General features: G+C 42.8%; 2 protein-coding genes and 1 long non-coding RNA gene across 8 annotated transcripts; 2 read left to right on the top strand and 1 right to left on the bottom strand.

Annotated features, from left to right (window-relative positions):
* The first annotated feature begins 63,022 nt into the window (after nucleotides 1–63,022).
* On the top strand, nucleotides 63,023–143,020 carry CEP20 (centrosomal protein 20). 3 transcript variants are annotated; one of them, XM_069210200.1, is made up of 5 exons: nucleotides 63,023–63,159; nucleotides 74,389–74,586; nucleotides 87,152–87,236; nucleotides 103,928–104,064; nucleotides 142,827–143,020. In XM_069210200.1, the coding sequence occupies exons 1-5, from the start codon at nucleotides 63,132–63,134 to the stop codon at nucleotides 142,895–142,897; spliced, it is 519 nt and encodes a 172-aa protein (XP_069066301.1). In that variant the 5' UTR covers nucleotides 63,023–63,131; the 3' UTR covers nucleotides 142,898–143,020. The 3 variants fall into 3 exon arrangements, with proteins under 3 accessions (XP_069066301.1, XP_069066300.1, XP_069066302.1); XM_069210199.1 differs by lacking the exon at nucleotides 142,827–143,020 and adding an exon at nucleotides 119,338–119,452; XM_069210201.1 differs by lacking the exons at nucleotides 103,928–104,064; nucleotides 142,827–143,020 and having other exon boundaries at nucleotides 87,152–87,240.
* Nucleotides 132,883–250,473, bottom strand: LOC138261348 (uncharacterized). Of its 2 annotated transcripts, XR_011199085.1 has the most exons (4): nucleotides 249,879–250,473; nucleotides 164,878–164,922; nucleotides 163,941–164,079; nucleotides 132,883–133,890 (listed from the first exon to the last, which is right to left on the bottom strand). It is a non-coding gene; the product is annotated as an uncharacterized lncRNA (long non-coding RNA). The 2 variants fall into 2 exon arrangements; XR_011199084.1 differs by lacking the exon at nucleotides 249,879–250,473 and having other exon boundaries at nucleotides 164,878–165,864.
* Nucleotides 218,256–393,333, top strand: LOC138261346 (myosin-11). 3 transcript variants are annotated; one of them, XM_069210198.1, is made up of 43 exons: nucleotides 218,256–218,399; nucleotides 222,013–222,371; nucleotides 240,110–240,266; nucleotides 273,210–273,237; nucleotides 303,807–303,909; nucleotides 310,230–310,250; nucleotides 312,662–312,754; nucleotides 313,947–314,010; nucleotides 318,136–318,234; nucleotides 320,632–320,775; nucleotides 321,698–321,793; nucleotides 322,502–322,620; nucleotides 324,009–324,161; nucleotides 329,495–329,668; nucleotides 330,570–330,743; nucleotides 333,074–333,188; nucleotides 337,599–337,792; nucleotides 338,002–338,123; nucleotides 341,706–341,775; nucleotides 344,352–344,512; nucleotides 345,372–345,480; nucleotides 348,513–348,644; nucleotides 354,556–354,762; nucleotides 357,508–357,645; nucleotides 361,494–361,617; nucleotides 362,786–362,957; nucleotides 364,922–365,134; nucleotides 366,844–366,988; nucleotides 368,197–368,403; nucleotides 369,392–369,496; nucleotides 369,594–369,746; nucleotides 371,088–371,336; nucleotides 373,573–373,785; nucleotides 374,961–375,173; nucleotides 376,004–376,165; nucleotides 378,155–378,283; nucleotides 378,533–378,621; nucleotides 380,534–380,657; nucleotides 380,783–380,991; nucleotides 383,195–383,303; nucleotides 385,277–385,449; nucleotides 390,001–390,035; nucleotides 392,587–392,721. In XM_069210198.1, the coding sequence occupies exons 2-42, from the start codon at nucleotides 222,030–222,032 to the stop codon at nucleotides 390,029–390,031; spliced, it is 5,835 nt and encodes a 1,944-aa protein (XP_069066299.1). In that variant the 5' UTR covers nucleotides 218,256–218,399; nucleotides 222,013–222,029; the 3' UTR covers nucleotides 390,032–390,035; nucleotides 392,587–392,721. The 3 variants fall into 3 exon arrangements, with proteins under 3 accessions (XP_069066299.1, XP_069066297.1, XP_069066298.1); XM_069210196.1 differs by lacking the exon at nucleotides 390,001–390,035 and having other exon boundaries at nucleotides 392,587–393,333; XM_069210197.1 differs by lacking the exons at nucleotides 310,230–310,250; nucleotides 390,001–390,035 and having other exon boundaries at nucleotides 392,587–393,333.
* Nucleotides 393,334–479,232: the final 85,899 nt, after the last annotated feature.

Consider the following 479,232-nt stretch of genomic DNA (forward strand, 5'->3'; position numbering starts at 1 on the left):
GCATAATACACTTATTTGAAGGGGCTTTTAACCACCTCTCTCTATTCATTGGTCTGTTGTTCTGTCATTCACATGTTGCATATGCCAACTACAGCATACAGCATGGAGCAATGGGTCAGCCTACTGCAGCAACTGGTTAACTTCACTTTGAGTGACCAGATTTTGCTCTTTCACAAGGAACACACCCACACACAAGTAGTTCCCTTCAGTGCTAGTGGTTTTGTTTTTACTTTGTTATTTTTTTGTGCTGCCTGATGAGACAGGCCACACAGACCACACCACAGCTTATCACTTCTTTTCTCCTGCCAATGCTGTTGTAAATTTATTTTGGAATGCCATTTGTTTATCTTACTAATGCACTTTCACAGCATGCTATATTATATTTCTAAATTCCATATTACCAATGTTTTTTTCACTAAACTGTACCCAAGAAGAAAACAAATCTTTACTGTGTTTAATTTGAGGCACACTTGTAACACTTTACTGAGAACCTTCATTCTGTCCATCCGTGGTCTTACTTGTCTTCTTTCTTTCATTGTTCTTTTTATTTGTCCTTCTTTCTTTTATTTTTCTTTCTCTTTTTGCCTTTTTTCTTCCCTTGCCTTTTTCTGTTTTGCATTCTTTCTTTTTGCCTTCTTTCCTTCTTTCTTTTGTCCCTTCCTTCCTTCCTTTTTTTGCCTTTCTTTTTTTCCTTGGTTCTTTATTTTTGCATTATTTTCCTTTTTTCTCTTTTTGCCATCTTTCTTTTTTCCTTTCCTTGTTTCCATGTTTCCTTTTTCTTCTTCTTTTTGCCTTCTTTCCTTTGTTCTTCTTTCTTCCATTCTTGCCATTCATTTTTTTCTTATTTCCTTTAATCTTTCTTTCTTTTTGCCTTCTTTCCCTTTCCTCTTTGTAGCCTTCTTTCCTTTTTTTGTTTCCTTTTTCTTTACTGTTTTCATTCCCTTTCTGTTTGGCCCTTTTTTAATGTTGCCTTTCTTGATTTTTTTCTTTTTCTTCCCTTTTTGTCCTTCTTTTGTTCTTTCTTTTTTGTCTTCTTTCATTTTTTTCCTTTGTTCCCTTTTCCTTTCCTTCTTTTCCTTTCCTTCTTTATTTTGTTCTTTCTTTCTGGCTTCTTTCCTTCTTTTGTCTTCGTTCCTTGTTCTTCCCCTCTTTCTTTTTTTGCCTTTCCTTTTTTCTGTCCCTCTTTTTTGCCTTCTTTCTTCCACACCTTCCTATTTTGCTTTTTTCCTCCCCTTTTTCCCTTTCTTCCTTTTTTGTTTGTCTTCCATCCATTCCTCTCTTTTTGCCTGCCTTCTTTCCTTTTTTGCCTACCTTCCTTTTATGCCTTATTTCCTTTCTTTCCCCCCACCTTTCTTGCATTTTTCTTTCTTACTTTCTTTCTCAAAAGCAAGAGGCTACCAGACCTTTTGGCTTTTTTTAGGTCTGTTTATCCATGCCCCTATTGATTTCACTAAACGTATGTATAACATAGTTACTTACAGGTGTTTTCAGCCATACTTTTTCCACTAGTCTGTTAATGTGTCATTCACATTATTCTTCCACCCACTCCATCATGCATCATGGGGCAATGTGTCAGACCAGTTCAGCCACTGACTTCACAATGAGTTACGGCATGCTGCCTTTTTTACAAGGAGCACATTCACACACAAAGTAGTTTCCTTCACCGTCAGAGAATACTATGTTTATGTGTACTTTTTGAGCCAGAAATTTTTTTTTTGTCTTCAGCCAATGTCTTTTTTTTTAAAGATTTGATGATGGTCTGCCAGCTTCCTGCACAATAATGTTTTATATAAACGTAAAAACCATTGCAAAACAACTCACAAGAATTGACAAAAACGCTGGCGGCCAACGCCAGACCTATTGGCTTTGCCAAATACTCGTTAATTTATGGCGCATGATGGTAGAGCATGCGTGGCAGGCAGAAGCAACATCAAAACTCAACTTGAGGTGAGCCAGAGCCAGGCATTTGGCTCGAGCCTTAATGTGGTTCATTTACCTTTAATTTCAGTGTGATCTCCTTTCAGAACTCCTTAATCTCACCTTCCTTGGAGACTTAAAATGTTCAGAGGTATTAGTGCCTTTTTAGAGTTCATTAGTGCCTATACCTTGCAGAACCCCTTGATCTCACCCTTCTGACAGACTTAAAAGGTTCAGAGGTGTTTAGTCCTTTTTCGAGTTCATTAGTGCTTAGTAAGGAAAGACAGGCACCCTCTGTCTGGAGTTGATTTGCTTGATGTCTGTGGATTTTCAGCCCTGCCAAATACCACGCATCAGGGGTTAGAATAACACATCTGTGTGGTGGTCCGCATCACTGCACTGAAATGCTGAGTCAGGCACTCATAGTGCCTCCTGACACCGGTGGGGCTGAGGCAGACTAGCAAGAAGGGAGGCCCTGTCCAAAGCACTCAAGCAAGCTGAAGCAGTGTGGACTGCGTGCTTGAGTGTGCACTGTACTGACTGCACACTGATTGCGCAGTGCTCCCAGGTCCAGTCTTTAAAAGCTTTACTCGAATAAGATCAATGGCTCACACTAGCCTTCGTTCAGCTGCAGTGCGCTGACTTGTGCCAGCGCGCCCGGTCCTTAGTAAGTAAACTTACAAGGGGACACGTATACGCCACTGAACCTTTTGAATGGCATGAAGTATCCTAGACAGGCAGTGACCACTGAATCAGTAATCAACATCAATAAACAAGATAAACACTTTATGAAACCACAATAGAAACCATATTAATCAAAAATAACCACTACTCATTAAAAGGGTTAACAAGTTTTATTCCCTATTGCTTACAATTCTAATTATCTGTTAATTCAATCTTTATTCAAATCAAATCTTTATTATTTAATCAGTTATAAGACATTATTTCTTAAAGAATGCATATGCAACAAAGCATCACCATAAGCTATGCATATCAGCATTAATTATGTAATTCAGCAATTAGATTCGTCAGTCATTTGTCACCGTCAACGTCACCCTTAACAGCCTACCTAACCAAGATTAGCATTAGCATGTGGGTTGTCATGCAAAAACAATTTAGAGAAAACATGAATTTGGAAAAAATATACCTAAGTGTGAATCTCTACAAAACAGCGCAGTTGGTACCTAGAAGAAAAGGCACAAAATCGTCAGTCACATTTTCATAGCTACCTATCCAGGATGGATCAGCAACAGGTCAGTCTTCGTCTTCAGGTCATCAATAGTCAGCTACAGACCAAGCTCACAGAGTATGAGCGCAATATCAGCACCTCGAACAGCGTCTCCTGACGTCATCAACTTTCTCCTCACAGTTCTGATTCCTCACCCCTTGTCATGACTTTTGATTAGGGTCTCCTAGTCCATCCCCCTAGTTGCTAATTGGTTAATCGGTCGAAAGATATGACTCTAACCTGTAGTTTTTATTTACCAAATCATGGGCCAGATGTAGCAACCAGTTTGCAACTCGCAAACGGCAAAAATCGCCGTTTGCGAGTCGCATGACGGAGTTTGCTATGCAGAAATGCATTTTGCGAGTCGGGACCGACTCGCAAAATGCATTTCAGAGTCGCAAATAGGAAGGGGTGTTCCCTTCCTATTTGCGAGTCGCAGTTGTATGCAACTCCATTTGCAACCGCGTCCGCGGTCGCAAATGGAGTCGCAGTTACCATCCACTTGAAGTGGATCATAACCCACTCGCAAATTGGAAGGGGTCCCCATGGGACCTCTTCCCCTTTGTGACTGGACCCCCTATTATTTTTTCAGGGCAGGTAGTGGTCCAAAGGACCACTACCTGCCCTGAAAAGATTCCGAAACAAAAGGTTTCGGATTTTTTTTTAAGTGCAGCTCGTTTTCCTTTAAGGAAAACGGGCTACACTTGAAAAAAAAAAAAACTGCTTTATTTACAAGCAGTCACGGACATGGAGGTCTGCTGACTACAGCAGGCCTCCATGTCAGTGAGTGCCCATAGTCGCTATGGGGCCGCAATTTGCGACCCCCCTCATTAATATTAATGAGGTGGGTCTTTGCGACCCCATAGTGACTCGCAGACGGTGTCTGAGACACCATTCTGCATTGCAAATTGCGAGTTGCAATTTGCGAGTCGCTCGGACTCGCAAATTGCAAGTCGCAATTTGCAAAGTACCTACATCTGGCCCCATATTCTTATATTTCACAAAACGCTGATTGGTTCTTCTTGCGATGAGTACATCATCCGGGTCTTTAGGTATCAAAATTGTTGCATATGGTTCTCTAGTCAGTGCTTCCATTGTTCAAGTCCTGGGAAAGTACATTTAGCCTACACTAAACATAATTTTTTCAAATTGTCTTCACCATTTCCTGTCTGTCGGTACATTGCAGAATGTTCTAGCTAAGCGACTTGAACTCTGAGCGGTTCAAGGTCTCTGTTTCCAGTTACCAGTTCTTTGCAAGGCGTTCGAATTCTCCATGTTCAGAGCAAACAAGGCCCAGTGAAACTAGGCCTCTGGTACGGCTAACTTAAAACTATTGAATTAATACAAAACATAGGTTATACATCTCATTATGACATATTAGTACATTCTTCTCATATGTTTTGCATTATTTCGCACATTTAGTCACTTTAGTACATATGGTAACCACTCCCTGAGGGCACATTTCTAAACATGCACATTATTTTCTACTATTAATTTCTATATGCATTTTTCTCATCAGTATACACACATATAAGTCATTAATACATTTCTTAATTAACATATCTGCTCCATCAGTCCCTCCTCTGATGACTAAATATGTCATCACACCTTTCATGTCAACACTTTATAATTCTGACTCAGATGTGTTTTGCCTTTTCCTTGAATTTTCCCATAAATTTGTTTCCTAGGTGGTTCCTCCCTCCTCTGATCATTCTTAGATTTCATTAATTTTGTTTTTTGCCATAATTTGCATGTACCCCATAATCCTAATATAGAAACAATCACAATTAATATTCCCTGGACAATTTACCATAATACCCCATTCCAAATTTGACTAAACCAATTTCCCACAGAGGCAAATCCATTTCAAACTTTTTCCCAAACCCTGGTTCCTTCAAATCCTTCAAATCCTTGCTTGAATTAGTTGAGTTAGTAAGTAAGGGCCAGATGTATCAAACGATTTTGCATTCGCAAGTGGTGCGGTTCACAAAATTTGGCCGTTTGCAAATGCAAAAACGTGGTCTGCGATGCATGAAAGGCATTCGCAGGCCAAAAATAAGAAATCGCAAAAATAGCGTTTTTTTGCGTTGCAACATGGTTTAGCGTGTCGCATTTTGCGTCTCGCAATTTCCGACATGAAATACCGAATCGCAATTAGCAATTCGGTATTCCAAGTTGGAAATTGCAAGACGGAAAATGCGACACGCAAAATCATGTCGCAATTCGATGCATCAAAAATTCACAAATTGCTAATTTTCACAGAATGGCCTTTTGCACATGCAAATTACCACCAAGTGAAACCAGGTGGTAACAAGGTGCAACCTATATAAAGAGGCCCAGAATGCCTCAGACTCTTTTCCACAATGGCTGCACTCTACGTCGTGGTGAGGAGAATGAGGATCTTGGCAGGTTTGAGGAGAGGGAGGAGGAGACAGGAGCGCATTTTCAGAGTGCGCATTACCCTTTTTGACCAGACAGAGGAGGACATTTTTGATAAGTACAGGTTGAACTCAGCCATGATACTTGACCTGATAGCTGAGCTACAACCCATACTGCAGCGCACAACACATAGGACTCATAGCATACTCACCCATGTGCAGGTATTACGCTCCCTCCACCTACTTGCCTCTGGGAGCTATCAAGGGGTCATAGCAGCAGCTAGAGGAGTATCACAGAGTGCCCTCTCTAGATTTTTCAATGCATTCATCAACGCCATGCGGAGTAGGATGCACCAGTACACCAAATTCCCCCACACCCCACAGGAAATACAGTACACAAAAATAGATTATTACCAGATAGCACAGTTCCCCCACGTCCTAGGTGCCATAGATGGGACACATGTTGCAATCTGTCCACCATCGGCCACAGAATATGTTTACTGCAACCGTAAATACCAACATTCAATGAATATACAGGTGATATGAAATGCCTCCTATATCATAACTGATCTCGTGGCCAGGTACCCAGGGAGCACCCATGATTCATACATCTTTCGTCACAGGGGCATTCACACAAGACTGCTAACTGGGGAGTTTGGTGACATAAGTTTCACTAGCAAAAAAAATAAATGTTATCTGTCAAAACATAAGCAGATAACAGTGTCTCACTATTTATTCATAGTTTACTATATCACAAAAGAAGCAGACAGTCCCCTGTTGCCATTACAGTCACTTTCTACGGCCACGCAAGCCACTCGTGTGCGCAGGGGCCTTACTGGCACCTCTGGTATCGGCCTCAGTGGCAGTGCTGTGCCTGGCACTGCGACTCCTAGGATCAGTGGTGGGCACTGCTACGCTGCTGAGGCTAGATGAGTCCTCAGTCTCCCCTAGTCCAAGTTCACTGGTTGTAGCAGAGCGGTTACCCAGCATATTATCCAGCACATTAGTTATCTGGACCAGTCCCTGTGCCACATCCCTACTGCTGTGCGCTGCCTCCACCTGTGCGGCCACAGCACGCCACGATATGAGGGCCGTTGATGTTGCAAGGCGATTGACCGATCGACAGAATCCACCAAACATGCTTATAAAACGCCTCTCCTGCCTGCGGTGGCTGACTCTGTCGTGCCTTAGCTCTGTGCAGAGTTCCCTCGCTGCAACTGTCAGCTCACTGGTGTTCTCGGAAGCTGTGATCTGTCCCTCATGCAGCTTATGTTACAATTAAGGCACTCCAACTGCCGATGCAGCCCCACCATGTTGGCATTGTGTGCCTGAATCTGCCTATGCATTGCTGTTATCTTCCTGTTTTGTAGCGATGCAATTTCAGCATAGCGGATTCCAGGCCACTGAAGACTGATGGGCCCTCTCCTGCTTCCATGTGCTGTGCACCTGCATACTGAGGCCTCCTGCAGGGTGTTGAGTTACGCTGGGCCTGGGACTCCTGCATAACAGTGGATCTGCTGTCTGGGGAAGGAGTGTGCTCGTCATCCCGCATGTCATCTGAGTCCTGGCTCAATTCGGGGAGTGGTACAGCCCTTGCCCTGCGTCTGATAGGCGCAATATTCAGTGACTCACTGGTGTTGGAGTCTGATGGAGGGTGGGTTTCAGCATCCCCCACAACGGCACATGCTGATGCTGCTGGGCCGTGGCCATCTGCAACGACAATGTGCAGCATGTCATTTATGTATGTCTCACCAAAGGTTACACAATGGTAATAAATGTACAGTTACATCATATCACTATGTAGTGGGTGTTGTGTTCTTCTGGATGTCGCTCTGCCTAATTACATTCTATGTGCTACTTTCAGCTCTGGGTTGTGGACTACCATTCCCATAAGGGCATTGTTGTGCCGCTTCTAAAATGTGGAATGGATTACTTCTCTCATTGCTTTGCACTACTTGCTAATTCCTAAGGGGCATTTGTACATACACATATGGGGTTACATTTCAATATTGCACTTACCTTTACTGGTGCTTGGTGTGCCGGATGTGTCTATGTCAGTGACCCCACTGACAGCTTCTGGGAGGAGTGTCGACTCAACGAGGTCTTCCATCGGGGTGGAGGGTGTCTCGGTGGATGGTCTGCCTCCTGTGCTCCTTGCCTCCTGTATTCTTCTTGCCACCCTCTCCTTGGCACAGGAACGCAGGTTGTACCACCTCTTTTTGATCTCCTTCCACTGAGCGCTGAGCAACACCCACAGCGCAGATTTTTGCTTGAATGTCCGAGTTTGCGCTTCTCACTCTCAGGGACCTGGAGTGAGCTCTTCCCGAACAGCCGGTCATGGCTCCTCACCACCTCCTCAGTGAGCACCTCCAGTTCCTGCTCACTGAACTTGAGTTTTCTTTTCCTCTCTCCCTTCTCCTTTCCATGTGCAGAGTTGCCCATGGTGATGTGCAGTCCTGTCTTGTTCACTGACTTGCTCCCTGTGGCTGGGCTGTGTCTCTCTCACTGCTCCTTTGGGTGTGGCACCGGCAACCTGCCTGGGATGACTCACTTCCTGCTTGTGATGTCATCAGGCTCTGCCAGGTGTGCTTTCTCGCAATTTTCAATTTTCAATTTTCAATTACCAAATCGAAAATTCTTTGCGATTTGGTATTTGGACTTTGCAAACTGCAAATAGCGAGTTTTAAGAAATCACTAATTCTGATTCGCAAATATGTTACATAGCATATTGCTACTCAGAAATAGCGATTTCTTAAAAATCGCTATTTGTGATTCGCAGAGGGCTTTCTTCATACATGTGGCCCTAAGTCTCTTATCTCCTTATTTTGAGCCTATTTTGATGCGTCATAGGTCTATCCTCAGCCAATTCAGTATTTAATAGGAGTATTGCCCCTATAAAGTTTGTCAGCATGTTATCCACAATAGTAGACAACTTTCGTATCTTAATTGCATTCAGAATAACTCCTACAGAAGGAATTACTGCCCCAAAAATATCTCCCAAAATTGCAGAAGAGGTTTCCCTCCTCTGTCGCTCATGATGTAACTCAGTCACTTTCTGAATTTTTTTAAAATCATCTATCTGACAGATTTCAGGGAAAATACTATCCCCAAATACATGTTCCATACTATCCTTTAGGAAGACGGTAATAAGCATTAAGTCCACAAATATAGTAGATTCCAGGAATTGCAGGGTCCTGACCATTCAGCATAAAAGTCCATTTACTCTGGAACAAGAACACATGCCTACATTTACTCGTTCCCAAAAATAAGGTGTCAGTGTGTGATTTCGGCCTATATATACAAAGCTTCCCTACATGTAATGCATCTAAAGCTACTTTCCCTTGCATTTTAATTGCAGTGTAAGCATAATCGTTCTTATAAGTCCTTTTCTCCAACCCCTTCTCTAGCCTCTCCTTCAGTGCCTTCCTTCTGTCATCAGTATTCCCTATAAAGCTCTCTTCTAATGGGGTTAATAAGCAGGTTAAATTGTTTTGATGCGCATAAGCAGCTCCAAATGTTAGTGTTGGCTCAAAGAATCCCCTAACTAATACTATATCATGTTCTCTAGCTACTTTACTCAAACATCTAATAATAGGAACAAAAGAAAACACTACATCGTGATTGGAATAAACATATTGAATATACTCTTGGTTATAGAATCTGGTTAGTAGCAGACTACAAGTTATGCCATATGTTAAAGGCAAGCTATGGTACGTAAACTCTTCTTCCACAGAGGAAGTACTTTGCGTACACACAAGACAATTCCTTGCATCCATCGTCTCCACATACTCACTCAACAACCGATAGAACACATTAAAAGAAAGCTCTCCTTGTGCATTAGTATAATCATGCAAATATTTTTCATCTAACTTAAACCTCTCTAAAGCTGTTCATGTAGTAGTTTCAGGAACAGAAGCAAGAGCAGCCTCCTTCATTTCATGAACAGACATACCCACAATCATTATTATGAACATTATTCCACACATAATTGCCACTCCCACACTCAAATACCTACAATATCTAATATTTCTAACACGATTATTTAATTCAGCCATGATCTGTAAAGAATCAGAAAGTAAATTAAATTCTTAGATAAAGTGCAACAGAAAAAATAAAAAAAATGAAGAAAATACAAATATTTCTTTCTCACAGTTCAGTTTCTCACATAGGAACCCTTTTCTCCTTTGTCAAAGATCAGTTAGCAGCTGGTCACATCCAGGTTTTCAAGTGTCATATCAGGTTATCAATATCTTTTCTGGTTTTATTTTTAACAGTCTCTCTTTAGAATTTTCTTCAGATTAGCACAACAACTCAGTCTATTGATTACCTTGAGGTTGCATCAAAGTACTGATTCGGAACTTCTCTGTCAAAGCAAAGTACATGAACTCGTTTTGCCATTCACTTGTTGCTGCATATGCCCACTCAGGACCTGCATATCTTTGACTTGCTACTCTCTTTCTTTTCAACCTTCGTTCTCCTCCTAATTCTCCTCACTTAATTTGTCTTTTTCTAGTAGCATCCCCTTATGCCTCTAATTGGTTCATTTATTTTCTTTCTTCTTTCCAAATTGCGATTCAGGCCAATTGTATCCTTTTTTAGTTCCTTCTGTCAGTATTCTCTTCAGAATTGGACTCTTCTCTTTTCCTCTTTCTATGGTGTTTTCTCTTGATGGACTTGCAACGGGTTCAGGAGGAGTCAGACCACTTTGACCCATCTCGACTCTTTCACCCTCTTGATCTGGCACTTACTCTGCTTGTTTTTCAGCACCATTTGCTTCTGGGAGAACCCCTACTGGGCTCGGTTCTCATGCTGTATTTGTTGAATTGTTAAATTCTTGCTCACCCTCTTGTAATTCTTCACCTTCGTCTCTTACGTGGGTAATTGACCCATCTTCCACCAGTTCAGGATCAATCTCAGGTTCAATCTGCTCTTGTTCCGGTTCAGGTACAGCCACCTGCTTTGCTGCTGTTGGTGCTCTCAACAACACTTCTTCATGCTCTTGCAGACTCACCACTCTTTTTGTGTGGCTTGCGTGCATCCAATTTGGCAGTCCTGCACACTTCACAGCTGTCGTAGTTGTCAGCACCACCTGGTATGGACCCTTCCAAAGTGGCTCTAAACAAGTTTTTCAAACATGCTTTTTGATGACGACCCAATCTCCGGCTCTCAGATTGTGACCTGGGTCATGGATGGGTGGCAGGGTAACAGCCTGCACCTGCTGGGAGAAAGATCAAACCACATCAGCCAGACCCTTGCAGTAGTCCAACACCATATCATCTGTGATATTGACAAGAGCATTAGCTGGAATTGCTGGCAACCTCATTGCTCTGCCTATGAGAATCTCATGGGGTGACAGTCCTGTCTTCCTGTCAGGAATATTTCGAATTGACATCAATACCAAAGGTAACGCGTCTGGCAATTTCAGATTTGTCGCTGCACACATTTTGGCAATTCTTGATTTCAGTGTACCATTAATTTGCTCTACAAGTCCTGATGCTTCTGGGCGGTAACTGCAATGCAACTTCTGCTCAATGTTTAATGCTGCACATAAGAGTTTAATCACTTCGTTATTGAAGTGTGTTCCTGTAGGAGGCTGGCCTGGCTTGTAGTGGGTACCAAGGGGTACTTACACTCTGTACCAGGTCCAGTTATCCCTTATTAGTGTAGAAGAGGTGTTTCTAGCAGCTTAGGCTGTTAGAAGGTAGCTATAGCAGAGCAGCTTAGGGTGAACTAGGAGACATGCAAAGCTCCTACTATACCACTGGTGTCATATGCACAATATCATAAGAAAACACAATACACAGATATACTAAAAATAAAGGTACTTTATTTTTATGACAATATGCCAAATGTATCTCAGTGAGTACCCTCAGTATGAGGATGCCAAATATACACAAGATATATGTACACAATACCAAAAATATGCAGTAATAGCAAAAGGAAGTAATGCAAGCAATGTAGAATTACAGTAGATTGCAATAGGAGCACATAGGTATAGGGGCAACACAAACCATATACTCTAGAAGTGGAATGCGAACCACGAATGGACCCCAAACCTATGTGAGCTTGTAGAGGGTCGCTGGGACTGTAAGTAAACAGTGAGGGTTAGAAAAATAGCCTACCCCAAGACCCTGAAAAGTAGGTGTAAAGTGCACCTATATTCCCCAGAGAGCACAGAAGTCGTGATAGGGGAGTTCTGCAAGGAAGACCAACACCAGCAATGCAACAAAGGTGGATTTCTGGACGAGAGTACCTGTGGAACAAGGGGACCAAGTCCAAGAGTCACGACAAAGTCGAGATTGGGCAGATGCCCAGGAAATGCCAGCTGAGGGTGCAAAGAAGCTGCCACCGGATGGTAGAAGCTGTGGATTCTGCAAGAACGAAGAGGACTAGGAACTTCCCCTTTGGAGGATGGATGTCCCACGTCGTGAAAAAGCATGAAGAGGTGTTCCCACGCAGAAAGACCGCAAACAAGCCTTGCTAGCTGAAAGGGTCGTGGTTAGGGTTTTTGGATGCTGCTGTGGCCCAGGAGGGACCAGGATGTCACCACTTGCGTGAGGAGACAGAGGGGGCACCCAGCAAGACAGGGAGCCCTCACAGAAGCAGGCAGCACCCGCAGAAGTGCCGGAACAGGCACTACGAAGAAGAGTGAACCGGAGCTCACCCGAAGTCACAAAAGGAGATCCCACGACGCTGGAGGACAACTCAGGATGTTGTGCACTGCAGGTTAGAGTGTCGGGGACCCAGGCTTGGCTGTGCACAAAGGAAATCCTGGAAGAGTGCACAGGAGCCGGAGCAGCTGCAAATCACGCGGTACCCAGCAATGCAGTCTAGCGTGGTGAGGCAAGGACTTACCTCCACCAGACTTGGACTGAAGAGTCACTGGACTGTGGGAGTCACTTGGACAGAGTTGCTGAGTTCCAGGGACCACGCTCGTCGTGCTGAGAGGGGACCCAGAGGACCGGTGATGCAGTTCTTTTGGTGCCTGCGGTTGCAGGGGGAAGATTCCGTCGACCCACAGGAAATTTCTTCGGAGCTTCTAGTGCAGAGAGGAGGCAGACTACCCCCACAGCATGCACCACCAGGAAAACAGTTGAGAAGGCGGCAGGATCAGCGATACAAGGTTGCAGTAGTCGTCTTTGCTACTTTGTTGCGGTTTTGCAGGCATCCTGAGCAGTCAGCGGTCGATTCCTTGGCAGAAGGTGAAGAGAGAGATGCAGAGGAACTCTGATGAAATCTTGCATTCGTTATCTAAAGAATTCCCCAAAGCAGAGACCCTAAATAGCCAGAAAAGGAGGTTTGGCTACCTAGGAAGGAGGATAGGCTAGCAACACAGGTAGGAGCCTATCAGGAGGAGTCTCTGATGTCACCTGCTGGCACTGTCCAGTGTGCCAGCAGCACCTCTGTTTCCAAGATGGCAGAGGTCTGGAGCACACTGGAGGAGCTCTGGGCACCTCCCCTGGGAGGTCCAGGTCAGGGGAGTGGTCACTCCCCTTTCCTTTGTCCAGTTTCGCACCAGAGCAGGGCTGGGGAATCCCTGAACCGGTGTAGACTGGCTTATGCAGAGATGGGCACCGTCTGTGCCCATCAAAGCATTTCCAGAGGCTGCAGGAGGCTACTCCTCCCCAGCCCTGATACCTTTTTCCAAAGGGAGAGGGTGTAACACCCTCTCTCTGAGGAAGTCCTTTGTTCTGCCTTCCTGGGCCAAGCCTGGCTGGACCCCAGGAGGGTAGAAACCTGTCTGAGGGGTTGGCAGCAGCAGCAGCTGCAGTGAAACCCCGGGAAAGGTAGTTTGTCAGTACCCGGCTCTGTGCTAGAGACTCAGGGGATCATGGAATTGTCTCCCCAATGCCAGAATGGCATTGGGGTGACAATTCCATGATCTTAGACATGTTACATGGCCATGTTCGGAGTTACCATTGTGACGCTGTACATAGGTAGTGACCTATGTACAGTGCACGCGTGTAATGGTGTCCCCGCACTCACAAAGTCTGGGGAATTTGCCCTGAACAATGTGGGGACACCTTGGCTAGTGCCAGGGTGCCCACACTCTAAGTAACTTAGCACCCAACCTTTACCAGGTAAAGGTTAGACATATAGGTGACTTATAAGTTACTTAAGTGCAGTGGTAAATGGCTGTGAAATAACGTGGACGTTATTTCACTCAGGCTGCAGTGGCAGGCCTGTGTAAGAATTGTCAGAGCTCCCTATGGGTGGCAAAAGAAATGCTGCAGCCCATAGGGATCTCCTGGAACCCCAATACCCTGGGTACCTCAGTACCATATACTAGGGAATTATAAGGCTGTTCCAGTATGCCAATGTGAATTGGTGAAATTGGTCACTAGCCTGTTTGTGACAAATTAGAAAGTAATGAGAGAGCATAACCACTGAGGTTCTGGTTAGCAGAGCCTCAGTGAGACAGTTAGGCATCACACAGGGAACACATACATATAGGCCACAAACTTATGAGCACTGGGGTCCTGGCTAGCAGGGTCCCAGTGACACATAACAAACATACTGAAAACATAGGGTTTTCACTATGAGCACTGGGCCCTGGCTAGCAGGATCCCAGTGAGACAGTGAAAACACCCTGACATATACTCACAAACAGGCCAAAAGTGGAGGTAACAAGGCTAGAAAGAGGCTACTTTCTCACAGTTCCCCTATCTGATTCTAAAGAGATCAGAAATCCGAACCGTGGTATTAACTCTCTAAGCAACAACTTTGCTACTGTGAGACTATCATTCCTTTGGGTGGGAAATGCTTCAATCCAATGACTAAAGACACACACAATCACCAACACATACTTCAATCCACCACATTCAGGCATCTCAATGAAATCCAACTGCATTCTGCTGAATGGTCCTCCTGCTCTTCCAATGTGGCTCAAATTCACCAGTGTCCCTTTCCCCACATTTAGTTGCTGACAGATTACACATTGATGACATACTGCCTCTGCTGCTTGCCTGAATTTGGATTGAACCAATCAACCTTCAACAGCCTAACCATAGCATCTCTTCCAATATGTGCTTGGCCATGGTAATACCTGGCCATCTGAGTCAATAAACTGTTCAGCAGCACCATCTGACCCTCCTCAGAAACCCAAACCTCATCATGTCTTTGAACACACTTGAGCTTCACCCAAAGCTTTTTCTCTTCCTTGTCTGCATTTTCCTGCAATGTTTTCAATTCTTCTAGTGTATCAATTATTTTCAATGCAAAACTTGCACAGTTATTTTCTTCTTCAGGCATTAGTTTCCACTTGTCTTTAAACGATATACAGTTCAATGCGCAAAATATTGCGACTTGATCCGCATATCCATTTCCCAATGAAATGTAATCCTGTGTCTTTTGATGTGCACTGCATTTTACCACAGCAATTTCTTCAGGTAACTGGATTGCGTACAACAACTCTTTTATTCGGTCGCCATTTCTCACTGGGGTTCCAGTAGAGGTCATAAAACCTCGCTGCGACCACAACTGACCAAAATCATGAACAATTCCAAATCCATATTGACTATCAGTATAAATTGTAACTCTTAGTTTTGCAGAGACATACCAGGCTCTAGTAAGAGCTACTAATTCTGCTACTTGTGCAGAGTATACACCTAGAAGCCATGAAGCTTCTAATGTGCCTGTAATTGTGCACCCAGCATATCCTGTTCTCAGTGTGCCTGTTCCATCTCTGAGACACAAACCATCAACAAAGACAATTTGGTCATTTTCTTCTAAACGCGTGTCTCTAATATCAGGCCTCGGTTTTGTACATGGCTCAGTTACCTCAAGAAAATCATGCTCAATAACTTCCTCTTTTTCAATTTCAGCTGTGTCACTTGGAAGCAAAGTTGCTGAATTCAACACTGTACATCTTTTCAATGTTACATTTAGAGCACCCAATATGCTCGTCTCATACCTTGTCAGTCTTGTAGCCGTCAAATATTGGGTTTTCGTCCTTGTCTGTAAAATCTCAACAGATTGTGGTACCATTCCAGTCAAAGGGTATCCCATGACTACCCCCTCACATTGGGAAAGACTTTGACCAACTGCGGCTACTGTGCGCAGACAACCTGGTAAAGCTGCTGCGACCGGGTCCAAGGTAGCTGAAAAATGGGCTACTGGGTGATAAGCACCTCCATGGACCTGTGTCAAAACAGGCAAAGAACAAGCATCACGTTCATGACAAAATAATGTGAAAGACTTTGTGTAATTAGGCATTCCCAACGCTGGAGCTCTGCACAAACTCTCCCTCAATTCAGTGAATGCTTTCATCTGATCTTCATCTAAGGTAATAGGATCTGTAACTTCCTTATGTGTCAACTGCTGCAAACGTTTAGCAATCCCAGCAAAATTTGAATCCACTGCCTACAGTACCCCTCCATTCCCAGAAACATTTTGACATCTCTCTGTGAAGTCGGAGGACTTCTCTGCAGAATAATAGTAATCCTCTCCCTGGAGATTCTCCTCAATCCTTTCTCAATCTGGTGTCCCAAGTATTTCACTGACTTTTGGCAACACTGCAATTTCACAGATGAGACCTTATGTCTAAATTCTCCAGATGATTAAACAGGGTGTAACAGGTTCTTTATCTCCGAGTAGGATAGATATTGGAATAATTCGATAGGTGCAGTTTGAGGGGGTTGAAATGATTTATTTATTCGTTATCAAGGTTGGGTTTTCTTTTGTCTCTGTTTGTTCGACAGGTTTAACTTCCTGTTTTGTTCACCCAGTATCCCTTTCTCCTTCTCAGGCTCCGTTCGGGTTCCCACTGTGGTACGGTCCTGATTTGAAGGGATTCCTGTCTGGGCTTGCGTGGAAGTAGCCGGGTGTCTCCCAAAATAAAGACAGAACGAAAAATAGGTAAGTGTAGAGGTAAGTAAAGTTATAGCTGGTTAATAGGGGTGAGGGTAAGTGCAGGTGGTTGGGGTGAGGTAACTGTCATTCACTCGGTGTGCATCACCTTCCCCTGTGGTGCCTAGGTTTCTCTCTTCTCCAGAGAGGGTGGTTCCTTTCTTTTCTCTCTCTTTCCACTCTTTGGGCTTTTTGTGAGGTTAAGGGGGGGGGGAGCGGTTCCTGCGGATATTCCCCGACTTAAAGGGTTTCCCCCTCCCGACAGGACCTTCCTTTTTCCCTCCCGGTAGTCCCCCTTTTTGCCCCTACTTCCCGTAACCACTGAGGCAGGAAGCCCCAGTTCTGGTACGAACGTACCTGTAGGGGCCACGCCCCTCCGGGGACGCGGCCGGCTGTCTCGTGGTCTCCTGACTTTGCTTCGGCAGGGCCGGGAGGCGCCCTGGGGTTTTCCTTCGTTCCCCGTGATTCTTCTCCTGTGTTGGGCTTCGTTTCCTTCGTCGTCGGCTCTCGGCTCTCTCGCTCTCTCGATCCGGTTTGTTCGAGGTCCTCCGTTTCCTGGTTGCCTTCTTCCGCTAGTCCGTCGTCTTTTTCTATTCTCTCGACGCAGCTTCTTCCGGCTGCTGCCACGCCCCCGAGGCTTTTGCTCGTGCCCCGGGGGTATGGCCACTCGACCCCGGTAGCCGTATGGGGAGCTGCTTCTGGAGACGCCCAGCTACACAGGGCAATCGAGTTATGTTTACACTCGTCCCTTGTTCTGGATGCGATCAACAAATCATCAATGTATTGCATTAGGGTCGATTGATATGGTAATTCTAATGACTCCAGGTTCTTTTTCAAAATCTGAATAAACAGTGATGGTGACTCCTTATACCCTTGTGGAAGCCTGCACCAACTGTACACTCTGTCTAGGAATTTGAAACTAAAAAGAAACTGACTATCCTCATGAAGAGGGACAGAAAAGAAAGCTTGTGACAGATCTACCACTGTGAACCACTCTGCATCGCAAGGAATCTGAAACAGTTTCACTGCTGAATTGGGCACTACCGGACAACATTTAACCACCATGTCATTCACTTTTCTGAAGTCCTGCAGAACACGCACTTTCCCACATGGCTTTTTCAAACCCATTATCGGTGAATTACATGGGCTGCTCTGCACTTCTTTCAAAACTCCTTGTTTTAAAAAGTCTCCAATTATTTGTGCCACCTTCATTAAAACATCTTGTGGCATGTTATACTGTGGTAGCTGCGGGTATACTACATTGGGCTTCAGAGTGATTTTAATCGTCTCCACTCCCTTAATCAGACCTACTTCCTTCCCTGTCAAATCCCAGACCTCTTCCTTCACTGTTCCCTGCAAGTCTGCATGCCATTCTTTTACAGTAAACAGTGAGAAAAATTCAATGCCATGGGCATTGATAACTATCATTTCATTCGCCTGTTCTTCTTCATCATCACTATTTGTTTGGCCCTCTATCCCAGTGTCTGAGCAATTAATGGAACATTTTGTCTTACACAGTAAGTCTCTTCACAATAGGGATATGGGACTTGAATCGCACACCAAAAATCTATGCAATCCTTGATAATTTCCAATTTCAACCTGCACTGGTTCTGTGATTGAATTTGTCAACTGTCTGTTCTAGTTTGAAATGTACTGACGTCACCTTGCAGAACAACACCATCCTGCGCCATCAACGGACACTCCCGCTTCCAGTGTCCCAAGTTTCCGCACAAATGACACAGCAACATCTTTTTCATTCCCTACATGTCATTCTGAACACCCACAGTCCCTAAGTCCGGACCATGCACCATGTCAACTCCACGCCCTCTACCTCTCACTTGAGGCTGAAGCATAACAGCTCTCTGCTGCGGCGGCATAGGCGGTACTATAGCCCCTGCACTCCTGTTTGGGTTGCTTTTGTTTGCATCACCATTGCTTTTTCTTTCAACCTTTTCTGCTTCAATTTAATTTGCATACTGCAACACCTCATCAATTGGTTTTACCTGCCAGCAAATCAAATGATTCTTAATCATCTGCCCTATTTCTGGTCTCAAACCTTCGACAAATCTGAACACAAAATGCAACATGTCCTTCGTCTCAATTGCTTCCTTACCACTCCACTCCTTAAATGCTTTCAACAATCTTTCATAGTAGGTATATATTGACTCTTTAGACTCTTGGACTGTACTATCAATCTGCTGCCAATCAATGTTTTAGGAGAAATCCTTGTCTTCAGGAATTCAATCACCTTATGATAATTTTTTATTACCCCAGATGAAGGTGCACCTGTTACTTTATCCCTTTCCGGTTCACTTGTCGGCCAGTCTACTGCTCTCTTACACTCAACCCACAAGTCTGCTGGTACCACTATCTCCAATAGCGTGTTCAAGTCTTCCCACAAACATTTGGAAAGCTTCACAAATCTCTCTGTCTGTTGATACCACTCAACTGGCTTCTCTCTCAATTTTGGATAATCATTTGTAAATGACAATATATCACTCCTGTGCCACAAAACATGAACAAACTGCACTCCTGGAATTTCTCTCATTGGAAGCATCTTAACTGATTCTCCCTTGTCTACACCTTCAGACCCTTCTTGTGAATCTTGTTTTCGTTTATCTTTTTTGTTCATCCATCCACCTTCCCACTTCTCTAATGCTCCCCAAATCTGTGCACTCTGCAGCAATTCTCTCAAATGTTCCTTCATTCCTGCTGATCTCATACGTTCAAAATCCTTTGCCTCAAAATCAAGGGCCAGATGTATGAAGAAAGCCCTCTGTGAATCGCAAATAGCGATTTTTAAGAAATCGCTATTTCTGAGTCGCAATCTGCTATGTAACATATTTGCAAATCGGAATTAGCGATTTCTTAAAAATCGCTAATTGTGGTTTGCGAGGCCCAAAGACTGAATCGCAAAACATTCGCCATTCGGTAACTGAAAATCGCAAATTGCGAGAAAGCACACCTGGCAGAGCCTGATGACATCACAAGCAGGAAGTGAGTCATCCCAGGTAGTTTTAGGTGCCACACCCAAAGGAGCACTGAGAGAGAAACAGCCCAGCCACAGGGAGCAAGTCTGTGAACAAGGCAGGACAGCACATCGCCATGGACAACTCTGCACATGGAAAGGAGAAGGGAGAGAGGAAAAGAAAACTCAAATTCAGTGAGCAGGAACTGGAGGTGCTCACTGAGGAGGTGGTGAGGAGCCATGACCGGCTGTTCGGGAAGAGCTCACTCCAGGTCCCTGAGAGTGAGAAGCGCAAACTCTGGGCGGACATTCAAACAACAATCTGCGCTGTGGGTGTTGCGCAGGGCTCAGTGGCGGAGATTAAAAAGAGGTGGTACAACCTTTGTTCCCGTGCCAAGGAGAGGGTAGCAAGAAGACTACAGGAGGCAAGGAGCACAGGAGGCGGACCATCCACTGAGACACCCTCCACCCCGATGGAAGACCTGGTTGAGTTGACACTCCTCCCAGAAGCTGTCAGTCGGGTCACTGACATAGACACATCTGGCACACCAAGCACCAGTAAAGTTAAGTGCAATATTGAAATGTGAACCCATATGTGTATGTACAAATGCCCCTTAGGAATTAGCAAGTAGTGCAAAGCATTGTAAGAAGTTGTCCATTCCACATTTTAGAAGCGGCACAACAATGCCTTATGGGAGTGGTAGTCCACAACTCAGACCTCAAAGTAGCACATATAATGTAATTAGGCAGAGCGACACCCAGAAGAACACAACACCCACTACATAGTGATATGATGTAACTGTACATTTATTGCCATTTTGTAAACTTTGGTGATACATACGTAAATGACATGCTGCACATTGTCGTTGCAGATGGCCAAGGCCCAGCAGCATCAGCATGTGCCGTTGTGGGGGATGTTGAAACCCACCCTCCATCGGACTCCAACACCAGTGAGTCACTGAATATTGCGCCATCAAACACAGGGCAAGGGCTGTACCACTCCCCGAATTGAGCCAGGACTCAGACGACATGCAGGATGACGGGCACATTCCTTCCCCAGACGGCAGATCCACTGTTTTGCAGGAGTCCCAGCCCCAGCGTAACTCAACACTCCGCAGGAGGCCTCAGTATGCAGGCGCACAGCACATGGAAGCAGGAGAGGGCCCATCAGTCTTTGGTGGCCTGGAATTCGCTATGCTGAAACTGCAGCGCCTGCAAAATAGGCAGATAACAGCAATGCATAAGCAGATGCAGGCACACAATGCCAACATGGGGGGGCTGCATCGGCAGTTGGAGTGCCTTAATTCTAACATTTCAAAGCTGCATGAGGGACAGATCACAGCTTCGGAGAACACTAGGGAGATGACAATTGCAGTGAGGGAACTCTGCAAAGAGCTAAGGCACGACAGAGTCAGCCACCGCAGGCAGGAGAGGCGTTTTATGGGCATGTTTGGTGGATTCTGTTGATCGGTCAATCACCTTACAACATCAACGGCCCTCATATCGCAGCATGCTGTGGCCGCAGAGGTGGAGGCAGCGCACAGCAGTAGGGATGTGGCACAGGGACTGGTCCAAATAACTAATGTGCTGGATAATATGCTGGGTAACCGCTCTGCTACACTCAGTGAACTTGGACTAGGGGAGACTGAGGTCTCATCTGGCCTCAGCAGCGTAGCAGTGCCCACCACTGATCCTAGGGGTCGCAGTGCCAGGCACAGCACTGCCACTGAGGCCGATACCAGAATTGCCAGTGAGGCCACCCCGTACTCGAGTGGCTTGCGTGGCCGTAGAAAGTGACTGTAATGGCCACAGGGGACTGTCTGCTTCTTTTGTGATACAGTAAACTATGAATAAATAGTGAGACTCTGTTATCTGCTTATGTTATGACACATATTATTTATTTATTTTTGCTAGTGAAACTTATGTTACCTGACTTTAAGTTAATAAAGGTTCTAACTACCAGTACACATGTCAGTGAAGTTGTGTTGTTATTACTTACATCTGAAATGGTTGTGCATGATGTCTGCACGCCTTTGCCTGCCCTCTGCTGCACTGGTCCTGTCTGCTGGCTGTAGGGGGGCGTATGGGATCATCATCCTCATCTGAGTCTGAATCAGATATTTCCACAGGTATGCCCCTGGTGGTAGCTATATTGTGCAGGATTGCACATGTGGCCACTATTCTACAGATTGTGTCTGGGATGTACTGTAGTGCCCCTCCACTTTTGTGGATGCACCGGAAGCGACTCTTCAGCAGCCCAAAGGTGCGCTCCACCACATTTCGGGTTGCCCTGTGTGCTGAATTGTATCTCCGTTCTGCTGGTGTTGTAGAATTGAGGTAGGGTGTCATCATGTAGGTGCGCCCTGCATAGGCACTGTCTCCTGGAAGGAACAGAGGGTATAATGAGTAAGTGAGCCATCTGATGTCACAACGCCATCAATGCACCAGTGTACAGAGGGACAATACCTAGTAGATATCCTTCACCAAACTCCCCAGCTAGCAGTCTTGTGTGAATGCCGCTGTGACGAAAGATATATGAATCATGGGTGCTCCCTGGGTACCTGGCCACGAGATCAGTTATGATGTAGGAGGCATTGCATATCACCTGTATATTCATTGAATGTTGGTATTTACAGTTGCAGTACACATACTCTGTGGCCGATGGTGGATAGATTGCAACATGTGTCCCATCTGTGGCACCTAGGATGTGGGGGAACTGTGCTATCTGGTAGAAATCTATTTTTGTCTGCTGTATTTCCTGTGGGGTGTGGGGGAATCTGATGTACTGGTGTATCCTACTCAGCATGGCGTTGATAAATGCATTGAAAAATCTAGAGAGGGCACTCTGTGATACTCCTCCAGCTGCTGCTATGACCCCTTGATAGCTCTCTGAGGCAAGTAGGTGGAGGGAGCATAATACCTGCACATGGGTGGGTATGCTATGAGACCTATGTGTTGTGCGCTGCAGTATGGGTTGTAGCTCAGCTATCAGGTCAAGTATCATGGCTGAGTTCAACCTGTACTTATCAAAAATGTCCTCCTCTGTCTGGTCAAAAAGGGTAATGCGCACTCTGAAAATGTGCTCCTGTCTCCTCCTCCCTCTCATCAATTCTGGGCCTCTTTATATAGGTTGCACCTGGTTACCACCTGGTTTCACCTAGTGGTAATTTGCATGTGCAAAAGGCCATTCTGCGAAAATTCGTAATTTGCAAAGTTTTGATGCATCGAATTGCGACATGGTTTTGCGTGTTGCATTTTGAATCTCGCAATTTCCGACTTGAAATACTGAATCGCTAATGGCGAGTATTTCATGTCACAAATTGCGAGACTCAAAATGCGACACTCAAAACCAGGTCGCAACGCAAAAAAACGCTATTTTTGAGATTCCTTATTTTTAGTCTACGACTGCCTTTCATGCATTGCAGACCATGTTTTTGCATTTGCAAACGGCCAAATTTTGCGATTTGCACCGTTTGCAAATGCAAAATCGTTTGATACATCTGGCCCCTAGTCTGTAACTGCGTTTTAAATGCTTTGTTTTCTCAATCTCAATGCCATGCTTCTCTGCTAATTCTGCCAATTTCTGATGTATTTTACTCACTTCTTTTGTAATCTTTGGACACAAATAGCTCAGCTCTTCTTCTGTCTAAGATTCTAATCTGTTCACGCCCATTGTCCCCTCAACTAACTCCATTGCTTCTATATTCAGCCTTACACGATTTATCTGATCTTCACCCTTGGATGCATTTTGAGGAGTGTTTAGACTATCTAACCACTCACTCAACTGCTGAGCTGACAATCCCTGTAATGAAATATTACTCGCATTTGGCACTGGTAGCTGTTGCACCACTGCACCTAAAGTTTGCGGGGTCAAAGGTTTCAAACTCTGACTTGCATTCAGGCCATTCATTGTGTCTGGAAGCGCTACAAGTGGACTAAGATCCATTAAAGGTCTAGATCCATTGAAAGTCTGTCCTGCAGACGACATCATCTGCACAGGATCACTCACTCCCCTCCTCACGAGACTCTGTGACATTTCATTCTGTTCCCGTGTCTGATTTATTCTGTGCAAATAAGGGTACCACTGGACCAACAGTAATTGGTAGCGATATTGCATCTGGAGCTGCCCTAGCACTTGAACCTTGCGGGAATGTTACGTGTCAGTGGTGTAAACTTCGGCAAACCCTGCGCCTGTGCTGAAGGCAATAGCATTGGTGTCGGATCTGTCTGAACCAGCATTGGCTTCGGAATCACTTGCTCCCTTGGTACCATTATGCTCGAGACTGTCTCAAGAACTGGCACATCTGGATAAATTCTCTGCACGAAGGTGGATGTATCTGTGCTTGAACTACAGTAGTAGTTCCTGTATTAGGTGTACTCTGTACTACCCCCGGTATTTGCCCACCTTCTGCCTGTACAGCTCCCTCGGCTCCCTGAGCTTGTCCTGGAGCAGCTGTAGTGGCAGTGGCACTAGTGCCTGGGCCCCCCGAATAGGTTTTTAAAGGTGGAGGTCGATCTCTTAACAGCTGCGTGATGAGATCCTCAACATCAGAATCGTCATCGTCCACATAAGACTTTCTCTTTTTCTTTCTTCCTCCGTTCTCATCCTCTTTAGCACAATCTTCCTTCTCTGCCTCACCTCCCTCTGTAATTGCAGGAAACAATTTGACATCCTGTAATGTCACTGCTCTCCATTTCTTTTGTTCGGAATCCCATCTAGCTTCAGCTAAAGGTTTCTCTACTTGCTTCATCCTCCTTTTGAACCTCATCTCCTGTTGCTGTCTGGCCACTAGCTCCCAAACTGCTAAAGCCTCGAACTGTGCTGGTCTTGGTAATGGCTTCATATCATATAACAACACCCGCAGTTGATCCAAAATTCTCAAATTAAATGTTCCATCCTCCAAAAACGCCAAAGACCCTTGGTTTTTAGTTAACTTACACCATTGCTTCAACCACAAACACAGTGCTACACCTTGCTCCTCCATCACGAGGTAAGCCAGAGAATTTTCCGGTGGGGTCAGCTCCCCTACTGACACTTTAATGTAAGCATCACCCTTGATCGCACTCTTAAATGCCTTGAAAAACGTCATTTTGCCTGCTTTGTTTACCTTTGATTCAATAATGAAATTACTTTTACTTCCAACATTCCCTCCACCCGCTTACTCAACCAATTGCCTCTTACGGACGGCTGCCAATCCGCTCGCGGCTCTTCTCACTAACCGACCTATCCCAGCGCTGCACACTTTGACGTCACACTCACACACAGCGGCTGACAAAGTCTTGTGGCTCGTCCTCCTCAACTCAGTTCACACAACTAATGCAAATTATTGTGAGCACTTACCAAAAACCAATAACTAAAACAAACCTGCTGGTTTACTAATGGGAAGGGACACAATCGCTTCAGAGACCCTTTCGCTCATATAGTTATTCCTCTTTCTAAGTCTCCAACATGCGCAAGCAAAATTCTACCTACAACATTTTACTCTCAACTGATCAATGAGTCTGTGCTGGTGCACATAGAACTCGCCAAATCTCAGTCGAATTTTCTTTTACTCAATTCTCACACACCGATTTGTTGATCACGCCCGATCAACCTACTAAACCAGACAGATTCCAACATATAACCAAGTGTCTCCTACACTTGTCAATATACTCTGGAGTTTTAGACCATGCAGGGTCCGTACATCACCAACAACCACGTGGATACTTTTTTAGCACAAAGCGCCACACACATATGAAGTCTGACGACTTCAATACTCTCATACCACAGAGTACACACACTCTTACTAACCTCAACTGGAGTACACAGACTCCCTACTTATCTCACATACATTACAATTCACCTGCAATCTGCTTAAGCCTGTGCCAGCGCAACCTACCACTTTCATACTATCTCAAAACGCTGAGAACATACCCAACTTTACTAGCAGGATCCAGGATCTGGGAAAGTCATTTCTGGGCTTAAGGGGACATCAACTTTGCTACAATTGCCATTTCAGAAAATCAAAATTCAAATCTCATAATATACGAACAACTAACCCTAACTTAGACTAGTACCATAACCAGTAATCACCACATAACTAGTTCTCCAAGGAAACTAACCACCAAGCTTCTACCAAAAACTGCTAGCGCGCCCGGTCCTTAGTAAGTAAACTGGCAAGGGGACGCATATTGGTCGATGAACCTTTTGAATCCCATGGAGTATCCTAGTCAGGCAGTGACCACTGAATCAGTAATCAACATCAATAAACAAGATAAACACTTTATGAAACCACAATAGAAACCAGGTTAATAAAAAATAACCAGTACTCATTAAAAGGGTTAACAAGTTTTATTCCCTATTGCTTACAACTCTAATTATCTGTTAATTCAATCTTTATTCAAATCAAATCTTTATTATTTCATCAGTTATAAGACATTATTTCTTAAAGAATGCATATGCGACAAAGCATCAACATAAGCTATGCATATCAGCATTAATAATGTAATTCGTCAGTCATTTGTCACCGTCAACGTCACCCTTAACAGCCTACCTAACCAAGATTAGCATTAGCATGTGGGTCTTCATGCAAAAACAATTTAAAGAAAACATTAATTTGGAAAAAATCTACCTAAGTGTGAATCTCTACAAAACAGCGCAGTTGGTACCTAGAAGAAAAGGGACAAAATCGTCAGTCACATTTTCATAGCTATCTATCCAGGATGGATCAGCAGCAAGTCAGTCTTCATCCTCACGTCATCAATAGTCAACTACAGATCAAGCTCACAGAGTATGAGCCCAATATCAGCACCTCGGACAGCGTCTCCTGACATCATCAACTTTCTCCTCGCAGTTCTGATTCCTCACCCCTTGTCATGACTTTTTATTAGGGTCTCCCAGTCCATCCCCCTAATTGCTAATTGGTCAATCGGTCAGAAGATATGACACTAACCTATAGTTTTTATTTACCAAATCATATTCTTATATTTCACAAAACGCTAATTGGTTCTTCTTGCGATGAGGACATCATCCGGCTCTCCAGGTATCAAAATTGTTGCATATGGTTCACTAGTCAGTGCTTCCATTGTTTAAGTCCTGGGAAAGTACATTTAGCCTACACTACACATAATTGTTTCAAATTGTCTTCACCATCTCCTGTCTGTTAGTACATTGCAGAATATTCTAGCTAAGCGACTTGAACTCTGAGCGGTTCAAGGTCTCTGTTTCCAGTTACCAGTCCTTTGCAAGTTGTTCGAATTCTCCATGTTCAGAGCGAGCAAGGCCCAGTGAAACTAGGCCTCTGGTACGGCTAACTTAAAACTATTGAATTAATACAAAATATAGGTTATACATCTCATTATGACATATTAGTACATTTTTCTCATATGTTTTTCATTATTTCGCACATTTAGTCACTTTAGTACATATGGTAATCACTCCCCAAGGGCACATTTCCAAACATGCACATTATTTTCTACTATTAATTTCTCTATGCATTTTTCTCATCAGTATACACGCATATAAGTCATTAATAATTTTCTTAATTAACATATCTGCTCCATCACTTGCATACTGATCACAGCTACTGCCGACTGCATCACTTGGCATAGGTGTCACATGACTGCAACAATAATCACTAGTAGGTGGGGAGGCGCAACGAGAGGTAGTTATGTTTCTTTGCCGCACCCTTGCCTATATGCTGCCAGTTTGCTGCCTGTTATCATGCGTGACCACAGGGAGAGCAGACGAGGTCACACAGTCATCGCTGCAGAGGCTCTCAAAAGATCTGACAGCCTCCAGTGCCATGCTCCAAGAAGAGACCACTCGTCGGCCACTCAGGTCTGCTAATTTATGACTATGGACATGATGCTGATTTCTAATAGAACATCAACAACATTAATAATATAATTTAATTTAAGCAGCCTGCCTGAGCCTGTAAGTTATGTAGAACTGTGGTTCGTGCCGCGTCCGGCTGGACTCAGATAATCTGACTGTGTTGATTAATAACAGCTCAGACCCTAAAGCGCCACGGCTGCAGACTGTCACATGGGCTCAGTAATTTGGACCTGTTGCATCAGTAAACTAAGTGAATTAATCTGGAATAAATAGCACCATCCCTGTGGCCCGTGGCTGTGTGTTTTTCCACCAACTGGCTCCACCTTCAGCCAAGTGTCACTGACAACGGCCCTAGGAATATTTTTGCTACTCAGCATTGAAATCAAGGTCAACCGTTTAAAACAACATGTCTGTGTCCCGGGCAAAAGAGGGCCGAGACCAACCTGTGATTTACTAGGGTTTCTGCTTGGTGAACGGCGTAAGCAGTTGAGTGGGTCTAGGAAAGGCTAAAATCTCTCATAATAGTTGCAGGGGAAATAAAAGCAAGCTTTAGCAACGAAAGTATTTTTGAATTTCTAACTCCAGCTCTTACAATACTCAAAGAAAACATGCCTGCAGCACTGCAATTAAAATAAATTGCTTTGCCTGCATGAAGCATTGATGAAATGCCAAATTAAATGTGTAATGACAGCAAACCTTTCCTTTGTTTTAAAATAATCCCTCACAAATTCCAAAGGAAGGAGGATACAATCAATAGAAAAAATGAGTTTGAAATTGGCTTTGCACTTGGCTGTTTCTTACTGACAGGATCAATGTCCCAGCAGTACAAAAATTTAGAACTATCACTTAAAACCGGTATTTTATCCTTGATCACTATATAAACAGTGAATATAAGAAGAAAGCACTTTGAAAATGTGCTCAGAGCTCCCTTAATGAACCCTGATTGATAATGTAGATTTTCCTAGTAAAATATGAAGGAAAGTCATAATTTAATAAAAGCAGAGAGGCGAGTATTATGCTTTCTTTTCCTGTCAGATTTTTAATAGCAGCAGTCAAGATAACGTAAAAGAATACAAGTCCCATGAGGCGAAGGTTACATAGCCAATGGGAAGAAAACGTAGTACATAGTAACCCACTGATCACAAAACATATAAACCCTATAACACTTGACTGCAAACAGCCCTCTTTTCTTGTGTGCAAAGTTAATAAGTATTGAACACTGGTAAAATAGAAAACGTAAAGCATAATCCAGATGATCATTCATTAATGAGTCACACACTCAAGGATCACTCGACATTGAATATGCATTTTGACATACTTATTGTAAAATTCCTGAATCTAGGGTACGCAATATTGCATGATAACATCACAAAAGAGAAACACTAGAAACAGCTAAACCTTTCAGGAACAGGAAAAACCAACAGGGAAAATTGTGACATCATGATGACAATTTATAGCTCTAACACCCTCACTGTGCTATCTCTAGTCGCTGTGTAAGTTCTAGCAGAATCAATAAATAATATGGATATTTCTCAAGTTTCAGAGTTGGAGCAAATAACTGGGACAACATGATTTGTTGTTTGTCTGGAATACCTTGCCAGGTAATTTGATGGCAAAGACATCAAGTTTGTTCAAAGACAAACTTCGCCCTGGAACCATTCAGTGCAGCTTGAGCCTTGGTGGAGTCTCGCTGTAACCTTCTTTGGTTAGGGTTGAACCTGGTGCCATGCCATCTAGATCTGCGCCCTGGGTGAAGATTCTCTATACTGGTTTCTTATCTAAGGTTTTCAAGTCATATGGGAATTTTAAGACACTAGAGCTAATTGGAATAAACTAGTGAGATGCAGAATATGTAATCGGTGTAACAAGCCCCTAACAATTTTCATCATCTTTATCTGATGTTTACTTTAAGTGTCTAAACCTTGAGGTGTAGAGATCCTGAAGATACACTAAACTTGTGGCGTCTGATGGTGTTACAATTCAGGCTTTTGCAAGTGTTGTGAAAGATGACAGAAACGCTCACTGTGAGGTTAAGTGTAGACAGGCTAACTAAAATGGAAACTGTAGATAAAATGGAACCTGTTCTGCATGTGTTTAAGAACCTCAAATTGTCTATTGAAATGAAAATAAAGAAGACTAAAACTAATTGATTAAAATAAATAAAATAGTAGAATTATGAAGGAGAAAGGACATGATGGGCCACATGTACTAACATTTGTGCTTGTGATTACCAAATAGCTAATTTTTGCAAATCACTATTTGGTAATCACAACCAATGTACAAATGTGTGTTTTACACATTTTGAGTTCCCAGTCAGTCGTAAATAGACCTACCTCATGAATATTAATGAGGTACGTCTTGGTTTGAAACCCATCAGGAATCGCAAAAATCACAGGGATGGTGGCCAGCTGGGGTCAGCAGACCATGTCTATGATTACTTTTCAATAAGGCAAGCTTTTTTTCAAAAGCCACCTGTTTTCCTTAAAGGAAAATCAGATGTATTTCAGAAAGAAAATTGAAAAATGTTCTTACAAACATTTTACAAACATTCGCAAAGGGGAAGGAGTCTGTAGTGTATTCAATACATACGTTTTGTAAATAATATTTGTAGCTTGTATATTTATGTTAGTTATCTTTTTGTAGGTTTATTTTAATCCTTGTTGTATATTTTATGTTAAATGGTGGGGTCTGTTTCCCCCTCCTGCTGTGGCTCTCTTTGGTCCTTCTGGAATGCTATTGGAATTCCAGACGAGCCAGTTGGAGCAGGGAGTGCTGCAGGCTGGTGTGGATGGAGTTTCTTCTGCCTACAACTTATTTAATAAAGGCAGCCTGATACAACACAAACTCCTCTGTGGATGTTATATTTGGATTGCCAACATACTACATTTTTGGCGACGACTGGACCTCGAACCTGCCTTCATTACTTTGGAAACTTCAACACACGATCTATTGAAACATATTTAAGGTACTGTTTGGGTTTCCCTGTGACTGTTTTTCTTCATTCATTGTTCCTTTTTGGTATTTTCATATTTTTTTTTCGTATACTCAGTTTTTTTGTTTGTGGGGAGCGGCTTGCATATAGTCTGTTTTTGTGCAACTTGCGCCCGCACTGTGACATTTCTTGTTCCTTTTGTTCCGTTGCCTTAACTGCAGCGTTTCTAGCACGGTTTGCCTCGCGGCTGTTGTTTACAGCTCATGGCTGTGCCCTAGTTACGCATCTTGACAATGCCACGTTCATTGCTGTGACAAGACGGAATATCACGGTTTGTCTCGGGCTGATATAATCAGCTTGCGGGCGTGCCTTAGATACGTGTCATGATGACGATGCTGAGTCAAACGCTGCTTACATTACACACGGCTTGTTGTTAATCACAGCTCCCAGCCGCGGATCTTTTCTTGGACTCAGCATTTAGGTGGGCGCGTGGCTTCCTCTGCATGCGTCTCGTCTTGCGGCTGTAACCCATTACAGCTCGCGGGTGCTGCTCCTTTCTCATAGTCAATATTAAAGCCTGCATCCACATCTAAGCATGTGTTTTTTGTGAATTATTGTAAGGTCTACAGGCTCTTTTCTTTTCCTTCCTTCTTTTGATTTATTGCGCTATTCTAATGCTTTAGATCTATGTAACCTGGCACATATAAGATACCTATGAAACATTTGTGTGTTGCAGATTTGTGTTCTTTGTGGACGCTTTTTGAACTTTTTTCTTCTTTTTTTTTTGTCAAATTGTTACTTTTCCATTTTCTTCTGTGCACGTGACTTGTTCTTTACATGTGTTGATTCTGAGTATATGTTTTCTTTTGTTATTTGCCGCCATCCTTGCATGAACTTATTTAGTTTGAAGGTCTTCATTTTTGGGGGGGATTCTATTTCAACAAAACATTCCCCAGACGTCTACTGCTTTTTACTAGAACTATGCAGAATATTACGCCACCTCCATTTTTTCTATCTTTACCGGGTGATCCTCCTATTCCATGGAACAAGTAGAAGAAAGTCTTTATTACATATACTCGAGTCTGTGGAAGTAATTTGTCAGCTGAGAGGAAAGCATCAGTTCTTCAACATTGTCTGGAAGCTGAAGGACAGGAAATTTTTGAGACGTTACCCTCTATTGATTCTCCGGATGGCGCAGAAGGAGATACTTCTCTCAATGAGTTTAAAATAATTTTGTTAAAGCTAGATAGACATTATTTTCCTAAAGTTTCCATCATACTTCAAAGATATTATTTTGGTAAATGTAAACAAAATGATACAGAGACAATTGAAGATTTCGTGACAAATTTACTTAAATTAGCAGCACAATGTAGGTTTGGTGACAATTTGGATGAGGGCACCCGTGATCAATTTATGCTGGAATGCAGAAGTGACAAAATTAGAGAAGCTCTTTGGTCAAAAGGTGACCCTACATTGGATGAGCTTCTGGTTCTTGCAAAACAGATTGAACATTCAGAGTCGTGCAACAAAGATTTACGAAAGTCTAAAATTGTTACTAACTCAATTCAGACTTTAAGTGCCAAAGCTAAACTTAAAACTAGTTGCAATGTGAAATCAAAATTGTTATGTTTCAGCAAGGTTAACTTTGGTATCAGAGACTGATTACACTAAAAATTTTGAGTGAAGAGTAACACTTCTAGATCCTGATGTTACACTGTATAGTTATGGTGGAAAACCTATTGAACTAAAATGATTTTTTGATGCGACTATTGTTTTCAAAGGGAACAAAATTAATGGTAAGGTGTATGTTACTGAGGTGGGCTACCATATTAAGCTGGCCACATCAAAAATTGTTGGGAATTATTTAAAATCCCAATTCTGTACTACAGGTTCAAGTACAGAAGGTTTATAATTTGGGTGAAGAGTTAATGGATGAATTTCCAGATGTCTTCAACAGCAATGTGGGCTGCGTCAAGGGTTATAAACCTCGCATTGTACTGAAGGAGAATGCGTCACCTATAGCTGGTAAGGTTAGAAATATTCCTTTAAGTTTACAGGATAAAGTGAAAGCAGAGCTTCAGAGGTTGCTGTTGCAAGGTATTATTGAAAAGGTGGAAGCTTCTCAATGGATTGCCCCCATCGTAGTAGCTGTGAAAAGTTCAGGAGACATCAGGTGTGTGTTGACCTACGAAATCTGAATAAGGAAGTGGTAGAGGATAGGTTTCCCTTACCAAATATTACAAAGATGGTTAGTTCTTTGGGCAATGCTAAGTACTTTACTACTTTGGATCTCAGCTCTGCATACCATCAGGTGCCGTTGTGTGAAGAATCTAAACTGCTGACTTCTTTTATTACATCGTTTGGTGTCTACAAATTCAACAGAATGCCTTTTGGTCTTTGCTCGGCTGCATCTGTCTTTCAAAGACTTATGAATGATATTTGGGGTGACATTGAAGGTGTCAGATTTTTTCAGGATGATGTCCTCATTTTCACTGACACTCTTGAACAGCATAAACAACGTATCAGAGAGGTTTTACAGATTTTTCAGTTGAGGGGCATCACTTTGAAGGGAGTTAAGTGTAAGTTTTTTAGGTCGGAAATTTCATATTTGGGTCACATCATATCAGGAGACGGTTTCAAACCCAACAAGGATTTAGTGAAATCTATTGTGAATTTATCTGCCCCTGTGAAGAAAGATGAAGTTCAGGTGTTCTTGGGCATGGCTGAGTTTTATTCTAGGTTTATACCTAATTTTGCGAAAAGGTCTTCTTCTATTAGGAATTTGCTTAAGAAAGGAACAGAGTTAGTTTGGTCTCCTGGGTGTCAAACGGAATTTGATGATTTGATGCAAACTAGGAGAGACACAATTCTCAACACTGAAGTAAATGACTGGGTTTATATCAAAGACTTCAATTCAGAATTAAAATTCAAAATGTCTCTCAGGCCAGACCTCATCATGTGAAGAGCATCCTCATGGCCACCTAGCTGGAGACTATAACGACAAGTGAAACATCTCTTTGGTGTCATCCATTTAATAGAGCCTTCTGCTGCATTTCATTATAGCTATGTGGGTGGTTAAAGTGCCCCAGAATCATCAATTGTTTATGTGAAGAGTTCTGTTATATTTTGAAGATGTTTGGCAGTTGGAGGCTGTAGTTGAGGTAGCTACAAGAATAAACTGAATCTTCTTCCTTGGATAGACTGTATTTTATACCTATTTCCACAGTCTCAATGCTCTATAGACATGAGGAACCTCAATCATAACTCGCAGGGTTCACAGTACAGTGTAACTACCTGATACTGCCAACACACAAAGGAAATGATTACTCTGGTGGACCATCAACAATTTGAGACCAAGGGCCACCTCTACCTTTTTGACAACTTATACTCACCAATGGGGTAAATCTATTCTCTTCTGCATGTCATTCAACCCTGCACCGTCTGTCTCCAAAAATGTGCTCCTTATCTTGGTTTTATACCTCATTAATGAATAGAAGGGCATTGTTGGCTTGGTTAGTTGTGAGGAAGGAAAATGTTGTGGAGCAGACAGAATATAGCATCACTCTGGAGCTTCACATCTTCAGCTTACATGTATGCACACACTGAAAGTGTCAGATATAGCCAAGGAAAAAAAAGGCATTCTGCTTTGTACATGTGGGGATCACTATGACAAAATACACAGTGGCCCCTGCAGCTCTATTATATTGTGCTGCTTTGTGTCCGGGCATAAGTTAGGGGTGGACACAGTGGGGGTGGAGGAGGTTGAAAGGTTTCTTTCACTTTATGTCCCTATGCTGACGCTGTGTTGGCACTTTGCACCAATAAATTTAAAGGGCCAATATGCAGGATCAAGGTTGTGTGAGTCTTAAAGAATGGTGCCTTAGTGGAAATAAAGAAACATTTTGCAGTACAATATTAAATTAAAACCCATAAATGTTCATTCAAAAATAATAATCATTACATATAGCAAAAAGGTAGTTAGATTCAAATCAGCATAAATAAAGCATAAAATAAAACCAATTGTGAGAGTTCAAGACAAGGAATTAGCATAGTACAAATATAGTTCAGTGATACAGTAGCATCAATCTACTCAATTTATAAGCAAAGAGACGTCTAATAATAAAGTCAGATAACAGTCCGACATGAGGACTGCTTGGTATGGAAGCAAGTGTTGGACCTGGCCCTCCCTGCTGGGTCATCACCTAACCTTTTGCTTTTTTCCCTCCACTTTTTTGCTGAATTTGTATTCGTTGGCCTTAGGGCTTTGTGCACTTTACCACTGCTAACCAGTGCTAAAGTGCTTGTGCTCACTCCCCTAGACATAGTTTGACTGTCTTACATCTGTTTGGCATATTTAATTTACTTGTAAATCCCTTGTAGAGTGATATATACCATATACCCAGGGCCTGTGAATTAAACGCTACCAGTGGACCTGCAGCAGTTACTGTGCCACACACTTAGGTAGCACCTTAAAACATGTCCCAGGTTTGCCATTGCTGCCTGAATGCAGTTTTAAACTGCCATGCCAATTTGGCAATTAAACCCTCTTGCCAAGCATTACGCTCCACTTTTATTAAATATAAGCCACACCTATGGTAACCCCTAGGTAGCCTCTAGGGCAGGGTGCTGAATAATTAAAGGTTGGAGATGTACTTTTAAGTTTTACATGCCCTGGTAGTGAAAAACCCCTGATTTCTTTTTTTCACTACTGAGAGGCCTACACCTCCCATAGGATAAAATTGGGGATTCCTTATTACATTTAATAAGCTGTAATTCCCAATTAAATTGTAATGATAAACCCTCTTCAATGGTAAAGTTGGATTTTTCATTACAATTTTGAAAAGCTACTTTTAGAAAGTTGCCATTTTCCTGCCCATAGCCCTTTGTGCCTGCAAATATAGGGATCAGTAGTGCCTCAATAGGACAGCTACTGGCAGGATGGGGGGCAGGGCTAAACACAGCCCCACTTACACCTCAATAGCCCATGCCATGCCCTTCACACTGAAGACCTTGATACTGTGGCCTGCTTGGAGCCAGAGCAGGGGAGTTTAGAAATGCCATTCACCTCAAAGAACCTTTCTAGAAGCTCCTCCTACCTTCCAGAAGGGCACAAGGGTCTAAAAATAGGACCTTCAAACTCACTCTTCAGTTAACTATTGGGCCTGTGGAAGGACTTTCAGAGGACTGCCTAAAGCTGTGGCCTGCTGTGCACTCTGCCAGACTGTTGTTGTATCTTGGAAGGATTGCTTTGCTTTCTGGAGCCTACCTTGATCTCTCAGAGGCTGCTCGGAGGTTAGCCCTTCTGTTGAGCCCTGCATCTTCATCTATACCCAGGACTACCAGAATTGACTCCAAGGGCTAATTCGCTGGTCTCCTGTTCAGTCGCAGGGCTTCAAAGGCGCCCATCATCTTAAACCCGCTCGTAGGCCCAGCCTGAGCGAGTCCTGAACCCCTTACAGTTGTCCCAATATTTCTGGACCCTTGGTTGTCGTGCTAAACCTGCCTATATGGCCAATTTCTAAAACTGAGGATTTCAACAAAATTTGGCCAAAAACTCTTCTGAGAAGCAGGAAGAGACCAGGGCCATCCTGCTTGCCTATCCGCCTGAGATGCATTGCCTGTTGGATTGACTTTGAGGCTTCTCCTGCTATGTTCTTCTCCGCAGCAGCAAATACTTTTCGGAGGTCCTTTCAAAAGGGACTATCTGATCTTGTGGAACTGTCTTCAGCTACAGCACTCTGCTTTGTCCCTCTGAAGTTATCTGACTTCCATAGTATCATCTAGAAAGCCTAACAGCAAGTACATGATGAAAGCAATTGCCAAACAAGTAATCCTTTTCAGGATGAATGTACAATATATAATAAGTGAAATCCTGTGCTTCACAAAGCATGTTCCCTGATCAGTCTTTGAGTGCCTTGCTGCAGGATTTCTATTACTTCATCCCAACATATCACACAACAACATATGCCTAAAACAAGCCTGACCTATTGGCTTCACCAATGCTTGTTAGCAGTATCAGATGAACGACTAACAACAATAATTTTGATATAAAGAATTAAAACTGAAAAGTTTTTGATTCTGAAAATATGAGATTGTGAATTAGTCATTAGTAAGGTCTGGAAGGAATAGTGATCTTTGGAATATGTCAATTCACCCCTTCACACCACTGTACAGTTAGACACACACTATTTTCCTCCTTTCTGATATCCTCCATCTCCTACATCATCTCCATCTTCATGACTATCGTTTCACTCTGTTCTTCTACATTCTTGCTTCATCCCTCCTTCATTGTGCCATCTCACACCCACAAACTTGTACAAATTCACTCTCTCCTCACCAGCATTTTCTTTTCGCATTGTTGGTATTTCATCAGCAGCAAACCTGCTTCACACATTACCTACAGGATCATAATTAAAACTGGCACATGTAGAACCATCACTTTGTGCACTTTAATGAAAGGCCAAGGATTTGATGTGCATGTTGTCTGAACAACTTTGTGACCCACTGGTAAGCACAATGTGAGCCTCACACTGCCTTCATCCTCAAGTCCAAAGCTCCTAATCTCACTATACAGGGAGGGGAGGAGCCATGCTCTCATCTCACTACACTGTCTAACATCTTCTGGCCTCTCTATACATCTTTTTTCCTTTTCCTATGTCCCTCATTTTTCCTCATTATCCCCCACTCCTCACCTACATGTGGGGCCCTTCTATTGATTGGCAGCCTCCTCCAGGGGACAAGGATATAGGGTCTTCTATTGGAACAATTCCAACCCCTCTCAAAGCCCTGACCTAACGTGATCTGGAAGAATCCTTGTGTGTGTTGGAAGGTTCAGAGCAGCATAAATTAGGGTTGTCGTCTATCCATGTTTTTATTAGCGTGACCCATCCTCTCAGCTACTACAAAAATTAGGAAAATAAGTTAAAGCCAGTATTTTTCGTTCTCACCATTACATACTAAAAACCGCAAATATAAGAAAGCACTTTAAAATGTGCTGTTCTTGAGCTGTATTAACTATTCCTTACAGAAATGCCATGTAATACAGATATTTATATAGAGTCTAATTTAAGCATTGTGCCCGGGCTTCTGCAGAATATTAAAATATAAAAAAAATTCGAGTATTTTTCTATGGGAAAAGTTGCAACCAAGTTTTACACTGCAGAAGGAATCCAGGCCTAGGTCACTGGGTCCGATCTGGCGCTCGATGGAAAGAGGGTCCTGCTGCTAATTTGGTTCTAGCTGCCTTGTGATGGCCTTCCAAGCAGGGTCCTCGATCTCGCTGCTATGGAACTGCACAGAACAAAGACACCCCTCTTTTATACTCCCTGCCGGGCCAGGCTGGAAATATACTGTCCTCTTTGTTTGCTGGGGCACGTGGGCTTATAGCTGTAGTGGCAAACAAAGAAGGAAAGCCATTGCAAATGCCTCCCTGTGAAGGGATTCCCTTACTTCCTGCCACACTGCTACCTTGCGGGTGACTTCAAGCGTTATGTTTAATGAAATGGCTCCTCACTGGACTATTGTCATGAAAACATGCAAAATAGGACACAGAGACCACGTATGCGCACATTACCATTTGACCCAAAACCTGACATGCCTAATGAGTACCTGTACTCTCCCCTGTACTGAAGTATCGCTACTCACAAGGAAAAAAATCTGAAGCGATGGTACTCAGTGCGCGTGTGTAGTGGCCCATTTAAAGCACTGGTGATGACAAAGAAGGATAAGGCTCTATAAAGTAAAATATTTGCCTAGGATCACACATGTTGGTCAAGTGAGGAAACTAGGATTGATTAAGGATATTCTGATTTCACATTATGCATTTCATTCGCTGGGTGCCTAACTCTTTTTGTTTCCATTTTACCACCAATTAATATGCATACTGTGTTAAATTTCTAAATTCCATATTACCAATGTTTTTTTAATACATTTTGCCCAAGAAGAAAACAAAACTTTACTGTGTTTAATTTGAGGCACGCTTTTAACACTTTACTGCGAACCCTCATTCTGTCCATCCGTGGTCTTACTTTTCTTCTTTCTTTCATTCTTCTTTTTATTTGTCCTGCTTTCTTTTATTTTTCTTTCTCTTTTTGCCTTTTGTCTTCCCTTGCCTTTTTCTGTTTTGCATTCTTTCTTTTTCCCTTCTTTCTTTTGTATCTTCTTTACTTCCTTCCTTCTTTTTGCCTTTCTTTTTTTTATTGGTTCTTTCTTTCTTGCCTTCTTTTCCTTTTTTCCTTCTCTTTTCTCGTTTGTCATCTTTCTTTTGTCCTTTCCTTCTTTCCATATTTCCTTTTTCTTCTTCTTTTTGCTTTCTTTCCTTTATTCTTTTTCCATTCTTGCCTTTCATTTTTTCTTTTTTCCTTTGATCTTTCTTTTTTGCCTTCTTTCCTTGTTGCGTTTCCTTTTTCTTTATTGCTTTCATTCCCTTTCTGTTTGGCTCTTTTTTTATTGTTGGCTTTCTTATTTTTCTTTTCTTTTTCTTCCCTTTTTTCCTTCTTCTGTTCTTTCTTTTTTGTCTTCTTTCATTTTTTTCCTTTGTTCCCTTTTCCTTTTTTTCTTTCCTTTTTTATTTTGTTCTTTCTTTCTGGCTTCTTTCCTTCTTTCGTCTTCTTTCCTTTTTCTTCCCCTCTTTCTTTTTTTGCCTTTCCTTTTTTCTGTCCTTTTTTTCCTTCTTTCTTTCACACCTTCCTATTTTGCTATTTTCCTTCTCCTTTTGCCTTTCCTCCTTTTTTGCTTGTCTTCCATCCGTTCCTCTCTTTTTTGCCTGCCTTCTTTCCTTTTTTGTCTACCTTTGTTTTATGCCTTGTTCCCTTGCTTTCCCCCCATGTTTCTTGCATTTTTCTTTCTTACTTTCTTCCTCGAAAGCAGGAGGCTACCAGACCTTTTGGCTTTTTTTTAGGTCTGTTTATCCATGCCCCTTTTGATTTCACTAAACGTATGTATAACATAGTTACTTACAGGGGTCTTCAGCCAGACTTTTTCCATTAGTCTGTTATTGTGTCATTCACATTATTCGTCCACCCACTCCAGCATGCATCATGGGGCAATGTGTCAGACCAGTTCAGCCACTGACTTCACAATGAGTTACAGCATGCTGCCCTTTTTACAAGGAGCACATTCACACACAAAGTAGTTCCCTTCACTGTCAGAGAATACTATGTTTATGTGTAGTTTTTGAGCCAGAAAAAAAAATGTTGTCCTTAGCCAATGTCTGTTTTTTTAAAAAGATTTGATGATGGTCTGCCAGCTTCCTGAACAGTAATGTTTTATAAAAATCTAAAAACCATTACAAAAGAAAACAAGAATTGCCAAAAAGGCTGGCAGCCAACACCAGACCTATTGGCTTTGCCAAATACTCGTTAATTTTTGGAGCATGATGGTAGAGCATGCATGGCAGGCAGAAGCAACATCAAAATTCAACTTGAGCTGAGCCAGAGCCAGGCATTTGGCTCGAGCCTTAATGTGGTTCATTTACCTTTAATTTCAGTGTGATCTCCTTTCAGAACTCCTCTGTTTCACCTTTCCTGGAGCCACAAAATGTTCAGTGGTATTAGAGCCTTTTTAGAGTTCATTAGTGCCTATACCTTCCAGTACCCCTTGATCTCACTCTTCTGACAGACTTAAAAGGTTCAGAGGTGTTAAGGCCATTTTCGAGTTCATTAGTGCTTTTTAAGGAAAGACAGCCACCCTCTGTCTGGAGTTGATTTGCTTGATGTCTGTGGATTTTCAGCCCTGCCAAATACCACGCATCAGGGGTTAGACTAACGTATTTGTGTGGTGGTCCGCATCACCGCACTAAAATGCTAAGTCATGCACTTATAGTGCCTCCTGACACCAGGGGAGGGAGGCGCTGTCCAAAGCACTCAAGCAAGCTGAAGCAGTGTGGACCGCGTGCTGTGAGTGTGCACTGTACTGACTGCACACTGATTGCGCCATGCTCCCTGGTACAGTCTTGAAAAGCTTTACTCGAATCAGATCAATGGCTCACGCTAGCCTTGGGGTTCAGCCACAGTGAACTGACTTGCAAACTGATCACAGCTACTGTCGACTGAATCACCTGGCATAGGTGTCACATGACTGCAACAATAATCACTAGTAGGTGGGGAGACACACGAGCAGTAGTTATGTTTCTTTGCCACACCCTTGCCTGTATGCTGCCAGTTTGCTGCCTGTTACCATGTGTGACCACTGGGAGAGCAGACAAGGTCACACAGTCATAGCTGCAGAGGCTCTCAAAAGATCTGACTGCCTTCATTGCCGTGCTTCAAGAAGAGACCACTCGGCAGCCACTCAGGTCTGCTAATTTAGGACTATGGACATTATGTTGATTTATAATAGAACATCAACAACATTAATAATATAATTTAAGTTAACGCGCCTGCTTGAGCCTGGAAGTTATGTAGAACTGTGGTTTGTGGTTCGTGCCGCGTCCAGCTGGGGTCAGATGAGCTGACTATGTTGATTAATAACAGCTCGGACCCTGAATCGCCACGCTGCCGACTGTCAAGTGGCCTCAGTAATTTGGACCCCTTGCATCAGTGAACTAAGTGAATTAATCTGGAATAAATAGCACCATCCCTGTTGCCCGTGGCTGAGTGATTTTCTGGCAACTGGCGCCACCCTCAGCCAAGTGTCAATGACAGTGGACCTGGGGAATATTTCAGCTACTCAGCATTGAAATCAAGGTCAACTGTTTAAAACCACATCGTCAGAGTCCCGGGCTAAAGAGGGACGAGGCCACTTTTGATTTACTAGGGCTTCTGCTTGGTGAACGGTGTAAGCAGCTGAATGGGTCTAGGAAAGGAAAAAATCTCTCATAACAGTTGCAGGGGAAATAAATGCAAGCTTTAGCAATGAAAGTATTTTTAAATTTCTAACTCCAGCTCTTACAATATTCAAAGAAAACATGCCTGCAGCACTGCAATTAAAATAAACTGCTTTGCCTACATGAAGCGTTGATGAAATGCCAAATTAAATGTGTAATCACAGCAACCTTTTCAATGTTTTAAAACAGTCCCTCAGAAATTCCAAAGGAGGTAGGATACAGCCAATAGAAAACATGAGTTTGATATTGGCTTTGCACCATGATCAATTTCCCAGCAGTTCAAAAATTGTAAATATCGATTAAAACCAGTATTTTATCCCTGATCACTATATAAACAGTAAATATAAGAAGTAAGCACTTTGAAATGTGCTCAGAGCTCCCTTAATGAGCCTTGACTGATAATGTAGATTGTCCTAGTAAAATATGAAGGAAAGTCTTAATTTAATAAAAGCACGGAGGCGAGTATTATGCTTTCTTTTCCTGACGGATTTTTAATAGCAGCAGTCAAGATAACTTAAAAGAATACAAGTCCCATGAGGCGAAGGTTACATAACCAATGGGAAGAAAACGTAGTACATAGTAACCCACTGATCACGAACACATAAACCCTATAGCTGTTGACTCCAAACAGCCCTCTTTTCTCGTGTGCGAAGTTAATAAGTATCAAATACTGGTAAAATAGAAAATATAAAGCATAATGCCATAATAAGAGAAAAAAAGTTCTTGACAAAAGTTCACAAATCCAGGGAACATAGTACTGTAGGCAGAAACAGCAGCAACAGGCGTCTTGTGTAGATTTGAACAAGGTGAAGAAACCAGTCCATATCCCGGTGATAGTGAAGAATAATTACCAAGAAGTTTGTGTATTAGTTGGAGTCACTGTCAGGGAGGGATAGAAACATAAAGGTATAATAATAATGTTGCAGTGGGATAATACTCGCCTCCATGTCCTTAATAAAATTATGACTTTCCTTCATAATTTACTAGGAAAATCTACATTTTTAGGTCAAGCCCGGAGGCTCCTATTATGCTTGTTTAAAGAAAATTAATAACAGTTGAATAAGCATGATTTACAGGTGTACAATAAAACACTTTAAACAGATTGTTGTTGGACCAATCAGCTGATCTGAGAATGTCCTAGAGGCGGGATCCTGCCTAAAATGCTTTTGAATTCATAGCTCCCCTTGAAGAATGGGTGCCAAAAATGGAGGTATCAATGTCCACTAAAGACAAAATCCATTTGACCCAACGGGTGAAAGTATTAGAAGAAAATGGTTTACAGGTTTTTCTGAAATAAATCGGGAGTTGTGCTGCTGAGGACATTCTTAGATTAGCCGTTTTTTGTTCATAAACCTTCAGACACTGACCAACACAAAGTTTGGATTGGTCAGGAAAATAAGGGTAAAACACCGTAGTTAAGTTAGCTTTTGTACGTCTATGTGCTGTCAATAAAACACCTGTTGGAATTATTGACAAGATGAATAATCTAAAGCTCTAACATCTGAAAGTCTTTTAATAGAGATTAGTCATAGCAACATAGTGAGTTGAGAAGATACAATTTTTAGAGAAAAAAGGGCATTGTCAGGCCAAAATAAAAATAAATGTACACAACATTTACATCCCATAAAGAACTGTATTTAGGAAGAGGAGGAGTGCAAACTTTTACTCCCTTTAACAGTCGGAAAATAAGCAGATGTTCCCCCACGGGTTTTCCACTTATGTTCGGATGGTTAATGGATATAGCTGACCTATATAAATTGACTGTGCAATGTCTTACCTTTGCTAACCTCTGCAGCTAGGCAATTTATGATAAAAATCACATCCACTGAAAAGAGATCAATGTCTTTTCCCACACAGCAGCCAACCCATAAAGACCAAGCTGATTTGTAAGCTTTTGTAGTTCCTGGTGCCCAGGACTGTTTCATATAGTTTGAAGCTTCTGACGAAATGAGTGAGACTGGTTGGGAATTCCCAACAGTTTCCAAGCTGGAAGACTAAGTAGATTGTCTATGATTAAGTTGTGCGGGAGACCTAGATGGCCCGATAGAAGGTTTGGGAATGAAGGAAGAAGAATGGGAAAGTCTATGGTCAACTCCAGTAGTGGTGAGAACCACACTTGTGATTACCAGAATGGAGCTGTGAGTACTAGGAATGCTTGTTGTTGTCTTAACTGTGCTAACAATCTGTTAATCATTATAAACGGAGGAAAGGCGTGATTCATTGAAGTTGACCAATCGTGTAAAAAGGCAAATGAGGCTAACACCAATGGATCTGGGCGCCAGACGTGAAATTGAGGGAGTTGGAAATTGAGGCAAGAAGCATAGAGATCTATTTGGAATGGACCCCATTTGTGTTGGAGGGACTCGAATACAAAGTGATAAAGTTTCCAGTTGCTGGAATCTTGAAGATGGCGAGAATGTCAGTCTGCTACAGAGTTTAGATTGCCTGGTAAACATTTTGCATGTAAGAAATTCTATGTTGGCGACAAAAGTCTCAAAACTCTTTTGCTAGTTCTGCTAGCGGTTGAATTGTGTCCCTCCTAGATTGTTGATATAGCATACTACTGAGATATTGTCCATTCTGAGCAGAATAGAGCAATTAACTCTTTTTTTGCAAGGCTTCTGATCACTAAAGAGCCTGTAAGCTTCTCTAAACAGAGCCTGCAAGCTTGGGCAATGTGGACTCCTCTAGAGACCATGTACTTTCAGTCAAGATTGGTCCACCATGGGTGACCCAACCCGAGCGGCTTACATCTGATTCTAACACAAGATCTAGGGCTGATGCAAAGATGGTCTTGCCATTACAAGTGTCTAAATGGTCTATTCACCAATACAGCTCTATGCAATATTCTTGATCCAAAGAGATGTTGTCTAAGTAAGCGATGCCTTTATTTGTCGGATTTTTAATCTTTGAAGGGCTAAATATGTAAGGGACCTGGAAATATGGCTTGGATAGAAGAGAGAAGACCTACTATCCTTGCTAGGGATCTGAGAGAAATCAGAGAACTGCATAGTGTTTGAAGAATGTTGGATTTTATGGACTTCACTTTTGCTAAAGGAAGATTCAAAGTGGCTGAGACCGAGTTTACAAGGAAATCTAGGAACTTTATCTGTTGAGAAGGAATCAGAAAGGATTTTTCACAACTGATTAGAAAACCGTGATCTGACAATGGAGAATAAGTCAGTTGAACCTGATTCTGGAAGATTCTGTCTCATGAGAAGGGTGTTGTCTAGATAGATAACCAGTCTGACTCCTTGTGCTTTGAGGAAGGCTACTATTGGTTCCATGAGTTTGGTAAAGCACCATGGAGTTGAGGAAAGACTGAAAAGGAGAGAGGAAAAATGGAAGGTTTGATTTAGCCACTGAAAATGTAAGTATTTCCTGAAGTCCGGATGTATATGGTCAGTTAGATATGCATGTTGCAGATCCAAACACATTATCCAGCTGTTTTGGAGTAAAGAATCTCTGAGATGGATAATGGTCGCCATCTTGAAACGTTGATGAATTATGAAATGATTGAAGTGTTTGAGGTTGATGACTGGTTGCATCTTTTTGTTTTTCTTTTGAACAAGAAAGACGGAGCTCAAGAAACCTGAATGATCTAGATGACAAGGGATGATTGCTTGTTTTTGAAGAAGAGCCTAAATTTCTATTGAAATGAGATTGGACATTTCTGTGGAAAACTGAGGAGGATGAGGGAAGACCTCATGGTATATATGGAACTCTTATTTCATCTGTTACGGAAACCTCTCCTTCTTTGGTGGGAAAATTGCAGTCTGTATTCCTGGTACGAGGAAGTGAAGGAACCTTGATTGTTGTAGCTTCTGCCAGCAAAGTGGTTCCTGCCTCTGTTGGCCCTGGTGAAATCCCAATTGGAAACCATCTTTTTTAAGGAATATTGAGCCTTATCATGAAAAGCAAATGTGGCTACGTATTTGCTGATCTCTTTAAAGAAGGTGTCGCCAAACAGAAGGCCTTCAGCCTTGGTTACTCGATCAGCCACTGCTAAATGTAACAGTTTTAGGTCCAATTTTAGTAGGAACCTTTCCTGTGATCGTGAGTAAGAGCCAATTAGCATTTCCAAGTAACCAGAAGGCACGATAAACCCATAAAGATAGATCATCTGGATTAATTGGAGTATCTTCAAGTGTGGCTGCTTCGGCAAGATCAAAGATGCGGGTTAATGGCCCAACTATGTCCAATTATTTATCTTGATATGTGGACCATGCCTAGTCAACACCTTTACGGGGATCCTTTCCAAATTTAGAAAAGGTTAGGAGGGATGGATCTATGATTGCAGTAGTAGTGATTTTTGAAGGAGGAGAGGGTTGTGTGCACTCAGACTTAAGCTTGGCTCCAGTCTGTTTATCTAGTGGAATTAGATTGATGTATATCATTAGGGTTAAACATTGGAACATCCTCTGAATCTGTGACCAAAGCAGGTTTTGAGACCTCTTGATGAGTAGATTTGGGTTTTTTGTGGGGGGATAAAGAGGTCTCCGTTATCAGGTTTATCGCTGCCTGAATCAATATCAATATCACCCATGTTGATGTCAGTGTCTGGTATGTTAGATATTATTATGGGTGAGGAAATATGTTTGTTTTTTGCATTACATTTGAGAGATTATTTTTTGGGATATTCCCCTTATTGAAAGGAGGCTTATGAAGAGCCATGTCTTCCGTCTTTTGTGAGGAAGCCTCACCAATCAGTAGCACCACTTTATGAGATTGTTTAGGTTGAGGCATAGGGTTTCTGCTATTCCCCGCAGAATGTGCCAAAGTCGTCTTAGACATATTACTAACAGAATTTTCCAAATTCTTAGTTTATTTCTCCATGGAGGCAGAGGCTGCCTGTTCAACACAGACTTGAATAAAGTCATTTAAATTTTCTTTCACAGACTCCTCATCTTCATTAACATTCTGCATGAGAGGAAAACTATCGAACTGCATGATCTGCAATATACAGCAGGAGGCAAACACAGTAATAAATTAAATTTGGCAAAAAAGGGGTTAATTTTGTAAAAAAAAGGACCAGGGGGAGGGTAAACTCCGCCTATGGGCGTAAAAGTGGAAGTATTAGCGTGAGAAGGTGGAGACTAACAGGGGTGGGGAAAGGCACTCCGTTGAGCACAAGGCAGAACTGGGACGCTGCAGAGTGAGACAGAAGGCACCAGTGCTTGAATAACTGCTAAAACGGTGAAGCAAGGTGAGAAAAAATCTGTTATCCAAAGCTGAAAATGAAATGGTGACAGGGTTGAAGTTTGTCACAATGTTCCTCTAGGCCGGTATAAAATGGTTACCATGGTCTGAGGAAAACGTCGGTGTTAGAGTGCAATGAATGCGGCGCTTGCGGACAATGGAGCAACGTGCCAACTGGGAGAAAGAGCAGATGAGAACCAGTAAATCGCATCATATAAACAATAGATTTATCTAGAAAAACAAACATTAAAACACTGCCATACAATATTATTATGAATATAAATGAGATACTTATTTTGACCTCAAGCAGCAAGAAAAGAGGGCTGTTCGTAGTAAAGTTAAGTGTTATAGGGTTTATATGTTGGTGATTGGCGGGTTACTATGGACCAGGTTTTTCTTCCCATTGGCTATGTAACCTTCGCCTCATGGGACTTGTTGTCTTTTACTTTATCTTGACTGCTGCTATTAAAAATCCGGCAGGAAAAGAAAGCATAATAGGAGCCTCCGGTTATGAAATAAAATTATAGTAATCAAAGACAGTTAAAAATGAATGCAGATGATTTTATAAAAAGTTCTATTTAAGTATCTTGTTCTGGCCCTTGCAGACTCGTAAAACGGGAACACGGATGGATTTGCTCAGGGGTCGAATTTTTCACCCTACTTGTAGTAAGGGATCATTTGTTTGCATGATTGAACAAATGCTATTATTTTTCAACTCAAGACATGAATGGTGCAAGCGGGCTACATGACAGACCTGAAAAACTGTTTTTTTTCCTTTTAGAACTTTTGTATGCATTTATACTCCTTCGCCTACTACTTTTCCTAATCATACTTTTTACATTACATTCTTTCCACTGCCCAGAATGCACATACCAAAGGGTACCCTGCTCGACAATGCACCTACCAAAGAGTACCCCGCTCTTTCAGGTTCACCACTTACCCCGTCTATCAGAGAGTGCCCTGTAGTCCCATACTGTGTCTTGTTACCGAGCACCAGAACCAGTTTTGAAACTTAAACCCATCAGTAGCAAGATACCATGCATGGTATTACTGGGCTCTCACTACCCCTCACTCACCAATTACTAGATCTGGGGAAAACAATGCCACCTACCCTTGAGCTCTTTAGGCCTTTATTTGCATGCTGCCGCCTCGCACTCATGCATATCTGCCAAGTTTACAGATTGCTTATGTGTGACGTTTCCATGGTTTCAGTGTGTCCATGTGTGATACTCCAAAGATAAACGTGCAATACCTCGGGTGACACATTATTGCTTCTAAAAATTAAGCAAGGGCATCCATTTTAGGCTAAATATAGCAAATTACCCACTTTTGAGTGATGAGAAACTAAACAAAAAGCCTAAAAACTGCTGTACAACCCCTGAAATAGAAGGCACAAAAACCATAGCAAGTGAACAGAACTGGCGGTACTCTCTCAAAATGAAGATTTATTTAGGTAACTGAGTTTCTTCTTAACATGGCCAAACGATGTTCAGTGTTCCTAGAAACTCAATTTTGCCACCTGCTGCCCTCCATTGGGTGGTAGGTGCATTGCGCTAAAAAAACACTTACATGAAGGCAAGTGTTGTTCTCATGGTGCAACCACGCCGGCTCTACTGGTGAGAGAGAGGCCATGTATGTGGCTATCTGTTAGCCATCTGTCAGGGTGTACTGGTTCTGCCTTAGGTTGACCTGTCTCTGTCCACTGAGGGTTCAGATATCATGAGGGCATGTGAGCCAATGATGAAAACAAGCGAGACCTAGGCTGATGACTGGGTATCAATAGCAACCACAGTCCCCACTCCTTGACCACAGGCCCAGCTCTTACAATCAATAAATCAATCAATCAGTGCTTGTAAAGCACAGCTACTCACCCGTTAGGATCTCAAAGTGCTGGGGGGGAGAGGTCGTATACCGCGAGGAGGTTATTGAAAATGCCATGTCTTCAGTTCCTTCATGAAGCTGAGGATGGAGGTGGTTTGTCTGATGTGGAGAGGAAGGGTGTTCCAGGCGGTGGCTGCGAGGTAGGAAACTGAGGGTCCTCCTGTTCTGGTTTTCCTGATGCAGGGTACTTCTGCAAGAGAGAGCTGAGCTGAGCATGGGGCCCTGTGGGGTACGTGTAGGTTGAGTCGCTGGTTCAGGCAGGCTGGTCCGGTGTTGTGGAGGGCCCTGTGTGCATGGGTAAGGATCTTGAAGGTGATTCTTTTTTCTATGGGAAGTCAGTGCAGTGTATGCAGACTGCTTGGAGCACCAGGAAACTGCTGCAGACATTGCCCTGCTTACACACACACACCTCCTGAGAGACCACAGCACAAAGCCCCTCAAACAATGCACAGATGAGGTATTGTAATGCATCTTAGTTCAATGCTGGGATGCGGGGACATGCACTAAAATTAGTTCCTCTAATCCCCAATGCAGAGCTGCTCATGAAACCCACCCAGATGCAGTCAGCCAGACACCCCATGTCGAAGTACAGTTCTTGGGAGGAGCCACTCATGCCTCTAGAGTATCGGTTGCTGTGCCCTCTCAGTTCTAGTACCACCCTGCTGGGTGCCACATGCCTGCAGGTGTAGTGTCCCCTGCGGTCTCCCGCCTCAGCACTGCTGTGACTTTCAGAGCAAGTACTAGTCCAGGACACTTCAGGGTACACCCCGCAGACTGCACACTGGGTTATACAGTACACAGTACTAGGCGACATGCTGTACCAGACAGCACACTTTATTATATGACACTTTGTAATAGGTGGTATGCTGCTGTTAACGCGCCCCTTTATGACTAATTTATTCACTTTGGAACTCGTTTTAGACCAATGAACCTTTTGACCCTGATTGAAGACACCTTAGGACGAGATAGCTAATCAACATGTCAATCAATATGTCAATAATGTCATCAATATTTATTACAACAATACAATTAACCTTAGTCAATGACATTTAATAAGACTCAGAAACCACCATGACCTTTCAGTCATGAATAACCACACTAATTTAGTATGAATCTTGTGATATTTATTCCCTATTGATTACAATTCTACTAGTAAGTTTATTAGTCTCAAAAACAAGAAACACATTAACATTGTCACAATATGGCAATTCTGATAAGATTTCATCAAAGCAAGAATCACGAATATTAGAATATAACAAGGCGTGAACATAGGTTATCCTTAGCAGAGTATCATTGGTGCATTATTCAACAAAGCATAGATTCAGCCAATTGTCTATTTGCGTCAGTTTAGTGAACCCCTATCCTAACCTTGAATTAGCATTGGCATGTTGGGCTTCATGCAAAACAATTTAGTAACACCAATTTGGAAAACATCTAGCTATGGTCTCTGTCAAAAGAAGCAGTTGGTACCTAGAAAGGAAAAGCAAACAGACAATTACAATTTCAATGTCATATAGTTACCCTCCGTTTGGGTCAGCACTCAGGTTCGGTCTTCGTCCTCAGGACATCAGTTGGTTTGCCATCAGTCAGGAACTCAGTTCAGGTAACAAGGGGCACTTCCCTCATAAGGAGGTAAAGTGTAAATGGGTAGTCTAAGGACAAGGATGGTTCTAAGTAAAATTTAGCAAGTCACTAAGCAAAGTGACAAAGTGTCTGGATCATAGCAAATCACATCAGCATCTCCCCTCGCTCTATCTCCTATTCTCTCCCGTTCTCCAGTCTAATTTACTTCCTGGTGTCAAGGGTTTTTATCCCATTTTCGTTGTACATTCCCCTAAAATTTGGTTGGACAAGGGGTTGCACCCCACTATCTCCCTCCAATTGTCTTCACATTAGCTCATCAAATTTGTCACCCCATAACAGTTCTCATGTATTTTATTGGTCCTTATGATTGACGTCTTTAGCGGGTAGAATGTCCGGTATGATTTCATCCTCTTGTGGTCTTTTGCGCATCTTTGGTCAGTGGCTCCATTGTATGTACCGGTTCAGGCGACCTCGTACCTGCTACTGGTCTACAGTGTTGCATTCAGCTAAAATGTTTCTACAAGCAAGTCGAATTCCATGAGAACAGATCTACTACAGTTACATTCAGCTTCTAGTTTGGAGAAAAACAAGAGTTCATGCCCTCCAGCAAGTCAGCACACTGCACGTTAGAAAAACACATTTAATATGAGAGTCAGGCAGATAGGCCTCAACTCATGCTAATTAAGGCCTAATGATTTATTAGCAAAACTTTAGCAACGTAACCTTTAGTAATTAGTGTAAAACCATCTTTAATATAATAATTCATCAACATTAGTAATTTTCATTAGTCCCCGTATACATTGGCGGCAAGTCCCCGTGGGCACATTTCAAGCGCACGTTTTAGCAAAACATATTAATACATTTTCTATGCGGCATTATTATACATTAGTTCATAAACATTTCATGCTAATATTGATTATATAAGCTACGCTCTCTCAGTCCCTCCTCTGATGACCTTTGTCATCACACAAACCTTTCCCTTTTAAATTCTTCACTTTCCGCATTATGCGCATTTCGACATCTTGCCCCTTGTGTGAGCTTTCCCAAATTTCATTAAACATTTTCTCTCTTTCATTTTCTTCATTTCTTTTGTTTCTTTTTGTCAGATTTCTTTTTATTCTTTCATTAACTTTGCATGATAACCATAAACCCAATAAACAAATCAGGACAATCAATAAACCCCTAATATTTTTGCAAGAACCCCATTCCAAATATTACTAAACCAATTCCCTACTCTGGTAATTCCTCTTCCAACTTTCTCCCAAACTCCAGGTTCCTTCAGATCCTTCAAATCTGCACTATCTCTTGTTAGGTTAGTAAGCATACTTCTAATCTTTTTGTTGTTATCTGGTATGAACGCACAACAATGGCGCTCGTTAAGCATCTTACAGACTCCGCCACTCTTCGCTAAAAGAATGTCTAAAGCAAGCCGGTTTTGAAGAGTCATAGCTCTTTCCGCAGCAAGTTCAGTATCCATCAGGAGTATAGCCCCTGTGAAGTTTGTTAGCATGTTATCCACAATAGTAGACAACTTTCGAATCTTTATGGAGTTTAAGATAACCCCAACTGAAGGAATTACGGCTCCAAATATGTCACCAACGACAGCAGCCGCTGTCTCTCTCTTTTGTCTAGTATGTTGTAATTCAGACATTTTAGGAATTTGCTTTAAGTCATCAATCTGGCAGATCTTTGGGAAAACTATTCCCAAATAACATGTCCCATACCATCCTTTAGGAAGACGGTAATAAGCATTAAGCCCACATATATAATAGATCCCAGGGATCGCTGGATCCTGTCCATTTAACATGAATGTCCATTCACTCTGAAACAAAAACACATGCCTGCACTCACTCGTTCCCACAAATAAAGTGTCATGCTCAGATTTCGGCCTATATATACAAAGCCTACCTACATGTAATGTATCTATAGCTAATTTGCCCTGTGTCTTTATTGCAGTATAAGCATAATCATTTGCAAGCGTGCGTTTTTCTCATCCCTTTTCTAGCCTTTCCTTTAGTGCTTTTCGTCTATCATCAGTGTGATCTAAAAAGCTTTTCTCTACAGGCGTTAGTAAGCAGGTTAGATTATTGCGGTGCGCATTAGCTGTTCCAAATGTCAGTGTCGGCTCAAAGAAACCCCTAACTAATTCTATGCTATGTTCTTTAGTTAATTTGTTTAGAAACTCAATCATGGGCACAAAAGAAAACACTACATCTAAGTTAGAGTAGAAGTATTGCACACGTTGTTGATCATAGAATCTTGTTAGTAACAGACTACAGCTTATCCCATAAGTAAGTGGCAGACTATGGTAAGTAACCCCTTCTTGTACTGACGTAGGAATCTTTGTGCATACATAACAATTCTTTGCATCCATTGTATCAACATACTCATTCAGCAAGCGATAGAAGACATTAGTAGACAGTTCCCCCTTTGGATTAGTTCCTCCATGTAAGTATTTTGAATCCTGCTCAAATTTCTCCCATAGTGTTAATTGAGCAGTCTCAGGATGTGAAGCATTGTTAGTCACTTTCTTATCCATCAATGGCATTCCCACAATCACACCTATAATTATTATTGCACACACAATACCTAGAATGGCACTCAACCAACCACACATCCTGCCCTTTTTACTATTACCTTTTGTGTAACTCATGATCTGTAAAGAATCAGATAGCAGAATAATACAAAGCAAACAATCAACTTGAGGACGATATAAAAGCCCCCTTTTTTTTTTCTTTTTTATTTCTCTGTGCAAAAGTCTCTCTCTCTCTCTGCAAATATTTACAGCATTTCACTCACTCCAGGACCCCTTTTGTCAAATCAGGTTATTCAGTTTGTCATAATCGTTTTTTTAAAGTCAATTCAGGTTAACAGTGTCACATCCGATAATTTTTTCTCTTTTCTCAGCTTTCCAGCTTTCAATTTTGATTTCAATTCAACACAGTCTCTTTCTAAAGTCGATTTCAGGTGCCGTAGTATTGACCTGGTACCTCCCGATCAAAACAGAACGCTAAGAATTCTGGTTGCCATTCAGCTGATGTTGCGTACGCCCATTCAGGACCTGCGTACATTCTGTTTGCAACTCTTTTTCTTTTCAGACTGCATTCACTCTGCAACTCTCCTTCACTAAGATCCTCTTTTCTGGTTGTATCAACGTCTTCCTCTATTGTTTCTCCAGGGACCACTTTCTCTATTGCCGTTTGTGGCTCCAGACAGTTATCTCCTTTATGTGTTTTCTTCCTGCTTGGCCTTTTAGAACGTTGAACAGCGCCCTCCTCTTGTGCTATGGTGTTTTCTCTTGATGGACCTGCAAGCGGCTCAGGAGGAGTCAGTGCACTTTGACCTCCCTCTGCTTCTTCCCCCTTGCCTCCAGGGTCTGTTACGAGCTCAACTTCAAACCTGTATCCGTCTGCTTCTGGGAGAACCTCTCCTTGTCTTGGTTCCCCTGCTGCCTCCACTGAGATACGCTCACTGTCACCTCTCTCGAACTCGTTTACTGTTTGAGGGACTAAGCCGTCCTCAGTGGGCTCTCCTTCAGTCTCAGTTCCCCTTTGAATACTCTCCGGCCCTGAGATTTCCTTCTCTGCAGTTGTTGTTTTGGACACTTCAAGTTCCTCATCAGTTGGACACGTCACCTTCTTTGAGTGACTGGCATGTATCCAGTTTGGAACACCTGCACATTTCACAGAAGGAAGTGGCTGTTGTCAGTATTACTTGATATGGCCCCTTCCGATGCGGCTCCAAACACGACTTCCTCACGTGCTTCTTGACAACTACCCAATCACTGGATTTCAGGGTGTGACCTGGATCACTTATCGGTGGCAATGTGGTAGCCTCCACCTGGTGAGAGAGAAAGAGTGGTCCACATCAGCCAGACCCTTGCAGTAGTCCAACACCATATCATCCGTGATATTCACAAGAGCATTTGCAGGCACTGCGGGCAATCGCATAGCTCAACCCATTAGAATCTGATGGGGAGACAGTCCTGCTTTCTTGTCAGGTGTGTTTCTCATTGACATTAGCATTAAGGGAAATGCATCTGGCCACTTCAAATTGGTAGCACACATTTTTGCCATTCTCGACTTCAAGGTACCATTCATCTGTTCCACTAGTCCTGATACTTCAGGGCGATAGCTACAATGCAGCTTCTGCTCAATGTTCAATGCAACACACAAGAGCTTAATCACCTCATTGTCAAAGTGTCTGCCCCATCTGATTCTAAAGAGATCGGGAATCCAAAACGTGGTATTAACTCCCTCAGCAACAGCTTTGCTACTGTGAGGCTGTCATTTCTACGTGTAGGGTACGCTTCAATCCAGTGACTGAAAACACACACAATCACCAACACATACCTCAAGCCTCCACACACAGTCATCTCAATAAAATCCATTTGCATCTTGCTAAACGGACCTCCAGCTCTCCCTATGTGGCTCAAAGTCACCACGGTCCCTTTCCCCGCATTCATCTGTTGACAGATGATGCACCTCTGACAGATAACCTCTGCAGCCTGTCTGAATTTCGGATTGAACCAATCGATTTTGAACAACCTGATCATTGCGTCTCTCCCAAGATGTGCTTCAACATGGTAAAACCTTGCAAACTGTGACAAAATACTGTTTGGCAAAACCATTTTCCCCTCCTCTGAGACCCACAAGTCATATGACCCTTCTATACATTGCATTCTTTGCCAGGAGCGTCTTTCCTCTCTGCTAGCACAACCCTGCAGTGATCTTAACTCATCTAATGTATCAACCACTCTTAATGCAAATTTTAAGCATGTTTCATTTTCAGTTTCAGGTAACAATTCCCATTGATCTCGGAACGATATACAGTTCAGTGCGCAAAACCTTGCGACTTGATCTGCATAGCCGTTTCCCCTTGACACAAAGTCTTGTGACTTAACATGAGCATTGCATTTCACCATGGCAATTTCAAGAGTTAACTAAATCGCATGCAACAAATCCTTAATCTTTTCGCCATTTTTCACTGGTGAACCAGAAGAGGTCATGAAACCCCTCTGTGACCACAATTGGCCAAAATCATGCACAATTCCGAATCCGTATCTGCTGTCAGTATAGATAGTGACTTTCAGGTTCTCAGCTGCGTGGCATGCCTTAGTAAGGGCAGATAATTCAGCCACTTGTGCAGAGTACACTCTTTCGAGCCAGGAGGCTTCTAGAATACCGGTGATTGTACACACGGTATATCCAGCTCTCAGTACTCCTAATGAGTCTCTCAAGCATGAACCATCAACAAACATAATGTAGTCATTGTCTTTTAATTGGGTATCTTTATGTCAGGTCTTGGTTAGGTGCATAATTCTGTTACCTCAAGACAATCATGTTCTACTTCCTCAGCATTATTAATTTCTGCATTTTCAATAGGAAGTAAAGTTGCCGGGTTCAATACAGTACATGTCTTGAGGGACACATTTGGCGACCCCAGTATGATTGTTTCATATTTAGTCAACCTAGCATTTGTCATGTGCTGCGTCTTGGTTCGGGTTAACAGAATTTCAACTGAATATGGAACCATTACTGTTAAGGGATGTCCCATCACTATGCCTTCACACTGTGTGAGGCTTTGACCAACTGCTGCAACTGCACGCAAACAACCCGGTAAGGCTGCTGCGACTGGGTCCAAAGTAGCTGAAAAATATGCTACTGGGCGGTTTGCACCTCCATGGACCTGTGTTAAGACAGACAAAGAACAAGCATCATGTTCAGGGCAAAACAGTAGAAAAGGCTTTGTGTAGTCAGGCATACCTAAAGCTAGTGCCCTGCACATACTTTCTCTCAATTCCATGAATGCCTCCATCTCTTTCTCTGACATGATTATGGTACCCGGGTCATCCTGGACCTCTTTAGCTGTCAATTTCACTAAAGGTTTAGAGATAATCGAGAAGTTGGGAATCTACTGACGACAGTAGCCCACCATTCCCAGAAACATTCTGACATCTCTCTTGGTTGTCGGGGGATTCATCTGCAGTATGGCTGTCACCCTTTCTTTGGATATTCTCCTGGAGCCCTTTTCAATCAAGTGACCTAAGTACTTCACCTCTTTCTGACAGTATTGCAGCTTCTTCGGGGACACTTTATGTCCGTTCTTTCCCAAATGATTCAGTAAGGCAATTGTGTCATACCTGCAGTCGTCTTTTGTTCTGGATGCAATCAACAAATCATCAATATACTGCACTAGAGTCGAACAGAAAGGCAGTTCTAATTACTCCAAATCCTTCTTCAATATCTGATTGAAGATGGAAGGTGACTCAGAAAACCCTTGAGGAATTCTGCACCAACTGTACACCTTATCCAGGAATTTGAAACTTAAGAGAAATTGGCTGTCCTCATGAAGAGGCACCGAAAAGAATGCTTGAGGCAGGTCCACAACTGTGAACCCTGCATCACACGGAACCTGAAACATAATCACTGCTGGATTTGGAACTATGGGGCAGCATTTTACAATCTTGTTTACTTTTCTCAAATCTTACACAATTTGAACCTTCCCACAAGGTTTTTTCAGACCCATTATTGGTGATTTACACGGGCTACTCAATACCTCTTTCAGGACCCCTTGCTTTACAAAGTCCGCAATTATCTGCGATACCTGAATGAGGACGTCTTGTGCCATGTGGTACTGCGGTACCTGGGGAAACACTGCATTCGGCTTTACCTGTACTTTAACCGGTTCTACTCCTTTTATTAGTCCCACTTCTTTTCCTGTCAGGTCCCACACTTTCTCTCTCACTGTTCCCTGCAACTCAGCTGGCAAGTCGTTCACTGTTAGCATTGGGAATAAGGTTATCAAAGGGTATTCCTCATTTGCAGTCTCAGTCTCTAACTCTAGAAACTGGCCATCGTCCCCTTCATCATCACTGTTTGTCTGTACTTCAATTCCCTCATTGGAACAGGTAATCGAACATCTTGTTTTGCACAATAAGTCTCTTCCCAGTAGGGATACGGGACTCGAATCACAGACTACAAATTTATGTAATCCTTGAAAGTTGCCAATCTCAACGTGACCGGGTCTGTAATCGGAATTGTCAGGAACTGATTTGCTACTCCTACCACCCTTATGGTACGTCCTGAAAATGGCAGCTTCTGAACTTCTGCACTTCTGACTATAGAGCGGGTAGCTCCTGTATCAACCAGGAACAAAACCTTATGACCCATCACCTTTCCATCAACATAGGGTCCCCTCTGGTCTACTTCTAAGGACGCTGCAAGCCTGCACTCCTCACTGTCTGAACAATCATCCGACCATTCATCGTTTATTCCATCCTCACGACGCAATGGGAACTTTTGTACTGTGTTATTTTGATTCATCATTTGGCCTGTGACCTATTGAGGAAGCATCACCTGTTGCTGTCCCATTGCAGCCAATGGCATTTGCATTTGCTGTCTAGGTATCATGGGAACCTGCTGTTGTACTTGCTGCATTTGTGCTGGTTGAACACGCAGCATTTGCATTTGCTGCATGGGCTGTAACCCCTGCATCTGAACCATGTTATTCTGGAAGTTTTGATTTTTGCCCCTCATCTTTGGACCCCTCACATTTTGAAAAGTACCGACATCAGTGCTTTGTTGAACAACACCATCCTGCACCACCATTGGGCATTCCCACTTCCAATGCCCCCCCCCCCCCCACCCGTGACATGGTGACACCTTTTTCATCCTCTGCACTTCATTTTGAACCACAACAGTATTCAGGTCTGGACCACGGTTCACAAAACCTCAACCTCGGCCTCTCGGTTGTGCCTGAAACATGCCATTCCCTTGCGGTTGCTGCTGTACCATCTGCTGGATTCCATTTCCCTGCATCCCTGCCTGTGCTCCCTTAATCTGCATCACCATCACTTTCTCCTTCAACTTTCTCTGCTTCAACTCAATCTTGTCACTGCAGTATTTTGCATACTGCAACACCTCATCAATCGGCTTCGCTTGCCAACAGATCAAATGATTCTTAATCATCTGGCTAATCTCTGGTCTCAGCCCTTCAACAAATCTGAACACAATATGATTAATGTCTTTCGGTTCTATGGTCTCAGTGCCACTGTAGTGCTTGAACGCTTTCAACAATCTCTCATAGTAAGCATGAATCGACTCTTTAGCCTCCTGTGAGTTTCGATCGATTTTCTGCCAATCAGTCACTTTCAGCAACACTTTCTGCTTCAAAAACTCAATCACTTTATGATAATACTTCATCACCTCCTCAGATGGTGCTCCAGTCACCCTATCCTTTGCCGGTTCCTGTGTCGGCCAATCCACACCTCTTGCACTCAAGCCATAAGTCAGGTGGAACGATAATCTCAAACAGGGTATTCAAGTCCACCCAGAGACATTTTGCAAGCTTCACAAACCTATCTGTCTGCTGATACCACTCTATCGGTTTCTCCCTCAACCTGGGATAATCATTTGTAAAGGACAAAATGTCACCCCTAGAGCAAGGTACATGGACTAGCACCCCTCCGGCTGTTTCTCTCATTGGTAACATTTTAATTGTCTCCGTGTCCGGTGCGGCTTTAGCCTGCTTTGGTTCCGGACTATCTCCCTTTTCTTTATCTCTTGTCTTTGCACATCTGCTTTCCCATTTCTCTAAGGCTCCCCAAATTAGCGCACTTTGCAGTATTTCTTAAAGATGCGCTTTCATTCCGTTACACCTCATGTGATCAAAATCTTTAGAATCAAAGTCTAATCTGTAGCTTCTTTTCAAATGTTTAGTATTCTCAATGTCTATGTCGTATTTGTCTGCCAGGTTTGCCAACCTCTGATGCACCTTTCCCACTTCTTTAGTGATTTTGGGGCACAGATACCTCAATTCTGCTGCTGTGTATGACTCTAATCTGTTCACTCTCATTGTTCCTTCCACTAGTTCTGCAGCTTCCACACCCAGTCTTACAAAATTTAAATATTCATCCCTCTCTGACCTTTCTGCGGTTGCCGCAGTAGTTTGTGAAGAGTTGATCTTTTCTAACCACTCATTCAACTGTTGCGCTGAAAAACCTTGCAACAAAATGTTTTCTGACTGCATCAATGGTGTCTGTGATGTATTTGTACTTATTGTCTGTCGGGCTAGCACACTTAACCCTGCTTGCCTCATTGTCTCCAAAGGAGCCCCAATCGGACTGAGGTCTAACAAAGACCTGAGTCCTTCTGCTGCTTGTTCTCTTGGTGTCATTACTTGGGGAGTTCCTTTGAACCCTCCCCTTATTGCCTCTTGAGTCATTATTCCCTGATCACACACGCCAGGCTTACTTTGCGCATACAGCGGTACTGGTGGACCAACAGTAATTGGCATTGATATAGCAGCTGGGGATTGACCAACCCCCAAACCCTGTGGAGCATTAACTCTCATAGCTTGATTCATCATTGGTGATGTAGCCACTGACTGCGGTCCTGCAACTGCATTGTAACTTGGAACCAGCTGTTGCTGCGGCTGGGGCAGCAATTGTGGAGTTGGCTCAATCTGCACAAGCTTTGATCTGGTGTATATCGGATCAGGCGGCACCATCAGACTCGTAATTGTCTCTAGTACTGGGCCGTCTGGATAGAGCCTCTGTATCAGCTGAGGTTGCAACTGTATCTGCGTGTCTGGTGCAGTGGGTACACTGGCACCATTTTGTATCAAAACTGTATCACTTGTCTGCACTGTATTTGCAATTCCCTTACTCTGTGCCGGATCCTCAGGACCCACACTAGTGCTCGGAACAGTGTAATTTCTAGCATATGGTGGCGGGTGATCATGTAACAACTGATTAAGAAACTCTTCATCGTCTGAATCATCTTCATCTACCCAAGATCTCTGAGTCTCTTTCGTCTTACTAGAGCCCTTGTCTGTCTTACAGGTGGCTTTCTTTCCCTGCGTCTCATCTTCCTGGGTTATTGCTGGAAACAATTTAAGTCGGTCAACTATTCCCCTTCTCCACATTCTGCTCTCATTGTCCCATCTAGCCTCTGCTAGAGTCTTTTCTGCCCTTTTCATTCTCCTTTCCAATTTTTGCTGTCTTTGTCGTATGGCCATTAAATCCCAGACTGCTAATGCCTCATACTGAGCTGGTCTTGGAGGCGGCTTTTGTACACTTAACATCCAGCTTAGATTCTCTAAAATTCTGGTATTGAACGTTCCATGCTCTGTTAATTTGTGCCACTGCTTCATCCAAAGACATGGTGCGACTCCCTTTTCCTCCATTACAATATAAGCTGGAGTACCCTCAGGCGGTGTAGGTTCCCCTTCACTCGCCATAATATATGTATCTCCCTTCAAAACACTCTTTAGCGCCTTGAAAAACTTCATTTTCGCGTATTTTGTTTTGTTTAAAACTAATCAGAAAGTGACTTTAATTCCCACAACACTCTTCACCTACCTTTCTCAACCAATTGCCTCTCACGGACGGCTGCCAATCCGTGCGCGACCCTTTTCAGCAACTGACCTATCCCAGCGCGGTACCACTGACGTCACACTCACAAACTCTGCAGCTGACAAAGTCTTCCGGCTTGTCCTCCTCACACTGGATTCACACCAAACTAATGCAAAATTATTGTGAGCATCTTTAACAACAAAACCCAAATTTGCTGGTTTACTACAGGAAGGGTAACACAATCGCTTCAGAACTTTACAGAGATTTCACTTGAAGCCTCGGCCGCTACTCTCTCCTACTCAGCTCCAGCACTCGCAAGCAGAACTCGACCCGCAAATTCTACTCTCGACTTGTCAATAGTTTGTCCTAGTGCACTTTAGAACTTGCCAAATCTCCATCGAAGGTTTCACTCACACACTTTGACTCAAACTTGACTTGTCAACCACGCCCGACTGACCTATTAAACCACACAAATTACAACATATACCCAAGTGTCTCCTACACTTGTCAATATACTCCGGAGTCTTAGACCACGACGGGTCCGTACATCACAAACACCAACCATGTGGATAATTTTTTAGCACAAAGTGCCCCACACATATGAAGTTCGCCGACTTCCCTACTCTCATACTGCGGAGTATGCCCACTCCTACTAAAACAACATCACCTGGCCTAAACGCACAGACTTCACAAAACACCTGCAATATTCATAAGCTGAGCAAGCGCAAATTCTACACCACACATGCTAAAACGCTGAGAACATTCCCAACTCACTTAGGCAGGCTCCGAGATTCCGGGAAAGTCATGGGGAATTTAGAAACACATCATACCTCCAATTTGAATTATCTCGAAAAAAACAAGTCTAAACAATGGTTCTCAGTCCTAGGGCCCCAAAGGGCCTAAACCGCTGCTCTGCTACCAGAACTGTTAACGCGTCCCTTTTTGACTAATTTATTCACTTTGGGACTCGTTTTAGGCCAATGAATCTTTTGACCCTGATTGAAGACACCTTAGGATGAGATAGCTAATCAACATGTCAATCAATATGTCAATAATGTCATCAATATTTATTACAACAACACAATTAACCTTAGTCAATGACATTTAATAAGACTCAGAAACCACCATGACCTTTCAGTCATGAATACCCACACCAATTTAGTATGAATCTTGTGATATGTATTCCCTATTGATTACAATTCTATTAGTAAGTTTATTAGTCTCAAAACCAAGAAACACATTAACATAGTCACAATATGGCAATTCTGATAAGATACTTCAAAGCAAGAATCACGAATATTAGAATATAGCAAGGCGTGAACATAGGTTATCCTTAGCAGAGTATCACTGGCGCATTATTCAACAAAGCATAGATTCAGTCAATTGTCTATTTGCGTCAGTTTAGTGAACCCCTATCCTAACCTTGAATTAGCATTGGCATGTTGGGCTTCATGCAAAACAATTTAGTAACACCAATTTGGAAAACATCTAGCTATGGTCTCTGTCAAAAGAAGCAGTTGGTACCTAGAAAGGAAAAGCAAACAGACAATTACAATTTCAATGTCATATAGTTACACTCCGTTTGGGTCAGCACTCAGGTTCGGTCTTCGTCCTCAGGACATCAGTTGGTTTGCCATCAGTCAGGAACTCAGTTCAGGTAACAAGGGGCACTTCCCTCATAAGGAGGTAAAGTGTAAATGGGTAGTCTAAGGACAAGGATGGTTCTAAGTAAAATTTAGCAAGTCACTAAGCAAAGTGACAAAGTGTCTGGATCATAGCAAATCACATCAACATCTCCCCTCGCTCTATCTCCTATTCTCTCCCGTTCTCCAGTCTAATTTACTTCCTGGTGTCAAGGGTTTTTATCCCATTTTCGTTGTACATTCCCCTAAAATTTGGTTGGACAAGGGGTTGCACCCCACTATCTCCCTCCAATTGTCTTCACATTAGCTCATCAAATTTGTCACCCCATAACAGTTCTCATGTATTTTATTGGTCCTTATGATTGACGTCTTTAGCGGGTAGAATGTCTGGTATGATTTCATCCTCTTGTGGTCTTTTGCGCATCTTTGGTCAGTGGCTCCATTGTATGTACCGGTTCAGGCGACCTCGTACCTGCTACTGGTCTACAGTGTTGCATTCAGCTAAAATGTTTCTACAAGCAAGTCGAATTTCATGAGAACAGATCTACTACAGTTACATTCAGCTTCTAGTTTGGAGAAAAACAAGAGTTCATGCCCTCCAGCAAGTCAGCACACTGCACGTTAGAAAAACACATTTAATATGAGAGTCAGGCAGATAGGCCTCAACTCATGCTAATTAAGGCCTAATGATTTATTAGCAAAACTTTAACAACGTAACCTTTAGTAATTAGTGTAAAACCATCTTTAATATAATAATTCATCAACATTAGTAATTTTCATTAGTCCCCGTATACATTGGCGGCAAGTCCCCGTGGGCACATTTCAAGCGCACGTTTTAGAAAAACATATTAATACATTTTCTAAGCGGCATTATTATACATTAGTTCATAAACATTTCATGCTAATATTGATTATATAAGCTACGCTCTCACATAGATGGCGCACTCAACCTTGGGACAGTGTGCACTGTTTTACAAGAACGATGGTGGGTGGTCCCTGTTGTCTGCATAGGCAAGTAACCTTTAATTCAGTGTCATTATGCCAGCAGTGAAAACCACTAAGTGCAATGCAATTTGAACAAAGAGTAGTAGCACTAAGGTTTCAGATAGCACCGAGCGGGCTAATCTCTGAAATTTATTTTCCGAGGATTTTTTTCCATGGTTTTAATCGCAATTAAGTTTCACATAATAATATCACACATACGCAATCTGAAACTTGGCAGCTACTGTCATTTTTGTGGCGTGCGCAGATACGTACAGCTGCGTGGGAAGGAGTTGAGGACGCTAAAGAGGTCAAGGGAGCAGCATCGGGCATCATACCTGCCTCTTTGGCAGAACCTGTCGGCACAGTAATTCGTCCTGACCGACAACTGGTTGTAATAAGTATAAGGGGGCAGACGTAAGGACGCTGAGCACGCATGCGCCAGCGCATGCTGCTTTAACCTACCCATCAGGCATGGTTTTCTTTTCTGTACGCGCCCCGCCCACAGTAGCGTCACACCCTTAGATGTTTGTGACGACGAGTCACGTGATGTTCTACCTGTGACTGTGCTGCTATGGCGACCGTAAGCGAGCTGAAGGCTGGTAAGAGAGACAGCGCGAGGGGCGCGCAGTGATGGCGGTAATGCACGGATTGGTAGCGCAGCTCCAGTTAGAAGTGCAGGGGGGCACACACCACCATTGAGGGGCGAAAGCAGGGTAAACAGAACTCTACGGAACGCACTAATTACTATTGGGTGCCGGAATAGCGTGTTACTCGCCGAAAAGCGCTTCCACGACTCGTCAGGGACAGTAAGCGCTATTTAAATGCAATTGCAATGGTAACCAGGAGTCGTTTCTATCGTAGTTATTCCACCTGTCTTGCTACAGTCGTGCTTTGCATGGTGGTACTTGTTACAGTGCAGGTATGAGCTACTCTGGAATAACACAAGAAAACTGAGTCTCAAGAGTAACATTATTTGATTGACACGTCAGGGATCGGATTCAGCTAATCTTTTGGTCAAACTAGGCTCAGGCTATTATACACTTTTGAGGAGGACTGGAACTGAAAGCGTATTTCCACGGGTATTGGCTGTGCTCCATAGGTAATGGTGCTGGTTCAAAGGGGATGCTGTTGAAAAGGTGAGCCAGTTGTAGTCCTTAATTGTGGCGTGTGGGAGTGATGTGGTCATTCCTTTTGAAAGACTGGAGGAACTGCTCTCTCTGGAGCACTTCATGGTAGTCAGGCAAACCAGATTCTATGGCAGGACTGGAGGCTCAGATTATGCTGCTCTTTCTTTACTACTCACATTTCAGCAAACAATCAAAATACAGAAAAAGTAATTGCTTATACAACATGTCCACCAACCACAAGCCTCCCAGCCCTATTAGAGTCCATAACACTAAGAAGGACTCCTCTTTCTTTGCTGCTCATCGGCGAGATAAGTATTCACTTTTTCGTTTGCCTTTATTTCTGGGTCCGGATTACTGGTTCGCAATTGGTCTATGGGGATTCCTGTGCTGGGATCTTAGATTTGACTGCGCGGGCGGTTTTATTGCTGCGGTGCCGGGGGTGTTTTATATCTTGCCTATTTGACAGTTTCTCTCGCAGTTTTCTTTAGCGGGCAGGGTCCTGCTTGACGCGCTCGCTTCCGCAGGCCTTACAGGTGAGTTTTATTTGTTATTGGGGGTTTGCCCGGTCCTCTGGGGCTTCTGCCCTGGTTAGTTGGCACTTCAGCGCGTGCCCGGCGCCTTCTTTAATGCAGCCTGGCTTGTAGAGTGGCAATGAGCGTAGCCCAATTCCTACCAAAACTACCGATTGGGCTATGCACATTCCGTTGTCAGTTTCTCCTCCTCCCGGCTGTTGACAGCACGTCGGAATCTCACGTTTTTCGCATTCCTGACGTGCCTGTCTTTGATGTAGATGCCGGGCTCTGGCTGAAAGAACGGAGCAAGTCCTGCATTCTTAGCGGTGTGCACGCTTACTGGAAAGTTCATTTTGATGCTAATAAAGGCTCTCCTTGACGCCCTCAGGATTTATTAGGGGGCTGCAATAACTTTGAACAGCTGTGGCTGAGGAGCCTTGTTAAGATTTTTCCTCCTGGACCTGGGGTGGCTCCCCCCCCTTGTTTAGTCCAGTGTCCGACTGGGTTAATATCTAGCTGTTTATGCACTTGTTGGACTTTTTTGCTTATGCAGGGTCATCCCCAATCTTTTTGCCTCCTGCCTCCTATTTTTCTGACCTGTTGCTGTTGGCTTTTGAACTCTGAGCACCTTACCACTGCTAACCAGTGCTAAAGTGCGTATGCTCTCTGTGGAAATTGTATGGTTGATTGGTTTATCCGTGATTGGCATATTTGATTTACTAGTAAGTCCCTAGTAAGGTGCATTAGAGGTGCCAGGGCCTGTAAATCAAATGCTACTAGTGTGCCTGTAGCAGTAGTTGTGCCACCCACATAAGTAGCTCTGTAATCATGTCTCAGACCTGCCATTGTAATGTCTGTATGTGCACTTTTAACTGTAAATTCGACTTGGCAAGTGTGCCCACTTGCCGGGCCTAAACCGTCCCTTTTCTTACATGTAAGGCACCCCCTACGGTAGGCCCTAGGTAGCCCCAGGGGCAGGGCACAGTGAATGGTTAAGGTGAGACATATAGTAATGCATTTTATATGTCCTGACAGTGCAGTATTGCCAAATTTGTTTTTCACTGTTGCAAACTTTGTCCCTCTCATAGGTTAACATGAGGGGGGTACCTTTAAATCTGATTAAAGTGTAGATTCCCTTTGGGAGCGGATGGAAATGTGGAGTTTGGGGTCTCTGAGCTCACAATTTAAAAATACATCTATTAGTAAAGTTGATTTTAAGATTGTGTGTTTGAAAATGCCACTTTTAGAAAGTGAGCATTTTCTTGCTTATACCATTTCTGTCACTCTGCCTGTTTGTGTATTCCCTGTCTGGGTCAGTTTGACAGTTGGGCTGGTTGCACCTCACACTAGACAGTGACACAAATGGAGCTGGTGTGTAGTCTGCATTTCCTGATGAGCCATCTGTGCTAGGAGGGAGGGGAGGAGTGGTCACTTAGACCTGAAAGGGCTGTGCCTGTCGTCACATAATGCCGTCTCTGACCCCCTGGTGAGTGTCTGGGGCGTGGCCTGGGCAAGGTAGGATTTCACATTCAAAAGATACTTTACTTTGAAGTTGGCCTACTTCAAAGGAGAAATTGGGTATAAGAAGGGCACCCAAAACCACAGACTTTAGAACACTTCTGGAAACAAGAGGAACCTCTGCCTGCTGAAGAGCTGAGGAGAAGTGCTGCCCTGCCTGTGCTTTGTGGAGCTATCCTGCAGTTGCTGCTTCTACCAGAGTAAGAGGGCAAAGGCTGGACTTTGTGTGCCTGCCATCTTGTGAAGAAATCTCCAAGGGCTTGATTTAGAGCTTGCCTCTTGTTGTTTGAAGTCTCAGGGACAGCAAAGACTTCTCTCTGCCAGAACCTGGAGTCTCTGGAGAGACTCCTGCTCTAACAAGTGGTGCCCTATCCAGTCCCTGCGCCCTTGAAAGGAAAGCTGGTAGAAATCCCAGGAAATCGACTTTGGACGACTTTGGACCGCCGCCGCTGCTGAATCCAGTGACACCGCCAACAACTGACTCCGTGATCTTCGCTGGAACGCAACGACCTTCGCAAGCCCGACGCTGCTGCAGCCCGCTAAAGTCCGCGACTCCGTGGAAGTCACCGCACAACGTTGTGACCGTCGCTCGAAGTGCGCAAATTCAATGTTTCGCACAGACGCCGCGATCCCCGACTTCGCGCATCGGCTTGTTTTCACTCTTCACCAAAGGTACTGTATTTGGGGGTCTACGCGACTCCGTGTCCGGCGCCGCTCGTGTCGGCTTGTTGGGAACGACTCCGTCACAACGCCGTTTTAACACCTCATCGAAGCATTTTGTGTTTCTAAGCACTATTTTTGAGTTTAATCTTTAAAAATTCATAACTTGACTTGTGTATGTCGGATTTTTGTCGTTTTGGTCTTCTTTTGTTTAGATAAATACTTCCTATGTTTCTAAACTGGTGTTGTCATTTTGTAGTTTTTTTCATTAGGCTACTGTGTGTATTGGTACAAATACTTTACACCTAGCACTCTGAAGTTAAGCCTACTGCTCTGCCAAGCTACCAAGGGGGTAAGCAGGGGTTAGCTGAGGGTGATTCTCTTTTACCCTGACTAAAGTGAGCATCCTTGCTTGAACAAGGGGTAAGCTGACTGTCAACCAAAGACCCCATTTCTAACAGCAGTACATTGTGTTGCAATGACCGAGTTGTTGCCCTTTGAGGAGGAGGAGTTTGGGCAAGGTTATGAGGAGGCCCCCGGTCCTCAGTTAGGAGAAAGTCTGTCTGAGGTTATTAATTCCTCAGTGGAGCGGTCTCTTAGCAGCCTTGGCGGTTTCTGTACCGCAAAAAAACAACCAAGCTGTTTTGGCAGCTTTGAAGCCCCTCACGCAGCAATTCGAATGCTTTGTCAAGAAGCAGGGGTTGGTTCCCTTAGCAGATGACAAGTTGATGGAAGAAGGCCCTTCAGGTGCAGCTAAACCAAAACCTCAAACCTAATCGTGGTCTCATGATGGAGCCATTTCGGCCTTGACCCAGTCATCTGCTTCAGATCATATGTATTGCTCCCTCTGTCTCCTTCTAAAGGATCACCTCTGGAGGTTGAAATTTCGTCTGTCTCGGGCTCCGCCACTTCCGACTCCTCTCATTCCAGCGGTTCCTTGCGCAAGAGGGCTTGGAAGTGAGATTCTTCCCACACGAAGGAGAGGTTTAAGTCTCCTCCCAATCCGTTTCAGTTTAACCTGGAGGATATCATTCATCCTCACTCTGTGGATTGGGCCCCGGCGCAAGCCGTGGCGGATTATCTACATGATCAGCGAAGGAAGGGCTTCGACAAGGAGATGCGTAATAGGTTGCGGGCTGAGTGCCCTAGGCCAGAAATTCCTTATAAAGTGGCAGAGATGCTGGACACTGATCCTAGTGTGCTCACCTTCCTCAAGAAGTTTGCCAAGGATCCCAGAAAAGGTATTGACAGGGCCTGGCGCTTGTGTCAAGACAAACCTTTGGACTTTTCAGACCCTTTGGCCAAGATTTTGGAAATGACCTTAAGAGCTAAGGAAACTGGCGCTCCGATTGACCCTCATACTCTGGCTGAGTGGACGGAGAAGGTGATTTGTTTGTTAGGTAATGCTAACTGCGCCATATCTACGGAAAGACAGAAGTCTCTCCTTTATGAGAATTGACACCAACTTGTCTGAGTTAGCGGCTGCGGACGCAGGTCCCCTGGCGGAAGGTTGTCTTTTTGGCAACAAGTTTGTCAAGGATATCGCCAAATATGTGACCACTTTTACTACTCTAGATAAGGCGCAGGCAAACTTAAAAAGGTGTCCCATTCGGGCCTTTTTGGACGTGCCAGGTGAGGCAGGGGCCGCTCGTCAGGACTGTAGAATTTCCAAGGCTTCCAGAGGGGCTCCAGTCGAGGCCAGGATTATGCCAGAGGAGGCGCTTTCTCTCCACGTCGACAAAGGAAACAGGAGCAGGAGGGGAAGAGAGGTGGTTCAAGAGCCAACATCCAGTCAAGTTTGTCTGCAGGTGAGAATTACAGATTGTTCTCTCATTCAGTTGGGGAGGTTGTGTGCAGTATTTCCTCCACAAATGGTGTAGTTTGACTCAGGATGCATGGGTGTTGCAGACTGTTCAGGGTTTCCGTTCAGAGTTCTATCAGACTCCGCAGCAGGAGAGTATTCTTCTTCCTCTCAGTTGTTCCCCATAAGACGCCAGCGTGATCGATTCTGAGATTCAGGCTTTGTTCCTGAAAAGAGCGATTGCTTTCTGTGAACCCCTTCCTTCCGGGTTCTGCAGCAACATCTTTCTCGTACAAAAAAGGGGAGGAGGGCATCGGTTGGTTTTAAACCTCCAAGAGTTCAACTCATTCATCGTCACTTCAAAATGGAGGGTCTTCATCTGTTACCAGATCTTCTTCAGACAGGAAACTGGTTGCAATTGGATCTCAAGGATGCATATCTGACCGTTCCCATTTGGCATCCTCGCAGGTGTTTCCTCCAGTTCAGGTTGAGGGGTAGTTAGATGGATTATTCGGTCCTGCTTTTCGGGCTTTCCTCAGCGCCTGGGTGTTTCACCAAAGCTGCTCAAGCCGGTGGTGGCGCACCTGAGAAAGAAAGAGATCCGCCTGATCATATATTTGGACAATAGATTGATCATGGCGCAATCCCAGGAGTTGCTCAGGCAACACAGACTCACGACAATCTCCCTTCTTAAGGACCTAGGTTTTGTCATAACCGAGAAGAAATCAATGCTTATTCCCTCCAGGACTGTAGAATTCTTAGGTTTTGTGATCGATTCAGAGAGGTTCCTATTGGTCCTCCCCAAGTCCCAAGCTTCGGGACATCAAGAAGGAGCTTCAGGTAGCATTAGCCAAAACCTTGTTGTCCCTGAGAAAAATTGCTTGGATTGTGGGCCTTCTGGCCTCTTCAATTCAGGTGATTTTTCCAGGGCCGCTTCACTACAGGGCGTTACAGAGGCTCAAAATCCACCATCTCCAGAGAGGCCTGACCTATTCAGATTTGGTTCCTCTGACAGACGAAGTTCAGTCGCAGCTCAATTGGTGGTTGACGCAGGTCGATGCATGGAATGGCAGGGCTATATTCAGCTCCTAGCAGGAGACGGTGATAGAACCGGATGCCAGCCTTTGGGGCTGGGGAGCGAGATGCGGGGACATCTCAACAGGGGGGAGATGGTCACAGCAGGAGCTTCAGTTGCATATCAGTTGCCTGGAGCTCTTAGCGGGGTCTTTTGCGATCACGACTCTATCTCCCAAGAAGGTTTCGTGTTCCATTCTTCTGTGGATGGACAATATCTCAGCAGTCAGGTACATCAACAAGTTGGGGGGCACCAGGTCGCCAGCCCTGTCCGAGATAGCCAAAGATTTTTGGCATTACCGTTTGAAACACAGACTTCTGGTGACAGCAGAATATCTGCCGGGTCAGGTCAATGTGGTAGCATATTGGAATTCCAGGTACCTCAGGGATTACAGAGACTGGAAGCTCCTGCCTCAATTATTTCTTTTGACTCCACGATTGTGGGGCCAGTGCAAGACAGATCTTTTTGCCTCGCGTCTGAACAAGCAGATAGAGGAGTTTTTCAGTTGGAGGCCGGATCCGTTGGCGATGTCCACAGGTGCTTTCCTTCAGGATTGGGCAGGGTCCCTCAATTATGCTTTTCCCCCATTCGCCATGATTCCCAGGGTGTCGACTCAGATCAAGCAGCAGAGAGCACAGGTAATCCTGATTGCTCAGATTTGGAGAGCTCAGCTTTGGTTCCTGTTACTTCTGGAACTGGCGTGCGGCTCTCCTCTATATCTTCCTTGGTCTCCAGACATGCTTCTGGGTCCGCAGGGCGAGAGGCATCCTCTAGTACTGGAGAGGCAGTTGCAGCTGATGGCTTGGATGCTTTCAGGCAACAGTGGCATTTGCCAGGCATTTTGCAATCAGCTGCAGAATTTATCAATAGAGCACCGTCCACTAGGAAGAGCTATTCCTCCACTTGGAGAGTTTGGAGGGTTGGTGCCTGGAACGGCATTTGAATCCCGTGGCAGCCGGGATTATCCAAATTGTGATTTTTTTTTGTCTCAGAAAGCTAAGGAAGGATTGTTGTATAGGTCAGTAAATAATGTTTGGTCAGCCATTTCAGCTGGCCATGTCAATGTCGATAGCATTCCGGCAGGCATGCACCCCGTGGTGACTAAGCTTCTTAAGGGCGTGAGAGTTTCCAATCCTCCTTCTCCCAACTATACTTTCTTTTGGGATGTGAACTTAGTTCTAAGCTTGTTTTGAGAGCTGACCAGACAATTCAGCTTTGTCACGGAAGCAATTGTCAGCCAAGTTAGCAATGCTTTTGTGCTTGGCAGCCTGTCGAAGATCTTCGGACATGAAGGCTCTGGATCTTGCAGGTAGAGTTTTTACACCGGAAAGTGTTTCTTTTTTCCGATTTTTAGGAGGACTAAGACAGTGTCTACAAGTATAGAATATTTTGCATTCCCATTTTCTAAAAAGTTGTCGGTTTTCGATTGCTTAAAAGAATATGAACAGTGTACTAGATTGCTCAGGCCGAATCTGACGGGTCAATTGCTGGTTTCACTTTGTAAGCCTTTTAAGCCTGTCTCAGCAGCTACTATTGCTAGATGGTTGCGCCTTGTAATGGTCAAAGCTGGTATTGATACACATTTATTTGGAGTGCACTCGGTTTGGGGTGTGATGGCATCAAAATCTGTACATTTGGGAGTGTCTGTGCACCATATTATGAAATCAGCTGATTGGTCCTCGGACTCTTCTTTTAAACCGTTTTATTACAAGCCAGTAGGTGATTTTGCATCTACAATGTTTCGTGCAGCTTGGAAGTAGCATAATCTGAGCCTCCGGTCCTGCCATAGAATGTAAACTTTGCTAGCAGTCGCACCAAGAATCTTCAATTCTAATAGGACACGGAGGCGAGGATTATACCTCCCAAGGATTTATTTGCTGTTTCATGTGGCAATATGTTCATTGCAGACCATGTTTGGATATGTTTTAATGTGCCCTCCCGAGTTATGAAGTTGGTGTATGGGATGACCATGCTATTAATATTATTTCTCCATTTGTTTCTAGGATTTGAGCAGAAGTTGAAGTAGCAGGAAAATCCTTTCCAGCGGAACATGGTGGGACATGCTATCTGTAGTGAAATATCGCCTTCAAGCAGTTGATTTGCCTTTGTGGATGTTTTCAAAGTTCTTGGCTTATGGTTTATCGTGATGCAGTTTCGTGAAGCAAAGAAAGAGGAGTTCTTCTTATTGTTATGGACTCTAATGGGGTCAGGAGGCTTGTGATTGGTGGACATGTTGTATAAGGCATGATGGGAAATGTGGTTAACTTTTTCTGTATTTTGATAGGCTGCTGAAATTTGAGTAGTAAAAAAAGAGAAGCATAATCCTCGCCTCCGTGTCCTTAATAGAATTGAAAATGTTTGGCGCAACTTCTAGCAGATTTTACATTTTCAGAAAAAAAGGGGACAGCTATTTACATAGAAACAGGACTAAATGTTATATATTTGTGACCCGTTAGTAGTTCTAGTTAGGGCCTAGTTTCCATAGGAAAATCATTTTTTGTTTTGGGAGTAGCTTTGTAGCCATATGATGAATCTTTGCAAAAATGTCAAAACTAGTGTGTCACTCATTTCAGCTGTTGTATTGAAATCTTCAAGGTGGTTCTTCAAGCGGGGCCTGAGAAAAAAGGGGGGGGGGGGAGGTTGTCCCAAAACGCATTTTACCCATGCAATTTCGCATAGGGACTTTAGACATGACTACAACTCGAACTGCTAGACGTAATTACACCAGATTTGGCAGAAAGCTAGCTCTTGGCCCAGAAAGAGCCCTTTTTGTAACTTTGTATACATCTGTTCAGTAGTTTTGGCGTTCTTAAAGGAAAAATACATTTGTATATCTAAGAACGTAGATCCTCTGCAGATGTAACAGATCTCATGCTGAGATCTGATTGGCTGCCAGCATTTCAAACAGGATGTGCTGGCAGCTATCTTAGGACTCCGACTCAGCTGAGTCCCAAAAAAAAAGTTTAAAAAAAAATTAAAATAAAATAAAGAGTGCAGGGCAGGAATACCCTGGTGGTGGGGTCCTACAGGGAAACCGCCAGGGGCTAAAAACGTTTATTTTAAAAAACATTTTTGCTGCTAAATTGCAGTGGATCCACAGCAAAAGATTAAAAAAAGGCCCAGCTCTCCCCATGCTGCTGTATTGCTCTTGCTGCTGTCTTCTCCTTGCTTTCCCCTTGTTTTTTGAGTGCCTTCCCCTTGCTTTTCCCTCATTCCCACTGCTTTCACCTTGCTTTTAAACCCATTTTTTGTGTGCACTCTTCTTGCTTTTCCCTAGTTTTCAATCCTTTTTCTCTTTGCTTTTTTCCCACGTTTTTTGTGTTCCCGCACCTTGCTTTTCCATCGGTTTCACTACCTTCCCCTTGATTTTTTTTTTTTTTTTTCCTATTTTTTTTATGCCCAAGCCCTGCTTTCTCCACGAATTATTCCCTGTATTTTGTGTCTTCTCCTTGCATTTTCCTTGCTTTAACTGCTTTCTCTTTGCTTTTTTTTTTTTTGTGCCTTCTTGCTTTTCTCTAGTTTTTACTGCCTTCTTCTTGCCTTTTCCCACTTTTTTGAGTGCCTTCTCCTTGCTTTTTCTTTGTGGCATGGGGCCAATCCCCCTTCTACATTAAAAAAACAACATAAAAATTCAACAAAGGTTACATGGACGTTGTTGTTAGGAATTTGCGTTTAAAAACCTTAGAAATTCACAAAAAAAAACAAAGGTTACAGAGACGTTACAGTTAGGATCAGAATTACACGCATAAAACCATGGAAATTCAGCTGTTAGAGTTAGTTATGTCAAGTAACTATAACTCGCAGCCTCGCTGTGTGCTTCTAATTACTCGTTATATTACATCACTAATTGATGTCTTCTATGACATCATTGATAATGTCTTTGCAACATTTGCAGTGAAATTATTGATCTGAAAAGTGTGCAATGGCGGGGGCTATGCACAGTACCTGACAAGTAAAGGTGTTGTTTTTCTGTTTTGAAAATCATAACCATGTCATTTTTATGAAAATATACATTATCATTTTCTTGAATCAATACTATATAATCTTTTTCTCATTAATTACCAGCGGTATCCTATTTCATATGAAAATCAAATAAATCATGTAACTGTGTTCTTGCTATACGTCTGTTTTAATTTTAAGTTGCTGTAATAGTGCTTGTTACCTACTGACACGCATTAAAGTATCATATAGGCATATTAGTGTCTTTTTAAGGCCTCATTTCTTGGATCTTCAGTGTCCTCAAGCAAAACACTTAGATTGTACATACATAATATAAAATACTATTCTGCAAGGCTGTCTCCTTTTAAGTGAATGTGGTTCTAGAAGGACGTACAATGGACACGTATAATAAAGTCAGAACTGAAAGTCAGTTCCAAAACAACTGAATATAGGTACACATTATTTTACATGAAGCCTGCAGTCATAGGCTTTTTGGTAGGAGGGACAGCGCTTATAAAATAGTGCAGGGTTCATGCACTGCAATCACAATAAAACCATTATTTGGTTGTGCATAACATTTTCAATAAAATGTGGTGAAAGTGTGTGTTTTTTTTTTCCTTTTTATAAAACCTTTCCAGTTAACGCAACATTAGGATCCACTAAGTATCCATTTTAGTTACAATAATACCATCCAAAATGTGACGCATAGTGTGGCACAATATACCTTTTTTTGCATCCAAATTTAGTCAACCCTGCTGTATAAAATTGCCCTTCACTACCTCAGATCTCTAGTGGCCCTACTTACAGCTAAGCTAAGGGATTTCCAAACAGGTCAGTTCCTCTGAACTAGCAGTAGGTTTGGGCACGAGTGAGTCACACGGGGCATAAGGGATTCCATGTTTGGATAATGCCAAGGTTCCTGGGATAAAAGCACTGTGGTCTTGAAATCCTCTAGAGCACATATCTTGATGTGACCTGTCAAGGAATTGGACAAACATATATATTTTTTAAGTATTTACGTAACTTTTCAAATGGTGTCTGGCCTGACGAGGCTGACTGTAGGAATCTTGGACTAAAGAATGGGCAGAGAAAGAAACATAATGACAACCTTGAAGGGAAATTCAGTCAGAAAGTAAAAGGAATGTAACAGATGGTAAAATGTGAATTTTAAAATGGTTTTACTGTTTTCTTGCTAGTTGTAAAAGACACCTTGGAGAAAAGAGGCGTACTTGGGCAAATAAAAGCAAGAGTCCGGGCGGAAGTTTTTAATGCACTAGATGATCAAAGTGAACCACGTCCGCAACTGTCGCATGAAAACCTTCTCATCAATGAACTTATCCGAGAATACCTGGAATTCAATAAATACCGTTACACAGCTTCTGTTTTAAGCACAGGTAAAGTGACTGTTCTTTAAACTTGTTACAGGCACATGCTTGATAAGTGTCTGTATGAAGTCTTTAAGGCTGTAGTGGAACGCTGTGACTGTTCAGCTGATCTAACAGGAATAGATGCTTACTTATCTGTAAAGATAAAATTACAGTGCTGCAGGATGCCTTGAGTAGTTTAGGTTTCTCACAAACATTTAGGCTGCTTATCCTTAAACAGTGCAGCAGCAGTTGAAGTTGTCTTTAAAAACGTTGTGTAACAAAGAAAATGTTTTAGAGTTATGTAAGAAACAGAATTAATATTTGGGATGGATTGTAGTTCTCTACAAATAAATTCATCCAAAAAATGTCCAGGGCACTCGTATATAGAATAAAGTCCAAATATCGGTATGGCTCGCGGACACGCTTTTTAATATAGGAGAGATGGCAATACTCATGCCGTTACTTTGATCAACTGAATAAGAGCCATACCGATATTTGGATTTAGGATATCATTCAAGGTTTTGGAAGAGACTTGTAAATAACGAACATTCAGAATTCTTATTCTGTGGATACTTTTGATTAATTTTCATATAGAGGAGCCCTGATGAAGTCAAAGCGAGGATTGATCGCATGAAGAAACACAAGTTGGCTGGGCTGATTTGGATGACATTGAAGAAGAATTACACAACAAATACAATCAAATTTGTAATTTAAGAAACTTGTATTTGGACTTTATTCTATATACGAGTGCCCTGGACATTTTTTGCATAAGTTTTTTAGGAATTTTGGGGAAGTGGGGTGGTTTTCTTCCCTTCCAGGAGCACCGTTGTAAATCTTGCTGTTATGAGACACTTAAGTGTGATATTAGTGGGCGCCATTCCTTATCTCAAAACACCCATTTCAAATTCTCTTTACAAATAAAGTCAATAACTTTTTAAGTCAAGTCACAGGTTCAGAAATATAATCCCGAGCTCAACTGCTGCTAGCTGCGGCTCAGAGCACACAGGTGTTAGTTAACAAAAAAATCGAAAGCGTTTAGAAGTACCAGATTAGTTAAAAAGCCGAAAACGCAGCAAAATGAAAATCCCTTTCCAATTTAAAGAACTAGAGTAAACTTTAATGAACAAAATGACTCAAAAAATATTTAAATGAAAATAGAAGCAAAAAGCACAAATCACCAATGGTAGTCAATGGCTGAAGACCTAGACGGGATGTCTTGGACCCTGGAAGTAGAAAAATATTATTATTTTTTATACCAAACCACAAAGAGACCTTTTTTTTTTTTTTTTTTTTGCTTTTTCTGAACAAAAATTACTTTAGTGTCCAATCAAACTCAGGAATACACATCTAAGCCTCCCAGACCACTCTCAGGGTGCTAGGCAGAGACCACCAGTCACGTTCCTTCCAAGTTCCAGTTGCCACTGGTCAGCTGGGAATTTCCAGGAAAAACTCCACTTGCTGCTTGTGTCACTGTAGCCACACAGGAGGTCAGACAACTGAGCCTTACAGTCCACTTCTTTGTCCTGGTCTCCAATTCCATTCCTCCAGGGCTTCTGCCAGGCGACAGACTACAAGGCCAGTCCTCTTCGTGCCACACTTATTCCATGCACCACCCAGTGAGTGAAATTGGCTCTTGGGCACTCCCTAACCAATGGTATAGTACTTCAGAGGGCCGGCTCTACCCACATCTACAGTAGTTACTGCTTTCCTTACTGCAAACATTTCCAAGCCATGTGCCAAGGCAGTGCCAAGATGGCAAAATTCTTTAGCCACATTAAACTTGGGCTTTAAATCTAGGGGTCTGTAGAAGAGTGGGCTATAGAAAATAATTAACAGTGTCCACCCACAACTAACAGTACAATCCCTGTGCCCACAACAAGCAAAGATACAGAATTCTGTTAGGACAAAAGCAGGGTCCTTCAGCAACCAGACAGGAGATAAACAATAATTATAGTGGCATCCTGTTTGCTCCTTTTCAAGTCTGTCAAATTGTTAGATATGGCTCAAACAAACTAACACGCAGGATTTGACATTGTGGTTCCCTCTAGATTGCAGACTTCCATACTTTGCTAGCTCAAATGATTCTTAAATGCCCATTCAGGTCAACCTGTCAATCGCACTGCCCTCTTGTTTAGCTCCTAGGAGAAATTTGCATTTTATTCATACCTTTTTTTAGGCCATGTAATGTGTGGGAGATTCTTGAGAGTTAATGCAGATTAGCCTCATGCAGGAAATAAGTAACTTTTCAAAAGTTACTATTCCATATTATTTATTAAAAACCAAACTTCACCATTTTAATTGGATTGTTAATAACTATTAAAAATAGTTGTTTAATAATTTATGCAGCTGGTCCCATTCCTGATATACAGAATTAGTATTTTTGTCTGTATTCTGATTTCCTACGTAGGGCATCTAGGCCTGCCACAGTGAAAATAGCTTTGAATGCCTTGTTATCGTAGAGAAATGGTAACATTAATCTTCTACATGCCCCCCCCCCCTTTTAAATATCAAATACCCTACAATGTGTGCTACAAGGCCTACATAGGGGTAACTTACTAATATTTAAAAGGGAGATTTTTACCAGTAAAAAACTTTATTTTAACAGGTTGAACTACAGGTTTAAACTGCAACAATCAGGCTACAGTAGTTGGCCTGAAGTCATGATTTCCTTGTTCCTGGTGGATAACACAATAACTGATGCAGTCCACAGGTGAAATTTAACTTTCCGTGTCACGGGTGCTGTTTGTACCTCACATAGGATATCCTCATAGGAGGGATACATATACAACTCTGGGATTAGCCTTTCATCTGTGTGTTTTAGTGGCTACAGCACAGGCACTGGGCATTGGACCGCAGTACCTCTGTGCACAGAGTCTAAAACACAGCAACAAAATTAAGTAGAAAAACTGGGGTGATGTCGCAAAAAGGGTATTTGCTATAGGTTAACTATTAACAGAAGGCATTTTTTTCCATAATGTGGAAATGAACAGTTGTTGCTGGTCGTCTTCTGACTCTTTGCAGCATTCAGTTTTGCAGGTTTTCATTTGCTCAGCAGTTGGGTACATCAATGTCAGATTAAGGATGGGAAAATGGCACCATGTCAATTGGAATACATTTAAAGTGCAGTGCTTACAACCTTTCTCCAGTTTGTCCTTTTGTCCTTCTCAAGTCGCACACAGCCAATCTCACCCTTCCAACCCACACACTTTCTGGCCTAAGTGCTATTATGGGCATGGGATTTTGTATTCCCTTTGGTTAGCCACCCGTAATGCTGCATGCAAACCCTACCCAGCAACAAAGGTTTGCGGAACAAAAGGGGACTCCCAGGCCCTATTCCTTCGACGCACCAGTCATCACTCCCACTATCAGATGTGACTTACAAATCCTGCTGTTCCCCACACAACAACAGCGCTGAAGGTCGGAAATAGAATGTTTAGTAGGTGCTGGTTTCGATGGTCAGGCTATCAAGATCTTTAGGAACTGTTAAGGGGATTTTATTTGAATCCCTTCAGGAAGGCCTCCGTGTCACTCATAACATTTCTGTAAATGTGACTTGCATTGCAAATCACAGACTCAAAATCAACCACTCCTCATAATTAAAAAATGATTGGGGAACGTTGAGAGATATTTATAGTTAGTATTCACATTAAGAGCATACGTTCACAAACGCTTATAACAAAAGTGCATAGTTGGAAATAGGTATGGTAAAAGAGTCAAAAGAAAAGGGCCAAGGGGTAGGGAAGATTAAGGGGGGGGGGATAAACTTACATTCACTCAAAATAGTAGGTTCTGAGTTCCTCTGTATTTAATAAAATGGAGCTAAACTTAATCAAACATTCTGATGTTAATTTTTTGTTTTGTAAGACATCTCAGAGCAGCTAATGAAACCAGACCCATAAACTGTGCTTCCATGAATACTTTAGTATTTGAACTCCAGTGTTGTAAATGTTCCCTCTTTGCACTTTCAGATTTCACAATACTGTATTTTCTCTGAGTCTGGTAAGAATGGGAGCTCTGTTCATAGTATGATCTCTCTCCATAGAGAAGTGGCTTTTGAACTGTGTCTGTAAATTTGAGTTAGGTAACCTGCCACTACTTTTCCTAAACCCTGAATAGATTCAGTTAACCCAAGTTTATATATTTTTTCCCGATTTCCAAATATCTAAAGTGTTATCTATCCTGCGTCTACTTAATATTTAAAACACGTTTTATCATTCTTACTAATGCTAGTCCTCATTTCATCTGAGATATCGTGACCCAAGTCTGCTTCCTGTTTCGCTTCCAGTGCAAATAAAACCTGTATTGTACGTTAGATTTATTTTAAGCTTACTTCCCCAACAAGGCATTGAAGCTCTTTGCGGACAGTTAGGATGGTACTCTGGGGAGCTCAGAGTGGTCTGTAATTCTAGTTGTATATGTTAAAGTCAGTCAGATATCATGTACCATTATTAGAGTTTGTATACCAAAGTCTCATGCTGTTTCTTGCCTTGAGGCAAGTTCATTTTTAATGATGTAGATGCTTCAATTGTGTGATGATCTGTATTCCAATCTGTGTCTCTGTGGCTGAGGGGAATGTAGGGCATACACTATAGAATGTGTATTGTTCTGTTTTTTGGTTGTCTTTGTATATTGTGTTATTGGATGGCAGTAAGGTTGTTGATGAACAGTTTTGGGTCAGTGGGTCTGGTGGGAAGAGCTCAGTAGAATTTACTTGGAAGATAAATGTTACTGGGCAGAAGAACACAGGCTGATATGGATTCAGTTAGCAGGGGCATGAAATTAGCCTATTATGCTAGTCAAATGCAGTTTGTTGATGGTCAGATACATTGTCAGGCCATGGAGTGTAAGTACAAAAACAGAATTATTTTATTATTTGTAACCACAACGTTTTATCCTTCAGATTATTTGAGTACTGAAAGTAGTTGGAATTTCAGTGATGTTGTTCGGGTCTATGAAAATGTATGTGGTAAAAGAAAGACTTTAAGTTCCAAGAAGAAGGATCGCAGGTCTTCACATGGGTTGTATTAAACGTCTTTGTTAAGTGACAAGTCAATAAGACCTCAGCCACAGCCAACAGCCCCCTCCTTCAGAATGCCCAGTCATGTCATTACATCTGAGCAACCATCTAAACATTCCAGATCATGACTACTTTATGCAAGTACAGAACACCACAGATTTCATCCTTATTTCCACGTATATACTGGTATTGCATCTCTGTTGCTGAAGTGTTAGGCATGTTATGGAGCGCCATCGTTTTTATGTCATGATCAGGAGTATGCAATCCTTCCATTCTCTCAGTGTTGCTCTAATTCCCCACTTCATGTTGATATTGAGAGCCTTGCTCTGTTTTATACATCGTTGTGCAAGTGGGAAATAGCCATGTGTTAAGCATCCTTTTAAAATGCATTTAATTTATGGTAGCCTCTGTCTTTGCTAGGAGTGAATCCCATAGTGTGGCAGTTTGGACAGAGAATGATGCAATTTTCTTCTTGCATGGTGGAACAATTACTTGTGGCTAATCTGGAGTTTAGCATCACTTTCTGGGATCAGTTGTATAGGCCGTAACATGCTTTGTTGATAACTGGGGGAATAATTTAACGTTTATTCCGGACCAATTTTGTTAACTGTCTATTTTATGCAAACTAAGAGTACAGATTAACAACCATTCCTTTCACTGAAAAGGGCTCCCTCCACAATAAATACAATGCAGCTTAAGTTGTTAATCCCCATATAAAGATGAACCAAAATATTACGGCTATTAACTGATTAACGTCTTAAACATAAAATAGTTATCAAATATTACAGGCTCAAGATGAATTTGTTCTCCAGATGTCACCCCTGCGACTTTCCATTTTCTGACCACCCAACTAAGTACAATTTCTGTATTTTCTAGCATGAGTTATAGTGTTGACAACTTTGATGTCCAAATCTCAGACTTGCCTGACTGACCAAACATTATAATGTCCTGTGTAACAAATTCATCCCTAATTACAAATCTGGGTTGAATCCATTGTTTTTCTGCTCACCATGAAACCTCAGTTTTGACCTAGCCATATGAAGATCAGCCTTGACCCTGCTCCCCTTGGGAACAGTCCAGCCCGAATTGCCAGGACCGGTCCTCCCTCAACCGGAAACAAGCATCATCGGACCAGTTTTGGGGTATTACCCCTCATCAGCCATGCTAACTTGAATCCAGTGGCACAGTGAGTACATGACCCACATCTGGGCATACCCTTCCCACTTAAAGAAATTATAACAACACAAAAAGAGGATGAATTGAATTCTGAACATTGCCAAACATTCACCCCCAGTCACTGATCTGGGTTTAATTCATATTTTGTTTTGCTCACAGAGCCACCCCAGTTTGGACCCAGCCATATACAAATCATTCTTGACCCTGCTCCCCATGGGAACAGTCCAGCCCGAACTGCCGTGCAAGTGCCTCCTTTGACCGGAAACTAGCATTCTGGGACCGGTTTCAGGATATCGCCTCATATCAGCTAGGCTAGATTGAATCCAGTGGCACACTGAGCACCAGACCCATGTCTGGGCAAGATCTCAAGAGACAGGATATCTGTCACGTTTGTTACGGAGCAGTCTCATAATGTTTCCACCATGCTAAATAAGAGATTGTGAAGACTGAGTTCACTTAATCCTCTGTGTCACACTCCATCAACATTTTGAAAGGAACTAATACGCAATGGTGATAAGAAGATCAGAAAATTATATTTGCTTTGTTGGTATTGAGTCATACACTATTCCAATTTGAATTTGTTCAAGTGGTCTTACTATACCACTAGATACTTCTAAAATGATTCTGGGAATTACTGAGAACTGCAGTAGATATGGCAGTCTGGAGGTCATTTTCAGTGAGTTACAAGACTTCTGTTACATACAAGACAATTTAATCTAAGCGACACTGAGAACCTTAAAATTACTGGAATTTAAGTACCACAGTCCATAGGGCCAGTGGGTTATTATAACTGGCACTGTTTCAGCTCTGGCTGTAGTAGGACCGCAGCTGCAGGGAAGGAAAAAAGCCTACTTCTGTGCAGTAATTGGGACTGTATAAGGAAGCAAAGTCATGACAAAACCTAAAGCTAAAAATCATACAACAATTGTGCCGTTAGCTACATTTTTGTGGGCTTTTATACTTATCTCATAGTTTGCAAAACTGGAATAAGTTAGGAAAATGTTCCACATTCCTTCCTTCTGGAAGCTGCAAAGCAGTATATGTTCTTGTTATCTGAAGGGAAGGAAGCACCTTTACAGCAAACACCAATAAAATATAATTGTTGACACCACACCAGGAGTTTTTTACTGAGTCTATATGTGAAGCTATTCTTGAGTATGCACCTTAACTTTACGTTGTAATATGCTGGATAAGGTTATTGATCTGCCTCCCCGTGGCAAATATCTATGTGCCAACTGCGCAAATAGTCCGATGATTTTAAAGCTAGAAAACAAGCAAGGATAAACTGCAAGATTCTATCAAGGTGTCTAACTATCCTCCAGAATCAAATCCTTCCATTGTCAGCTGCACAGCTACAACATATGTCTCCAAGATGTCAGGCTATCTTATTCTCAAGAGGTTATTAGGTACCTATAGAAATCTTGGAAAATTAATTCGCATTAGGTGGAAGATTGTCATATTTTTCAACCAATCTATGAATGTTACGTGCATTTGTAAAGTGCACTATCATCTGCAAGGTTATCCTGATGCTGAGTAGGTGTGTGTGTGTGTGTGTGTGTGTGTCTAGCCCCACCTATGGTAGGCTAGTTAATTGGAAAGCCAGATCGTGGGCTTCTTGTGGAAGTCAAGAAGAGAGTCTGTGGTGAGGGAGGTCATTCCACACTTCAGGAGCAATGTAAGCGAGCGCTAGTCCTCTTGATCTGGTTCTGTGCATGCATGGATGTTGGAGAGTAGGAGTTTTGCAAAGGTAAAGGTGCCAGGATGTTTGGTGGAAGGAGATGCAACTGTTCAAAGGTCTCAGGGGCCTTAGTTGGGGAGAGCCTTGAATGTGTGTGTGAGAAGTTTAAATTGAGCTTGTTTGTGAAGCCATTGTGGTTCCCTAAGGTGGAGTTCTGTGTTCGATGTTGAGGGTGAGTCTGGTTGGCAAGTTCTGGATGGTTTGTCGTCTTCTAGAGAGATGCTTTGGGATCCTGGCATAGAGGGTGTTCCCATAGTCCAATTTGCTGGTAACTAGGAAGTGAGTGACAGTTTTTCTTGTTGTCCTTGAGAGCCATTTGAAGAGCTTCCTCAGCATCTTCAGAGTTTGAAAGCAGGAAACAGTGACTGCATTGACTCACGCAGTCATGTCCAGTTTGCGGTCATTGATTATTCCGATGTTCCTGGCATTGGTTCTGGGCATAGGTCTCAGTTTGACCAGCTGCCAGTTGGAGTCTCGGGGTGAGGTGTTCTTGACGAATATCTCTACTTTTGTCTTGTCCTTGATGGGCTTGGATAAATCCATCTTTATGATATCCAAGATTGCAGGAATCATTTACCTTGCCTCTACAAGAAATTTTGAAATTTCTTTGTTGTAGGAGCAAATCAAGTTGGTTCTGGAGAATGAAAAAGGGCCTATAGTTTGACTTCAAGCAATATATTGCCCCCAAGACATCCACAAGGAAGCAGGATGATTGTGGATCTTTTATACCTGAATCGCTTTCTCCTAGGGGATACTCTTCACATGATGATTCTAGTTCACATATTGAAGGTCAAGCAGTTTGGAGACAGGATGATGTCTGTGGATTTCCAAGATTCATATTTTCATAAACCAGTGAAGGAAGAGCACTGTTTCCACCTGAGGCATATTGATGGAAGATCAACATGTTTTTTTTCTGATGGCTAGCATTTTGTCTCAATTCTGTTCTTGTGGAGTTCATGAAAGTTCTCAATGCTGGGGGCCCATATTCATCCTCACAAGAAATAGCTTTATACATGTTTGGATGACAGGCTGGTCAAAACTCAATCTTCTATTACTCATCAAATGCACAACTGTCTTTGGTATAGGTTTTCTGTTAAGCAAAAGACGTCTCATCTGATCCCATCTTCGAGTCACTAGTCCATAGAAGTTTGGTAGACCCCTTAGTACGTTACATTATTCTCTTTGTCTTATGAATTTTGTTTAGTAGTTACAGAATCCTAATCCCGATCAGACTTCTCTAGATATGGCTATGAATCCCATGTCAAGGACCTTTAGATATATAGGGGGTCATTCTGACCCTGGCGGCCGGTGGCCGCCAGGGCCACCGACCACGGGAGCACCGCCAACAGGCTGGCGGTGCTCCCACGAGCATTCTGACCGCGGCGGTTCAGCCGCGGTCAGAAGCGGCAAGTCGGCGCTTACCGCTGCTCGGGGGAATCCTTCATGGCGGCGGAGCGCGCTCCGCCGCCATGAGGATTCTGACCCCCCCTACCGCCATCCTGTTCATGGCGGGAAAGCCGCCATGAACAGGATGGCGGTAGGGGGGGTCGCGGGGCCCCTGGGGGCCCCTGCCGTGCCCATGCCGATGGCATGGGCACGGCAGGGGCCCCCGTAAGAGGGCCCCGCAAAGTATTTCAGTGTCTGCCTTGCAGACACTGAAATACGCGACAGGTGCCACTGCACCCGTCGCACCTTCCCACTCCGCCGGCTCGATTACGAGCCGGCATCCTCGTGGGAAGGGAGTTTTTCCCTGGGCTGGCGGGTGGTCTTTTGGAGACCGCCCGCCAGCCCAGGGAAAAACTCATAATACCCTCCGCGGTCTTCTGACCGCGGAGCGGTATAATGGGGGCGGAATACTGGCGGGCGGCCTCCGCCGCCCGCCAGAATCAGAATCACCCCCATAGAGTCTTGACTACTGCAAAGATCTGCACATCAAAAACCTGGAGTTCAAGTCTGTCTCTACACTCCTAAATTCTTTCTGTGGTTTCCCTTGTGGGGGAACAAGACAGGAGGTCACATTGTGACTGTTTTTTTTCTCTCTATATACGTGTATTATAGACATATTTAAATGTACCTAATGGTTCATGTTAGACTGGTCTCTGGAAAAAAGAATATATACCCCGGTAGTACTTAATAATATTGGTCCTTGCTCTACCTGCACAACACAACACAACACTTACCCTATTTTTCTCCTTTGTCAGTGCTTGCCTCATCCTTTATATTTCAAAAAGCAAGAAAGACCTTGGATTGGCAGTTGTGCGTGCACACACATATAGGAGAAGGGAAAGTATTTTTAGAACTGGCAATTCCCACTCCATTGGGAAGGAGGGATAGAACAGGAATCTCCTTTGTTACACATGCATTACCTCTAACTCGTATGCCACTTCTAATAAATATGGGTGTCTTGCAGTTGTAAATTAATTTACTACTCTAAATTTACAAATATTGAATTGTTGTATGACACATTCTGTTTCAATATTTTTCCAGTGGTCCTTATACAGTTTTCTACATTACTTAAAAGTAGGGCATTGGAAAGCATTTCAAATGATGGAGATTGCAATACTTCACATTATTAAATTTACCACCTAGCTGGAAAGAAACAGTTTTGTTGTTGCCTTCCCTCTTTGAAAATTCTACTCATTCATCCACTTAGAGTATTTGGATTACTACAAACATAAACTGTGTTAGTGAGAAGCTTGTTGATGGGGGGGCCTGTGCAAAGTGACACTAAAGTCTCGTATACCTGCCTCTTTCTATTAGAGATACTCTTTCAAGCCATTCCTTTGGCTGTTGCAAACAAGTTGAGAAGGAGATAGAAAACAGTGCCCAAAATAGTGCAAAGGTTACTTGTTCCTGATAATTTGTTCTGGTTTGTTTGATATACGCGTGCTTGTAATTAAAAATCTATTTAGCTGCATGTTGGATTTCTTAAAGGACGGCTTCCAACTCTACTTTAGAGGATGCCCATTCTCCACTTCATCAAAATCATAACCGCACTCCAAATTTCCCTAATTGTTTTTCTGAGGCCATTGTGAATTATCTTGAAACGCTTCAAGTAATGAATTAAAATAGTTTTTAGTTTGGAGCATTACCTCCTGTCAAGGTTCACTTTTTTTTTTTTTTAAGAACACCGATATCAAGTTGAGTGGTTGTGGAAAAACGTTTCAAAAGCCTTGCCGGTTTAATTTAAATGGTAGTAAAGGTACTCTAGAAATGTATCTGAGGAAGTTATATCTACTGGATAATTCATAATAGCTTCTACCTGCTTCTCCGTTTTAAGTCTGAATCAAAGACTGGTTCAGCTGTGTCAGACTTTTAAAATCAGCACAAATTACTAAAAAAAAAAAGTATTCACTCTTAGTAGGTCTTTCGATCTGTACCCTATAGCCGTTGCTCAGTTGCAAGTGTCATTCACATTTTGGTTTAGCCTGTGGGACAACCATTTAGTGTTTGGGGTACCAATAACTTTGATGACATCATTTCACCCCTTTACATCCGTAAGTAGCACGTACCATAGGAAAGGAGTCGGTCTTTAGAATGTACCACAGCACACACCACACCAACCATTTCTGGGAGATAGTTCTATTGTGTATGGCTCAAGTGGAGTCATTGGCCACAGCAGCGTGGACCCTACACATGGAGGGTGAGGGCAGATGCAATTATGGTGCTGACACCTGATTTACATCTGAGGCACTATTTAGTGGCGATAGTCTCCCCTCTGTATTTACATCTCTGCCTGAAGATGGCAGCCCCAGAATTTAGCGTTCCAAGGATTTGTGAGTGTTGTGATTACAAATAGGAGTACCAATTTGTGCTACTGACTTTGCAGTTCATATGTTTCTTTCTGTTTCTGGTAATGATAACTTTGTCAGTGTTCCTGCAGTTATATATGGGATAATACCCAAAAAAGGAATTGTGAATGCCTTCTCCAGGCTTTAGAAATGATCGAGTGTTTTGATTTTAACACAGGTTAGTGTCAGGGTGAGTGTTCTTTAGGAGTAGTTGAGCAACTGGCTGTGCTGTGGGTGCTTTGCTGCCTTGTGAACAGACCTGGGTGGTCTAGCGCTTGTGTGTATGCTGCTGGGATTGTCAGGAGCCATGCTGGTAGAGAAAGCTGTTGGTGGGGACCAGCGTGACAGCATTGTAATTTTTGTATTTTTCCTTCGTTAGATTTCCCTGGTGCTGTTGTACTTCGCAGCTGATATCTGCTAAAGACCATCTCCTGCAACAGCAGTAGCGGCTGCTGAAAAGATCCTTGACAGGACATAGACTTGACTTGACCAAGCTGCACCAACCTCTTGTGTGTGCTCTACAACTATAAGTTACAGAGATCTATGGAAGGAAACTTGAGGATTAATTGTTTAATTTGCATGTCAACTCTGACTATTAGTCACTTACTAGTCTTTAAATTTGACTCATCATTATAAGCTTAGTAGTAGAAAACTTAGTGATAGCATGTTCTGGAGGCACCTGTTACTTTATTGTGTGCACATACACACTAAAATGTCAGTTTCAATATTGAATTCAAACAGTACCCAAAGGTGTCTCACCTTCTTCAACAAATTGCAGTTTTACAAAGAACTTATACTACATCTAAGTAACTTCTCACAGTCCACTGTGGATTTAATTTATTTGTTCATTGGTCTATTTTGTTGTTTCAGAATCTGGTCAGCCAGATATTCCATTAGACCGACAGTTTCTTGTCAGTGAGCTAAATGTAGTTGAAGACACAAATGGAAGCTCCATGTAAGTAATTGAGTACCATGTTGCATTTTCATGTTTAGATAAATAATGTAACTGATTTTATACTTGCTTCCTGCCATTTCTGCTACAATGCTTATTGTCACTGTCAGTGTGTCGTTGTCGAAAGGTAAATTATTTGCCCCAAAGTGTGTCGTCATCGAATACACCTTTCACTATTTTTTCTGCTGGAAACATAGGCTTAAGTGGGCAGTTTTATTAGTGGATATGTGGTCCGTGCTTATGCTGTTAACAAAGTATTATCAAAATGTATGGGGTAGCTAAAGTGATATGGCACGTCTCTACCCAACAGTGACATCATACGATGAGCCATTGTTTCAGTCCTAGTCCCTCAAAGGCTCCTATATGTTGCTTTGGGGCTAGGGGAAGTATAATGTGACAAAACTACAGAAAGTAACCAGGCTGTTTGAGCTTTGTTCATATATTTTTGTCACTCAGTTCATGACCACTGAAACCATGAGCATCAAAGGCAATATTGACAGGGTTACCAAACTTGATTTCCAGTTCGCTCTTCTCATTTGGGGTTAAATCATTTTTATTGAGCAAAAACTTGGTATACACAAACATAGCGCTTCAGGACCACGGAGAGACAAACATACTCCACAGCAAAACAATATGTGCCTCCTTCAAGTCGTCCTTCTGTGTAGTTGCTCCGACCTACCCCTATCTCAAAATGAGATGGGCGAGTGAGGGAATAATGGGTCGGAGGTCGGATCAGATAGTTATCCATGTCACAGCTGTAGATTACACCCAGTTTCATGAACTGTATGAGTCTCAGAGCCCACCCTTCAGCCCCAATATCTAGAGCTACACCATCTTGCCAGTCCCAAGAGTGACCTCCACTGCAGTCCAGTGAGACATCACCCAGTTTGTATCTGGTTACAATTTGCACTCCCTTTTCTTTGCTCATCGAAAATTCTAAGCTAGGTAAAAACGTGAGTTATAATCTAGTAAGACACTTTCAGCTCAGCAGGGTGCCACTGGGATGCCTCCAAACCCAGTTTGAGATGATGAACTGCACTCTTTGCCTCCTATTACGGGTAGATCATCTATAATCAGGAAAAATAAAAAATGTGTGCATCACAATTCAGCCAAAATAGTTTTCTGAATTACTTTTTGCTGCTCTCTTCTCTCCTGGGGAGTCGGTACGTATTCTATATCACAACATTTTGCCAATCATCTGAAGGAAGAAAGTCTGAATTTTAAAGGTTTTGGTTTCCTTACCCACCAAATGCCTCAGAACCCCTAGAAGTTGTATATTGGCTTCAAATATCTGGTCTTCCAGAGATTAGATTTGTGGCTCCTCCAAACAAAAGCTGGGACAGCATACTGTTTAAAACTCGTCTGGTGCTTGTTATCTTCTGGTAGCACAATCATAAAAGACTCACAAAAGAATCATAAAAGAAATAAAACAACCCTAATGTTATTTCCATTATTGCATCTATTCTCTTGTGTACCTGATGATCAATGAAGGCCATTGTAATTGGAGATTACCATCTGCTAAATTTTCATTTTTTCTCTGGGATCTCATAAGCACTGAATAGTCCCGCCCATGTGTGGGGATCTTGGAGCACTTCTTAAGTATTCTTAAGTGTAAATGTTCGCTTTTCTACAGGAAGGCCTGGAGACACAGTGTAAGACATTTTTCTTTTTTTTGTAAATCTAGTTTATTGGTTTTAATGCATCAATATAAAGACATGCCAAGACATAGGCATTGACAAGGAAAAACATACATCTGTCACTACAGTTGAGCAGTGCTGCCAAGGTTAGATTGCTGTGGAGAGAGAGCATAGTATCGTCATTGAATTATCACATAAGTACAGGAGTATGTCACGGGGAGAAGTGAGTGTGTGAATCAGGAGCTTATTAAAAGCTGTGTGACCTCGTAATCATTGGGAGGCACCATCCTGAGGGGCGCCCTGTGTTACATACTATTTTTGGGGAGAGTGTGCAAAAGTGTCTAGAGGATCTAAATCTCGCACATTGGGCAACTAGCTAGCAGCGGGGGTACTTGAGATAGGAGGGCAAGGCCTCATGTGCGCCTGACCAGCCGACTCACTATAATATATAGCGGATATATAGTAATTGTGCAAATGTGCTCAGGGGGAGCGCATGTCATTTTTGGCTTCCAATTTTATAACAAATATTTCCCACGTTTCACAGCTCCCTCCGGCCAAGCTTTTAGGTTGCAATTGGTGCAGCGTCTGCGCCTCCACTTGAGACCACTGCAACAAGTCTTGAAGCCATTTAGTATGGGCTGAGGCGTGTGGCGCTTTTCAATGTGTGGCTATCAGGCGCTTAAATGTGACAAAGGCAAAGTCAATAAATTTGTGTGTTTGCTTGTTGCCCTTAGTACGTTGGCGCAATCCTAATAGACAGGACCCTGGGCCGAGCGTTAGGGCGTGATTAGTTATATCGGAAGTACATTCAATTATTTGTTGCCAAGCTGCGCGCAGTGGGGGGCAGTCCCATACCATGTGATACAAATTTACTACTGGAGCTGTACATCGGGGGTACGTAGGATCTGTCATGAGGAATATTCGCTTAATTCTCAGTGGGGAGAGATGGGATTGATGTATATAATTGAATTGGGTGTAAGACATGAATAGTTTGCAGCCTACAAGAAAAGGCTACAATGGTCAATTTCCTTTATATATATATGTATATTATCTAGTGGTGGTCACCACTAGGTAGTTATAGTTGGTACCTAGATTGTATATAAAAATCGTTTTTTTACCTGCCTAAATCTTTGGCGTCACTTGACAAATCTTCATGAAACTTTCCAAAACAATTTGCCAGTCCTATCAGCTGTTACCTAGAAAGTTATGGTGTGATTCGTCTTTTTGGGGGGTGGGTGTCCCAAATCACATTTTCCCCATTAATTTGTCCATAGGGGATTTGAACAGCGATAGTGCAAAAACTACTTGACAGAATTACACCAAATTTGGCAGAGAATTAGGTCCTGGTCCAGAAAGCGACTTTTTCTTGTTTTGGTGTAATTCCGTTCTGTAGTTGGGGTCCCAAAAGGTCCACCCTGAGGGCTAAAAAGCATTTTTTTAAATTTTACAAACGGAGTTGCGGTGCATCCGCAGATCTGCCGTAAAATCAGAAAAAAACTGAAGTGTGGTCACCAGCGCTTGGTACTATAAAGGCCCCTGGGTGGGCAAAGTCCCAGGGGCAGTTGTTTACAAATGCAGGGGGGGGCTCCTGGCCCCTTCCCACTCCCCCGGAGACTGTCACGTTGCCGGGACTTTGCTCCGCGTCCCCTGTTCCCAGGGCATTACAGTGATAATGTGCTGGGGCCCACGTGCACCTCTGCTGACTTGGGGACCTCAACCTACCCAGGGCAAATATTTAAGAAAAGAAAAAGGATCTGTAGGAAGCTGGCTCTGTATATACTATATCAACATGCGATATAGTGTGAACCAGGCATTCCCCAGAGGCCAAACAGAGGCTAAAGTAGATGATACCAATGCTCTCTTCTTTGGTAGTGTGGTCGAGCAGTTAGGCTTATCAGAGGCTAGTGAAAGGCATTTGTTGTACACACACAGGCATCAATGACTAACTCCAGGACAATGTTTTTTATATAGCAAAAATATACTTTGTTACTTTATTTCTAGAACATCAAGATTCATGTTGCAGGTAAGCACATTTCCAAGTAAGTAGCCCACATATGTATCAATACCACTTTGTTTCAATTTGACAAGTTATATGGTTTTCGAGAAAATAGCATTAAGCTGTTTCAAAAGTTGACACTGCAATTTTCATTACAGTTCTAGGGGGGAAGAAAAGGTACCACATTTTCAAGGTAAGTACAAGACTTACAGTTCCAGTCTCCGGGGCTAGGATGTCCACAGGTTGGGGTTGAAGTTAACCCCAAACACCCACAACCAGCACCACAGGGCCGGCCGGGTACAAAGGTCAAAGTGTAGGCAAAATTAACATGAGCTCCTTTGGAGACTGGGGGCACTTGTAATCAAGCATGCTTGCAGGTAAGTACTCGCATCTTTGGAGGGCAGACATGAGGGGGTGTTCAGAGGAGCACCTGGGGGGCCACAGGTTAGCACCAAACGCACACCCTCAGCGGCGCATGGGAGTGGCCAACCGCAGAGTGCTAACAAAGCAGCAGGCTCTTAGTGCTTTCCTATAGGGGGCCCCGGGGTAACAAAGATGCTGCAGGTGAAGCCCAGGGGGTCGGTTCCGGGAAACCGCACCTGGATGTTGCTGCACCAAAGATTGGATTCCCCAAGGCCAGAGGGCAGTGGGTGCAAGGGTACCTTTTGGCATCGGGAATCTTCGTCCGGTTCTGTTGTGGTCATGAGTCGCTAGACCTTCACACGGAGCAGTCAGGGTTCGAGTAGAACTGGGTTCACTTCCTTTCTTCTTTTTTTTTTTTTTTTTTTTTTTTTTTCCAAATTATTTTAGTTTGTAAAAATGACAGATACAGGTTTTATTTTACATTGTACAGAAATATCTCATTCTAAGTAGATCATCAAAACCTAAAGAAAACCTCTATCTCCCTCTTTTTCTCTTTTTCTCTTTCAATCTTTGTCTCCCACTCACACACGCACTCAGACCCTTATGCACCCACTCACAGATTCGCTCACGCACCCACTCAAAAACCCACTCAGTCCCTCATGCATACACACAGCCCCAGTCAGACCCTCACACACCTACTCACAGACCCACTGTCAGCCTCATGCACCCACTCACAGACCTGCACACATATTTCCATACCCACTAAAACACTGATGTATGCACTCTCACACCAAGACAGACACTCTCACTTCCAGTCTCACCCGCAGATACCCCCCTCACATGTATTCTGACACACAGACTGCCGCGGCCAACTTCTGTTGCACACAGCCAAAGGGCTGTGCACAGCATGAGGTTGGGTGCTTAGCAGGGATTGGCTGCAGGCCCGGTCTTGCAGGCAACCTTTGCTGAGCACAGGCGAAGGCCATGCATGGTGCAAGGTTGGGTGCTTATAAGGGGTTTGCCTCAGCCAGGCCCTGTGGCCAACCACTGCCGAATGTCTGTGTTTGGATTAACGTGTAGAAATGAAAATTACTATACGTTAGAAAAACCATAGAAATTCACAGAAAAAGGCAAAGGTTACAAGGACATTATAGTTAGGAAATTGAATTTTTTTAAAACATAGGAATTCACTTAAAAAAACAAAGTTTACAGGGATGCGATAGGCTCATATTTTCAATGTACAAAACCCAAACCCAATAACAAACACTTGATAATAGGAATTTTGAGAAAAGAGGTTCTTTAAGGACAATTTCTGTGGGCAGTACTTGCCGCCAAACAAACTTTTATAGAAGAGAATTGTAATCCTGATTTAGCCAGGTAAAGCAAGTATGGAAGAATCGCTTCTTCTTGGCACTTTGTTGGATCAAAGTTCCTGTCAGAACACTAGATACAGAATCTCTTCCATTTCAGTGAATAAGCAGAATGTGTTGATGGACGTTTTGCCTCCTTGATAATGTTAATACAGTCAGTCTTGTGGCAGCTTCAAATGCCCATATAGTACAGGAGCCCTGATGCCAAACTCAAAGACGAGAGACTGGGGTGAACCAGTTGTCCTCCAAACTTCTTAAAAAGGTTAGGCCTACATGGCAGCCTGATGTGTGGACGCTCTAACATGTGCAGAAGGTCTGTGAGCCGCCATTGTCACTCCTGAGTTATCAAGATCATTCTGGCCCTCGAGTAAGACAGTTTGATAAGAACTGATGGAATCAGGGGGATCGTAGGTAAAGTGTAGAGAAATTTCACTTATGTCCCTGGATGGATGTATCTGGGGGCGAAGACTGGGCATTTTTGTTTTCTGCAGTAGAGAATAAATCTATATGGGGAGTGCCCCACATGCTGAAAATGCTTCCCATGACATCTTTGTGAAGGACCCACTAGTGGTTTTCTTGTAGAACCCTGCTTAGGGAGTCTGCCTGAACATTTTGAGCACCTGGAAGATTAGTTGCACTGATTCACAGGTCTATGGCTATCAGCCAATTGCTAATAGTCTGGGCTTCCTGAGACAATGGTCTGGACCTCGATCCCCCTTGTGTGTTCAAATAGTACATGGTAGTCGTGTTGTCTGTCAGAACAAGCAGGGATTTTGTTTTGAAGGACGGGCAAAATGCCTTCAACAGTAGGTGGACCGCTCTTAGCTCGCTGAGATTGATGCAATGAGTTATTTCCCTCTGAGACCTGGTTCCATGGATTTGAAGATGATCCATATGTGCTCCATAACCTAAGAGAGTGCCATCTGTGACGACTGTCTGAGAGGGACATCGTGATGAAATGACATCCTTTGAAGTAGGTTTGCTTTGTGAGATAGTGTGATCTTGTCCTCCCAATTGCCTGAAAATGTATTCCAGTGACCATCCAGACACTCTAGAAGTGGTCTGAAGTGGAGGTGGGCTTTTGGAGTTAGAACAATGTACAAAGCCGCTGAGGAGAGATGACACTACTTCCACCGTGGGATGAGAGACTTTCATGATAGAGTGACACTTTAGATAGATTTATAAAAGTCTCTCCTCCGAAGGATACAATGTTACTTGTACGGTGTTGATGGTGGCACCTAGGTAATGTAGTGGCTAGACTGGAGTAGAGGTCTATTTGTTGTGATTGACATGCAGTCTTAATCAGTGGAGGAGATTGATTATCAACTGACCATGAAATTGGGCTTCTTGTGGTGTTGACGCTTTGTTCCTCCAGTCCTCTATATAGATAGACGAATATTCAGTGTTTTCTGAGATGTACAGCAACCACTGGCATGCACTTTGGAAAGGGTCTGGGGGCTAATTTGAGGCTCAGTGGAAGCACTTTTTACTGGCAGTAATCGTGACCTACAAGAAACTTCAAGAATTTATGGTGTTTTCTGGCTATGGGAACATGAAAGTACATGTTCACGTATATTGTAGGTCTGTTGAACAGAGATAGTCCCCTTGGTGTATTTGGGGATATGTCTGATGCAGTGCAAGCATTCAGAACTTTTCTCTCCAAACCCATTTGTTGGCGAGTTTCAGATCTAGAATGGGTCTGAATTTGTTTTTGTTTTTGTAAATCCCCATACCTCGCTTTTTAGTAGGAACGATCTCCACCGCTTAGTTTTGTAGAAGGGTGTTCACTTCTGATCTCAGCATCTGCTTATGTTGATTGGATGGTTTTGCTGGTGGGCTGGTACTTTCCCCTACTGAAGTGGGTAACGGAAGGGAGAAGTAGAGATTCATTGTTTGGAGCTTGCTAGAGGCATTCCTGCTTGAGCAGGCTGCTGGCTAGCTAATCCTTTTGGCTGACAATGTTGATGTAGCTGAAAAGGTCTTTGTTGCTGCTCTTGTTGGTGACCTTGATATCACTGAGTGGTTTGAACCCTGTTCAGATGGAAACGTTTTTGATAAGTCTTGTAGGTGTGTTTGTATGGTTTCCTTTGCTTCTTGAGACCTACCGCATTCAAAGTCTCCATCTTGGACTTCATCCTAACAATCTCTTCATTTGGATGACTGCGGAATAAGGTGGACCCCGAGAAGGGAGGACTAAGAATACACTGTTGTGATTCATGTTTCGGGACGTAAGACGAAGCCAAGAGTCCCTTCTTATTGCCAAACCATGACAGTACCCATGAGCTTCAAGGAATAATCAGCTGGCGGCAGCACTAATAACTTGGTTTGAGTTCATTATGCCTACATTTACCACCTCAAGGAAGTCACATCACCTATCTCTCAGGAGGTCTTCTACAGACTTCTGTAAGGAGTCCCACAAGACTCTGTTGTATCTGCCCAGCAGGGTCAACGCACTTGCTGCTTTCATGGTGGTAGCAGCTGTACCACAAACCTTGCACCCCGCTGAGTCTAACTTTTACTCTCCTTGTCTGGTGGAACTGCAAACAAAGGAGTAGTGGAATGCAGTTTTTCGCTGCAAGGATGACACAGAATCAGACTGCCAACTCCCTGGGGCTGTATAAGTTAAAGGAGGGCCACATGGCACCCCTTGAGGAGCCACTAATGGCCCATGGGACTGACACTCCCCAGGGCTGGCTCTTGCTATGTCCTAGGGTGCCCATCCCAGGACATAGGTGTTTGCTTCTTGCTCTAACTTGGCAGGAGCTATGACAGCTCCCACCATGTCAGAGCAAACACTCCAGTTCCAGCAAGTGAGAGCTGGCAAACAGCTCTCACTTGCTATAAGCACAGGTTTCCTTTGTTTCCACGCCTGCAGAAATACAGGCAGGGAAATGGGGTAAACAATTGCTCTCATAGACAGGAGGCTGCATGTTTAGCAGCTTCCTGTCTGTGACAGCAATGTTGGCTCCCACAGGGCCCTTTAACAGTGGTGATTGGGTGCTCTGGGGGAACCCAGGTGACATGGCCAGGCCCCGGGGGATGAGGTACCCGGGGCCAAAATCGGCCCAGGGATAGGGCTACAAAGCCTTCCTCAACCCCCCCACCCCAAAAAACAAAAATTAGAAGGATGGGGCTCCCAGAACCAAGATTGGCCCATGGATGGGGGCCATGCAGACCCCTACCCAGAAATAAAACACCAGGCCCCGGGGGATGGGGTCCCCGGGGCTGAAATAAGCCAGTCAAGAGGGTCTGAGGGTCTGCGCCCCCCCCCCTCCCAACCAAAAAAATAATAATTAAAAATTAGAAGTCCTGGCGCTGGGGGATTGGGACCCTAGGGCCAAGATAAGCCCAGGGAAGGGGGGCCATGTTTAATTAATGCTGGGCCCTGAGGGACGAGGTCCCTGGGGCGGTAATCAGCTGGGAGCTCCCTTCCCCTCTAAAAAGAAATTAAGAAGGCTGCGCCCTGGGGATAGAGTCCCCGTAGCCATAATCATCCAGGGAAGGGGCGGGGTCACACGGAATTGCAGCCAACTCCTGCTGCGCATGGCCAAAGGCCGTCCACAGTGCAAGGTTGGGTGGCTATAGGGAGTTGGCGTAGGCCAGGCCCTGAGGCCAACGGATGCTGGCCGTGTGCGGCAGTGGTTGGATTAATGTATAGTAATGAAAATTATTTTACGTAAAAAAAAAAAATTTTTACTGAAAAAACAGAGGTTACAGGGACGTTATAGTTAGGCTCACATTTTAAGCAGACAAAACCATAGAAATTCACCTGTTATAGTTATCTCAAGTAACTTTAACTTGTGCCCTAAGGTAACTTTAATTTGCACCCTTGCCATGCAATACTAATTAACCCACAAATTACGGCACTCATGCCAACTTTGATAATGTCATTAATATAAATGTAAAATTTGCAGTACAGTTTTTCACAAAAAAAAATGTACATTGCGGGGAGGCAAGAACAGGATAATTGTATGTAGGCAGCCAGACCTCAAGACAGCCCATGTAATCCAATCCTTTCAGACTGATAACTGCAACTAGCAGCTGGGAATTGCAGAAGAAGACAGACTCTGCAAAGGTCGCAGAGTTTAGGAACAGGATCCATTCCTGAACCATTTACAAACATCATTTTTCATCCTTATTTTACAGCTTCAGTTTACTTGCAACTTTACACCATAGTGGCCACGTTTACATTCTTCATCTAATTTGTTCATTGTCCCAAGACTTCTTTAGTTGCAATTTTGCACATCTGGGGTACAATACCCTTAACATTGTACTGATTGATTTTGTTAGGATGTAAACTTGTTACTGCAAGTCCATCCAAACAATCACAATTTACAACTGCTTTTTGAATCATGACAACCATCTACCTGTCACTTTACCTTACCAGAGGTGCACAGTGTTTTGTAGTGGAGCAATACTTGGATACTTAATTTACAATTCTTAATTTGTTGCACATCCCACTAATATTTAAATTACTCAACCCTTGAAACTCGCAAGTTAACTATAACCACTGCTCTAGATAAGCTACGCCTACATACATAAGGCAGTGGAATTACTTTGTTTCTTCCATTTCTCTCATCAGACACTGGGTGAGGTTGATAAGAATGTTGTCTGCACACTATTTTGCTCACTCAGTGTGACTACTGTCTTGCACTATCAGTTGGATACTGCACAATAGGTTACCTTTGCTATGGTTTGAATTTGGTTGTACTGCATACTGTCACAAATTAATCTCCGACCAATTTTGAGGACTGTTTTTTTTTGTCCCCCTTTCTTTCTAATAAAACTCCATTGCCCATCAAGTCTTTCTTATTTTTCGTTACACCGATCTTGCATGTAACACCTGCCTCCCACTTTACCAGGCTCTGGCAGATGCAACTGTGTCCATTATACTAATTGCATATATGTTACAGCTTTGAAAAAGTCTATAAGATGAAACGTGTTAGCTGTATTGTCTGTAAAGAAGACTTCTACTGTGTCTACATCTGCGTGCAGAATTATATTGCTTACTCTAGCTACACTGAACGTTTACTATATATGCCTCTGCAGCAGGTATGGGCATTTGTGCAATTTGAAACAAGATGTCTTGAAGAACAGAATAAAAATACATTTGACTCAATTTTATATTTGTGGACTGTTGGTCACCTACTTATACCACTTTTTTAGATTCTTTGCTTTTTCAGTGTGCTCCAGGCAACCTTCTAGTTTAATTGAGTGTGGTACTGCACAGCAGTCTGGTTTCACTCTCTAGGTCGCATAGGGAGGTCTGATGTAACACCCTCCCACATACTTTTCATTTTTTTTTTTTTACTGTACTTAACATTCTATTTATTCCATTTATATTACCTTAACATTTGAGAAGATGTGCAGGTAACTATATCCATTGCTTCCAATTGTTAAGTTATAGTGCCAAGAGGCAGTGACTGAGCAGAGCAAAAAAACTGCCTTATCTGCAACCTATTGTGGCAGAGCAGTAGGTTCCTTATCTTAACACTAAAAAGCTAGACACTGCCTTAACCCAAAAGCACACAATTTGAGTGGGACCGACCCGAGCTGCGAGGAGCAAAAATAAGAGTGGCCTGATGTGGTTGGTCTGTTATAAGGGGCAAAACACAGGAGAGCACTAAGGCCACGAAAAACTAAACAAAAGAAAACCAAAATGCCCCAGAGAAATATCTGACTAAACAAGACTGCTTGCAAAAAAACTTTTACACAGCTTCCTGCTCTCTGAAACACATCACCCATCACCATCACTTTTGTGCCAACAATGGTACTTTCCAGTAGAGACCTAGAGTAAAACACAAAACAGCCTATGGAAAACCTTCTGTTATGAATAACAATGATGCTCCCATGATCAGATTGCTCCTTGCTGATGGTTTTTCCTTTTTTAGGGTCGAGCGCAAAGTGCTCTGTCCCTGGGTAATCTCTCTGTGGGCTTGTAACCATGCCCATGTCACTCCCATCCGTTTGGGTGGTTTGTGGGCTTGCCTTTTAAAATTTGCTTGATTTCATTAGTGAAAGGCATGCATAAGTCATGCCTTTTCTGGTGTTTAGCCGTCCTCGAGCACACCGACCAACTACTGAAAACATATGAGGCTCGATGTTTTCTGTATGGTTTCTGGACTACTTTTTCTCTTTATTTCGCAGCGTGATCACGCTGGGCAGTAGTCAAGCACTTTACATGACATTGACCCTGTTACATTGATATTTGCACTTTTGCTGGTTACATGGATGATTGCACTTTTGCCGATAAGTTTCACTGCGAGTGAACTTCTGTTTCCTTTTGTGTGTCTGCTTTACGCTGATGGTGACCATGGGCTCGCATTTGTGAAAGTTACTTCTCAGTTTATGTGGCAAGAAAAGTCCGGTTAGTTATGGGAAACTGTTTTACTTTTCATTTTAAATTTATGTGGCAAGAAAAGTCCGGTTAGGAGTTAACAATGCTAATAGCTCTAACTCAAGCAAACAAGAGGCCCATTGCATTGCAAATGCTTGGCTTATTTCCTTTTTCCTCTGTTTTCTGCTCCTCTTTCACAATGCACAAGCTTTTGGTGTCCCTCTCCTCAAAGACTCCACTTCAAGGCCTTCTTTACTGCTTCGTGAGTGAGGAGAGAGCTATGTGATGGCTCTCCCTGTGGCGTTGCAAAAACATCCTGCACTGAGAGCCTGCTCAACCACCTCCATAAGGTACACTATGAAGGTTTGCATCATCTTGTCTCAGCAAGCACATGAGGAGCAACGGAACAAACAATCTGAGTTACTGCCTGGGCCAATCAACTGTGGTGTGTGCCCTTACAAACAGAAGGCACCTGACCAAGCATGATAGCAGTTGTTTATCAGTGAAATTGTCCCCCGATCCACATTGGCTGGAGAGGCCTGACCACCGCTCACAATTCGCAAAAAAAAAAGTTTAAAGGTACTTTAGCCATGCTGCATCTGAGGGGAAACTAAATAAATAAATAATTTGAGTATCACTTTTAAACTTGACTTAAGTGACGGACAGCATAAGAATGAGACCAGGCCCAGCCACTACGTTACATTGTCAGTAACAGGCAGCAACATTGCAAGCTGAGAAGAGGGGCTAGCATTTGTTTATAATTGCAGTCCCTCATTGCATAAAGTCAGAGGAGGAGTTCTGTATGATTAATGCGTTTTAGTGCGATGATGTAGACCTTAGCATGAAAATGTGTTATTCTAATCCCTGATGTGTTGTACTTGTAGTGCTGGTGTTTCAAGGTATGCCACATCTCTTCCAGACCTACACTAATTCTTTGTTACTGGAAATCATGGCTGTCTAATCTGCCATCACAGTTTATGCTCCTCATAATTTGAATCACTGAGAAGGCAAACAGATAGTCTCCCTCAGGGTCTCACCTCCCGCAACCACTCTGTGTAGTCTTGGCACTACAAGTCCAACAAGTGCTATATACCTTTCTTCGGCCCTTGATACTAATTGATTAGGAGGCCAAGGCTCTGCCTGCACCTTGGATACCTTTTTCTAATGAAACACAAAAGTCAGCAGTGACTTTCGGTAGACACTGTTATTATAGCTGATCTAAGGACTATGATGAGGATGTTTATGAGGAAGTTCTCCAGGTTCATAATCTTAAAAACGCTTTTCGTCACCAGTCTGGACCTACATAATTTCTCTGCATCATTTGACTAACAAACACCATCATTAACTTCCACTATTTCCTCAGATTTCTATCATGTGTGAAACAACAGAAAAATTCATCAGAATGTTGGCATTGAATGACCAGGGCTGCTTCTTTGTACAGTGTAGGGCTGACTTTCAGAGTGACCAACCTCAGGGAAGATGTTTTGCTATAGTTATATTTTCTAACCCTCCAAAGCAGGACCTAGAAACCTCTTTCTTGTTGCACACATTTTTGCCATCCAAAAACATTCCTTTTCAGCTGCAATCGATTTTTTTCAATCTTTGTTCTTGGTTTCCTTTTTTGTTCTTTATGGAAGGTGTATCATTTTGCCCTGTGCCATCAGGGAACAACAGTTGAAGCTGTTTTCAGATCAACATTCTGAGTTCTCTAACTGTTCCAAACCTTCAACCCATACTGGGCGTTTAAGTGTCAACATAAGGCTTATACAGGATTTTTTCCCCCATGAAAGTGGCTAGTAAAGACCCTGCTCCTTTCGTTGCAACTATGGGTGGTTCTGGTGCAACTCATCCACCATGCCTTATGCGCCTTCAACCTCTTTCCCCCCCCCCATTCTCCCACTAAACAGGGTACTTGAGAGCTGAGTGAATTGTCAGTGCACAGAGAAGGTTGAGAAAGTTATTGGGAAGTGGGTGGCTTGCAGAAGTTCACCTGAGTCTTTCAGTATCCTTTCTTCCCTATAAGACCCTCTGCCAGATTCTTCCTTGGCTTTCTCAAACCTCATAAATATGGCTGTGAGGGAGATCAAAATCTCGGCTGAGAATTCCAAATCCCAGATATGTTTGTTATTTGAGACCCTGATAACTCAGCTGATATATCGGCAGCCTCAGAGAGATGTATTCCTTCGGGTTAAGGAAAATACAATTGGCAATGTCTCCTAAGCAGGCTAGATAGGAGCAGCTGGGAGAATATGACATTTTTCTTTGTTTGCCATCCGATGGCTAAGAGGGTGGAGACTAAAGTTTTAATCTTTGAAGGCAGTCTATCTGCAAGTAGCCCATTCTCTCTGTCAGATATTGCAGACGTCCTGCGTGGCCCAGATTGAAGGGCTTATGTCTTTTTCTTAGCAGAACCCTTTCTGTTCTCCCAAGGATGTAGAGCTACAGATAAAGATTGAGAGTGTGACTTTGGAGTGTGTAGGGTTAGAACAGAGGAAAATGGTGACTTCCTGCAGAAATGCTTGTGGATCTCCCTTTAGGCACCCATTTCAGCCATTCAAGTGACTGATAGGCAACAGTTCTATAAGGCTACTGTGGTTAAGGAAAATTACTATTCCATTAAGGAGGCAGAGCGTTACTCTCTTTTTTTCTTTATCGAAACACTTCAGCTCTGTACAACACAGTCACAATCCCAAAATTACGTTTTGCTATATGATTGGACACAGGAACTAGCAAAGTAGCAACCAATACAACCAATATTAATACTGAGTCCGAAAAGTCTTCAATATATTGCCCCCTTTCTTGCAAACAAGTCAAAGTCATAGCTTCCAACACACCGTATAGACATCTAGCTCCACTTCTGTGTCTGCTTCTGTAAGGCACCTATGAAAAAGACATAAATCTGTGACTACACCTATAATACTCTAAACCATTAGAGCAAAACACAGCAGCACCTTGAAGCAAATGGATGAGGCAAGAAACAAAATTACATTATCCCACATTGCATGTATTTTCTGGGTACCCTCAATCCCATGCAAGTACTTTTAGGCCAAACCATCCCCTCCTATCCAAAGGCATGAACTCATAGAATTATTGCTAGCTCACATGCCCGTGTATGATTGACAACACAACTTAAGTTGATCCAGGAAGCTGGTATGAGTGTTGTTCTTCTTGAAACTGTAAGATTGCCACCACTAAAGTTAATGTATTTTCAAAAACAGCCTTTTCTCTTACAACACACTCCTTTTCAGGGCAGGAATAACAGACATATAGTTTTTTTTCCCTGAAAAGGCTTTTGTTATGAAGCAAGGTTTTAAACAGTTGGGAACCTTTTTTAAAACTTGAATATTTAGAGTACCGGGCTGTTGGGGCTTTGCCAGTCCAACACCATTCTAGTGTTTACGGACCAGTGAGTGTTCAGTCTTTGTCACACTTCCAAGCGAGTTAATTGCTCTGAAGGAACTCACCTTTCTGTCACCTCCTCAATTGAAGCTAGACAAAACATTAAAAATATGTAACTCCTAAATCCTTATAGGATTGTTATCCCTTTTCTTACACCAACCACGAAGTTTTTTCATAGTCAGAATATTTTATTGGCTCTTGCTGCCCAGACCTGTTGAATGAAGTGAGAACTCGTTTCATTAGGCTTGAGACTTCACAACATCCCAGAATTCTGCTATGCCATTGAGCACAGCAGCTCTTTCCAGAAAATCTGGAAGAGAAATGGACAGTGCACGTAAAGTTACAAATAAACTGGAAATCATGCCTGTGAGCTCACTCTCTGCATCTCTGGTACCACACCTCTCGTCGACTAGCATGGGAAGCCAATTTTGGGAGTCCTAACAAATAGTGGGAAAACATAGCTGGTTCCTTTGTTCCAGTCCTGTGAGAATGCATCTATCACTGCTGGCTATCCGTCTATTTAACAGTTATGAAGAATGGTAGTTGATAACTCAGCCTCAGAGGAAAAAGTTCTCTAAACCCTGGCCATCTGCCCTTAATTGCTCTAAAACCTTTGATCAATTCTACAATCTGTGGAGTCTTTTTGGAAACATGAATGCCAATCTGTGATCAAATAATCTTTCTTCCATAAGATACTTCATTCTGACCAAGTGGCAGAAATGTATTTTTTCACCCAACTTGATACCCTAAATTGAAATGAATGTAACAGTTACTGATGCCTCTGGGATACCCAGCTAGCAGAGTTTCATGAAGTAAAACGGTTAGTATTCGCTCTAAAATTTGGCCATTACACCTTCTTTCTCTCAGATGGCTCATTCAAGTATTGAACATTAGCAGTGGTCACCATAACCATGGTCCTGCAAGACCGCATAATTGTATTTTTGTCTTACGTTGTCATCTTTGCCTTCATACAGCCCACACAAATGTGTCTTTATGAGTACAGCCCTACATAAATGATTATACGTCATTCACACCTTTTTTTACTAACAGTTTAAGGACAGGAGATGTCTTTAAATAGGGAGTTTAGAATTGGCCATTGATTCAGAAAGTGTTTTATCTAGTAAATGTTTATTCAATTTTGTGTGTGAGTGGTGCTGTTTAATACATGTTACTGTAATTTACATACTCCTGTTGGCGAACTAGGATTTGAGGTGTACAACGAGATATCCTTAACACATTGAGCTCGATAAACTACAGTATGTAACAGGACTATTCACTATAAATTATTTAACTGATCTATGTGGCGGTTTTAGGATTAACATTAGTTTCACCATGTCCCTTTCATGAAACTATTTGCTGAAATGCTTAGGAAAGTAGGGAAACTGAGGTTCCATTATAGGAAAATGAATGACTTGAACAATTTGTATTCATTATTCGATAATGTTTTATATCCTTTAGCTCCTGGTAGTTTTCCTAGCATTCTGTTATCAGGGCAAACGTTTTACTTAATAGACAATTTTTCGTTGATACATCAATTACTGAAGCTCATAATTCTTATAGTAGCTGTCTGTGCTTTTTATTTTATTTTACAGACCTCTTCTATATGGGATTGTGTCTACCTTTTTACAAGCAAAAAAGGAAGAAAATGTATATCCTACTTTTTCGAAAATATCTGCACAGCAACTTCCAAGAAGAAATCTAAGAGATCACAATGAAAGAAAGGCCACAGGTATGATCGCTTTTCTAGGGTTTGAATTTACTGTATTCTTCATCCATGTTACATAATTGAAATAGTTTATAATACAGAGAATGCTTGAAAATGTCCAGAAATGTCCTTGCTTCGTATACCAGGGTAGGCCTTTGTTCAGTGGCCAGTGTTCCATCAGTTGAGATTAATCACAGAATTAAAGTAAAGCATTACATTTACAAAGGATCCATGGTGCTCCTAATCAGCTCACCTTCATTTGGATTTAATGGTTCTCTGGGTTAAGCTATCAAACAGAAAGATAAGAAAATAAGTGGTGGTCTAGCTATGAAGCATAAAAATAACATCAGTTGTGTAAAATTAAAACCTGTTTGTTTAAATGTCTTCAAGTAAACATTGCTTTCTTCAACATTTCGTCACTCAACAGTAGCCTAATATATCACTCTCCTAGTAACAGCACGATCTTCTTAGAAGATTTGATTGCCTTTGAGACCAGCATAGTACTCTTAGTAAAATTACACTTCCTACCTGGTCACTTAAACATATACCAAAAAGATATTAATAATAGTTCTGAGGTACCATATTCTCCGTCTGTCTTCAATGCAACCCAGTGCAACGCCCAAACAATTCTACATTAGCTAAGGATGCCACTGAGCCTCATTACAGTAGCACCTAACCAGAGCCAAATGTAAAACTAATATACTATACTCCTAAAAGAATGTAGGAAAAGGTTCAAACCAAATTAATATATAGTGAATCCAGCGGACTGAAATACTAAGTTAAAGCAACAAACAAGTCAATCTATGTAACTTATTTACAGCCTGAATGCTCAGACTTCTCCTCTGCTTCTTATTATGTACAGCTCTGTGATGCATAAAACACCGAACTTGCTGACTTTTTTGCAGGAAAAACTAGAGATGAGATTGTGGCTAACACAAACACTCCCAGCTCAAATTATATCAACCCCAACCATAAAACGTCTATGGATAGCTGTTTTCATTCTTTCATATTTTAACAATCCCAAAAGTAATGTGCCTCCTCAAAGCCACTGACCTACCTACTTTATTCTATCCTATCTAATCTGGCCAAATTGACATATTCCTTTGTAGAAGAAAATCACCAATCAGTGGCAGAAGGTGTTATCCTTTTAAAAAGGCATTATGGGCCCTATTTTTGAAGATCTTGAAGCTGATTCTGACATGAATGCATTCTATTGCCCTAGCACAGGTCTGTCATTCACAGTAGAGATCATGGAGAAATATTAAGCACACCATCTAAACCAATGCATTTACATCAGTGTCTTACATAACCGTTGGTAATCAGGTTTCCAGATCCACAATAGCACAGTGATTGCCATGCTTAACATAACAGATGATTCATACCACTTACCCCACAAAGGCAAAGCATGCTTATTCATATCACTGAATGTATTGGCAGCTTTTGATACAGTAGACCATCACATCTTCCTTGACGTTCTGTCAACAAGAGTTGGAGCTGGTGATAGGGCATGACAATGTTCTAATTTTTAACCTGTGTGAACGATTGTCAGATTGTTGAAATCAAGAACACCTTACATTGGTAGGGGCTAATCCCAAGTGTTGTGAAAAGCTATTTGGTATCCGCAGTGCTTGGTCTGAGCCACTGTCCTTTTCCTCTTAACCCTGAACCTTGGGGTGAACATGTTGAGGGCTTCCACTAGCTTCTGGGTAATACTTTGATTTATGTTCAGATTAACCAAGGCACCACTTTAAATCACATAAAATATTTCCTCACCCAAGTACAGGCCTATAGGACTGAAAGATAACTGAAATTCTTTAGTAGCACAAATCCTAAAATGAGCGCAGCAGTGCATCTGTATCCATCATGCAGACATATGTTTGGGTATCAATAGGCTTATGAAAGCCCGGGGGACCGCCACCTCCATGGGGCACACTGCTTTTAATGTATGCCAGGGGTGTTTACATGGCACCCCCACTCCCTGGAGACCGCCACCTCCCCAGGGCAGTTCATTCAATTCAAGGGAGAGCTACACAGCCCCCTGCTGCCCCAGGGAGTACCACCCCCCGGGGGATTAAATAAATGAATGTAGGGGATCTGTTGCAGACCCCCAACCCTCAGAACCACCACCTCTCCGGGGCTAAGTACTATGATGGAGCCATTTATGGCCCTGGGGACCGCCACCCTCCAGTACAGGCTCTTGCTATCTCCCCAGGTGCCTACCCTCAGGAGGTAGCGGTTTGGTTTTGCTTGGTGGGAGCTGACCGCTGCCCCACCATGCAAAAGCAGAGTTTTCATCTGTTTCCTTGCACACAAGTATACATGCAGGGAAACAGATGAAAACATTGCTCCTGCAAGCAGGGAACTGCTATTTAAAGCAGTTTCCTGCTTGTGTGAGCAGTTCCGGTTCCTGCATGATGTGGGAAGCTGACTAGACCCTCAGGGGACTTAAGGCTTTCCCTGTGGTCCTGTCACTTTCTATCACTCTATTCCATTCCATAATGAGATGGAAGAGAGAGAGAGAGAGAGATTGTTTTTGCTATGGTCTCTCCAAACAATAACTTCAAAATATCACACTAGCAAGATGTTTGGTTCAAACGTTATAGTTGCGTTTCAAAACAAAAAAGAATATCAGAGTCACTTCTCGCCTACTGGTAAAGGTATTGGACTGTCACTCAGTAGGCTCAAGGTTCAAATCCTGGTATCTCATGGAGTGTGTCTGTTTATTTGCTAGTGCTTTGACTGCTAAACATTCATAGAGATGAAACATTTATGTTTTTGTGCCATCAAAATCTTTGGGTTAAATGTCATATGTATGTCTGGAAACCTCATAGCAAAGAGTCACCTGTGGCCTAGAGGTTAAGGTCTCAGGCCCCCCCCTGAAGGTTGAGAGTTTCAGTCTAGGTGTGTCAGTAGTCACATTCCTGCTTTAATTACTTTTCCAAATCAAATATTTAAGATATATACTGAAATGGAATCACACACTTTTGTTGTTTTTTTTTTTACTTGAAAATTTATTTTTCTTTCCATTTGTCCTATAATATCTAGTATATCATTCTTCAAAGTCTAGAAAAACTTTCTGGATGGCTATAGGGGGCTGGTTGCAAGGCCACCTCCCCCTGTGCATGGCCGAAGACCTGTGTGGTGTGGGATTGGGCGGTTATATAGGTTTAGCCCCAAGGCCTGGTCGCAAATCAGGCCTGTGGCCAATCCCCGTCGCGCACGGCTGAAGGCCATGCGTGGCACTGGGCTGAGTGGTTATAGGTGTTTAGCCCAAGGCCTGCAACCCCAGATGCGCACGACCAAAGAAGTGTGTGGCGCGGGATTAGATTGTTATAGGGGTTTGCAACTTCCGCTGTGCAAGGCTGAAGGCCATACGTGGCACAGGGTTGGGTGGCTGCAGGGGCTTAGCTGCAGGGCCTGGCTCATGCACCAGTGGTTAGATTAATGTAAAGTCATTAAAATTACTTTACGTTAAAACAAACCATAGAAATGCACTGAAAGAACAGTGGTTACAGGGACATTTTTATTAGGAAATAAACTTTAAAAAAACTAGACATTCACTTAAAAACCAAAGGTTGTAGGGACGTTATAGTTAGGTTCTGAATTTACTTGTACAAAACCATTGAAATTCAGCAATGATAACTAGAGTTATTTCAAGTAAATATACCTTGTGCCCTAAGGTAACTATAACATGCACTGCTTATTACCACAGATATTACAGCACTCATGGCAACTTCTATAACGTTATTATTAAAAATATAAATGACACATATTCAATTAAATTATTGAAGAAAAAACTGCATGGCGAATGCGTGAGTTATATTTACCTTAGGGCACAAGCTATAGTTACTTGAAATAACTCTAACTGTAACTGCTGAATTTCTCGGGTTTTGTGTGAGTAAATTCATAACCTAACTATACAGTCCCTGTAGTGTGTGTGTGTGTGTCTCTGTGTGTGTATGGGTATATATATATATATATATGTCACAGGGATGTTATAGTTAGGAAATAGAATTAAAAAGCCATAGGAATTAACTTAAAAAACATTTTGGGTCTGCAGAGGATCCGCCCTAGATCTCTATATTTTTAAAACTCTAGGATCTCCAAAACTACGGAAGGGATGTACACCAAATCACAAAAAGCACACTTTCTGGACAGAGAGATAGCTTATGGTGTAATTCCATTCAATGGTTCGGGCTGTAGTCGTGGTCAAGAATTTGAACAATCCCATTGACTCAGAATGGGGAAAATGTCTTCTAGGACCCCCCCTTTTCTTGGCCCCTGCTTGATGGCTCACCCCACAACTTTCAAGACAGCAGCTAGCTAAACTTGCCAAAGTACAAGTTTTGAATTTTTTGCGAAGATTTAGCGACCAGCGCCAAATTTATTGGCAAAACATAAAACGCACCATCTATAAAAAAAAAAAAAAAAATGGTGCTGACTATATCTACCTAATTGCGACCTTAACTAGGTAATGTGTGTGTGAAAAAAAACAACAAATATATATATATATATATATATATATATATCTACACACATACATATATATCGCAAGTAGGTAGTTCTAGTTCGGAAGAGTGTGTTTTTTTGTTTTGCAAATAACTTTGGTGCTGTTTGCCACATCTTCATGAAATTTTCAAAACTAGTTAGTCACCCATTTTCAGCTGCTGTCTGGAAAGTTTTTTGGAGTGATGTGTCAAGTGGGGGCTGAGAAAAATCAGAGCTCCCAAAACGCAGTTTCCCCGTGCCATTTCCCGTTGGGATTTTAGACACAACTTCAGTCCCAACCGCTAAAATAAATTACACCAAATTTGTCCGAAAGCTAGATCTTGGTCTCGAAAGAGGGCTTTTGTAATTTGGTGCAAATTTGTTTAGTAGTTTAGGCGTTAATAAAGTAAAACTATTTATGTATATTTACAGAAGCAGATCTACCACTGCGGATCCATGCACCAACAGCAATCCTGCGATTGGCTGGCTGCAACCTGAGAGGAAAGTTGCAGTCCCCATTTTGTGTATCATGACATGTTTCGCAGGGGTAATATCAAAATTAAAAGTGAAAGAAAGGGCCAGGGTAGAGTTACCCTGACCCCATTACACTAATAGAGAGGTCTATGAGGGAGCCCTCATCGGCAAGAAATTGCCCAAAAATGTTTGTTCGTTTTTTTTTTTTTTTGGGGGGGGGGGCGCATGAGGATTCTGCTGATACACCGTGGCTCTCAGTGCGGTCCCTTGTGTGATCTGTGGCAGATCCAGACCCCAATTAAAAAAACACATAAAGCACTCGGAGACCTACTCACACACCCAGACAACCACTCACAGACCCTCAAAACCCCCTCACACACAGACCCACACACCCATTTACATACCTACAAAACAGCTCACACACCCAAAAATCAAAGACTTTGGTGCATTGCATTTATAGAAGCGGTAAGTTTGTTACCTTTTATTTATTTAATTTTTAAGTTTTAAAATATATAATAAGAATGCAAATATGCAAAAATTTATTTATAAACTTGTGAAAAATGTATATTAGTAAATTGAACGTTTTTCAAATTGTAATACAATTTATATAAAAAGAAATGGTGAAATTCACTAAAAATCAAAGGTTACAGGGATCTTATTTTTAGGAAATATAATAAAAAAATATAGAAATTCACTGAAACCAAAAAAAGTTACAGGGATGGTATAATTAGGGAATAGAATAAAAAAAAAAAAAACTTAGAAACTTGCTGATAAGACAGGTCACAGGGACTTTATAGCTGGGTTCAGATTTAACACACACAAAACCATAGAACTTCAGCCGTTATAGTTACCTGAGCTAACTATAACTTATGCCCCCTGAAATGCATTGCTTATGACCTCACATATTACATCACTTATGACATGGTCAGTGATATCACTTATGACATCACTCACAACATCATCCAGCAAAGTAAACTTCAACATACTTTATAAAATAATATTTAATTAGAAAAAGGAGACAGGTGAGAGATGTACAGCAGAGAGCTCACTGTCACCTTATCAACTGCTACACTAATTTATCACCCAGGAGAGAGCGCTCAGTGGATTGTTTTGTCTCTTCTCAACCTCTACTCTAAACACTAATTACCACTGTAAGACTTCTAACCATACAGGCTAGTCTATTGCAAACCACATCACCATTGTCAACCTGGAAAGGGGTTTTAGTGCAGATGTCAGTTTTGAACAAACCACCACAACAAGCACCCACTGGAGAGATCTTAGTAGACAGGCCACTGTGTCACAAATCCACTAGTAAAATGATTCATCATCCTGGAGAAAGGTGCCAGCAGAGAGGTCAGTCTTTTGCAAACCTCTACTACAATGAGCTATCACCCTCGAGGAAGGTCTTAGTGAACAGTTTAATTTATTGCAAACTACTACTACACTCATTCATCACAAAGGAGAAAGGTCTAAGCAAAGTGGTCAGTATGTCATAAAACACACATAAACCCAACTATACTCAGCCATCACTGTGGTGTGAAGTCTCAATGAACAGCTCAAACTGTTGCAAAGCACTACTAAACACATACATCAGCAGGGGACATGTGTCAGCGTAGAGGCTAGTTCACTCATAGATAGTACACCCACTTTAAAAACAGGATTATAGTTCAGATGATTTATGTTAGAAATACTAATAACACTTGGTAGTATAGAAAGAAAAGTAATTTAACTTATGAAGTAGCTCAGTATATATTTTTCAGTGCCAGAAATTTTTATGAAACGCTCACACTCACTAGATGATGTCATGAGTGATGTCCCTGACCATGTCATCAGTTATATAATATGTGAGGTCATAAGCACACTGTATTGGGAGGGGCGCAAGTTATAGTAAGCCCAGGTAACTATAACTGCTGAATTTCTGTGGTTTGGTGTGTAAAAAAAACACGACCCTAACTATAAAGTCCCCATAACCTTTGTTCTTTTCCAGAGGATCCTATCCAATATTCGTAAGCATTGAATAGTCCCACCCTCATGTGTGGACCCCTGAGCACATTTTAAATATAATATATATGTAACTTTTATTTATATATATATATATATATATATATATATATATATATATATATGTATATCTATCTGTATATATATATATATATATCTATCTGTATATAACATCATTGATAAACTTACTACTTTTAATCATATATATATATGTATGTATATATATATATATATGTACATTAACATATGCAGCCTGTAATGGGGGCTGAAATGCCCAAATGACATTGAGTTTTCATTTAAAAACATCTAACAATTATGAAAAATGCCTGTATAGCAGAAAAAAAGAGACTATGAAGTGTCAGCACAGCTTTTATTTGAAAGGAAAACTGCAAGGGAATGAGAGGCATTGTTAGCCAATAGACTGCTGTTAAAGCATAACAGAGAAAACTGGCACCATGCCTTGAAGACCTCACAGGACCCCCTGTATCCCATCATGCCCCACCAGTGACAGGACATTTAATGTTTCCTACAGTTATGATCCTGGAGCACTGAGCTCTGCAGTTTTTTTGCAGTTCTCTTAAAAAACGCTGGTTTTGGCTATCATTCGATAGTTTTAAGTATCTAGAGTAAATAAGACTGTTTTTCAGTCTGAAAAATATTTTTTTTCTATCAAATCATTCCTTTACTATTCGAGGAGGTGCAGACTGATCCACATTCAGTCTGTATTATTTGTCTCCCGGACTCTCACTTTCCAGAGACTTGTCATCATTGTCAGAAGCTGTCCAGAAGAACTCTGAAGGACAGACAGAAGATCAGGCCGCAAAGCTCACAAGAGAGAGGAAAGACAGGATCTTCAAGAGGCCTTGGGGAGCCTCAATCCTCCTCCAAAGAGCCCTCCTCTCACAAAAAGTCAGCACACACAGGAAGATCTCAGGAAGCACATGAGAAACGGCATCCACCATCAACGTCAAAGGTAGGGGGTTGAAATTGGGGTAAATTCCCGTGTGTTTGCATTCAACGTTGAAGATGACGCCGAGTGGCCTCAGACACTCATCAGCACTCAATGTCGAAGACTCCATTGTCATCGAAGTGGCTGTTGCCAACAAGGTCACTGTTGAGGCATTCACCGGCAACCCCATTGATGTCGAAGCACCCGGTAACATCATCAAGGTCACGTCAAGGCATTTGCCTGCAGCTCTATTGATGGCAAAGTGTCACCAGTCGACGTTGAAGCACCCAGCAAACATTAGAAACTACGCTGTCAAAACATCATTCGAAGGTGAATGCTAACCCTACGGTTATATGGAATTTGTTGATGTTGAGGTCACACTGGTTGACGTCGAAGCAGCCAGATATCTCAGGATTGACGTTGAAGTTCCCATCTAAAAGACCATCAACGTCCAGAAGCCTTTCCCAGTCATCAGAAGTGCAGATTTTGCCATTGGAGTCAGTAGAGCCAGGGTCCAACACCCTTTAGACCTCCTTCTGACCCACCTGTGAATCTCTCCCCACGTTAACTGGAACGTGTGCGCAAGTGGCGTGATCCTTCTTAAAGTCCCGGATCAGACCTGTCTCAGACCTACTCTCCATCCAGGGTCATTCTGAGTACGCCATCACCAAAATGCTCCGCCAGTTTCTCTGGATTCACCATCCACACTTTCAAAGAGACATAAGGGCCAGGGACCCCATAGAGGTGTAAATGAAGGTCTAGAACTCTACACGGGCGTAGATCAAGGTTGAAGTCGCCAGCAACCAGGTCTGCGTCCATATCTTGATTATCTCAGCGGTTCAGGTCGTGCCATAGCAGGTGTGGAGCACCCTCCCGTTCTGCCACTTACCGTTCCTCTGTGAGGTATTATTCAGCAACCCTATCGCCTGCAAGGGTTTCTCCTGTGGATGACTTGATCACATTCAATGATGTGTTCATTAGAGGGGCATCACAATTTTACATTGACATTCCAGCGACTACAGCATCATCCTCCGTCATCTTGGAGACTCTGCATCACAGAGGAGTATCAAGACCACTCCTATCTGGTTTACTTGAACTGGCGATGCAACTCTTCCTGACTCTGGCTTCTCTGCGAGCTGCTCCTTAACTTTAACTGATCTATAAAAAGTATAGGGCTCCGTACCAGGACCCGTTATTCTTAAAGACTGATTTACCACCAGATATCATGAAACACCTGGACAAGGAGTGCTCCATCACAAGTGGCAGGTGGGTCTTGAATATTGTGCAAAATGGTTACTTACTTATATTCAGGTCTCCTCCTCCCGCTGCCTCACCTACAAAAACATCTTGTCATCACCGAGCCCTCCTACAAAGCAAAGTTGTCATTCTGGTCTGAAAGGAGGCCAAAGAGAAGGTCCCACACTCCCAAAGGGAATGGTGAGTTTACTCTCGCTATTTCAATGTGAGGAAAAAAGGTCCAAGCCGAGAATTCAGACCCATTCTGGACTTGAGGCTACTTAACAAGCTCATATGCAAAGAAAAATTCAGGATGCTTACTCTTCACTGGATCTACCCCCAACTCCGTCAGGGAGGACTGGATTTGTTCCATTGACCTCCAGCATGCCTACTTCCGCATTCCAATCAACACAACATATCGGAAGTTTCTACGCTTCAAAGTGGCATCCAAACACAAACACCAACCCAAAGGCTACACTACCTGGGTGCAACTCTAGACACAAGTGCCGCAAGAGTGTATCCTTCAGAGGAGAGACTATCCTCAGTCTGTCTGAAGTATTACAATCTCCTGCACACTCAACATCCATCTATCAGACAGGTGGCATCTCTTCTAGGATCTATGGCCTCTTTCATTTTCATTGTTCCACATGCCAGGTTACACATGAGACCTCTACAACAAACTATAGAAGTCCAATGGACTCAGTTCTCAGATTGCTGGGACAACAAGCTGACTCTCCCACAAGATGCGATGCAGTCGCTACTTTGGTGGTCTCACCATCACAACCTACTGGTAGCACAGGTCTGGAACTTAATAAAGTATCTATTGGCTATGGGACAGGTTACTTCATAAATCTACTTGTCCTGTAAACAAAAAAATCAGCTTTTCTCTGTGGTGCCATGTAGTTCAGTGACAAATTATGACAGCAATCTCATTATGTAAGAGCTCTGATTGTAGCCTCTCTGATTATGCCAGGGCTAATACTATAGCCGACCTTGAATAATTGCAATTTCAATCTATACTCTAGCAGTTTCCTTATTTTTCCAGCTATCTGCAGATCTACATACTGGGGCTGGAGGAAGCAGTAGGCAATAATTCCAGGGCTGGAATGCATTTGAGTCTGTGAAAATCCACTAAAATACATGATTTAGGGATTTTAGCCAGCTCTTTTCTAATCTTTTCCCATACTGAAAAAGGTTGGAAATGTATTCCTGATAAGGGCAGACATAGAAGTTCTTCCAGAGTTGGAAAAAAGTGGTTGGAGGGAAAGTCAACAAGTGAACTTGTAAACAATCAATATGTTTTTGCATGAGCAAGACATTTTATTAAATTTCACTTTCTCTCTCTATCCATCTATCGGCTGGCTTTACTGTGAGTAATAGCATTTTGCTCTACCACAAAGAGCATATTGCCACACAAAGTAGTTTTATTCAGTGCAAGCAACTACTGTGGCAGTGTGTGCTTTTTGAGACCAAAAATTTTTTGTTTTGTTTTTGTTTCTTTTGTTTTTTCTTTTTGCCTTTTGCCAATTTATTTCCACAATGGTGAAGGACTGTCACCTCCCACAACAATAGTGTCACAAAAGCCATATCAAGGCAAGACACAAATTAACAAAACCAAAGACTGACCAAGAAGGTCAGATTAATTGGCTTTGCCAGTTCTTGTTTATTTTCAAGCTTCCCATAATCTTGTTTTAAATGGTTACACTGATTTTCCATTATGATTATGTTTTGGAAATACTAGGATGAATCACCACATTACTAAATGATGCCTAAAAGAAATAGTACCTAACATTTCACAGTAATTTAGCAAAACAGATTTTTTTCCTGCTTGCATTCTTTTCAGAACATTCTTGTTTTGAAAGCAAAGAATCATCAGTCTTGCTTACAAGCGTCTGCAAACATTTGCATCTAATCAGAGAGCATTCTAGGAGCATTATACATTGCCTCATATTGTTAAACGTTTCAAAAGTGTGTACACACATTTCTTTTTTTACTGGAACCACTGTCAGTAGTGCAGTGTGACCAACGTTTATTTAGATTACTTACCCTAGTAATAAATTAATGAACTATAAATACAAGTTTGATCAGCATTAACATATGGACACAAATATTACCTCAAATGCAGACCGTTCCCTTCCCTGTAAACTGGTAGCCAAAGGGGTTGTGCTGCAGGGGGTTGGGCTTTCTTGTCCCAAGGACAAAGAATAACCATGAAAACATGTTTTCCTTGACCCTAAACAATATGTCCATGGGGTCGGGCTATAGGATTTCCGCACCCCTTTGGTAGGAGTCCTCTTCCTCCAGGACCCTCCCACACAAACTCTCATCACTAATGCCTCCCTCCAGGGTTGGGGTGCTCACATGGGTCTCCTGCAAACGCAAGGACTTTGGATAGACAAGGAACAATACTATCACATCAACATGCTGGAGCTGAGGGTGTTCTGTCTAGCCCTCAAGTCTTTTTATCAAGCCATAATGACAAGCTCTCTCCTGGTCCAAAGAGACAACACAACCACAATGCATTACTTAAACAAAGGGACACTCGTTGTTGTCCCTTATCTCTAGAATGAAGGCTGTTTGGAAATAGCTAGTAGCCAGGAACTTAACCTCAGCCGTTCATGTCCCAGGAGTCCAGAACACTCAAGCAGACTCTTTCTGTCGCAGCATCATCGAAAATCACGACAACGTCATCCAAGACATCTTTCAAGAACGGGGGCATCTACAAATCAACTTGTTTGCAGACGAAAAAAAAAAAAAATGCCTAGACCATTCGTCCAGGTTTTCCCGATCAAGGTCGAATGCGAATGCCCTTTTGAGAGACAGGCCAGGGAAGTTTCTTTATGCGTTTCCCCCAGCGCTGCTAATTGCTACAATAGTCAGCAGACTATACAGGTCCAGGACCAGAATGATTCTGATAGCTCTAGAATGGCCTTGCCAGTGGTGGTTCCCGGATCTGCTACACCTTTCAGAAAGACCGTTCAAGAGGTTGCCATGTAGACTGGACTCCTGTACAAGAGCAGATGGCAGATTTTCCATCCCAACCTGCCCTCGCTAAACTTGACAGCATGGCTCCTGAATTCCTCCGCTATGAGCATTTAGGCTTCTTGCAGAATTATATGGACATTCTCAAAGGGTCCAAAAGACCTCCTACCAGAAAATCCTGTGCCTTCAAATGGAAATGGTTTTACTTGTGTGTGCCCAAAATGATAATTATCCAGTGAGTTTACCTTATCTCTTCCATTTAGTGAAGTCTGGCCTGCAGTTTTCCTCCATAAAGGTACATCTCGCAGCCATTACCGCTTATTTAAAGTCTCCCATACAAACATATTTCTTTCAAATGCCTGTGGTCAAAGATTTGTTTAGAGGGACATCACACTCCATTTCATGTTTACTTTGTCACTCACACATGCTTACACATAAATATATATTGACTCATACACACACTCTTTTACATAAGCATACTCTCACCCACAAGCATGCACACAGCATACATTTAAATGTGTTTTTTACTTATCTTCGCAGCCAAGGAGGGTCATTTTCCTGCCAGCTGTACTCCATTTTTTAATTAAACTAATAGTGTATAATATATTATTATTCACTATAAATGTAATAAAAAAATGATTGAAAACAAGGAAGTGGTGCCCCAAACAACATCTGTAAGGACAAGATGCTCCTGTGTTTCTGCCACTGATTTTGCCACCTCTGAAGCCAGGAGTTTCAAAGGCAGTGCCAATGGTCTCAAGGTTGCAAGCTGGGGGTTGCATCTGTGACTCTTGCTGACCCCTAAATGACGTCCATGCGGCCAAGCCTAAGACCCGTTCTACTAGGGGCAAAGCAGCAACAGCTGCCCTACTGACAAATAAACCTATTTTCGAGATATGTAAGGATGCAACATTGAAATCGGTACACACTTTTACCAGGCATTACTGTCAAGACTTTGACACTTAGACAGCTACTCAAGTAGGGCAGGCATCTTTTAAGGAATCGTTTTCGATAATTGTAACAGCTGGTTTTAAGTGTTCCGGATTCGTCTGCAGGTGTATGGGATGGGATTGCTGTTCTAGGCAGTGCTTATGATTATTGATGAGTATTCTCTGGAAGAGTAGGATAAATTGCTTACCTGTAATTCTAGTTCTCTTCCAGGGGAATCCTCATCAAAGTCTTAAGCAATCCTCCTGCATCCCGGATGAACCTTTCATACAGAAGCTGACACATCCTTTGCTCTGTTTTTCATGTCACCCTAAAAAGTACCTGACCTAACTATCACCTGTGGAGCGTGATGGGATAAAGTGGGTCCTGTGAGGTATTAAAGGCACATTGCCAGTTTTCTCTGTTGTGCTTTGAATGCAGCCTGTTGACGAACAATGCCTCTCATTTCCTTGCAGGTTTCCTTTAAAAACAAAGGCTGTCATTATACTTTATAGTCCCTTTTTTCTGCTTTACAGAAATATTTTATAATTGTGAGATGTTTTTAAATAAAAACTCAATGTCATTTGGGCATTTTAGCCCCTATTATAGGCTGCATATGTATATGTAAATAAATTACCTATTGTGGGTTACCACTAAGTAGTTATAGTTAGGACCATGTTTCCATAGAAAAAGTGTTTTTTGACTTGCCTATGTCTTTGGCCCTGTTTGATGCATCTTCATGAAGTTTTTCATAAAAAGTGTGCCGGTGATTTTTGTTGCGCACAAAACGTTTTGGGGTGCTCCGTCAAGCGGGGGCCGAGAAAAGGGGGGGGGGGGGGGCAAACAAGTTGCGTTTCCCAGGTTAATTCCCATATGACCTTTATGCATAACTACAGCCCGAACCAATGGACGGAATCACACCAAACTTGGCAGAAAGCTAGCTTTTTGGTCGCAGATTGTGCTTTTGCTTGTTTGGTATGAATCTGTCTGGTAGTTGTGGAGATATTAAAGGGAAAATAAATTTGTATATCTCTAGCCATAACAACTTTGCGAATAATTACGAGCTTGTGCAGGGAAATGCACACCTCTGATTGGCTGCCTACACTTAAAACCAGTAAGTGTTGGCAGCTATCTTGGGACTCTGCTTCAGCCGAGTCCTTAAAAACAACGAAAAACAAAACAAAATGGTCCAGGGTAGGGGCAGCCTGACTCCTTAGCCCCCAGAGCTAAAAAGCATTTTTTGTTTTTAAAAAACAAACACTTGCTGCGATTTGCGGTGGGTCCGGCGAAATATATATTTTTAAAAAAAGCGAAGTGCAGGCTCCCATGCTTCTTTATTCTGGAGCTCCTGGGTGGGCCAAGTCTGGGTGCATTGATAATTTAATGCAGGCGGTGGCCCCCCGCAACCCTGGGACCACCACCTCACCGGGGCTTTACAGAAATATTATGCAGGGGCTGCTCGACTCCCCAGCAGCCCTGGGGGACCACCACCTCTCCAGGGCTATAATAAAAAGAATGGACGGAGTCTGTTTTGGACCCCCAAACCCTGGGGACCACCACCTCTCTGGGGTTGTGTAACATTGGAGGTGGGCTGCGTGGTCCCCCTCGAGGAACAAATGATGGCCCGAGGGTCCGCCACCCCCCAGGGCCCGCTCCTGATATGTCCCAATGTGCCCAGACATATCTGTTTGCTTTTGCTTGGTAGAAGCTGACAGCTCCCACCAAGTAAAAGCAAACAAAGTCTGGTTTCTGACAGCAAGAGCTACCAAAACAGCTTTTACTGTCAGAAAGCATAGCTTTCATCTGTCTTCCCTGCACGCACATTTGCGTGCTGGGAAGACAGATGAAAGCATTGCTCAAGCAAGCAGGGAGCTGCTATTTTAAGAAGCTCCCTGCTTCTGGGAGCAATGCCAGCTCCTGCAGGACACTGGGAGCCGGCTAGGACTGTGGCGGCCCTCAGGCTACCCCGCGGCCCTGTCTGTGTCTCTCTCTCTCTCTCTCTCTGTCTCTCTCTCTCTGTCTCTCTCTCTGTCTCTCTCTGTCTCTCTCTCTCTCTCTCTCTCTTCCCCCCCCTCCCCCCCCCCCCCCCCCCCAGCCCAATGGCAAATTTCTTGTAATGCCACTCAGTAGGCTGAAGGTTCAGATTCTAGTATTGGTTGCCAGTGTGTTTGTTTATTTACTAGTATTTTGAGTGGTAAGCCTTTCTAGTAACGGAACGTACATGTTTCTTTCCTCTCAAGTGTGTGTTGCGCGTCATAGGTATGTTTTGGAAACAGTCCAATACGGAGTTACCTGTGGCCTAATGGTTAAGGTGACAGAGCCTCACACTGACAGTTGAGGGTTCTACTCCAGGTGTGTATGTGATCATTTCCCTCCTTTAATTTCTTTTAAACTTCAAAAGTGTAATGTCCATTATGAAAGGTGATCTCACTTTTTTAATTGACAAATATATTTTTCTTTTCAATTTTTCCAGAAATATCTCATTCTAAGTATATCATCCATCAACGCCTAAAAAACTCTCTCCCTCTTTCTCTCTTTCAGTCTTTCTCTTGCTTACGTACCCACTCACAGACCCACTCAGACCCTTGTGCACTCACTCACGCACCTACTCACAGACCCACTCAGACTCTCATGCACCCACTCACAGTCCCACAGAGAAAAACTCTCACAGCCACTCTCACCACCAGATACACCTTCTCACACCTATTCTCACACCCAGAGAGACCGACTTCAGCCAACTCCCGCTGCACACGGCCAAAGGGCTGCACGCAGCTTAGGTTTAGGTAGTATGGGGTGGTTGGCTGCAGGGTCTGGCTGCAGGCCAGGCCTTGGGGGCAACGCCTGCTGTGCACGGTTAAAGGCTGTGCAGTGTGCAAGATTTGGCCTATAGGGGTTGCCAAATGCTGTGTGTGGTGGTGGTTGGATTAACGTATAGTAATGAAAATTACTATACATTAAAAAAAAAAAAGAAATTTACTGAAAAACAAGTTACAGGGACGTTTTAGTTAGGAAATAGAATTAGTTATCTCAAGTAACTATAACTCGTGCCCTTTGGTAACTATAACCCGCACCCTCACCAGTACTGCTAATTACCCCACAAATTACAGCACTCATTACATTTTTGATAACATCACTGATAATATCAATGTAATATTTGCAGTAAAAAAAATTATGAAAAAACTCAGTTGCATGGTGCATGTGGGTGGGACTATTCAATGCTTAAGACTTTGATGATGATTCCCCTAAAGAGAACTATGATTACAGGTAAGCAATGTATCCTTTTTTCTATGAATATACGATATATAAATGATCATTTGTCTGGTATTCAACAATGTTCACTTTGTGTAAGACTGATCTTTACTATATCGTTCCACTGTGTCTGGTTAACACCCATTATTGTTTTATTACATCTATCTGCTACATCCAATGAATGTGCTATCACCCAATGTCTATATAATATATTGTCTATAAAATGCTCTCTGATATCCTTTCTTGATTATGGCCATACTGTACAAAAAAGAAACAATACGTAAATGAATGTCACAATTGGTTGCCAGAATGTAAGATTGCTGTAGCCATACTAGACAAGCAGATTGTTTAGGTTATTGCCAACAAATGCACACAACATCCAGTACAGATTGAAAACGCTCTACTTACTAAAGTGAATAGGGAAGTGATACTAATCTGGGTCCATAACCTGTTTCAACTGTATGTAAAGGATGCTGGTGAAAGTGACTGCTGGTCATTTGTAAAGTCTCTTTAGTGAGTGATGAGATATGTAAATGTAACACTACTTCACAAGTTTCAACATAATACTCACATTTGCCAATAGATTCAGGAACACTTTTTAATGTGTTATTGTAACGTTTAACTTTTAAAATACCGGTTTAGGTTATAAATTTATGAAAACATGACTGTGGCTTTAAAATTTTAACTTCTGTCAGAGCAGTCTTACAGTGCAATTAAAGCTTCCAATATTGTTTTAACAACAGAGTGGAACTACAAATCATGAAAACGCTGGCAATGCGCTTTTATAAATATGAGAAACATATTCATTCTAGGGAATAAAATCAATATCTGAATATCCAAACATTAATCAGTCTGTTGCCTGATAGTAAGTTGTTGATGCCAGTCATTAACCACTGCTTCATAGAACTATGCTTGGTGACCACTTGACTTGCATCCCATACTGTCACTCAGAAACCGTTAACCTGAGTATAATGCATCCGATTACATCTGATCTTGGGACCAGCTCTGGACAGCCTTGATATAAAAATATACAGCCATAATAGAGGAATCATGTGAACAAAAGACCAGAGTCTAGTGAATGATGAAATTTGTAAAATCCGAAAATTCAAATGGTTGCCCACTCCAGCATATTTCTTACATGAACTGTTCCTAAAGAGACACACTTGATCCAGACATTTTAAACGGCAATAATGATCACTGGAGCCAGGAGTCACTGTTTAGCTCAACTGGTTTCTCTGGTGTCTGGATTAATTTCAAGACACATTAATATGTCTGATATGCTTAGGTGCTTTGAAACGTCATTGAAGAGAGGGAGCTGAAACATCTCACAGCCTCTTTTAAGGAGACATCTAGGTTCCAACTTATGCACTTCCTCTCGTTCTCAGAGCCAGTTTTCTGAGAGACATCACATAAACCATAACAAAGTGCGTACACGTTTGTCTTCTTCAAGAAGTGGAGTTGTCTCTCATCTTCTCTAACCCTTCCAGCCTGTCAGCTGATGCCTAAAGTCAAATTTGTCCCCTGATACGGTTAAAGCTATCCGAAATTCACTGTTAGTTACCCATCAGTAGTTAATATCATATAAAATTCCATCCCCAGTTACAGGACACCTGCAAAGGAAAGGGATGAGGGTTTACGAATAACTTCCCATGACCTGCAGAAGAGGTTGCTCCAGTTCTATTACTAGAATAGAGACATTTAGGGGGTGATTCCAACTTTGGCGGGCGGCGGAGGCCGCCCGCCAAAGTTCCACCAACAGAATACCGCTACGCGGTCAGAAGACCGCCGCGGTTATTCTGTGTTTCCCGCTGGGCTGGCGGGCGACCGCCAGAAGGCCGCCCGCCAGCCCAGCGGGAAACCCCTTCCCACGAGGATGCCGGCTCCGAATGGAGCCGGCGGAGTGGGAAGGGTGCGACGGGTGCAGTAGCACCCGTCGCGATTTTCAGAGTCTGCATGGCAGACACTGAAAATCTTTTAGGGGCCCTCTTACGGGGGCCCCTGCAGTGCCCATGCCATTGGCATGGGCACTGCAGGGGCTCCCAGGGGCCCCACGACACCCCTCACCGCCATCCTGTTCCTGGCGGTCAAAACCGCCAGGAACAGGATGGCGGTGAGGGGGTCGGAATCCCCATGGCGGCGCAGCAAGCTGCGCCGCCATGGAGGATTCCTCAGGGCAGCGGAAAACCAGCGGGAGACCGCCGGTTCTCCGTTTCTGACCGCGGCGGTACCGCCGCGGTCAGAATGCCCTTGGGAGCACCGCCAGCCTGTTGGCGGTGCTCCCGCGGTCGTTGACCCTGGCGGTCAATGACCGCCAGGGTCAGAATGACCCCCTTAGTCATTTTCACAACTTGTTTGCTTCTTGTTTGGTATGGCCCATCCCACCCCTTTAGACGCAATTATTCAAAATAGTCTCTTTTGTCAATCTACTTAAATCAATCAACAGATGGAAATATTTTGCATTTTTTCGACCTTGAGGACACTTAATTTCATATTCTGATTCGTACCAAGCCCTGAAAGTTCTCAAGATTCATAGTCAATGGACAGTACTTTTAGTGCCCTATTTTTGCCGAATGACTCAGCCCAGTCTAATGTCTGGGCCCAATATGCGACGAAAGTAAGAAGTCTCATCAAGAGACCTTCAAGCAAAGGCATGCCACAAGCAGCGAATGCCATCATCCATTGATACTCAAAGTACGGTTCAAGGGCCGAATGCGGCCCTCCTGACCTTTACATGTGGCCCCCTGATCAACAGGAGCACTGGACTCGACTCAGCACTAACAATAAAAAGATATTAAGTAGACAAGCAATCGTTTTTTTTCAAGATTAATTGGTGTTACTGAAAGGAAGTAACTAGGGAGTCCTGTGCTTAACGTTAGAAACATTTTATTTAAACGTCTTCATTTTAAAGAAATCTTGCAGCAAAAGAGTAAAAATATGAAGGCTCTTCGAAATTCAAAAAGTGTACTTACTTAACATGCAGAACCTGTTCACATTAGTACAAATGATTATATTAATGCATTGAGAAGTATTAATGTAAAAGTGATATTTTTCAAACATGAATTTAGAAACATTCATTCTTCTCCCTACCCTGACAACAACACCAATAGTGAACTAAAGAAGCAAGGCAGTTATGTGCACCCTTTGGGTGGCCTGGATTCCTATTATACATGAACAACATTATAGTTTATTAAAGCAAACACAGGGGTAGGTTTTATACAGCGCATACACTGAAATCATATATTTCGAGGACCTCTTCTATGTCACAATGAAGCTTATGGAGGGAAAGTGAAATTAAACAATTTGCCTCCGATCCCAAAATTTGGTAAAGTGGGGAAGCTGGGATTAATCATAGATTTTCTGATTTTACCTTGCTCAGTTCAGCTGCTAGATGTATATCCTTTGCTTTACCTACTCACACCTTACAGCCAATCTTCCCACCCCCTCGCCTGAACGCCGCCCTGCTGGCATCCGTGTGGCCCTCCTGCACATCACAAACCAAACTTTTTGGCCCCTGTGAAAATGTTTACGAGTACCCATGCCATCATCAACTGCTAAACAAGCTGGGTCTGACCTTAAGCAGAAAACAGTGAATGTAACCAGGTTATTCAATCATATTATTAGTATCCCTCATGTGTACACACAACCCAAAAGCCTACACATCTCACTAAAGAGGTTTGGGGGCAGGCCTTTAGAAAGGTACAATCTGTGAAGGAAGGTCAAGGGTAGAATGTTAGGTCAGTAGTACCGCTTCTTAAAGAAGCGTCTTCATTTTTTTTTCTGAATTGTAGGAGATTTAGTGGTGATCTGATGTTGATAGGAAAACAGTTCCAGATAAAGGAAGCATGAGTGGAGGAGACATGCCTTCTGTTTTTTTTTTTCTTTCTTGTAATGCTCTTTCTCCAGTCTGGTGATATATAGGCTCCTGATCTGGTATTGTCCCATAGGTATGGCTAGTTTGTGTATGAGGTAAGCTTAGGTATTTTTGTTGTGGGCTTTATAAGTAATGCAACTGGTCCTTAAGACGACCGTGGCTGGAAAAGGATAATGTAGATGAATTCCTTTAAGCCCTGGATGAGCCATGCAGGGCACTGCCTCTGTCTAGATTGGAGAGGACTAAGGCTTCTACAGTTGTTCTAAAATTGGCCTTTTTGGAGAAACAGCTTCACTTTCTTCAAATGGAAGGATTTGAACCAAGCTGTCTTCACCTTCCTGGTGATGTGTTGCTTGAATGATAGGGCTGTGTTGAGGGTGAATCCCAGAGATTGTCCTTGGATGTGGAGCCTGGTAGGTTAAAGTTGTACAGCCAGGCATACATTTGGGGTTGTTTGGTGCTATTGGCAAACAGGAATAATTCAGACTTTGTTGGGTTTAGCTTTAGGAAGTTAGTTGATATCCAGATGAACCTTGACTCCTTCAGCCAGGGCATTGCACCCCTCGTCACTACTGCCTTCTGCTTGTAAATGCCAGGTCAGTGGTGCATAGGACACCGTTCTAGTACTGCCCACAGTGTCATTCCAATTTCCTCCACACTGACCACCACCAGGTCTGTAATCTGTCTCTCCCACGACCACAGTTTGACCAAGTGCCAGGCCTGCCTTACCTTCAGGTCAGAAAAAACGTTTGACACCAATGTGGGCGGAGGTGGGCCCAGCAGAGGATGCAGAGAGACAACAACGCTGCGGTCCGTAACATCTTCAGGGAGCACAACGTTGAGGAACAGAAGGCAGCTAGCCCCTCCGGGACACAACTACTTCAGTCCAGGTCTGACGCCAATTCACTGGCAGATTCAATGAGGAGAATCCAGATCTGAAGGCTCAGACCATGATTATGGCTGCTCAGTAGCAAACCGCGGCCTTACAAACACTTTGGGCTCTGGGAGAGCACTGGGCATTTCAGGGCCGGGCGTCGAGCCCAGAGACTGAACAGCATCCTCCTAGTCCAGCTTTGGACACTGATTGCCATCAACACAAGCCCTTGAAGCTGAAGCTCTTGGAGCCAACAGCGCTCCCTTATCAAGCCAGAAAGGCCTTGCATAAAACAAGCTCTTCCTTGGATTTCACAGGCCCTTCCACCCCAGTGCCAAAAGGCCCACCGGCACCAAAGCCACCATCAGTACCAAAGCAGATAACCAGACTGAAACCACTGATGTTGAAAAGGCCTTCGAAGTCAAAACCACACTCTGCGATTAAAATCTTCTTGACATGGAAGGTGCCTTCGACTGAAAGCTCAGAGGATTCAGAGCAACTTATCCTTCAGCATCTACAGGAGGAGCTTGACATTGCCAAGAGGCTTTTCATACATATTTAGTCTGAAAAAATTACTATCCAGAAGCCGCCGAAGCCACAGAGCAGAACACTTTGCCTAAGAAGCAGATGCTGTCCTTCGAGGACCAGACTGCTTTGGAAACAATTCCTCCAAGACACAAGGACAAGATCATTAGCCCCATCCATGCTCACTCTCCTCTTATCACACCACAATCTCCTCTTCCTTCTCTACCCTCTATTCCACCACAAAATGTGCCATCTCCTCTAGCTTCACCACAGAGATCACAGCACTGTTCAGTTGAGGAAGGAGAACAGAGCCCATTGTACCAAGGTGAGGCTTAAGAGGCTCCCTATGTCCCGAACCAAAGGAAGACCTGTGGGACGACTACAGTGTTGATGCAATGGCATCTATCTGGCAAAACCTTCTCAACCAGATAATGCGATGTCCTTTCACGTCCCATCCATCTTGTTTAGGAAGATGATGACTTCCTGGCGATACTCTCCAAAATTCAGCATACCCTCCAGTTCTCCCTCATGCTCAACAGAATGCTGAAGAGAGAGCCTGAGGCATTCCAAGAGCCGGTCAAAACTTGGGTTGTCATGCCCTGGGTAGGCACAAATATAAATCCTCGCCCAATGACCCGCCTTAAACCCGTGGGCATATTCCACCTAACTCCTTTATGTTTCACATGGTGCACAAGCACCCAGGGTGCAGGGGAGTCTCCACTTCCAGACAAGGAGAGCAATAAAATCGATGCAGCAAGCAAAAGAGTGGCAGTGCTATCAGCCACCCCCTTTCACTCCTGCTATCCCCCTTAGCCCCCAGATCACCCTACACCTGACACGAGAAGACAACAAGGGTTTCTTCCACATTGGAAAGAGATCGCCTTTGACCAGCGAGTACTTGCGTTCATACAACACAGTTACTGCTGGAATTCAGTGCAATGGCACCAAACATCCCACCCGTGCACACACCTTCCCTGCAGAAAGTAAACATCTTCTTCAAGAAGAGGTCCATGCGCTTATCCTCAAGGGTGCAGTAAAACCAGTGCCATTGTAACTTTATTTTCTCGTCCCCAAGAAGCCAAGATGGATGGATCTCTAAGGTTAATTCTCAGTCTCAGGCCCCTCAACAAATACATCCTTTCAGAAGACTTTCATATGGTCACTCTTCAGGATGTTATCTCTCTTCTACAGCAAGGTAATTTTCTGACAGCTCTCAATCTAAGGATGCCTATTTTCATATAACCATCTACCCCGCTCATCACTGCTACCTACAATTTGAAAAGTACGTGATCAGCATTATCAATCCAAAATGTTGCAGTTCGGGGCACCACTGCTTTAAAGTGTTCACAAAATGCCTTACTGTTGTGGAATCGCATCTTGCACGTGGCAGCATCCATGTTGTGGAATCGGATCTCACACAGGCGGTATTAATGTATTCCCATACCTAGACAGTTGGTTGATGAAGAGCATAAGCAGTACAATACAAAGTCATTTGTAAAGAGCGAAAGCTGCCTCAGAAGAGGCATCCCCGGGCACTAGTGATACAGGTCTGAAAACTATGCAACATATCACAGCTGATATAAATGCCCTCCATACAGAAGTCAAAGAGCAGGGTTTTGAGATTCTTTCTAAAATCAGATTTAAAGGGACTATGACACAAGCTGAGCGGAAGATCATTCTACAACTTAGAAGCCAGAAAGATGAAAGATCTTCCATCTCTCTTGGACTTATGAATCTGGGGAGTTTGGAGAAGTTTGAGGTTGTTTGATCTCAGAGATCTGACTTGAAGATAAGGCTTAAATCTCCTCCTTAAAAAGAGGGGACCTTGTTGTTCGAACGCCCTAAAGTCAAAAGTTAGTGCCTTAAATTGGATTCACTTGGTAACCGGAAACCAATGAAGTTGGTGTAGGTTATAAGGACATAAGGACCTCTACCGGAATCTTCAAAATTAGGTGAGTGGCGGAATTCATTATTGTTTGCAACTGCTGAATTCGGTGTGCTGGCAGACCCAAATACAAGCTATTGGCATAGCCCAATTTGGACGTAACCAATGCATGAACAATCAATTTGTGAGAATCTTCCGGTATTAGATGGAGCATCCTTTTATTGAGAACTAAGTGTGGCAAAACAGTAGGCAGAAATAGCCTTAATTTTGGGCTAGATTGAAAGATGGGAGTCAAATTTGACACACAGGTTTCTCACTATAGGTGCCAGAAGAGGGGAAACCTCCAAATCTGTCCGCCACTAGTTGCTAGGATAAGGAGCAATCTTGGTGCCAAATAACAAAATGTCTGTTTTTCCAAAGTTAAGTTTTAGACAACTTACATTCATCCATTCAACCACTGTCTTGAGGCAAAGCTTAAAAGAACCCAGTGCCGCAGGCATTTGTTCTTGGAAAGCCGGGAGGAGCTGGGTGTCGTTCGCATAAGAGACCACCCGCACACCCCTTGTCTCCACCAGCTTCGCTAGTGGTTCTAATTAGACATTGAAAATGGTGGGACTCGGTGCCGAACCCTGCTTCATACTCAAGTGCTTTAGAAGAGGAGGTGTATGGAGGAAGAAAAACTGCGCATGGTCTACAGTAAGGGATTTCAGCCATAGGAGAGCTTTATCTCTAATTCAGTCTGTCAAGCAAAATAGAATGGAAAACAGTATTGAACGCCAAAGACAAGTCCAGTAACACTACCATAGTAGTGGAGTTTTGGTCCAGATTTTCCTTGGTAAACTCTGTTACTTCAAGCAAGGAAGACTCTGTGCTGTCACCCGCACGAAAACCCAATTGGGAGTCATGCAGTAAGTGGTTGGACTCCAGAAAGTGAGACAGCTGTCTATTGACAATCTTTTCCAACAGTTTAGCTGTTGTCGGCAAGAGTGCAATTGGTCTAAAACTGCTTAGTGCCTTAGTCGAGCAAGCAGTAGTGTCTCGCCACTGAAACAACTGTTACTTTCATTCAAAAGCTGGGCTTCATAATAAACACTGTCAAGTCCCACATGCAGCCTCTGCAGCTTCGGCTCTTTCTAGGAGCCATACTAAACACAGTCAGACAAGACTGGAGGCCTTCCAGCAGATACTGTCTCTTTATCAGCAAAATGGTCAGTTGATGGTCAGAAGGTTAATACGCCTTCTAAGTGTGATGGCCTCATGCATAGCCACTTTTCCCACATCTGCCTACTCATGCTTCAGCATTGCATCTCAACACAGTGGTCACTAGAGGAGGGTTACTGGTGCTGATACGGCCAGGATCTGTTGTTCTGCAGTGGTGGAATGGCAACAATCTGTACCAGGTCCAGCCCTCATGGACCCTATTCCACAGGTGACCATCACCATGGATGCATTGCTCTCATGGTAGTGAGTGCATTTGGCATCCAGAGCATCTGGTCCCTCCCCATCTACCCCCAGTAGCAGGTCCTCCATATCAGTTACTTCGAGCTGCTGCAATCCAGCTAGCGCTTAAGGCGTTTCTCCAGCAGATTCAGCGTAAAGTAGTCTTCAATAAACGTATAACATGACTGCCATGTATTACCTTTAAAAAAGGCGGTTCTCACTAATCACAACTAATTGCAGTAGCGCAGAGCATTCAGCTTTAGGTCATCCACCATCAGATACACCTCCTGGGCGGAGTACCTTCTGTGAGTGAGCAACAGTTTTGCAGACCTGCTCACCAGGTTGCAGCAGCAAGTCCACAAGTGGGAGCTTCACCTGCAAGTCTTTCTTCCACTGATGGGGAGGTAACAAGAGGTCGATCTGTTTGCTACAGCCCAAAACACAAAATGCCAAAGCCTTGCCTCCTGGTTCCCACAGTGCATGGGCAATGCATTATGGATGAACTAGTTGGGGATATTTGCCTAAGCGTTTGTGCCTCTCCCAATCCTTCTGTGTGTGGTCCGGAATGTTCTGCAGACCTCTCTTGCTCTTATCCCGATGACTCCCACTTGGGCCAGGCAACTATTGTTCTCCTTCTACTACAAATTTTGATGGTTCCCCAAGATAAACTTCCAATCAGGCCAGACCTTTTCATGCAGAACCACTGCAAAATCAGGCACCCTGATCCCCATCAGCTCAATCTCGTGATCTGGCTCCTTAGGGCCTAGCATTTGGCTTCCTAATCTCCTTCAAAAGTGTTGTTAACTTATGGGGCTTGGAGCTGACGCATTGCTTAACATTGGTTGGCTTCATTGTCTCTTACATTTGCTTGCTTCCTCTGTGTTAGCTTGTATGGACTTTCCTTCTTCCTCTTGTTTGTCCCTTCCCTGGAACATGGACACATTGTGTCTTTCCACTGCTTACTTTTCAGGCGCAACATTTTTCTTTTTATTTAAGCACAGCACAAGGATGCAGGTGTTTTCCAGCTCTTTCCTTTTATACTTCTCTGCCAATTCCCCGTACGCAGTGCTCTGGTGTTTCTCTCAAACCCATGTGTGTATCCACCATTTCCCATTGCTTTTCCACCCTAGTTCTCTTCCCGGCCAGCTCCTCTTGGCTCGTTTTCGCCTATTTGTTTACACTCCCTAGTGCTCCACTTTGATCTCAACCAGTATCCTTTTTACCCACCTCTGTAGCTGCTGCGAGACTCGCCCCCCTCCGTTGCTTTTGCCTCCCATTCACCCCATTTCACTTCTGTCATCCCCCTAGTCCACTAAGTTGTTTCGGCCCCTACATGTACTGTTCTTCCTGTCCCCTCTCCCGTGTGTTGTTCCCCACCCCATCGGCTTTAAAACAAAAAAAACTATTTTTAGTTAGTGAACCTACTTGGATTGCTAACTAAAAAGAAAAGAAAGATGCTGCAACATTTTGTAGGTGCATGCACCTTTAAAATAGCGCTTCCAAGAAGTCTTAAAGGCAAGACCTATTGTCTTTGCTAGTGCTTGTTGTAAATACTTTCTGCTTGTGACAGTCCCAGTAAGAATTGATATCTGGACCCTCTCTATACGTAGGAATCTGCTTCTGCTTTCGTCCTTATTAGGAAACAAGGCAATGTAGCTGTGCATCTTTGGAACAAGTCTCTCCCCTGAGGATATTAACTGACACGGTTAAACTATTTTGTAGGTCGTTAAATTATGTCATTTTGTCCTGACTGACAATAGACAAATACATTTGGAATGCGAAATTTACTGACTGCTTGGGAAAAGATGTTGCACCCCGGCATTTCTCAAACTATGCAGCAGCACGCATTGAAATGTAGAAACATGTATGTCAGAATGCACACAGAACGTCATCTGCCCATGTTCCACCTATGCGGGCGCTTTCTCCAGTGCAACTACAATGGTTTCCCCTAAATTGGAAGTTTGACTTTTCATTGTGAATATTTACATTTTCGAACCTTCCACGTGGAAATTTCTCCATAACTTCTCCGGATTTTGCTCCCCAGTCTCTGGTTCCACAGCAGATACTCTCAGCCGATCCTGTCTCATTAGCATCGTGTCATTTTTAGTTTTCTCATATTGTCTTTGTTCCCCCTTCCCGACCCGCTGCCCTCTTTAGTGCTGGGTGTGTTTTGGCCTAATTGGGAGTTACGAGTACCATGCAGTTTGAGTTCTTTCGACATAGCTCACAACCTAAAGTTTAAGCATACTCACGCCATCCAGGACAAGTTACTTGGTGCACACCTAATTACCGGTGGTAATCTAGTCCATCTTTTGGTTCCTCTTTGTAGTTATCGTTTTTGTTTTTACTTTATTTCCATCTGCATAGTTTCAATTCATTGCTCTTTCTTGGGTCCTGTACGGTCAACTTTCACAAACACACAATTTTCTCATGAGACCAGTTATTTATTATTAACACTGGCATAAGTGAGAGGACAGAAGAAAAATGTGCATATATCTTGCCTAGCAAGGTTTGTGAATAGAGGCTGTCTGTTTACAAAACCGGATGATTTTTTAAAAGATTTTTGATCTGGGTGTTTTTTTAGGGGGGAGTTATTTTTCCGCTTCCCCATGAAATGTCAGGGACCCACCTGGCGTATGGGTGTACTCAAGGCTCCAGCAACTTATTTTTTAGTAGAATTAAGTTTGTGGGACTAGCGAGTCAGTTTCTGAAGCTTGCAATTGCCAATAGAAGCAAAATGTCAGGCCTCCTCAGCCAGTCGGATTAATTTTCCTGTGCAGAGCAGGTTCACAAAGCGCACGATGACTGACTGGGAAAAACATCTCAACCTATCCAATTCGATTTTTATTATTGTTAAGTGTCTGTCCATGAACCAGTTCATGCACTTAAAAAGACAGATATACACACATTTTGTCACTTACTGTTTCTATTTTCTTTAAAACTAAGAACCACGTTTACAACTAAATGGATGTTGCTGTATCTACATGTCTAGTTTGATGTAATTTAGTACTGCAGTTTTCACTGTGTACAAAGGCCAACAATTCCTGTGGTAGGTGAATAGAAAATGTAATTTAAGGGAAAAGCTCTGGAACCTTTATACCCTAGACACATCAGTACGAAATTTAAATACAGGAAAGTGAGATGCATGTATGCATACTTTTTTTCTGAAGTTTTAAATCTACTGATCAAAATGGGTAAAATTATTAGCCATCGGAAAAATCGAAAAGCACATTTTCTTTTGACTAACAAGCTTAGACCTTGCCGTAGCAGCTACAGGTCTGCCAGGGTGATGGAGTCCCAGGCTTATGCCACCCTGGTGGTGAACTGTGTGCACTATTACAGACAGAGATTTCTGTGCATGTGGGCCACCTATATTTTTCCTTTCCAGGTCTTTATCTCTGGCATAGTGGATGGGAGCAGGCAAGTGTAGTGAAACCAGCACTGTGACCGGGCAAAACTTTGGCGGATGGCCCACCAGGTCAGAAGTTTACACTGGTAGATCTAGTGGAGGTTATGCTTGTGCAAATATGACACTACCCACAACTCTAAATGGGGCGGGGAAGATGTTTGGTGGAGCTGGAGCATCACCCCTCCAAACTGTAAATCGTGGTTACTTTGCACTTCACCCAGGAGAAGCATTCTAGTTTTCATCATAATTTTGACAAATCTGCACGAAACGTAATTCACTCTAGTGCAGCGGTTCTTAACCCTTTGACTTCTGTGGACCCCCACTTAATATTGGAACCTGGGGACCCCCAGTGAATCATTACTAATATCTGAAGTCCCCAGCCTGAGCATTTTCGATGATTTGAACCACAAAACAATACCCAAATCATACAGAAACAACCATTAGTTACCCAAATACACACATGATAAAATATTTTATTTAATTCATAAACAAATAATAAAAAAATCTAATTTTTCATTTTTATGGCTAAAGCCACCCCCAGGCCAAGTGCCTGCTGAACAGAGCCTCTGGACTTGCCCAGTGGTCACAGAAGATGGAACTGATACCTCCCAGGGCACTTAAGTAGATCATAGAAAATACTTTCACAAAGAAAGTGGCAAATTAGCTTCTTTCTAAGGCCTGTAAATACCAAATATTTAAGAAAACAGTACATTACAGTTACTATTCCAAAACCTGAAAAAAAGATTGAAATTCTAATTTTATTGTGACCTATGTAACTACCTCCCCCAGTGCATTGCTCCACTTGTGACTTAATGCGAAATGTCTTAGATGCCATGATCAATTGTATTAATATACCAAATCAAATGACCGAAGATATCACTCAGCCCACAAACAATTGATGTTTCCATGTTTATTTAAGGACAGTGGAAATACATATTTGTGTTTATACCCTCTTCACCCTTCAAGTGCACTCCTAGGAGCAGATTCACAGAAAAACACATCAAAGAAGAAGTGCTGCTCCTGTTCGCCATCAAGATTTATAATGTTGAAGACAGGTACAGTGTCTGTCTCCATGCCGCCGAGCGGTACGCCCCTGAGAGTCCGTCAAAGCACCATGCAACTTCAAGAGAAACCAGACTGTTGCCTTCAAGTCCTGTATTGACGTCTGTACTAAGTTTGACACTCACACACACAGTGGCTTCACTTCATGGACATCACCTTCGCCCTCGAGATCCACATCATTGTCAACGATGAGATATACATTGATTCTATTTCGGAAAAACATTGTACTCCTAAAACACATTTGCCACTATCTTCAGACTGGTTTTGCCAATTGCAGTGCCTCGCACTTGGGAAATAAAATACTCCAGAACTCGTTGTCTATCAAGCGGAATAACTCCGGAAGTAACTTTGTCTGGGAGTCCTCGTCCAAAAAGATCATCCTCTCCAGGCTTATCTCCATCTACTGTGGCTTCTCCAGTACCTGTGCCATCACCACACCAGCCACCAGTAATTCCCAAAGCATTGCCTCCTTTTGCTCCTGATAGATATCAAAAAAGAAATAAAATGCACAGGAGGTCATGAGCATATTATAGACCGTGTTTTAAAACCGATATATATCAGACTATGGAGGAAGTTGTGCAACAGCTCAGCAACAACCATGAAAACTGTATTATTATTAACTGACAAGTCAGACGATCATGCATGGAACTCCCAGAGACTTGATGAAAAGGAGCATGTGGTTGTGGGAAGAAGTCACAGTAAAGATCTAATTGCGAGTGTAATAACTCCAAGAGCAAGTTTAAATAGCACATTTAATATTTGTCATAAATGTTAGTTAAATATGACATTAAAACAAAATAGACAGCTGTGTTTAGTCTGAGTACATGTGGCTGAGCACTACCTTTTGGTTATGTGTCAGACCAATGCTGCGCAGGCAGTAAATTGTTGGTGCTTCATTAGACCCAACCAATATATTATTAATTTGCAGCATCGTAAGAAGGTGAAATCCTCTCATTGAAAAGCCATAAATGATAGTCTAAAAAGCACATGAACTGTTGTCAATGCTTCTGGTGGTTCATTAATCATTGTTCAGTGGTCACTGCTGCCTGTGGAAGGATTGCTGTCGTGTATTTGCTGTACACAGCAGCATTTGGTGTTGAGGGCTGTATTTATTTGTCTTTAGTAGTACTGTTGGCCCGCGGACAAAAAAACAGATATTAGTAAAAGCATCTTCTAAGTTTGTTTATATCTTTGTTTCTTTTAAGGCCTACATGTGGTTGAAGACAAAAACAAGGTGATGGCTGAAATGCTTGAATTAATCTCAGCCCCTGGCAATCGCTAGGGCTACATCCCAATCCATCATGTTTTTATCCACCATGCCACCTCAGATTGGACCCAGCCATATGCAAATCAGTCTTGACCTTACTCCTCGTGTGAACAGTCCAGCCCGAACTGCCAGGCCACGTCCTCTCTGAACCAGAACACAACCAACCTAGGACCGGTTTTGCCCTAGTTAGAGTTCTTCAGCCAGTTATAGCTTGGTTCCAAAGGCACACGTCTGGGCATACCCAGTGCACTTAGGGTGGCAAAAACAACAAGAAGTTGGATGGAATTCTTGAATTAATTTCGGCCACTGGCAGCCGCTTGGGCCTCATTCCACCACATTGTTTTTTGACCACCATTCCACCACAGTTGGGACCTGGACATATGCAAATTAGTCTTGACCCTGCTCCTTATGGAATCACTCCAGCTGGAACTGCAAGGCCAAGTCCTCCCTGAACTGGAATACAAGCACATGCAAAAACAAGAAGGTGATGGGTGGAATGCTTGAATTAGTTATAGCCACTGGCAATTGCTTGGGCCTCATTCCAGTCCATCATTTTTTTTGCCCACCATTGGACCCAGCCTTATGCAAATCAATTCTTGGCCCTGCTTTTCTTGGGAGCAGTCCAGCCTAAACTGCCATGCTAGGTCCTCCCTGAACTAGAAGACTGACCTCTATACCTCAGTGTCCCAGTTATTATTTGGGCTATGAATACAAACCACTAATTTCAAGTTGGTAAGATAATGTTGCTGTATTAATTTTACTAGCAGTTCCTTCCGACAGGATCTCCAGCAATCTTAAATAAATGGCCTACAAATATGTTCAAACCACTTATGTCTTGGTAGATAAACTGAGATCTGCGATGTCTCCAGCTGCAGTGGCAACAAGTTTCTGTTACAGAGCTCCAATCTGAGAGAGGAGGCTTGTTCATGGGTGTAGGGGTTATGCAAAATATTTTATAAAAGGTTGCAGAGTTTATACAAACACTATATTGGTCGTCTTCATGCTTCATTGGATTACAGTGCAACGGTCGAAAAATCCAAATGGCCATAACTAAAAGACATTTTACAGCAGAAGCACGGGCTGCTCAGTCTCCAGCCACAGACGTTATCTGATGGATATCAAGCACCTTTATCTCAAATTGCTATATTATTAAATATGTATTATTTATTAACTAGTTATCCTCTCCTCGCATAAAGTTCATTCTGGTGGGGTGCCTAAACCAAAAAAATAAAAAGGCTGGTTTACACGTTTCCTGAGGTCCTTAAAGAACGATTTGCATATGCTTATAAAAACTATGGTTGAGAGCTCAATTCACAAAGCTTCTGAGATCTTGTAATTGAAGGGAAAGAAATAGAACCAACAGCTATGCAGCTAAGGAATTTACTTCACAGCCAAATAATTTGGAACAAAAATGCACTAAAAATCTCTATACACTACTGAAAATAATACACCCCTACCATACAGTTTTCCAAAGAGTGCAACACTCTTCACACCTTCTCTGTAACTAATACCCACATCAGACTTACTAGTGTTTTGGCAGTTCTCTATTCAGGCACTACTAACTACCCTCAGTTAAATGTCAATTAGGAGATTTATAAGCACCAAACTATCGTTGCTTCTCCAAATAAACCATGCCTTTTAGAAGGTATAATTACATTTCCATTCATGAACCCCAGCCACTACACAGGAGGATCATAATAAAGCATCGTACGAAAAGGTCTGTGTTGAGACACTTGAACCTCTAATTTCAAACTGTGCAATGCTGTACTCCAAAGGGTTGGATAACTGAAGAGCTCAAACAATACTGAATTGCTCCTTTTGTATTCCTCACAATGAGCCGATATTCACATAATGTCCATTGTTCATTTTTTCTTTAAAAGTCTCAGCGATATGGTTTGTTCACTGTTTATCCCTAGGCACACCAACATCAGATTATACACAAGTGGTAATGAAACATTGGACTTGGCCAAAGCATAGAAATAAACTTTCAGAACGTACAAAGCAATTTAACAGACATTTATAAATAAGGGTAATCGACCCTCTTGGTACTCTGCAACGTATGTATTTCCTCTGGAATACAACACCACTATTTCCTCTTCCTCAGGGCCCAAAAGGTGGTATAGACGCCAGGGTAACTTGGATTTGATCTTTTCTTAGCCACTAAATATGGTTTCAAATTAGATCAGTGATTACTCACATGTCAGCTAGCCCAGGAATCCTACTTTCCGCTGCCAATTCTCATGGATGTTCTAAATAATTATTATTTTCAGCAGTGGTAAAGTGTTAATTTGTAGACTTTCGCTGAAGCCGATAGAGACAATTCTCTTCGTAAAGCACCCTTTTGATGTTTCTATCCAGCCATAACTTATGTTTGCAATCACTGTTTTCTTCTAGAAGATGAAGTACAAAACAAATTCACTAGTGACCATGGTTAGGAAGAGCTGAGGCTCAAGTACATGAGTCTAAATAACTAAACTATAGTGTACACTGGAAGAATTATCTAGCAAACTGAAGAGATTAATGGATATGTATGGCTTCATTCCCATTTGTATCCTACATAGCTCCACTATAGCCACGGCCATTTTTTGGGTATTGTCTTAGACATTACTCTTTCTTTGGATTCTAAGGTAGTTAAGTAAGCCTCACATTTAGGCTTTAGGGATTCATGTTTCTCTTGCAGCGAGTGACTTAGCTAAAATCACAGGCCATCATTGGTTCAAATGTTGATTACTGATACTTCCTATATGTGGGCCTCAGTCGTAAAGTGGCCCACCACTCGCAGATCACAGAGCACCCCAGGGCCATCGCCAAAATTGTATGAAGAACTCAAAAACAAAAAAAAACAAAAAAAAGATAATCAGTATTAAACCAACTTTCTGTAGATGCTGGTTGCTATGGGTTAAATGAAGCAACTATGGCTATACTCCTTAATGGGGTATAGCCGTAGCCCCCTAATGGCAGAGTGTACCAAAGAACGTTTGAGGATGAGACTGATCCCGGTAGATGAAATGTTTACCTGTTCAACCTGACTGAAGTTGCGCAAGGCATGGCTGGGCCATATGAGTTACACAAGTGCAAGAGGGTGGGAAACTGTAGAGCACTTTTTGAGCAGAGGAAGCAGCACAGGTTGGACCTGCTCTGTTCCCAGCAGGGACCTGGCGGGTAGGCCCTGGTTTAAACACCCTGACCGTTAAGCACAAAATCCTGCCTCTGTCTAGCTCAAGTACTAAAATTTAATGTACATTGGGCAGTACATATTGGTAGAAAACACTATGAACCCCAGTGTAGGAAATGAAAAAGTATGTGCTAGTAGGCCAGAGGACGTGAGCAGCTATATTCCTGTAGGATTGATGGTCTTGGAGAAAAAATGCTCTGCCACTGTTTTTGAGCCACCGTTTCTTCTCCAGCACCAACAGTAACTTCACTGATCCTCCCCCTCAGGTGTACGTTACAGTCAATGTACCTGTACCCAGTAACCTGAGATGTGCACCCTTTGCCCTGCTTTTTACACCCCGGTACACTTTCAGCCAGCCTCGGCACACCCTCAGCCGTGTACTTCATATGCTGGTGCCATCTGCAAATATGAGCACCCTCAGCTAACACTCTACAAATAGCTGTTTGGCGATGGAGAGGTGGTTATCGACAACGTTGAATTTGTCATCCTCCTACTCGTCGACTGAGCAAGCTTTATTGATTTTATTTGTTGACGTGATAGTTTATTGCCAACGTAGTCAACTTCTTCGTCATTGAAGCTGTCCTTTTTGACCGGTTCGTAGATGATAAACCTTTCAATGTACACATTTTTTATTTCTTCTTTGGTAACTCTGGGTCTGGAGACAGTGGCCTTTTTTCTTGTGGCTGTAGGTCCTAGGAGCCTTGTTGTCTTTCTATTTCTCCTTTGGCGAAAACCTGACCAGAAGTCTCACTTCTCTAAGATGGGTTTCAATCCCCGTTTCTGTGAACATGATCGATGATTCTGACTTTTTTTTGCAGGTTTGCCATGGACAGCCTTCCCTCACTGTCCTTTAATAATTGTGGAAAAAGTTCTGGATATGTCAAACACGTTAGGGTCATACCTATATCTATGTATGCTTAAAGACATTTAGTTTGAAGTTATTATTCTAAACCATTCCCTTTCCACGGGCCTTAAACAGAGATTTGTTTTTTACGTGAAGCCTCTGCCATCTCATAAGTTTTGATCCGGGTCTGCAATTGTTCAGTGCGCGCCTTCCATTATGTGCCATTGATAATTTGCGAAGCTCTCTCCCTCTCTCACCCTCTCATTTCCATGGATTATATTGACTGCTGCCCCACCGTCATCCATTGTGTTAATGCACTCTGCAAAAGGGGTGCCACACTCTTCAATGCCATTGTTACAGTGGGTCCAGCTAGTATGAGAGCAAAATTAACCAGCTGAGGTTGCGTCCTATCTGTTTTAGGTTGCTTGAGTAAGCCTAGTGAATAGGTCTCAGGAGTGCATAAGTAAGTTTTTCCAATGGTGACAACTAATGTGTCCGTCATCCCATGCCAGTAGTGGGCAAGGTGAGTGCATGACCACAGCATATGAAAGAAATCAGCTTCTAGGAACTTACATCAAAGGCAGTGAGTAGGAGCCCTAAGAGAGATTTTCCCCATGCCTGCCAGGGTGAAGTATGTCCAGTGTTGAACATAAAACAGTATCAGCTGGAATTTAGAATTATGTGATACTTTGTGGGGATATTGCACTGCTTGTAGCCGTTCCTTATCGTTTAATACCCTTCTGATGTCAGCTTTCTGTCTGATACGGAGCATGAACAGCACCGTAGCGACAGGTTGTAGCTGAGCGCGATAGTGCCACCAGACCAGTTAATGACCCAATGTGAATGTGTGCAAGGTCTCTAAGAGCTCATTGGTGGTTGGTTGGCGGAACTGCCTGCGGTTTGGCGCGGAGCGCTGCCTTTATGCGTTCATATGCTAAGAATTGTCCTTCATGAAGACCATACTGTTCTTGGAAGCTCATCAATGTGCCATCATTATATATTTCCCTGACTTGACCTGTAGAGCGGGCATACCATTGAGTTATGGCTTATATGGTCAATTGCTCTGTAGGTAGGGAGAGACCTATGAGTGGGAGTGCAGATGCATATGGGGGGTGAGGCAGGTGAACAGTAAGGCCCTCATTAGAGCATTAGGGGCTACCACCTTGGAACCCATAGTGGTATGGCCGGCAGTAGGGAAAAATGTTGTATGTAGCGCACCAGCGCCAAATTCCAGTTGGCCCAGCATTGTTTCATCCAAAGAGTGGTCAGCTAGCTATCTAGTAGGCCATTGCAGCTTAGCTGCTACATAATATTTCTCAAATTTAGGAACGCCTAGCTGCCCCCTTTCTGTGGGTAATTAAAGCATCAATAACACAACTCGTCTCTGCCTGGGTCCCCATAGCAGTTCACTGAGTCCAGCTCTTGGAAATAAGATCTAGGCAATAGCACAGGGATGTTGAACAATGTAATACAGCAGACGAGGCAGCATCACCACTTCTGCAGTTGCCACCCTGCCCGTCATAGATAGGGTCAGTATGGTCCAGAATTTAGCTTGCAATTTCAGGGCGCGTACCAATGCTCCCACATTAACATCAGTGTTATCCACCTCGGAGTGGTGTACCATGATTTTGAAACAGTCTGGCGCCCAGCACAATGCACCCAACCCATCAGGCAGCGCCCTTGTAATAGCCCTCATACACAGAGGAAAGACACATGATTTATTCCAGTTCATTTTGAGCCCTGAAACCGATTGAAACTGATGCAGAGTCTCCTCTATTCTGGTCAGATCAGCCGCGGAGAGCAAAACCACATTTGTGGTCTCGGTGACTAGAATGGCTAGGTTCGCCCCCACTCAGAAAAGGGACTTCACAAGCAGTTTGACTGCTAGCGCAAACAGTAAAGGTAAGAGAGGACACCCCTTCCCTGTGTCCTTATGTATTGTGAAAGAGTAAGCGGTACAGGGGCCTGTCTTCACTCTCGCAGAAGATGTGGGGTAAACTATCTTTATCGAAGTAGCTGTGCAGCAGCTAAACCTTACACTTTTTCAGCACCAAATGCTTGCAAGTCTAGTCAAGAGAGTCAAATGCCTTTTCCAGATCAAAAGTGAGACATGCGGAAAAGGGGTATTGGGCAGGTGCGGATTCTAGGACCGAGTAAAGCCTCCTGATATTCACGAAAGTGCTGGGCCTGGGACAAATCATGTATGAACTAAGGGGGGCTCCAGCAACATACTGGTTGCCAGCAACTTGCTAAGAACTTTATTGTCAGAGTTAAGTATAGAGAGAGGCCAATAAGCAGCTATGTCTATAGCATTTTGGCTGGGCTTCAAAACTGAGGTGATCAGAGCCTCGTTAGTAGACAGCTGTGAGCTGTCCATAGTTAACATGCTGTCATAGAGCTTTGCTAGAATAGATGACAGCTGGGGCGAGAATATAGTATTGAACTCGGAGGGGATCACCTCTGTGCAAGGAACTTTCCCAGATGCCAAATCGCAAAGTGCGCCCTTAATTTGATTTTTGGTGATAGAGCCATCTATCTGCCAGTGCGGCGTCAAATGTGGGAGTCCAACCCACTAGCAAGAAATCAATAACATTTTGAGGGAGTGAAGCCACGCACTGATACAGGCTTTGGTTAAATTACCAAAATGCAGTGTTAATATATTTTTGCTGGTACTGCAGGTTCCCCAAGTGGTCCCTGATGGATTTTGCCGTAGTGTGTATCTGGGGACCTAAGGGGCCAGGTGGGAGGGAGTGTTTGAGCACTTGTGCTAATAATCTGTCCGTCTTGTCTTCTCATGTGTTTTGGCAAGGTATGTTGCATAGTCTAGGCATCGTAGCTTTTCCATGCATTCAGGATGCGGCTTCAGGAGATCTGATAGTTGCTTTGGGAAGGAGGGAGGGATGTGTGTGAAGCAGTGGCTGAGTTTGTCTCTGTAACATACACTTCATGTTCAAATCTGTGTATGGTATCCAGTAGGAAACGTAGGACCCCAGTCTTGATGCAAAGCCCTGGTCTTGATTTCCACTCAATTAATGGCTAAGCCATACCTTCACTCTCTTGGAAGAACTGTTAAAAATGTGTTTCCATGTCATCTTGGAAGAGACAGTTAGCGAGCATCGCACTCTGCATGCGCCAAATTGGGATAAGGGAGAGAAGTCTATCCAACTTAAGGTTGTCACAAGACAGTTTTCAGTTTATTCGCAATAGTCTGGAACTGGACTACTATCCCTGTGGTGTAGATAATCGATCTAGCCAAGCGAAAAATGTTATGTGCTGGAGAGTAAAGAGTATTCACTCCTACTTGGGTGACATACATTCTAAACATCCACCCCTGCAAAGCTTTCCAGCCACCTACTTAACTCTTTGGCATGTTGCGCTGGCGCAGCTTCTAGAAGCAGAGATATAGATCTATCTAGCTTGATGCTGAGGCCACTATTAAAGTCTTCCCCCCCCCCTAGATCCGTGGGACACCGGGCCATTTAGCTGGTTTTCTAGTGAGGGAGATCCAGAATTTACTCTGATCAGTGTTAGAGGCATAGATGCTTTCCAATACCAGTTGTGTCCCATCTAGTTTACCATAAGTTAAGACATATCTACTGTTCTGATCCAACTGGGTGCGCACAACAACCATGGGACCCCCCCTATACCACCCAAATCAGGGCCCCTTTTGCATAAACGGAATATCTAGTGGCATACACTTGGACTCTTCAGCGGCGCTGAAGTTTTTCTTTCTCTGTATCCATAAGGTGGGTCTCGTCCAGAAACACCCTGTGTGCGCCCCATCACAGCAGTGAGTAGTGGACTTTGTAGCATTTAATGGGGGCCTTGAGACCTCTTATATTGCAGGTGATTAACTCGTATGTTCATGTAACGGTGGTCTCATCTCCAGATTGACAACCCGGCTACCTGAAATCTACAGTTTATTCAGAATTTGCTCTAAAAGACGCCAACCTTGTGGAATAGAAATTGTTAATTTCTAAATGCTGAATCCCTCAAATGATAGTCTTAATGTACATTAAGAATAAAAAGCAACAGCACTTGGAAAAATATGCTCTTTCAAAGTGATTTTTAGAGCACTTTGTTACCAGTTACTTTAGTAACTTTTGTCCACATATTTTTCTTTTGCAGATGACCTACCAGAGCATTTGCCAAGTACAAGCATTGGAAGGCCATTTACTTTAAAGGGCACACAAAGATGATACCGATATTGATTTTGTAAAGTAATACATACAATTGAAATTCAACATAAGTTTTTGTCTTTTGAAGTACAGTTATACTTTTATATTCAAATGTTTTTCATGGAAATAAATGAATAAGTTGGATTGAAGCCTCTTTTTGTGTGTTTTTCAGGTAGCTTTATTCAACTGTTCAGTTATCAATATTGTTTTCTTTATGTTATAATTTTACTGCTTCTGTCACTCCAGTTTGAAAAAACTGATTTTATGAACTTTGTAGCAGATACATATGGCATATGCAGTCAGGCAAAATCCTCACATTTTGACTACCTGGGAGGGTGCCAGGCAGTATACATGTCAGTTCACCCCACAAAAAGTGGTCCTGCATTACAATTATTTTTCTTGATGAATTTTATCTTCAGATGCCTTTTTATCGAAGGGTACTTGTATATTCCAGTAAGTATGCAGAAAGATCAGTTATTCTACTGTGAAAACTGCCAACCAAGCCCTTCTCCCTAAATCCCGGTATAATTCCAGTTCATGTAATATACATTTGAAGGGATCCCAAAAGTTTGCTTATTCAGTTAGAAGCCTGGTTATGCCTCGTGTCTTGAGCAGGTTGGTGAGGATAGCACTGTAATTAACTGTAATAATTGTTCCTGTTAGGATTGCTTTTATATTTCAGACATCAGCAGATACATATTTTGTGTCCTTAATATTCTCAGTTTTTGCAAAATAAAAACTACCTCTTGCAGTAAAACAGTTTCTGCAACGTTGCATTGAAACTTGTGCTAAAGTCTTATTGGTGTGCATTCCACCACATAACATATCACATTACGAGTTTAAAATTTACCAAACATTTTAGTGGATGATGGATTAAGGGATAGATTATACTATCCAATTTGAATAGCCTCTTAGACTTTTTTTTTAGCAGATTCTTTACCTTGCTCAGGATACGCTGATTGTCTTTCTCATTAAGATGTTTCTCCAGCACTGGATTATTCATACATTTGCATGTAGATTGTCACCCTCCTTTCATTTCACCTCTCACTGTGAATAGGCTTGAAACTCTGTCCCACTAGCCCATTTCAGAATCTTTCTACCAGATTGTCATTCTTTGATGAGAGACAGAGACAGAAAATGGCTGGGAAACATGTTTCTATGAAGATAGCCTTTTAGAATGTGTGACCTTAAACCAAATGTTAAAGTTAACTCTCAGCTTTAAAGGAGCCATCTAGTATAGAGGAAAGAACAATTCTCTTTATCCAGTTCTGCATCTCTAACAATCCTCAACGGTTTATTTGATGATATTAACTTGGGTCTCAAACCCTTTTGTTATATCACTCACCAGATGGCCCTTCAAGACATGTTTATAATAGATTTTATCAGATAAGTATGGTGCAATCAGTCTTAAAAGGTGAACACACTTAGAAATTTCGTAAAGGACCTCCAGTAGCCTCTTTAAGAATCAACAGAACAGATATCTGAAGGAGGTATTTAAGAAACTTTTGATACTCCCACAAATGGGATGATAGAAAAATACCTAAAGCAGCCTAAAGTAAAAGTATTGATCAGCTGGCTTTTGCTTGCACTTGAGTTTTTAAGAACGCAGAATTCATATGATGACCCTTCAAAACATGATACACTTCTTTCATAATGGCATTAAATAAGGGAACATAGACTTGGAGGGTGCATGATTGCACTTTTCTATCTAAACGACCACATCAAGTTATTCCAATGTATTGGTATACAGGATTTTAAACTCATTCAGCTTCAAATCTATTTCAAGAATGTTCACCTAATGGCTACTGCCACACTCAACATACTAGCAAAAGATAGGTTACACTGTCTGTCAGTACCTAAACAATTGGTTGTAAGAGCACCATCAGAACATCACGCAATTACAACTATGGAAAGTATGATAGACCACTTAACATAAATAGTCATTTTGGTGAACACCCCTAAGCCCTAGCTTTAACCATCACAAAGTATAAATTCTCCATTGGGGGTTCTTCTTCATTCTTCTTAGCCATCAGATATGTCAGCAGGTCTAGCAACATCCCAAATCACTTTGGGTAATTATATTTTGAAACATAAAATATTTGTTCATTATTTTAAATAAAAATGGTTAACAACTGTCTTTTGAGGGTATTATCTGTTTGGCACTAGCTATTTGGAACCTTCAGTGCTGTTCAGTTCTCAATCCACAATTAATATTTTCTTTTTCACCTTTGATTTTGTCAACCTATTTAAAGTGTCTCTTGTTTATAAATGTTTTATTTTATGCTATTGCTTCCCTCCAGATTTCCAGCCATGAAGTTTTTTAGGATTACAAGCTGGAATGGATAGTGTATTGCTTTTCCTCTGTTTGGACAGGAGCAAAAACACAGACTTCTGCTGGTCATGAATTACATCATCCTGAAAATGTGGTTGATAAAGAATTTGCTCACAAAGTTCTCTGTTATTGGACCTTTCATGTATTCACATGCTTTAGTCACCCACGTTGTCGAGCTGGGACTCCTACAGTAGCATTAGAATTGTTGTTGGTGTTAACCATAACCCTCAGGTAGTAACAATGGCTCTTTAGTGGCCCAGGTACATCATTTAAAAAGAGTCAAACTTCAACCAATGAGTCTGAATACCACACCCTTACAGAGGCCACCATCCTTCAGATTTCTTCTGCATGTCATATTTGGAGGGAGTGCCCTTAGGCTCTGCTCAGATCTTTCCAGATAAGTCTTTTCTTCTCTTTTGTCCATATTGGTTATATGTCTTATATAATTATTGAAGAAGCTTTTCAACCTTTTAAATGCTTTAAGTTATAAGATACCACCAAAAAGAGCCTTTTTAGACCCTGTGGCTTTTGTTTCAAAACAATACCATATGGTTGTATTTGTTGCCTTCATCCACCTCATAAACAGTAAGATTGCAACATATTTTCCCCAGAAACCTTAAAGGATAAGGAGGAAAGGCTTTTATTGTGCTTATTAAAAAACTACCCATAAAAGATTTCACTCTCAAGGGAAAAAAAAATGTATCTGAAACAGGTTTTAGTGTTCATTAACATAATAAGCTGAAAAGAGACCCAAGAGGCACATCAAACTCCCCCGAGATGCATCAGACTATAAAAACACCAACATTTCAACAAGAGCCGTCTTCCCCCCAAAGAAGCCACATACTGAGTTGAATGCTCATCTTCAGAACCGCAGAGCATACTATTTTTTGCCATCTTCTTTCCCTTCCCATACATTCGCCCACAGTAAGTGTGTGGATGAAACTTGTAAAGGAGGAACACCAAAGAGCCACTAATTCAATTAATTTATTTTCTGTTTAACCAGTCTTACGCAGTCCCAATAATTTGTATTTCAGAGTCGGGAGTAACATCAGAAGCCATGCCATCTCATACATCCTCAATAAAAATATTGGAGCATCAGTCTTCCAGACTGCTGGAAACTGATGCTTCATAAGATGAAGGGTTATTTGGCTATGCATTTAGCTCTGGTCAATTGAGAGTCAAAAGTTTAGAATATGATGATGATCCAAAGTATCCTACTATCCTATCAGACAGCCTCATGATGGGACATGTGATTATCACCCAAGGTCTTCAGAAACCTTTTGTTGAAGAATCACAGTCTTTTCATTGACTGTTGCACCAGGGGTATGAAGCATACTATGGAGACTGTCAGTACCCTAAGACTAGCGATGATGAACTACTGCTATGCTTCCCAGCCAAATAGCAACCGCACCATTCACCAATTCAGACTCCATAGAGGATGCCTGCTGGTCCTCAACTTAATGAATCAGTTGCTCAGGTCGGGTCTTCAGCTAAAAAGCCACATTCATTTGGTTTGACTCTTAAACCCATGCAGATTTTCCATCTGATAATGACCAGGATGAAACAAGACACCTTTTGCCAAGAACCCATCAATGGAATGATTATGTGGCTCTGTCATCGGATTCTCCAGTGCCCACAGACTCCCCACTGGATGATATAGCAGGATTTCATGCTGGTACTGAAAAGGCTTCTAAATAGTTTGAGTTATCGCTACCAATTTAAGGTAGACTGTTTTCTGTACAGCTTCAAAGAGACACCAAAGAAGTCAATTAGATCCTATTATCAATCACATATGAGTTAAGGCCTTAAGATTATGCAGAATGCAGCTACAATATCAACAATTGTACCTAGACAGGACAACAAAATACAAGGCACCAGACACTACATCAGCATGTTTAACGGATCCACCTAAAGTGGCCCATAGTAGTAGTACAAGCAGCGCAAAGGAGGTACAGCACCCCCGAAAAAGAATGCAGACTCCTAGACAATATTGGAAAGAGGATTTCCTCTATGGCTGTGACAACCGCCAGCATTGCAAATACTTCAGTAATTCTAGGTCATTTGGACAGACGGATGTGGTCTAACCTGGCTCCATTTTTGGAATACTTATCAGAGATAAAAAGAATGAGGCTTTTTAAAATACTTAAAAAAGGAGATCAAACATCGGCTGCAATCACAGATGCATTTATGGGCGTTGCAAACACAGTATTGAGGCAGCTGGCTCGAGCAACTCTATGAACAAGGCACAAATTGCTTCACTGCACTTCATTTAGTCCAGAAGTGCAGAGTAGGATTTTATATGTGCCATTTAATGGAAAGTCCATGGGTAGGAATTATGTAGCCGAGACACTCCAATGAATACAGATGGACATGAAAACAGCCAGATTGCTGGAAGTCCTCCAACAATACAGACAGCAGCCATTTTGACCTTATAAATGGAGAAGGCAATCAGCCTATAGAGGTAGATACCAACAGCACAGGTATTAATCATTCCATGTACAGCACCAACCATACATCTGCGATTTCATCCTCAGTTCAGACCATCAGTATTGTCATATTCCTGGACTATGCCAAGATGAAGAAGCAGTTCTCAGTAAATATCGCAGCACACTGGAAAAAGATGCTGACGAAACGCAGGTACCGTTCACCAAGAACTACCATTGAGTAGATGGGAAATTTTTCTTTTGCTTGGCAGTTTGGAAGATGATCAATGTAGTCAGATGAGTCCTTGAACTGGTGGGAAAGGTTCATTCTTTGGAATTTAAGAACCCTTACCAAAACAGCCCAAAATAGAATGCAACGAACGTACATATAAATTAGTTGCAAGAGGAAATTCTCTTTAAAAAAAAAAAAAAAAGGCAGCAATAGAAAGGATCTCCAAATCCTAATACAATTTAGGACTCTATTCTTGATTTTTTTTTTATCCGGAGAAAGACAGGAGAATGAAGACCAGTTATGAACCTACGGCAGTTCACTGCTTTCCTCAAAAAACAAATGTTTCTGATGGTATCCTTGTGGAATATTATTCAACTGACAAGTTTGAACCTGCAGAATGCCTTTAGGAAGAAAGATGGGTTCGGATAGAGGATTGACATGGTGGGCAAAAAGGTCCATTATATCAAAAGGTCTTGGTTCCCTGATAAAACCTCCAACCTATATTGAAGGATGTGGAGCTCATCTCCAATACCTGGCTACCATTGGCAAGCGGACTTGGAAAGAAAGTCACCTTCATATAAACCTACAGGGGCTTCGTTACAATTAAGTATTCAGTTCTTCCTTCTGACAATGATAGGGTCCTCAGTTTTGTTACGCACTGACAATACACAACAATATGTTAAACAATGAAGCAAAGAGGAACAAGATCAAATAACTTCTCAGGGAAGCACAGACCCTCTGGAACAGGGGAATACAGCACAAACTGTCTTTAACGCTTGGACAACAATTGGGCAGATGCCATGAGTAGTTGTGTATACTGTTGTCACAAATGGGAACTAATCCAAGCCCAGAAAGGTCCCAAGGTGTTTGAAATGTGGGGGAACTTGACGATCGATCTCTTTGCAGCAGACGTAAATGGCAAATGTTAATTAGATGCAAGGAGGCAGATGAAACAATTATGGCCTAATGCCATAGATCGCATGGTCATACTTTAGCATTCTCATTTCGGCCTCTAGCCTAATTCCTGAATAATTATATTTATTAATGGTTCAGCAACGATGAGGCAGTTTTGGTTTACGGACCTTCATCTGCTAACAAAGACACCACAAATTCCGTTAATGCTAAAACGATATCTCATGACCAGAGCCAATGTTCAGTTACATGATCTCAGCACTGCTGAGGCAGCAAGCTTGGCTTCTGAACACATTCCACAAAGCTGCAGAACACTTCTGGTGCTGGCAAGATCTGTGTCAACAAATAAAACGTACAGTGCTAAATGGATAAGGTTTTGTTCATGATGCAAACAAAAACTTTGTTTTATTGTCACACGTCTGCAATACTTCATCAGATGCTTCACTACTTGCTATGTCTCACTCAATTAGGGTTAGCCCATGCCTCGATTAAAGTTCATGTAGCAGCAATCTGCTGTTTAGACGAGAACTCTCAAACGTTGTTTTATGCTAACAAGCTAAAATAAGAATTCATAGAAAGGCCTGTTCAGGTCTTTTCCCTGATGAGAAAGCCTCCTGTAGTTTGGCAATCCAATATAGACCTGTCACAGCTTACTCGGGCATCATTTTAGTTGGTTCAAAGGGCAGGAATAAAGTTCAATCTCTGTAGCAAGGTAGCCCTTCATCTGACATTGGCATCAGCTTGGTGAGACAGTGAAATACAATCCTTCACAATCAATGAGCATTTTCTCTATTTTTAAAGTTGCAAAATAATGTTGAGAAGTAACCCGAAATGTATACTTGAAAGTACCTTCAAACTTCCATGTGAATTAACTAATTATACTAAAGTCATTCTTTCCAAATCCAGCAACGCTTCCACAGTGATCTCTGCATTCTCTTGCTACAAAAAGATGTCCAAAGTTCTATGTGGATAGAGCGAAGGGATTTAGAAAGTCAGATCAGCTTTTAATTGCCTTTGGCATCCCACGTACAAGAGGCCATTTCTAATCAGGGATTGCCTGATGGTTTGCAGCTACATTTTCATTTTTCCACACAAAGTTAGGCCAACTACTGCACAGCAAAGTGACAGCTCATTGTACCAGAGGTGTTTCAACATCAAGGCGGTGATTCTAACCGCCATGCGGTTACCGCCAAATGACCGCACCGCGGTCACAAGACCGCAGCGGCCATTCTGGCTTTCCCGCTGTGCTGGCGGGCGACCGCCAAAAGGCCGCCCGCCAGCACAGCAGGAAAGACCCAGCAACGATGAAGCCTGCTCCGAATGGAGCCGGCGGTGTTGCTGGAGTGCGACGGGTGCAGTAGCACCCGTCGCAAATTTCAGTGTCTGCTAGGCAGACACTGAAATTCTTTTTAGGGCCCTCTTACGGGGGCCCCTGCAGTGCCCATGCCATTGGCATGGGCACTGCAGGGGCCCCCAGGGGACCCGTGGCATCCCCTACCGCCATCCTGTTCCTGGCGGGAGACCCGCCAGGAACAGGATGGCGGTAGGGGGTGTCAGAATCCCCATGGCGGCGGAGCGCGCTCCGCCGCCATGGAGGATTCTGTAGGGCAGCGGAAAACCGGCGGAAGACCGCCGGTTTTCCTAGTCTGACCGCGGCCGAACCGCCGCGGTCAGAATGCCCTGCGGGGCACCGCCAGTCTGTCGGCGGTGCTCCCGCCGACCCTGGCCCCGGCGGTCTGAGACCGCCGGGGTCAGAATGACCCCCCAAGTGTCTTAAACAGACATAGACAGAGCGGCAACATGGAAGGATATATCCAACTTCACAAGACTTGAATGTCTGAACGAGACAGTTCAGAAGGATGCGGCAGTGGTTATGCAGTGTTAGGTTATCTTTTTCATTAAGGTGACCCAGTCTTGATATGTCCTTCCATCCACTATCTTCTTTTAATATTGTTTGTTGTGTACTTCTTTTTATTCTAATTCAAATGTGAACATATGAAAGATCCAATACTGGTGAAGAAAATATTTGCTTGTGTATAATGGTGGTTCTTTAGTATTGGCATTTCCATAGCTTCACATGCAACCCACTCTCCTCCCCACTATCTGCCACCGTCATCACAGAAGATCTCGTCTGCCAATATCTAAATCAGGCCCTATCTGTTGCTTTCTGCAGTGAACCTCGATAGTATCCATTGGGGGGGGGGGGGGGGGAGAGAAGCTGTCTGGCCATGTGGCAAGAAATTTTACAAATCCAGTGATTCCTTAAAAAAATACACTCTGATGTGTCAAACACTTGAGAGAACATAGACTTTTATCTCCATTTAAATAAGGGATAGATGGTCTGCTCTGCCATGCCCTGTGAAGCATTTAAACCTGCAATCAGAGATTGGGTGAAAGGATGTATAGCTAAACTGAGATTGGAGAAGAGAAGAAAACTTGTGGAAACAGGCCCCACATTTAGAATTGGAGAATAAATTTACATTAGAGAAGACTGAGAGTCTTTGCTCTTAACTATATACGATCAGATAACAGCACTCATGGCTACAGATAGTGGAATCTCCCAAACCCTTCCAGCTATCCAACAGGAGACTGTAACACCAGGGATATATAGCAGATACGCTCATTTACTGGTTAAGCATGAAACACAAACAGTAGGTTGTCACTGCCATTACTACAGAGGATGAATGGACACTAGCAACCACACAGAGATAGCGAACACATTTTTGTTCAAATGGAAACAATGTTAAAATCAAAAACCTGCTGCACAGCCAGCAGTTACCCTTGAGTTCACAGCTTCTCTTCCAAACTGAGCCATTTCAGGTTCAGAAATAGACCTACTGAAGTACGAGATTATCTGTAAGGAAATAGCGATTTCAATAACCCAGCTACAATATAGAAAGTCACCTGGCCGTATTGGCTACAGGGAGAAATGTATAAAGCAAAAAATCCCTCCTAACCCAACATGCCCTGGAGTTGTATAAATCAGCAAAGAAGGATTGGATTCTACCTGTAGATACTAGAGAGGCCGCGATAGTGGTGATACCAAAGCCAGGGTGGTCATGGAATGGAGACAGCTTGTATTCCTACTCAATACTGAAATCAAAATTCTAGTCAAAATCCTGCCTTGCGGCTCTGATTGACACCCTGGTACACAAAGATCAGAGTGGCTTTATGCCTCACAGTGCAACAAGGTTTAATATTCAAATGCCACACAATGCATTGGCTGTCATGGGGAAAATCAAAATACCTGCAGCTATTTTAGAAATTGCTTGTGAAAAGGCCTTTGATAAGCTTGACTGACCAGACCTGTTTGCCCAAATGGATAAACTAAAGCCTGATCATACATTCTTAGCATACACTGAATTGCTCTACACTCTAACCACGACCCGGAAACAGTTACGAGTACTAGATATGGACAAAGCGGAACGCACCTTTTATGAATGAAACAAAAATACTACATGGAGGGAATAAGGCTGATTGCTTGCTAGCACACCGCCTTCGATCTCAGGCAGTGAAGAGGAGGGTGGCGGAGCTGACTCGATGACAGCTTGATGCGCAAGCAAGACCAGATACTCAAACAATTCAAAGTGTTCTATGTATCCCTCTATGCCGCTGAAGATCTTGGTGCCGACGGTATGGGGACCTATCTGGACTCAGCCCCTCTGCCCCGGACCCCACAGGTGGCTAGAGATGCACTAGATAGGGACATTACCCCGTTGAGGTGCTCTTGCCCATCCAGTGCCTCGAGGCAGGGAAGGATGATGGGTTTGGGGTGGAATTTTATAAGGCCCTTGGTGCCATACTGGCAAGGGTGTACAATGTCTAGGGCGCTGCTGGCTCACTCCCCCTTCAATGCAACTGGGCACGATAACGGTCATCCCCAAGGTGGGGAAAGACCCACAACTGTGTTTCTCCTATTACCATCACGCTGCTGAATGTGGACGCTAAGATCGCCATGGGCATTCTAGCCCACTGGTTGGGTCCATACACATGCAGCATTTAGTAGACCCGGGTCAGACTGTGTTTATTCCTGAGAGATCGTGTGCTGATAACACTAAGCATCTGTCATTTATTGGACAAAATTCAACGTTCACAAATGGCAACCATAGTCTCTGTAGATGCAGAGAAAGCCTTGGACAGGGTACACTGGCCATATTTACATGCAGTTCTGGAGCGCTGTGGCCTTGGCCCCAGGTTCTGTAACTGGATATGCTGTAACTACAATATGGCCAGAGCAGCTGTAAGTGTCAATGGAACCCTTTCTCAGAGTTCCCTGTCTCCAGGGGCATGCGGTAGGGTTGCATCCTGTCACCCTTATTGTTTGCCTTATACATGAAACCTTTTGCTGAACGCATAACAGCACATCCCCACATCACAGGCATACCCATGGGTGGTAGAACACACGCGTTGGGTCTCTATGCGGACAATGTGCTTCTTCACCTGGCCCAGCCGCAGACTACCCTCCTGGCAGTTATGGAGGAGTTGGCAGACTTCAGTGAAGTCTCTGGCTTGAAAACTAATTTACCCAAGTCATCCATTCTGAATCTTACGCTACTAGAGGTGGACGGGGCCACCTTAGAGGCATCTCTGCCTTTCTCCTGGGCCACGAGCGGGATTAAATACTTTGGTTTGCAGATCCTTCCTACCTTAGAAGCTTTTGTAGAATGCAAGTATAGGGCGCTCCTGCAGTCCGCCCGGCCAGAGTTGGCAGGGTGGAAGACGTATGGCCTCTCTTGGCTGGGACGCCTAGCCGCGGTCAAGATGACTCTCTTGCCAAAGGTGCTTTATGTCATGCAGACTTTATTCTTGCTGCCGCCCCCTTTGTACTGGACAAAATTCAAACACACAACTAGGACTATATATGAGCTGGCAAGAAATCTAGAATGGGGAAGACTCAAGCAAATTTAGCTGAATTGGGACTGGAAATCCCACACACGCGGAGTTCTTACAATGCAGCCTAATTGTGTTTCATGGTAGAATGGTCACCGCCATACACCCAGAAGTACTGGTGCTTTATTGACCAAGCCGTAGCCAATGGTACATATTTGGAAGATCCCATGGCTGCTAGAGAAGCACCATCCACCGGGTGTCTATATTTCCCCTATCCTGCGAGCCACAGTAGAGTCATGGGACAGGGTTCAAGAGAGGAAGAGTGTCTCCATCCCGGTCTCACCGCAGACCCCCTTTGTCGGGAATCCGGATTTCCCACCTGCACAGAGCTAAACCTTTATCGCATCTTGGCGAGGATCCAACTGCAAAAGAATTGGTGACCTCTTCGATGCAGAGGGGATTATGGACTGTGCCCTAATACAGGAGGGCTATGACCTTCCGGACACAACGTACTGGCAATACTTAGCAGTCCGTCATTGGTTGACATCTCTATTGATATGAACTCATGTGAGCAGACCCCTTACTCCATTTGAAAGATGTTTGCTCACGTGCACATCGGACAAACAACTCTTGTTAGACTTATACACTTTCCTGATTACCCCGCTCCCATGATACCCCACATGCCAGCCAGGTGAAGATTGGAGTTAGAATGCGGTCGCTCATTTATGGACAGGGAATGGATGGATATTCTACATCGAGCATGAGTCACCGCACACAATATGACTATTAAAGAGATGTTTCTAAAGATAGCCATTATCGGTATTATATGCCTGTGAGGGTTGCCCGATGGAGGCCACACAGCGACAGTAGGTGTTGGCGTGGCTAGGAGGAGGGTACACTTGACCATTCGCTGTGGCAATGCCCCAAAATTGTCTTATTTTGGGTAGCTGCCTAAAGGCGGTAGACAAAATCTACGACACCACTATACCAAGATTCCCTAGCTATGTACTATTGGGACTCCCTAATCCACAGACATATCCTCTCCGCTCACTTAGAGGACGCGCCATTACACCAGCCGTAGGGGCAGATAAGCAACTGCTACTTTCACACTAGGGCTCAGAGGTCATACCCACACACACTGACTGGTTACATAAATAATGGAACATACTGGGTATGGCAAAGTTGACAGCGGCTATGACGGCTGCTGCCCCTCTTTGATAAAATGTAGAGCTCATGTATCCGATACTTATCGGAGTTTAGGGAATTGATGTGCCCCCAAAGTATTCTCCGACTGACCACATCTGATACAGATAGAAGGTAGGGTAGTTAGATGATGGAGACAATGGAGAAGTGGCACCCGCACTACAGGCCTAATTCACTAATTACCCACCGGTCTTCATATAGGAATGGTCACCATTATAAATGTTCTAATCACCCTCTCCCCCCCTTTTTTTCCCCGGTTGCTATGATCAAGTCCCCAACAGCCACTGGATGTAGGTGGGAATTGTTGTATTCTTCCTTGGTTACTACATATTACAAAATAAAAGAGATCTTAAAAATAAATTGCTCTACACCTCTCTCCTGGCTCGTGTACAGGTCAATGTTATCTCAAACCATTTCTCAATCTCATGCTGACACCAGACATGGCTGTCCTTGTTCACTCTTACTTCTACTATTGCCATTGAGCCAAAAGCTACATATCTCAGGCTGGACATAGGGGATGAAGGTTTTGAGATGGGCCTCGGAGTGGATGATAAAGTATAGCTTTATGAGGATGATGTCCTTATCTACTTCTGTCATCCTGACATCTCTGGCCCTTGAGCTATGGAAATACTTGATGAATTCAGAGTGTGCTAATTTATTAATTTACTGGGACACGACAAGTTCTGCGTGTATCTAATCGCCTGAACCGTATGCAAGGGGGATTGGGCTTCACAGGTCTCTATAACCGTAGTGGCAGTTGGTATCTGTGTGTCAACATGAGAGGGCAACATGGATCGATTGGTTGTAAACAAGAGCAAACAACTCATTGGACAACAGTCACAATATCACTTACGGCAAGAGTTGCCTTTTTAAAATGGTAGCCCTCCCACAAAGGGTGTACATACTCCAGAACATCCCATACAAAGTTTCAATGAAATGTTTGAAAACAATGTAAAAAATAAAATCCTGCCTTTGGAACCAAAAGGCTGTAAGAGTTAGCATGGCTAAACGCTATAACATACACCAACCTTTTTGGGGGCCCCCAATCAACTCAAGGCCCATGAATATCTGTGAAATATTGGAGACTGAGGGGCCCCTCTACATTCTGGATGGGGCCCCAGCATTTTGTGTTATACCACTGAATCATCGCCCACACGTTCAATATGTTAGGGAGAAACACATGATGTTTGGTACAGAGCTGCTGAGTACTTCAGAGGTAATTGGCAGAAATTGCACAATGTTTGTCTGTAACAACATGATATTACCCTTACACTGAACATTCCTCTATTAAATATTAAGGGAGAGGCCAGACTTAACAATTATATGAAAAGGTTGGTGGGGTTGGAGCTGGTAAATGGGAAAAGGGATATTGCACAGACATGGTTAGCAACAGGGTCTCTGGGTCTGGATAAATAGAAAGCTAGGATGGACCGGTGCATGGTCCATGAAATAGAGATTTACGAGTTTGGGGTCTGCCTAAAAAAGTAAGAGAGAATCTGGGGTCTGTGTATGGAGCAAAACTATGTTTTAGATGGCGATTCTAGCAAAGGACCATGAGTTTCTATTTTGCAAGTGGGAACTCTGTTTTCATACTATTCATGTATTTCCGCATGATCCACAAATTGTGCTGTCTCAGTTTTAGAGTTACTACAATGGAAATGCTAAATAAAATTGTTGGAGGCTGGTTATTAGTAGGGGTAAGTACTCACCTACCACTAGCAGTAAGACCAATGTTAGCTCCAGTCAAGGTCTCAAAGCATCAGCCCCTGGCTCAATCCTTGGTAGCTTGACAACAAGCAGGCAGGCTTAACTTAGGATACAGATATATAAAGCATTTAAATACACCAATACAGTAAATAAGTAAGAAACAACACACAATACAAATCCCACACCAATACATAAAAATAGTAAATACTTTTTTCGTTAAAATGACACAAAACCAACAACAATCCAATATAGGGAACCGGAGATATGATTTTATTTAAAGATTTAATCGAATAATGTATTTTCTAGTGTTTAGAAAGGGGACATCTGGTCGTGCTAGACGGTGACCAAGTCACAAATTGAGGTTGACTACGATGAAGCCCTGGTCGAATACACTGAGCGGGAGGCCTTGGTCAAAATTTTACCTTTACACTTAGAAACTTTTCTAGAACCTGTCTCTCTCGACATCGTGCGGTCTTTTCTTGCAAGCTGATTTTGACGCAACGTCGCCGGATTGCTTTTCCGTGAGGGCCCCATCAAACCCTGGAAGTCTGGCACTCTAGAACTTTCAGTGGGACGAACCTGAAATTCCTGCCGGGTTGAGATTGAACGTAGTCGTCTTGACTCACGTCATTGGGTTGGTCCACTTATGAAGCTTTTTCACAAAAGTTCTCCAATCTTCTCCAAACTTTTGGAACATCTTCCAGAAGTTTTCCTTTGGGTCTTAAAGAGTCCAAAACAAATATTCAAGGATCTAGGAGCCCAGAGACGTCCTTGGAAGTTTGAGACTTCAGTTCCAACAAAGCATGTGGTCAGTTCCTTAAAAGTCCACTGGACGAGATGGTAGGCCTGGCTAGCATTCCTTTCTGTCCTTCCTCCTTTGAAGCCCAGTTTGATTTACCCAGCCCGGTTCCTGGCCTGGCTTCTGCAGCTGCAGGACTCCTCCCATCAGATAACCTCTGATCAGTGCAGGCCACGTATCACCTCATCAAAGCAGCCTGGCTAATCCTGTTAAGGCTGACCAATCAGGAGAGGTCAGTAGCAGGTTGGATTTTGGCTTACAGAAAATATAATCTTACAATTTAATTTCTGTATTAGTTATGATCAATCAATTCATTAGTGGCAAGCTGTTGGATTTATCATTACCAATCTTTTGAGTCCTTTCATGACACATTTAGCTCCTCCCTAGCTATATTTGTACTTATATCAAATATTCCTATGTTGACCTATGGACCTAAGTACTGTATATAGAATGGGGAAAATGAAATGGGCAGTTTTTCCCTCCCCAGGGCGTTTCAAACATCTTTTGTAATGTCCCTGCTTATAGTTATATGGCGCCGCACCCCTGGGTTAAGTAGGGGAGGCCTTAGAGGTGACGTACATTTAGAAATAAGGTAGATTACCACTTTGTATGTTTCTTTAATTCCAAATTGGAATTTGCATACATTTTAAAGACTGTGCAAAGCGGGGCTGCCTTTAAAAATTACAGAAGGCAACACAGGAGTGCACATTCCAGTGCAGGAAATCTACTAAACCTCTAAACCTCCCTGCCCTATTATATACAAGTGACTTATATGTAGTTTGAATCCCCCTTTCCCTGTTACATACTAGGAACTTACAGGGGTCTGTCATGGGCCATTGTAATTATACATATTACCATATATGTTTTTTTTTATCAGAGCACTGGCCCTGGGCCTGGTTAGCAAAGTTCAGGCACAGTCAGGGTCATTTACCACCAGCACCAGTCAGAAACATGGGGGTGAACATTGTGAAAGGGTGACTTTCTCAGAAGAATGTTTTAGAAAAAATAGAGATGATTATCAAGTCTGGAACATGTGATCAATAGCAAATATCCTGCCATCTGACACAAAATGTACCCTGCATGCGTAGGTGGGTCTATCACAAGGGATAAAGCCTTGATCAGGTGAAATCAATGTCAACGTCCAAGGATCACAGTTATTTCCCTTTTCACACTACAAAAAGGTATTTTCCCCATTAATAGGTGGGGTGCGGCCTAATGACAGGAAATGTCCGCCCCCACTCCATCAATCTTTTTTTGGCTAGGTTCCATCAATCTTTTTTGTATACCCCTCTTGACTAGTGGCATGTCTGTCCCCACCGGAAGGCAGATCAGGAGCTGAATCCCTAATTCCAACCCTGACTGCTGAACAAAAGTAATTTACCCAACAGAATTGAGCCCTTATGCCAGACAGGGCCTGTCTTTCACCCCATCTTTTTTAACCTCTGCTGGCTAGTGAGCCTTTCAGCTGCTGCTGCAGAAAGGTATTTTTAAAGCTAATGTGGTTGATGTTTTGCTATGCACAGAGGGGCAGGTTTCAAACTTCATTGTTTTCCAGGTGTCCAGTAGTGCTACCGGGTCACTGGCAGATGTGCTAAAAGGCTGTTGGGTGCCTGGGGGAAAAAAAGTGAGCCATGTCCACCCCAGGAAAGGAGGGGAATGCTACATCTGACCAAAAAACCCTTGTGGTCAAGTGGATGGATTCCTGCTCAGGAATTACCCACCTGAAGCAATTGACAAGCAGAAATCAACTCTCAAGACGTGTCACTAGTAAAGGCAGTCTACACTTTCCAGTCACAGCTCACTTGTCTAAATTGGTGCTCAGGGGCTAAACTATATAGCCTGAGCACCAATTTGTCCCCCTGCTGCTGAAGCTGAGTGGCTCCTTCAGCTTATGAGATTGTGTTGAATTACATCAGCAAACTTTGTCAAATCAAGAAAAAATATCAATATCTAGGCAAACAGAATGGAAGGCTTTTTACTCCCTGCCTGGTTGAGTGAATACCACAGGATATCCTGAGGTGTTCACGCTGAGGGATGTCCCACCTCTATGTTTATGGACGTGACCTACACGTCCTTAGCACCCAACAAATAGTGCAGAGGACAAGAAGGTCCTGTCTATTGACCTTCTGGTACAATTTGTGAGGTTACACATTTTTATTGATAGCTTATTGGCAAAATAGTCTAGTTAATGGTTAATTGGCGATGAACCGTTGTGTGTTTATTTATCACCTTGGCTATTATGCATCGGATAAAAAAATGTGATAAAGTAGATTCTTTGCGGTCCAAGAGAAAAGACTATTCCACTTATCCCTGATGAACCTAAAAAAGTATGGGCCAGTGATCCTGTTTCTAAGAGGTGAATGATTCAGGTTTAAAGGAATTGTGTAACTCAAGTTGTTTCTTCAAGGGATAAAGAGAGCCAAGATCCTTTCCAAGGATGTGAATTTATGGTCCTTGAGGTTTCTATAAAAACTTGTACAATGTTTTACAGGTATTGTGGGTGTACTTTATCACAATTCAAGGGTTTCTGTATTGCTTAGGCTCCATTTATCTACAATTCAGCGCTCTGGCTGTCATAGGAGACATTTCAAAGCAAATGTTTGGATAATGTATTGCAGGCCTCCCAGATGCTCTTAAGCCAGTTCAGGCATTTCTGTTCTTATGCCACATTTCTCTACAGTATTCCTCTTTGAAAGTCACACAAGACATTTCAGAACTACCACAGCAGAGATTAAATGTGTTTAATCCACGCAAGGCCTTACACACTTAAAAACGTACACCTTGGTTGCATTTCTTACCCAATTTATGACTTTCCATTATGTCATTTCAAACCACTATATGATTTATATCACCCCTAAACATAAATCAAGCTCTTTCTCCTGCTAGTACCCCACTTCTGAAAAACATTCTACCATGGGTTTTCTATATCCCAAGTAAAACCTCTGCTCCTTCCATTGCAAGCTGCCCTACGTCAACTAATTTTATTCTATGACTTTATTTTCGGGGGCCTTCAACCTATATTGTGAGACTATACAATATATAATGAAAGAACTTGCTCCAAGCACAAGTCTAGATGTCAGTTTTTCTCTGCACTTTGGCTCACCTTTGCACTAGGAGATGAAACACACTAATTAAAGAGTGGAATATAAATGACTGCAACAGAAATTCTCGCAAGATATGCTAACATATCAACACTAAAGCTAAAGAAATATATTTTATTTGAAGTTCTGCCTCCTTTTGATATCTCTATTTCCTTTGTGGAAAATTGTAAGGAAACATGTCTTTTTGCATTCTCACCAATTTCCAGACTGATGCTGCTGGTTTTTCCACTCTGATAGTCCACTAAGGCCTGCTAACCCGACCTCAGGGCCAGTGCTCTGACCCTTAAAAGTATATATTTGATTGGCTTATATCCAATTGGCATGTTAATTTACTTATAAGTCCCTAGTATATAGTACTAGGGGTACACAGGGCCTGTCATTAAAAGTGTTCTTCATGTACTGCAGCACTTGTGCCACCCTGAGTGTGACAAAGTAAAACATGTCTCCTAGCCTCCCCGCCTACCACTGCAGACCGATAGAGCAGTTTTAAACTGCTAACTCAACTTTGCCATTTAAACTAAAGACAAAGTCCAGCCCTCCCTTTTTAATGTATATGTCACCCCTAAGAAAGGCCTATTGAACGCTAAGGCAGGATGGTCTATTTTAAAAGGTAGGGCATGTACTTTTATATGTCCTAACAGTAAAAACCCCAAATTGTCATTTTTACTGTGGAAGGAATAGTAACCCCATTGGCAAGGACAGAGCTACATTCTGACAACTCAGCTGTACTAACTATTGAACTGGACTACCAAAGTTGGTACTTCAAGGTAACAAACAGTTACATTAAACATGATGTGATGCCCAAGTCGAATTAAGTGTATCTTTTGAGCAAAAGGCAACTTTAAAGTTGCCACTCTGCTGCCCAAGATTTCCAGTGGGCAGTTGCCCTCCTGGGGGGAGCTGTGAATGACTCCCAGTAAAGGACACAATAGAAGCTTGTGGTTAGAAGAGGGGTTCCCTCGCCCTAGGAGAAAGCCAAATAAGATGTAAGCCCAAAAGGGAAGCCACTTTGAAGGGCAAATGGTAGACAGGAGAGGGGCTGCTCTTTTCTTCCGGTAGATGGTTGGCGTCAGTGACAGAGTGGAGGGCAGTAGCCGAACCAGGTTTCTCATGGGCGTGTAACCACCCCATATGCTGAGAGATAAGGTTTTGCCACCTTGGGAGTGTTCAGAATATTGCAAACTGCAATAGCTAGATGCCACACATTGCAGGAAGTCGTTGTGTGGAGGGAGGGGACCTGGTAACCTACTGGCTAATAGTCACCAGATAACCAAGGGGCAAACTGTGGGCATAAAAGATGCACCCCTGGCATCCAGACGTCAGATCTCGTATGCACTGAAGAGAGGACAGAAGAAGGACTGTTATGCTGTCCCCTGGACTTGTCAAAGAGAAGCTGACCAAAGACTAGACTGCACCTTCTGATCCTTGGACTAAGCCTGTGGTGCCCTGCTTAAAGACAATCATCCCCAAGCCCCAGTCAGAAGAGGTGACCTCCAAGAGTCAGTTGGCTGACTTCCTGTTACAGCTCCAGAGCCACAAAAGCTGAAGAAGCTGCTTTGGCCAAGTTGGTAACCACACGTGTTTGTTCGCTGCTGACAGATGAAGAGCAGCCCAAGAGACCAAACCCTGACACTCAAAAGTATGAACTCAAGTCTGCTGGACCTGGGAGAGTCATCAAAATGCAGTTTGGTCACCCAAGATGAACACTAGCCACAGTTTAAAAAAACCTGCGGTTTTGCTGTGATCACAGACCAGAAGCATCTGGTTTTTGGCTGGACTTTACTAGTACTTCGAGGGACATCAACCTCTGTGGCTAAAGTCAGCCAGCCAAGATTGTGGACTGAGAGGTAGTCCCAAGAATATCCCCACTGACCAGACCAGCATCCTCAGCATCCTATATCCCTTGCATCAGGAGCACTGCATTGATATCTGTGGGAGCTTGCTGACAGAGCCTGGTACTGAACCAGAGACTGTCTTGCCTGAAAGATAACTGTGTTGCTAAGCCTTCCTGGCCCCTGTGGCTTGCTCCACACCAGAGCTGGTCATCCAAAGTGGGCTGGAGTATCCAAATACAACTTTATGAAACGTTTTCCAAAGATTTCAAATTAACCGACAACCACCGTAGTTGACAATATTTGTTTGGATTTTTAGTGAAATACAGTGATTTACGATCTGTTTGGAAATCTATATCTCTGGAACCCTCCAGTGGATATTGTTCCTTTTTTGTATCTTAAAAATTCAAAAAAATATGTTTTTAAATTGTTATTGGATTTCCTTTGTGCCCCGTTTCTTCCTTGTTCAATTATTGTGTTACTTCTAAATGCTTTGCAATTGTTCCTTTGTTAAAGCCTGACTGCTCAAGGCCACAGCTACTCATGGTGGAGCTAAGGTTTTACAAACGAGCCTGACTGGACCCAGGGTGGGTTTGTGATAATTGTGACTTATAGGTGCAGATCTTACTTGAACGTTTCTTTCAAACCTCATGCAATTGCTTAAGCTTGGTCCTAAGACTATTTTGCTCCACATTTGGATGATCCTCTCAGTATAGTGGATAAGAATGTTTGTGTTCTCATTGTCATGTTCAACCCTTCTATCATTGTATATTCTGTGACTCACCATGTGCTGTAGGATAGGATGTTCACAGATGCATGTGTCTCCGTTACAGGACATCCCATGGTTTCAGTTTTCTTAGCTCATCAGATTCAAGCTGGCCATTTTGCTTGATATTTCATGATCATGCAGAATTTCACAATGTCCATCCCTTCCAATTAATAGTGCTTATCTGGCACTTCTCTTCTATGTTTTCAAGGACCTCTCAGTAGTCATTCATCCTTCTTCTGATAACACCGAGGTGATCATCTTTGCTACTAATAGTCAAATGGTCTTTCATCCTTTGACCCCCGCATCCTTTTTTGTTCATTCTCTTCCTCTTTTTACACGGCTGAGAAAGTAGAGGCTTATTTTATTTTGAACATTACTTTAGCTGTTCAGGTGAGCAGCGTGGTCAGAAGCTGTTTTCACAAAATTATTAAGCTAAACACCATTATGCCACTATTCTTCCATCTGGGTAGTCTCATGTTAAAGGCTTAATATTAGCTCTTAAATGAATATTCTGATCCATTATAGGTGAATGTGCCTGCATAACAGATCATAAATTGTAGTAAACGGGTCCAGACCTTTGCAACCATTTTTTCTGCAATCTTAAAAACACATATTATTATTACCAAAGTCAAAGGATCTCTCTATTGAATTTCTGTGGCAGAAAGAAAACAGGTTTAAACTGGCTTTTTTAATCTTTAGTTGTTCACTTCCTGTGTAATTGGGTAACTGACAATACTGTAAATGATCTGCTAGAATGCAGTAAGTATAAACACTTTACTGATAGTTACTGACTGTAAACTATCACCCAAAGGCTGTAGGGATCTTCACGTTAAGACCAATGTCACATGGAGCGCCAGACCACCTAATTTCTGGGAGTGATCATATGTGCCTCTATTTGAAATGTCTTTAAAGTTTTGAGCTTACCTCACAGAGTTGATAAGCTGTTTGTGCCGCTATCAATGAGCACAGTATTTCAAATAGTGGGTGCCAAGCCATGATGACCAAGGCATTCAATCATAAGGGACGGCCACTGCAAGGTCTCTCATCACTTGTCTCTTTACCACTGTAATGAAATAGGAGCAATGTAATTAATAGGATAACTTTTCAGTAACAAGAGAACCAGGTAAGTACTGTTTTCTGTGTATGTTTTCAAGGCTGGAGAGCCTCTATGTAACTGACAACAATGCAGGTTTCTTGGTATCCTTCCAAATATGCTCTACACATGAAAATATTGATCCATTGTCCTCTAAAATGAGGTAAAGAACCCCATTTTTCACGAGATTCGGGGTTGCTCAGGAGCCTCGATGGCTAATACTCCAGATCTCAGGGGAAGAAACCTGGTTGAAACATCAAAAGACTAGGTTGACACTCGCAGCGGGGGTGGCCAAATGGAAAGTTGCCGGTCCTGAGGGGCGTCAGAGCCACTGACCGTCCAAAGCTGGGAGAGAAACATGGACTGGTGTCCTCATGCCGAGCGGGTAGTCTACCGTGGTAGGGGCTGCCCCAAGAAATTTGACAAAATATGGGTGCAATGGGGACGATACAGAGGACTGTAGAGGGAGGGGTCTAGGCACCTAGGGGGAGTTATTGAAGGGCTAGAATGTGGTATTGGGATACTAGCTACCTAGTGGGCTACAGGGTAGGGTACAAATAGCAGGTTTGATGATTTTCATTACATCTTCTGTAGACATGCTTGTTTGAATGAAGGCTAATACCCTTGACCAAGATATCAGAATTGATTATATTCTTTACTACTGTACTGTACTGAGCTTTGATTTAATAAAAAGATGTTTTAAAAAAAAAAAGAAACCCATTTTTATGCAGACAATACAATGACCATGTATTTGTAACAAAGACTTACCTGATTTTTTGTGTGAAGTCCCATGACACTGCCCTGCCGGTCCACCTCGATCACCACATGTAAGGGAAAATGCAAAAAAAACATTTGAAAAGGAAACAAAATACTCTGAGAATGCAATATGGTAGAAGGACTACAAGGTGAACAAAATCAGTAAAAAGGTTGCAAGAATCTGTTTGCGTGTACAGGAAGAGAGAAAAAAGGAAGCAGAGGAGATCACTGCTGGAGACCCCGAAATCTTCGCCCAGGAACAAACCTGCATAAGACACTGACCAACCGCAGAGGCTGATGTGCTTGAGTGAAGAACATGATCATTCCAACATGCATAGCTGAGGTAAAATGGAGGAAGGAGCTGTAGGCCACCTCTTGAAGTTTCGGTCCGCCACGACTATTAAAGGGGCTTATCTACCCATGTGCATGAAAGGGTGGCCTTGTAGGCATAAAGTGAAAGCGGAAGCTGTGCTGCTAGAACACAGAGGACATAACTGAACCTAAAAAAGGGGGGGTGAAAAAAAGAGGAACAAAATCCACCATTGTGAAGTTAAATAAAAAACAGGTGTAAAATCTAGTTAAGAGTGTAAGGGGTGGTACTTCTGAGTGAAAGGAAATACTAGGCAAAACAAAGTGGGAGAGAAGGGTGGGCAAGAAGGAAGAAGAGTCAAAGACAACAAAACCTAGAGAAGCAACTTTACAAGATAAAATGAATGATCAATGAGACAGGAATGAATAGTTGTAAAACATGGCAAACATCTCCAACCCATAAAAGAGCATGGCAAGAAACAGAATACATCCCACATCACAGTCTAGTACAACTGTGGATAATTGTTTATTTTTTTTTATTATTTTTACTTACTTCATTCTAAACTTCTTCAAGGGCTGTTGAATCGTCTTCCTCAGCCTGGTCCCAGCAGGATGACTAGCCCACACAAGGAGCTGTTGCCATGGGTCCATTTTAGTTCTCTGCCTTGGCACAGTATTTGGCTTAGCTTAGGCTTGCGGCCTCTGCCCTTTTTTCCAGATAATATGCTCTGTTTTTCATTTATCAAATTTTATTAATTTTAGCACAGCTTGTTTTAGCAGAGATGTTTTATTTTCATAATCAGTCGCTATTATATCAGAGTGGCATTATCAGTGTCATAGATGACATGTTTTTCATCATGTACTTTTACCCCGGGTTATCAGAAATAGAATGCAAGGCACACAGAATAATATTTCGTATTGCCGCCATAAGACTATGTAAACAGTCCAGGGCTTAGGTACATATCTGAGTCAGGCTTCTGTACAAGAACAAAACATGTCCCTTATATACACATCTTGTGGGACAAAGGGCATTAGAGATGGTTCCAGCCATGATTTTCTATCCACACGCATGCCAGTTTGCAGACGACCTCAGCCTTTGTGTCTCTGCGAAGCTTGATCTGGAGACTGGATGCCTGACCTTGTACCAAGGTAACGGGGTGGGGTGTGCTTCTCATGGACACTGCAAGGACAGATTATGGCTTACACTGCCATGCTCTTCCTAGGGGCTAGAGATTAGTTGCTAAGTAGGAATTGTATATTCATGTCAGTACAATATTTTGGGGTCGTTCATATTGGTGCTTCTGATTTTCACAATCCTGATTTTATTATTCTGCATTATCCTAATCATTGCAGCTCATGCATTTTATAGTAGGTTGCTTTCTTTTCAATAAATGTTTTGAAAACTATCCTGTATCTTTTTTCTTGCCTATGTGTGTGTGTGTAAGAGACTTGTATGTGGAGAGAAAAGAGTAAGGCTTGTTCACCACAATTTTCCTGAAGGGTCTTGAGAGTTCCATGCGCTACGCTGCCACAAATCACCTTTACCGTTTGGGTTTGGGTGAGGTGCTGCTAGAGAGCCGGGAATGTTGGGCCGACAGTTGCCAACTGGTGTAGGAGTGACTCAGTCACCTACAAGCAGAGGTGCTGCCACCCCAAAGCCCATGGCTTAACAGAAGAGGGCAGTATTACATTCACTGTGAATGCCCAAAATGAAATGAAACCTTTCCTGAAACAGATGCATATACACTTACATTTCATGCATACAGAATTTCAAACTTACCACAGCAGTACCGATCTTAGCAATACTTAGAGATAACTCTCTCTCAAGATCATCAAAACATGTTCAATGGCGCCCTTCCACGTGTAATACAACCCGTGAGATTAGGTCCTTAAAGTAATAATTACTGACATGGCCAACACTTGGCACGTATACACCACATCCCAATGTGCAGGCTATGCCAGTAGCTGAGCACGCACACTTAACAATGAGCTAGTAGCAATATATAGACATGTAATACTTCATGATGCAGACTTTGAACAACCCCCAAGCAAGGGCTGCTCCAGCTGTTCATCAATTGTCCGTTCTGGGAATTAATCCACAAAAAGACCAGTCAATATTGGGAAAAGCACCCATGAAGTAGGAGATTATATTCTGGATTGCACAAAAAACAAACCAGCTGGAAGCAGTGTTTCCCCATAATGGACCCCTAGACAAATACAGAATTATCACAATGCCCTTGCCATTTGCCATGGTTACCTCAATAGAAGACTGTAATACTTGCGGTTGAGTCTTAGCCGCAATTTACACAACCACACACAGTACCCTGACACTTGCCAATTTACTGGAAGTGTTAAGACAAATTCAAAATGAACACTGGGCAGCTCGGCCCTGGTCTTGGGGATGAAGCTGATGTGCAATTTTGATACAGTGTCCTCAGTTATTTTAAGCAATATTAAAGAAGAAGTAAACGAGAGGTGACTACACGAAGCCGAACAAGAACTTACACCGTTCCTCAGAAGCTTATGTCAAAAAGGAGGACAAAACTCCTCAACAAAAGCCCCAATTTAAAAAGAAAAAGGTGGCTGTGATTTCAATTAAAAATGACAGCTTGCTGAAAACATTATTGAAGACAGGATATGGGCAGTGACTTTGCTAGACAGCTCAGCATAGGTCACAATATGTTGTCAGAATCTTATGACTCATCTGGATGTGACAGCAACTGACAACTATCTTGTCATCGAGACAGCGGACAGGCACGTCTCTTCACCCAACAGATTTTACAAATTAAATATCTAAATTGAGGGGTACCCAGAGTGCACCAATGAAGTAATATTCTGGGAATCAATGAACTGTGATATACTATTGGCAGAAAAAGATTGGCCACCTGAATTTGTCCGCAAGCTCCCACATGGGAAAAATGTAATTTTGTCTTCTTTCTCAGTCCTGCTTCCAGACGTGTAAAGGAAGCCTTCATTTTGCATTCTTTCTCAGTCTTGGTTCCAGACATGGTAAAGGAAGCCTATGCCACTGATTGGGCTCTGCGCAGACTCCTGCGCTGTACCGCAACCTTGCAGGGTGGGGTAAAGATTCCCCTTAACATGTAATACCCATTAGGTCCTCACCACAGCATCAAAACCAATATCCTATTAAACATGAGGCCAAAGCTCCAGTGAGAGAAGTTCCCACACAACTTGAGTACCTGAGAGTAATTGAGCCCTGTTCTCTGCAATGAATAACTCATTATTCCCTTATGCAAAACCAAACCATTCATATAGAACAGTCTTTGACTACAGACACTTGAACAGTCACATACGCACCTATGAATACAAAATGTACACAGCACAGCACTAGTTAACAACATAGTGCGTAAAAAAATACAAAACAACCTTGGATATTACCAATGGCTTTTCCTGCCAAAACATAGCACATGAAAGTCAGGATCTTGGCACCTTTAGCTTATTAGGCTTGCAGCAGCACTTTTGTCATTTGCCACAAGGGTATAAGAACAGCCAAGGGTTGCTTCAGCCCGAATAACATCAGTGCTATATGAGATTGATCCTGAGGCATTGTCCTATGTGGATGATATTTATCTCACAGATGACAACCTCAATATACAGCTGGGCAAAGTGGATCACATTATTTTAAGATTCTGCGCCCAGGGCTACAAATTAAATTTCAAGAACATGAAAATTGCCTTCTTCAGTGTCCTATTTCTGGAATACGAGCTATCAGATGAAGGCAGGAGCCTGGCCTCGCAATTCATAGAAATATGTGCTCAACTTCAACCTCCGAATACCATTAAGAAACTGCAGTCATTGCTTTTCTTTTTTCAACTTTGGCAGAACATACATACCTGATTATGCACAACGCATAAAACCACTTTATGATTTAAATTGTCCTGATTTTTAAAGCAAATACTGGACAGCAGAACACACATGCATTCTTAGAGAATTGCAGAAGGACATGCTAAAAGCAAAACACTTACACACACACGTGTCAACAAAACAAAACCTGGTCATCAGAATAATTGCTGGTGCCATCGGCTTTACAATCAAGGTAACACTGTACGATAGCATACAAATCACATTTGTACTCCAATGCAGAACAATGTTTTGCACCAACAGAAAAAATACTGACTGCTGTTCAGATGGCTGTAATCAAGGAGAGGCCATTTGCCCAAGGGAAACGCATTATTGTCATTACCCCGGTGTCAGCCCTTGAGGAGGTCACCAAAGCCAGAGTTCCAAACAACAAGGCATTACATCCACATTGGATTTAGTGGACAACCTCCTTGACTGCCACAGATGTTGATTACATCTTTGACCCAAAACCTCAGACACAAGAATTCCTCCAATGCGAACAGGAGTACCACACACCTATTAATATAACACCACTTGAACAATACCAAACTGTCATTAACACTGATGGTTCAGCACAACCAGCTGTAGGTACTAAACTTCAATACTTAGCCGCTTGCACAGTCTTAAGCAGAAAATGAGGGAAGGTTCCCTCCACTCTAAAAACACCTACATGCAGACCCTGGGGGACTGCACTGCACGATTGGCTCTTGTCTTGGCATTGGAACGTACAGATCCACCCAACCAACACATATTGTAATAATTATACTATTGTGTCCAGTACTATAAAGATTACCTGAATCACTGGTGCCTAAATGGCTTCAGAGATTCTAAAGTTATCACCACCAAACACAGAAATTTGTGGAGGATGGTAGCTGACCTTCGGGAGAGACTACCAAAGGCGTAAGTAGTATATACATTGTGCCATCAACATGTAGGAATACACACTGTAGGAAAAACTTTGGCTGATAAAGCTGCCAAATCTGCTGTAGCTACAGCTTCTCTTGCTGCAATAACTTGTTCTCATAGGAGGTTGGATGATGAGGTGCTGGTTGCTCTGAAAGCTTCTGCTGACTGCAAGCCTTTACAAAAAGCGTATCCTACAAAACATTTCTACCATCTCAGTGCCCAAAACATTGCATTTCCAACCATGCCAGAAGTGGTAGATTGTGTGATCCCGAACCAAGACCAGAGATTAAATCTTATCAAAGCAGGGCATGAGGGTGATGTATATGCTCATGCAGGGGTGGCGCTACAATATCTGTATTACAAAAACTCTTTTGGTGACCAGGTCTTCACACAGAGACTAAGCAATATGTCCTTTGTTGTGGCATCTGTCAACAAATTAAAGGGTCCACCATCACACACACACAACGCAGACATCCCTCCTAGTTTGCAACAAATCACTACAATGTTTGTACCTGGACCATTGTGGTTCCTTACAACCTGATGGTGCATACAAATATATCTCAGTCACTGCTGATTCCTGTTCTCATTTCTGTGGGTATGACTACAATGGTCTGCTGACGCTCGAAATGTTATTAAAGCATTGCAAGTCTTCATTGGTACATATGCAGGTGCAGCACTGCAAGCAGACCAGGGCCCTGCTTTCACCTATAGGGCATTCAGGGGCACCATGGGAATGATGGGTGTTCAACTCCATTATTCCTCACCCTATCATGCCAAGGGAAATAGCATTGTGGAGAGGAAGAACTGAGACTTAAAGCAGTCCTCAACAGCGAGAGGTTTAAGTTCAGGCTGTAGTTGGCTTCATCACCTATATGGGGTCCAAGAGCACTAAACAATCTGCCCAGAAGGTCCTTGGGAGGTCGCACCCCCTATGAGGTCCTCTTCGGGATATCTATGTATGTTCCTGATCTTGATAGTCCTGGCACGGTGGAGTCAGGCACACGGTTTGACATACGGTTTGGGATTATTTCCCTAGTCTGCAAGCAGCTACCATGTGTCCTTTGGTAAACTCTTCTTAAAAAGGTTCAACGTCGTACGGAGCATCAGATTTTCTTTTGCATGTTTGACCATCACACAGTGATACGGAGTCCTTTGGGAGCCATAAAGGTTCCATTCAAATCATGCAAGACACTACATTGAACAAAGAACTAGTGACATTAAAAGACAAAAGAGAAAACTCTTTGAACATTTGATTTGCTATCATTTGGTGTTAAATAATTAGGAACTCAAAATACAAAGATTTTTTTCCTCTACAACCTTGGCGTTGGGGGATTCAATTTTGCGGAACAGATCTCCACAACTTAAAATATTATTTCAGGAAATATGTGTCTTTAGTCATAGAGAGTGAGGAAATCAGATCTAATTAATTGAAGAGTATGGGAATCATCTCGTATTTTGAACAGGGTTTGCTCAGTCTGGGCCAATTGTAACATGGTAGCAATCTGGGATTCCTTTCTCAAATATGAAGATTTAGAAGTAGATTTCAAGTTATTTAATGTTACTTTTTTACCACCATTAGACTCCTGCCTGCCACATGTAGACCATAGTGAGACATTAATAAAGAAAATAGTTGACTTTTATAAATGAATGTCAAGAGAAGTTGTTAAATGAATTATTTTAGCTATCTCTATCCACTAGCATGTAATTTTTGTGAAGTCCACAAATGTGTGCACAAGACTGGCACATGGCTAGTTGCATCTCCAGCCGTTATCTTTTTTATAAGACCTAGTTTGAAGAGTTGGCTTGGTCTCTTAATTAAATTCCATTGCCGGGTACTAAATGTAGTATTTTGTGACCAGAAATTGTATATCTAAAATATTCTTCTCTGACAAAATAAGTACATTTATACAAATCTTAAATAGATCTTTGTATAAATATGTGGCATGTACCTTAGAACTCCTTTGTTCCTAGAATAGACTTAACAACACTGATGGAAGAACTCGGAGAACCTAATCATTTATTCTTAAAACTGTGTACTCTAAATGGACAGACCTGCTTGTTTTATACTGCAATACATATGTTGCCTTTCAATAAACTCCTTAAATTGATCATGCCAAGAAATTAGAAAAGTGGCATAAATGAGATCAAAAAATCCTTTCCATAAATGCCAGAAATCTGTAGCACTGGACATCAAAGTATTCTCATATTGTGACTCATCCACCATGAGCACACCATAGCAATCAAGCAGAGTGCTATGGGAAGAATGTCGCCAGGTTAGCATTTCCCTTTCTCTTGTGGTCATCAAAAGCCAAGTTACTGTGAGAGGAGGCGTGCCCATGGCAAATCACTTAGTAAGTTTGACTATCAACAGTCATAGCACTAATATGGCAAGAAATACTAGTAAGCACTTCAAATACACTGTTAAGAAACTATTCCCAGAGACCGGCATCACAGATGAATATACAAGTGCTAAAATGTATCACACTGTAAGAGACCGCATACTTTACCTCCATTTCTAAAGGAGGTTTGAGACATTTATTGTCATGGCTTGTCAGTGGTGCTCCTCTCCTCTTCCATCACAAGTGTCCTGAGCATTATTATACACTCCTTCAATCTGTTTGCACAGGTCTCTGCCCATCATGATGTTGTCCGCCCTGGTGTGACAGGAGTCATGCTATCACATCTGTGCTGTCCTTCTGTGATCCCTCTCCCCAACAACCAACAGTCAATTCAGTCCCACTACTGCAACCCAAAAGCTGTGACAGAATGCTTGACAGGCTGCAGAGAGATTTTAGGATCTGCTGCAGGATTTGTGGGTCCAGATGCCTATAAAAGTCACACCCAGCCCGTGCCACATGTTTGACTTTCCTCCCTGTTGATGACAGGAAGCATCTGCCTAGGCTCTGCTTTTCACTTCTGTACTCTTCTTGGAAGCACATTCAATTGAGATTGTGTTCAAGCCACACAAAACATGTTCAATAAATCTTCTATTTGCAGCTCTTACTGAAATTCCTTCTGCAGCATAACCTCAAAGACTCCTTACAGCCATGTTATGATTCATCCTCTCCAGTCACTGTCTTCAGCTGCCTTAGGTTATTCATAGCAAAGGATTGTTAGATATATTTATTGTTTGGACTGTGTGTCTCCTGTTGCGCCCCTGTACTGTCACCTGCACCTATGTATTGCAATGTTTTTCACACCCTCAAAGTTTTGTAGTAACAACTGTCTCTTTTGACTTCACAGTGTTAAGTGCAAATCCTACCTAAACCTTTGTTTCTGCTCACTGCCTAAAGGTGTGTAGCATTACCAACTGCTGCAGGACAACAGAATATGACCAGCCTCATGACGATTCTTCAGGCCCTAGAAACATAGACCCTGGGTCACTGATATGTGGAATGTTTGCCACAGTGCATCAATCACTATAGTACATTGATAAATGTCTCATTTCCTGTAGAATTTTATCATTCTAGCAAAGTCCATGTAAATGAAAAAACTGTATGTATTTTAAGTTGATATAAGAGCAGAGTAGAAGTAGTAATGTTCTGTTTAGTATTTTAGTATTTTTTATAAATCAGAAAAACTGAGAGATCATGCATGTGACAAGACAAGCTGTGTGACTGATAAATTGAGAGGAATGCTAGCAATAAGTCTATCCACTGGAAATTGCTTATGGGAGCATTCTAAATCATCGCTCTTTTGCCCATCATGCCATCTCAGTTCGAACACAGGCATATGCTAATCAGTCCTGACCCTACTCCAATAGGAAAAATTCAGCCCAATCTGCCAAGCAAGGTGTAATGTAGCATGAAGTCCACGAAAGGAAGTAGTTTATTTCAAGTTTAATGGCGGAAACAGAAGATACAATCAAGACATATAAACATCCCAACCTCCAGTCCTCAACATCTCTCTCCCTCTGAAGCTCCTTGCCTCCCGCTCCTAGCAACCCCAAGATTCCAAACTCTAAAACCATGGCTACAGATGAAAGTTCTGAGCCATGAGAAACATGAAAACAACCAATACAACACATCCCACTCCCATTTAAATTAACAAAGGAAAAAACAGAAAAACAAACATTTATAAAGAGTAAAGTACATTCTATAACTTGATATACAAATATTTACATTTAGACCTTTCAGTTCAAAATATAGGTGGTCATTCCGACCCTGGCGGTTTCAAACCGCCAGGGCCGAGGACCACGGAAGCACCGCCAACAGGCTGGCGGTGCTTCCAGGGCCATTCTGACCGCAGCGGTAAAGCCGCAGGTCAGAAAAGGGGAACGGGCGGTTTCCCGCCGGTTTTCCCCTGGCCCAGGGAATCCTCCATGGCAGCGCTGCTTGCAGCGCCGCCATGGGGATTCCGACCCCCTTCCCACCATCCTGTTCCTGGCGGTAAAACCTGCCAGGAACAGGATGGCAGGAACGGGTGTCGTGGGGCCCCTGGGGGCCCCACCATGATTTTCACTGTCTGCTATGCAGACAGTGAAAATCGCGACGGGTGCTACTGCACCAGTCGCACCCCTGCAACTCCGCCGGCTCCATTCGGAGCCGGCTGCCTCGTTGCAGGGGCTTTCCCGCTGGGCCGGCGGGCGATCTTCTGGAGATCGCCCGCCGGCCCAGCGGGAAAGTCAAATTGACCCACGCGGTCATTTGACCGCGGTGCGGTCTTTGGGCGGTTCCCGCCCGGGGTCGGCGCCCGCCTCCCGCCGGGCTCGGAATGAGCCCCATAGTCTTTAAGATGAGAAGGCACCTTAACAATCCTTTTAGATTGTGTTGAAACTTCATCCTCCGGAGACTGCAAGCTTCTACTTTGTCGTGTTGTGAAATTTTCAAAGTCCACGGTGTTGCCACAAAATCTGACGACTCTATTTAAATTCTAAATTCGACCATCTTCAGTCTTCAGCGCATTGGTGAAGAATTTCAGGACTTTCTTAGGAGATGATAACTTCTTCCCATAACCTTTAAGAAGAGGTCTATTGATCATGACTCAATCACCTATTTTGACAACAGTTTTTTCACAGAGTTCTTTCTGTCAAACTTTTGTTTGCTTATTAAGGATTTCTCTTGTCCCTTACCTCTCCAATTAACATCCGTAACATTCTCCCTTTTTCCACTCAAAAATTCATTGACCCAATTCGGCTCAAGAACCGTATTGCCTCTTCTTCCACGAAATAGAACAAAAGGCGTTTGACCCGTGGTGGAATGAGGAGTGTGTCTATACACAGCTATTTTTTTCATCACTTCTTGTTTCCAATTCAGCTGACTGTCTTTAGCCATGGTGATTGTTTCTTTAATGACACAGTTAAACCTTTCGACTAAACCATTACATTCAGGGTGATATAAAGCACACAACTTGTGTTTGATACCACACCCCCTAACAAAACTCTCCATTTCTTTTGAAACCAATTGAACACCATTATCGGTAAGAAGTGTGCTAGGAATGTTCTCCTTAGTTATCAAGTCTTTGAGAAAAACAATTACTTTCTCTGTTTCAATGCCTTTGGTGAAGCAGATTTCAGGCCATCTCGAATACATGACGACCACCACAATGATATAATCAGATGAACCTCCACTATGTATAGGACCCACAATGTCCAAAGTTATATCCTCCCATGGTCCTTTAGGCTTACTTCTTATCAACATAGGCTGTACCCTGGGTTTCATGGCTTTTTCGCTTATTGCACAGTGCACACAATCCCGAACCACCCTCTCAACTTGAATATCCATGTCGGGCCACCAATAAGATGACCGCAGCCTTTCCTTGGTTTTGGACATGCCCAAATGACTAATGTGCATGATCAATTAACTGATTCCTCACACTGGACGGAGGTATCAACCTCGTACCTCTAAGAAGTAAATCATGATCTACTGCCAATTGATCCCTCACACACCAGAATGCTCCACATCTTTCACTACCTTGGGTTTTACTTCTCCAACCTGTCTGTATTAACTGCATCACCTCCTGTAAAACCATGTCTGATTTGGTCTCATCACGCCACCTTTCTTCAGAAAAAGTTTTGTAATCTACTTCACACACTCTTTCAAACTCTTCCAACTCCCCATCCAAACTAGGCTCATCAGGATTAGATGAAGCAGGTGGCACTAATCTGGATAACACATCAGCAGAATAGTTGTCTGAACCTGGAACATACTTCACCATGAAGTCATACTCCTGAAAAACTATTATCCACCTAGTGATCCTGCTTGACACTGCTTCCATACCTTTGGAATTAGTTTAATGGCGGAATCAGAAGATACAATCGAGGCATATAAACATCCCAACCTCCAGTCCTCAACATCTCTCTCCCTCTGAAGCTCCTTGCCTCCCGCTCATAGCAACCCCAAGATTCCAAGCTCTAAAACCATGGCTACAGATGAAACTTCTGAGCCATGAGAAACATGAATACAACCAATACAACACAAGGTTATCCCCGAACCAAAACACAAGCAACCCGAGAGTAGTTCAGACCTGATTAGGGATCGTAGGTAAGGTGTACCTTGGTTCCAGTGGCACGGTGAGCAAAAGACTAATGTCTGGGCATACCCTTGCCACTTAGGGAATCACATCAAACACATAAAGATTGGTGGAGGGAACGTTGGCAGTAAGTCTAACCACTGGCAATCACTTGGGATAGCATTCTAACCGATGGTTATTTTTCCTACCATTCCACCTCAGTTTGTGCCCAGCCATATGGAAATCAATCTTGACACTGCTGAAATAAGAACAGTCCAGCCCGCACTGCCAGGCCAGGTATATGTGGGTGTGAGTGTCACATTCTGACATTAGGCCATACCACCTTCCCATAAAGGTCTAACCGGTATTTGTGCATCCCCGGAAGGCAGAGAGGGAGTTTGCCCCCAATTTGCTCCGATGGGTGGAAAACCCACTGGATGGCAGGCTCTTTTTTAATAATAAAATAATGAAGTGGGTCAGACCTATCCTGACATTAGGCGTCACCCTCACCCCTAAAGCCTCAACAGTCTTTCCACTCCCCTCTGGACTAAAACATCCCATTCCAATGGTAAGCGAGAGAACATTTGATTCTTGTGGGTGTTTTTTTTATTTATTTTTTACATATGGCCCAAGAGAGTGAGGCTAAATCCCAATATAATTCAACTTGCCATGGTGAAGGGCTGCACTTTTTAGGCTTGGGTAGGCCGTCACCTGAAGAAAATGACCAGACCCAGACATTTTAGAACATTAGACATCAAAAGGAGTCCAGGGTGGTGTGCCTTGAGTGGATCCCATGATATTTTCTTACCCACAATGCTCTTCCTACCTGAAACTCTGCCTAAAATCACACATTTTCTTTGCATTTTCTGTGATGTAAAGGATCTTAAATATTCCTACTGCCCAGCATTTCCCCACTTGTTCTAATAAAAACACTACCCTTCTTGTATGGGTGGGCCTAGCGTCCACAACAGGAAAAAAAACCAACAATTAATGTGGAGACATCAACATTTCCTGTCAAATAACTAACCACCCTAGGGAAGCCTATTAAGCCCACACATTATTGAAAACTAGACACCAAGGGAGTCCAGGGGTGTACTTACCGTGGATCCCATGACATCGTCATACCCACAATGCCCTGCAAACCTCAAAAATTGCCTAAAACCACACATTTTCCTTGCATTTCTCTGATGTAATCTCCCAGAATCAGGAGAAAGCCACAACATTCTTACAACGCAGTGTTCCCCCACTTGCTCCCTTAAAAAAGCTTGTGCCCGCAATAGGAACAGTTCAAAGCAACTGTAATGGGAGTTCCACTGTAGGAAGCCAAGGGTTCTGCCTTAGCGACAAAATGTTACCAATGAAAATGATGTCACAAAGAGCAGTTTTTGGCTACTCATTTTCAATATTTATTTAAAATGTTAGCTTCTCTGGGAAAACCTTGATGGATCTACACACATATGACCCCTTGCTGAAGTCAGAATCTTGTCTAGTAGGTTGAAAGGACAAAAAATAGAAAGAACTGGCCATCTCTTTGAAAAATACCAAAACTATGGTAAAAAAGGTTTTGGGGAATTAACTCTGCAGGTTCCAGAAAGTTGGAAAATTTGTGAAAATAGCACAGAAAACCTCAAGTTGATGCAATTTTAATGAGCAAAACAGACACTTTTTGGCGGGGCACTTTTTTCCTATAAATTCAAAATTTAGCTATATTTTGCCTATTTTCTCAGTTCCCCTTCAGGGGAATCCACAAACCCTGGTGCATTTATAGTCCTCAGGATGCTGGAAAACAATTACACAACTTTCGCATTGGTAGGAAAAATGTTATGGAGGACTAAGCACAAACTTCTCCAAATAGACAAAAATGGTTCAGCACTGGAGGAGGAAGACTCGGCAATCAATGGGTTAAAGAAATGTATTGTTTTAAAGCGTTCTTTAGTGCCATATTTATTTTATTGAAAGAAAATATTTTAGTGGTTCTCACAAGGTAGTTATATTTCATTCTTTGAGAAAACTGTTTTATTTTGAAAGCTGGGTGTTTACCTCCTTTGTATTTCTGATCTGCTTAAAAGCTTTTTTCTCCTTTCGTTCATATGACTACCAAGAACAAGTCTGAATTTTAGGATTAATGGTGAAAGTTTTATGGGAAAATTTATCAGCGAGGGCACATTTATTGAGGACATTACTTTTTGCTGAATGACCGTCTTTTTGCTTGGCGGCTCATACATCAATCCTTTTTCCTCTGAATAGCACCTAACAGATTGGGACTGATCACCTGCCACTCATAAAAAATGTTGTTTGTTAGCAAGTTTTGATTTCCCTAAAGATGAGAGTGAGATTCCAAATCTTATTAAAAGATTAATCTGTAAAGTATGTCCCAGAATGACATACTTCTTTGCTGGATTTAATTGGCATGTCTTTGGACTAGATGGTGACATGGTTATACAAACATTGGCAGAGCCCATAGGTCTCGCCCATGCAAGAGCTCTTAGCCTTGCCAATGTGTGTTAGCCATGTTGTACACCAGTGTCGCTGCTGTTCAGCATGGCTAAGTTATTGGGATGGAGGATAGTGATGTGGAGTGTCGTAGAGTGGAATGGTGAAGGGTGGTGTAGAGAGTTGTATAGTGCAGTGGAATAAATTGTGTATTGGAGTGGCATAGAGTGCGGTCACATATAGTGGCGTAAGGGTGGAGTGGCTTAGAGTAGAGTGGACTGGAGTAGAGTGCATTGACATAGAGCACTGCAAAGCATAGTTGTATAGAGTGCAGTGGCGAAAAATCCAGAGGCATAGAATTCAGTGGTGTACAATGCAGCAATATAGAATGAAGAGGCATAGATCAGAGAGTTGCATAGTAGAGTGCAGTGGCATGGAGTGCAGTGGTGCAGAGTAGAGTAGAGCAGAATAGAGTGGTGTAGAGTACAGTGGTGTAGAGTGCAGCAGTGCAGAGTACAGTGGCTTAGAATGAAGTGGCATTCCGTGGTGCAGAGAGAGTGTCATAGAGTGGTGCAGAGGAGAGTGATGTAGAACGGTGCAGAGAAAAGTAGCGCAGAGTGATGCAGAGCAGAGTACAGTGGCATAGAGTGCAGTGGTGTACAGAAGAGTGGCGTAGAGTTCAGTGGCATAGAGTGCAATGTTGCAGAACAGATTGTCACAAAGTGCAGTGATGTAGTGTGGCATAGAGTGCACTGGTGTAGAGTGCTTTGCGCAGAGTGGCATAGAGTGCTGTGGAGCTGAGTACAGTGGAGCAGAATTGGGTGTAGAGGTGTAGAGTGGTGTGGCACAGAGTGCAGTGACATGAATTCAGCAGTGTACAATGCAGCATTTAGAATGCAGTGGCATGGATTAGAGTGGTACATAGTAGAGAGCAGTGACATATAATGCAGTGGTGCAGAGTGGAGTGGTGCAGAGTAGAGTGGCATAGAACACAGTGGCGAAGAATACAGTGGCATAGTGCAGTGGTGCAGAGTGGCATAAAGTGCAGTGGCCTAGAGTGGTGCAAAGTACGGTAGCGCTGAGTGCAGTGGCATAGAGTGGTGCACGGCAGCGTATAGTGGGGTAGAGTGGAGAGCTGCAGAGTGCATTGGCATAGAGTGCAGTAGTGCAGAGTAGAGTGGCATAGAGTTTAATGGCATAGAGTGCAGTGTTGCAGAAAGGGGTGCCGTAGAGTGCAGTGGTGTAGAGTGCCTTGACACAGAATGCAGTAGTGCAGAGAGCAGTGGTGTAGACTGCAGTGGTGTAGACTAGATTTCAGTTGCTCAGATTGCAGGGATGTAGAGTGCAATGGCATAGAGGGCACTGGCGCAGAGTGCAGTGGAAGAGAGTAGAGTGGAATAGAGCAGAGTGGCATAGACTAGATTTTTTCAGAGTACTATGAAGTGGGGTGGAATGGAGTGGTGAAAGGTAGAATACTGTGGTGTAAAGCAGAGTGGCGTAGAGAAATGGCATAAAGTGGTGTAGAGTACAATGGTATAGAGTGCAGTGGCGCACAGAAGATTAGAGGTGCATACAGTGGACTGGCATAGAGTGCAGGGTGTAGAATGGAGTGGTACAGGGTAGAGTGCTTTGGCGTAGAGTGTATTGGCATAGAGTACAGTGGTGTAGAGTGCAAAGTGGCATAAAATGGAGCTGTGTAGAGAGGAGTGGTCTAGACTGGAGTGGTGTAAAGTGCGGTAGCGAAGAGTGCAGTAATCTGCTTCAAACTGAGAGGAAACAGTGCCAAGGAATGCAGCACTCTTAGTTTGGTTAATTAATTTATTAAGGTACTTCCCAGATATCAAATAAAACCACACGAAAATATGAACATGAGCATGTAATTGGAATGCAGTTAAACCCATGTAAATGCCAAAATACTCACAGCAGTTAAACAATAACAGACGGAAAAAGCACAGTACATCAGCAATGAATATATGCAGTGAACATATATAAATATATGCACAATCAAGCTAGATAGTTAAGAATAAAAATGCATCAGCATGGGGGTTGAATTGAATCCATCACTATCCTTGCCAATATCAAGCCGGAGAACCCTGAACGGCTGAGACAGGAAAAATGGGATCTGATTGGGCAGTGCTTCCACTCCCAAAAATGAGCTCCTCTGTGTCAGTGTTAAGTATTCCCGCTATATATACACCTTAAAGTAACTCAAGAGGAAGATTGTTGCAATCAACCTCTCCCTTCAATAATTGACTTTAAATGCTGGCTGTACGTCTTCTGTATCGAAAACACACAAAAGAACTGGCCAGGTCCCAATGTGCATTCCCGAGACAGAGCTGTACCATTCTCTGCTGAAAAAATTCTCATCCTAGTACACTCTTATCGCCTCCATGTCCCCCACAATATATTTCCTGCTCTGGTGAGAAGAGTGAAAACACATTCTGTGTAAAAAAAACAAGCTCGGTGGGGAAAAAACCCTGCACCACCACTGTGACGGCACATGAAGCTAAGCACAAAATGGAGTCAAGGGTCAAGATGGAGTCGTGGTCATATACAGATAGCATTACACATGTTTAATCCACCATTCAGAAAAACATGAACCTGTGATTAGAGTCTGAGAGCTAATCATGAAGGTGTTGTTCAGAAGCAGGGATGTGAGGATGCCAGGCCACTATTTATTATGAGATGCAGAACTCCCTACTGATGCAGATATTTTCTTTGCAGTCTTTACTCCGAGCTTCGTCAGTACTTTTTTCTTCTCTCAGCCTCTTTCTGTCACATTGCTTGCTCCTTTACTTGCCTGTCATCTGAACATCATATCTACTCTAGCCAGGGTTTCACCCTTGGATTCAGGTTGTGGCAAGTGGAGTTCACAAATGGGAAGCAGGAAACCTAACAGCAGGAAATGTACACAAAGAATCAATCTCTGATGGACCTACTCGCACAAGTCTCAGAAGAAACCTAATAGTAGGTCTTTGACATCTTAGTAGCTCTCCCTTATCTGATCCTGTATACCGAACAAGTCTAACTATATGTGCTACTCTCAAATCCTTTCTGGACATAACTTTCAAACAAGCTTCCTAAAGGTGCTGGTTCTGCCATAATTTGCTAAACACTTAACAGTACATATCTCCAACTAACATGGTGTGGATCACAGTGCTGCCCAGAGCTATGGTTTTGATCTCTCAATGCTTGTGACCATCATCAGGCTGGGTGTCTTAGAATCTGTGAATCTCAGGGGCAGTCGGCAATCCTTGTGACAGGTATTGCTGTTGTCTGTGGAACCTCAAGAGCCAGGTACTACTAGGCTCTCAACAGTAGCAGTCATCTGAGCTTGATTTGGGGACCAATTTCAATAAATCTGAGTTGCTGGCATGTGGTCCATGCAGTTCCTCCTTGCAAACCTATTCTATAGATGGTAAGAAATTGCTGAAGGTATCTAAATTCCCTTATTTGGGGATTATTTTTAATCCTCTAACACATGGAGTTTTTACCTGTATGTCAGGAGCCAGAAACTCAGGAAGTCTGTAGGTGCGTTATTTAATCTATCCTCAGCAACTGGAAGCAAGCCACTGGCACCACTTTTAGAAATATATAAAAGACAATATGTGCTGGTAGCACTGTATTGTGCCATATCTTTGGGGCTACTCCTATATGCACCTCGTGGAGTTGGAAGAGAATTGCTGCCTTCACCGACTATAGTGTCTACCCCCATTTAGACCCAGTTTAATTTGTCATGAGGAGCTTGATCTCCCGTTCATAGATGATCTCATCAAACTTGTTCCCTTTTTACTTTGCATTCAGTCTGGTTAAATCCCATGTGAGTTATAATAAATTTAGGCGACTCCCTAAATTGGGATTAGGGTATTATTATACCTTGGCTCTCATATGTTGGCTGCTATGGTGACTTTGGGGAGGCTCAACCTCGTTGTTGAGCCTTACAACATTTGTAAATCTGATAGAGTGTATGTGAAGCTGGTAAAATAAACACATGGATAAGGAAGGAGAAGAATTGCTAAAAAAAAAAAACACCATCAGGAAATACATTGTGTTACAATCCCGGGATGAACCTTACTTACTGAAAGTGACTGGTCCCAGGGAAAGGGTCCTTTCCATTCGTTTTTGGACAGGGGTTATACGCTCCCAGATATGCTAACCCTGGGCCAATGTGACTGTTCCAATATCTGTGCATTGACAGGAGCCACTTAAATGAGGCAGGGCTTAGTAGCTTATTTTTGAGGGTTGCCTTGATGAGAAGCTATAACAGTGATGCTCGGGTTATTAGCCCATTGAATCTTTAGATTCTATATTTGTTCTTCTAAATCTGCCAGCTCCTGTCACCTTTCCTTCTAACTCTACAGTACAACAAAGCCCCTCTCTCTGCTCCAGTTTTGAAGGCCTCCCACAAGACTGGCTGTGAGGATCCTGATCCCGTTTCTTTCACAATATTGGTCTATATTGATTGGCCAGGTGGGCACCAGGTGCTGTGTTTCCACAAACTATGGTATCCCCCAGTATGTTTCTGGAAATATATCTCTACTGGGGAATGGTCGGTTAGTCCCCTGGGGAGGATTTGTACGTGCTGGATACTGCAGCTCTCGCCTGCTGGTATAAATATGTACTCTATTCCGAATAAAGAATAATGAGCCCCTGAATAGCAAGTGTATTTTGGGGTAATTCCCTGACACTTGCACCAAGCATCAATCAGATTTAGGAGGTAGCCCAAAAAGCTGGCTGGGTCCTTCTAACTAAGGATGTACCACAGTGAGTATCTATGTCCAGGTTTGTAATCGAGTTAAGTCATTGCAGACAATTGTTCTGCCCATTGGCGCAACCAGTTGCGTACCAGAGAATATCTTCAAGATACTCTCCTGCAACCCAGGGGGTGCATAGTGACTGGTCTGTGTCCTGTTGTCCCCCTCAAGCAAGCCCCTGAACCATATAAATCTGCAGAATGGATCTGTCTGTATATGGAAGTTAGAGAGATTTTCTTTTAGCAGTATGCCCACCCCGCAAAACCCCTAAAGAATCCAACATGATGTACTCTTCTGTAGCCACAGCATCCCGGGAAATAATTACATTGTGTACTGTTCCCAAGAGATGAGTCTCCTGTAACATCAGAATGTCAGGCATTGTTTTTGGCGTATAATAGAACTATTCCCCACTTAATCTTATCATTCATGCTGTTCAGGTTCCAGGAGATGATGATGTATTAATCAATGGTCATGGTGTATATACTTGCAACTGTGTTATACATACCAGACATGGGAATCACTTCATGTTTGAGTGAACTATCTCTGTTACATTGCCTGTCATCTGTGATTGGGAAAGTGTGATATCTGCAGAGTTATTATCTGAGGCTTCTGGGTCCTATCTTGTAAAGAATAATCTGGCCTTCTAAGAGCCCAGTGCCTGTAGAAAAGGAAAACAGAACTGAAAACAAACACCCAATTGGTACTGATAACGTTCAACAGTCTACTGTTAACACATTACGTCCAACTCCGCCCTCTCCATACTTCTGCCACTGAACCATATAAGTTCAACAGCAGCAACCAAATCAGTAAGAAAGAAAAAGAAAAGAAAAAGAGGTGACAGGTGGCCCAATCCATCATGTTCCCCACTCACCCACCATCCATTAGAGGTCCAGGCACCCCAAGTTATATTTGGGCACCTGATCTGCACTGCAGCCTTGTAACATACAAGTAGTTAAAGAGTGCGTTGATGCTGCAGAGAAAATCAGGAGGGCTTTATTTTTTATAATGAGTAGTAGCCATTGTCTCAGGGAGCCAAGGAAGCTGCTCCGGCCTTACTTCTAGGAGTTATGTGTTGAGGGTTGGCTTTATCCATCAGGTTGGGGACCACAGTATTGCTTGTGTCATCGTCATGTGTGTTGTCCTGTGGCAGGTTGAGCCACCTGCTATGCTGCATGGACCAACTTAGGGAAGCACTCCCCTGGGGCCTGAAAAAAACACCCATATTCTGCTGCCTGCATGCCCCAATGGCCATTTGGGGTGCCGGCCTCCCAGCTGTGTGCAACATCCAGACCAGGCACTAATGAGACCAACAGCAGAGGCTCAGAGTTTTCCAGCGATGGCAGGCTAAGATGCCATCTGTTGGCTAACGCTCTCAGCCAATGGAGTGAATTCTACAGGAGGTCTTGCTGTTAGGGAGTGCCCAGCTGCGCTCCCATCTAGGCTGGAAACACCATTAAGACCGAGCACTGCCGGGACGGCTGAAGGAGGCCCAGAGTACCCCAGAGCTGGCGGGCCAATATGCCAGCTGTCCGATAATGCGCTTGGTCAGAAAGGATACCACAGAGGGCCTGGGTCATTTGTGGCCGGTTGTACCCTGCTGCTCCCAGGGCCAGTGACTGTGGGGCAAGAGGGCCCAGGTTGTTTGCTGGACCGACATGCTGGGTGCATGACCGATTAATTTCTTCCTTCTATTAACTCCAGGAGAGTGCCCGTGCAGTGAGAGGACATCTTTTGCTGAGGACTACCCCTGCCTCCCTTTGTCAACTACCTTCATCCACTAGAGCTGTCCTCTATAAGGTGGTCACAAAGTGGCAGGGCACACTTTGTAGCTACTGGACCCTCCAAAAGGGGTGCTCTTGGTAGGACTGCATCTAGGAATCAGACCGCAGGAGACAATCCGGTCGCTATACTTGTTTCTTTAGGCTTCAACAGGATGCACTGGACTGAAAAATTGTCAGATTAGGCACTCAACTGAAATCCAAGCTATCCCAACTGGGCTATGCTATTTCCTCCATGTGACCGGGTCGCGCGGAGGGATTACTCAAGACTCGCTTGTCCTATGTACAAGAGTTTTATTGGTTCAAGTTTGGTAATTGGTGAGTTCAAGTACAGGTATGTTTTAGATATTTGGTTTTGGGACACTAAGTGAGTTAACTGGCTTAGATGTGACCCGGTAAGAGCGGGGTTGATCCACGGGTTTCCCGGGTTGGATAACTCTTGGTTAGGGAGGAAAGGATAAGGGATGTCTTCGGTAACATCAGAGTTAATGTACTGGATGGTTTGCCCGCCAGTGGGATCTAACCATTTTTCAGAAGGTTAATATGGTATATCTGTTCCCTTCCGCCGCCTTGGGGTATGGCCAATCTATAAGTGGTAGGGTTAATTTGGGCAATCACTTCAAATGGACCCTGCCATCGAGCCAATAATTTGTTCTCAGTGCTAGGGAGTAAGACCAGCGCTTTATACCCTACGGCTAACGACCGAACCGCGCTTCTGGTGTCATATATTTGCTTTTGCTTGTTCTGAGCTTCACGTAATGCAGTGTAGGCTTCTTCCCATACCGTATGAAGAGACTCTCTCAAATCTCGGGTATAGGTTAACAAGTCTTTTATCTCCTCTTCAGTGTCCTCCCACTGTTCTGCTAACATATCCAGCAATGTACGAGGTTGTCGGCCAAACATCTCAAAGGGGCTATGACCTAAAGAGGCCTGTACGTGAGTACGGATAGTGTATAGAACCAAAGGGAGTTTCTTTTCCAAATCCTTACCCGCCTCAGATATGCTTTTTCTTAGGAGAGATTTAATGGTCTTGTTGTATCTTTCCACTAGCCCATCTGTTTGGGGGTGATATACTGAGGTACGGATCTGTTTCACACCTAGCAATCGACAAACTTCAGTCATCAGTCTGGACATGAAAGGAGTCCCTTGATCAGTCAATATTTCTTTCGGGAAGCCCACCCTCGAAAAAAACTCTATCATCGCCTGTGAAATAGCTTTGGTATGCATACTAGGGAGGGCAATGGCTTCCAGATACCGTGTGGCATAATCCACCAATACTAAGACATATTGTCTACCCCGAGTAGAAGGGGTAAGAGGACCAATTATATCCATTCCAACTCTGGTACAGGGAATATCGATAACTGAAAGAGGTTGTAGGGGAACGGGTCTTGGTGTGGAGGGGTTATATAGTTGGCATTTGGGACACTCAAAACAATGTTTGCGGATCTCTACATAAACCCCAGGCGAATAGAACCATCTAAGCACGGCTTCCTCGGTTTTCTCCCTCCCCAAGTGTCCTTCCCCGTTATCCCCATGTGCTAACTGTAACACCTATTGGCGGTGACTTCTAGGCACAACTATTTTGTAGTTCATTTCCCCTTGTGGTGGTGAGTTTCCGGTATAATAGATTATTACGTATCAGGAATCTGGGACCTACCCCTTGTGCTGCCCCGGACACTGCCTGTTGCCATGCGTGTTTCAGTGAGGGGTCCTCATTCTGACTTCGTCGGAAATCACCTGTGACCGTGCAAACTTTTCTGGTGACTATAAGTTCATCTTGGGGGGTTTATTCTGGGCATAAGAACGCCGTTGCTTCCTTTTTTGTCTCCTACTGAGGGTATTCCGTACTGGTCTGGGCTCCTCCATAACCACCCCACTGGGTGCTTCCTTCCACCAGTCCCTCAAAAGGTGCTCTTGTTCGGCTTTCTCTAATAAAGAGGGAAAACCCTCATAATCTGTCCCTCATCTAATTTGGAGAGTACCCCGACCTGTAGGCTCTCGGTTCGGTCTCTCCACTTCAACCTTAGGGGGTAGTATTGCTGATCGCCATGTACACAGGCAATGAGGACTTGGGTTTCCGTATCTTTCTGGCCTGGCAGTACTAGATCCCCCCTGATCATGCTCTGGCAACAACCTGAATCAATTAGAGCTATTCTTTCTTCGTCATTGATGATGATGGGGAGGGTATATTTTGGTTTTTCTCCTCCGGTCCAGAACACTCTCCCCTTGTCAGACCGATCTCCATGGGTTCTTCTGCGTCTTTTCTTTGAGGGCAATACCTGGCGATATGTCCCCACTCTGAGCAATTATAGCACTGTGGTCCAGTGCCTGGGTGCCCGGAAGCCACCGGGCCTGTGGGTTGGGCACGGTCAGGGCCATGTATCACCACTGGCCGATGGGTAACATTTCTAGTTATGACCGGTCGGACAGGAGGTGGAGGGGCTCGCCTCACGGTAGCACTGAAGTCCGGACCCCTATGATAAGCACAGGCTAGATCCACAGCCATTTCATTAGTGAGACCGGGATGTTGTCGTACCCAGTTGCGAGTGGTAGATGGTAAGGCATCTAGGTATTGCTCTAAGACTATGACGTCAAACATTTCTTCCCTGGACTTTTCTGAGGGATGTAACCATCGTCCAGCTGCGTGTTGGACTCTGTAGTATAAGGTGCGGGGGTTCTCCTGGTGCTGCCATTTCATTTGTCGGAATCTGGAGCGGTAGCTTTCGCTATCTAAACCCACTCTTTCTAAAATGTTTTTCTTGATTTCTCTGTAAGGAAGGGTCCCACTTGGACTGATGGCTTGGTAAGTAGACTGCAAGTGAACAGTGAGAAGGGGGGTAATATACTGGCCCCATTTGACCTCAGGGAAATTAGCTGTACTTGCTACCCTCTCAAAGTTTGTGAAGAAAGAGTCGGGATCTTCCTGCTCCTGATACCGTTGCAACACACTACTCGGTACATTGGGGTGTACTTTGGTATGGGCGATTGTGTCGGTAGGTTTTCCCAATGCTGTTTCATGCACCAACTGGTTATTGGCCATAATTGTTGCTTGGCTCTTAAGAGCAGTTTGTAACGCCTCACGTTCCTCTTTAGCTTCTTTCATTTGTTGCTCCCATATCAACTGGAGATGCTGTTCTCCTTCAGCTAATTGAGCTATTACGTCAGCCCTGGTTGCCTTCTCTTCCATGGCGGCGGGTCTCCTCAGGATCCCACTTCTGACACCACTTGTGACCGGGTCGCGCGGAGGGATTACTCAAGACTAGCTTGTCCTACGTACAAGAGTTTTATTGGTTCAAGTTTGGCAATTGGTGAGTTCAAGTACAGGTATGTTTTATGGTTTTCTTCGTGGGCGGTGTGCAGGATGGCTGTTTCTGTCGTGGTTTGTTCTTCACTCTTCTCTCTCTTTGTCTCCTTGTCTTACAGGTTTCCCCGGGAAGCACACGTGGATAGAACAGAGGAAATACGGTAAGTGGTCAGAGTCGCTTTTGTTTTAGTCTTTTTATGTCTTTCTTCCTGTCTTTCTCCTTTCTCTCTCAGAGCTTTGTTATCTGTCCCTTTTCTGTTTTCCTTTCTCTCTAAGCGCTGTCCTCTTATATTTTGTTTTGCCTTATTCTATACCTTCGTGCCTCTATTCTTTCTTTGGTGCCTGTACCGTTTGATGTGAAATACGCTAAACACGGTGCTTTATTGTGCTTGATGGTGTTTTTCACCCCTTCCTCCCTCTCAGTGTCCGTGCCGTTACTTTTCAACCCACTTCCCCCTTCTCTCATTCAGTTCCCTCTCATTTTCTCACTCGTTTCTCACAGGGACATTGTCCCACGCACCTGGAGTTGCCACGCTTCTCCAGAAGCGTGGTGGGCTGTAACGTTCTGTCCTCCCGGTTGCCTGTCTCCGCTGATCTCGTCAGGCACCACCGGCTGTCTTCTCGAGTGGAAGACGGGATTCGCTGTCTCCCTTGTTCCGGGCTGCCACCACTCTCCTTCTCCTTTGTCCGCCTGATGGTCGCTGTCTCCCTCCTCTGGTGGTCGTTCGTCTTCCTCCTCCTGCGGTAATTCGTCTTCCTCCTCCTGTGGTCGTTCGTCTGTCTCCTCCGAACCTCCGACACTGTTTTAGTGGCAGTTTTGACCTCCCGTCGGCCCGCCATCCTCAACCATCCCACCAATCACGGGGCAGGAGGCGGGCCAGGCCGAGAGCACCAGAGGCAGAGTCAGCACAAGACGGGGCCATGTGCGGGCGATCAGGATCCAGCCCGTCACACTCCACTTCTCCCAAACAATCTCAGCTACTGCAATTGTTCTCAAAGCAAAGGGGGATTGGGATGAGAAAAAGAGAGACACCAGCAGCAATCCACTGGGTTTTGCCTTCACATCTGGGATTCGTAGGGAGGCTGCTGATATCACAGTTACTCTCTTAGTGTCCTGACTAGGACTTCTGGAGCACACTATGCAAGGATAATGACAATAGACTGTTAGTGCTGGTTCAAGAGCTAGGCGTAATGTCAAAAGCACAGTTACATACAATGTACATCAATAACTGGGTTAAACATGCTAAGGTTCTTATCCCCAAAACACATAAAAGAAATGAGTTGCTTGATTGCTCTGCTCAAGATTGCCTCTAACTGGTGGGGTTGGTTGCGCTTTAGATTAAGAAGCGTACCTCGATAAACGTTCACCTCTATCAATAATGTCCCAACAAACAAATATTAAGTTCCATCGTTGACTTGTAGGAAATCCAACATACTACTTGGTTACCAAAGTCTCTAACTGTGCAATTCTCTTTACAGGTAGTCTTGAAAATGAAAGCCTTTTAACTGTGACATGAACGAGCGATGCCCATACCTTAGGTTTGAAGCTTGTATTCATTGTTGTAATACTTGTTCCACCTGTTCCTTTTGTTTTTTTCAGGATTCTGAAACTATCTGGGAGTCCTGAGAAGGGGAGATGTTGCAGCTCAAGGCAAATGCAGAGATAAGTCTTTTCTTGTGGAAATCAAGGTTTTCCAGGGGGCGGCTCAGGGTGTTGCTGGTTCATGAGAAGTAGAAGCTACAACCCATCTCGTGGTTGGGACTTGGTTTTTTATAATGGCAACCCAAAGATGGCAACCAAGACAAATGGTTTAGTTGAAATTTTGCGAGACTGCGAACATAAGAGAGTTATACAATACAATAGGGAAAAAAGGAATAACGAGGAAGGATCCTTAGGAGCAATGTTGGGGAATTGCTCCAGGTGAGGAACGTTTAATCAGAAAGGAAACTATGCCGGCAGGAAACCATTAGGGACCACAAAAGCTGTAAATGTAATACTACAAGTGGGAGGCTGCTGGGAAATCAAATACTAAAGTATTCCAAGACATGAAACACATGAGGAATTACAGTACGCCGTGGAAAGAAGCCCTAGTGCATGATGAACTCCCCGGGTGAGCTCGTGCAGTGGCAACAGTCATCACAGTGTCCCCACCCAAAGGTCGCCTAATGGATCGAGGTGTGTGAGTGTATACGGCATGAAACCTCCGTACTAAGGTTGGAGCATGGATAAAGGAAGGTAGTTCCCAGGAGCATTCTTTTGGGCCATATCCTTTTCAGAAATCAAATAGTGTAAAAGCCCCTGATTACATTAGGAGTCTAAAATCCCCTTGACCTTGTAATCCAGGTGATCAGTGATAAGGACAGGAGGAGGGGAGGTGTCAGGGTGGGTGTTTGGATAATAGGACTTAAGTAAGTATACACTAAATACTGGGTGAATGGTGTAATCTGATGGAAGTTGTAACCTGGCGGTCACAGAATTAAGCATGTTCTGAATGGGTAAGGGGCCAATATATTGTGGCTGGAATTAATGTGGATCTTCTATTTTCAAATGACAGGTGGAAAGACAAACCAAGTCACCCTGTTTGAACTGTGGTTCTGGGGAACAATGTTTATCTGCCTGAGCCTTCATTTGTACTTTGTTTTTACAAGATTTTCCATTGCTTGTTCTTGGATGGCTTGTAACTCATTCAGATGCTCAGTTACTAATGGCACAAACTATGAAACAATTGAGTCAGCCAACAGAATAAACCTGGGATGCCAACAGCTCATAAAAAAAGAAAGGTGAATAACCAGTTGCTGAGACCATGCGGTTGTTATAAACACACTTGGCCAACGGCAGAGCTCAATCTCATTGACTGGTTACAGTGGACAGTAAACAGTGAACAATTTGCTCCATGGATTGTTTGAATCATTCTGTCTGCCCATCAGTTTGAGGATGATAGGCAGATGACAAAGCAACCTCAATGCCCAGTGATGTACAAAGACTTTCAGAACTTAGATGTGGACTGGATCCTCTGTCTGAAATTATTTCGGAGGGGAGTCCATAGAGATGCACTATATGTTGTACAAAAGTAGTGCAAAAGTCTGCGGCAGAGAGGATTTTGGGTGAAGGAATAAAATGGTCCATTTTGGACAACATGTTGACCACTGCTAGGACATTGGTGTGTTTATTTGATGCAGGTAAATCTATGACAAAATCTAAACTGATTGTGTGCCAAGTGGTGGGGAGTATGGCCAGAGGTTGTAACAACCATGAAGGGGCAATGTGCCTGGGTTTAATTCTGACGCATAAAGGACATGTTTGCACAAAGTTCTTGATATCACTGGACATTGTTCTCCAGCAGAATTTTTGTTTACAATTGTGTTAGGTTTTTTGCATACCCCGGTATCCTGCCAAACAGTACTGTGATTCCAATGAATGACTCTGTTTACCAGTTCCTTAGTTGGGTACAACATATAATCACCATAAAAAACATGTTATTTTTTATGGTTTTTTTCTAAACTCAATCTTTGAAATTTAGTTTGGCTGTCTCTTTTCTCAGATCAGTTATCAATCTTTCTACAACAATTTTAGTATGAGGGATTATACTGTACTGGGAGGAACAGGCTGTGGGTGTGGTGGGCAAGAATATCCAAATCTAGATAAAACATCAGCCTTAATTTGTTTAGAACCAGGTCTGTAAGTGATAAGGAAATCACATTTTCTGAAAAAAAAGTGTCAACACCTTATCTGCCATAGACTCATGGTCTTAACAGACCCAAAGAACTGCAGGTTCTTATAGTCCGAATTAATTGACTTAATATGCTTGGCACCTAGCAAATAATTCCTCCAGTCTGTGAATACCAGTTTGATCGCCACTAACCCACTTTATGCAACTGTGTATTTATGTTCGTCAGGTAAGAGTTTTTTGGAGTAGACTGTAAATGGGTGTAAATCCCCTGAATTTGAGTCTTTCTGTGACAGAACTCCCTCAGCAGATAATAGCAAAGCATCTGCTTCTAAAAAGGAATGATGATCAATATCTGAGTGCCGTAATACTGGTCCACTTGTAAAGCTATGTTTTAATGTCTTAAATGGTTGGTTGGCAGAGTCTGTCTGATGGAAAGTCTTGTCTTTAAGTAACAGTTGTGTAATGAGTGCCACTATGTCAGAAAAGTGAGCAATTAATTTTCTGTAGGTTTTGGCAAAGGTTAACATGCTGTGCACTTTTTATGCTGTGGTTAAGGCTGGCCATTTCAGGACTGCTTCGACCTGTTTTCGATCCATAGTTATGCCCTATGGTGACAACAAGTATCCTGGGAATTAAACTGACTTCACTTGAAAAGTGCACTTCTCGAGTTTTGCGAAGAGATTATGGTTTTGCAGATGCTGGAGAATGGCTCTGACGTGTTGAACATTCTTATTTTTTTAATGTGAGTAAATAAGTGTATTGTCTATGTAGACAATAGCACAAACGTCAAGAAAATCATGCAAGACCTTACTGATAAAATATTGAAACACTCCATGGGCGCTGCAGAGACCAAACAGCATCACAGTGTATTCGTACAAGCCAAACTTTGGCCTGAACACCATTTTCCACTCATCACCTTCTTTAACATGAATGAGGTAGTACTCCCCTTGGAGGTCAGGTTTAGTGTGAATACTAGATTTTCTGATTTGATCCAGTAAAACTGGAATCAAGGGAAGTGGATACTGATTCTTTATTGTGGATTTATATACTGCCCTATAGTCAATACATGCCCCTGTTCTTCTCGGTAACAAAAAATAGAGGGGGAAATACGAGTGACATTGAATGGCGAATCACTCCCAAGTCAAGAAGTTTGTCTAAGTATTTTTGTAGGTATTGGGTTTCAGGCTTGGTAGGAGCATATATTCTACTGCATCGGAGAGTGGCATCAATAATTAATTCTATCCTGCACTCCAATGTTCTGGGAGGGGATAGCTGAGTTGCCTTCTGGGCATCAAAGACATCCTGGTAATCATGGTAGCCATCCGCCAGAGTCTCAGCAGGTGTCCCTTGTGTGATAGCACAACTTAACGGAATGACTAAATCAGTGAGTTCACGATAATAAGAAATTACACAAGAGTGAGAATCCAACAAAACCTTCCGAAGGACCGAGCCTATTTCGTGGTTTTGCTATTCCAGCCAGGGAACCTCAAGGATCGCCTCAAACATGGGAGTATCAATTAAATCAAATGCTATCTGCTCTGTGTGTCTATTTTCGCATACTTAAATCAGGGGTTCAGTACACAAACTTAATTAATCCTGATGAAAGCTGAGAGCCACCTATTACCCATACCAGTTCTGGCTCTTCTATCAGAATTCAAGAAATCCCTAAACTGGCAGCAAGGGAAAGATGCAGAAAGTTCCCTGTAGTTCCTGGGTGAGGGAGCATTGGAAGGATCATTCTTTTTAAAGGGGCAGTATAAGTGTCACGGAGATGGTAAGATGCATGGTATTCTGCAACAGGTTTTTGTTCTGAGAGATCTTAGACTTGCTTTCTCTCAATGATTTGATCTAATTTCTAACTGAGAGGTCTAGTTTCCCTGATTTTCCTTCTTCTATCATAAATCTAGCCATGCTTTTCTTGGCTTTGGGCTTAACAAGACATGCTCTGGCAAAATGTCTTGATTTCCCGCAGTACAAACATAAGTTTAATTTTTCTCTTCATTCTTTTTTCTTCAGGGGTTAGTGGACTTCGCAAAACAGCAATCTGCATGGGTTCAATCTCTAACCTGTGTGGTTCTATATCTTTCTTTTTATGTTTTAAGACTACCACTCGAGTTTCACCATGGGTACATTCTCCTATTCTCTTGCCGAGGTTATCATTCAACCTCACAACTAAGTCGATGAACTCTGCACAGTCATCAGGTACGCCCACAATGTGAAACAGAGAGTCATTAAGTTCATCCCTCTGTCCACGGTAAAATAGGGAAGGTCTTTCATCACCAGGCCAAGGAGTTTCGGCAACCAGTCTGTTAAAGGCTGTTATGCAGGTAAGGCGGTCTTTAGTCTCTATGCTTTAGATTTAGTAATTCGTTATCACTAAATTGCTAGATAGTAGAAACACATTTGACAAACAGTTTCTTCATGGCATTTTTTAAACTGTCAAGATAACATAATATGGTGTTATAATCTGAAAATTGTATAGACCAATTGACAGCTGTCCTTCCTAGGTAGGAAATTATTAATTCCACCTTGGCAGCTTCGTTCAAAAATGCAGTAGGTTTACCTAAGAACTGCAGCTGGCATAGACTTGGAAAAATGTCAAATTTGGAGCATTCTCCATAAAATTGTTCAGGATCTGCTAAGGGAACATGTGTTGGGTTTGTTACAGTTAGACTGAGAGCCTGTGCCTTAGCGGTTTCAGTATGAGGTTTTGCTTTAATAAAAGCCTGCCCAAATTTGGATGGTTGCGGAAGAGGACGAGGTTCTGACTAGCAGTGGCATCACCCCCAAGGGGTTTATCTCAGCTTAAAGTTTTGGAGTCCCCATAAAAATCGGCATTCTCTCATCTTAACTTAATAACTTCCTCTTGGAGACTGTGTAATGCTCTAGTCAGGTCTAAAACCCCACGAGTTTCTTCCTCTAAGGCCTGGGTTAAGTCATGTGCATCAATGTTCAATAAGTAGGTATAGTGTCAAAAGCACAATTGTAAACAATGTGCATCAATACCTGGGTTAAAAATGCTAAGGTTCCTGTCCTCAAAACATGTAAAAGAATAAAAGAGATCCGAGTCTTGAATGCTCTGCTCAAGATAGTCTTTCATTGGTTGGGTTAGTTGTGCTTTAGAATAAAAAGTGTAACTCGCTAAAATGTTAGCCCCCATCAATAATGTCCCAACAAACAAATACTATGGCCCTCATTACGACCCTGGCGGGCGGCGGAGGCCGCCCGCCAGGATGCCGCCCTCCATAATACCGCTCCGCGGTCAGAAGACCGCGGAGGGTATTATGAGTTTTTCCCTGGGCTGGCGGGCGGTCTCCAAAAGACCGCCCGCCAGCCCAGGGAAAAACTCCCTTCCCACGAGGACGCCGGCTCGTAATCGAGCCGGCGGAGTGGGAAGGTGCGACGGGTGCTACTGCACCCGTCGCGTATTTCACTGTCTGCAAGGCAGACAGTGAAATACATTTTGGGGCCCTCTTACGGGGGCCCCGCGACTCCCCCTCCCGCCATCCGGTTCCCGGCGGGAGAACCGCCAGGAACTGGATGGCGGGAGGGGGAGTCGGAATCCCCAAGCCGGCGCAGCAAGCTGCGCCGGCTTGGAGGATTCCTTGGGGGCATCGGGAAACCGGCGGGAGACCGCCGGTTTCCCTTCTCTGACCGCGGCTAAGCCGCCGCGGTCAGAATGCCCCGCGGGGCACCGCCGGCCTGTCGGCGGTGCTCCCGCGTGCCGCGGCCCTGCCGGTTACAAACCGCCAGGGTCGTAATGAGGGCCTAAGTTCGATTGTTGCCTTGTAGGCAGTCTGGTATACTACTTGGTTACCAAAGTCTCTAACTGTGCATTTCTCTTTACAGGCAGTCTTGAAAATTATAGCCTTTTAACTGTGGCATGTTTGCGTGATGCCCATATATAGGATTTGAAGTTTGTATTTGTTGTTGTAATACTTGTTCTTCCTGTTCCCTTTGATTTTCAGGAGTCTGCTGCTGTCTAGGAGTTCGGAGACAGGCAAGAGTTGCAGCTCAAGGAGGAACAAAGGTAAGTTCTTTATTGTGAGGGTTGAGGTTTTCCAGGGGAGTGGGTCAGGGTGTTGCCGGTTCAAGAGAAGATGAAGCTAAACGCTGTCTTACGTACGGGATGTGGTTTTTATAATAGCGCCTTAAAGATGGCCCTCTAGACACATGGTTTAGTGAAATCTTGTGAGATTTGGAATGGAACAGAGTTATGCAATACAAAGGGGGTAGGAGGAATACCAATGAAAGATCTTTGAGAGCAATGTTGGGGAATTGCTGTAGGTGAAGAAGAGTGGAAGGGTAATCAGGAAGGAAACCACGCTGACAGCTTACCATAGGAACCAGGAAGGTTGTGAATGTAACACTACGAGTGGGGGGCCGCTGGGAAATCCCATACTGAAATAACCATGGACAGGATATACATGAGGAATTATGGGAAAGGCAACAAGTGAAGCCCTAGTGCATGAGGAGCATCCAAGGTGAGCTCAGGCAGTGGCGACAGTTATGACAATAATAGACTTCTTGGCGGTGGATACAGAGCTGCTACGAGATGACCATAGGCTGATCGAACCTGCTAAGTGGTGTCTAAACCATTAGTGCTGGTCGCCTCCACTAAATCTCATGCAGCAGAGCTGAGTACCCTGACAGGCAGGTTCAGAACACTGGAAGCATGAATTGAAGATCCAGAGGTTAGAAGCAGATGAAACAGCATCATGATGGTAGGTCTGAAAGTGCAGACAGAAGGAGCATCTATGCTTACCTTTCTAGAAGATTGGTTGCAGGAGGTAGTTGCCCTTCAGAACACGTCTAAACATAATGCCCTTGAGCAAGCACATAGGGTATCAGCACCCTCAATGACCCAGGGGGCGCCAGCTCAAACAGTGATGACACAACTGCTACACTACAGTGACCATGACTTTATCCTGCAGCAAAATGTATACAAAAAATAGAAGAATCCTCACTCGCTAATTTCAGAAAATATTCCTTAGGTACAGGCTGGAATATTCAGTCTGACCCTACAAATCAATTGCACAGCAATGTTAAAACTCAACAGCTATCATATCTCTTTGTATTCTGCATTGAGTAACCGTAGAACAGAGCACAGAAATACAACATCATTACATTAACTGGAGAACAGCACAAAATAACCACATTAGTTAAGAAAATGCTGAAAATGATGTGCCCTGCATAAATGAAAAAGATTATGTGCTAGTATCAGAGTGAATGATAACTATGCACTCCCCACTCAATACCAGTGGTGATAGTATAAAACAAGTGTGCTAAAAAAAACAGGAATTGCAAACAATACACTTGAATAATTGCAACAGCCTAACACAATACCAGTCTGGATTATTTAATTCATACCTGTGGTGACAAGTTTTTTCGCTTGGAATTCCACTTTTAATGTATAATGAGGTGAGGTATGAAGAGAGATATGTGCTAATGCTCAATTAATCAGTCCTTTTGCCCATCTATGACATTTTTAGGGAAATTAATAGTTCAACTTCCTTGGCCCCTATATAATCAACATGTTTTATCCTCCAATGTTTTGAAGTTCTCCTCAGGACTTGGGCTGGTGTAACTTTTCCACAGAATAATATGAAATGTCTTTCACATTTATAGGAGAACGGGTGCACTATTTTTAAGTGATAAAAACAGCATGCTACATTATTTAAACACTTGTCTTGCACAGGACCATAGAGCTGGTTATAACAGAAAGGTGGGAAGGTTTCACAATTAAATATATGAAAAGGTTTTTACTATGTCAGTGGAAACCTGTTTTGATAAGACATACCTTTTTCATTATTAATTTGTTTATGGCAATGTAGATGAAAAACTGAAACAGAGAAACAAAACTTAGTGTTGTGTGGGGAGCCCAAAGGTGCTGACATGTACCTGTGCAACCCCAATGATTGTTCATCTTAAAAGCAACAACAGAGCAGTATTGCTTTTGTTAAGGCTATTTTTTGTGATTCCTTCTAAACCCTTTGATGGGGATTGTTTTGGAGTCAACCAGTGCACTACATGCATGCCAATTTGTATATGTATGTTGTATTTCAGATTTCAAACTGTTTATTATAATGATTTTTCTATGTTGTTATGTTTTGACTTGTATAGAATGTGGATCGTGTTGAGCTCTGATCTGGATCTGGAATGTATGGGCAAGCTTCAGTTGCCTGGACACTTCAGAGTCGGGCTGGTGATAGGTGTGGTCGTGGGTTCATTCATTAAGGAAGATTTCTAGTTCATTCAGTATGATTTTGCTTAATTTCTTCTGATGTCCTGGAGCATTCTTATTGCGACATCATGCTACATAACTTTGGTACTAGCACTGGGACACTAGCCGTTTACTTGTTATGGGTGTCTGACTAAGGACCCACCTTCAATTGTTTCAGCACTCTCAAATCTACACCGGCTTGTGGAGGAACTTCTACTTTTCTAATTTCAATGTACGGAGTAACTTTGTATTGTGATTGACGTGCAGATGTGTAATGGAGGTAAGGAGGCGTAGGGCCCACATTGGCAAGCGTGGAGAAGCATTGATGCACATACTGGCATGTGTAGTGGAGCAAAAAAGTAGCACGCACATCAGCGTGCATGGAGCAGTGTTTCGTCAACTTTGATGCGACGTGCTCCTTTCAGTGTCTTGGAAACTCACGCTTGCTTTCCAGGAAGTTTTTCATGCTCAGAGTGGAGCGTTGAACGTGTTGAGCTGTCAGAAAATTCCACATACTCTAACATCCAATCATGTGGTACGCAACTACATGGAAAACGCTGGTGGATATTTTTTATTTGGTGTAAAGAAATGCCTCCTTGGCATGGTTACCCCCTGACTTTTTGCCTTTGCTGATGCTAAGTTATGATATAAAAGTGTGCTGGGACCCTGCTAACCAGGCCCCAGCACCAGTGTTCTTTCCCTAAACTGTACCTTTGTCTCAACAATTATCACAACCCTGGCACTCAGGTAAGTCCCTTGTAACTGGTACCCCTGGTACCAACGGCCCTGATGCCAGGGAAGGTTTCTAAGGGCTGCAGCATGTCTTATGCCACCTGAGGGACCCCTCACTCAGCACATGCACACTGCTTCACAGCTTGTGTGTTCTGGTGGGGAGAAAATGACTAAGTCAACATGGCACTCCCCTCAGAGTGTCATGCCAACCTCACACTGCCTGTGGCATAGGTAAGTCACCCTCTAGCAGGCCTTACAGCCCTAGGGCAGGGTGCACTATACCACAGATGAGGGCATAGGTGCATGAGCACTATGCCCCCACAGAGTCTAAGCAAAACCTTAGACATTGTAAGTGCAGGGTAGCCATAAGAGTATATGGTCTGGGAGTCTGTCAAACATGAACTGTACAGCACCGTAATGGCTACACTGAAAACTGGGAAGTTTGGTATCAAACTTCTCAGCACAATACATGCACACTGATGCCAGTGTGCAATTTATTGTAACATACACCCAGAGGGCATCTTAGAGATGCCCCCTGAAAACATACCCGACTTCTAGTGTAGGCTGACTAGTTTCTGCCAGCCTGCCACACACCAGACATGTTGCTGGCCACATGGGGAGAGTGCCTTTGTCACTCTGTGGCCAGGAACAAAGCCTGTACTGGGTGGAGGTGCTTTTCACCTCCCCCTGCAGGAACTGTAACACCTGGCGGTGAGCCTCAAAGGCTCACCCCCTTTGTTACAGCACCACAGGGCATCCCAGCTAGTGGAGATGCCCGCCCCTCCGGTCACTGCCCCCACTTTTGGCGGCAAGGCTGGAGGAGATAATTAGGAAAACAGGAGGAGTTACCCACCAGTCAGGACAGCCCCTAAGGTGTCCTGAGCTGAGGTGACTTACTTTTAGAAATCTTGTGGATGGAGGATTCCCCCAATAGGATTAGGGATGTGCCCCTCCCCACAGGGAGGAGGCACAAAGAGGGTGTAGCCACCCTCAAGGACAGTAGCCATTGGCTATTGCCCTCCAAGACCTAAACACCCCCCTAAATTCAGTATTTAGGGGCTCCCAAGGAACCTAGGAAACCGGGTTCCTGCAACCTTAACAAGAAGAAGGACTGCTGACCTGAAGCCCTGCAGTGAAGACGGAGATGACAACTGCTTTGGCCCCAGCCCTACCGGCCTGTCTCCCAACTTCGAAGAAAACTGCAACAGCGACGCATCCAACAGCGACCAGTGACCTCTGAAGCCTCAGAGGACTGCCCTGCAACCAAGGACCAAGAAACTCCTGTGAACAGCGGCCCTGTTCAACAATCTGCAACTTTCTTGCAACAAAGAAACAACTTTAAAGACTCCACTTTTCCCGCCGGAAGCGTGAGACTTTCCACTCTGCACCCGACGCCCCCGGCTCAACCTGCGGAAAACCAACACTACAGGGAGGACTCCCCAGCACCTGTGAGCCCGTGAGTAGCCAGAGACACCCCCCCTGAGCCCCCACAGCGACACCTGCAGAGGAAATCCAGAGGCTCCCCCTGACCGCAACTGCCTGTAACAAGGGACCCGACGCCTGGAACCAACACTGCACCCGCGGCCCCCAGGACCTGAAGGAAACGAACTCCAGCGCAGGTGCGACCCCCAGGCGACCCTCTACCTAGCCCAGGTGGTGGCTACCCCGAGGAGCCCCTCCTGTGCCTGCCTGCATCGTTGAAGAGACCCCCGGGTCTCCCGATCGCTTTCTATACAAAACCTGACACCTGTTTGCACTCTGCACCCGGCCGCCCCTGTGCCACTGAGGGTGTACTTTCTGTGGCTGCTTATGTCCCCCCCGGTGCCCTACAAAACCCCTCTGGTCTGCCCCCCGAGGACGCGGGTACTTACCTGCTGGCAGACTGGAACCGGGGCACCCCTGTTTTCCATTGAAGCCTATGTGTTTTGGGCAGCTCTTTGACCTCTGCACCTGACCGACCCTGAGCTGCTGGTGTGGTAACTTTGGGGTTGCCTTGAACCCCCAACGGTGGGCTACCTTGGACCCAACTTTGAATCAAGTAAGTGTTTTACTTACCTGTGAACTTAAGCTCTACTTACCTCCCCCAGGAACTGTTGATTTTTGCAATGTCCACTTTTAAAATAGCTTATTGCCATTTTTGCCAAAACTGTACATGCTATTGTGATTATTCAAAGTTCCTAGAGTTCCTAAGTGAAATAACTTTCATTTGAAGTATTACTTGTAAATCTTGAACCTGTGGTTCTTAAAATAAACTAAGAAAATATATTTTTCTATATAAAAACCTATTGGCCCGGAGTAAGTCTTTGAGTGTGTGTTCCTCATTTATTGCCTGTGTCTGTACAACAAATGCTTAACACTACCCTCTGATAAGCCTACTGCTCGACCACACTACCACAAAATAGAGCATTAGAATTATCTCTTTTTGCCACTATCTTACCTCTAAGGGGAACCCTTGGACTCTGTACATACTATTTCTTACTTTGAAATAGTATATACAGAGCCAACTTCCTACATTTGGGATATTGGATTATTTTTGCAGACACTGACTAAAATAAAATACATCTATTTTTTGCTCTAAAGCAATTCACATCTGCATGTGTTTTGTATACTTGGTAATTTATTCTTACATACATTTAGCTGCTTTAGAGTAAGATTTCTAATTTGAAAGGAGATTATATTCCTACTCTTTTTTCTGTCCATAACAATTTTTGCACTTTGAATTAAACAAAGTAATTCTGGTATAATATAGCGGCCAGTCAGGGTGTTATCCATCCAACCACCCTTTTTACAGAAGACAGGTAAACCAGAGATAAAGTGGAGTGAATGGTTATGTATTTTTGAAAATAACTTGACTGGAAATGATGCCAATACATTTGAGCTTGACAAAAAACGGGCTCTTTTATTTAATCATTTAGGTGTGGCTGGCTAGCGAGTTTTTGATAACTTATCTCCTGCTTCTATGCCATCAGATGCAGATACTCCATGTAATGTGTATTTAGAAGGAAAGGAGTGGATAAGAAGTCAGTACACTGAAAAGTCAAGTGTGTCATTGGAAAGGTTCAATTTGTTTGAATGCAAACAGTCTAGTGGTGAAACCGAGGAAGGGTATATTGCTACATTAAGAGTGCTTGCATCCAAGTGTGAATTAGGAAATAATGTAGACATATATATATTTACACGTAACCAATTTGAATTTAATTGCTTTAAAAAAAATACAACAGCATCTGTTAACATGTAGGAATCCTACACTATTAGAAACAGTTGATGTTGGCAAGAGTATACAGCATTTTATAATTACTACCCAAGTCACGTCAAACCATGGGGGTCAAATTCCAATTAATTGCATTGCAGAGGAAGAGGCAGTATGTACTGTACACACTAACAATTGTAAAGGGTAAAGGGGGCAGCAGGTTTGTTTCCACTGTGGTACAAAGAACCCCTTAGTAAATTATCCATGTGTCCTTCTGTGGACAAAAAAGTGCAATAGAAGTCACAAATTGGGCATTTCCAAGTAGCGTGTAAGAATGCATCCAAACAATGTAGGTGGTTCCAACAAAGTTAAAATTAACAATATTGATGTTTGTGAATTGTACAATGATGAAACAATGGAATGCAGTATTAGGGGATATCCAATGCGCTATTGACAGTGGATATACCTGGGAACACTCCTGCTAGAAAGTCTATTAAGGGACCATTGTGTAAAGCAAATATTGATGGTAACGTGTTAACTGTCATGGCTGATTTTGGGGTACCAGTCACTATTTTGGAAGATCGTAAGTTTTACAAATTAAGACCAAAATCTTTCAATGTAACACATCCTGACATCAAGGCCTTTGCTGAAAAGAATATTGACCTTTTAGGGTTCATCTCGTCATCATTGGAATGTTTAGGTAGGCAAACTGTAACCAGCATGTATGTGGTGGTTGATGGCAGGGACATTATTGGAAGGAGAGATTTGGCCAAGTTGGGTATTATATTATGCCCGGGACATGCCATTGCTTTAGGAGATATGCCCGTGCTTTCTGTAAGTACTGATGATGAAGTTATGAGCAACATGATTACTAAGTTTCCAGAGGTATTATATGAGGTATTATAGGATGCTGTTGGTACAGTTTGGGAATTGGAGCATTGTATTAAATTAAAGAAAGATGCTGTGTCTGTAGTGCATAAGGTTAGGCCAGTGCCTATAAGTGTTAGGCTGGATTTTTTTTAAACTGTTGGATAAATTATGTAGTGAAGGGATAATAACTCCTATTGATTCCTCGGAATGGGTTTCTCCTATAGTCCTCACTAAGAAGAGGTCTTTGATTTGAGGTCTATTAATCAAAACATTGTGGTGGGCTGTTACCCGCTTCCTCATACAAAGGAGATGATTGCAAATGTAGGTGGATCAAAATACCTCTCCAAGATTGATCTACATTTGGCGTACCATCAAACTCCGTTGAATGATGACTCTCAATTGCTCATAACGTTTGTAACACCATTTGGTGCCTTCAAATTTTTATGCTTACCATGCGGTCTTGCATCCGCTGCAAGCATTTTTCAAAAGATGGTGGACACCTTATTTGGAAATATCCCACATATACAGGCCTTTCAGGACAACATATTAATCTTCTCTGATACCAAAGAAGAGCTTCTTCTGGTTCTAGAGGAACTGCTTAAGGTGATACAATCCAGAGGCATGACGGTTATTCTCTGTAAATGCACGTTGTTGGTCTAAGAAGTAGAATACTTGAGTCATACCATTTGGAACAAGGCATAAAACCAAAGATGTATAATGGTGAGCTTAATAAGAGTGCACTGGTACCTTTAAGCAAGGATTCTTTAAGTTTATTTCTTGGGTTATGTGAGTATTATGCCTGATTTGTGCCTAGTTATACCTTAAAAGTGCAACCTTTATGATCTCTTCTCTAAAAAGGGAATACGTTTGACTGGAATGAACAGGCACACTAGGCATCCTAAGGATGTCTAAAAATTGATTTGTTACTTCATGTAAATCGTTTATCAGTGTTGATGCCAGTCTCCAAGGACTGGGATCAGTGTTTGGGCAATGGCTCAAAGGACAGAATACAGTTGCTTTTGCATCTAAGAAAGTCACCAATGCTGAGAGTAATAACAGCGCTATAGAGCGCGAGGCGTTACTGTATGTTTGTGTGGTGCAAAAATTTAAGATATTTGTTTGGGGTACCAATTTCAATATACACACAGATAATAAACTTCTGGTGTAATAGTCTGGGTAAGGCATCTAACTGTTTAGTTAGATTGTTATCAAAGTTACAAGAATATGATGTCACTGTTAAATACAACCAAGGAGGTAAAAATGTTTGTGCAGATTGTTTATCTCCCATGCCTTTTTCTATTGTGGATTGTTTCTATACTGATCAGGACACTGAATGTGTGGTGGCTGTGATAGATGCTATACAGCTTGAGGGGAGTATAACAGAAGAGAGGATGTTGGTGACATCTAATGACGAAACACAACAAAAAGTGTTACATTACTTCCAGACGGGATGGCCTTCACATAAAGGTATAAACGAAAATCTCAGAAGTTTTTGTCACAGCATTAATAATATTAGTAGCTCAGGATAATTTTCATTAACAACAAATAGCTCTCATAATAGAAATGGTTGGAGACCCCTGCTTTATATGTTTCCTCCTGGAGAGTTCTTTTGAACAAAGGACCATTTGAGTTCCTGTTCGCTGTCATGGTGTTCCGTGTAGCGCTTCACCAGAGGTGCAGTTGTTACCTTGCAACAGATCTAGTCCATGAATTGTCCATTCTGCTTACACATTCTCCAGCTGCAGACAACACTGGCCCCTTTACTGTGGACAACACACAAGTCTTTATATTTCCAGATTTAATGCGGTTACAGTTACACAAGGCAGTCAAGAAGAGACTTCAGGATTAACAGTACCCTTTGCACTGTTGTTCCCTGCCAAACTGTGAATTCAGCTGGATTGGAAATCCACCTTCTTCACTAATCTGGAACATGTCTGTCAGTGGATTGACACCTATGACTTTGGCGGTCGTTTCCACCGTGACCCAGTGTCCTCTGTACACCTCAGGAGAAAGAGGTCCTGACAGGGTCAACAACGCAGGGTGCGCCCCCCTCAGCAACAGGTCCCAGCTAGAAGAGATGAAGTGGTGGGTGCAGCTGTGACAATCGCACACTCTGTGGGAGCCCATGAGTGGCCACAAGTGCAAAGGAAGACACTGACTCACTACTCTGGCCTCCAGATCCAATGGCAGTGCACTGCTACTCAAGGTCACCCCTGGCACAGCCAACAAAATCATCTAACCACCACCATGTTCTTCGTCATGGTTTCTTTAGTAGGCTACACTCCTTTACTCTCTCATCCAGGCACTTGACTATCCACTGGTCCAGATTCATTCCTTCCTGGAGGTTTCACTTGGGAACTTTGCATCTCTCGCACCCCCTCTCGCTCCGCCAGTACCATTGTGGTGTGATTGAGCATCAACCCCTCCATTGGTGCCTGAATGGAATTGTATTTGAATAGTTTGGACAACATGCGTCGGCATGAGAGTCATGGGTTGAGTCAGTTGGGGCTTGTATTTGAAGTTCTTAGTTTATCCCTTCTAGAGTCAAACTTGGTGGAGGGAGTCCCACTACTGATTGGATGGGTTCGGAGGTGAAGCCCAGGACCTACTGCTGTCACTGTTGATCATGAATACTTCCCCTTCCACTGTTAAATTACTCACATGGAATGTGAGAGGTCTTAACTCCCCAGGCTACAAATACAGAGTTTAGGCCTTCATCAAGCAGCAGAGAGTGCAGGCCGCCTTCTTGCAACAGGCTTACCTCAACAAGGCGGAAGGGCTTGCACAACAGGAGAGATGGTGGGATTGGATATACTTCCTGACCTACTTCGCCTTCTCTTGAGGGGTGCTTGCCTGGATATTGCCAGGCATACCCTTCCTACCACAGGCTGAGGTTGTGGACGCTGAGGGAAGACTTATTGTACTAGGGGGCAAACTGGAAGGAAAACACAATGCACTGCTAATTTTGTATACCCCAAATCCTTACTGACATCACTACCCCTGCAACTCTCTACATTATTACACTTCCCACTGGTTGCAAGGTGGGATTTTAATTGCATAGTGGATACGACCCTAGATGGATCGTACCTGGTGTTGCCCAGTTCCCTGTTACATGCAATGGCAAAGTGTTTACGAAGTTGGATGTGTGAATGGCAGTTGAAATGCCTGGAGAGAATGCAACCCGACTCTCAAAATATTCTTATTACTCTGGAATGCATGATCTCTATGTGTGTTTGGATAAATGGTTTTCTAATGGACAGACATGCAGGGGGACCCTTCAACCGGAATACTTGGTCATGACTCAATCAAATCATGACCCATTCCTGCTGTTACTAGGCTCAGACTTCCCTAGATTACCAATCCCATCCTGGAAACTGAACTCTGACGTCTTGGAAGACCCAGTCTTCTGGGACTCTCAAACAACCACCATCCACAGCTACATTACTGAGAATGAGGGCATGGTGTCCTCCACGTTGACTGAATGGTAGGTCAGGGACACTGAATAGCCACTTTGAAAGTTATCTGTGAACAGCTTCATCATGAAAGCCTGCAACAAGAACAACAAATTGATACACTAGATAGAGCTGGGCCCCACATTCTTCTGTGCGCCAACAAGTGGTGACTGGAAGAGAGAAATTACTGGAGTTATTGAGAGAGACTGAAGGGATATGACTACCATCAGTAGCTTATCAAGGCTTGTAGCGAACAAGACAGGGTCGGGCAATTACTCGCAGGAGATGGGAGAGGCTATCAAGTTCCTGTCCAAGGGAAAAGTGCTGAGATCTTATGTCTTAACCATAGAATTCTAATTGCCATATGTAGACGTCCTGGCTCCTATGCTGTTCAAACAGTATAACAGAGCAAAACCCTGGGCATCCTCCTTCCCACCATACGTGAGGCCTTGATCAGCCCACTTCTAAAGGAAGGTAAGGTAGAGGAACTTGTCTCCTCATACAGACCGATACAGATTTTAAATGTGGACTATAAAATACTCAGTAAAATATTGGTCAACCAGTTGCTGCCTCAGCTCCAGGCACCAGATACACCCAGTTCAATCTGGATTTTATGTGGTTTAGTGTAGTCTCCCACAAGTCAACTAATGATAAACAACTGAGTACACTGTTCCGTAATGACAACTCCTCAAGACCAATTGGGAGAGGAGAAAAGGTCACCTAAAGCATTTGCTTGCTAGGAGCAAGGGCCTCACCCACCTCTAATTGGCATGCTTCATCATCAGGCTTGGTCCTCATCGGGCCGGCGCTGTAATGCTCCACAGGCCCTGCTAGAGGGCTCTATGCAGGCCATAGATCTTTTTGATAGGTGCTAGAAAAGTACCAGGAGTGCCGAGTGTATCCCGGTATGTGTTTGGTGAAAGACTTAATGAGTGTGAGTGGCCAAACAAACATTGCTTGCATGTGGAGATCCGAATTGAGCCCAAATTTGGGGGACTGGTACAGAGACATGGACTGGTGCATGCTGGCTGAAAGGAAGGTATATGCTGGTAAGCGTTGTCCAAATAAACAGGTCAGGATATGAGGAAAGTGGAATGCATGTAGGGGGACATCTGTGAACCCCTGGATGGTACTGATGATAATGGGTCATACGTACGAACACATTTTCCCATAAACACAGAATGGGTAAAACCCTTTGCTACATCTGGCCCAATGTCTTGTAATAATGATGAAGTGGGGTTTACCGCTACCCATTGTAATGATCCAATGTCGATCCATGGTTATCCCTAGGGGTTTTTGATCAATCATTGCTGCTGGCTTTCTTCCTCATCTGCATTGTATATTGTCACTGCAATTTTTGTTTAATTGTTTGATAAAAATATTTTTTTTAAAATGACTATAGGTACTGGTGCTGTGATATTACTATGAATGATAGGACCTAGTTCAAGGTTAAAAATTAAAGGCAGAAATTGCCAGAGATGGTCTGGTATTCCCTGAACATGAATATGTGTGTGGAGTGGCCTACACTGCAGAATTTTGGTCATATGAATTTGTGTTGAATTTCCTACACTACATAGTTATGGTCAACATGTTTCACGCCCTGATTAGTCCGAGAGGATCTAGTGGCGTTTCATCAGGACCAAAACAAAGAAAACCTAGTCCTCACTGAAAGAGAGCAAGAATGTTCTAATGATTATGTGTACCTACAACCTAATGCAACTTACATAGGCATATGTATCCCCTAACTCAGTGACCTGTAAAGATAAGACACAAAATAACATCACATTAAGGAAATGGAGCGTCCCATGTACAATCACAGGAGTTGTCCACATGCACACACTATTGGATCAAGTAGTTTGTAAACGATACATGCCAAACTCATGCCTTCACATCTAAGAAATGAGGTGAAGCACATAACATCATGTAGTAAACAGTGTTAAACACACTGAGCAGACTTCCGAGTCTCCTAGAGTCAGAATTGGGCCCCTTGGGATATCGTGGATGACACAGCTCTGCAAATCTGGAGTTAGTGTAGCGTTATGTAAATATAGATATACTGATGAGGAGAATACAAACTTTATGGTTATGAGGAGTTGTCATTACAGAACAGAGTACTTGGATGTTTATCAAGTCTTTCCACTGCCTGAACTTTAGGACACCCGACTGTGCCTTGCTGTGTGCGTTATGTGCGGCTCTTGCTCACTTCGGTGCAGTATCAGGCCTCCAAGTGAACTAGGGTAAATCTAATGCCTACTTCTTGTGAGCTTCGTGCATGAATGACAAGCCTTACAAGTAGGGGGTTGAGATTCTCTGGTAGCCACATACTTTCTGGTATTTAGGAGTACAAATGAACCATTCTGAAGCTCAGTTAACAGAAGGCACTATACAGGCGACCCTTGTATCCTTGCAACAGTCTGTCTCCTTCTGGCGTACATTGCCCTTGTACATCATGGGCTGCGCAACCTTTGCAAAAATGGTGGTCCTGCTATGGTTACTGTACTTCTTTGCCACTCTACCCGTTTGATTACACCCTGACCATCTTTAGATTGACTGCTTCTGAGTTTACTTTGAGGCACAAGGTCAGCTTTCTACTGCCAAGGGCGGATTGGCAGTTCCAGACTACAAGTTAAACTATTTGCCCGCGCAACTAGTAGGGCCTGCATGGTGAAGTGAGATGTGATAGGGAACGCTGGGATGGATGCTATGGAGGTTCCTTTGCGTGCTGAATGACTACAGCTGATGCTACACCCCTGGTGGAAACTACAAGACTCAACAGGCAGTATATTAGTCACCGCACTAAAGTATATGTGGACCAGTGCACTTCAGCAGAGCCACACCACCATTCCACACACTTGCGAGCTCCCGCTCAAGGCCTTTCCCCCCTTACTCTCTTGTAGAGACTGGACTGGCCTGCGGGAGTGGGACCGGGCTGGCCTATGCTGCCTAAATGGGCTTTTTGAAAATGATACACTCGGACTTTCAGGGGCCTATAGACGAGTTTGGGCTCCCCCATCACCACTTCCCACTTAATGCAGTCATTAAGACCATGATACACCACACCAGGAAGGCCGTCACTGTGGAGCATCGTCACATGAGGGCCTCCGGACTATCTAGTTGAAAGACAGAAAGACCCGCGAGATCACAGTGCTATATACCACATTGCTACAACAGACTAAAGTTGATCTACAGGGACTACATGTCAGCTGAACAGGGCACACTGGCACCCTGATCACTAATGAAGACTGGGAGTCCATTCTGGATTCCACCCCTCTGACGTCGTAGAATGCCAAGTTTAAGCTCATACAATATTATTTTCTATATAGATATACATTACCCGCAAGTGGATTAATGCTGTTTCCTATGGAACATGCAGCATGTTGGTGCTGGGATGCAGAGGGACCAGATTTCTACCATATGGTGTGGAGCTCTCCTGTACTCCTCCTTTTCTGAGACTCTATTACACGATAAATAGCAGTGGCCGCTGGGCGACACAACCTGAAAACTAGGGTTTATTATCTGTTGGGACTCTTTCCAAGACCCTGGGCAAGAGCTGTCCCGTCCAGATTCATAGACCTAGCACTGTCCTAGAGCGCCACCAGTTGCCGATCTCTTGCAAAAGCCCACTGGGATCCATCCTCATACAGTGGCGGGTGGAATTGATCAAGTGGGCAGAATGCAAGTAAGCTGCTCTGCGGGATGAAGTGAGGTGGGGTGTCCAGATCCCAGAGTACATGCAAGCATGGGCAACCAACTTGCAGGACTCCTCCCAGGTGAACAGCCCTGGAAGACTCGGACGCCCCTGTGTGTGACTGAAAGCGTACCCCTTGCCGCAGAAAAAGGCATGCCTGTCCTACCTTACACACTATTCATAATGCCCTAAAACTAGACTGCATGACACAGGTACAGTGGAGGATTTGTCACTGCCTTTATAACCCCAACATCACTTCCTCTACGTATTACACTCACTGCAGCAGCAGCAGGTTGAATAGTTTCCGGTTTATGTTTTACTTTTGTGTTTTCAATTTTTTCCCTTATGTCCCCGCCAATGTCCCCTTCACAATGTGACTGATCCGAAATTCCCATCACTTCACCATATATTCCTCCTATTGGTGGCACCCCAGCCTTTTCCCCTTGTCACAAGAACGCTCAAATTGCACACTGTACTGATGTACACAGATGTAGGACAGACTGCGGGGCTACGTATACTGTTTGTTAATGTCTTTATAACTATGGAAATCAATACAATTGTTTGTAAAAAATATATGTTGCCTGTATTCCACCCCGGAAAGGTCCTAAGGGTGTTTCTCAGACAGTTATCACAGCGCCTGTGGCAGTCTCACTTACTAATGGGTGGAAGGTGATAAGGATGGTCGCTCCCCATTCTTGCGGAGGATCTTTCTTTCTCTCCTCCACCAAACCCCAGCCTCCTCTTGGAAGGCAAACAATAAAGATTTCCCATTGAAGGTGAGTCTAGCCTGGCTGTGAACATCAGAGCATAGGTCAGATTCATGGGCTAGAGCTTTTGCTTCACCTCCATAAAAGAGCAACACTGCTGCTGCACAGTGTAGAACAGAAACATCACTTTCTTTCTGTTTAAATAAAAAATAGTACCGGCCTCATGGGCAGCCCTGAGAATGGCATCCATGGCATATTAAGTGAGATTAGCCATCCTGGGTCGAGGTGGGAGTGGTGAGATTCACTTTTTGCAATTCAGTCATTGTCCTGCTCCAACAGGAACAGTCCAGCCAGAACGGGCACTCTACATCCCCTCCAGATAGGAACACAAACCTACTTGAGTCTATTAAGTGAGGTATAGCTTGAGTCCTATGGTACAGTAAGCACTGGACCCACATCTGGGCATACCAGCTGCACTTAAAAAGTCTACTCTAAGAACTCCAAAGTAATGGAAGGAATGCTTGAATTAGTCTCAGCCACTGGTAAGCTCAAGCCATCGATTTTCACCCATAGTTCCATTCTAAATAAAGAACCATCTTCTGCAAACCAGTCTTAATCCTGTTCAATAGGGTACCTCCAAATTTGAGTAATACTCAGGAAGGCCTTGAGTGTGTGGCACATGAGCCTCTCACTATCAGGGTAGGATAGGTTCCTCTTCACACTACACTTACTAGGGATCTCAGGCTCTGAAGGATGCCCCAGACCAGTTATGGCTTAGTATGTGGGCAGAAACATGTTGGCTGTTAGGATTATAGCAACGGAATGAGTCATTACACTCAAAAAATGTCCTTTTCTTGTTTTTATTTTACCTCAGACACCACTATTAGTGTGATTTACACTGGTGATCTGTTGGGTAATTTTTTTAAACTACTGGATCCCTGTATTAACCTGAAAAATTATTTCTAAGAACTCGCTCTGGGTTCATTTAACCACAACGTTGAGTCCGCCAAGGTGGCACTGTCCTACCTGGGTGGGGGTAGGTGGCCAAGTGATGAAGCATGACACTATTGTGTGTTTGAAACCACCTATTCCGTAAGGAGAAACCCCTAGGATAGGTCCCAAATTAACGGTTTTCACAAGCATTCCTGATTACACTGGATCACAGCAATAGTGGTACAACCACAAGGCGGTCTTGTCTCTTATCCACCCCCATACTTTTTACTTGTCTCTTATCCACCCCCATACTTTTTACTTTTTTTTGTGATCAGGGTTGATTTTGGGAGGAAGTGTGGGGGTTAAAACCTGCCTCATCTCTCGTTGTGTGTAAACCTGTTTCCATAGAAACAGGCCAGCCGGAACCACCAAGCTAAGTCTCATCCAGACGAAAACACAAGCAGACCCAGACTGGTTTCAATTTACTAATGTATCATCAGTGAGGTACACATTGAGTTCTATGGTACAGTAAGCAAAAAAACACATCTGGGCATAGCTGTTGCACTTAGGGTGTCTGTTGCGAAAACAAGGCAATAGAAGGAATTTTTGAATTGATGTGTAGTAATTGCCGATCGTTTTTGTTTTTTGCCCACTGTGCCATTTTAGACTCAGACCCGCCTTATGCAAATCATTCTTGGTCCTGCTCCAGTCGGTACAGTCTAGCCAAACTGTCATCCCAGATCTTCTCCCGACGGGAACACAGGCAACCACAGACCACTTTTGACCTACGTATGTCTCATGAGAGAGGTATAACTTTGAGTCCTATGGCACAATGAGCATAGGGCACACACATTGGCATACCAGTTGCACTAAGGGTGTTGTGAATTTGGGTAATGTGATAAATAGAGTCATGTAAGGAAGTGTAAACAATAATTGTGTTTAGTGTCCTTAATACCCAAGCGGAACTTTATTTATTGTCATATCAGCTTCCTAATGTCTGCACAAGCAATTTGTTGACTATAGGATTCCTTCTAATGCAGATGCACCACATTCAGCTTTCCATGGGCTGGTAATTCTCCATGGGTGGATAAGAAACATAAAAGAGAATTATGCCAGTCAAGTGGATGACCAAACCGAGAAACAAAACCTTGCTATGTGATAAGATTCTTCCCTTTCGTGTATAGCTAGAGAGGTTTCCTTTTCCTTCTTTTCCTATTTGGGTTAGAACTCACCTCAGGAAAATATATTAAAATTAATAATAACAATCTTGGTGAGAACAGCCAAGGACTTTTACTGCCTCTTCTCCTTTCCTTGTCGTTTTCTTCTAGGGCCACTCACATAAGTGAGTGCAACATTAGAGTCACATATTGGCTATAACCTCTGCCCATACTTTAACCTCAATTCTCAAACAAATAATATTGTGTGTCTCAATTTCTGTGGTCCTATGGAGCTAGACCAAAAACTGTTCTTTAAACTGCTTCGACATTTGTTTATTTTTGCTTTTGGTTCTTTTCTGAAGGGTTTGGTATGGCTTATCTTTCTTATTTAAAAAATAAAATGTGCACTGTTTAAAGGCTACCAGCCAATCCCAACAACCACCTGCCAGAGCCACAGCTCTCATGGACTCTAGTAGGTTGATAGTTCTCACTGGCTCCCAGAGTCGACGGCCATCATTTCTCGGTCCAGTCTTTTGCTTCCTCAGGATCTTGTTGTAAACGCCATCTCTTCCCTTTTGTGTTGCTTGGAAAACTGGCTTGGATTTCTCTACTCCTGTGGACCATGAGAATTCTGTCTCTCTCTTTTTTCCTGGTCATTCTCTCTCTCTAGTCTTATTCCCCCCCCCACCCTCCAACTCACATCCTTTCTCTGAAGAGTCTGGACGGTAAGTCCTTCCTATCTGTCCTCTCTCCTATTGCTCTCCTCTAGCCTTTCCTCTATCTTTTCCTTCCTATGTCCATTTTCTATTTGGAAGATTCCTAGTATATCTCTGATCCAGTTGTTGTGTTACTGGATTCTTTCCTGAGGTCAGTGTCCCCTTCTACTGGGGTATACTGCGAAAATAACCAAGTGATGAAAGGACTGTGTGAATTAATCTGAGCCACTGACGTTTACTCGGGCCACATTGCAGACCATTGTTTTTCCCCCTTTGCACCATTCTAAACAAAATCCTGCCTTATGTAAATCAGTCTATGTACTGCTCCAATAGGAACAGCCCAGACCGAACTGCCAAGCTTGGGTTGCTTGTGTTCGATTTCCTAAAAAACGGCTTGGCAGCAATGGAGGAGACTGCGTTTACTGGAGCAAGGCCAAAGATGATTTGCTTATGGTTGGGTCTAATCTGAGGTACCTTATTCGGAACAAAATGGACTATGATGCAGCCCAAAGTACTTACCACTGGCTGAGATTAATTCAAGCATTCATTCCGGCCATAACTTTTTTGTCTTCCTCAATGTTATACCCTGAGTGCGATGAGTAGGCCATCATGTGGTTCCTGTGCTCATTGTGCCACTGGAAAGAAGATACACCTGCCTGAAGAGGCCCATTTAGGTTGAAACAAGTCTTAAAATACCTGTGTTCCGGTTGAGACAGGACCTGCCTTGGTAGCTCAGGCTGGACTGTTTTATTGGAGCAGGCCCAAGCCTAATTTGCTTATGGCTGGCAAATTGACATAGTGGGCAAAATAACTATGGACTGGGACGAAGCTCAAGTAATTACTACTTGCTGAGATTAATTCAAGCAATCCAGTCATCACTTTTTTCATTTTTCCCTGGGAAAATTGCATCAGGGGCAGTATTCCACTACCTGTCAATAAGTGTTTATTGACACTTGACATTTGGTGTACCCCTCGAAGTTCACAGGACAGATCCAGAACCTTACTCGTGTCACGAGGCAGGCCTGCGCCTCCGTGCACAGGAGCATGACACCAGGGCCAAAACTAAAACAAAAAAACAACAAAAAAACCAAGACACCATATATGCACATTTTGGCACTGAATGAAGGGGAACATGACTGTCCATTGTGAAAGGGACATTCCCGTCCAAACAACAGGCTATACCAAACATCAGTTGTGAATCAGGAAGGCGAAGTGAATGAGGATTTCCCGTGGAAAAAGCATCAGACGGGAAGAAATATACAATGATCCGATGTTAGGCATTTCACGAACAGGTAGGGGAAAATGTACAGGGATAGACTGGGAGATCGATGAATTGCGTTTGCAGGGTCCAAGCCATAAGAGGAATGGAAAAGAAGTGTTTTGAAGCCTCGTCTGAATTTTAGGAAGTCTTTTTCCTTTCTCGGTGGCGGAGGCAAATTGTTCCTCAGGGAGGAGGGGTCTGTATACGAGGAAATCCACCTCCAAATCTTAGGAGCTTGGGTGCCCAAGTGGGTAGTAGGTTTGGGAAGGATGATCTCGCGCATTTCGATTGATGGTAGGGTGCAAAACTGACTAGTCAGGTAACCAGGTGCATTGACATGAACAGACCTGTTTATAATGCAGTGTTCTGAAGCAGGCTCTTTGATAGGTAGCCAACGCATAGATCTGAGGGTAGGGTGATGTGAATTTTGGTTGGGAAAGCTGTGGGTTTGTAGTATGGCAAAGTGGGCAGTGTCTGGTTGTCCATTCAGCGCGATGGCCAGCCGTCTTCTTAGTGTGTTTATTGCATTATCAGACAACACAGGCATGCGCACGTGGCCAACTGAGCATGAAAGCGGCGAATTAACTCTGCAGTTACCTTGCAAAGGAATAAAGCCTTCTTCCGAGCTACACTGTTAATGGAAAGTTCTCACTTCGTTACTGCCTATACTTTATTCTACGCGGCCTATTTTAGTCACGCAGGTTGTGCCCACGTAAAAGAAGGATCCCGCTTTGGCTTTCTGGGCTGCACTTGACACCATATTTAGTCAGTTACTATGCGGCTGGCCTCAATATTTCATATCCGGTATGCTCCGTGGCGGATTCCTGGAGCACCCTCGCTCTCCTTTTTGGGATGTTTACTGGTCCCGGGAGACCGTCAGAGTTTGTTTTAGTGAAGGGCCGCGGGGGGAGCCGTGCGCTCTCTCGGAATCCTCCGGCCTTTGACGAGGACCAGAGATCCCGGGACTCTGCGCCGAGCTCCCGCCTCCTGCGGCGGGCCTCCCGGGTCTCGAGTGACCAACCCCGCCCAGGCCTGGGGCCCAGCCGCCTGGCCCCGCTCTCACGCAACTCTGGCTGTGTACTGGAGGCCGAGTGCAGGCCCCTCCGTGCCCTTCTGACTCCCCCGCCGCCCTTTCCGCTGCGCTCGAGACTTCTATGCACTCTACCACACGTGGGGCCCTGCTCGCCGCCCTCTTCGTGGCCCTTCCCACGACCGGGCCCCCTCCACGCCTTCGTGGCCCGGCAGCCCCTCGGCTCCTCCTCCTCCACCTCGGTGGGCAGACCTCGAGCTCGCAGTCCCACCTCACTGCTCTGCTGAGCCCTCGCAGCGCCTGCCCCAGACCTGCCCATGTCTCACTGGGCCGGCCTCCGCGACCCAGCCCCCGAGGATGCTGCGTAGGGCCCCGCTTCTGATGAGCACGGGCCCTGTACTCGTTTCGTTGGGCTGGGTCTTTCTTCGCTGCGGGCCTGCCCTCTTTTAGGCCAGGCCCTCTCCTGCTCCTTCTCTGGCACCCTCCCCGACCCCCCCCCCCCCCCAATCCTCCTTTTAGTGCACGGCCTGACCATGCTACTCGGGGGCCCTCCCAGCCCCTTCCCCTGTCTCCTTTGCAGCCCCCGTCGGCCCCACCCCGCCTGTGCCAAGACGCAGCGCCCTCTCTCTTCCTCTGTATGGCACTGTCACCTTCGCTCGCCTCGTCCTCACAGGATTTAATCGGCAGGAAAAGTCCCCTCTTCCTTTTATGGCCAGAGGGAGTTATGTGTTTGTACAAGAGTTTTCTCATGAAGGCAAGGGTAGATGTGGGAGAAGGAGGGGGTGCACCATCGTGCGCCTCTGGAAACTTTTACCAGTCTATTAATACCGGCCACAGATGCTAAGCGCACACCCTATGCAACCCATATTGAAATCTTTCAATTGATAGTAAAAAAGCGCCATGGGCAAGATCGACACAGATCTGTAGTTTACTTCCTGTGTTTCACGGGAACTCCTTCGGCGCAGCAGGGGCGCCTTTAGTTTCCTAGTAAATGAATTCTCACAGAAACAATCTATTTCATGTCAAGATGTATAGCTGGTTACATGTATAATAGTGAATGCTGCATCCCTGCAAAATGCACTGTAAAGAGAAACCTACAGGACAAGAGGAAGAGTGGCTACAACGAGGCTTGTAATATAACATACAGCGCTATGCAAATTGATTTAAAATGCTCACATTTGATATTGTGACAGAGCTGTGAATACAGAAATGCATAAATGAAATGCATTGCAAGGTGAAGATATTCATGCTGCTGAAAAAATAACGGCATAATTGAAATATGTGACACATGCAGGCGACTTTGAACTTCAAGATTTGCTGCCCTGAAACGTTAATATGACATGCACGTGCCTCGTTAATGACATGAACTAAACATGTGGTTATCATGCAGTAGAGCCTCAGTGACCTGGAATGCCACACGTAGACGCCATGCATTGAGCCCAGGATGGCGTGCACCTAAACCTTTGAATGGCATGTACTGAAACGCGAGTGCCACATATATTGAAACGTGTGAATACCATGCATTAACACTTCCGAATGGTATGAAATGAAGCTTGGGCGGCACAGCACACGGATTCAAACATGCGAATAACATGTACCGAAAAATATGGCTGGCAAATGCACGAAAACATGCAAGAGACCTATATACTGAGACGTGAACAGCATGATGTAAAACATGTGAGTGCAGCGCAGACAAACACGTAAATATTAGCGAGAGGGGCAGCACACGACTTTGGTCATATCTGTGTCCCAGCAGGTATAGGTTCGCTTACTGCGCCACTGGTCTTGTGTGAAGACAGTGTAGTGTGTAGGGACTGCTGTGCATCTGTGTGTTTCCTCAGGGCAGTGGTGGGTGTGAATGTGCAGTGGTCCCTCGGCCCCTGGCTGGTCCATGCTGCCGGCTCCGGGTGCTGGGGATGCAAGGCCAGGTAGCAGGAGGGCGGTTTCCACAGCTCCTCCCCTCTCCGCTCTCCATCCCTCCCAAGAGCAGCCCTCCTCACTCTATATAGAGGGGCTGCGACCACGGCGTGGCTTTGGACTGTCCTAGCTGCCAGCTGCACAGGTTCCGGGGCTCTCCGATTCACCCTCTGCTGCTCCCATCGGATTTCTGTGAGTATGAGTGCTAAGGGCCGGGCTGCTGCAGAGGGTCCAGCACTTCTCTTATCTTAGTAGCAAGAGCATGCCTGTCCTGTAAAGAGTTGTTCTTTTACTTCTACGGGGGGAATAGCATGAAAGGATGTCACTAACCATTAAATAGTTAAACCGCACACATACAAACGCATGGATGCAAACTTCCAGTGCTAATCTAAACTGAACTACTTTTGCGTTGGGCGCAATCATGCGACATGTTTCCTCGTTCAGTCTACCTTGGGACAGTCCTTCTGCTGCTGAACAGAACCCATAAATGTGAGTTTTTCTCGTGTAGAACGCCTGCTAATAGCATCACAGCGCTCTACGTTCTGTTGAATACGAGGCGTGGCTTATTGCACGTTAGATGTGCCCAGATGCACCACACATGCTATCAGGTATATGCACGGACGTCGGAGAAGGTTAGAACTGCCTAAAGCGTTGCAGCTTCAAACGTGACACACTTGCTGCCAAGGTCACGAGCCTGCCAGTGTATGTGCATGTATGTGAGTTATACATCTCCGTATATTGCATTTGACATATAAGTTATGGCTCTTTCGAAGCGCTCGTATTCGTGGTGTACAAGGGAACCGAGGCAGAAGGCTATACGCCCAGGATCACACAGTCCACTCACGCGTGGAAATCCGCATTAATAGAGGGTCTCTTTGTTGGGTCGAATACTTACGCACTGGATCACAATTAAGTGACAATGGTTGATGTGGAAACAGGTCTTAATGTGACGGGCTGACAACGCGATTGACACGGGTTATTTTTATCCACTGGAAAAGCTGAGGGTTGGAAGGAAAGCTGACTTTGCGGCCACATGCCATGTGTGTTTTGTAGATTATCAGTGGGACTTGAACTTTTCTACTGCTCCTTCCTTGAATACTGCCAGTAAACCACAACATGTAAAGCAGGCTACTGGAGAGCAATCATTTTTTAGCATTTTACTGAAATTGCAGTTTCTAAGCAATACAATGTGTATATCTGAATTTGAGTTTCTGTATTAGCCATTGTCAAACAATATTACAATGTATTTAGTGGAATTTTCCCATTAGCGTGAAGTTAAACAAATCTGTGACATATGTTTTCCTTGAAAAAAAAAAAACACGTTTTGAAAGTATTATGTTATCGATTACGTCAGGTCGAGGATTACAAGGTGCCTGTACAGTGGTTTTTACATATAGGGCCCCTTAGTTTATGAACTAGTTGCTGTCTTATTTCGAGCACCTGCAGTGTTAGCAGGAGCGCCATACCGGTTCTGTTGCAGACCGGCGCAGTCACATCTGATGTAAACAGCCCATTTTTATTACGAGCTTCAAAGGACATATCATTCCCTACATGGGATGTGTTTTGCATTTGTTATCATTAGAGTTTTTTTGCACCAGCTAGTATTGAGAACATGGCCATATATGGTAGCACTCCAAGATGTCAGCAGAGGGGCCATGGCAAATTACTGGCAACCTGCAGCAGGTCCTTCTCCACATCTCAAGTGCAGCCTTGCAGTTCAAGAACTCCGAAGCCTGCCTGCAGCTCAGTGGGTTTACAGGGTTTCTGTTTATATCTGTGGAGAGAGACATTGTATTTTACCTTGGCAGAGAATAATACTTGCATCCTCACATGCTGTGCACAGGAAGCATATGTAGTTTACGGACAGCATGCATTATGTATACCACCTGAAAGGTGGTCTCGTTTTTAGGCTGTCTGTGGTGGAAACAAGATAGGAGGCTAACCACTTGACCAAAATGAGTGATCTTGGGCATATAACTATGTTTCTCTGGCACCATTCTCTTGCATGCCACACTTGTGCGCACCGAGAGGTGCATCAAGTCCGAACATTAAGCATAAAAAGTTAATAAATTGAATGCTTTGATCTTCTAGAATTTATGACTCTCTTAACGCCATCTACAAAGCAGCTCTGTGCTGAATCCAATACTTCCTTTTTACATCAAAAGTAGTAAACCATTGTGCCATGAGATGTTTTCTTTCAGCTAGTGGAGTCGCAACCGTATACATCAGAATATGTGGTCCAGCCACCCACCCAGGTCTTTAGACGGAGCCAAATCCTCGGCTGTTGAATTAGTTAGATTCAATGCCGAGCTTCCATCTTCCACTGTCAGAGCTTAGTGACTGAATTTTTGTTGGCAGTCCCTCCCCAGTCCTTGTCCGCATGGGCTTGTAATCTTAGCTCCTGCTCTGGGACTCGCGTTCCCCATTTTCTTTTTCAGTGATAGGTATCTTAGCACACATCTCTTTCTGCAAAGTTGTACATTTAAATTACAATGTCATTTGTTACGCTTTCCTTTGTAAGCGGTCAAGTAAGATGGTGCCTTATACCTCAATATTCAATGGAAGAAACCTCTGACTTCAGATACACACTGAGGGCCTGGCAGGCCATAGGCACGGTGATTACTTCAGACTAAGGCCCAGATTTAAAGCCCAGTGGTAACTGAAAATCACCTGGTTTCTGAAGGATACACTACGCACAGGGTAGAATCTAGCATCTAATTTTTATTTTTTTCTCAGTGCTAACCTTTTGATGGAGACTGTACTCTTTGGGGTGGCTCTGTTTGGTTTCCTTCAGAGAGGTTTCTTCGCAGACTCTTCTAATGCTCTGTACAAGAAAACCTTTGTATCACACTCTGGGTAATAATGAAGACAAAGGCTTAAAACGGCCTCGTTGCAGAATCTCACCCGTTCTTCTCTTCCCACTGCACGTGATGTCTTATCTCGTTTCTTCCTGGCTGTTTGCTCTCTTTTTATGCTTTTCCTGAACGGTGGATTTTTGTCAGGCTTCATCAGGAGCACTGGCTGAATTCAGTGCTTGAAATGGAAATATAAACTTGCAGGTGGGTACTTACTGTCCCAAAGTACCTCTTTGCTCCTCAGACATGCCAGTACTCTCCCATTAAAAGCATTTCAACCCTACTGAGAAGTGCTGGGACTGACCACAACAAATGAAAGAAGTACAGGTACTCAGTAACTGATATGACTTGTCAGTTTGAAGCACTGGACTTTCCCCAATAATAACCTCCTAACCTGTGCCAGTTGGAGCTGAAGCCTGGCACACTTCTGTAGTAGGTCACACTTTTTGGTTTCATAGTGTCATGCAGGGGTGGTCAGCTTAGGTCCAGGACTAGTAGATCCATGCCTGCTGCGTAGGACATCCATTTAGGATTAATTTCTTCAATAAAATTAAGTGGAACTTCTTTGTGTGGCCGGTAGTACACTATAAAACGTGCACAGAGCTGGTCTAGACTTATTTTGGACCCCATTCTCTAGCCCAAGTGTAAAGTTGGTGACTACAAACTGAATTAAGGAAGAGCACGCCTGGCCTATACTAGAATCCATGGGACCTTACACAGTCCTGCAACTCAGAAATGTGGATAGGGCTTGGACAGTGTAGCTGCACAGGAGGTACACATTCAACTGATGCTCTGATCCTGTCCAACCCTAACTGCCTTTCAGTAGGCCAAAAATCTGTTAAATTAACTTGTCTCTGTGTGGCCACACATCTTAGACCCAATGTGTAATTTTTTTGTTGATGATCAACCGTGTATGTCCAGAAATAACTCTTTCTCCCTTTCCTCAACAGGCAACTACTGAACCAAAATGTCACAAAAACCGCTAAGCGATGATGAAAAGTTCCTCTTTGTGGACAAAAACTTTGTCAACAGTCCACTTGCCCAGGCAGACTGGTCAGCTAAAAAACTGGTCTGGGTCCCATCCGAGAAAATGGGATTCGAAGCTGCAAGCATCAAGGAAGAGAAAGGGGACGAGGTGCTGGTCGAACTGGTGGACAATGGGAAGAAAATCACTGTGGGAAAGGATGACATTCAGAAGATGAACCCACCCAAGTTCTCCAAGGTGGAAGACATGGCTGAGCTGACATGCCTCAACGAAGCTTCTGTGCTTCACAATCTGCGGGAAAGATACTTCTCAGGGCTCATCTACGTAAGTATACAGAGAACTTCCAAAATGTCACTTGTGCGTCACAACATAGTCGCAAATAAATCTTACGTGACCATCACACATTGCAAAAATATGTAAGTATTATACGAACTAGTGCCTTTCATTTCTCTGATCATATAACAAGACATGGACTTCCGTTAGGTTGTAATTTTATATTCTAACATTTGAACATATCTCTTTAGCCTTCCACCCACTGCGTCAATGTCCAGCTCAGCAGACTACATTCATGGTTTTGCTGTGTGAGAATTAAGGTTTCTGGAAAATCCCATAAGTGGCATCAGTGAATAAGCTAACAACCAACATATGAGGAAGAAGTTCATCTAGGAAAGCCTGCTGAGTTGTACCAAAGTAGGTGGGATGACTGCCACGGTCCAGAGCTGGCTTGTATAGTGGCATGACCAGTTTCCATCTGATGTCAGTACCTTGATATAACTAGCAATGACCATTGTCAGGGGAGTAGGAAATAAGTACAGGCTGATTAGATAGTTGACACACAGCACAGTCAGGCAGTTTGAAGCAGGCCAATACTTTCTAAATTTTCAAACTTTTAAATTTTGAGACTTCCACTGAACACAATTTAGTGACTCAGGGCCAATAATTGCTCGTATAGACCTACCCAGCACTCCAATGTGTGTCTTTTTTGTGTGACTTTTTGTTTCTCCCATTTTTTATTTTAGATCGTACCTTCAGTAGGTAAAATATTCTAATTGCATTATAGCACATGGAACCATGCAATCCCTGTATAAAAGCCAACCTCTGATTTTATTATTACATTTGAGCAGTTGTGGCTTTAGTCACCTGTAATAACAAAATTCTGTAGTTGGCTTTTCTTTCCTATCCATAGTTCTAAAAGGAACAGTGATCAGTAGAAAGGAGATATTTATGCAACATGTTTATTTTAACGCTATAATTCATTAAAGAAAAGAAAGACTGTGTCTGCCTGTTACTACTCATTCTGAGCTACACTTACAGCTTTTTAAAAATCTGAATTACGTGAAATTGATTCTAATATGTTGCTTTTATAAAATTGCTAACTGTTTTTGGAGTGGTTAATTTTGCACAACATAATCTACGTTTATCATTTATGTCTTCAGCCATGCTATCCCTTTCACGAGAAAGAGCAACAGCATAGGATTTAAGTTTTTGTGAGGGGATGGTGTAACCTTAAGTTAAAAGGAATAAAATGCCCTCTGGAATATGTTAAAAGGATATTGCAAGTCACCCCAGAGTTGCATGACCTTATAAAGGAAATTGGCCTTCAGCCTCATTCCTCGGTCACCAACCTCCTCGGTGACTTACATTATCCTTATAGCGTACTACACAAGGTACTTTATTCCAGGTGAGAAAGGTGGACAGGGTATAATACTTAATTATTAAATTGGAACCCGAATGTCAGTGAAGATAAAGAAGAATGGCTACAAATGCGAAATGGCACTGTCGTTGTACAACAAATAACAGGTCCAGGTACATTTTAAGCTTCTGGACATACATTTTTCAATGTCCCATTAACGTGCTCCAAACAATAAAGGACGTCTGTATGCATTCTCTGCATCTGTGTTGCATCTAAGACTGATTGCAAAAGTGCCAAATAGTGGAATGGAGATATCCTGGTCTGATTGTTGAACAAGTGCCAACCTTGTGGGAGCTGGGTGGAGGTGGCCAATTCTTTTATGAAAGGCCTAATCATGCAGCATCAGTCGGATACTAAAACATGTGATATTTACCAACACTCCTCACGTGTGGAACATTGAAGGAGCCACAAAATTCTCTTCTCCTTTGTCCCTCAGTGAGACAGTTATGTCAATATAAAATCTAGATCTAGTGGTCAAGGTCAATAGTTGGCTTAGAATTACATAACCATGTATTAGCCACTTTGTGACAACTCCACTCCATGCTGAACAGTGGATTAAATCTGGCACGCTGTGCTATAAAGTTAACATTCCCAGACTACCCGTTTCTGGGGACTTGATTTAAATGGCCTCTTAATACACTCTAAGAAACATGCTCAGATTGCTCTCCTTACTGGAAGCTAACTCATACCAAATATAGACTTGTCAAGTTTGATCGAAGTGTTTGAGAGTAAGAGGGATGTGTTTTTGCAAGATTTTGGCCTAATTAAGAAAAGAGACCACAGTTCTTGGTATTTGGCTCCACTCTCTAAAGTGATTGATTCTAAAGCGATCAATCAGTGTCATGCAGAGCCGAGCAAATTAGTGAGAAAAGAAATACATAAATAACATTATTTTATTAAAGCATCCCATATTTGTGTGTTTGTTTAATCTTGAAGTTTAAGATAAAACATATAGTTGGAATGAGTAACCACTTCATTAAGGCCCTCCCCCCAGTCTCCTCTTTTATTTTTTTAATCTCACATTTCAGCAATATTGAAAGATACCTATGCCAAGCAAGAAAAGATGGGAGCTATGCGGTCACATCAAAAATAAGAAAAACATAAATTCATTAGAAGCCAGGATTTAATATTCATATGGATATCTGGGGTGCGGGTGCACTCTTCTAACCCTTCTGTTGGATAACTGATCCATTCCTCAAAAACACAGCCAGTAATTACCTCTGACCATCACCCATGGCACATAAGAAGAGGTTCATGTTTTTGTCGCTGCACAAGGACTGGTCCACAGCCACCACTAAGAACTAAATGCCAGTCTCCTGTACTCTAACTTCTAGCGCCTACAATGATGAACTGACCTCCTGGTTGTACTACTTGCCCATGAGCATGACTAACCTACTAGATATGTATTCCTAAAGTTTTACCAGCCTGACAAGTCAAACATGTGTCTTATGTTCTAGAGGCTCTTCTTCCACTCATAATTCTTACCCTTTCCACACCCTCTGGTCTGTGCATCATTCATCTTCTTCTACTAATGATCAAAGCTGAAGAAGTGAAAATGTAATACCTATCAGGACTCCTAGCCCTGTTTCCAATTAACACATATTCTTGACACTCACTGGTCCGATGTCTCTGTGCAAGTAGGACGAGGACATCAAAGAAGGAGTGTGGGGTTCTTTCCTTTTTACATGAGGTCTAGTCATACCTCGAATGCCCACATTATGCATATATATGCTATAGAACAGGTTGCACAGTACACCCTTATGATGTATAGCTATGCTAGGGGTGCGAGGCACACATCCCAAGAGAAGTGCCCTTCCAGAGCTTGCACAAGGTCAGGTGAAGTGTTGGAGTAAGTGCCCAGAAACTCTGTCAGTCTAAAGTTTAAAGTCACCTCTGAAGTACCCGAGAGGCTTCTAGTTGCGGGCAATGGCTGTGGATTGTGGCTGAAGAAAGAATTACTAATTAGTAATCGGTGTCATAGGCTCTGGCCCCTTGTTCGATCCGAGTGCAAAAGAGGCTCTTAGTTGTTATGAATTTGAGTCCCTAGGAATGGTAACTAGGGTACCAGCTCGTTCTGCATAACCTTTGCTTGATAGAACAAATTGCTTCTTCTAAAAAAGCCCCCCTTGAACTTCCCGTGATTGAACAACGTTTCGTATTTGCTGTTTTTTGGAATTAATGCAGTACACACAAGCTTCAAGATTAATACTGGCCTACCAGTTAATAATTGTATGTACATTAACAGAGCGTACCTGTGATGTGATTGTCTTCACATGTACAAATACGACACTTTTAGAATGATGCTGAGCATTACGCCATGGTGTAACTGTGAGCAAGTGGAGTCTTGCTTGAGATTTGTATTCGAGACATACCCTCATGCCTACATTTCTACACACAGACGACCCCACAATGATAAACAGTAAAATATGTACTTTTGAGCAAATTGCTTGTGTGACACTAGGGACATCACATTTGAAGTATGTTGTTTTGAATCTTCAGGACTATGGTTCCGATTATGAGTCTGGTGATTGGACCGCCAGACCTCCGTGGGGACGGTCGAGAGGACGCACCAAGCCAGCAAGTCGCGCACACTGTCTGTCATGCGCCATGTCGTGCATGGCAGACAGTGCACTAACAATGGTGGCAGGGGGGCCAGGACAAAGCCCAAGATATGGGCATTTTCGTCCTGGGGCCACTCCTTTGACTCTTTCCCTCCCTTTCCGCCGACCTTTTCATTGCGGTGTCCCTGCATGTTTGCTGGTACTAAATTTTAGCCCACCTGGATAACTTGTGTGGTTGCTATATACCATCATGTTGTGATGTTATATTGTTTTACCAACTGTTTAGTTGCCTATTGTGCCAGATGAACAGTACACAATCCTACAAATATAGATAGAAATTAGATATATGGTCGTGTTATATTTTTTGAGATGAAGATCAAATGTGCTTATACACTACTTTAGGCCTTGTAAACCCCACTGTGGTAATATTGCAACCAGTATTCCTGAAACTGCAGGGCGTATTAATCCTGGGCGGGGTATTACCGCACTGGTTAAGGTTTTAGGGTCTAAAACAGGGAATAATGAGATAATCCAGGTTAGTGCACAGAATGCTTCCCAAAGTAATGTTTTGATGATGAAATTGGACCGCAAAAAGAATGTGGCACCCGGTGATCCCTCACAGCTTATTATCCTTATTCGTTTGGTAAGTCCTGCTTCCAGATGAATCAGGAGTATCTCCCCACTTAATGAGGCCTATAATCTTTAATAGTAAATGCTAAGAACTCTTTCCCACTCATGGATTAACAGGTGTGCTCAAAGTCACCATTTTGCAGGATCTGTCGCATAGTTCATGGCGTTGAAAGCCGCAATTTAGTTCAAGTTTCTTTCCATTGTCAGAATCTGCAGCTCTAGGTAGATAAAAGGAATACAGCCTCAAATTTACCTTAGAAATAACTCGGGCCTTTTTTTAATTTTTTTTATAAAAGATGTAATACGGGATGCAGGCGGATTTAAACACATTTCTCCTATGAATCAAAAGCCACTGTAGTTGCCAGAGGAAGTTGGATACATGTTCAGACTTCTTAAGATTGAAAAGAACTTTCAATGCCGATGCAAATTTATTTTGGAAGACACAGGCACACAGAATTTTGAAATTCCTGGTAGGATTATAGGAAAGCTTTTCAGTCATGTTACTGTCAGAGAAGGACAAGAATGGAACATTTTTACATAGAATACGCAAGAGATGGGAATACATCCCCCTGCACTTCCAAAAACAGTCACCAATCAAGCAGAGTTCCCAGGTTCCTCTTTACCATGCGGGCCCGCGAGCATTGCTGGAAGAGAACCATCCCAACTGAGATCTGATTATAACTGGGGATGAGCTCTGGTTTGCAGGGTTTCAGTTTCAAGAAGTGTTCCCTTCCCAAACTCGAGTGGCTCCAGCGCTACGGAAGGTGTAAAAGAGAGCAGAATAATCCATCAGGTTCAAAATCATTTGTGTATTGTACCCACGCAGCAAATCTTCCAATGGCCATAGATATACATTACAAAAATAAGGAGCATTTTGTAGACCCTTGCAGGAGCACTCAGTGCAGGGGTTGGGTACTGGAGAAATCTCTTTACACACATATCCCACAATGCCTTTTGTTGAAGGTAGGAGAATAAATTAGTGTCAGGCGCAATTATTCTACAGATTCCGAGTCACGAGTAGACCAACTCTCATCCAGAAGTAAAAGTGCATGGAATTGTTTGTGATATTCCACGGTCTACCACTGGGGGGACTGACATCATAGCCCCCAGACACAGTGTTGTGGGAGAAGTGGGCACATATCAAGTACTGTGTCATGGTCCTTTTTATCTTCCAGACCTAACCTGCATTTTTAACTGGTACATGGTTACACTCCTCTCCCCCTACCACACACCCCTTCTATGCCTCGCCCCCACCGAGGGTGATCACACAGTCCCTTCCTGAGGAATACAATGTTCCAATGAGCACTTAAACCCTCACAGCTCTTTTTATGACACTGCGAGTTAGTCAAGTATTTTGCCCCTCTGCAGGCCTTTCCACCCTCACTTAAGGCTGACAATTCCTTCCTAACGTTTCCCCCGACATCATAAAACATTACAATTCATTTTAAAGGTACAGAATTTAACACATCTTCTCGGCGCTCCAAAATACTAGTATCAGATGAATATAAATCTGTTGAAACAAAACCCACTGGACCTTATCTTGACTGATCATTTCTGAGGCACTGAATATCGTTTTCTTAAAAAGTTACTGCGATGCTCCTTTTTCTTGTTGCTTCAGGAAGGACATCAACTTATTTTCTCCCCTTGACCCCCTCAGAGGGAGGACACAGCCCAGACAGATTTGGCATCCACGGTTGTTTCCTAACCTGATCACGGTGAACAATAACCACGTGAACTATTCCACGCCTTCCACTTGAAGGTTTGTTCTCGTAATTTATTTAATTGACAACCACTCTTCCAACCAACATGGTAAGCTGCTGGAGCCACAAGATTCACGTATGTCCGAAAAGTGACGTCACTGTATAACTGCAGCATTCAAATGATTTCCTCCCTGGATTCCGACACGGATATTCAGGCTGTTTCTTTAAGCTGCCAGCACCTGATAGCAGGACAGTGTGGTATCATTCCAATACCCTAGTAGAGGCTTTCACTGCAAGCCCCCCTTTGCGCCTGACACCTTTGCAAGCCTAGGGGGCGCAGTTCTTCTTTCACAAAAGTTACCAATGGCGCTTCCAACAATGCCTGTGAATTAATAGCCAACCTCGTGCATTCATCCATAGCACCCTGATATATCTTTCTGACCGGCTACTTGTGGTATCAACATGCCTCAATGAATACCAATGTGAGGGTTGTCACGGGCACACACAACCGCAGCCACACACATCTGTCCCCACACGCAAACACATCACTGCCCCTCTTCCCCCTTCCTTTGGGCTACCATCGTGTGTAAGTAGAGCACTTGTGACGAAAAGGCCAGACCAAGTCTACTAACAACACAGCAAAAAGAACAGTGAATATGATGTGGTCTGAGAAAAAGCTTCTGCAGTCCGTCTGTAATCAGAAGACGAGTGTCCCAATGGAAAGCTGTTCTGTTAGGCAAGGCTTCTGCTGAATTTACTTTCCCATTCATGAAATGAATATTGAGGAAGTTAGGTTTTAATTTGCCGCTGTAGTACCGTAGTGAGCATCACCTGAAATGGAGAAGTGCTTTGAGGGTACCCGCCTAGAAGGAACCCACGCACAAGAGAGGCCAGACCCATCTAGTTTGCTTGTCCCCTGAGTGTCACTTTAATGATCTCCGAGGAAGTCTGTGATTACAACCAAGCTTTAAAACCAATATTTGGCAAGCTTAGTACATTGTTATCATCTAACATCTGGAATCATGGCCCCTTTATTGTAATAAAACTCCTGCATGTGATGCAGATTTCCCATCCTATTAGCTGAGGCTAGGTCAGGAGGCCTACAAGTGCAAGTGCCAGTAGCCTAAGAAGGGAAGGGTGCCCTTTGTGGAAACCCATGTTAAATGTGAATATGTGCAACTATACCATTTTCCAGAAGTATTTGACATTTAGAACCACATTTTCTTCTACGGTAGCTTGCCTTGTTTGTTTTGCAGTTTCACTTCACCCTCTTGTTGTCTTTCCTGTAGCTTGGGGGTTTAGTTTTCCAACTAGTCAACTAATCAAAGCAAAGATGACACCTACTTCTGGGCCACAACCCACTGACCAAGAACCTGCGGGACTGAGATACTACTGTATCTTTGTGCTAAAGACACAATATAAGGCGTATACACAATATGGAGACATTAAAACTCTTATCCAGTGCTACTCGGTTAAATTAATTGTGGGATGTCAAAGCCCTCTTTGAGTTCTACGGTATTTTGTGCTCACATGTTTCAGTGTGATCTAAAGTGAAGACAGAAAATTTGATCACAGTGAATCCCAGTTCTTCTTGACCTTGGGAATATTCTTGAAATACCTCATGTGTCACGTAACCACCTCAAAGCACCAGAAGTTTCTTGCTTAAAAGACCACTGTCATTTTGAAATTAAACTTTTGTATGTATTTGTAAAATCAGACCATCACTTGTCAACTAGAATAGAAAAGTAGAGGATTCCAAATCCCCAATTAGCTCCCACAATGCAAGAAGCTTTGATGACCGTTTGTGGTCATTTTGAAAGCAATGATGTTCAACAAGAGCTGTTTCTCGGGTATTATTGCTGACTCAAAAAGCTCCTGTTTCCCTAAATTGACTCATGACCTTGATATGAAGATTTTTTTTGGTACGAACAGAAAACAGTGAAGTTGCGTGAGCACAAGAGAGATGCTGTATTACGTAGCGAGTCGAAGGTGTGAGCTGTGTTTCAAGATCGGTAGTCAAGAAAAAGGGGCAAACCCGTAGTGTTTTCAGACAGAGATGACACATGGGCAGACATATTTTGGCTTTTACCCTACAGCACACTGACTGTGGGCTCATGGGGATCAGACCACCTTTGTAACTGTTGGAGTCTACAGTTTCCACTCAGTGGTGTATTATCACAGCCAGGGCATTCCCATGCATGGCAGCTGACACCGGACTTCCGATCCCCGCGCTCTCCCTCAGCAAGGATCAGGAGTCTGTGGGCTGCTCAGCTAAGCATACCCACCGGCTGCCGCTCTGCTCTACTGCTGGCAAGATGTGAATACTTACAATAAAGATTTGGTTATACTCCAAGCTATGTGTCAGTGTTACCAGATGGTAGCCTCATTTGTAGTGCTCTATTAAGGAGTCTTATTTTCTGAATATATGGTGACAGTCCACAGGCTATGAGGCACTATAACACACGACATGTTTGAACAACGATGAGGGACTTCTGACCAATCTCACCCAGTGGGGTCAGAAAGAAAAAAACAGTCTTCTGCACTTTGGTCTTTGCGTATTGATGGGAAGGATAGAAAACACAGCAATATGACAGCAGAGTGACACTTTTGTGGGAATGAGAGATTATGAGAGAAACATCTGCAGACGAAAATGAAAGATGAGTGAAAATTGGCAGTCCAGTGGATCTCGCCTGTCAGGAACCTCTGGGGAACAAACAGCTGGCCCGTCGTACAGTGTCCATGCTGACAGCTGTTTTGCTAGGGCTGTGTGCTGCACTTCAGTGGGCCAACGGGGTCCCATAAATATTCCATTGAGCGAATGACGCAAGGACGCGGTGCGGGGGAGGTCAGGCTACACTAGCCTTTCACAAGATTTTCCCCATCTCACCATGGAGGAGATCTAAGAAGTGGACGTAGATTCATAGTAAAGTTTTCCTAGAAAGTGTTGAGGCCAAGACGTTGTTAACAGCAGTCATTTTCCGCTTTCATCTATAGCTACAAGGCGGGCTATTTATTGGGAAATGTTCAAATACTGAAACAGGCATGACTCCAAGAGTTGAATACGATCACCATTTAGTCCTAGCAGGCTGCATCATATTAACATCCCTAAAAATGTGTACTGCACCCATGAAAGCCAAACGCGCGTACAATCCAGGATTTCCAGTCAAAGCCTTTTGAAGTATTATCCATTGGATGGAATTAGTGGCATTCTGCTTCTCTCTCCTAGGGTTACCCCTTTACCTATGACATCAGGACACCAAGGTGCCTATCTTTAGCTTTTATGTGACAACTCCTTGTTCTCAGGTGCCCCTGTCCAAATCGCTTGGTACAAGCCAATCAAAATGAGAAATCTCAGAATGCGCTAGGTGGTTCAATGAAAGACCAGAACCGGAAATATGGTGACCTGCCGACATGGACGAGATGGCAAATACTACTCTTCTCTTCTATTTAATGTCAGTATACATAGCGACTCTTGCTGAGACACGCTACACTCAAGCCACGTCTTAGGATGTGCTTAAATGTGATTGGTGGGGTAATGGCGAGATTTCCAACGTCCTCCTTTGAAAGGAAACATATTATTTTATCTTTAAAACTACAGTTTTTAAGGAAAGTTTCCTTTCGCCACTAAAGTCAATGTACACATCTGAGAAATACTGAAGCACTTCAATAAACCAGCTTCAGTATTTCTCAGATGTGTACATTGACTTTAGTGGCCGGTCTTCTGGTCCCCCGTTGCACGTCGGTTTACCTCGTTTCTCACAACAACAAATTCCCGGCCATTTCTTCAGGTCTTGAGGATGACCCCTGAGTTGTTAGCTCAATAGGTGTTTGTGTAACATCCTAGGTATTATTTTTTAACATTGCAATTGTGCCCTGTTTCCTTTAATAATTATTTATAAGTGGTCAACAGAACTGTTTCTGAATAATATTGTGCCCTTTTTTGAAGGGAGAGCGGCAGTAAGGCTTCCAAACTATTGAAGCTTCCTGCAGACCAGCAGACCCCTCCTTCTCACTGAAATAGGCCTTTTACAATTCTATGGTTTCTATTGAATTAATGATGGACATTCCTTTCAATGGCCATTGCTACACCTCATGCGGAAATGTAAAGGGAGGAACTGCAATGTAGGAACTTTTAGGAACTTAAAGTTGCCTGGAAAGCATTCTTTGATTAGCATGGACACTTTATGCATCCATCTTCTGTCATGTAACATCATTAAGTTATTCATGTCCGGCAGGTCCACTGTAAATGATAGAAGCCACACTGGTGTGATCCAGATTTTGGAAACCACACTATTGATGAGATACAATATCGAGGACTGAATATGATAAAAAAAGAACTAAGTCTAACTTTTCTGCGCCTAACTCCACATATTTGTACCTACAGTGCAGTACATATATCTTCTATGTATATAGATGTGAAGTTAGCAACAGTAAGTCAATACTTACCTATATGCATTACATTTTGATATTTGGTCCCTCGATATTCTGCCCTAGATATCAGTGTAGCACAATGTTGTTGGTATCGATATTCAGTAGTACAATCAGCCATAACGAATCTGACTCTTCCTGTGATGGCTAAAGGAAGAAGCGTCCACGTGTATCTCCATTTGAACATATTCTCCAAGTTTTCTCAATTACTTTCCTCTATCTGATTCACTTGTTGAAGTGGGAGGTATTTTTCCAACAAGCAATACAGGTACAACACCATCCATGGGCACCATCGCACAGGTGCAAATATTAATGGTCCTTGCCTCTTGCTTTGATCTTCTCTGCATTCAGCCTCTAGATAGACTTTGGTGGAATCTCTCTCTCTGTAGATCTGCAGTAAAAACACCAGGCGATGTCTTCAATGTGTTTCATACAGGATCAGACTCCTGAAAATCTAAATCTTTTTTTAGTTTCAATACATTTTATTGGCTTTTCATTAAGTAACATCATAAGACAGGCATACACACCTAACGTGTCCGTTCCTGTGGAGAACCTGCTCTGCCATAAACCCCTCATGAAACATGCCCCATAAGTGGGCCCCCTCAACTACCCCTTTCACATCCAAGAAAGGACACCTCTCTTTTGAAGGGCCTTATTATTGCCCTATCTCAATTCCCAGTGCCCACAGCAATCAGAATTGTTCCACCCCCCCCTTTGAAGACATCACCATCATAGATTTTGTATATGGATTGTTGACATCTTTAACTGGTCTTTAGTCTGCCAGGCTTATGAGACTCATTTTCAACTTCTCAGTTTTGTTAGTACTAGTCCAGTTTTTCTCAATAGTGATGCTCAGAGCTCGCAGGGTCTGGAACGACAGCGTGAGACAGGTGTTGCGTTTATGTCCATTTATTTCTAATGACACCGTACAGCACTGGTTCCTCTCTGCATGAGAGCATTTGCCTGCACCAGTGCAATCTCTTCACTAGTCTGGTCTCAAGTGTGCCTGTTTCTGCCAGCCAGCCTCTTTCTTCGGGCCGGAATTGGTCATTGTCCTTGAAGGGGCAGTGTCCAACCTCGAATTCTTCTGCAGGTTCCAACTCCCAACACTAAAGTATGGCAGCTTAAAAATACTTCTTAAAAAATGATATGCAGCATGTATTACATCTCAAGACATTAATATTGCATGCTCTATATCGACCTACCCACTACATCACATGGTAAGGACAGATCAAGGTAAGAATAGTCATTAGAATGAAGTACTTACCTTGCGATGCAGTGGTAGATGGTATGGATGCAATATTATTATTATAAGTCAATATTATCAACCTCGATATAGTGTCCCATATTCCTCTTTAATGCTTCTTCGGATGTGCAGATGTAAACAGCTGAACTTGTAAACGGCTCTCCGTGAGGCACTTTAGGTGGCTGCCCTCCTTCAAACATTCAAACGATGAGTAATAGACAAATTCACGGACCTTGAAATGATGAAGGCACTATCTTGGCCATATCGCTCAACAACTGCCCAAGGTCAATCATTTCCACATGGTAAAATCTCAAGGAGTAACAATAACAGGACCCTGAAATTCAGCCGCTTACCAATTGCAAAACCCTAATATACACACAGGGAAACCAACCAATCTAAAGAAACACATCCCAAACATCTGTCACACGGAAGAGTGGTGATACAGGAAAAATACTATGTCGCTGACCTTTTTAAAAGTGACTTTAGATGTCTAAAGATGTATAAAGGAGGGATGGGGCTTATTTAAATAGATTCAATGGCATAAAATCACTTGCCCACAATAACACATTCAGCATTTGTCACAAGTCTGACTGTTGTCATATTCTAATCTCATGCCTGGTACAGAAACAGGTTACTGGCCCTAATACAGCACGAATTAGCGCTTGTCATCACTCAAACTAGAAATAACAACCCTACACTCGAGCTGATGAAACATTGCCATACACTAAACAGTGCCCCAACATGTAGCCTTTGTTATAGAAGACAATGACGCATCAATCACGAAATATACCTTTATCTTGTACCATTAATTGTGCAGCAACCAAAGTACCCAAATGTTCTCACTTTCATGAAAGCACTGTAGAAACCCAGCTCCTTCCACTATATCTCCGTAACTGTGTCACTATTCTCCATCACTAATGTCAAACCAACTTAAAAGCCCCAAAAATCACGCAAGACATATTTGAATTCAATATCTCCTCCCTAGCTGCTAGTTTCTAGACCCCACCTTTAAGTATTTGGTTGCATCAGAAATGAAACACAAAACATAGCATAACATAGAACAGCATTGCATAAATAACATGCTGATAATACTCCATTAAGATGATTTATGTCACATCCTTGACTTGTGGCCCTAGGGCTAGGTTTGGAAAAAATATTCACCTCCAGTTTCCAAACATCTGTTAAAATAGCAAGAGAATCCTATCCCTAGTTCGAGCCTGTTACTTTTGAAAGCATTGAAAAGACTGGCCGGGCCCGGTTCTCTTAGCGGTGTCATCATAGAAGCGGTGGGCCATTCCTGTGATCATGAAGCTGACTCCCAGCTGTGATTTTTTTTTTTTCAGTGTGAAAAAACTGCCTAGATAAGGTAGTCAAATCACTAATATTAAAAAGCCCAGTTTGATGCCCAGAACCTCCTGGCATCGCTTCCCTTTGCTAAAAGAGTCATATAGATTGGAAGATGCTCTTTAAGTGCTAATGAGACGATGCCGTACATGTGATAGAGCCTCGGGTATGTGCTCAATTAACTGGTAAACACTCAGAAAGTGGTCGACTTCAAGAGCCAAACGCGAGGATGAACAATGTACTTATGGGCATTAATCCTAGAAGAGACCATAACAAGAGCGGTCCATCAATGCTAACGCTTTCTGTCTAAATAAGGTATGGAATTTCCTAATCTGGAGTCTGGAGTCCACTTGGCAGGCTCAGATGGAAGTACTTTCCACTGCTGCCATAATGTTCAGAACTCCTTGCTTTCCTCTGCTGGCACCCATTACCAGTTTGGGCAATGGATGCGCTTTCTGACAAGAGAAAGGTCTGAGTAGCCGTTTTGGCATTTATAGCTACCTATATGGTGGGCGGTACCTTACACTGCTCAGTTGCTTTGCCCATATTGGAATCTGAGGTTTCCGCCCCGGTTGCAAGCTAGAGCCCTTGGAGACCACGATTCCTCCAGCGGGACGGTCGGTGATCCTCTCGTCTTATACTTATTACAGTTTTGTGTGGTCGCGGCCACAGCAAAATTTGAAGCTGAGGCTGCAGCTTTTTACAGTTTAACTATGGATATGCGCACTCGCCTTGTAACCCATGACCTGCTACATCATTTGCAGATTTAGATACAAATATATATATTTTTTTTTAACTGAAATGGTTTAAAAGTTATCCAAATAACTGCTCAAGGGATGCAGTGCTGCATCCTACACTTTGACAAAGGTAATAGGACCCAACTCGCTTTTGATTCCTATATTCAGGCATTTAAACAGCTGATAACTTTCCTCAGTGTGTAAACTTCAATAGTTGGTGTGCTGGGGAAGTACTTTTAGTTTCAGCAGAACAGAACATGAAGTAGTTAATGTAATTCTTACTAGGTGGAAAGATTGACTCCTTTTTCATGAAAATATTCTCTTTCTCTAGTCGCACAAATTCATGTTTACTTCACAGACACTGTTCTCAAAGCAGCTTTTAATTCAAGAAGGGTGTTTCTACTTTAAAAGAATCCTTAGTATTGTGCATAATTTTTTAAGCTTTGATGTCTTGCATCCTTGTGAGTAAGCCAAAGTATATGTTTTACACAAACACGAACACTGTGAAATAGATTTTTTCTGGGGAGTGTAACATTGTACTCAGAGTCGGACTGGCCGATAGGCAATCAGGGAGTGCCTTTGGGCTGGTTTAATAGGTCAGTGTGTGGACCTTATGTGAATGTTTGTGGGCCTGTTTTATGGTCTGCTGGGTCAGATTTTAATGTTGATTTCTATGATATTAAAACAAGAATTGCCTGCAGCAAGATCAGATCCATCTAGTTTTCCATACCTTGCAAAAACAATTATACAGCGTGTCTTTACAAATTCGAACCAGTCCTGATTTGAAAACTTGGGCCACTTTTTAGCTATCTAATTCACTAATGGGCCACTTTTATTTTGGTGCCCAGCCTATTTTCTATCCAAGTCTGACCATGATTGTACATCTTGTACACAAACTATTACATTGTGTGAGGTAGAAAGGACAGTGCCCTCACTATGCACCCAGTAGATGGCGAATACCATTTTCAAAAGCATCTACTGAATATGTCGTTTTTTTTCTTCTGAAACCTATGTATTTGTACCATTGAGATATCTTTTATATTAACGTATGTTAACGTGTCAAAATAGTGTGGCAATGCATCAGAATGTACCACTAAAATGTCCCCTCACTAATGTAACTTACTGCATAATTTGCCTCATTTTGCCACATAAGTTGATCCTCCCTTGCCGCTCAATTAATTTAGCCTTGGCAGCAGTGCACCAACTTTGTTTAGAAGTTAAATGTTTGCCATCAGGTGATTGTAATTGCATATCCTTTTTTTGGACACATTTTTTGCACTGGGTTCTTGAGGTCTGAAAAATGCCATTGAGCGAGCCCGAACAAGAATAGCACCATAATGCGTGAACATAACAATACAAGCTTTCATGGAGCGGGAAGTGAATTCCCAGGTCCCTCATCTCAGATGGCACAAACCCAGCAAATAAAACATGCTGGCTCAAGTGGCATTGCAATAAATGTGTCTGAAGGAAGGGATACTCATGGACAACTTCCTCCTTTTCTTCATGTATTCCTACATAGAAGACAAAGATATTCCTTTAGATGAGGTCACAGGAAGTAAGGTCCTATTGTTATGCCTGCCCTTTAGTGGGTTTGGCTTTCAATGTCAAAACACTACCGTTCTGGGCTTGTTTGCTGTCATGATATCTGTATTTTTTGGTGCTTTGTTATGCATTATCGCCGATTCACACATATGCACTCTCCTGCTAGTTGTACATGAGGAGGCAACACTTGATATGTGAGAAAAAAGTACAGGCCCCCAAAGCTTTTCTAAGGATCCCCCCACCAACACTGCTGAATACTGAGGTTGTTGAATACAACACTGTTCCTATACTTGAATCCACCCCATACCTCTGTCTTCAACCACCCTCAACTCACTGATTCATTACCTCTCTATCGCAGGTTCTTTTAAATCTCTGTTTTTTGTTAATGGCCAAGAATTGGCGAAGCCAGTAGCTCTGGGTTTTGGGTGGCAACATGTAAACACAGGCATTCAGAAATGCTGTTTACATGTAATACATGCAGACAAGTTGTTCATCAGATTAAAACATGCCCAGATGGCTTTGCTGGTGCTGGTGAAAAGTACAAAAAAGGATTTCCTTTTGTACAGAATGGGTATAGGGGATAGAGAATCGAATATAACAAGCAGTGTGATCACTGTTTACATTTTTCACATGCAAAATAGTCCCTTATGTCTTCCAATGGAAGCACTTCATTGAAAGTGGAATAGTACACCACATACCTAATGGCGAGGTGACCGAGTGACACCCCCTGCCTAAAGCCAACTTCTACTTTATGTCTACTTTAAAGAATTGGTAACAATAGGTCTTGCAAGAAGATGTGCTGTCAAACCAGCCTAAAAATCCCCCAAAGACTGCTCTACATACGCTGCTTGGGCAGTAACCGCGCCCGGCTGTCTCTGAGCTGTACTTGTTTATGGTGTAAAAGATGCTGTGGGGCCTGGATGGTCACTGACGCTTGGATCACATCCAACACAGCCTAAATTACCCATATGGCATTTCAAAAGGCTCCCTGGGCTCTCTCTCCAGAATGTCCTGGACCACATAACTTGAGAAGCAAGATAGTGAGATAACCTCCTGCTCGAGATCCCAGCTATGAAAAAAAAATCCAAAACACTGAAGCAGTCTTGCCCCCAACGTGCCCAGACTATGCAATTCAACCCCTCGGACCTAAGGGCAACGAAGTCATACAAATTATCCAAAAAGGAACTGAAAACGTTGTTATTCAGACAACACTAGCAACTACGATAATAAGAGACCCGTGTAACCCCTCCCCTTTGGGGCATCTCATGAACAGTATCACTAACAAAGGTGGATTCCAAACTGACACATTGCTTAAATTCTATCGTAACCCGGATCATCTCCATGCGAGCCGTGATCACCACCGAACTAACGCGGCCTTTCATCTACGTCCATTGCCTATACTGAAATGTTTACATTGACCCGATTGTATATTCTCCTTTAATGCATGCTCATTGCCAGTTGTTTGTTTGATACAACAGCTCTGTTAGTCCTGTACAGATGCTTTTATCATTATTTCCCTCAGCATCCTCTAGAATTCAAGCAGTCCTTTGATGTAAGGTGCTCTTGTGCCTCTGTGCCTTGTCTGTGTTATATGAAAGAAAGCGGAACAGTAATAAATATAGGCAAAAATAAATAAAAGTATGCTCTGTGATATCCTTGTTTGGTGCCTGGGTGCAACCGGAGTCCCAAGGCAACTTTCCCCTTTGCCCCACCAGCCCTTCTTTCCTAAATACAAACCGTAGCCGCTCGTGTCGGATGCGGTTGTAACAGTCTTACCCCGTGGCTTCTACTTACAACAAACTCATTTCCACTCTTACTATTTGCATTGTGGGACTGAATTTCAAGGCTAAGAATACCTAGATAAAAGAATATCATGGACAAAATATTGAAGGGTAAGAGTGCATCTAGGTGATGTATAAATTTACCATTCCTAAATCCACATCTACATACCTTGAAGATATATACATATATATCATCAAGATATATATCTTGAGTTAGGCATAAAAAACTATGGTCACCTTTCAGTATTTTGGATTTAATCATTTGTCCTCGATATTTGTATCCCTTGATATTCTAGCTTTGGTATTCAGGGGCATACCAAGTAGGAAGGCTTCTTACTATGAACTGATTTCTGCTCTTCCCATTGGAAGATTGACCTAATCATATTTCCTTTCTCCACAGACTTATTCCGGCCTTTTCTGCGTTGTGGTAAATCCGTATAAAATGTTGCCCATCTATTCTGAGAAGATCATTGAAATGTACAAGGGAAAGAAAAGGCACGAAATGCCACCACATATCTATGCGATTGCTGATACGGCTTACAGGAGCATGCTGCAAGGTAAGACATAAAAATCAAAGCTTTGTAAGACAACACATTAAAAAAGCTGCGGGTGTAAGTAGTGGCTAGCACAGATGAAGGGCTGGTTATACTTAAACCTGTCATAAAGAATCTGTTTTTTCTTAAACTTAGTTTTTACAGATAAAAAGTTACTAAAGAGGTGGCAATGTGTCTTCCGCACAGCGTAAGGCCCTTCACAAAGGTTGGGAGGTCATCTTCCAGTTTCTTATTGCTATATTTGGTTGTTAAACTGTACTAATAAGTGAAATTGTTACCCAGACTGTGTTACCTTGGGTAAAGGTGGCAAAATAATAAAATATTACTATCACTAAATGAGCTGCATTTTGCACATGTTTTGCTTTTTCTTTCTGGTCCTCCACGCCACATAATTTGGCCCTCTGTTGCCACATAATTCTGGCTGCCTGAGCTGAACTTAGCTGGCCTGAGGAGGTCACAGCTCCTATAGGCGTGAGTTCCTTGGCTCAGCAAAGGTGCCTCGAGGCCCTCCCCTGGGTGACGAGAAAAGCGTCACCCATTGACTTCGACCTGGGCGTTTCAGGTTTAAGCCCTGAAGCGCCCAGGGCGAGTGTCAATCAGTGACACCTCGTCACAGAGTTGGGAGGGGTCAGAAGTCTCACTGACCCCATCCCACTCTGTGACAAGGCTGGGACTGCTGCCTAAGGTCAGCCAATGAGGGAAGGCAGCAGTCCCAACCCTCCTGGGACCTCTGAGGCTGAAGGTAAGTGTGTGTGTGATCTTTTAAAATTAATGTTTGGTGCATGCGTGTATGTTTGAATGTTATGAGTGTTGTTAATGGATGTGTGTGCGTGTGTGAAAGAATGAGTGTGTGTGTGTGATCTTTTAAAATTAATGTTTGGTGCGTGCATGTATGAATGTTATGAGTGTTGTTAATGGATGTGTGTGCGTGCGTGTAAGAAGGAGTGTGTGTGTGCTTCCCGCCCGCCCCCCTCCCTCCTAAAGCTGCCGGCCGCCATTAAACTGGGAAACCCTTCAGAAAACACTAACCCTATGGTTGGGTTGTCCTTACACTATCAGTGAATCTTTACACAAGGGCCACTGATGGAATAAAACAAACCTTGAAGGCTTGCCAGCCTGCTTCATAAGCTTTCTGAGGTATTTCCAGGAAGTCCTGCTTTGCTCTTGCCAACAGTAAATCTCTTTCTAAGAGTGAATGGGATAATGTTGTTTTTTTAGTTTAGCAATGCAATTACCATTTATGAATAAAGTACACAGGAAATGTGTCTCCAGTATGTGTTATAATATGTTTGTGTCTCCTTATAGCTCGCATTCTACCATTATTATGGCTTCAATGGGCTACCAAAGGTTTGAGTCCCTTCTAAGCTAGTTCATGAGAGTTTCATCGCAGGCTGGAGTCTGTTTTAAATAGCAAGGATGGGGTAATGATTGTGTATATGTCCGTTCCTCAATAAGGTGCCTATGACATGTTCCTCGACTTACTGGAGCATGATCACGATGGAATGGAATGTGAGTGCTTTACAAAAGTGCTTACTCATCTTCCACGTCAGTAGACCAGCTCATTCCCAAACAAGTGGTTAAAGCTGAACAGCATTTGTTGCTGGTTCTTGCCATTATATACTCAGATAGCCAGCGGCTAGGTTTTCTGGGCGCTTTTAGTTTTTTTGAGTCAATCTAATGTTTTCTGGTGCAACTTAGTGTGTAGTATGGTAAGGTGGGAGACAGTGATCTATTCTGAGCACATTGATCCCGATTGTATGGCATATATGTGCTGTGGCGGATATGTGTGAAGTGCTTTGTATAACACATTGTGCTGAAGGTCCAGAATTATTTTGTGGCTTCACGTGAGCAGGGTGATATCCAACTATGGGCCTTATTACTCATGCAGGGTAATATAGCATGATATATCTAAACAGCTAGTCGTAAAATCCAGACACATGCTTGGAATCATATAGATGTATGTTGTGTTTGCACCAGGTTGCTTTTTTCGTGTGTCACGAGTACCAAGAACTGCATACATTCCGCACGCAGTCCTACATTTTACACGTATGAAAGATCATCCTTCACAGGTTCTATCAACATTTCAATTATGTCCTCTTTTTGCGCAGTGCGAAACCTTGTAATTTTAGCATTAGTTGTTCAATGCATTCCCTGTTCATGTTGCTCCAATCAGTTAGTTAAGAAAGCATTGGTAAAACCTTGTCTTTTTGTGAATGCCCGAGTTTTTTTTTGTCATGGATCTTACAAAACTATACTGTTGTGCAAGCTGCCAGGCTTTTGTCAGTCTCAAAAAATATCTGGCTAAAAGAAAAATATTTTTTTAGTTCCATACAGCCCACATTGGCAGAATAGTCCCTGGCAAAGAAGGAAACTGTGTTGTGTGAGGATATGCTCCTTGTGAAAGAGCAGAATCCCCGCACTCGCAATGAAGTTAGCCAAAGGCTGAAATAGGCTGACCCACTGCCCTAAGCTTTATGCTATACTGGGATGAAGAAAAATACGAATGACCCATTAACAGTCCTATGTACCTAGAGGGCTCACTGAAAGCCCCTTTAAGTAAGTATAGCATTCATACATGATTTTTGTAAACCTAAATGGTGAATGCTAGACCAAGAAAGTGACTTATGAACACTGTTGAGGTTTTAGCATCAAACAGCCATTAGGAAGTATTGTGAAATATGAACCATTATCATTGACTAGCCATTCTCAAGAAGGGAGGGGCCAGTGATCGAGGCAGTATGAATATCAAGGGTTTTTTACAAGATGGCAGACGTATGAATTTAGTAGTCCTTTGCACTGAAAGGAACCTCTTTGTGTGTGGCTGTGCTCCTTGTGAAAGGACAGAATGCAGTCACTCTCTGAACGCAGCCAGTGGCTGAAATGGGCTTATCCATTGCTCTATACTGTATGCTGTAGTGAGCGCAATAGGCTGTAGTAAAAGTCCTATGGATCAAGAGGGCTGGCTGAAAGACCCTACAAGTAAGTATATTATCCATACATGGTTTTTATAAAATCTAAAGTTCATGGCTATCGCAGTGTAGTGAACACTATCACATGGTCTGAGGTTTTATCATCAAGTAGCCACTAAGAATGATTGTGAAATATGAATAATTGATACTGACTAGCCATGCTCAAGAAGGGCTGGGCGAGTAAATCGATGCAGTTCGAATACCAAGAGAGGGGGCTTCAGGATGACAAACATATAAGCAAATACTAGCTAATGGAGATCTATTGTATGTAAATTCACCTCATACATATTCATTGTGAATATCCTAAAACCTGGTGGTATTTTACTTTTCTTTGCGCGACTCGGTCAGTTAAGAGGAAATACTGGGAAGGAAACAGAGGACATGTTGATAGATTCATTTGCTGGTGAGGTTCTACGTTTTTCCTTTCCTTTATGATTGAATAGTTCGGTAACGTAAGGACAAAAGCTGAAATTAGACAATACAAATTGGCCCCGGTTACTAGCCGGGTGCTAGTAACATTTCCAGTGCAAGCTCCCTGGTCTGGTGCTGTTTGCCCAGGTGCTTATTACACATGTGCTTATTACACATGTGCAAATTGCTTACCCCGCACTATGTGGCCAAAGGGGTAAGCCACGAAAACCCCAGTGAAAAAGTGTGCTGGCAAATAATGCGTAAATAAGATTGCCACACCGTGGACACACTCAGATGTTCTGATTAGCATTCCTTGGAATGACCATGAAATTCCAGAGTGCTGAAATAGGAATTTCTACAATATTTGCCAACAAAATTCTCATCAAACTTTACCTGGTGGCAATCTGTAGACCGATAGCGCGAGGTAAGCATGTTTGGAAGATGCGCAAATAGCGCGTATGCAAGTAACACGTGGACAGATACTTGCCCCTGCCTCGGAGTTAGCAGCTATGGCTGAACCAGAGCCTTCGTGCTTGCAGTAGTTGTTTGGGATGAAGATCACTCAGGCAGGGACGAGCCGCCATTAATCGCTTTTCGTTCTTGAAGTCTCGAGAGACTTGATCCAGGCACTCGGGGAGGCCTGCGGATTAGGAGCTGGTGAAAGCACAGTTAGCCCCTTCGAGTGAAAGCAGCACTCATGCCCTGCTCGCAGACTGCGGACAGGAGATAAGATTACCTTCTGACTTGTGGAGTGGAGGATGCGGCCGGGCTCTTGTGTTCGGCCAAGATAGGACTCCTTTCCCCTGCTGGGCCTAATCATAGGACGGCTGTCACTGTATACAGTGTTCACTCTGGATTCACTGACTGGTGATTGGGGTCGAACTAAACCTTCTGCGGCAGACACATTGTAATACCTTACAACCAGTGCTTAAATTGTAAATAAAAACGTACCGGTGCTCAAAGCCCTCCTCTTAAACACTCGGCTGCTGCAATTAAATGTGCGAGCCCAGAATACTAAGGCAGCGTAATCCTGAAGCCATCTCGGGCCTCTTCAATCTATTTACATTCACTCCCTGCCCCTTCAGCTCACTATTGCAGCTTTCTGCTTTCTCCCTTTGTGACGCTTTTTTTGTTTTTCTCTTCCTCCGTCTTTCCCATATGTGTCTTTTGCTCGCAGTAAATGCTTGAGGCAGAAAACTAAGTGTGGCACCTGAAAAATAAGTGCCGGTGCTCAGCACCGGAAATAACAAGCACAAATTAAGCACTGCTTAAAACACTGCTGTGGTCAAATGAAATAAATGCAAGTTCACAGTGCGTTGTAAACGTATCAAGCTGTTGTGCAAAGTGTTTAATTAAAATTCGAAACACCTGCATGGCTGCTTAAGGTTTAGAATTATTATTTATCCTTATGAATCTGAATATAATATATATTTATTGAAAATTCACCTAAAATCGGTATGGGTGTAGGGGAAAGAGCTTCTTAATATGGAAAAAAAATCCCTGTGGAAAAAAAATATTTTTTCTCAAGCGAAAATATATGCATGTTTAATTTTACTTGGTAAAATGCATATCACAGAATTACTTAATATTTTACTTTACCTATATAATAATGCCCAGTGGAGTCTGGTCACAATGTACATTTTCTCAAGTGCCCAAAGGTGATTTCATTCACAGTTTGCGCTATGGAGGAACATTCCATTACTCAACTAAATCTGTTTATTAAAAGTGAGTTTAGCAGGGGTCTTTCCCGGAGTAAATGTAAATGAATGAATGAATAAAAAGTAATTACCCATCATCCTTCATCCTCGACCCAGTCCACCTAAGCATGTACGGACTGGGAGGAGGAGGGCTCTGATTCAGGGTAATGAAAATTACCGGTAAGTAGTGTACTGATTCCTTTCTCGTCCTGGAAAGGGATTTTTTACTCCTTCTGTTGACAGTGCCGGAAGAGCTGGGCGAATAGTGTGGGAATCCTCACACATCACCAACTTCACCATCTGCATGGCCCCATCGTACCTACAATTAGTGGTGTAAGAGAAATTGAGGGGGCCTCCCTCCTGCAAAGTACTTCGAGGGGCCCCACTCCAGAGTCAGTTACGAGCTCTCGGGCCATGGTATTGTGCTGAGGGGGCCCCTGGAGCTCGGTGGTCCCCTGCACCTCAGTGGCTGCGGGGGCCTATGTTACGCCACTGGCTAGAAGGTAAATTCCACCTGCACCTATTCTCTTTTTACAGGGCTTATGCTAGGAATGTCAAATACAGTCACTGAATTGGCTTGATCCGTGGCGCTGGTAAGACTAAATTGAAGACAAAACCCAGTTTAATGGTTCCATCAGAATCTAGTTTCAGTGAAGACTGAAACTTTATTGTTCCTATCAAGAGATGGATAGAGAACAGCGCTTAATACCCATAGTGCAGATAGTTTCCGAAAAGCAGAAAACAAACCCTCTCTTTGATCTCATACAAGAGTTGGTGCGATGCTCTGCAACTATCACTGACAGATCAATCTCAAGAGCATTATGATCACTTTGAATACGGTGATCAAAAGGCCATCCTTGCTTACTTCTGGAGCACATGACATGAGCCATGCTCTTGTCTTTGTTGGTTTCAGCTTGTCCCTTAATGATAACTGTTATCTATTTTGACCCAGACCAAATCTGGTCTTCTTACGACTTTCATCCTCTATAATCCTTATCTATTGACCTGGTTCCAAATCTGCCTTTGGTCCTTTGGCTCTATCCTCTCAGATACCTAAACAGCCGCCGTTCTGGCCTGGTTTCAATGATCATCTCTTCATGCTTTTGAGCCTGACAGCTTTCATCACCCTTTCTTTCATCTGGCTGCAGCTATGTAATTTGAACATTCAGTGACAGCAAAGTTTCATGAGTATCTGAAACTCTTAAAGTCAACATTGGATTATAGGTGGGTTTGTAACCCACATTGAGTACTCAGACTTTGCCTGGTGCTGGTATTGAACGATCTCTGAATGGTGGGATCACTGCTTTGAATTTGCCTGAGGTATCAACATTTTGCTATATCGACACAATGTTTTAATTGGCTGTATCTAGGAGATATGGGTTTTAGGAATCAATTGTACGAGGGATTGGTCCTTTTTCTTCAGAGCAGAGTGCTAACACCAAGTCAATGTACCCACACTTTAGCTCGCCTCACTGACTTCTGTGGTATCCATTTCTCTGTCAATGATGACTTCACCAAGCCGCTCTTCAAACTTCAGGGGGTTATGGCTGATATTTCAAAGTGGTTGCTGCAATGTATGCTGTATTGTAGCGCGAATTTCTATAGTGCTTTCTTACCTCTTGTTGAGACCGCAAAGCATTTTCAAAACTTTGAGATGATTAATAAAAAATGCTGTAGTAAATTGATGCTTTACTGATGTGACATCTACTAGTGTTAGGTTCGGGTGTCTGGCGTGAGACCCTGGGATTGTGCTCCAAATGTATGTATATGATATTAGGCAAGTAATAAGAGAATTCGGTAACATGTAGCATATACAGAGCAGTCCCGTTGTGGCCTGGTAGACATTTGGGTTCTATAACTGGAAAAAAAACAGCCTGTATGTCTCTTTTCAATTCTCAGTGGTTATTGGTGATTCTTTTCCTCTGCAGATGTATATTGCAAAGCAAACATGTCTGTACTGAGATGGAACTTCCAATAAAGTCAATTTTTTGATAAAAGGAAGGGTTATCAGGTGTGGGGCAGGACTAGAGCTGGGGTGTTTTCTTTACTTGTGTTATCTGAAGTTGGATTGTATTAAGGTTGGTTTCATCCTGTGGATCATCCAGAGTACAAGTCATAGGACTTGATTATCCTTCTTGCCATCAGTAGCCAGTGAAAAGTTTTGGGAGCGAGTATATTTTGTGGTGTTACCTGTTTAGGCTATAAGGACTACTTGTGCTGCAGTGTTCTGGATTGTTTGTAATTTGTTGATTCATTTTCTAGAAAGTCCAGTGTGGAGCCCAATTGCACAGTTCCGACAGGATATTACTAGGGCCAAATAAACCTGCATCCTTCCTGAAAGGCATAGGAAGATGCGTTCAAGAACGCTCATCATATATAAAGAGTCTCCTTTTACTTAGGAAACCGAGCATGGGTGTGCTGCTAATTACTACAGTCTTATATGGACAAGAATGAGATCCTCATGTTTGGCATGAGCGCGGACATGTGGAACCCCACTTTCTGACCTTCAGAAATTATTGTTTGCGTAACGAATTAATTAAGAGACTTGAGGTTTCACATTGGAGTGGTCCTGTCCCATGCTTCCCAGGTTAGCGCTGTGTCATCTGCAAGTCTTTCTCATCTAAATGCAATTTGGAAAATCTTTTTGTATAAATAGAGCAGCTGTCATCAATCAGTGGTTACAGTAATTGTTGGCAATCGCTTGAACTGTGGCAATGCCCTTCATTTAGGGTGGCCACTGTTCCTGTATTGTAGCCTACAGCTGATTCAGAGCCTGGTTACCCGTTGGCAACCTGATGCTTGTGAATTTCATCACATCTCTTTCCTGTGGGAGTTACTGAATTGGCATCCCATAACCTAGAGAATGCAATTTAGGGTGCCTTTTATCGCACAATCTATGGGATGTCTTGCCCATTTCTGAAGCATAACATATTCATAACCAGCCTAATCAAACCTAATCTATTTTAACCTAACTAAACCAAACCTAACCTGGCCTAATTTAGTCCAGCCTCGATTAACCTGTGACCTCACCTCACCTAGTTTAACCTTATCTACCTTGCCTAATCTAACCTCACCTCACTTTAAACCTAACATAATCAAACCTAACTTTATTTTATACAATCTTTAACATAATCTAATGTATCCTTACCCAACCTATAACCTAACCTGAACTAGTTTCACCTAACATCACCTCCCCTCACCTAACCCTAAACTAGCCTAGCCCCACTTAACCTAACCTCACTTTACCTAATCTAACCTAATTTATCCCTCCGCACCTAATCTTGCCTAACCTTCCCCAGACACACCTGACCTTTAACCTAATCTAGAACAGCCTCACCTAACCTCTAACCTAACCTGATTTAACAGCCTACTCTCACCTATTCACTAACCTAAAATAATTTCTACCTTGGTCCAAGTTGGCATTTGACATCTCTGGACCGTTTGGAGTAATTGGTGGTGCACCAAAGTATGCTTTGGTACTGGTGGACTACATGACTAAATGGCCTGAAGTAAAGTTTGTGGATCATGTAAACACCGACATCATCAAAATAAATTTCAAACAAGTATTCTTGAGGGAAGGCTTTCCGGAAGAGATAGTCACTGATAATGGGACACAACTAGTCTCCAAGGAAATGGCAAGTTTTTTATCTGGTTTGGGAATAAAGCACACTTTAACATCACTGTATCACCCTTGTAGCGACGGTTTGGTGGAGAGATTTAACCGGTTTATAAAGGAAAAATTGCAGTTGGCATTGGTTAATGGACTGCCATGGAAGGAAACTGTCGAAGATTTACTATGGGGGTTCAGGACAACACCCCATATCAGTACAGGAATATCCCCATTCACATTGTTAAGAGGTAGAATAGCTGGTTCAAAGTTGAATAAGGAGTGGATGGTGAGGAAAAATGTTGATGTGGACAAGTTGGGTAAAGTGGTGGATGTGAGACCTGCTGTACAGGAAAAAAATAGAACGAGGAGCCAACAAAGTAAATGTCTTGTTGTACAAGAAGGAGATTAGGTGAGAATTAGGAAACCTGGATTTGTGCGGAAGGGCTTATCTAGATTTTCTGCTCCTGCCAGGGTGAGGAAAGTCCTGGATCATGTGGTTGTATTAGAGAATGGAAGAGATGGAATAAATCTTTCATTTCTGTTGTGCCAGAATCTAAGAGGAATCATGACAACGGGAGATTGGGCATGGAAGTAACTGAGAATTGCATGGAGGAGAGTATGGATAAAGGAGTGTCAGGGAGAATGAGGTCATGTCCCATGAAATTCAAAGATTACATTGTACATTAGGTCATTTAGTCAACCACATGCATAGTTATAAGTATATAAGTTTTAGTCAATTTGTTGTATTATTTTTGAGTTATTGTGAAGGAAGGGGGGTATGTTGGCTCCTAGCATGCTGTATGGAAGGCGTTCCACATTCCCGCTAGAATGTGGAACGCGGGGGAAAGAAGGGAAGGCTGGGGTCGGTTGGAGGGGCAGTTATGTTGTAGACTGGGATGAGGGAGGTAATAAATTATAGCCCTCTTACCTGGTGTTGTCTTCCTTTCAGTATTGTTTAAAATGAAGAACCAGTCTCTGTGCTTTTGGAGACGCAACACAAACAACAAAACGCATGTACTGCGTTGGTGACAAATATAAATGTGACAAGCACGATGCTTTGCAGGTCAGAGTGGTGTGTGTACGTGGGAAGTACGCACTGGAATGTCTTGAGAGAAAGGTAACTGTTCCTGAACCTCTTCGCCGTGTTCCCGCCCAGGCACTAAAGAACAGCTTGGACGACACAGGGACATGTTGTTGCATTTATTCTGAATAAGAAAGAGGTGTTTGTGGCTCTCCCGCCAGCTGCGCTTCCTTTCGGAGTGCCTGCCTCCTCTCCCGTGCCCTGTCCCTCGCTGGGCCTCGCCGGCGCTGCGTGCCTCGGGGCAGCGCCGGTAATGATGGATGTCAAGGCGCTGCACGCCAGCGTCTGATCACAGGCCGTTTGCTCCTTTTATGGTAAAGCTGCCACGCGCCATGCTTCCTTGGGATAAACCCTGAGATCCTGTTTGCGATCGGGCAAACTAGCAGGCCTGATGGGAACTGCGCCGCGCGGCAGTCACAGGCAGATGGAAGGGCCTCGGTGGCCTCTCTAAACATTTACAGAAGAACTTCCTAATTGATGACGGCTGCGGTGACGAGGATGGGGGAGCCGCTAATAGACCTTCACTCAGACATGACCATAGAAGAGCATAGGACTGTGGAAGAGTACTGTATTAATTAGGGTAAATAGCTTTCATACAGTGCCTAATGCTACAGTTTTTTTAGGTCTCTCGGTGCTGTTACTATCTTTGCGGCCTCGATCCGATGTGACCGTTTCATTTCCTTCCCGTTGTGTTCTGGGAGATGTAGTCCTGCTTTGCCTCCAATAACCCGGAGAAGACTGACATGGCTCAGTATACTTGTTTGAAACAGGAAAGCCGAGTATTGAAAAGAGAGGGTCCTGGCGACAGCGAGCTGGGTGTCAAACCTACACCAATTGTTACCGTTACCCAGTTTAATTCAATTCACTGTATTGACCTCGGAAGGATGAAAGGCTGAGTTGGTCTGCATTCCGTTTCTTTCTTTATTTTTATATATTTCTTTACTCACGATTTTAACATAAAGTAACAGTAGTACAGCAGCAGTCAAACCATCAGTACTAGAACATCAACAACCAGGAGCAGTTACAGCAGTGAGCAGTTCAGCGATTTCCACAATAGGGGCGGTATCTGCCTAATCTGACCAATCTGGCAGCGTATGTAGTAAACTCCAATTTTGCGACTTGCAAATTGCGAGTCTGACCGACTTGCAATTTGAAACTTGCAAAATTGGATGCAGAAAGGTGTCTCAGACACCTTCTGCGACTCGCTATGGGGTCGCAAAGACCCACCTCATCAGTATTCATGAGGTGGGTCGCAGTTTGCGACCCCATAGCGAGTCCCTGCACTCACAGGGATGGTGGCCTGCTGAAGACTGCAGACCTCCATGTCTGTGACTGCCTTGTAAACAAACCAGTTTTTTTTTTTCATTTTGCAGCCGTTTTCCTTAAAGGAAAACGAGCTGCAAAATGAAAACTAAACCGAAACCATTTGGTTTCGTTTTTTTCATAGTAGGCAGTGGTCCATAGGACCACTGCCTGCTCTGAAAAAATATTTTTTTCGGCATTGCACAAGGGCGAAGGGGTCCCATGGGGAACCCTTCCCTTTTGCGAATGAGTTACCACCAGTGTGACACTGGTGGTAACTGCGAGTTGGTTTGCGACCGCATTCGGGGTCACAAAGCAACTCTGAATGGCGATGCGGTCGCAAATACGAAGGGAACACCCCTTCCTATTTGCGAGTCGCATCCCCAAATTGCAAGTCGGTACCGACTCGCAATTTGGGGATGAGCATCGCGTTCGGCCTTTTGCATGCCGCAAACTGCGTTTTTCGCAGTTTGCAACATGCAAAAGGCTTCGTACATCTGGCCCTTAGACCTTCAGTGTCTGTCTTCCAGAATGAGGTCTGTACTGCGGGGAGTGATCAGAAACAAAATGCTCAACCAAAGCCATAAAAAACGCAACTTTCTGTGAAACAGAGACCTCGGGGCGACCAATGAGATCCTCTATCATAGTCAATGCTAGTAGGGAAGTGATATTGTAGAGCGCGGGGAAAAGTGGAGAGGAATGATCAGAGACGTAGGGAGTCCCGTTAGCATAACCCTCGGGGGGAGGGTGGGGGAATACCCTCTAACCGATGATATATGAGGGAGCCTTCTCTGGCGTGTTGGCCCCTAGGCCATAGAGTATGGAACAAGAATGGAAACATGCCAGAGGCCTGTATTGAAGCTGAGCTACAGCTCTAGAAAGAGAGACATTTGAAGGGATAAGCAAACTTTGAGGAAATTTAATTCATGGGAAGGTTGCAAAGATGCCCTGTAATTCAAGAGTGCTCTGGGGTGAGCAACACACATTGACAAAGTCAATAGCTCTGGGTTTAATGTGCTAAGGTAGGCAGCAGCATAAACACATTAAAGAAAGATTCAAGAGAGGGAGCCACGATGAGTGGACAGAGAGGACCTTATCTGTAAATTAGTCCCTCATGCAGTTCAATACAAGCACTCAAATGAAGGTGGGAGGATACATTCAGACACCCAATAGCTTTAGGTGAGTATTGGTTATTCCACTGGTTTGAACGAAGAAGTTTGAGCCAGTGGCTGAAAAAGGCTGATCAAAGAAAGGCGTGGTTGAAAGGAGTGTGAACCTGACACGCACTCTATCATGACAATAGGCGAAAATTAAAATACCCCCTTAATGACCCAAAGCTCTGATGGCACCAAGCAATCTAAGCAAGTGAGTCTGACCCTTCCTAGAAAAGCTCCCTTGTCTGTTCCATCCAAGCATCAATCCATTCATCCTTTCAGTCCACACACTGATATCCACCTTTTCACCTTTACATTTAATCATCTATTTATTCTTTCATCCATCATTCAGTTTTACATCATTCCACCCATCCATTGCCTTTCCATCTGTCCAGTTAATTCATCCATGACTGCATTTACCAATACATCCATCCACCCATACATCCATGTTTTGACTTACCCATCCATCAATAAAGCTTTTCATTCATCAGTTGATGTTTTTGTCCATCCACCAATCCATCCTCTTTGATTCCTATTTACTCTTTCATCCTTTCACCCGTCCGTCGATGTATCCATTCACCCATCCTTTCACCAGTCCATCCACTCATCCATCCACCCTGCCTACCTTTCCTTTGCTCTTCCTTATTTTCAACTTTCCTTCTTTTTAACCTTTAATTGGTATTCCCTTTTCTATGAGCCCATCTTAGTTTTCTTCTTATAGCGTTCATTATGAGCTTTTGTCTGCAGAGCTCCAGACATACCAGGCCTATATAGAATTCGAACTCCGCTGCAGTTGATAAAGCAGGGTTCGAGACACCTCGGCACTGCATGTACATTGTTTGCAGTATGCGTATTGGTTAGATGTACTTTCATATCCTTGACCTAAAAATTGGAGCCACTACGAACCAAAGCTCCACCTCATCTAAGCTCTGTCCTTCCAAGCCCCCTTCCCTTTTATTTAGCAAGTAACACTTTGTGCCATGCAGTGGCTGCTGAAGATTGAGCGTATGGACGTAAGCTGTATAGGCAAGTCGGAAACTATTGCGGGCTTGAAACAACATACTGAAACTGAGCTTCAAAGTTAAAAGCAAAATGTTCTGCAAGAGGATAAAACATGGCAGATTCAGTATTTGGTATTATCTAGTGGTATTAGACAAATTAGTTGCCTCGTCGTTAAGAAATAAGGTAGATTGCTATGAAATATATGTAAAAGCACAAGAGTGGGGGCCTTCAAAAAGCAAGGGCCTGGGAAATAATGACAAATATGTCTCCTTATAATTGACTTTTTTGCTGCACAGCTCACCTACAATGTAGCTCTGATCATCTTGCTTTATTCAGCGGTATGTGTGTGTGTTTATTACCTACCGGCGGTCACCAGTAGGTAGTTATAGTTAGGACCATGTTTCCACAGAAAAAACGTGTTTTGACTTGCCCTTATCTTTAGCACTGTTTGACGACTCTTCACAAAATTTCCCCCCAAAAGTGCTCGGGTGATTCTTGCTGCACGTGGAAAGTTTGGGGGTGATCCATCAAGCAGAGGCTAAAGAAAAGGGGGGGGGGGGGGTCAAAAAAGTTGTGTTTCACATCTTAATTCCCATAGGACCTTTGAACACGAATGCAGCCTGAACCACTGGACAGAATTACACCAAATTTGGCAGAAAGCTATCCTTCAGTATGCAGATTGTGCTTTTGGGTGTTTGGTGTAAATCTATTCAGTAGTTTTTGAGGTATTAAAGGGAAAATACATTTGTATGTCTGAAGTTGTGAATAATTTGCGAATAATCACACATTTTCGCGAATGCATGCGCGAACAGACGCGTTGTAATTGGCTGGCCACAACCTGAACAGAAAGTTGCGGCTGCCATTTTAAGGTCCCAGGAGGCGGTCCCTGGGCCTGAAAAACAAAATGAAAAGTAGCATAAGGGATCAGGATGGAGGGACCCTAAACCCAGGGGTGTCATATAGGGGTGTTGAAGGGTGAAAGTTTGGGTTTAAAACAATATTTCTTCACCATTCGTAATTTTTGTGATTAATCAAGATTAATTGCGAATAAGCAAAAAAGAAATTTAAAAAACATTCACAGACTCATTCATACACTAATTCATTCACTCATACATGCAGTCAGAGACTCATGTGCCCACTCACACACCCACTCAGACACTCATGCGCCAACTCAGACCCACTCATAGACTCACACACCCACTTTCAGACCCACTCATAGACTCACACACCCACTTTCAGACCCACTTAGACACTCACGCACCCACTCACAGCGACAGGCCCTGTGGTCAACCCCCGCAGCGCATGGCCAAAGGCAAGCGCGGCACAGGGTTGGGTGGTTATAAGGGCCTGGCTGTAGAACGTGTGGACAACACCTGCAGTGCACAGCCAAGTCTGTGAGCTGCGTTGGTTGGATTAACGTATAGTAATTAAAATTACTTTACATGAAAAAAAACACAGAAATTCACTGAAAAAAAACAAAGGTTACAGGGACTTTATAGTGAGGTTCTGAATTTACTCGTACAAAATCATAGAAATTCAGCAGTTAGAGTTATTTCAATTAACTATCGCCTTCGTCATGCACAGCTAGTTACTCCACATATTGTATCTTTGATGACACCTTCTAAGTCATCTTTGATATTATCACTGCAACATTTGCAATCAAATTATTATTGAAAAAACTGTGCATGGCGAAGGAGTGAGTTATAGTTACATAAGGGCACAAGTTATAGTTAGTTGAAATAACTCAAACTATAATTGCTGAATTTCTATGGTTTTGTATGAGTAAATTCAGAACCTAACTATAACGTCCCCATAACCTTTCTTTTTTTAGTATATATATATATATATATTTGTCACTGACTGCATTGGAACAAATATATACCCATAGTAATGGGTATTGGGTGTCCAAGACAATCCCTTGACAAGTCTTAGTGTCCCTTTCAGTGGATAGTAATAAAGATGTGTTATTTGATATATGGTTGTTTATCTGAAGAGGGAATTTTCTGTTGTTACTCTCAGCAGCATAGGCAGGGTATAGAATAAAATGGGGCTGACCTCCATTGAACCCTGTTGAACAGGTACAGTGCACGCGGATAGGAAGTGCAGGAAGCAGCCTCCTCCAGACAGGCCTTTTAGCAGGACAGCACATACTCAGCAAGGCTGCCATACTTTGAATGGGACAGAGCATTGACTTCCCTTCATTGCCTCAACTCCTTACACTGTACAGAGGCAACACCGTGTTGCAGGACTGGTCTTCTAGAAATGAAACAGCAAGGGCACCTCGCAGCAGGGCTTCCACACTTTGAATCAGACAGAACAAGCACTTCCCAGCAGAGCTGGTAGAGGTTTAATGGGGGCAGTAGCTGCTCTTCTTTCCTTAAAAAATACTTTTGTAATAGTTGTAATGAAATCCATGTAATGTCATCATGTTTCACAGTTATATGAAATCTCTACAGGAGAGATCAGCCACACCACCAGTTATATGTCTTCGTAACTTGCTGACGGTACTTTAGCGTGTACAGAGAATGGCCTGACCCATCAAACAACCACATGCAAAAAAAATTTAACTGCAAATACCAGTTTAAGAGAGATACAGCGTATCCTTACAATATGGCGTTTATAGTAGTTTAATATAGCCCATTAAGCTCTTTCAATGGTGCCCATATTTTTTCACATTTTGTAGGGCATCCCTATCCGCAAGCTATTCTGCCATCACAGATCAATCCTTAGTCCTGCACCAGTTATCAGAAGTCTTTGGAGTTCGATTTTCACATTTGGCAACCACCAAGTCTATGTTGCAAAAAATCTTATTGTATTTGGGAACAGTTGCTTCACCCCAAAATACTTAACTAGACTAATGCTTAACATTGCACACTAGTATGCCAGATGTACAATTTTTGACCCGTCCCTTTCCCATTATAGCTGGATCTCAGGGCAGTCTCACATTGTATGGATAAGCCATCTACAGGGTATGTCACCGGTGACATTACCAGATGTCATCCCAAATTTAACCAGCTTCTCTCCGGTATTTTCAATTCTATCAGCCTGAAACCCAATCGAATGACCGCTTCCCTCTGGTACATACACGCTTCATCTGAATCACCTTCGATTAGTAGTCCATTATTTATGAGAGTTGTTCATCAGAGTCCCATGTATCATGGATATGCACTTCTAGTTAGTGGGACAGACAATGCCCTATATTCTGCGATGATTCATAACTGACTTCCTAAAAGCTCTGAATACTTAAGTAGGCATGTTTGACCTGTGAGATCTTCAAAATTTGAAATTCTTAGAGGAAAAATTCCTCATACGTGGTCGCCTATGTTTTAATGCCTGAACCACTATTTGCGATATTCCAATTGCATCCTACTTGCAAAATTCCATCCGAGTAACCAATAGGTACACTTCTTGACAGGACAAAATCATATTTTAATTGGGACAGTGGGAGACCTGTTAGCAGGAGTTTTGTGTTTTAATCAGGCCCTTACGAGCACTTGTCAGCATGGCTGCTACGTATTTTCTAAACTTTGATGCAACGCAGGGCAGCAAGTAAAGTTGCAGTGCTGCGTTGCGTGAAGTGGAGAAAGCAGAAATGCTCCACGTTCACAAAGATATAGAGCATTTCCACTCTTCCCTTGTGTTGGCGCACTTTGTGCTGCCTAGCGCCAATGCAGGCACCATTGCATCCTGGTGCTAAGGTGCTTGTGTTACAGGCATGATTGTTTTTGCCCAGGAAGGGGCACCGTCCTGCACAAAAACAATCATTAGCTGCATTTTTCTCTTTCTATGTGTGCTGCACAACGCAGCACACATGGAAAGAGGACATAATGAAGAGAAGTAAAGATAGTTCACTTTGATACCCTCACTGGGGAAGGTGTAGCATTTTAAAGCATACCCAGGGTTACAAGTCTTTGTAAACCTGGGAATATCTCAAGCACCATGGGTGGATGCATGGGAATGCACATGCTCCACCCATGGGACGTCTCTCGAGTTGAAATGTCATGTAATCCAGTGCAAGCAACAGCCTTGCATCACTTTACAAACCATGCAAGGCCATGAAAATCAGGCCACGCGTTGCTTTGTAAATATAACTGAAGCTTTTGCGTTGCCCTTGCATCGTCTTGCGTAATGCTAGAACAGTACAAAGACTCCATAAATATGGGCCTTACAGTGGAGAACCTGCACTTCTAAGCGCAATTACTATAACTTCAGTGGGGTAGTTTCTGCTCTTCCCAGCCGGAATCTCAAATATAAAAGGTACAGTTTTGCGGTTCCGAAGCACAGCTACTAGTCTTTTTTTCTTTTAATGGGGCATCACCAACATTCCTCAGCCGAGCTGCTATAATGGGAATGGGGCAGTAGTGGCACCTTTCAAAATGAATCCTATACAAGGAACAAGGCATCATTAGAACCTAGCATGGCTGCAGTGCATACATTGAGAGTCAGAATGTCTCAGCAAAGACAATATATTCTTCATAAAACAGTGCCAGAAACTCAGCAGTACTGTTAGTCTTTTAATTCAGCAGCAATAGAACATCTAAGCAGATTGCTGCACTTTTAATAGTGCAATACTGATGGCTGGTTGCAGCCTCAGCAAAAATACCTGCATATTACTTTGTACATACTGTGGCTTCCTTTTGTACACTTTGGACCTGGCAATTTTTGCTGGTATGATAGAAAATGGTATAAACTGCACAAGGCTCCATCAGTGAAAGTTTCTCTAGTGCATATGGCTCAACAATGCATGCTTCATTCAGAAACAAAGCAAGTACAACACTGGCAGCAGCACTGCAAGCTTCTCTATGATACATAGAACAGATACAGCAGAGACATCAGCTGTGCAAACGTCTGTCTCATACTTAGAACAGACACAACAGCGATAATAGCAGCGAGAGCTTCTGTCTCATACTTAGAACATATACAGCAGCGATAGCAGCGAGAGCTTCTGTCTCATACATAGAACAGATACAGCAGAGACATCAGCTGTGCAAACATCTGTCTCATACTTGAACAGATACAGCAGCAATATCAGCAGCGCAAGGCATCTGTCTCATACTTGGAACAGATACAGCAGAGACATCAGCAGTGCAAGCTTCTCTGATACTAATTAACACACATTATTTCCATGTATTAAAAAGGCAAAAACAGTATAATATGGTGGTTTCTGTTTTTGTCTCTGTGTGGGATGGCACTGAGGGGTGTGGAGCTTTTAGCTTTGCTCTGTTGATGGTTCACATCTTATTGTTAATGACACCCACATTAACTTAAGTAATTGTCAACTGCTGCTGCCCAGCACTCCATTATGGAACTCTGTTCACACTTGCACTAAAAACAAAGGGATACAATAAAGAATAGAATTGTCAGAAGAACCAAGCCAAGTTGTGATTGGCAATGAGGATCATGAAAATGCTATAGGGAAGTTAAAGGGACACAAACACAAAGGTGGTTCACCGAGAAAGGCATCTGTGTCTGTAGCTCCTTGAAGTACAGCTGCTCTGCGTGGTACTTGAGCTCACAGATGCTTAGGGGCGGAATTAAAGGATATATTTGTGATGGGAAGCACTGGCTTCACTTTTAGATTGTAAATCCATTGCTGTCCACGGCTGTCTCAGGCCTCCTCTGTGGATCTCAACTTCCATACCAGCTACTGCTCTGAGTATTTCCTTGCTAAGCCTCGGCTAAATTTGCATAATCTCCTTTGTGGAAATTAAGCAAAATGCCCCACAAACATATGCAAAAGAAAGGTTTATTACGTGAAATACCAATCACGCATTTTGCCCAATTTTGTAGGGAGAAAGCGCACATTGCGAGGACGCATTTTGCACTTAAAAATGGCATAAAATCATACAAGACGTAAAAGACAGTCTATCACAGTTAGTTTTTTGTGCACTTCCAGTGCTTCTGTGATACAATTTTTACCCAGATTATATAGATGTGGCTTAATGGTGTAATCTCAAGCACCATCGTAAGGCAACATAACAGACAGTACACAAATGACACTATTGTAAACAGAATATTGCCCGGTCCTATTCCTTACAGTGCAGTGAGGAACTGGAATCAGAGACATAAATGGTCCATTGCCATAGGCTTCATGGACGCCAGGATAGAGGTGAGGTTACATTTGTGTTTCAGTGAGCTTATTGAGGATTCATTGCGATCTCAGGAGCACTTACCGGGTGAATGCAGTGGAGATGTGTCCACCCATCGTATCTACAACAAATGTAATTTGCTCCAGAGCTTCTCAGGCAAATAATCTGCGATGGATCTAAATCTTGATGGTCCACACAGGCCAACTTCATGATCAGCTCCACACCTTGATTCTTTGTTGAGTGGATTGTTAAGAAAACAAAGACCTTGTTTATCCTTTATTCTGTCAATTTCTTTGCTCCTTGGTGAACCACATGGTTTACTTAGCCACCAGCTTGTTGAGAACTTGTCCAGTTGCACTCTTTTGGAACAAGCTGTGACATGAAACTTTACAGGCGAGGGGCAGGGAGAGCTGGGAGGTTCTGCTTAGTCTCATATAGTACATGTTCCTAAAACACTTGACAGTGTTGTCTTCAAGGCTTACTAAAACTAAGATTAGAAAAGCTTGTGGTAGAGACACAAGATGTCCCAGACTTTTAGAGGGGTAGTGCTTTTCTGATGACAGTCTGAGTGAAACTGCAGTCCATCCATAAGGAAATGGAACTTACCTCACTGCCAGGAATTATCCGACCATTTAACATACAGCCAAGACCAGTGTTTAATTTATGCAGGAGGTGCATGCCGGTACGGATTTTTGGGAATCAGGGTTTCTCTTTCATTATCAGATTTAGACCCAGAGCAAGAGAGAGAAAGGCAGGGAAGGAAGAAATATGGAGGAAGAGAAGGAATGCAAAACAGAGAGAAAGGAGGGAATGAAAACATACCTGCCAAAGGGAGCTAAAGAGACAGCTATGTAGAATGGTACAAGAAAGAGCCATGAGGTGGAATGGTGGAACGACAGGCCCTGTCGTGGTGAGGTTCCTGTCAGTAACTATGTGCAGCACAGATAAGATAACCACAGCTGATCTGGGATGGTCCTTTCCACCAGCTGGCTACCTTTGCAGGAGTTAACATCCTTCGCTTCCTTACTCTATCCCTCCCTTCATCTTTTCCTATTCTCCTCTGTCACTTTCTTCCCTCCATCCTCCCATCCTTTCGTCCTTCTTCCCTCACTTTCTTCACCCTCCCATGTTACCTTTGATACTCCTTTCTGTCCCTCGTTCCTTCTGTCTTCCCTTCCGGCATTTAGGGGGTCATTCCGACCCTGGCGGTCCATGACCACCAGGGCCGGGGACCGCGGAAGCACCGCCAACAGGCTGGCGGTGCTTCCTGGGCCATTCTGACCGCGCGGTAAAGCCGCGGTCAGAAAAGGGGAACTGGCGGTTTCCCGCCGGTTTTCCCCTGGCCCAGGGAATCCTCCACGGCCATGGGGATTCCGACCCCCTTCCCGCCATCCCGTTCCTGGCGGTAAGGATGGCGGGAACGGGTGTCATGGGCAGTGCAGGGGCCCCCTAACAGGGCCCCATAATGATTTTCAGTGTCTGCTTTGCAGACACTGAAAATCGCGACAGGTGCCACTGCACCCGTCCCACCCCAGCAACTCCGCCGGCTCCATTCGGAGCCGGCTTCATCGTTGCTGGGTCTTTCCCGCTGGGCCGGCGGGCGGCCTTTTGGCGGTCGCCCGCCGGCCCAGCGGGAAAGCCAGAATGACCGCCGCGGTCTTTTGACCGCAGTGCGGTCATTCGGCGGTTCCCGCCAGGCGGGCGGCTACCGCCGCCCGCTGCGGTTTGAATGACCACCTTAGTTCCTTCTATCCTTTTTTCCTCGCTTCCTTCCTCTCTTCCTCCATTTTCATGCCTTCTTCCTTTACTTACTTCTTCCTTTCATTTCACCCTTCCTTCCTCCCCTTCTTCCTCCACCTTTGTCGTTACCTCCTTTCATCACTCGCCTTCCCTTCCACCCTTCAGTTAGTACTCCTATCAGAAACTGTAATAGTATTGTACATCATGGCATTCTGGAAATACATATCCAAATACCCAATGAGTAAAAACACAAGTTCTCATTGGGGGTGTGGGGAACAGAGTTGTTGTCGAAGAGCGATGCAGACCAATTTGGCGTTTAAGCCAGTAGTGTAATGTGTAAGCATTTATGTGTAGAGATTTGAGGCTTTCGAAAAAGCATGTACAACAACTCACATTTTCTTTTCTTTACTAATCAATTTCAATTAATCTACACCTATTGAAAACACTGGAGTAAATGCATGAGATCTCAAGAGCACAAACGTAACACAACTGATCCTACAAGGAAAGGAAGCACATATTACTAATTTACTACATCAAAGCCCCGACAATGAAACTAGCACTCAAACAGGAATAGTGCGTGGGAAGTGAAGTGTAACAAGATCAATGAATGAATGCTTTAATTATGAATCACTCTTCTGGCCAATGGCCTCAAGGAGCACAAACACCTCAAATTAAAGATCTGATGCAAAGGTGAAAACGGGTACGTTGAGGGCCAGGAGCATATCAGTAAAACTGCAAAGCAAGCAACAGGTCGGTTAATTAAAATCTTCTAAGAAAGCGAATGACAACCGAACATGGAGCTAAATAAATACAAATCAGGAGGCTCAGAAAAGAGCAAACCTAGCAAAATACTGTTTCCAGAGCAAATCAAAACAACATCAAAGGATCTTTTTATCTGCAACTGGTACCTTGGATTAGTCCCATGGTTCTAAACCCTTTTACATCTGTGGGCCCCCACTAATCATTACTGGAATCTGGGGACCCCAAATCAATCATTATTGAAATCTGTGGGCCTGCTATTGAGGAATAATGGGAAGCTGGGATCCATGCCTAAGCAATTTCGATGACTTGAACTACAAAACGATAAACAAAAATGCAGAAATAAGCCTTAATCAAAGAAAGATGTAAATGAAAAAATATTTAATTTATTTCACAAACAAACAAAAACAAAAAAAAACGCTAATTTTAATGGGAAGGGCGAAGCTTTTCTAAATTCAGTTGATGATACCCATCATCTATACAATATTCTGTTTGATGTTCTTGCACTGCTCCCACGATTCAGTCTGAGGATACCAACTTCATTTTTAGTCTATGATTTAAAATTCCTTCTAATTTACAGAATGTTTAGATTTTTTACTTTTGGCTTTTTAATATATACTTCATTAAACTGTTTATATTATTTAATTTTTGAAGCAGTCACAGACCCCCTGATTAGACCTTGTGGACCCCCAAGAATCCTCGGATCACAGGTTAGGAACCCCTGGACTAGTCCTTCCCGACGGTGGAGGTCACAGAACCAAACAAGCCGCAGTGCTCACTAGGGGGTGCACTTGGAGCTTTACAAAACTCCTAAATACATAAATAAATGGAAGTATACAGAAAAGTAGCCTTAAAAATCCATTATGCTGAGAAGGACGTAAAATGAATAGCAGCGAAAAGTATACATCATAGTTAAAAAAAAAATCCAGACATGTTAAAACAAGGAAGTAAAAGAAGAAACCAAAGACGAAGCTGGGCCACAAAGAGGCGGAGTGGTAGAACTGATAATGCCAGCCTTTCGAATATCCGGGTTCTCTATGACGTAACAAAAACATGGCAAGCGAAGACAGAAGTCCAGCTTTGAACAGTTAATCAGATGTCCTCCACCCACTTCGGTAGCTCCCTCTTCAACAGAGTCAAACAGCGGGAAAAAGAAAAGGAATACGTTTCTAAAATGTTATTCTGACGATTAATGGTCTGCGAGCATCTAAGAAGTTTTTGGAGGGCTTAGGTCAAAACTTTAATGCGGTGCCTCCGTAGCAAGAGGACCTGCTTTTAGGTTGAAAAAAAACATATCCTCCAAAAAAAGAGCAAACATGGCAGCTATAGCATCTGGCGCCATCTAGTGCCTTGCTTCGTTAGCCTCCTCATAATTAATAAACAGGGCCGGATTACTTCAAAATCTATAAATACTTTTGCAGCACTTGTACAGGACACAGAAAAAGGACGATGCCTGGGGAGCAATGCGCGGCACTTTCTGACGTCTCTGATGGAGTGCGCCTATCAGAGAAAATAACCCATAACGAGCTGCTCCTAAATCACCATCCTTTCCTGACACTTGCTGGGTGAGTGATAGGAGGTGTAACCCAAAGGAAAAGGTTCAGTGCGTCGATAAAGGTTCACTTACTCACAAGACTACACAGAGATGAAGTAAAGTATTTCTCTGAATATCTGACTAATTGAATGACTTGTTGTATGTGTTGCTTTAGTCATGTAACACCCTTAACACCACTGATCTAGAATAAGAACAAGCTAGTATTTTAAACTGGGGTGTTAACACAGGTCTAGATTCATCCACTTTTCTGTAAAGGAGTTCCAGTTAGAATTGCAGTATTCAAATGTATCCCATGCAGATATTCTGAACCTTGACAAATCTGTGCCTCTCCTGGGCTGTCTTTGCAGACCACTGTCCTAGGTTATATGATGATAAATTCCCTGTCCTTACAACCACAAACGATATGAGCATTTGTGAGGCATAAGCCTTGGTGTAGACCGACAGAGTGGCAAATAAGAGAACTGGAGAGAATACATCTGTGTGGGGTGTAGGTAAAACCTGCTTCGCAGTAACTATGGGTCCCTCTTCAGTTAGAGGAAGATGCAATAGATCAGTGCCTAAGGTAGGCTTAGGGAGGCCAGGTGCATGCTAGATTTTGGGAATAACCATACTAAGTGAGCCCCCTTTAGGGCATTTTAATGTAAGTTCATCTCATAGGATATCCCGTAAAACAGGGTAAATTCTGGTCGTCGTAGCTATAGGTTGGACAACCCTGCAGCAGATGTGGATACTCATGGCCATGAGCGCTTCAATGCCTAATCGTAGGTAGTAAGTGCTATATAAATGGTGTTACAATACAATTTAATGTTAGGAGACAGAAGAAAGGAAGTTTTTTGGGGAATATTGACATAAGAAAAACGTAAGGAAAGGAACTGTCCCATCGCCAGCACCTCTCCTCATTGCATAGCTGTAGGCATGGAAGCATAGCATGGATATTGTTTCAGCATACCCGGCCAAGAAAGAACCAAGCCAAAAAAGAATGCCTTCGACACCCACACTTGTTGCTCTTATATGGTATCTTGGCCCGGGACTCGTCTAGGAGGATGGCATGGCGCCTGCACACACATTGGTTGGAGGGCATAAATAGTGACGAGAGGCTGAATGACAGGTATCTCTTGGATCTGACTCAAAGCTAAGGTGTTCTTGTATTGGTCTATGTTAGCAAGTCTGTGAGATGTGTCTTAGAGAGAAGCAATTGACATAACATAGCATAACAGAACATAACATAATGTAACAGATGTTTTCAGTTACTCAACTCAGTTGTATTAATTTGACCAATCTCCGAAGGATGAAAGGCTTAGTGGACCCACTAGAAGCCAACCCATTTACGATGTGGTTAAACACACATCCTTGGAGTGGGTGGGTTAGTTTAATACATCCACTCCTGAAAAGTGGGTCTAACCACATGGTTAGTTAACTTAACCACCGTACCCGGTCTAATATTTCTGATATCTTTTCAAACAGTATAACTTAGTTTAGTTGATAACAATCAATCAGTAGATTTGTAGAGTGCTTCTTGTTACCCGTGAGGGTATCAGATGCTAGCAGAGTCCAGTTGATTAGCTGAATAGCAAGGACTTCATTGACTTTTGAAGCTACAGAGAAGATGGAGAGGTCTGGAAATGAAAAGTTAGCTTGTTCCATGTCTTCGCTGCTGGGTAGAAGAAGGAGCGACCTCTGCATCTGCTACATCGGTTGAGGGGGGGTGAGGGTTGGAGAAAGGGACGATGAGTGGAGGTGTTTAGAGGGCTGATGGAAGTTCAGAAGATAGTTCAAGTAGGTGGGTTTGCAGTTTCGTATGGCCTTATATGCAGGGGTCAGGAGCTTGAACTGTCACCTTTTCTGTACAGGGAGCCAGTGGAGTTCCCTGAGGTAGGTGGTGATGTGGGTTTGTCTAGGAAGATATAGGATGAGTCAGGCTGTGCTGATCTGTATGGTCTGTAGTCGTCAGAGGAGGTGAGATGAAATCCCTGTGTAGAGAGTGTTGCTGCAGTCCAGTCAGCTGGAGATGAGGGCCTGGGTGATGGTGCGTCTTGAACTTTGGGGAAGACATTTGAATATCTTACGAAGCATGTGGAGGATGAAGAAGCAGGAGGAGCAGACAGAGTTGACCTGAATCGTCATGGTTAGCTTGTTGTTCAGAATGATGCCTAGGTTCCTCGCATGGTCAGTGTGGGTAGGAGTAGGCCTGAGTTCTGCAGGCCACCAGGATGCTTCCCATGGGGAGCTTTTGTTTCCAAAGATCAGTACCTCTGTCTTGTCCGTGTTGAGCCTCAGGCAGTTGTCCTGTATCTGGTTGGTGATGTTTGTCATGCACTTGTGGAAGATGGTCTTGGTGTTGGTGGTGTCTTCGGAGAGGGAGAGAAAGAGTTGTGTGTTGTCAGCGTAGGAAGTGATGTTGAGTCCACAGGTTTAGACTATGCTGGCCAGAGGTGTTGTATAAGTGTTGAAGAGGGTGGGGCTGAGTGAGGATCCTTGGGGTATTCCACAGATGATTTCCTTGAGTTCGAAGGTGAAGGGAGAAAAGCAGACTTTGCATTCTTCTGGTGTGGAAAAAGGCTATCCATCTGATAGCTGCTCCTTGGACGCCTATGTTGTACAGCCTTGTGACATGTGTGTGGTGGAAGGCCGTATCGAAGGCTGCAGAGAGGTCTAGGAGGATCACAGCTGCAGTCTGTTCTTGGTGGAGTAGGGCTTGGATGTCATCGGTAGCTGTGATGAGGGCTAAAAGAACCTCTCATTTGCAGGGAGCTGCAAATTGGCAAGCAATATGCAAACGGAAATTATTAGCAATAATGTTATTATTTCTGTTCTTGATGTTTATTGTAGAATTACTGGCCACACAGCACAGTTATTGACCCTCATCTCACTGGGGCGAAGCCCTTAATTTGAGCCGATGGTTGGAGGATGTGAGCACCAGCAGTTATTTTTGTAGATTGGACTTGTTTTTCAGTATCAGACTTTGTCCCAGAGCAGGAGAGAGAAAGGCAGAAAAGGGAGAAGGACGCATGAAGAAAAAAACATAGGAAAACAGGGACAAAGGGAGAAAGCTGGGTTGAAAAAGAACATTCAGGAGTGAGATACAGAGATGGGGATAATAGAGTGGTGGAGAAAAATGCATGAGATGTAGTCAAGAGGAGGCAACCTTGGTATTCAGCAGAGCAAGAAGTGATCTCTTAGGCACTGCCACGTATGCTAGCTCAAATCAGCTGAACCTATGGTGAGGACATATAAGGAAGGTAAATTATAACTCTTAGGTTTATTGACTAGCACTCTGATCATTAAGGCTATTAGCAAAGGATTGTGTTAGCTCTGTTAGGTCTGTCACCACCCCTTTTCATATGTCTTTAAAAGGGGCTTTAACAATATAACAGGAAAATCACCATCTTGCACCATACAAAGGGAGACAAGTAGACAATCAATAGGGAGACAATTATAACCAGGGAAAATAATAATAAATTGGGTTATATCTTGTAGAAGGACTATAGAACATACAAACTGTGCCAATACAATTGCGGAATAAGCCTTAAAATGGCCAAACGACTGAAGCATTGACCTTCCTAAACTGATATCCACAGAAGTCCTTAATAATTGTTCTAAGGTGATAAAGGATAAAACACTGAAATGTGTCAACTATACTATACAAGGATTATATTTTAAAAAAGGCATTATTATATGGGAAGAAACATCGACACCAACAAACATTGGCAAAGCCAATAGGCCTGCCTTGGGTGCCAGCCTTCCAGCATTTCTTCTTTTGTCATGTTTTTTTGCAAAACCTTTTTGTTTGGGAATATGCTGGGCCCCCGTCAATCTAAAAAAAATAATTAGCTACAAGCAAAAAAGGTTTTTGGTCTAAAGAAAACTGCACATTACCATTGTACTCCTGGCACTGACAGGAACAACATTTTGTGTTGCTGTGTTCCTTGTGAAAGGGCAGAATGCTGTAAGTCCTGGTCAAGTCAGCCAATGGCTGAAGTGGGCTGATGCATTGACCCTTACTGCATGCCGGAGTGGGAGGAAGAAAAATGTGAATGACACCAACCACAAACTAATGGATGAAGTTTGGCTGAAACCCCTAAGAGTAAAATCGAAAGGTCTTGGCTAACACAGACCCAAAAAGTCAATTTGGCATTGGCTGCAAGGCTCTTGCCTTTGAAAAAGAAATAAAGACCACAAGAAAGAGAGCAAGAAGAAGATAATGGAAAGAAAGCAGGCTAGCAAGAAAGAATTTAAGAAAGAAGGTGATAAAGTAAAAAGAGGATAATTTAATACAGAATTTTTAAAATGCACACAATCCAGTATGCTGTGAAATAGCACAGTCAGAAAAGCAAAATCTTCCAAAAGGAATTTAGAACAACATTGGCAGGACATGGGATCAGAGAAAGATGGAATGTGCTCAGTGTTCACATTAGAGGCGTCCTACTAATACATCAGGCTCTAAATACAAAGGCAACACTAAATTACTTATAAAGTAAAAACAAAAACACAAGTGCTGAAGGGAACTAACATGTGTGGATGTGCTCCTGGTGAGAGAGCAAAATGCTGTCATTCAAAGTGAACCCAGTGCCCCTTGCTATATGTTGTAGTGGGCGGAAACAAAATATGAATGCCACAAAAAAAGACCGATTGATGAAGAGAGATAGCTGAAAGCCCCTATATGTAAATATATTTTAAATATTGTCTTTAAATCAAAAGATCATGGCTAATGCCTGACCTAGAAAAACAAATTAAAAGAAAAACTCTTAATTTAAAGTGTTCTCCATTCACAATTAAACTTAAGCACTACTTGAGTAGAGAAGCATACTTGTTTTTGAATTCTTATTGTAATGACAATAAGACCATAAATACAACTGGAATCTTTTAATAAATACATATCAGACCAATTGTGTTGTATATATTGACTCTTGGGTAAATCAATATAATGCTTTAAAATCAAAATAGTGGGATGATGACATGGATTGGGTTACCGTCTCAGTATTTTAAATCATGAATGTAACTCCCTAATGAGAACAGAAGTATTGTTATTGAACCAAGGCCTTGTTCTGTCAGGGTTGCAGGGCCTCCTTTATTTGTAATTAACCAAAAGTTGGCATGCATGTTTCATCAGGTGGTATTTGGCATGCATTAAGAGGACAACACTGTGGACAGAGGTCTACCGGGGGTGTGATGTTTGGGTGGAGGAGACTTAGCAGTTTCAGCCTCTGCTGCAACTTGCTCTGTAAAGAATGCAATGCACTTTGTCATTGATCTATTGGCAATTTCAAAGCCAGTGCGAGATCTTTCTGAAGTTAGAGAGAAGCTGTCGGTGTCTTTGAACACACATAAGTCTCACTTCTAAGCTTTGCACCAACTCCATTTTATTTAGTGTTTGGGCTGGCCAGACTGATTCACAACTTTATGTTAAGGCTCTAGGGAAAGTGTAACAAAGCAATTTGGATGGTGCTGTGATTGCTTTGAAGCACTGACAAGAATATAGAAAGTAAATGGAAATAGAAATCAGACAACATAGCATCTGCCTTGATTTGGGGCACCTACAGGAATTACTGTTCTAGCAGGACAGGCTAACCCAAGATGCACAGTGTTGCTAGCGGAGTAAGAGGGGATTCCAAGAGCTCTTGTATGGGTTCTACCTAGAAGTAGGATCTCCATGTTGCTGCCTTGAGGCAAAACTAATTCTATGACATGCTACCGGAATATTGAGTCCCAAATAATGTGTTGCCAAAATATCATAGCAATAAAATTGACAACAATATTTAAATCTTATTATATGTACCATGAAAGGGGTATATAGTTTCAGTGTGTGTGATTATGGAAAGGCCTATTGTAGCTGTTTGCCGCACTCCAAACCAGACGTTTGTTTCCAAAACATTCTGCAAACCATGCTGCCGTGATTCCTGCTTTTAGGCACTTTTTGGAGAGGCAGCAATATAGGAGCAATAACACCAGTTAGAATTTGCAAGTAGCCTTCTTTCTGCCCTCCACCTTTGTTTCAAGTGCTTAGCATTGTGGGAATTAATATATGAATTATTCATAAGCAGATGATAAATAAGATACAAACATTATAAGGGTCTACCAAGTTCTCTTTTACATGGGTCCAGATTCCTCTCCTACATCCCTCGAAGTTCTAGATGAAACCATTGACATTCATTTATGCAGGAAGGTAGCAAACGAAGGTGTAGTGCTACCACGTGCCATGGCCTAGTAATTTACCCTTTTCCTAAGGGCTCTGGGGCCCTTACATTGGAAAATAATGGATTTGATATTTTGTCCTAAGGGGGTCAGCTATCCAAAGGAGACTATCACTTGTCTTATACTTTAAGACTGGTGTCTCTGTGTCCGAAGAAACATCTGATTTAACGAAGATGAATGTTGTGTCGTTTTAGGGAAATTGATTTTAAAGGGACTGTCATATCTAAAAAAATACTGCCAATGTTTTATACGATCAAAGATGGCCATTGCCGGGCGTGTACACTGACATAAGAAGTGAACTCTGGCTTCCTTGTACACAGGGCCTCTTAGCACAAGTAAATCAGCATTGGAGTGCACCTTTCTTGTATGATTGCTCTTTATCAAATGCCATGAAATAATGTTCACTTGTTGATTACAGTGGGATAACACAACATGTTGCCGCCTCTTGCAAAATCTGGGGAGGTACCCCCCAAGATTTCACATTTTTGCCATCTCATAGACAAAGGCCTTGGCCACAACGTGGAGTCTGCTAACTAGATGCCCCCTTCACTTCAGGTATCTACATTATTTCTCCAGTTGACTAATGTAATTCATTTGACTTTGAGCTCCTTGGAGTGCTGTCATGGGAATATATCCAAACGATAACTTCAACAGGTCACACCTGGCTCCCGAGAACATGTTCACATCTGCACTGGAATCCCTGCCGGAAACCCAGCGTGTACCTGCTTCTTGGAATCTGTTTTAGCCCAGTTGTGATGAGATCTTTATCTAGGTGCATGGTGTTCCTCTCAGCAGTGTGTTGGCCACACAGCGTGATCTGGACGTCATGATGTTGAACTGTCTGAAGTGGGTGGTCTGCTCAATAACACAGGCACGCATTTCAGATTGAAGCTTGCCAACATGAATCAACTAAGAACTAAGGAGACACATTTAGTTGCTGATCACCCACAATGTGACAATGACCAGCCACAACATTCATCACAAAGAAGTGTTTCATTTGTGCGCACCGGAACAGTGTATTTATTTTATGTTAAATAATGATTTTGTGTAGCCCACGTGTAATATAGGGGATCTGGTGCTGAAAGTGTTCAGACATGTTGATTATATAGCAGGTCGGTCACTGGTAACGTGGCAGGTATCAGTAATGAAGGCCCGAGACCTTCATAGCTGGATTATTTTTCTTCTTAAATGTCTGAAAGAAGCGATCAATACAAAGAAAGAGAGTTCAATATAGAGGAACCTTTTACATGTAGTGTTGTATGCTCAAAACCTTAGTATGTTTCCAGGTCGACAGTACATATGTGGTCAACCAGCATGATGTCAACAAATTAAAGTTGTAGGTGGATGCTTGTCCATGAAGGGATTTTTACACTTGAAATAACTTCTTAAATGTGTTGCTTTAATGTATTGGGAGGAGTACAGAGACAAAAATAACTGGGAGATATGCCCTCTGTGTTTCAGGCCTTGTCTGAAATGAGTGCCAGTGTTTTCTACGCATTGGATCTTGGTCACCGTATTTGCTGGAGGACCTCTACGTTCTCATGTAGTAGTTGATCCTAGAAATCGTAGCCCCCTGCACAATGGCACTTCTTTGAGGCAGGTGCGGCAAAAACAGGGTGCCATGCAGTATGTGTACGTGGTTGCCTATGTACACATCTGTAATTATTGACATGCTTGCACCTAGCTGCAGACATTTCGAGAAGGAGACAAATCAAGTCCCAGTTGTCAGCATTTCTTGGGAACTGTCTGGGATTATAGTTTCTGAAAAGGTAGTGGGCAGTTGTTTGTGCGACACCCCTCCTAACTGAAAAGATGTGCCCATTTCATTTTTTTTATTTAGGGTTTGCTTTAGCATGAACATAATGAAAGAGGATTTTACAGCTCTTCACATAAAACCAGAAAGGAACACGACAATCAACAAATTGACAGTTTCAATTGACATGGAAAATGGGTGCACACATTTGGTAGTTTTGGGAATGTGCAAGTATGGGTAACAAAGAAGCATGGCCTATGTAGATGTTGGCCAGTACAGGTGCTGATGTATTGTGTCAGTAGATGGTTTTCATTGCTGTGCCAGTAAATGTAGAGATTGCAGGAAGTTCCTAGCATGTTGTAGAAGTGTACAGGAGGCCAGTAAGATGAGGTTAGCTCTTTCAGAAGCAGGTGATTTTTAGGTGGTCTTTGAAAGATGTGAATTGTGGTACTAAGTGGGATACAATTCCAGATCCCTTAAGCAAACCCTGAAAAGAGTCAGAAAACGTGGAGGCTTTGTTGCACCAAAATGCTTCCAATTACTGATGGCTAATGCTGCCCCGGTATCCCTGTCAGCCTGGTAGTATTCATTTGTTTCTAAGATTAGATACTGGGGTTATATAGTTTTAGAGCTTTGATTATGATGCTGGCAGACCTGTAAGCAGTGTGTTAGCCAACCTTAATAAGTGATTTCCAAAGTAGGTGAAAAAGGTCTTGAGCAAGCATTATTAGACGTCCACACCAATAAACATACATATAGTGAATGAAAATGGTTATGATGAACATAGTTCTTGGGATGAAAATGTGGCACGGTTCAGCCCTTACATTTTCAAGGACCTTACTGTGACATACAGCAGCTGGTTGGGACTGACACAGTGGAGGCAGCACTGTGGGAACATAGATAGTACTAGAAGGAAAGTGGTCTCTATTATTTTGGGCCAGGCAAGAAAATAGACTAAGTAGGTGGGTCCAGGGGTCCCTATTTTGTGCCAGCCTGTGCATAATTATTTTCTAACCTATTTATTGGCTACCTAATGCTGCATTTTAAAGATACCTGATGATTTTAAGGTCTTGCTATTGACAGCTTTGGATTTTTTGTTAGCACAAACCCTTGTTCCTATATACAAAGGGTGGACTTTGCGCAAGCCCATTGCTCATGATTCAGTGGCTTTGTTGTCCATCTCCGTTGTCTGATCTTGATTTGACAGCATCCTGCACTACTACTGTATTTGACCTGCCTAAGAGCATTTCTGCCCCTCCCCCCCCCCCAGTGTTCAGATTAAATTAGTTGTATCGTTCCATTCATACATCAGGGAACTCTTTATTGATCTAGTACTTAGCACTCCATGGTGGGTTCACATGTTTCCTTGCTCATTCCCCCTTCTTTTTTGTGTGTCTCCTGCTCACTTTCTTAAAAAGCATTGGCACAGCCAACAACTTGGTCCTTGAAAACCGAGATCTGTTGCCTTTGACAATGCTTGTTATTACACGTCTACGGCATGCAGTTCATGATCAGCTTGTGAAACAGTTTCAAGAGCATAATGCAGTTGTATTCTAAGCTGAATAAACGCAGTCTACTTTTCTCAAACTTTGGCATTCTCTCCTCATTTACTCATTTTATTTGTTTTTGCAGATAGAGAAGACCAGTCCATTCTGTGCACGTGAGTAACACCACTTTTTTCCTAGTCCATTTTCAACACATTGTCCTGTAACGCTAAAGTGTAGGGACTCGTGGTTTTAAGACAGCTTGCTAACTGCATGTTGTAGTTTGTTTCAGATAAACAGGTAAAATGTGGATTGTTGCCACTGGTAACATGTTTTACAAATCTCTTCCTTTGGAGCCTTTTTGGGACAGATAAATCGCTTTGCTAATACACTGCTGTGGCACCAGACGTTGTGGCTATAGGAAGTGGTACAGTCCTTATATCCCCACCTTCCAAAGAGTCTTCGTAGGTCCAAGGAAAACAGTATCAATGTGAATGCTAATCCGCTGCTGCCCTCAGGTCTCCTGAAACCTCCGAGATGTGGTGAAAACACAGATGGGCCTCAACCATCGCCTTGGCGCTTCGTCTGCTAACCCGGGTCTCCACAGACCTTGGTATGATGAAATAGCAGACCACCATCCCACCCTACTTTCTCCTTGTCACCGAGGGAAGGAGTGTAGTGACGGATTTTCCTCTGTCATCTGCCTTGTTTTCCTCTACCTGAGGCAGGTTTCCACAGCCCCAGTGGATTAGTTGGAAGGATAGTACAGGTCAGCTGCACCCTGCAGTCTCCGCAGACATATGGAGAGCAGTCGAATGATGCATCAAGGATTCCCCTTGCCTTTCACCCACACCCTAGGGGAAGTGGCAGCAGGACAGTTGCTTATTTTCCATTTCTCTGCCTTACCCACCTCTCTAGAGACCAGGGGACTCAGTGGACTGATGAATTCGGATCTGCCAGGAGGGCCGAGAAGTGGAATGGCTGATCACCATCTTCCCTGTTTTTTGCCTAATTCTGTGTTTTTTTGTTGACTTAAGTGTAGCTGTGGAATGCCAGGAAGTGCTTTGTTGTCATTAGTCGATATCTTCCTTGTTTTCAATGTTTCTGTATAAAACAGAGGACTCCTGGGGTGTAGATAGGGCCTAATGGTATTTAAATTCTCGCGATAATGCAGGTATCACTATCGGCGTGTTCTTCAAATGTTTCTTTTTAAAAACTCTGTCATTGTTTTTATACTCAGTTTCTCGTATGCACTGTGAATTTAATTACAACCTATATACAGTTCTATTGTATTTAGATTTCACCATTCTTCACTTGTTTTTGTTTTATTTTGAAGTGCCCTTTATCTCGGTTACTTATAGCCTCATATATGCACATACATTACCATTTCAGTGCATATAATAACACAAACCGTTGCAGACATTGAAAGGGGTATATGCACATTAATCAAGTGTCCGATCCGATAGCTCTCGGGACACCCATGATAGAATCAGATAGGGTGGGATTTGCAGGTTAGGATGTTGTACGAGTTCTGAGAGTTTGCGCTACCCACACCATCACCACTCCTAGGGCTGTTGCAGAACTTCGTTTTCTGGTCTGTGAGTTCCTTTTTCGGATGTTCAGCGCATACATTAACTCGAAACATCTCTGAGTTGGTGCACGCTTTGCCTAGAGCAGAACTCGAAAACAGAAATATACAATTACTGCCCCTCCTCCCATACACTGCTGTCTGCAGTGAGAGCAACAGGATGAGAGGGAGGGAGGCGAGCAGGTGAGAGGCAGGGAGGATAACAGGAAGAGATGGAGAGAGGGAGGCGAGCAGGTGAGAGGCAGTGAGGAAAACAGGATGAGATGGAGAGAGGGAGGGAGGCGAGCAGGTGAGAGGCAGGGAGGATAACAGGAAGAGATGGAGAGAGGGAGGCGAGCAGGTGAGAGGCAGTGAGGAAAACAGGATGAGATGGAGAGAGGGAGGGAGGCGAGCAGGTGAGAGGCAGTGAGGAAAACAGGATGAGATGGAGAGAGGGAGGGAGGCGAGCAGGTGAGAGGCAGTGAGGAAAACAGGATGAGATGGAGAGAGGGAGGGAGGCGAGCAGGTGAGAGGCAGTGAGGAAAACAGGATGAGATGGAGAGAGGGAGGGAGGCGAGCAGGTGAGAGGCAGGGAGGAAAACAGGAAGAGATGGAGAGAGGGAGAGAGGCGAGCAGTTGAGAGGCAGCGAGGATAACAGGAAGAGATGGAGAGAGGCGAGCACGTGAGAGGCAGCGAGGATAACAGGAAGAGATGGAGAGAGGGGAGAGGGAGAACGACTGAAAGAGAGAATAAGAGATAGGTTGAAAGTCAGAGACTTAGAAAGAGAGGGTGACAAAAGAGAGACAGGCTGTGACATGGAGAGCGAGGGAGGCAGCAGCATTGTAATGTAGCTGAACAAGAGAACAGTAGCAGTGGTGTGGTGCCGGATGACAGTCAGGCTGGATGTTGAGTCCATAGGACAGGTATAGCATGTATTGACAGTATATGTAGTTTTACGCATGGCCAAAGATGGACCATATGGGAGAGGTTCCTAATAGTTTGTGTGTTCTTAGTCAGGAGTGTTCAGTGTAGGTCGTTATGTGCTGGGTCAATGCCATTTGATCAGAATCGCTCCTTAAAGTACATTTCCATGCAGCTGATATAAATTGAACTCATTTGCATAGTTGTAGGTTATCTTAAAAATCTGGAATGGAACAAGTACCCCTGGACCTAAGCTGGACACCCCAGTTCTCGAGATGGGAGGTGTGCCGTGAGGGGGAACTGGGTGATGGTAGATTGGCTTGCGTTGGGATAGAAAGTACGTTCTGCAGGAAGGTCCAGGTGGTTCCATTGAGACGAAGCAGATGAAGATCTTTAGCAGAAACTGATGATTTATTTTTTCGGCCCCACTGTGCCCCCGTGCTCCCCCATGAGGTATCTGTACCCCGCCCCCTTATATTTTTTTCATTTACTGCTTCAGGACAGGGTACTGAGTCCTGTAATGGGCGTAATGCTGGCAGACAGTAAGCGTGCTCATTACTGTGAAAGTGTGACTCCCATGGGAGCAAATTGGCCCAAGAAAAAAAAATTCACTGGGTCAATCAAAATGTTCCATTTTTAAAATTGCCAATTGCGCTATAATCTCCCCAGCCTTCTTGCAGCCCCAACAGTCCAGATCTACAAATATTTTTGACCATTAATTTCTAAATAACTACTGAACGGATTCACACCAAATCATACCAAAATCAAAAATATGTAGCATCAGCAGTTTTATCTGGGGCTCAATGTGTGCCCTCCTAAATTCTCTACCAGAGACCCCAGTGCATTTGTTTGTGATCTGGCCACCGGATCCGCTGAGGGAACTGCTTTAGTAGGTCACAGGGTTATATTGTCTATAATTATATGTTGGCAGCTGTGAGTTCAAAGAGGAGATCAGAAAGCGAGATTATGAAGCAAGATTGAGGGCCATTTTCTGCAAATACTTGAGCAACATTGCAACTGCACAGCAGAGAGTTTCTCCCAGCAAAATCCCGCCCACATACTAGGGGCTGAAGTTGATGCTCTTGCGGAACGAAGCCTTCCACTCAATGCTGCTGGCGGATTCGAATCCCGATGAGCTTTCTATAGTTATTAGTTAACTATTGTTAGTGTAAACGATTTTTGGCCTCGGGACCCCCGCGCAATCATTATTATTATTTTTTTTTTTTTTTTTTTTTTAACTTCATGGCTACGAGACTGAAGCGCTTCCGCGGCTTCATTGGCACCCAACACTGCCGAGGCTTCATGCGGTGCCCGCCCCTGGCCGAGACACCCTTGCTCGAACCATCCCCGTGCGCTCCCTCGTGAGCGTTTCCGCCCCGGTACCGGCGCGAAAAGGCCCCGGCATGCCGTTGGCGGCTGCGCTCAATTCGCCGCTTGGAACCGGGTTCCTAACTATCCCGGGGGCCCCAAGATAACCTGCGAGTATTCCGCCGCCTGCACCGGACGAGAGCAGGCGAGAGCGGCTTTGCTTCGGTGACCGAAGCAAAGTCTGAGAAGGGCAGGACAGAGGGGGTATCAGCTTCGGACCCCAAACCGAAACTGAGAGAAACAGATCTGGTAAGGTGAAAAGGAAGGAGGAAGGGTTTGCGGGTGGCAGCGGCCGAAGGGAGCGGGTGGCATCAGGTTACTGAACTCGCGCCTTCCCCGCTTTCTCTGACCCATATCCCCTTTACAAAAGCAGGGATTCGCCACTGCCTCCAACCCTCGTACCCCCCTTTCCTCTGACTCACCTCACATTTTCCCTGCCAGATGTCCGTATCAGGACTCTGCCTCCCTCCCGTCCTGCTCATTGCTCGCCTTTCGCCAAAAGAGGCCCAGCCCTGGGAGGTCACCCCTTAAATGGACCTCCTGGCCTCACTCCTCCCTCCTCGCACCTTTTGGGGCCATAAACCAGGGGTGGACCACCCTCCCTAGTACGGAGGCCCCCCTGGCCAATTTTTCCTCTAACAGGGGAGCGACGCTAAGAAGCTGTCCCCTTTATTGTCGCCCTACGTGCGACGTGGCCAGCCACAAAGCACAGCCAGACGTCTGCTTTCAGGGGAACCCTTTAAGAACCTCGCATGACTCCACGTCATAAAGTTTAGAAGAACTTTAAAGCGTAGTAAAATGTGAAATAATGCTGTTTATCTCTCTTCCCTGCCTCTGTTAAACAGGGCTCCAGTCTGCATCCTTTGGCGGTAAGAGACCAAACAGTAGCTAGAAACCTTGCATTACTCCTAAATCCCTTCCACATCAAAGTACTTACATACTCGGATGTGTCCGCATCCCCAGATATTGTGCAGCTTTGTACAGGCCTGTGGCCTATCCGCAGAGGGTGCACAGGCACACCCCACACCCGTCTGTCATAAGGGGGAATGGGATGCTATTCTAGATGGCAGGGAGGAGCACTGGTGTAATGCAAAATAATCCCCCCCCCCACCGTGGGATGTGAAGAAGGGACCACTGAGTCTCCCATATCTCACATATATTCATGGGCCAATGGATAAATGGGGGCCCCACTGAAGTGTTGGGAGCTTCCTGAAGGGCTGAGGGCCGGCTTGCATGGCATGTACTGTGGGGGCTCACGTTATGACCCTAGGAAGGATTGTAAGTACTGGGAAGGTGAACGAATATCAGAATACAGTAAATACCTGTTCAAACCCTCACACCCTACCACTGTTTTTCTTAATGAAAATATACATTAAGAGCACGCCTCAACCTAAATCCCTGAATAAAGGCCAATCACTCCAGACCTAATGCCTCGCTGTTACAATACTCAAGAAATCAAATATTAACGGGGGAATCATTCAAAGAGTGCAGCTGAAACACACTGGCAGAAACAGACAAACCTGGTCCTCATTTCAAACCTGTGGTGAGAGTCACTCAAGTTGGTGGACACAGATGCTCTGAGTAGAGGCCCCTTCAACCTCTACCCAAGTCACCCTAATCCCCCGGGTGGATTTGACATGAAAGGGACCTAGTAAAGTAGAACTAGATGATTCAGTTGACACTGAAATGGCACCATTGTTCTATTTAAACGCGAATACAACAACATATTTTCAATGGCTTTTCAAAGACGAGCGAATAGGTGACTGAGGGGGAGTCTAAGCATTTACGTAGTGCGCAAAACAAACAGACCACTTTTAAGTGCTACCAATAGTGGTATGGTATACTCAAGTTTTAAGCCTTCAATTAGTACCCTAAGCTGGCCACGGCTTATCAAGCCTTGGCTATGACAAGGCGAAATAGCATGCATTGAAGCAGGATCCAAATGGGGCCTGGAACTGACCATCACAGGCTGCCAAAAATGCGTCTTCCCGCCAGCCACTCAGCTGAGTGCAGTGTCACTGGAATTCCATTTGTGACCTCAGATGAAGCAACGCAGTGGGTGGTGCTGTTTACAGTTGGGGTCCCAGAGAATACGGTACTATTCCATTCCAACTGAAGAACCATGTTATTGCCACTTTCAAATTTGCATTGTCAAGTGTTTTATGGATCTAAAAATTGGTGTTACATAAATTGTTAAATAAAATGTCCTATGATTTTTGATTTTCTTTATTCATAAAGGCTCTGTTTAAGAATTTATGAAGCAGAGGATTCAGTTTCCCGTTTATTAGACTGAACTGTTAGTTACATCGATCACGCTTCCTGCAAAAGGTTTCTTGGAGATGTTTCTTATGCCCCCACCCATTCAGATCCGTTTCCCTCCCGCTCGTTTATCATTAAGCACAAGGCCCTGCTTGCACCTGAGAGTTAGTAACTCACTGTGAAGGCGAGGAATGCTGTTGAAACCTCTCAAGGGGCAGGCAACAAGGTCACATGGGATTGGGAGCATCGGATTAGGTTTGACTAAAACAGCTTTGAGTTTAGGTCGCCTGCGTCTTTCAGCTTCAATAAAGTACAGTACGAAGAACAGAGACCGTGGAGAGAGAGTGGAGAGAGGATGGCAATGCCGGCCAGCTTCCCTGAGGCCACTGGCTTTCATGTGTTTGTCGTGGTTTTCCTGTCGTGGTTTTCCTTAAATAAGGTGGGCTCTGCATTGAGGTCGTTTCTTTTTTGTGGATTGTTTCTTTGTCCCATTTGTGTTCCCTTTAGAGTTTAGTGATGGAGACTCAAGTAGTCCCTTTGTTAGTCGGTAGCCAGTTCTTTGATGTCGTTATTTTGCTGAGCAGAGTCACTTTAATAGGTGGTTTATGACATTTCTGTTAGGAGGTTCGTGCTTTAAGGATGCTTTAGTCTGTCACCAAGACACAGAGCTATTGAGCCTACTGCCCTCACACGTTCGTTTGTTTCATATTGCTGTCATGACAACATGTTGTTGGATTTACAAAGTGAAGACATGCGTGCGCATATTCCTTCTGAATGCTGCCTTAAAAAGTGCTGGACTTCTGTCAGAAGTGTTGCTATGCAATCTTTTGCTGGTTGTGTTTTACGTTTACCCTTTATAATACAGTCCATCTTCTGACTTCTTTCTGTGACATCCTTCCTTGGGAGTACAGCTTAAGTACATTAGTGGTGTCTGTTCGCTAAAAGGCTCCTGCTCCCAGCTTCTTGGTCATTCTACAGTCTACACCGAGATGTTTCATGGTGGCCTTTTCTTTTTGGGACACTTGAGACCAGCACGCACCAAGTCTTGCAACTATACCCAAACACTTTCTATAACCACAACCAGACCTATTGGCTTTTCCTCTCAATGAACTTTACGAATAGACTTTTGTCCAGTAGTCAACATCTGTTTAGTGAAATGGCGTCAGTGATGGTCGATGGTGTGCCACATCTTTTTCCTCTGAAACGGGATGCTACGCCTTTGCAGGTAGGTAATGCTCACCTCTGGAGCTGCTATAAGAGTAGGTTGATATTATTTACCTCGACATTTTGACGCACAGCTGTATATGGGGAATGTATTTTTTTGTGCAGTGCTATTTCTAAGGTTTGTTTTCAGTTTGAGGAAGAAATTTAGCAATTTTGGATCAAAACATTGATGACAATTCTAGGGTGTTGGTGAGATGTGAAAAGTTAATTACCTTTAGGAATTAGCTTTTAGTGGATTTAACGACGGATACATTTTATGGAACACTGGTTCTTGTTTTACTTGAAGATTCCTTTGTTACATTTACTTGTTTTATTTTAAAAGCACATTTACACCATTATTCGGTCTCATGGAGCTAGGTGAGCCAACAGAGAGGAAAAAGGAGTGAAAAGAACAAGAAACAAGCATTTGCAATGCAATGGGTCTCGCATTTCTCCGAGTTAGAGCTATTAGCAGTTGTAAACTCCCAACCAGACTTTTCTTGCCACATTAAATGGAAAAAAAGAGCGTGATCGCGCTGCTACAGTTCACTCGTAGTGAAACCTATTGGCAAAAGTGCAATTATCTACATAACCGGCAAAAGTGCAATTAACTATGTAACAGGGTCGATGTCATGGAAAGCGCTCGAATTCTGTCAAGCGAGATCGCGCTGCGAAAAACGATAAAAAGTAGTCCACAAACCGGACGGAAAACAGTGAGCCTCGCATTTTTTCAGTACTTGGTCGCTGCGCTCAAGGAGGGCTAACCACCGGAAAAAGCATGACATATGCGTGCCTTCCACTAATAAAAGCAAGCAGATTTTAACAGGCAAGCCCACGAACCAATGAAAGACATTGACGTGAGATGGACGGGGCTCCAAGCACTTATCTAAGTACTAAAGCGTCTCGCAAGCGCATGCGACGCAGGCTCGACCCTAAAAAGACAAGAAGATTCCACGTTATGTGACATTGGTTTTGCCATGAGAATCAATGTATTCAGTGTAATATAGAATATTAAACATAGGAATATCATTCGATCAGAATATTGTGGAGAGAACATCGACTGACAACATTTTGAAAGGCAAGTGCATGTAGAGGAAGTATAGGTATACAATTCTTAACTCCATCTGTTTGCACCATAGAGATATATGTAGTGTTAAGGTACATATATTGGAGTTAATATAGAATTTCTCCACATACCTGTCGCTATTTTGACCTGGATAATCTGGTCCCGATATTTTATACCATCAAGATTCCAAACTCTATATTACGAAGGCACACTTTTTATTTATCCCTTTTGATTTCAAGTTTCCTGCATGTCCTGTTTAACATCTTTTGATGTTTTGTAAAGCAGTTTCCCTAGGTGCTTTTGTTGGAGTGCTTGGATCTAAGGAGTGAGATGGAAATTAGATAACTTTATTGTTGGCACAGAGACCAAATGACTCTATTGTCTGCACTGGGATAGAGAACGGAACACTCCATTTCTGGCACAGGGGTAGAGGCTGGGTGCTCTATCATACCACATGGATAGAGAATGGATTGCTATATTATTGGCACACAAAGAGAGACCTGATATCTACATCATTAGCACAGGGAAGGGAAACAGCTAACTCTGTGGTTGGCAGAGTATTAGAGATTATATGACTCTGCCATTAGCACAGTGATTTACAGTAGTTTACTTCATCATCAACACAGAGATATTTATTAGTTGCAAAAATCTTGATTGCAATTTGCCATCAGTAAAAAAATATAATGAACTGAACTATGTACTAATAAGTCAGTTCGCTAAATTCCAATTTGGGGTGGGTCGCAATTTGACCTACCTCACGAATATCAATGAAGTAGGTCACAAATAGAGGGTCACTCCAATTGTGGCAATGTTAGGGATGGTGGCCTTCCAGGGCCAGCAAACACCAGGTGTGTGATCGCCTTTCAATAAAGTAAACATTTCCTTTTAATAATGCAGCCCATTTTCCTTAAAGCAAGCAGAGCTGCATTATAAAATAAAGGTTTCTTTTTGTGAAAAGTTTGTTTGGGAGTTGGCAGTGGTCCTCTTGACCACTGCAACTCACCACCAACCTTTATTATAATACATTCACGAGGGGGAAGGTGTCTCAATAGGACTACTTCCCTTTTGTGAATGCATTACCTCTCCAGCCCGGGCTGGTCATTTTTCAATATATTGTGACTGCTTTTTGGTCACAAAACATTGACACATACTGAATTCTAATTTTAAAAAGATACTTACAACATGTTTCTTCCACATAGCAATTAGGTATGGCATTGCAAAACCATTTTAGGAGTTGGTTAACACTTACTGACTCCTAAAATGGCTTTAGTACATAGTAAAAAACATTTCGGTGATCACAAACCACATTTTGGACTGTTTGTCACCCTATATCACTCCATCATTAGCACAGAGATAGCCCTTGGATGACTCCATCTGTGACATGAAAGGGGAGGATTGAATTCAACTCAAAGTGATTAAAAAATGAAGGGTCCCCAGGCTTAAAGGTCAGGAGGGTCAGTTTAGGGTTGGCTAGGTTTGGTTGGAGGAGATGAGATGGAGTCCAGGGGCAAATGACTAAGACACTTGGGTTTATGTTTGGTTTCTGAAGTGTAAGAAGGTGGGTGTTTAAGGATCTTTTAAACTCAACGAGTGACAAAGTGATTTACGTTGGTTTCAGGGGGTGGGTGTTCCATTACATTGGTCTAAGAAGCTCGCAGCATATGAAACCAGTGAGCCCAAAAAGAGCTTTTAGCATTTGGGGATAATGGGTGTGTGAGGGTAGGGCACTGTGTTTATGTATAGCTAGGAGGTGGGTTGGGGAACACTGTGAGCAGGCATGGTGTGGTTGGTAACTAGCTGAGAAGGAGATGAGGCAAGCTGTGTCACAGAGGTCTTTGATGAGTAGGGTGAGTGCTTTGTTCTACTTCCTGTGTTTGTATTCTTGGTAAGAGTCCAGCCATATTCCAGTTTACCACCAATCAACCAGTGCTTAATTTGAGCTGGTGGTTGCAGGTGGTGGACATCAGCACTCATTTTTGAGGAATGGAGATTGCTTTTCATCATTAGACTTTGACCTAGTCCAAAAAAGAGAAAAGCAGGAAAGGGTTCATGAACTTATCAGGATGACACAAAGATGAATTAGGGTACTCAGAATCTGGGCCAGATTGGAACAGAAAATAGGCTCAGGCACCAAAATAAAAGTGGCCTGCTTAGTAAATTAGCTAAAAAATAGCCCATGTTGGCAAATTAGGGCAATTTTGAACTTATAAAGACACACCATATAAGAGTTTTGCAAGGTTTGGAAGACAGCATGGATTTGAGCTTGCTCAGGCAATGTTTGTTTTAATATCAATGGAAATCAACAGTAAACACTGGTTCAGCAGCTCGTAAAACAGGCCCAGAAATAGCCCAAAAAATGGGCAACACACTGACCTTTCTGACCAGCCCATCGGGTTCTGCCTGATTTCCATACAGGCCAGTCCAACCCTGCTCAGAATAGTTTTTTTTATATAACACAAGTATGGTAGTAACAAGGGGTTCATCTGAGTACGCATTCCTTAAGCTCAAGCCTTCTCTCATTTATTACAGCATAAAGGTATAGTGTGATGTAGGTCTCTCTGTCGAAACTGTTCATTTGAGACTCTTATTTATTCAAGGTTTTTCATAATATTCCTATGTGCCTTCCCTAACAGGAAATTAATACCATACCATTCGGGAGCAGTAGAAAATGGTCTCTTCAGTGGGTTTCCTTCGTCTCTGATGGGTCAAATTTCCAAGGGGTACTGATCGACCTAGGTCGGGTTGGGAAAAGTGTGGGCAATCAGGGTGTGGTCATTATCTCCAGCTACTCTCCACTGAGGACCTTGCTGAAGTGGTTTATATAGGGACACAGAGGACACACCTTATTCCCGCCCACAAGGCCAGGGTATTGGATTGGTGGATAACAAGAATGGGACCATGTCATTCTGATTCTGCTGTACCAGATTGGCTGCATTTACACACTCTCTGGAGGTGACTGAAAACTCCCTTAAATATAGTTCCTGTTCCCATTTCTGTCATTTAGTGGCCAGGAGATTGACACTCCCTACCACAGTTTTGCTCTTTTTCTCTCCTTTTGCCTCCATTGGCCAGGTGTATCAGGATTTTCTGTGCTACTGTCCCAGGAACACCACAGGGGGAGGGCACCTGGGATGCTTTGCCCCAGGCCCGATACTTACTGGCGGTCCACACTTGTCATGTATTTTAAAAAGCAGGCCTGACCTATCCCTTTGTTAAGATGTTAATGCTGCAAGACCATCAGATGGTGCCCAATACAGTGATATCTCTTTTAACAGCTCACATGTTTACTAAAATTAACCACTGCAACTTGGATGGGATTCCAATAAAGGCCACACAAAATTTAGGGCCCTTGGCCCCCAGTCCCACATCTGTGCTGTCCCAGTATTCGGCTCAAAGGTGGTGTCTCTTTTGCTGTAAGTGTATCCAAGGGCGGGAGAAGTTGGGCAAATTGGCAAGACACCAGTTTCTTGACCAGTGGAGGTCTGGAACGAAGTCCAGCTCAATTTCTTCTCAAGGTGGAGATCTTCAGCCCAACCAAATCTGGCCTCCCTGCCTGCAAGAGCATTACGAAGGCCACAGTAGCTCTTGCGGTGCAGGGACATCCCCAAGCCTTCGGGCCCCTCATCCCTTCAGGAGGGCCCCGTTCACCCCAAGACCAATGAATATTTGCGAGATATGGGAGACTCAGGGGCCCCTGTACACATTCTGCAAGGGACCCTACCATTTCGCATTATGAAACTGCCTGGCATGGTGGCCACCAAATAGGCGGGGATGCCGCATAACCTGTAGCGGCTTGGACTGCTTGAGATCTTGAAAAGACAGCAGTTGAGGGTCTGAAGCTCCAAGATTACATGAAGAAGGATGAGACCGACAGAATATTTGTGGAAAATTGAGAAAGCAAGGTTGAAAAAGAACATGCAAGAATGAGGTAAAGAGGTAGTGTTGGGGGGTGGAAGAAGGAGGTACGACATCTTGGACTTGTCCGTTTTATCAATGAGAAACCCCGGCATTCCGCAGGGCCCGCGGCGTGCTGTGGGCCCAGTGTGTATTCATTATTTTACAGACTTATCACTGAGATCAGCGGAATGTGGACTTTTACAGGGAGTGTGAAACGGAGCTGGGGGAGCACGTTTAGCTCGAGTTCTGTGCCCATGTGAACTAAGCAAGCTCAGCCAGAAAGACCACTGAGACAGCGGTGGCTTTTCCCATTAATTCTGAGTGTGGGAAAGCCCTGCAAAAATGGGGCCCCGAGGATGCGTCACAGAAGCCTCCGTGGGACAGCGCTAGATGCGCCTTCCGTCTGACAGTGAGTGATGCTCACCCGGGGATGCGGCGAGCAACCGGAGCATCAGGAGTTCATTATATGGCATTTAGCCCCCCTGCCACCATGTAGCATCCCCTCAACTCTTTCATACTTCCAAAGTCCCTCACATGGTTTAAGCACGCTTCTTTTATTGCTTTCGCTCCGAATGCTGCCTGAATACCTGCCTTCAGTTAGTGTTCTAATCCGCACTTCTAAGCGCTCTAATGAACATGCGATAGTATTAACCAATTAAATGGCAATTTACGACGTTGGAAAGATGGAGGTTGAATTCGCCTTACCGGAATTTGAGCTTGTGACGTTAGGTTGACTACAGATGCCAGTGGCGAGCGGTAGTTCGCCGAGCCATCTTGCTGGGTTACTGTTGTACAGTCGCCACCCTGTATATGTCTGCAAATTATCAATACTTAAATAAAACCACAGGGTACAGCGTGGATTGGTTGTCTTGCGTTGTGGATGAGTCGGGGTAGTGCTTTTCTTGGAAGAGGGATGAGGGAAGCACAGGTGCTGGCTCAGATGAAAACACTCACACTGGCAGAGCGGTATGCACTGGATGGCCGTATAATGACAGAGTGATTGAGACTGTATGGCTCCACCCAGGGATTTATGTGGGATGAAAAAAGTGCTGGTTCTTTAAAAGGGGCGTTACCTAAGAGGCGTAACTAGTATGTTTCTCAAGAGGCGTGGATTACCTAGGAGGGCGTGGCTTAAAATATTGAAACTAAAATCCTGTGCTTCCCATAGTGTGCCCCTCGAACAGTGTTTTGGTTCCCCTTTTTGTGAGCGTTCTGCTGTTGCATCCAGACTTATCACACAATAACTGACATGCACCTAAAACAAGCCGGATCTATTGGCTTTGTCACTGCCTGTTAGCAGTATCCCATTAAAGACTAACAGTGATTTGTTGTGAATAATTATAATTCCAGACGTTTAAATTATGAAAATACGAGACTGTAAGGTAAACATTGTGAAGGCCTGTAGAAGGATTCGTTTTCTGTGTGTCTCAGTCTCTCATATTCTCACCTTCACGCCACTTTCCCGTCAGTCTCTCAACATGTTAAACACTTCAACTCCTTTTCTCCCCCACATCTTTCTGAAATCCTCCATCTGCACATCCACTCCTCATATCTTTCTTCGTCACCACCCTCTTTTCATTTTCTCTTGCATGCACTTAATTGCATTTTCTTTACTTCCATCCAACACACCCACTCACATTTGAGCACTGTCTTCATTTTCTTTAGCCCTGTCAGTATCTCAAGAGCTGTGTGCCTCCACCCTCTTTCGCATAAAATCACAATTACTATTACTATTGCCAACCGTTACTATTGCTATGTGCTTTCTGCAGAGAGGCCAAGGATTGGATGAGCATGTGTTCTGAAGACCTTTAGGACCTACTGACAGACACTGTGAGGAACATGTGCTGCCTTTAGCCCCAGCTGCAGAGGTTTAAATTGTGGCCGATTATAAACACCCACCCACAACCTGAACTCACACAGACACCTAGAAGCAACAAAATGTTGTATGGAAAAAATTACAGAAACACAAAATCTTGAGAAAAGCATGTACTTTTAAAGAATGAAAGATTAATTGAAATGTGTTTAATGTTCTCATGAGCTACATCACTAACATGGATTACCATGGTACTGCCCCACGAAAACCATAGCAGGCCTTCTGAGAAGTGCTTTTATTGTCCCATTAGAAGTGTAGCCTTCTGCGAAGTACTGGGACTGCCCCTTTTAAAGTATAGCAGACCTTCTGAGATGCACTGGTAACTTCCCATTAAAAGTATAGCATTACTTCTGAGACATGCAGGTAGTATCCCATTGAATCTATACCAGATATTCCGAGAAGTTTCAGTACTGTCCCTTTAAGAGTGTAGCAGATCTTCTGAAAAATGCCAGTATTTTTTCTTTAAAAGTATTGCAGACCTTCTCAGAAGTTGTGGTGTCCCTTTAAGAGCATCGAAGACTTTCGGAGCAGGGTCCTTACTGTCCACCTTCTGAAAAGCGCTGGTACCTTCCTTATAGAATTATAGCAGACCTTCTGTGAAGCGCTGATAATGTACCATTAAAATATCGCATAACTTCTGAGAGGTGCCTGTAATGTAGCACTAAAAGTATAACAGACCCTCTGAGAAGAGAAGTTTCAGTACAGTTTGATTAAGAGTATAGAAGACTGTCTGAGAAGATCCTCTCTTGAGTCGTTGAAAGTATAGCAGATCTTCTGAGAAGTGCTAGTACTTTAACATTAAAAAGTATGTCAGAACTTGTGAAAAGTACCCGTACCATCTCATTAAAAATATACACACTTTCCGAGATGTGCTAGCACTCTCCCATTAAAAGTATAGCATAACATCTGAGAAATTGCGTTAATGTACCATTAAAAGTATAATACATCTTCTGAGAAGTTTCAGAAACGTCCAGTTAAGAGTAAAAAGGTTCTGAGAAGTGCCTGTACTGAGCATTTGAAAGTGCAGCAGATCTTCTGAGAAGTACTTTCTCATTAAATAAAGTATAGCAGAATTTGTGATTCCTGGTACTGAGCCATAAACAGTATGGCAGACCTTCTGAGGAGTACTGGTACTGTCACTTCGAAAGTATAGCCGAGCTTCTGAGAAGTGCCAACACTGTGTCATTAAAAGAATAGCAGACGTTTTGAGAAGTGCTGGTCCTGTCCTATTAAACGTAAACCAGAACTTCTGTCGGTACTGTCATTTTGCATGTATAGCAGACCTTCTGAGAAGTGCTGGTTTTGTTCCATTAAAGTTTACTAGAGCTTCTGAGAAGTGCCAGTACTGCCCCATTAAAAGTATAGCATGCCTTTTGAGAAGTGCCAGTACTGCCCCCTTTAAAGTATGGCAGACTTTGTGAGAAGTACCGGAACCGTCCCAATAAAGGTAAAGCGGCTCCGGTGCACTCCTTTACTTTTTTCACTATCACAGTACGACCAATAACATTTTTCCAATGTCCATGTTATAACCTCCTTCACTTCTCTGAAAAAATAGCAGTTATAAACGTTTGATATGAAGTGTTCTTATTCGCTAGTAACACTTGTAACTTTGTTTTAAAACAGTCTTCTTTGGAGAAAGGACAGTGCAGGCGGCCTCTGGGCTAAATTGACTTTATAAACAGAGAGAGAGCACCAAGGAAATGTTCAGCAAGCAGAGCCCCGCGGGTTGGTAGGATAATTCCAAGAGAAACAATGCCATATATGGCCACACTCCCAGGAACCTAGGGGAATGCCTGGCGAGCCGCATTACTACCTTGGGAGAAAGTAAAAACAACGTGAGCAGGGATACCCGGCTAGTAACCTTTCTGTCGAGACCTACCTTTACGTCCTAATGCTTTGCGCTACTCCAAAAAGTTCCGTTTTAAGTGGCGGTCAGTTTAATGCTCTGTTCCTGGATGTCTTGGGGATGCTGTGTTTATTATACAGCGGTCCCCAGCGCGCTTTATTCTCCACAGTGTACAATGGAACTTTTCAGCGGAGCGCGCGCCCATAAACGGTTATGTTGTGTCCCTTCTCGCATTCCATCCGCGGCGGGGTAGGCCCCGCTGCCCGTCCAAGCCCGCCGCTGGGTAACGTCACCCTATTAGTGCTAGAGGTGCGGGCACATCCTGTAGCCAGTAAAGTTCTCCACAAACATCGTCGCCACCCTCGGCAGGATGAGTGGCCCGATATTGTTACTGGAATTACCCCTCCGCGAAATTACCATTTCAGAGTGCCCTGGTAACTCTGGGGACAAGGAAATTAACGCCTACAAGAATTTGGAGTCTAACATGAAGTCTAACTGGAATTGGTTTTCCTTGATGATTCGATTATGTTTTCCCCAAGTTTGAAACTGCACAATTTATAATTTTGATGGGGCCGCTGACCTCAGTTTTCAACCATAAAAGTGGTATGTTTGTTCCTTCAAGAACTTTTTCTGCTGTCTATAAAGTTTATTTCCTGACCTATGTATCTATCTATGTATGGATTGGGATTATATATGAACCGAGACAAAAAGAAAGGATGCCCTGAACATGGGGGAGGGATGCATGAGAGGGGGTGAGGTTGATAGACTGACAGGGTAAGCATAAGGTTGGTCGAGAGGTAAGGAGAAGAGGGAATGACAGATATGATCGAGACTGCCAAGAAAGAATGGGTGTTTGGGGTCTGAGAGCTTCTGTAGGATTATCTGCTGTAAACTGATGTCCTTCTTGAATTTGCAGACTTTGGAGTCCTGCCTATTTCTGCATAGATGGTGGAGATCCAAATATTTGGCAGGTAGCAAGGGAAGGCTTGCCTTCTGGTCTATGCTTTCTTATACCTCCTAGAGCCTAGTGTGGCGATGCTCCTCCTTGTGTGTTGTCTGTGGTCCTCAGATATCGTGAGCTATGAGATGTAGGGAGGAACCCTGGTGCTTGACCCAGGTCATTCTGTTTGCGGGGAATGTACTGGTTCTTGCTTACTATACGAAGCAGCCGTGGTGCCTCATTGCCATATGAAGAAATGGTGTAGTGCTGGCTGATTTGCTCAAGAAAGTGTGGTATGTTTTGTGTTCAAACTGATAAAAAAGCACAGGTACACACACACCACCTGCACTACGTTTCCGTCTTGGTTAATCAAAGGACATATATCCCTCTGACTGTTATTGCTGTTGCTACCACACAACAGTTTTCTCAGATTCACAGTATGAAGGTTTCTTCTTCAGGGTTGACTTGTTCTTCTAACCATGGTGCTGACTGACACATCCATGCTTTGACTGCAGCCCGCACAACACTTAGTTGCCACAGTCTCTTCAAGAGTGGTTGTGTGGATACCATGTCATCAAGGTGAAGTTCATTGAGTTCTAGCTTTTTTGATAAAAAAGCACTAGATTCTGGGCCACCTGTCTCCCCTTGGATATTGGACTTCAACTCCCAGTGTATGGAAGTTGTTGGGTAAAAAACAAAAACTTGGTCTAAAGGGGAATGTGATGACATGGACCAGTTGGCATCTCTGAACCATTCTTGGAGAGACTGCAGTGTGAATTTTTACATTCAAAATTGAGATTTAATTGAAACAGGTTAAAACATGATCTCCTTCTCCTTAAGCATATATCCAGGACAATGTTGGGCTAGGTGGTTACCCACACAGTCTCGTTTTGATATTTCTCAGCAGGCAGTGCTTACTTTGTGCTGGCTGCAGGTTGCGGTGGTGGGCAACATGAGTGGGCACTCACATCACTTTTGGGGAGGAGGTCTTATTTTTCATCATCAGACTTTCACCCAGAGCAAGAGAAAGAAGGGCAGAAAAGGTAGGAAGGAGAAGGAAGCGAAAAATGTAAAAACAGTAACAAAGGAAGAAACCAGGGATCAAAAGCAACATGCAAGAGAGAGTAAAGGGAAGGAAAGGTACGGTGATGGAAGAAAGAGAGGAGAGGTAGAAAAAAGACTAACGGCCGGATTATGAGTTCAGCGGACGGTTTTGCCCGTCCGCTGAACTTTCGACAGGGAGGTTGCCACCATAGTGGCTATCTCCCCACCGGATCCATTACGAGTTTCCCACTAGGTCGGCAGGCGGAAACCTGAGCATTGTCTCCAGCTCGTAATCGAGCCGGCATCAATGCTGCAGGGTGCAGAGTGCCCTAGCTTTAGGGCGGTGTGAGCGGTGCGGCTGCACCGGGTGCTGACCTCAGGGGCGTTGTGTTTAGCAATAACTTATGAAACTTGCTATTTAAAAGCCCCTGCTGAAAAGTTTCTTGTGTGTCCAGGCTTCAGGAAGCAATTAAAATGTCAAGATACCTCTTGTGATTAATGTTCTTGCTAGAGAGAGAGATTGGAGGTTTGTCTTCCAGCAGCTTAGACTAGCCATCGAGTAGCGTAGAGGGTTAATAAGGCTGCTGCAAAGAACAGAATTATATTTTATGTGGATAGCTGAGTGGATTAGTAAAGCCAGCCTTTAGAAGCGCTTTAAAACAAATGAATGTATGTGAATGGGGGGCTATGGAGAGATGAGGGACACATTTGCCGGGTGGTAGTGAGGGAATCTGTGGAGGTGGTCATGGGGTGGGGGCCCAAGAAAGACTGTCGCACAGGGCGCCACCAGCGCTAAAGCCGGCCCTGACTGTATGCAAAGCAGACCGTGAACATTGCAGCAGTGCTGGGCAGGGGAGCCTCTGAACTGCCCATGCCAAGTGCATGGGCAGTGCAGGGACCCCCTTGGTGCCCACTGCACCTGTTCTCCACCAGCCTTTTCATGGCGGTGGCATAGCCATGAAAGCGCTGGCGGAGAAGCAGCGCTGCCATGGTGGATTAGGACCGCCACAACGGCCTGACCTCCGGGACAACTAATCCTGTTGGTGCTAGCTGTCCGACCACAGCACGATCGCCGTGGTCATAATTTGGCACTCGGACAGCCGCATTGGCGGCAGTCCAAACACCACTGCGAGTCTGCTCGTAATGACCACCTAAGTAACCTTGGCATTTGGCAGTTCTGGCATTTGGCAACACTGGTGGAAGGCTCCTAAGAAACATTTTGGGCCTCCAGCTATTTAAAAAAAAAAAAAAGCACTGTCAGGAATTAGGCCTCTAGCTCCATAACATAAATCAGACTCAGCATCTGTCTGTACGTCTCTGAAAGAGCATTACCAGAGGACAAGGGGATCCATAATGCTGCGTGGGATTACAGGAAGGCCTGACCAGCAGGGAGGACACAGGCAAGGGTGCCGCTGGCTATTTCAGTCACGGAAACCTACGTGGGTGGAGGAAAGCGTTTCAATTTTTCTCATGGTTAAATTTAGGAAAAAGGTCCACAGCCTTGTTTCTTTATGAAATCAGGCAGTCTTGCTCATTGGAGCCGTTCGGGTATCTAACTTGTTTGTTTTTCACGCTTATTTTAACAGGTTCGGTAGGCTGGTAGGCACAAACCAAAAATATAAAAATCACTGAAATACAGCCAAAACATTCAAACAGTTCAGTGGTGCAGAGGTTGTGAACTGTAGGCCTGTGCATTACACCGTAACACAAACTAACAAGACACAAGTTAACACAAGTTAACACAAGATAATCTGACATATTACGTAACACCGAAGAGTGAATACAAACCCAAATTAACACACTGACTTCCATCTTCCTTGCTTACCGGTTCATTTTGTAGTACTACTTATACATATCAGCCCCTTTGCCTTCATGCCTGTGCTTTTTCTTTCGTTTTGTTTCCTTTATTTGCTTTCTTTCGTGCTTGCTTTCTTTTTCGTTTTGGTCTGCAGTGGATGATATTCTAGGACCCCTTACGGCTATACCCAGCAACTTTACCTAGCAAATCTTTCTCGAATTTGTGTAATTGAATGTATGCGCTCTTAAACTTTATTTCAGGGCTTAAAAATGCACGAGCGATTCTGCAGGATTTCTACAGTCAATGCACAGAAATTAAACATTAGTCAGAAACAGCTTGAAGGTGTAAAGGACCAATGAGGTGCTGTGTTAAAGACGTGACTGAACAATTCTTTGTGTGGAAAGAAAACTTGAATACAAAAAGACATGACTTGAAGAAGACTCATGAGAGCCTTTAAAAGGTTAGATGAGGACAAACACTCAGATCAGAGGGGAATATTACGGCAAGAGCGGGAGAGTGATAGGGAACAGCGAAGAGGGACTAAAGGGTGCAGAGAGAAATGACATAATGAAAAGGTGTAACAGTCCATTTTGGAGCAAGAATAGGGGGAGAGTGAGTTTTAGGGCTTTGAAATTGATGCCGGCAGGTCTGAGAAAGGATCAGGCTTCATGGGGTAACCATTTTAGGTCCTCATTATGGTCAGTCTGGTAATGATATTACTAATACCACACTCCGCCAGAGATACCATTACTGCCTGGAACGATATCCCTGGGGTGAGAAAAAGCACTCTATTAGTAGAAAAAACCTGAAGGTACACTAAGGAATGAGGAATAACTGAGAAATCGATTTGACATGTCCTATTCTCCTGGTTAGTTCTCATTTGTGACCAGGTTTTCACCTGCAAATTTTGAACTGCACTCGGTAATGGTTCCATTGAAGATTACGAGAAATTTGGAATTTGGTCTTGAGCGATTTGAGCACCAGAAGTAAATGATCAAATTTCCTGAATTTGGAGATTAATCCAGCTGTCACACCTAAATCCTAGTTGATGCGGACCATATGTGTTCCAGGGAGCCTTGTGAGTATTGATATTCCCTATATATCTACAAAAGCTTGAAACAATTGAAGATGAGCTTACTTTTAATTGTCAGGGGCTAGCTTGTTTAAGTCCCAAGGTCTGCTAGGCAGTCAGTGTGGGCTAATGGTAGCAACACAGTGGTGGTAATGGACACACCTAGTTACGGATAAATTATGTGATTGTGCATATCTTGTGCTGCATTCATCTTTATACACAATGTGCTTTCAACGCTGCTGCTGCCGGACCGCTGGCTTTGTGGCAGTGCCAGCAAGGGATCATGCTGCCCATGCCAAAGCGAGCAGCACTCACCAACATTCCTTGAAATTGAGATTTCCTACACTATACAGAAGCTCTTTCCAACGAAAGTTCTTTTGTTCACCTTATATTTCCTAGCATCTTTACAAAATCCCAAATAAGGATATCCCACAAATCACACCCTCCCCCTTGTAGCCCCTTCCTTCCTTTCATCCTTCCTGCACTCTACAGATTACCGCTTTTTGTTTTTTTGTATGAAATCATATTACTATACTTTTCTTGTAAAAATGTTGATGTTTTAAGGACTGGCATAACAATAGCCCCCGCAGCCCTAGCAGTGCGGGGGGGCCCTGAGCTCCAGGGGCCTCACTCTGGACATTACACTGTGCACGGCTGGCGGACCCCTGGCCTGAGAGCTCCTGACTGGGTGGGGGAAAGGGGCCCTTCCATGAAGTATTTTTGGGAAGATGCACTGAATTATTTCCAAACAAATTTGCTGACAGTCCTTTATGTACTAGCTATATGATCTGTTGCCCCATCATTCACAGTTGATGTGGAAATAATTGCTCCAATTCTTAGTGTTTTGAGCTGGTTTATTTCTTTTGCTTAAGTACGCATTGGTTGATAAATGCAAAATAGTGTTATTATACCACAGCAATTCCGAGAGATCCAGTAGAAGGCCAACACAGGTTTCACCCACAGTTAGTGCCATTGTCAATATATCACTTGCGATATACATCAAGAAAAAAATATATCATCCTTTACATCAACCTAACATACATAGTCATGGTAAGGCTAGTGTAAGTGGCTGTGGAAGTGAAGAACCCATCCAGCGAATGATGTCACAATAGGTCTCAAACCTCACCCAGAGGAGAGTTACCCTAGAGTGCAAACAAGGAGCAGGGTAATATAAACCAACACAAGAAAGAGTTCCCTTGTTGTTAAAGAATATCTATCAAGTCACTCCCTTTATTTGTTACCCGAGGATTCACAGATGATACATATTCTTCACTTCGGCATGTACTTGAATGCGTATGGTGATATGCAGATACAAAATAATTTGGCAACGTGCAAATCACTCTGTCTCGCTATGTTATTATAAAAATATTTATTCTAGACCATACAACTAATACCATATCAAAAATTCATACATCTAATTAAAAGCAATATTTTTATATGATACATTCTTGTAGCACTATTAAATCATAATGCACACTGTATCGTTCATATTTTGAACTGTACCTTTCTCCACAACATGTTACAGATACTCAAAATTATATAAAAAACAAAAAATAAAAAATTGGAGATAAAACAAATCTGTTGATGCCGTGTTTCGGCAGCGCTCAATACTGGTTTACCCTACCTTCTTCAGGACATATCAAATACACATATTTCAGATTCTCTCTTATATGTTCAAACCTGCTGTGGTACAATGTTCAAAGAGGGAAATCCCTTCCGTTTGGTCAGTGCTGTCCACTGTATATTTTAGACCAGGGATTCATGTTATTGGATGTATTTATCTTTCCACTCTTCTTTCAACCTCCACTACATGTGAGAATACCTGCAGTCGATTACACTTTATTTTTTTAAAATATTTATACAGCAGAATTCGGAATAATAGAGACTTCTGGGCCTTTTTTCTTTCTTCAATCAACTATTTCGAACCCCTTTACTTTATTTTCAAGGAGTCCGTGGTTCTTCAAGTGATCACCAACTTTTCTGCCCTTCTGTGGCACACTCCGTCTTCCTCATATCGCTATTAAAAAACTGGAAGCCCGGACTGCCAAACCCTTTTTCCTTATAACGGGAGATCTGAAAAAGGCTTGTTCCCGCATTCCAAGCCACCAAGGTCTACTACACAGCCTGACTGACAGGATGCAGTTTTGACCACCTCAGTATTTCATGTGGTTGCACGGAAGGTGATGAGTCATTTTTGACCGCCTGATCGTGAGGACTTATTTTATATTCAGGAAGTCCCCTTTGTTGCTTCCACCATACCCTTCTTTGACCTACAGGATCACCCTTGGTGACCCAACCGTACTCAGGCAATGTATATACATAGCTATAGGTATTATAAGGTGTAAACCTTGCTAGTGAGCGATGGAGCATTGAGTAAGTGCAGGGTCAAAGAGTTATGATTCAGGATCATTTAAAATGAAACATGACTTTTGTGGATGGTGAACCCAGTGTGGTGAATAGTGGTTGATTTACAAAAACCTTTGTGAGTACACGAGGTAGTACTACGGGAGTTCTCTTTTAGGTAGTATTACAAGTCTTTGTGGATCAGCCCTGAAATGTCCAACTACCTATTGATAAGAGTACAAAAAGGAAAAAGGACACACTCCTTTCTATTTTGTACTAGTGATATATGAATTTTCCCAGAATATTTACATTATGTTTCGATTTTAGATGTTTTGGCGCCAATTCATAAAGGGCATGTAAGAGTATGTAAAAAAGTGCTGCAAGAGCACTACTTTACTTACTCCAAAATGCCTCTGTAAATAGGCCTCGTAGAGTTCTATGAAGAGGTGAGTCCTTAGCTCATTTCTCAGCTGCACAGAGGTTGAATCTAAAAGAGCCATCTGATGTGAAATACCAGCGGTTCCACGTTGTTTTCAAAGACAACAGTCACACCTATGGAAGAAAAATAACAGATTCACACCAGTCCACAGACCTGCAGCCTCACTGGTGCGTAGTTTACAAATCAGCTCCTACGAGGGAAGCTCAAGATATAAGACTCGAGGTAAAGGGAAAGGCAAAACACAAAAATATTGTTTTTAATGCATGGGACTGTCTTCTACCCAAAAAGGCGGAGACAAAACAGTAAAGAAAATGAATAAAAAACGTGAAATGGACTAAGGGAGTAATCCCAGGGGTTAAGTTTGAGAACTGCAGGAGACCTAAGGCAGTTGTTTAGTATAGTATTCTATGGATGTTTATAAAGCGCTTTCCTACACCTCCCTTGAACACCCATAGCAATTTTTGGATGGTTTGATTATATACAGCACTTTGTACCCCTGGCGACAGTGTAATGTGATTACTGGATAGGTTAGGTGGTCCTTCGTTGCCATTCAGCTCACCTGTATGTGATTAGTTCTGCATATTAATCATACCACAATTTCGTGTATGTAGTACCTTGTGCAGTGGCATAGCAAGAGTGCCTGGGCCCTGGTGGAAGCAAGGGAAATGGGGCTTCTTGTCTGCTGTTGGGGTTATAAATTAGAGAACCATAACTGGGAATAGTGGATCCCTAAAGCACCTGGTCTGCATTGCCCCTGCACCTGCTGCACTGTTGGTAACCCCTCAGTGTGGGAAAAAGCACTACTGCATAGGACATTATAGAGGCAAATTATATGTCTGCATGTGGATTGGCGCTTTAGTATACAGTATCACTGTCATTTGGCCTTTCAATTATCTTAGTTACTTTATTTTAGAATTTGGAGACTGGACACAGTATAAATCTTCCAGGTATTGTGACATTTTAAAGATGTCATACTTCCCAAAATGATAACTGACAAATATGTGTGTTTCTTTACAGATGTCTATATTGTAACAGAGAGCTATCCAGTTAGCCGACCATATGTGGTTCATAACGAGGCTGTTATTGTGTAGAGCAGGATCATCAGAAGGGTAGGGGTTGCGAGGGAACAATATTTTGTAGTCCCGCACTTTTTCAGGGCCTGCGTTTTGAGCTACAAAATGTTTATAAATTGTAACACTTACCCTTTAAACCTCCAGTGGTGCAGAGAGAAGACCTCTCAATTTTCCCAAGTCCATGCGTGATTGCCTCACCCTGTCCCAAGTTTTTGCTTTGCATTCTGTGCCTTGTAGTCCTGGTTAGGTTTTTGCCTGCACAGCACTTGCGCTGTGGCAAAATATTTTGAATTTGAAAAAAATCTAAAAAGGGGCTTACAGCCCACCCACAACCTTCTCATTACTTACCATTGGTAGGCTACTCCCATTACTTTCCATTTATTGCTTCTCATTGGTGAGGAAGAATCCTCATGTCATCAGGCTGCACTTCCTCTCTTCTCATTCGGCTGTTCTCTGGAGCCTGGACCAAGTACTCTTTCCAGTTGGCAGTCAGTGCCTGGCGGCCAGTGTCCTTCCACTGGCCGTGCGCTTTTAGGTACTTATTTTATCATTTCAAGCCTGCATTCCATAGAACTGCACGTGCTCCATCTTCCTGCTGTTGTTTGTTGTTCGGTGCCCAAGTCCTCCCCAGCACCTCCTGCACATTTCTGCTTGACCCCTCTGACATCCCATTACTGTCCACAGACCCCCCTTCTCCCCTGACCCTGCTTTTCCCAGTGCCATTTCATTCACGTAAGTGACTGTTTTTTACTTATATATAATATTTCTTAGCGTAGCCCGTTCTTCTCAGTCTTCTCATTGAAAAACTGCTTTCGCTTTTGATTAAGCTCAGTGGGTCAAACACTTAATGCTGAGAGCTGTTTGTGAACCAGGGCCAAATTTACGTCAGTCTCTGAGCCAAGAAAGTGTAATACTTCTGTTTCCAGTGCTTTTTCCTGAAAGCAGACTTCAACAGTTTGAGAGACAGTTGTCACATCTTTGAAACCTAACTAAGACATTCGCAGTGTCCGATAATGACTGCCAAGTTCCTGCGCAGTTTAAAATGCTGAGGAGGAGTAATTCTAACAAAATGCAAGACCTCATTGAAGTGCATGCTAAATGTATTTATGCATTTTTACATAGCGTAGACATTACCCAACTGTTATAGAGGCTCTTCACAACAAAACATTTCATTACAAGCAGTGCTTAATTTGTAAATAAAAAGGTGCCGGTGCCCAAAGCCCTCCTCTTAAACACGCTGCTGCTGCAACTAAATGTGCGAGCAGGGAATACTGAGGCAGTGTAATCCTGAAGCCATCTTGGGCCTCTTCAATCCATATAAAGACACTTCCTGCACCTTCAGCTCACTCTTGCAGCTTTCTGCTTTCTCCCATTGTGACGCTTTTTCTTTTTTCTCTTCCTCCGTCTTTCCCATGTGTCTTTTGCTCGCAACAAATACTTGTGGCAGAAGATCAAGCCCCGGCCCTAAAAAATAAGTGCCGGTGCTGAGCACCGGAAACAATAAGCACAAATTAAGCACTGATTACAAGAGATACAAAGTTATAAACAGTTACAAGCTACGATGTGAACACCTACCTATATTACACCAAAGCGCTGTGATTATCCCCCGGCAGCATAGCTGCTAAGTTTCCGAGATCCATGCCCGATGATTTACTGCCAAGATTCCTAGATCCATGCCCGATGAGTTGTGCCAGTCCAGTTTTTTTCTGTGACTTGTGGTCAGGTTTTATAATGGCAAAAAGAAGACTACAAGTGATAGAATACGAAGAAAAAAACAGGACTGGAGTAGCGCCTCACACATGGACCTGGGACACTTGGCAGGGCGGCCCAGTGGGCGATCCCTTGCTAAAAAAAAAAAAGAACTCCATCAACAACAAAAACAAGCATTGACACAGTCAATAGGTTTTGCCTCTGAAATCTGTTGGTTCTGTCAATGATTTTTAGACACGTCACACAGCAGCGCTGGCTGCTGTGCAGCATGTCTTAAAGTAAAAAAAAAACGCTGTAACATGACCAGCATTGACTGCATTAAAGTTTAGCGTTGACCGTGTCATAGTGAGCAACAAAAGACTATAGTGAAGTGGGCACACTTGCACATCCCCAATTTGTGTTGATTTCTGGCAAGTTCCTATTGAATTGCGTGTATCTTTAAAATGGTTCAATCCATGCAAATCTTAGACGTACAATAACAATCTACAGACTTACAGTATTTTTGTTAATTGGTCCTCAACTTTGAACTTGATTTAGAGTTTGTAACACTGTCACAAATGTGATAGATAGCCTGTCCACCCTATTACAAGTGCATTGGGAAATAACACTCATGTTCGTCTTATTACAAGTGCATTGGGATATAATACTCCTGTCTGGCTTAATACAAGTGGATTAGGATATAATGCACTTGTAATGAGGCGGATGGGATATCTGTCATATTTCTGCCAGAATAACCATCTGCCAAACTCTGAATCAGGCCTTTCATTTATAGATTCTGGTTGGTAGACGCTGCTTCTTAGTAACTACCACAAGCACAGGGCTCAAAGATCTTAGGAATCTGCCCCAATCACCCCTGAATGCAGATATTAACAAATACCAATATTACCTCCTGCTTTCCCTTCTTTTACTCGTACAGTATTTTGCACCACTGCTTTTTTCTTTTGTCACTTTTTTCTATCTTTCTTCGTATTTCTCTCTTTTCTTCCTTTTTCTGCCTTGCTCTGAGTCAGATGATAAAAGTTTAAGTCATGGTCTCCAAGTATTAGTGCTGATACCCATCACCATCAACCATCAGCACAAATTAAGCCTTGGTGGTATTAATGAAACATCAAAAACACTCATTGCCTAATTAAGGGATGCTTTCCCTCTTCATCTTCTCTACCTGAAAAAGTTTTGATAGTTTGAGGCCGGCAGTCCTGTCCAATACCCTTGGCAGAGAGTTGCATGATAGAGTGATGTGATAAAGTTTAAATGAGTAATTAACTTTACTACACATTGAAAAGTATGTTAAGCATATAAAGAGGCCAGTCGGTCATGTTTACTCTCTGTAACCAGACATGGCATTCAGCATGTTGGCAGTGGGCTACTAAAAACGACTTTGGACCCCTGCTCTTACCATTTTTACACATTGAACTAAAAGAATCTGCCATTTTGCACAGTATGGTCTGGAACAGTGGTTCTCACCCTTTTGACTTCTGTGGAACCCCACTTTATCATTACTGGGACCTGGGGACCCCCACTGAATCATTATTGAGATCTGGGTACCCCACACTGAGTCACTGCTGGGAGCTAGGGATCCCAGCCTAAACATTGTCGATGATATGAACAGCAAATCAATACACAAAAATATAGAAACAAGCATCCATCAAGCACATACACAAATGATAACATATTTTATTTAATTTGCAAACAAATACTAATTAAAAAAAAAACAACAACTTTTAATTCTAACAGGAAGGTTGGAGCTTTTTTAAAATCAATCAAAGCCACACGTCCATACGGATGCCACCCATTCTGTTTGATGCACCAGCACTACTCCCGCAAATCAATCTGAGGATACTAATTTAATTTTTTGCCTCCAATTTCAAATTCCTTGACATTGGCAGTATGTATTACATTTTTTAGGTTGCACACTTAGCCACTTTATATACAATGTATTAGTCTATTCATATTAATAGCCACTTTATTTATATACAATTTATTAATCTGTTCATATTATTTAATTTTCTAAGCAGCCGCAGACCCCCTAAGGAGGTTTTGCGGACCTTCAGGTGTCCCCAGACCACAAGTTGGGAACTACTGCTCTAGAAAATATGCTATACTCTAGCATTTCCAAAGTTGAGATGAAGTTGAATATGAGTTAGTGCTTTCCGTGATGTGAAGGCCTGGGTCTGTCTTTCATCTGTCTGTGCTAGGAACAGTAAATATTAATAACTAGTGGATCTGGAGCTTCATGTAAGAATTTCAATGCTTTCGTATTTGACGTGTGAGGGACACTTATTAACTATTAGTGGAACTGTAGCTTCATGTAAGAAATTCAGTGCTTTTGTATTTGACTCAATTGGGAAACCTCGTAATGACTAATGAAACTTAGGCTTCATGCTCGAATTTCAATGCTTTTGCATTCAACTGGAGAGGGACCCCTAGTTATTCACAGAACCACAGCTTCATGAAAGAATTTCAATGCTTTTGGATTTGACTTGAGCGGGACACCTCCTAAGTGCAACTGCAGCTTCATGTAAGAATTTCAGTGCTTTTGTATCAGACTCGCGAGGGACTGCTAGTCACAACTTGTGGAACTGCACTTTCTTGAAAGAATATAAATGTTTTTGTATTTGACTTGAGAGAGACACCTAGTAATGACTAGCGGAACTGCGACTTGTAAGTTACCCCTACTAACCAGTGAAACTGCAGCTGAATGAAAGAATTTGAATATAAATCACTTAAAAAAAACAAAGGTTACAGGGGCGTTACAGTTAGGGTCACATTTTAAACGTACAACACCACAGAAATTCACCAGTTATAGTTACAGTTACCTCAAGTAAGTATAACTCATGCCCTAAGGTAACTATAACTCACGCCCCTGCCATGCACAGTTTTTTCATCAATTTGTGGGGTAATTAGCAGTACATGGCAATATTGATTCCTGCGCGGATAGAAATTCTTGGCATATTTACCTAGCCCATCGAAATCAAGCACAATGTATTAGGGTAGCAAAAGTGGATATATGTGTTTGTATTTTGAAGCCACACCCCCTCACGTTTGTGAAGGACATTTGATGCAGTTGCATTTCACTTGAGAGGGGCATTTAGTAACAATATGAGTTATTGCAGTTTTTTGACAGCTAGTGAAATTTTGATGGGATGCCGTTTTGTTAAAGACTGCTCGCTGTTTCTTCAGACTTCACTAGGACATTTGGTAATTACTTAATGTTCTGTAGCAAAGTAAAAGGCCACACAGATTGCCTTTGCCAATGCTTGTTTGCAATTGTCACCATCTTCTATGCTAATATACTAATGGAAGAACTCAGATGCCATCTCCAGACATAGTGACAGGAGTTTCCAAAAAGTGTCTGTTCAAAATACTTTTCTGGAAAAAGATGAAGTCTCTAGTTCTCTACAACTTAAGGTCGAAACCTCCTTGATACAGAGTACAATGCAGTTGCCTTGGAAACAAGAGAGAGCAAAAGTAGGGCAACAGGGCTATCACCAGACTTGAAGAAGTGGCATAGGTTCTAGATCTTGAAAAGAAGAGTTCTATCCCACTATGGTAGATACCATACTACCTTGGGGGTGGCTAGAAGTTGCAGAGTCAGACATTAAATAGATGGGCTAAGGAATCTTGAGGGAATCTTTCTGGATCCTCACACCAACTGGGTCCTGAAATTCTTAAAGGAGCTGTCAATCTTACTACCAATCACACAGCAATATCAATCGTTTTGTCTTCATAGTGTGACCCTGCTACAGAAGAGCCTTAAGTAAAATGGCCAATAATTACTTTACTAATGAGGAATTGTGATTCCTAAATTTACCTCAGTCTACCTAGTGTAAAGTAGAGAATCTGCAGTACCATGATACTGCTTTGTTTCTTACCCTCAAAGAATTGGGGTGGCGGAAACCAACGCTCCATGCTTATTACCACACGTGCATAAGGAGCAATAGCCTACAACAAGAAAGGACACTATTGTATCCCCCACACTGTGGTTCTGCCCATAACATATTGGGACTCTCTGCATTATGGCACGGGTGAGGGCATAATGCTATGTATGAGTATAACATTATGGGGGTTATTCTAACTTTGGAGGAGGTGTTAATCCGTCCCAAAAGTGACGGAAAAGTGACGGATTTACCACCAGCCGTATTACGAGTCCATTATATCCTATGGAACTCGTAATACGGCTGGTGGTATATCCGTCACTTTACCGTCACTTTTGGGACGGATTAACACTCCTCCAAAGTTAGAATAACCCCCTATGTATGAAATGCTTGTTCCACTGACAACAACCCACTCTGCCTGACAAGTATCCTGTTTTTGTTTCTTTACAGGGGTGAATCGGGAGCAGGAAAAACTGAAAATACCAAGAAGGTCATCCAGTACCTAGCTATGGTTGCTTCCTCTCACAAGGGCAAAAAGGATACAAGCATCACTGTAAGTATATTTTGTTCCTCGGTCCCACTACTCCATAGTCTGATATTGTCTGAAGGGGTCTGATACAAGCTATATGGAAATTGCAGGTAGCTCAACCGTAGACTGTTCCCTGCTATTACAGGAGCCCACGACTCAACTGCAGCCGACCGAAACAGAGACCAACTCATCTCATTTACTGGCCTCGTTTAGGTCCTTTATTTGGTAGACTCTAATCTACTGCATTTAGGGAAGATATCTTGTGGTCAAAGTCTGCTCCGCTGATTTCGCCTGTAGTAGTTTACTGTGATCTGCAGTATTTCACCAACGTGCATGAATGATACACAAGTGCAAAAGTATCAACATAATGGGCAGCTTCCAAAATCATGTATGCATTTTGTGTTCTTTGGAATATTTCCCCTTTAATTGTTGATCCAACCCAAACAAAAACTGTTAATAATTTTATACTAAGATGAGACATCCACTGGGAGGGTTTCACATGCTTCGATGGCTGGTGTTACACATAATCAACTGAGGGCAATAAATATGGAAACACTGATGTACCAGTAGAGATTATTTGGTTGTGTGTTTTTGGTTGATAGGAGCCTTTTTTTCCAACAACATAAGTCCTTGCTCTCTATTGGCTATCTTTGGTCATAGCCCTTTGTGTATAACCTTCAGATGTGTGCAATCTGACTTACCACAGGGCCTTGCCTTTGACCAGGCCAAGCACCCTGCCTTTCGTATAGACATAATCACCCGGGTATGGCCTCTATACACAGCCTGGTTTAGGACAGACCTAGCCTGAATATGCTGTATTTTGTATAACAGGAAGTTATGCTGCCTAGGTCATCCATGTCTCAATGAAGTCAATGGTGATTTGATACATGATGTCACCAGTGATTTAATCCTTGATGTTATTTGTGATGTCATATGTGAGAACATGGTAAAGCAATGAGGGCGTGTTAAGGCTGCACATCCAAGCTGAATTGAAAAATGCCAGTGTTTTTATGCATAGGAAATCATCTCTATAACTTAGCTGCGGTTTGTCAGCGAATTTATGAGGTTTATTCAAACCTGCGTTATTGGTTTATGAACAAATGACTATGGCTTGCCCTAACGGAATCATTTAGTAAATATTTGGTGTTTTTTGATGCTCAACTACATCAAGCTGCTTTGTTTTTAGATTCTACTTTTCCCAGCCACCCTCCTGTCTTCTGCACTTTGTAGGAAGAGTTAGGCTCAGAGCTGAGGCCAGAACCCACACTAACCCTTTGTGTGCTCCATCTGCACTGGATATGACCTTTGGTCCATACGCTGTGCGCCTATCTTACCCGTGTATTATGCAAAATACATGGGTGTCTTTGATCTAGACAGGGATAGCAATTGCTACCCCTCAATTGCTTTTTGTTACTCTTCATATGGATTTTGCTACCGCCAGTGCCTTGAGTCATCAAAGCAGGGAAAAGAACAGAAATTAACCAAAGCTATTTGAGCAATGTTTACATTTATCAGTTTCCAACCCATGCCTTTACCTGGCTCATTCAGGGTCTAATGGAGAGAGAAGGAGTAGGTATGTGATGTCACTGGGACCCAAATGTGTATATCTTCCCCCACCACTGGTCTTTTAAGTTCTCTGAATTAGGATTTGGCTAACCATTGTGAAACGTTAAATCAACCTTCTCAAAGAAAGATGTATACCTGTATAGCTTTTGCATCTTTTGGTTAACGAAACAGCAAGTGAATCGAAACTTTTAGCATCAGCTGCTTGGGTTTTCTGACAAGCAATCGGCATGTTAAACATAGAAAGGTATGTTAGAGCTTTCATATTTAAAGGACAACCTATCTGGTTGATGCCATCTTAGTAACAAAAGATAGGGGCATGCTACCAGATTATCATAGTATTAATATCACGCCTGCAGAAATATTGTATCGAAAATATCGACTGACAAAAAGTCATCCAGGTACTTATACATAGGTAGGTATAGGTGTAACATATTATGTCAACATATAAGTAAATGGATGGTATATCCATATATATGTGTGTTTGTGTGTGTATATTATGAATATGTATATCTGTGTGTGTGTGTACGTATACATATACACACACACACACACAGATGTATATATGTATATATAGAGAGAAAGAAATACATGGATGCTGAGTTAAGAATAGTACATTTTATGCATAGGTAGCATGATACTATTTTTGTAGTTGATATTTTGTCTACGATATTCTTGCAGGGTGATATTTACGTCCATGACATTCCACGATATTCTGACACATAACTGTTGTGAAGTGCTTAATTGCTTTTAGGGTTCTGTAGCCTTCCTGATACCCAATAGTGAGTTAGACAGCTTGATGATCATGTGAGACTCTATGATTCAAAACAACTAGTATTACATTTGTGCCACTCTTGTCTGAGTACTTAAAGTGAAAAATTCCAACTGGAGCAACAGGGGCTAACTGTTATTTTTAGCAGGTTACTCTCTCAAGCAAAATGCTTTAGACACTGTAAGAACATTTTAGGACACAATGTGCTCTTTCATGTTCCCAGAAACTGCAGTGCCTCTTTTGTTTTTTTAATAATCCATTTTACGGTTTGTGCTGCTATAAAGAGCAGCCGAGCTAGATCAGCAGGTTTTGTGGTCTCTAGATGAGATCTGAATGAGGCACACTGCAAGTCTTCAGTGCAAATCCCATCCCATTGAGGTAAGGTGAGTAAAAACTACATATTTGACGTAGAGCTGGATTGGCTAATTAAAGATGACAAGAGCCTAAACCATGCCAAATTATCAAGCTAATCACTCAGTATGTAAATGATTTGCATTTAGATTCATTATGTGCCAATTTATCCCCGGTGCATGTACTAAAAATGTGTCATGACTTCAGCCCTAGTAACCCCATGTTGGAATCTAGTGGCAGCAGGTGCTGGATAATTACAAAATTATTTCTATCAATGTCAAGGAAGTGCCGAACGGCTGACATGTACTTTGCCAAATATTGCTGCATTTTACTCCTCCATTTCCAGTTTTGAAATGCTGGTGCAAGAGTTTCAAACATTCAAATGACTTCTGTCTTGGTATCTGTAAACTGACTATCTTGTAACTTTTTTTTTTTTTTTTTTACTTTTCCTGTCCTACTATTTAGTATCCTAAAAATGATTTCTGGGATCTCTTGGTGGTGACATAGGACCAATCAATCTTTTGATTATTAACCAACAAATCACTCTCACAGGTGCTGCCTATTGTTTGGCTCTCATTTATTTTGCATGTTTTAAGCAACCAAAGCCTTTTTATTAAGCTTGCAAAATGGCGGCCAGGGCAAATCTTTCAATTTTCTCTTTTCAGGCATATAAGTCCATCATTACATAATGAGAGCACTCAGGACTGGACTACATTGTATTGGACCACCAATTTCTCTCTCACATTCTTGATTCACTAATTTAGTATGTCTATCTGTTAGAGGTACACTGCCCTAGATTGGAAGACTCAGCAAAATCTGACAAATCAGCCCGAAATGTGTGTCCTCTTCAACACTTTTCCTGGTTTTGTCTGCAGTGGCTCAGTGAACTATGCAATCGAAGTCTAGCCATTATTATTCCATGTGTGTAGTTGGTGCTATTTTGATACTTTAAACCCAGATTCCAGAAATGTGAGACCATTCTCCAACCATTGTAAGTTGTTGCTGAAGATTTTAGGCAATACACAAAATAAAGAGTAGCTCAGGCAAAGTCTTGGTAAAGTAGGTTTACCCATGGCGACACAAGAGAAAAGAACAAAAGCATATTATACGAGTACAAATAGTTTACTTACAAATTTTTGTATGGCACAATCTCACAAGCTACCTATATCCTTCAGAATCCTTGTACTGGCAGAGCATAAACTGTGGTAGGACTCTTCAGAATAAAACAACAAAAATCACAAAGACAACTGTCGGAAAAAATGGAAAGATTAACATAATCCATTTGATAGAAGAGTGACCTTAGAAGCTTCCCTTGATGATATTAATTAAAGGTAGGTTGTCTTTGGCGACACCTATGGATGAAGAGGGTTTCAGCTTATTCCTGTTCTCTTTATTGTGCATGTAAAAATAAAACCAGCCACCTACTAGTCCCAGTATACATTTCCCTACTTGTAATATGACCCTTCATCACCTGGTGAGCAACATATGCATCACACAAAGTCCTAATTACTTGCCTCAGGATAAGCCGTTCCAATAGGGGACACAACACCACACTCTGAGTGGCAACTCGGTTTGTTACACACCCAGATGGCCCCCGTCGTCTTCCACTGCTCCACCTGGTTTTTGATTGCTGTTGGCCCTGTCCTTTGGTATCCTTACTTTTCTTGCACCTCAGTCTTTCCTTTCTCTGGTGTTCATCTGCTTTTCTGCTCCTCCATTTCTCCTCCATCTTCGTCCTGTGGGTTTCTCCAGATATGTAGCTCTTCTATTTCTCTGCCTCCTTCATCCTCTGATCTTCCTTCGCCCTCCTGCACCACTATCTCTGCCTTCTTCGTTATCTGGTTTTGTTCTTCTTCTCTCCTGCTACTCTGTCTCTTTGCCTTTTCATTTTCTGAATATCCTCTGCTCTCCAATTGTCTTCTTTTCTTGGGAACGCTATTGTCCACTCTTCAGTCTTCCTCCTCCATTCCTATAATCAGCTATTATTTTCCAGCTTCAGCTGTCATTGGTTCCTTCTGGAAGACAGCTGGGACCGGACTCCAGGGAGTATGCCAACCCTCCGCCTACAGTTGGCATTTTTGCTTCTACAGTGGGTGTTTTTTTTTTTTTTAAGATACACGTTCCTCTTCATAGTCTTTGTTGCTTACATCAGGGAACCTCGATACAGGTGCTATTGGGCCCTAATACATTCTTGACGAGAGGCTAGTATTCTGCTGTCAGTGGCATCTTCCACACTGTTCTGCAAGTGACACTCATCCATAACTGGGCCACTGATGGTGGAAAAACAATCATGCAGGAGCCAGGAGTTGATAGAAAGACTGTACTTCATTTTTGCAAATCAATCACAATGTTATCTATGCACACAGTATAATTAAAACAAGTATTGATGTTAAATCCGTGGAAGATTAGTATTGGTGTTCCTAGATTACTTGATGCATATATGGTTAAAAAAGATCTAACTGATAAGCAAATGCTGTTTTATTAAATGAGTAACTGAGAAGGTTAATTAATAACCTAGGCTGAATAGAATAGGAATACCATGGCTTTGAAAACCTGGTGCTGTCATAAGTCGCTTTTGAGCTTGCTGGTAGTCCTCATTGCGACGGCAGTCAGAATCCCACATATGCTAAGTGGAATCCTTGACATGATTTACACCATATTTGCTAGTCTCTAATTCACATATTTCCTATCCTTCCCCCTTTTTGGCTTTTCAAGCCCTGTATTGCCCTGTTTTGCAAGCACATATCTGTGGGTGTGAGTTACCAGGGAAGGCTCACATTTTGCTTCCAACTACATGTTTAAGTTGCTCTTATTCCATGATACCAAAACTACACAGGACCTTTTGGCTTCATCAAGACTTAGGCCAGTTTTTACATTTGGCAAATGGTACTCCGTCCATAAGGATTGCAGGGGACATTTCATCTGCCACTGTGCTGGACTATTATCTGGCCCAATGGTGATCCCTATACTCTGATAGGAACTTCTGTGATGGCAGATCCTGTCAGGCTACAGAAATGTTGGTGGACGGCTGTCATTTGTTTGATGGCTATCCACAAAACATCAAAAAGAAAATTGTTTATCAAAATCAAGGTCCCAAAGTGGGAGTTTGTTCATGAAAAACAAAACAAATATGGCGCCCACAGCTAGGGACTTTTTCCGTGGCTGTGGTGGTTATTTGTTTTTTTGTCACTCACCCTAGTTTTTACCTGGGTAGAAGAATAGAAAAAAGGGCATTGCGTCTACAGCAGCAATCACTGTTCACACAGCTGGATTGGAGAAACTATGTTATCATCAGTTGCCTGCCTTGCGTTTGGAGTGGGGGCACCATCAATTAAGTTCCTTGTGTAGGGTACAGTTTGGCCACGTGCCTCTGGAACAAAGAAGAACAAATGAACAACATCAGTACTGTGTTATAAGTTCTTTATGATCTTTGGAGGTGAACTTGGACATAGGCCATTTTGTGGATATGCAAGAATAAAAAATTAGGAAGACAATAACATTAAAGTATCTCAAGGACTTAATATGTATTTTCTCTTTAAGTTACAATCCAGAATTGATCTCTAATAGAAGTATGCTGTTTATGTGTGGCACAGCGCATAAGAAAGTGTGTACCTATTTGGACTAATACTGACATGTTTTTTATACTATTCAACTACAGCAAGGTCCATCTTTTGCATACGTGAGTAACTCCGAGTGTTGAGTGTGTGAATAGAGCACTGAGTGCAGACCTGCATGCTGTTGTTGCACAGAGAGTACCATAGAGTGAAATTCAGTACCTAAGGTTACATCATTGTATCACGTTGAAAAGCAACAATAGCACCCAACATTCACGCGTGTACCACCATTTTTAAAGGACTCTACCGGAGGTTATTGAGGTTCAACATGTGTAGGGTCATCATTAGATATCACTATCAACGTGTGCAAGACGTTACAGCTGTGACTTTCTTATGATCTTAAAAGAGGTAATCAACTTACAATTTGACCCCTTGTTCTGAAACCAAACAAGTAAGTCATCCCAGCAGTTGATCCTTTTTTAGGATTGTTGTGAAATTGTGCGGCATTTGTCACTGTCTGATGTAACAAATAGTGCATGTACTACATTAGTAGTTTGTGTGATTGTGTGCTTTCATCGATTTGTACTTCATTGTGCATGTGTGCATGCTTTGAACTTGATGCTGAAATTTATATCACTTGAAAAAGGATCTGCAAGTTTACGTTTTGCAAGATTGTTAGCGCTGGACCAGATTGTGTCATGAGTAGCCACAGCCTTATAAAACTGGCTCTTGGGAGCCTCCAGCAACACGTACAACTTTTCATGATTATAGTGTAACAGGATCTACTTATATAGTAAATAAATAAATAGACAGAAGCATATGCCTTCACATCTCAACTCTAAACATAATGGCCTAGCCCTCAAAGGGCTAATATTTCAGGGTCACACTTTTCGACCATTCATGTGATGGGTTGGCTGTTATCAGAGAGGCTAATTCCACATTTGGTATGAAGAGAAATCACTGGATATCCTTTCTTCTGCAATGAAAGTTGTTTTTCAATATTGCTCTGCATTGTTTAGATATGGCCAGATTCGGCCTTAAGGTCTCAGTTAGCTAGTACAAATGAAAGCCACGTTTTCTTTGCAGTTGTGTTCCATGAGATAGAGTTGCCTCCAAGACTAGTCATTGTTGCTCATGATTAGTATATGATACTTCCACCTAGAGCAATCTGTGGCTTGCCCTGTGTCCTTTTTCCCTTGCTTGAAACTTACTTCCAGAAGAGGGTATTGCTTAAAATTGGAAAAACTGCGCCACGGAACACGGGCTGAGAACGTGGTCGAAAGATCCATTTCCAGATAGGATGCCCATTGCATGCCATTCATGTAGGAGTAGGATAAGGAGCATGCTTCCTGCAGGTTTGAAGATCACTCTGGCAATGGAACCCCTCGCCCATTAGATAGTTGTTCTTTTGAGGAGACCTTTAATGCCACGTGGACTTCTGTGCATACTCTGACAGAGCATTGCCTTATTAAAAGAATTCCCCTTAGAAATAAGTTTAATATACCCAACGTGTTGTGATGTCTTAGGGTCTACATGCCGTGCAAGAAAACTTTCAAATATTAAATACATGGAAATAATTATTCCGGTAATCCAAAATGATTCCAGCTAGCGTTTGTTTCACAAATTAGGGCAGCCATTATGTGCTGTTTCTTCTCATGAATAACTGTTTTGATGTCCAGCAGTGCTGCTTTGTTGTATATTGAATTACATCTGTTCTAACTGCATGGCTCAGTGTGCAATTGCAAAAAAATATTAACAATGGTGCATCTGTGCATGTGAATCCATGGTAATACTGTGTCATTATGTACTCCATTTCCATCCCAACTCCAGGTATGACTGCATTTAACAACGGTGTTGTCGGCTTTTGAGCATTGAGCTTTATTGTATTTTATTCGTTCTTAGCAAAATTTTCTAATTACATCATCATGTGCTCTAAAAGAAAGGCCTCGGTATGCAAGCTTCATAAGCATAACAGCAAGTTTGTCTAATTACATCACCATTTGTCATAGAAGAAAATATATATTACCAGTCAGCCCAGGACAATAGTGCTACAGTTCGGATAAGTGTCCTACTCATTTTAGCCACTGTCTTGGTAGGTAGCAGAGGCGGTGTCATGCTTTGATCTTCAAAATGAAACCTGACAACCTCATGTGTGACCTCATCTGTGATACCGCTTCCGGCAGTATGGCAAACGTGCACAAAGGAAAGAGTAACCAGGGGGAGGCAGTCTGCCTAGCACACCTGGGAATTGTGGCTCCAATGCAAATGTGTTGGGCCTAGTTTCAAACATGTATCTTGGTTTGGTGATCGGGTACCACAACAGTCACACTAAACATGCAAGCATGAAAGCCAGTGAGATGACTTGTACAAAAAATCCTGTTAGGTGGAGAGTTTGATCATTTGTGCGTGCACGGTCCAAGGGTAATTCAGGCAGATCTACCTTTTGCAATTGCTTGTGTCGGATCTTCCCATCTGTAATGCTGCTGCCTTGCTACTGTTCAAATGCACTTAATGACTGAGCATTGCTGAATTGTAGGGTGAGCTGGAAAAGCAGCTACTGCAAGCTAACCCCATTCTTGAAGCCTTTGGAAATGCCAAAACAGTGAAGAACGACAACTCCTCGAGATTTGTAAGTGCCTTTGTTGATTAACTTGTTTTGAGTGGTATTACATGTTTGATTTAGAAGCACCCTTATCATGCAGTGTCAAGTCGATGTGAAGCCCCCTCTTACTTGTCATACGTGTAATCCGTTTCAAATGGAATTGTGTAAACCTTTGTTCCTAACGTGCAGGCATAAAGTAACAGTTAATAAACTATTGATCACTTGGTCACTGTTAAAAGCAATATACTAGAAATACACAATCTGAGAACATTGTTGTCAGACAAACGATTGATGTAAACTGTGTGTCCTAAATATAATTTACAAAAATATCACCCCATTAATAATAGAAGATTCAAACCTCAACGAAAGTTTTGTAAACGATTTTTGGCACGCTGTTTATGTCTGACAATATCACCATAGACAGTATTCCAACATACAATCCATTTTATATTCTCAGTTCTGGAAGTCCACGGTGACCTGGTGGTATACATCTCACAATTCCACTAAACCGCGTCTTGATTGAGATGTTTTTAAACCCAAAATTATTTTAGCATGATATTGAAGTAATGGTGTGCTACTTCAAAGCTGTTTCACTATATTGAGCCATTTGGATTCACCTGTTGCATTAAATCGGACTCCAGAAATCCTTCAAAATCTGAAAGTAAACCAAAGTGCAAATTCGAGAACCATCTTGGAATATGTCTTATCTCACGAAAAACGCGTTTCGCTGGGTGTTTTCCCAATATGCAGAGAAAACATTACAAATTGGGGTTTCTGGAGTACCAGAGTGGACATTTCTGAAATTTGCAAAGTCTGATCAGTGAGACTTTGACGCAAGGGTATCAAGCCTTCAAGCTGCCTCACTGAATGCAGTGTCTGGCTCAACCTACTGTGTTTGATTGAGTGCTAGAAAAACCTCAAAGTCTGATGGCAAAAGTCAGACCAGACAGAACAACCATCTCTATCGAATGCCCAGGATGCATGCTAGTTAAACTTAGTGAGCTCAAGGTCCTAGTCATAACATTTAAAAAAACGTGCTCCATGTGAGCTCTTGCAGAGCTGCATCTGACATAGAGTTCCAAAAACTAAGAACCACTGACTAATTATTGCTCTATCATGTGACATTTCGTTAATGTGGAATTCCTGAACTATGTGTCCCAGAGTAATTGCCAGATAATCATGTTTATAAAAATCCTAAAACATTTCTCATCATCAACAGGGTAAATTCATTCGCATCAACTTTGACGTGACTGGCTACATTGTTGGAGCTAACATAGAGACCTGTATCCTTTCCAGTGAATGGCTTCGGAACAAGGTAGTGGGGTAAAACATGTGGTCTAATCCTAGGCACATACTAGCCATGTTGCATGCCTTCATATTTTGGCATGTAATATTGCAGACCTCAGACCACCCCAAAAATTCAAACATTTGGTTGTCGTTTCCACATAAAGGTACTTGCATATTTTTTGTATCTGGTCTCAGGCATGTGTAGGAAATCATTGTACATGAAGGACACTGGAAATATTAAAACTTCCCTCGTTTTTTCCTATTCCATGTGTGATATCACAAATAATGTTATAGAAATGAAACAGCGGAAGAGAATGCTAATCCTCCTACAACCCAAATGCATGATAAATGTAATTTCCAACGTGTCCCAAAATCTCAAGCATCACCAAAATATTTCACAAACAAAGCTTACTGAAGGTGCTGTTGTTTTCTGGGAAGTTGTTTGTTATTCAAGTTGATTCATTAGAATCATGTCAACATTGTTTAAAAAAATTACTTGGTTTTATTTGAAAGAATAGTTGAAAATCTCCTGCGGTTAGCCACTCTTGGGCAGCAAAGACTATCTTCTGCCTGAAATGATGGACTTTAAGAAAGAACAGACTAGGACTCAGGGCCTCATTTTGGTGGCCGTCTCACCGCCGACGGGCTGGTGGTGAAGACCGCCACATTATGAGTGTGGCGGTTTGGCCTCTGCCAAACCACCACATCACGCTGGTACCGCCAGGGTGGTGGGACAGCTGGGCCGTAGGACAGCACCTCCGGGCCTGCTGTCTACTGAAGACCGCCAGCAGTATTAGGAGTCGCCTGTCTGCCAGGGTTTCCGCGGCGGTAGCACCTCCACCAAAACCCTGCCGGAAAGGCTGCCGGAGGACGACTTCCCCCTCCCCCCTTTCCTAGACAGCACCTCCCTCCCCCACCCCTGTTCCAAGACAGCACCACCCTCGCCGCATACACGCTCACACACACCCCGCTTACACACATTCACCACAAGCAAACCTACATGCATTCAATAACATGCATACCTACCCGCATTCACTCGCACCAACAGGCACGCATTCACACAAGCATACAAAAACTCACTCACTTCAAGTATCACATACGCATTCACACATGAATATACAATTACATTTACACGTGCATACACAACACTGTCCCTCACCCCCCCCTTCCCTGTTGGACGATCAACTTACCTTGTCCAGCGAGGATGTGTTTTGCCAGGGAACGGTAACAGGCGCTTTCACAGCCGGCAGCGCCCTACCATCAGGACACTGCCACGCCATATTACTGCTCGTAATACGGCAGGCAGAGTCCTTTTGGCAACCTCCTGTTCAAATGTATTTCCAGTCTAGTATTAAATAACCCTGTTACACCACTTTCAGCTGCTTAAATGCACAATGCTTCTGCAATGTGACTTCTGAATTCCTGTTTCTACTGTGATCACTCTGCTCTATCTGCTTAGCCTCCCACTTCTCCCTCATTATCTCTGTATATTTAATCCTCTTTCTCTTATCCTGCACTTCGGGCAGGGCTTAAGTGGGCCCTTTCTTTTCTTTTTTTTTCCTTGCCTTACATTCCCAGTTTTTCCACCCTCATTTGCCTACAGTTTATTTGACACTTAATCCACAGACAGCTTTTGAGTGTCTGTCATGGAAGCCTTACTGGGAACAATACCAATACTTGCAATACCAAAACTTATAGTGAGCTCTGGGACACCCGATTGGTTACCCTTGGTTGACTATCATGTCAATCTAATTTGCCTGCTTATTATTCAATAGGTTTTCTTCCTCTTCTTGTGTTTGTCCCTCCTTTGGTAAACAAAAAGGAGATCCAGAGGAAATCAACCCACGTACAAACCTTCCAAGTAATGATAAGTATAAGGTACGTAGGTTTTTCCAGGGACATGAGAATTTGTCTCCGGGTATGTCAGAGGCATTCAGAGTTACTAGAAGGGAGCACCTCATCCACATTTTATTAAAGGCATTCCTTCATCATCGGCGTCCTCTCCCTCATTTGTGTAGGTAAATACCACCTAGAAGTACTTGATCAAAATTGGGAGTACAGAGATAGATTTAACTGGATAAATGCAGGGATCCAGATGTTTAAAAATATCTAAAGAAATACCCACAAGATTTCTCTTTTTTTAGGTGTGTACCTTTGACAAGATTATCAGGAGACTAATTCTTCGGTTAAAAAAACCTGTGCAACATTCATGTATATTTGTCCCTCCTTTGAACATAGCTTCTTTATTTTCCTTTTGAGTGGATGACTTGTAACATTTCACTGCTTACATTAAGATGAAGGGAACTACTTTTTTCATTTTATTGCTCACTCTGTCTGCTTACATGCGTTTTCTCCTTTTGCTGATTTCCACTCACATTTTAATTTATATTCCCCACCCAACTGCCCCGATTGTTTCCCCTCATTGCTGGGCCTGACACCGGTCAGTGCTTTCCATAAATCTCCATGCTCCTCCACCTGCTCTACAGTTGCTTCCATATTACTAATCCTACCATTCTCCAGCACTTTTATTTAAACCCCTACCCACCCTCCTACTCCACCGTTGTTCCTCCTCAGCATCTCAGTCTTTTTTAAAGAGTAAAGTTTTACTTTTTTTGGGCTTGGCAGCTACAACGTGCTGCCAGGCTGCTTCTTTCCAAAAAAAGTGATTTTCACACTTTTTATATTTTTAAAATTAAATCTGCCATCAGAAAAAAACTAAAGGCTGCCGCTTTGTAACAATTGAGCCTCCATGTGTGGTCACACATGCATGCGTATGCATCGTAGCTCTTGTTTGCCAATACTGAACCGCATCGGCAAAAGGCATTTTATTCTCATTTTGCCGACTCTGAACAGATTAGGCAATAACCATTAGCAAATCAATAGGTCTGCATTGGCGAAGCTGGAAGATGAAACCTGTTGGCTTCGCCTATGTTTGTTATCTTCACTCTTACTCTTGATCTAATCCACCCAGGCTGCTATCTTGGTGTTTCCTCTCTATAATGTTGAATTCTGTTATTGTGGTATTCACGCGTTTTTATATTTACCAATGGGTTTCTGATTCACAATAGGTTGCTGTTTTATCATTTATTTGTGAATACTGTTTTGTAATGTATTCTGTTTCATTGTAAAGTACTCAATCGTCCTAGGTCCATGTCTGCACTAAATAAAACTACAAAATAAATAATCAACAATGTGCATTACTGCATTTTATTAGTATAGCATCATTTATAAGAAGTATAACAATGTAGATTTTACAAAAACACTCTGACAATGATTTGTAATTTGTTGTTAATAGTACGTGTGTAGGTTTACAATTTTTTAAAGAGATTGTTTACATGAATAGAAGAGTTATTTTATAAGTGGAAGTATAAGATGTAGTTGGAAGTGGACATCACTTACTGAAACTAAAGGATTTTTTTTAGAAAGTCTGAAGAAGCTTGTATAGAAATTGCTTCCTAATATGTAACATCACTTTAAAAATGCTCCGTAGGATAAAAACGATTGGTACTGTATCATTTGTCACTCCCTGTTGAGGTTTGGATTTCATGAAATAAGAGGCACTCTCTTCTGTATGCCGGATGTGTGTGGTCTTTTGACATGTTGTAAGATTGGCCGGTGACAGCCTGTGATCAGCACCACGATGGTTGAAGGTGCACAGACAGCCTTTAAACCCTGATTCCAGGTTGGTCAGAATACGCTGACCCCTGCGTAAACTCTTGTTTGCACAAGGATCAGAATTGTGTGTTGAGTGGCATTTACCACATTGGGCAATTCCAGAGTGCGTTAGATATCTGAGCCTTCTTTAATTTTTGGCAAGTGAAACCTGCCTGAATTTAACAGTCAAAATGTGTATTTACCATACCACGTGGATTTTGGTGTTATTTACCCCAAAAACTAATGATAGGTGTTTTTATCACACCTGATAAAAAACGAACCCCGCTGCATTGTTATGTATGACGTCTTGAAAATAGTACCTTCTTTCTGACAAATTCGGAATCACAGCCTTGATGTGGCTAGTGTGCTTATGATAAATACATTAATAATTGTGTTCTTTTCTGTAAAAATGTTTATTAATAATTTACGGATATTGAGTTTGGATCCTTAGTAGCTGTGATCAACAGATCTCCTAGAAAAGTCACGTGCCATTCGACAGGCTAAAGATGAAAGGACCTTTCATATCTTTTACTACATGATTTCCGGTGCTCCAGAAAAAATGCGAAGTAAGTTATATTAAAGTGTGGATAAGGCTTTGCGTGGTATTGTGGGCAAGGGCTTTGTTGCAAGTATCAGTGTATGATACACATGCTTACCGTGAATTATCAGCCACCAATCCAGGGCCAAATAGGAGAGGCAGAACAACCATCGTAAATGTGTGTTAGCAAGGTAACTGTTTCCACTCCAGCACAGTTTGCAATATAAATGTGCAAATACCACTTGCAGTGAAGGTGATCCAGAATGACAATTTGTAAAAGTTCCATTTTGAAATGAAATTTGTCAGCATGGAGAATGTATAGAATTAACTTCCAGAATTATTCCAGTTCATAGAAATGGTGTGCCATAATATTTCACTGTTGTACCAACATTGTGCCATAGTGTTTTATGATAGTGCTTACTGTGATTGTGTCATGGTTATCCCTTGGCTTTCTGTCTGCCACCCGTGCATGTGGCAGGATGAAACTGTGCCATTGAGGGCCTGTAAATCAATTATTTATTGGAGACTGCTTACAAATTACAAAAATATACTGAACCCATGAATAATGATACCAAGTCACACATTTGAGATTTGCAATACTAAACTCTACTTTAGTTTTTCGAACTTTGAAGTTTGAATTTCAATCACCTCAACCAAGAACAGACCTCTTTTGTCTAGTTATTTGAGGGCACAATCACTCCAGAGGCGCTACTGTCTTTTAGATGTTGACCAGTACCAGCCTTAGCTGTTTCTCTAGCCTCATGTAATGAAAGTAATTCATAAATAAAAAAATACATACATATTTAGATACAAAGAGGGATTTTGAGCCAGCCTCTTCTTCCATTGGTCTATTCACATTCACAGTCTCCTTTCACCCATGAAAACGCAAAGGATGAGGTACTGGGTGTGTACATGTTCGCCACTGGCATTCTTGTCACTGTGATGTGAGTGACTGTTTTTCCCTGATCACATGTGCATATCCACCTAAAGATAAGTGTATTAAGTGGCTAGTGGGCTGATACTTTACTTTACCACAGTTTTTTTCTTTTGACTCTTTATCCATTTTTATTTTTTCTTGTGTCATCCATGTGGGCGTCCACTATGCCTTCTGGTTATGGTAATTCAAAGCCTATAGTCGTTTGTCTTCATGCCATTAAGAATCATATTTTTCTAAAGCTAAAAATGGGTTTCCATAACTATTCAGGAAACACCTGCCTGCCAGGATGCACCAGTACTATTGAAATTATATGTGTTTTTTATTTAATGTTTTTATTGCAAGTGTATGGCTACTGCTCTTAGGTGGTGGCATGTTTTCTTTTTTTCTTATGACATATGTCTGTAGTAAAAAAATATATATATATATTATGCTCTCACCAACTTACCAAAGACAGACTACCCATTGGTTTTGCCAATGCTTGTTTACAATTGAGCCTAAGTTTATATTTAATCAAAGCAGGTGGATAAAGAAAATGACACCATTGTTTACTTGTAGGACAACATATGTAGGACTGTTAACACTGTGATTTGGCTAATGTAAATAACTATTACCCAATTTGTATTTTCCATGTAATGAATATTAATGAGCATGTATTTAGAAACATATTTATTTGTTCTTTTTAAGTTTCTTAAAGTGCTGCACATCACCTTCTTGCAGTTTCAAAGCACTGTAGAGTTCAGCCAGGTGTTTGCAAAGAAGAGATCAGGGGAAATTAGAAGGCAATAAGACACAAGGCCTGAATCTCTATTAGATAATCCTGGGCCACTGCCTCTTGGTTCATCGGTGTTCAGGTGCTGTATTCCTGAAGCACTTTAAGCTAGCTCCTGCCATCAGGCGTGGATTTGAGCCTTTCAAATGCCTGAGGCAACTGGCCCCCAAAGGACTGTTTTGGCTGACTCAACATTAGTTAGTTGACCAGATGTGAGTTTGTGATTTCAAGTCACTGACTGGTGTTTAAAGGGTTACATTTACTGCAAGTGTGCTAACCATAGGCCTTGGGTATCATAGGTGTAGAGAGTTGGAGAACATCCCACCAAACAATACTTCTGTTCTCTATGTAAATTGGTGGACTGCAATTGGGTAGTGTATTTCAACTTGAAGACTCCAATAATTTACAATAAAATATAAACCCCAGACCTACAGCTTGATAAATCAAATCTATTACATTGAATATAAAAAACATGTTTAACTGAAGAGTTAGATAGTCTTCAGATCTTATGCACTCACTTAGAGAACACACAGTATGGTGGACTAAACTTCATACACCTTTGAAGAAACCCTATTAAAAAATGTTATGATGGAAAGCCTCATGAGTTTAGCAGCATAATGGATGGATCATCAGAGAACAGAGAAGCGGTGGTGGAAGTGTGATCTTCTTTGGCACTGATCAAAAATGACCTATTGATTGCACCTTTTCTTTTCTTCCAGATGAGCTGTTGCTTGAAGGCTACGGGAATTACACATTCTTAGCCTCAGGACATGTCCAAATAGCTGGCCAAGATGATGGTGAGATGTTCCAAGAGACTTTGGAAGCTATGGAGATTATGGGATTTAATGAAGAAGAGCAGCTGGGTAAGAACTATTGCACCTGTCTTCCTCGCACTTTACACCCTGAGAGGAAACTGTCATGTAGACAGAGTGTTGTGTATGTTGACACTGGTACTCTTTTGCCACCGTGCCATCTCCCTTCTTTCAAACTATTTGGGGGAATCATTAGGAGGATAGGAAGAGTCATCATTACCAGCAGGGACATGGCCACTTGGAAAGGAGGAAGGATAAGAGAAGCAATGTACAAGGCCATTTTCACCTGCCAGACATGACTGTTTGGTATTCACTGAGTGATTGCTTCTCTGCCCTTTATTTATAGAGGGCAGCACATTGTACTCATCCACATTATTCTTGTCAAAGTACACATCACAGGATTTTGTTTGCGTATGAATTGCTAGTTTGCAATTCACTAGACTTTGGCTCAGCTCAAAACTGATTTTCAATTGTTTGTTCGACCATCATTTAATTACCTCATCATTTCTAGCCTGAATAGTCACACCAAGATTTATTGTGGTTTTGCTAGTGTGGAGTTGAACACACATATTTGCATGTAGTTTCTTTTCTCCAGTCATTGTCATAGAGACATTAATTAGTTAACAAGAGACATTTGATAATAGTATTTGGTAGTTTATGTTACAATGTAAATTAAAAATAGATTAAAAAATTGTTTTGAATAGTCATCCATGTAAAATTAATTTTAAGTACGCTAATGACCATTTAAAGAAATTTTGCATGTGAAAAATGTCAAGTGATTGACTTAAGACTCAAGATGCGAAATGAAATGGAAATGCAGATGTCCCACACTCACTGGGAGAAGGAATGGGAAGAAAGACAGACAAGAGGACATTTTTTATTCTTATGTCTACAAACCTGATTCAGATACAGCAGCAGTAGCTTATTTGTGAAAATAAACCCGACTTGGGTGTCATATCTTTGTTTCTTACAGCCATGATGAAGGTTGTTTCATCCGTCTTACAAATGGGTAACATCGTCTTCAAGAAAGAAAGAAATACGGATCAGGCTTCCATGCCTGATGACACTGGTACGTCTTCTTAAGAAACTATTTGTGTTCATTTTAGAGAAATATTGTTTTTGTTATTTCTTCCTTTCTATGCATCTATTATACAGGAAAAACAAAAGAACGAAAAGTTTTGGAAAAGTACAACTTGTGGTTGCTTATAGTTTGTGCTAGAGATGTTTTTTTATTTTATGTTGTATGAAGTTCTCCATATAACTGTGAGGCAAACTGCTGTAGGTGTGAGGTTATGTAAAGGAAGTTAATCATTAGAATTATTCATAGTCATAGTGATGGTTGATAGTTCAGCCACTTGTCAGGACTAGTGTGAAGTTTGGTGCCTGCTCGTTTTTACTCACATCCTTGGATGTGTCTGACCTAGTCTTCGTGAAAGTGAATCCACAGTTTTTCAGCACTTGCTCTCAAGTAAAGATTACTGGCTCAAGTAGCAATGTCAATCATTAAGGAGTGGCATGGTGGTCTCAGGAATAAAAGATGAATGAAGCAATGCGCCTGAAGGGGTGGTGTATTTCTAAACGTTTGCAGAATTTCAGGAAGCTATTCTGATGTGTCAGTTGGTATGAATAAATGTTCTCAATGTGCAGTTATGGGTAGTAATTTTCCACATAGTCTGGTTGCACTAGGTTTCTGGCTGGTTGATACTATAATATTATTATTATTGATCTAGGTGTTAGTACTTGAAAGAGGTGCCACCAATTGTGATTTGTTTTCCAGCGGCCCAGAAAGTCTGCCATCTGGCGGGTATTAATGTGACAGACTTCACCAGATGTATCCTGACACCACGCATTAAAGTTGGGCGAGATGTTGTCCAGAAAGCCCAGACCAAAGAGCAGGTAGGGGCATTTAATCGGGAGTGCTGAGTCTGTAGAGGTGTAAGGCACCACTTTTACTTTTTCTGTAACTCTAGGATTCCTGAATGGCACTTATTTCCGATACTGCAAATTAATTAAATGGATCTGTTCAGCATGTATACATTTTTATTGCAATGAATGGTAAACAAAAAGGAAATGTGGTGGACATTGAATGTTGGAAGGTGAGCATGAGTTATGCCCATCGACAGAGAGTTCAACAAAAAGGAAGCGTGCAGATTACCTCCTTCTTATTTGGTGAACTAAGTGAGAAAATGTGCAATGAGGACCTTTTTGAGAACCTGTAATGGGAATGAGTATGCTTTACTTCTTTTCATAAGAGGATATTGAGGGCATTTGTTTCTCTTTACGGGAGAGCCGCTATGAACAGGCAATCCAATGAATGACATCACAATAAGTCGCTAAAAAAGCAATATTTTAGAATGTATATTGCTGGTGATTTTTAACAAAAGAGTTGGGAAAAAGAGAACTGTTTTTCTTTTCGCTGGATGGCACCTCTAAAGTTTCTTCATTTTAAAAGTTTTCAATTTGTTCCAGGAATCAAGATGGCTACTGCCTGCTTAGGAGTGAGCTGACATTGTGTCTCAGCCCTTCTTTTTGGGTCTCTGTATGCTCTTCTCTGAGTGTTTTTGGTGTTCAAAAGCATTTAACTCAAAAACATTTGAGTGTGACAAGATTCCAGATAGGAAAGAATGATCAGGCCCAAGAGAGTGATCGTGAATTCAGAAATACTTTGGTTTGTTATTGAGAAGATGATTCAAAATCTTTTTCAGACACCTTGCAGCGGTTGGTGAATTTGGTAAATTTTCGACATACTTAACAATGTCAAGTAACAAAAAGAACTTGATTTTGTATTATTATTAATATTAGTTCTTGTTTTACAAAATGTAAGCATAGTATATTTTGCAAGAATTTAAATAATGATTCCATTCTTGCTAAATACACAGAGCATAGATACATATTATACATATAACAATTATAACAATACAGAGATCTTTGCCATCTGCACTGGAAGATGCTTAGCCTAAGCCCTAACCGAAGTTGTAAAGTTAGTCTTTTTTAAGTTCCTAACTTGGATAGTTCACCAAACCAGTCGCCTGCTTTTGAGTAACTTTCCCTATCATTTGCTTTTGGGTAACTGTCCCCATTCCACTTTTGAAGAATCAGTTTCCTAGAGGTCAGTATAGCTTTTTGCATCCATAGTTTTGTAGACGGAATGGAAGAATGTTCGCTAAGCTTTTCATACAAGTCACCGCCCTGTAGGAGCAGGCGCAGGATTTTCAAGAAGCTGCTATTATTAAAATGCTGACTAACAGTGGCTGAATTTGTGCTTTTGTTCTCTGCATCCCTAGGCGGACTTTGCAATCGAGGCTCTGGCCAAAGCAACATTTGAGCGCCTCTTCCTCTGGATTCTAAGCCGCGTGAACAAGGCTCTGGACAAGACAAAGAGGCAAGGGGCCTCCTTCTTGGGAATTCTCGATATTGCTGGATTCGAGATCTTCGAGGTACAGATAGCGGCAGTGATGTGCCATGCTATTAAAGTGCATTTTGCTTTTGATAGCCATGATTAACTCACCTTCGTTTATCATATTCCTCTTATCACACATTCTAACTTGGCTCTCCCTTTCCTTCACTCTTTTGGGTTTGAGGTTTTTGTGGTCCATGTGCTACCATTTTGCACATAGGCCTGTCATGAATGCCTTCACCACATGTCACCGAAATGGTTTTTGCACAAAGGGCAGCAATTTAGAAATTTAGTCATAAGATATTATTTTTGTAAAAGTCCCAAAGTGACTCCAACTGTCAATGAAGGATCAACTATGATGCAAGGAGTGATATTTTGGCTTTTGAGTGTGGCTGGTTCACTAAGAACAAGATTCATTGTGGGCTATTTGTTTGAACCGTGCAGCTGCCTACAATGATCTCGATGTAGCAACGATCAACTGTGGTTTGCTTTTTAAAGAAATAGCACAGTTGTCCTCTGTGGGCTTCCATTGCTATAACGCTTATTTTCCTGCACAGGTTATGCAGAACCGGTACGCAGTCCATTACCCACCTCATTCTATAATTAATAAAATGATTGTGTGCAATTCTTGCACACTTGTTTGTGTGGCGGAAAGGCCTTAGTATGACGTTTTCCTTTGCTTGTTTACAATGAAAACACATATGCATAGTAGTAAACCCCATGATCTCAGACCTATTTAGTGGTGTCTGCAAACAGTGATCATAACATGCTGGTGCCAATAACTTCCTCTTGTCTAAATTGATTTGAGGGTGCATCCATGCGTCAACTCATCCAATTGCAAATACACTATGAGCTGCTCCTTACAACCAAATTTGGGGAACTCTTTCCAACACTTTAGAAGATAACAAAATCGATTTGCAGTAGGACTCGTCTTTAGGGCGACCCTATTTGTTCTGAAAGTCAGCAGGCTTATGGTTGAATGGAAGTATGCAGAGGTTACTTCTTCTCTTGGTCATTATAGAGCCGGGTCAGGTGCCTTAGTGGATAATGTATCCACTATAAAGTCCTGTGTTGGACCTCATGGTTACAGGTTCAAATCCCGGTGGGTCCACTCATCCTTCTGAGGTCGATAAAATATGTACAGTTGGGTAACAATAAACATGTTATTCAGCGTTAAGATACCCTTCTGGGTGCACACGCGCTTTACAAATACACGTTCTGTTATGTTAGAAAGGGTTTGAAATGGGCTTCATGATTTACCTAGGGATGTGTTTAATTGCAAATGTTTTTTGACCCAACATTTTGAAGATTTCTAAATTTCTCAATCTCCATAACAATTTACAATTTGCAAGTATTAAACAAATAGAGGGGTCAATTTTTCACCAAAAGTAAGTCTGCAGGAGGAAAGCTCAGCACATAACCCAAGTTCAAAAGGTGAATTCTCTCTAAATATTACCTGCGAGGTTTTTCTCTGATAAAATCTATTTTTATGTTAATCACATCTACAGCATGCTATCTTCGGCACCATTTGAAACGTTAGCAAACATCGCAAATTAGGAGAAACTTTGACAACTTCTCCCAACATGAGGATAAATGTTAAAAGTGTACCCATCCTCAAATATATCAACATTGTCAAGATGCTTGTGAGGCACTATGTGATTAGCACAAACTATCTTTATAGATATTTGTAGGAAATTGGGTGTTTGTTTGAGGTGGTTAAAGACCTCTTTTTAACCAACAGCCACAATCCCTGACTGTGTGAAGCATAAATGTTATCAGTTATCTGGCTGTGCTAGACCGGGGGAAAGTCAAAAGCTCAGGCCAAAGGATAAACAAACTAGTTTAGTCTTGCTGAAAGTTGACTTCTCAAAGTCCAGTCCAAGGAGTTCAATTCACAGTGTAGGCGGCTACGAGGAGCAGGGAGAGCGTTGCAGATGGCTGGCTCTGTAGCATGGAGAGCAAGCCTGGCATTGCAGACAGTTTCATACTGTACAGGAAGATCCAGTTCGGTGTGACAGGCGGTCGTTGCTAGAGTTTCACATTGGCGGTCACTGTGGGCTGTTGTTGCTGTCCCGCGAAGTGCAGATCTCACACTGCCAGTCGTTGCTGGCAGTCGCTGTACCATGAAGAGTGAGGGTCACCAGCTTCATGTTGGCGGTCGTCGTGGGTTGCAGAGTCTCGTCAGGAACAGACCAGTTTGCGGTCACAAAGAGCACAACATGTTAGGATTGCACCTTTCTATGCAGGGGAGTGCACTCGGATGCCAGCCAAGGTTCCAGGTCTTGGGGAGGTACTTCTTGGGGATCAGAGACTCACTCTAGCAGAAGACAGCAGGGATCAGGCAGATCCAGTTGCAGGTATAGATGCAGCAAGTCAGCTGGGCCATCGCAGAAAGGCCTCTGGAGTTTGTTGTGTCTCTATAGCTCAGGATTTTAGACAGCTGACCTGTGGCGTCACTCACAGTAGCCTGGGATTAAGAGAGCAGGCCCATTGTTCCTTCTCAAGGAGCAGGGCTGGCCTCAAGCAGTAGAGCGGTCTCTGGTTGCAGCAGGGTAGGCCTCACTCAGCAGGTTAGTCCTTTGGTAGCAGCAGGGCAGTCATCTGAATTACAAGGTAGGCCTTAAGCAGCAGGACAGTCCTCTGGGGAATATGGCAGTCTTTCTCCTGTAGTCCAGAGTTCCAGGAGTGTCTCCAGAGTTGGTCTGAGGGTCCAGTATTTCTATGTGGTACCATCCTTTGTATTGGGAGCAACCCCTTGGATATCCCCCATATGGTTTTGGAAATGTCCTTCCTTTCCCTGCCCACGCTCAAACTGGTCTGGGGTGAAGAAATGGCTGGTGTCATGTTCCTTTGTGAGTGTTTTTGCAGCCACCCTTTGAATTGTAAGTGGGGTGGGAACAGCTCTGCCCCACGCATCTTGGCAGGATTGCCCATCCTGTCAACATGTAGTCCTCTTGTCTCACTTTCTAAGGGGAATACCTACTGCCCATTATTCACCCCATTGTGATCCAGGCTGCAGGCACCAAATGATTAGGAAAAGAAAATGCCACCTTTCTAAAAGAGGCAGTTTCAGAATTGTAACTCAAAATCCAACTTTATCATTAAAGAGGATTTTATATTACAATTATTTTTAGACCAAACATTAAAATTCTACCTGTTCACAATCATCAAACATTAGCACTTATTAAATGTATTAAGATAACCCAGTGCTATCCTATAGGACAGGTAGGCATCACAGTTGTAAAAACCGATTTGGGGAGTTTTTCACTACTAGGACATTTAAATCTTGAAAACAGGTCATACAGTTTTAAATACAATGCACTTTGTCCTTTAGGCTGTGTAGGGCACACCCTAGGGGTGACATATGTATTAGAAAGGGAGGATTAGGCCTGTGGAAAGGTTTATTCTGCTAAGCAAAATTGTCAGTTCAAAACTGCACACAGGCTGCTATGGCAGACCCGACACATGTTTAAAGGGCTACTTAAGTGGTTGAGACAGTAAGTACTGCAATCGCAGTAGTAGCATTTAATTTACAGGACCTGGGTGCATGCAGTACCACTTTACTAGGAACTTATAAGTGTGTTAAATCTGACAATTGGATGTAAGCCAATTTTACCATGTTTAGAGGAGTGAACACAAGCACTTTAGCACGGGTTGGCAGTGGTAAAGTGCAAAGGTCCTAAAGCCAGGAAAAACAAATTTCAGCAAACAGGAGGTGAGAAAAAAAGTTTGGGGTAAGACCACACCAAAGTCTGCCAGGTCTGACGATATTTGATAGTCTAAATTCATTCTCAAGCGTGTTTGCTTCCCTGACTTAGCTAAGAAGTTTTAGGACCAATCATGTTTTCTTGTTTTTGTAGAAGGCAGAATGAGTCTTCAAGACCTTGTCCTACACTCAGCAGGTTGAACATTTTCAAAGAACTATTCTATTACACGCAGCATTAGTTTGTGCTTTTTGGCACTGTGACTAATTAGCATGATGCTGTATACCATAACACATATCTGTGGGTTAGACTAGAGAGTTTGTCAGGCCAATTGTAAATGAATTTTAATTCCGATAAACTGGCTTATAATTGCATTGGCAGTTAATATTTGTATTCTGGCCAGTACTTAATTAAAAATAAACCTAAGTGCAAGGGCCCACAGTTTTTCTTAGGAGCACACTACCGATGCTGCTCAATGCCAGGTGCCTAACACCAAGGTTGCCTTGTCTTATTTGGACACAATGCCTCTTTCTACTACTACGTTACACTTACTGTCTTTTTACCTGATTCTGGCAGGTTCTTTTTCATCCTGGTTTTCTCTCTTTGTTACTGATTTTCTCGCTTTCTCTTCCTCCCTCCTTCTTCCTTGTCTCCCTTTCTCTCTCTTGTTTTGGGTCAGAGGCTGAAGATAAAAAAATAGTCCCGGCCCCCAAAAATGAGTGCAGTGCCAACCACTGGCACAGATTATGCACTGATGAAGAAATATATTGCACTGACTACTGGAGTACTTATGGTATGTATATAAGGGGGAGCGGGGTTAACAATAGCAACTGCTGACAACAGTAAATAGTACGTGCAAATTGAATAGTTGAATTTGGGGCACACAAAAGATGTGTTTTACAATGCGTAGTGGATTATCCAATAAAATGTATAGCTTTGTTATGAACTAGTCTGGTTTTAAATTGCTATGTTGCTGTCTTGCACAAATTGGAATAAAGTATTTTTATTGTTTTAACCCCAAATTAATTTTTTTTTAAAGTGTTTTTTGGTGTTGGTTATACCTTTTTTTATGAATTCTGATGGTAGATTAAAGATGGTATGTTTGGATATAAATCTTGATATTTTGCTGTTAACTGTTGGGGTTGCAGATGATTATTCTGATTATCTTAATATGTTTACATGGTAGATAACAACTCCAGCTAAAGAATAAATACATATACAATTTTCAAATTGGGGATTTAAGGTAGAACTATCATAGCCAGCCAGAAATCTTTTATTGCAGCTAGTTACTAATGTGTTTTTTTCTGCATTTCACTAGGAATATTGAGGAGAGACTTGGGTGACAGTGGAACAGTTTATATTAAGTTAAATGATGTTGATGAATGTTAATAGCCTTATGGCCCAACTACATTTGAGTGTATATAGCTGATTATTCCCTTGCCCCTCCCTATGCACCATCACCTTCAGCTAAGGCCAATAATTGTGGAGTGTGCAAATAACTGCAGTTAGTGCACTCTCTAGAACCATTCATCACTGTTAACACCATAAGTAGTGGGCAATAATGCTTAAAACAGACACAGGCTAAAAAGGTTTTCCATTGGAAGACCAGTTGTATGCAGTAGATATTTTTCTCACCTGATTTGTAATGGCTTCCTATCTTTCATTTAAGGTGAACTCCTTTGAACAACTCTGCATTAATTACACCAACGAGAAACTTCAGCAGCTCTTCAACCACACCATGTTCATTCTGGAGCAGGAGGAGTATCAACGGGAAGGCATTGAGTGGAATTTCATTGACTTCGGCCTGGATCTGCAGCCTTGCATTGAGCTCATCGAGAGGCCGGTAAGCAGTGGAACTGAGGATGTCCTGGAATGTCAGTGGAAACATTCCTTATTTACATGCCAGCCTATTGGTTATCTACATAATGTTGAGAACATGCTTTTGTAAAACACTGTGAGAGAATGTTCTGCATTCTGGAGACCAGAATTGTTAGACTTAGGATCTAATTTCGAGTTTGGTGGACAAGTAGTCCATCACAAATGTGATGGATATTCCATCTACCTTATTACAAATTCAGTAGAATATTATGTACTTGTAATAAAGTGGACTGGAAATCTGTCACGTTTGTGATGGAGTAGCCTATCTGCTGTACTCTAAATCAGGCCCATCATTTTTTCAGCTAACCACATGGAAATAACAAAGGTGTGTTTTAAATACATCAATTAAAAAGAAATATAGGCCTTGTTATTAGAGCAGTAATTCTGACGTAGTGTCTATCAGTTTAAGTAGCTCTGAAGGAAGTGAAAGATAAAAGAGTGTTCATAATGGGTCACAATCCCTTTTCCTAGTCTGTTGCCTTTATGCAGGTGATATATTCCAACCACAACTTGAATCATGTGAGATCTGATCTCTCAGAGAATAAAAATACTTGTTTTACCTAAAACAAATGTAACAATCTAGTAGAGGAGGAAAGAAAATCTTTTGATGGTTCATAGATATGTTGATGGTTCAATGTATTGAATCAGTGTAAAAGTATGTGCAAAACATCAAAAACTTGTGTTCTTTGCTGATAAATTACATTATTGGCTTTTTATGCTTGCTAAAGTTTTTTAAGTAAAGGCTGTTTGTAATTGTGAAGACAAAAATAACCTTTAGTGTTTTCTACAGATCCACTGCCGATAGAAATTAAATAGAATACTCAGCTCGTCCTCTCGTAAATTGACTGATGTACTTTTTGTTCCAGAACAACCCCCCTGGTGTCTTGGCTCTTTTGGATGAAGAATGTTGGTTCCCTAAAGCTACTGATGTCTCCTTTGTGGAGAAGCTTTCTAAAGAGCAGTCTGGTCACAGCAAATTCCAGATGCCCAAGCAATTGAAAGACAAAACGATCTTCTCCATTATGCACTATGCAGGAAAGGTAAGGGAGTGCTTAATTCAAGGGGACCTGGAATGCACATGAGTGTCGTCCATTAAGAGCGAAGTGATGTTTTGGATAGGCTAGCAACATGTTCTAATAGTTGTTCGGACTCTGGGGCAGAGTAATACATTCAAGGTTGAGTGAAATGTTGTAAAGCCTGGCATACATTAAAATCACAGTGTTTAACTAGGCATTATTCATTTTTTTTTACATTTTACACTGTTCAAAGAGACTTGTGCATGGGGTGGAGCTGAAAAATAGAATCCCTAACACATAGGGCCTAGTCACAAAAACATTTTGGAGTATGGATAGTAATACTCCTGCAGCAGTCTTGTACATACTCTTTTACATACTCTTGCGTGTCTTTGTGAATTCTCCCCAAAACAACTAAAATGGGAAAAATTCATTAGTCATATATAATTAGCACAAACTAAGAAGGATTATGCTGTCTTTGCTCTTTTACTAATAGTGAGTAGGACATTTCTGGGCCAAGTCTCAAAGGTATGTAAGAGTACATAAAAGAGATCTCCTGTATTACTACTTCCTGTACTCATAAATGCTTTTGTGAATTAACCCTCTTGTCTGTAAGTACAATAAAGTACACATGAAAAGTGACAGGACCCATGTGCAAGTCATTCAGGACAAAAATTCTTTATCCATTTTCTATAATGATATTTATATCAATTTCACATTCATATTGTATTTACCCTGGGGTGCATGACTAACAGGTCATTCAATGCTGATTGCATAGATTTGGTACTGTGCAACAGTACTGGTAAATCAACGTTTCATGAAATCACCGCCACAGAAAAACATCCCAGTATCAATACTTCTTAAAATTTAAAGGAAGCTGGGGAAAGCGGTCTCAACTATAAATAACTCAATTACTGATATTTTGTTGAGGTTTCAACACTTCAGCAACTGTTTCTGTATCATCTGCAGGACATAACAAGGGTGGAAAGAGAAGCACTCTCATGCTGATTGGGAATCAAATCCAAAGATTTGAAGGAAATCAATCTTATCAAATGCTGAAGAAACCACTAGCGGAGAAAATGCATGGCCTATGTTAAATGACGGTGTCTATGGATATCAAAAAATGACTTAAAGAAGGTCATGGTGTCTGATAGTTTTAAAAACATTAAGGAGACTCTTGAGACTTTCAAAGTGACTTTAAATTAGTTTTTACCTATTAAAGCTTGCTTATTACAATTAATTTTCAATAAGATGATCTGTGTTTAGCTTTCTTTTATTTCAAGTAAGCCAGGGGCGGTTCCTCCGCAAAGGTGGATGAGCGTCGCCCCACTGGCTAAGAGCCAGAAGCAGAAAAATAAAATTATATATATATATATATATATATATATATATATCATATATATTGATATTTATTTTTCTGCTGCTGGCTCAGTTAGCAGGTGTAGGGAGGGGCGGGGCTGGGCCACGGGAGGTCTGAGGGGGGATGAGGAATTGTGTGCACTAAATGTGCATGTGTGTTTGGACAGCCTAAGATGGCTGTCCAAACACACATGCACCCTTAAGTTTCTCCAGCCCAGCTGTGTGCACAGCAGGACTGGAGAAACTGCACAGGCCCCGAGGTTGTGCCGGAGCGGCAGTCACTGCCACTCAGCCCAATCCTGAAACTGCTTACTTGCTATGTTTAGCATGTAAGCAGCGCCAGGATTGCTGGGGAACCTCTTCTGGTAGCCCAGGGAATGCTGGGACACCAGAACAGGAAAGGAGGACAAGCAAGGCGGCAGGAGAGGACGGCGGCAGCGACACACAGTAAGTTTTTTAAAAATTTAATTTATTGCCCCTCCCCTTGATATCTGTGGCAGCTACCGCTGAAGTAAGCCAAAGCAAAAGTATGTACAAAATCATAAGTGTAATACAACTTACATCATATTTTCCTTGAGTCACAATGAAATCACAAGAAGACAAACCACTTGACTTTTGCCCTGGATGGTTGGCCAGCTTATTATATGCTTAAACAATTGCTGTTGCACATTGGAGCCTGCAGCAAGTTAACAAATGCCCATTGATCACGGGCAGAAATAGTCAAGTAATACAATTGCTAAATCTAGACATACCTAATAGTGTACATATCCACAAGGCATATTGAATACATCACCGGGTTTGCAAAGAAGTCTGCAAATGTTACAAACAGAAATATAGTGGTAGCACTTGTCATTTTGAAATGACATCCTTGCCAAACAAGGATTGTCGGAGATTGGTGCTTAATCTATGAAGCATGAAGATACTGTTACAAACACAACAGAGTGAAAACATTACACAATATTTGAAGGAAATCTCTGAGTGTCCTGTGTTTTTTTAAGGTGGACTACAATGCTAGTGCATGGCTGACGAAGAACATGGATCCATTGAACGACAATGTGACTGCACTCCTGAATCAATCATCAGACAAATTTGTTGCTGACCTTTGGAAAGACGGTATGACTTTACCTGTACTCCATATGCTACAATTACATACAGTCACGTTTTGAGATATTCAAAATGATTAATTTTTTTTAACAAGTGACAGAAAACTATTTCTGGGGTTATTACTGGCCTGTTAGCTGGACATTCTGAACACTCATCCTAATTTTGGCATTCAGTAGACATACAATCCCAGCCATACTCGGTTTTAATTTTATAAAGAATATCAAGAAGCCGAGACTGAAAGACAGAACACATCAGCTTAAATTGAAAAATTCACAAGAGGTAAGCAGAACCAAGTGTGCTGAAATGCAAATACATATGCATGATTTATTTCTGTAAAAGCCAATCTGACTGCCTGTTATAATGGATAGCTGGACATTTCAGTTACTATTATTATTCTGGACCATTTGATTTTGCCACTTTTTAAGTAAACTAAACTTTTATTATGCAATGACATTTTGTAACCTGCAAACGTCCAATGTTCCTTCATATCTCTTTAACTGGCATTAGGATGGCTTGAGGTCCTCTTTTCACATCAATGTGAATAATAATTACCAGCCCAACTGAAATTAACTAGTGCATTTCACCCAGACAGCAGCACACATGGACGCAGATGAAATGTCCGGATGAAACCTAGGGGAGAAATAATGAACTATTGTGTGGTATTCCAGTTTCCCTCGGTAATTCCTCATCTCTGACGGTATCCTCAGAGTAGAGTACACCTCAAATCCCTGGTAATTCCAAGGCCCTTGGCGATATACGTAGCCAGATAATAGAGCACTCAGGATGAGCCCCTTAGCCTTTTATACTAAATGTGGTGCACCATTTACAGTTTAATCTGGCTTTAACACCAAATTATATGTTCTGCCATAAAAATGAAAATGACTAGAGTGAAAAATGTTGTACCTTTTTTTACACATTTTCATTCTTCTTACCTCAAGCTTAGATTTGATTCCAAAAAGTGCTGCAAGAAGTGAGCAAATTAAATTTGGTTCAACTTGCAACAGAATAAATATGCAGTAGCTCTAGAGCAACAGTGCTACAATATTGGTCTTGTCTCCCTTAAGGGAGCCAACGCCAATACCGTAGCACCCTCAGAATGCGCACCTTCTGCAAACCAGACAGTGCCTACTACAACGGTGCTGGGCAGGGGGGCCCCTGCACTGCCCATGCCACGTGCATGAGCTGTGCAGGGGCACTCCTATGGCCATCGGCACTGGCGTTTCACCAGCCTTCTAATGGCGGGACCCCACCATGAGAAGGCTGGCGGAAAGCTGAGTTGTAATCAGCCAGGTAGCACTGAATTCAGCCTTGCCCTGGCTGAGTATAACTCAGACCACCTTTGGGAACCATGTTTCCGGCAGAGACGGTTTTATTGTGGTGGTCGGACTGCCACAGTTGCGGCGGTCCGCCGTCACCGTGAGGCTGGCAATCCTTGCATCGGCAGCCTCGTAATGAGGCCCTTCGTTTTTGCTGTCGCTCGTGGGAGCTTTGAAATAGCTTCCACCAAGTGAAAGCAAACACAGGTTTCCCTGCCTGCACCAGTGCGAGCAGGGAAACCACTATGTCCCGGGGGTCAATCAATCAATCGGGATTTCTAAAGCACTGCAAGTCACCTGTTAAGGTGTAAAGGTGCTGGAGTTGCTAGCTGCTTTGTGGTGCTCTGTTTATTCAAACAGCTATGTCTTGAGTCCTTTTTAAAATTCCTGTAGCAATGCAGCTTTCCTGGGGTGCGGGGGAAGGTTGTTCCAGGCTTTGGCCTGGGCACCCTGGTACATAGCAGAAGCCGGCCCAGGGGTATGGGGTCTTCAGGGACATTAATGGCTACAGGATGGGGGCCCTGTGGTCCCTCTCCCTTTTCTAATTACTACCAGGCCCCCAGGGGATGTGGTCCCTGGGGCTGAAATTTATGTGGGAGGGTGGCCACACGCACCTCTTCCCCTTCTTGCCTACGGCCGGTCCGTGGGGGATGGGTTTCCCAGGTCTTAAATCAGCCCAGGAGAAGGGGCACGTGCCCCTCTCCCAGTTTATTTCTACGGCAGGGGAATGGGTTCCCCAGGACCGTAATTGGCCCTGGAGATGGCGGGACATATGTTTTTTTTTAAACTATGGCCTTGTGCCAGGGGTTGGGGTGTTGGGGTCCCCGGGGCTGAAATCGGCCAGTAGGGTGGGGTGAATGACCCCCCTCCCAGTTTATTTGCATAGCTGGGCCCAGGGGATGTGGTCCCTGGGTTAAAAATAGGCTTAGGAGGGGGTCTGCATGCCCCCACTTCTTAGTAGCAGTTGGACTCCAGGGGATGGAATCCACAGGGCTGAAATCAGCCTGGGGAGGGGGAGCATAAGCGCCTCTCCCCCAAATAAATATTTAAACCCCCCGGGACCTGTCCCACCTTGATGGGCACTTAAAAATGTGCTCAGAATTTTGCATTTTGCTGAGATGGATCCAAAGCAAAATTAAAAAAAAAAAAAACGTTTGACCCCAGACCTAGGGGGTCAGGGTGTTCCTACTCTGCCCCCTTATGGGTTTTTTTAAAACATTTTTTTCTTGGGATCAGTCCCATGATGGCTGCCACCACTTTCTGGTTGTAGTGGTGGCAGCCAATCAGATTTTGGTCTGAGATCCGTTGGATCTGCTGACCATTCATGCCTCTAGGTATACATAATCTTTTTTCTCTAGTAACTCCACAACTACTGAACAGATTTACACTTACTGACAAAAAGCACTCTTTTTGGACCAAGATCTAGCTTTCTGCCAAATTTGAATTCCGTCTAGCATTGGACTGTAGTCTTGTCTAAAATCCCTATAGGAAATTGCATGGGGAAAACATGTTTTAGGACCCTCCTTTCTCATGGCCCCCGCTTGACAAATCAACGCAAAACTTTCCAGACAGCAACTGAAGTGAGTGGCAAATTAGTTTTGACACTTTTGTGACGTTATTAACAAAACAATAACACTTATCTTACCTCCAGTAGGTAATATAAACATATACACATATATGTATTTGCTCATGTGAACATGGAATCACTAAAATATTTCAGGGGTCCTTCTGGGAAAAGTGAGGCAGCTGTAGCCTTCAAGGAGTGGTCTTGGAACCTTTCTGAAATTCCTCCAAAAATCGTAGCTCTACAGCAAATGTAGTATTAAACCTACAGGAGAAGATTTACTTTTTTGTTAATGAGGAAGTGTTTGAGGACTACTAGTATTAATAGTGTTTGGAGCTGTCCTATGCCTATCCGTGCATACAGTCATGAGTGCAGTACTCAATTTGATCCAGTGGTTGCCGGTGAGGGAAACCGGCACTCTGTTTTCAATCAATCAATCTATGTATTTGTAAAGCGTGGCTATTCACCCATTAGGGTCTCAAGGAGCTGGAGTGAGGAGCTGTAAGTGAAGGTCAGATGGGATCAGGTGAAAAGCCAAGTTTTGGGGACCAGCACTTATGTTTCCTCATCTGAGAGCAAGAGACTTAAAAACAAAAAAAGGGGAAAGAAGGAGAAGAAAAAAGACATAAAACTGTCACAAAGGAGGAACGCAGGAATCTGCAAAAGTGAGATAAAGGGGGGGGGGGGGGGGAAGTGTCTGATAGTAGATTAAAGAGGTATGATGTGGATTCCAGACTATGTCGCCTTGGTATTATGGCTGCTGACATGCAGTGGTGTACGTGGGCATCTAAGCAGTGCTTCGGGAACCAGCTTTTATTCTTTAACAAATTTAGCAGTCCATCAATGACACTCATATAGTATGTGCCAGTGTCTTTGATCCTACTCTTGTGTTTTTCTAAGAGTTGTACTTTATTCAAATTAGTCTAACAGTAAGCAGAGCATACCAAAGAGGGTGTGTACTTTTACCCTCAATATTATCATCTTTAAAAGGGCCGGTCCCGAGAGGCTCTCAGTGCCTACACTTATTTCATTTGCTTGGAAGAGTACCAGCAATTCTCAGCAGAGATCCAGTTCTACCAGCGGAAAACTACCTCTACCTCTCAGTAGCAAGGAGAACCACTGAGATAATGAGTACCCAGTGTTTAATTTGTGCCGATAGTTGCAGGTGGTGGGCACTGGGACTTGTTTTTCTTTAGGTGATTTTGACTTACTATAAGGAAGAGAAAGGCAGAAACAGGGGTCAAAAGACGAGGTAGAATGAATACAGTGAAAAAGGAGAACTAAGGAATGAAAAAGCTCCTGCAGAAGTGTCGCAAAGATACAGGAAGTTTAGAGTGATGGAAAAAATAAGCAAGGGATGTAATTAGGGCTAGAAGCCTTAGTATTTGGCAGCCATGGCATTCAGCGGTGCCATTTGCAGACTGCAATGAAAAACTTTGAACCTTGCACTTATTTATTTACAGATTAAACACTGAAAGTACCTTCTCTTTTCAAGCACTATTACCAACCATCTAAATGTATGCTAATTTTTCTTTGCAGTGGATCGTATCGTGGGACTGGATCAGATGGCAAAAATGACAGAGAGCTCGCTCCCCAGTGCTTCAAAAACCAAAAAGGGCATGTTCCGAACTGTTGGGCAGCTATACAAGGAACAACTCACCAAGCTCATGACTACTCTCAGAAATACAAGTCCAAACTTTGTCCGCTGCATCATTCCAAACCATGAGAAGCGGGTAATTTAAACAAAAATATTCAAAACCTTCAAAGACAAGCACATACAGATGAACAAATGTTCTTTCTTCATGTGCTAAGAATTTGGTTGCTTATATTTTGAAGTCATAAGCATCACTGTGACTTACCACCTTGGCCATTATCAAGCAATGCCCAATTATACTCACTTTATTGTATCTTAGTCACTCACAATTTCAACTTTTTTCCACAGTCTGGAAAGCTGGATGCTAATTTAGTGCTGGAGCAGTTGAGGTGCAATGGTGTCTTGGAAGGCATCCGTATCTGCAGGCAAGGATTTCCCAACAGAATTTTGTTTCAAGAATTCCGTCAACGGTAAGAAAATTATGCAGTATGTATTTATTTTATACTTCTCTCCTTAAAAAAAGATTACTTCTTCATGTATTGCTATACTATGCTCCTTCAGAACCCATATCACAAAAATACTCAAGCAGCATAGTTCAGCTCTTCCTTCTCCACAGTGAAAAACCTTACAATGCAGAAGTGGACTTCAGAAATATTGTGCAAGTCCTAGTAATTTCCCACTCTGACATTGTTACCGCCCTCTTATTTACATCTCTGCGAACCACCCGACAACTCTGAAAAGCATTCTACAGGCTGTTGCTCAATTTATCAGAGTTCTGAACAGGTATTACCAAATCACCCTCCCACCCTTCCAAATCTACATTGGCTCCTCCTAAAATCCTGCATTACATTTATCCCTTCTTGTGTCAACTACAAGACAAGAACAGCCAACACGCCACCTGTAGAGTGCCACTCAGGCTCTCCTATACTTTGTTGCCCTGCGAGGGTGCAAGGGCTGGCTTTAGCCTGATGTATTAAATAAAGTTGGGACTGCTCACCCAGCGGTTCCCATGCAGTTATCACAGTGTCTCGCTGATCTATCGAAAGGGAAGAGGGCTAGGCGCCACTGTACACCACCCTAGAAGGGCAACAAATATCAAGAAGCAAAACAACAGTTAAAATCACATTTCTTTTTTGTACTGGAAATATGCAGTAAGGAAAGAGCCAGAGACAAGCCTACTCTACCCCTTCTGCCTCTCATCTGATTCAGAAATCAGCTGGAAATGGCTTTTTCAGGAAGCCTCAAATTCATTGTGGAAAGGAAGCTCCTTTTACCTATGACCATGGGGGTGATATACATGAATGTTAACTGCACCAACCTCTCTGTACTATATAAGATAGCACTATAAATAGATATCATTAATATCCTTACTTGAGCTAGTGTGTGCATATTGGTCCTCCATGGTTTATGAAACCCTTGTTACCACACTTATTCTGAAAGTACTTCATTCTGCGTGGCAGTTCTTTGAGTAAAGAGCTGGTCAATGTAGAAGAAAAATATTTGGAAATTAGCATTTATGGAAAAGATTAAAGAAACCTTCTTTACTACCAGATCATTTCAACATCTCCAGTTGGGAACATTGCCCGAGAAATTGGAATTCTCTCAATTGTAAAACTTTACAGAAGGTCAGGGACCTCTGGACTCTTCAAGGAGGGGTTTCACCCTGGACGTAATATATAATTAGTTGAACTTTCGGTGATAGAAGACCAAAGAAGGCAAGTGGAAGGTTGTGGTGTCAGAACAGTGATATTAAATGTCCTATCTATTGATTTCCACATCATCGACCACTCTATTTTACATTCCAGATTGGTTGAAGACCAATTAACTGGGATCATAATGAAGCATGTGAAATCATTTTTAGGAGGCAGTATGTAGTTTATTGTCACTTAGCTCAGGACCTTGGTGTGCACAGGAATCTGATCTTTCACCATTCCTATTCAACATTGAGACGTTTCTCCTGGCCAAACAGCTCAATTGCAATAGTGTGCAGTTCTCTTCATATAAGGAGGACCCCTAGCTGATGGCTAGATAACTTCATCAACTACCTTGATGGATTGTCTATTGATTTCACAGTGGTGAATGTAGGTCATTTTTTTTAAACTCAATCCTGCTAAGACAGAGCTCCTTGCTCAAGCTCTAACCTTTCCATTTGTCCAGGTGTGAAGGGCCCCCATCTGTGCCTTTGAAGAATGTTTCCAGCTTGGCATATTCATTTATACTGTTCTGCCGTTGGATTCTGAGGTCGCAAGGATCTTCAGCTCCTGCTTTCTGTAAATGCACATTTTAAAGAGTATACGGTCCTACACCCATCCTTCCCATCATCTACTTGTAGTCAGGGACATAGCACAGGCCAGACATCACTATGACAACACTATTTATATGTACCTGGGCACCACCCTTATAATTTTGAACAGACATCAATTTCAGCTGCAAGGCTACTCCAAGCTCTTTCAGCTGTGATCATGTCAGTCCTACAAGCTGCTTGCTCCTTCTAGGTTGCAGTACGTAATAGAGGGTTGTTTACATCTGTGGTCCTCACCCACAGGGTGATTTATCAATCTGCTGCTGACTCTGTAGTGGATGAATACATATACCAAAGACCCAAAGCCAACTGCTTTCTGTCCACACTCAGCTTTTTGAGTTCTTCAAAGATGCTACTTTTGGAGTTAAACTGTTTTTTGTGGCAGGCACTTAGGTATGGACTACCCTTACCTTTTTAAAATATTTTTATTGCATTTTATAGAAACATGGTCCAAATTACACAGTATGAACATTTTACTGGCAGTGGGGTATTGACATGTCAAAGGAAGGAAGTCATGCATCACACACTTGCTTGTGGGCCACGGGCCACCAAATACTTGCCCACCGGGATGCACTTCCCATCCCATACGGACTACTCTTTACTTAACCTTGCACACAGAATTTTGTGTGTTGCGCTTTAGAAAGGGAAGAATGCCAACCTCTTTAGCCAGCAATTATTGTTTTCTTTTATATCTCTTCTCTTGGGTTTTAGCCATTGTTTTGCTATCCTACATAGCAAAGAGACTCTTGCACAGCTGAGCTCCACAATTAAAATTAATACAACACACCGCAAAATAACTTGCAGTGCTTCACTGCTCCTAAGCTAGGTTTGTTTAACTTAGGTTCCAAAACATACATAAATATATAGAGGACAATGGACTAACTGTAATTTAGGATATAGGTAAAGGATGGCGACTACACATGATACTTCAGTTTGACAAGTTTTGAATGTAAATCATGCACTTCCTCTTGTCAGAGAGAGTCAATGGAATGTGACATTGTTTCTCAAATATCTCTGAAATGTCCCTTTATAAACAGCATTGTACATCTATGTTTAATTGCTGAATGTTATAAGTCAGTCATTTTTTAAGTGCATGTTGTGCTTCTTAATGCCTTAGTGACGTCTTAATCCTGAAGTGCTCAACATTTCTCCTCGGCATGAAAGGTGCCATTTTCTGGCTTACAGTTAGTTCTTCTGTCCTTTCCCCGTCTTATTTTGCTGGCCAATTTGCATTGTCATGTAAAGATGTCCCTTTTTGCCTTGGCTCAGGGGAGTAGGGAAATATCATCAGACAAAGATACATTTCAGAAACCTTAGAAGGGGAGTGTTGCTTCGTTAGAGGAGAGATGAAGACCCTCAAATAATGGGAGGTAATGTCGATAGGAACAGTCTGGTGGGGAGTTGTTGCCTTAATCCTACTGATTTTAGTCTATTTGACTTTTATACCCTCTAGTTTAGCATGGCCCACACTGCCTTGTGCGTTTCTGCTATAGACATTGATTATAGAAAGTAAAATATTGTGTACAGCAATACAACGTTTTGGCCTATTGTATTACAGTTTTTTTCAGAATTCAGTTATTTAATTAAATAAACATATATTTTTCAAAACTGAAATTAAATGTCATTGGACAGCCATGAGCAGATGTCAATAAACAGGTGGACAGAGTGACATCAGGAAAGTATGAGGCACAAGAATGAGAGAGAATATCCTACTGTACATGTCATATTACTACTCTGTTTCTGCTTTCAGGTATGAAATCCTTGCAGCAGGTCATATTCCTAAAGGATTTATGGATGGAAAACAGGCTTGTGTCCTCATGGTAAGTGCACACTTTCATCACAAAAGAATAAGAAATGTTGTCAGGGATTTCTTCAATAAACCTTTTTAGTTTTAAAAAGATATGCAGTTTTTTTAATCAAACCTTCAGACTGGGGATCGGTTCTAGACCGACCGTTTATGAAGTTTCTTGGCAGTATTTTGGAATGGACTTTCCAAAAACTTAGGAATCCTATACACTTTGGGCCTGATTATGAGTGCCCCTGTGTTAGTCATTACATTAAATCAGACTGTGAGATGTTCTGAATTTATCAGGTGCAGTAATTATTGTCTATCCAGAATTCTGGAAAAGGGGTGCATACATTGGGATGACATAGATTGTGGTGCTTGCTGCACCAATATGCGCATGTCCCTGCATTTTAAATTTCCTTTTCACTCTTTAAATTCTGGCAGATTTCACCTGGTGAAATTTAAACAAGATGTGCAGATTTGATCCTACCTGGTATATACTAGGTGTGATAAACCTCTCACCACTTACTGCTATCCCTGTGCGATTGCAATTTTCCAGGCCACTCATATAATGCCCTTATTGCTCTAAAACATTCTGAACTATGAAAAATAGCTTCCCGAGGATGCAGTGGTTGAGCCTCTACAGGTGAAAAAACTCACATGGTGTAGAAAAGGGAAATAGGAAAAAACTAACGATGAATACCAGCATGAAAGGATCAGTTGATTTCCATAAGATGCCTCATATTCAACACATTTTGTGGCTGATTTACAATTTGATGGACAGGGTACTCCATCACAAATTTGACAGAACTCTTGATCTGCCTTACCTATTATAAGTTGGGTTGGCTGCCAGCTGTCCGTCAGTGGTACCACCAATGGCTCAGTCAACAGAAATGTTTCCCTTGTGGCCTGATGGAGTGATGGCTTTCAGAGAAGGGGCATCACACTGCCCGCCCTTTTAGGGCTGACAGTCTGATGTCATTTGTTCGTCCCATCACTTTCAAGGGAAACCTGTGGTGATGAACAGATAACTTAAAAAAGGGTGACTCCTGAATACTGAGTCTAGGGTATCAAAAGACACAAATCTCATGGACAATATATTGATGGACAAAATACTGAAGGGTAAGTACGTATAGATTTTCTATATCTAACTCTAATCGATTTAAATGAAAGATACGTATATATGTTCAAGGTACATAGATTGGAGTTAAGAACAGTAAATCTATACTTACCTCTGTACACTTACATTAGTTTCTACATTTTATCCTTCACTATTTTGTCCTTGATTTTAGTGTGCCACAAAATTCTTATGCTTGATATTGAAGAGTACAAGCAATTAAACAATGCCCCACACACTCTAGGAAAACCACTCCATGGACGTGGAGGTCATTAATTATTTGTTTTTCAAAAACTGTGGTTTTGAAAACCAAAAAGAACGGTAGCTGGCTGTCAAAACCAATGGCAGCCACCCCCCAAATATTTGGTACCTTTAGAGGAACCTCTATGACAGTTCTTCCTCTGAAAGTACAGAAATCACTACTGGACCAGCGATTATCTCAAATTTGGTGATTTTCTATCCATCAGGGTGTAACCCACCATGATGGAAAGAGTAAATATCATCAAACCCTAAACCAGGCCATAAGTGAAATAAAACAACAAGTCTCATGTCTCATGATCTTCTCATTTTAGGATAAAACATGCAATAAATGTTGTGTTTTTTTAAGAGAAGATACATATATTACGTTTGTGCAATTGCCACTTATAATTGGATAGACTGCTTTCAGAGTTTGGTGTTCTGAACCCAACAGGAAATAAACATAGGAGGACTGGGTATGTGGGTTATAATTAATATATAAATGTTAGGAATTGCAGTAAATATACATCTACAACCAAATAAGTGCTTTGTTTACAAAAGGACGTTTGAGATCTGTCTAAAAGTGTCTGTCACTCAAATCACTGACTGCTGTAGAGTGTCTGATTCATAGTCAGTTAGCAGCATTTACTGAGTGCCATAGCCATATATGGAAAAAATGAAATTAGTTCCTACGGTTTTAATGAGGATGGTAAATTAAAGAGTTCATAGGATATATTATGAAAGGAAGAAAATGTGTGATCATTGTAACAGTAAAAATACTGGCTGCAAACCTCTTCAAAAATGAACATTCATTTGCAATTGTGAACAAAATGGAGATCATTATTTAGATTTAATGATTATGTTGTGGAGGAGTCAATGGTTTTACCCCTACATTGAAATTTTCAGTACCTTTTTATTATGAGACTCAAGAGAATAGGCATGTTTAACATGTGGCAAATACCCAAACTAAACATAATTTTAGGTGATGTATCTACTATGTAAAACAAAAGCAATACATTCTATTAGCCTGATATCAGTGATCTTGAAATGGGCTTTTGTGAAAGACATTTTTAGATCCTTTAAAACATCCCATAGATGCAGCTATGTCATGCTAACTGATAGGCTCTTTATATTATCCAATGTATAGAATCTTACAGATATAGAGGAAATGTACAGATGCTTATTATGATGCTACATTAACCACCAATGAGCAAAGACCGGATTCCAAAAGTATTTCCTTCTGTATTCCTTTTTAGATAAAAGCTCTTGACCTTGATCCTAATTTGTACAGAGTTGGGCAAAGCAAGATATTCTTTAGGACAGGTGTACTGGCTCATCTTGAAGAGGAGAGAGACTTGAAGATCACAGATGTCATTATTGCATTCCAGGCTCTGGCCAGAGGTTACCTTGCAAGAAAGTAAGGGTATTTTCTTAAATCAAATCATCATATTTATGTTTTTTTCTTTGCAAAAACATATTTCTGCATTAAGGCCTGAATATGTGAATAAGGGTTAGCATTATTGGTCAAGAATATTCAATTCTGTAGTTTTATTTAAGATTCTCAAATAGTTTCAGTTCCACAGGAACCATATTAAGTGTTTTATGGGCCAGGTCTATGTCATGTTGACTTCACACATGTGCCTGTGTAAGGACTTCATGATTGTGACAGTCTTGGCAGATGTGGTATATTGTTTCATCATGCTGTGGAGGCAACCTGAAAGTATTTTGGGTAAAAAACGCTAGCACTGTAGAGGTGAGTCTTTCTACAGGCAGCAAGATGGGTTGCACGCTGTTGCCTTGACTGAAACATTACATCCAGCCAGCAAATTCATCCTGGTACTGCGGCAGACTTCTAGAGCTGGATTGTCTGACCGCTAGGAAGGCCAATTGGGAAATGGGAAAAGAAAAATCATTCTTTTATGTTTATGGCAAACTATAATTAATCATAGTTAGTAAATGGCTAATTATGGATAACCTGTATCTAGCATGGTGTTTGACTGCACAAAGGACCAGGGGAGCATTAACTGTATGCTGTACATTCTGCCGTGCAGGCCTTGATTGTGCAATCAAGTCTGAAGACTATGGAAGTGTTATCAAATAATAATTATAGTACTAATAAAAATAATAAACTACTACACTATTACTATTATTACTACTCCTACTAATAGTCTACTAATAATAATAATAGTTTTAAAATCCACTTTTGTATTTTGGTGTAAAAATACTAACAGCAGTGTATGTGCCTAGCATGTTCAACAGTGCGGATTTCTTTTCAGGGCCTTTGCAAAGAGACAGCAGCAGTTAACAGCAATGAAAGTGATCCAGAGGAACTGTGCAGCATACTTGAAGCTGAGAAACTGGCAGTGGTGGAGACTGTTTACTAAGGTAAGGCCATACATTCATTCTAATTTCTAAGTACAGAATCCATGCATTAAAGAAATACCTGTTTATAAAAGGCAGGGCAACCTAATTGTCCCCATGGAACTTGGTAATCTAATATATAAGGCAAAGGTGTTCCAGTTGACACTGACACTTCCACTTTTTAAGTTCATATATATAAGATCCACAGATGATCAGGACTCTTATCAAAATATATATATATATATATATATATATATATATATATATATATATATATATATATATATATATATATATATAATAAAACCGAAAATGCAATCATCAATTTACTAAGTCGTCTATAAAGGCACAGTACAACTCTGAATTACTAATTTCATGGATTACTCGGGAATGAGCACTCACCTTAGCATAACGGCTATTCACAATGGGAGTCAATCAGCTTTATTTCCTATTTTGACACTGAGTCCTGATGATGTTCTTGTGGACCTCTTGGCAGTTTGAGACCGAAATGTCGACTGTTGATCTTCTCTAACTACGATTACGACACCATATTTTGAAGTAGTCCAATGTTGGCAAACTTGAAGATAAGGACCCTGACCACTTTGGTCTAGAGGTTTGTATGCCTTGTGATTAGGAGGTCTTTGCACTTCCCAGATCTGTGGATCTTTCATATATGGACTTTAAGAGAGGAAGTGTCAGTGCTGTATTATTATCGTATGTGCTGGTCATGCTCTAAGAATCAAAAAGAGGTTGCAATCGTTATAAGTTTACAAAATTGTGATAATATCTACATTAAATATGAAAATAAACTGTTCATCTATACAATACGCTACATATGTTTTTTTACAGTAAACATTGTTTTCATGTTTGATTGTATGTTTACACATTATCCTTGAAATGTTTCTGTTTGGATCATTATCTTGACCAACACTCATGAATTTTGATATAAATAATTCCTAGTGGAACACCTTTGCCCTATATATTAAATAAATGCCTATCATTATTCTATTCATAAAATAATATTGTAAACTGAAATACATTTTCCAGAAAGGTTGTGTAGTTTCCTGCTAATATGCCACTAAACTACCAGGAGAGTCAAATGGTAATGTCCTTCAGAAGTAAAGTTAGTTTCCGACTCTCCCACCATCTGTTCAGATCTAGGTGTGGTAACTTCCCTATAAAAACATTGCCCCTTCCAAACATTTTCTCATTATAAGTTGTATGGCCCAGCTTGAAGTTCATTTCAGTGCAAAATACAAGAATGTCCTTCGAAAGAATATGATTTTGAAGTGATGGAGACAAGGCGTGTCATGTAGTTCCTGGGGTGCGCTTACCAGCTCTCCCATCATTAGAAACCGTTGCCTTCATTCCTGTAGTGGAAGACCACCTGCCTGATTTAGAAATTCACACCTTCCTAATGGGCATCGCAGGACGTACATTGGAGGTGGCCCACCAGATTCCCCACTTTATGTTCTGTGAAATGTAGAACGGGCATCATGTTGTTTTCAGGTCACTCAGCATTTCTGTTTTACACAAACATTCTCTCAACTGGTCTTTGTTTGTGTAAAACATACAATCTATGTAGTTTTTGTCCTGTATGCGGAGCCATTGACAGATTTTCCTGCCTCGGATCTGCCTGGTGAACCCAGGCAAGGAAATCTAGTCACGCCTCCCCATTCTAAATATAATGGATGACTGTTATTGTGCCCTGGCAGCCCAGTGGCGGATGAGCCAATAGATGAAGAGTTTCTACTGACAAAGCCACCTCAAGCTCCATTGGTGGTAACCATGCACTTTGCCCACCTCTAAATAATCTGGGCGAAACTCGAGTTTGGCGGGCCGGGTGCCCTGATAAATTATGACCGGCCTTCTTCACCAGCAAATTCTAAATGACCCTCAAGATATAAATATTCATCTTGGGCAGCAGTGATTGGAACAAGACAAGGGTCCTGGTTCATTTGGTCTATGAGCTATTGGGACAGGGAAGAATAAGTATGTTTAGTGTCAGATATGGACAAGTAACCCAGGAAGAGAGAACAAGGGCATAGACTTAGTGTATGTGAAGTAAAAGTTTTCTTTAGATCCATAATAATGACATCTACCCTTAGCGGCTCCAGCCCTTAAAAAATAATAACTCACAACGTTTTCCTCATTTGATGCACAAAAGTGGTATTTCCTAATCTTCAGATACACAAAATCTAGCCGGTGTCAAACAATTAATTATATTTAAATTTAATGACTCTAATTACTAGTAGTGATGAAACAAATGTAACAGAAAGGAAAAGAGATACAAAAAAAAAAGAATTTCCAAAAAAACAGGAAACATTCTGGGGGTCATTCTGACCCTGGCGGCCGGTGACCACCAGGGTCACCGACCACGGGAGCACCGCCAACAGGCTGGCGGTGCTCCCAAGGGCATTCTGACCGTGGCGGTTTAGCCGCGGTCAGAAAGGGTAAACCGGCGGTCTCCCGCCGGTTTACCGCTGCCCCATAGAATCCTCCATGGCGGCGGAGCGCGCTCCGCCGCCATGGGGATTCAGACACCCCCTACCGCCATCCTGTTCATGGCGGGAAACCCGCCATGAACAGGATGGCGGTAGGGGGTGCCGCGGGGCCCCTGGGGGCCCCTGCAGTGCCCATGCCAATGGCATGGGCACTGCAGGGGCCCCCGTAAGAGGGCCCCACAAAGTATTTCAGTGTCTGCTTTGCAGACACTGAAATACGCGACGGGTGCAACTGCACCCGTCGCACCCCTGCAACTACGCCGGCTCAATTCTGAGCCGGCGTCCTCGTTGCAGGGGCATTTCCGCTGGGCCGGCGGGCGCTCTTTTGGAGAGCGCCCGCCGGCCCAGCGGAAATGTAAGAATGGCCGGTGCGGTCATTTGTCGGCGGTACCTTGGGTCAGAATCAGGGCCTCTGTCTCTGGGCCTGCCCTGATAGTCACATATGCCAAATAGGGACCTACAAATAAGCATTAGTTGGAGAAAATGTCCACTGAGTGGCCACAGTGAGTGCAAAAAAAAAGATAAATGACACATTTGTACTTTTCTTTGTAGGTGAAACCTCTGCTCCAAGTCACCCGTCAAGAGGAAGAGCTCCAGGCCAAGGAAGATGAGCTTAAAGCGATTGCAGAAAGACAGCAAAAAGCAGATAATGAATTAAAGGAACTGCAGCTCAAACACTCTCAGGTATGAATAACGTTTGAGCATGATGCAACCTAAAAAAAGTGCAAAGATCTGTTACTCTAAAAATGGCAGAACAGTGTACCTCTGCTGGGCCTGAATAGAAAGTAGTTGGCGGCGTAGTGGATGGAGAGATGGTGGTGGAGAAAAATCTCAATTATATTTGGGAGCAAGAATAGGATGGATTATTTACAAGAGATGATATTATAAATGAATATTTAACAAGATAATATGAAAAAAGACTATTGTCCCAAACTGACATTCGTCATTCACCAACCTTGAGTGCCCAAGTACCATGCAGCATTTGCTAGTGATGACAGGTATGTCATCTGTTCTATGTATTTTGTAATTCATCAGAAAGTAAAAGAGTGAGATATAAAGTACAATGGCCCAATTAACAAACTAACAGTAAATGTGGAGAGTTACTTCTCCATCCGGACGTACTTATTTTATTTATTTATTTTTTGCAATTCACAAACATTTCCAGTTTTGAGGCTGAAAAGGTGTTCAAGGCACAGATTTCCAAGTACGATACAAGGAATGTCATGTGACCTATCCTGTGGGCTCCTTGGGAGGGAACATGAGGAGCCCAATATCCATATGTATTGTATTATTTTCTCCTCAATTTAGAGTCACCATCTCCTGCCTTACAAAAGATGAGACATGGTATCATTGCCAAAACAAACCTATTTATCTCATTCTTCACACTTTATTGGCTCCATATTTCGCAATAATTAATTTAAAATGTGTCTGTTTTGTATTGAAGTCTAATACTAGAACTTCTCCACAACATATCTTCTTCCCTTTAGAGCCCTCTCTGATCTTCTCATCAACTTTATATCTCTGCTTCTCTCCCACCCTTTGCTGCTTCTCATTTTCACAGAGTCCTTCTTGCTGACCCTTTCTTTTTTAACTCTCTTCCTCTTGATGTCCTATTTGTTTTCCTACAAACATCGAAAATCCATATATCTGATAGAGACTTCTAGTTGCAGATTCCTTACCGTAGAATTTTCCCAGACGTTAGTCTGGATCCAGAGATTTTTCTCGAGCAGTACTCCTGCGTGTCGTCAGATAGCATCGGTCGGCACCACGTCCATCGTCGGCATTGTGCGCACTGAACATGACATCACAGGTTCGATATAAGTGCCACCCCGGTGCACTGATGTCAGTTCTTTTTTTCCTGTGCAAGTCAGTGGTGGTCTGAAGAAGAAATACCCCTCAGTCACTTTTTGACTGCTCTTTTTTCAACTTTTGTTGAAGATTTTCTGAGTGTCTACACCCCTGGTGCATCAAGGATGTCTTCACGTAAGACCAGGTTAAAGCCCTGCAGATCCTGTCTTCGGGCAATGTCCATGATGGATCCACACCTTATGTGCTTGTGGTGTCTGGAGCACGTCCATGACCCGAAGTCGTGCTCCGAGCGTCGGCCATGACTCTGAAATCTTTCAGGGAGGGTCCCTGCTGCCAAGTGCTCTGCACCACATCTCTTCCAGTCTTGGTTGAGACAAAGGTCCTGAGAACAGTTGCGGTGCCCCCCTTCATCATTCCCTACTCCATCGAGGCACAAGAAGAAGTCAAAGCAATACCAGCATTCTTCGACTTCACCCCATCCATCAATTGACAAGATGAAGGAAAAGGAGCATCGTCGTTCTAGGCCTTGTCGGCTGCTCGCCTCCCTGTGTTTTCTGGAGCCGGAGTGACCCCTGCCCAACTGAGAGGGTTTTATGAGGCCATGCGCCTCATCTTTGGGCAGTCCTACTCCGATGGAGTACCTTTGGGCCCCGTGGGATCTGCAGAGGCGCCCTTCAGTTCCGCATCGGTACCTTCAGCCTTGGTTCCAGGGGGAACTCATGGACCTGTTTCTGGATCCAAACTGGCATCGGTCGTACCACCTCCACCTTCCCTGATGCCGGTTCTGATGTCGATATTCCCAACACCACCCGTGACCCCAGGTGGCTTCAACCCCATCCTTATTGCTGACTCGGAGCTGGATTGGCATTGCGTAACGCCAACTCATACTTCGGCAGAGATCCTGACCCTTGTTCATATGGGTTGGGGTACTGTGAGGGATGGGAGGGATCAATGGACCCGTTAGAATACCAGCTCCAAGACCCTATGGAAGGATGGATGGACCTGGGTGAGGCCAGTAGGCTGGATACTTCCCCTGACACTGGCATTCTTTCTCCCCCTACCATGGCTACAGAGCTATTCACTAGCGAAGAGCGGCTGAGGTCCTGGACCTCAAGCTACCTTTGGTGACAGTCAGGACTAACCTCTTGACCGAGATGCTACAGCCTGGCGCTTCATCCTCTGAACCCCTTTTGCTCTTTAATGAGTCCCTTACAGATGTCCTGCTGGGGACCTGGTCCAAACCCAGCACAAGGGCTCCTATGAACAGGACAGTTGCCTGCCGGCATAGACCTGCTCCAAATGACCCAGTGTTCCTGACACAACACCCCACACCTGAGAGATTGGCTATCCAAGCCGCTATGTCCCACGGTGCATTCCCTTCTGCACCTTCGGATAGAGAATCCAAGACCAACTTGGGAGAAGATGTTTTCTTCCTTCAGCCTGGCATTGGGGACCGTGAACACCACATGCCTTTTGGGTTTCACACCCATACTTTATGGGCACGGTTGCACAAGTGCTGCCACCAATCCCGGAGGAGGCAAGAGCCATTCTCTCCCAAGCTGTTGCTGAGGGGAGAGACGAAGTTCACAATCAGATGTGGGCTCGACACAACCGACTCACTGGACAGAGTGATTGCATCAACAGTGGTCCCTAGGTGCCACACCTGGGTGAGGATGTCTGACTTTTCAGTGGTGCCCAAGGTAACCTTCTGGACATGCCCTTTGATGGCATCCATCTATTTGTAGAGAAAGCAGATTCGTGGCTCAAGCACTTCAAGGATTCTCTTGCTACGGCCAGGCCCTTGGGCCTCGCAGTGGTTCATCGTCCACCTCAGTCTGCTTTTCGCCCCTTTTGTGGTTACAGAGGGGGTGTCCCACCACCTCCGTTCCCCTCCAACCACCGTGGCGCGCACACTGCCCAGCCTCTGCATGGCCAGGGACGTGGGATTCACTGTGCTTGAGGATCAGGGAGCCAGCGGTCTGGTCAGTCAACCAGCCCACCCCCCTCCTTTGCAGCTGCCTCCAAATCTCCTTAGTCTGACAGTTCCCAACCAAGGTCTAGTTGGAGGCAGGATTCACCTTTACCTGCTCCACTGGCAGTCCATCATGCCAGACAGGTGGGTTTTGCAAATAATCCAAAGGCAATACTCCCTCCCCCTTTATCCATGCCACCATCCTACGAGCAAATGATGGAGGATCACCTGCCACTTCTCCGTGTGACAGATGCGTCACTCCTGGGATGGGGCGGCCATCTGGGGTGGAGATCAGAGGCATCTGGTCTCCAACAGAGTCCAGACTCCATGTCAACCTTTTGGAGTTCCGGGTGATCAGATTGGCATTGTAAGCAATTCTTTCCTCTCCCAGAGGGAAAGTAGTGCAGGTGTTCACAGACAACACCACTGCCATGTGGCAATGTAACAGGCCGGGTGGGGTAGGATTGTGGACCCTTTACCAGGAGACTCTGCGCCTCTAGACATGGTTGGAACATCAGGGCATTTCCCTGATGGTGCAAAACATGGCGGGCTCTCTGAACACCAGAGCGGACGAACTCAGCCGACAATGCCTAGTCGATCATGAATGGTATCTCCATCCAGAGGTGGTGCAAAGTCTCTTTCAGCAGTGGAGAGAGCCTTGGTTAGTTTTGTTTACCTCTACAGAGAATGCACATTGTCAGCAGTTTTGCATTTTGTAGTTTCCAAGGTGGCACTCACTCGGCAATGCTTTTCGATGCATGTTGATCTCAGGCCTCCTTTAAGCCTTTCCGCCGATAAAACTTGTGGCCATAGTTCTCAAGAAGATCAAGAATCACTGGGCCCAAGTAATCCTTGTGGCTTTGGATTGGGAATGAGAGTCTGGTATCCTGAGCTGCTGAGCATGGTCATCGAGCCTCTTATCGGACTGTCCCTTCAGGAGGATCTTCTGTCGCAGCAGCAACAGGAAGAGTTCTTCACCCGAACCTGTCCAGTCTCCACCTTCTTGCATGGAGATTGAGCAGTCAAAGGTCTGTAATGTTACCTTGACATCCAAGCATCTCTCTACCAAAACAGTTCACGCCTGTTTTTGGAACAAAGTTGTAGCATGGTACACCGACAAGTTTGTTGACCCCCTCTCTGTCACTCTTTCCAAGGTCCTCTTGTTCATACTTTCTTTGGCCCAGCAGGACTCTGCTTTGGGAACCCTTAAAGGTTATTTGTCTGTTATCTTCGCATTTCTGAGATTTCCTGACCAACCTTCTTTTTTTAGGTCTCCTATTGATAGTAGGTTTCTTAAGGGCGTTACCCATATGTTTCCTCCATCGCCATTCATCATGCCCCAATAGAATTTGAATTTGGATCTGACATTCCTAATGTGCGCTCTTGTCGAGCCTCTCCACAATTTTCCTCTCAGGATTATGACATTAAAAACAACCTTCCTTGTGGTCATTACCTCTGCCTGCAGGGTGAGTGAGCTGCAGGCATTATCATCTAAGCAACCGTACCTTTCCATCTATCCTGAGAAAGCAGTGCTTATCACTAGGGATTCCTTTTTGCCAAAAGTGGTCATGACCTTTCATGTAGGCCAATCCATCACCTTGCCTACTCTGCACACCCCACGCCTCCATCCAAGGAAAAGGAGAAACTCCTCTGCATGGACCCAAAAAGAGCTTTGGCATTCTATCTTGATCGTACCAAGGAGTTCCAGGTGGATGATCAACTCTTTATTAGTTATGTGGGTGTGAAGAAAGGTCAGGAGGTGCAAAAGAGAACCATCTCCAGATAATTTGTTCTCTCCATTAAAGTGTGCTATGCATTGGCTAAAAAGAAACCCCCTGAGGGCTTGCGTGCCCGTTTACCACAGCGTAAAGCTGCAACCACTGCATTAGCAAGTGGAGTTCCAGTCCTGGACATCTGTCAGGCAGCGACGTGGGCATCCTTGCACACGTTCACCAAACACAATACTGTCTGGACAGTCAGGTCTGAAGAGATGGGTACTTTGCCCGTTCAGTCCTGCAGGATTTCCTAGTATGATCTTGGTTCGCAGACCCACCTCCAGGGCTGGTATTGCTTGGTAATCTGCAACTAGAAGTCTCCACCAGATGAACAAGTTACTTTGGTAATGCCTTATCTGGTAGAGACATATTCTAGTTGCAGATTCCTTACTGACCCACCCATCCTCTGCAAACTGATTTCTAGGGACAGGGACTTCCCTTTCAGGGCCCTTGTTTTGACGCTCCAGTGGTCAGTGTTCTTCATGGCTCTGCGAATCTGGCGTGGAAAGTCGTGAAAAGAAACTGACTTCAGCGCACCGGGGTGGCCCCTACATAGGACCTGAAAAGTCAAGTCTGGGACAGACAATACCAACAAGGGACGCAGAGCCGACCGATGCCATCTGATGGCATACAGGGGTACTGCTCGAGAAAAATCTCTGGATCAAGAGACACCTGGGGAAAATATAAGGTAAGGAATCTTCAACTAGAACATGTCTCTAGTGGCTAATGCATTACCAGAGGTAAGTAACTTGTTCTTTATCACTTGCTTAAAGCTCAGTGTCCATATGTAGCACTGACTTGATTGAATTAAGATGTCTCGTCTTTATTTATTCATTTATTTTCATGTATTTGTCAATGTTTTATGTGCAGTGTAATGATCTAATAGGATATAAAACTTGAATAAATACATAGATAAATTGATGTTCATGAGGTACTATGAATTAAATGTGTCCAGTTCTTTGCCAGTGGTCCTTTGGGATAAGCGTAGATGTTAGTGCATGTTTTCTCTTGCTCACAGCTGATTGTATGGTTTATTTAGCTCACCGAAGAGAAGAATCTTCTTCAAGAACAGCTTCAGGCTGAAACAGAGCTGTATGCCGAAGCTGAAGAACTCAGAATACGTCTCAGTGCCAAGAAACAGGAACTTGAAGAGATCCTTCATGAAATGGAGGCCAGGATTGAAGAAGAGGAAGAGCGCAACCAACAATTACAGGGAGAGAAGAAAAAGATGCTGCTGCAAATGCAGGTAAGAAAGTAACTGCAGTCAGCATTGAAATGTAAATTTTTGTGCTGAATGCATTTACTATTTGCCAGAGAACATGAACTTTTAAATGCTAATATTTTGATCAGTATGATCATAAGGCAGATACAATGACCCATTCTGTCCCATGATGATGTACACTGTAATAGAAAATAGAACTAATCTCATTCATTTAAATATATCCTATCTACAGCTGATAAGATTATATAGAAATTACAGAAGATTCAAATGGATCTGAGATAAATGGAAGTAGCCAATATCTTTATCCACAGCTCTTTGACCTAGTGATCTGCCACTCCAGAGTGCTCAGTTTTTCCTTGTAAATGTTCAAAGTTCTGAGTGTACATTTCTTCTATTTTTATTAAGACATGTTCTCTGTAAGTGCTCACATACTCTGCATTCTTTTCTTCTTGGATCATGTGCCTTGCAACATGAAAAGGTCACCACAATTTGTGCATACGAAATAGCCCAGTGTAGGAGAACTACTAACACATTTCTTCACAAAATTGAAATCCAATCATATAGGAAATTCAATTTAGAGTAAATAGTATGTCAGCTGTCAAATATGCATAGTGTTGTAAGCAGCACTGCACACTCAGCAGTAGACACTCTGAGGGCTGCACCACTCCAGTTCCAAGAACCCCTAGCTTAAGAGTTGAATCTAAGGAGATTTTTAAAACAGTAGTAGAAATGGAATACCAATGAAGCATACAGTTGATGTGACAGGGGTCATCACGTGCTGTCTCTGAATCTATCCATTTGTTGGCGTCGGTTAAAAGCAGAGGAAAGCCACTATCAAAACATCTTTGCAGATTTTACCTTCTTTCATTTCTACTATAGGTTTTATACATTTTATGAGATCTTGGTCCTTTTATATCTTAGTGTTGGATAAGCAGTTATGACCCTTATTCCCCACCAGTAACAATACTTCTTATGGTTAAAATGTTGCCAGAACACTTAATAAAATATGGCTCTCTTATTTTTCACAGAAATAATTTGACCTTCTATAATAAGGCGTCCAATCTTTCTAACTGTTATTGTCCCATTTTGTAAATGCCAATTTGTTGGGTTATCCAATAGTATCAAGTCGATTGTCCTCTGGATTATAAGGTATTTTCCCTTTACCTTTTTGAGATACTTGATTGATTTGAATTCTCCCCTCATGCTGTTCCCACCTTCCAGAATTTCAATTTATTTCCTCCCTCTGTTCTTGGGTCATTTTATTAGGCGTAGGGAACCTCTGGTGATACATCCTGCCCTTTGATTAGTGAAAAATCATGCCTTTCGGTGTCCTTTTTAGCTGTTTGGATTGTCCGATAAACTTGCATTCCTTTATTTTTTATCACCTGCATTATTGGGTTCAGATCGTTTACTCTCAAACGCCAGTTATTTTAGTAGGTGGATACCTTATTTGGAGCCAATATCCAATCCATGTGCGTGGTCTGCAGGGTGATTACATGTGGATGCTGTGCTTCCCCATCCTCTGTACAGAGATGCGTCATTTTCTAGAGTCAAAGCATCCTTTTACAGATTATTTCCAGGTTCAGATATCTAGGCGCTGAAAATGCACTGAATAGAAACTCAACTGATCTCATCTGTTAGAATTTTCATTTTATAATGCTTTTTGTATGACAAAATTGACTATTTGTCTAGCAAATGGCATCTATTGAACATTTTATCTAAATGTTACTTTAATTTGCATACCCAAACTTTTTGTGTTTATCTTGATATTAGGGCAACATTACTTGATTGAGGATTGCCATTATGGCTGTGTGGCATTAATATATTTGTGTAAAATGCTATTTTTCAATCGCACCAATGTGTTTTTTTTATATCTAAGTTCATTTCAGTTTAGGAGGGTTGTTCACAGAACAGAGAATACACATTGTATGTTAGCACTAGTGTAAAATGCCTGTGGTGAAGTCAGTCGCCTTAAGGAGTGATAAATAAGATGCTCGTGTAAATGTGTATATGAGTGGATGCTGAAAAGTTTCCTTTTTAGACTTTTTGTTTTATAAAATGAGCTTTTTGGACATGAAAGTTGTCTGAAGTCATAGTATGATGTATGGCGAGAGCACCTAATTGACAGGAGATAAGGCCTATCATCGATATCTTATTACAGCGAGTATTGGAGTATCACAAGTATATGAGGGCAGTCATGGCCTCCTTTTTGCACTTATATACGTAGGTAGGTGTTTTTCTGAAGAGGCAGTTGTGTAAGAGGCAATAGACTCAACTTGAACCCATGTTCAAAAGGATGCAGAACCTAGGAGCCACATGTATTGAGCAAGATGACGGTGACTGTCTAGCACGGTCTACAAGAGGAGACATAAGGCTTTCATTACAAGTGGCCATGTATTAGCAGCTTTGAAAGAAACAGGACATTTATTTTGGGGGGGTAAGTACTCCAGGTAAAGCATGTAGGAATTTGTTCAAGGAGAAAAGCCTAGAATTATTTAGTAGCAATCAGAATTTGGTATGTTAACACGAAGATCCCTACTCTGTAGAGGGCCTGTAAGGGATAACTCATTCACCTCTGGTAATACTGTATCACAGAATTACCAACACCGCCAATATTGGTAATACAAGATGTGGGATTACCCCACTACAATTATTTGTGAAATGGAGGCCTGCGTCTGCACCTATAGGTTATAAACCCCTGGTTGATTGTGATTGTCCAGCGGCCTGTGTGTCATTGTTGTATGATACAATCTGTTTCCATTCTCAAAGGATCTGGAGGAACAACTTGAGGAAGAGGAAGCTGCGAGGCAAAAATTACAACTGGAGAAGGTAACAGCTGAGGCTAAAATGAAGAAAATGGAGGATGATATACTGGTTATGGATGATCAGAACAACAAACTGGTAAAGGTGAGTGCCTCTGCTCTTTTCTGTTTCGGTCTCTTCGTAAGGGGAAAAGCAATTGTATCAGAAAATGAACATTTTAGAGAAAAGTGGAATTGTGGAAGCTGTATTATTAGTCTCAAAAACAAATATTGTCAATAGGAATGTTAGAAACTTCTGAAAGTACTAAAAACACATTTTTAATAAACTTCTTAGGCAGCTGATATCATTGCTAAACAAACTTTAACATAAAATGTATTTACTTTTCATATTACTGTCAAACCTTACATTACATTGAAAGTAGTAGTTAAATTCTCCAACATGATCCATTTGCATAAAACAGTGTGTAGAGGGTCAGTTGCACAAACTAATTTTAGTATTGCAAAGCCTGCAGTTTCCAAAATTATCGACCACAAAATCAGGAGTCTCAATAAACTACAGATATTTTTTGAGTCAAAAGAGCCTTTCTAGGGGTAACAGAGTGCCTTTTGCTACCCATTTGCAAAGAGGAGGGGGTTGTGAAAGGGGTATTCTCCATTTCTATGCGATTCGGAATTACATTATCAATTGTTTGCGACCACAGTCACAGACAGGTGCAGCTCTTTGACCTGATACTAACAACCAACTTGGGTGGCATTGAATGTCCCCATGAGGCAGCTTCTACTTTGTTAATTTGGGTGGAGCAGACTGTGTTCCAAATAACAACTGCATACCCCCCATGTCATTCCCTGCACGTATTAACATGTTCACATGCAGGGAATATGAAAGATGGGGTGATGGTCTGCTTTCAGTCAGAGGCCTCCATCCCTGCCTTTGCAGGCATGTGCAAGGTTTTGTCATCTTCTGGAAATGTACATTTTGCAGGGCAACAGATTAGTGTCTCAAAAAGAAGCCCATTTTGCAAACCTATTGATATGCAAAAACAGCAACTGTTTTGCGACATGTGCTTAGTAAATCTGTCCTATTTACCTCAATTGTAATGAAATAATCAACAGTTTTCCAGTTGCATGCCATTTACCAACCTACAAAATGGTATTTTGGAATATGCAGTTTCCCACTTTGGGAGTGCAGTTCCAGTCATATTTGTACTCAAAAAGGAATATTTAACAAATAAATTAAGGGCCACATATAGAAAGCTTTTTGCACGTCGCAAACAGCAAATTTTGCTGTTTGCGACATGCAAAAAGCACATCGCAATGCACAAACCCCGTTTTGCGATTCGAACCCCGTTTTGCGATTCGGTAACCTGGTTACCGAATCACAAAACGGGTTTGGGAGTCGCAGTTAGGAAGGGGTGTTCCCTTCCTAATTGCGAGTGGCGGTGCAATGTAGGATTGGTTTGTGACCGCGAACTAATCACATTTTGCACCCTTTTCAAATGGGTGGTAACCCATTCGCAAAAGGGAAGGGGTCCCCATGGGACCCCCTTTCCCGTTGTGAATGGCACTGTAAAAACATTTTCAGAGCAGGCAGTGGTCCTATGGACGTTTTGTTTCATTTTTCGTATTTTGTAATGCATCTCGTTTTCCTTTAAGGAATACGGGCTGCATTACAAAAAAAACTGCTTTATTAAAAATCAGTCACAGACATGGTGGTCTGCTGTCCGCAGCAGGCCATCATCCCTGTGAGGGCTGCCATTCGCAAGGGGGTCGCAAATTGCAACCCACTTCATAATTGTTCATGAGGTGGGCATTTGCAAATGCCCACCCCTTTGCGAATCGCAGATGGTGTCAGGGACACCATCCAACATTCAGAATTGCAACTCCCAAATTGCGAGTCGCTCTGACTCGCAATTTGTGAATCGCAATTCTGAATGTTGCTACATCTGGCCCATAGAGAGGGAAAATCGGCCTGAAAGATACATGTACAAGATAAAGCATGCAAAGTAAAAATGTTATGATAGCCATGGGAACTGATGCTGTTGTGCTTAAAGCTGATGATGCTGTTTACTTCTAGCTCTTTCTACCTCTGTTCTGCTGATTATCAGCTTTATGTCGGGAGTAGTAGGCTATGTTAGCCTCTTTTCCTCCTTAGTAACAAAGCTAAGGGTGTAGAGGAGGGGGTGAAACTGGGAGCTGTGATAAAGGCTTTCACCCCACCAGGAGTGGCTTGCGGGGCTTTGTTCGGGTGGGACGCGGGGCACAGCGAGTGAATTAATTTAATAAAAAATCACTTACCTGGTTCTCCGCCACCACCGACGCGCCGCTCCTCTCATGCAGCGAATCCAGAACTCAGCCGCACTTCTCATCCTCAACCTCCCACGCCACAAACACATCTCTGCTCACCTCAGATCCCTTCACTAGCTGCCCATCATCAAAGGGATCATCTTCGAAATCCACATTCACAAATCCCTCCACAACACTGGACCAACCTACCTCAACGAACGAGTGAACTTCCACGCACCCACTCGACTCCTCCGCCCTGCTGACCTCGCCCTCGCCACAGTCCCCCGCATCCAACGCACCACCTCCGGAGGCAGATCCATCTCCTACCTCGCCTCCAAGACCTGGAACTCCCTCCCCACCAACCTACGCAAGACCCAGGACTTCCTGACTTTCAGAAAGCACCTCAATACATGACTTTTTGAATAGTAAACAGCATCCCCCCTTCCCCCTCCCCCCACAGCGCCTTGAGACCCTATCGGGTGAGCAGCGCACTTAATAAATTTTTTGATTGATTGATGCACTGCAGGCACATGCTCCCAGCCTGCCCTGCAGCCAATCCTGATGCTGCTCAAAGAAGCGTTTGGATTGGCTGGGAGCACCCAGCGAGGGTGCTCCCAGGCAGACTGGGAGCCTGTGCCTGCTCTCTCCAGCCTTGCAACTGTAATGCTGGGCTGGAGAGAGTCTACTGCGCATGTATGTTTGGCCGGGCTGAGATGTGCACTCCCCCTCAGTTCTTGTCATCCCTATTGTCCTGCCCCTTTTACTTCAGAACAATAATAAACCTAGTTTATTATCGTTTTGTAGTAAAGGTTTTGCAGCTGCTGGCGGAGGTGATGCTCCTCTGCCATAGCAGAGGAGCTGCACCTGCACCCCACCACAACTGCCTTCGCCTGCCAGACCTCAGGAGAAGACTCAGATTTCAAAATTAAACCCTATTCATTGGCCTCCGATTTGTGACTCACAGCAGTGACATCAGTTGACATGTTTTATCCAAGGTGCTGTCAGTGAGGTATTGTACCGGAATATAATGATCAGAATATCATCCTACATAAATATTGTGTCCTAAATATTGTTTACAAACCTATAGCCCCATTGGAGTTAATAATAGCTAAACTATAGTCACTGGGAAAATGTTTCTGTAAGCAGTATTTAGGCTGCCATATGAGAGAAGTTATTTGTGTCCAGGCATATTCTGACATACATCTGTTATTGATTCTCCATGTCCTTGGAGGAGGATGGAAGTGAGATTTAATCTCTCACTTACCCCCACCAGAAAAAGGAGGTTAGTCCTTATTTACGAGACAATTAAAAAAATAAGCCCTGTTGTCATGACTTCCCTCGAAAAATATTAGGAAGAAAATATATTGTATTGGCACAAGAGGGGGTAAGTGTAACATCATACATTAGCTCACCTCTTAATCCTCATTTTATTTTATTTTTACTAATGCAGTGTTTTTGTCTCCAGCTTTCTTTCATATGTTCACTATGATCAGAGGATTGGCATCTAGCTAGGTTTTTGCTTTGTTTTACGCCTTGCCAAGGATAAATAGACAGTAGAAAAAAATGCTGTGCAAAAATTCAGATGGACCTTTAGCCTGCATCCATTGTGCACTAAATATTATCAGGCTTTGGGTATCTAATTTAATTGTTTTTATTTCACGGACCAACAAGCTGGAAAATTTTACAATATATTTTTAAATTATGAATCAGGAAAGAAAACTCCTTGAAGACCGAGTAAATGATCTAACAACAAATCTTACAGAAGAGGAAGAAAAAGCAAAGAACCTTACAAAACTGAAAAATAAGCACGAATCCATGATATCAGAACTGGAAGGTACAAATTCTCATATATACTTTACATCAGTGCTGGTAGTAAGAGGTGAAACTGACAGGGGAGCTTTTGGTTATGGGCTTTAGGAGACACAGATTGAGTCATTTTTACAGCCACAGATTTCTGTTACTCCCATCCTACCTTTCTCTTGTCACAGTAAAGAAGATTCTAGTTTTTCACAAATTATTTGAGGAGTCAATTTGCATACTGGTAGTGCAGAGTAATGCTTATAATGTGTTGACTCTGAAAACTATTCCTTCACCCTAACGATAATGTATAATCACCCAGTGTACAAAGAAAAGATCTATAAGTGATTATGAATACGTTCAGACATGTAGCGAGCACAGGGTTATGATACTTGGAGATCTAGCTAGTGCATAGAGATGCTCGCCGTAAAGTTTGTCCTCTAACTACTTGTTCTATGCCAATATGAGGCCTTTAAAGAGACATGGCTAGTACTGAGATACCACCAGCATAGAGATGTGATAACTGCATATGAATGTAGAAACCTTTGAGCAGGTGTAATATTCTGGAGATATAGTGGGTTACAAAATATAGAGACGGGGAATATTTTGCATTCAAATATTAGATGAACACATGTATGTATGAGTCAATGACTAAAAAATATTGGTAAGATGTAGAGGATGCAGAAGTATGCTTTTTGGAGACGTCTGGTGTGCAGTGATGCAATATAATGATTGTGTACTTGTGAATATGTGGTGATTGTGAAGAAATATGCAGGATATTGTGAAGGAGTTATTGTAAAGGAGAGGTGTGGTGCATTGAGGGATTTGCAGAGTCCAAAAATATCACAGAAGTGGCGATGTGGCAGCAAATGATTGACGGTACAAGGTCAATATTGTCTTATCAGTCAGAGAAAAGATGGTCGCACAGAGAAGCACATTGCTCCCATCCATTGTTTTAAAGTGTGATGTTGCTATCCAGAGATTTGCTTGTGCTTTTCTGTATTTTGTGAATTAGGGTACCTGCAAACAAATTTAAGAAAAATGCAAAACTCCAAATAACATTTATTTAAGTATCTAGATTTACAAATCAGGTATGATCAACGTCCCTCGTAGAAATCTGTTTCTCTGTGATATTCTAGCTAACACCCAATGCTTTGTTGTGTCCTTGGTATTTATCATTTCCTAAAGAGAGGTATATCTTTTAGTTCGCTTAAAGAAAGAAGAAAAGACCCGGCAAGAACTTGAGAAAGTTAAGCGGAAGCTGGAAGGGGACTCCAGCGATCTCCATGAGCAGATTGCCGACCTGCAGGCCCAGATTGCTGAACTGAAGATGCAACTGGCCAAAAAAGAAGAAGAGTTGCAGGCGGCTCTTACTAGGTATGGATTTGTGAGGCCAAAATGAACCATCTTCTCTTTGCCTGTTATTTAAAATCACCTGCATTTGCATGATAAATATCACCTCAGGGTTCCAGTCAGGCATGGTACAGAGATCTGTTTAATTAATTTCACATTTTCGATCTGAGTGAGTACTTGTGGGTGTTAGAGTTGTATTGTGATCAGTCAAGCAGAGGGTTTATTTCCCTTGCAAGATGTGCATGGAAATTTGAAAGGAGACATTGACATGGTCAACTCAACCAAATAAGGTAATGCAGACTAATGGCTTTGATCACAGCCAGCAGGGGGGTCGCCAATTAAAGAAGCAACTTTTTCTTTGTTAGGCCCTTTTATTGTTATGGGACTTATTTTCTGGGACAGAGAGTGTAACTAAGACAACCCACAATTTATCTGTTGTGAATGAGTGGCATGGAATGGTGATGTAGAGACTTCAAGGCACGGGTGATCGGATAAGGGCCAGCAATTTTGCTGTGTATAACAAAATACAGCCCCTACACATACTTGACTTGTAAAAGGTATTTTCTAATGTACTCTGCTTCAAAAATAAAACAAAAACCTGAATTAGGAAAGAATTCAATATTAATAGATGTAAAATTTGATTAAAAATACACCGGATGAACATATATCCATCAATGGTAGTTTACAAAACTAATCAATAGCTGTATTCATATACATTCCTTTACAATTATATTCTTTGTGGCACATTTTGAAAGGAGAAATATTTGAATTCATTGTTACATATTATCAATATAAAATATCATTCATATGAAATTTAACGTTACAAGGTCAGCTATTCTTTGAGTTAATCCAAATACAAATTTGAGCTTAACAATGTGGAACTTCATATTTCATCTTTTGTCTAAATTTACTAAATACTTTAAAAGAATCCTTCCAAATTGACTGAGAATATACAGTGTATGCAGTTCTTTATTTAACGGTGCAGGCTGCATCAACTATACCTGCATATGTCTTCTACACCTGTCATAGGAATTTCGTGGTTGACTGGTGCACATCATACACTTGTCTAGTCACTGCACTGGTGCACAGAAATACTTGTCCAGTCAATGTACTGGGATAAAATAAGATTGAGAAAGAATGAGCCACAAGGGTTATTGAACCCAACAAAATCAGCCCAAAAATGGCATAAGCCTGCATCTAAAAAACAAAATAAATTTTGGAGTTAATGCCCTGTTTACCAGCTGTATTGAGGAACTTGTGTGTAAGCCTTAAAAGGTGCCAGATAACCAGAGTTCTCCAATGATGAACTCCTGTTCAAAATTTCATGCAGTGTGCAATGTTTTAATGTGTTGGCTTGGAATTGTTTAGTTTATGATTAGGAGAGGCAACTTTAAATTGCAGTTACAACTGCAATAGATATGTTTTCCTGAGGAACCATCAATACCTTCCAAGATTTTGCTTTGGTAGTATCTTCAATAAACTAATCACCAGTGTTTTTAGGTGGTGTGCTGTAACTAGCTAATGTGTTCTCATTCTGGTCTTCTTAAAAACAGATTTGCTTTTACATTGTTAGTTTGTGCAAATTTCAAAAGGGTGCAGAAGTTAATATCATTTTTCATGTATGCAAAAGTAATTGTATTGCCTGAGCTCTGTTGGAGAGCAAGAGAGAATTGGACAGAGGATGGGAGCCCTGGGTTACAATTCAAGATCATTTACAATATGTTAATAGCATGTAGGTTCCTACCATTTTGGGTGGTAGAGCTCTCTGAAAAGTTCAAAATAGTAAATCAATCCAAGATGTACAGTTAATTGTAGTCCCTTAACTGTCCCTAACATCACAAAAAATCTATCATGAACAGATTAAACTGGCAAAATTATTGCAGTATTTAACATTAGGCTAAGAACCATTTGTAACACCTTGTACACTCACTTAAGGACAGTAAGTGAGATTGTACATTTCAACACTGCACAATTTTATGTTCTTGAAGGCTTGAAGATGAACTTGCGCAGAAAAACAATGCCCTAAAAAAAATACGTGAATTGGAAGGCCATATCTCTGATCTTCAAGAGGACCTGGAATCCGAAAGATCTGCAAGAAACAAGGCAGAGAAAATGAAGCGAGACCTGGGAGAAGAGCTGGAGGCCTTGAAAACAGAACTCGAAGACACGTTAGACAGCACTGCAACTCAACAAGAACTCAGGTAAATGTAGCTGGGCCTTGATACTTAGCTAAAATATCTTTCCTGTGAGTCGTTCCATTGACACTGTCTCCTACCTCTTTTCTCCATATACTTTTCGGTGTTATTATCAAAGGGATTGGACAGTTGTAGAATATGATGCTTTGCTTCTTGGAGCTAAGATCGCATGACTACTGAGCCTCATTTGACTTAAAGGGAAATTCATAAGTTTCACCTTGGGAACCCTTTTTGAGTTGCATTAGATGGAAGCCACCAAGACAGATAATGGTCTCTGGATTACGTATCCAAAGAACTTGTTGATCCAGAATGCTATGTGTGAGGAGATAGTGAGGAGAGACAGGCAAGTGAATGTTCTATTCCAGAGTGGACTAGCAGAGGTGTAGAAGGTCCAAACTATTACCAGAATTTGAGTATAACTATTAGCTGTATATAATCATCCCATTTAGACTTATGGCATGCTAATCTATGTTTCATGAATATCCTGAAAAGCAGGCATAGTTCCAGCCCTCATAGACCTACATTAGAATCCCCCACTCAAGTCCATAAAGAGAGAATTATCTAGAAGTAAACTGGAAAGTATGCTATTACTGAACAACTCATCGCCGAGGCCTTGCCTGGAGTACTGGCAGGCCCTAAAGTTCACATATTAAGAAGAAAGAAAATAGGTCATAACCATCCAGAGAGAAGGCACCATTGTGGTGCAACGTTTGCTTCAGCAATTCTAATAAGAGAGATACCATAAAATAAAGTGGTCTCCTCTGAAGAATGGGGGATGGAGGAGATGTGATAGAAACAGTTTCATATCTAATAGATGAACTGCAGTAGAGAAACTGAATTGACTGCAAATATACAGTTGACTGTTATAGATAAATGTCTTAACTGTGAATCTGTGAGCTTTGTAATGGAGATAATTTTACATAGATCTTGCTCCCTAATCAACTACTAAGGTTCTCCTGCCTACCGCTTCCTGAGAGGAAAAATTCAGCTAATGATGGCAGGATGAAGTGGTATATCGTGACTACTGCTGCCATCATAGAAGTTTTGGTTTTGTGTTTAGTTTCTGGCTCACACCTTTAAAGCCTTAGATTATGCAAATGTTGATCATGAATGCTTGCAAATACAAGGAAATGATTGATCTTTCTTGAATAAAAAGTTCAGAGGTATAATGTGTGGATGGGCTCAGAAGTGACACAAGAAAGTTCTTCTTCACATGGAACTGTTTATCAGCAGGGGGGGTTAATAACAGCTTTAGTAAGCAAGCTTAAATACTTGCAGCACAGTAGGGAGTAGAGGATTACGAGCTAATTGTCAACGACAGAGCTGTGAAATAAGACAGATCTGTGGTAATACAACAAATGGTGAAATATGCAGACTGCAGGCACCTGCTACTCATGTGTTCCAGTCACAATATCTTAATTTTGTAACTGTGCAAATAAAAGTTATTGCAAGTTAAGGTGTTTCTGTTTGTCCATGGCTTGGACATGATTTACATCCATCCAGGGGATAATCTTGGGAGAAACACAAGCAACATATCCTTTTCTACTGCTTTGGGTGGCTCATATGAGAAACACTGCCAAAAAATAATCATTTGCAGGTCCCCCTTCAGGGGAAGTATGGTTAACATGTTATTGACTTAATTCTACCTTCAAAAGTATACTGTCTGGCAAATCTTTTAGGAGTGCGGTTTCCATTTCATATGATTATCATTTCAGGACCAAGAGAGAACAAGAAGTTACAGTGCTGAAGAGGGCGTTGGAGGAGGAAACCCGGGTCCATGAAGCTCAGGTCCAGGAGATGAGGCAGAAACATACCCAGGCTGTGGAGGAGCTGTCCGAGCAGCTAGAGCAAGTTAAACGGGTACGACCAACAAGTCAAGCCATGTTTGAACACTCACTACCTCACCTCTCTGCCTCTCTACTGTGCTCCACATTGTCTCCATTCTAGTAGCCAGTTTCTCTTTGTTGTCTGCTTGTGCGTGAGCTGGTTTTACATCATTCTTGCTATTGAAGTTCTCTGATGGCACCTTAGTCTGGCTTTTTCTATCGCTGTAGACAAGCATTCTCATTCCAGTACTATTTTTAAGCTTGATCTTCCAGGTATGTGCATTTCTTTTTCCCTTATTAAATTTTTGTTTTTATTTTTTATATATATCACAGATAAGTAAATGAAAATATTGACAATCAAAAATAAATACAACTGAAGGAAAATTGGTGACAAACCGATGGTCTGAACTCACAAAGATAATTTTGCCTATGAACATACTTTTACACCTGAAAAAAAGCTTCCAGTTACTCCTGCTACAAATTCGCAAAAGGATTCCTGGAAAGCATAAATTGATTCAGGAAATCCTTAGTGCAGGTTGTAGGATATGGGTGCTATGTGGTGTAATTTGCCTTGTATGTTTGTACATGGCCACACAAAAATGTACATTTGTGGGAATACAAAACACAAATCCAACCCCTTCCTACATTGGAAATGGTCAGAAATGTACTCCAACCAATTGCTGGAGTAATTCTCTCTCCTGGATAAGGAAGGGTAATGGATCACCCTCACATTTAGTGATGACATAGGGGAAATTGTATTCCCCATGTAGAAATAAATTGTGTTTGCACCTACAGCTACCCTCCCCAGTATGTGGAAGTGCACAGTGTATACATTTCTGCACAGAGAATGCACATAGCTTTCTAGGCCTGCTAGTACACTTTTTGTATGTATAGTACAAAAGTGTGAAAACTCTTTCAAGTGGAGCCATAGACCTGTGCCTGTGGTTGTATGCATTTCTTAGTGAATTGGGCCCAGGGGAGATACACATAACAGGAACACAAATGTTCTATATTTAGACTTCACTAGTCATGCTTGCCAAGAGACCTGCCTTGTGTAATTTGTAGACATCATCCATTCACAAAGAAAAAACAAGCACATTTCTGGACTCAGTGTTTAGTCTTTGATAATTGGACGCAATGCCCCTTTTGTTTTGATAGGTAAAACAATACACAAAGCTGCCTTATGTATTATGTGTGTGCAATACTTTGCTTATTATACATATTATCTTTCTCTGTGTCTAGGTCCGTGTGAACTTAGAAAAAAGCAAACAGGCTTTGGAAAAAGATAACTCAGATCTAACCACTGAGGTCAGGTCCCTCAATCAGTCAAAGCAGGAGGTAGAACACAAGAAAAAGAAACTTGAAGTCCAGCTGCAGGAACTCCAGTCCAAATACACCGAAGGAGAGCGAGTGCGAAATGAACTGAATGAGAAAACACATAAGCTGCAGGTAAGAGGTAGTTTGCTGTCTTATGCTTTTACCTCTATTAAATGAGTAATGATTTATTTTGAAGGTAGTGAGCACTGGTATGATTGAGTCAGATAGCCTACCCAATGTTTCCCTCTTTTATGCACACAAATTAGCAGCTGCCAACAGCAAATACAGTAAATTAAAGTCCTTGCATTAATGACTGTAATCCAGATGTGGTTCAATAACTCATTAATATATTTGCAAATGAGAAAATAAATAACACATATATATATATATATATATATATATATATATATATATATATATATATATATATATATAGTTGTGGTTTATTGCCATATACTGATAGGTTTAAAATGTTGAAAATAATGTTATACGTCTGCCATGCCAAAATATAGTTATTGAACAGAGACCATGGTCAGGATGATGATCCCATGAGAACCCCCTTTTAGGTTTATTATTTAGATTTTTTAATATTTACTTTGTTATTCGTGACAGTGTCTGCTGTTCAGTACCATTATGTGGCCTTTTAGTAAAACTAAGGTAGATGAATACTGATGTGCCTCTGGCATCATATTCAACCACTGGTTATTAGCTGTGTGGAAAGATTCCAGTCATACATTCCTTAGGCCCTTAACTGTGCCTATGTTAGAATTAGATTGAGAAAGCTGTGTGGAAAGATTCCAGTCATACATTCCTTAGGCCCTTAACTGTGCCTATGTTAGAATTAGATTGAGAAGAAGGCAAACGTATGTTCTAGCTGGAATGAATGTTCATTGCAATATGTGAGTAAATTTTAAACACAACAAACTAAGGCCCATATTTATACTTTTTAGTGCCACATTTGTGCCGCTTTTTGACACAAAAGTGGCGCCAACTTACAAAATACAATTGTATTTTGTACGTTTGCGCTGCTTTTCCATCAAAAAAAGGCGCAAATGCGGCACTGAAAACGTATACATGTGGGCCTAAATGCTTTAACTTAATTTCTGTCAATTGCCATCAGGTGGAGGTTGAATCTGTGACTGGGCTGCTCAACGAGTCGGAAAGCAAGGCAATTAAACTCACAAAGGACGTCTCCAGCTTGGGATCTCAGCTTCAGGACACTCAGGTAGGCTGTCCCAAAATCACTTCCTTCAGCGATAAATCTTCAAACTGCATCACAACATAAAACTGAAAATGCTGATGCCAAATCTGTCTCTTTTCAGGAGTTGCTTCAGGAAGAGACAAGACAAAAGTTGAATGTTGCCACCAAGCTGCGTCAACTGGAAGAAGAGAAGAACAGTTTGCAAGATCAGTTAGATGAGGAAGTCGAAGCGAAACAGAACTTGGAGAGACACATCTCAACCTTGAACATTCAGGTACAAAGGCTTTTTTTAGCTGTATTTGAGTTTTCTAAATCTAGACTGTACTACCAAATTGTCAGACACAATAATCCCCAATTCTGTAGTATTTTACTATCACTGTAAAATGTAAGACTTGTTTCAGTCGATCAAGTATATTATCTTTAAAAATGCAATAATGGTCAGTTGTCAAGATGTTCTCTTTTCCCATTATAATAAGAATAAACTGTTACAGTGTTATAACAATACATGTTATCCTGCTAATGAGACTACAGTACATTTTACTCCATAATATTATTGCATCAAAGCACTTTTCAGTTTGGAAATGTACATACAGTTGAGAAAGCCTTTGAGGATAGTTTACAAATATTGGATTTTAAAACAGCACAATAAAAAGGACAAAGACTGGTTTTGGCCAGTTGTTTACATTGGTTTCTGTTTTTTAACAAGAAAGACATTTTTGATGGAAACACAACTCCTAATCAAGTACAGAATGTGCTTAATGACATTTGCACAAATAATTAGCAAATGCAAGATTAATTGATACAGGGTGCCATCACCTCCTCTTGTCACGGAGGACAGTGTCAACCCATACACTCTATATGAGACAAGATTTATTTTTGTGATAGAAGAAATATTTGTAGGATTGTGTGGAGATATTTGCAGGTTTATGTGGAGACTGTGCACCTTTTCCTACATCTGTGTGACTGCATGAAATGTCTCTCATGTGCTGTCTGTGACCAGTTGCAGTTTCACTTCTTCCATATTTACTGGTGCAATGCATTATGTTGGTAGTTTGCTTCTCTCACACAGCACATCATTGGATCTTTCCCCAATAATAACAAACATATGCATCTTAGCACGCATGTTCAAGAGCAAGACCTTCATAGGTTTTTTTAAATAATATTATTACATCAATTTTTGTATAGCTCAGTATTTTTGGCAAACGTGAAATACTTTTATATGGGAGTTTATCCAAAACGTGTAAACAAATGTTCCTCTTAGAAATGAAAGGGTTTTAAATAGTAATTAAAAGATTGTGCCTCGAAAATGCTTTATGGTGGAATACCTAGTGCTGAATGCCAACATCATTAACAGTATTCTCTGTCATTATAAATTAAGTGTGCTTTCAGTTACTTTTCTTTAGATGACTAAGTAAGCACATGTTTTAATAAAATTATTAAATGTAGCTATTTTGTTGTATGAACAAACCTGTTTCTAAGTGAAAGTGTTACTGCTTTTGTCCATTTTGCTAAATTAGTCCCTGAAAATAATGTTGTCGATCACAATATCGCTGTAAGATACAATGAACAGTGCTACAACATCAAGCTTAATAAACAAACCAATTTCCAATTTCAGCTCTCAGATTCAAAGAAGAAATTGCAAGAATTCACCAGCACACTGGAAATTTTGGAAGAAGGCAAAAAGAAACTTCATAAAGATATTGAGGGTATCACCCAGCAGTTTGAAGAAAAGGCTGCTGCATATGACAAACTGGAAAAGACCAAGAACAGATTACAGCAGGAGCTGGATGATCTGGTTGTGGACTTAGATAATCAGCGCCAATTGGTTTCCAACCTGGAGAAGAAACAGAAGAAATTTGATCAGGTATCTGAATGTATCAACATTACCCCTTTTCTTTACAATCTGATTAATTCTAGCAATAGTCTTATATAATTTATTTTTCAAACTTTATTCGTTCATAAAAATAAATGTATTGCATTTCATAGATATGAAGCAGCAATTTAAAACACAGTAAAACATCATCAAAACAATACTTTAAAACACATAGGCGGTCATTCTGACCCTGGCGGTCAAAGACCGCCAGGGCGGAGGACCGCGGGAGCACCGCCGACAGGCCGGCGGTGCTCCAGCCGCGGTCGGACCGGCACCACTGGCGGGCTCCCGCCAGTGTACCGCCGCCCCATTGAATCCTCCAAGGCGGCGCAGCTTGCTGCGCCGCCGAGGGGATTCCGACACCCCCTACCGCCATCCAGATCCCGGCGGTCCGACCGCCGGGATCCGGATGGCGGTAGGGGGGGTCGCGGGGCCCCTGGGGGCCCCTGCAGTGCCCATGCCACTGGCATGGGCATTGCAGGGGCCCCCGTAAGAGGGCCCCTAAATGTATTTCACTGTCTGCTGCGCAGACAGTGAAATACGCGACGGGTGCAACTGCACCCGTCGCACAGCTTCCACTCCGCCGGCTCGATTCCGAGCCGGCTTCATCGTGGAAGCCTCTTTCCCGCTGGGCTGGCGGGCGGTCTGAAGGCGACCGCCCGCCAGCCCAGCGGGAAAGTCAGAATTACCGCCGCGGTCTTTCGACCGCGGAACGGTAACCTGACGGCGGGACTTTGGCGGGCGGCCTCCGCCGCCCGCCAAGGTCAGAATGAGGGCCTTAGATATATGTGACCAGGTATTAAGACCAAAGATACAAATCAGAGTTACAAATTAAGTTAAAGCCTTCATGCAAGAATTAAGGTACATGACAACTGCTATTGCATTTTGTCTATATTTAATTAAATTAATACATGTAAATGCAGCCATACCCATACAGAGTTTGTTCCCAAAGAAAAGAGGTTTCAGATATTGTACCTTCAAGGTTTTAAAGTCAGGACATAGTAACAAAATATGCACAAAAATATCCGGTCTCTGCAAAGATCAGTGGCACTAGTTTTTCGAGTAAACCTACTAGGGGAGACCTCTCAAACGTGCTACTGAGCAGCTAGATACCCTCAATGGATGGTTAGCGCACTATAAAAACACTGATAACATAACATACATTTGGATAAAAGTTTTCCCCAACCGCATTGTTTAAGTTTGGTAGAACTTCCAATCTAAAGAAAAGAACTTTATTTCACAAGCTGGGACTGCTCACATTAAACATGGCTAAGTCCCAAAAGTAAGTCTTACTTTTTACTAGTATTGAAGAGTCTTTTTTTCATTAATCTGTGACAAATCAGTGTTAAAAGACAATTCTTTTGCTTACAATTTGAACAGCCATTAGGTAACTAATCTTGGCTTCCCAGTTAAAATGTACTTATATTTGATTGAGACTCCATACTTAGAGCACAGTGTGATCAAACTAGCACGTGTCTTTCTTGCAAACAATAAGCCACTTCTACAGAAATAAAAAAACAATCTAAAGCAATAGACTTGAATCCTATATTTGAAAAGGCTGAAATATGTTGATTTAAGGTAGTTGAAGAGCTCTGTTCAAATTTGAGACACAGGGATTTACCTCCAACTGAGCTTGGCATATTTGAAACCTTACGGAGTTACTTGTGGTGTTACATGCGTGTGCATAAAATCAAATTAAAAAAAGGAACTGAGACCTTAATCAAATTTGCATATATGCCAAAACTATATAGTTGTTGAGCAGGATTGGTTATATTCTAATAAAAATAAATACTAGTTTCCTACAGTAAATGGATGAAAACTGCATTCAAAATTCAGTAGTATGAACTTTGTTGTGGGCCGCTTTAGCACATGCAATATATTGCATGTCAATAATGTCATATGCACTTCATAGACCTACCACTATGTTGCAAGGTAAGTATATAATTTCTATTCCTAATTCCATTTATATGCTGCCCCTAATGTAGGCCCAGGTGGAATTAGAAATAGTAACTTTATATTTACCTTTGCAGTGTAGAGGTCGGTGGATGTAATGGATAAGAAATTATTGTAGGTCAATATTAATGACCTTAATATAGTATCATATAATAAGAATCTTTAAATTAGCATGAGATTCCTGATAAAATAATGCCCAAGAGCAGTACTATGGGAGCCAATATATATTCCTTGGATTGTTCTTAAGAAAAACAATGTCTGCATTTTTTTCTAGCTGCTGGCAGAGGAGAAAAATATTTCTTCCAAGTACGCAGAGGAAAGGGACAGAGCAGAAGCTGAAGCACGAGAAAAGGAAACCAAAGCATTGTCCCTGGCCAGAACACTGGAAGAGGCAATGGCATCTAAGGAAGAACTAGAACGAGTCAACAAACTGCTGAAGGCTGAGATGGAGGACCTTGTCAGCTCCAAAGATGATGTGGGCAAAAATGTAAGTTCCCTCAAAATATGAAACCTAGTATTTCATTTTAATGTGGTTATTTATGTTTCTTTGTTCCTCCGTGTTCTGTGGGTCTGTATCTAATATTTATTAATGGAGTATCATATTTAAAGCTAAAGTAAAGCACAGAAAAACCTCTGTTTCCTATATTTGTAAATTGAAAATGTATTCTAATAGAATAAAACAGAAGGGATATGATGTGTCCTCTGGGTGTGGCTTTATTTGTCTGTGAACAGGTATGGGCTTCTCTGATAAGTGAGTTTATCATTTTTTTCTAAAGGTGTAGTTTTGTGTTTTCCTCTCACGGTCATGAGTAGTTTGTTATATATCTTAGCTGAAGTTGACTAATTATTGTCTTTTGAAAGTGGATCTCTAATATTGAGAACTAAGTGTTTTTGTTCTGCTGTTGTTTTTGCTTTTGATAGGGCTAACTGTAGTAGTGCTTATCCAGTACAACTTGATAGTGTAGTACTTTTTTGGAAGCAGGTAGCAAAACAATGTCACATACTCAAAGTCTGATCATGGTACATCTGGCCCAAAAAGCATTGACGGGCTTACATTCAAATTATGTACACCAATTTCAAGGCATTCTAGACTTCAGCCTAAGGCTATATTCAGAAAACTAAGATTTCACATTAAACCCTTGAGAGGCTTCAGTTCAGAAAGCGTTAAGTAAGTTCATCCGTCAAAATGTAATCATTAGAAGTAAGTGTTGATCCCACGTAGTACAAGGCCAAAGATTATGGAAAGTTTCATGCACCAAACTGGGTCACTTAAATGACCATACCTAGACTTTTCTATGAACTCGATTTTTTGCGTCTGAACTTTGTTGTGCATGGGAAGAATGCGCAATCACATGCACTCACAAAAAATGAAGACAAATGTTCGTTCATAAGCTAAAAAACACATTTTGTAAATAAAAGAGGTAATTTAGGCATTTGTTCCGTGTTTGAAAACAAATTCTTATCCCTTTGCAAAATCCTGTGTGTATAGTAATCAGTTTGTATCAGGTGCAGTAAATACCACCCCGTATTCCCACATACTCAGAATCCAAGTCTAATCGTCCTTTTTCTCCATTTAGCAAGGGAAATTTAGTATATAATATGTTTCCCTTAATGAGGTGACAGTCCTTTTTTATTGATGATCTCACTTACCATGTGGTCAAGGTTCATGATCTGGAAAAGTCAAAGCGAGGCTTGGAGCAGCAGGTGGAGGAGATGAAGACGCAGTTGGAAGAGCTGGAGGATGAGCTCCAAGCCACAGAAGACGCCAAGCTGCGGCTCGAGGTCAACATGCAGGCGCTGAAAGCCCAGTTTGAGCGTGATTTGCAAGGCAGAGATGAGCAGAATGAGGAGAAGAGGCGGCAGCTGGTGAAACAGGTAGGTTACCAAATTGGTGTACTCTGCAGTGTTTCACAGGAATCACAGCAGATCTTGTAAAGCTGAGGATGTGTTTACAGTCTTAGAGTGCAAGCTGTAGTGGTATATTTTTATGTTCTTTTTTTTTAAGTAATATGTGCATTACCAGCACAAAGTCGGTAAGCATATTGATTGTCATAGATAAGAGGTTCAAGAGCAGGTGGACAGATGGTTTGGGATTCTACCTCGGTGGCCACAATTACAAGTTGGCGAATGTGGTATACCCCTGTAGGATAGTGCTCCATCTGCTTGTAACTGGTCTGCTGTTCACACACCTGGATTTTCCAGATGCAGGAACACCTGGCCTGATTTGGATAATTTGACACGTAGATCACATGAGGCTTAGGATGCAAGATGTGGCTTGCCCATGCACCCCGACCTCATCCTATGGTACGAAATGCTCTCACCGCGGGCCGAAGCTTCCTGCCCCAGAAGCACTTTCCACCACTGCCTCCTGCTCCCTTCTGCACAACATCCTCCTCTGTTCCAATTTCCCACCTGCTCAAAGCAGTTTATAAATGGAGGCGCATGAGGTTTTTGAGGAAAGCACCGGGAGAATTTAAAGTTTAACTTACATTTTCCTTCTTATTCGAGATAGGGGAACTTGCTTTATATAGAAAACGTTTGTGTGAATCTTCTAATGACAATATCTAGGGTTCTTCATTTTGACCTCTGAAATTAGTTTTGACTTGTTGAATGGTCGCTGCGTTGCCGTGAAATCTTGCTCCGAAGAGCACAACCTGGTGTTTTGAATGAAATATAGAGAAATTAAAATGGCTGTCTTGGTTTAGGTACATGAGTTTGAGACTGAACTGGAAGATGAGCGAAAGCAACGTGCCATTGCTGCTGCAGCCAAGAAGAAGCTCGAGGTTGACTTGAAGGATCTGGAAGGGCAATTGGACTCCTCCAACAAGAGCCGGGATGAAGCCATCAAGCAACTGAGGAAGCTGCAGGTTTGTGATTTCTTATTACATGCTTCTAATGCAATCTGGTGTTTAGCATAGTAGGGATGCGATATGAGAAACTATTGTGAGGGTAACAACATGATTGTGGCAAAAGGGCGGAGATAAAATCACAGTGATTTTATAACAGCGATAAATTACATGGCGTTATAACACGACACTGATAACATAACAGTGCTTCCATAATAGTATAACATGATATGAAGAGATGGTAGTGGACACACAGCAACAGGGCGTAATATGGCTATGTAATGCTGCATTCTCACAGCTCTCTCCATCCAAACACTTAAGCCTAGGTGTCCTGTCTTTCACTACTTGCTCCTTACTGCAAGACAACGCGTAGGAACAAAACATCAAGTGAGCACAACTGAGTTTCCCAGGCACAGTATGGAAACACTACCATCATAGATGAGATCTGAGAGATGATGAAATCAGTCTTAAAGGCGCATCATAAACATGCAACTGTCTGCAGCTGCTATGCATACAAAACAGATATTTTGACTAGGCCACACCAAGGGTGAAAGCATTCCACTGTAACGAGATGTGCTAAACTGTGTGTGCATTACATAGTTAAAACATCTAGCCAACTTCAGTTAGGATAGTAGATTCAGATCTGATGCATTGCACACTGTTACAAATATGCGAGCTGCACTCAGTTATGCCCATCTGGAGGCCACAGATTTACACCATTCACTACAAATCTACTCCACTGTATTTTAATACATTCCACCTGAAGCCCGATTCACAGTAAAAAAAAATTTAGGTCTGGTATTCGCAAAGATCTTTCTATTTGACTAAACGTAAAAATATAGGGCCTGATTCTAACTTTGGAGGACGGTGTTAAACCGTCCCAAAAGTGGCGGATATACCACCTACCGTATTACGAGTTCCATAGTTAGAATCAGGCCCATAATCTATATAATATTGTTACCCCTCTTCTTACAGTGATGAGTTGTTGTGTTATTCGTGTTTATATTACGCCCACTCCAGCATGAAGCAATGGGTCAGCCCAGTTTAGCGACTGGCTAACTTTTTTTGAAAAAAAATATTTTTTGTTATTTTTTAATGGGTGAACACTGACAAGTAAATCAGCTTGACACAGACACGACACCTTGGTACTTTTTTTACGGATCACAATTAGGAGCCTTATGCAGACATAGCGATAATCCCCCATTAGTCCAGTTCTCTGTATTCCTGGCATTGACCCAGACCTTCTCAAGTTTCCTGGGGCAGCCCCTGGACGGGTAAACCATATGTTCTACATTCACACACCAGCCTAGTCCCATTTTCCATTGTGTCATTGATAGTGTATCCCTACTAACCCTACTTTTTTAGAATGTCTCACCTTGCCGCCACCAGCACCACATTACGGAAGAGTGTAGCTAATTTTTGCAAAGGAGCGATTGGCTAACTTTACTGTGAGTGTTGGCATTCTGCCCTTTGACAAGGAACACGTCAACACAATAAGCAGTTACCTTAAATACATAGGACTGCTATGGCAATGTGTGCTTTTTGGGAGCAGAAAATATTTTTACTTTAGCAATTTTTTTTTTATGGTTGAGTGTCCCGCGCTCTCACAAGAATAAAGTTTTACAAACACTGTGGCAAAACAAGCATTGACAAAGCCAAAAGGCTGGCAGTCAATGTTAGACCTACTTGTGTTGCCAGTGCTTATCTGTGAATTCATATGACTCACTTCTGGCTCTCTCCTGGCCTTCCAAGAGTAAGTACAACCTACTTGTGGAAAAACAATTGTGAATCACTCCCCTGCAGTGAAGAGTGCTTGACTGTCATGCATTCTTACTCAATTCACTTCTCCTACACTATTATGTGAAAACTTTGGCTGAAAGGAACAATAAAATAAAATATCCCAAGAAAAGAAGTTACAGTGCCCATGTACAGAACCCTCCGAAGGCAGGTGAAGGAAAATGTACTTGTGTCTAGTATGCTAATATTTGTCTACTTCTTTCCTTCTTCAAGGCTCAGATGAAGGACTACCAGCGAGAACTTGATGATGCACGTGCCTCAAGAGAAGAAATATTTGCGACTGCAAGAGAAAATGAAAAGAAAGCCAAGAACTTGGAGGCTGAACTGATCCAACTTCAGGAGGTAAAGCAAAAAAAGTAAATCGGGATGTGGAGCATATTTTTAAATTATGTGGCACAACAAAGCAGATCAGCTTTTTTGGCTGCTGCCCTAACTTCCATGCAGGCACACACACATGCACACCCACACATTCTCACTTTATCTCTTTTGCTCTCTCGAAAAAGTGAACAGAATTGCATTTAACGCATGTTCCTTTTGTTGGCATAATAAAATTACTTCTGTTCATAATTAGTATCGTTATCACCCCTCCAGGATCTTGCGGCTGCAGAAAGAGCGCGTAAACAAGCAGAGCAAGAAAAGGAAGAGATGGCGGAAGAACTTGCAGGCAGTTCATCTGGAAAGTAAGCAATATTTGTAGCTCTCTGAAAATATAGATGAGAGCCAGGGCCGGCTTTATCGCTGGTGGCCCTCTGTGCCTCAGATGGTCTTTTTTGGCACCCCCACCCCATGAACACCTCCTCAGATTCCCTCACTACCACCCGGCAAATGTGCTCCTCATCTCTCCATAGCCCCCCTTTCACATACATTCATTTGTTTTAAAGCGCTTGTAAAGGCTGGTTTTACTAATCCACTCAGCTAACCACATAAAATATAGGGCCAGATGTAGCAAAGGGTTTTACCCATTTTGTGTCTGTGGGAAAATGTGTTCGTACATATGGCCCATAGTTCGGTTCTTTGCAGCAGACATATTAACCCTCTACACTACTCTAGACAAAACTCCCATCTCTCTCCTTAGCAGGAACATTAATCACAAGAGGTACCTTGGCATTTTAATTGCTTCCTGAAGGCTGGACGCACAAGGAACTTTTCAGCAGGTGCTTTTAAATAGGAAGTTTCATAAGCTATTGCTAAACACTGCGCCCCCCAATCCAGGTCAGCACCTGGTGCGGCCGCACCGCTCGCACCACCCTAAAGCCGGCCCTGATGAGAGCTTGATCAGAGCAAGGCAGCCATTTAAATTAGCCTCCTATTTGAAATCCAGTGTTTGGACCAGAGAAGGCCTAAAGTGCTGACAGTAACAGGAACATGAAGTGGATATTGAAACGTTTTGTCTGGATCAGGGATTGGGGTTTGAGTGATGTGTGGTACTGGCCTTATTGCCCACATGCTGCTAGGTCCTAAGAGCCCTTGGTTGCCATTCCACCTCAGTTTGTAACCCCCCCAAATTGGCCCAAACCCTTAAATTGCAGATTGAGAAACTAAGATAAAATACCCTCAGCGTGGGCAATAATGCTTAATTCTAACCTTACTGTTAGACAAATCTCATCCCCTATCCATTATGTTCCACATAGGTAGAGAAAAATCATCTTAAAGAAACATTAACAAAGACTAAATTGATGGGTTCCATAATTCGCTGAAGCCTGCACAATGTCTCAGAGACCAGTTTCAGCAGTACGAAGACAAACACAAATTGAATTTCGAAAAACACTGTAAGAGATTTCTGTGAAAAGTTAAGAGTGCTGTGTTTGTAAGTGCTGGCTACACACTGTATATCAGTCACTTGGGGCCATATGTACGAACACATTTTCCCATAGACACAGAATGGGCAAAACTGCTTGCTACATCTGGCCCTTGGCTCTTTATCCGGTTGGTTCCTTAATTGCGCACAGTTATTGTGAAACTGTGACTGCAACAATGTGCTGAAATAGTAAAAGATAGCCATTAATAATTATTATCCAGCATTTTAACTACAGTGGGTTATTTTAAGCTTGAACCATGCTGTATTTGGCAATCACCCCTAGTTCATTTAAGTGCACCAGGGGCAGATAATAATTGTTTGATACTACCAAAAAGAAGCAAAGAGAAGTTGGCTGAAGGACCTCTTTTTAGCAGACTTGAATTTCTTGTCTTCATTTGCACCCTCGGGACAGCAGAGGGATTTGTGGGCAATCGGAAAGCTACATTACCACATAAATCCAGTCCAAGAACATTTGGAGATAGTGCAGCTTTCCCTAAAATAGTCCAGGCAGAATAATGAATACCTCCAGCCCCTTAATATCGGGTGCTGCCCAGAGGTCAAAGACCCCAAAAATGCACTTTTGTAGGTTTTTACCCTTTTTTCCTATAATAAAAGTATAAATTTTTTACTTTCACCCGTCTAAACAGTGTATCTTTGTTTTTTTGCTGAGGGTGGAGGTGACATGGCACCCATGCTAGTAAATTACAGCTGAGTTGATCCCTTAACATTTTATGGCCGTGTACCCATTTTGGCATCTCGTCATATGGCAATGGGTTGTTTTGTGAATTCCATAGGTCTGCTCTCCAGGATGAAAAGCGGCGGCTGGAGGCCAGAATTTCTCAACTGGAGGAAGAACTAGATGAGGAACAGAGCAACATGGAAAACATGAGCGATCGCTTCAGAAAAGCTGTGCAGCAGGTACGGTCACTATTTCAAATGTTTAGGTGCAAAACCACTTTGCAGTTGACGACTTCTGGTTTACAAACATGACTCAGTGAGTTAAAGTTAGTGAGTTAAAGCTTTGGAGTCTCATTGTTTTCCAGACGGAACAGCTGAACAATGAATTAGTAACAGAGCGCAGCGCAGCCCAGAAAAATGAGAGCGCGCGACAGCAACTGGAGAGACAGAACAAAGAGTTGAAGTCCAAGCTGCAAGAGATGGAGGGCACAGTGAAATCCAAATTCAAGGCCACCATCACTGCTCTAGAAGCAAAGATTGCCCAGCTGGAAGAGCAGGTGGAACAGGAAGTCAAGTATGTTCAGAAACCTCAATAAATTAATACATCAAGTATCTTCCGCTATGTTCAAACCAATCCCATCAACCACATAACATCTTCGGCACTCAATATTCGTGCTTCAATCATATGTCATTCAGTCACAGCCAGATGTCAGGATGACCTTATTTCATAATCTCTACCCATAACAGAATTCACCACAAATTAGGGAAAGTGAATGGGGTAGACATGATTTACTCAAGTATGTGGGTTTGGGGTGATGGTGTGTTTTTCCGAGGGACTTCCACATCCCCAACATGAAAAGGGCATTAGTTGCAAGCAAATAATAAAATAATGCTAATCGTTTCTTAACAAAAGGGTCGAGGTATGGGGTTCCTTGTAATGTTTTTCTTAAATTTAACATAACTCCATTTCTTCAACTTTGTTGCCCAATGCATGAGATTGAAAGAACATGATAGCATTGGATATGCTTTTTGCAGGCTGAAACTGGTAGGCATAATTTATGTCCTGCATCAAAAAAGAGAGCATGGGGGGAATTATATTATTGGAGGATGTCATTAAGCTCATTAAAATGAGAAAGTAATTTAACTGTTAACTATGCATTAAACCATATAGATTGTCTCGCTTACATGAAAAGTTTTGTTACACCACTGTCAGGAAACTGACTCTTAGTCGAGGATCTCTGGTCAAGGACTGATGGAGAACTCCAGGTTTTGACTGCTTTGGTCTGCCAGAGGTAAGGGCGATCTCTTATAGTAGCCACCTTGCTGCTGACACAAGAGACATCCAAGCAGGAAAGTGCTACCGAGATGGTATCCCAACAGTGGGAAAAGCCAGAGGGTCAAATCTTCCAAGTAGGTCATGGAATTCCAGAGTAAGAAAACAGGTCGAAGAACCAGAAAGATTCACACAGAAGGGGACACAGGATTAAATGGCATGCCTTAGGAAGAATGTCTGGAATCACAAACCCGTAGATTCAGGAGAATGAGCACTAGGGCAAGAAGCATGAAGCGTTGCGACACAATGAATAAGTTGGACAAACTTCCTTATATAGGCCCACAAACAGGAAGTTACTAGGAATCCATCTTGAATTGGGAAAAGATAATGGATAGCAATGCAGAGGTGGCCAGTTTGTATTGGGCTTTATTTGAGTCCGGAATTCCTCCTAGGGAATAGAATAGAGATGCTGATAGCTTTTTCCATGTGCAGCCCCTCCCTCCAGGACACAAGAAGAGGCACAATTACACTGGCAAGTCAGCCGCTGTGAGTGCAGGCATGCAGCTCTGTGACCTGTTGGTGTGCAGCCCACACTCTTTGCTGGCACCCAGTAGCGTGTCTTGTCCCCCATTTCCGACATCAGGACCGGGCAGAGAACACAGCACAGTAAGACATTCTGATAATAGAAGAAGTCAATATGGACGCTCAAAGTACATGATAAATATATGTCAGTGTACTGGCCAATGTGGAAGAATGAGGTAATCAGACCTGGCAACTCACACGGTGCCACCTTGTGACACACGATATTGTGACACACGGTCTTCCAGTGAGGAGCCAATATCACACAGTGGCCGGAAAATGAGCTGAAAACCATTGTAAACAGTGGTTTTCAGCTTTTTTTTGAGGCTTTTAACTACTGATGTCCATTAATCGGTGTGAAAACACCCCAGGATATCGGCAGCAGCCTCAGCCAGATTTCTTTACTTTTTTTTGTGGAAGGAGTTTGGGGCCAGAGTGGGGGCAGAAGTGCCTCTTAGGTGCTTCTTGACACGAGGCTATTCCCCCTTCAAGGCCCCGTCTCCATGTCACACTGTGAGGTTTCTGGTGAAGTGGCAGGTCTATGGAATGCCTGTTAATTGGATGCTGCAAGCACACTGCATGGATGTGGGCAGCCATGTATCTGTTACCCAGTCATCTCATCGCTAGGACTATGGTCTGAAAAAACACCTTAGTATAGTAGATCACAGGGGCTAAAAAAGTAAAAGACCTTTTCCACTGGGATAGTATTAATTACTTGTTGCTGGTGGTGATAGCTTTATATTGCTGTCTGTGGATGCAATATTTGATCTGTTTGTTCCACTACTAATTTTTCAATTGTGTGTATTCTCACCTTACTTGGCCTATTTTAATTAGGAAAACAATCCGGAGAGTATTCCATATGTTACTCGAAATGGAGATGATTAATTATGGATATTAACAAATATCTCAATTCCACTTTGTACAGAGAGAAACAGACAACTACTAAGACCTTGCGCCAGAAGGATAAGAAACTGAAGGAAGTCTTGTTACAAGTCGAGGATGAGAGAAAGCAGGCGGAGCAATACAAAGAGCAGGTAAAGTCCCTGGTCGTCTGACAAAACCCAAGTTTATTCGACGTAGGGCAAGTATTTGACAAGCAGATCGTACAGTTGTAACTGTTTAGTTGAGCCTTGTTGGTTAAAAAAGGATGAGTTAACTACTCCCTAGTGATGTGCAATAACAGTAAGGCCCGTACAGTAACCCTTATTTCTCTGTGATACACTACGGGGCCGGAACTCCAACATCGTTCATTGTATGATGGTGAAAAGCTGTTTTGATAATATAGCGCCATCACTGGTTTTGGAACTTACTACACGGATTAAATGAAGGTATAACTAATGCTGGTGTTTACTGTGAAAGCACTCTCGACAGAAGCACTTTTGCATTCTAACTCCAGCCCCTGAATATTAGGCGCTGCCCAGTGGACAAAAAACAGAAATGCACTTTTGCAGAGTTTCTTACCATGTTTCGCTATAATAAAAGTATATTTTTGACGTTCAGCCGTCTAAACAGTGTATCCTGTTTTTGCTGAGGGTGGAGGTGAGCAGGGCCGCCCCACTAAACAAATGCCCAAAAAATGAACCAGAGCTAAAATATAAAATGGTAATAAACTTTATTACCATTTTATTTTTCAGCACCCTATCCTGAACAGAGGATCAGAACGGTGCGGGGGACTTCTGCTGTGCTGCTGAGTGAAAGCAGCAGGGAGCTGTGCACTTGTTTAAAGTGCGCATGTCCCTTTGTCCGGCCCTCTTGCGACGGCCAGTCAGATATGCGCACTTTAAACATCTCTTACCCAGCTGTGTTAAAACAGCTGGGTTAGAGAAGGCACAGGCCTCCAGCGCTATAGTGAGCGCTGAGAGAGGCTGCTCTCACCAATCCCGGCGCTGGTTTCATGCTGGTTAACAGCATTAAAGCAGCATCAGGATTTGGTAGCGCGGTTTCCTGGTCCTCGCGCCGGAGGCACAATGAGGAGGACGCCGTAACGGAGAGCGTGACCTACTGCATGAAGTAAGTGCTATTTTTCTTTTTAATATTATTTTTGTATCCCCCCTCGAACCGGCCTCCGCCGTAAATACAAACCAGCCACTACTGGAGGTGACATGGCACTGATGCTAGTAATTTACAGCCGGGTTGATCTCTTAACATTTTATGGGTGTGTCTGCGTTTTGGCATCTTTTGATATACCATTTGGTTGTTTAGTGAATTCCATAGCTGCTGATGATACATAAAAAGAGGCAACAGGGACACATTATGTTTTGACAGGCCAGTCCCTGGTTGGTCATCTCAGACAGTGACTGGCTCCTGAACACAAACATCTCACGTCATTTCCACCGCACCTGAACTGCAACCAGCTCAACTGCTTCATGCTATTGGCCAGTGGCTGGTGTGGCGTGGAGGGAGTATTTAGGGGATGAGGAGTGGGGGAGAGGGGAAGATGGGGGGGGGAGGGACCAGCTCACTCATGCCAAAGTCCAACCCTACATTTACTCATGTGCTACTGCAAATTAGGTCTGAGATGTTTTTGCGCTCGATTTTATACTACAACATAACCGGGGTTGGTTTACTACAAAATGTGTTCACTCCTCAGTTTATATATGAGATTATCATCAGGTTCTGTCTGGTAGTAATTGTATGCGCAGAGCAGGACACTAGGGGTCGTAGCATGGAGGAGAACTACTCTGTGTACATGTCCCTTGTATTTAATTAGAAAATAGGTTTAAATCATGTGCAAATGCATATCCAATAGCAGATGTGAGTAATATTTGCACTGGGGTGTTTTGCACTCACTGGTTACACCAGGATATAAATAACCTAGCTTCAGAAATCTGCACACATAAGTAGACAATTATGAAATCTAATTTCAACATAGAATGTAATGATGTGATGAAAATGTGTTGTGTCTGGTTGCATTGCCTCTGAGTGTACACATCTGAAGCACAATGTCAAGTCCACAGACCGCTCTAAAAGATTCAGTTCTCTGAGCTATTTTAATGCCTCTATTTAGGCTGAGAAGGGCAGCACAAGGCTGAAGCAGCTCAAGAGGCAGCTGGAAGAGGCAGAAGAAGAGTCCCAGCGCATCAACGCTTCTCGCAGAAAACTGCAGCGAGAGTTGGATGAGGCCACCGAGAGCAACGAGGCCATTACCCGAGAGGTCAATGCCCTAAAGAACAAGCTCAGGTAGGAGTCCATCTTTTCTCCTGTTGTGATGGGTCTATGGGTGGGCTGAGAAGCCTCTAGCAGCTTGGGCTGGATATCTCCTGAGCGGCTTGTGGTGGATGTCCCTGCACATGAGCTGTGCAGAGATAGATGCCTTGCAGGGACAGAGGTTTGTCTACCGTATTAATGGGAGGTGGGAGCCCAGCTATTGGCCGAAAGGTGTCGTGCACAATACAGCTTTAGGATCACTTTGCCTTAGAGTTGGTAATAATTACTAATGTAAACATCTAAAAAGAATGCAGCTGTCAACCAGAATGGGGCTGCCGCTGAATCTGTATGGGACAGGTCCCAAAGCCTTATCAGCCCAACCTGTCTGGCGATCATCAGGATAGGTTTGCCACTAACTCCAAGTCGTCAGAACACCTTAATGCCATTCCTGAGCTTTTCTGCCACAAATCATTATCAAGTGTGTGAGTAAAATTAGTTACTCAAAACAACCAGTGACTGCAGACTGAGAACACATAAAGTTGTCAAATGAAATCCCTAGATTAGAAACATGATTTTGAGGGCACGGTGGCAACCCTAGGAAAAGTTGCAATGGTGGTGGATGCAGGTGTAGTAGGAGGGGCAAGTAAAGACTTAGTAAGTGGATTAAATGTTACTCTATGCATTTTTTCATCGAGATACTGTAGCTGTTTGTCCATGACTGGCCTACCTGACTCTGAAACATACGCATTATATTAATACTTTTTCAGTCATAATAGATGATCTGTACCAATCTACTTGCATTGCAGCTAGGCAACATGAGCACAGAACCAGAACAAGAGCTCTGAGTTATGCGATGATGATCCTATGTAGACTCTGCTTTCTTCCGCTGACAGATGTCCTGTCGGACATACCCCCATCTTTACCACACTGTGGGATAATGCACCATACTAAAGACAGGTGGTGAAACAAAAACACAGAGGAGAGAAGCATGGGTGCGAGAGACACCCCATCACAAAACAAAAAGAGGAACTAAGTGGGGTGGCATGTAGGGCTTCCACCATATAAAACAAAAATATTAAAAAAGGAGGTAGACCAAAACCTGAAGGTAGGCTGTGGAAGCCAGTTACAGCTTAATTTCAAGACTGTGGCCTGTCCCCATTCAAACAGCTAATACGGCCAAAGTTTCCTGAAGAAAACACAATGGTTGTGCAAGAGCAGCATTTACTAAATTGTATGTGGGGTTATGATATAGGGATGGACCTTTGGATAGGAAATTTACCACAGTAGGGTGCCTGGCGTACTTCATGCTTCGGGGAATTTCCTGCTGTGATGAGTCCTAGCACCAGTATTTAGCAAGTGTGAAAACCTGCTTCATAGTAGAAATTGTACAAAGGTATGTACTTTTACCAACAAAGGCAAACTTTGCTTTTATATCTGGTAGCCCCAATATAAATGTTCCATATGAATAGCCATCACAGTAGAATATTAGCTGACCTCCACTACCAGATTATTGAGTTTTTAGTACCTTGTTGCAAAATATATAGCCAGAATATCTTTTACCAAAATATTGTGGCACTAAGGTGCTCATTCCGAGTCTGGCGGTCTTGAGACCGCCAGACCCCGGGTGGCCATCGGACTGCCGCAGTAGTGGCAGTTCGTTCCGCCACATTCCGACCGCGGCCGAAACTCGAGGGAATACCACCGGCACCGCCACGCCAGAGACGGACTCCAGCCTGGTGGTCCCGGCTGTTGTAATCCGCCACGGCATCGCTGCAAGCAGCGCTGCCTGTCGGATTACAAGTTCCATTCCACCAGCCTTTCCATGGCTGTAAACAGTGGCGTGGAAAAGCTGGCAGAATAGGGCTGCCCGGGGCCCCTTGGGGGCCCCTGCACTGCCCATGCACTTGGCACTTGGCATGGGCAGTGCAGGGGCCCCCCTGCACAGCCCGTCGCGCATTTCACAGCCCGAATTATGGCCAGTGAAATGTGCGACGGGTGCTGCTGCACCTGCTGCACTGTCACATTGTTGCTGGCTCAATTCTGATCCGGTGTCAATGTTAAGGCCCTCTTCACCGTAGGGCCGGCGGGTAGAAACACTGTTTCCGCCCGCCAGCCCTACGGTGAAGTAGGAATATGACTGGCGGTGTCCTGATGGCACCAGCGGTCAGGTGGCGGATTGAGTTTAGCGGGTGGCCTCCGCCGCCCGCCAGACACAGAATGAGGGCCTCAGTATTTGCAGCTAAGTATAGATGAAGTATAATTAATGGCCATATTCAGGACTGTAATTCAATATACTTACCACTTCAAAATTTGAGTAGTACATATTTCTACTATATTTTTAATTAGAAAAAAGCCTTTTGTGCTCAATATTCTGACAAACAACCAATAGCTGGACTGGCTGCTTTTGATTGCTTTCAACACATAATTTTTTCTCAAAGCTGATGCTCTTAGGAATCTACCCTTAGGAGATAGTTGTCTGTGCCATCACAAACCTTTGTGATGGACCCAGTGGTGGACTTATGCGACCCTCATTTGCAACAGGTGAAAAATGAGTTAATATTTATTCACATATTATTAGTGCATAAGGTACAGTTGTCGACAAGCATGTGTGTGCCCAGTATACCCACATTAGGATGTCTTTTCCTACCCAAGTCAGGTAATGGAATCCCATTACCTTTATTGCATTATGGTCCTTGTCCCACACAATGTATCTCCGTTTCATCTTAATCACCTACAAAGTTCTTCCTCAAAGTCAAAGTTCACAGACACCTTCCATTCACTACTTAAAGTACGTGGAGACCCTGAAAGGTAAGGAAACTAGGATCGGTAATATCTAATCACCATAATTAAAGACAGCACTTAATATACTTACTATCAGCACCTTTGCGCCTCTCTCTGTCTTCTCCTATTTTATTATTTGTATTCTGTTATTCCTACAAAATTTGTGTATTACATCAAACGCTTAATTCTAGCGTTTACCATGACCACTTCTCAATTTTAATTTTCAGTATAGTGTACTTCCAACAATTACATATATTAAGTCACCAAAGAAGCCTTTTTAAATGCTGTATCATATTTTTATAGTGTTCACAATGTACTCTTGAGGAACTAACCAAAGCAACGTTCATAAAGTGCTGCATAAAACATCAAGGGGTGTAATAATGCGACATAGTAATATACAGGCATTACACAAGGAATTCAGGATGATTTGGACCAGGAGCCTATACTAAAATACCTCAAATCATGACTTGATGAGATGTAATTTCTATGTCACCGGGCTCCTTCTTCTTGTTGGTTATTAAACCTAAGTGGGTGGCTTTCTGAAGATTACTGACTCACAGAAAGAGACCTTCACAGCTTTAGTTTATGCTTCAGGAAATCTCAAGGTTACACCTCCAAATATGTATTTTCTCTCCCACCATTTAGTATACCTGGTTCTAAGGGTGACTTTTCAACAAATGCCCGGTTTCAAATTTGTTGATTCGTATTTTTTAAGTAAGTGCTTCCCTGCCCTGGACTACAAAATCCTTACACTTTTGACAAGTCATAACTGCCTAGGTCTTCAAACACTAAATACTTGTTCTGTTCGCCCAACAACACTTACAATTTCATTTGATGGTGTAATATTGTACCTGTCAAAAGTGAATACAAGGCAACATGAGCAAGTCACTATATATCTTTTACTTGGTCATTGGCCAGACAGTGAGGAGTCTTTATGAAGAAGGAGTGACTTTAAATAATAGCAGGGTTTATTAATTCAATTCAATATTTTCAAACAGAAAGTGAGGAGGTATCTAGAGCCTCTGGGTATCTCTTGAGGCTAATGTGGGTCTGTGTAGCATGAATATACGGAGGGAATTTTAAAGCTGAAGCCGCTGATTCGGCACTGGAAGTGTCTGAGGCACACGTTGAAACGACAAAGAGAAACATAGACATTAACAGAAATTATGACAGTAGAGTTAGAGGAGAGGACAATCATGTGTACATTTAGGGACCATACCACCAGTTTTGGGTGGTATGGTCAGCTCTCACAATGGTAAAGAGTTTAAAAAGAGAAAATAATGTGATTTATGTCATTCAAAGCTGGGGAACAGTTGAGACAGATGAGGAAAGAATTATCCCATGGCAGAAGCTTGAAGCACGTTCTCTCTGATGCACCATGAGGGAGATGTGGTGCCACGTTCAGGTTTAGTTAACAAGAAATTAACCTTATTAAAATGTTGGAAATGTGCCCTCTTAAAATGGTACTCACGACTTGTGGGCTGAACAAATATGTGAACTTAACTTATGCAGATTTGATGGCACCGAATAATTCCAGCTCCTCGATGAAGGCTTCTAAGCTCAGAGGTTTAAAGGTTTAAAGTCTATGATTTTTTCATTTTCACATGGCACCACTAGAATATGATTTAGAAATGTTATGCAAATCAAATGATGAAAAATAACTGTGGGAATACATAATGATTCTATTTAATTATGACATCTGTTTTTTTTATTTTTCTATTTTAAAAAAATCACACGATATTTAAGGGTAACAGCTTAACATGTAATGTGATGCATTGATTTTTGCTGACATCTCTATTTCAGAGGGACACAGGAACCTCCACAAAATGACTAAGCAGGTACCCTGCCTCCATCTTTCTGACTAGTAATCGTTGCACAGATATCCATTTCTTTCGAATTAGATACATACATTTTAGCAAAACGTCAAGATCTGGATATCTTTGCAATCTGAGTTTCAAATAAAAGGAAACCAATGACACCTGCACCCTCTTCAGTCCTTCTAAAATTCATGTTTCTCCTCTGCCTGATGGCACATGCCGAGATCTATGCATTCTCACACTCTGTGTAAGACGGCCGGACCTGAATGCCAATTGGATTGCCTTTTCTCCTTTGCATGTGAGATCTTTCTCTTGCACATCTTTTTCTAGAATGATGCAGTAACTTGCCCGCGTAATACTCACTCTAAAACAAATAACTAATATATTGTATTGCAGCCTTCACCACAGAAATGCATATTTCCACCACATACAGTACCACTTGCTCATTGTGAAATGCGCGTTATTTCAGCACAGATACAACACCAAATGTGACTTCACCAAACACCTTGCATAAGGAAACAACATCTTTTCATAGATTAAACTTACTTTGGTCCTGAGTTTTGCCAAACACTTCTTGAAGAATCGAGAAATATAAGCAAATTTGTTAAAATGTCCCAGTTAGCCTAATGGTGTTCTGTCATAAAGGCATGCCTTTCTTGAGCCTTCTGCTTCCATAATGCCAGCTAACCAAAATAAGCAAGAGTGGACAGTCTAGATGCTTGCCTATGCTGCAACACAACTTCAGGCTAGGGTATTTGGCCCATCGCAGACAGTGTAAAAATGCTAAAAACATTTCTAAGCATAATGAAATATGTTGTACTGATTTCTAAGTCTCAAAAATCAGACATCTTGTCTACATTCTTCATTTTCATTTGAGAGTCTCTCCTGACCGATTAATGCAGCTATTTTAAATCTAAGCATTTAGATATACACGTCAATAAGGGATTTCTTGTGTCATCTATAATAATACATCATATAATAAAACAGCCTTTACTCTTGATCCGCTAAAGCAATGCATCGTACAGACTTCATAGTCTTTTTATAATGCACATATCACAGCTTAGCTTTATGAGCGATGAAAGAAAACAGTGGAGGTTTCTACTCAATAAGAAAGAAGTAGGGGCAATAATGCGCACCGTAAATACCAAAAAATCCTGATGATCATATACATAATTCAGAATCGTTGCTGCACCGAGAAGACTCTCCATAAATTGATTATCTGAGAAGGTACTTTGAATGAAAGTACACATTCCGATCTAAACCATCTACATTCAACGGGCATACTTGCACAGTAGACCCCAAGTTCCAAAAAAGGGTTTCCATGTTTACAAATATTCTTCTTTTGTTTATCTCTGCTTGGCTATTTTGACACAAATATTTAAGGAAGCCTTGTCTTAGCAGCAGTCTCTTAATGTTTTCATTGAATGTTTCCAAACCATCTGTACTACCTTTTTTTGCACACACCATTGCATTACTCATTTGTTTACTTTAGTCTGCAGCTAGAAACTGGGGAAGACAAGGCCAGGGATTGTGTATTGTAGGCTTAAATTTAATTGTACTCCATGTTTGTCTATAAAGAATGAAAAGGCCTGTATCTAGTAGAGTTGACTTCTGTCGCTGATAATATGATTAGTCAGCACTTGTAGTTATTCATATGTCATTAGCAGTGCCTAATCGCCACCATATTGACCATAAATGCATATAAGCTAAAGTCCAAATACCAGTCAGTTCTTTGTGTAAAAACATCAGTGGTGTTGGGCTATCGTTCAGTGAAAGCTGCTTTGCATAAAGAAAGAAAACAAGAAAGATTAAGGACTGCAAAGACTAAAACAAAAGTCATTAAATAGGAAGAGTGGGTACATTATTCAATCCAGTCACAACATATATCACAAATTCAGTTTTATGGCCAATAACCATTGAAAGGCAGTTTGACATCGTGGAGTGGTGATTTATTTAAGGCACAACTTGATGAATAGGCTGATTCCCTTAGGGGACTTGTGTTGTCCCATTCTGGGACAGCACTACACTATATTTCATGCTGTTTATCTTTGTCCATTTGACACATATGAACTTCCTAAATGTATGTTAAAAAGTGTTTCTGACATTGACTGTCACATTCACTAGACATTCCAGATGGTACATGGGAAACTTAAGAAATTGCAATCAGTGGAAGAAGACATTTGACACTGCTGCAGAAAGCTCAATGCCTTTTTAAATATTTTGGGCTTCATTTTCATACGAAATGTGTACATCCTCCCCAAATTCATTATTATCTGGATACTTCTTTTGAAAATAAAGCTCTCCATCCTGATTGCTGTATGATCAGAAACCTTCACAAAATGTTTGAGAAACATTTTAGAGCTGTACCATGTACAGAGGTCTCATGTGGCATAATTCACCAAGGTTTCATTCATTCAGCGATCACGAATTCCCTTTGACCTGGTCATGCCTGTGCTTGATGAAATAATCTTGGTTCTGTATCTTTAACCAACAGTGGTGGCAAATAATAATCGAATATTCTGGTGGAACATAAATGCTAGCTCCTTTTAAGTCTTTCTTCTCTTTTCCTCAGACGGGGGAATGAACCCTCTTTTGCCCCCCCTCGCCGATCTGGAGGAGGAAGACGAGCAGTAGATAATGCAGCAGATGGGTCAGAAGAGGATGGGGACTCGCGAGATGCTGATTTTAATGGAACAAAAGCCAGTGAATGAGACTCTCCATGCATACATATATCACAGCTAGCATGGACAGTGTTCTGAATTGTCTAGGTTGATGTTAGGGCTCCTGCGTCACACCGAAACACTACTTCTACTGTCCAACCACAAATCCACATCTTACTACCAGAACGTGGTACAAACCGATATGACTGAAGGATGCACATTTTGAAACCTTGCAAAGAAAATCCTTTGAAAAGTTCTGTGCTTTAATTTTACGTTTGATGTATTTTCATTTGTGAATTCCAGTAGTGAAAAAACTGCTTTTCAAGGGTTCCGTGGTTGGTTCAGTATGTTCTTTGTGGATGAAACATTTTGCAAAATATGATGTTGCCAAAGTCATTGTTTGCTATTCCGTTATTTTGTCCCCATTTGCCTGAGTATGTAATCACTCTTGATTGTTATGTTTTTTTAAATATCTGGTAACTATCCCTCTGATGCACAGCGCACATTAGCATCAAAGTGCCTTCTTTATACACCTGTACTAAAAAATGAAGATTTTGTTGATTAAAAGAGAAAGAATTGAGAATATTGACACTGTTTTCTATGCACTTTGATTGTGCTTAAGCCACTTCCACTAATAAAAGGTTAAAGCACTGGAAAAAGCATTGTGTTCTGTTTTCTGAATGGTAGTCAGCAGAATCATTTTTTAATGTCAGTTGCAAAAAAAAAAAATGTATTCACCATTTAGATAGTCACTTCTCTGGATCTTGGAAAGAAGGTATATGTGGAGAGGAAAAATGATTAAAGTTTTTTAGATTTTTTTTTTTTTTTTTTCAGTTTGCATGTGAATCCACGAGTATATGTTCATGTAGCCTAAGGCATACACCTCCAAGGGACACTTCATTATATTTCTGTCCTGATGAAAGCCCGGTACCTTATAGGCCTTTGAAGGGGCTGAAACATGTCGATACTGATTAGTATTCCAATTTAGACTAGGGTTCTAGGACCATAATATACCTAGAGATCCCCCAGTTGTGCCATATTTGAATCATACCTACTGGCACCATGAATAAAGGGATACCTTGGTGACCAGTAAGGTATTTTTATTTAGACATCAGTAGGATCTATCCCTAGTTCTTCCGTCACCCGGTTTAGCCGACCATAGCCTCTAGGAGCTAGGATGGACCCGATAATGAAGCATGCCATTACTAGAGTGGGTGAGCATCACTAAAAAAGAAAGTACTTCTTTTCTCAAGAGGAAGGGAACCTTGTTGTGAAGAGCGGTAATAATTGTGACCGGTAACTAGGTCCAGGGTTACTTATTTACTGTGATTGGTTTTTCAATTGGGATGGTGTATCACTCCCCTAAAAAAAAGATCCTTCCAGCCCTTTTGGGCTTGAGAACCAACTGAATGTAGGTGGCTTCTCAATGCTCTACGCATAAAGATAGGAGAGGAAAAACTATAAATACAACACGCTTTGGTAAAGCTCATAGGTCTCGCCCATAGGCGAGCTATTGGCTTTGGCAAACGGGTGGTGGTGGCTAATGGGGCAGTGGGAGGGATAACCGGATGATTAAAAGAAACTCTTTAAAGCGGAGCTGGCTGTTATGTAGTGATTTTTAGGTCACAAATTAAGAGATGGGGTGGTTGGGAGGGGGAGAGGAAGGGGGCAGGCAAAGTACAAGAGAGAAAATTGGAAACAAGACAGTGAGAAAGAAGGAGAAAGTGTGAGAGAGGGGAAAAGGGGATAAAGAGAGAAAGAACAAGAAATCAAGGATTTTAGGGGAGAAATGGAGACAGAGATCGGAAGAGTTAAAGAGAGAGAGGGTAAAGAGGCAGAGAGAGAGAACAAGAACTTGAGTCAACGGGAGTGAGAGAGAGTGGCAATGGGAAGAGAAAAGAAGAGAGAGAAAACATGGTGACATTGACAGCTAGTGAAGGAGAGAGAAGAAATGCAAAAGCAAGAGTTAATGAAGATAAAGATTATTGGTGAGGTCAGGTGATGCTTTAGAACACACTCAAAGCCATGTCCTTCTTGCACTGCTCAGCGTGGGTCTGGAAGCTGCATTCAGTCTTGTGTCCAGTGCAGAGCCCAGCTCGGGCTTAGCAATGCATAGATGAAGGAAATAAGTTATTTACCTGTAACTCCAGTACACCAGCATTGGTATCTTTTATAGATTCACATGCTTGAATCCTTCCTAGTCTGACGACGGAGAAGGATTCAAGCATGTGGACCTATGAAAGATCCAGTGCTGGAATACAAACAGATGGTTACATAATTAGATGCACTTGCCACATAAGTAGCATGACAAAAGTTAAGTGAAAAAAGATGCAGAAACCCTGATGGTGATGATTGTTAGAATTGGGGTTTCTGGTTGGCTAGGGTATGCACCTAAGCTAGGCAGAACCCACCACTCTAGTCAGGACAAGTTAGATACACACCAAAGATTATCTGTGCTCATCCTCTATTTAGCTTAGCGCAGAGCAGGCAGGCTTATCATCAGAGGCAATGTGTAAAGCGTGCACAACATACTCACACAGTGACACGATGAACACACCACAAAAGAGTCTCCACACAGGATTATATAAAAATAGGTTTCAATATAATGAACAGCACCAGACCAAGACCAAAATGACAAGAATCATGAATACTTGGGACATTATGCATGAATCATAAATAATTTGCGTATTAGGCAAGACTCATGTGTGGTACCTATGTAAAAAGACCCCTATATGCAGGAACAGCACATAAATTACGCAATACTACTATCCACACATATGGCTTGGCGCACCTGCTCTCCTGCTACATGGTTTAGGGTAACTCCAACCAGTTCCTAAATGTGGCAGAGCTGGGGCCCCCCTTTGAGGTCTCAGCCCCTAATACTAATCGATGAACAAGTGGCCCGAAGGACATCCCAGTGGCGTGGGGGACTGTAGGGTTTGGAAGGCAGGCCTCTCTGGGTCTCCTCGCGTGCAGGGGAGTCAAAGGCAGCTGCCCACGAGTGCGCGGTGCAGCTGCCAACCACACAATGCAGTGTCTTCGGCCTGAATGCCTCCAAGATTGTTTCTCACCTGGATGTCAGCCGGTGAAGAAGTGACTCCCTGGTGTGAGGGTCAGCGGGCCGGGGGTCCTTGCAACATACCCAGTACCTCTTGAAAAGCTGCTGTTGGTGACACTCACTAGCTCCCGGGCCAGATTTTGCATTCAAGCCTTTTGGGATGGGGATGGCAGTCGGCGTGGGCTCCACTGGCATCACTGACACTGATTCTCATTCTGGCTGACAGGGCCCGTCTGAGGGTGTTCTTGTAGTGCAGCAGTCAGCTAAACAAAAAAGGTACGGCGAGCTGAGCCCAGTGCAGTAGTTACCCAAAAAGGGGAGTTGCAGGCTGTCTTAGGCGATGAGCTTGCAATTTGCAGAACGGTGCCAGGAACTGGCAATAAGTACTGGGCTCGACACTCAGTAACACCAGCTGGCATTTAAATAAGTTCCCAGGAAGCGGAGCACTTGTACTTACAGGACAGTGCCATACTGGAATCAAGCAAATCATGAGGTCTTTGATGCCCCTGAGACCTCAGAGAGATCAGGGGGCAAGCCAACAAGCCCTTGAAGAGCACTTTGAGTTCCAGGGGTAATGGTACTGGTCTCAGCAAGGCAAGTTCAGCAGGCGGCAGGGCAGCTCAGCAAAGCAAGAAAGCAGTCCATTAGAACAGTCAGTCCAAGCAAAGTGGCAATCCTCCAGCACAGTAGTCTTTACTCCAGCATAGTTCTTCCCAAGTCCAGGGGTGTACTGTTTCAGCAACAATATAATTCTTCTGGCAGGGCTTAGTTACAGGTTCCAAAAGTGTCTAAAAACAAGCGGTCAGAGCACCAGTACTTATACTAAACAATTTCTTTGATTAAGGGGATGACTTCAAAGGAACCCTCAGAAGTGCACAAGAATCCCTTTCAGCCCATCTATGGCCCCAGACAATCAGTGGGGGGTAAATCAGCCCTTTGTGTGAGGGCAGGAAACAACCTATACAAATGTTAAGTGTGAACTACCTCTCCCTTTCCCAGCCCAAGAAGACTATCAGTATGCAGATGAATGCAGATTTATCTCCATCCCACCCACCCTGTGTTGTGGCTGTCTAGAGAGAATATACAAAGTGTAGCTGTCAGTAGCTGTCACCCAGGTCAGACGTGTATTGGAGACAGGCTGCAAAGCACACAGAGTTATAAGCACAGAGAAAAGCCCACTTTCTAAAAGTGGCATTTCTAAAATAGTAATATAAAATCCAACTACACCAGTAATCAGGATTTCCCACCACCACTCTAAACAAGCCAAACATGGCCAAGCTACCCCTTTTCTGCTCAGGAATTACCACTTAAAAATGTATAAGTGAATTTACAAAGCGAACCTATGAGAGGAGCAGACCTCACAGTTGTGAAAAATAAAATAGGCTGTTTGTCACTACTAGGAGATGCAAACCATAAAAGTACATGTCCTACCTTTTACTTACACAGCACCCTACCCAAAGGACTACTGGGGGCCTACCTTAGGGGTGTCCTAGGTGTAATAAAAGGAGAGTTTAAGGTTTGGCAAGTAGTTTTAAATGTCAGGTTGAAGTGGTGGTGAACTGCACACATAGGCACTGCAGTGGGTGGCCTGAGACAGGTTTGAAAGGCTACTTCTGTGGGTGGCACAATCAGTGCTGCAGACCCACTAGTAGCATTCAATGTACAGGCCTTGAGTATATGGTACACCACTTCGCAAAGGAACTTACAAGTAAATCTAATATGCCAAACAGGTGTAAACCAAATTATACTATGTTAAGAGGATAGAGCACATGCACTTTAGCACTGGTTAGCCATGCAAAGTGCCCAGAGACTTAAAGCCAACACAAAGTAGGTACGAACAATGGGAGGATGAAGGCAAAAAGTTTGGGCTAACCCTGCAAAAAGGACCAGGTCCTACAATGATGAAAAGATGGAGTGCACACAACAAGGAAAGAGTGAACACTATATAACAACAAGGATAGAGCGAACACTTTAGCATCTTGTCAAATAACTGAGCTCTGTGGGATAATGCACCGACTGCTAACACATGTAGCTCTTGCAGGCTTAACCGAAAGAGGAAGTGTTACATTTCCCTGTAATAATACCCCACCTGTTAAAATTACTCTAACATCTTTCTTTAACATTGTGATTCTTTATAACGAAGTACATGCCGTCCTTCTAAAATCTATTCGACTTTTGTCCTCATTTTAAGGAGAACTCTGCGGAAAAAAGAGCAGTTGTACAAACAACAAGTATGTGTAAAGAGATGATTTGAAATAGGTACCTGACTGGGCATATTAAATGAGTCTAGACATGATCAGACCTTTAGGTTTCTAAAAGGTTACATCTAGTTAGTTGAAAAAAAATATGTGTATCTTAGGTAGTATTAGGCAGCACCTAGGATGCTATATATCCAATGTCCTCTCTTATCATCATCAGGCTATGATGTAAATGTATGATTGAATATGATATCAAAGAGCTACAAACTCCCTCATCAATATGTAACAAAATTAGCACTGATGTTATCTTTATCTACTTGAGCCCTTGGCCTGATGCATGGTTATACATAGCAGTAAGTCTTGCAGGGTGCCACAGTCTTACTACAATGGAAGGAACAAAGGAGGAAGATGGTGTGGAGGAGTGCACAATTGTGTTCAGACGGAGTAAGCAAGTTCTTTAAGGAAGCCACATTCTGACAAATGGTTAAGAAATTAACAAATTACAACATTTCTTACCCTGTTATGGGTCAAAATGTTTTAGCGCATTTATAGGTCCAAAAAAGGTGGCCCATTCATCCGGATATAGGCTCTAGAGATATGCTCAAAATAATGTTGATTTTGATTTTGCTGCTCCACTGTCAAGAAACAAGATAATTCTTCTCCTGTTGAGCAGTAAAATCCCTTAAGTGTGCTGTAATCATTACTGGAAACGGGGGATCCAACTTAATCATTATTGGAATCCGGGGACCCCCCATTGACTCATTACTGGAGGCTGGGGACCCTGCACTAAACATTGTGGATGATTTGAACCGAAAAATAATACATAAAAAATATAGAAACAAGCATTCCATCAAACACATTTACAAATGATAATGCATTTATTAAATGTGCAAACAAATACAAATTAAAAAAACAATTTTAATATGAAGGTTGGAATATTTCTATATTCAATTGAAGCAAGACATCATCCATACTATTACATTCTGGTTGATGCACCTGCATTGCTCCCATGGAGGATACTGATTTAATTTGTAGTCTCCAATTTCAAATTCCTTGACATTTACAGTACGTTTTAACATTTTGAATTGTACATCTAGCCACTTTATTTATGTACACGTTATTACTGTATCAATATTATTTAAGGATTTAGGGCCTGACTATGAGTTTGGCGGTCCATGGACCAACATGGTGGTGGCAGTCTGACCGCTGTCGGGTTGGCAGTCGGACCACCGTATTACAATACATGCGGTTACATAGATGAAAGACTGCCACGGTCCAGCCAGCACCGTCAGGCAGCGCAAACCGCAGCAAGATAGGCCAATGAAGCTGTCAGAGAATGGACCACTAGCGTTTCCGCTAGACATTTTGTGATGTTGCTTTCTGTCAACGTCACTGTGGTGATCCAACCACCACATCTCAGCTGGCCGAAATGGAAGCATATAAGGGACCCACCAGTAGGCAGCTTCACACATCCTGTGCTACCATGGAGATGATCCTTTATGTCCTGCCGTTGCTCCTGCTGATAGGAGCCCAAAATCCACACCACCATGGACGCAACCGACAGTAAGACCACACACCTACCCATGTCCACAAACGCAACAGCAAATTGTCGTGCCACCATCGACCTGGTACGGGGGCTGTGCTCCGTAGACCAAGTGTCATTTTGTGTGTCCCAGGTTGGAGTTGTACACACCATATGTCCCATTCATATCCACATGACACCCCCTTTGTGCAGGTCACTAACTGCACTGCCACATTCCACAAAACCAGGCATGTCTGCACATCCCAGTTTCAGGGACAGTGAAGTGTACATAACATTGTGTTACACAACAGCAACACCACATCAATATTACACCTACTAATTAAACTGATACCCTCACATTTCTCACATGCCATGGTCTGTTGTGATATCAAAGACACATATGTATGGAGGTGTAATTTAACTCGAACCCCCTTCCATGCAACATCCCTACACTGGACCTACACATATCACCTACTTTGCAAGAGAATGTAAGTAAATGGGATGCACAGTAATTTGTGAGAAATATATCTGAAGCTCACTATGTAAACAATAACTGCAGACTAGGGATGGCAGCATCGGGGGACCCCAGGAAAGATCCTGTCCTGGAACACATTTCACTTTGCACATGCCGCTAAAACACTATTTGAACAGGAACTGGGCCTTCATGTATCTCAGGGACAACCAATAATATAACCAAATGTCATGGCTATGTGCCAAATGTATAAGTGCAATTCAAGAAAGCAAATACAACAGCATGGGTCACACATGTAGATGAATTAGCTGGAGGAACATATCCATCCATTGAACATCCCCCCTGGTTCTGGTTGACACCAGCACTGCTCCCAAAGTCAGATCTTACCAAACAGCAAATGGATCAGAAATGAGGATGAATCAAACACAAGTGCAGGTATACATTACAAATTAAGTGAATCTCTGGAGCATATATCAGATAAATGCAGTAGAAACCACAATTTATTGTAATAAAACGAATTTATTAAACCACATTCATTTAGTTATAAAACTCTAGAAAAATAGTGTTTTGAGTCTAATATATATGTATATATATATATATACATATATATATATATATATATCAAAAACATTAAATAGGACAAACCAAGATAAATAGTATGCATGTGATTATCCAATACACTGTGTAGGATGGATCTGTTCCTATTATGGAAGCAACATTAACAGGTGGTCAAATATACAGATTTCTTCAGGGCTGTGAGGTAAAATATAATAGATGTACACATATAGTCAAAAGAAAGAGCCATGTTGACAATCATAAGCATTACATAGTTGTCCTATCTTGATTTAAAAAAAGAAAAGGGAACTCTGTTTAACACAGCTACAACTCCAAGTTATATCCACTACTATGAGCACAAGAGACCAACCACCAAATTCAGAAGAAAGGGGAGCTCTCTATTTTTTTCAAAGTTAACCCAGAAATAAAAAAAATTAATAGCGGTGATTGTGACTCCAACTAGTGCGAGAGTAAGAAGAAAACACACTACCCTTAATTCCAAGTGAGAAAGACAAGTAGAAAAGAGAATCAAAAAAGATTCCACCTTCAAAAACAAGTGTAGAAAAATCTACGAATGGTGTCACCTCATAAGATGCCTGGATATGAGGAAAATGTGATACCAATTTACCAGATATAAACATCACGCAGTCACTGTGGACAGATACTTGTCATTGTCCAATACAGAGATACAGTTAGTTCTGTAAAAAAATGGACATTGTATATACGTGGAACAACAAAATGTTCTGAGTTATCTAATTTATTAGACTATGGTATGGTAAAGTTATAAACACCAAAAACTGTGTGAAATCAACTTTTGGAAACATTAAGAAATCTGTTGTCATTGATGCAAACCTTGTGGCACAAACTTTGTATGAAAACAAAACATCAAACTCCCTTGATAAAGACTAATTTCTGAAAAGAGATCATAACAGTTGGAAATAGAATCCAAAAACAACGTTATCTCATCCTAAGCAAGAATTGTGAATAGAAATTAATCCAACTCACACGTGCAAAACAACGCATTAACGAATACAACACTGTTACCAACCCACAATACTAGAAATCTCAGAGGGGAACTCATAAACAGTGGCAATAATTGTAGAAAAGCAAGTCATCAAATCAAATTGTTTTGAAGAAGAGAAAAAAGATAAACCATAAAGACGATTTTATTATTTATAAGACCAAGATATTAATAACATTCTACAGAAAGAGTAAAAGTCAAGCCACCCATTAAGGCGACAGACCAAAGAATTTGTTTAGCATAATTGAAGATGACACAATATGGGTACCCCTATATTGCCCATAAACAGTACATCATATATACCCATGTTAACAGGTCAGTTTAGCAGTAAACATTAAAATGGCAAGTGTTGGTGTTGGAAAATGAGTTATTGGTAAGGGCAGGTAAGTACCTACACTTAGCAATAGGCCACTAACCTCCACTTATGTCCAGTTAGGTCTCAGTAAATTAAACCTAGCTCAACCCTTGGTAGCTTGGCAACGAGAGACAAGGCTTAACTTAGGAGACAAAGCGTAAAGCATTCAAACATCACAAAACAGTAATTAAATAAAACACAGGAAACAGTTTAAAAATCCAAAATCAATTTATAAAAAATAGATTATATTTTTATCTTTACAATTACACCAAAATGAATAAAATCGTATAAGGGGAACCGGAGATATGAATTTTTTAAGAATTAATGCTTTCTAGCGCATAGAAGCATCTAGCGCTCAAAGGGTTAAAAAAGGGCACACTGGAAAGGAACAAAGTCCAGAGTTCAGGCCACCTACGAGGTAACACTGTCACACTTACTTTCAGAAGTGTTTGATTCAGGAAAGTGGTCCACAGCACCAGCCAAGGGTTCAGAGGCTCTGGTTTGCCACTTGGGGTCTGGGACTACAACTCCCACAATGCACCTCTTCAACTTATGGAGTTGCTCCAAACATCTCCAAACTTCTGGATCTTCTTCCAGAGGTCCTTTTTGTGTCCTTGAAGTGTCCGCAACTTGATCCAAGGTTCCAGAAGCTCTGAGTTGCTCCTTGGGAGTTGGGACTACAATTCCCAGAATGCACCTGGTCAGAATCCTCAAATGGCCACTGGACGCTGGTCAGCTGGGCTCTGCTTGCAGGACTTGATGCAGCGTACTCTGGGCAGTTCCTTTGTACCTGTGGCAAACAGGGAGTCCCTTCTTGAAGCAGTAGAATACAGGTAAAGTCCTTTCAGTGGTGAAGACCAAGTGTGCAGCTGGTGCAGTCCTCCAGACTGCAGCGTCCAGGTGCAGGTCAGGGGTCCAGCAGGGCAGTCCTTCTTCTCCTGTAGTTCTTCCTTGTTGGAATCTGATAGGGATCTGAGGTGTGGGTGCAGGTCTGCCAGTTTTATCCTTGCTCCTGGGTGAAAAACAGGGGGGGTCCTGGTTCTCCAATCAGGGGCAGGGTCCTTCCCCCTGTGATGACCACTTCCTGGAAACTGTGGCAAAAATCAATCCCAGGGAGCAACATTGTTCAAAAATCCATCATGGCTGAAAGTGATTTTTGGAGGTTACATCTGGCTGAGCCCACCCTCTGGTGTGGCTAAAAATCCTAAACACATCCCTCTCCTGCCCTATCCGAATCTAATCAAGGGGGCACCTAATTGTCTGGGTTTGCAGGATGTGGGGGTGTTGCTGGGTTGCTCCAAATGTCCTTCTCTGCCTTTGAAGCATAGCTTGGCAGCCCTCCCCCTTCCTGCCTCACCATCTGCTGACGGGAGATCTCCTCCCACTGACACATCTCTTTGTGTGAAGCCAGGTCATTTCACACCTCATCAAGGCAGCCTGGCCAGGCTGCCAGAGACTGGCCAATCAGAGCACAGCAGCAAAAACACTGCAGGGCTGAAGTTGGCAACTTTTCAGGTAAAACTCTTTAAAACTCTTTACCTGAACAAGTTATATTAAATCCAACAACTGGAAGTTGTGGGATTAATTATAACAATTAATTTGATACCAAACTCTTGGTATCTGTTACTTAAGGGGACTTTTAAATTAAAATAAAGTCTCCCCATTCTAGCCTATGGAGGCCATTCACTACAATGAGCACTAGGGGCACATAGGGCACACCTTATGGGTGACATATGTGTAAAAATAAGGTTGTTTTAAGACTTTGGAACTACTTTTAATTCCAAAGTCAAATTTGCACGTAACTTTAATTTAAAATCAGCCAGCAAGGCAGGTCTGCCTTTAAAATGACACTGGGCACCTCAGCAGTGCACCTATGGGGGCACTACCTATGTTGGGGTCTGTAAACATCCATGCCCCACCATATACTAGGGACTTATAGTTAGGTTAATTTTGCCAGTTATAATTAGCCTAACTTGCATATCCACTTTACACAAAGCACTGGCCCTGGGACTGGTAAGCAGTACCCAGGGCACAGCCAAGAGTGAGTAACCACCAGTACCTGTCCAAAACGTTTGGGGGTGACCAGGGCAAAAAGGAGGACTTTCCTACAGTTGACATTTAAAAAACAAACATTTATTGTTATCTACGCAAGCAGGAAATTAGTAGAACAGTACGGTCTAGTAGCCTGACCTCAAATATCATTGGACAAACATGCTCTTTTAGTATGCACAGTATTGTGTGAGCAAAAAATAAACATAACTAGTGCGTGTCCAATTATTAGTAAGGATGGAAAGCAGAAGTAATATTTTAAAACAAATAAGATAAAGGTGGACATAATTGAACTGCTGTGTGGCACTAGTCCCCACAATATGTATAACATATAAAGAAACAAGAGGGCATATATATGGTAAACCCACCAATTCTAATATCAGTAATATCATCCAATATGGCAGTGAGTACCCTAAGATGATAAAAAAAGGATTCGCCTATCAAGTACTTACCCCCGAGGTCAGAGTCCACCTCCGGGCTGAGCAAAGAGTCGTAAGTACACCAAAAAGAAAATACATCCCTGCAACTCTTTAAATGTTCCAATCATAGATATAGAGAACAGACTTTTCACATAGTTACCTCCACACACCAATACGAGAATGGCGGCCATGTCGTAATGAGCCCTATATGACCAAGCTAACGCATTTTAGCACATACCACAGAGAAAAATCACTGTGGCGATGGCCCTGGTCTTCTGCTCACTCGAGTTTGCACACAAAATATTTAGAAGATTCTAATGTGGTAATTTTGAAGTAGAATTCTCCAAAAAAGAGTTCTACCATGTTACATTTTAATTAGACTGATCGTTGATATAGAAAGCAGACTCCTCAAAAAATTATCCTATGTGTCGACACAGTAATGGGGGCCATGTTTTAATGAGCACTATACATTCAGGCCAACTCATTTTGAAGCCTAATACAGATACAATTCAGAACTGTGATACCCCAAACCATCCATTCAGCGCATTAGGCTTCAAAATAGGAGGGGTGGGCTTAACTTTGGGAAGGGTGGGCTTCTTAGGGGTGGGAGGGTATGGCTGGTTTTAGGGGTGGCGAGGGCAGCTGTGATGGGTGGATTTGGATGTGGAAGAGATGGGTCGCGATGTGGGTGTGGTCCTCTTGGTTTTGGGGGATTCACAGGGCTAAGGGCAAGGTCAAAACAGGAAACTTTCTTCAGGAAAATGGGTAGGGTCTGCAGAAGGGATAAGGGTTTGGGAGGTTGAGGAACTGCTTGCGTCAGCTGTGGGTGTTGTTGGTGCTGCTGTGTGTGTATGAGGTATGGTTGGGTTTGGTTGGTGTCTGTTGCATGTGTGAGTGTGGGTGTTTGCATGCATCTCTTGAGGGGCTTTGAGGTGGAGGTGATGGCTAAGGTGGGAGTGGTGTCTGTGTTTGTGGGTGTTGGGGTGGTATCTGGGGTATGGTGTGTTTGGTGTGTGGGTATGCGGGTGTTAGGGTGGTATCTGGGGTATGGTGTGTGGGTCTATGGGTGTTGGGGTGGTGTCTGGGGGTATGGTGTACGTGGTGGCTGGGTTTGTGGCTGTTGGGGTGGTATCTGGGAGTATGGTGTTTATGGTGTGTGTGGGTGGTATCTAGGGGTATGGCGTGTGTGGTGGCTGTGTCTGTGGGTGTTGGGGTGCTGTCTGAGGGTATGATGTGTGTGGAATGTGTGGGTCTGTGGGGGTCCTAGTGGTGTCTGGGGGAATAGCTGGTGTGGTGGTGTGTGTAACTATTGAGTGCTTGCGTGCCGGTGTGTCTTGTTGCGCTTGTGCTTATGTGTGCTGCTTGTGTGTGTGTGTGTGTGGAAGTGTGTGTGTGTGTGTGTGTGCGCACTTAGGACAGGTATGGGAAGAGAGAAATTGGATGGGGGTGAGAGGTAGGTGGTGCAGGGTAGGATTGTGGGGGGTGGAAGGCTGTCGTGAGTAAGAAGGCCAGAGCCTGAAGAGATCTCTGTAGGCCAAACATGGCACTACAAATGCCTTCTGGGTATGTAACCACCTGCTGAAGCTGGCTGCCCTGCACCTAGATGGCATTCAGAATGGCAGTCTGACCCACAGATATACTCCTGAGGAAGTCAATAACCTCCTCATTCAGGGCAGTAGTGGTAACGGGGGGAGAAGGTGAGATGCCTAGCGCAAAGTAGATGCCCACTCTCTTGGGTGAGTGGGCACAGCCAACTGGGTGGGGAGCAACAGGGAGAGTGTAGATGGAACTGGGGGTGGCGGACAAGGATGGAACAGGTACAAGTCCTGATGGTCCTGCCACCACTAGGGAGTGGCCACTGGAGAAAGAATCCAAAGATGATTATGTTGATCCTGTGTCCCCCATGGCACTCCCCTCACCCTCTGGGCCACTAGGTCCCTCCGTTTCTGATGTCTTTTGACCAGAGGCATCATGGCCAGCTGCTTCACCACTGGCTTCGGCACTGTCTCCTCTGCTTGCCTGTGCTGATGCTAAAATTGCAAAGAAAAATGAGATCACTACATGTGCCTGATCACACTTGAACAACAGCTTTGATTACCAAACATTACCATAATGTACAGTAGCTCCCACCCACAAGCTTCAGAAAAGTCGCTCCAACATTTGTTACACCATATGCGTGCATGCTACATAAACTGTGAACAGTTGCCCACAGGAAAATCTGAATCACTGACAATTCCAATTGCATTGGTGAAGTTGTGCAATCACAATACCCATGGAGCAAGTAGAAGACCTTATCACCTTGAACGGTTTGGTTTACGTAGCATCCCTCAGTACCCTGTTGTCACAAAATAGTATGGCATTGACAAGTTCAGTCTCACAGATCCCACACAAAGTCATGCATCCATCTTCATGAACCCAATACCATATCTAGGTGAAATGATGGCCAGATATTCCAGACATGTTGCAGCAAGAAGTAAACACCCATGCCACACTGTAAAACAACCCAAATGGTAACTTCACAATATGTCCATTGTCTAACTAGACTCATGGAAGTTGTGCTAATGTTGCTCTGATAGATAACACATCTTGCAACGAAAAATACACTGTAGACCTTTTGGGCAAAATGTCTAGGAGATTTATCTAGAGATGTTCACACCACAGTGAATCAGCTAGCAACAGGGACATTATCTGTCTTAATTGGTACTGCTATGAATACCCTACTCAGATTACATAAACAAAAGCCAATAGTCCATTGAATGTTGTGGAGGCTCAGGGAATCTCCAGTACCCTTAGAAGTCCCTTAACATGTTGCTCAATGGGAAGGCACATCACTGTCCCTTTTTGTCATATGAACACAGATTCCCTTGGATAAATGAGTGTACACAACCATGATTCCTACACTCTTGCAAGTCACTCCATGATGCATGTCAACAGTGTAACATACCTTCACCATTTAACATAGACTAAGCACTTTGTAAAATAATTCCACATCAATGACATGGGAATGCACATTGTGAGTAAAACCTGTAGTGCTATCTATCATGTCCTTCATTGCTTCTGAAATTGTAAATGCCAAATCAGTGGTGATATACTCCTGTCTGTGGCACCACAAGAACTTAAGCCCCATCACACATGTCCAATTCAAAACATATGTTGGCATGTACTTATATGTGAGGGACTCAGACATCATCTCATGAAGACAAGTCGACCATGTATGAAACAGCATTGAAAATGATATAGCAAAAGTGAAAGGTACACATGCTAACATGTAGGCACAAGGAATGATGGCAACAGTGATATTACCAAAAGCATGTAATTGGACATTCACTACTTACCAAGGGAATGTATTGCTCTTTGACTGCACCCAAAGGGCAATGTATGCTCTGTCACATGATGGCCACTTTCACATGAGATACAGTAGTGAGGCACCATCACTCATGACACACTGACAACATGTGGCCTTAGGGAGACAGATGCCAACATGCTCTCTTGAGTAGACACATGGCTGAGTACAGTGATCTACTACCTCATGTTGTTGGGGCTGACACACTGAAAACAAGTGGACTGTTGGGTACAAATGAGTCCCACAACAAAAAACAAGACCTGACTGATCACTGTACTCAGCCATGTGCTGGCCATGGAGAATGTATTGGTAGTGGACTGTACTCTGTTGTGTTCTAGGTCCTGGGGCCAGCATGCACCAACGTCCATCCCTACACAAACCATAACTCATCTAGTGCGTCAAACATGTTCCATCTTCAGTGGGGGATGGCAGCCTCTAACTTATCAACTTGTCAATGTAACATGCAGGAGGAATATGCCCAGGACTCACCCCCTTATAGCTGCTCTGCTCCCCTGAAATGCCTTTGATTTGGTAGTCTGGGACACGCTTTATTTAATTTTATCCAGCTACAAGGTACCCACTCAAGTGATCTCTTTAATTCAAAGGCTGTACTCAAATGCTGAGGCTAATATTATTATAAACTCAAGGTCTGTGGGACAGCTTCAAATACAACGAGGGACTAGACAAGGGTGCCCACTTTCCCCTATTTTATTTGCCCTTTTTATTGAACCACTTGCCATTAAAATTAGACAGAATACTCAGGTTCAGGCACCGCTAAAATCAATGGGAAAAATGTAACTTTATGCAGATGATATTATTCTGTTTTTGGACACAAAACACTCCTCTCAGGAAGCGACCTTTAATATATTCAAAGAATTTCAGCAAATCGGTGGCTATAAGAGTAATAGGACCAAGACCAGCATCATTCTTTGTGGCACTATCCCTAATTGTCTTCTTCCTGAATTAAGAGGATGTGTAAACCTCAACCCAAAGAGATACTTGGGGGTTTTCTATTTGGCCAATATAAGTGATCTTTATGAACTGAATTTCGCTCCTCTACTTCACAAAACGCAGGCTTTACTCACTCGTTGGAGGCCTCTTCCTCTCTCGATATTAGGCGGCATCGCATTAATTAAAATGTAAATTTTACCACTTTTTAATTTCTTGTTTGCAGCCATTCTGTGTGTTTTGACGCAACCCTTTTTAAAAAAACTGGAATCCCTATTTCGCTCCTTTATCTGGCAGAACCGAAAAGCTCGAGCCGCCTTGAGCATACTGTATGCCGATAAGGAGAAGAGGGGACTGGCCTTACCCAATTTAAAAGATTATTATTATGCTTTCTTTGCACACCATTATGCTAGCTTTAAGTTAGAATACTTTGTGGGCTCCAAGTTTTTTATTGATTTTCGGGTACTAATATGTCAAGAGCATAATATTCGGAACCCAGCAATTTTGACCAAACCGCCTAAAAAAGTTAGTTATAAAAAAAAAATAAAAAAAAAAAAGAAACATTTACAAACATAATTTCCAAAGATATGTCATTGTATGGCTGTAAAGTCTCCTTGCATAGATATATGATTGCAACAGAAGTAGGATCTAGGGCTTATCACACAGCACACAACACAATAGTAATGCGAAATACATAGAGTTCTTGTCTCCAATACCAGCACCATGTACATCCTATGTATGGAACACAACATGTGAAAAGAGGCATCCAGAAAAGTCTCACTGGTACTTAGAGGCACAATGTATCCTATGAGGAAGAAAGGATGGTGCCAAACAGAGTCAAATATGCCTATGAGGTTCTTACCTGCTCCTCTGGTAAGCCATAGAGCTGACCATACAGGGGAATGGACCTCCTCTACAAGCCTCTCCAACTCCTCAGGAGAGAAGGCAGGTGCCCTTTCACCTGCTGTTACAGCATGATTGCTCCCATAGGCGTCACACAGCAGCTAAAATGGTGGAGGTGTTGATGGCAGTAGGGTCAGGAGTCAAGTGAGTGATTCAGCAAAACGAAGCATACATGTACGCCATGTACGCATCATCACCAATGACGGCCACAGCCATTGGACCGTGCCCATCACCGGCACCAAAGATAGCCCATGGCTGTGTCCACTGTGGTTGAAACTGCCAATTGCGCGGGCAACTTCTGCTGGCTGCTGCGGTCAGTACCTAATGTCTAGTGAACTAGATCAGGCATCCACCATTCTGCTAGTTGTAATTACAGTATTGGGCCCTGTTAATTACGTCACAACGTATGGTTTTAGGAGGTGTCTGTCTGCTGTGTTTGGGTGCAGGTGCATGGGCTGGATGCTGTTGTGAGGTGGATGGCTGTTTGGTGTCTGAGTGCTTGCATTTGTGTACTTTGGGAGGAGGGGGCACAGACACAGTGGGAGAGGACACAGGGGACATGTGCATGGATATGGGGGTGGTGACTGCCAATGAGGTGTTTGCTCTGACAGGTGTGCTGGTGATGACGGTAGTGGATGAGGATGTATTGCATGCAGGTGTGAATGTAGACACAACTGGGAGGGAGATGGAGGACGAGGAGGAGGGGTCACAGTGGAGGCAGTGGATGTTGGTATGTCTGCATCTGGATGGTGCTTGTGTGAGTCCCTGTGGGATGCAGTGTGGTGCTTGTGTTTGCATATGCCACGCTTGTGTGTTGTCCTGTTTGCATGCTCATCTGCCTCTGTGCTTGGGATAGGTTGGGGTTGAGGGGAATTGGATTGGGTAGAGGAAGTTGGAGGAGGGAGGGTGGAAACAGGGACAATGGCTGCCATCAGTGAGGAGGCCAGAGCCTGGATTGATCTCTGTTGGGCCACCAAGCCAGTGTGAATGCCCTCCAGAAATACATTGGTCTGTTGCATTTGGGCAGCTAGCCCCTGAATGGCATTCACAATGGTTGACTGCCCAACAGAGATGGATCCCAGGAGGTCAATAGCCTCCTCGCTCAGGGCAGCAGGACTAACTGGAGCAGGGCCTGAGGTGCCAGGGGCGAAGGAGATGCCGACCCTCCTGGGTGAGCGGGCACGGGCAACTCGCTGAGGGGCTGCTAGGAGGGCGGTGCTGATACGGGTGGTGGCAGCTGTACCTGTAGCTGGGGTGGGCACAGAGGTGTCCGCCACCACCAGGGAGCTTTCATCGGAGAAGGTATCCGTGTCCGACCTGTCCGAACTGTCCCCTCCAGTCTCCGCCCTGGTGCTCCCCTCGCCCTCCGTCCTACTGGTACCCTCACCGTCGGTGGGCTCTGCCTCCAGGGTCCTGTGGGATGCAGCTGCCTCTGTCGCAGGTGCCTCTGCTTCTCCGCCAGATGATGCTAATGCACATAAGGGCAGGTTAACAAAAAGGGGGGGGGGAGATACAAAGGATACACTTGGTCAACTGCTGCACCAACACCACAGTTGGACGTACACAACATACTCACACACAGGGAACAGTCCCACGCACTAGGCAATGCACTACCAGTAACAATGCTAGTTACCAGGGCATGGGGAGGGACACATACCACCAACTGCAAGATACCTGGGACCGACACACCCCTGCCTATTAGCTAGGTTGGAGGAATTTCACATCAGAACCCTGCCCAACACGGGACCTACTCTGCAATTTCAGGCCTGGCCTAGGGGCACCCCCACGCACACATCCCCCACCCGGATACTACACCACGAGGCGTAAGTAGTAATGATGGGGGTTGTACTCACAGCCTTGTTGCCGCTGTGATGCCCCCAAGCGCCTATCAGCTCCGGATAGGCCACTGCCAGTATGCGTGCCATCAAGGGGGTCAGGGTTCGACAGGCACCCCTTCCTCATGGGGAGGCCATCCCCAGCTGGGCCTCCATCATCTTCCGTGCCCAGCGTCTCAGGTCCCCCCACTGTTTCCGACATTGGGTGCTCTGCCTGCCGTAGACCCCCAGGGTCTGCACGTCCTTGGTGATGGCAAGCCATACCCTTCTTTTGATAGGCAATGACCTGCAGAGGAAATATACACAGGGAAAGCTATTAGTCAGACCGTCCTGCCTGTTACACTCATTGCCCACCATATCCCTTCCCATCCCCTTACGCACAGACATGACCCAGCATACATGCTGCACACTGCCCAGGGCTCATCCACCAACCACCCCCTACACGAGGCCTTCACAAACACACTACTCCATCCATTCATTCATGCCCCATGCATCGTGCTCACAGTGTCCTCACCTGTTGGTCTGGAGGCCCATACAGCAGTCTGTACTGGGGTAGGACCCCACCCACCAGTCTCTTCAACTCTGCTGAGGAGAAGGCAGGGGCCCTTTCCCCAGTCACACAAGCCATGGTAGGTTCCAGACACAGGTCACAGCAGCACATGCAGTGTAGGTCCTCTCCTATTGAAGGTCAGGTAGCAAGTGAGTGAAGAGATAAAAAATGGAGGTGATGTCCACGATGGTGCATACCGTCACCACCGGCGTACATCATCATTGGCCACTGTACCCCATAAGGCCCAATGATAACCAATAGGGAGTTGCACGGAGGTTCCCGACCGCCTCCCGCAACGGCGCACAACGTCAGCGCAATTACCTCACTTCCACCTGTCCCTCCATACAGGACAGGCCATGGATCCTAACTGCGTCACAGTTCACAAATGTACATTCAGGAGATATGCAATTAATAAATTATAAAAATCACAACATGCATTGAACTGTAGTGGTTACAATGTACATATTATGACTGGCTCTTCACTCTTTTGCCCCATAGATTGCAACCGCTGCTGACGAATAGGAGATGGAGACATCCCCGTGTACAGACCCCTGGTGGACTTGGCAACAATGGAGGACAGGCACATCATCCTCACCTACAGACTTGACAGGGCCACAATCACAGAGCTGTGTGCCCAATTTGAGTCTGACCTGATATATCCTGTCACCCCAATGGGATCGCAAGTGCTATCAGTGCTCCATTTCTTGGTAACTGGTTCTTTCCAAGTGACAGTGGGCTTGGCAGCAGGAATGTCACAGCCAATGTTCTCAATAGTGCTGACCAGAGTGTTGTCTGCCCTGATTAAACACATGTGCAGCTACATTGTTTTCTCCCAGGTGGAGGATTTGGCCACAGTGAAGGCTGACATCTATGCAATGGGACAGATCCCCAACATTATTGGGGCTACTGATGGAGCACATATTGCATTTGTCCCCCCTGGCAAAATGAACAGGTCTTCAGAAATTGAAAAGGTTTTCACTCGATGAATGTCCAGATGGTGTGTTTGGCAGACCAGTACTACTCCCATGTCAATGCTAAGTATCCTGGGTCGGTGCATGATGCTTTTATCATGAGGAATAGCAGCATCCCAAATGTGGTGGCCCAACTCCAGAGGCACAGGGTGTGGCTAATAGGTGAGCTCTAGTTCCCACCCAGTGGATGTTGGTGTTTGGGTGTGGTGAGGGCCATAAGGGTTAGTGTGTGGCTTACAGTTGTCCTTCAATATTTGCAGGTGACTGGTTACCCCAACCTCTCATGGCTACTGACCCCTGTGAGGAATCCCAGGACAAGGGCAGAGGAACATTACAGTGAGGCACATGGGGAAACAAGAAGGATAATTGAATGTACCTTTGGCGTCCTGAAGGCCAGGTTTCAGTGCTTCCATCTAACAGGTAGATCCCTGTGCTACTCACCCAAGAAAGTCTGCCAGATCATCGTGGCATGCTGTTTGTTGCACAACTTTGCCTTGGGACGCCATGTGCCTTTTCTGCAGGAGGAGGAGGCTGGAGATGGCTGTGTTGCAGCAGTGGACCCTGTGGACAGTGAAGATGAGGAGGCAGAGGATGAGGATAAGGACAATAGAACTCCAGTGATTCATCAAGACCTCCAATGACACAAGGTAAGACAGTGTAACTTCACATATCATTGACACTTTAATGTTTGGCATTGTCACTGGCAAGCTGTGAATTCCTACTTCTACGCCCACTCACTGTAACCTTTGGCATCTCTTTTTGCAGATGTTGGTGCCCCACTGTCACTCCTGGTGTGTTCACTGCAGCCAACTACAGGTCTTTCCTATGTAAACATTACTGTACAGTTGAATTGCAATGTTTAAACCTTGTTGCATGAATACAAACTTAAATCATTTAACATACTCCATACTTGTATTTTTTCAAAGTGTGTTTATTGCAGTGCCCTGAAGAAAAGGGAGAAGTGCAATGGGCTGCGGTGATGAAGGAGGAAAGTCCAGGGTAGAATCCAGTCTATTTGTAGCACAGGTGCATTGTCCAAGGGGGCATAGGATGGGGATCTATGGCAGTTCAAGGTGGACAGGGTGACAGAGTGGGACACAAGGGTGACAATCAGGAGAGTCTCATTTCCTGGCAGGGGTCTTGGCAATAGTCTTTGGCTTCTTCCTGGGCTGCAGGAAACATTTGCAGGGTGGTTCTCCTTCTGCAGGGGGAGGGGTGAAGATGGCCTGTTGGTCCTGTGGCAGGCCTCCTGCCCACTAGCGGCAGCGGAGGTGGAGGGCCGTTCAGTAGTCTGGCTAGTGGAAGGGGCCCGCTGGTCTTACACTGCCTCCCTCATACTGTTGGCCATGTCTGCCAGCACACCTTCAACGGAGTCCAGGGTGGTGTTAATGGACTTCAAGTCCGCCCTGATCCCCAGGTACTGTCCCTCCTGCAGCCACATGTTCTCCTGCAACTTGTCCAGGATCTGGCCCAGCGTATCTTGGGAATGTTGGTATGCTCCCAGGATCGTGGTGAGTGCCTCCTGGAGAGTCGGTTCCCTGGGCCTGTCCTTCCTCTGGCACACAGCAGTCCTCCCAGCTCCCCTGTTGTCCTGCGCCTCTTTCCCCTGAACCGAGTGCCCACTGCGACAGACCCCGGTCCCTGATTGTCCTGGGTTTGTGGGGTGGCCCAGGGTCCCTGTAGTGGTAGACACACTGCTGATTGATGGGTCCTGGGGACAGAGGTATGGGCACACTAGGGTGGGTGCTGTGGTGGTGTTTCCTGAGGGGGGAGGCTCTGTGGTTGTCTGGGACTGTGCCTGGGTAACCGACTGTCGAGAGGTCCCTGATGGGCCAGATTGGTCATCCAGATCCAGGCAACCAGAGCTGCTGTCCTCACTGTGGTCCTCTTCTGTGGGGGGACTGGAAATTGATGGCACCTTTTCTCCGGTGACATTGGCTGGGATACCTGTGGGGATGTAAATGCAGTGTTATTGTTTCTGTGTGTGACATATTGTGCATGGGTGGGTTGCCCTCTTTGGTTGCTATTGCCCTGGCAGCATTGCCTTGTGTGAGTTGTTATTTGGTGGGCTAGCTGATTGTCTCTAGTATGCATGCTTTAGTGATAGGTGTCCATGCAGGTCTGTGAGTGGTGTCCATGCATTGGTGGTGCATGCAGGGCTTGGCATTGGGATGGGTGGGTTGTGATAGTGGGGTATGTGGGAGGTGGTGGAGTGATGGAAGTGAGAGTAAGGATGGGGGTATGTGATGGCACGCAGGTAAGGGGGTGATAGTAATAGAGAGTTGACTTACCAGAATCCAGTCCTCCTCCTACCCCGGCCAGGCCCTCAGGATCCATGATTGCCAAGACTTGCTCCTCCCATGTTGTTAGTTCTGGGGGAGGAGGTGGGGTTCCACCGCCAGTCCTCTGTACAGCGAGTTGGTGTCTTGCTGCTATGGAATGCGCCCTCCCCGTAGGTCGTTCCACCTCTTCCTCATGTCATCCCTTGTTCTTGGGTGCTGTCCCACGGCTTTGACCCTGTCTGTGATCCTCCGCCATAGCTACATCTTCCTAGCAATGGATATCTGCTGCACCTGGGAACCAAATAGCTGTGGCTCTGCCCGGATGATTTCCTCCACCATGACCTTTAGCTCCTCCTCAGAGAATCTGGGGTGTCGTTGTGGTGCCTTGGGTGTAGTGTGAGTGGTGTGGGTGACGGAGTGTAGGGTGATGTGTTGGGGTGCGTGATGTAAGGTGTGTGGGTGGTGTATTAGGTGATGGTGGTATGTGCCTCTGGTTGTGTGGGTGCTCTTGCGGTCTCTCTCTGTTGGCAATTGTTTGTAGTCGTGAAGGGTTGTGGGTAATGTGGGTGTTGCGTTTTATAGCGGTGTGGGTGTGGTGTGCGTATGTGTGTCAGGTGTGTGTAGCTTGAATTATCCAATGTGGTGCTGTTTTGTTTGAGTGTGTGTATTTTGAGCGCGGCGGTATGTATGCCAATGGTTTACCGCCATTGAATGTCCGCTGTGGTAATTCGTGGGTCATAATGTTGTGGGCATTGTTCTGTTGGCGTAACGGTGTGGGTTTTGCTACCGCCAGTTTATCACTGACCTTTGGGCTGGCGGACTTGTGCGTGTGGCTGTAAAGTGATGGATTGGTATGTGTGTGTCATAATATGGTAAGGGGATTGAGAGTGGCAGTATGTAGCGCCAATGGTTTACCGCCATTGAATGTCCGCCGTGGTGATTCGTGGGTCATAATGTTGTGGGCATTGTTCTGTTGGCGTAACGATGTGGGTTTTGCTACAGCCAGTTTATCACTGACCTTTGGCCTGGCGGACTTGTGTGTGTGGCTGTATAGTGACGGATTGGTGTGTGTGCGTCATAATTTAGTAAGCGGATATCCGCTGCCGCAGCGGTATGTTGACAGCAGTCAGCATGGCGGAAAGTGGGATTTACCACCAATGTCATAAAGAGGGCCATTATCTCTATCTCAGCTCAGCGTGGATAGCACTGTGCTGATCCTATGCTTCAAAACTTTGCTAGATAAAAAGATATTTGAGGTGAGCAAATCAAGAGTGTCGCTGGTGTTGCAGGGTGCTCCTTACTGGAGCTGCTCTCCTCCTAAACTTGGGAACTACTTAGAGTTCTCTTTTCTTTTTTGCATATATATATATATATATATATATATATATATATATATAAAACTTTACACCCGTTGAACGAATCACCACAAAACTTTCCCGACCTATTGCATTTCCTACATTTTGAGATCATGTAAAAAAATGTGTGGTGAATCCTTAAGGGGGGGGTGCAAAGATAAAAGGGTGTCCCACAATGTGTTTTTTCACTAATGTATTTTCCATAGACTATTGTATTTTTTGTCAAGCGAAAATGGCTGAATGGATTTACATGACATTTGGCAGGATTATACGCTATGGTGTAGAGATGATGCTGTTCTGTTACTTCAGTTATGTAGGAAAAGTATTTTATAAGTTGTAAGGCATTTAAACTTTGTGATCTCTGTCACTGCTGTACTTTCGAACAATTTTATAAAACTACTTTGGTATATAGCTGTAAACTTATTTAAAAATATATAAAAAAATTAATATATTTTCCTACCTATCACCACTTTAGTAAAGTGGTAATAGGTAGAGACCTACTACTTACCAATATCTAAGACCCTAACACTGAACACAGCCAAAGTGTAGTAAAAACAATATGTCTTCCATTTCATTCTCTAAAAACAGCCATTACCCAATTATATACTGGCTTATCATCGTCATGTACCACAGCATACTGCAAAGTTATCACAGTATACCAAGGTTCAAAATATAACTAAGGCTTAGCTGTATTACTGGATTTCGCTACCCTTGCGTTACTGATGGTGTCGCATGGGCAATGCAATACTTAAGTCAGATTTACAAAGAAACGCAAGGCCACCATGCGCAGCCCTGCAATGATTGGTAAATCTGGACAAGTGCAAGGCAGAGCAATTCACTGTTTTGCATCACTCTGCACACAATACTCTACATCGCTGCTAAATTTTACATACATCTGTATATCATGCCACTGTAGCCTCTCCACTATATGGTACGCCACTCCACTGTATGCTATTGCACTATACGCAACGCCACTGAATGCCACTCCAGTTCATGCCAGTCTACTGTACGACACTCAACTTTATTCCTATGTATTCCACTCCCTTCTACAACACTCCACTGTACTCTATTACACTGTATGCCACTCCACTGCAGGCTACTCCACTCTATGCCACTCCACGTCACTTCATTCTATGCTATTCAATTGAACCCCACACCAATGTCCGCCACTCCAATGTATGCTATTACACTAGACTCAATGCCACTGGACGCCACTCCAGTCTACACCACTCCATTGTACGCTGATTCATTAGACACTATTACACTCTACGCCACTCCACTATACAACACTCTGCCTTACGCCATTCCACTCTATGCTATTACACTGTACACAACCCCACTCTATGCCAGTCCACTCCACGTATTAAACTGTATGCATCTCCGCTCTAATCGTCTTCAGTGTATGCTACTCAACTGTATGTCACTCTGCTCTACGCTACTCCAGTATATGGTATTCCACTCTACCCTATTCCACTGTATGCCACTCCTTTGTGTGCTATTTCACTGTATGTCACACCGCTGCAGCTTTCTCCCTTCTCGCCATTCCAGTGTATGCCACTATTCCATTGGATACCACTCTACTGTATGCCACTCCACAGTATGCTATTGCACTCTACCCATTCCAGTGTACACTACTCCAGTCTACACCACTGCACTGTACACTACTCCACTATAAGCTATTTCAATCTAAGCTACTCTACTGTACACCCCTCTACACTATTCAACTGTATGCCACTCCACATTTAGCTACTCTATGCCACTCCAGTGTAGCTCTACTCCACTCTCTACCACTCCCTTCTACGCTAGTCCATTGGACGCCACTCAACTCTACACCACTGCACTCTACGCCACTCTGTCACGATCTGCACGTCTCGTACCAGAGTTGGCTGAAGAACTTGAAGGAACACCCGGTCTTCTACTGGTTCTGGACTCGCCGAGATAGGGGCGACCCTTTCTAATAGCCACAGTGCTGCTGACTGGAAAAGACGCCAAGGCAGACCATACCCTCCAGAAGGAGTCCCAGGAACTCCTGAAAACGAGGGGAAAAAAAACTATAAAAAAAAAAAAATAGAATAAATCTTGCAGACAAAAACAGGAACGCGGAAAACACAGAAAAAACAGAGGTGAGGATCACCACCAAGCGGAAGTGATTGCAACGCAAGGAAGAAAAGAACTGAAGTGTTTATATACCAGAAAACAGGAAGTGAAACAACAGGAAGAAAGTGCAACACCATCTTGGATTGGGAAAGACCATATAGAAAAGAATAGTAAAAAAAAGACTGAGTAGAAAAGGAAAAGGAAAAAAGGCATGCTGTCGAAGAAGAATACCAAGGGGTAAAACAACATAGACACCAAGAAAAAATAAAAAACGAAGATGGAGGAAAAAAGAAGAAAAAAGGGGAAACAAAAAGCACAAAAAAACAAGGAGGTAAGTATATGTGAATTCAGGAAGGGTGGCAAGGGCTGTGGCGCGACCCCAAGCACGAAATGTGCCTCCTGGGTCGCACCGCGAAAAACAGGTAGGCAAAACAAAATGCCACAGCGGTGCCGGCGTCCTGAAACTCAGACCGCCGGCCCTACCGCGGCTCGAGAATGAGCCACCGTGGTAGTGCACGGCATCACACACTCCACTGTATGCTACCTCACTCTACCCTACTCCACTGTACATTACTCCAGTCCACATTACACCACTCCATTCTAGGTTATTCTACTCTACGCCATTCCACTCTATGCTATTCCATTGTATACCTCTCCATTCTACGCTATTACACTGTAGAGAACTTCAATTTTTGCCCCTCTACTGTATGGTATTCCAATCTACCCCACTCTACTGTATGCTATTATACTCTACCCCACCCCAAAATACACCATTCCAGTTAAAACACTTCACTGTACACCACTGTACACCACTACACTATACGCTATTACACTTTATGCCATTCTCTTGTATGGTACTACACTATACGCTATTACACTCTTTGCCACGCCATTGTACACCATTCCACTCTATGCTACTCCACTCTAAGTCATGCCAGTGTACTTGCCTCCACTCTATATAAACCACTCTACACAACCCTACCATGCTGTATGGTACTCTACTAGATTCTACCCCATTCTATCCCCCTACCCTCGACTGTTCAAATTTGCACTCAACTCTATGACTGTACTCTCTATTGCACAACACTACTCCACACTACAACAGTTTCCAACACTGTACAACACAGCACCCCACTGTACTGTATGATACACCACTCCAGTTTATACCAGTTTCCTCAAATCTGCAGGTAACCACTCCAGTGTATGCCACCTCATTCTAGACTAATCCACTGTACCCTACTCCACTCTGTCACTCCATTATACACCACTCCACTCTATGCCACTCCACTCTTTTATACTCCACAGTACAGTAATCTACTGTTCGCTATTCCACTTTACGGTAACCCACTCTACGCCACTACAGAGTATGCCACACCACTCTACACTGCACAATTGTATGACACTCTCCTCCACTTTGTATACCTCCATTATGTAAAGGTCTACCACAATTATTGGCACTCTACAATATTCTACCACACTCTATCCCCGTCCCTTTCACTGTGCAACTTTATCCTCCACTCTATGCCATACACTCCAATGTACAACACTCTATTCCATTATACAACACTTTTCTATATGATGCAGCACTCCACTCTACTGTGTGAGACCGCACTCCAGTGTATAACAGTTTACTACCTACGCTATTCTAGTACACTTCAACTCCATGCCACTCTATCTACGACACACCAATACACTCTATTGTACTTTACTCCTCCGACTATGTTACACCATTCCACTTTACTCTACTCCACTGTACAAGATTTTACCTCACTGTACGCAACTATACAGCAATCCACTATACAGAGCTCCAATGTTTCACACACAACTGTACTCTATGCAACTCAACTCTACTATACCATTTGCCATTCTCCGACACTTTACTCCTGTCAATACCATTCACTTTACTGTACAACACTGTACTATTCTGTATGCCACTGTACAACACTCTACTCCTTCCTACAATACTATAGTTCTGCATGCAACCCTGTACACAACTCTTTGTATGCCACTGCACCCCACTTTTCTCCACTCTACTCAGTACTCTACTCCACTGTATTCCACTCCACTGTACCACACTCTACAACACCAAACTGTACTGTTCAATACTCAGCTCCACAAACATTAGCTAGAATATATGCCACTCTACACTACTGTCGTCTACATCACTTTCCAGTAGTGTACGACACCCCACTACACTCTACTATACAACATGGTATGCCAAATGATGAGACTTTACTCTAATGTGTACTATGCCACTCCACTCTACTACACTACAGGCCACTATAGTCTACAACAAGCCCCTTCACTCTATGGTACTTTACTCCACTCTACACTACCCCACACAAGTGTACTCCACTCCACTATACTCCACTCTACTATACTTTATCACATTCTAGGCCACTGTACTATAATCTGCTCTAGGCCACTCCACTGTCTGACACTCTACTCCACTGTATGCAGTTCCACTCTACAACACTCTATTACACTCTATGCCACTCAAATCCACTGTATGACACTCTACTTCACCCTACTCCACTCTAAAACACTCTTATCCAATCTATGACAGTCTATGACATCCTACTCTACTGTTTGACATGCATTTCCACTGTACAACTCGCTGCTCCACTCAACGACAATTGACTCCACTATATCCGACACCATGCCACTGCACTATATAACACTTTACTACACTGTACGATATGCTACTACACTCTACTCTACCCCACTTGATTCCCATCTACAATATTCCAGTCTAGGACAATAGACCTTACAACACTTTCCTCTACTATTCTGTTTAACACTCCACATAACAACTCTCCACTTGCGACACTGGACTCTCAGATTTGAAACACATTTTTAATAAAAAAATGTGAAAAACCAATGAAATTCAATGAAAACAATGAAGGTTAAAGCTTAATTATAGTTAGGAAAACCTACTTTCCCTACACAAACCAAGTTTAAACTACACAAACATAAAAAATTCTAAAATTAGAGTTATAACTTTCATCTACAATTGATCCACCACTTTATTATAAGTAGCGGACGTCATTACACCCTTTTTTCAGTTTGCTAACTAGACACTACTACATATATCTCACCACTCTACCATGCACTGTGTTCTCACAAATAATGATTTTCCACTGTGCAACACTACACTGTGCAAAAACTCTGCGCCATTGTACTGCACAACACTACGCTCGACAACAATGACAAAGAATGAACTATGCATCACTCTACTCCACTGAATAACACTCTTTGCAACTACACTCTACAACACGTTGCCACTCTATGGCACTCTACTCGATGACACTTCACTCCACCACACTCCATTTCATGACACTCCAGTCAACGGCACTCCACTGTACAACCTCAGCTCTACTGTCCCACACACCACTGCACTGTACAGCACACCACTTCATTTTAGGATACTCCACGATACAACGCACCACACCACTCCACTGTATAACACTTTATTCCAATGTATAACACGTGACTCCACTCTATTCGACTCCACTCTAGTCCACTCTATAATAGTCTACGACAATAGACTCTACAACACTCTCCTTCATTGTATTGTACTATACCACACTTTACAACACTCAATCAATGATGCTCCACACTGCGATTTGAAATACTTTTTTTATTAAAAAATAAAAACCATTAAAATACAATGAAAAAAAACAAAATTTTAAGGATAATTTATAGTTAGAATTACCTTATGTATTTTTTCTATACAAATCCAACTTAAAATACACAAACATAAAAAATGGTAAAGTTATATTTATAACTTTAATTTATAATTTATGCACCACCTTCAGATTGCTGTTAGTCATGTACCTCCAAACTCAGCGCTATGAATTCACTCGCCACACTACATTAAATCAGTTACTCATGCCTTTTCCATGCACTCTTTATACTCTGGCACTCTACATTACTTATAACATATGAAAATATAGCATGCTTAACAACACTAACTTTTTGAACTACATTATTAGTCACAACACAGTGCTTGTTAGGTGTTGTCTGGTTAGTGAGCTGAAAAGAGTGTGTAAAAAGGTTTGCTACTTATAATAATTTGAAGGTGGTGGATAAACTGTAAATTAAAGTTATAACTATAACTTTAGAATTTTCAAAGTTAGGTTTGTTTAAACTTGGTTTGTGTAAGGAAAATAAGTTTTTCTAACAATAAGCATTACCTTTGGTTTATATATATATATATATATATATATATATATATATATATATATATATATATGTATATATGTATATATATATATATATATATATATATATATATGTACATTCAGAACCTAACTATAATGTCCCTGTAATCTTTGTTTTTTTCTGTGAATTTCAATTTTTTTTAATGTAGTTTTAATTACTATACGTTATTCCAACCCGGCGGTGCTCAGCAGGGGTTGGTTGCAGGCCATGACCTGCTGCCCGGCCTTGCAGCCAAGCCCTATAACCACCCAACCCTACACCGCATACGGCCTTTGGCCGTGCACAGCGCATGTTGGCCGCAGGGCCTGTCTCTGACCGTGGATCTGTTACTGGGTGCGTAAGTGTGTGAGTGGGTCTGAAAGTGGGAGTGGGAGTCTGTGAGTGGGTCTGAGTGGGTGCACGAGTGTCTGAGTGGGTATGTGAGTGGGCGCATGAGTCTCTGAGTGGATTACGAGTGAATGAATTAGTGTATGAATGAGACTGTGCTTTTTCTTTCACTAATATCGTGCATGGCAATGAAAAATTACCTTTAACCCTGACCCCTTATGCCACTTTCAATTAGGATATCCGCCCCTGTGGACCATGTCCCATGAAATACAATGGAGGCCGCAACTTTCTAGTCAGGTTGCAGTCAGCCAATTAACACGCCTTTATACATTTTCATGAAATATTTGTGAAAAAATTGTGAAGTCGCCGCAGCCAGAGATATCCAAAAGCTACTGAACAGATTTACACCAAATAAGCAAAAGCAGAATCTGCTTACCGAAAACTACCTTTCTGCCAAATTTGGTGTAATTCCGTCCAGCGGTTTGGGCATGTCTAAAGGTCCTATGGGAAACACAACTTTTTTGACACCCCCTTTTTCTTGGCCCCTGCTTGACGGATCACCCAGAAACTTTCCATGCATGATAAGAATCACTGCAACACTTTTTTGGAAAACTTTTGTGACAAATCATCAAACAGCACCAAAGTTATAGGCAAGTCAAAAAACACTTTCTATGGAAACGGCCTAACTATAGTAACTGCCACTAGGTAGTTATATATATATATATATATACTTACAAAACAAGGGTTACAGGGACGTTATAGTTAGAGTCACAAATTACACACACAAAACCATAGAAATTCAGCAGTTATAGTAGTTACAGTTATCTCAAAAAACTATAAATCGTGCCCTAAGGTAACTATAACTTGCGCCCGCCATGTACAGTTTTCTCATCAATAATTTTACAGCAACTGTTGCACTGATATGATGTCATAGAAGGTGTCATAAGTGATGTAATACATGGGGTAATTAGCAGTCCATGGCAAAGGTGCAAGTTATAGTTACCTTAGGACACGAGTTATAGCTTCTTGTGATAACTCCAACTATAACTTCTGAATTTCTATGGTTTTGTGTGTGTAAATTGTGAACCTAACTATAAAGTCCCTGTGGCCTTCATTTATTAGTGAATTTCTAAGGTTTTTTTCAATTCTATGTCCTAACTATAATGCCCCTGTAACCTTTGTTTTTTCAGTGAATTTCTATGTTTTGTAAACATAAAGTAATATTTAATTACCATCTGTTAAACCAACCAGCTATGTGATGGCAAAGAAAATTCTAGCACAGTGGCCTCATACGTATGTTTTTCTCAGTTAATGTCCAGGCTGATGCAGTCCTTGAGCTTGAGCCCACTCCCCTTTATTTTTGAACTTAGTAGTTTTCCCTTCTGGTTGACCCATAGCTATGTTTTATTCAGCTCAGTGGGACCTAAATGTTTCACTTAACTTTTTGCAGCAGGACATTGGGTCAAATTAAGCCTTTGTAAGACCATCTATTGAAAGTCACAAAGGCGGTGCTATGGTGCACTTTGAGGGGATGTTATATGTTATGGCTTGATGCTACTTGAAAGCAGGTATTACTGTAGATGTAGTAAGGGACATAATGTGACCCCTATAGACATCAGTAATCTATTAGTAGCACTGGAGCCGCGCATGCTACCCTTGTTACCAGGGGTTATATGGAAGGTGGTAGTAAGTGAAGCAAACAGGGTTCCATGGGAACTTTTTAGCAGTAAATCAGGGGCAAAGGGAGGTCAAGCTGTGATGGCACCACAGATCAAAGGGAGGTCGATGCAGCCTAACCTGCACTTTAGTAAGGCCGCTTTAACATGGTGACCAACAAAAATACATAGCGACTGGAAATACAGAATATGCAATCCCACTGTGGACTTTCACTGGACTATTTGCACTGAGATACTTCTCATGTCTGGAACCTTCAAGGGGCGTTTGTGCCACTGATTGGCTTTGTTGTTAGTAAATAGTTATTATGTAGCATACTCAATGGTAACTATTTTATTGGCTTTGGAAACAACACATTCTGAGTTACCTACAATTAAAGTAAAGGTCCCTGACCTGATGTTCTACCCATTGAGCTATTCCAACAGCCTTCACACATACACTAAAAGGTTACACATTTTAAGTATAACAAATCTGTGCCCAGTCTGCCTCATATCATTCAGGGGACTTAAAAAGGAAGAGTTGGCCATTGTTGTACTCTTGGCAAATATTAATGGATAAATATAACGTTGGGTGTGAATGTACAGAGCTACCTCACCAGGTTCTCTGTTGATCAAAGGCATATTTTCAGGTAGGACTGTTCCTGTCCTTCATTTTATATTTAAAACATCCCATAATCCACTGAGCAAGAAGTCCTGTTAAACAAAAACCTGATCATTAGTTAAGTGGCAAGAAACTATTCACGTCTTTCTGTGCAGGCTATGTATATATATGGGCAGTATAAATAATGACATGTTGGTTTAATAGTGCTTTGAGATACTGCTCAGTGAATCAGGTTTTATTGTACAAAAGTGACAGTTATTAAAATTAACATAGTCACGAAACATGTAAATGCTTCACTTACCTTGAAGGGTGTTTGACATCACTGTGGTGTACCTCACTGGAGAAAAAAAAAAGCTGCAACAGCGTAAAACCAATGCTGAAGAAATTGGCCTGTCTCTTCCAAAGCCTCTAATTCCAGGAATTACACATTGATCCTTTGTTTAATTTCACAGGGAGATCTATTCCTATCATTAACCACCTCCCTGCCAGATACACTGCAGCAGCCACATGCTCACCGAAGATGTACCTCTAGCAAGGGGCGGGTGACTGCAACTGCACCATGAGTCAATTAATGTATACATACACTGTGTGTGTTTAGTGTTTCCTCACACTCATTAGTCTGTGAAGTACCAGTGTTTGTGCAACTGATTAACAGTATGCGGACAGGCTACTGTATGACACGACTAGAATCTGCTGGCAGTCGGTGACTGAAGAAACCAGTCATGTCTAGCACAGTCTGGATAGAAAGCAATCTTCGCCCCAGATAAACATCTTAAGGTGCCAGTGTAGTTGAACCGGGACTTCTCTTGGGACTCGGCTGAGTCCAAGTCCCAAGATGGCTGCCAGCACTTCCTTGTTGAGGTGCTGCCCGCCAATCAGATCTCACCATGAGATACGTGCTAAGACTCCGCCCAGATATCTATATTTCTTTTTTGTAATAACTCCAAAACTTCTGAACTGATTTACACCAAATTACAAAAAGGGCTAGTTCTGAACCAAAAGCTAGCCTTCTGACAACTTCGGTGTAATTATGACCAGTGGTTCAGGCTGTTGTTGTGTCTTAAATCCCTATGGGAAATTGCATGGGAAAAAGGCATTTTGGGACACTCCCCCTCTCTCTCAGCCCCCACTTGACTATTCACCCTGAAACTCTCCACACAGCACCTAAAGTGACTTGTGTACTAGTTTAGAAAACGTTGTGAAAATTCATAAGACGGAGCCAACAATATTAGCAAAACAAAAACACTTTTCCTATGGAAACAAGGTTGTAAATATACCTACTGGTGACCGCCAGTAGGTAATATATATGTACACATATATATTTATATCTTTGATTTGTCGCTGGATGGCAGAAAACAGCGAGAGGCACTCTCGAGAGAGTTTTAAAAACTGCTTACTTTATTATCAATTTACTAAAAGCATAGAGAAAGCCCCAGTGCTTTTCGGTCTGCCTGGACCTTGATCACAGGTTGAAACTCTTTAGCACTGTTTATGTTACAATAAGTTCATGTCCATTCTACCTAGTTTCTCAGTACTTGCTGGGATATGAAGTTCATTGTGTCATACCGGGGAACTTGCAGGAAGTGTTCACTGGGTTTATGTGCATTTAAATCGGTGGAAAGTGCTGAAAAAGAAAAAAGTGCAAGATGCTGATGCAATACCTCATTATACTCAATTCGGAGATTCATATAATACATTTTAGTCTTTGAAGTGCATTGTGCTTATCTTTCATCTCGTTACAGCGTCCCCAAAACTATCATACTCAATTGGGAAGTTCATGTAATAGATTTAAGTCTTTAACCCCCAGGGTGCCTAGAGCGAGCTGGTCTCATCCTCGCACACGGTTCCCGTGTGCCCGGGATGAGACCAGCGCGTCCTGCACCCGGACCACAGGGCCTCCTTCCCACACCTCCTAGTTGGGGATGGAAGGGGAATCGCTTCCCTTTCCAACCCCGACCCCCCTCACTCCCCCAGTGACGTCTGTTGACATCACCGTGCAAATCGCACGCTGACCTCATCAGAGGTCACCTCCCAGTGAGCTGAAAACATGCTTCGAGTGCAATCCCAGAAGAGAAATGGAGGTGGGGCGGGAGAGGCATCAAAGAAAAGGAAAAACCTTTCCTTTCCTTTCATGCCTCTCTCAGCATTTCTGCTGCCCGATCGCAATGCGATCGGGCAGCAGAAATGCCCACTTGACACCAGGGATTTTTTTTATATATATATTTCAATAAGGGGAGCGGCCCCTTAGGCAAGGGTCACCTTCCTAGGGAGCCATATTATTTTCAGGCCATTTATGCCCCCCCCTGGGGGCAGATCGGCCTAATATAATTAGGCCATTTGGGCAGAAAACCCCTAGACACCAGGGATATACTTTTTAAAAAAATTATTTTTATGTATGTGGGGAGCGACTGCTTAGGCAAGGGTCACTCCACGGGGGGCCAAATTATTTTTAGCCTATTTCTGCCCCCTAATATAATTAGGCTGATCTGTCCCCAGGGGGGCAGAAACCACTAGACACCAGGGATTTGTTTTTTAGACACCAGGGATTTGTTTTTTATCCTTACGCATAAGGGGAGTGGCCCCTAGGGCAAGGGCCGCTCCCCAGGGGGGCCAAAGATATTTTTTAGGCCACTTCTGCCCCCCAGGGGCAGAAACCCCCTAGACACCAGGGATACTTTTTTTTTGTTATTTATATTTTTTCATGTGGGGAACGACCCCTTAGGCAAGGGTTGCTCCCCAGGGTGCCAAATTGTTTTTAGACCATTTCTGCCGCCCCCTGGGGGAAAATCAGCCTAATATAATTAGGCCGACCTGCCCCCAGGGGGCAGAAACCACTAGACACCATTTTGTTTTTTTATACTTAGGCATAAGGGGGGTGGCCCCTTGGGCAAGGGCCGCTCCCTAGGGGGGCAAAATATTTTTAGGCCATATCTGCCCTCAGGGGTGGGGGGGGGGGGGCAGAAACCCCCTAGACAGCAGGGATAATTATTATTATTCTTTTTTTTTCATATGTGGGGAGCGACCCCTTAGGCAAAGGTCGCTCCCCGGGGGGCCAAATTATTTTCAGGCCATTTCTGCCCCCAGGGGAGGCAGAAACTACTAGACACCAGGGATTTTTTTTAATCTACTCACGCATATGGGGGGGCGGCCCCTTGGGCAAGGGCCCCTCCCCAGGGCGGCAAAATATTTTTAGGTCATGTCTGCCCCCCTGAGGGCAGATCTGCCTATTATAATGAGGCCGATCTGCCCCCAGTTGGGGCAGAAACCTCTAGACACCAGGGAAATATATATATATTTGTATTTACCTTATGTTTTTATGTACGGGGAGCGGCCTCTTAAGCAAGGGTCGCTCGTCTGGGGGTGCAAATTTATTTTAGGACATTTCTGCTAGCCCCCCCTCCCAAGGGGGCAGATCATCCTATTTCTCTTAGGCCGATCTGTCTCCGGAGGGGGGGGAGAAACCACTTAGGCACCAGAGATTGGTGTGTGTGTATGTGTGTTTTGTTTGGGGGGCATCCCCTTGGGCAAAGGGTCGCTCCCCATGGGGGCACATTACTGTTGGCCATATCTGCCCCCTTGGGGGCAGATCAGCCTATTTTTGGAAGGCCCATCTGCCTCCAAGGGGGGGCAGAAAGCCCACCAGAGACGATATAAATGGGACCAAATAAATGGGACCAAAGTTGTTCTGCCCACCAGTGGGCAAATGAGGCAATTAACTCTGATCCACATCCCAGGGGGGCAGAAAGTCTACTAGATGCCAGGGAATAAAAAAAAAAAATAGTGGGGTGATGGCTACTAACCAGTATGGGCCTGGTTATGCCCCCACCACAACTGAAGGGGGTAACAGTCTTTCAGCTCGCCCCCGCACACTAAAACATCTTATTCCATGGCAAGCAAGAGGACATTTGATTATTTTGGGTTTTGGTTTTACATTTGGGCCATGAGAGCTGGGCTAACTCTCAAAATTGTCCCACTTGGAATGGTGAGGGCTGCACTTTTTGGACTTTGGGACACTGCCATCTAGAAAAATCCACAAGACCTAGACACATCTCAAAACATCTCAAAACTAAACATCTGGGTGATTCCAGGGTGGTGTGCTTCACATGCACCCCGCACCATTTTCATACCCACAATGCCCTGCAAACCTCTAACTTAGCTGGAAATCACACATTTTTCCCAAATTTTTGTAATGGAACCTTCCGATATCTGCAGGAATCCACAAATCTCCTACCACCCAGCATTGTCTCCTCTATACTGATAAAAATTCTGCTGCACTTGTCAACCTAAAAATGTTTTTTTTTCAAACTGCCCTTTTGGACCCGCTTTGGTTCCCTCTCAATTTCGACATGTTTTTGGCTCTTCCCTGTCACAGGCACTTGGCCCACCTACACAAGTGAGGTATAATTTTTACCAGGAGGCTGAGGGGAACATTGGGTGGTAGGAAATTGGTCCTGGTGCGGTGATCCCACACACAAATGGTACTCCTTCAGGGGAACCCACAAAGTCTGGGTACCTATAGAATCCCTAGGATGGTGGAAAACAAGGACGCAAATTTGGCATGGGTAGCTTATATGAACAAAAAGTTATGAGGGCCTAAGTGCGAACTGCCCCAAATAGCCAAAAAAAGGCTCGGCGCAGGAGGGGAACAGGCCTGGCAGCAAAGGGGTTAAAGTCTGGAGACTTCTTTGCAATTGTTGTTCACAAAATATGGCGATACTTCACATAGCATTGCTTTGATCTGTTTACTACTGAGGTAAGAGATTTGGTCCAGAATTTTCTGTGACCAGAGACCAGGGTACCCAATTTATTTATTTAAAGGAAATCTAAGTGCATATAGAAGGGACAGACTGAACGAATACGAGAAAACTGCCTTGTGAACAATTTAGTTCGGTCACCCAGGAGGAAATAAAAGGAGCAGTAAGCCAGAAAGGGGTTAATTGTGTAGATCCCTCATGGTTTTCCCAAATAAACTAATTGTTGAAATAGCAGATAAAGAAAATACGTAGGAAAAAAAGTGCAATTGGTGACACAATATTTTCAGGGATGATTTATTTTTTGCCTCAAAGGCCAATTTACAAAAGCAATATACCATTAAGAACATTCTGGTCGCAGAAAGATATACGGTTTGTTGGTTGTTCAAAAACATACCATACGCATAAGCAACTACTGGGCTTCTGTTTGCAGTGATTTTTTAATTGTGTACCAAACACGCAGCCATTCGTGTGGTATAAATGAACAAATGAAACATGGGTGTGAAGGAAATCTTTGTATTTCTGTAATGAGGGCAAGATACTGGGCTTAAAAATAGTGGATATGTGTACCAGTCAATAATTGGGCTTACCTACACTATCGTGATAAAGAGGGCATTTTGAAGCCTGCGTTCTTTCTTGCGCAGTGGCTAAATTTGGAAGCCGAAAATGGAAAGAAACTAAATTTATAGTAACGAATATACTATTATTCTGTGTTCCTAATATTGACTCCATAAAAACTTTACCCTGTTTGGGGGGCAGGACCCTATTGCCAGCCACAGGAAAGGCCCCAAAACGCAATATGTAAACGTCTGATTTTGTCATGAAAAAAGACCCTTTTTAGTGATGTTTGTAGCTGAAAAATTTGGTCCAGGCTTGTCTGCCAAACATGGAAACCTAAACCTACCAAACCCAGACTTTTAAAAAAAACAATCACCCAGGGGAGTCGAAGGTGATGTCATTTGCATGCATCCCACTATGTTTCCTTAACCACAATACCTTGTAAATCGCAAACCTTGCCTAAAATCACACAATTTCCTCACATTTCTGTTACGGAAAGTTCAGGAATTTGTGGGAAGCCACAAAATTCTTACAACTCAGCATTCCCACACATCTCCAGATAAACTGTTATGTGAGTTATGTAGCAGGACCTAGCAGTCACAAAAGGAAAAGCCGCCCCAAAACACAACCTGGAGAAATCAAATATACGTAATCAAATAGGGCCCTTTTTGGTGATATGTTTATCTGTAGAACGTGGGCCTGGGCGTAGCCACCAACCACAGAAATCTGTCAAATCCAAATATTTCTGAAAACTAGAGACCCATGGGGGTCCAAGATGGTGTGACCTGTGAGAAACTGTTCTACAAGTCATATGTGAAATGTAAGTGGAACCACCTGACAAAGTTAAATGGAAGGATGTGACATAGAGATGTTATTTGATCTGGGTGCTAAGTTAACACTCACTTCACAGGATGTGTTGTGTAACACACCCACAAACCTACCATCTGACCAGTAGGTTATGTTGTTGAGCCCATAAAGTTACTTAGTTATTTCATGAGCTGCATTGAATACAAGGAAGAGGACGATAAATGTTTCAGTTAGAGGCGAGTATATAATCATCTGGTTTCATCAGAGATGTCTCTAAATTTAGACCCTAATGACAACTCCCCTGTAATTATGAAAGAATGGATCTACAAGAGGTGGCAAGCATGAGCTGGAAGAAAAATATCTGTGAAAAGGAGTTTCCAAAAGTACTTAGCAATAAGTGAGGATGTCTGAGAGGTTATATACAAAGAATACTGTCAAAAGAAGGGGTTCTGCCACAAACAAACCTTAAGTTGATGCAGTAACAAAAGAGTGGCAAGCTTGTTAGAGACCAGAATAAAAGAGAGGGTTAAATTGAAAGAGATGTTGATCCCAGTTGATGTGGCATGCAGCTTATTATGGATAGATATGTGTGTGCGCTCAACAACTGTGTGGTGGTAGATAAACCCTCCCTTCCCTTTATCACAGAAATGATGTCCATGTCAGGGGGAGCAAAGGTATTTTCAACATTAGAACTAATATCAGCATACCACCAAGTGAAGCTGCACAAGAACACCAACAACTTGCTGGCGTTCATCACCCCTAATACAATATTTTGGTTTTTCTGGATGCAGTTTAGTCTCAAATCGGTGCATCTTTTCTCCAATGGCAATGGAGAAAGTATTGTTAAAAATGCAAGGGTGAAGAATTGCCAAGATGAGATATCAATGACTGACAGGATCATCGGAAATATGTTAATAGAAAGCAATAGGTGTGGAAGATGTTCCAACACATTGGGTTGACATTGGAGTGGATTTCTGTAATTTTAGTGAAATGGGCTGAATTATTTGGGACACCGACTGACAGTGGAAGTAATAAAATCAACACAATAAAATACGTGGCAGTGCTGAAGTCAAAATAAGAACTAGCAACATTGTAAGCATGTCAGAATTTTATAAAAATGAATTCCTAGCTTTGTAAGTTGTACCTAAGAGACAAGGAGTTCATTAAAAAAGAAAAACAGTTTTGATTGGAAAAAGGCTTGTAAGCAAAGGTTTGTTCTGCTTTCCCACTTATCTCATAACCGAGCTTACAGAACCTCTCTGGATTGCACTTCTGAGTTTAAAGAAGACATTTATTGTTGTTAATTCCCCACCCACAAGTTTCTGAGAGACGAAATTAGTAGATTGGAAGCACACATTCAAAAGTAGTCGAAGCAAAATATATCAAAGTACTTCTCAGTTGCAATGTACACAGCAAATATAGGTGCATATATTCTATCATAACTTCAAAGCAAAGCATAAAAGTCAAATTCATCACCGTATGGGCAAGGCGGTAGGGCCTATACTCAGCTTCATCTTTCTAGGGTCTGCAAGTTGATGACTCCGGTCAACTGCGAGAAAGAGATTCTCTACCCAAACGGGAGACAGGCAACTGACGTCTAGTTCCAGTCTGAAGCCAAGCAGGTTCAAATCTAACTCACTGAAGCCCAGAGTCATCCTTAAAAGCAAACTCAGTGTGAGAGCCAAAGAACCTTGGAGAGAGGCCAATTCTCCTGAGCTCTTCCTTCTCAGACTGGATTGCGAGGTAAACACAAAATCTATGTGCTCTTATCAGCTAAGGTCTGGTGTGAAGAAAACAGCTTGGTCCATCTTGTGGAAAAACACAGCTTGGAAAAAAACAGACATCTGTAATGTCTCCACTGCAATGTCTAACCCTACGTTAAAGCCAATAGGCAGCTAACCTAAATATCAAATGTAATGTCTAATGTCATGTCAAAGCCAATAGGCAGCTAAGCTGAAGATATCAAATGTAATGTCTAATATCATGTCAAAGCCAACAGGCAGCTAAACTGAATACAGAATGTAATGTCTAATGCCATGTAAAAGCCAGTAGGCAGCTGAACTGAATACAAAATGTAATGTCTAATGCCATGTCAAAGCCAATAGGCAGCTGAACTGAATACAAAATATAATGGCTAACGGCATGTCAAAGCCAATAGGCGGCTAAACTGAATACAGAATGTAATGGCTAATGCCATGTCAAAGCCAATAGGCAGCTGAACTGAATACAAAATGTAACGGCTAACTCCATGTTAAAGCCAATAGGCAGCTAAACTGAACAAAACATATAATGTGCTACTGGTGAACATTGAGCAACTAATATGCGCAGTGGTGAAACACAAAGTCATTGGTCAAACACAATTAATTGCATCACATTCCACCCTATGACCAATTAATTTTTGTTTCACATACCTCTTATTTCAAGCAAAAACAAAAAACAAAAACATCAACACAAAAAACATTATAAGCAAATCAGATTTGAATGATAAAAGCAATCACTGTAGAGCAATGGAAGTGGATTAACATATTGATCTCATAACCTTTCACATCAGATACATCTACACAGAAAAGACTGAAACTTATATAATCTGATTCAACAGTGTCTCTAAAATAGCAATTTGATGTAGCATGAGTGCTACTCATGTAAAGGTGCACGGTCCACCTGAAAGGTTTGCAGGAATGTCAGAGTTCCACACGAAAAAACACAGACAGTTAACTGTTAAGGTTGCTTAGTTCCAGTGGAAGAATGCAATCAAACAAGTTGAATTTGAACTGAAGGCACCATTTGCGCAAAATGGATCCATGGTGCTTGTACTTTACTCAGTCAGGTTCAGGTTGGGGGTTCGGTCCCTCCCCCGACCCCACAGGCACACACCCAAAAGGAGACCACACAGCACACTCATGGTCAGTGGCGAAACGTGGTAGGATCTGCAAAAGAAAAAAGTATGACTTTTCTTGCAAATAACATTTGTCATCTGAAATGTGCCCTTCCTCTTCCTTTCCCTGTTTTATAATCAGCAGGACGTTTTTAGGGCCCTTTGTTATAATTTCTGCAGGCTCTGGAGGGTCACTTGGGGCTTCAACCCACACCTCAGCACTGAGGTTTTTATCTGCTGCACCACAGCTTCCCTTTTCTTGCACTGTCAGAAGGGCTGGGGCAGACTCCTTCTTTACCAAACCTCCATTCACTGCACTTTTGACAAGTTGGGCCATTCTGTCTTCAATTTGTATGAATGAATCAGATTATTTTCTAGTTATCAGCATAATTTTAATTTCTCTTTAGTAATCTGCAGCAATCACTCCCCCTAAAATCTGATCGATTTGCCACATCTGTCCTGGTAACTTTCCTCTCTCCAACTGATCTTTGACTGTTTGTGGGACAGATTGCTCTTGTGCGTGCTGCACAGTTTTTATAAAATCTAGGGGAATGTGCATCTCTCTAATCTCTGCCCACCTGTAAGTGGCTTTTTCTCCCAGCTGTCCACATTTCTGGTGCACCCACTTAGCCATCCCCACTAAGTCAGAATTATGGGTGTACACTTCAGACTCTGACTTTTTCTCTTTAACATCTGCAAGGGAATTGAACCAGTTATGTACAAGCCATGTGGAAAACCAAACGGCTAAACCATTGGCAGTGAACCAAGAATCAGTGTAAAAATGACACATCTCAAGCAGCTCTTGCTTTAAAGTCTGACACACATTGTACAACACTGTTCCTTCTCCTGTGCTAGAAAACAACTTTTCAGTCAATGAATCATTAGTCAAACAAACATGCTTTTTATCCTCAGGGGACCCGAATTCAAATGGTGCACTCAATTTCACTGGTGACTCTTTTACCTGTGGTACTCCCTGCACCCTCTCCACATCCTGAAAAGGGGCTTGTGACACCTGTCCATGTAGGGCTGCAGTGACCCTAGCCCTGTCTTGCAGGGGCACTCTTTTCTTCCCCTGTTCCTGATTTACATGTAAATCAGTGTTTCCCTCTTGCACTGCGCAGAAACCTAAAGTCTGAATTATTTCATTTGCCAAATTAAAAGCGCGCAGCTGCTTATATTTTTTCCTAGTGACTTTATACCAAAGTGTTAGGATTTCACTCAGATGAGGGTTATACTGTTTCCAAAAATCAAACAAGCAAATGAAACTCGGTGTAGTGCAAACAGTAAGAAACTCTAAAATATTTTGTTTTACTTGTGCCAGTAACTGCACATTTTGCGACGGTACCTCTGCCATGTAATTAATGTTTCTTTGCAGAAGAGGTCTGTAAATAACATTCTGAGCTGTGTTCTCAGTGTTATCAGTTAAGGAATGCACTTCAACTGCCAAAAACTGAGGGGTGTTTTGTTTTATGCCCGGTACACATGGAGGCTCAGACTGGCTCACAGCTGTCTTAACCCCCTCATTACTGGAATGGGAAAAGCCAGATTCTTCTAAAACAGCAGTTTTATAGCTTTCAGCATTATCTTGCATTAATGTGTTCTGGCTAATTTGCTCACGTAATTTCTTATTTTCATGTTCTAACTGCCTACATCTCTCCTGCATTTTTCTGTAAGCAGATAAAAGTATCCAACCCCTTCTGTCAAGAACAAAAGGAACATCATTGCTTTCAAAAGGCACATTTTCTAAATATGCTTTATCACAGCAAGAAAACATGTTTCTCACAGCACCATCAGGCAGTTTAACTTCACATGCATTTTCAAACATGGTCTGCCGTGCTTCTGTAATTCTCTAAACAACCAAAAAACAATTACACTTTTAAATTGTGCACTAAGAAATCTATAATTTGACTCCCAAAACTGACGACTAAGCCATAATGTTCTGCTTTCCCACTTATCTCATAACCTAGCTTACAGAACCTCTCTGGAATGCACTTCTGAGTTTAAGGAAGACATTTATTGTTCTTAATTTCCCACCCACAAGTTCTTGAGAGACGAAATTAGTAGATTGGAAGCACACGTTCAAAAGTAGTCGCAGCAATGAAAGCAAAATATATCAAAGTACTTCTCAGTTGCAAAGTACACAGCAAATATAGGTGCATATATTGTATCATAACTTCAAAGCAAAGCATAAAAGTCAAAATTCATCACCGTATGGGCAAGGCGGTCGGGCCTTGTAGCCGGGAGTTGGACTCCCCGGCTACATCGCATATCACACCGGGAGCGTAATGCCGCTCTACCGACCCCTGCGGACACGACAATAAGGATATTGGGAATCCGGATGGCCGGATTCCCGAACACATTCCTCAGGGACGTAGAGACGGGGAAACGATCGCCATACCGGGTTCCCGACATTGTAAACAGTGATGATGGACTACACGCGCGGCGCGCGTTTTCAACAAAGGACGCAGAGGAAGGAGACGTGGAAGAAAGGAGACGTCCCCCGAACGAACGCCGAAGGAGGAACAGATGAACGCTGGTCCAGGAGATACTATTACGGGACAGGACGGTCCCAAAGAGCTTGAACGCCACTACATCCCCGGAGGGACGTGGCTCAGTCAGGTACGGTCCTGTTTAAAGGACAACCTTCGCTTTATGGTGGGGAGGGAGGGGGCTGCGGGAGACGAGAAGAGGAGAGGAGGGGGTGGAGGAAGAGGACGCGAGGGGGGAGAGGGAAGGGGTTGAGAAGGGCACTTTAACACCCTCAATGAGCACAGAAATAAAGAAAAATTATTAAACAAATTACCACTCACAGAGGTGACTTCACTGGACTCCTGAGCTTACTGTCACCCAGATATTCTATCTGTGGGGAGGGGACCCTTACATACCACAATCTCTCTCTCTCTCTCTCGCTCTCTCTCTCTCTTTTCACGAAAGCACATGACAGTACCAAAAACCTTACCAATCTTTCCGTTCCTCTTGTTTTCCCGGTCCGCCTGGAAACACCGTCGGGGAAGATCATCTCCAGTCACCAGGAACCCTAAGGGAGAAGAGCACAAGGTTTGAAGTCATAAAAAGGAAGTTATATAGGACTACCCAACATGGGCATATTAAAAACCAGTACACACAAAGAGAGGGGACAGAGGAGGAAATTCCCTTGTCCGTCCTCCCAACAAACTGAACCACTATCACAAAAAAAGACAGAGTAAAACTTGTAGATGTCATCAAAGCAAAAAAAAAAGCTCTACCTAAACATCAAGCAATGCTGGATTGTTACAAACTGCCCTCACTCACTAGTCGTGGCATGCTTCATCATGGGGCTTTGCTAACACATCGCCGTGATAGCCAACGTCAGGGATGGAGCAATAGGGAAGGGGTAACAATACATCTCAAACATCTAGGGATCTTTCATGCAGAAAAAGACAAACCTGTTAAAACTATCACATGGGTATCTGGTCCTAATCTTTATTCAGGGATCACCCGGATATGATTAAAAATGGACCAATGGTGGTGATATTGGGACACAATAACCCATTTACTCCTGGTTATCTGCTCTTAAGTCGACATGTTTGCCAATATGGGTCAGTTGGCCTTCATCAGGACGTTAGATCCCCTATACCATACCCCATACCTGTTATCATGTAATCTCAAAAAAACAGGGTAGCTTGGACTCACTCGTCCCTTATCAGTACACACACTTCAAATCATCTAGAATGAAGACAAAAAGACAGACAAACAAATATGATAGACATACAAAATAAAGCACCCCAGCATATCTGTACCATGTGTAGCTTATGCGCCCATATCCCATTGGTCTGCAGTGATCAGCACACAAAATACAGCCAGTCCCAACTTGGGGATCACCATAATAAATGTATATTATTACCATCATGGTCCATGCCATCCCCCGTTGTGGCACACTCCAGGCAGTGAGATAAAGGAACACCTACTAAACGCGTTGACTTACCGAGTTCCATTATTTTGTTGCCTAAACTAGAACTCGGTGGCAGCACCTCTCTGTAGTCACACACTGGTTGAAAGATCAATAGCAAAATATATATCACCATACACAGGTGTGAAGATATTACACCATTAATATTGTGTATCCCTATTAGGATCTGTCATAGTGACAAATGCCATGGATGTCACTACCCAAGAACTATATACACCTAGATGGATAGCACAATCCGCCCATGAAATAGTTATACTGTCTCCAATCAAGGAAAGTTATATGCCTCATAAACAATAATTATTGCCATGTGCCAATGTCATAAATCCCTCAACGGCGTGTAGAATTTGCTCTTCTAAGTGAAACATCAATCAATCAATCTCTGCATTTGTAAAGCGCGCTACATACCCGCGAGGGTCTCAAGGCGCTGGGGAGGGGGGGTGCTACTGGTCGAAGAGCCAGGTCTTGAGGAGTCTTCTAAAGGCCAGCAGGTCCTGGGTCTGTCGTACGATGGTGGGGAGAGTGTTCCAGGTCTTGGCGGCGAGGTAGGAGAAGGATCTGCCACCGCCGGTGGATTTTCGGATGCGAGGGACTGTGGCGAGGGCGAGGTTGGCTGAGCGGAGGCTTCGGGTGGGGGTGTGGAAGCTGAGTCGGTTGTTGAGGTAGGTGGGTCCGGTGTTGTGCAGTGCTTTGTGTGCGTGGATCAGGAGCTTGAAGGTGATCCATTTGTTGACGGGGAGCCAGTGCAGGCCTCTCAGGTGGAGTGTGATGTGGCTGCGGCGGGGGACATCGAGGATGAGTCGGGCCTAGGCGTTCTGAATGCGTTGGAGTCATCTCAAGAGCTTGTTTGTAATTCCTGAGTAGAGGGCGTTCCCGTAGTCGAGTCTGTTGGTGATGAGGGCCTGGGTAATGGTTTTTCTCATGTCGGTGGGGATCCATTTGAAGATCCTGCGGAGCATACGGAGGGTGTTGAAGCAGGACGCGGAGACGGCGTTGACTTGCCTGGTCATGGAGAGAGTGGAGTTGAGGATGACCCCCAGGTTGCGTGCGTGGTCCGTGGGTTCCGGGGCTGTGCCTAGTGACGTGGGCCACCAAGAGTCGTCCCAGACTGATGGGCTGGGTGTCGTCGGCGTAGGAGATGATGTTGAGGTTGTGTTGTCGTGCGACGTGGGCGAGGGGGGCCATGTAGATATTGAACAGTGTCAGGCTGAGGGAGGATCCCTGTGGGATGCCGCAGCTGATCTCAGTGGTTTTGGAGCGGAAGGGTGGGAGGCGGACGCTCTGGGTTCTGCCGGAGAAGAAGGATGTGGTCCAGGCCAGGGCCTTCTCTTGGATACCGGCGTCATGGAGGCGTGCTGATAGGGTGCGGTGGCAGACCGTGTCCAAGGCTGCTGTCCATCAGGGTCCGGATGTCGTCAGTGGCGGCGATGAGGGCGGTCTCAGTGCTGTGGTTACTGCGAAAACCGGATTGGGAAGGGTCCAGGATGTTGTTGACTTCGAGGTAGCGGGTCAGCTGTTTGTTGACAATCTTCTCGGTCACTTTTGCCAGGAAAGGGAGCAGGGAGATGGGCCGGAAGTTCTTGAGGTCCTTGGGGTCCGCCTTGGGCTTCTTCAGAAGGGCGTTGCTCTCGGCGTGCTTCCAGCTTTCTGGGAAGGTTGCTGTCTCGAAGGAACAGTTGATTGTTTTCCGGAGGTGAGGCGCGATGGCTGCGCTGGCTTTGTTGAAGACGTGGTGAGAGCAGGGGTCCGATGGGGATCCGGAGTGGATGGAGTTCATGGTTTTGATGTTGTCTTCGTCGCTGACGCTGGACCAGACGGTCAGGCGACTAGTGTGAGTGGTAGTCGCAGGGGTGGTGGACTCGGTGGTGGGTGCGAGGGGGTCGGGGTTGAAGCTGTCGTGGATGTCGGTGATCTTGTGGTGGAAGAAGGTGGCCAGGGAGTCGCACAGGTCTTGAGATGGCGGGATGTCGTTGGTGATGGAGCTGGGGTTGGAGAGTTCTTTCACGATGCTGGAGAGCTCTTTGGTGTTGTGTGCGTTGTTGTCTAGGCGGTCCTTGAAGGCGGTCTTCTTGGCGGTCCTGATGAGTTGGTGATGTCTGCGGGTGGCACTCTTGAGGGCTGTGTGGTTGTCTGGTGTTCGGTCGTGGAGCCATTTCTTCTCCAGCTTCCGACAGGTGTGCTTGGAGATCCGGAGGTCCTCGGTGAACCATGCGGCTTTCTTGTTGGTGTGGTTGGTTGTAAAGGTCTTGAGAGGGGCGAGGGTGTTGGCGCAGTCGTTGATCCACTGTGTGAGGTTGGTCGCGGCGGTGTCTGGGTCGGTGGGTGGTCTCAGGGCGAGGGCGATAGTCAGTTGGTCCTCGGTGACCTTGCCCCAGCAGCGGCGTGGTAGCTGTTGGGTGCGGTGGGTTTTCTGAAGGTGAAGTGGACGCATCTGTGGTCGGTCTAGTGTGGTTCGGTGGTGTGGTTGAAGGAGACGTGGGGGCATGCAGAGAAGATGGGGTCGAGCGTGTGTCCAGCGGCGTGAGTGGGTGTCGTTACGAGCTGTTTGAGTCCAAGGTTGGCGAGGTTGTCGATCAGGGCGGTGGAGTTGGCGTCGTTGTTGTTCTCGAGGTGGAAGTCCAGGTCCCCGAGGAGGAAGTAGTCCGTGGAAGCGAGGGCGTGGGTGCTGCTGAGGTCGGCGATGGTGTCACTGAACTGTGGGCGGGGTCCGGGAGGTTTGTAGATGAGAGTTCCTCTGAGGGTGGTGTTGGGGTCGGTGTGGATCTGGAAGTGCATGTGCTCGGCGGTGGTGAGGGTGTCATCAGTGTTCGTTGAGATTTTGATGGAGTCTTTGTGGATGATGATGATTCCTCCTCCCACTCCGTTGGTGCGGTCTCTGCGGAAGATCTTGTAGCCCTGTGGGATGGCTATGGCGATGTCTGGTGCTGAGGTGAAGTTCAGCCAGGTCTCCGTCAGGAAGGCAATGTCAGGGCGGTGGAGTCTAGGAGGTCCCAAAGTTCGATGGCGTGCTTGCGAGCGGAGCGGGTGTTGAGGAGGATGCAGCGGAGGTGGTTGGGTTCTCTGGCTGGTGGTGTGGAGGGTCGGATGCTGGTGAATCTGCAGTTCCGGGAGGTGAAAGGCCCCTGGGTGCGTTTCGGGGTGGCCCGTTAGCAGAGGTGGTCTCGTCTGGTGTTGAGTGCATGGAGGGCGCTTGCGTCGTAGTGCAGTCTGGCGTTGTGGGGGGTGCGGGTTCCAGGGGTTCTGGTGCTGGGAGCGGTCCAGGCGCGGAGGGCGCAGACGGGCTTGCCTTAGGCGCATCAGCGGCGCGCCCACTGCGCATGTCCACTGCGCGCCCGCTTCGCGGCCTCCATATGAGGGCAGAGGGAGGGAGGAGCAGCTGGGAGCGGGCGGCCAATGGGAGTGAAAGGGGCGGGCAGCAGGGGCTCAGCAGCAAGGAGAAAATCCCGGGGAAAAACCCGGGGGAAAACCCGGGGAAAAAACTGAGGGAAAAGACGGCGGGAGAGGGACAACAGAGCACAGGGGTACAGAAAGCAAAACACAGGGGCACAGAATGAAAAAACGAAGTGGCACAGAAGCCAAGCGCAGGGGTACAGAAAAAAGGGAGCGAGTAGTCAGGCGGCAAAAGCGGCAACGGAGGTTCAACCCACAGGGGGCTGCGTGACAGATGGGGGGAGCGACCTGCCTGGTGACAGGGTCAAAGATCAACTCGTTCAGTACTCCTGGCATACCCCTACTCCATGCCATACTGAATGCCGTACTGTTTGTATTACGGGCATATCTGCAATGCATGTCGTACTGTATGCCGGACTGACTGTGTTCCTCCTGGGGGTGTTTTATCGTTCACCAAACCCTTCACTCAAGCCTCCCTCCCACCCAGGGCTCCACTGTACTGGCATTCCCCCTTAAAAATGGAATAACTACATCTCGTTTCCACCGGTACACCGGCCATCAGACCCACAACTTACTTCATCAAGGGACCAGCGCCTCCTATCTAGGCCACGCGTAGCTCAGTGTAGGCATCGAAGTGTCACTGCAGTCTGTCTTTTGTTCCTATGCCATAGGAACACATGGTCAACTGACATCACGCGTTCCTTAGCACGTTAGTACTAGAAAATCAGGAGATCGTCCCTGGAAATGAGGCTGAAATCTCTATCTCCACTATGTTAACTACATATCCTAAAGCAAATTCCATCATCTACTTGAAATGGGGCGGATTGACACCCCATCCTCCGATAGATCTCACTTATAATAGTATAAAATTCCACACAAGGTGCTTTTTATAGCGGAGTTTAAAGAAAACATTTGAACCGTGAATGGAAGGGACCTATATGTTTTATGGTCTCCTAATAGATAGTAACTGGCAACATTAAGCCTAGGGGAGGTGGAGGAGGGGATCTAGTGATATTGTAAGCAATATAGTGGCCTAACTTTACTATGTCATAAATCAACATAATGACTCCAAATCTCTATATAAAAGGAGGGTAGGAGGAGGTTCCAAACTTGGTATGATGAAATGACTATGCTTCAGCATAAGTTGCATGTATTATTGGCAGTTTAATTGGTGCCAAGGTATGTTGTCATTCAGTCCCTGTTCATGGCTACAAGTACGACAAATCCACCTTTGTTCATATTTAAAGAGATACCCCTTGACATCCATGGTGTAAGGCAGGATAGGAGGTTTATCCAAAACTGTCCAAGCCAAATCCCCCCACTATGTCCTATTGCAAGGTAATGGGTGGTCAATTTAGTTATTGTCTTCCTGCATCTAATATTATTACTTCTATGCTCCATAATCCTAGTTTTTACTTTCCATGTGGTCATCCCAGTATACAAAAGGTTATAAGGGCACCGGATTAAACAGATTATATTTTCTGAATTGCAGCTTGTATGTTTCATTTGTACCCAGGGAGATGCCACACCCACATCTACCATATTGGTATTGTTTTCAAGAGAGCATACACTACATGTACCACAGGCTGTATGACCCGTATCTGGTAGTAGGTCCCACATTCTTGGTTCACTCATGGATGCTTGCTGTTGAGGTCTTGTATGAACCAGGAGATTGTGTATACTGTCGCTCTTCCTAAAGGAAATCATAGGTTTTTCCAAATTCAAACCACTGGAATTTAGAATCCTCCAGTTTTTATTGATGATTCGTTTGACTGTGTTGGAGCCTGTTCTAAAAGATGTTACACAGATAGGTCAGTCTGTTTTAGGTTTTACCCTTTCTTCCAACAGAATGCCCCGGTTGCAGCTCCTTGCTCTCTTCTGTGCCCTCTGGATAATCCTAGATGGATAGTCTCGATTTTTAAGTTTATGTTCCAATATTGAGGATCCCTGTTTAAAATCACTCAATTTGTAACAATTCCTCGTAAGTCATAGGAACTGTCTGTAAGGTAGATTTTCTCTTAAGGATGTGAGATGAAAACTGTTAAATGAGAGGAGGCTGTTCCTATCTGTTGGTTTATGATACACTTTTGTGGACAATCTCCCTGATGTGGGCAGAACTTCTAAGTCCACAAATGGTAGGGAATGATTGTGGCTGTAAAATAAAGCAGCAGATGTTTTACATTAAGCTATGCCAGATAAGGAGGACATCAATTATACACCTGCGCCACAGCCTCATGGAATTCTTCCAAGATTGTTCTTGTGCAAAGATTAATTTTCTCTTGAATTCTGCCACATATAAACAGGCTAAACTCGGCACAAAGGTACTGCCCATCGATGTGCCATGGGTCTGGAGATAAATCTTCTCTCTATCTTCTAAGAAATCCTTTGTCAAGGCTATGTACGCTAGATCAAGAAAGAATGAAGGATCTTGGTATTCAGTAGTTCCAGTGGCTACAGTGTTGTTGATATAAGATATCCTCGATCACCCTCAGGGTTTCTTCCTGGGGAATGTTTGTATACAGGGACTCAATGTCTAGTCCTACCAAGAAGTCTAGGTCAGGATCAAATTCCATATCCTTGATAAGATTAAGAACATCCCTCATGCCTTTAACATAGGACTCACTCTTATGAACCAAAGGTTTAAGAAAGAAATCACAAAATTGGGACAAAGGCTCTAGCCAATCATAGACACAATCAGGCACCCTGGGGGAGGTCTGGTGGGTTTGTGAAGTTTTGGAAGTGTATAAATATATTGAGTCACTGGTTTCTCTTTATATAGAAAAGTCCCTTCCTTTTCTAGATCCACCCATTATTGATAGCTTCCTCCACCAGGGTGTGAATTTCCTCTTGAATCTCTTTGGTGGGATTCATTAGTAAGATTTTGTCATTGCGGTCATTTGACAAAAGACGTATGCATTCCTGATCATAGACAACCCTTTTCTGAATGACAATTGCCCCTCCTTTATCAGCACGTTTTATGCAATTAGCAATTCGAAATTACAGCTTATTAAACGTAATAAGAAATCCCCAATGTTATTCTGTGGGAGGGGTAGTCCTCACAATAGTGAAAAACAAATTTAGGAGTTTTTCAGTACAAGTAAAATACAAAAATTAAATTCTGACCTTTTTATTACCTACCACCCAGATTTATGGGCTTTCTAGGGCCTAACCTAGGTGTGACTTATACATAATAAAAGGGGAGTTTAAGGCTTTCCAGGAGGGTGTAAACGCCAAGTCGACATGGCAGTGTAACACTGCATTCAGGCTGCAATGGCATGGGACATGGGTTAGAGGGTTACTTAAGTTGGTGCCACAATATGTTCTGCAGGCCCACTGGTAGCATTTAATCTACAGGCCCTGGGTATATGGTGTACCACTCTACAAGGGACTTATGACTTAATTAAATATGCCAATTAGGTATATTCCAATCAAACAATGTTTAGGAGTGTGAGCACACGCACTTTAGCACTGGATAGCAGTGGTAAAATGCACAGGATGCTAACACCAACAAAAACGAAATCCAGCAAAAATTGAAGGTAAGTAGGCAAAAAGAGGAGGACAACCCATAGGATGACAGGTCTAACAGGAAAGCAAAGTAATAAAAGAGCGGCCGTGTTCTGTGTAATCTGTAGTCTGCTTAGCAAGGTCTGCCCGCACTTCCTTCCATGGAAACCACCTCAACCCAGGCATTTTTTTAAACTAGACACAAATGGGGTATGGCTTGTGTGGACTTCACAAGCCTTCTCTTCACCTGAATGGCCTGCAATCCTCAAACGTTTGCTATAATCACATATTACCTCACATATTTAAGAGGGAAAGTTCCAGAATCTGCACGGATTTACAAAATATCTATCACCCAATGTTCCCTTACTTATCCCCAAAAAACTGACACCCCACTTTTGTGGCACTAAGCCCACAGCTCTAATTTTACCTGGAACATAGTTCTCTGTGAAACTACCTACAAAATGGTTAAGGACGTAGATAAAAGAAGTAACAGTCGCAATCAGAGTGATGCCACTTGGCAACACCCATCAAGTAAGAACAATTGAGATGAGGGGACAAATTAGAAACAAACATTGTGCCAGTAGGTATACAACTTCCTACTAGACTTTGTTTTTCTCACTGGTAAATTAATTATAGATCTCAAATTCACAATGACATATGACTCAATGAAGATTAACTTGCTGGATCTGACCTTCCAAGTACATGAAAGTACCCTGACGGTTAATTTGTATACGAAAGCTACTATTGCATTTCTCCAGTGGTCAACTAAGGTCCTTGAAAAATAACCTACTGTATGGTAAATTTGTATGGATTCAGAGAAATTGCACCTTTAAGGAGGACTACTTTGAGAATGCTACAGTATTCTGCAAAAAACTGTTAGTTAAATCAGCCATGAAAAGAACTTGGGGCCAGATGTAGCAAAGGGTTTTTCCCAGTCTGTGGTCAATGGGAAAATGTGTTCATACATATGGCCCTTGGTTCACTCTATGGGAGACACTCCTTGAAACTAAAATTATACAGAAAAGCAGTCCCCCAACATTTGTCCTTACATATAATCTCAAAGTGAATAATATCAAACAGTCCATTGAAAAAAGTTGTAAAATACTCTCAAATTTTGATTTGCCTAAACCTTTATTTATTTTCATAAAGTGGTGCTTGGAAATTGATGGTTGGCACTATTTAAGCTCTATAATTAATTAATTTGCTTGTGAGAATATTGCAGTCCAATAGGAAATTCTACATCTACTGGTGTAATATTTGTTTCTAATTTGTCTCCTTCTTTGACTTTTCTTACTCTGTGGTCTTTTATATTCTCAGGTCAGTGGGAGTGAAAAATGACAGACCCTTTTTGTTTTAATGACCACTTGGTAACGTGGCAGTATTGTCCACAAAATGCAGCATCTATTGCAGAAGCAATAAATTATCTCTGCTCATGATTAGTGGAAAAATAGCAGCTGCAGTCAGGATCAGTGGACCAACAAGAAGACATCCTTAATAATGCCAGCAAAAGGGTTAGACCCCAGAACAGCTTCATCTTATAAAGATTTGTTGGATTCAACCGGGTACTCTAAGGCAGTGGTCCAGGAACCCTTGGAAGTCCGCAAAGCCTCCTCAGGAGGTCCTTGACTGCTTAGAAAATTAACTAATATTAACAGATTAGTAACATGTATATAAAGTGGCTAAACAACTGAAAATTTTAAAACATACTGTAAATGTCAAGGAATTTAAAAGGCTAAAATTTAAATTAGTATTTTCAAATTGATTCTTTGGAGCAGTACAGATGCATTAAACTCAATATAGCATAGACGTTGTGTGGCTTCAATTGAATTTAGGAAAGCTCCAACGTTCCTATTAAAATTAATATTTTTTATTTTATTTGTTTGCAAATTTAATAAAATGTGTTACTTGTGTATGTGTTCAACAGAATTATTCTTTCTGTATTTTTTGTGTATTGTTTTGTTGTTCAAATCATCTACAATCTTTAGGCCTGTGTCCCTGGCTTTTAGGAATGACTCCTTGGGGGGGTCCTCCGATTCCAATAATGATTCCATGGGGGTCCTGGGTTTCAGTAATGATAAAGTGGGGGTCCTCAGAAGTCAAAAGGTTGGAAACCAGTGCTCAAGGGTGCATGTGTGGTACTGTTCTTAAAAAACTGTTCTGCATATGAATTAGTCTGCTCTACAGTATCTTCCAGAAAGACATAAACAATAAAGGTCTCCATGTTAGGGGCAAACTGGGGGTTAAGCATTTAGGATGAGGAGGCTTTTAATCCCTTACTGCAACCCAGCGTGTTTATGCTGGACAACAGTCCTTTGTATTTCCTGCTGTAAATGAGCCACCCACTAAATCCGCACTGTAGTAAACATATCACATGAAGATTCCTCTTGGACAGAAAGGCCACTGCCAGAATCTTCTACTTGATCCTCTGCCTCAGATTTAGAGTCAGACTTGCAGCCATGTTCGGAGACTGATTCAACAAGCATACTGACAAACTACTGGGGGTATTAGTCACATTGCGCATGATTACTGGTAAAACGTCTTAAAAATCTAACTTCAACAGAGTACACAATTTCAGATTGGAAATCAATGAACTGTGGATATATCAAACTTGTGATATAAATATGAAATATGAAGACAAGGAAATAAACTACCAATACAAACCATATAATGATCTTTCTGCAACACAGCATACCTTTCAGTTGCCTTGGACAACTAGACTGAGAATCAACTGCATTTACTCTGCTCTCACACAGCAAACACCACCATAATCCCACTAGAAAATAAAAAAAATAAAAAACACATTATAGCTCCAGTAAAAAGCCACAGATGCAATGTGAATAACAATGCAACTTCAGCTAAATATGCTGAAAGTATTACAAACGTTTAAAAAAAAACATTGCAGCTGGGCAATGATACACAGTTGAAGTAAATATTACATAAAAACATGCTTTTCCTTACCAAACACAACCAACTAAACTAACACTAGGTTTGCTAAACTGAAACTGCAGAATTCACCCTAAGAAAAGTCATAAAATGTGTTGTAAATTAAAAAGAAAAAACGTATTAGTGTCACATAAAAATGCAAATTATGCAAAGAAATTATTTTTAAAAAAAAGAAAAACTCATCCAAGTCACATAGAACTAATAATATAAAAAAGCAAAAAGAAAGTGAAGAAAACAAAATACAAATACAAGAAATTACAAACATGAAAAACAAATTAATACAATAAGTCCTCTTCCATCCCTCATCCACATATTCCAGCCTTTTTCTACTTCCAGTGCAGTAACAAAGGAACATTGAATAGTGATGCAGCCACTTGGAAAACAACATCCAGAAACCACTATATCACACCATTCAAGAAACAGCAGCAGCCAGAACAAAAGATAAATGTGAAGTTACTGCTTCCATTTACTGATTGTGAAAATGGGGTGCAGATAAACGCCATGTTAGAGAAGACGCAGTTAAAAGAAACTGTAAATTGAGATCTGCAGCATTCCTATTGATATACTGAGGCATGATAAACACAAACAAAAACATGTTTCAAGATGACACACTCCAAACTGAATAAATGTAACAACATTCCACAAGAAAACAATTATCAAACAGTGTGTATATCAAACAGTAGAAAAACACACACTTGCAGGAAAACAAACAGAACAATGAACCCAACAACAAATGCACACATTGCCATAATGCACACTACTTACCTCCACAAAGGGAGGGAAAAAGCCAAATTCACAATTTAACAAACACTACTGTGGCAGAAGCCCTACAAACCCGAGCCCAAACTTAAAAAGAAAAGAAAATACACACATTTAACCAGAGAGAGAGAGAGAGAGAGAAAGATAAAATTCCACACCCCACAACTGAAAGCAAGCTGAAATGGACCAGTAGGCTGCAGGGGTACCAATCATTTCCTTCCACTTTTATGAAAAGTAGCACAGCAGTTCTGATTGGCTGAGCCCCCCACCCGAGCGTATATTTATGTTTTCCCTTCATGGGAGTGGTCTGATGGTCCCTGAGCTGATGCACACCACTCCCCCTCCCCAGGAAAGGGACAATTTGGAGTCCATAATGGATTTGAGTTTTGTGCTGCCCAGATTTTTTCCAGCTTTCCTGGGCAGCACAAAAAGTATAAAGGCATTGCTGGAAAGGGGAGACTATCCCTTTTCTGGTGATGCATTTTTCTAATTGATCCTTGCTCAGGGATCGTGGATGCACTGTCCCCACAGGGAAGGGAACATTTGGCAGTCATATTGGATTTTAGTTTTGTGCTGCGTGGTGCCTTTCCAGCCAGCTTTCCTGGGCAGCACAAAAGGCATACAGACATCACTGGAAAGGGGAGAGCTTTCCTTTTCCAGTGAAGCCCTTGTGAAACGGATATCTCCTCGTGGATCGTCACTGCAATGAGATCCAAGAGCAGGGATTCCACTAGACACCAGGGATATAAAGAATACAAGATTTCACATGTATTTTGTCCTTGGGACAAGTAGGCAGAGCCCCCTGCAGCACAAGCCCTTCGGCTGCCAATTCACAGTACCACATTAGGGAGCAAGAAAGGGGATTTGGCTGCAGTTGAAGTAATATTTGTATCCAAGTGTTAATGCTGTTCAAACTTGTATTTATGATTATTAATGCAAAGCCTTTATTATTAAGGTGAGCACTCTAAATAATTGGAAAGTTTAACAATATGTGGCTATGTATAATACTCCCAGGATATTCTCTGATTAGATGCAAATATTTGCAAAAACTTGAAAGCAAAATTGATGATGTTTTGCTTTCAGAATAAAATGTTCACAGAAAAATGCAACTAGGAAAAAACATTTTGCTAAACTACTGTGAAATTTTAGGTACCATTTTTTGAAGCATCATTTAGTAAATGTGTTGCTGCATGCTAGTGTTTCCAAAACATATTCATAATGGAAAGTCAGTGTAACCAGTTTCAACAAGATTATGGGAAACATGAACTTTATTGTTAAAGGATCTGAAGGGCCTTGACTATTAGCAAAAAGCTAAAATAATTTTGGTCTCAAAAAGCATACATTGCCACAGTAGTTCCTGGCACTGGACAAAACTACTTTGTCTGCCGATATGCTCCTTGTAAAAGAGCATATTGCGATTATTCACAGTAAAGCAAACCAATAGATAAACGGAGAGAGAATTTTAATAAAACAAAAGCCCTAGACCTAACAAGGGGCCAAATTCTTATAGAAAGTCACAAAAGTGCAGACAAGGTATATGTCTTTGTATTAGTGCTGATTTACTTATTTCATGAATTCACAAGAGTTTACAGAAGTAGACCAAGAAATCGAACCCCTAGAAAATATTTGTGATCTGTAGTTTAGCACAAGAAAATATGCATATGTAGATTTGCTCAAGCGGAAATCTGTTGAGTGTTTACAAGTTCACTTTCCCTTTAACAGCTTTTTCCCCAACCCTGGAAGAAGTTTTACTTCTGACCCTTGGCAGGGGTAAATTTCCAACATTTCTGATTAGAGAAGATCTGGTGAAAACCAATAACACATGCAGATTAGTAGATCTGCATAGACTGAAAAAGGTATTGCAATCCTGTAAGTATTGCTTACTGCTCCCTCCAGCCCCAAAATGTAGATCTGCAGAAAGGTGGCAAAATAAGGGAATTGCTAGTATTCAAGCCCTACTATTCACCTTGGCATAATCAGAGAGGCTAATATCAGAGCTCTTATTTAATGAGATTGCTGCCATAATTTGTCACTGCACTACACAGCACTAAAGGGACAAGTAGCTAGTTTGACAGGACAAGTAGATTTATGAAGCAACCTGTCCCATTGACAAGTGAATATGTTCTTAAATTCCACACCCCTATATATTTATGTTTTCCCCTACTTGGGGAGATTGTTTCCAAAGGGGGGTGTGATTCCCCTTCCCCAAGGAGGAACACATTGGTGGCCATTTTAATTTTTAGTTTTGTATTGCCTTGAGCCTTTCCAGTTTTTCAAGGCAACACAAAAGGTGTAAAGGCGTTTTGGGGATGGGGAGAGCTTCTCCTTTTTCCAGTGATGCCTTGGGGAACAGATTCCTGCTTGTGAATTGTGACTGCCCTGTCATTCACAATCAGGGATTCCACTAGACACAGGGATACTTTACAATGTGTAAGGGGGTCAACCCCAGGGGATGGTCGATCCTCCTTCTATATTTGTTTTCCTTTCCCTGGTTGGGGTGCTATATTGGCCCCTGAGGTGGGCCCGAAAGACCCCACCAGAGAATTGTACATTCGGCAGCCATCTGTTTTTTCAATGTATCACCGCCTTTTCTGGTGCTCCCCTCACCCCATTCCACTAATACGTGGATCCTCACAGATGTATATATATATTGTATTTGGTTGTCTTCCCTACCAGGGGAGCTTATTGGGCCCCCAAAGGGTGCGTGATCGACCTGGTAGGGAAGTGAAAATATATCTGCCTTTTATATGTATATGTGCCTGGTGTCTTTGGAAGCCCTTTCTTTTGTACTGCTGCTTTATGGATTTTAGGTGCTGCTTCCCTGGGCAGCAGTTTAACCACCGATTAGTGTGATATTAGAAATTGGGTTACTGGTTGACAGGGGTGTGAATCCTGGTCAAGCAGCAACCACAATCCTAGTCAGGGTAAGAAACAAACAAAATTCAAATTGGACTGTGCTTAACCCACTGGTAGCTTGGCACAGAACCAACAGACTTAACTTAGAGGCAGTGTGTAAAATATTTGTGTCTGAACAGTGAAAACACCACACAAAAATATCCCCCACCAATTCAGAACCGTAGAGCAGAATTTAATAAATAAAACAAGACCATAATGACAACAATCCAATCAGTAGAACTGGAGCCCTTTTAAAGAATAAACTGCAATATTGTGCCTAAAAGAATAAAACACCAACCACTGCAATTTGGCCACACTGGACCGAGTCAATGTCAAAACGTCAAGCCAATAGAGATAGATCGCGGGTCACATAAAGTCCCAAATTAGTCCTGCTGAAGGTTTACTTTCTCAAATTTGAAGAAGAAGTTTGCCGGGAGCAAGGAGAGCATCGCTGGCAATGGTCGGCGTGGTGTGAGGAGCAGGCCGGCCATCGTGGACGGGCGAGGTGAAGCCTTGCATTGGCGATCCACTCGGATGGACAATATATTCTGTTCAAAGAGGTGGCTCTCGCCCATTTTTCTGTGCATGCTGCATGGTTCTTTTAAGAATGGGTCTGTTAGCTGTTGCAAAGAACCAAAAGCTTTACTTTTAGAGCACAAAAGCCACATCAAGGGCCCAGGACCGGAGAGCCGCCTCTTGGGGGTCAGGAAATCACCGAAGATGGGTCTAGGAGCTGTGGGGAGCCTGTTATGTCCCTGAGGCTGAGATCACGAGGCCAGCAGACTAGCCTTTTGTTCACTCTGGGGTCCAGGGTTCAAGATGAAGTTGCAGGTCAAGTTCTTCCTCGTCAGGGAGAGGGCAGCATGCAGAAGGTCAGCAAGGCAGCAGTTCCTTCAGACTGGCAGTTCAGCAGAGTGGCAGCCCTTTCAGCAGCACAGCAGTCCTTCTTTCTGGTAGAGAATCCACAGGTCAGAAATGTACTGAAATGGTGGTTATTGAGGTCTACTATTTATACCCTGGTGCCCTGGTTGTGGAAGGTGGGAGAAACTTCTAGGCAGTGGCTTTGAAGTGGAAGGAAATCACTGTCTCCAGGCTATTTGGCTAAGGGTTGTTAGACCCTTTGTATGTGGACAGGGTATAGCCTATTCAGGTGTGAGGCTGTATCCAGCTCTTCCCTCCCATCCTGCCCGAGATGGCCCATCAAGTCACACCTAAGGTCCCATTCTGTGTGGCTGTCTAGGAAAAATACCCAAAGCCCAACTGCCAATTACACCCATTCATGTGACCAGAAACGGGCTGTAGGTACCAAATGGCTAAGCCAAGAAAATGCCAGCTTTCTAAAAGTGGCATGTTCAGAATTGTAATTTAGAATCTGACTTCACCATGAGTTAGGATTTGAAATTGCAATTGCAAACATGAATGAGTTATCACTTCCCATTAGGAAATTACACTTATAAAATGTAGTAAGGCAACTGCCATGTTATCTTATGGGAGAGATAGGCCTTGCAGTTGTCAAACGCATTTAAGAGTTTTTCACTACCAGGATATGTAAAGCTAAAATATATATGTCCTACTTATTGAAATATGTGCACTTTTCCCTTTGGGCTGTCCAGGGCCTACCCTAGAGGTGATATATATATATATATATATATATATTGATGAGGAATGTTTGGGCCTGGTAAAAGGTTTATTTTACCAGGTCTAAATGGAAGTTTAAACTGCACACACAGGCTCTTCAATGGCAGGCCTGAGCCATGTTTAAATGGCTACTTAAGTGGGTGGCACAATCGGTGCTGCAGGCCCAATAGTAGCATTTAATTTACAGGCCCTTGGCACATGTAGTACACGCTACTAAGGACTTAGAAGTCAATTAAATATGCCAATTGGAGATTAGCCAATATTACAATTTATAGGTGAGACCACAAGCACTTTGGCTCTGGTCAACAGTAGTAAAGTGCACAGACTCCTAAAGCCAACAAAAATAATTTCAGCAAAGGGTAGGAGGAGGAAGGCAAAACAATTGGAGGTAACTTTGCAGAAAGGGCCAGCTCCAACATGTGACATTCACATTTTATTACACCCAGCAGAGCATAGATCACTGTGCAGTGGGGAGCCTATTTCTGCCACTGATCAGTTTTTTTAGCCATTAATTTTAGTATGACCATGATTTTTTAAAAGGCCACGATGGGTGGGCTAATGCATTGCCCTATTCTGTGGTGAGCAGAAGCAAAATGTATATGGCTGAATAACTAAGCAGCGGCTGAAGCGGATTCAGCCACGCTGGGTAGGCTTACCATGTGAAAGGCATAATAATGGATACAAGGCTGAATTGTGCGCACCCATTTCCACAATTACATTTGCTGTGCTGGGGGGGAAGTAAAATGTGGATGACACAAGAACTGATCTGTGCCTGCCGTGGGCTAAGGTGGGTGGATGCAGAGGGGCACATGGTGACTTCATTATGAGTCACTTGCATTCTGCTCTTTCACAAGGAGCACGTCTTACAAATAATTTTGTCGTGGCATTGTGTGTGTGTGTGTGTGTGTGTGTCTATTTTGTCTTATCTTCTCTTAGTTTTGTTGGAGATATTTTTTGCAGCATTGGATGTCTGGAGAAGTAGTTGGCAGAGTTAAATCTTCCAAGAAGTTCTTTGTGTCTAAGTACTAAGTACTAGTTAGAGACTTTTGTTGTGATAGCACTGTACTACATTCTAACAGCATTACATTTGTTCACTACATAGGGCACCTCTACACCCCCGTACACAGCCGTCATTTCAACAAGGGTCTTTGTGTTCAACCTAAGTTTTAGTTAGAAACCAAAAGATGGCATCTTGTTGAGTGACTGCTTCTGAAGCTCTAACTCAAATATTGGAGGAGAGCTGTGAGGCATGATCTGAGCATGGAGAAGTTTTTTTTGCAGTGTGTACTGCATTTCAATGACAATTCTGCTGCATTGCCTGGGACCACCCAGACCATAGCGGGCTTATCAAAATTCATCCTGTTGCTGAACATTTGTTTGCCAGGTTTCCAGAAATACTGCTGGAAAAAATATAGCATTTGATTAGTCATTTATATTGTACAAAGTTTAACTGCTGTTTCAGCAGTACGTACTTAATAAAACAGCTTATGACATCAAGATGTACATCTGTGAGAAGTCTACTGGTTATGTGAACATCCTGAGAGTTTACACGTGGGAGGAATTCTGCAATAAATCCTGCAAGTTGTCCTTCCACGTTAGACATTAGGGAGAAGATCATATGGGAGTTTGCCCAATTTGCCCTTTGTAAAGGTCATATCCTTTATGTAGATAACTTCTATTCAGGAGTCCAGCAGGTTTAGTGACCTGTACACAGCTGGCACTGTAGCTTGCAGTATCACTAGAAAGCACCATAAAGGATTCCCTTATTTGCAAGAAGCTCCAAAGAGGGAAGAGCAGTACATTATGTTGCAAGAAACTGCTTGCTTTCAAGTTCTCAGATAGGTGGGAAGTATATGTGCTCACTACAGTTCACAACAAGAGCACTTCTCCCATCGCGGTTTGGGGACAGATGGCAGAAGTCTACAAGCCCACCTCTATACTTGACATGGATGGAGTGGATAAAAACAACCAAGTTCTTCAATCACATAATTTGAGTTGTAAATCTTGTACATGGTATAAGAAGTTGGCTACTCATCTGGTTCTGTTGGCCATATCCAATGCATATGTTGCCTATTGGCAGACCAGCACAGGAAGACTGATGTCTTTCCTTGACTTTTAGTTGTCTATTATTAAAAGCCTTGCTGCTGTAGAAGCAGGAGCCATCAGTTTCGTCTGTTGTGGAGGACGTTGCAAGGCCACAGGATCAGCACTTTGCTGACTACATTCCTGCAACAGAGCAAAAGAGTCACCAATATCGCTAATGTAGAGTTTGTGCTTGGCAAGGGAAGACGCAGGTGAGTAGATATTGTTTTCAGTGCCCATCTCAGCCTGGCCTGTGTTTGCCAGGAGTAGAGCTCTAAGGAATGTTCATGTAGGGGTGTTCCAAGGGCTGTGTTCAATATTCAATATTTGGAATTAAAGGCAGTGGTGCACCACCAGAGTACCATATTAGATAACAATAACTGTTGTATTGTCTTGTTAACTAGAACAAATTAAATCCTAGAGTAGTGACAATGGAAAGGAGAATAGAATGTATATGCTTTAGTGTCTGGTGTATCCATGTCGAAACTTTTATCAGATCGAGGGCCTCTATATATTGATGAAAGAATAGCATACTGTACTTTTGACAGATTACATTTCCTGTGTGGATTAGTAATGGTCAAGTACACAATTAAAATCCCCTGCCACAATATAATTACCAAGAAGGGACAGAAATGTCTCTCTGAGATGTAAGTAAAGTTCGGGGCTAGGCTCATAGGTCCATACAGTATACATATGTGTAATGTATTGAGTCCTAACTTTATACCTACTGTGACCCAGTGCCCTCTTGGATCTGATAAGCTGTAGGTGATTTGATGTGCAGGATCAAACAGCAAGATCACAGTGCCCTTAAGTGGGGCATGTAAGGAGTCAATTAAAAGATCTATCCTCTGGTCTAGGATAGAATACCCGGCTATGAAATGCCCCTCAGGTTTCTTGAAGACATACAATACTATGCTTAGGGTTGGCCAATTCACTTCTAACCAGTGTAGATTGATACAGATATTTAGTCCCCTTACATTGAGGGCAATAAGTTTAACAATAAACTGGTCCTATGCTTTTCTACTTGTTTTTAACTTAACCCCATCTCTTTCTCTCACCCAGGTCCCCAAAAACCTAACTCTCCCTTAATCTCTTAATAGGTCCACCCTTACAGTCCTCAGTTTGGATGCTTCTTAGAGTATCCTGAAAACATGGTTGGCTCATCCTGATCTGGGGCAGTTCTACGTTTAATTGTCTATTCAAGGATGAACACCCAGTTACTGTGGAAGACTTACAAGTTGTTTCTCCAAGAGATAAACTGCAGAGCTTCTAAAGAATAAGTAAAACTTGGAAGGAGCTCTGGCAGTTAATTGTAAGTGACACACCAGCCATTAATACAGTAGGAATCAAGAGTGCTCATAACTCTTGGATAAGAGATGCCATTTCATATTGCTGGTTAGCGGTTTACCAGGCAAGGTCTGGAAATATGGAAAAAGCATAGCCTTGCTTTGCAACAACCTGCCTTTTCTGACTGGCAGTAGTGAGACTTTTCTCCTCCATTCTGCAATCTTAAAAATAAGCACTCATCATCCTAGGTCTAACACCAGGCTTCGAGAGATAGTTGGAACTCAGAAAGTTGGTAACCCATGTGATTATATCTTTGGTAGGCCTCTCAAGCCCTTCCGAGACTCCTATTATACATAGGCTAAATCGTCTGGCTATGTTTTTGAGGCCTTTACACATTTTTATTAGAGATTTAATCTGTGTAACAAGCTTTGTCTCAGTTGCGATCAGACAGATTTCAGGATTAGCTAGCAATGATTCAGTGGTCTGATGTACTGTAGTAAATGTTCTGAGTCTCTCATCTAGCACATTACCTTTTGTGCCTAATTTCTCTGAGACAAAAACAAAAAGTGATGGATGGGATTATTGAATTAATCTCAGCCACTGGCAATTGCTGGGGCCGCATCCCAATCCATTGTTTTTTACCCACCATGCCAGCTCAGTTTGGACCCAGTCATATGCAAATCAGTCTTGACCCTTCTCCTCATGGGAATAGTCTTCCCTGAACCAGAACACAAGCAACCTAGAACATGTTTACCCCTTTTAGGGCCCAATGTATAGGTTGGTTCCAATAGCACACCGGCATACCCGGCGCACTTAGAGTGTAAAATACAAAAACAACAAGGCGAAGGGTGGAATACCTGAATTAATCTCAGCCACTGGCAATCACTTGGGGTGGCATCCCTATCCATCGTTGTTTGCCCATTTAAGAAATGCTGGTGAAATTGTAATCTTTGATCACACTTGTGTATTTGGCAATGGCTCTCATAATGCAGTGCATAGCAGTCTCTAGATGATGGAATATGAATAGCTCTCTTTCAGTAACAAACTTGTAGGTTACTATCTAATTCTGAGACAAAGTCCTTTCAAGAAGCAAACACAGATTCAGCAAAGCATTTCAATATTTGGGACCCTCATGAGACCTATTTGAGAGAGAATCATTTGGGAATTGCTCTCATTCAGAAATGAAGGGGCTCTATGAGAAGGAGTAACTCCTGCTCTGGGGATAATCTGGCTGTAGCACTTTTTTGCTCATAGTGAGAATGATTAATGGTTTACGAAAACAAGGCTAACCTCTCATGAGGTGACTGAAAGAAAGGCAAATTAGGATTATTATACAATAAAACAAGCCTTCTGGGCTAGTAGAGGGGAAAGCTGACAAACTGTTGGCTTACAGAATGCAAGAGTTAACGGATTTCAAAGTCATAACCTACATTAAAATAGCGATGGAGACACTATTCTGTAAAATGAGGATATTATACACTCTATTAACTACACTATGCACTTTGGAAAATGAGATTGACGTTTCTAGAAAATCAGTTGTTTCCCCTTATTGAAGACTCATGAAAGGGAACGGTTTGGGACATTTCCCTTGGAAGAAATACTGTCTGTTATTGAGACTTGTAAACTCTTGAAAGTACCTGGCTTTGATAGTGCCACTACTGAATATTGTTTAGCTGTTCAACTACCATTGGCTCCTGTGTTGGTATCTTTTACAAAGGGCAAAAAAAAAACACCCCATGGAATAGTATTCATCTCGCTCATGCCAAAGTAATTTCATTTACATAACTACACTTGGTGCAATTGTATGAGTTGACAGTACTTAATGTTTGTACCTGGTTTTGGTTGCAGGCAGAGCAGGCGTCATTGACTCAATTTCCCTGAGCTCCATATTGTTAATTCCGAGGCCCTGTTGTAACAACCTGGTGACTACCATCGAACTCCTGCCACAACAAAAACATCTGTGCTTTAGCTGGAGCAGGAGCTATATATACCCTGCCAATGTTTGGCAAATCCTTATATAATGTTGGAAGGCGTGTCTCTTTAACAAAATCTCGGAAGCATAACACAGACCTTTGCAGCCCCTGAGGTGCAAGGTGGCTTCTAATCATGCAGGGAGCCCCAAACTCTTCAAGTGGGCTCCATTATGCCAATGTTTATGAATATCTGAGATATGAGATACTCAGTGGCCCCCTCATCACATTCTGCCAGAGGTCCCCATCATTTTGTGTTCAGCTACTGGTCACAAGATTGCATGCAGGTTGCAAAGCAACTGGATATTTAAGGAAAAAGGCTCCTTCCCCTGTATGCTTATGTTTTGCACTAAGGATGGAAGTAAAAGAGCCAGCATTTGGAGTTTGAGGAGGAGGACGTTCTGTCCCTATCTTGCACTGAATTACAATCTATGGTTTTAAAGGCTGTGGCTGCTCCTTGGACGTTTGCAGGGGGGGAGGGAGGGCTTTAAAGAACTGTCCACAAGAGTACATGTCTGATTGGGACAATGATGATCAAAACCCCTTGCCTAACCGAAATTCAGGATTGAGCAGTCCAAAGTCAAGAAGTGGTTCCTAACATAAGTGTATTACTTGGTTTGCAAGTATTAGAGAGAGAAGTTACAGACCACTTACACCTCCGGCATGCAATCTTACCAGCAGATTCTCTTACATTTCATTGCATAATAAAAGGAAACCTTTTTAAAGAATAGAAAGACACAGACAAATCAGGATTTCAAAAACGCCAGTCAAAACATTAGATGTTGATTAAGATGTTTCACAAACTCTAAAAGGGAAATTTCTTCTGGCTGTTTGACATCTGTGAAATCAGAAGCAACTTCATGGTCTAAAGCCTTGGACAAAAAAGTTGAGGTAGTGTTAAAAACGATTTTATGCTGCTTCCAACCTTTCCATAAAAGCTACAATGTACGCGAGACACACAATGTTAACAAGACTTCCAGGGACTTTTTGACAATATCGTGAAAGGAGAATATCTGGTTCCATTTCTGGGTAACTTGGAACTGATAGTACGCTTCTTCTCTAATATAACTTAATTTTTTTTAATGCCCATTAGCTAGGACTGCTTCCCTCGTACCAAGACACCACTCCTGGCTACGATATTAGATGCTAGATTGAATTAAGTGTGCCATAGTATTTCAGCTGCCATTTCTGCAACTCAAATTATTTGGTCCTCTATTCAATTAACTGATGCAGCAACCTGCAGGTGAATGAAAAACACTAAATCAATTCCAAGCTGTCTGCTCAATATACTTTGTTCATTGGGATTTTTCTAAAAGAGTTTAATAAAACAGATGACGGTTTTCTGGTGTTGCGCTTCCTGGAAAATCAGGGTCTCTAGTTCAGCAGCACAAACAACCCCCTAAATTCTGACTTTGCCACATCAGATCCAGTGAGCGTTGAAATTTGTCATACTATGAGATATTCCTTTCTTTTGTACGAGACAAATAGGTGCCAGAGGTGGTCAAAAAGAAATATTCTTTAGACTTCAACCTCAGTTCAGGATTAGACTTGTCTTGCAATCCAAAATGGCATCAAGCTCTTCTAAAAAGGAGTTAATTCAGTCCATCAAGTTCAAAGACATCCATGGTTATTTTCAATACTATTTTTAAGGGAATGCTCAGTGATTCAGACGATTGCTCCAGATAACTTCTTGGTAATGTTGGACCGCTCAGACATGTACTTTCACTTTCCAATCCCTCCGCTATGTCAAAGATTTCAGAGATTTGCAGTTTGAATGAAAGATCTTCAGTTTTGAGGGTTTTTATAAAGGTGTTACCCTAGGGTTAGATCCCTACAATTAGGAAGTACATAGATATTTCCTTATCCGGAGGACTGGCTGATATTTGCTGCTTCTTTTTCAAGGGCAAAAGTGGACGCTTAAAAGGTATGTAATCAACCACAAGATTTGGAATTTATACCAAATCTAAAAAAGTCTGACCTTTTTCCTGCCAAGAAGCATCAGTTCATCAGAACCTTCTTCGATACCAAATTGGGGTATGGCTCTCTATCAGAGAAAAGATACTTATCCCATTTGAAAAAATCGTTCTCCCTTCAGGCAACGTCAGCAACGGATTGGTCCGGAGTACATGGTTTACAAACTCCATTTGTTAAAATACTAGTCTCCCAGCATCCCAAGCCTACAAGGTATTGATACAAATAACACAAGAAAGCTCCCTTGCCCTCTCCTAGTGATTAGTTCCTTTTTATTTTAATTGAGATTTTGGGTTGGGAAGCTGAGTGGTAACCTGATACTTCTACCTTTCCTGTTTGATTCTGGTGTAGTTCCAGTTTATCCTTAGCTGGGTTTTTTTGGTTTCACTTGGGTGATGTGCTTGCAAAATCTTTTGTGAAGGAAAAAAAACAAACTTACGAGTGGCTCAGAACCCGTCCCTTACTTACCTGAACTTATCATTCATTCATTGCAACGTCAATCTCATTTACTTGATTCTCATTGGGCAGCATGTGGTCTCATGTCATTTGCTTACAGTTCTTGCTCTGCTTTTGCCGTTGATGCAGTTTAGTGAAGTTAGGACGAAGTACAGCTTCCTGTCACTCATTATTGGCTGATGGCCAATGTCCTTCCACAAAAGTAGTTAACTTGGACTACTGTGCGTGCCGGCTACAGCAGGCCAGAACCCTTCAGGCTGCAGGCCCAACATTTCCTGGCCTTGTTCACGAATCTTTGAGATCTGACAAGGGCAGAAAGCACACTGGCACTTGTTATCTTTTTATCTTGCATCTAAATTGACTGTCATGTCCTTCTGTGGAAATAGAGGGCTTGGGACTTGCTATCAAAGGGCACTAATCTACTGTCCTTAGTTGTAATCTTACTGTCCTATAAAATGTAGCAACTTTTTTTAATTGAAAAAATACATTATATTGTCAGTGCACAATAGTGTTTTGCACTTTCTTTGAAAAAAAAACTCCGCCACATAACATTTTGAAACTTTTCAGCGAACTAAACACATTATGGGTTGTTGGTCAACAGATCTGATGATTTTAACAGAAACACTGACAAAATTAATAGATTTTGCCCTGGTGAAACCTATTGGTTTGCCAACTGGAACTGCAAGAGCAGCAGTCCCTTTTTGACAAAAGATGATCATCAAATTAGAGAAAACTAAGCTGAATTTCGTGCTCTTTGGGACTTTACTCAAGTGCTTCAGGGAAATCAGTACTAATTAGAATAGACAATTAAAAGGCAAAAGTTTCTATAAAACAGCAAGGGAGCATGAATAGTCTGGATCTAGATCAGGTTGCACAAAAGATCTGTTCAGGGGCAGAGAAGGATGTGGCATTCTTGTGGGGTTCTCATCTTATGGTGAATGTAAACTGGTTTGGAGAAAGTTTTTTAATAATTTTTCCCTTTTCAGTGTTTCTTGTCTTGTTGTAGTTTGACTCTTTCTCTAGGCAAGACTGCTGGTTTAAGGAGGACAGTACTTATGTTTGTAGGTGACTTAGCCAATCCTACAACAAGTCACAACTGTCGTCCCAACCCTTCCGGCTCACAAGCAGCACCTCACCAGAAACCTAAACATTAAGAGGTGATTTGTGTCAGCCTTTACGCATGGACTCAAAAGTGCGACATCTCAGGGAGGCCGTGGTTAAACATAGATTATCCCTTTCTCACATGGACAACATGTCTCAGTCAAACACACAGGCAATGAAGGAGATGCAGTAAGGTTTTCCATAGGTTTTATTAACAAGACTGCAATCTACGATATGTTGCATGGGCTGCAATGCTTAGGATTATGAACATTGCAAGAAATAGAATTGTAAAGATGAGTCATTAATACAAAGACCCCCACCATCTTGCAGCAGCATGAAATGGCATGAGATGTAAAATATATCCTAGTACCCTAATATGATGAGCTTACCCTCTAACCTAAAAAGAGCTAGGTGTGCTAAACCTAATCTGCCAATGCCCTGTCCATGAGAAGAGCCCCCAACCCTTGTTAAATTGGAATGAGGTCTCTAGATCAGACTCCGTGGGGACACGAAGACTGGGTCAGCATCAAGGCGACGTGTAGCATCAATAGCATTGATGTAATCTGGTAGGAATCCCTCTATCTATCCGTGTGAGATGTATTTATACAGATATGATCGAACCCTTGATGCAGGTATGTTCCCAAACAATAGATAAGAAGACATGCTGAGGACGGCAATTACAAAACAATTCCCGATGCCTTTGCAGAGTGGCACTGATAACATAAAACTAAAACATTTTCCTAACTAGAGACAATGCAGCCATCTTGGGAAGATATAAATAAATCATTATGCGAAGACAGAGCAAACTAAGTAGGGTAAAAGTCACTGGGTGACTGGGGCACAAGTCTGCAAGCCAGAAGGCTAAGCTAACTCCTGCTCCTAGTAAAACAAGACAGGATTCACTACAGTCTGTCACAGGATGCATCCCACTTGAGTGTTCAACACTTGCGAAGTCCATGGATGGATCTGTTGCACCCAAAGAGACAACTTTCCCATTTTTGCACAAAGTTCTTGTGTGATGAGGCCTATGGAGAGATGGGTGGAGGAGTTCACTCTAACTTGGACCAGGATACTGCTCTACAAATTAATTTGCAGTTTCCTCTGTCCTACAGTTTTGATGAAGACGTAACAGTAATTCAGTCACTCCATACTGGCCTCCGCACATTATGTTTCTTCTCTCCTCAAAATAGCTGTTCTGCATCCATTTCACTTACTCTTGCCCTGTTCCATCCCATTAGACTCTGTGCTGTTCTATTCTCACAGTCTGAAGATTAAACAGGTACGACTTCAATTAAAAGGTTGCCAACAAGAAGTAGTGTTAGCTATACCGAAATCTGAAAAACCACTTCCTATATCCTGTTATTTAAATAAGTTAAAACATTTTACATCGTGTTGTCAACAAATCATAGAAAACCTCAACACTCATAACCACTTTTCAATTTTGGAGTTTCTCACAGGTGTTTTTTTAAAGATCTATCCCCTTCTATCCTAAATGCAGAGAATGTAGTTATTAAGGTTTTCGGGAGCCATAGTTCATGAACAGAAATCATCCCTTTAGTTTCTAGACTCCTTAGAGCTTCTACTAATAAAAGACCTATACTTCATTTTCCCTTATCTCCCTAAAACCTCCTTACCATCCTCCAAGCGTTGCAAGAACATCTATTCAAATCATAGTCATTTGCAATGGGTTTCAGACAAAGTAGCTTTCCTGGCAGCCATCACATCACCTCATTGATTAAGTTTGTTGACCTCTTTAGTTAAAACTCTTTCATCTTGTTTAAAACAATTGTTCAGGACAGAATAATTCTAAGATCTAGACCAGGATTTCTCCCCAAATTGCCTTCTCAATTTTATGTTTCTCAGGAGTGATCATAAATATTTTGTCCTGGAAACTGAAAATATTTTTCCACATACTCTGGGTGTTAAGAGGTGTTAAGAGGTGTTAACTCAGTTTAATCAGATCAAAATAAATATTTTAAATTGAATAATTTTTGTTTCTTTTGGTGGACCTAACAAAGGAGAAACAGGAACGTCAATGTCTCCCGTAAGCAGATGGGTGAGATTTGCTATTCTCAAGCCAAGGGTAAAGAAATACCTAAAGATATTCAAGGCTGCTTCCTTTGCAGATATGTGGAGCTGAGACTTGGGATCTTCTGAAACTTTTGTTTTACATTATCGTTTTGATATATCTTAATCTACAGATGATTCTTTTTCAACTGAAGTTTTTAAAGTTGCAGCAGTAAAAAAATGTTTTAAAGAAATTTTATTATGGTACTGTGTTTCCCAGAGTTCTTCTCGTGGCCTACACTTTGGCTATGCGGATGGGGAGGTAATGTTTGGATTACTTACTGATAATCTTCACTACTCCTTGTTCAGATCTTTGTCGTCCCAGTCATTTTTCCTCCTACCTGGCCTTCTATAGTACACTTTGAGGAGCCTGGATGTTACATTTTTTTTTAGCTATGAAGGAGATGTCTAGAAGGTGGAGTTAAAAGCAGGGCTGGAGGGAAGGATGTGGAAGAACCTCTACAGTATAAACAATCTTACAACATAACTAAGTGTAATCTGCGCCAGAGAGATTGAGTGATTTGCGAATATATATGTCTGGGAAGAAAAAGATGGATTAGGAGCAATGAAGATTACTCCTAAATAAACAATGCATTTGACAAATAGGTTTTTAAGGCAAGTTTGTTTGAAAAGGTCCCCCTTCAACCCCCCCAAACACGTTTGTAAAACTAGTGTGTAGAAATACAAGTTTTTGAGTACCCCTTAATGGTGTCTTACTAATATCTCACCTTCAGTTTGGTACAGGTCAGGGTTGACTGGTGTCATCAGGGAAATAATGAATCAGTTACAGACATCATGTGTAGAAAACATGAGCATGAATTCTTCTCTTTTGTTAATGATACCTTATTAGTGCTCTCATGCTATGAAGCCACATTGCGCCATCCTTGCAGTTAATCAAGTAATTGTTAAACTCATCCATATAACTGAGATACATTCTAGATATTATATAAAGGATATTGGGACAATTGAGGAAAGGGATCTGGAGAATCTATCAAATTTCGGTACATGAAAATATTTCTAAATCTTAGCTCAGTCTTGAGAGCGAACTTGCAAAAAGTACTACCACGTGTTAAGAAGGAATGCACTAGTGGACATGGACTAATATAGGCCTCTAGGAAAAGTTACTGTCTGAACAAGTGTTGCTTTCCTAGGTTGTGGTGCATATTCTCTTGTCCACTTTATGTTTTGAACAAAAAATTTATTTTAACAAGAAATAGGGCCTTAGGAACTTTTATTTGGAAGACTGGGAAAATATCAATATTTTTATAGGCTCTCTTAAAAGATGACCCTTTGTTAGGATGTTGTAGTTTCCCAGATATGGGTCAGGATGAACATTTACATGTTCTACATCTTTTATAGAAGACTTCTACTTTTTGGATAAAAAAAAAAAAAAAAAAAAGAGTCTTATTGCTTACTGGTCCCTAGTCTTCGACGTCCCATTCTTTACAAATGGAGTAATTTCACCTTGATACAGGCACTCTTTATGTTTTATACTTATCAACAAGAATTTAAGTCCCTATATTATAAAATAGACTTACTTATATTCTCTTCTTAGAGCATAACCATGCCTCTAACCCATAACATAACAGTATTGGAATGAGGAGAATTGAGGGAGAGAGAGCTATGTATGACTGGCACAATGAAGATTAGGACTACAAATAATGAAGATTACCAGTGTGAAATCAGGAAATTGATTTTGTTATTCTTCCTCATCCCAGTCCTTAGCATCCGAGAATGTAAAATGCACTATCAGGCCTTTCCATGCACCCCAAGTGTGAAGAAGAGACAGACTATAAATAAAAAAACACTCACATTTAATGACACAGAATACAACCAACCCACAGAAATCAGTGGTAAAGTGCCCCTGCATGCTAGATGAAAGGGAATCAGCTTGAAAAGAAGGAGCTGGCAGTGTTTAGCAACAACATGCCATATTACTGCTGGAATGACCCTAGATCCCAGGAAAAAGAACACAAAAAACCCTCTGAATTTGGGTATAGCCAACCTCGCTCATTAGCTGAGTAGAAGCCTTACTACTAAACTCAATCAGACAAAACATGAGAAAGGATTCTCCCACTAACAAAACCCACAGGTGGTCCCAATAGACCAGAAATGTGTTCCTAACATCACTGCTGTAAAACCCATTCATTTCCCAACAGTAAGTAGTAAATATGCTGGTCAAGAAAACAGAAAGCTACCTTATGGACAAATTGTGCACCAGGGTGAAAACAAATTGTATCATCTAGTATCTTCATACAGAGATCCAAATCCACCAGGGCTCCCATTTCATTCACTCTAGCAGAGATAGCTGCAATCAAAAAGACAACTTTAGAAGACAATAGGAAGAATGCAGCTAACACGAAGGGATTACATGGGGTCTCAACCAAAAAGATCCCACGAAAGGACGGGGCAGAACAAAAAGGTTGGCAGCACCAAATATCCAGATCAGCCAAACAGACAGCAGTTTATCAGCTGACAGGAACAACAACCTCACACCCTCAGTTGACCTCCAGTTCTGTATAGCAGCCTACTAATACCTCAGGATGGAGTGGGCCAGCCACCTAAGAAAGCTCTCTCAGAAATTCACAGATCTGAAAGAGTTCGCCAAATAAACCGGAGCATCCCATCAGACTAAACAAAACACCTAAGTGTAACCAATGGAAGGAGTAACTAGTCCAAGTGGAATGTGACCTGAGAGGCAGAAACTCAACCAACACTTCCTCAGAACAGACCTTTGTAGAGGAGACAATTTCATCACGACTGAGAAGCTGTCACATTCCCAGAAATCACCCTCCTAAACCCCCTGCAGTACTTCTGGGTGTAGGGGAAAGACATACAATACACCCTAACGCTACAGGTGCGAAAGCAACCACAAAACCACCAGCGTGTCACAAAGGGCCCTGAAACATATAATTAAGTCAAAATGTTGGAGGGGAAACAAGGACAAAATGTTCCACAAGAACATTTTCAATGCACTGGTGTACGCCTTTGGCGGAAACGTAAGGAGAGCCTCCGTCCATGCACAGATGGACTAAGCCAAGTCTGCCAACAAGGCACACCTTGTGCCATCTTTCCAGTTGACATAAGAACAGGCCATCTGATTATGCGACCTACAACTGTAAATGACCAGTATTGTTCCTCCTATCACTCCTGGCCAAGATATAGCCCAAATGCCCTTTTTTCTTCATGACGGTACATCACATATCAACTGTGGAAATCGGGGCTTGATACCCTGCACTGCAGTTTGCTAACAGTCAATGCGAGCAGCTGTGGCCATACTGTATCCACTAATTCTGCTAGTATGGAAAGGCCGGAGTCAATTGCATCTAAAGTTACTCCCCGACTGAAGAAAACAATTTTTTATAAAATGGCTTTAGGAGAGAGACTTGCAGAACCCTACTTAGGACCTATTCATTCTTTTAACACTGTTAAGCAAAGGACATTGCACACAACATACACACGAAGATTCAATGAGCACCAGATAATGAGGCTAAGTAATGAAGGCAGATTGTTCAAATTATTGTTCCAACCAGAATATACTTCACAAGGAAGTCACAATGTCTTTAATAGAGGCAATATATTGGGACTATTAAAAGAAATCCCAGAGCTCCAAAAACGAACTCCAGCAGAGTTAACAGCTGTTGAATTCCTGACGGCTATCAGTAGTAATTTAACAAAAACTACTTTAACCACATGGAAATCAGAAACAATAGCAGACTTAATTTAGTCCAATCTTTGAAAGTTGGAGGAATAGTGCTAAGTAGACCCCAACCATTCAGGTGTTGTCTCCCTCTCTTGATTAAAAAAAAATCCATCCTCACTCCCAGTCAGGAAGGTCAAATCAGTTTTAAGGCGTGCAAAAAGTAACTCTGTCAATCAACTAGATGACCAAAGTTCTAAAGAGACTCATTTAACAGCTGTTGACTCTTGAAGGGACTGGCTTCCCCAGGCCCTAAACCCCCTTCATGGTGCAGGAGTAGAACTCTCAAATGACACTTGTTCATAGCAGGAATCCTTGCAACTAATCTTGGAACATTGCTGTTCAAAATCATTACTGCAAAATGGTATTCCAAACAAAAACTGGGAACATTTGGATGTAATTGCCCTCCAAGAAACCTGGCCTTAACACCACTTTTGGTTAGTGAGTTTTACTTCCTATCAAATCAAAACAGTCAAGCATAAACAGGTTGGAAAACCCAGTGGGGGTTTAGCGGTCTATTTTTAATTGCATCTAAAAGTAGTCATGGAAGAGCTACCGCAAGTGGACACCGGTTTTCAAATCATAAAACTCAGTAACTGGGCTTCATGAGACAGATCACCATTGCTGCTGGTTAATCTTTACATTCACCCCCAGTCTTTCCCGAAAGAAGGCTGCAATAGAAAAGTTATTGGCAACCATCACCAACTACAGACAACTTTTTCATGATTGAAATATAATACTGACTGGTGACTTCAATTCAAATTTAATTCACATGGCAGAAGATGATGAAATACTTAATAGTGACAATTCATGTTGGAATGCTACACCTCAGGCAAATCTGAATGATAAACGGCGTGATTGACAAGGAGAGCATTTAGTCACCTCCCTGGAATTTTTAAGAATGCAAGTCTTAAACGGGACATTTACAGAAGACACCCCACCAAGCTATAAATATTATGGTCCTAAATCACGATCTATTATTCATTAGTCACTTTACCTTTCGTCCCCCGGTACAACAATTCGCACAAAAATAGCACATTCAGTGATCATTCATGTCAAATATTATCTTTGGGATCCTCTCTGCCAGTGCCCACTCGGGTCCCCGCACAAGTGGGCATCATTCAATTAATGAATCAACTAATCTAAAGCGACTGCGCTTGTCAGGCCTGCAAACCTGAATATGCCCCAGAACCCACATCTGGCATTTAGTAAAGTGTGCCCCTAAACATGGCATGGCATGGGCAATGATTGTTGCCTTTGAGAAATGTTTACTTGAGCCAATGCTTGTTTTAGAACTCCTGTAGGAATCTGGGGCATGTGTCAACTTGTTGCCTGAGCTTGTGGCATCCTCATGACTGAGACTGGTGTGGCCAGGTACAACTCCATTATGACTCAGACTGGATATGGCCAGGTGCAGCAGGTATTTAGAGCCACACCAGTCTTGAGGTGATTGCTTGGTGCCAGAGGTCTTCAGCTGCAGAGTGGGATTCTCTGCTCCTCCAAGCTTGTTCCTGGATCATCTATTCCACAGCCCAGCGTCTCGGATGCCTATCCTAGAAAAGAAGAGATCAAGAAGATTAGCATCATAAAAGGTGGTAACCCACTACATTCACTTGAAAGGCTTCTTACCGGTTACCTCTGTTAGTTGATTGCTGTATGTTCAGACGGGCAGTGCGTACTAGAAGGGCATGTTATCATTGTCCTTGGTAACTTGAATAGTTCCTGTCTGACGAATAATAACACCCATTGTTGTTAGCTTGTGATGACAGTACAGATGAGCGCATGTTCGACAATTGTTATTTTAAAGATGTACTATGAACCTGTTTGTTATAGTTGAGTTTTAAGCAGCATTTTTGTGATACCAATCATTGCCTGTGATAAAGAACACGCAGTGCTTGGCACACACTACTTTCAAAACGTCAATCAAAGGTCTGTTATTTCCATGTTCAATTGTCACTGTGATGTAACAGTGATGACACCAATTACATATGAAAGTGAGCTTTAGTATAATAATCCTATGCTCTCAGTGTGGTTAAAACACTGAATGTTTTCTTTTCGGATGCTAACACGCTGCGCTAATTAATACCTGAATATTTGAGAAATCTAAATACTTAAGAATTGATTTTCTTTCTTTATTCGCCCGTTATATGTCTATGATCGTGCATCTGACTGTGTTTTACAAAGTCTCATCAAAATCCAATGAGCAAGACGTAAACTGAATTTCTGGAACACTTTAGTTAGGTCTTCCAATGGGACTACATTGATGTAGGAATACATGTAGATAGTTTAGAAGGCTAACCATTGTATATGGCTGCATGTTCCATACTGTTTCTTGAAGATCCCTAGAGAGAAGGGAGAGCCATCAAAAGCGGAAAAGGGGACCCTGACAGGTACACTCAGTTTGTGGGAACTGGCAAAGAGTTTTAGTGTATCGGTTACATGAAAAGTGTTATTTGACTGAATGTTTAATTCATCATAGGAGACATCTGCTCTTCATAGCCCACCAATTGCCATGCTGATCCTGCCAGGCGATATCAGTGTTTTTCTCTCTCTCATCCATCCCCTTTCCCCCGGAACCTTCCCGTGCCGATCACATACTAATAAGTGGGAGGCATGCAACGTCTAGGTGGAGTTGGGAACAAACAACTTCAGTCAGCATTGGGTCTCCGTGAGACGAAAAGGTTAGTGCTCGACAGCCCTGGTCATCAGAAACAATAGTAGATATATAGCGCTATCGACTAAATTGATACTGATGGAAAATCTAAATACCAACATCCATATAGTAAAAGCCCGGGAAACTTTGGAAAGAAATTATTAGAGCTTTATGCCAAGCCAATATTACATCAGCCTTCCACTTACTCTAGTCCTACCGGCTCAGTTCTTCTCTCAAAATTGTGCAGATAGCTCAAAAAGGAGCAAAAGAGGTTGGCAAGGCGTTTGAAAGCATGCCCACACAATCTCCTCCTTTGGGAACTCTTGAAGAATTCAAAGAAAGAACACAAGAAGCAAATTTGGAAGGAAATTAAGAAAAAGATCTCTTCTGGTCAAAAATAATATACACTGCAAAGCAGAACAATCCTAAACAATTCTGGGAAATCGTTTGAAATTATTGAATTATTAATAGGATTTCCTCTAACATTCAGAGACAGACTGGGTGAATCATCTCACTGAAGCCTTCTAGAGAACTGCCTGAACAGAGACATATGCACTTCTGGAAAAAAACAATGCTGACAACTCTGGTAAAAGTACTCAAGGTCTAAATAGACTATGATGGTTATTCAACTTCAGTAACAGTTCATAAAATCCTTAGCAAGGCCTGTAGTGATGGGGCTCTTGGCCCAAATGGTTTACCAGAAGCTATTTCTAAAGAGGAAGCAGATTTTTGGACTGGGGTGTTAAGATCTCTATATCAGGAAATAAGATTGTGCGAGGCTGTTCCTGAAAGCTGGCATGGCTCAATCAATCCAATACACAAGGGCGAGACAGGGATGATGCTGCCAATGACAGGCTTATAGCCCTCCTTGACTTAGAGGCAAAATACTATGCCTTGTTGCTTCTCACAGCCTAAGAAGAATAACATCTTTCCCACAAACCAAACTGGCTTCAGAAAAGGAATGATCACCACAACAAACATACTAATGACTACCTTTCTTGCAGAGCAAAATAAATGGAAAAATATTAAGCTATACCTTAGTTTCATTGACTTCAAGGCTGCTTTTGATTGGCTTAACAGAGTTGCTCTGGAGCAAGCTGAAGCTTTGGGGCCTCCCAGACCCAACGCTGAAGGCAATAATTTTGTTATATGCAGATATGTAGGCGCAAGTAAAAATTGGTGACGGCACGAGACTCACGAGGAAAATCCCTACCCATTTTGGTCTAAAACAAAGTTGTGTGCTGGCCTTACACTTATTTAATATATTCATGGCTGATCTCACCCCGACCATGGATGAGGTAAATTTGCATTCACCTCGTCTGGGATCTCTCCTTCTCACCCATCAATTATATGCGGATGATCTTGTTTTGTTTAGTCATACCAAGTTGGGCTTGAAAAGGTCTTTAAATATATTGGCCAACTAAGTAAATTCCAACCAACAAGAGAATAATGTGGCTAAATCTAAAATAATGCTGATCGGCCCCGGACTGATGTCTCCTGTCAGAAAGACTTTAAATAACATATTGCTGGAATCAATGCCATTTTATAAATATCTAAGAATATATTTGGATGCTCGGGTACGTTTCTACAGACGAAACAATGTATTGGAAAAAAGGCTGCAGCTTCAATATATGCCTTTTCTGTTTTGGCAAAACATTTAGATGATCCTTCATACCACCAGCTGCGAACAGTGATTTCCTCTAAGTTGATACCTACTATCACCTATGCCAGTATGGCGATGGATGGCTCTGAAGCAACACTTTTAAATAAAATCCAGCTCAATGTGTTTAGGTGAATTTTCAATCTACAGTGACCTACTTCTCCAGCGCAGCTTCGTCTGGAATTTTGACTAACTCGACAAGACTTAGCCAGGAACGCTACACTAATCAAGACGTGGTATAAAATCAGTCATACTGTGTTCAAAATGGTTCTCTCTGGTCAGTTCTTAAGAAAGATCGACAATCAGTTTAATATAAATATTTGCGGTCCTCCATCAATCAATTACATCTTCAAGAGTTATGGGAGGCTGGTCCCAGTATGATTCATTCAAAAAGGGAACTAAATTGTCATTTATTGAAGATAAAACTAAGTTAAGTGCCTGTTCCCACTCATGGATGGTTCTAAAGTACTGTTCTAAACTGGCTTCAGCTTCTTTGATTTCTATCCCATTCCCAGCACGAATTAAACAGAGCTTAATTATGCTGCGCCTGGGTAATATACCAACATTGGCTAATACACCTGTTTGGAGGAACCGAACTTTGGTGCTTTGCAGGCATTGTAACCAGCATAAGTATGACCATATTCATATAATTTGCACATCCCCTGCCTGCATGAACTTCAATCAATCAATCAATCAAAGACATTTGTATAGCGCACTGCTCACCCGGAGGGTCTCAAGGCGAGATGGTCTTGCGTTGTCCGGAGGTGGATGGGGAGGGAGTTCCATGTCTTGGCTGCCAGGTAGGAGAAGGATCTTCCTCCGGCGGTGGCTCTGCGGATGCGGGGGACGGTGGCGAGAGCGAGGCTGGCGGAGCGGAGCTGGCGGGTGGGCTTGTGGAAGGTCAGGCGGCTGTTGAGGAACTTGGGGCCCAGGTCGTGGAGGGCCTTGTGTGCGTGGGTGAGGAGTCGGAACGTGATTCTTTTGTTGACGGGGAGCCAGTGCAGGTCTCTCAGGTGTTCGGAGATGTGGCTGTGTCGGGGGATGTCCAGGATGAGTCGTGCTGAGGCGTTCTGGATCCGTTGGAGTTTCTTCTGGAGTTTGGCGGCGGTGCCGGCGTAGAGGGCGTTCCCGTAGTCCAGCCGACTGGTGACGAGGGCCTGGGTGACCGTCTTCCTGGTCTCGGTGGGGATCCACCGGAAGATCTTTCGAAGCATGCGCAGGGTGTTGAAGCATGAAGATGAGACGGCGTTGACTTGTCTGGTCATCGAGAGGGAGGAGTCCAGGATGAAGCCTAGGTTGCGAGCGTGGTCCGTTGGCTTGGGGGTGGCTCCCAGGGCGGGGGGCCACCAGGAGTCGTCCCAGGCGGATGGTGATGATCCCAGGATGAGGACCTCCGTCTTGTCTGAGTTCAGTTTCAGGCGGCTGTTCTTCATCCATTCGGCGACGTCTTTCATCCCTTCGTGTAGGCTGGCTCTGGCGGCGTCCGGGTCGCTGGTGAGGGAGAGGATCAGCTGGGTGTCGTCGGCGTAGGTGATGATCTTGAGGTTGTGTTGACGTGCGATGGTTGCGAGGGGGCTCATATAGACGTTGAAGAGGGTGGGGCTGAGCGATGACCCTTGTGGAACTCCGCAGATGACTTCGGTGGCCGCTGACCGGAACGGGGGGAGGCGGACTCTCTGGGTTCTTCCGGCGAGGAATGAGGCGATCCACTCCAGGGCCTTCCCCTGGATGCCGGTGTTGTTCAGGCGCTGTACCAGGGTGCGGTGGCAGACAGTGTCGAACGCTGCGGAGAGGTCCAGGAGGATGAGGGCCGCAGTTTCCCCATTGTCCATTAGGGATCTGATGTCGTCTGTGGCTGCGATGAGGGCGGTCTCCGTGCTGTGGTTGGCTCGGAAGCCGGATTGCGAGTGGTCGAGGGATCCGTTGGTCTCGAGGAAGGCAGCTAGCTGTCTGTTGACGGTCTTCTCGATGACTTTGGCAGGAAACGGGAGGAGCGAGATGGGGCGGTAGTTCTTGAGGTCGGAGGGGTCTGCAGTTGGTTTCTTCAGCAGGGCACTGATCTCGGCGTGTTTCCAGCACTCCGGGAAGGTGGCGGTGTTGAAGGAGGCGTTGACGATGTCACGGAGGTGGGGTGCGATGATGTGGTCAGCCGTGTTGAAGATGTGGTGTGGGCAGGGGTCCGTAGGGGATCCGGAGTGGATGGTGTTCATTGTGCGTGTTGTGTCTTCGGTGCTGACTGGGGTCCAGGTGCGGAGGGTGGCGGTGGGGGGCATCGGTTCGGTGGTGGGGTTTGTGGTTGGTGGGCCGAAGCTGTTGTGAATGTTGGCGATCTTGTCGTGGAAGAAGGCTGCGAGGGAGTCGCAGAGGTCTTGCGAGGGAGTGATGTCATTGTTTCCGGCGTCGGGGTTGGAGAGCTCTTTGACGATGCTGAAGAGTTCCTTGCTGTTGTGGGTGTTGTTGTCCAGTCGTTCCTTGAAGGCTGTCTTCTTTGTGGCGCGGATCAGTTGGTGGTGTTTGCGGGTGGCGTGTTTGAGGGCCGTCATGTTGTCTGTGGTCTGGTTGGTGCGCCAGGTGTTCTCCAGGGAGCGGCAGTTCTTCTTGGAGGTGATGAGCTCGTCGGTGAACCAGGAGGCTTTCTTGCTGCTGCGTCTGCTGGGGGGGTTCTTCTTCAGTGGTGCGAGGGCGTCTGCGCAGTTGGTGATCCACTGTGTGAGGTTGTTGGCGGCTTCGTTGGGGTCCGTTGAGCTGGTGGGGGGGTTCTGGCTGAGGAAGGTGGTGAGCTGGTCGCCGGTGATCTTGTTCCAGCTCCTGCGGGGGGTTTGTTGAGGGTGGTGGTGGGTCGTCGTTTTACTGAAGCTGAAGTGGACGCAGCTGTGGTCAGTCCACTGGAGATTGGTGGAGTGGCTGAAGGTGACATATTTGCTGGATGAGAAGACTGGGTCAAGCGTGTGGCCGGCGTGGTGTGTAGGGGTGGTTACCAGTTGCTTGAGTCCGAGGTTGGCCAGGTTGTCCAGTAGAGCAGTGGTGTTGCGGTCCTTGTCGTCCTCCAGGTGGAAGTTGAGGTCCCCCAGGAGGATGTAGTCGGTGGAATTGATGGCGTGGGGGCTGACGAAGTCTGTGATGTCTTCGCTGAACTGTGTGCGTGGTCCCGGTGGTCTGTAGATGAGGGTGCCTCTGAGCGTGGTCTTGGGGTTGGTGTGTATCTGGAAGTGGAGGTGTTCGGCGGAGGTGAAGGTGTCATCAGAGTTGGTCGTGATGCGGATGGTGTTCTTGTGGATGATGGCGATGCCTCCTCCTGTCTGGTTGACGCGGTCCCTCCTGGTGATTTTGTAGCCTTCTGGGACGGCGATGGCGACGTCGGGTGCTGAGGAGGCGTTCATCCAGGTTTCTGTCAGGAAGGCGATGTCTGGTGCTGTCGAGTCGAGGAGGTTCCAGAGTTCGACGGCATGCCTGTGAACGGAGCGGGTGTTGAGCAGGATGCACCTCAGGTGTTTGTTGCTGGGGCTCGGTTTAGTAGGTGCAGTGTTGGGTCGTAGGCTGGTGAAGCGGCAGGTCAGGCAGGTGAAGGGTCCGTGGGTGCGTCTCGGGGTGGCTCGGTAGCAGGCGGTGTTTCGGCCGGCGTTGAGTGCGTGGAGGGTTCTGGCATCGTAGCTGTGCAGGGTGTGCTGGCGAGGGCGAGGACCAGGGGGTCTGGCGCTGGGCGCGGTCCAGGCGCGGACGGGCGCAGACGGGCTTACCTTTGGCGCACCTTCGGCGCTCAGTCGGAGCTCCCGCTGCGCGCATCCGCTGCGCGGTCGCTCTGGGGGCGTCATAAGTAAGGAGCCGGGAGGGAGGAGCAGCTGGGTGGCGGGAGCGGTCCGGCGAATGGAATCACAGGGGGGCGGGGCCGCAGGGAGGCAGCGGCGGGAAATCCCAGGAGCAGCGAGCGAGCGAAGGAATCTGCAGGCAGGAGGCGGCAACGGCAGGCAGGAGCGGCAGCAGTGAGTGGGGCGACCAAGCCCTGTGGAGGGCTGAGCGGTCACACTCTGTGGTCCCCTACGGTCCCCTTAAGTAAGGAGCTGGGAGGGAGGAGCAGCTGGGTGGCGGGAGCGGTCCGGCGAATGGAATCACAGGGGGGCGGGGCCGCAGGGAGGCAGCGGCGGGAAATCCCAGGAGCAGCGAGCGAGCGAAGGAATCTGCAGGCAGGAGGCGGCAAAGGCAGGCAGGAGCGGCAGCAGTGAGTGGGGCGACCAAGCCCTTGGAGAGAACTTTTTGAAAAGAAGCTTCAATGATAGACTCATTTGGACTTGCAGAGCAGCCACAGTAGAGTTTTAATCCACATGATCCTTTGCTAAATTGTAAATCTGCTAGATTTTTGGCACAAGCATTATCTTAAAATAAACTTGCAGTTAGAACTTAAGTATCTAAAGCAAAGATGATGATATTGTTACTGGTTTGCACAAGCACTTTAGGTCAACTGTGACTTTCAGATAAAATAATGCTACAATTCAAATTTTTTAATCATTTTATACAAGTCTGCTATTTTTGCTGCTGAATGCACAAGCACTGTAGGTCAGCTGTGACTTTTAGATTTAATAATGGTACAATTAAAATGTTAGAACCATTTTAAATAAATGTGATACTATTGCTGCTGACTGCACAACCACTTTTGGTTCAATGTGCTTACCAGGTATCATTGCCATTGGTAGCAAGATTGTAAATTTGTTAGATCCTTGGTACTAACATTATTGTAAAATTATCCTCCAGTTCGAATCTTAGGAACCTTTTAAAGCAAAACTGATCATTCTTACTGGGTTCCACTAGTACTTAAGAGAAAATAAACTGTACTATTTAAATTTTAGAATTACTTTTTACGATTTTGATATTACTGTTGCTGATTGCACAAACACTTTAGGACAGCTGTGCTTAGCAGGTATCATTGCTGCTGGTTATATAACCGCTTTAAGCCAGCTGTGCTTATCAGGTATACATGAGTAGCTCTTAAGTAATTGATTAAATGATACATTTGCTATTCCACGTGTAGGAGTACCATTGTGAAACCTTGTATTGTATGATCTTTAAATGAGTTTAGTATACCTGGCCTTACTGCAGATGTAAGTACAGATCCTTCAATTTGGATGCCACTAATGGGCAACTCAAGCAGGTCACGAAGTTGTCTTGAAATTGAGTGTTCAATAAGACTAATCAATTGTTTGTGCTTAATAAGGCAAATTAATAATGCTCTATACATACTAAAGAGTAGGCCAAAGGGGACTCAGCAATTAATTTCCTTTGAACTATAGGTCTGTCATGCATGTATTTTATATTTTATTGAAATGTACTTATGAAACACAAGTGGCTCTATAACTGTTATGGTTTTAATTTACTAAAACAATAAATGACTTTGAATGTGACCTGCAACTGTACGGCCTGAAAGCAGTGGCACAAACGCCAGAAGGGTCCACAAAAGCTGTCTACACTTTCCAATTGGAGGATAAGTGAGTCTCTAGAAGTAGCGATGTCTCCTAGAAAAGCATGTTCTCTAGCCCAGATGGCATCTGTGCTAAAAACCTATAGAATAGAAAGTTCAAGAGCACCCAAACAAGGAGATAGTTTTCCACAAACCACCACTCTATGTCTTCCCTTATCTCTGGTGTGATTGGAAGGTGTACCTTTAGGCCCATCTCCCATTGAGGCCGTTGAGGCAGGAGAACGTGTTCTTGTGGTTTGAAGTACACATAAGATCACGCTACAATGATCCCCGAGTCACCACCTTCTGCAACTGAGCACTGCCCTGTACATGCTTTCCTCTGGGCAAAGGGTCCAAGGAGTTGTCAGCATTTTTAAATCTACACTTTTTAGGAGGGGATACAGCAGAGGACGTGGCAGACATGTAATACTGTGAGTGTGTGAGGAGGTGCACCTGATGGCATTGCTTAAGTTATAACCAAGACAGAAAATAAGTCTAAGCCTGACTCCTTTAAATAAAGTGGTTGCCAGGCAATACATACAGCTAACATCCAATGTAAGGACCTGCTATGCTGTGGCAAGGCAAACTCTCTCTGCAAGCAGGCCCTCCTAATATCAGTTATCTCATGTGCTAAAGCCTTGGCTCACCCACGTTCTCTGAACATGGCACATAAAGATAATGGGAAGGGAAGGAACACCCCCTGCCAAACCTCTGTCTGTACTGCATTCTAGGTTTAAGATGTGAAAATATGTCAATATACAGGTGGAATAACTCAGACCATAAGGTCTAGCTCTAGCATGACTAAGAAGTAATGAATGATCCACATCTGAAATTCTTCTCTGCATCTGTGGCTATTTCCATTACGACAAAATCGAAATAGAACTTAAGAAGACTCTTGTTCAGAAATTGGCAATAATTCAATGGATTTATTTTAAATCCAGTAGAATCCAAATGTTAATGGTAAAACATTGGTTTCAAAATAGTTATGGTGGTGTTTGCAGTTAAACAGGCATGTCATATTGGGGAATTGTGGTTATTTCACCTACCCAAGAAGGAATTTTGTCTTTAAGACAGAGAAATGAACGAGTGTAAGATGATTTGTTTGTCACTCAATGGCTCAACTCACTGTGTAAGAAATAAAAAGGAGATATATTTATGTATGAAATCTTCCATCAGATTCAGAGCTCCCAGGACCTCTACTTGGTCAGAAGAATTGGGTCTGCATGATACTACTCTAATTAGGGACCCGTTTGCAATTTGTTCATTCCTGGGATTTAAAAAAAAAAAAAAACATTAAATAATTGTTTTTTCTTCTTAAAAGGACCAAAAAAACAAACA

This window comes from Pleurodeles waltl, chromosome 10 (assembly GCF_031143425.1).
Source record: "Pleurodeles waltl isolate 20211129_DDA chromosome 10, aPleWal1.hap1.20221129, whole genome shotgun sequence".
In the NCBI taxonomy this organism is placed as follows: Eukaryota; Metazoa; Chordata; class Amphibia; order Caudata; family Salamandridae; genus Pleurodeles; species Pleurodeles waltl.

Bases quoted from the DNA above. Each gene is read 5' to 3' on its own strand.
- CEP20 (XM_069210199.1), top strand. From the start codon at position 63,132: ATGGCGACCGTAAGCGAGCTGAAGGCTG. The intron at 63,160-74,388 runs GTAAGAGAGACA...TTTTCTTGCTAG, and splicing joins CGTAAGCGAGCTGAAGGCTG to TTGTAAAAGACACCTTGGAG. The intron at 87,237-103,927 runs GTAAGTAATTGA...TTTATTTTACAG, and splicing joins GACACAAATGGAAGCTCCAT to ACCTCTTCTATATGGGATTG.
- LOC138261346 (XM_069210196.1), top strand. From the start codon at position 222,030: ATGTCACAAAAACCGCTAAGCGATGATGAAAAGTTCCTCTTTGTGGAC. The intron at 361,618-362,785 runs GTACAAATTCTC...TATATCTTTTAG, and splicing joins CATGATATCAGAACTGGAAG to TTCGCTTAAAGAAAGAAGAA. The intron at 369,497-369,593 runs GTAGGCTGTCCC...GTCTCTTTTCAG, and splicing joins CTCAGCTTCAGGACACTCAG to GAGTTGCTTCAGGAAGAGAC.